The sequence below is a fragment of the Neovison vison genome, chromosome 3, assembly GCF_020171115.1.
Source record: "Neovison vison isolate M4711 chromosome 3, ASM_NN_V1, whole genome shotgun sequence".
Lineage (NCBI taxonomy): Eukaryota > Metazoa > Chordata > Mammalia > Carnivora > Mustelidae > Neogale > Neogale vison.
The window spans coordinates 12,168,298-12,701,859 of record NC_058093.1 but is presented as its reverse complement, the minus strand read 5'-3'; the positions used below and the strand labels follow the sequence as shown (position 1 = coordinate 12,701,859).

General features: G+C 42.6%; 4 protein-coding genes, 1 long non-coding RNA gene and 1 other non-coding gene across 16 annotated transcripts; 2 read left to right on the top strand and 4 right to left on the bottom strand.

Moving 5' to 3' along the window:
* Positions 1-82,914: 82,914 nt before the first annotated feature.
* On the bottom strand, positions 82,915-166,196 carry AOX1 (aldehyde oxidase 1). Its single transcript, XM_044244345.1, has 35 exons — positions 165,957-166,196; positions 157,764-157,821; positions 155,372-155,468; positions 153,022-153,130; positions 151,440-151,566; positions 148,858-148,919; positions 138,897-138,986; positions 138,184-138,264; positions 137,496-137,640; positions 136,018-136,110; positions 134,543-134,694; positions 134,256-134,349; positions 132,750-132,859; positions 131,560-131,744; positions 130,374-130,536; positions 128,608-128,700; positions 124,837-125,006; positions 124,078-124,204; positions 121,121-121,243; positions 117,695-117,791; positions 111,253-111,377; positions 109,451-109,584; positions 108,142-108,229; positions 103,860-103,946; positions 102,849-103,040; positions 100,450-100,677; positions 96,685-96,780; positions 94,076-94,204; positions 93,422-93,496; positions 91,713-91,765; positions 90,384-90,498; positions 87,386-87,451; positions 85,484-85,672; positions 84,551-84,718; positions 82,915-83,605 (listed from the first exon to the last, which is right to left on the bottom strand). The coding sequence occupies exons 1-35, from the start codon at positions 166,194-166,196 to the stop codon at positions 83,555-83,557; spliced, it is 4,212 nt and encodes a 1,403-aa protein (XP_044100280.1). The 3' UTR covers positions 82,915-83,554.
* Positions 166,197-180,133: 13,937 nt separating this feature from the next.
* On the bottom strand, positions 180,134-222,966 carry SGO2 (shugoshin 2). Of its 3 annotated transcripts, none has more exons than XM_044241256.1 (9): positions 222,903-222,966; positions 217,232-217,366; positions 215,243-215,418; positions 214,329-214,406; positions 204,759-204,844; positions 196,203-196,333; positions 191,910-195,107; positions 189,378-189,528; positions 180,134-182,008 (listed from the first exon to the last, which is right to left on the bottom strand). In XM_044241256.1, the coding sequence occupies exons 2-9, from the start codon at positions 217,362-217,364 to the stop codon at positions 181,993-181,995; spliced, it is 3,969 nt and encodes a 1,322-aa protein (XP_044097191.1). In that variant the 5' UTR covers positions 217,365-217,366; positions 222,903-222,966; the 3' UTR covers positions 180,134-181,992. The 3 variants fall into 3 exon arrangements, with proteins under 3 accessions (XP_044097191.1, XP_044097193.1, XP_044097190.1); XM_044241258.1 differs by lacking the exon at positions 222,903-222,966 and adding an exon at positions 222,400-222,666; XM_044241255.1 differs by lacking the exon at positions 222,903-222,966 and adding an exon at positions 222,011-222,371.
* A 13,226-nt stretch (positions 222,967-236,192) lies between these two features.
* KCTD18 (potassium channel tetramerization domain containing 18) lies at positions 236,193-258,692 on the top strand. Of its 2 annotated transcripts, XM_044241253.1 has the most exons (7): positions 236,193-236,259; positions 238,901-239,136; positions 240,549-240,760; positions 243,008-243,201; positions 244,274-244,368; positions 250,681-250,783; positions 257,064-258,692. In XM_044241253.1, exons 2-7 carry the CDS (start codon positions 238,977-238,979, stop codon positions 257,545-257,547), a joined length of 1,248 nt encoding a protein of 415 aa, XP_044097188.1. In that variant the 5' UTR covers positions 236,193-236,259; positions 238,901-238,976; the 3' UTR covers positions 257,548-258,692. The 2 variants fall into 2 exon arrangements, with proteins under 2 accessions (XP_044097188.1, XP_044097189.1); XM_044241254.1 differs by lacking the exon at positions 236,193-236,259 and having other exon boundaries at positions 238,105-239,136.
* Positions 258,693-267,163: 8,471 nt separating this feature from the next.
* On the bottom strand, positions 267,164-429,785 carry SPATS2L (spermatogenesis associated serine rich 2 like). Of its 8 annotated transcripts, none has more exons than XM_044241246.1 (13): positions 429,719-429,785; positions 407,174-407,223; positions 350,020-350,080; positions 324,226-324,334; positions 320,357-320,406; positions 317,563-317,812; positions 302,114-302,320; positions 300,601-300,736; positions 283,590-283,648; positions 276,627-276,736; positions 273,995-274,097; positions 270,785-271,005; positions 267,164-268,017 (listed from the first exon to the last, which is right to left on the bottom strand). In XM_044241246.1, the coding sequence occupies exons 3-13, from the start codon at positions 350,056-350,058 to the stop codon at positions 267,622-267,624; spliced, it is 1,680 nt and encodes a 559-aa protein (XP_044097181.1). In that variant the 5' UTR covers positions 350,059-350,080; positions 407,174-407,223; positions 429,719-429,785; the 3' UTR covers positions 267,164-267,621. The 8 variants fall into 8 exon arrangements, with proteins under 8 accessions (XP_044097181.1, XP_044097179.1, XP_044097185.1 ...); XM_044241244.1 differs by lacking the exon at positions 429,719-429,785 and adding an exon at positions 429,271-429,381; XM_044241250.1 differs by lacking the exon at positions 429,719-429,785 and adding an exon at positions 429,061-429,177.
* An 11,950-nt stretch (positions 429,786-441,735) lies between these two features.
* LOC122903824 lies at positions 441,736-441,837 on the bottom strand. The gene has a single exon (XR_006384043.1). It is a non-coding gene; the product is annotated as a U6 spliceosomal RNA (small nuclear RNA).
* Positions 441,838-500,408: 58,571 nt separating this feature from the next.
* On the top strand, positions 500,409-509,432 carry LOC122901710. The gene is made up of 3 exons (XR_006383663.1): positions 500,409-500,680; positions 507,297-507,353; positions 509,182-509,432. It is a non-coding gene; the product is annotated as an uncharacterized LOC122901710 (long non-coding RNA).
* The last annotated feature ends 24,130 nt before the right edge of the window (positions 509,433-533,562 follow it).

Sequence of the window (533,562 nt, the reverse complement as noted above, 5' to 3'; positions counted from 1 at the left end):
CCAGGAACAAAGGCAGGTGAGGCTGTGGACAGGAATGCCAAAGGCAAGTGTCCTTACCCCATGCCTCTGTCCTGAATCTACCACAGAAACTTTGAACTATGGGGTTTCCTCTAATTGAGTGGGACCGAGTTTCTGCTGCCTGGTGGAATGGAGCTTGAGATAGAATTTAAGTCTCTGTCTATACATCTAACTCTGAATTATTCTACATTTGTGTCATAGCCGACCTCATTTAGTACTCACATATATGCCAAGTGAAATGCTACCCTGTATTAGCTCATCTAATCTTCATGACGATCTTTGAGGTAGGAATAAAATCTCCACTTTACAAATAAGAGATCTGAAGCACCCAGAGAAGGATACAGTCATATTTTGTACTCTTGAGTCTGTGCTCAATCAAATAATTCTAAAATTTCACACACTTGTTTCCTTTTGTTCCCTCAATGCCCTGGTGAGACAGAGAATAATTCAGTTTCCCTGGAATGCTGCATATTTTACCCTAATAGGGCAATAAAGTTTCCATTGCAGATGACTGCAGCTTTTAGTCAGTGCAATTTCCCCTAGTTTTTATCCATCAAATTTTCAAAAACTCTAAGGTCGGACTCTGGGTGCCTTAGTTTTATCACCGATGGGACATACTTGGTAGAAAGACCCAGTATGACCCTTCTGAGGTGTACTGGCAATTCCAGGTCCAGGATTTTTTTTTTTTTTTTTTTAATCCAAGCAGATGGATCTGCAGTGTCTCCCTGGTGTGTAGAAATGTGTATATATAGAACACCAGCTGTTCAAGATTTAATAGCACAGAGATCCTTCCAGAGCCCTAGGGTTCTTTAAACATAATATAGTGATGTAGTCACTCCTTCTATGTAAGAATGGACAATTATACCTGGGAGTGATAGTTCTCGAGTTCCTGTGTTATCAGTAGGCTTGGATTCGTTTGCTCAAAGACAGAAAACTGTGGACATCTCATTGTCTGGGTGGGAAGTCTCATTCTCCACAGAAATGCAGGCTGTGCTCAGAGCTCAGCTGCCTTGCTTCCCAGAGACCTCATCCGGGAATCATACTCTCCAGTCAGAAAGTACCAGTAACAGATCAAACACCCAGACAGAAATAAAGCTCTTTGGGACAGAACTGTCTAAAAGGTACTGCTTCCCTCCAACATTTCTGTAGCTTTGGTCTATCATTTACAACCTGTACTTAATTTTGTTTTTGAATTCTGGTTCATCTACAAAATGGAGCCCTCAGTTCTGCCATCAAGTGGCTAGCCCAGAGTTCCACAGCATTCTTCTGCCATGCAGTTATCTACTCCAGGAACTAAAACTTTCCCGTGGAGGGCTGGACAACTTTGTCATTTTCTTCTGGTAAAAAGCGGACTCCTGCAACAATTCTCTGTGGATGTGTCAGAGCCAAGAGGGCAGGCACTTCACCTACCCCTGCTCCTGCCTCTCCGCCGCTGGTCTCTGCAAAGGGCATTTCTGCTGGTACTTTCCATATTGACGTTGTAACAAAATAGGTCATTTTTAAGGCTTTTAGCTTTTGCAGTTGTGGCAGGGCAAAGCTTTTCAGAAGTGTTGTGATGAGTTACAGATTTCAATGAACATTTTTTAAGAGACACAGACATTTTTGGTTACCAGATGATATTTCTTAGTGCTGCTTGGTACACAGATCCATGGGAACAGGAAATCTATCAGTACGCAAATCCGGTCATCTAGAAGCAGAACACTTATTTGTATCCTAGTGTACTTTGTTGAAGGGACAAGCGGCAGGTTCCATTGGGTGGACCCTAAGAGAGTAACACTGTTATTGGCACTTTTCAGCTCAAGTCCCCCTCCACTTCCTCCTTTATCTCAGGAACCACCCACCTGCAATTCCTGGATTCTGACCTCTACTGGGCTGATGTATCCCAGTTTAGGGGTCCACGAAAATGTTTGCCTTTTAAAATCAGAAGAATAAAATGAATATAAATGAGGCTGGATTGTACTTATGTACTAATGTAGTTGTAAAATACAATTTCAATATTTATGGAGGAAAGAGTTCACAAAGGTAAAAGCCCCCCAAACAGGTTGCACCCTGCATGGCCTCCCCCGATCGCAGGCCTACTGTGATCTGTTGGAGCATGTTGAATTCAGGGCTGAAATATTTGCAACAGTTGTCCTCAGATCTAAGCCAAATCCCCCAACTTCGCTTTTAACAAAATCTGCACAATAATTTGATCTTCTTCTAACTTCTCTATCTACTGCCCGATTGTCCTGCATCCAGGTGACCTCTTTAAACGCTGGCACACCAGCACAATCACTTCTCTGCCCACATTCCCAGCTGCTTATCTCATTGGGTCAACCCACTGTTTTTCACAAACTTCTGTATGAATAAATGTTATTCCTGACCTTTTCAATCAACAGAATTTAATCCACATAAAAGCTTTACTACTTGGGGAGCTCTACTTCTTATGGACTCCTGTGATCTGTGTGTCATTCTGTAGCATATAGAGCCAGACAGATGTATTTTCGGACTCCATCCACCAAAGGGCTCATTGTATGTGGTTGTGCTCACCATAGCCTTGACTCTAATGGCCAGGCCATAAGTCTCTCAAATGCACTTCCCTTTTCCATTTTAGTCCCCCAAATCTGTTTTCACAGTGCAGCTGGAATGCTCCACTCAAAACACAAATCTGAATATGTCAATGTCAGTTGTGTGTGCCTAAAGTCTTTCCGTGACTTGCCCTGTGTTCAGGAAAAAACAAAGATGCTAACATGGCCCAGGTGGTCTGAGGGTCTGGCCCTGCTCCACGCAGATTCTCCATCCCACAGACATGCTCCTAGCACAGGTGTCCCCATTCTTGGGCCACAGTCCTCATCCTCCAACCCAGGGCCTTGAAGCCTGCTATCCCTCCAGCAGCACATCCGCTGCAATTCTTTCCCCAGGAACATATCTTATCATTCAAGGCATGGCCCTACCATTGTTCTCTCAGGAAGCTGTCTGACCCCCAAATCTAAAAGCCCCCAAAATTATTTTCACTGACCACTTCGTATTTCTCTGGAGCACTTATCAAAGCTTGCAATGATATTTGTGTGATTCCTTGTTTAATGCCAGCCTCTCCTATTGGGTCATAGAGCCCACATTTATCTTGTTAACCAGGTGTTTCCAATGTTTGGCACTTACATATTTTTTAAAAGAATGACTGAGTCCATACTATAATGAGATCTTTATAGTAAACATTTTAGAGTGGGTCTGCTATTGCTGTCTTGTTCCTCCTCACTGAAGAACTGATGATAAGCCTATGCAGTGTGGCTGAGAATAATCTGTATTCTTTCTGGACCCTCTTCTGGGTGATCTATGCTGTTCCTGTCCTTCTCGGAGTCCCATTCTATTTCAGGACTCACAGTGCTCACCACAGAAAGTTCTTCCCCTTTTTGCTTTTGCATTTGTTTAAAAAAAAAAGTCATGAAGTATGAAATCCCCATCAGTGATCTCTAATGCAGTCTTGGCATCTCTCTGATTAGCTTTGCATCTTTCCGGATGTCTGTTTAACTTTCTAATGAAAGGACTTCCTGCTGCTGTGGTTTTAACTTGAGCATCCCGTATCTGTGTTCTCTTTGGTAGCTTCATTCTCTCTGCAGGACCGGCACCGTCTGTATGACTGCACAGTGGTGAAGGCATCTGGATTCTGGAATAACAATAAGAGTTCATTTGTACTGAATGCTTAGCATGTATTGTGCCCTGGTCTAAGTATTAACCCATTTAATCTTCAAATCAAATTAATGAGGCAAGGACTATTATAATTGCCCATTTATAGATCATAAAAACCAAGACATGAGACTTTAATGAACTTGCCCAAAGTCACACTCTAATAAATAGTCTGGCCAGGATTCAACCCTAGGCCACCTGGCTCCAGAGTCCTGGCTGGTCACTACTAAGTACCAGGGCCTCCCTAGCGACTTGTGAATGTTATATTTCTGGGTCACTTCATTAATCAAACCTGTCAATGAAAGAAATCATTAGGGAGTGGCTCAGGGAACCCATCTTCTCTTCCGCTCCTTTGGTGACTTCGGAACTGCAGGTATATGGAATTTTCTTCTGGCAGGGAAGGAACTGCTGCCTTGGCCAGTCACTCTCACATGGAAGAAGTTGCTTTCTGCTCAGCAAAAAGAATTGGCATACTGATATGGGATGAAAATAAGTCAGTTGTTTAGAAGCTGATGATGACCTTTTGTGTTTATCGTATGGCACAGTATTGGCCTAACACGAATTCAAAAAGACTGCTGAGTGAAGAAAATAACACAAGTGGGATGGGTTCCTCAGTTTGGGTTCCTGGCTCATTTTCTGTGTTTCAGTCCATTCTGAGAATTTAATGGCAGATACAGAAATAATTAAATTCACCCAAGAACCTAAAAGATCAAGGGGTAATGCCAGAAAAGGGTTAATATCTTAAGTCTTAAACCATGATTTAACGCTTAAACTATCAGACCATATCAGGTGGTGTCCAGACACTCCTTGCTGGATTTCATGTGCCATCACAACCAAGTAGCAGCTGAATTTTCTCAGAGGACTGTCTTTCCTGTCCATTTCTTCCCATATACTTCCTCCCCTGTATCTGTCTGGTCTCCTGATACTATGGTGCATCATGTACCCTATACAATAATCCAAACCTACTGCCATGCCAGTAACTCTTAAAACTCAGTCCTCTGCTCTGCCTTGGGCACTTTTACTTCCTTTTCTTACCCATGCTTGCTTTATTTTCTCTGCTCATTAGCACTATGTCTCATGCTTTTGTCCTCCCCGCCCCCTGTCCCAGTTTATTCCTTATTTCATTTTCTACTCATTTCCCCTTTAAATATTTGTGTTCACAATGCTATCAAATTTGAAATTAAAGATAAAAAAGATACTTAGCCACAGATAATATTTTAATTTTAAATATTTAGGTTCAAAGAAGGAATAAAAACCAAAAATATAGACTTATAACAATAAATGGCAATGAAAAAGTTATATATCAGTATCTATGAGATGCAACTAAGATTATATTCAGGGAGAAATTTCTTAACTTCAAATGTTTTTATTTTTAACATAGAATGGTTAAAAATTAAAGAACTAAATTTTCAACTCTAGAAAGTGGAAAAGAAAAATAAATCAAGACAAAGTAGATATATACAAAAGTAGATGTAACAATGACAAAAGCAGAAAAAATATTTAGAAAATGAGAAAAGAGAATGGATAAATAAAACCAAATCTTTTTTTTTTGGAAATCTAATAATCTAAATATCTAATAAGTATTTTAAAATGAGAAAATTCAAATAAACACAATTAGGAGTAAGAACTACGATATAACCATTATGTTCAACTTTATGCTAGAAGTTTGCATTGCTCATACTACTAAAAATTTAGGACAAATGCACTTCAATGGGAAAAAAAGCTGACTATGATATGTAGTTACTATGAAAAACAATTTAGCCATTAATAATAATCAACATTTTTATATACAAGATGTGAAGGGCTCTGGTCCAGGATTAAGCCTGGCAAGGGGGGTTCTTAGAGTCTTCTCTTCCTATGTTCAACCTGCTGACTTTAGCCGCTTCACCACAGATTTTCCTATGTTCTTCTCTGATGGTGTCCTTAGTCTCCCTACAGTATTAAAAGTTCCTTTATCATCAAATCCAGCAAATCTTCTACTTTTTAAACAACTTGGCAGTCAGTTAATGTTTACTTCTGAGGGGTTTATATGTATGTGTATGTTTATAACACACAAGGCACAGTCCATGCCCTTAAGAATCTGACAGCTGTATATAATGGTTCAGAAAAATGACAAAGCAAGAATTTACTAAGTACCCCAAAGCAAACTAGCTCTGAAGCTTCAGGTAGGTGGAGCATATGAAAATGCTTTGTAAACTGGAAAGTGGCATGCAAATACAAGTACTTATTATATTTGTTATGGTTTTCCTTGTTATAATTCCAAGAAAAACTCCTGACAACCTGCAAACTGCTTCCCTAATTTCAAACTCCCGCTTAGCCTGCCATCCTTTTCACCCTTCATAGAACCCATATATGAGCTGCCCCAGTGTTGAAAACGATGGATGCGGAAGAAGTACCCCTGAAAGAAAAAGGTAAAAAGGAATGAGTGGGAATTCAAAAAGGTCTTAATGAGTTGAGTGGGTGTACGGCAATGCCATTTGCAAAACCAGTTTGTTTGTATATATAAAAATTGGACAAAAAGAAGTTTGATGTTTTGAAAATTTATGTTAGAATATTCCAGACTGGACTTTTTTTAAAATGTGCTTTGGATGAATTAAAAATATTATGTGTTCATGCCTTTTGAACTTAACCTGTAAGTATACTGGCTACAATTACTTGGCCATTCTCACCTTAACATAGTACATTTATTTTAGTAGTTAATGCAAACAATCTTCATTTTAAGCACACATGTAGGGAAAAAAATTCAATGAACAGAATTAGGCTAAACATTACTGTGCTGAAGTTAATAGTGGCAAATACTTCCACAGATTTTATTTAATTATTTTCATATTTCCTTCACATTCCTCTCCAAAAATCATATTAGGAGGGGACTCTGCTTTATCCAACATTTTATTGACTGAATTAATGATTCTTTAATAACTGACAGCCCTAGAAAGTCAACTTGTGCATTAAAATAAACAAGAATTTGCTTCGGATTACCACTTTGCATGGATTATCACTTATACTCCGGACTACAGATTAATGATAAAAGCACAATAAAAATTATTTTTAGCCATAGCATCTTAAATAAGAAGCTCCACAAATAGCAAGCAAACACAAAAGCTTTTCTGTTCTTCCATTTTTCCTAAGAATAGAAATGCATGGACATACCATCCACATTTGGAAAAAAAAATCCCCATAGGAACATAATTGCTAATACATAATAACTGATGGTTACCTGACATTTTAAAAATATGTAAATGTGAAAATTGTGTAAATACAAAAAACAAATATTATGAGTTGCCCTAATTTTCTGTATATTTGAGATGAAAATGTTTACACTAATGACCTGTCCAGTGTTTAAGTCATTCAGAAAATCATCTTTTGTTCTCAAGCCCCAAATATTAGGCAATAGCATTTAAAATCAATTCATGGCATCTAAAAGAAAAATTCAGAAAACAAGGAATATGACTTAAAAGCAGTAAGAAAAAAAAATTAAAACAATCCACTATAATTAATTACAGCAAAATTTCTTTTTATTTATTTTTAAAGATTGTATTTATTTAAGAGAGTGTGAAAGACAGAAAGAGAGCAAGAGACAGTGGGGGGGCGGGGGGACGGGGATGACAGAGGGAGAAGCGGGCCTCCTGCTGAGGAGGGAGCCTCACATGGGGCTCAATCCAGAGACTCCAGGATCATGGCCTGAGCCAAAGGCAGATGCTTAACCGACTAAGCCACACAGGCACCCCAAAATTTCTCTTTGGAAATATTTCATCCATTTTTCAACTTGTGTAAGTTTATTTTCTCTCTTTCCAAACAGGTATTTGTGATTTTTGTGGATAAGTTAAAAGGATTCCTAAATTCTTTGACATACTATACAACAGAGATTAAATGTACAAATACTTACTATAGCTAAAAGGAGACTGTTTTTCTATTATAGCAGTAAAGACAGGGAATCAACAGGCTCAAATCATGACAAATACACTTATTTAAAAATTCTCTTCTATGTTTGATCTTTTATTTCAGGTCTTTTGACATTAGTATCAATTTACGAGGTTCTTATTAGAATGAGCAAACTGCAAGCACTTCAGAAGCAAAAATTCTTGAGTTTAAATTCTTAAAATTTTAAAAATTCTTGATTTTTATCAAAACTGAAACAAAGAATTATTAAGTGTAGATCTTCAGGTACATCATATTTACTCATTGATTATTAAAAATATGTAGAGCTTCTTTTAAAAATAGTATATAAAACAAAGGGAAAGCCTCATAAAATCTTGTGATTTTTCTTCCCTCATGTGTGCTTGTTTGTAAGTTTAATATCAGTTATTTTGGGGCGCCTGAGTGGTTCAGTCAGTTAAGTGTCTGACTCTTGGTTTTGGCTCAGGTCATGAGATCAGCCCCAAGTGGGGCTCCCTGCTCAGTGGGGAGTCTGCTCCCCCGTCTCCCCTGCTCAAGTGTGGTCTCTGTTTTTGTCTCTCTCTCCTTCTCTAAAATAAACCTTGGGAAATTGATTAAGCACGTGCCTTCGACTCAGGTCATGATCCCAGGGTCCTGGGATTGAGTCCCACATGGGGCTCACTTCTCCCTCTGCCTGTCCTTCCCCCTGCTTTGTACATGCTCTCTGAAATATATATAAATAAATTTTTTAAAAAATAAATAAATCTTAAAAAAAATAAAATTCGGTTATTTTTTTTCCCCCTTTAAGGAGAGGTAAAGTAAAGCAAAAGCAAAAGCAAATTAGCATAAAGTCGTCTTGAGTTTTAAAAAGCTCATCTTTTTCTGGCTTCCAAAAAACCAAAACACAAATGTAGTCTTTAAAAACAAGTAGTCACTGGAGAGATATGGAAACTGAAGAAGGATTTGGTATGGAACAGGTGCAAAAAGCTAAGTAAAACAACTTACACTTAAGCTATCAAATTCTTCCTTTACCAGTATTTTATCTAAATAAGGGAAGATTTACAGACTGATAACTAAAATTCACTAATATCTGGCAGGGTCAGAATTTACCTAAAATGTAGATTTGTATTTATTGCACAGAATTTCCTGAAATTTTTCAGTACTTGTCTGTTCATTACAAACTAAAAGCACAAGATGATGTCTTTATAGCATAGTTTTAAAAGACATTTTTCTTGGCTTTCAATTTTTCCTTTATACAGGATGCAAAGGAGCATGACAAAAGTCATTCAGAAAGGGCCTTTTTCAAGGTTAGTCACCTGAACTTAGTTCCCTGGGGTCACTAAATTTAAAAGACATAATAAGTTCGTGAAGTTTTGGCTGATGAGCCTCTCAGCTTTCCCCCATTTTGTCCATGACAATCGTGTGCTGTTTCTTTTCTGGGGATCCACACCAAAAATTCTAAGGAGATACACAAAGATCAGAATTTTGCCGTCCAGGTTCAACACCTGCCGGCACAGAAGAGAGTGAACGTAACCTGAATCCTGGCTCTTCGGAGTGGCAGGCGGAGACACCTGCCACGTGGTTCATTGTCTCGAGCTACAAAAATCAAGCTCACAACTGAAGTGGCACATTGGTTCGATCTGGACCCCGCAACGGTACTCACCCTCCCGGGCGGCTCCTCCAGCACTCCGGGCCACTCCCCCCGCGTCCTTCTGCACTGCTTGCCCCGGTCCGGCCCGCCACCTCCTTCTGCCCCGGGCAGAGCAAACCGATACACTGGAAACGAGGACAGCCCTTCTGCAAGAGTGAGATACCTGGTCCAGCATTCTCGGGGAGGCCGGAGCCCTCGTAATAAAATCCCCAAATGAACACAGCACGTTGCCATCCTTGCTCCGTCTCAAGATACACACACCTTTTCCGCATCCTTAAAACAAACGAACTGCGCGGAGTTTCTGAAAAGTGCAACGAAGGGGCTCCAGACACATCAAGGTATCTGAAGCTGTTTCAGGAACGTTTCTTCACACAATGGGTTCCTTGGGCCCCTGCCGCGCAGTATTTCCCTACCAAGGCACCTTGGAGGAGAAAAGAGCCCGAAGGGCCTAAACAAATCTGGCTTAAAGACTGTGTACAGGAAAAACGCCAGACTTTCGCCTCGCGGTCCCGGGCCTCAAGACGCCAGCCCGGGGGGCGCTCCACGAGCAGGTCCCGGGGAGCCGCACTGAGGAGCGGCCGCGGCTACGCCCCGTTGTGGTCACCAGGTTGTAGTCACCAAGTCGTGGTCCCCGCGCGGGCAGGGCTGGTGGGGCGCGGCTCTCCGGGCCAGCTCGGTGAGGACTCGGCACGGCGAGGTCAATGGCGCCCGCGGCACGTCAGTAACTGCCGCGGGCTCCTCACGTGGCACGCGGGGCACGTGGGCGCGGCCCGGCCTCCACGTGCGGGGCCACCTCCCCTTCCGGCGCACGCGGCGTCAGCCTCGAGGGCCCGCCCCCCGCGTGGGCGTGGTGGGTGGGGCGACGGGAAGAGCGGAATGTTGGGAGATTCGCGCGGCCGGAGTCAGGCGTCAGTTGAGCCGGGCGGAAACGTTTCTCCGCACGCGGGGATTCGCCGCCTCGCGAGGTGCACCGCCTGGGTGGGCTCCGACTGGTGGGCAGCATGGGGGTGTGGTTGGGCACCCGGAGGATCTGGGGCGGACTGACAGGTTGCCGATGTGGTAGCCTGGCGGGTGTGGTAAGAGCAGGGGACAGTGAGAGCCGGGAGAGGGGGCTTCCAGGCTCCGTCCAGGCCCCGAGCACCCCTGGCACGGGGAGCACATTCACAGAGGCTTCCCGCAGCAGTTTGGAGTGCCTTCCTCCACCCCGGGGTTGTTCTGATTGCCTGCTTTGAGGCCGAAGGAGGAGTGGTTCTTTAAGTAGGGGTGTGTGAGTAGGTGGGGGCATCAAGTAAGGGACTTTTCAGGGCCTTTAAAATCTTGATAATGGTACCCTCCCGACCCCCGTTCCCCTCTGGCGGACGTGGCAGTGCCAAGGGTGCGTTACTGCTGTGAGTGTGTGCACAGAGACTCAGCACTTGACAGCCTTAGTTTCAAGGCATTTAGTGCTTCTGCCCCTACTTCTACCCTCGTGTACTCGTTCCCTGAACCGTCGTTGATTCACTCCTTCCTCTCTCATTCCTTTTATTTTCTGCTCTCTCTTCCCCGCTACATTTTCCTTTTTCTTCCTTCTCTGCCATTTCACACTTTGGTGAGTTTGATCCTGTCTCCTGGCTCTTGATTACTAATTGCATGCGTGCCTCGTAAATCTGTCTGTAGCCCGGACCTCTTGCCAATTCTGAATTGACTGTCTAGTGGGTAAATCCTTTGGCTGACAGCCAGGCTATAAATCTAAAATCAAATTCACGTTTCCTTTGAAAGCACTTCTTTTTTTTTTTTTTTTTTTTAATTTATTTGAGAGAGAGAGACAGTGAGAGAGAGCACGAGCGAGGAGAAGGTCAGAGAGCGAAGCAGACTCCCCATGGAGCTGGGAGCCTGATGCGGGAGCCGAAGGCAGTCGTCCAACCAACTGAGCCACCCAGGCGTCCCTTGAAAGCACTTCTTATTCCTGTGTTGCCTGTTTCTTCCTCCTCCTCCCACTCCCTCTCTCCCTCCCCCATCCCTCCTCCCTCTCCTTTTTTTTTTTTTAAGATTTTATTTATTCACTTGACAGAGATCACAAGTAGGCAGAGAAGCAGGCAGAGAGAGAGCGAGCGAGAGAGGAGGAAGCAGGCTCCCTGCTGAGCAGAGAGCCCGAGGTGGTGCTTGATCCCAGGACCCTAAGACCATGACTGTTGCCCTCGACCCGCAAGGATGACAAGAAGCCCTGGTTCTGGTGTATCTTCTCTCTCCTTTATTTCTGCAAGTCTACACACTTATATGCATTTACATGACCAATCAGCGAGCAAGGTGGCCAATAAGGGGCCAAGCAATGGGGAGAGCCAATGAGAGTCCTGTTACTATGCTGAATAAATTTGAAACAGCCAATGACTATGTCCTCCTTTAGGCGGGCTTCACCAGAACATTCGTTGTTTACTTGCAGCGTATTTTGCTGGCAGTGAGCCAAGCGCCATCTTGTAATGGCGGGGACTTTCCCAGCTGGAGGCGGTCCCTGACCCATGACCTGAGTCTAAGGTAGAGGCCCAACCCACTAAGCCACCAAGGCGCCCCCTTCCTCCCTCTCCTTATTCCCCCCTCCCCAGCTGCTTCTGCCTTGCTTACCCCATCCTGTCAGAGGGCAGGGACTGTTGCTTGAATCTCTCTGTTCCCACCAGTTGGTGCTCAAGCCTTTGTCACCTCTTGACTATCACAATAGTGTAGGGGAGGAAAACTTTTCCCTTTTTCTCTTCTAGGTTCTTGGGCTGGTCAAATAATTTAAACAGGACATTACCAGGAAAAGGCAAATTTTAGTTTCAAATGTATGGGAGCTGATAGAAATATGAGACTCAGAGAAATGATCAAAGAAGGCAGGTTTTTATAACTTTTAGATGAGGAAATTTGTGAAGAGTTAAGACGAAGAAGTTTGGGCTTGGGGTAACAAATTAATGAAGAGGTAACAAGGTTTCTTTGTTTACACAGGATTCTCAGCCCTGAATTCCCTATCTCTGGTGATAAGGATGCGTTCTACCCTCCGGGTGCAGAGAGTGTACCCTTTGCATGAAAAATCTGTTTCCTGCTTTTAGGTGTACAGAGGATGGTCAGTGTGACACATTTTGGAGCAGCCTGCTCTGGACTTCATCAGTAGCTTCCCAACTGTTACCTCCTATGTTAATTCATGCTATACCTTCCAGCAGATTAAGTCATCCTTATATCATTTCCTTGATAAAAAACCTTCAAAAGTCTTCACTTTTGAAAGAAGAAAATCTGAACTGTTGACTTATATTTAAGAATATCTGTGATCTGATCCAAACTAGTTTTCCAGTTTTTCTTTCTAGATTTCTCCCTTTCGTAGTCTACCCTCCAGCCAAACCAGATTATCTATGCTATGGTAATTATCTGAATCTTTTCTGACCTCTGTCCCTCGCTTCTGCATTTTCCTTCATCTAGAATTCCTTTTCTTTTGTGTCCCTTTTTCTAGATCTTCCCAGATAACTGGGATGTTACCTCCTCGCCTTCCACAGGACTAGATTTGGACTGCATCTAGCACACTTTTATCCTTGCATTTCTTTCATTATAAAACCATATATAGTTAAATTGCAAGCCCCATGAGGCGGGATCAGGGATTTATTTTCACCATTCTTTAGATGCCTGGCCACAACTTTTAGTTGCTCCCTAAAATTTTGTTGAATAACTACATTATTCGTTCAGGTGATGCATCTCAGCCTGCTCTCTGCTCCCCTCTTTTGCCTTAGATCCTGAAGAAGGAGCCTAGCAGTTTAAACCAAAAGCAATGCAATTATTAATCGGTTGCCACATACCTTACACATCCAGAACTGTAGTTAGTTTTTTCACATGCATCTTAAAATGTATTATTTAATCAAGTCAGGTTTGAGCACTCCTTGGTGGCTAAAGGAAGTTTCTGCTGACCCTTGGTTGGAATACTGGGTTATTGTTTATAGCTTCCTGCCAAACCTCAGAGAGCTGTTTTCTGCCACCGTGATTCAGTCAGACGTCCCTTGCTCACTTCTCCATTATGGGGCTGCGGGCTAGAAAAAGCAGAAAACATGAGGAAGCATAAAGGATTGACTGGGGAGTAACACTCATCATCATGACATTCATGGTAATCAGCACTAACCTTTATTGAGTTGTTAACATGTGTGCTGGTCCTGGGTCAAACACTTCTGGGGCACCTGGGTGGCTTAGTGGGTTAAGCCTCTGCCCTCGGCTCAGGTCATGATCTCAGGGTCCTGGGATCGAGCCCCGCATTGGGCTCTCTGCTCAGCAGGGAGCCTGCTTCCTCCTCGCTCTCCGCCTGCCTCTCTGCCTACCTGTGATCTCTTCAAGTAAATAAATAAAATCTTAAAAAAAAAAACAAAACCACTTCTACAGTTAAGCTCATTTAATACAGGAACTCTAATAGGTAGGTCCTCTATTTTCTCTATTTGACAGATGTGGAAGCTGATGCACAGATAGGTCAAAAACTGGCCCAAGGTCCCACTTACGGCTGATTTAAGGGGCGGAGCTGAGATTTGAACCTGGCCATCGGGTTTTAAAGCCACCATGTTGCACAGTCCTTTTCCAGTCACTCAGCATTTTGTGAGTATTGAAACTCAGTGACGGAGGCAGGACAAATGAGACAGGCTGCCTGTCCCCTAGCTTGCAGTCTAGCCAGGGACAAAGAATTCGAAGCACTCTGAGTGAGAAAACTTCTCTCAGTCCTTGGTGCTCCCTCGGTGTGTGGTCCCTGGCCCTGGAGAGCTTGTATAGTGATCGTCTGTTTCCGTGTCTGTTTCTTCACCAGACTGTGGCCTCCCTGGGGCCGGGACTTATGTCCTCTGAATGGTTCTCTCTTGGCCCAGCACAGCACCTCACACAGAGCGGCCACACAGACTTCTTTGTGGAAGTGGACCACGCTGCTAAATGGTGGTGTTCATAACACAAATGTCGTGGGGGGCAGATGTGGGCTGGTCAGTTTGGCTGGTCCTTGTAATGAAGAACAGTTGGAAGAAAAGCAGGCAGGGACAAGGGGTCCCTACCCCTAAGAATAAACCCCCTTCAAAAGGTTTTACACTACCCTGGAAGGAGCCCTCCCTCCTTTCCCACATGGTAGGCAGATGACAGAAACCTGATTGGGTGACAGGCACAGGGGGGTTACTCGGATTGAAACAGTCTGCCAAGAAGCCAATAAAGACCCTAGATTTAGAAACTCTGGTGGCAACCCTCTGGGGTCCTCTCCCTCTTTGGGAACTTTGTACCATCACTCAATCAACTTTGTTCTACTGTCATTCAATAAACCTTGCTTTGCTGCCCACCACTCTTTGATCGAACTCTTCATTCGCTGAAGCGGCGTGACCAAGAACCTCGGGCACCGAAGGAAAAGAAATCCTGCAACAAGGGAAGGTTCAGGGAGGAAGGGAAACTTGAGAGACGAAGGAGGTTTCGAGGTTGTTATAGACCGGGTGTTTGTGCCCCCTCCCCCAGATTTATGTGTTGAGGTCCTAACTCCCAAGATAACAGTATTAGAAGGTGAGACCCTTGAGGGGTGATTAGTGCATGAGGGTACAACCCACATAAATGGAATTTGTGGGTGTTGTTGTTTTTTTTAATAAAAGTGATCCCAGATAGCTTCCTTGCCCCTTCTACTGTGTGAGGACATAGTGTGACAATGGCTCTCCATGAACCAGGAGGCAGTCTTCACTGGACAGCAAATCTGCTGGGACCTTGATGTTGGGCTTCTTAGCCTCCAGAACTGTGAGAAATAAATGCCTGTTGTTTAAGGGTGCCCAGTCTCTGGCACTTGGTTAAAGCAGCCCAAACCGTTGAAGACAGAGATCCTTTTCCTTTGCTGTTTTTTCCTCCTCTCCCATCTCTTCCCCTCCCGTTCCCTTTCCTCTCCTGTTCTCCTCCTCTTGTTTTCTTGATATCACCTTTAAATTCTGGATCTTATAAATGTTTCTTTTTTAAACAACCAGAGTGTTGGTATCCTTACCTGGCCCCCAAGAACCACTAAATCTCTTCTAACTGCCAGTGCTCCTAAGTCTTATCTTTTTTCCAGGTCAATATGCAGTAGGGTCTGTCCAGAGCAGAGCTGTCCAGCAGACATGTAATGTAAGCCACAGATGAAGGCCACATAGATCATTCCAAATTTTCTAGTAGCCACCGTAAAATAATAAAGGTGGTGAATTGAATTTTAATAGTGTTCTAATTAACCCAATGTGGTCAATACTAACATTTTAAAATCCAATTGATATTGATATAAAATTATTAACAATATTTTACATTCATTTTTGGTAATGTCTTCAAAATGCAATGTATATTTTGCACCCAGAGCACATCTCTGTCTGGACTGTTCTCCTTTCAAGGGCTCAGTAGTGCCATGAGGCAGTTTTGGACAGTGCAGGCCTTGAGCCATCAGTGAAGCTTCCCAACTTTTTTCAGGTCTTGCCACTCTTCAGAAGTGACAATATTGTGCAGCACACCTGGGGTGAGTGGAGGAGGTTGACTGTGGCTGAAGGTTGTTACGCGGTTGAAAAGATCCAACAGTTCACTTGCCTGCAACCCATTTGAGACCTGGATGGGAAGCACCATTCTCAATCCTTTAAAATCCATATTCCCTTCTGATAAATGTAGAAAGATTTTTAGCTCCCTATTTTCAAATTCTCATGGATAACTCATTTTTGGAATGAAAGTGTTCTATTGGACTTGTGAATTTACTTTTTAAAAAAACGACATTTTATTAAATTCAATTAACATATGGTGTATTATTAGTTTCAGAGGTAGAGTTCAGTGATTCATCAGTTGTGTATAACACCCAGGGCTCGTTACATCACGTGCCCTCCTTATTGCCCATCACCCAGCCACCCCACCCCCCACTCTGCTCCAGCAACCCTCAGTTTGTTCCCCATATTTAAGAATCTCTTATGGTTTGTCTTCCTCTCTGATGACTTCCTATTTTTCCCTCCCTTACTCTATGGTCCTCTGTTTTGTTTCTTAAATTCCACATATGAGTGAGATCATTTGAAAATTTTCTTTCTCTGATTGCCTTATTTCGCTAAGCATAATAGCCTCTAGTTCCATCCACATCATTGCAAATGGTTAAATTTCATTCTTTTGATGGCTGCGTAGTATTCCATTGTATTTATGTGGGTGTATATATATATATATATATATACACACACCACATCTTTATCCATTCATCTGTCGATGGACATCTGGGCTCTTTCCATAGTTTGGCTATTGTGGACTTTGCTGCTATAAACCTTCAGGTACACGTGCTTCTTCAGATCACCACATTTGTATCTTTAGAGTAAATGCCCAGTAATGCAGTTGCTGGGTCATAGGGTAGCCCTATTTTCAACTTTTTGAGGACCCTTCATGCTGTTTTCCAGAGTGGCTGCACCAGCTTGCATTCCCACCAACAGTGTAGGAGGGTTCCCCTTTCTCCACATGCTCGCCAACATCTGTTGTTTCCTGAGTGATTAATTTTAGCCATTCTGACTGGTATGAAGTGGTATCTCATCGTGGTTCTGATTTATATTTCCCTGATGCCAAGTGATGTGGAAGATTTATTCATGTGCCCATTAGTCACATGTATGTCTTCTTTGGAGAAATGTCTGTTCATGTCTTCTACCCACTTCTTGACTGGATTAATTGTTCTTTGGATGTTGAGTTTGATAAGTTTTTTAAAGACAAGCGGCCACTTTTTGCAAGGTAGGAGGTGTGGAGAACTGAATCTCAGGTGATATATCAAAAGATGAACTGCGGGGGGATGGAAGCTCTGTGAATTTACCTTTCAACTAACTACGTTCCCTGTCCCCATGCACGTTAAGCATCTCTGAAGGAGTTGCAAAGAATGAACAAGACGAGGAGGGACCCCATACCGGGTCTGAAAACCATCACACAGGCCATTTTAATTGGCTCTTCATTGTCCAAGGCGGGGCCAGGCCCCTCTCCCTGCCAATTGCCATCATAGTGTCCGTTACAGTGAGGAGTCCAGAAAACCCCAGACACATTCCTGAATCTCTTTTGGAGGACATTAAAAATTAAAAGGGAGGATTATTTTTTCTTTTTTAAGATTTTATTTATTTATTCGACAGAGAGATCACAAGAGAGGCAGGCAGAGAGAGAGAGGGAAGCAGGCTCCCTGCTGAGCAGAGGGCTCGATCCCAGGATCCTGGCATCATGACCTGAGCCAAAGGCAAAGGCTTAACCCACGGAGCCACCCAGGCGCCCCAAAAGGGAGGATTTTTCATAAACATACTCTGAGACACTCAGCCCGTGGTGGGGTGGGCACACTGGTCTGGTTTAGAAAAGCTTCTGAAGGGATCACCCTCCCTTCCATTCCTCGACCGGCCGGCCAGAGACCACTGGAGAGGCACTGAGTGGATCTGTCTTGTTCACTGCTCTGTCCTCCGGCCTGGCTCAGCAACTGATTGACCAGGATCTTCCACGAATGTTAGTGGAATAAACACACCATTGATTAAACATGTGTCAGTCCTCACTGATAGACCCTGGCCTCGTCTACATCACTGCCTGCCGTGGGATCATTCTTTTTAAGAGGATATTTTCCACTGTCGCTCATGACCAATTCACGGGCAGCTTTGAGATCTGTTGCAGAGCTTGGTTTTGACTGTGGGAACTATCTGGGCCCCGAAGGGGCTCCGTTCGGGAGGAGGGAGCAGTTCAGAAGTTGGCCCAGCTTGCCACATGGCAGGAGACCGTCAGCCCCAGCAGCGGATGCCCCAGGGGATGGTGCGGGTGGGGCTGGCAAAGCTGGCTAGGTTCAGGGATTATCCAGAGCAGGAACTGAGCTTTTAAAATGTGCAGAAGGGCAAAAAAAAAAAAAAGAAAAAAGAAAAAAGAAAAAGAATAAAATGTACAGAAGGGCAGCACCTGGGTGGCTCAATTGTTGGGTGTTTGCCTTTGGCTGGGGTCGTGATCCCGGGATCCTGGGATCGAGCCCCGCGTTGGGCTCACTGCTCGGTGGGAAGCCTGCTTCTCTCTCTCCCATTCCCCCTGTTTGTGTTCGCTCTATTGTTTTCTCTGTCAAATGAAAAATTAAAATCTTTTTAAAAAATTAAAAAATAAAATGTACGGAAGGGGGGCACCTGGATGGTTCAGTTGGTTAAGTGGTTAAGCGTCTACTTTCTGCTCTGGTCAAGATCTCGGGGTCCTGCGATCAAGCCTCACGTCTGACTCGATGGGGAGTCTGCTTCCCCCTCTCCCTCTGCCCCTCCCCTCTACCTGTGCCCTTTCTCAAATCAATCAATCAATCAATCAATCATTTTTTAAAAAAGACATGAAGGTTTAGAAACATCTTGCTTTTTGATTACACTTCTAGTCAGGCCAGTGCCAGAGGCCTGTCTTCTGTACTTTAAATTCAGAAATAAATAGACTTTAAAAGACTTTTCCTAAAACATAAACTTAGAGAACTCTAGTAATATTAGAGTCCATGCTTTTTCAAGGTACACATGCCCCTCCCTGGAGATTCAATGTGTCCCCTTGGTGGGTGGGGCCTGCCATTGAGAGTCTCTGGGGTAGATGTCCCAGGGCCTATTCTAATTCTGATGGTACATGTTTCTATATGATATATGGTATATGGTGGATGGTATAAGTTTCTATGTCCTTGTCAATTGCCAATTGCCACTGATGCCCCCGACCTGTCCTTTTCCTGTTAAGGGGTGTTCCTCACTGACCTCTTTCTCTTACCATATAGGCTTCTCCTCTCTGGCTACCCCCTACTATGGTGACGGAGGCATCCGTCACTGCTGAGTCCTACCCCTCCCCCCCAATCCTGAGTCCTGCTTCCTCTTCCCCAAGCTCCTCTCCTCTTTGTGTATCGTCCTCTCCAGAGGAAATCTAAGCATCCCAGAACCTGGTCCCTGCTCAGCTGAGTCAGGGACAGTCATTCGCCCTGTGCTCTGTTGAGAGCACTCACTGTCTCCCATCCTGCCTGGCTGTACAGGTTGACCCCTGAACAAGGGTTTCCAGGCAGTGGGGTGAAAGCCAGGCCCCACTTCGCTCCCAGGCACATCCACCTGGAGGAAGGGAAACTTTTCCTCCTGTACCCAAAGATGATCTGTGGGTTAGAGCAGCCCTGCAGGGGCGGCCAGACCCTCCTCAACCTTGCCCGGATAGCGGGACAGAGTGTAGATCCAGGAGGGAGAGAGACAGCAAGGACATAAGCAGACACAAAGATGGGCTTAGAATCAGGGCAGAGCAACAGAGGAAAAAGGAACAACTGTGGTACCTATGTAAGGTGAGGGGACAGGGCTGCTTCCTGGAGAAGTGAGATTTACACGGACAAGTGAGAGGTGAGGAGGATACAGTCAGGGGAGGGACCAAGGGAAGGGAAACCCCAGCAGGGAGGGGGTATGATGGTTCCATCTGTGCATCAGCAGGGCTAGGCTACGGCACCCAGTAGCTTGGTCAAACAGTACTCTAATGCTACTGTGAACGTATTTTGTAGAAGTGATTAACAGCTGTGATCAGCTGACTTTAAGTAATGGAGATGTCCTTTGACAACTTGGGCAAGCCTCTAAATCAGGTGAAGGCCTTAAGAGCAAAAACTGAACTTTTCCAGAGAAGAAGGAACTATTCGGTCTCAAAGCTATACCGAAGAGATTCTACCTGACTTTCTAGCCTGCTGGCCTGCCCTAGATTTTGTCAGCCTCAATGATTATGTGAAGCAGTTCTTTAAGCATCTTTCTGTGTGCGTGTGTGTGTGTGTGTGTATGTGTGTATACATGGATGTGTGTACACATACACACGCATATGTTTATGCTTCTACATGGATGGATGTGCACGCATGTATTCATTATTCACAGACACATATATGTACACAAACATCCACGTATGCATCCTGTTGGTTCTGGTTTTCTAGAGAATCCTGACTTATGCAGGTGACGTCGGCAAAGGCCTCGAGGAGGGGAGAAGATGGATACGTTCAAGGATCTGGAGAAGGCTGTGTTGGCCAAAGTGTGTAATCATGGCACAAGGAGCCTTAGGAAAGGTTGGCAGGGTGGATCCCAGAACCCCATTAGGAATGATGTGTTTTATTATTGGTGCAAGGGAAGCCATCAAAGGCTTCTGACTGTGACTTACATAACCTTCTTACTCACGTATGCTGTAGCTCGACTGTTGCCTAACAGCTCTGTCATGCCACGACCCCTGTAACGCGCCTCAGATACAGCCCTCGAGCTGTGAGTGTGACTAAGCCTGGGAATCAGCAGGCAGGTGGGGCAGTTATTTTGGCTCACGAAGGCGTTCCAGAGCTTTCAAGGACATTAACAGGTGGCTCGTTCACCCAGCTCCACTGGTTCAGTCCGGTCCTACAGCAATGACCATGGCCAGGCACATGTTCTCAGCAGCAGTCAGTTCTCCGCAGCTGGAGGCGAACGGGCTCACCAGCACGTCCCACAGCTCCCCCCTGGCCCCCCTCCCAAACCCACACAGAGACACACACGGCAGGCCAGGGCGCTAGTTCTTCCCACCTGCTTTCTGCATGATGTCACTGGAGCCCTTCTGTTGAACCCTGCCAAACCCAGGGAAATGAGGTCCCCGTGCTCCAAGTGTCCTGCCGAGGGTCGGGTGGTACAGGTGGTAGAGGTCCTCAGGGTCCAGGCCTCAACCCTTTACCGACGAGCGTAAGCAGATGCAAGTCCCACTGGGCCGAGTTTCGAGGAGCGGGAGGCTTCGCAAGGTGAAGAGACATGGGGAGAAACAGGGCCCTGGATACAAATGCCTCCCATGGCAAATGGGAAGGAAAGGATACGTGACAGGTTGACAATCCTAGCTCCCCACTGGGGTTCCCCCCACTCTCCTCTGTCCTCTGGCCCAGACAGGCAAGGGGTGAGGGGAGCAGGTGGAAAGAGATTTGTGATCATCATTATGGCCTTTTCCCTGTGTGGATTTCAAAAGGCCACAGCACTGGAAAGGAAGTTCTTCTACCACTAATACCCTTATTTCTAGGGTCTGGAATAGGAACCTAGCTGTCCCTCTTGTAAGCTCTCTGGAGGAAGAGAATACAGGAATCATGGGGTCACCTTCATAGGCCTGAATAGTTCCAGTGGCATCTAGGCTTGTTTATGGGGTTTCTTAGGATTTTATCTAGTCTAAACTCCTGGGATCATTCCACATACAGCTATGCTTTTTCTGAAACAGATGATTTTAATGATATGAAAATGTATTCTGGCAAAATGTAACATGACATTTAAGTTTTTATTTTGATAAAGTTTCTTTAAAAGAAGAAAAAATTTAATTTAAGTGACAATACAAGACCCAAATTTCTGAGCAGCCTGTTCTTTTATGAAACTGTTCATATGGAAAAGTTACTTCTTCTGAAACTTGTTCTAGAATGGATTTAAGTTCATGATGCTTAGGGCACCTGGGTGGCTCAGTTGGTTAAGTGTCTGCCTTCGGCTCAGGTCATGATCCCAGAGTCCTGGAATCCAGCCCTGTGTCTGGCTTTCTGCTCAGCAGGAGTCTGCTTCTCCCTCCCCCAGCTCTTACAGTTTTGCTCTCTTTCTCCCTCCCTCTCCCTCTCAAATAAATAAATAAAAATCTTTTTTTAAAAAAGTTCATGACAGGGGCCCCTGGGTGGCTCAGTGGTTTTAAAGCCTCTGCCTTCAGCTCAGGTCATGATCTCAGGGTCCTGGGATAGAGCCCCACATCGGGCTCCCTGCTCGGCAGCGAGTCTGCTTCCTCCTCTCTCTCTCTCCGCCTGCCTCTCTGCCTACTTGTGATCTCTGTCTGTCAAATAAATAAATAAAATCTTAAAAAAAACATGTTCATGACATTTGTTGGGACTGAAGTAGGGAATGTATCACGCTATGCTGTATATGTGATAAATTTACTGGGATTGCACTTGACCTGGATATAGGATGTGGACACTTCAAGGCAGTGTTTCCTCAAATTTTTAGCCATAATTTGATGTAAGATACATGTTTTACATTTTATCACACTTGCTTACACAACATGTGTGTAGATACAGATGCACACACAGATATTTAAGAAACAAATCACTTCCTTTATTATGTGTATAGCATTTTCATATTTTTATACTAGTGTATTATATTCTACACACTTAAAAAAATGGTGGTTGAAACTAGTCTACTAACTCTATGATCCTCTAATAAACAGTGAACTGTATGTTGAAAAACTCTACTCAGATGTTCACCTGAGAAATTTTACCCCAGGGAAGGGAGAGGACGAAGGAAAGAAACAATTTCTATCTTTGCCTAGGAAGTACAGTATAGTGAACATTATACTTTTTGTGGGTAAAAATGGGCTGATGAAGGGGATCTGGGTATCAGCCATAAATCTGATTTGATTAGAGACAGAAAAAAAATCAACCTATCAAACAGGATGTCAGTCTTTAAAACTTAAAAACCAGATGGAAAAATCAAACGGAAGTTTAGATTCTCCAGAGAATGGAAGCCTTCAAGCTTATGAGCTTATTAAAATTAAGCCCATATTAAAATGGGACCCCAGGTCTCAAACCCCTCATATGACATTGCATAAAATTTTCAGCTGCCTTTAACAGGAAAAATGAACACTACAAAAGTTCCTGAGAAATTGGAGTCGAATTGGCTTGACAGGAGGGAGTGGAGTGCGGGCCCTAGAAAGTGGGATGAGGTGACGCATCAAATTATCAACCCATAGAAAGGGCTGGTTATGTTAGCAGTAAAGAATGGGTTAATTTCCATTTACACTGACATCTGGGAGCTTGGCTTCAGGTAGGGGATCTGTGGCTGCACACTGGAGGGGCTGAGGAAGTTCAGGGGGTCCCTTTGTGCCTCATATGGGGTAGGGGGAAAATTAGAAGGGGAAGTGGTAAGGAAACAGTACCAGCGTTCTGCTTCAACATCCCGAACTTGGCTAGCAGGGATGCCCTGCCTTTGCTCCCTTCAGCCTGTAGATTTCACTTTTGGAAGGCTGGGGTTGCCCTCTCACTGGTGTGGGTGGCTTCAGGAAGGAAGGCTGCCAGGGAAAGTTACAGTGCTGTGAACTTAGCCTGCTTCTTGGTTGAGGGATTGTAGTGATGGTGGTATAGAAAGATCCCTCCCATCTAACTGTGTGAGTAGGAATTAGAGGCTACAGTCTCTCTCTTGTTTGAAGGGGTGGAAGACATTCCTTTTACACTTGCTCCTGGTCTAGAGGCTTGCTGAGGTAAGGGAATTCACTGGCCATCATCTGCTAGCTCACCTGTCCTTCCAGAGAAGGTGAGCAGCCTCCACTGCTGATTTGTTACGTAGATATTCCAAAATGCTGAGAATAGCTCAAGATATAATCCAGACAAGCTGATTATGAAACAAGTTCTTGGAGTCTTGTTTGCAGATTTTTAGCAGTGCAGGTTAACTACTGCATCACGTGGTTTAAGAGTGGGATGGGAGATTTCAGGCTCTGAGATCCTCATGGGGGCATCATGTAATTAACTGGGGGAAGCCAGCCCAAGAATCCTGCAACAGAGATGCTAAAGGTTCAGATAAAAGCAATGTTCTATAGGCTAAGGGAAATCCAGAGTTCCCCTTGTCCCTGTCCCCCTCTAAAAGGGAAGGAATTTGGCTACCAAAATAGGCCAAAGGCTAAGGATACTTAATTGGTTACGACTTTCACTGTGAGGACATTTCAGTGAGAAATGCTTTCCTAGTGACAACTTCAGCTCTAAATGCTCTCTCATCCCCATCAAAGGGAGGCTAAGAGGGCCGAGAGGCTGTGCTGGGTCTCCTCTCCTGGGAGAAGGCTGCTAAGCACACACTCTGTCTCCTTCCTCTTTGACTCCTGGCTCTTCCTCCTTCCAGGCTAATGAAAAAAAGCTTGGGGCACTGCCCACAAGGGAACTAGCCAAACTCAGGAAAGCCCGGGATAAGGATTAAGCTCTAGCTTATGGAAAACCTTCCCTTCTTACCTCCAGTTTATGCAAAGAAATTTCCAAGTATATTTCCATGTAACAGCCAACATTCTACAGCAGGGCTTGAAGCTGAAGCACCCAAGGGAAAATGAGCTTATTTGTCGATCAGTCTCTGGGACTTTGAGGGCAGAAGTCAATTGTCGTTTGATTTGTTTTTTAATAGATCGGGGGAAGTTGAACGTATTTGTAACTTTCTTCCGGTTCATTGAACCAGAAGAAAGATCTGAAAATAGGGATGATTGACAGAATGGACCCTCAGAGGAGGAAGGAGGGTATGGATCATAAGCCTGTGAGCGTCTGTCTTGGAAGGAGGAAGGAATTCTGCTGAGGTAGGAGGTAAAGGAGAAACAAGAGGTAGCAAAGCAGAATAACTGAGAGTCGAGGGAAGGGAAGAATGTAAGACTACAAGGCTGGGCTGGAGTCCCTGCAGAAGAGGGGCCGAGGTGGGCTCCTGAGACCATCCAGGGGGCAAGGAAGGGGGCTAGAGGTAAGCCAGATAGAATGTGAGCCCTATTTGCCCAGCCCAACCCAAACAGCTCTATTTTTATTCGCTTTATGTTAAGGCTTCTTTTATGATTTGCTGAATCCTTGACAAGGCCATGAAAACTGCTGTCCAGAGCAGCAAGCCCAAGAGCTATCCCTGGACTGGGCACAGAGCAAGGCAGTGTGGTATGAAGAGATCTGGGCTCTGGGGCCAGACATCCCTGGGATGGAGGGTTCTGCTTCTTCTCATTATGCAAGGGACTTACAGTCTCCACATCTCAGGGACTTCATCTGTGACCTTAGGGCTCATGGGGAAAAGCAGTGGGGAAAAATTCTCTAGACCGGAGCAGAAGGCTCCTCTGAGAAAGCGTTTGAGACCTACGAGAAGGTTGGGAATCAATCAAGTCCTCACCTGCACGGTTCTTCCATTGCCATCTGCACTGGCGAGGCTGCCGTGCCGAGGCTGTGCTGGGCGCTGTCGCGGTATCCATCTCGCCAAGGCATATGGAAGACATCGGTGTCTTTAATTCATGGCTGGCCCCCTGCACGGGAACACAGATGGAATAAATATGCAGGTCCAAACTGAAACTGGGACAATAATCTAAACCTATTAGAAAAGCTTTTTTTCTCTTCAGAAAGTGATAAGGAGATTCAGATGCTATGGTTCAAATAGATATTTTCAAACCAAAATTTTTATAGTTTTAAAGTTTTAAAATGGGAAGTGTTTTCCTATATCCCAAACCCCTCAAGAGCCACGGGTCAGGACAAATACCACAATGTCACATGGCATGGGGTTAAAACAGGCTTTATTGTGGAAAGGGGAATCCTACAGAGAGAAAGCACAGATTCTCCACCCTTCCCTGGCCCGCAGAGAGGCCTGCTGGATAGGCAACATTCTAGAGGAGGGACCCTGCCTCTGCCACGGGTCCCCTTTGTGGAGGGTGACCATGAGGAAGCAGACGTTTGATGGAGCAAAGAGCAGGTTGTCTGGCACTAGGAAGTCTGAGTGTGGGGTGCTAATTATGCATAGGGAATGTTGGCAGCCTAACACTGGGACTTAGGAGCCCTCGAGTAGTTACAGACCTTCTGCCAGAGGGAAGGAAGACACCAGTCCCTGGGGAAGGGGAGTTTTGGTGAGAGAAAAGGGAGGTAAAGCCCGCTTCCCAAGTCCCAGCTGACTTATTTCCCTGTAATCCAGAATGAGCTACTTGTGGGCAGTTTTGGTCACTATATCACAAAGCCCCAATGCAGTATAATGCAGTGCCTAGGAATATGTTATAAAGTCCAATTTCTTTGGCCATTGGCAAAACTGAGACTGCCTCTGTCACCTGTATCATTTTGGTTTTAACACCTTGTCCCAATTCAGTTCTCCCACGAGCAACCAATACAGACCCATCTGTGTAGACATGAACCAGAGCAGCAGTCTGGAAAGGAAAGTGAGAACTCTGTTCTTCCTGCCACCTGTACCAGAATCTTTGACAGGGAGTTCCTAACAAGAAGGTAAGTTACTCAAAGCCCCTGGAATAAAGCCACAGCTTCACGCAGTAGGGACAGGACAAATGGTTTCATCCGAACGTGTGTACCACCTTGGAATAGCAGAGGTGTTTTTGCTATTCTCAGAAAACGGAGAAGGAAAAGCCCAAATGTGTACCATATTGTCTGACTTTGGTCATGAGCTGTCTCACGGTCCTCTGGCTGGTGTCCGCAGCACGAACTAGTCATAGTGGAATGTTTGCTGGCACCATTCTCCCCTCTGAGTCTCTTCTACTATGTGCTTGATTTCAACAAGGAGAGCTCGTCACCCTGCTTTACCCGTTCTGCAAAGCCATAACCGATGGACCCAAACTCTCAGCAACCTAGTATTTAGACCTTATTGTCCTTTCCTGGATTTCAGACGCTCTGTCTTTAGTTGTCGTTTAGGGACCGACGTTCTGTCCTAATGAGTTTGCTCTCCTTATTGCTCTGAACACATTACCCTCAGCTGCTTCTGCGGAGGAAAAAGCATGCAGATAAGTAAGGATAAGAGAAAGTAACATAGAAAGACGAAAGTGGTCCATGATTTCATCACTCACCCACACCCTGTTATTATAAGAAAAATCAATTAGTGCTACTGTAAGTCCACAATCCCTTAACTGCAATTCTGAATTCCAAAAGGCCCTGAAAACCAATTTGGTGCACAAATCTGATTCAATCTCATCCAACGATAAGATTCATCGTCTTTAAAACAATTCCACTTAGTGTGACTAATCATACACTTCACTGCAGAAATATTAACACGTTTAAATAGGGTATGTTGCTCTAGACTCCACTGGAGATCTTATGTAATATGTATAATACAGATACGATCTCTTAAAATAAAAAAAAAATTTAGAATTCCAGACTACATCTGGCTTCAAGGTTTCCATAGAAGGGATTAGGAACATGTACCTAGAAAAATCGAATTCAAGAAGGCATGAGATGGAGAATGAAAGATCCGTTGCCCGCTCATCAGTCCTGTTCCTCTTCCTAAAAGTAACTGCTGACTTCAGTTTCTTAAAATTCCTTCTAGAATTTGTTTTTATGAATGTTAAAAATATTTCAAAATAATTTTTAAAAGGTATATTATAAACAATTCTTACATAATTTTCTGTATCAACATATATAGGTCTACCTCATTTGTTTTTATATCTTCCCAGTAGTTCATTATATAGATGTATCTATAACTTATTTAAGAAGTCCCAAATAAGGCATTCTTTGTATGTGTTTTGTTTTTTTTTTTTAAACTCTTGTATCAAAATCTCCTTGTAATGAATGTCTTTGCATATATGCCTTGGCAAAAAAGTTTTTATGAATATGTTGATTGGTTAAACTCCTAAGTGGCAGTGGACTCAGGGTTTCTTTTTGGGGTGATAAAAATATTCTAAAATTAGATTGTGGTGAGGGTTACACAACTCTGTGATTATACTACAAATCACTGCATTTTATGTTTTCAATGGGGTGAATTTTATGGTATGTGAATTACATCTCAATGAAGCTGTTAACTCTTAGCAGTGAAAGCAGTGGGTCTGAGGATAAGTGTAGTAAAATGTCTATAGTTACTTTTGTAATTGTGCACATTCAGCCATATCCTCACCAGCATGACTCTGCTTTCGTGCTTGGGCTTTTACGTTATATGGTAGCTACTGTTTGCTTATAGGAATGCCCTTGAATCTGGGGGTCTGGAATGGCTTTCCTGAACAGTCCAGTCGTTAAAGGGACCTCACTTTTGACAGATAGCATTTTTTAAAAAAAGATTTTATTTATTTATTTGACAGACAGAGATCACAAGTAGGCAGAGAGGTAGGCAGAGAGAAAGGAGGAAGCAGGCTCCCCGCTGAGCAGAGAGCCCGATGTGGGGCTCGATCCCAGGACCCTGAGATCATGACCTGAGCCGAAGGCAGAGGCTTTAACCCACTGAGCCACCCAGACGCCCTGACAGATAGCATTTTAAGTCTGCTCTATTCTAGTGGGCTCAGCCTTCACCGGTGGGTATGACCTAGGTCAAGGGCCTTCCCTTAGGGTTTTTCATGGATGGGAAGGTGTCACTCCACCAACGAGAGGAAGCTGGTGTGTGGGCACATTTCCTATCTAGAGGAGTTCTGCCTTTGGTCGTGAGGGTATATGGCCCTACCCTTCAGCAGCCACCTGCCCCATCACTGCAATAATTCCCTTTGTGTTAATCTCATCAATTTGGGTAAGATTTATACTTCCTTTATATGTCCCACACTATCGAACACACTTCATAACCAAAAAATGCTTTCCACATGTATTATCTCATTTAATTCACCTGACAATGCAGTGAGGTTGACTACTGTATTCCCATTTTGCAGATGAGGAAACAGATGAGAACTGGAGAACTGCCAGGGTCACGCAGCCATTAAACACACAGAACCAGGGCGCAAACTCAGACCTCCCAGGAGCAGATCCCCTGACTGCAACCCCACTGCCGTCATTACGTCATCCGTCTCCCTGCAGGTGCCGGGTAAAGGTGTGCAGAGTTGAGTGGCTCTGGGTTTTCTCTTTCTTGACTGAGAGCAGATGACAGGTGACTTGAGAGGGAATGTGTATAACGTGGTTTCCAAGGGAGGCACAGAGCCTTTGTCACCCCAACCTCATTACAGTTCCTTTTCAGCTACTGTTTTTCCACTCAGCTTGATACTAGGCTTGTTTCAATTTACTCAATCATGAGGTAAAGACGAATGGTAGGAAGTAGCAGATGAGGGAATATTCTCACATAAAGACGTTAAGATATTGCATGCCACAACTCCATTTATGTAGGAGAATGTTTGCTCATGATTATGTAAATATGGAGAAAGAAATGGAAGGATGCTAACAAACTATTAATACTGGTTACCTGCAGGAGTGTGTGCGTGGAGGGGGGGAGGCCATATTCTCTCACCTCACTAAAACAAAGCACAACAGAAAAGGCAAACCCTTTTAAAATGAGCCCTCACCTACATACAGCAGGTAAAAAGTAAACCCTAGTGTGGAAAGTTATGCAGACATGTACATATGCATTGAGCAGTATAGAAAAGGATATTAACATATCGGTGAACATGTTTTACAGTCACAATAAGCATATTTTTTTTATAATTTTTTTTTTTAAGATTTATTTATTTGACAGAGAGAGATCACAAGTAGGCAGAGAGGCAGGCAGAGAGAGAGAGAGGAGGAAGCAGGCTCCCTGCCGAGCAGAGAGCCCGATGCGGGACCCGATCCCAGGACCCTGAGATCATGACCTGAGCCGAAGGCAGCGGCTTAACCCATTGAGCCACCCAGGCGCCCCAGCATATTATTTATATAATTACAAAAAGGATATTATTTGTTTAAAAAGCAGTAAAGCTATTTTCATTCAGAAAAGGACATTGGCCACTAAAATTTAAATTTTAACAACTTGTCCTTGAGAGAAGGTATACTAAGCAGCTTCTTTGCCTCCAGGTATAAAGGATGGTTGGCATTCTCTTGTCCAAGCATGTGTTCAATGGGGCTCTGAATGCTGTCAGAGGTTCCTAAACTGGGGAAACATGGAGATTTAGGCACAACTCTAGAAATCTCTCATTAAAATACAGATTTTACCAAGTGGGTGCAATTCATTAATCTTTAATCCCAAGTTAACGTTTCTCCAGAGCAGAAGGGAATGTCTTGAGCGAGTAGAACCTTGTTGGGTAAAAAGTTCTGGGATACAGGAATGACTGAAGGGCAGATGACAGGCAACTTTGGACACGTTAATAAATATACATTTACATTAATTTGAGGGAAAAAAAACTAAGCTGGTTATTGTCTTCCCTGAACTTAATGGTTGGTTACAATCACAATTCTGGGTGTGGTTAATTAAGCTTTTCAAAGAAATTTCTGTTTAAAGTAAGGATTATGTTTTCAAATCATCTAGAGGTAAATGAGATTGCTGAAGAAGACACATTAATCTGTTTGGGGCAATTTAAAATATTGGAGTTGCTCCATTTCCCAGGGCCACCCATGGGAAGGTGATTGCTAAAAGCAAGAGAAGCATCTTATAGACTTTTATCTCTTTGGCACAGAGTCCCTGAATATTCCATGTATGAGTGTTTATATATTTTTTACTTTTTTCCTGATAATCTAGTGCAATCCCACGAAACTCAGTTTAAAAAATTGTTCTAAAATCCCAGTCATTAATATTGCTTTTCAGGAATCTGCATTTGCTAGATTTCCGTGGCACAAATCGCTACCAGAATTGTTGGTATCTTCTCCGTAGTTTTTCAGTGATTCCACTGTGCCTTTGTCGCAAAGACCACAACATGGATCTTATTTTTCTAGAACTAGTAAAGCAATTTCAAAGACATTAGAAAGGAAGACCCGATGCCCCCCAAAGTTGCTTCACCTTCTCATTTATAAAACAATCCATGCACCCACCCATCAACCATCCATCCACCCACCCACCGGCCTACCCATCTAGACATTTATGCTTTGTGCTAGGCAGAGGAGTAATGAGATGATTAAAGCAAGGGCTTATCTTATAGCCTCTAATGAGAAGCCCTAAAGAGAAATCAACAATGTCACCAACGTGTGGCTGAGATCAGCTAAAAGCCAAGTGTAGGTGGTGCCGGGCCAGTAGTGCAGGCTTTATAAGCCTTCCAGGAAGTCATACTTAAGGGTTACACAACAGCTGTTCAGTGGGATTGCGACTTAAGGTAGTCTTCAAATTATCTGTGCGTTAGAACTTCGGGGTTTTTTGTATCAGTTTTCCTTACAAACCTTCTTTGTTGTCAATAATTGATCATTAATCATAGCATGTGGCTGTTATAGCAAATGGAAACAATCTGCCAGGGACCCCTGGGTGGCTCAGTTGGTTAAGCAGCTGCCTTCAGCTCAGGTCATGGTCCCAGGGTCCTGGGATCAAGTCCCACATCGGGCTCCTTGCTCAGCAGGGAGTCTGCTTCCCCCTCTGCCTCTGCCTGCCATTCTGTCTGCCTGTGCTCGCTCTCTCTCCCCCCCTCTCTCTGATAAATAAATAAAATCTTTAAAAAAAAAAAAAAAAAAAGGAAACAATCTGCCAAACCGGCACCAAAACTTTGGGAGTTGACAATTTTCTAAAAAGTAGTATCAATAGATCTTTTATTATAGGCTCTTAGAAAGTTGTTTTCAGACTTAGAAGCATTTCTGAAAATCACCTGATAATAAAATGTCTTTGTATACCTAACTGAGCATTTTACAGGGATAATGGCAATTCCTCTCTTCCTCATTAACTCTGCTGGTAAAATTCCTCTATAGCTTTTTTCCTGCTAGAGCATGAAGTTTTCATAATTTCTGCCAGCATCCTATCGGATTCCATGGATTAAATTCTTGCTTGCAAGTTGTCCTACCAATTGTTCCCTACATGTTTAACTCCCTAATATGGAGGGGAAGATCCCAAGCTTCACGAGACCCACAGACAGTGTATGCATGATAGAGGTTAGCCTATAGAATATTATGGAACCAACATGAAAGAACATACTGAAGAAAAATAAAGTTTTTAAGATGCAACAGTTTTGAGAACTGAAAAGATTGTGCTTCTGTCTGTTGGAAGACATTTTCTGATGACTAGTTACAGTCTGCTATTTTCTCTAGTGGCAGGCATCATCTGGCTGCCATGGCTGTCATCCAAGTCTCTGTTACAAATACTCCTCCCCCAGGAGGCTCTATCGGACAGCAAATTGGCTTTGCACACTCGGCCTTGACCCCACAGGTTAAGAACCTTATAAGCATTTTGCTTGAGTAAAGTACATTCTATTACCTGGAAAGTGTTCCAAGTACAAAAGGAATCAAAGTGATGAAATCTGGATTGATGCCACCATAAACAGGCAATAATCAAATTCCCTGTTCAGGCCAGAGGAATGTCAGCTCTTCTGAAATGTATTTTTCAACTTGATTCTCAGAAGCAACCAGAAAGAAATACTTCACAGGTTCCCTAGCAACCTACCTCAGTGACCAGCTACTTAATTTTAAATTATAAGCATTATATGTGTGTGTGTGTATACATATACATATATATCCATGTGTGTATATATATATATATATATATGCTCATACTTACATGAATAGATAAAAGATATTTCTGCAATTTAATGTATATTCTGTATTTGGCAGAAATGGAAACAATGTTTGCTTGTTTTGTTTTTTAAATTTATTTATTTAACAGACAGAGATCACAAGTAGGCAGAGAGGCAGGCAGAGAGAGAGGGGGAAGCAGGCTCCCTGCCCAGCAGAGAGCCCGACATGGGGCTCGATCCCAGGACCCTGGAATCATGACCCGAGCGGAAGGCAGAGGCTCAACCCACTGAGCCACCCAGGCGCCCCAACCATGTTTGTTTTTTAAAAATTTTCTAACATCTCAAAATGTCGTGAGTGTTATGGATACTCAGAGTTATTTCCTTTAGGCTAGAGCCTTCCATAGTATTTCCTGAGATCTTCTCAGGAAGTGTATTTTGGGGGGAAATTGGAGGCATTCATCAAAGGGACACACCATGACCAGACCGTAGCAAAAGGCGAATGAGCATTGGGAATTCTCATCAACAAAGCACCTCAAAACAGCAGAGGGGCCCTGCTGGTCCCTGCTGCCTCAAAGAGAGAGGGCAGTGGAGACCTGGAACCTATTTGAGTCACCTTTATCTCCAGGTTATATTCCACTCAAAGTGGGTATGGGTACACACACATCTTTTGAGCTACATTCTAAAAAGCTTACTTTTAAGGATTGATTGATTGATTGATTTTTGAGAGAGAGAGAGAGTGAGAGCATGCAAGGGGGCTGAGGGTGAAGGAGAGAAAATCCCAAGCAGATCTTGTGGAGCCCGATGTGGGGCTCCATCTCACAACACTGAGATCATGACCTAAGCTGAAACCAAGAGTCAGACACTTAGCCAACTGGCCACCCAGGTGCCCCAAGCTTACCTTTAACCTACCACAAATAATGGAACCTGAGTCATTTTTGTAAGCCACTTACCAGTTCTGTATCACCTGGTACACGGCCTCCATTGATGTGGTGTTCAGTGCCGCCATGTTTTCCCACCATTGGTTCAAGAAGCGGATCTGTGAGAGGTAAGCAACATTAGATTCTGGGAGCAGCTGAGGCCCAAGGAATCCTGGGCATTTGCAGAGTGCAAGTGGTCTCCTTTCTTCCAGGCAAGAGTATCCTGGGGAGTCAGATTGCCTGGGTTCAAACTCTGCTTCTACCATTTATTAGCTGGGTGACCTTGGAAGTTTACTCAACCTTTCTCCGTTTCATCACCACAGGCAACAATGGGGACAAAACTGTTACTAACCCAGTGGTTCTCAAAACTTAACATGCATCCAAATTACATGGAGGCCTTGTTAAAACAAACAGTTGGTCCTGGCTCAGTTTCTCAGTCAGTGCAAATGTACATTTCTAACAAATTCCCGCATGATGCTGTTGCTGCTGGTCCAGAGACTACACTTGGAGGACCAATAACCTAACGTGTAAGATTGTTGCTACATCAGAATTCCCATAAAGCCACATGTCATAAGCAATTAAATGTTAGCTATTTAATATTGTTCAATGAATGTTACCTATTTATTGCTGTTATACCTGTTGTTGTGGTTACCAGTGAGAAAGCATAGTAGTAGAGGAGACCTTCATACCTTCCCACTAATGGGTACCAAGTATTTCCTGACTGTGAGGCCTTATTGATCCCTGCAGTTCACAGGTTTTCTCAGCTTCCTGGACTCAGGGCATCAAGGCCTGGACTCCGCTCTGGTTTAGAATTATGAAGTTCTTATGTAGCTTTCTCTGTGTGCACGTCCTGTCTCTCCAGCTGGACAGGTACTCTTTGTTGGAATTCTTTCTGTCTTCATAACTCTTAACATAACACCTGTGTATGGTAGGGGCCCAGGAAATCCCAGTCTTTGGATTTGGAAGGAACTCTAGAGGTCACCTCCAAACTCTACCAGTGCAGGGCTTCCTTCTGGAGTCTGTACGTGGGTCCTCAGCAACCCTAAAAATTCAGAATCAGGAGATGGGCTCAGAGGTCTGGTCAGCATCTCCATGGTTTTGACACAGAAGTTCTCTGATCATCTCCACAGAAATCGCTTCTTGTTTGGTGTGCTGCAAACTGCCTAACATGACTCAACAATGAGTCATGAAATCAATTCATTCAGCATAATTAAAATAAATAGAACAGAAGAGGAAGAACAGGAAATATCAGGCTGTATCACAATATTAAGTGTCCTGGGTGATTTAGTTTCTGTGTGTGTGTGTGTGTGTGTGTGTATTGGGTCCCATCATAAATTGACTTTATGGTCATGGTAAAACAGTTTGAAACCTGGCCTAGAGCATCCCTTCCTGTTGGTGATGTTGGAACAGAATCAGGGAGGCAGTTGTTCTAATGTTGGCCAGCTTTCGTACAATAGGGAATTCTGGTCTACGGCCATACCACCCTGAACGCGCCCGATCTCGTCAGTAGGGAATTCTGCCTCTTGTATCCAGTTTTCCCTGGTTGCCTCTTCCATCAGACCCACGAATGGCTCTACTCCTTCTTCCCACAGCTCTTCAGAACTTTGAGCAGAGCCAGCACCCTGGATGGGCTGCACTGGGGTTCTAATCCCAGCTGCCTAAATCAGCTGGAGGTGGGTTTGCAGAGGGTCAGTGTGGGGAGCTCTGATGTGTGACAGTAGCTGCCAGAGGGTTGGGGCACAGCAGGGGAGGAAATCCAAAGCCCCAGCTTGGAGACTGAAGGTGGGGGGCGGTGTGGGGGCGGGGATTCTGTCCTGGCCAACCAGTAGCTCTGTTTTTGTTTTCTTTTGTTTCCAGCATTCCCAGGTGCAGCCCTTCCTCCCTAGGAGACTTCCTGTATCCTGACTCACCCACACTTGTACCTCAGCTCTTTTGTTCTTCAGAATGAGGATTTTGAGTTTCTTCCATTATTTTTAATGATGTTAATCTCAATCACTGTTTGGGTTGACTTGATACTCTGTTAAGTCCTATTAAAGGATCCTCAACTACTTACCTGTCTGTGGATAGAATTCACTCTAAAGAAGGCAGGGCATGTATGACTTCTTCCTCTCTGACTCCCTGACTGCTTTATAGTGTGCTCCCACACACTGGGTCTCAGCACATACTCAGTGAGCCTCTTTTATGTGTATTTTATGTGCCAGATACTAGGCAAACAGAAGTGCAAAGACAGGGACCATCTTCCCACAAGAAGCCAATGGTTCGGCAGGGAGACTGGGATTGGGAAGTTCCATGCCAGAAGTCGGTACTGGGTACAGGGAAGGAGAGACAGAATCTGATATGTGGGAAATACCCACTAATTCTCACGCTGAGTGAATAATTCAGTAAGGTAATCCAGGCTCCCTCAGGGAGATTTCCTAGGGAAGGTGATACCTGAGTAGGGATTGCTTCTAATCCGTGGTGGCGTGGGAAACCACCCACGCTTCTAAATTAAGCTTGATAAAGCTCTGAGTAAGGACCCAAGAGCCTCTCTTGTGACATGAAATCTTCTGGGGTTTAGTGCTGCAGTTTTGCAATGGTTATTTTAGATTCTTAGTGGTATTTTCTGCTTCCTGCTAGATTCAAAGATCTAGACCACAGTGCTTAAATTGCCTAAAGAATATCCTTTAGGGAAGGGGGAACATTTGTATAACTAGTTTACAAACACATTGGATAAATCAGGCTTAGATAAATTTCAACCCAAATCCTAGCATATCTGTATTCCTGAGGGCCCCAGAAACTAGAGATCTGTACCTGCCATAGCTTCTGCTCACACCTTTATCTTCCTTTAGCTTTTCTCTCATCCCCTGCATTAATGTTCCCTTTTATGTGCAGTGACTCAACTGCCATAGGGGATAGCAGCAGTGAGGCTTGATAAAAAGATGCAGGAATCACATTGTCCGGGGATCCTGGTGAGCACAGGGCTCTGCAGATATGTGGAACTTTAGGTTAGTGAATCCCTGAATTTGTATTAAATGTAATGACTTTCCACTCACCTGAACATATACCAAGTAGTAGATGGTGTCCTCTAGGTTTTAACATGCCATCCTCATGCTCTAGAATAAAATGGATAGGTCCTAGAGAGGAAAACAATAGAATCACAATGTCATAGGATTTGAGATTGCGAGTTCAGCTTTGTGGAATGTTCCAGAAATGATTGATATTCTCTTGAATATACAAGTTAAGAGACAAAGAGCAGAGAATTACTCTCTGGAAAGAGTAGGAAACTATGAGTTTCTTGCTTTTTACGATAAATGAGGTAGCTGGAAAGCTATCTGTGTGCTAAAGTAGTTCTTTTTCTCCAAGATGGGATCAGGAGGGAAACAAACCATAAGAGACTCATAATCTCACAAAACAAACTGAGGGTTGCCGGGAGTGGGGGTGAAAGATCCCCCCGGGGCTCCAAGCACCCCGGAATGGACCCCTTCTCAGGAGGAGACCCCCGGACCCAAAAACCGAGCCGAGTCCACTGGTCAGATGCAAACAGCACGAGGTTTATTGAGTAGACACAGGTACCTGCGGGCGGTCAAGTCTTAGGAGGACTCGCGCGCCAGCCCTTTGTTCAGGGCCTTTTTATGGGGTTTGGGGAAGCGAAAGCATACGTACAGAAGCAGAAGCATGGTTACAAAGTTTTCATTGGCTGGTTTGAATGTAAAGGCATACTTGGTGTTTGTAGATTGGCTAGTTCAAATGTAAAGGCATACTTGGCGCGCGGGAATACCCCTGATTGGTTCGCTCAGCATTCTTCATTTACATAGTGGGAAGTTACTTTCATTGGTCGTTAACAAAAGGGAAACAGACAGTATTGGCTAGATTTCAATCCTTCATTAGCATGTAGACTGACCATCGGCATTGGCCAGACTACAATCCCTTATTAGCATGTAGACTGACCATCGGCATTGGCCAGACTATAATCCCTTATTAGCATGTAGACTGACCTTTCAACATTCCTTGTAGTATCTTATCACTTTTTACAACATGGGAGGATTGTTTAAGGGAGTGGGAGAAGGGGGTGTTGGCTAAGCAAAGAGAAGGGGGAAGGAAGGAGAAAGGGAGGGAGAAAACCCTTTTCAGGGGGAAGGGGTTGGGAGAGGATGGTTGGGTTAGGGACATTGGGGAAGGTATGTGCTATGGTGAGTGCTGTGATATGTTAATAAAAGATAAAAAAATTAAACAACAACAACAACAAAACAATAAAATACTTAAGAATAATTTTTTTAAAAAGTTCTTTTTCTGTTGCTCTTAGGAGTAATGATAGACCAGTTTTTGTGGTTATTTTGCACATAATTCTCAGTTTTTAAGATTGGTCATCAACAGCTACTCATTGGATTCTCTCTGAATAGGTTACTTTTTTTTTTTTCTTAATTCCTTTCTGATATCTTTTGGCCAGATTCTTCATTTTACATTAAGGACATCAATGATTAACTGCTTTGCAAAATTTAGTTCTAAGTCCAATTTCTCACATTCTTCATCCAAACACTGATCCATCTTCAAATTCTACCATTCATTTCTTCTCTCACAGTATTTCCAGGATCCAAGTCTTCTCTTTCAATAGCCATCCTCTTGCCTGAGCCTTAATTTCCTAGCAGCTGTTCAAATTCCAGAGTCTTCCCTGACCATTTACATCTTTAATCCACCCCATACGAGTAACAGAGGCTGCCCTCTAAGGAAACATCACTCTGGTTATGACTCCCATAACAGAAACCTAGCGGTTTCCCTTCAGTATACTGAACCTCACTCTTTTCTTCTTTCAATATTTCACTTAGTATTACCTTCTATATGAAGCTTTTAAGCTCCTAATTTTGGTTGAACTACTAAAATAGAACATACGCCTCATGCTTTTTTATGTTCTTTTCTGGAAAATAGCTGAGTGTGATGCCAAGATAAACCTGGGTGTGTGATGGACCCAGGGAGGGCAGGAAGCAGGTGACCACATGGAGCAGGTGGCCAGACAGAAGCCGGAAATGGCCTCGCTGCTGCAGGTGAGAAGCGGTGACGAAAACTCTACAGCAGCAGGATGGGAGGAACTTTAAATAAAGGAGCCTCCTTTTCTTTCTATGATGTCTATGTTTCTGCTTAGCACAGGATCTGTGTTTAATCCAGACATCAATCAGAAAATGACTCCTGCCACTTTGTTGGTCCACCGGTGTAGAAATGCTCTGCTGGGTGACACTTGGACAGGGGAGGTATGAAGACCTGGAGGTTCCCCTGGGTTAGAGGCCACAGGACAGACAGGAGGCTCTTTGCAATGAGCGATGGTGGGAGCAGCCCCTAGAGAAACACAATGGTAAATGGACTGGGTATCTGGAGGAACTGAGAATCATCTGTGGGGTGCAAGAGAGCCATGAGTCAGACATTCACAGGGCTGTGGGAGATAATAAAGACACGAGAGACTTAGACATGGTATAGAATCGGGGCAGAGAAAGAAGATGACAGTCTTTAGCTACAATGGGCTGAAGACTCACCAATTCTTGGATGAGGAGCTAATTGGAAATTAATATCAAAGCACCACTGCACATAATTTTTACTTTATTCTCCATAATGACATCTTTTTTTTAAAAAAGATTTTATTGGGGTGCCTGGGTGGCTTAGTGGGTTAAAGCCTCTGCCTTCGGCTCAGGTCATGATCCCGGGGGCCTGGGATCAAGCCCCACATCCGGTTCTCTGCTCAGTGGGGAGCCTGCTTCCCCCCCCCCTCTGCCTGCCTCTCTGCCTGCTTGTGATCTCTCTCTGTCCAATAAATAAATAAAATCTAAAAAAAAAAAAAAAGATTTTATTTATTTATTGGTCAGAGAGAGAGCTTGAGCAGGCAGAGCAGTAAGCAGACGTAGGGGAAGAAACAGGCTCCCCATCAAGCAAGGAACCTGATGTGGGACTTGGTCCCAGGACTCTGGGATCATGACCCAAGTGAAGGCAACCACTTAACCAAAAGAGCCACCCAGCATCCCTTTTCTCTATAATGACATCTAAGTTACATAAAATTTTAAATAATTTCTAAAGGTTCAGAGATGCATAAATAATTCTTGATACCTTTCTGGGAAAAGAGTGTCTCTCCACAGGCTGTTATGAATAATACCTGGATTGAACGGCGTTCCAAGAATCTTGTGCTTGGAGTTTGCAAACCTGGTTAAGCCCGTCCCATTAGAACAATGCATTAGGAAAAAAGTTATCTGACTGATAAAATCCCATTCCCAGAGATTTTAATCTAATTGGTTTTGGGAAGGAGAGATAATTATCCGCATTCAAAAATCTCTCCAGGTGATAGTCATGTGTTTCAGGGATTAAGACCACTGCTCAGAAGAAGGCTGTTTGCTGGGTCATTTCTACCTGTGGGTGGTGTGAGTCCCAGGAACACCCCAGGAACGCTGCAAAAACTGTGGCTGGGGTTAAGAGGAATAGAGATAAGGATAAAGACTGCAAGTCCCAGCTTGAAGCCCACACCCAAGAGGCCACACTTAGATAATTAGATAATTGGGGCAGGTTGGTTGGTAGGAGATGAGTTGTCACGCTCTCAGGTGTAAAAGGGCACAGGTGGAAACAAATTACTAATTATATTTGTGAAGACTCTGTGGGGCCCCTGAAGAAATCTTCATAAAATCTGAAATTAAGTCAAATATCTTATTAGTAAAATCTCAATAACTGAAGCATTACATACAGCTGTTAATATTCATTTTTATTTTATTTTATTCCATTTTTAAGTATGCTCCACACTCTGCATGGAGCCCAATGCAGGGCTTGAACTCAGAACACTGAGATCAAGAGTCAGACACTCAACTAACTGAGCCACCCAGGGGCCCACAGCTGTTAATATGTATGAGGAGTTCTTTATAATAAAGATTTAAGTAAATGGCAGTGGAGAAAATACTCTAAAACTGAATGTATAAGCAGAAACAAATGAACCTAGCCATATATAAAATTGATATTACCAAAAAACATTAATCCAAGTAGACTTTGAACTTGATGTTTGGGTCATGCACTCACTGGGAAGCACTGTTAGAATAAAAAGAAAGCTTGACTGTGTTTGGTAAGTTTGGGTATGGCAGTGTTGAGTGTAGTGATTCTGAAACCATTCTGAGGGGATTGCATGATTGAGCAAATGAATAAGTGCATGTATATTTTTGGGAACGAGGGTTTTCACTGTTGGGCAAAGGGAGATGCAGACGTGGAATGGGGAAAAGTGAGGAAGAGCCCTGTGGTATCAGATTGGAATTAGAAGTATCAGCATGGCCTCATTTCTTAAAAAAAAAAAAAATAAAATAAAATAAAAAATTTCCTAGCTCTGTCTACTAAAAAAGCTTACGAGCGAAGATAGCCCCGTAGCATCACATCTGGTTTCTAAACAGCATTTTCCACTGAATGTAACCAAAGGCCAGTTCCAGGTGTGGAACCGGAAAAGGACAAACTAAGCCTGAAACAACTCATTGGGCCAGAAAGTGCTCAAAAGCTGAAGAATTTATTTCAAAATGATGAAGTTTTAGAATATACGTGAGGTTCGGTGCAGTGAGGTCCGGAGCCGATGACCAAGAAAGAATTCTTGAGATGTCTTTGGTGCAAAATGGTGGTTTTGTGAAAGCCCGGGGACAGGACCCGTGGGCAGAGAGAGCTGCTCCACTGTGGTCTTGAGGAGTGGCTGATGATACACTCCAGAGTAGGGAGATGAGGACAAAGGGAGTGTCCAGAAGGACCGTGATATGCTAAAGTCTTTAGGATACTGGGGGCCTGGGTATTGTCAAGCCAAGGCTCTTTCCAACTAATGAGGCACTAACGTGAAGATAGTGGGCAGTTTCCTGGAGGAATGTGACATCCTCCATCACCCATTCTTGTTGATGGCTGCAGGTTCCAAGGAAATTCCATTTTACTTACACTTCCTCTGCTTCAGCCTCCCTCAATTTCATGGAGGAGAGGGTGATGTTAGGGCTCCAGGAAACTGAGTTATGGGGCTCTGGAAGTTAGGCTATTGATAAGAAAGCTTTTTCCTTGTAAATCACTAAGACGTTTGCAAACTGAGGGAGACTCCTGTCCTGTGGGACTCTGCTCGCTATCAGATAACCATTTGATTTGTTTTTCCTTTAAAAAAAAAAAAATATATATATATATATATATATATATATATATATATATTTGGCACAGAGAGTGAGGGAGAGAAAGGGAGAGACAGAGAGCAAGCACAAGCAGGGGGAATGCCAGGCAGCGGAGAAGCAGGCTCCCCGCTGAACAAGGAGTCTGATGTGGGGTTCGATCCCAGGACTCTGGGATCATGACCTGAGCTGAAGGCAGAGTCTTAAAATTCAGGGCAGCCAGGAGTGCCTGGAGAATGTCAAACATATCACATGGCGGGGGAGGGGTGTGAGGGGCCAGCTTCTGCTTTGTCCTCTATTACACTTCTGCTCCCTCATCAAAAAGGCTACAGGAACTAGCTTGGACGGGCTCCTACTGGCCATTTTAGGACAATCTGAGCATCAAAAATAATGGTCAGAATGGATTTTGACACATTAATTAAAGAAAAAAAAACCTATGAATCCGTATCAATACAAAAAAATCTGATGTTCTTTATTAAAGAATGCCAAGTAATAAATGTGAAGTGCATTAGAGAGTTAGAAGAAATTGCCAGGCAAGACTGATCAGTGACATGAAAACTAACGAGTGCAGGGCGCCGGGGTGTCTCAGTTGGTTGAGCTTCTTAATGAGGGAGCAGGAGGCAAGCTGAGGACAAAGCAGAAGGCGACACCCCACAAACCCCTCCCCCATGGGATACCTGTGACACTTCTGGCTGCCCTAAGGCTAAGGAAAGGAAAAACAGAGTTAACTTACAGAGATCACAAGCCTGCACTCACGAGAGTCTCCGGCAGGTTACAGATGTCTTAGCAATCTGCAAGAACAAAGCACTTCTACCAATAGCCTAGCTTTCAGAAGGGAATGTAGGTGCAATGAAATGTCTGCATAACCTGCAGCCCATTGGCAGATACTTGAAGCAGGCGGGGCAGAGTGTAAAGTTCTGCCAGGAACCTCCCAATGATCCTGTTACTGCCTCGCTAGAGGGAAAAACAACCTTGACTTGACAAGGGCAAGGCCTCCAGTATCCCGTGAGTCTTCTTTAACACATGAAAATCCTTGTGAAACCTCCTTTTTCCTTACCTCCCCCAACTCCCAGGTACATAACTCAGGTTGGGATCTCAGGGTCCCGGGATGGAGCCCCCACTCAGCAGGGAGTCTGCTTGTCTCCCTCTCCCTCCGCCCCTCCCCTCGCTCCCACTCTCACTGTCTGTCTCTCTGAAATAAACAATTAATTGGTTAAATTAAATTAAAATGAATGAAAGACTCCTGGGAACAGACTAGCCATTCAGCCTCAGATAAGCGGTTCCCGGGGAGCTTACTCATGTCAAAGGGAGACCGTCCTCACACACGATGAACCCAGAAAGAAGTACCACTTTAACCAGCTCATCCAACTGAAGGTCATGGATAGCCAGCCACACATGTCACATGCCTCTGGGGTGATGCCCTCAAAAGACAGCCCTGCCAAAAATGCTTATCCTGAATCTACTCAAGAGGGAACAACCATTCTACCCAAACTAAGGGATATTCTGCTGAACAATTCTCCTGGGTCTTCAAAAATATTCATGCCATTATTTAAAAAAAAAAAAAGAAGTCCAGGAAACCGTTTTTAAGGAGATAAGAGAGACATACAGTGTGTGACCTGAATTCAGTCCTGGACCCGAAAAAAACCAAACAAACAAACCTCAAGACATTAACAAGCCAATAGGACAAATCTGAATAAGACTCATATCACTATTATATCAGAAATATTATTCTAGCAATGTTGAGTTTCCCAAGAATGTTGTGCTGTGATAATGAAGGAATATTATAAGAATATGTGTGTGTATATACATATATATTTAACATATTTTATTTCTTTCTTATGTTTTGCTATTTTTAAATCTTTTATTTTGAAAAGTTTCAACCATTCAGAAGAATGAACACTGACAGAAGGGGGTATGGGGGGACCAGAGAGAGAGGGAGGGGGGCACAAATGAAGAAAATTATTAACAACTGGTGAATCCAGGGTAAGAGTGTCTATAGCTGTTCATTTTTCTAAATGATTGAAATTTTTCAAAATGAAAAATTTAAATAGTAAAACACAACAGAAATACATTGAAAAATTAAAAAAAAATTTAAGAGGTAATTAGGAGGGTTTTCTGCAGAAATGTAGGAGAGGGAGAGAGTAAAAATGCCACTTGGTTTTCTGCCTTATGTGAGTAGGTAAATGATAAGGTCATTATTTAAGACCAAAAACAGAGTAAGAAATCAGCTTAAGGAAGAAGATGTTTAGTTGAGTTTTGGTCTTGTTGATTTTGAAGTGACCATGGCCTAACCAAATGAAATATCTTAGATACGACAATGAGATCTTCAAGAAAGGTGAGAGCTGGAGACATGCAGTGAGTAATTTTCAGTATGAAGAGGGTAGAGAAAAGATGAGGGGCAGTGAGAGCACCCATGGGACCTTGCAAAAGAAGGGAAGCAATGGGCTATGGAGATCCAATGGGACTCAAACACTTAATGTAGCTCTTACGCTAGGCTTCAAGGAGTCTGAGGACCCTCCAGCATCATGTTCACCAATATACAATTCTTTTCCTTTCTGAGCATGTAGTCAACTACATTTTTCAGCTTCTCCTCCTTCTAAGTGACATTGTATGAGTGAGTTCTGGCCAGTGGAATGGGGACAGGCTCACCGTCATCTTTCATCCGCCTTGACTTGCCATCTGTGCAGCTGGAAGCCCGAGAATCCGAGATGGCCGAGCCACGTAAAGAGAGGTGGATCCCTGAGTCACACTTCGGGAACACATGCCTAGGACAGCATCCACATTAGACTTTGTCCACTCAAGAAATCAATCTTGGTTGTGCCAATCCGTGAAGATTTGGGGACTGTCTCTGTAACTGACAGAGCTACTTACATAGAACATTGGTCCTTTTTATGTGGGAGAAAGGTCCACGCCTTCAGACTCTCAAAGGGATCTGGGCTCCCAGAGGAATAGCAGGAAGAGAGAGATGGAGAAGCCCAGCGGGAAATTAAAGAGCAAAGAAGCATGAGGAGACACTGGAAAGAGCAGTGTCAGAGAAGCCAAGGTAGCAGAGCTGTGAGGACCAAATGGTCTGCGGTGTAGATGGCGTTAGTGTACAGGGTAAAGAGAGCAGAGGAGTGTCTCTTTGACTGAAGAACTATCAAGCCCTTGGTGGTCCTGACAGAAGCAGTACATTGAAGCATAAATGGGAAGTAAGGCAAGGTAGGCCATTGATATAAAAATTTGTCTCAGAAGGGAAGGAGACAGAAGCAATAGCTAAAGGTTGAAGCAAGATCAAGAGAGGTCACTTTTAAGGATGGGACAGGCTTGAGTTTACAGACTGAGCAGAATGAGGCAGTAAAGAGATGGAAATGAAAGGCATAGAACCTAGAAGGGGTAATTATGGACGGCGAGAGGAACCGAAGATGCCAGTGTAAGGGTTGGCCCTGAAGAGGAGGGAAACTACATGTATGTGTGGGGGTGAGTAGGGGCAATGGGGTGACGGTGATGATGGAGATGTAGGAGGTAGGCCTCATTTGAGAAGAAGGGGAACAGGGAAACTGATATAATTTGGGGCTGGGCTTTGCCCCTATCCTGATGGTCACTGTCTAACTGAACGTTATCTCTTATACCTGGGTTCTACAGCTATAAAGCAAGAAAATGACAACACTCATTTAGAAATGCACCATCTATGGCCCCAAAACCATGACTGAAAAGGAAACCCACCTATGAAAATGCTGCCTCCTGGCTTGCCACATGTATGCCCATTTCTCTGTCCTCTGAACCACATTCACTTTGAGTTTCCTCATAAAACACACCTGCCCTCCAAAGTGCACGTCCCCAACACAGCGAGCAGGCAAGACTCTTGTTTTTAGAGATACTTAATTTAAATATATTCAAAACAGAATGCAGTGCATTTAACTGAACATTCATATTATTTTCTTCGCGGTCACGGGGATAAAATTTGGTTTCTTGCGTTGATTTCAAAGAATCACTATAATTTGGCTAAGTTTTCACAGGCAGCTGTTTTTACACACGAGATACACACGAGATCCCTGAGGAGTTGTGTGCAATTAGAATGTTTCCCACAAGTCTGGCTCCACTTCCCCACCTACCCATGGTGGTGGGTTGCCAAGATCTACAACTAATTGTTACTGGTTTGAGCCACAACTCTGCTGTCACATAAGAATAAAGAACAAGACGGTCCTTCCTAAGAGTGAATCCATTTCTACGATGAAACTGCCTAGGGGCAGAGATGACTTCCGGTGGCCCAGGAAGACTGGTCCTTCAGCAGTGAAACCCAGCAGTCACTCACTGTTCGCTTCCCTGGAAAGATTAAACCCCCAACCACAATTCAGCACCCTGAAAACCCCCAGGGAACTGAGCTATGAAGAATACATGGTTCCGTGTGAGGAGAAGTGGGGGTGGGGTAGGGAAGGAGTGGAGGATGAAATCTGTTTTAAAAAACCAATTTCACCCAAGTAGGAAGTAAAAACTTCAGCAATCTATAATTAATCCTAGGTGTTAGAAAATCCAAGTTTGTTTGCATTCAAGAAACTGGAGATATCAGGGCAATTGAAAATACTTGGTGGTGTACCTGTCGCTATAAATTTTAGATCTGTCTGGTATCAGATAGATATTATATTTATATAGGGGCACATATATTAAACATTGCCCATAGGGGCAGCCCTTGAATTCATACCGTTGAGTGTCCAGAATGAGCATCATGAAGCTGCATGGTTCATCCCGTTTGGTTCTCTAGGTGACAGGAGTGTGGGAAATAATAATAACGCCAACTGGAAATACTGCTGAGGATTCTATCTTCAGACTGTCTCTGTCCTCTCTCTCTCTCCTCTCCCTCCTGCTTCCGCCACGTGTTACAATTTTCATTGCTCAATCATAGCACCAACTCCTCTCTCTACTTCCTCTATTTTCAGGTTTGGTCTAAAAGTACTTGTCTTTTTATCTAGAAATTTTTAAAAAATAGATTTTCAGATATTATTCTCTCCTTCGGCGACAGAGTTCATAACTTCTCCCAAGCCCATAGCTCGAGCTTCAGTGTCTCCTAAAGCAGCAGAACTCCCTTCTAATGGCCTGTGGGCAATGCCCCTTGAATGTCCTGCCAGTCCCTTGAGCCCTTGTCTTCAGCTTTTGCTTCCATACGGGTCATGGTGTCTCTCCAGGTTGTTAAGGATGACCATCTTTTTGGCAGTCAACCGACCTCTAATCTCAAGGTTTTCTTCGATCCCCTTTTGCTCTTCACACCTAGTCAATGGCTTGTATATTCTCTTCTTCACTCCAATGCCGCAGTCATCATCTCCACCTGACAGACTAGAATGCCCTTCAACTTGTTTCCCATGGATACTCTCTTCCTACCTTGCTCCAGTTGCACTGTTGAATTTATTAAAGGGAACTTTTGATCAAGGCACCCTCTTTTTCAAAATTTCAAATGTGTTCCATAGTCTATGGAACCAGTACTAACTTTTTGGCCAAGGAATCATGGTCCTTTAGGAAACCTCCCCATCCTCTCTGAATCTGATGTCCTGGATGGTCCATCTCTCTACTAACTTCCAAAAGAAGAGTTAAGATGAGTTGATTGCATCTGAGTTCTATCAAATCAGCATTATTGATTAAAATAGTATCTATCTATTGAAAACTCTCATGACGAGAAAAGACTTAGGAATTCACCTTCAGTGATCTGATCCATGGATTGAAATGCATCCTCAATATTTCCTTGTTCTCTGTATTTTTTTTTCTCTCTCTCTCTTTTTTTTTTTTCCAGGTCCAAGGAATGATTTGTGTTGTATTGCATCTTGAGAGATAAATAAATGTATTACCAATGTAGTGCCATTTATGATTTCTGACTTGGGTCACCTCCACATCCCTAACTCCGAAAATCATACATGATGTTAACTGTCACTTCTAGAACTCCCTAGGACAGTACCAATTTTGGATATGACCTCCTTGTGCCTCACTGGGTATAGCTGCACTTTTCGTGCACCCTGGCCTGGCAGAGTTTAGATAATATCACCACCATATCATGGCGTCCCATGAGCTACATACTTAACTTACCCCTGAACTTCAACCTTCACTGAAATTGGGAATTCTTGCTTCCCCCCACCTTTTTTTTTTTGTTTTTTAAGATTAGAGACGAAGGCATGGGGGGGGCAGGGTGTGGAAGGGGAAGGAGAGAGAGAATCTCCAGCAGACTTTCTGCTGAGTGTAAGGCCCCACCCACAACCCTGAGATCCTGACCCACCGAAATCAAGAGTTGGACATTTAAGGAACAGAGCCTCCTAGACACTCCTCTCCTGTTTTCACAACAACAAAACAGGTTTGTTCTGGAGGCTTCGAATTGGATTAGTCTAATCCCTCCTGGCATGCAGGTGCCTTTTAAAATTCTCCACCCACTCCCAGCCTGGAATCTGACAGGTATGTTAAAGGAGAATGATCTTAATACCCAGACACCTGCATAGCAACTGAAACTTCACTCCTTATTTTAGTCAAGTTGTTCTCAGACTTCATTATGGAATAAGATCATATGTGTAAAACCTTATGTTCCGTACTTTAGAGACAATTTAAGGGATTTTTCAATGTTTTTCAAAAAATTATTTTTCAAAAATAGAAAACACATTCAAATGATTTAAAAAGAAAAAAACAAAATGTTTTTGATGAAGAATCTTGCTCTTCTCCCTGTCTAGTTTCTACCTACGCCTATCAGAGCTGACTGCCATTACTGGGCTGTGTGTTCTTCCAGAGTTTCTACATGCAAATATAAAAAAAATAAATATTTTTATGACCCTTCTTTGTACAAACATTCTTCTGCATTTTCCTTTCACCTACCGGTATAATTTGGAGATCTTTAAATATCTGCATATAGAGAACGTCTTCATTCCTTTTTAAAATATATATAGCTACATGAAATTCCATTGTATAAATGGATGGCAAGAGGTATTCCTAATATTTTACTATTCCAAACAATGCTGCAATAAATAATTTTGAAAACATCTTATTTTGAATATGTTCAAGATACACTGCAGGATAAATTCCCACAGTGGGGTTGCTCCGTCAAGGCACTTAAGCATTTGGAATTTGAATAGATATTGCTAAATTTCCCTTCATAAGATTGTTTCAGTCTACGCTTCCATCAGTGACATAAGAGGCTACCTGTTTTTTCCCACAGCTTGCAAATGAATTTGTTGGCAGACTTTCATATTTTTGCCAATCTGATAGGTTAAAAAGGACATTTATTTCATTGTAGCTTTTGATTTGAATTTCTCCTACTAGTAAGACCTAGCATCTCTTCATATACAAAAGGGCCACTTATCTCTTCTTCCTGTGATCTGATGGCTTGCATCCTTTGCCCACTTTTTGATGGTTTTTTTTCTTCATGATATCTGGGAGATCTTTATATACTTAGGAAATTAGCTTGTTGTCTGTGTGGTGGTTTGGAAACATTTTTCCAGTTGGTGATTGTCTTTGAACTTTGCTTATTATATTTTTCTTTAGGCAGAAGTATGTCATTATATGTAACTTAATTATTAATCTTCTCTTTTATGGAATTAAGACTTTGAGTCATAGTTAGAAATACTATAAAGGAATTCTTCCATGATTTCTTCTTTGATTCTTTGGATTTCATTTCTGACATTTAAATTTTAATCCTTCGTATCTCGATTTCTCTGGGTGTCGTGGGATAGTATGTTAAAGTTATTTTTGATCATTCTTGATTTTCACTTGGAAGGTGACCCCAGGTGAGATGTCATTCTACTATATTCATTTGTCAACAAATCTTCCATTTCTATCCTTAAGTAAAAGGGCCAAGGGCATCTAGCTGGCCGGTGTAATGCAAACAATTCCAATGACTGCTATTTCCCTCTTCAGTGGCCATATCAGGAATGCACAAAAGGAACCACTGCAGCTCTGCCATGAAGCCTGGCAAAAAGTGAGAACAGCCCAGAAAAAAGGGACAGTTCTCACCTTCAGTGGTGAGCAAGCTGGTTCTACACAGAGCAAGGGAAAATTTAAGGGAGATAAAGATGAGAGCGGGTGAAATATGGGGCAGGAGCTAAGAGAAACAAAGTTCAAATTTAAAAATGTTCAAGACCAAGGACTTGAACTTTCTAAGGTTTGAAAGTCAAATTTGGGATTTGGGGCTTTCTGGAATGATTTCCCTTTAGGACAAACAGAAGCATTTCAGGAATACTTAGGGGCACTGGGCACAATTACGGATCCATTGGGGGCTGAGGACACATTTCCAGGTAGCGGGAGTAGGAAGAAAGGCAGACTAAAACTTTTAGGAGAACGTATGCTTGCTGGTTGGTGTTATATCTATCTCTGCAGCAGCTGGGAATTGCCACGAAGAGAAAGAGGTTTCACAAGTACTGCGGTAACCATATGATTTGGAACTTTCCAGAAAGGATCATCACTGCCAAATGACCAGAGACTGACTGAATTCTGACTGAATGCCCACAGTCACAGGCTCCCCATCTTGGTTCACTGTCTCTACTCTGTTTGTGACCTGCCTAGCATAAGCATTTGAATCAGCTGCCACAATATAGACAACCCGAGCCTCATAAAACACCTACAGAAAAAAAGAGACCAAGTAACGCGCCACAGAGGAGCAGAAACATACACTAGCAGGGTCCCATTGGCCAGGGTCAGCATGCCCGGGTATGACTTGTGTGGGGTTACCTGCAGGATAGAGCTTGGGGTTGGGTTTGAATGTGGCTCTGTCACCACTAACTCCATGGCCTCAGGCAATCTACTAGAACTCTCTAAGCCTCCGAGTCTTCATCTTACAATGGAGAGATCTCTGCCAGTTTAACAGGGTTCTGAGCTGCCTTAAGTGTGTTCTGAAATGGCCTTAGTACAAATAAATCATCTAAGGGTGCCGGGAGGGCTACGTGCGGTCATGTGTCTAAAGGCACCTGGGAAACTCCCAGGGAAGAGCAGCTATGATTAAGATTCTGTGAGACGCAGACACTCTGGTCACTCTACCTCGTCCTGGGCGTACAGTCTCCTCTCCTCCGCTGCCACTGTCACGGGGAACTGCTGAGCCATCATCATGCGGACCCCACCAGGCGATGCCAGGGTCTCAGAGGCGTGAACTGACAAGAAACAGAACCCCAAAGGTGCCAAGTGTTCATGGGATGATGTGGCCCTCTTTTGCGTGAGGAAGCCCAAGAACCTGCCGGAGCTCACAGCAGCACCCCCAGGCAAGTGCATCATGGGAAGTGGAAAGCCCTGGTTTCTGGGGTGCAGAGGATGAGGAGAAAAGTGTGTCTGTCATTCTCACCTTCCACTGGGGGTGTATCCTGGAGCTCCCAAACCACTGCTCAGTCCACAGCACTCCTAGGGATTCAGGCTCCTTGGAAAGTGGATATTCAGAAAATCAGTGGAGAGAATTAAAACTCTTGGGATCTCATGAGCTGAGGGAGTTGTTTTCACCCTTTACATTCTCTGATAATAACGACTGGTTCTTCAGATACTGGCTTTCTGTCTTGGCAGGGGTCTACTTTTGTATCTACTCCCAGACCCACAGCTTTCTTTCTTCCTTTTAAATTTTGCTTTATCAGGCTAAATGTTGGGGTGGTTTTTTGTGAAATGCTTCAGCCAGTGTTTTGAGTTGAGTAGACTGTTGATAGATAACTATGCCTTTAAGTGCCTGCTAGGTATTACTGGCTTTCCAGCTCTGCCCTTATTTATTGATGTAATTTTAGCGTGTGGCCGGGTACTGGTTACCGCAGCCAGGAGAAGTTCTCCTGCCAAGGCAGGCATGTCATACAAAATACGGGAACTTTCCTGTGCCATATTTAACACCCGGGTGATCCATGATGTGGTGTCCAACTGGGTCTTGGGGATGCTGCTGGGGATCTATACACTATGCTTAAAAAAGAGAAGATTGGGGGTGGTCTCTGGGAGACCCAGTTGGTTAAGCGCCCGACTCTGGATCTGGCTCAGGTTGTGATCTCAGGGTCGTGAGATTTATTCCTCGTTGGACTCTGTACTGGATGTGGAACCCGCTTAAGGTTTTCTCTCCGTTCTCCTTCTGCCCCTCCGTCCCCCCCAAAAAGCAAATAGGGGCACGTAGGTGGTTCAGTAGGTTAAGCTTCCCACTCTGCCACTTGCTATCAGCTGAGGTCTTGATCTCACGTTCAAGCTCTACACTGGGCTCCATGCTAGGTGTGGAGCCTACTCTTTTTTTTTTTTTTTTTTTTAAGATTTTATTTATTTATTTGAGAGAGAGACAGTGAGAGAGAGAGCATGAGCGAGGAGAAGGTCAGAGAGCAAAGCAGACTCCCCATGGAGCTGGGAGCCCGATGTGGGACTCGATCCCGGGACTCCAGGATCACGCCCTGAGCCGAAGGCAGTCGTCCAACCAACTGCGCCACCCAGGCGTCCCGGAGCCTACTCTTAAAAACAAAAAAAAACCCAAAACCAAACCAAACAAACAAACAAACAAACAAAAACCCAGGCAAATTGACCCAGCAGGAGTGTTTACAAGATAGAAATATCTGCTAAGAAATGCAAAGATCTTCCCCCTTGTGATGGGGGATTTTCCAAGTGAGTTTATTTAGTTTAAACCAGATTTTTCCTTCTTCCTCATTGTCAATCTGTGTGAAGCTAAGGACGGTAGGTGTGAGGAAGAGGAAGCGGGAAGGGACTGGACCATGTTTATGATACACTAGTAAGTGAAAGAAGAAATATTGGCAATTATACATGCCCACTAATCCCCATTTTGTAAAAATAAGTGTTTTATTTATTCATATATTTATAGAAGAAATATTGACAATTATACATGCCCACTAATCCCCATTTTGTAAAAATAAGTGTTTTATTTATTCATATATTTATATGTACTCTAAAAACTCTTAAGAATAGAAGAAAATTTATTAAAAACAATCTAAAACTTGGGGCAAAAAGCAAAAACATGACAGTATACCCTTCCCATGCGATATGGAAACTGTCTAGCAGACCAGCCCAAGGTTTACCTGATTCTCGAGACGTTATTATTTATGATTGAGTAGGACCTACATCCTGTGAAGTTGCATGATAACGTTGGATGTTTTTTCTAGTAGCAAATCAAATCAGTTCTGCTCTCAGAGGTTACAGTTAAAGTCTCTGTAAGACATGAACCAGTTTTGAATCTAAAGTAACAATTTTCTATCACTGTTTTGTGTCTGTACCCTCAGACTATCAAATTCACTTCCATTTAGTTTATCATCTTGCAGCTTTTCCTCATCAATGAGATTTGTATGAGAATCAAGTTTTTAATATTTTAAAAATAGTTTGACAATGGCTGTATATGCCATATTCATGAGATTTAACTTTTTTCCTTGATACCGTTTTTTATACACGTCAGTCTCTTAAAGGACATGTTTTACTTTATATTAAGAAAGTGCAAATATGTACGTGTTTATGTGTACACACGCATTGTGTATCAATTTCTCGGTCCCTACTTCCCCTGGCCCTAGACCCAATGAAGGACCTATGTCCCCAGCGCTTCTAAAAGCAGCTTTGCAGGTATCAGGGTGAGCTCTGACTCCAGGGGACATAGAAGAAAGAAAAGGTGCTCCTTGAAAACCAATCTGTTTTGCAGGATAAGCACAGGTGAAAGTTGATGAAATCCATTTCCACAGTGGCTAAGCTGGGTGTGGGACTGATTTCTTCAAGGGGAGCGGAGGACAAGTGGCAGAAGAGGCAGTGGCCCTGTATTTGGGAGAACGCAGTCTGAGTCCCAAGTGAGAGACTGGGAAGCACAGGAAGGTCTCAAATGCGAGACCCAGGGGAGGGCAGAGAGGACCCCAGGGGGAAAGGGCTGAAGCTTGGGAAAGGGCCTGGAAGACTGGAGAGGGAGCCTGCACTGGCACCCCTCCTCCCCGCCCAGCCCCACCCCTGCACCTTGTGGGAGGGGAAGGGAACTGGTTCAGTCTAGTCTTATTTTGTTCTCACCTTCAGATTTTATCTTTCTTCTTCCCCTCCCAACCGCTCCTCAGTTCCAACCCAGGAGCCAGTAGGACCCTGGTGTTTGCTTAGAAATGCAAATGAGAATTTATTGCAGTTTCCTGCTTCCATTGCTTTGCTCTGCCTAATTTATTGACTGCTGGAAAGGATTCTCAGTGGGAAATCCAGATTGGAGTGCTGGTGATTTAAATGCTAGCTTCCTGAAAAGACAGCGGCACAACTCAGTAAGCCTAGGAACGGACGTGCTGTCATCCGTTAGGCTCTGACGCTGGGGCAGCAAAATTCCAGGTAGGACGCGCATATTAAATTACAATAAAATATGGAGAGAAGGCCCTAGAGATACCACTTTGCCGTGCGCCACTAGTAGATGACAAGAACTCATCACAAATCTGCCTTCTTGCTGCACGTTGTCACTTAGGAAACCATGTCAGAGAAAAAGCCACATTCCCAGCCCAGGAACGTAAAATATGTGCGGGCAGAAGAGGTCTCTGCTGCCCCCTGTTGGTGAGCTCCTGCTAATCCTAAACATTTTATTAAAAAATTTAAGAATATGCTATTCAGTTTCAGTATTTTTATTATACAAGAATTTTGGTCCTGGTTCTGCCTCTCTTTCACCATGAAACGTCATTGAAATAATTAAATTTCTTTGTACTTCAGTCTCTCACCTAGACAATTAGCTAATTACTATCTTTCCATGACATGATTCGTGATTTCACGGATCCTAGGTTTGCAGAGTGTTTGAAGAAAAGAGGACAATGCCTTGAAGTTCTCTAATTAAGCAGATTAACATTTAACCCGTTATAATTGTTTGCACCTAGGCATGCATAGAAAATTCTATTTTTATTATGTTAAATTTAATTCAAGATAAAAATAAAGCCATGAAAACCAATAAAAGTGGACCTCATAAACTTCATCATCTCATACCTTTTTCAAGACGGGAAGAAAAACAGAAATTAGGACTTTTCCCGGCTTAAGGCTTGCATTTGCATCAAGAAAATGGTAATTGCCGTTTTCCTTCTGTTGGGAGGGGGGAGCGGAAGAAGCATTACATTTACAGGTATCATATACTACTGAAATGATTTTTACCTTATTAAATCTAGTAGTATTCTTATTATACAGGTGCATTCTAAAGTCAAAGTGAAACTGAAAAAATAGCCACCCATAATACCAGGACTTTCTCATGATGTGGTCATAGCTGGCTGTATCCTGGGAGCCTGCCTTGGGAAAACAGTGTCCTGCCTGGGCTAACAGAGCCGAGCTCCTCCAGCTTATGGGAGGCACTGTGCCAAAGGGACAATGTGTGATTTACAGGCCAGAATGGTCTGAATCAGCAGGTAAATGTGCCAATAAAGACGGGTGGGTATGTTGTGGGAAGAGCATGAGGGTGAGTTCAAAGAATTGAAATACCTCGAGGGACAGAGATGACTATGGGCATATGACTCAGGTTCACCAAATGAGGCACAAAATGAGGCACCAGGAACATTAGTACAGGAAAGATGGCCAGAAAGTCATGTGATTATTTTCAACCCCAATCCTGAAATCCAGCCATGCAAATAAATGGTATTCCCTTTGAAGGCGGCTCCTTAAGAGAGACTCCACATTTCTCTCAACAGTACTGGCATCCTCGGGACGTTTTGGGAACTCTTTTGGAGGGTGTTCTTGCAAAGTCTGTGGCCCCCGTGGCAATAAATCTTTATCCTTTGAAGGTGGGTTTGAGTGGTAAGAGGGAAAAGACATTCAGAAGCCAGCTTGATGGGTGAGGCAGGGGTCAGACGGGCCAATACAATTTTGGCCCAAAGTCAAGTAAGAAAGAGATGTATTTTGTGTAGCCCGTAAACCAAAAAATGCTCTGTTTTGTTTTCTGTTTCACCTCATATGGGTCACTTCCCCACTCTGGTCCTGTTGAAACTTTCCTTTTCAATTAATTTATCTGACAAGCTCAGTACAAAATTAGATGTTTTATATCCTGTTGGCTCTTGATACCAGGGGAGATGTCTATAATCCTCACGAATCTTCTCCTGGGGATTCCACTATACTTAAAAATTTGTCCAAAAAGGATTCCAAAGTGGACCTGGGTGGCACCTAGGTGGCACCTGGGTGGGAACCTGGGTAGTTCAGTGGGTTAAAGCCTCTGCCTTTGGTTCAGGTCATGATCCCAGGGTCCTGGGATGGAGTCCCACATCGGGCTCTGTTTGCTCAGCAGGGAGCCTGCTTCCTCCTCTCTCTGCCTGCCTCTCTGCCTGCTTGTGATCTCTGTCTGTCAAATAAATAAAATCTTAAAAAAAAAAATTCCAAAGTATAAATTAAAAAAAAAAAAAAAGAAAGGAAATTCTATCTTAGAGCCTGAACATATAAGTCCAGGACAGAAAGTCAAAAAGACATTAAAATAAATCTGCCCCTAAAATAAAACTCTATGCTCCATTACATCATAGTCTTGCTATATATAACACTAGTCATAAACGTATTTCAATTGCAAATGTTTTATCTCCTGAGAATGAATAGAGAAGAAGAGGGACAAGTTGGGGTGCTTCGCTGGTACTTCCTGATGACCCACAGTGTCTCATTTCTACCCACTATCCTCATGATGCATGTGCTGTCACTTCTGTCCGCAGCAAGAGAAGAGTGAGTTCCGTATTCAGTGACATAAGCGAGGGTTCATCTTATCCCACAGCTCTGTGTTCAATATATTTATAAAACTGATATCAGCACTTAAAAGGGGGTTTGTCAGCCTTTTTAAAACCACACTAGGACGCAGTTCCCTATACTCCGAATGGTTGGCCTCCTAGGTTAAAAGTCTGCTCATAATATGGCTTCCTTAGGACCAAAAGAATCCACAACCTGTGCTCGCTTCGGCAGCACATATACTAAAAAAAAAAAAAGAATCCACAACCTTGGGGCTTTTACTGTGAGTGCTGAATTAAGTAGAGAATGGCATTTCTCTTCATTCTGGGTAATTAGAATAAAAAATGCCAGCACGAGAGATGTCCTTGCAAATCCTAAAAATGTTTTAGCAGAATCATGAATTCCTTTACTTATTTACACAACAGAAACTATGAAGACAAATAGTGAAAATCACTTCAATGCCACCCACTTCTAATTTCTGAGTTAGAGGGACTCAAATTATGATTTATGTATGAAGAATTCATTCTGAAGTGACGCATCTGTCACTTGCATAAATAGACAAAAAATGGTTAAGCAGAGTAAGGTGGCAGTGGGTGGGGGGCAATAGCGGGGCGGGGAGTGGGGTGGAAGGTGCTGCAGGCGGAATGTTTATGGCCCCCCTTCATACGTTGAAAGCCCCAAAGATGATGGTATTAGGAAGTGGGGCCCTTGGAGGTGATCAGGCCGTAAGGATGGAGCCCTCATGAATGGGATAAGTAATTCAAAAAAGAGGGACTCGTGCAGAGAAAGGCCTAGTCCCTTCCATCACGAGAGGACACAGTGGGAAGTCACCAGCCACCAATCAGGACGAGGGCCTTGACCCGAATGCCACATGTCAGCCCCATCTTGGGCTTCCAGCTTCCAGAACCGTGAGAATAAATGCCCACTGTTTATAAGCCTCGGTGTTTTGTTCCAACAGCCTGAACTTGCTCAGGTAGGGCGGGGTGAGCGGGGAGAGGGTGAGGTGTCAGGTAGGGCAGGAGGACGTGACTGACGGAGGGGACAGCAGCCTCCCTGAGGTGTGCACGTCCTCCAGCCAGGCACTGTGAGCTCCTTCCCGGGGCTGCAGGGACGACACGGGTGGCAGGTGACCCGGTAACAGAGCTAGAGGGGAGTCGGGGCGGAGGAGAGGCGGCCTGCAGGGCACACACGGTCCTGGGCTTGCTGTCAGGGGAAGCTGCACCCCGGGAAGGCCCCTGATGAGGGCTTCTGACTCTGAGGAGCTCGCTCTGAATGGTGGACTGCAGATCCAAGGACCGAGACCCCCCTCCCCGGCTAAGGGCCCCTGCAGAGAGATGCGGCCTCTGACTCAGGCGGCTGGAAGGCCAATGTTACTGCATCCGGGAGGCACCTGCTGAAACACAGGGCCGCCACTGTCACGGAAGGGGCTTAGACGGGGCTGCAGACCCAGCCCAAGGGTTCTTCCATGCAGAGAGACCTGGCGCTAACAAGGGTAACTCTGCCACGTGTTGCGTTTGTAGTTACTTGCGTGTGCGTTCCGTTACCGTCGCTATTCAGAGCTGTTGTTACAGATTGTGGTTGTTACAGTCCAGAATCACCCCAGAAGGCTGAGTGAATTGTGTGGTACTCGTTGGCATTTGTTACCAGGCTGGTTACTCTCAATGAAACCATTAGTTGTCTTTCTAAGGGAACAGGTTGGAGAACCCCTTCAGGAGCCATTAAATATTGATCTTTCTGGGATGCCTGGGTGGCTTAGTAGGTTAAGCCTCTGCCTTTGGCTCAGGTCATGATCTCAGGGTCCTGGGATCGAGCCCCACATCGGGCTCTCTGCTCAGCAGGGAGCCTGCTTCCGCCTCTCTCTCTCTCTGCCTGCCTCTCTGCCTACTTGTGATCTGTCAAATAAAGAAATAAAATCTTAAAAAATATATAGATCTTTCTGGACAGCACAAATCCTAACAACCATAGACAAGATTTGGGGTCATGGGTAGGGGAACCAGGGAGGCGGGTACCCCCTACCCAGCCCAAACCTGGTCATTTAAGTGGTTTATGCCACAATGATCTGAAATTAAGGAATCCATCTGATTTAGCCGTGTGAAAAACACAGATGGCGGTGGCAGGAAATAGTGAAAATACCGAATGATAGGATATCCTCACTGAAGTACCCATACCCAGGTGGTGGGTTAGAGAACCTGTTCTCTGATCTAGGTCCTCAGATGATTTCAGTCTGTGTCTCATCACTGGGAGCTTTGGTGTGACTTCTCCCACGATGCCCTGCACCTGGCCAGGCTCAGGCCAGCTCCTGGGATCAGCGTGGAAGGAAGATGACTTCATTCATTCTGTAAGCCTGGCAGAGCAAAAGGCAAGTGGGGCAAGAAGGCTATAGTAGGCATATAATGCCCCCTTTCTCTTTCATAAACTTTGCATATTTCTTATTATTAAAGTAACACACACTTGTAGTAGACCATCTCATAGAAACTAGGAAAAAGAGTAAAAATCGCTTAGGATCCCTGAAAAACTGAAGGAAACCATTAGAACCATTTCTTGCTCCGGGGACAAAGACAGTGTCCCCTCCCCAGGCTGCGAGGTCAGTCTCCTGCCTTCTCCTCTCCCACTCCAGCAACAGTGCTCTTTTCTGTCTCTGGCCCTTGGCCCATGCTGCACCCCTCCCCCCTCTCTATTTGGGTTGCTCCCACTTACCCTTGGATCGCCACTAGAAGTCGTCTTCCCAAACCCCCCACCCCATTTTTTGGGTGCTTATTTGACATCCATCTTCACCGTCAGCCTTCGTGAGGGCAGGGTCCATGCTCTCCCCCCTCCTTCTGTTAGTAAACCATTATATCCCCAGTGCCTAGCACAATACCTGTTTCCCGGTCTAACTCCAGTAAACCCTCCCCTCCTTTAAGCTCTTTCACCATGCCTCCATTAATTCTCTCCTTTCTTCCACTTCCTACTGAGTTTGTATCCAGTTCCATATCATTAACCCTGTATCCTCTGTAACTGAATCACCATCCTAAGTGACACTATAAGTGATTACAGACCTGCCTGCTTGCCTTCCTCCTTCCATTCATTAAACAAATATTTCTGTGTACCTACTGCGTGGGAGACACTGTTCTAGGGGCAGGGAGCCCAGAGGATGACTCTTCTTCTTCTTCTTCTTTTTTTTTTTTAAAGATTTTATTTATTTATTTGACAGAGAGAAATCACAAGTAGATGGAGAGGCAGGCAGAGAGAGAGAGGGAAGCAGGCTCCCTGCTGAGCAGAGAGGCCGATGCGGGACTCGATCCCAGGACCCTGAGATCATGACCTGAGCCAAAGGCAGAAGCTTAACCTACTGAGCCACCCAGGCGCCCCAGATGATGACTCTTCTATCAGGAAGTCAACATTCCAGTAGGGAAAGACAGTCGTCCCCAGATCAATGAATAAATAAGTAACGCAGTTTCAGGTATCACGAGTGCTTTGAAGAACAGAAGTCAGGGAACAGGGAGGTGTGAGAACAGAGGCTCCTAAACACTTCCTGGTCATTAGATTAAAAAGTGACCACTTGGGGCGCCTGGGTGGCTCAGTGGGTTAAGCCGCTGCCTTCGGCTTGGGTCATGGTCTCGGGGTCCTGGGATCGAGTCCCGCATCGGGCTCTCTGCTTGGTGGGGAGCCTGCTTCCCTCTCTCTCTCTCTCTCTCTCTCTCTCTCTCTGCCAGCCTCTCTGCTTACCTGTGGTCTCTCTCTGTCAAATAGATAAATAAAATATTAAAAAAAAAAAAGTGACCACTTTGTGCTCACAAAGTGTTGCCATGATATGAGTCAATGCTTAGGAAAAAACCCAAGTTAATGAATCCTAACCTCCTAAATTACTTTTCTCCACCTTTCCATTCCAGCCCATATTGGAGTCATGAGTTTTAAAAGAAGGATACTTCTTTGTAATTCATCATTGTTCTGTTTCTAAGAACAAAATGTCCTAACGTGTAATGCACAGATGTTTTAGACTGTCTCATTGACATATGTTAATTCACTCAGCAGAGGGAGCTCATGCCTTAAATTTGGGAAGTTGGACAGAAAGCAAGGGTCTTGTAAAAAGAATCTGAAACAAACTTTGCAGCTCTCATTTTAAAGGTTTCCTTTTCGTACTTCTTGGAGCAAAGACCGTTTGATTAAGGATAATTTAATCTTCATTTGCATAAATAAATGTGACTGATGAGTTCATTTGGGGCCAGAGTTTTTGTCAATAAGGTTCTGTTTTGTTTACCAAATAAGCTAACTTAGCACACGTATCCCAGCTCAAGAGCCTAAGGATTCATCTAGAAAGATGGTAACTATTTACACGTCCACATTTCTAGGCCGTTTATATTGTGCTGTGAACTCAGGACATAGACTTATTTGATTTGTTTTAATGTGACTATGATTTGACATTGAACACTTGCCCTTGAGATTATAAAACAGGTATTTATTTAGACTTCAAAGGACGTTTACTACACATGATCCAAGTTCAATGTCAAAGTAAATAGATTGAGAAAATAAATTTGTCTCTCAGATTAAAAGCCAGAACCATGAAAGGACTCTGTAGTATTGAAATCATAGGTAAATCAGTAACACAAACATCTGTTAGTGGATGTGTTTGTGTAAACTACAATTTTCCAGTTATCCCAAGAACTGTAATAATGACAGAAAATGACGTATTAGAGGAAGTTTCCCTAGTATCACCCCTGCTCTTGTTGTATAGATCTAATTAGTACATCTCTATAAGATAGAAAGCACAATTTTTTAAAAAAACAACAACCATTTTTTCTCATTATCAAAGTCAAACAGATTTGTTAATAGAAAATAGAGGAGAAAGTGTGAATAAGGGGATAAATATACAAGATATTTATTTTACCAAGTGCTTCTAACTTTATATCAAGCTTTACAATTACTGTACGCAGCATTTGAAATGGGTATTTTTTTCATCTTTTCCTTCCTTCAAAATCCCCAAATATGCCTTCACTGAAATAAAAAATTGCTATAACTGGGTTAATGCAAAAACAGTACAATTTGGAAAGCATCCCTTAGATTGTGGACGAAGATTGCACTGATGATAAACAAAAATATAAAGGTCAAATATCACACTTATTATATCACTCTATAATTATCTTTTTAAATATCTATCTTTCCCATAATACCATGAGTTCCTATGGAAGAAATCCTGTCTTTCTCAGTAGGCTTGATTTCCTGGCCTATAGCCCACTGCTGGCATGGGTAGATGCTTAATAACGATGACATTAATAAAACAGAGCAATACTGATCGAGAGAATGGAATCCTAAATTGTGAAAATTAAAAAATATATATGTATGGCTCTTGTTGTTGGATGCCTTTGGGACAGGCACTGGAACTGGTTCTGCTGAGTGGGAGGAGGGACCCTGAAGAGACAGTGGGTGGCCGGGAGCCTGCCATGACACCCGGGCGATGTGAGAGACACCGTGGTATCTCTTCTCATCTGCTCCTGGAGGGAAGGAACAGCTTGAGGACTCCCTGAATACTGGAGGTGGCCAGAGACAGCTGACTGAGTTTCTGGATGAATCGACAAACGTTCGTGGAGCCCCAGCTGTCAGCAGAAAACGGAGTCTCCAGAGAGGATGTAGAATCTTTACTAGGATTTCCTGAATCTGAGGAGATCCTCTTTTCAGAGGATCAGATGTGGGTCAGCATTGCAAGCCCAAACATGATTTCCTCCATCTCCATGGTCCCGTGATTCGGATTGTGTCAAATAGCCTTGCTTTCTTGAGCAGAACCATCTGGACATAAGGGCTTTGTTATAATAAGAACATACCTTCTTTTATGGGAGTTGCTGTAAACCATCCCCAAATCCTTGCAAGAGAGATAATCCTTGGATGGAAAACCTCTTTAAATGTGAAACTTCTTTAAACTTCTTATCAGGTCCTAAAAGGTAGAATTATCATGAGTGGAAAAGAAAGCAGTTGGGTTTTGTGTTACAAATAACGCTATGACCTAGAAGTGATTATTATAAGCCTAATAAGCAAAGTGAAGTAAAATTATGACAAATAAGCCTTTATTCCTCAGCAACCGCCCCCATGTTTGAACGGAACTGGACTCGAGCCATAAGCCCGCATGCAGGTTTCTTCACTCTAGAACCTGAGAGAAACAACTGTTTAACTATTTACTGATACTTTAAAGGAGGAAATTTTAACCTCAGAAAAAAGCCCATTGTGTTCCAGAGTAGGAAAGAGAAGACAAATTACTGTTTACTCCAGGAGCTGGAGATACTAGTTATGTAACAAGCCGGCTATTAGTTGGGCAAGATGGTGGGTTTGACACACCTGGTATGTATTTTCATTGGTGACTGGGTGCTCCAAGTCACGTCTGCTCTCACGAACTTTGATTTTCAATATAGGATGTAGGAACGGTGGCTTCTTTGCTGCCTACCAAGAGAGGCGTCCCCATCACACGAGAAGCTTTGGGATACCTCATTCTTGGAAGGTCATTTAGGGTTTCTATAGTGAAACCCTAATAGTGGCAGTTGTCTCCCCAAGGACAGCCAGAAATTTCTATTTTTTAAAAAATTTTTTTATTTTATTTATTTATTTGACAGACAGAGATCACAAGTAGGCAGAGACGGAGGCAGAGAGAGAGGGGGAAGCAGGCTCCCCACTGAGCAGGGAGTGCAACTCGGGGCTCGATCCCAAGATCCTGAGACCATGACCTGAGCTGAAGGCAGGGGCTTAACCCACTGAGCCACCGAGGGGCCCCCAGAAATTCTTTTTGAGATCTTCTGCCACCCACTACAATAGATAAATGCGGACTCAGTGCTGATCTTAATGACAAACACATAGACTTCATTATAGCTCAGAAACCAAACAAGAATGAACAGAACCTACCATGGGTGACGAAACGAAGACCGACACTTAGAGAACAGTGGCCTCATCAATTCATAATTAAATTCGCTGCTTTGCATATTTTTCCATCTCTTGTAGCTTAAAAAGAAATAAGTGAATTTTAATTAAATCTTAACTTATAAACAAACAAGAATCTTATGTGCCAGAGATGAGATTTCTAATGTCAACTTCTCAACCGAAGAAATAATTGTTGGCTAAGTTACAAATGATGACAGAACACCGACAGACAAGGAACTGTGTGTGCGCTGGACTGTATATGCAATTTATTACCAGGCGAGCTTGTAGACTGGAAAAACACTGAGGACACCAGCGAACAGGACACCCGGTTCTAAGTCCAGTCCGGCTGCAAACCAGCCGGTGAACCTAGGAAAACCCCAGAATCTCTCCAGCCCTGGCTTTGCTTTTTCTACAGTTACGGATTTGACTAGAAGTTCTTTTGATTTTCAGAGACTGTTTGTTGAGGTAAAAAGCCTAGAATATTGGACTTTTTAAAGGTGATAAGGAAGATTTGTTGTTTCTGATGCAAAACTGAGGGGTTTTGCCGCTAAAGTTGGAAACTGGGACTTTTTTCAGTCAGCACAAGTAGTTAACGAACAGACTTTCTTTGGTAGTTTTCCTCCCATCTGTTTCTCTAAAAGCCGTGGCACAAGCGATTGTTGACAGGAAGATGGAATAAACAAACAGAAAATAACTACTTGTGAGGATAATGTGCAGATAGGTTGGCCACGCTTAACTGCATGACCTTTTTCTTTTCTTCCCCTTTCTCTTTTCTTTTTAATGAACTTCTGTGCCCACTGGCTTGATCCAGAACAGGGATCCTATAATGCACATTTACTAAGTCTAAAACTTCTATTCCAGTGGGTCTGACTAAACTTGCTACTACTTTATGGTGCTCAGCAAAGAACGTGGTATACAAGGACAAGCCCTCGAGTTCCCATTGCTCCTTCAGACAGATATTAGAACCACTGGTCTAGTGTTACAGGGGAATGTAACAGTGAGGGCCGGAGTGACCCGGTCAAGGTGACACAGAGGGTGAATGTGAAGGGGACCGTGTCCTCTGGAACTGAAATGGTTCCGTGTGTCTAGAAGAAGCGTGATTTAAACCATCTCCGCTGGTTAATAATAAACAAGGGAACCATTTCTCAAGCGGGCTGAACTGTTTACTTTTCTTGGAGTTCAATTTGATAATATTTTTGTAAAAATATTTTACACAGAACTATTTTGTTCACTGCGGGGGGCATCCAAAGGGCAGATCTTTTGGCGAGAGTCTGTGTTTTTGTAAACCGTTCCACTCCGAATAATTTCAACACAGAAGAAAACTCAGGGTAGAAGCTGCTTCCCTGACTACAGGGATGGAAATGGGAACGACAATTAAGGGCGGACGGGCTACCTGAGAAGTTCTTTATCGTAAGGATTCTGTCCTTGTGGCCTTCGGTTTTGTGTTCTGTTGGAAAGGATGACAGAGAGCCGAAGCCCCTGCGAATGGATTGAAATCTCTGGTTAAGAAAATCATTCATACGCTCCTCTGCACAGGTCAGAGCAGTGGCTCCCCGAGTCGAGTCAGAGGACCCCTAAGAGTTCCTGAAACCCCTTCAGGGGTCTCAAGGTCAAAACTGTTTTATAATGCAACATGTGACTGGCTTCCATTCTCTCAGGAGTGTACGGCGGAGCTTCCCAAAGGCTCAACCCTGTGTGGAAGCGAGTCTGGCTGAACACACACACGCACATGTGCCTCCGGCTGTGTCCTTTTCAGCCAGCATGAAAGAGACGAGCAAAAATTGTGAAGCAATGCCACTCTTCTCAGTGATTTTTCCTTGGAAAAATACAGTTATTCTTCATGAATAGCACGATGTTGGTGCTAACGTGCGAGGGGTTTAACCACATTGTTTTCAAAGAAAGAAAGAAAGAAATAAACCATTTCCCAGTTTTAACTACAAATCCTACAAACCTCTATTGAACCACATAAACAAAAGCTCTTTGGGGTCTTCAGTAATTTTTAAAGGTAGAGGCGGCCCTGAGACCAAAAACTTGAGAGTCACTGTGCCCGGCAATGGTGGTGACATAATGGCAAATGCCATACTTGCCTCCCAGAGCTGACGCGCGCTCACGACCTCGTGCGTAAACAGACGACCACCACCGGGCAGAAAATACTTTATGGGAAAAGGCAAAGTTCGAGGAGGCACAGTGGGGCTCTTCCCCAGACTGGGCAGGAACGCTTCAGTGAACGGCTTCGGAAAGAACTGGAGAAGACGCTTCTCCGTCAATCCCTTGGACTACCCCTTCAGTCGCGTACGTATTAGTGTCTCCCTTTTACCTGCGCGCTTCCCAGCAACAGTCAACCTTCCTCCATCATGCAAGAGGCAAAACCCAGACTCTTCCACCCCAGGTCCCTTCCAGCTGCTGAGCGGGTTTCTGTCCCTTGGCTAATTCTGCAAAGCACCCCGGCCTCCCTGACTCCATTTCCTCCCTTCCCATGCCTCCCGCAGCGCACTCCTTCCTGCTTTTGTGACAGTTCACGGCGCCACCGCTGTCATTGTTTTTTGTTCTCAACCTACTTGATCTCTCAACAATACTTGGTGCATTTGACCGCTCTCTCTTTCTCAAAACATTGAGATTTTTGAGAAGGAGGATCCTCTTCCAATGCTCTGGAATTCCTGTCTTCTGGCTGGTGTGCCCTCTCTGGCCTCTCGTCCTCACTCTCGTGAGTCTACTCCTCCTTCCACCCATTCATTAGCCGTCGGACACCCCTAAGGACTTTGATCCAGGGCCTCTCCTCAACTGTGTACCCACCATTCCCCTGGAATTGAGCCCAAAGGGCTGGTAAATGTGAACACTCGATCACAACCTCTTCTCCGAACTTCCAACTACTTAGCTGTCACTCCCCTTTGGGTTTTTAAAAAAGAATGTGAAAAGCCCCAATTCCCGATCTGTCCCCTCAAAGGAGCGTCTTCCCCGTATCTCTAATTTTGTATTGTAAGGGCCTATTTAGCCAGAGCGATCTTGGTTAAAAGCCTTTTTATTGTTTGTGCAGTAAAATTTAAACCTACCCTGCCCACTGCCCCCCCCCCCCAGAGAAACTTACTTAGAAGCAAGTCTGGGAAACCAGTAAAATATGGTCAGCCAGTTCCTAATAACAGAGCCCAGAATACAAGGCCAGGTCGGCCAGTTCCTGATAACAGAGCCCAGAATACAAGGACGAGTCGGGCCAGGTAGAGACATCCAATCAGTAAGAAACACACAAACTCTTTCCCTAACCACCAAACAATGTAAACCCTGCCGTGTGGGCACCAACCTTGAGCACCAAGTCTGACCAGAGTAATAGGTTTGTTCAAACAGCTACTATAGGGTAAATTGTAATTCAGTTGGCCACCTGCGTGTGACCTAACATGACTACACAATGTAACAGTCTCATTGGCTACCTATATGTGGCCAGGTTTTTGCTCTATAAAAATTAGTCTGTGAGGCTGGCAGGGGCCACTCTCTTCAGAGCGGCCTTGGCCGGTCAGTCTGATTTCTAATGCTTGGCAATAGTTTAAAGCTTTGCATAATTTTAACTTTGTTTACTTCTAATGCTTGGCATAGAATAAAGCTTTAAATAACCTTCACTTTGTCTCAGTCTCATTTCGTTTAATAATGGACCTAACAGTATCTCACTGTGTGGACTGAGAGCCTAGGGTCAGTCCTGACCCCTCCTGCCCCTTTCTCACTCACTTATACCCAATCCACCACCAATATCCCTCTTGACGTTGCCTCCTAACCATCTCTCCCATTCGTCCTTTCTCTCCATCTTCACTACCAGCACCCCAAACTGAGATATCACTCTCCTTCTCCTGGGCTGTGGCCATACCCACTTGTCACCCTGTGTTCACTTATAACCCAATCTTTTCCATACAATAGCAAGAATGATCGTTCAAAACTGTAAATATCCTTTATCAAAATCCTGTAATGGGTCTCCATTACATGTACAAAAACTTCATATCCTTTAGGTCTGTGTTACAGGCCTATCAAGATCTGGCCTCCTCTTCCCTTCCCAGCTTCACCCTGCGGGGTAGGAGCGGGGGTGACGGCAGACCTTCCAACATGCCATGGCCTAGTCATTTGGGGTTGCTGTTTTTCCTGAAAGTGACAAGTCCTTCAAAGCCACAGGTCAATGTGCAGGACTTTTACTTTACCTAGGATTCCCTCTCTGTGTCCCATCCATTCCCCTGTCCCACCTCCTGAAAACGTCTATTTACAATTCAAGTTTTAGCTCACGTTTGGTTCTTTGGAGAAGCCTCTCTCTTCTCTCCCTATTCTGCCTCTTGCTCTCCGCTGCTCCCAGGTTCCGCATGCCCTGTTGTTAACTGTTACTGGCATACCGGACTCCTGCCTTTGACTGTGAGCTCCTGAGGGCCAGGCAGTGTGTCATTTCTGCATCCCAAGTGCCTAGCTCAGTGCTGACATTTGGGACGCTCTCAGCAGAAGTTTGTGAAATAATAACAAGTAGGCCCATAGATGTCTGGAGGAATAAGTGAAAAAATAAGAGGGGCACCGGCTGGCTCAGTCGGCAGTGCATATGGCTCTTGATCTTGGGGTCATGAGTTCGAGCCCCATGTTAGGTGTACATTACTTAAGAATAATAAAAATAAACTCTTGTAAATTAAAAAAAATAATAATAAAAGGAGGCAGTTGGATGCTTTAAACACTGCCAGACTCTCAGGAAAGTGAGGTCTGGAGGTGATAACCACCCTCACCTGTATCCTGGATTTTCCTTAGATGTTTAATAGAGAATAAAGATGCCTGTGTACCAGAATAAGCTTTCCTGCTTCGGTCAGAGGGAGAGTTGGACTCGATGAGGTCAGGGATAAGGTGGGTCCACCCAGGGGCAGATCCAAGGGGAAAAAATGCCTTCCACAGGTTCTTGAGAGTGACATTGGTACAAAGGTGACCATGGGGACAAACTGATACTAAGCCAATGAACATTTTGAGTAAGTAAAATTTGCCATGACAGATGTTAAATCCTTTTCACCCTGGCTTTATTTTTAATTGATGAAAACTAAAGAAACAAGTTAAAAGGATGAATGTGTCTTCCCTTGAAGACGTTTCACATTTTCCCTTTGACATTCAGGTTAAACATATCTGAGTAAAAGATGCTGGAAATATCAACTGGGGATGAACGGAAGGGACTGTTCATACCCTCACCATTGGTATAAAAAGAAAAATAAATCAGGAGAAAAAGAACATACCATTAGTTCAGGCGAAAACATACGTTTCTGGGTTGGGTCTAAGGGCTGAAATCCTTCTTTTACATACAATTCGGTGCAAGCCTTAAGAAGAAACAATTAGGGGTGCCTGGGTGGCTCAGTGGGTTAAGCCTCTGCCTTCAGCTCAGGTCATGATCTCAGGGTCCTGTGATCGAGCCCCGCTTCGGGCTCTCTGCTCAGCAGGGGGCCTGCTTCCTCCTCTCTCTCTGTCTGGCTCTCTGCCTACTTGTGATCTCTGTCAAATAAATTTAAAAAAAAAAGAAGAAGAAAGAATTAATGTTTTAATCTTTTGGTAAAAACAAAGTCAAAGGTTGATAAGCATTGTGGACATCAGCAGGCAGGTGTTGGATTCGTCCTGTTTGAAAGATGCCGGACTGCGGGGCTGGGAGGACACGAGGTGGTACAAGACAGGACCAGCTCCTTGGTTTTACTCTGGCCGAAGAAGTGTGGGAGGTTGGGCGGGAGGAAAATGGAGACCTGCTCTTGCCCAGCTCTGGGCCCAGCTGGAGAAAGATGAACTGCAAGTAGGGGTAGCAGAAGCTGAGTGTCCAAAGAGTGGGACACACAGCACGCTCCCCAGGCGGTCAGGGAGCAAGGGGAGGCGAGCAGAGGCTTTCTGGGAAAAGAGGCAAAGAGGAAATTCCATGGGAGGCTGCGAGGCTGTTCACAAGGTGTTAGGAAGAAATCAAGTCGACGGCCTTGACCCTAGGGGAGGGGCTAGTTCAGATCCAGCTATAGAACATTTTAAAAGGCAGGCTTCAGATTTGTGATGGTATTTGGGGCCAGCGGGAGCCACTCAGCATTTCTGAGCCAATATTTCCGGAAGATTAATTCGACTGTGATATGCAGTGGTTTCCAATACGAGCCTTGCAGACTGCGCGTGTTTGTCGCCAGGAGAGACTCATAAAATTTCAGAGCTACCCGTGGGCCAAAGCACATAAAGTTCCAAGCCAGTAAAACACAGGCCATCGCATTTTTAAAAGGCTTCCTAAGGGATTCTGGGGAATTTGGGAACCCTGCCGTGAGTTCAGTTCGGTTGTGTGGGGGAGGTACTGGGGGGTGGGGGAGGTAACCGGGTACAGAACTCGTTGCAATTATCTCAGTGCAAAGGAAGATGGGCTGGACCAGGGCAGCGTGCGTGCAGAGGAAAAGCCACAGGTGAGTGGGAAGGTCAGTGCCGGGGAAAACCATCCCGCCTTCGTTGTGGGGGAGCAAAAACAGGACTGGTGGTACCGTGCGTGGAAGTCCGGAGAGAGACTGGTGAGCAGAATAAGAAGGGAGGTGATGATGAACTCAGGATTAGGGACGGGGGGAGAGGGTGGAGAGAGCTGCCGCTTTGGGAATTATTTATGGAGATGTTGCCCGGAATCTCAGGACTGGATGAGACATGAAGTGAAGAAAGTGCAGGAGAAGGATTTAGTTGGAAAGGGGACAAGGAGGAGGAGTGGAGAAGGGCCGTGGGGACCAGAGGGGGCTGCATCCGTGAGACACACAGAGGAGGCATGGATTTGCCCAGCGTTGGCCCGTGTGCGGCAATGACCGCTAAGCAGAGTTCCGTGGGAATAGGAGAAGGCTTTCCCTGGCCGAGCCGGCCTAGGGAGCTGTGGGACGCGGCTCTGTCTGCTGGCTGGGGCGCTCCGGGGAAGTCCGCCACGGAGACGTTTATGTTCTAACAGGAACTAACCGTGATTAGTTGGCACGCTGCAGGAGGGTGATGTAGGGGAAATTACAGCTAAAACATGAGGAATGGTTAGATTAAGCCCTTTATTAGATTTTCTGTTATGTTATTTTTTGAGGCATATAGACTTCCACCCTGGAGTTCATTCTCACTGATATTTCTATTGATGTCAGAAGCATCAAAAGTGGCTCCTAAGAGCCCATTCTCCGCTTTGTCCTTAGGCCACAGGTCCCTAGAACTCTGCTCTGCCCCTCTTTTGCCACACCTCTACCCAGGGGCAAGGAGTCCTGGGATCAAAGGGAAAGTCCATGCTCAGCCAGCACCCTGACTTCTAGCCACAAGCTGTGGGGACACATGACCTCAGAAATCCCTGTCCCGAAGGCTCCAAACCCACTTTCAGGGACCCAGATGGCCTCTGTTCTTGTCCTTCCCCCCAGAGAGGGCAGAAGTACAACTAGGAACTCACCCCTGAGCCTGTGTGGTGGCCCAGAGGTGGCTGTCTGGGGGCTGGATGGAGCTTGGGCATGTGAGCTGGGTGTCCAGTCTGTGACGGCTTCAGTGCAAGACAGAGCTGGGCAGGAAGAGGAGAGAACCGGAAGCCTTCTGTCTGAATTCTTGCTTTGGCTCTTGTACATGTGAGGGGCAGGTCTGCCTGGTCTTGCCAGCCCAGGCACGGATAATTGCTGGTCACCGTCCTGTATTTGTAGACAAGTTCTTGCTTACAGATTTGATGTCAGCGTTCTCAATTTAAAAATTATTTTTATCTAAATCATTTTTATTTTCAAATTCATTTATTATTAAAAAAAAGGTTTTCCAAGATAGTTCTAGTTGCAATCATATATGGGTATGCCATGACTTCTTTAAATCATTTCCCACTGTTGAAAATTTATTTCTAATTTTTGTTATAAATCACATCGTGACAATCATATAGTAAGTCTTTGATCTATCGCTAATTATTTCTCTGGGGTACATTCTTGGACAGTTGAAATGCTGGTTTAGAAAGTGTGTAAATAGAAATTTTTAATTCTCTATGATACTTTCTAATTTCTAGAAAGCTATCTCTTGCCAAGACTGGTTCTAAGAACAATTCCAGACATCGGTTATTGGGAAAAACTGGCATTGACAATGCAACTGCGACGTGCTTGTCGCTGTGTTTGGGATTTCATGTACCTCACTCACGTGTATCCTCTAGTCTTCCCAACAGCTTCCTTGAAGTATTGGCCCCGCGCATACTGAGGAAGAAGTTAAACCCGAGCTGGAAGATTTCAGGGCTGGGACTTGAGCAGGGTCCCGTCTTCCCCAAAGTTGGTGTCACCATGCTGGAACCACGTTTGGCAAGATGTCAGGCCTGGCCCAGGGATCCCTTCCTCCCTGGAAGGCTTGGGTTTGTGGTGGTTGAGGCCCAATGGAAGGGAAGGGGTAGATGCACTGGGAGAAGGACAAGTGCTTTGGGGATGTTCCCCAGGCCCCCCCCCCGGCACCCCAAGGCCTGTTGATCAGGTTCATCCTGACAGACCAGATATGGAAAGTTGCAGATAAAAGAGAGGAAGACACACTGGCTTTGTTCTGGGGCTTCTTTTCTTCTCGACCCCAGCAACATTTCCCTTCTCCATTCATTTGACAGCAAGATGAACTCTGCTGCAGAGAAACAAGGATGGAAAACAGGAGTCCTAGAGTGATGATGATGACGATGATGATGGTGATGATGACGATGGTGGCGGTGGCAGGAGCAGCAGCGGTAATCGTGGCTGTGTTAATTGTAGTAGACATTTTCCCTAGCACTCGCCATGTGCCCAGCCTGATATGTCCTTTACAGACATGATATCATTTAAATCCTCATGATCATCATCTTCCTTTACAGGTAAGGAAACAGAAGCTGAGGAACGTTAAATAACACATCAAATTATACAGCTGAGGAACAGCAGAATTGGAAGCTACGTATTTTGATGACAAAGTTCATGCTTGTAAAACGTGACTGTATTGCCTGTAATTGTTAGGAGCAACTATAATTTCCTGGCTGTCTACCACAGTCCAGCACCTCCCCTTCATCAAGGCACCTAATGCTCAAAACAAGCCCTATGGAGACTGGGTAGGGGGTGAGGGTGGGGAGGGGGTCAGGCTGCCCGAGAGAAGACGGAACGACGGCTGCCATGGAGACCCAGGGGCTGGCTTCCCTGAAGGAATCTTCCTTCTGCTGCATCTATGACTGCTCCGTCTCTGTCAGCCTGGGAATCTGGCACAGGTCCTTCGTCTGTGTTTGTCTGAGGACAGTGTTCTGACTAATTAAATTGACTCAAGTAATCTTCAAATTCATGAGGAAATGAAATGAAATATAGGTGACGATGAAGGGACCTAAATTCTAGAACGCATAATCTCAAATAATGAATGAATAAATGACCTGAAACACGAATGAACAAATATATAAATGCATCTTACTGCAATTTGTCTCCCTTCCCCACTCTGGTAAATAGTAGTACTAATATTTATAGCTGCGACACATCGCAACGAAAGTTTTACATGGATTATTCATGTCAGTTTTGTTTACCTGGCTCTCTAGTCTCCATTCTGCAGTCTTTTCTGTGGACATATTTCCTTGCATGTCCCTGTTGGCTTCATCTTAACTCATTTCTCACTTTTCCACATCATTTTTTTTCCTCCCTTTTTAACAGTTTAGGAATGCAAACATCTCTGGCTCTTTAGTTTCTGCAGCTTATAAGGTATCTTTCTACAGGAGAAAACTATATTTTTAAAATCAGTAATTCCATACAGTCTTTCTTAGTTACTTATCAGAGGATGTGGGGGGCTGCGTGTGGAGGGAGTGGGCAGAGGAGGGTCTGACGCTAGGGCTCTGCGGATGCTACACAGGCACAGTGGCTATTGATTCTGTACAACATGAAAGATGGAAATGGCTTCTCCTCTCTTCCTCATAGACCATTAGTACTAAACAAAGATGGAATCAGATTCAGAGAGGACAGGCATTTATTTCCCAAAAATATTCTACTTTGGCTGTGATTCCATAAAATGTGCTGCTGAAATGGCCGAGTCAGGAACAGACTCTTCTCTGCTTCTCCTCGTCACAAAGCTAGACATTAGGAAGATGGCCTAATCCGTTTTCAGTCAGAAGATGTTATTTTTATAACCTTCACTTTTGAAGATGCCATTAAGGTGCTACCTGTCTGCATTTCTGAGAAAAATATCGGTGGTTACCCTCACTGAGATGGCCAAACGGTAAACCTCCAAGTGTCTAATGCACAATATCGTGCTTTCCTTGAAAACCAATTCCCCGTAATGGGTGTGAGGCTTTGCTATTGAATTCAGAAGAGCTGGCTCAGCAGCTCTCCGGGGTTTCACAGTCCCAGGACTGAACCTTCCCCCACTCTCCACCACAGGTCTCTGTGTAGGATCCCAGCAGACATTACCCAGGGAGAGGGAGATGCACCATCTTTCAGTCCAAAGGCCAAGTCTCTGCCCTTGGCATGCCTCCCTTGTTCACAACCAGAACTCTCCTCCCCGGCCTCCAAAATCAGATACAGAATCCTGGTAGTTTTTCTAGATTGAACTAGTATCCTCAGTTCTGGAGTGCAGTCCGTGGAAGTGTGCAAAGCAGGAGATCAGTGACAAGGAAGGGAAAGGCCTGAGGAAACCCCTAACAGGGTTCAAGTCCCATGCACAAGAAGAACACCAGACTGCTCTCTGACCAGCAAAAACAAAGAAAGGATGGGAACAAATGAGGGAAGTAATGGGGAAAACTGACAACAAAGGCAAAAGTGTGGTGCAATGTCCAGTTGTCTAAAGGATGTATTTTGCGGAAATACCGTCAACCTAAACCGTATCAAACAGAGACTCAATATACTGCTCAGTGAAGACAGAGTAACATTAACAGAAGTCAGAGAGAAGGCAGAACTCTCTCGCTCCTATTTTTGCCTCCATGTTTCTCACCAAAGGAATGCCTCGTAAACTAAAAGCATCAGACAAGCACAGTTTAAAAAAAAGACATGAAGCCCAGGATAGATGGAGATGATAAAGAAAGTGCTTAGCCTTAAAATAAATAAATAAATACATAAATAAATGTACCTTGAAAAAAACATTTTTGTTCAAATGGTCAGGTCAGTCAAGGCGAATAACGTCCCATGACCTTAAAACCATTTGTAAATGAGATTGTGAAACCAGGGTCAGGAGTCTTTTGGAGACTTCACAGAAAATCAGAGCAGGGCTAGCACTGGAGACAGGTGACCATGGATCTTGGTTTTTCAAAAAGATGGATTTTGGTGAGGTTGACTTTGCTCTTGGACAGCTTTCTGGACTTTTCTGGAATGGAGTATTAATGGGAGGGCCTAGGGACGTGGTTCCAAAGAAGAGACTGGGTCCTCAGAAAACTAGCCTCATTCCCTTCTGACGTGAGGTTTCTAGACTGAGAAACTGGTCAGTGCCCTCGACACCGTGCACAGGGATCTCATGAACCATATGACGGTGACTGCGCTCCCCCTGTGAAGGGGACAGAGGAATCTAAATGCAGGACACCGCAGTATTTGACTGAGCAACAACTCAGTTGGTCAGTGTTGGTCACTTTTCTCATAGTTCTTTGCTTGCCTTGCTGTGTCCAATATTTTAATCAACAACTTACATACAGATCGAAGGCAACGTTCATCAGATTTTCAAATAACAGAATAAACGGTTAACAGAACAGAACACATATATGAAATTTAATCAGAATCTATAAGTTTCTAAAAGGCAGAAGGGGGAAATACTACTTTAAAGGTCTTAAGATAGGGGCACCTGGGTGGTTCAGTCATTAAGAGGTTGCCTTTGGCTCAGGTCATGATCCTAGAGTCTTCGGATCAAGCCCCACGTCAGGCTCTCTGCTAAGTGGGAAGCCTGCTTCTCCCTCCCCCACTCCCTCTGCTTGTGTTCCCTCTCTCACTGTGTCTCTCTCTGTCCAATAAATAAATAAAATCTTTAAGAAAAAAATAAAGTTTTAAGGTATTTCAACTGAATGTAAGCTTATGAATCATAATTGATTTTTTCCTAATTCCTGAGTCTATGATTTCCTAAGCATTAATAATACTTAATAACTGTAGCAACAACAGCCACCATAAAATAAAATTAAATTAAAATAACCCAAATAATAAAATGAAAATAAATATAATCCCAAAGTCGTCGTTTCTTTTAGCTAGCTCTAAGTACATAATTAAAAGATTTCTAAAGTCCAATATTTCTGGACGTTCCATTAACACTGCAAATGTATCAAAGTCGCTCACGCAGACAGACTCAATAGGCACATGCTATTGGAACACACATTACACTGAAATGATCGGAACAACAAGTAGGGGTGCCTGGGTAGCTCAATGGGTTAAGCCTTTGCCTTCGGCTCAGGTCATGATCTCAGGGTCCTGGGATCGAGACCCGCATCTGGCTCTCTGCTCAGCAGGGAGCCTGCTTCCCCTCCTATCTCTGCCTGCCTCTCTGCCTGCTTGTGTTCTCTCTCTCTCACTCTGTCAAATAAATAAATTTCAAAATCCTTTAAAAAAATCGACAAATAAATGTCAAGCCCTATGGCCTACTTCCTTGGAGGAAAAATGTTCAATCATCTTGCTCCTCTTTTTAAAGACACCATTCATTCTACAGTGTAGGGGTTTGTTACTCACCCCCAAGCTTCCCCTCGACTGCTTTGTGGAGGGCTCCAGATGGTTCCTTAGGAGTGAAGATGCTCCTTACCGTGTCTGGGGTGCAGAAGCCACACTGGGGGCCATGGCCATTAACAAACTTCCTAAAAGCAAAGAACACAGGGGATCCAGGCTGAAAATGATGGGTAGAAAGCGCTCAGAAATGAAACTGAGCCTTCTGATTGGTAAAGGCAGAGGTAGGCACAGGCCTGTCAGGAACCCACTGGAAATGCTGTGATCGCTCACATTTAAGATGCTGACAGGAGCTTTCTGGGTAGAGATTCCATGCAGGCAGCTGGGAGAGGAAGCCCTCAAAGCCAATCCAGGGTATGGCTTCAAGAGCACAGTTCAGATTCAACCAAGGCTACACAGAGATTATCTGTGTCTACCTTGTTGCCGCTCTCATTCTGCTACTGCTTGGGGGGAAAAAGGAATTTGAATCGGAGGGATTTATTGTAAAGTCTTCTGTTCCTAAAGAGAGCCCCAGCTTTTCGACTTTGTCATTTCCCGTCCTGATGTTGGAGGGTCATCTGGTGTTCCATTCACTTTTGGACATTTTTACTAACGCATCTTCAGTACATGAGTTCAAAAATTCCACACAAAATTGGCCTTGAGATTAATGCACCTGTACCTCTGATGATCAGAGGCGTTTCTCGAAGGCAAAAGGACAAAAGGTCTTAAGATAATCCTTCCTTCTGGCCTCTGGCTCAGTGGTCTGCCAGCAACCTTTAGGGCAACCAATTCCTTATGGTCTGGGAAGGTATTTTTAGAACAGACATAATCCTTGCTCCAAAGGACTTTATAACTCAGTTTAGGGGACATTCAACAAATAAAGTCTTGATTAAAGACTAATATATAATGTTAAATTCAAATATCTAAATCACACAAGTATTTCTTTTTTTCTGGTAGAATTCATAGCATGGCTATTTACACAGACCAAACATAGAATATACCTCCTTGTTTTCCTCATTTTATTGCAGGAACCAAGATAAAAGTGATCTGTCCCCTTTGTGTGTGCATAGGACCCACCGCCTTCCTGAAGGGAGGATTCCTCCCTGAGGCAATGAGATGGTTCAAGGTGACACAGAAGGAGTGTCACTCCTTCCGGACCCCCTCTCCTCACATTTTTACAGAAGTATAACAAGCTTCAAATGATAATATAGAAATCCGGAGAAGAATCAAGAAATTAAGAAAAGGGTAACTTTTGTTCCTATGAAAGGGACAAAAACCTTCACTAGCCATCTTGTTTCTCTAAAACCCTAACAAATAAAGAAGCCCTCTGAATCCATAGTTATGCTGAACTCGTTAATATATACTCTTACTTGAACTAGGGGAATCCTGGTTTTGCGGCTTCCTCTACCTTCTGTGGTCGTGGCTGCAGCCCGGAAAGACAGAGCGGCAGGCGGACACCAGGTGGGGACAGAGAAGTGACTTCAGAGTTTGGACAATGCAGCTGAGTGTTGCTCTCACGAGAAGAGTAGTTCCCCCAAGAAAGAAAAAGGAAAATGTGTTTAGGTGATTATAACAGCGATTACTTTGACATGAGTATAATTAGTTGAGTACATATTATAGCCGAACCGGCAAATAAGTGATTTTGAATTTGAGTATGGCTCCCTAAAAATAAATCTTTAATTACTTGGAATTAAGAAAGCCATTTCCTCCTCCAAATGATCTTGTTAAAAATGAATTCAGGAATTGAAATGATCTCTATCTATTCCTATGCCCTATTCAGTTTACTGGTTGTTATGGTTGGTCAAATCATTAACCTGTTACCCTTCAAGCAATCTCAAGGTTACGTGTGATCTTCTAAAGATCTGCAGAATATGAGGCAAAGTAAAAAAAGACCACCTTGAAGGCAAGTCATTCAATAACTTCACCTGAGTGTAAGCTCCACGAAGGCAAGTAACCGGTTCCCAGTGCCTAGGACAGGGGAAGCGTAAAAATACTGCTGGGAGGAAGTACGAGGACAATTAGGCATTCCTCCAGTGAAATTCACTGTACCTCTCAAGGGGAGAATGAAAGAACTTGAGTGTGCCCTGAATGTGGCCTTTAGGAGGACTGTAAGGAACATGCAGAACAGGCTTTTAGACTTCTCCTGGGGTCTGTTTCTACCCTAAGGGGTGCTCTGGGTAGAATCTCTGTTTTTCCTCTAATCAAATCCTGTCCTTCTCTGCTCCCAACCCCCTTATTTTCCCACTTTTCTCTGCTACTCCCATTTCGTTCCTCTCTTAAGCCAAGTTGAACTTCAATCTCAATGTAGTTCCTATACGGTGCATACTTTTTCCTTCCCTGGAATAAAGTTTCTTATAACCAGCAACAAAATCTTCTTTAGTCTGTGAAATGGAACTAAATCATGCAGACACAATGCATGCAGGTGCATTTTTAGGTGTTAATGTATTTTTTTTTAGATCCTAAAACTATTGCTTATTTAAAAAAATAATAAAAAATACGGAAGTGTATAAAACAGAAAAAGAAAACACTCCTTCTCAATTTTCACTTATCAAAGTTAACGATTACCAGATACCTCCATATGTATACAGAATTTCCCTACGCACATATGTTTACATACACGAATTGTTTTTGATTTCTAAAAGTGAAATCAACTATTCATACTATATCACATTTTGCTTTTTTCCAAGTTACATAGGCTCTCTATGCCTCAATTGCCTCGCCTGTGGAATGGACAAAGAGGCAGTACCTCTCTTGGGGTTGTTGTGAGGATTAAATCAGCTAATACATGAAAAGTACTTGGAATAGTGCCTGGCGCCTAGTAAGTTCTCAATAAATGTTACCCCCTCTTTTTAAAAAAAGATTTTGTTTATTTATTTGACAGAGAGATCACAAGTAGGCAGAGAGGCAGGCAGAGATAGAGGAGGAAGCAGGCTCCCTGCTGAGCAGAGAGCCCGATGCGGGGCTGGATCCCAGGACCCTGGGATCATGACCTGAGCCGAAGGCAGAGGCTTTAACCCACTGAGCCATCCAGGAGCCCCTACCCCCCTTTTAAAAACATTTTTAACTTAAATTCAAGTCAGCTAACATATAGTGTACTACTAGTTTCAGAGGTAAAAGTTAGTGATTTACCAGTTGCATATATATATATATATACACCCAGTGCCCACCATGTACATCACGTGCCCTCCTTCAGTCCATCACCCAGTTACCCTTCCCCCCACCTTTCTCCCCTCCAGCAACTCTCAGCTGGTTCCCTGTAGTTAAGAATCTCTTATGGGGGGCATCTGGGTGGCTCAGATGGTTAAGCCTCTGCCTTCGGCTCGGGTCATGATCCCAGGGTCCTGGGATCAAGTCCTGCATAGGGCTCCCCACTCAGTGGGGATCCTGCTTCTCCCTTTCCCTCTGCTGCTCCCCCTGTTGTGCTCTCTCCCTGTCAAATAAATAAATAGTAAAATCTTTTAAAAAGTCATCTCTTATGGTTTGCCTTCCTCTCTGTCTTTATCTTGTTTTTCCTTCTCTTCCCCTATGTTCATTAGTTTTGTTTCTTAAATTCCACGTATGAGTGAAGTCATATGGTATTTGTCTTTCTCTGACTGACTTACTTTATTTAGTGTAATAGTCTCTAGTTCCATCCACGTCGTTGCAGATGGCAAGGTTTTGCTTTTTCTTGGTGGCTGCACAGTACTTCACTGTATATGTACACCACATCTTCTTTATCCATTCATCTGTTGATGGACATCTAGGCTTTTTCTATAGTTTGGCTATTGTGGACATTGCTGCTATGAACATTGGGGTACAGGTGCCCCTTTGAATCAGTATTTTTGGCACCTTTGGATTAATGCCCAGTAGTGCAATTGTGGGGTTGTAGGGTAGCCCTATTTTCAACTTTTTGAGGAACTTTCATGCTGTTTTCCAGAGTGGCTGCACCAGCTTGCATTCCCACCAATAGTGTAGGAGGGTTCCCCTTTCTCCACATCCCTGCCAACATGTGTCATTTCCTCACTTGTTAATTTTAGCCATTCTGATTGGTGTGTGGGGTGGTATCTCATTGTGGTTTTGATTTGTATTTCCTTGATGCTGAGTGATGCGGGTCTGTTGGCCTTTTCATTATTGCTGTAAACGGTCTTCTATTAGCTCACATTCATTTGTTTTCCATTTTTCACTATTACAAACAATGTCGTGATGAAAACTCTTAGGCTTTAATGAGGCCCGAGCAAGTATTTCTGTTGCACAAAATCGGAGAACTGTAATTTCTGGGTTGAAGGGTAAGCATGCTGCGAGGTGAGGTCCAACTCACTCACCTTCCAAAATGTGTGTGTCAACGTGGCAAATCACGGATGAGAGAGTGTCTGCTCCCCAACAGCCTACACCAACACTGCGTGTTATCCAGGCTACCATTTTCAAATATGTGGGTGGGACAGTCCGTAATTGGCATTTCTTGTTATTTTGAGGTTTTTCCAACTAGCTATACGTTTAGTCGATATTTGTACTTATTCTTCTGTCCTTCGACTATTTTCTATTAGGTTTTTGACTTATCAATTTAAAGAACTTAATTATATACAGTGGATATTAACCATAATCTGCTATAAATCTGCTATAAACTCTAGCTTGTTACCTGTCCCTTCGATTTTGAGTATCCTGCTTCCTGGAGCATGGAACTGCAGCCTCCCAAGGCTCCTAGCTGGCATTTCTCTAGGCCAGTCCATTGCCCTATCAGATGAGCCGCGTCTCAGCGGTACAGATGTGATAGAACCAGTGGGTCGCGTGTCACACTCTCACCCCATTGTTGGAGCGCAGATGCCTTTGCTTGGCTATAAACTGGTCTGATGCAGTGTTACACGGGGACCTTACGAGGGTGCACTTAGCACCCCACAGGCCCCTAGGTGGGGATGGCTCAGGCCATACAGGCAGACAAGGCAAACTTTTAACCAGAATGCGTGTCTGTTTCTGTTAAGATAAAACACTGCTCCTCGCAGAGTGGAGTTGTCAGTGTGCCCCCAGGGGCTAACTGGTCTCCTGGAAGGTTGGTCTAGCTTGGGGGGCCCGTTCTCGTTTGGGTTGGGGCAGGCTGGACGTTCAGCAGCTACGTGGAGGGATAACACCCAGCATTGTCATCATGACACTTCCCACGCTGTGTCAGGTAGTGGGGGGACCAATGGCAGAGATGGCTAAGATCAGTGCCATTTTGTGTATGGACTTGGTGTTCAGTGTCTCTTTCACGGTAGGACGTTACAACTGGAACTGGGATTTCTGGGTGGGGTTGCTGAGAGGCCCAGCTAACTCATTTCCCAAATTGTATGTACCAGTCCCATGAGTCATGCACAAGAGGGTCTGCTTCTCTACAGCCTTCACCAGCACGGTCTCAGGTGGACACAGCAGCCAGTGCTTTTGGTGCAACTTCGTAACATCCAGCCAGTTATTTTGGCATGACGGCTCATTCAGGGGAGTCAGATGAACTTGTTTTGTGAATGGAAGAAAGGTATGTTTTCCCCATTATTTTTCCTAAATTTATGTAGCAAGCAGTTACCATTTCTGATGTGCAATATGAGCATTTTGACACGTTGCGGCCCTCCCCATGTACCCATCATGAGCCTCTTGTCCCCCAAATTCCAGTTCCTGCCCAGCTGGCCAAGCCATTTGCTGCTATGCATATATACCCTAACCTTGGGCCACTCTCCTTTCTACATAGAATGGACAACCAGGTGCAAAACCCAAAACACTGCCCATTGGGAAAATATCCCCTAACCACCTCTGAGTGGGTCTGCAGTGCAGTCACTGCCCGTTTCTGGCTTGTATGTACATACTGATTTGTGAATCAAGCTTGGACTTCCTCCAACCAACCCATCTGTGATCCACGCTCAGACGTTTTCCTTCTCCCTCAGCTTGTCCTAAGGGATCTCTCACACCACTGTGTAGCCATGGGTATAAACTGTAGGAGAGATGCTCACACAACAGCAGCGGATAACTGGGTTCCTTCAGATCCCACTTGTGCTTGATTCTAGATGGACCACTTCCATCATACCTTCTTGCTTCTGGGATCACCTGATTACATTTTAGCAACATCTTCAAGTTATTTGTGTGCATTTTAAAATTTAAGCAGCACGACATTGTTGCAGACAAAAGGAAGGATGGAAGTGACAGCACTTTTCAGGCAGATGACCAAGGTTCCAGAGTGAGAAACAGAAAGGGAAATCCTGATGCTAAAAATGGGGGTCGTGAGACAACACTGGAGAGATGGTCTGGGGCCAGATCACAGAGGGAACATAGGCCATCCTGGAGACTTGGGATACTTTCTGGTAGAATGACTAGGAAGCCATTGAAGGGTTTTAAGTAAGGATGAACATAATCTCATTGCGTGTGTGTGTGTGTGTGTGTGTGTGTGTATCCATAAACTTGTATCTTTCACTTTAATCTGAAAAATAGTTTGGAAGGGAAGCAAAATGAACGTAGGACAGTCATAAGGAGACTACCACATGGGTTAGAAATAATGGTGGCTTGGAACAACACTGTAGCCGTGGGAATAAAGAGAGGGAGGCACAGGTGTAGCTTTCTCTGAGGTGGACTGACAGGACTTCATACCTGAGCAGGTGTGTGCACCCAGAGAATGGAGCCTCTGGGATCAATCCCTCATTTCCGGCTTTGCATCCCGGGGGTGGCTGTACTGACAAGTTTGAGATGTCTTTGAGACACATCCACCAAAAGTTCTTGAGTTGAGAGTGTGACAGGGAGAAGGTGCCATCCGTTAGTCTCTAGTATTTAATACTTCAGTGTAAATATTTTTTTCTGCCATGAATGCAAATGGAATTTTTCAGGGATTTTTGTCCTGCTGCTCAGCTCTCTTCGAGTTATTGTCACTGAAGGCCACTGGGATTAATTTCTTAAGATTGTCACAACTTCTTAATCTTTCCCACATTTTCTGTTTCTCTCCACATATGCTTTTTAAAAAATATTGAGATGAAATACATGCTTTTAATGTGTGTAACTCAATGGTTTTTAGTATTTTCACAGCTTGTACAACCATCACTACTCTCTAATTCCAGAACATTTTCATCACCCCAAAGAAGAAACCTTCTGTATCCATTAGCAATCACCTCCCTACCCCTGGAAACTACTAATTGACTTTCTGTTCCCATGAATTTGCCTATTCTCGAAGTTTCATGTAGAGGGAATAAATAATACAATATGTAGCCTTTGGAGTCTGGCTGTTCAACCATGTTGTAGAATATGTCGGTATTTCATTCTTTTGTATGGCTGAATAATAGTCCTTTGTACGGATGTACCACCTATTGTGTAACACATTTTGTTATCAGTTGATGCAGTTGGGTTGTTTCCACTTTTGGTTGTTAAGAGTAATGCTATGAACATTTGTGTACAAGTCTGTGTGTGTACATATGTTTTCAATTCTCTTGGATATATACTTAGGAGTAGTCATTTGATAATTCCATGCTTAACTTTTTGAGGAACTGCCAATTTATTTTTCCAGTGTCTGTACCATTTCCATTCTTCCTGGCAATGGATAAAGGTTCCAATTTCTTCACATCCTTACCAACACTTAGTATTATCTGTCATTTTGATTATAGCCATGCTATTGGGAATAAAATGTTTTCCGTTGTGTTTTCATTAGCATTTCCTTAATGACTATTGACTTCAGGCATCTTTTTATGTGCTTACTGGCTATTTATATATCTTCTTTAGGGAAATATCTGTACAATTCCTTTGTCCATTTTTAAATTGTGTTATTTATCTTTTTATTGCTGAGTTGTGAGACTTTTTAAAATATATTCTGTATAATAAAAATATATTCTGCATAATACATTTTTATTAAATATATGATTTGCAAATATTTTCTACCATTCTGTGGTTTGTCTTTAAATTTCTTGTAGAATCCTTTGAAACAGAAAGTTTTTAGCTTTGATGAAGTCTAATTTATCCATTTTTTTCCTTTAGTTCCACAGATGCTTGGATATAGTGCCTAGATCCATTTGGACAATAAAAGGAGGCTGATAGCAGATGGGGACATGTGAGAAAATGACAACTTTACAGTTCACACTACTAATAAAATTATTTAGAAAATTGCCTTTCACTAGACAGTGTAATTTCTGTTGGTGGATACAAGCCAAATATGAATCACATACAAATCATCATCTTCTATTCCATTCAGCTGGATGGATTTAAGAAACAGAGTAATGGAGAATATCATTCTAGAGGAAACCAGTTAGTATTTGTGCTACTTAAAATATGATTTCTAAATTGCTTAAGCATATCTATCAAAATCCAAATGGAACATTTAAAATCAGCCTCATATAAAAGCAGTACTCTGTGAAATGATTTCTAAACTGTGAGCATTTATCTTTCTGACCTAGCATCTTCAAGCATAAAGACTGGAGACATTGCTGTGTTGGAAGAGGCGTCCCATTTTCCTGGAAGTTCGTATTGGATTCATAGGGGCACATTCCAAGGAATATAGGATCCAGGTTTGTCTCTTGGGATCTGGAATAAAAGAATAAACGTGGATGTTTGCAATTTGGAAAACCTTTGTGACGGTGAAAAATAGCATAAAGCAAAACAGGATGAAAACCACCCAGAGGGTGACCAGGACAAGGCAAGGTCTCAGAGCGACAGCATGGGAAGCGTGGGAAACTCTGGGACAGGACCGCGAGTCAGGGCGAGGCAGCTACAAGAGTTGTCAGTTCACCCTTGAAGAGGGACAAATGGGAAGAGGAATTAGTCTCTGTGTTCCTCCGTAGTGGAGAGATGACTCACGGGGCTTAGGACAAGCTGTAAGAGGGACCACACAGAGCCAGCACTGAGAGGAGGAAGAGGAGGGAGCTCTCCCCTCAATGTAAGGACGACCTTGCATATAGTCAGGGGGTCACTGTCAACAGCATGACTTTCGTCCACAGCTAAAATCTCATCACTGGAAGTGACCGAGGAGAGCGGAGATGTTTGCTCTGCAGGGGTGTTCATGCAGGACGAATTCTACTCTTGGGCCTAGGCCGGAAAGGGCTCTTCCCACTCTACAGCTGAAATCGGGAATTACACGCACTTTCTCAAGTATCTGGTCGGCTAGAGTGGGACAGACTGATGGCGTGGCCCATATTCTTGGCCTGGGTGTCTCAGGTTCAGGGAAGAATTCCCGAGCTCCCGTTCCTGACCGATATGTCCTGGGAAGGGAACAGAACTAAGGAGGAACATGAAGCTGACGGAAGAGCAATCAACCTCTGTTTGTAAGTCGAGTGGAGCTGAGCCCCGCCGAAGGGAGGGCAGGACCAGGCTGAGGAAAACCTGCCTTCTCAGGGTCTGTGGGCTCTTCTCAGGCCCAAGTGCCCTCAGGATTCCTGCCACCTTCTCTTCCACGGAAAGTCACCATGGTGGGTTAATAAAACTTGACTCAAAGGACAGGGGGGAAAAAAGAATTTTCTGAGCAGATCATACCATTTTTGTGAACTTATCTTCACAGGCCATTCGAATCTTCTCTGGGGTCAGTGGACTATTGAGCTTTAATGGTCCAGACAGGCCTCTCTCCCATCGCGCTGCGTTCACCGCGTCATGAATGGCAAAAAACACTGAACAGCCCAGGAATAGCCCAGACTCTCCTAGACCCTTGAAGGGAAAAAAGTCAGCGAGATTATGACTCTCTTTTTGTATCTGTATGTGTGTATATATATATATATACACACACACACACATACACACACACACATATATATAGGTAAACATGTGTAGAGATGCCTATATGAAATATTATTTTAGAGAGTGTGTGCACGTGTGTGAGGGGGGAGGGGTGGAGAGAGAATTCTCAAGCCGTCTCTCCACTGAGGGCAGAGCCCAGTGGGGGACTCAATCCCACAACCCAGGAGATCATGACCTAAGTCAGAACCAAGTATTGGACTCCCATCCAAGTACTAACCAGGCCCGACCCTGAGAGCCAAGGATCCGGATACCTAACCTACTGAGCCACCCATGTGCCCTTATGAAATATCTGTAAAAACATATGTAACGTTTTTCTTTTTAAAAAGTAATTTAATATTTTAATCTAGTATTCTCATTCTCAGGATTCCTGCCTAAGGAAATGATACCAAAGGGAGAAATGAGATACAGGTACGAGGTGATTTCTACACAACGAAAAATCAGATACAATCTGATGGTAACAGGAGTCATGTTAGGCTCCAAAATTTGAAGTATTTAAAAAGAATTGCAACATTGTTAAATCAATTTATAATTAAAATGTTCAACAGGGCCTTTTCTTCTAGAAGTCTAAACCACCCAAACCCCAAACCACCAAGAGATGAGGGCACCTCCCCTGGCCGCCTGCACAGGTACCACAAACTCACGTAAACTTGAACTTGTTTGCCAAGCACAGCTTACCTTTGAGGAATACAGGGTATTTGAGCTTTCAGACGGGGGCAAGAAAGAAATGTGCAGCTCCGTGGGGATGTCGCAGACGGCAGGGATTTTATATTGGTTTGGACCACGAGTGTGCAGGACACCCTGAGGAGAATACTGTAGCTCCTCTATTGTATAAAGCCCCACGCCTTGAATAAACGCGCCTTCAATCTGGCAGGGAAGGAAAAGAATTTCCATTTATGAGAAAAAACAATCAACCAGAGCAATTCAACTTCGTGCTGTTTATTCGAGTTTTTAAAATCCAGTGTAAGAGGGTTTTCGGCATGTCCTGGAAGATGTCTCTGAAGGTTTACTTAGAAGTTTACCTCAAAATATATCTAAGCATCTTATTCAGTGTGAAGTTCGAAGTCAAAGAACTTGACTTTGAATCTCAGTCTGGCAGTGAAAGTACTACCCTGGAGGAGGCCTCAAACAGCCTGTGCCCAGAGGCCCTCCTTTTTTCTGTCCGTGAGCCAGAAAGAACCTTCTTGACTGATCTGTCTGTAGCCCTCAGCACGCCGACAGGGCTCTGAGAGTCCCCTCATCTCATCTCATCCTCACTCATGAGTGGGTCTGGCTTCTCATTTCCGGACTCTGTTTCCTCTCTTGTTACGTGAACCACATGCGCCCAAAGCTTCATAGAGCTTTAGGATGGTCTCATCTTAGATGTCAGCATGTGGGCAAAACTGGCTCCCCACACGTCTGACTTCTGGGTCTCCTCTGGGTCTACTTCCTTGCTGTGGCCCTATTCTTTCCACCTCACCCACTGCCCTTCTTGTGTCTATTAGTGGGGAGAACCTTCTCCAATGCCATGTTATATGAATCTTCCTAAAAGCCTAGACTACACCCCAGGCCACGTCACCTCCACCCACTAAGGCAGGCGCCTGTCTTTGGGGCACCTCCTCCAAGTGGGCCCCCTTCCCGTCCCTGCCCATAGCTGCCCCTTCCACTCCACTGAGCCAGGCCACGCAGGCACTTGCCACCATTGTCAGCCCCTCCCCTGCCCCCCTGAACACAAAGGTGGCTGGATTTCCTGTCTTTTCTTAGGTCCTCCACTCTTCTACCACCCAGAATGCCTTTTCCTGTTCATTCCTTGATGACCTCATCCTGAAGCCCACTTTGATCTCTCCAACCCACACGTTCTTCCCACTCTCCAGGGACACGAGTCATGATGGGAGAGATTATGTTCTGAACTGCGGGTAGTAAGCTGAGTTGCCCACAGGTAGGAGAAACGTAAAGAAAGTGAGTCAAGCTTCCAGGTGAGTCCTGAGTCCGAGAATCCCAGAGTGTGTGCTTCTCTTAAAAAGGCAGCCATGACTTTTCCTCATGGAAATGCAGCGCCCGTGCTGGGAAATTTTCTGTTTCCAAGAAACACGAGCTGCTCGAATACTTACGTAAGGCAGCTGGTGATTCTTAATTTTGTCAATTATTTCAAATTTAAATAAAAGATGACGGTGGGCCAAGCAGGCTACCTGTTATAAATAGCGAGTGCCGTAACTATTTGATGTCATCCCAACAGGACTTTAAACTCCTCAAAGGGGGAGTCCATTGTAGGCCCAAGACGTCACGCTCGGCCTCCAGTCTCCTCTGACTCAGGGGTACAGGGCGCATTCTGACCCCGCCAGGCTTGCTTCTTCTGCCTCCCTCAATCTCCTCAGTCACAGACCCCTTGTCTCTTCTAAAACTACTCACAACATCTTTGTTTCCTTCCCTTTTTTTAAACAAAAAGAGATTGGAGTTTTGCGGCCGGCCTGGATAGACGGGTTCTGACCACAGGGGCAGAAAGCTAAGAGGACGAACAAGCTGGATGGGATGTTTTCCCCACAGACCCCCACGGCAGTTCTGGCTTTCACCAAGGGGTTGACGCGAAGCAGGTACACATACCTGGCCTATGTCGAGGGCTGGATTTATGCTGTAGCCGATATCCATGACAATGTCAGTTCTGATGTTCTGGTAATAAAAAAGAGCAAAATTGTTTATTTCAATGAACACAGCGTAGGAGAGAAGCCTGAGACACAGTTCCTGCCAGGATGCCATTGGCATAGAACATTTTTGGGGGCCACAATATATTTCAGGAGAAAGAATCAACAAAGATTTTATTGGGTCACAAAGGCTAGCATGTATAACTTTCAAAGTTACACACGTACTCAAGAGGCTTAAGCACGGATTTTTTTGTTTTTTTGTTTGTTTGTTTGTTTGTTTTCCTTCAGGAACAACAGGAGAGAAAAGTATTGATTTGACTGTTTGGGCTGAGTGACGTAAGTGACTGAGCTCAATCCTGCACAGCAGACATAATCCGCGACACAGAAAATGTTTACAGCCCTCACGATCCTTGTTGAAAACCCCTATGGCTACCTCACAACACCCAGAGCCCGGCTGGCTGGGCGACACGGATGCATCAGCCAACAAAGTCTCCACTGTGACCTGCTGTTGGAGATGTTTCATTCTGAGAGCAGAGGAAAGATAGATCTAAAGCACAACCTGGGGACCAGAAGCTCCTGAGGAGCTACGAATGAGGGCTACAGCAGGCCCGGCCGGGTTCCTGGGAACCTCTCTGCTCTCCAGCAAGTCTGTACCTTCTTTTACGGGACGTCGTGACCTCTGTCATGACCAACAGGTGCTACTTCCAACTATTAATGGGACAACGGTAACCCAAGAGTTCTCTTATTTGATTTGGGACTTTCATCTAACATTTTTCTGAAGAAAATCAGAAAGGGACCCAGAATGTTTCATTATAATAAACGAAAACACCTCTGTTCTTTAAGGACATGATGAGATGTGACGTTCTCTGTGACGGCACTTGGCAAGGCTGGCCTGCTGGCAGCCCCGTGGCCTCCCTTCCTGGCGAGGGGAGGTGCTCTCAAGTCTCAGCGTTAGCGAAGGCCTTGCTTCCAGAGCCATGAACTTCCCGTTTGTCACTGTGTTCTGTTAGGGCTGAAGAACCGGGTCGTAGGTTGTGGTAGCCGGCCTCCAGGATGGCCTGTGACGACTCCCACATGCCGGGTTCACTTCCTGACGGATTCCCCTCCCGCACTCTGCCAAGGTTAGTTTGCGGCCGACAGGGTATGTGGAAGTGCTGGTACCTCACCCCGAGCTGGGGCAGAAAGGGCTGCGGCTGCTGTCTGGTGTTCTCACGGGCTCATACTCTCCTGTTCCTTTGCATTAGTCCCTTTGGGTTTGGGGGAGCAGCTTGTGTGCCCTGAGGATGCCGAGACGTCCCATAGAGAGGTCCTTGCCATAAGGAATGGAAACTTCTGACCAAGAGCCAGTGAGGAACTGAGGCCTCCTGCCGACAAGCAGGTGATGGGACTTGGAATCAGATATTCCAGCCGCCATTGAGCTTTGGGATGACTGTGGCCCTCCTTAACAACATGATGGCAACCTTGTGGAAAATCCTGAGCCTGAACCACCCAGAGAAGCCACTCCCGGATTTCTGGCCCTCAGAATGCTGTCGGTCAAAAAATATTTGTTATTTTCAGCTGCCAAATTTAAGGGAAATTTGTTACACAGCAATAGAGAAGTAATATAGAGATGTAGGTTCAAAGTGAGGGAAATTTTGTAGGAATGAGAACAGTTCTAACAATACAAGGAGAATGACTGAGAAATAGGCCTCCACGGAGGGCCCCTGCTCTCATGTTGCATTAGAGCCCTTCACCTAGGGGTATACCCAGCCTGAGCCACAGATCTAGCGTTTTTGAATGCACCTGGTAAAAAGACTAGTATATCTCTTAAGATTGTTCAACCAAGTTATAAGAACACACCTTAGAATTTCATACTGAAGCTAATTATTACCTTATTCTCAGCTCTTAACAAGGCCAAGTCATATACAGATAAAGAAAACCCAAGTGATTAAGATTTCACCACATTTTTCTTTGAGGGAGAAGGTGATGTAGAAATCGGTTAGCATAAGAGAACTTTCTAGTGACCTAAAAGAGGACAGCTACTCTAGCATGAAAACCATGCTTAGAATGATCACTGTTTTATCTCAGTCCAAGGTTCCCCAAAAGTGATCTGGTCCGAGTTCGATTCTAGACAAACCAGATCCTTTACCTGGCAGGTTCAATAAAGGTGTATACAGTTTCAAAGATCTGGTTGATGCTAGTTTTAAAAACATAGACGCTGGAGACCTACTAAATGAAAAGTTACATCTCACCATAATCCAAGATAATAGTCACAAAGTATGTTTGGAAATATCAAGACCTAGATCTTGCTTCTGGGTAAATTTTGGGACAGATTATCACGTGACAGTTGTGAGGGTATCACAGCCCCACTGAATGTATTAATGATCATTTATTATTATAAACAGTGGCCAGTAAGTAGCTTCATTGACCCACAAGGACCCAGCTACAAGAGGAGAAACTCTCCTTGAAACACAAGTGTGTATGTCTCTGTGTGTGTATGTGTGTGTGTGTGTGTGTGAGAGAGAGCGAGAGCGAGAGAGAGAGAGAGAGAGAGAGAGAAACTGTGTGCATATCTCCTCACTGCATCCCTTAAAAGCATAAGGATGCCCTTAAACTGTCTAAAAAGCAGGATCCAGCTAGATAAAAGATATCAAAAGCTGGCCACTAACGTCCCCAGGACAGCCCTTGGTGCTTGTTAGCAGGTTATGGGTGCTCATGAAATCCTTCCAAAATGTCATATGTTGGCATTTCCCATGAGAGGTCAGGACTGCTGGTTAGACCCACAGTCTACATCAAAGCTTTCTTTAAGCTGTGTTTCCTCCTTGAAGTGGTTTCTTTCCTGATTCCATCTAAAAGAGCCAGGAAAAGAAAACCATCCTTAGCCAGATGCACGGTGCTTCCATGGTGCCCCGACAGGGGTCATGCGTACAGTTTAGGTCTATCTGATGTACAACCCGAAGACCTTCCCCACTGGTACTGACCTTATGAGCACCCGTCAGGCAGTCTATTTCCACCTCGGAACAGGCAGCTCCGTAAACAAAATAGTGGAAAGGATGGCCTTCGCCTGTCTCCCAGTTCATGTCGGACTCATAGCCCCTGCAGGAAAGAGAATTCGTGGGGAGCGCTGTTAAGTGACTCAGCACCCTAACTACAGACCCCGGTGGTTAAACAGACCGACAGGAGGCTGGATTCAGTTTGCTCATAGAGCAAACCGGAGGGACACACTTTTGCAATGATGTATCAGCATGGAACACATGCAATAAATCTGCTCAATAAATATATACTTCTTTCTCATTGAACTTTTTTGTCTGATAAGAACATTCAATTGCTCTTCACCAATGAATGACTCTTTGTACCCAGAAGTCAGGTGCTCACTCTTTGGTTCCCCAACCTATTGCTTTTCGTTTATGCTGAATCAGATTTAGGGAATTTCACCTGCATTTTGGACCAAACAGTATTTCGAAGGCACATATTTGCCTGTCTGTCTTTCCAGCTCCAGGATTCAGCTTTCTGTTTGCAGGAGCAGGTGCCTGGCTTTCATTCTTTGCTACTTCTCTGGTCTCCATGCCTGCTCCGCTCTGACTCTTCCTTAAGGCCACCAGCTGGGTGTCATGGTAGAGGAGGAGCGCAGGCCAGCAGCTGCGGGCACTTTCTCCCCTTCTCCCCTCCGCTTTTCCCAGCCTGCAGGTGGCCGTTAAAAGTGCTTCTGATACTTATTCCTGGTAACCAGCCAGTGCCCCGGGACTCATAGGAGAACTAGCAACACGACAAAATCAGACAAGACTTTCTGTATCGACGTGTTTCCTGATGGCTTTCATTTTCCAGAAAAGTAAACTGATAATTATTTTCCAAATGAGCTGAGCGACAATGGTTTGGCGTCTTGACAGCATGTGCTTATTGTCACGTTCCTTCTTTTTTGCCAAGCTAGAAGGTGTGAAATGGTATTTACCTTATTATGGATTTAATTTGCATTTCCCTATCTTTGCCTCTTAACTTCAGGATATGTGAAGTTTTCAACGAAAAACTGGCCACTGCAGTGGGTTCCAAGCACTAACCTCAGAGAACCCTCCAGTACCACTCAGAAGGACTCGAATCATCTGTTCCGCCGTATTTTATTTTATGTGACTATTTTTCCCAACAGAACCCTCTCTGGGCATTTGGATGAATTAGCAGCTAAATGTTGTGCATAACAGTGGTTTAATAGAATGTTACCAAAATCAATTTTTTTTTTCAAAAAATTTTTGTTTCAAATCTCTTCTTCAAGTGACAGCTGTTAATATTCATTGCATGTGACTAAAAGGACTCTTTACCTGAAGTATCCAGTAGCTGAAAGGCTAATGCTTTCATCAAAAGCAGCTTGTGCCTAGGAAACAAGAGGAAAGACGATGCAATGATGATGTTTAAAGAAAGACTCACTTGAGGCTTCAGTCTTGGTTCCACTATAGGGGAAGGGCAGCTATCAGTACTAATAACCAGGGAGAGGCAAGATTCCTGTTTCCCTTTCAGCATTCTCCGACTTCACAAGCACTCATGGTCGCTGCCGGGAGTAACCGCGCGTGTCCAGTGCCTGGGATCGTCTCCCGTGACAGCCAAGGTAGGTTACCCCCATAGTCTGGGCTAGTGCGGCTAACAGGTGTTCTGCTGATGAAGAACCTCACTGGGTCTTCTGGAAAGACAGCCTATCCACAGGGGATGTACCAGGAAACAATGGGTGGTTGGGGGGTTAATTTTAATACCAGACATTCATTGGTCTTAGAAAAGTGGCCTAGGGGCACCTGGGTGGCTCAGTTGGTTAAGCGACTGCCTTCAGCTCAGATCATGATCCTGAGTCCCAGGATCAAATCCCACATTGGGCTCCCAGCTCCATGGGGAGTCTGCTTCTCCCTCTGACCTTCTCTCCTCTCGTGCTCTTTCTCTCTCTCAAATAAATAAATAAAATCTTAAAAATAAAAAAAAAAGAAAAGAAAAGAAAAGAAAGAGAAAAGTGGCCTAATTTTGGTAAAGTGTACCACTGACATCCAAAGTTCTCCTGACTCTTCAGGGCACACAGCTGACTAATATACAGAAAAGTGGGGGTTAGGTCCAAGTCCCCAAGTCTGAGAAAGAAAAAGGTGAGAAGTGCAGCCATTAGAGAGGAAGGTGTGCTAATGGCAGCATCTCCCATGGAGGGCTGGCTGTTTGTCCCGTATCTCTCTTCAGCCAGGCTCTCTCTGCCTGTCTCTGGCTCAGGGAGCACAGGGCAGAGGACAGAAATAAAGATGCCCTAGAAGGATTGAGAGCCCCCGTAAGTAAGAATTATAGAATGAGTCCTAACTCTGTAGAAGAGCAGGAACCATTTCTAAGGGGGATTTCTAAGCTGTTTCCCCGGACCGATGCTTTTAATGTGACATCCCAGAGCAGTCGGCATGACAGATACGCTCAGCTTTGACTGACAGCCACTCCACACCATCTGGCACTTTATAACCTGTTACCTTAAAAGCCCGCTAGCCGACTTCAGAGTGTGCGTTTTCTCTTTCAACTAGGTTGAAAGTTCCTAGTACATCTAAGGAAGCCACTGAAATTTCCACTGCATTTAGTACCTACTACCGGTTGAATACATACCAAGTGGCTTGGTTTCCTATTTCTAAATGAATGCGTATATGATGTTTTACTTTTATAGAATGATTGTAGTGTTGTCTTTCCGTTTAGGAACGGTGGAACCAAACAAATAGATTTATAGCTATTATCTAGAAAATACCTGGGATCCATCAGAAGAAACATTAATTACTTCTGGCTTAAAAATAAGGGTTTTAGGTAGGAAAAACAGTCTTTTTCTCTAATGGAGGATTTTCCCAGATGCAAGAGTTGCTCCACCACATTATGATAACATTGCCATGTGCAGAGAGCCAAAAGACCTCTACTTATCATTACGGAACTATAGTACCCTTTCAAGTGCTATTTCAAGTGATATTTAATTCACACATTTCTCCTCTCTCCTTTTTTCCCCAACATAAAACACAAAAGTGACAGTGATTCTCACCCAATCCTTCCAAGTGCCTTGAGGATTCTTGCTGATGATGGGTTCAAGGCGTTTTAGTAGAGTCTGACAAGCATCCTAGGGATTATTTTTAAATCAAAATTATTATCATAACTTCAGACAAACACTAATTTCAAAACCATAAGACATGTGCCACTGCAGAGGTTTGTTTAGGAGGCCCACGGGACACAGAGGTGGAGACTGACCCTTTAAGAGGTGATGGGGAGGGTTTCCTGGGGGGTGGGGGTGGTCAGGGTTGAAGTGTGAGCCGGTCTTAAAAACAGACATTCTAGGATGGGGGGTCTCAGGACGTAAGACACAGACTGCTGGCAAAGCCCCGACCGCTGTTTTTAAACACGGCAGGTCAGATGTATTTTGTGGAAAGCTCGCTCTGTCAACCTGAAGCCTGAGTGAAAGGCAGTGAAACTCAAGGACAGAGACAGAGCCTTGTAATGGTCCTGGCAAGAGGTTCATGTCCAAATCCACACAACCATATTCCCGGCACGAGGACGTCCTACACCGGGGGAAGGCAGGTTTTCACCAGGAGGGTGTGAGAAGGAGGTAAGAACTGGATGAAAGCTCAGTGCCTTCTGAGCTCCTCCCATGTGTCTGGCCTGGTGGGGCCGAAGGTCTGGGCGCCACCGCAGTGACTTTTACCTTCACGGCCAGCCCGTTGACATCGGCCACCACGGAACCTCCAGAGGAGTTCGTGTTAGGGACGGTTTCTGTGCTCGTTCCGCGCAGGTGGATGTTAGACATCGGCATCCTTAGTTCACGACTGACCACCTGCATGTTGGAAGAGAGGTTCTTTGCAAATACTTCGGTTCGTCACAGACCTGTGCACACAGCCCCGCGGGAGCCCATGTAGCTCCCATCTGGGAGCCCCCCCATGTGCAACAGGGACGGGGGAGAGAAGCGTGAATTCCTCTAGCCACGAAAAGTTCTTTTCTGAAAACCCTGTAGCTAGTCTAGACCCCAAATCCCGAGTACACTTTGTTGCTTTGACTTTCTTAGGTGCAAGAGCGTCAGGAAGAGGAGGCAAAGCCCCGAGCCAACACAGAAGGAGATGCTTCATGTCTTCATAATCATGAAATCTACACCTGGAGGCCTTTCCTACCACCTCACTCTGCAAAATTCTAGCAAAGTCTCTATAACCAGAAAAATGCAGATCAAGGTAATAATGAGATATTATCATTCACAACTATTAAATTATCTAAGGTTTTGTTTTTTTAAAGGAGGTTTTTTTTTTTTTTTAAGATTTTATTTATTTATCAGAGAGAGGGAGAGAGAGCGAGCACAGGCAGACAGAATGGCAGGCAGAGGCAGAGGGAGAAGCAGGCTCCCTGCCGAGCAAGGAGCCCGATGGGGGACTCGATCCCAGGATGCTGGGATCATGACCTGAGCCGAAGGCAGCTGCTTAACCAACTGAGCCACCCATGCGTCTCTATCTAAGGTTTTTTAAAAAGCCAGAACGTAGTTGGTTATTGGTATAATGAAATGGATACTTTCTGGAAAACAATTTAGTAGTAAGTGTTGGTGATTGAAGATACACTCTGTGACCGACAATTTATTTCTGGAAATCTATTTTAAGAAAATAATTATTGATTTGACCACAGGCTTATGTACAAAAATGTTAATTGAAGTATTCAACAATTGGGGATGGTTAAATAAATTATACATACATCCACAAGCAGCCATTAAAATCGTGATTGCAAAGAATTCTTAGCCACAGGAGGAAGTGCTCACTCTGTAACAGGATAGGTGAAAAAACAGAAACAAGCATGGGAAAAAAAAGAGAGAGAGACAGAAAGAGAGAAACCAAGAAGCAGACTCTTTTTTTTTCTTCTTTTAAAATTTTATTTTATTTTCAGTGTTCCAAAATTCATTGTTTATGCACCACACCTAGTGCTCCATGCAACTCTTAACTATAGAGAACTGATGGTTATCAGAGGGGAGAGGGTGGGGGATGGGTTAAATAGATGACAGGGATTAAGGCGGGCACTTGTTCTGATGGGCACCAGATGGTGTGTGGAATTGATGAATCACTGTATTCTACCCCCGAGGCTAATAGAACACTGTATGTTAAACTGATGTAACTGTATGTTAACTAACTGGAATTTAAATAAAAATTTAAAACACACATAGAAAAAGCCAGGATATGAGAAATTATATAAACAGCATGTTAGCAATTTATCAAAAAGAAAAAAGAAAAGATGGAAAGATCTCCAAACGGTGCTTATTGCTAACCGGTGGAATTGTTCAGAGGCTTTTTAAAACACTTTTTTGCGTCTTCCAAATGTTTTATAATCTTTAATATTACTATTATTCACAACATAGAAACAGAACCTAGGATTTCAGCTAAAGTGAATGTGTCAGAAAACAGGTAGACTTTGATCAGAAATATCAAGTGTGATTTATATTATCAATCATTCAAAGTCTTAAAAAGGGCAAGAAATCATGCAATACATCAGAATCTACCTATCTTTGGATTGGCCAGCAAAGGTTCAAAAAAGATGGCTCACTTGCTAACACTGATGTCCCCCTCTTTGTGAACGTTTGTAAGCCTCTCGGCTTTCACAGAGCACCTACCTTTTACCTGTTTTCGCTGCCTAAAATAAATCTGAAGAGGATTTTCACTTTTATGACAAAAGGGTAAAGAGCCAAAAGAGCATTCAGTGTTTGCTTGGCTGTGAGCGTCGGTGGGGGCAGGGCTCACGGCAAGCAGGGAGAGCAGAGCCCCAAGTCCTTCCCCGGGACCACAGGGACCACACTCGGCATCTCACAAGCTGCCCAGCTCTGAATTGTATCTGTCAGCCAATGTGTCGTGTGCCCAGCAGCGAATCAGAAAATACTGAGAGCGGTCATTTTTCGGGGGGTCCGGAAAATGCTCAAAAATATTTTCATCTAAATTCATGGTAATTACATCTCTGCTTTATGGTATTTTGGTTTGCAAAATGTTTTCAAGGAATGCTCTGCTTTCGGGTGGTGGGAGAGACCCGTACACCTGAAGGAAAACAACAAAGACACAGACAGTCTCCTGTAGCAGTAAGACAATCTGAGACGCTTCTGCGCATTCTTTTAGGACGTTCAGTTATAAAACCGGCTAGTTTACCCAGCTGCTGTTAACAGCTTAACAGTTTAAGCTGTCAAAGCTAAAATCTCGTATCTTTTTCATTTTGGAACAGAAAACACACAAGCATGGTTTCTCTCTCATACACTCAGCTACAAGCACACACCCAGCTTAATCCAACTAACTGCAAACTCACCTGAATCATTTTAGTATGGACCCCCTGACCCAATTCGATCCCACCGTGAGTCACCAGCACAGACCCGTCCAGGTAAATGTGAACCAAGGCAGCAGCCTAACCAGAAAAGATGACAAGAGTTCCCATGAGCTTTTGGACTGATATTATCACATGTCTCGTCAGTCACGACACTCTCCCTGGAGAGTAATGTACAGACGTGTTGGACACTATAGGGACACCCGAAGCTAACACAACACTGTGTGTTAACTATTACTGGAGTTAAAACGAAAAACATGTGCTCAACGGCTCTCAGTTCAAAGACATACAGAACATTCCAGGGCAGAACCCGACCCACTCTGTCCTTTGCCAAATTTAGTAGTTTAATGTTAAATGATAACCAGATGTCAGCGTAAAAATTGTCCTCAAAAACCAAATACGTGCCTCATGTCAGTCTAGAAGGTGTTAAAAAGTACCACATGAAAATAAATAACCAGAATAAAACATTTTCCCTGGAAATGATCCCCTCCGTTCCATTTCCTGCTGAAATATGCACCCTTTCCCCACAGCCCTGAGACCACTGAGCAGAGCCCGGCCAGGGCTGCCTCAGGATCGCCCCATAAGACACCAGGCTGGCAGGGGCTGGCTTGGAGGCTGGGGCAGGACAATGCTCCTTAAGCTGCTATTTCTTCATGAGGACATTTGAGGATCTCCCTAATCCACAGTAGAACAACAATCTAGGTTTGGGGTTTGTTTTCTGCGGGGGGTCAGTTGTAAAATGCCAAGTTAAGTGCAGATAGTTTGGGGCAGAGAGAATTGTTTCCATGAACACATATTCCCGTAGTTGCGGGTGTGATAGAGAGAAGCAAAAACAAAAACCCAGATAAGATGGGACAGACAGACGCTGTTTGCTACCAAACGAGCCAAGCCTACCCCAAAGTATCCTGGCACAGAATTACAGGGCTTTTGTTAGAAGGGAACTTGGAAGTAATCTTATCTAATTGTACAGCTCCCCTTGGGGACCCAGAAAGAACCAAACTGCTAACATAAAATTAAAGGCTGCTATAATCAGAAACATCAGGACTTTAGCTAAACATGCTTTATAATCAACATGAACGTGCCTTCTTGCAATTTTGTTCACACTAGACTGAGGGGGATGGAGATATCCCAAAAGGCCGCAGAAAACAAGGATGGCCTTCTCACTGTGCGTCTCTAGTGTAAGAGCGTTAGTAACAGCACGTGGTCCTAGGGAAAATGCTCCCCGTGGTTCCACTGTGGTTGGGAAGGCCTGCAAGGTGCACCTCTGTAGCCGTTCCGCTGGGAGATGCCAACCTCATCGGTGCGATCTGGGCCAGCAACAGGTGACTTAACACTGTGTCAGCTAGTTTCTTAGCATCTAAGCTTCTGGGCAGTGTGGCACAGAAATCCAGGATTTGTGAAGGCAGGGTCTTCTTGCGGTTCCGCAGATTCCCAACATGTCTCCGCCAGGGCAGCACTGGTTTCTGCCTGGTGGCGGGCGCCGGGCTAAGGTACTGGGGACACGGAAGCTCGCCAGGTCCTGGCTGCTCCTGCATGTGCATAGGCTAGTCCTCAAGTCCACCGGACGGGAGGTAGGTGTGAGCCCCTCGGCTGTCGTGGCACAGGGCTGCCTCTGCTCAGGCGGATGCCCGGGGTGATGAAGACACATGACCAGACCGTGTCCAGACCCACTCCTCCTTCTGTCGCACAACAGCTGAATGTCCTTGGGCCAGAGAGTGAAGGCCTGCGGGCTTCGATTTCTCCTTCTATGACACAGAATCCCACCTACCCAGCGACGGTAGAGCGGGCCATGACGGATCCCCCAGCATTGGGCCTTGGGTCCTTCCTCGTTCCTTCCCTCCTCCATCTGATTTGCTTTGGGGTCGCCTTTCGGCACACGGCTTCCAGGAAGCAGCTTGCCCGGCCTCGGACTCCTCCACTGGGCCCTACGCCGGTGTTTCCAGCACGGCAGCGGGTCTCGGGGGGGAGATGGGTAGGGCAGGTCGTCTGCCTGCTGCCTGCGGTCTGTTTCCTCCCGGCTGAGCTGAAGGCCACCTCGGTTCCCACCACACGGTGCCAGGAAGAGGCAGCTGCTGGGGCTGAGAAAACGCTGCTTCTGCGGCCTCTCAGGCCCGAGTGCCCAGCCCCTCTCTCCAGACGTGGGGCTTCAGACAAGTTATTTTAGCTCCTGAAGCCTCCGTTTCCTCACCGCTAAATGAGGCCTACAAATCTTACAGGTTGTCCTGAGGGTTGAATGGAATAAAATCTAAAAGGGGTATTGAGTAATCATCACTGTTTCTTAGATAAAAAGTTTCTGAGAAATTTCTGATCCGGGAAACGGGCCAGGTCCGGCGTGCTGTGGAGACCGGATGTTAGGTAAGGGCGACGGTTGAGTAGAGACAGCCCACCGTGTCCAGCACGGTTATGGCCCAGGGGCCGTTCTCCCCAGGGATGCTGGCTGCTCTGCTCAGAAACAGATGGACCGGACTGATGGCTTCGTTAGCCGCACACTCATCAGTGTAACCCCCAAACCGCGGACTGAGATTCACTGTTCCCTAACCCTTTCCTGGTGGTGGTTTCCCCCTCTCCCCTCTTTCTGAATAATCTTGTTTTTTTTGCCTTTATTCCTCGACCACCGCCTCCTGACTGTCTCCCTCATCTGGGGACATTGTGTACAGATGACTATGTGTTTCTGCCACCACCGACAGGGGAAGAACGGGACGGCTGCAGAAGACATCACCGCCTGTATTGTCACAATGCTCCTCCGAGCTACCACCGGTCTAACCAACATGAGACACTCTCAAGATGACACCCGAGCTGAGCCAGGAGGGTTAGGTGAATGGACCGGCACGGGAATGAAGGAAGAACCTTCCTGCCCTTTTTTTTTTTTGGCCTCCTCGGCTCCCTCTACACACAGCTGACTTACTAGTGCTCCTCACAGCTCTGCTCCCATTTATCCCTAACCTGTCCGTACTCAAAGCACCTGCCATTCCTTCTTCATGGCTCAGCCAAAGCTGTGAATTCTGCAAAGGGGAGTGACAACAGTTGTGAGGGCTCTGCCCTCCTCTCTACATATACGTATGTATACACAAACGTATGTGTCAGAACACAGATAGCAGGTCCCACATCAGCGGCTAGCGTGGGCTAGAGTAGTGCAGGCCACCAGCTGTGCAGGTATGTTTCATTCAAGAATGAGGGGCCAGAAGCAGCAAACAAAAACAAGCAGGGAATTGACGTCATCAGACGAGATGAGAAACTCTAAGAATAGATTTCTCATCCCTCCCTTCACATTTTTAACAGCTAAGAAGGCAGTAAACTTCTAAAATGCTTTTTAAAAATTATTTAAATGGCTTTACTCTTCTGGGTTTCATTTATCCCACCCCCAAAAACCAAATGCCATGCAGCTTCCTGTTTCTATTTCATGGTCCAGCAACACAGCAGACACAGAGGAGCTGGAGGAGGAGTCTTGGCCGTCAACCATCCCACCGTCTGGCCTTGGACTTGAGTGATCTGGGCCCAGAGCAAGTTGACTCAGTTGCTTGATGCAAGGGCCAAAAGCAGATACCAGGTCTTCTGATTTCCCAGCAAGAATGCTTGCCGCTAACACTGGGGATTCCTGCAGAGGAGCTCTTATCTCCTCTGGAGGAAAGCTAGCTTGACTGAGGACAACTTTGGGGAAGGTTTACAAACAGGCATTGCAACCCTATGGCTAATCCGCCTTCACAGAAAGTTTCCCCAACCCTCTCTGATTGGTCTGTTTGGAGAACTGACCTGACTAAGAGTGATTGAGCCTAAGCCAATAGGAAACTTCAGGGGGACCACAGCCAGCCCTTTTTTCTTCCAATAATTCTTTGAATTGAATTTTTCCACAGCCGCTTTCCTCAGGGTATAGGAAGACTTAGCCATACATTCTTTCCAACACTGAATCAGGTTCTTGGCGTTAATCTCTTGTTTGTAGGGTGTTTGATCAATTTCCTTGTACATGTTTATCGTTCGGACCTATAAAAGAAAAGGAAATCAAAATGGAGAAGAGGCAACCAATGTAGTCTCTCCACTGTCCTCCTAGTTAAGTTCTGCTCTTCCCATCAGGCCCAAACTGAGTTCCACTTACTCCTTGTTGAAGCCCTTCCTGAAGCCTTCTCTACCTGAAGCCTCTATCAGATATGTTAGCACTTATATACTTTCTATGCTGCTCTGGTGTAAGTTCAAATGAAAGTATCCTTTCCTTATATTTCTATATGACTCAGTACAGTCCCAGAATACTGTAGATTCCTCTAATTCTAGCTGCATTTGTGAACATCTGTTGAGACATATTCCTGAATTGAACTACATGATCTACAGGCTACATGATCTACAAAATTTGGATTGTTCAGATGTTGTGGAAAGATAAGACTACTCACTCTAGTTATTGGTTATATTTAAACAAGCTTATATATACATTTTAAAAAATTTATTTTTAGTAACATATATGTATTATTAGTCCCAGGGGTACAGGTCTGTGAATTGTCAGGCTTACACACTTCACAGCATTCACCATAGCACATACCCTCCCCAATGTCCATAACCCAACCACCCTCTCCCTACCCACCTCCCCCTGGCAACCCTCAGTTTGTTTTGTGAGTTTAAGAATCTCTTATGGTTTGTCTCCCTCCCGATCCCATCTTGTTTCATTTTTTCTTTCAACAACCTTTTATATTTGTTAAAACATAACTGGTAACTAGGATGAAGAACAAATTAAGATTCTATTTTAAAAATTTTTATTTATTTATTTGAAAGAGAGACAGTGAGAGAGAGCATGAGCGAGGAGAAGGTCAAAGGGAGAAGCAGACTCCCCATGGAGCTGGGAGCCCGATGTGGGACTCGATCCCGGGACTCTGGGCTCATGACCTGAGCCGAAGGCAGTCGTCCAACCAACTGAGCCACCCAGGCGTCCCAAATTAAGATTCTTTTTTTTTTTTTTAAAGATTTACTTATTTATGAGACAGAGAACAAGTGACATAGGGGGATAGAGGGAAAGAGAGAATCTTAAGCAGACTCCATGCTGAGTGCAGAGCCTAACTTGGAGCTCAGTCTCTCAACCCTGAGGTCATGGCCTAAGCTGAAACCAAGAGTGGGATGCTTAACCAACTGAGCCACCCAGGTAGCCTGGGGAAGACAGCATTTTCAAGGGTGGCTATTCTCTCCTCCGACAGCCGCGGTGGGGAGGGGGGTCATTATCCGATTTCCCCTATGCTACCAAATGCCACAGTACATCTGGGAAGGAGGCTGTGATGAGAAGGGAGGGGCAGGGGCCCCCCGAAGTTCAAGAGACAAAAAGAAAATGACTTCTGCCTAGGGCTACCTGCTCTAGTATTGAACAGCAAGAAAGCAGGCAGATGAAGTGGGGAGTGGGGCTTTCTAAGGTTTGCTGCAGCAAAGAGATAATGGGAAACACCTCCTGAGGTGCCCACCGAGGACAGCTGGAAATCTAACCCACCCTCACAGGGGACCGTCCATTTCCAAGAGAGAATTAGCAGAAACGGAGCCCACAGAAACATACTTGAAAAGTGGCTACATCTAAGCACGGAGGGGACAAGAGCTCGCTGGGCAAAGGCTGCTTCCTCTGGTCCTCCCTTCCCTCTCTGCCCCAACAGCACAGCAGGATGCCCAGAGTGGAGAAGGGGGGAAAGAATGGACACCGTGTCTCCCCACCCTAACTCCGCTCCAGGATTCTGAGGGCAAGAGGCACAGGGAGGGGGACGGAGCTTATCACGAATGAAATTGCGACGGTGACTTCAAGAACAGAAAGGAAACGATTTTAGTAACTGAAATGACTGAAACTTTCTGACAGCTGCCTGAGACGTTCACGGAGGAGGAAAAAGGGCTTGACAGGACTCGTTGGTTGGTAGCACCTACATCACCAACCGACGGAGACTTCTCACTAAATGAGCTGGAGTCCGAAGCTCCCTTTTCAAGATCCTCTGTCTCCAGGATTCTGGGCAAAGAGCCCAAGTGAGACAAGGCTCACTGAACTTTGGAGTCCTGGCTCTGTCTTCACTGGTGAGCTGGCTTACCCCGGGCACACCATTCAGCCCCTCTGGATCCAAATTCCTCAACCTGAATGACCCCCCAGGGGTCCTCCCTGCTCTGGAGCCTGAAGTCTTGTGTGTGAGAGACTGGTTTAGCCTTACCTTCTCGGGGGCCAGACCACATCTGGCTGCAACTTCGGTGATACAGGACTCAGTGATGAGCCCCACCTGAGGGAAGCCGAAGCCACGCAGGGCTGTGTTGGATGGCCCGTTGGTTTTGCACGCCCACGCCCGGCAGCGCAGGTTGGGAAACTTGTAAGCATTTTCCATTTTCAGAAGTCCCATTTCTATCACCTGCGGAGATCCAGAGTTGGTGTGATCAGATTCTCATCAGATTTTGCCCTCCTGAGACTGAAGACCAAAACTAAGCCGGAAATGACCAACCCTCTCTACGTCACATCAAACATGCTGAGACAGACCCGTGTCCTAAGTTAAAAGAATGTCTGCTATAATTTTTAAGGATTTGAATACTTTTTCTTTTTTTGAAATCATCATTTTTTGTGTTCATATTTCAGGACGAATGCATTTCCTCCCAGGTTTCAGACAACTGCCAAAGACTTTGAAACATTCAGAGGCTCTAAACATGGGGTCTACAGAATGTAATGAATAAAATATCCTGCAAAGAGTGGCAAAAAAAAAAAAAAAAAGTTTTGGTATTTGGTCTAATGCACTGGTTCTCAACCAGGGGTGATTTTGTCCTCTGTTTTCCCTGGTAATGTCTGGAGACACTTTTGGTTGTTAAGACCAGAGGGTAGCTGGGCCATTGACATCCAGTCACTAGAGACCAAGAATGTTGCCGGACATTCTACCATGCACTGGACAGCCCACAACCAAGAATGATCCAAGCCAGAATAGCAGCAGAGCTGTGACTGAGGTCGGATGCTTGCCCTTGGGAAAAGAAGTCTCAGTACGGGAAACATGGACACAATATATAGTCACAGACTTAGCCAGTATGTCTGGGCTCACTCTGGGGGCACCAGTTAGCGACACATGGCTGTCCCTGCAGTGTAGGTCTTACTTATTAAAAAGTTATTTAGCTATTGAACATCCTCTGAATTTTATCATTTTATGTCATACTTCCCAGAATGTGAACTTGCTTCTTAAAGCACTTACAATTAATGACTCGTCCAAGGAGGCGCCCCCATTGCTATAATGCTCCATGTCTAGGGCCACGATTCTGCCGTCGTTCATGAACCCAGCCTAGGAAGAGAGAACTGATCTTGAATGCTGGGGCTGGCGACCATGTCTTTCTACATTTTACTTTGTTAATTGGAAGTCTTCCTCACAGAGATAAAAAGCTTCATGACATTGGTTTGGCAATGATTTCTTGGAGAGGATACCAAAAGCACAGGAACAAAAGAAAAAAAAATAGACCAACGGGACTACAGCAAAATTTAAAACTTCCATATACCAAAGGACACAATCAACAAAGTGAAAAGACAACCCAGAAGACAGAGAAAATTTTTCAAATCATGTATCTCCTAAGGGGATTCATATCCAGTGTGTGTATGAACTCTTAAAACTCAACAACAACAACAAAACCCAACCTGACTAAAAACATGGATGAAGGATTTGAATAGACATTTCTCCAAAGACAAGATTCAAATGTCCAGTCACCACAGGGAGAGATGCTCAACATCTCTAGTCATTAGAGAGATGCAAATCAAAATCACAAGAGACCACCTCACATCCATCAGAATGGCTACTATAAGAAAACAACCACCAACCAACCAGTAACAGAAAATAGTGTAGGTGAGCATGTGGAGAAACTGGGCGCCTTGTGCACTGCTGGTGGAAATGTGAAATGGTGGAGCTGCTGAGGAAAACAGTATGGCGGTTCCTCAAAAAAATTAAAAATAGAAATATAATATAATCTAGTAAGCCCATTTGGGGGTATTTATCTGAAAGCACTAAAAGCAGGGTCCTGAAAAGCTATCTGCACACGTATGTTCACAGCAGCATTATTCACAATAGCCAAGGGCTAGAAGCAACCCAAGTGTCCGTCAATGGACGAATGGATGGACAAAATGTGGTACATACAACAGAATATTATTCAGCCTTAAAAAGGCAGGAAATTCTGACACATACTATAACATGTATGGACTCTAAGGACATTATCTTCAGTGAAATAAACCAGTTACAAAAGGATAAATACCGTTTGATCCCGTTTATATCAGGTATCTGGTGTAATTAGAGTCCTAGCAAGTAGAATGGTGGTTTCTGGGGTTTGGGGGTGGAAGAAATGGGGATATATTACTTAATGGGCCCCGAGTTTCAGTTCTACAGGATGAAAAGAATCCCAGAGATGATGATGGTTGTACAACAATGTGAATGTACTTAATGACACCAAACCGTACAGTTGAACATGGCTGAGACAGCAAATGTTCTGTTGTGTGTAAAAAAGGGTAAAAGGGTAAGGAAAAAGTCAGGGTAGAGAAAGATATAATAGCAAAACAAAAAAAACCCTCCTGGAAAATTCATTACTACTGTTCAGCCAACCCCGCTCTTCACTCCTCAAGGAAACCAACCCCATCGTTCTCAACCTCCCTTTTTTGCCACAAGTCCTTGCACTCTGGCTCCACCTTTCCACCTGAACTCTCTCCCCTGAGGCCACCTCATCTTCTAATCTCCCAGTCTGGTGGCTGGCTTGCAATGGGCTCAGCACGTTTTTCTCAGCGGGCCCAGTTGGATGAAAACTCTCAGCACCATTGGGTGCTGCTAGAGGCCTTTTACAGAAATATCTTCCTTGTGTTTCATATGTATCCAATATCCCTGCTTCCCATCTGCACTCTGCTTCAGTATCTCTGAACTTACTAGAGTTCACTTTGTGATTTTTTGCTGAACGGAACCAGATTCAAACCAAAGTCATTGTCAAGGGCATGGCCTCTGAATTCCAGAAGTTTGAGTCCTGCCGCTGCCACTTAACTAGTTCTGTGATCTCAGGCAAGCTCTATAACCTCTCTATCTGTGAAATGGCAATAAATAAGGTAATGCGTAGGAGATTATAGGTGGGTGACTGAAACACAGTAAGTGTTCTAAATATAAATTATTAATATTAGTATTACAAGTGTTATCAATATCATCTCTTGTCTTCACTCTACATCAGAAGACATCATTTTTTTTTCATAATTATAATCACCACTGTGCTTAAGGCTTCTGTAACTATAAAGTCCACACTGGTGAAGGACAAGGAACACTATCGGTGAAGGAACAAGCTCATCACTTCCAGACTGGTTCCTCCTTCCAACTTGGTGCTTTCTACTAGAAACCGCCAAGTCATGTTTGTGGTTTTATTCTCCCCTGGACTTGGCCAAGTTTGCCACCGGCTCCAATTTTATTTTATCCTAACATGGCTCTTGGACTCATTTCTTCAACATCTTACTATCACAGCTCAGACCCCAAATACTTCATGTCTGAATGCTCCCTCTCTCCTCCCCAGGCCATCCTGCCCTGTGCCATCGTATGACCTTCTCCAGTGCACCTGTGTTCGGTTATGACACTTGACTAATCAAGGACCTACTCAGTCCTACTCTTTCTTACAAGATCAAGTTTCAACCCCAATCCTGAAACTCTAGGCCTCACTCAATCTGGCATCACTTAACCTAACCAACCTTATTTCCCACCACCCCTCAGTAATTAGTACGTGTTCTAATTCCCCCTCCCCTTACCACCACCCCATCAAATACGCCATGTTTATCCCTCTTCTGCGTTCCCACCACCCACACACCTTCTTTCTGCTCATCTGTCCTTGAAGGCCGTTTATGTTTCACCATCTCTAAGATGTCTCATGTACGTACTGCAACTCATAGTTTACCATGCGCATCTCATTTTTAACCCGACATGATGTTTTCATGATGACTTCATATGTGTATGTTTTATTTCCCCCTTAGCCCCTAAAATGTAATCTCTTTCAGAACAAAGTTCACTCTAATAAATCTTTGTTAAACTAAACCAAATTCTAAATATAGATCCAATTGAGCATGAGATGAAATAAACTCATCCCTTATCTTCTAAAAAATATGGATGCAAGTACACCAGTTGTGATGGAGATGATGCCGTGTTCAGCAAATGCTGTTGTCTTTCATCCTGGGCACGTGGAAGACTATGCTGCCCAGCCACCCTCAGAGTTAGATGGCAAAGTCCTGGCTTATTACACGTGAATAGAAGCAAGGCCTGCACTTAACACGCCTGGTGCCTAAAACACTTCCCACATAACACTCTTCCTTTGGTTCTGTCCTCTGCAGAAGACCCAGCAGAGGACTCAGAGTCCCTAAGGTGGTGCTCTGTAATAGAACTTTCCGAGGTGATGGCAATGTTCCATATCTACATATCCAATATGGCAGCCACTGGCCACACGTAGTTACTGAGCACTTGAAATACAGCTAACGCAACTGTTGAACTGAATTTTCTGTTTTATTTATTTTTAAATTTTTAAAAAAGATTTATTTGTCAGAGAGAGAGAGAGAGAGCATGCGCAGGCAGGGGGAGTGGCAGGCAGAGGAAGAAACAGGCTTCCCGCTGAGCACGGAGCCCAACATGGGACTTGATCCCAGGACCCTTTGATCATGACCTGAGCGGAAGGCAGATGCTTAACCGACTGAGCCACCCAGGTGCCCCTAAATTTTCTTATTTCATTTAGTTAATTTAAATGCACCCATGAATAGCCATCTGAGCCTTGTGACTTCCATGCCACATGATGCAGTCTGAGGGGATGATGGTGGCACTACTGGGTGGAAAAAGTTTAAATCCCTGAATAATTTTTCAGAGCAGACTCCTCTCCTCTGCCCTTTCCCCTAACCCCTGCTGATTCTACTGAGCTGTTACTTGAGCAAGAAGAAACACAATACAGGTTTAAGGGCCTTGAGAGTTTTTAAGTTGTTTGTCATGGCAGTTAATCTATTCTGACAAGTTAATCTATTTCTTATAAAAGCAAAAAATAATTATTTTCTGCTACAGAAATTTTTCTAGGAATTTCTGGGACAGAGTTTCTAGAAATACCTTTGCTATACTGAAAGATGAGGAAGCTGCTGGCAAATAATTATAATTTCACAGAACACTATTGGGTATTACTCGATTTTTAGAAACTGTGGAAGTCGTCTGCTATCAGATCTCCTTTCACAGATGTGTACATATACACTCACAGGCTTTCCAGTCATTCACTCTGTATCAGCCAAATCCAGTTTGTACTTCTCCACAAACGGACATGTTCACGTAAAGCAGGTGTGAGCCGGCCAGTAGCCGGTGAGCACAAGGAACAGAAAGGTAGAGAAGCAGGGTTTGCTGATTTGCTCAGGGTTAGTTCCCAGGAAAGAGCCGCCCAGCGCCGCCGGCTGCCAGCACGCAATGTCATCTCGGTGACATAAAGCCTGTCCGTCCCCGCTCTTCTTCTACTCACTTTGTACTTCCCAAGGTAAGGGTGGCGGCCGCCAGTGATCAACATGTCTTCTCCCCGCTCCAGAACACAGCGGACGGCGCGGCCGTGTCTAGAGCAGAGCGGTAAACGATCAACCGAGGAGCTGCCATCTGGGGAGACTGTAGCTGCCCCCGGGGATGGCACTAACTCGCGGCGAGAGCTGGAGGGCGTCCCGCACATCACAGGACGTCGGAACTACTGCTCCCGGGCCCTTCCCATCTCAGGCGTGCACCGTGGCCTCCCCTCGCCTTGGCTCAGAGCACAATGCCTGGCAGGTGCCACCTCTGCAAGGGTGGGTCTCGGGTGTCAGGGGCCCTAGAGTATTGCTTTGGGCACATTTCCCACTGTGATAACAACCTCTGCTACAGGGAAATGGTCCCAGGGCCACATCATAGACTGGTTCCGAATGGAGGAACTCAGTGGTGTCTGATTTCCAAGTGCTCTTGGAAAGGACAGACCTAGAATCAAGGTCATTTTGCTTCATGGGATACAGGAACTGACTCATATCATTCAGCAAAGAAATTAAGCCTTCTACATGTGTCTGCTCCAAAGACCATTTCCTATGGTAATGTTTTGGGATCCTTAAAGGAAAATGGTAATGTAAATAAATGTAAATATATAAATATTATATATAAAATGTAAATGTATATAATGCAAATAACTGTAGATATATATAATATTTATATATTATATATAAAATGTAAATATATATAATGTAAATAATTAAATAAATGTAAATAAAGGTAAGCATCACAAAAGCAAAAATCTCCATTTAAATCAAGAAAATATATGTAGGAACACATATATTTATTTATATATATTTAATATATATTATATAGCATATATAATGTTATGTATAAATATACATAAAGGATTTTACATATATTTATCATATATATTATATATAAATAATATATATGGTCATATATATATGTTATATATATGGTTGAGCTTTTTTCAAATCGTTGAAGTGACCTATACACACACACGGGTGCTAAGACAAGTAGCCAGCATCCCTCTGGGACTTGTTTCTGTCTGCTCTTCAGGTATTTTTACCGTGGCTTTCACTCTTTTGGGTACTTGAGTCTCATTTTGGCTCTTAGTACCTGGTATGACAATATGAGATTAAAAAGTTGCAATATAACGGCAGCTTGGTGTATTTGTATACCATACATGACTTTAAATAATCTTAACCCAAATTCTTCCTCCTGAACCTCAGCCTCAGTATTGAGAATGCACAGCATGACTTCATTTTATTTTTAACCTAATTGAGCAGATTTTCTCCACTTACTTGTTGGCGGCAAATGCGGTGATGGCTGCCAAGATGCCGGTTTTGAAAATCTTCCCCCCAAAAGCCCCACCAACACGCTTGACATGACACATGACCTTGTTAGCTGGGAGCTTCAGGGTCGAAGCAACGATGTCCTGTGAATGATAATAGTTCCCATTAATCCGATCCATCTGCAGCAAGGGAGTGGGGCAGGACTTACTCGTTTTTGATTCCAAAATGTTACACACAATACAAAAACTGTGCAGCTACACTAAATAACAGGACAGCTTCCAATTACCTAAGCACATCCGCAGCTGATGTCAGTGGCGTTTAGCTATTATGACATTGCAAGAACTATCATTAATATTAAGTAGTCCTTTCAGTCCTTGCAGAATATTTTTGTGCTAATAATTTCTTTTGAGAGAGAGAAAGCATGGCAGGGGGTGGGCGGAGACTGGGGGAGGAGGAGCAGACGGAGAGTGAGAATCTTAAGCAGGCTCCAAGCCCAGCAGGGAGCCCAGGGCAAGGCTCAATCCCATGACCCTGAGATCATGACCTGACCCGAAACTGAGAGTTGGATGCTCAGCTGACAGAGCCACCCAGGTGCCCCTATGCTAATAAATTTTTGAAAAATTTCCCCATGAACCATATCCAAAGTGTCCTTTCCGTACTAATCCCTTGGCATAGGTTTCCTGAAGCAGTGAGATTTTGAGGCCTTGCAAAGCTCTCTCAGCCTGACTTTTCCCCACATTCTGCTATGTCTACCAGAGACATTTCTCGCCTACCATCTGGATTATTACTGAGTTGGTCTGTGGGTCCCTCCCCGGATGCAGGTTTTGCTCTTCCTTGCCGTCCTAGTGTTTGGAGGACATTTAGTCTTAACAACTCAAGTTTGTAGATGTGGAGCCCAAGAGGGATGAAGTGATGGCATCACACAGGGAATGAGGAGCAGACCGGACGGAAACAGCACTCGCCTGGCCCTTCTCAATGTTCCCGCTTCTGAAAGGCTTCAGTCCGCACATTCCCACATTCCTGCCTGCTCTGGTAATCACACCGGCTTGTATGACCTACTGAGTCAACCCCTTAGCTTTGCCCCTCTTGCTTTCACCCTGATGCTTCAGCGAGCCTCTCCTAAATGCGTCCCGGATGCCTGCCTGGGCAGTCTCTGTGTCATTCCTCCTCTCTTACGTGCGTGCTGCCTGGTATACAGGACAGAGGCAATACATGTTTACAGAAGGAATGAGCGAATGAATGAATGAATGAATGGCATTTGATCTTGGTGTGGAATTGCTTAGAAATGGCCTCTCTTCTCACCATCGAGACAAACTTCACTCTCACTACAAATACAAACTGAAGACTTCATCTTCATGGACTTTCTGGACGATTCTAGCCCTCAGCAAACCCTTCTTTCTCTTAATTCTTCTGTCTGTGTAAATGCTGACTTAGCTGATTAAGTATTTGGTTCCATTCTGTCCAATACCATTTCCTACCTGCTTCATGTGAGTTAGGTACTTAAAAGCTTTGGCGGGCAGGCTTTCCTCTTTTTTCTTTCACATTCTTAATAAAGCCAAGAGTACAGCAAAAGAGACCTGCTGACTCCATAACTGGTTCTGAAGTTATAAATCCACAAACAAAAGGGGCCTCCTTTCATAACATTCTCTTAAAAGTTTTGAACTATTAATACCCAAAGGGATAGGGCTGTTAGTACTCCAAATTCCTTCAGTTCCCGCGGTGAATTTTTGTCTTTAATTGCTCTTGGTGTGTTTTGCCAGCAGAAACCACTTAACTTAGCCACCTCCCCTCTGCAACAGCCCCACAGTTACCTGTATGTATTTGGGATACTGTGTAGAAACATAGACATCGATTTCTTGGTCCTCTCCTTTGGGAACAACAAGCATGCTCTGGGTTTCCATATAAAAATGTTCCTGACCTCCCATATGTATTTCACCTGTTAGACGAAAGTATCAGAGTCAAGGAGGCTTTTAGAAAGAACAGGTAGCATCCCCTAGTTGTTCTCCCATTACGGAGAAATTCCACCAACTGTGATATTGCTAGGACAGCAGGCTACACAGTTAAGGGCCATGAACATGTAGATTTCATTATATCTGCAGATTTGAAGAATAGTCCGGTATGGGTGTCTGTCGAGTGTCTGTCAGGTCTCCCGATATGGTAGGTCACAGAGTCGAGGGAAAGGTGTGTGATGTTCTAGAGTCAGTCAAAACACTATGGCAAGGAGATTTCTGGTCCAAGATGAGATGGAGTAAATGTACTTCTCTGGGTTCCTTCTACTAAGTACAGCAAACAACTTTATTTATTTATAAGCAAAAGAAATATAAGAAGACTCTGAAAGGTAGAGAGAAGGCCGACCAGTTAGGCAGTTTGGGATCCAAGGAAAGACACATGGTGAGTTCAGTGAGTTAAGTTCTTTTGTTGCTGCTGTTTGCTTCATATATCCCAGACTCGGTACCAGAGAAGCCAGCAATCCCAAAATACCAACAGGAAAACACAGAAAGAAAATGCCCAAGAAAAGCCCTCTTTTTCCATCCAAGGGACAAAGAGATGGGAAGCCTAGCAAGAAAACTTTTATACAATGACTTTACTCCAGTGAAAACACTGTGGTCCCATTCCTATCTGCAAAAGTTAGGTAGAAAAATCTAGACTTCCACTCTTGTCAGGCTGTAATGAGATGCCCCAAACCCTGTGTTGCGATGGTATCACCGGAAACCACATGAGGAATCTGGACTTCCACCCTTCACCCAGCAATAACAAGGCAGCAACACCTGTTTCCCCACCAGCATGGGGTCAGAGTAGTTCTGGTAAAATAGATAATGTAAATAAGATCCAGAGGCTTACAACATCATCGTCAAATGACCAGGATACAATTGAAAATCAGTCATTATGCCAAGAACTCAACTTGAATGAGAAAAGACAATCGACATGCCAACACTGAGATGACACAGATGTTAGAGTTATCTAACAAGGATTTTAAAGCAACCATCACAAAAATGCTTCAGCGAGCATTTACATAAACACTTAAAACACATGGAAAAATGCGAAATTTCAGCAGAAAACCAGAAGATACAAAAAGAGCCACATGGAAATTTTAGAACTAAGAAACACAACCATCAAAATTTAAGAGGCTCACTGGAAAAGCTCAACAAGAGAATGGATGGAACAGAGGAAATAACTAGTCATCAAGAACACAGAACAACAGAGCTGCCTAACCTGAACATCAGAAAGAGAGACTGAAAAGACAATGACCAGAGCTTCGATTAAATAAAAAGACTGACCATGGGTATTATAGAGGGCACGGCTTGCATGGAGCACTGGGTGTGGTAAAAAAATAATGAATACTGTTTTTCTGAAAAATAAATAAATTGGAAAAAAAATAAATAAATATCACTGATAAAAAAAAAAAAAAAAAGACTGACCATATGGATCACTGACATCAAATACTTGAAGGAATAATAGCTGAAAATTTCCTAAACCTGGCAAAAGACACGAACCTACAGATTTGAGAAGCTGAGTGAATATTTGAAAATATGATAAATCCATAGAAATCCATGCCAAGACACATCAGAGTCAAACTTCTGAAAAGTAAAAATAAGAAAATATCTTGGAAGCAGACAGAGAAAAACACTACCTCGCCTAGAGGGGAAGGATACTTCACAAGGCAGGTTCTCATCAGAAACCGTGGAGACCAGAGGAAAGTTTCAATGTCTTTCTTCAACTTCTGAAGGACCTGGAAACTCAAAAATCTATATCCAGCAAAAATACTCTTCAAGAATGAAAAAGAAATCAAGACAGTCTTAGATGAAGGAAACTAAGAATTTGTCTTAAACAGACCTATCCTAAAATAATGGTTAAAGACAATTGTGAAGCAGACAAGAAATGATTTTTTTTTTTTTTTAAAGAACGGAATCTCGGAATATTTGGAAGGAGAGAGAACAACAGAAGGACTACAAATACAGGTAAACGCGATAGACTTTCCTTCTCCTCTTGAATTTTACAAATTGCATTGAAAGCAAAATTATAACATTGATTCATGAAGTACTCAGAGTATAAAGAGGGAATTTTTTAGGACTATAATAAATGAGAGAGAGTAAAAGGATGTGAAGAAAGGTAAGATTTCTATGTGCAAACTGAGAAAATGTTGCTACGAGATATATTGTAATATGTATGTTACATGTATTGTATGTTCTAGGTGTAAAATTCACATGGAACTACCACCAAAAAACAGAACAAAACAAAACAAAACAAAACCAGACAGAGATACACTGAGAAACACTACAGATTCATCAAAATGGAGTCCTGAAAAATCTTCCACTAAGCCATTGAAAGATGGGGGCGGGGGAGAGTAAACAGAGATTAAAAAACAGAATACAATTATGACCCACAATCATGTTAGGTGAAAGGGAGAACTTTAAAAAATTAAAAATGTGAGGCGCCTGGGTGGCTCAGTGGGTTAAATCCTCTGCCTTCAGCTCAGGTCATGATCCCAGGGTCCTGGGATGGAGACCCCCTCGGGCTCTCCGCTCAGCAGGGAGTCTGCTCCCCCCCCCCCGCCCCACCCCCGCGCTTCTCTGCCTACTTGTGATTTCTGTCTGTCAAATAAATAAATAAAATCTTTTAAAAAAAATTAAAAATGTATCCAATAACAGGGATTCGCAGATGGTTTAAGGGAGATTCCCAAGGAAATCTTTTGTATTGATGTCTGGATTTCCTATCTTATCCAAACTCTGAATGAATAAAGAAAAAAAATACAGAAGGGCACCTGGGTGGCTCAGTGGGTTAAGCCGCTGCCTTCGGCTCAGGTCATGATCTCGGGGTCCTGGGATCTAGTCCCGCATCGGGCTCTCTGCTCAGCAGGGAGCCTGCTTCCCTTCCTCTCTCTCTGCCTGCCTCTCTGCCTACTTGTGATCTCTCTGTCAAATAAATAAATAAAATCTTTAAAAAAAAATACAGAAAAACGAGATTGTTTCATTAATAAAATACAAAAATTAAAATGTCAAAACTCAAATCTCAATTTTATTTTTTTCCAAGATTTTATTTAGTTGAGAGAGGGAAAGAGTGAGATTGAGCGAGAACATGAGTGGGTGAGGGGCAGAAAGAGAGAGGACAGTCTCCCCGCAGAGCAGGAAGCCGGACGTGGGACTCAGTTCCAGGACTCTGGGATCATCACCTGGGCTGAAGGCAGATGCTTAACAGACTGAGCCACCCAGGCGCCCCTCAGATCTCAATTTTAATGTAAGGTTTTATCAAAGACTGCACATTAAAAATCCACCTGACAGTGGGCTCAAATTCATGGTTTACCATATTAGTATCCCCATGATCCAATCAGAATTTATTTTGTTAAACACCTACTTCACTTAAAACATGAAAAGCTACCAACCATTAGAGCTCCTTCTGCTCACACCTGGGAAGTACGCCAACCCTGGTCCGTGGTATCACCCACCCTGCCGCCCTCCGCCCAGGCGCCCTCCCGCTCTTCCTCCCCGGCTATTGCTGTCAACTAATTTGATCGACTAATTTGATCAGCTAATCCCTGAGATAAAAATCTTATTTCACTGTGGGTTTAGGAGTGATTCCTCCGGGCACATTTCCATTTTAATAAGAAGCCCTTCAAGACTGGAAAGCCATCAGGCTACCCAGGAGGCTACCTGTATTGTGCCCAGCAGGAGGGGATAAGGGCAAGATAATCTCCGTTTCAGGGCTCCTAGATCTCTTGCAAATCCTGCTGTACAGACTGCCTTCTGAGCTCTCCAGCCCTTTTTAAGGAGAGAAATGAGAAGTGGCTTCATGTAGAGAAAGTTGATCACCTCAGGGCCTCGGCTGGGGGGTTTCTAAGGCCCTCCCAGTGCCATGACATCAGGACTAGGAAGGGGCCGAATGTCTTTTCAGAGGATAAAAACTCAGTCCCTTCAAGAACACAGTCTAAGACTTGATGCCGTTAGTGTTCTACATCATTTATCTTTTAAATATTTGATTTTCTTAGGGCAGCTATGTTCCTAAGGGACAAAGTGCTCTTATGACGATCACTACTTCCAGTTACCTCTCACTGAAAGGTAACCAAAAATGGCCAAAAATTCTTAATTCAAATGATAATTTGCATTGTAAGAAAAAAAAATTACCTCACACTAGTGAGTCAAGAAGGTGGAAATTTAAAATCAATATAAGTGTCCCTTTTAAAGCGCCTTGTACCACTTTCATATTTATCAGTAGGGTAAGGGGCAGGATACAGACTAAAACTCAAGTCAGAGACAGCCTGAATCGATGCCTTAATTAAATGATAAAATAAGATGTCAAGGGAAAGAACAATTGAATTCACACAAAAACACAGACGACAAGAACATACGATGGTCCAAGTGGAAGGACCCCCTTAAAAATGGGCATTTCCGAGATGCTCACACCATCATCTCTTCATGCTGAAATGCTCCCTCCTCCTCTCCCAGAAAACAGATCCAGCCTTCAAGTGTTTGCCACATTTCACTAGTCCTAGGAATCGTCTGGAACACTGTGAACATTTGTCAAAAGCACATTCCTGCCCTATCCTGGATCCTCCAATTCCAGAATCCCAGAAAGGGGGCACGGGAGTCTCCAGGCAGGTCTCATAAGTGGCTCCCACCGGGAGGCACCGGGAAACACCGGGGGTGCTAAATGAGCACCCGCCAGTGTGTTAGCTCGGGAGACCGTGAAATAGTGTCTTGAGGACAACAGAAACATCTAAGCCTGGCAGTAATGACCGCTCGTCGTTACGGATGTGCCAGGCTCTATGCCAAGCACACTTCTGTTCTCTCTTAGAACCTTCATAACAGATCTCTGAGATCAGGATTATTTTATTGATACAACTTTAAAGCAGGGAGATGGGTCCTGCTGAGTCCCGCAGCTGATAAGACGGGGTGCCAGGGAATACTGGAAGGGTGATGGGAAAAAGTGTCTTTGCTACGTTTTCCAGATGACGTCATCCAGGCAGCGTGTGACCACGTTCTGGTCTAACACAGCAGTGGAGTTAAGAAACACAATGGGCTTTGAGCTCAAGTGGCTGGATACACCTGCCAGACCTCTGGCTGTGCACTCGGGGAGGGTAGGCCTTAGGCCCCTTCTGAGCTTGGGCTCGGGGCTGGAGAGAAAAATTAGGGTGATGGTGGTTTCAAATACGCACTAGATGCCAATACCCTGGAAATTCACTTAAAAGACAGACAATGTCAATGAGAAATTCTCTGCCCTGAGATGTGGTTCAGAAAACCCACGCCCACCCAGCCACACACCTGGGGCAATCAGCTCTTGCACAGCAAGGGTTAAGGACGGCTCTCTAGCAGGGACCAAGGCAGGGCAGTGCGGGGGAAGTGTGTGTTCTTTAAGACCCATGGTACTTTTTTTTTTTTCCTGAGACAAGTGGCAAAATCTGAATAAGGTCTGTTGTTAACGAACAGTATTGTGTCAATGTGCACATTCGGATTTTCATAACTGTTTAAGGAAGAGGATGTTCTTGCTCTAAGGAAACACACACTAGTATTTAGAGGTAAACAAACATGTAACTTACTCTCAAATGGCTCAGAAAAAAATGTGTGTGTGTGTGTGTGTGTGTACAGGAAGAGAGAATGATTAAGTCGGTGTAGTAAAGTGTTAATAATCAGGGCATCTGGATAAAGAGTAACTGAGAGTTTCTTTAATGTTATTGCAACTTTTCTGTAAATTTAAATTTATTTCAAAATAAAAAGTTATAAAAATTTTATTGGAAAATTATAATCAACTTTTCTAAGAGAGAAATTCCATTTTAATGACACATATACACAACGGAAGGAAGTCTGGAAGGAAGGGAGGGAGAAGTCAGAGAAAGGATGGAAGGGAAACGTGGGCTTAGGAAATCCTAAGAAAAGCTGTCAATTCAATTAACCGGCTTTGTCACTTAGTAGCTGTTTTATGACTGTGTTCCTACACTCCGAGCCTCAGTGTCCTGATCTGCAGGGTGGTTATGAGCAGGAAAAGAGACGACATCGGATAAATCTGCGACCGTGATGGGGCAGGTGGTCAGCACACCATAAGGGGCTGGGCCTCCTTCTTCACCTCCCTGCTGTACTCTAGACACACACACACACACACACACACACCCCGGAGACAAAGGGAAATGCACATGTGAATGAAGTGACGGCTCTCAGCTGATTTCTAGACGATTTCTGAAAGGCAAAGGTAGCATTAAACTAGACATGCTCACAAGCCTTCTGGGCTGCTTCCCTTCTCCTCACGTTTTTCAGAGAGCTTTACCTTCTAGAATCTGATCAACCCCTTTAAATGCTTCATCAACATTTCCATATTCCAATTTCCTCTCTGGTTCGAAGAAGGAGCTGTGTTGTATGGCTTCCTGGAAAGGAGAGAGAAGTGAGGCTCTGGGCCAGAGATCCAGCCCTCTGGCGGCCGCCACCCTGACTGCGGTATCATCCGAGTCGGGGAAGCATGTCTTCTGCTCTGGAACCCCCTGCTCCTTCACTCAGCACAGTCCTAGCGACGAGCTAAGAACCAGGCTTCAGAGAGACCCCTCACAGAGCCAGGACAAACGTGCCCATCGAGGCAAAATGGAGGACGCTCAGGGAGAACCCCAGCATGGAAGGTGGTCCCAGAATGGAGCTAATATTTTCCAGGAAGACTGTACTATTCGCTCCACAGCCCACTGTACAAAGCCAAGGCCACAGAGCACATGGGTTTAGCGCTCAGGACTCTGGACCCAGTCAGAATCATGTCCATTCTCTCCACTGACTACGTGTTTGACTGTGGGCCTATTATCTCTTCTCGCTGAGCCTCGTCTGTACAATGGAGACACAGGTGGGCACATAGCTCTGCCGGAGAAGGGAGAGATAAATGATAAATGATAAGGGAGAGATAAATGATAAAATGAAATGAGACGGGCAAAGAGCTTACATGGCATACGATAAATGCTCAGTAAATGCTAGCTAAATGCATTCCAGTGATAAGGATCATGGTGGGCCTGGAGGGCCCATGCTCCTCCTTTGGGAGGACGAGCATGGCACAAGGCAGCAGAGCATCTGGGACTCTGGCCCCGGAAGCGAGATTCCAGTACAAGCCCAGTCTGGGTACCACAAAGCCACTTACGTGCTGGGTCCCACTGGCTTCTCCTGGGTGCCCAGTGAAGGGAGACAACAAGGTACACATCATCAGGGATGCAGCTACAATCATCTACGCTGGTTTTCTTAGCTTTTCTAGGAATCTCTCTTGCTGTAATCCCTGTGTCCCCTGGCAAATGTGACATGCCAGGTCCTGCCAGCATTACGTGCCGGGGGTTACTGGTCGTCCATGAAGTCCTAGCCCCAGGCAGTAAGGAATGATCCCAACTCTGGTTTCCTTGGGCCACTAGTAGACGTTTAGACCTATCAGGGTACCTTCCAGAGCTGTTGTATCGTGACCCTGCCATTGCCTCCACTCAGAAAGTGGGTTCCTTTGTTTTTACCACCACGGGAGCCCGGTTCCTTGACAGACAGTTTGTTCACTGCTTCTATTTCTGACTAGCTGTGTGACTGTGTGAGCTGTCTTCCTGTTTCTTCAGCAGAAAAAAGATAATAACGGTTTTTCTTCACAGGACTGTTGTGAGCGTTTAAGGAGTTAATGCGTAAAACCTGCTTTGACCTAAGTGTTAGCTGCGGTCATGTTGTTGACCATGACGACTGATAGATTCTAGTGGGGAGTATGTTTTTCTCACCAAAGGTCATCAGCCTGATCCTTTGAGCCAAGAGTTTTGAAAGAGTTTAACCATTCACACTATTAAACATTCTAGAAAGCATTAGCTTAGTTACACCTCAGTGCTAGTAGCAGAGATACATTTATTTTTTTATGCTATTTAAATTAATACAGTTCTTTCTAGAATGAATTTTTTTTCTTTCTTATTAATCTACAATTCAGATATTCCAGGTTGAAAACAGAAGTTTTATAAATCCTATTTTTAAAAAGTGTAATCTTTTTCCACTTTACTTGCTGCTTGCTTTTTAAGTAACTTTGAGACAATTTCCCAAATAATTCTTGGTCCAAAAAAGTGATTAAAAAAAAAACTGTAATGTGTGTGGAGCTGGGCATATTTTCCTGCTAAAAATTTTGATTAAATTCACTCTGATCCTGTTGGTTGACCTTGGAGAGCTTGAACTCTGATAAAAATGTGAGTCAGTTCTCCTCCCCATGTCAAAGTTTGGTGTTTGATGCTGGTGTTCTCTGGCAAACAACGGGGGATCTGCCAGATGGAGTGAGGGAGGGCAAGGAAAGTGTGGCCTCTGTTGGCTTGTTTAGAAATTTATTTGACTGGAAGGTGGAGGTGGGGAAGGGAAGACATTCAGCCACCAGGACTAGGCAAAGGACTGTCAACAAAATTTTGATGAAGTAGCATGTAAATAATTTCCTATGAAGAAGTAATTAAGGAATAATTTCTTATTTAGAAGAACCTTGATAACAAAATGCTGGGGAATGAGCGCATAAAGTAGCCAAGTGCAGAGGCAACATCTGACTAGGAAGGGAAGAGAACGTTTGAATCTGAAACTGGCTAGGAAATTCTGGGGAAACGTTGCCACTCCTTGACTCCGGCTTAACTTCTGTATGTTTGTCTTCTTGACGTGATTTTAATTTCATGTTTAAAACACTGATGACACTGTCCATAAACAAGCGCTACGCTCCTAGGAATAAGGCAGCACGATAAGAAACACACCAAAGCCAAGTTCTTCTGGAGACACGAATCTGAGCCAAGTCAGTTTCTCATTCTCCGCCACAGGGCACGCTAGTCACCTAGAGAACAAGTCATTCATTTCTGTCTGAAGATAATGTGTGCCCAGAGTCCATGGAGCCTGTCTGTGCCGCATCTAATCTATTCCTGCTGCTTTCCCAACCTGCATGCTTTCATTATTCAGTAAATTACAGGAACCAATGAAATGGATACAGAACACCCTATCATTTCATGGAGATGAGTCTTGTATCTTTGTAAATCTCTAGCTCCTTTCTAAAAAACAGGATAGAAAATGCAACATTCCAGTTGGTTTAAGTGGCCAAAATAGCGACAGGCATCATAGGATTCCATTCCTCATACTCATCAGATATGCTCTAACGAACCTAAACATAGTGTCTCCAATATTTGCTTCACAGAGCGTCTTGCTGGTTCCCGCACACCCCCGAGAGAGTCAGGGTGCCGGTGAACTCAGGGTCCGGGACACCGCCGGCCGCCCACACAGCCCTCCTCTCACCTGCCCCCTTCAGTGACCAGATTTCTGCTCACGTCTCCATCCCCCCTTCCACCCCCTGAAGGCCACACACTTCGAAGAAACCTAACCCCTCAGCAGTAACCAACAGGTCCGCCATGCCTCTGGCTAATCATTTGTTCAGAGACGGGTGTGTGGCCCAAGTGGCCTGATAAGACCGGACTCAGGGCTCACGCTTGGAATCCTGGGCATCCCGGGTCAATGCTGCTCTCTCCCTGCCTGGACTCAGACGGGAAACACCCGCTGCCATCCTGTGACTCCAGGGGAGGGGCTAAGGGCCTGGGCTGTGGGCAGAAGAGAGGAGAGGCACAGAACCAGGTTCTTTGCCGACGCCGACAGTCTAGGGCCAACAAAGCCCCTCTGTGTGGGACGCCACTTGGGGTCCGAGTTTCTCTCCTGTCACTGTAACCAAAAGCATTTTAACGGATCCATCGGTGCTCGTTACCTCGATCGTCAGGATCAGTGGCTGCAAATCTTCGTAGACAACCTTCACTCGCTCGGCTGCTCGCTTTGCCTGAACCTCGGACTCCGCGATCACGGCACAGACAAGCTGGCCCACACAGGACACCTGTGACACAGAGAGACTTCTGTCCCCAGGGAGCGCAGGTCCCAGGCCCTCTCCTTTCACTCCCTTTCCTCCTCCCCCCAGCACAGAGCTAGACACACAGTACCTAACCCCTTCACACGTGCAGCGCGGCTGTTAACAAGGGCTCTGGTGAGAAAGCGCCTTCGTCAGAGCCGGCCTGGTGACCCCATGTTGGAGGAGGTCACTGACGGGACGGGATCCCGGTGGACCCTTGAGCTTGACCCAGGCAAATGGAGGCTCCTCACTCCTTCCCTGTCTTTAGAATGTACGGTTTCCCCAGTAGGAACTGGGGCCTGAGAGAGTAAGGTGTGGTGTAGACCATCTGGATGGCACACAGGACTGAACCCAGGTAAGGCCCCACACGTGTACACTTTTAAGATTCTGGCAGATGGGTGCAGATGTCTCTCAGTCTCGTGGCTGCCCAAGATAAGACTCCAAAGTTCCCTTTCTTTCTTTTTCTTTCTTTTCTTTTTTTAAAAAAAGATTTTATTTATTTATTTTACCGAAAGAGAGACACAGCGAAAGAGGGAACACAAGCAGGGGGAGTGGGAGAGGGAGAAGCAGGCTCCCTGCTAAGCAGGGAGCCTGATGCGGAGCTCAACCCCAGGACCCTGTGATCATGACCTGAGCCTAAGACAGACGCTTAACGACTGAGCCACCCAGGCGCCCCAGAAGTTCCCTCTCTTATTAAAACCACTACCTACCAATCTGGAGGGCTCTGCCTCTTTCAGTGGTTTCTTTTTGCCCTGTGTGTAGAGGAACCAACACCCAGGGACTAGGGGAGTTCGGGTCTTTGTGTGGCACCACTGGCAGAAGTGGCTGAGGAAGGACGGGAGTGACTGTCACATAAAATCTCCAGGTCAGCGCACTGGGGCTCTGGAGGGGTCGAGGAGAGCCAGTCACATGGCTCGACCTGTGTCTGCCACCATGATCAGGGCCATTCTGAGAGGAAGCTTCTAGAAAGGGAGGTCCAGAAGGTCATAGCCCATCTCATCAGAGACGGCAGAGGAAGGAAATGAAAGCACAGCCTGCTAGTGAGCAAATGTGTGTCCCAAACACTGGTGGAGCACAGACTTTTCATGCAGAGATTGAACCTGTACTAGCCAAGACACAGGCAAGCACAGAGCGTCCCCACCATCGTTCTGCCTGCAGGTGGGGCAGGTGGTCCAAGGGAAACACACAGGGATCAGAGCAGAAAGTTGATGGGGATAAAACTAAGGCTCCAGGAAGGTAAAATAAGACTGGAAGAAGTCACCGTGACTGTTCTGTTCTCTCTCACCTTATACCATGATCACAATTCAAAGGTAATCACTCATTTAAAAATTGACTTTAAACTATTAAGTCTTTTCTACAACAAGCACATAGTTGTGTTGTCATCAGAAAAAAAAAATGGGAATAAAAAAGATCTAGCAGGCGTGCGTGCACAAACCCCCACAGCCACACCCAGAAGTGTCTGCCGGGTGCGGGCGGGCAGGGACAGCGGGCACTTACATGGCGGATGGTGAAACGCTGGCAACTGTTGGCGCCACGGTCGATGGGGATTCATTGCACTACTCTGTTTTTATACATGCTTAGAAGTTCTACAGTGAAAAGACCGTTTTAAAGGGGTAACTTACAAAAGGGATTAAAGTAACAAAGGCGCTCATGATGGCTCCCCGCTCTGCTCTGCCTGGGTGCCTGGGTTTGCCCCCGTGACCCGGCACACCCACGTGCCCCCTGAGATGCTGGACATCAACGTCCGCACCCCTCCCGGAGGAAGCACTATCCTGCAGCTCCAAAGGGTTTTGCTTGTTTACTTAACAGTCGGCAAAGGCCACGATCCTCACTGTCTTCTGCCAGCCCCGCACAGCCCTGCCTTGGGACAGTTGCAACCTCCACTTAACACTCGGGTCATCAAGCTTTCATTCGGAGCCACTAAACCAGCCAGCGAGAGCTGAAAGTCAGGACTCTGGAAGGAGGAAGCGCTTTGGGGTGGACACTGAACTCAGAAGTCCGCCTTAGACAGAAAACCTGCCGAAAGCCGCCCGTGTTGCATTTTCTGAAAACTTAAGATGCAACAGCCAGATCAGTCTGAATCGTCTGAAACCGTTAAGTGGCAACAGCTGCTGTCATGTTCCTTCACCTCTGCGTGGGAAGCAGTGCGCGGAGCACGCCAAGGACTCAGACTCAGGGTATCACTCAGGGGCTTTTACTAGGGTACCAAGTAGCAAGTAAGTAAGCTTTACACGAAGTCAGAAGTGCATTAAAGGTCCACTTCACCTTCTCCTCTGGACTTTACGCTCTGTGAGGGTAAGGACCACTTGGGTCTTACTCGGCTATGTGGCCAGCCACATTAGGTGCTCACTTAAAGACCCTGGTGGAACACAGGCTGTATACATGACTGAGTTGGACTGAGTTCAGAGAGGGGGACAGAATTCTCATATTAAAAGCTAAGAAAAGGGTCACTTGGGTGGCCCAGTCAGTTAAGTGTCTGACTCTTGATTTTGGCTCAGGTCATGAGCTCAGGGTCTTGAGGTCTAGTCCCACAACCAGCTCCATGCTGGGTGTGGAGTCTGCCTAGAACTCCTCTCTTTTCTCTCTCCCTCTGCTCCTCCCCTTCTAGTAGTAAGATTATGACTAGAAAATAGGAAAACACCAAGTATCTTTTATAGAACTAGTCAACTTCTTATGTGGAAAATGAGTATATTTGAATTCATTCACCATTAGAATAATGGTGTTTTAAGGAATTACTGGAATCCTTGTGCCAAATGTGATGCTATCTTTAAGAACATTAACCGAGGAAATTATTTTTGAAACAGAAAACAAAAATGCCATACCTCCTCTGTCCTCAGAAGTTCCTCCGGATTGGTGAAAATGGAGAAGGAGTTTACACCACGAAGATGTTCCTCAGTCACAATGTCCACCACGCCAGGCAGGCTGAGAGCTTCTGACAGATCGATAGACCTAGATCAGAGGACACAGAGCAGGTCCTCAGAGAAGCCCCAGCCCGAAGACCAAGATGAACAAGCTTAACTGGAGAAGAAGACGTCTGAGTGGTAAGGTACATCTAGCTCTAAGAGTTCTCAGACGACTGGGAACAAATTCCCCGGACAATGAAGCTATTATATTGAATTCAAGTTCAATGCAGGGGTTGGGGGTACTGATCCCCTACACAGTTGAAAAATCTCCATATAAACTTTATTCCTCCAAAACTTAACTACTAATAGTCTACTGTTGACCAGAAGCCTCATTAATAACATCAACAGTGAAAGAACCCATATTTGCTCTTTATATGTATTATATACCATATTTTTACAATAAAGTAAGCTAGAGAAAAGAAGATGTTTTCATAGTATTAGCATTTTTTAAAAAAAACCCACATAAAAGTGGACCTCACAGTTTAAACCTATGTTGTGAAGGGGCAACTGTACATGGAAGGACAAATTGTATTAAGTCCTACATTTTGATCTAATTTCCCTCCCAATCGCATTGAATATTGCCAATAAATAGCCTACCCTCTTAGTACCATTACGTACCACTTAAGTGACTTAGACGAAAAGGCAATCATAATGTCTAATTAGGACTTTATCACTTACACAATCTTAGCATGAGCTCTTGAACTTGTTACAAAAGACAAGAAAAGCTCCTGGTCCACGGTAGGCATGTCGTCACAGTAGATGGCTTCACCCGTGGCATGCTTAATACCAGACAGGTGCATGATGGGATGGCCAATTGGGTCTTGAGGAAGCTGCTTGGAGTCTACACTCTGTTTAATCAAAAACCAACATATCATTTTTTAATCATTTTTGTAATATTATACACATCTCTCATAAGAGGGTAGCTATATAATTTATATCCAAACCAGAACAATTTTGACACTGAAAGTTGTCATTGTTAATAATAACATGAGGACAAGAAGCCTGTTTCAGTAATACAGTAGGCAAAACTGGGATGCATGGTCATGAAATTGTTCTAATTTTTTTCCTACTTTTTCTGAATACAGAACACAAGTATCTCTAATGCAACTTCCATTTATGTGAGTAAATGAATATTTCTTTCTAAAAATGTAAAATTATATCATCTTGTTAATGCTCCCATATTTCTTTCAATTTTATTACCAAAATTATTTTACTGTTGTATCTAAGCAATGGCATACATAATGTTTTTCAGAAGGGCATGATGGTATTTTGACTGTTTCATAAAATACTGAGGGCATGCTGTCCACAAGAAGAGCCCTTCTTTTCCTATTCCAAATGAGAAAGTTCAAGAAATAATTGTTAAAATTTGTAACTTAGACAATCCTGATAAAGAATGAAGACAAAGGGACCTGCATTTTTACTAATTTACTAATGTTACTCTTTCTTGGAGACCCATGGAATAAAATGTCTTGGTACCAGTTCTCTAAGTACCTTAAATATGTTTCATGAACCAAACAGACATTAAGAAACATGATGTCTTCCCCGGTATTTCAAGTAGGAGGGAGTTGTTAGCTTTCCTGGTTGGTTTTTCATTGGGAGACGGAGAACTGGACATATGAAGAGAGAGGGGTTAAGGGACAGGACAGAGACCAAGCTCAGAGCCCCACAGGAAGGTTACGGCTGCTAAGGGGGCTGGTGATGGGAGTGTGGGTGGTGGAAATTCCAGGACAGAGATACTGAAATGGACACTTGTCTGATGCTCTCTGCTGCTCATGGGACTCACGAAGTGTGGTCCTGGTTCACTGTCAACCTACTTGAGGGACCCAAAAAATACACCTTTGGCCTGAGATAGATCAGAGGCTGTCCAGGCAAGGGACAGGCCTAGAATAACAAGAGGGTAAAGGAGAGTGGCACGTGTAATCTGAAAACATGCTCAACATTTCTGTTGGTTATATGGAAAAAATAAAAACGTATTCTCTTCATAATATCAAAGACAGTAAAATGTCAGCCAAATGTTGACTGACAATTACATGCAGAAAGTAGAGTGATTTCTAAAATTGACTTGGCACACGACACATGTGTGGGATGCTATGAACTTACTTCTGGCTCACACAAAATTTACTGTTTTACAGTAAAATGTACACTTACCGATAGGCATTTTTTTTGTGTTTTCGTGTCCATATTTGTTTCATTTAAATGTAAACTTCAATTTTGTAGTTACTAGAACATAATGCACAACTAGAAAGCAGAAGATTATGAAGAAAGACAATTTAGGACTTGACCCAGGCACCATTAAATAAAGATAGACATTAGGCCATGAATGTAGGCAACGAGGGAAACTGAGAGGAAATTTTACATGTGGGGGTTCAGGCATGGAAGGGGATCTGAGGCAGCTCCCACACACCAGCCCCAGAATCACGGCTTATTCCTCTGTCCTCAGGACAAAGTGCTCTCGTCAGACCTTTGGTCTCTCTCCTTTGAGAAGCTGAGAAGGTGATCAAGAGAAAAATAAATGTTCTGAGGGCTCCCCTCAAGTGTGGTTTTTTGTGTTCTAGATCGTAAGGGTTAACTCGCTCTGTAAATACCCCAACCTGCTGTACTAGGATTCTGGGGGTGGGGGGTGCTTGCAACCTGAACATTTGAGTGAAAAATCACCCACTTTTAAAAAATCCTAACAGATTTTTTTCCATTATGAAGAGCAAAATTCCAGGTAATTCGTAAGCTTAAATATTAAGAGTTTTCTATTTTCTATGACATAATACTTTTTCTTGTCAATAATGAAACACATGATAGCACTGAGGGGAAAAAACAACAACAACAAAACCTTTTGAAACCCTGCTGTGTGAGCCAGCAATAAGACTGAAGAAAAATCCCAAAATACATCTTTTTTCTAGTCTCTAATAAAAAATACAGTCGATTGTTTTGGCTGAAGATACAACACTCTTTTTTTGGGGGGGGTAGTTTGTTGGGGTGAATCTACCAGTGAAAGAGGCTATACCCGACTCGTTACTTCTGCTTGTTATGTGGCTGAAGGAACCACCGAGGAACGAATTTGTCTCTTCAAACTGGTGATCTCCTGAAGCACTAATGAACTGATTTGGGGAAAGATGTTTGTCACAGTGCTAGAGATGCTCAAGCAAGGCAAATATCTGTGTGTATAAAAAAACCACAAGAAAACTCATATGTGTGGGAGATGAACTACTTCCAAAACGTGGCCTTGCAATCTATAATAACAAGGTCCCTTGACCATCCGCTGTGTGAGGACTGTCACTTCTCTTTGGCTGGTTTGAATGCCCGTTACTGTGCTGTTGTTCCTTTCTGAGGTTTATTCCACTGTCAAGGTAACATTATGGTATTTATAAGCTGAAGGTTGCAGCTTCCATATTTTGCAGAATATTAGGAAAGATGACAGCTTTTTAAAACTTTCAATATCACCGCTTTCAATGGGTTTTGGTGTCCTTGAATTTTTGAACATCCTGAACCTAAAACCTTAAGAGAGATGGAGCAATGGCAACATTCCTTACGACGTACTGTCAGCTTTTACAACTAAATCCAACAATAGAGTCAATGAACTGATGCTTTCAAAAGCCCCGTCATGTTCTTGACTTAATGAAACTCTCAAGGTAAAGCTTCCTGATAATAATTTCAAGGAAAACCACATCCAATCTTATCCAGTTTACCAACAGGGCAACTTTGGGCAGTATTTTTATGATGTTGTGGTGGAAAACTCCATTTGAAAGTCGTGAGGAATTCTGTTCTAACAGTCAGCTTTCATTAGGAGAGCTTGAATAGCTCTTAGAATTTAGTTTGACTCAAATCTAAATGTAACTCACAGAAAAGATACTTGAGAATAGAGACTGGGGGAGCAAACATTTTTTTTAATTTAAATTCAATTAGCCAACATGTAATACATCATTAGTCTCAGATGTCATGTTCAACAATGTATCTGTTTTGTATAGAATTGCTTATTCAAAAACAAAGTAAATCAGTAACTTTGTAAAAAAAAAAAAAAAAAAAAAACCATGACTGCATTTTCACCAACCTCCAAGGGCTGTGTTTTCTGTTCTTCTATAAATAAAATCAAAGCAGCCACCGGCCTTGACACAGAATTTGACTTTGGTTGCGCTCTGGCTTCCACAACGCCAAAGGCAGAAAGTGTGTGGCAAGCTAGCCACAGCTCATGCCTGTCAGTGGTTCAAGGCCACAGAGCAAAACACATGAACTTCAAGACCAAAACGGGCATTTTTTAGAAAACGGCCATGGCTAGTTCTATCTTTTGTCAAAATTTGTCACTGAATTTGAAATTGTAATTAACACTGGAGAAGCCTGAGTTTACCAGAAGAGGAGATAGAGCTTAGAAAGCTTGAGAATCATTGTGAGGAGAGTGGGGTGTCCAGGTGAAGGAATTACAGGCCAGGCCTTCGATTTAAAAAAAAAAAAGCCACCCACCTGGTACTTTAAGGTACTGGAGTGATGTCTGGAATGAAGGTCTTCTAAGGCACTCGCATCCTTGTCCGCAAGGCTAGGAGAGTGAGCAGGGTCCTGAAGGGCAGAACCATAGCAGAGATTTAAAATAGGCTGGAACAGTCTTGGAAGGGAGGTTACCATGGTTCTTGACAAGCAGCTCAACTGGGAAGTCTACCATTCAGCAAGTGCTTGCTCTGCGTAGAACCCTGGGGGTAGCTGCAGCTTCCTGACTGCCAGGACACATGATCTGGAAGGCCCATACATACTGCTACACATCATGAAGCGCCAACTGAATACAGACAACTGACTTCCCACGTCTTTAGGTTTCTTAGGATCCTCTCACATGCTTGCCTAAATGATCTGAGGACTTACAAACTAATAAAATGGGAAGACAGGAGCTAAGTAAATAAAATGGAAAGGAAGGGAATACTCAAGCTGGGAAAAGGTGAGAGCCAAAGCGAAGGAATGTCAGCTCTGTGTTGCACCACCTCTCCAGTGAGAGGAAGGAAACTGCAGACGGCTCTCTGCCTGCCACAGTCCCCCAGGAGCAAGGGGCCCAGAGCCCTGGGAGGGACACCTCTGAGAACTGAGAGGAACAGATCACTGCGTCCTTATACGAGACTTTAAACAGTACACCTGATGGTCAGTTTTTTACAATTAAAATTTTTTTAATGTAAAATTAAAGCCAACAAAGGCCACTATTTTTAATAATAGAGCAATATTGATAGAAGAGGTTGAATGGAAGGCATGAGACTTCAAGGTAGACGCTTTAAGGGATATCACTTGATTCACCCAAGAAATTGTATTAGTTCGCTATTAACTGGAAACGTCTACAGTTGGCTTTATTTTTCCTCTTTTGTTTGCCTGGTGAGTGTGTCACTTGGACATTGTCAGTCTTCCATTCTCAGAAACTGGATATAACCCTCTGGTTCTTAGTTGACACCTTCTAAAATGAAAAAATACTCTCAGAAGCAGTATTAAGAGAAAATTTTATGACTCTTATTAAAGTGATCATACTAAGTTATACAATACATGAAGAATGTTCTTGGCATCTAGTCTAGTTTGATCAGCTGGTTGTAGCATGGGATTAATGAGGCCAGTATGCTTCAAGTTCCTTTTGGGTCTAGAAAATTTATTCAGAGAAATCCTTCAGTTGTGTCCTCCCGAATTGACAACCTTGTAACTGTTCGGCACAAGGGAGACCAGGCAAAAGAATGCCTGGGTGATATAACTATCGCCAAGACGACTACAAGGTGGTCTTCCCATGCTCCTCAGAAGCACTTGGGACTCACTGAGCCCTTTTCCTGTGAGGACCCATTTCACCATAACCTTGTGGAGTGGCCACTATCATCGTCTTATAGGTGAGAGAAATGAAGCTGAATCCAGAAAAGAGAGTCGAATGCATGAAGGTGACCCTTAACTAGTGGGAGAGATGCTCTGCTGAGGGGAAAATATATTTGAATCATGAATGAGCTTTCTGCACACCTCCTAGACCAACAACAGTCAGAAACACGATGGCCGAGTAGTGTTAAACACAGTCCTGCCCAACTCTGCTCTCCTTGCAAATCTTCTTCAAGTGCACCAGCCATGCACAGCCAGCCCAGAGGATGCCCAGCAAGGCCAAGTGTTTTAATTTGGGCTGTGTCCCCCTATACCATAGCTGTTCCCCATGGGGTTGTTGCCTCTGCTTTGGGTATCACAGCAGCCCTCAGTGCTGGGAAAGCTAACACGGGGTCAGTTCCATTTACCATCCTCTTCAGAAACTGCGACACTTCCAGGTAGAACTTGAAGAGGAAGCTGATGATAAGGGTCCTCTTGAACTCCACCCTCCCGCCCGGAGCTGAGCCTGGAAGGGTAACTTCGTCCAGAACCAGCCTGCAAGCCGCATCCAACATCTCTTCATTCCAGGGCCTATGGGAACCAAAGAGAAGACACCTAGCTGACAGCACTCATTACCTCACAGGCTCAGCTCGTGTGTGAGACAAATAATGACGGTGGGATGCAGGGAATGAGAGGACAAGCTCCACAGCTGGCCCACCCACGTTCAAATCACAGTCCTTCACTCTCAAGATGTCTGGCCCAGGCCCACCCCTTCCTCATCAGTAAAAGGAGAATGAGAGTAGAACTCACCTCCTGGAATGGTCATGAGGAAGAAATGACAACTTGTGTTAAGTCCTTAGTCCAGCAGTAACCGACCCCTATATCACTAGAATGTTCACTGCATGCCTGGTCCTGTTGTAAGCACCTTGTTTGTAGTCACTTATTTAATCCTATGAGGTGGGGCTCTTTCCCGCCCTTTGACGGATAAGGAAAGACACTGAGGCTCAGTAAGCTGACTGGAATCACAGTTCACTGGGGTTGACTGAGTTCATACTTTTAACCATTCTTCTTTATTGGTAACCATTCTACTTTGAAATGGTAACTGATAACTTAATAAATGCTCCAGAAATATCAGCTATCAATATTATCTAGAGAAACAAAAATCACGCAAGCAAATGACTTTAACCATTTATTATAAAACAAACTCCAAAGAGTCTTTTTTTTTTATCATGATGAATTATTCTCTCATGGTAGAAAATGAGTATTTTTTTTTTTTTTAAATATGGAACGCTTCACGAATTTGCGAGTATTTTCTTATTTTGCTTACTGGTCTTAGTACTGGGAGATGGGTTCTCTCTTTCTTTCCTTCTCTCTCTCCCTGCCCCCGTCTGTCTGTCTGTCTCTCTCTCACACACACACATCCCCACACATGCACACACGCACACAGACTACATGACGCCCACTTCAGAATTCACTATAATCAAAAACACCTGAAATAATCATGAAATCTTACTGGAATTCCATGCCATTAAATAGGAAAGTCGTAAGCCTTTTTCTTCTCATAACCATGTGTCACCACGCAAAGACCTGGAATATAAGGACAGGATGCCATACCTTCCAATGAGTTTCTGGCAGGAATTCTTTGCACAGACAGTGGTTGGACCAACACCTCCATACGAGATGCATAACTCTCGGATGATGCCATCTCCTTCTCCAAAAAAGACTCTCATTCCGGAATTGACTATGGCGAGTGCATTCTGTTGCCGCTGGGCTTGTCGGAAGCCTGACACAAATTCCCACTGAAGGCAAAAGGTAAGCAGCACATGTAGAACTACCCTGAGTGATAACAATGCACTAAACGCTTTATGTGCACCGCCTCACAGGCCCTTGTCACACTCCGTTGTGGGCCAAGCTGTGTCCCCCAAAACTGATATATTAAAGTCCTAACCCCCCAGGACTTCCGAATATGACAGTATTTGGAGATACGGTCTTTAAAGAGGTATTCAGAGTAAAATGAGTTAATTAGCGTGGGCTCTCAGTTAACATGGTGGTGTCCTCATAAGAGTTAATTTGGACATAAACAGAGGGAAAACCATGTGAAGCCACAGGGAGAAGATGATCATCTATGAGCCAAGGAGAGAAGCCTTTGAAGAAACCAATCTTGCTGACATCTTGATATCAGGCTTCTAGCCTTCAGAATTGTGAGAAAATAAAGTTCTATTGGTTAAGCCACTCAGCCTGTGGCTCCTTATGATGAGGCAGCTCTAGCAAACTAGGACGCCCTTCAAGGCAAGCGTGATTATTCCCATTTTACAGATGACAGATCTAAGCCTCAGCCTGATTCGGTGGTAAGTTCAGGTCACAGGTCCTGAAACCAGGATTCAGTCTTGAGTCTGAATTCGCTTAGAGTCCAAAGTCCCTCTTTCTGCTAAGTTCTGTTGGCAATGTATTTTTTTTTTTCAGCCTCTTTTAAACCCCAAGATATAGGTAGAGTGTATTTTCAAGTCTTCTTTAGGGAAAAGCCTTATGGGTCAAAGAATTGATAAAGATCGATAGGGAGTAACTTTAGAGTTTGGGTTAGGTGGAGAAAGACAGAGAGAGGATGACAGAGACAGGGTCTCAGGAGACAAAGGTCTCCTGATTCTGGGAATGATGGGGGGTACATAACACAAGTAAAAGGTGACTACTCACGAGTACTGTAATCTCCCCTGTAAATAGTCAACACCTTTTCTTAACTCACCTATGTTGGAATTAACAAGCAGCAGACTCATGGTAAAAGCAGGAGACTGAAAGAAGGTTCTCACCTTCCTTGAGTGGGGTATGTTCACTGAGATCAGGATCTCTTCAGGCTTCAGATCTGCACTGGGGCACCTTCTGAGAAACTCCTCGTTTAAAGGAACCTGCCGTTTTCCTTCTGTGGAAAGAAATGCCACTTTCCCTGGAATCTGTTCTGTTAAACAATAAAACTTTGGAAATAGTTCTACCAAATAATCTGATGAAACTGGCTGTTTGGGAAAGGAAGTGTTCTTTCTATGCTTGGCAAATCTTTTCCCTACAATGGCATCTTGTGGTGTTTCTTCCAGACCAGGTCCCACCTGTTTTGTTGTTGTTGTTTTTGTTTGCTCGTTTGCTTGCTTATAAATGAAAATATCTAGCAAAGTGGCCCAGAGGCAACACAGAACAGGACATGAGCAGTCCTGTTCCCAGACAGCAAAATTCATTTTGAGTTTTGTAAGCAGAATGTAGATATTAATACCCCTCTTGGTATTCTGATCAAGTCACTCAATAAACACGTATTGTTTATAACCAGGAAACTACAAGATTCAGGAACAAATAAATAAATTGCTTTTAATGAATATGTACTAGTGAGGTACTGCCTTATTTTTTTTAATCTCTTTTTCCAGCACCCAGGGAATTTCTGTTCTTCAATCTATACACTGGGGGAGGAACCACTTAAAGCTATATGTAATAGGACTTTAGGATGGAAGCTAAGAAGCTTTTGATATTTACATTCACATCACAAGACGTGTTTCTCATCATATGATTGTTTTAAAGGGATGTTACTTAAACATACAACTCTGAATACTAACCTTCCTCCTTAAGATAGTTTTGTAGGTATTTTGTAAGGTAATTTTGAAGGTATTTTGTAGGTATTTTTAAGATCACAGATATCTTAAGATAATTTTGTAGTTATTGTAGGTAATAATGCAGGTAATAGAAGGCTAGTCCATTTTTTAAATGAAAATAAAAACAGACTTATAAGGGACCAATTAGCAATAACTATTAACCAAGTTGAAGTAAGAGAAATCTACTAAAAGCCCTGGACTTTGTTTCAAAAACAAAACTCACATAGAATAGAATGGAGTCCCGCCATTTTCAACAAAAAAAGGTCTTTAGGCTTCCATCAATGAACAACGAAGTTCAAGCACACAAGATGACAGGGGTGCCATAACCCCCCTGTAACACCTAGAGAAAGTCTTCAACAAAGGGGCTCAGTAATTCTCAGCCACTATAGTTCTCTCTACTACTCAGGTCATAGTGGGACACTAACCAACACAAGCATGGTCAATGTCGGGTGACCAGTACGGGAAAAGACCTAGCACAGGGCCTCAAAAAGAAAGTGATGAGGACAGCGGAAGTGTAGGGAATTAGGAATAGACCAGCCAAATTTCCAGCATTCAGAAAGGTGGGGAGAATTATTAATATTACAAAGAATAGTCATTTTCAAAACTGGACCTCCTGCCTCCCCAGAGAGAAAAGTGGATAAGAGGAGCAGGATTAATAATTTCCAAGAAGGAGCCGTCACTTACTTTTTGATAGCAAGTTGAGGGTACAGTTGCCCACGGCCAGGAGGGGATTCAGATCTGAATCTAGGTGCCTGCTCATGATATGGCCCCCTAAAGACTTTTAAAAATAATGGAATTATTTTCAATACCTGTTACAGAATTATAAAAACACAGGTGATAAATTAAGGAGTAAGCAAGGTTTTGGAGAATTACTATATTTTGTCTGTTTAAATGAACAAAAAATGTCATGATTTGTCAGGGACAGTTACCCGAGACATGTATGCCAGAGTTTACCATCATCAAATACATACGGCCATGTTCCTGATCTGAGATCCAGCCAGAGTTCGCAAATGCTTCAAGAGAGCTTGGTACATCCGTGTCTTCTCCTCTGGGAGGTTCTGGATTACTTCCCCCAATATGTACTTCACCTGAGTCAGGCTGAGGCCAGCACCTAAGGTCAGCTCTGAAATGAAATCATTTATGAATAATGCGGTGTGATCACTGCTGACCTGGAAATGTCATTCGACCAAAGATGCAGACAGGGGATCTTTTTCCCAATACTTGCTGCCCTGCTTATTGATGGTAGTGGTGGTGGTGGTGAAGGATGTGGTGGTGGAGATCAGGGAGATGATGGTGGTGGTGGAGGTGATGGAGATGGTGATGGAGGTGATGCGGATGGTGATGGAGGTGATGGGGGTGGTGATGGAGGTGATGGGGGGGTGGAGGTGATGGGGGTGGTGGTGGAGGTGATGGAGGTGGTGATGGACGTGATGGAGATGGTGATGGAGGTGATGGGGATGGTGATGGAGGTGATGGGGATGGTGATGGAGGTGATGGGGGGTGGAGGTGATGGGGGTGGTGGTGGAGGTGATGGAGGTGGTGATGGAGGTGATGGGGGTGGTGATGGAGGTGATGGGGGTGGTGGTGGAGGTGATGGAGATGGTGATGGACGTGATGGAGATGGTGATGGAGGTGATGGGGGTGGTGGTGGTGACGGAGGTGGAAGTGGTGGTGGTGGTGGAGGTAATGGTTGTGATGGAGCCTGTGTGTTAATGGAGGTGATGGTGGGGGTGGTGATGGAGGTGGTGAGGAAGGGGTAGTGGTGATGGTGGCGGTGGGAGTGCTGCTGGTGGTGATGGTGGTGGCAAAGGTAGAGGTGGTAGTCGTGATGAAGGTGATGGAGGCTAAATGTTTCTACTACACTGAATGCTTCATAGAGTCTCCTTGACTCCTAAGAAATTTTTAAGAGAATAACCTCATTTCACTGATAAAGAAACTGAGATTCAGAACTTGACTACGTTCTCAGAGCTAATATGCGAAATAGTCAAGAATTAGACTCCAGGGCTAGGCTCCAAACCCACATGTACATTACCTCTCATCATCGTCATTAAGTCAATTTCCTTTGTGAGATCAGAGGAGCCAGGCTGTAAGCTGCTCAATACATAAACTTACTCTCCTTCCTACTGTGCTTCTGGAAAGCAGAGATTGGGTTCTACTCATATTTTTCTTCTATCCAGCACAAGCACAACATTCTTCATTGAATAGTTGTTACATGTCTCTGATATGGCAGAAGAAAGTTTTTCAGTAGACTCTGCAGACAATTAGTATTTCTTTTAACTATAGAGAATTCTTTCCTGGGTCTCCTCCAGAATGTTATCATTTTTATAAGGAGAGAATCTCTGTATATTATAATTAGGAATAATTCTTTTTCTGCTTGTCCACTGGACAAAGGACAAAAATCGATTACCGAATACAAACTAAGAAAAGAGGGACCATAAGAACTCACCATTATGTGAACAGGTTGCAAAATTTAGTTCTTCAATTCCAGCGGGAGAAATTATAACTGGGTGAAAGACACCCTTAAATTTCATTTCAGGCCCTGAAGGATTAGAAAAAAACAAATTTTGAAATTGTGATTAAACGTGATTATCAGGGACGCCTGGGTGGCTCAGTTGGTTGGGCAGCCACCTTCGGCTCAGGTCATGATCTCAGCGTCCTGGGATCGAGTCCCACATCGGGCTCCTTGCTCGGCAGGGAGCCTGCTTCTCCCTCTGCCTCTGCCTGCCTCTCTGTCTGCCTGTGCTCACTCTCTCTCCCTCTCTCTCTGACAAATAAATAAATAAAATCTTTAAAAAAAAAAAAGTGATTATCGTATGGTTTCACTTATTTGTGGAGCATAACAAATATCATGGAGGACAAGGGGAGATGGAGAGGCGAAGGGAGTTGAGGGAAATTGGAAGGGGAGATGAACCATGAGAGACTATGGACTCTGAAAAACAATCTGAGGGTTTTGAAGGGGTGGGGGGTGGGGGGTACCAGGTGGTGGGTATTAGAGAGGACACAGATTGCATGGAGCACTGGGTGCGGTACAAAAACAATGAATACTGTTACGCTGAAAAGAAATAAGACATTTTTAAAAAAGTGATTATCTTTGGGTACCTGGGTGCCTCGGTCAGTTAAGTGCCTAACTCTTGGCTTTGGCTCAGGTCACAATCTCAGGGTGGTGAGATCGAGCCCCATGTGGGACTCTGCGCTGGGCGTGGAGCCTGTTAAGATTCTCTTCTCTCCCTCTCCCTCTGCCCCTCCTCCCCTGCTCACACACTATCACTCTCTCTCTCTCAAAAGAAAAAAAAAAGTGATTATCTTTAAATATGTAAAAGTTACATTATCTTTCCATTGGTCTGTTCATTGCCAAATCACCCAGAGACAGGCCAGATGGACTTCCACTGGACTTGGAGGCCTCCTTGAAATCATCAGCTTGAAGTGTTGGCTGACTAGTGTGAGACTTGTGGCATACTCAAAATTCTCTTTGGGAGGACTCTGGCAGTCTCCTCAGAGAAGAAGGAAGTCAAACTGAGTTCATAACAGACCCAATAGAAAGACCCTGTAACTGCAGTGTAAGAAAACCATTTCATATCTATCAGGATACTACCAAAAGAGGAAACAAAGAGTGACTTCAAATATGAGCCCAAGATCAGTCGCCACATGGAAGGAAAGAACAGCTGTCACCGGAACTGCTACTTCTGTGCTGTTATGAAGCAGATCTTCTGGGTGTAACTCTATGTACTGCTCTGATTCCGGGCAATAGGAATTTACTTACATAATGGAAGTTGTGAAAGTCTCTTAAGCAATCCCAAGAGTCAAGTCTAAACTATTAAAAGTGCTTTTTTGGACTGTTTTTCCTGAGAACATGAACATGAGGTTCTTTCCTCCAAAGTCCTTTTCCTCACTTCCCTCAGAAGAGGTCCCTGGGGTTCTACATACCTACAGAGGTGTTCCCCATGACAACAGGGGCCTGAGGGTAGTTGAATTTCACTTCTAGAAGTTCTGTCAGGGTCGTTGGAGAAATCCATGTCATTCTATCACCAACAAAAATCCTGGTCCTTTGTGGTTGTTTCTCAGCCATTATCTGTTAAAACAGCAAGAGGGATTCGAGATCATCACATGAAAACATTTCCACCTGTTTCTACCCCATTTTGGTAGGAAACAGAAAAAGGAAATAAGAGATCTTTTTTAAAAAAGAAAATAAAAGTGACCTAAAAGTAAAGCTTTAGTAAGCATTCAGAGTTCAGATTAAACATATAAAAGTATTTTATTCCTTCTGGAGACTGTTCTCCTATATCTAACTTTGCTGCTTGTGTATCTTCAAGGAATTCATTTCAATGTTTAAAAATATTTTAATATGCTTAATTATGTCAAACTTTCATTCTATGGAAGAATAAACTTCAACAAAGCTAGAAGTAGAAAACATGTCTACATTTATAGAAGTTGTGATGACATTTTCTTATAGATACAATCTGCTACTTTTAACCATCAACTATCTTTAGAGCTTGGGTTAAGAATGGCAGATGGATGTTATTTGCCAACCAGCTTCCAAGAGGATCCATAAGCAAACACCCTTCCTAAATATCTCACCATGAATTCCTCTAGAATGAGCTCAACTTTGCCTTACCATTAGTTCTGGAGGAAATATCAATTCTTGAGTTGGATCCAATGGCAGAAACTCCTCTTCTGAGAAGAGTTTTGTACTTGTCTTAAAAAAAGAAAAGAAAGTAACAGGAGTTATTGTCATCAGGCAACTCTAACTACTTTAAATCCTTTGTGGAATGAGCTGAGAAGAAGACATACAGCAGACAGAAACAAAGCCAACTGGCCAGCCACAGTCTCTGGGTTCTAAGTCAAGGGCTCTAACAAAGACCTAGTTATTAGCAACTCAGTGCAGATGCCAATGGTCCTCAAAGCTCAACTTCCTGCGTGTTCTCTTTGCGGTCTAGGAAAGCAGAGGAGGCACCAGCAGCTGAGAACAAGAATGTTTCTCCAAATTCCCTTCCATCACTTCTCCCTCTGCCAGTTATTCCATTTCCCTAATGTCTTCTCTTTGCTTGGCTAGTCCTTGAAAAAGGTTTTTAAAAAACTAAGAGACATTAAGGGATCAAAACATTTTTTCTCCTTTGGATAGTTGTTCTTGGACCAGAATAATATCTGGAAAGAAGAATGAAGTTTAGGAAAGATTTTTTTTTGGATGAAGATGGAGAATGGAGGTGGGGGCCATGTTGAAATCCCTCAAATGAGTCAACTTAGGCAGCCATTTATTCTTCCTAAAAGTAAGTTGGTTTCTGTTCATGTCCTGAGAAAACTTTAACAAAAAATTTACAACTCACTGACCTTATTTCCTTCTTCAAATTCTGTTAATTCATTTATTCCTTGATCCAGACAGCAAACCCCATTTTCTTTACTTTGACAGCAGCCAGAAGTCTAAAGGGTAAAAAAACCAAATAATCAAGAATTTATTGCTGATTCTACTAAGTATTTTTTCAACTTTCTTGAGATAAAACTGACAAATAAAATTGTATCTTTAAAGTGCACAATATGGGGATGCCTGGGTAGCTCAGCTGGTTAAGCATCTGCCTTTGGCTCAGGTCATGACCCCCAGGTCCTGGAATCAACTCCTGTGTCAGGATCCCTGCTCGGTGTGGAGCCTGCTTCTCCCTCTCCTGCCACTCCCCCTGCTTGTGCTCTCTTTCTGATAAATACATAAATAAAATCTCTAAAAAAATAAAGCACACAATGTGATTGCTTTACATATGCATACTTTGTTAAATGATTACCACAATCAGTTTGATAAACACACCCATCATCTCACATAGTTACCATCTTGCGTGCATGTGTTGTGAGAATACTTAAGGTCAACTCTCTTAGCAAATTTCAAGTGCACAACACAATTTTATTAACTATAGTCACTGTGCTGCAAATTAGATTCCCAGAGCTTACTCATCTTATAACTGAAGGCTTGTGCCCTTTAACTAGCATCTCTCATTCTCCCAGTCCCTGACACTGGCAACCACAATTGCGCTCTGTTGCTCTGAGTTCAACTTTTTTTTTTTTTTAATTTCTGCATATACGTGAGATCGTACAGTATTGTCTTCCTCTATCTGGCTAATTTCACATAGTGTAATGTCCTCTAGATTCACCCATGTTCTTGCAAATGGCAGGATTTCCCATTTTCTCATGGCTGAATAATAATTGTGTGTGTACATTAATCTGTTGATGGGCACTTAGGTTATTTCCTTTTAGTGAATAATGCTGCAATGAATATGGGAGTTCAGATATCTCTTTGAGGTACTAATTTCCTTTCCTTCAGATATATACCCAGAAGTGGGATTGTTGGATCCTATGGTGGTTCTATATTTAACTTTTTGAGGAAATTCCATATTGTTTTCCACAGTGCCTATACCAATTTACTTTCCCATGAACAGTGAACAAGGATACCCTTTTCTTTGTATCCTTGCCAACATTTAACTTTTGACATTTTGATAACAGCCATCCTAACATGTGTGAGGTATCTCACTGTGGTTTTGGTTAGCATTTTCCTGCTGACTAGTGATGTTGGGTACTTTTCAGGTACCTGTTGACCGTCTGTATGTCTTTTTTAAAAAAAATTTCTATTCAGATTTTTTGCCCATTTTTTAATCAAATTACTTTTATTTTTTGCTACTGAATGCATTAGTTCCTTATATAATTGGATATTAACTCCCTATGGTTAATGGTTTGCAAATATCTTCTCCCATTGTGTAGGCTGCTTTTGCATTTAATTGCTTCCTTCACTGTGCAGAAGACTTTTAGTTTGAGAGAATAACACTTGCTTATTTTTCCTTTTGTTGCCTGTGCTTTTGGTTTCATACCCAAAAAAATCATTGGCAAGATCAATGTCAAGGAGTTTTTTTCCCCTGTTTTATTCTAGGAGTTTTATGGTTTCAGGTCTTACAGCTAATACATTTTGAGTTCATCTATGAGTGGTATAAAGTAGAGGTGCAATTCATTCAGGTTTCCCCAAGCCATTTATTGAAGAGACTATCCTTTCATCATTGTTTTCCTGGCTTCACTGTCAAAGATTAGTTGACTGTGTAGGCATGAGTTTATATCTGAGCTTTCAATTCTGTTCCAGTGGTCTGTGGGTCTGTTTTATGCCAGTGCCATATTGTTTCAATTGTTATAGCTTTGTGAAATAGTTTGAAAACAGGATCTGTGATGCAACCAGTTTTGTTTTTTCTCAAAATTGCCTTGCCAATTTAGGGTCTTTTTTGGTTACATGCAAATATTAGGATTTTTTTTCTATTTCTGTGAAAAATGCTAATGGAATTTTCTTAGGGATTGCATCGTCTCTGTAGATTGCTTTAGTAGTATGGACATTTTAACAGTATTAATTCTTCCAATCCATGAACAGGGATACCTTTCCATTTATATCTGTCTTCCTCAATTTCTTTCAACATTGTCTTATAGTTTTCAGTGTAGAGATCTTTCACTCCCTTGGTTAAATTTATTCTTAAGTATTTTATTGTTATCAATGCTATTATAAATAGGATTGTTTTCTTAACCTTTCTGATAGCTTGTTATATATAGCAACACAACTGAATTTTGTATGTTGATTTTATATCCTGCAACTCTACTAAATTCATTGATTAGTTCTAACAATTTTTTTGGTGGAGTCTTCAGGGTTTTCTATATATAAAGTCATGTGCACAGAAAATTTTACTCCTTTCTTCCCAATTTGGATGACTTTAATTTCTTTTTCTTGCCTAATTGTTTGGCTAGGATTTCTGGACTATGTTGAACTGAAGTGGCAAGAGTTGGCATCCTTGTCTTGTTCTTGATTCCATTCATTGTATTCTTCAGCTCCAGAATTTCTGCTTGCCTGTAATTATTTCTTTCTCTCCGTCAAACTTCTCATTTAGTTCACGTGTTGTTTTCCTGATCTTGCTGAATTATCTTTCTGTGTTTTCTTGTTGCTCATGGTTAGTTGGATCCATGTTCTACTGATGCCCTCTCAGAGCCCTGGCTTCTCTCCTCCCACCCTTTCCTGCCCCCAGATTGTGCATCACTCCTCAGTATTCTGGATGAGGTGAGAAATAAGTGGGCCTCTTTGGCAGTGTCTACACAGCTGGGGAAACCACTCACATGAGAACATGAGAACATTCCCTCATGGGGTAAATCAGGAGCCAAGAAGGTCTGACTTGGCACTGAACTATGCCACGTTGTGGGAAGGATGATGCAGATAGAGTGAAACAGTTTCTTTCACTCTCTTCAATGTATATAGCCTTGGATTTATTGTTGTTGATGATCCACTGGTGTGATGGGATTTCTCCACTGGACTCCTGGACTTATCCTTAAATCACTCTTATCCAAGAGTGAGTGTCAAAATTGGTGTTTTTTGGGAACAAGAGAGTAGAAAACTCCCGTTTCACCGTGTTGCTGATGTTACTCCTCTATTGCCTAAATCTTGATTCAAGCTTGGTACCTGGTCCTCACCTAGATGGAAAAGCAGCTGATCCAGCCTCAGGTGGAGCTGGTCTTCTGGGGTGAGTTGCTAAAGCTGGAGATGAAATGCAAACACTAGGCAGGAAGCAAAGTCCCCTCTACTAACAATTAAATAAAACAGGTGACTACCAGCTGAAACATAATACAGAATCAATACTGCTAAATGCTATGAAAAAAGAACCATGTCTATGTAAACATATCCATACCAACTTCTAATTTAAAAAAATCTAAGGTTTTGAGAAAATTTGAATAGTAGTGATTATTCAACAAGCTAAAATATGTAAAAATCTTATAACAACATCTGGCACTCAGCAATAAATATTAACAATATTAATGTTTAATATTTTATTAATGATAAATATTAACAATTACTATGACTATCACTCGGTTCTTATTTATGACATATTGATTTTATAGTTGAGTACAAAGGACAATCTTCTGTCCCTCATTTCCAGATTGTTTGTCCACTTATTCATGCAGCAGATAGTGAACAGTGGCTATTCAATAAGTGCATGGGGCCCAGCCCTACAGACACACAGACCCTGCTGTCAAGCAGCCCATTGTCTGATGGGAGAGATGGGAGAGAAAATGGGAGGGAAACCACGGTGTGACCACTGCTGTGCCAGGAGTATGTTCAGAGGGCTGCAGGAGCAACAGGGGTATGGGGGTGGGCAGGGCACCTGACACAAACAGATAAGGGAAAACTCCTCAAAACAATGACCCATAGCCAGTATCAAAGTGCTTAGGCACTCATTATGGGACTCTCCAAGCAAGCTCAATGGATGAGAGCAAACACCTGCCCAAGATCAAATAACAGAGAGCAATTACAGAGCCTGAGATAAGAAGGGGCCTTGTATTAGTAACAATGGCTGTTCCCCTAGTCACTTCTGGTAACCCCTCTGAAGGGCTCCACACTCAGTAGGAAGTCTGCTTAAGATTCTCTCTAAGAAGAAGAAAGGGAGAGAGGGGAAGAAGGTATGCTGGAGCAAATTATAGCAGAGAATTTCCCTAATTTGGCAAAGGGAGCAAGCATCAAAATTCAGGAGGCACAGAGAACCTCCCTCAAAATCAATAAAAATAGGTCAACACCCCATCATCTAATAGTAAAACTTACAAGTCTAAGTGACAAAGAGAAAATTCTGAAAGCAGCTTGGGACAAGAGGTCTGTAGCCTACAACAGCAGAAATATTAGACTGGCAGCAGACCTATCCACAGAGACCTGGCAGGACAGAAAGGACTGGCACGTTATATTCAAAGCACTAAATGAGAAAAATATGCAGCCAAGAATACTATATCCAGCTAGGCTGTCATTGAAAATAGGAGAGATAAAAAGATTCCAGAACAAACAAAAATGAAAGGAATTTGCAAACACCAAACCAGCCCTATAGGAAATATTGAAAGGGGTCCTCTAAGCAAAGAGAGAGCCTAAAAGTAACAGACCAGAAAGGAACAGAGACAATATACAGTAACAGTCACCTTACAGACAATGGCACTAAATTCATATCTTTCAATAGTTACCCTGAATGTAAAGTTCTTTAATTTCCTGGTTGGCCAATTGCCCCAGGGCTAAGTGCCCCCAATCAAAAGACACAGTTGTATCAGAATGGGTAAAAAAAAAACAAGACCCGGGGCACCTTGGTGGCTCAGTGAGCCTTCGGCTGAGCCTTTGGCTCAGGTCATGATCCCAGGGTCCTGGGATCAAGCCCCACATTGGGCTCTCTGCTCAGCGGGGAGCCTGCTCCTTCCTCTCTCTCTGCCTGCCTCTCTGCCTACTTGTGATCTCTGCCTGTCAAATAAATAAATAAAATCTTTAAAAAAAAAAAAAAGACCCACTGATATACTGTCTATAAGAAACTAATTTTAGACCCAAAGACACCTCTAGATTTAAAGTGACAGGGTGAAAAACAATTTACCATGCTAATAGACATCAAAGGAAAGCTGGGTGGCAATCCTTATATCAGATAAATTAGATTTTAAGCCAAAGACTACAATAAGAGATGAGAAAGGACATTATATCATACTTAAAGAGTCTGTCCAACAAGAATATCTAATAATTTTAAATATCTATGCCCCTAATGTGGGAGCAGCCAATTATATAAACCAGTTAATAACAAAATCAAAGAAACACATTGACAGTAATACAATAATAGTAGGGGACTTTAACAGCCCTCCCTCCCCCACTGAGATGGACAGACCACCTAAGCAAAAGATCAGCAAGGAAATAAAGGCTTTAAATGACACACTGGACCAGAAGGACATTACAGATATATTCAGAACATTCCAACCTAAAGCAACAGAATACACATTCTTCTCTTGTGCACATGGAGCATTCTCTGGAATAGATCACATCCTGGGTCACAAATCAGGTCTCAACTGGTACCAAAAGATGGGGATTATTCCCTGCATATTTTCAGACCACAATGCTCTGAAACTAGAACTCAACCACAAGAGGAAAGTTGGAAAGAACTCAAATGCATGGAGGCTAAAGGGCATCCTACTAAAGAATGAATGGGCCAACCAGGAAATTAAAGAACTTTAAAAATTCATGGAAACAAATGAAAATGAAAACACAACTGTTCAAAATCTTTGGGATACAGCAAAGGTGGTCCTGAGACAAAAGTACATAACAATACAAGCCTTTCTCAAGAAACAAGAAAGGTCTCAAGTACATATCCTAACCCTATACCTAAAGAAGCTGAAAAAAGAACAGCAAAGAAAGCCTAAACTCAGCAGGAGAAGAGAAATTGTAAATATCAAAGCAGAAATCAATTAAACAGAATCCAAAAGAACAGCAGAACAAATCAACGAAACTAGGGGCTGGTTCTTTGAAAGAATTAATAAGAATGATAAACCCCTGGCCAGAATTATCAAAAAGAAAAGGGAAAGGACCCAAATAAATAAAATCATGAATGAAAGAGGAGAGCTCACAACCAACACTAAAGAAATACAAACAATTATAAGAATATATTATGAGCAAATATACACCAGAAAATTTGACATTCTAGAAGAAATAGGTGCATTCCTAGAGACATATAAACTACCAAAACTGAGCCAAGAAGAAACAGAAAACCTGAACAGACCCATAATTAGTAAGGAGATTGAAGCAGTCATCAAAAATCTCCCAACAAACAAGAGCTCAGGGCCTGACAGCTTCACAGGGGAATTCTACCAAACATTTAAAGAAGAATTAATACCCATTCTCCTGAAACTGTTTGAAAAAATAGAAATGGAAGGAAAAGTTCCAAACTCATTTTATGAGGCCAGCATTACCTTGATCCCCAAACCAGACAAAGGCCCCATCAGAAAGGAGAATTAAAGACCAATATCCTTGATGAACATGGATGCAAAAATTCTCATCAAAATACTTTGGGGGACACTGGAGGGGGAGACTGTGGACTCTGAAAAACAATCTGAGGTTTTGGAGGGGTGGGGGGGTGGGAGGTTGGGTAAGCCTGGTGGGTGGGTATTATGGAGGCACGTATTGCATAGAGCACTGGGTGTGGTGCATAAACAATGAATTCTGTAACACTGAAAATAAATTTAAAAAATAGGGGTGTCTGAGTGGCTCAGTGGGTTAAAGCCTCTGCCTTCAGCTCAGGTCACAATCCCAGGGTTCTGGGATCAAGACCTGCATTGGGCTCTCTGCTCAGTGGGGAGCTTGCTTCCCTTCCTCTCTCTCTGCCTGCCTTTCTGCCTACTTGTGATCTCTGTCTGTCAAACAAATAAATAAAATCTTTAAAAATAAATAAATAAATAAGATTTTTTTTAAACCTTAAAAAAAAAAAAAAACTAGTCAATAGGATTAAACAGTACATTAAATGGATTATTCACCATGACCAAATGGGATTTATTCCTAGGCTGCAACATTGGTTCAACATCTGCAAATCAATCAATGTGATACAATTCATTAATAAAAGAAGGAACAAGAACCATATGATACTCTCAATAGATACTGAAAAGGTATTTGACAAAGTACAACAACCTTTCTTGATCAAAACTCTTCACAGTGTAGGGATAGAGGATACATACCTCAATATCATAAAAGCCATCTATGAAAAACCCACAGCGAATAGCATTCTCAATGGGGAAAAACTGAGAAATTTTCCCCTAAGGTCAGGAAAATGGCAAGGCTATTCACTATCATCACTGTTATTCAACATAGTACTGGAAGTCCTAGCCTCAGCAATCAGACAACAAAAAGAAATAAAAGGCATCCGAATCAGCAAAGAAGAAGTAAAAATCTCACTCTTTGCAGATGATATGATACTTTGTGTGGAAAACCCAAAAGACTCCACCCCAAAATTGCTGGAACTCATATAGGAATTCAGTAAAGTGTCAGGACATAAAATCAGTGCACATAAAAGTGTTGCATTTCTTTTCTTTTCTTTTTAAATTTTTAAAAAAGATTTTACTTATTTGACAGAGAGAGAGATCACAAGTAGATAGAGAGCCAGGTGGGGGTAGGGGGGAGCAGGCTCCCCACTGAGGAGAAAGTCTGATGTGCAGCTTGATCTCAGGACCCTGAGATCATGACCTGAGCTGAAGGCAGAGGCTTAACCCACTGAGCCATCCAGGTACCCCCAGTTGCATTTCTATACACCAACAGCAAGTCAGAAGAAAGAGAAATTAAGGAGTTGATTCCATTTATAATTGTAGCCAAAACAGTAAAATACCTAGGAATAAACCTAACCAAAGAGGCAAAGAATCAGAAAACTATAAAGTACTCATGAAAGAAATTGAGGAAGACACAATGAATGGAAAAATGTTCCATGCTCATGGATTGGAAGAACAAATATTGTAAAAATGTCTATACTACCTAAAGCAATCTACACATTTAATGCAATCCCTATCAAAATACCATCAATTTTTTTCAAAGGAATGGAACAAATAATCCTAAAATTTATATGGAACCAGAAAAGACCCTGAATATCCAGAGGAACATTGAAAAAGAAAACCAAAGTTGGTGGCATCACAAGTCCAGACTTCAAGCTCTATTACAAAGCTGTAATCATCAAGACAGTATGGCACTGGCACAAAAACAGACACATAGATCAATGGAACAGAATAGAGAGGCCATAAATGAACCCTCAACTCTATGTTCAACTAATTTTTGACAAAGTAGGAAAGACAGTCTCTTCAACAAATGGTGTTGGGAAAATTGGACAGCCACATGCAGAATAATGAAACTGGACCATTTCCTTACACCACACACAAAAATTGACTCAAAATGGATGAAGGACCTCAATGTGAAAAAAGAATCCATCAAAATCCTTGAGGAGAACGAACACAGGCAGCAACCTCTTCGACCTCAGCCGCAGCAACATCTTCCTAGGAACATCACCAAAGGCAAGGGAAGCAAGGGCAAAAATGAACTATTGGGACTTCATCAAGATCAAAAGCTCTTGCACAGCAAAGGAAACAGTCAACAAAACCAAAAGACAACTGACAGAATGGGAGAAGATATTTGCACATGACATATCAGATAAAGGGGCTCATAACCAAAATTTATAAAGAAATTTAAAAAAAAAAAGATTTTTATTTACTTATTTGACACAGAGAGAGATCACAAGTAGGCAGAGAGGCAGGCAGAGAGAGAAGAGGAAGTAGGCTCCCTGCTGAGCAAAGAGCCCAATGCGGGGCTCAATCCCAGTACCCTGAGATCATGACCTGAGCTGAAGACAGAGGCTTTAACCCACTGAGCCACCCAGGCACCCCTATAAAGAACTTCTCAAACTCAACACCCAAAAACAAATAATCCAATCAAGAAATGGACAGAAGACATGAACAGACAATTCTGCAAAGAAGATATCCAAATGGCCAACAGACTCATGAAAAAGTGCTCCCACATCATTCAGCATCAGGGAAATACAAATCAAAACTTCAATGAGATACCACCTCATACTAGTCAAAATGGCTAAAATTAACAAATCAACAAATCAGGAAATGACAGATGTTGGAGGGTGTGGAGAAAGGAGAACCCTCCTGCACTGTTGGTAGGAATACAATCTGGTGCAGCTACTCTGGAAAACAGTATGGAGGTTCCTCACAAAGCTGAAAATAGAGCTACCCTATGACCCAGCAATCACACTACTGGATATTTACCCTAAAGATACAACTGCAGTGATCTGAAGGGGCACGTGCACCCAAATGTTTATAGCAGCAAGTCCACAATAGCCAAACTATGGAAAGAGCCTAGATGTCCACTGACAGATGAATGGATAAAGAAGATGTGGTGTATACACACACACACACACACACACACACACACACACACACAATGGAATACTATACAGCCATCAAAAATTGAAATCTTGCCATTTGCAATGACATGGAAAGAACTAGATGGTATTATGCTAAGCAAAATAAGTCAATCAGAGAAAGACAATCATCATATTATCTCTTTGATATGAGGAAGTTAAGAGACAGGGCGAGGTGTTGTGAGAGGTAGAGAGGGGAAAAAAATGAAACAAGATAGGACTGGGGAGGGAGCAAACCATAAGAGACTCTTAATCTCAGGAAACAAACTGAGGGTTGGTGGGGGGTGGGGGTGGGGAGGGATAAGGTGCCTGGGTTATGGACATTAGGGAGGATATGTGCTATGATGAGTGCTGTGAAATGTGTAAGCCTGATGATTCACAGACCTGTACCCCTGGGGCAAATAATACATTATATGTTCATAATAAATAAATAAATAAATAAGTCTCTCTGCCTTTCCCTTTGTCCCTCCTCCTGCCACACTCAATCTCTCTCTCTCCCTCTCTCAAATAAATAAATAAATAAAATCTTTAAAAAAAAATTCCTTTCTACTTACTTTACAGAAAGTCTTGCATGCATCAATTATGGGCCTATATCCGGTGCAACGGCATAGGTTACCTAAAGGAGAAAAACTCAACTGTATTACTCAACTAACTTAGAGAGAGGCACAGTCAGCCAAGTGCATGATGAAAGTCAGAACTCCCATCCAAGAAGAAGGCCCCGTTGGACATTTCAGTCTATTTTTCATCAGCAACTTGGGATATTAAGTTGAGGGTTCTGAAGTAGAGCTGAACAACCCAGTTATTTGTGTTTTCTCTCTGTAAACAGTTTCATATCTTCTGCTTGTGATAGGTGATCAAGGAACACATTGATTTCAAGCTAAAAACTTGGTCTATAGGCACATTCAAGAGCTAAGCTTCAGCTGATTGATCAAAGACTTTTTGTAGTAACAAAGGCAATTATTAAACTTCAGAAACAACCAGGCACACACTTATAACAAATCATTAGGGCAGCATTTCTCTCACAGTGGTCCATAGCCTACATTCACCCCACACCCACAAATCTGAAGTGTTATTAAAAAAATAAAGCCAATCTGAAGCAAGCTATCTGGGGTTTAATCCCAGGAACTTCCATTCTACAAATCCTACCATGAAAGTCTTAAGCACTCTAAGATCTGAAAACCCCTTGTTCACATTATAAATAGTCACGAGATCAAATGCGTAATGGGATCTAAAGGAAATCGGGCAAGAGACAGGTCACGTGCTGCATCTCTCCTTCCTACTTCCATTTGCTCTGCTCCTCCATGTGCGCGGAAGAGCTAGACTCACGAGCTCTACCCTCGTGTTCTCTGGCAGGGAAACAGGGTCCTTGGGAGGCAGAAGATGGACAGATGGACCCATGGACAGTTTCACTGGGATCTGGGAGGCTATTATTTTAAAAAAATTTGTTTAGAATCTTGTAAATGATTTGGTGACATTCGTAATGGTAGAGTTAATTTTTCCTCTAGATTTTAGAAGAAAGTCTAGAAGTTTTCTATGGTCACATAAGAACTAGAAATCCACTTAAAATAGGAATTTTCATCTTTAAAAGAGCAAGTTTGGGTGAAGAGGGAACTGGAGATCCAGCCCAGTTTGAAGAGGTGTGATGTTCAGATACTGCAATCCGGACTGCAGTTGTAGAGTAAGCTTTTTTCAGTTTGAAGTTATTTTGGAGGTTTTTCCAAGGGTCATTCCAAAAACGGAATATTGAATGATAGTTGGAAGTAATGAACAGGATGAAAAAAGATCTTTAAAGATTACTGTGGTGATTTTATAATTGCATATAGTAATAAATAAATTAATAGTATTTGGGTGATAACCATCTAATTTTTGGCATTAGATAGCTGGCAAATCTCAGCACTGGTACATTTGATGAAAAAACAATCTTGACCATTTGAACTTAGTTCTCTTAGTAGGCTTTTTTCATAATGAAAGGGGAATGCATCAGGGCAACCTGGAATTAAGGCAAAAAGCAGAGGATAAGCTGGTAGGCAAACATTGCTGAGTGAAATGCATACTATAGCAGCCATAGGCTACAGTTGAAAAGATGGGCATTTTCTAAGGTAAAATGGTCTTTTAATGATACTACTAGGAGCACTGATAAGGCCTGTAAATAAACTAATAAAAGGTTTTGTCTGCAAAAAAAAAAAAAAATCTTGTAAATGAAGACTTCCTGCATCCACACACACACTAAGCTGCTGAACTTGGTAAAATCACTCTAGACTGGAGAAAGACAGTTATTTGCAATAAGTATCATCAGAAGATCTCAATCTCTTTGATCTCATGGTGTATTCATCGGAGTCCTCTGATAGCTTACGGGATCCTGAGAGCACCCCTCCCTGGGAGAGAGCGATGGGAGAGAGTGGCATGTGGAGACAGCTGGACCCTTTCTAAGAGTAAATGAATAAACGGACTTTGTCATGTTTGTAAAAATAAGCAAATAGGGACACCTGGGTGGCTCAGTGGGTTGAGCATCTGCCTTCAGCTCAGGTCATGACCTCAGGGTCCTGGGATTGAGCCCCACGTCGGGCTCTCTGCTCAGCAGGGTGTCTCCCTTCTCCCTCTGCCTGCTTCTCCCTCTCCTTCTGCCACTTCCCCTGCTTGTGCTCTCTCTCTCTCAAATAAATAAATAAAATCTTAAAAAAAATAAGAGAACAGTAAAAAAGGGAGGGAGGAGACTTAAAAAAAAAGATTTTATTTATTTATTTGAAAGAAAGAGAGAGAGAGTCAGAGAGAGCATGAGCAGGGGGACAGGAAAGATGGACTGAGCCACGGGGCAGGGAGGAGACTTTCATAAATCAAGAGAGACACGGAATGTATCAGCCAAGGGAAATGTGTGGATCTTGTCTGAATCCTGGTTTGGACAAAGTAATTCTTCCACTTATTGGTGGTACAACTTTAAATAAATTCTCTCTAAACCTCAGTTTCTCCATGTATGATGTGGAGATAGTAACAATGCCTACCTTGCACTGGTATCATGAAGGGTAAATGAGACAATCTTTGTACAACATGAATACAGCACGTGGCACACGGTGAGTGTCTACCGTCACCTCTGACCATCGCCGTTATTAAAACAAAAGCACATGTATATATAACCTACCACCAAGGGCTTCCATTATCTGCTCCAGAGAAGGCTCTGGATGGTTCCTCAGCAATGTGTAGATGGACATCACCATTCCAGGGGTGCAGAACCCACACTGTGTGCCGTGACACTTGGCTATCCTCTCCTGGAAGCACAGCAAGATTAGAAACGCAGAATCTTGGGCCCTATCCCAGACCTACCGGATCAGAATCTGTACTCTGACAAGATCCCCGGGCAGCCCATTTGCACATTAAAACTGGAGAAGAGGTCCTAGAAAATTCTTCTCATCCCAGGTGTCTCCTTTTCTCAGACTGGGTGGCTGTGATTACTGGTCCTTGACTTTCATTAAAGGCTCTCAGCCTTTGGACTCACCAGAGGAATTTAAAATTTCCAAGAGCCAGGAAGCAGCCCAGACCAAGAGCACAGACCTGTATTTTTTAGATTCCGCGGTGGTTTCAGCACATAATCCAGAATGGGAATCACGGAAATAAGGCTCACCCCCTTTAAGTCCCTCAGAGAAGTGAAGCAAATTGAGAAGCATGTTGAGAACACCGAACCAAGCCAAACCCCCGAGTGCCTTGTAGCTGCCCACGATTACCCTATCACTTCAGCACACAGGAGTTGGCAAAGTGCAGCCGTTAATCCACAAAACAGTCAAGAGGGAAACACTGCCTCTTTCTCTACCAAACCTTTTCCCTCCCAGCATTTTCTCTTCGGAGTCTAACTTCAAAGGCGCTGCCCCATTATAGAAGCGGTCTTCTGGCTCCGTTGCAACTCCAGGAGCTCAGCAGCAGCTACGAAATGAAATGCGGTCTCACAGCCGTGAACTGCCTCCTCTCACACAAGCTCCCAGGCAGGCTTTGCTCCCTCTAGGTAATGAGGTTTCACAGGACATAGACAGGACCCGACATTCCTCAAGCCCAGGGAACGTGAAGTGTGGTTATTCTCTATGTTGCCCCTATCTTTTCCCTCTTTGGTCCTCTCCTCATAAGTGACCTTCAGTAACCTAGACAAAAACAAGTAGCAACAGCTACTTTTTACGGGCAGCATATAAATAATTTAAAGGGCCAGGAGTCTGAGGTGTCTTTCCTTTGAAAGGTGTCTTTCCAACAAGGTGCTGCCTTAGGAGAAAAGCCTCCAAATTTATTAAAACTCCTATCATCTATCTTTTGAACAAGACCTACATTTTAAAAATCCTTTTTGGAGATGAGATTTTCATCCAGCTTTAAAATAAAGTTATTTTCTATTTTGTGGGGGGGGGGAAGGATGAAATCATAACCCTCAATACATACAGCCCTCATTTCTTTGAACTTGGAAGATGTAAGATGGAGAAGTCCTATCCAGTTAGAACATGAAAACCAAACACAGCAATGTTGGGCTTTTCTTCCCAAAGAAAAAGGCCTCTATTCTTGAAGAAGCATTTTTCTAAGAAATCAGTCATAAAACACACACAGCAGGTGTCACTCCTGGCCTCAAGCTCAGTTCAATGTATAGGCAGTGACCAAACTGCAGGGCTCAGACTATCCTACCATGTTAACCACTGGGCCTTGCTGCACTTTCTGAAGCACAAAAACCCTCTGAGGAAGAAGCCCAGCCGTACCTGAACAGGATGAATCCTGGTCTTGGTGCTTCCTATGCCTTCTATCGTGGTGACAGAAGCCCCGTACAGGGAACAGATGGGGATCAGACAGGCATTGGCGGCATGATGGCTTCAGAATGCAAAAGGGAAACACAAAATCAATTATACCCAGTAGGAAACAATTTGCTGGGTGAGCGTTCACCCAGCACCTCCAATATGGCAGGTTTTGTACAATGCTTCAGACATTGCAAATACCTTCTATCCTCAGTTCATGCCCAGGTTTTAGAACCAAAATATACAGGTTTTTAAACAGAACTGCATCCATATATATATATATACCCACACAAAAGAAAGATTGGAAGAATATTATTCATTTATAATTAAATGGAAAGATTTATTGAGTGTCTACTATGTGCCAGGCAAAGTTTGAGGCACTTTGGATCCATTGGTCAATAAGACATATAAAGTTCCTGCCCTTGTAGAGTATATATCCTAATTAAGGGAAGACAGATAATACATATATATGTAGACCACACATCCACACATAAACTGAGAGAGTAAGAAGTCCTATGAATAAAGTGATACAGGTAAAGGGAATAAGGAGTTGCAGAGGTGAGGTGGGCATTGCTATTTATAAGTTGATCAAAGAGGGTTGACTGCATAACATTTTTGCTGGAACCTGAGTGATTTGAAGGAGGCAGACATGAAGGTTTGGGAGCAAACATTCCAGGTAGAGGGACAACATGTGCAAAGGCCCTGAGACAGGAATGGGCTTGGGATGCTTAGGAACAGAAAGAAGGCCAGTGAGGTTGGAGCACAGTGAATACAGGAGAAATGGTGGGATTCCTGGTTGAGAGACATACAAATTAGGTAACTGTAAGGCTTCATTTAGAAACTTGTAAGAGACCTTCACTCTCATTCTAAAAACATGCTATAAAACTATATAATTATAGTTTTTTAAAAAAGTCATCAGACGCTGGGTATGTAAAGAAACTTAAAGGACCTAAACTCCATTAGGTACAATCCCTTTGTAAGACAGATGAGATATAGCTGTCCCCATCTCTGACATGGATGGAGGGAACAGAATCTGCCTTAGACAGGAGAAAGGAGAAATCATGCCAATTTTCAACATATATTTAATGTGGGCTGATGCAACAAATTAAAATACAAAGCTGGACTATACTGTCCCCAATCTCTTCCCCACCAAACTTCACTGAGTGCTGAGGGTAATACTCTAAAACTAGGGGTAGGGAAGGAGTGCTACAAAACAAAAACAATAAAACCGCTCCATGCACACGGACTCTTATTTGAGGAAGTTGGGGGGAAGCAGGAGAACCGACAGAAAACTGCAAGCACTCAGTCTTCGCAGAGTGTAGGGCAGTTGCCACCCTCCAGAGACTGAAGACAGCGAGGCCTGGCTGTAAGAGATCTCCCAAAGCATGGAAGTGAGATGGTAGAGCAAGAGAACTTCTTGGTGAATCAGAAAATGGGCAGCCAGGCTGTAAAGCAGGGAGGGATCACCCAGAGTTCAGGAAGAAAGTGACCTGGCTGTGGAAAACAGGCAGATCTCCAAAATCTTACCACTGCTCAGATCCTTAGCCCTCATCTGAGCTCTGCAGAATGATGTAAAATGGTTTAAGAAATGCATGGTTGGAGTCCAAAAGAGAGAAGTGGGGAGAGAGAAGAGGAAAGTGAAAGGAAGGGGGAGGAAAAAGGAAAGGAGGGAAAGTGAGGGAGGGAGGAGGAAGGGCGAAGGGAGGAAGGAAGAGAAAGAAGGAGAGTAAATATTTGAAGAGATGATGGTTTGAGAAGTTTACAAAGCTGATAGAAGACATCAATCCACAAATCCAAGAAACTTGGTGAACCTAAAGAAGGATAAGTTTCAAACCCAAAGAGAAGATGTTAAATGTAATGGGAAACCACTGGTGATTTTTAAAGTAGGAGAGTGCGATGATCTGATTTATGCTGAAAGTGATCTCTCTGACTAATGTATGGAATCACCATGGCAGGGGCAAGGGTGGGAGCAGGGACATCAGTCAGTAGGCTGTAATAGTAATATAAAGTGTGATGATGCCATTATTCTTCACTGCAATTTCAGTCCTTCCTTCCCAGACAGCCCAGGGAGTCAGAGAGCCTTTTCATTTTCAACAAGGGATTCTTTGACCATATGTTATCCTCGTTGATGGTACATCTTTCCCCTAACCCATTCACATTCTGGAGCCCATGTCTCTCTTGTGCATCACTGTACCCCCAGTGCCAACCACAGTTCTTGTTGCCTAGTAAGTGCTCCTACATATTCATCAGGTGAAGGAACAAAACAAAGTTCAAGACTTCAAAAATACAACCATGTCTGGACTTTGCTGCAAGGTACCTTATCCTCTTGGTAGTGGGGGTGTATCGTGATATCATCACTGTGCAGGCACCACAGCCACCTGTTCCACAGCCGTACTTAGTTCCTGTGAGTCGAACTGGAAAAAGCGTGGTTAAAGATAATGTGTTTTCCAAAATTCTCTTCCTAGAATAGCTCTGACCTTAGAGGACAACATCATCAAAAATCTCTTGAACATATAGTTAAGTTCAAATGATGTCCTAGCTTCTATTTTTTAGAATCTTGTAGAGTCCTGATTTCTATTTGTGTATTATATTTAGTATCCTCCCTTTCAAAACAATGGGACATCATATTACCAAAACAGGGCCAAACTAAAAAAAAAGTTTCTACATATAAAGGCCTGAATATTTGAAAGTATGAGTACATTGCACATTTATCTATATCCTTATCTGTATCTTTGATGACATACAAAGTAAAATGTCAAACTGTATATCATTCTTGGAATATTTGTGTGTTATTATCCATGTTCACTGTATTTCTCTGCTTCCCAGTGGCAGAAACTGCTACTTCTGTACTCATATCTGTTCTCTCATTCTTTTCTGGTAAAAGAAACCCCAGTTTTTAGCCACACACATGGTTGCCCAGAATAAAAAATACATTTTCTCAGCCTCTTCTGCAGCTGGGTGGGGTTAATGACAATGCTGGCCAATGGGATGTAAGTGTAGTGCTGTGTATGACTTCCAGAACAAAATGTCCTCAAAAGGAGAGGGATGCCACCTTTTTCATTGCTTACTGCTTCTTGTTTTCTGGAGTTCAGACATGGTGGCTACACTTCAGTTAGTTGTCTCTGACCATGAGGAGAAAGCTGCCTGCTGAGGAGGGTAGGGCAGCAAGACACAAGGAGCTTGGCCCCTTAATGAGGTTGGGACACTACTTTACTAGCCCTAATCCACCTACTCTGGGATTCCTTTACGTGAGTGCAACAGCCGTGAGAACGTGTTTCACAGACCTCCTTCAACATGAGGGTAAATGACCAAATGACCCAGCTGCTGCATTTTGCTTTCTCTCACCCCAGTTTTCATTGACTCCCATGACTCCCATGGGTTTCAATGACTCACATGACATCCATAACTCCCATGGTTGCTTCCCACCAATGGCTCAGTGCTATGGAGATACAGGGGAATCCTTGTCAGCCACCCCTCAATGTCTTTGATGTACGTGCCTTAGACTGCCCAGCAGCCTTAGACCCTCCCACTCAGCCTCCTCGTCCCCTCTTCTTTACAGGTGGCACTTGCATTGTGGTCTAATGTCTCCCTGAGCCTTCTTTAGCTCCCTATTTCCTTATACTCAGGTGTTTTCCTAATACAACCCTTGCACATTTAATCCTAGTTTTGATGTCTGCTTCTAAGAGAACTGAAACTAACACAATGAGAAAGGAATAAACTTTTAACTTCGATCTTATTTATTGCAATTTGGGATTTTCTGTAACTCACAAGTGAACCAAATCTTAAATATTACACATTAGTACCATGGATAACCAGGAAATAAGTGTTCATTGTTTTCCTGTCCAAAGATCTTGAATGACTTCCAGAACATTGTTATTGATGTTTTTTGAGTTGTGTATTCTTTGGGGAGTCTCTCTCTCTCTCTCTCTCGAAGGAATAAAAATGTACAAATTCCCATTTTCACGTAATTCTGCATAAAATTTAGTGGGGGTCTATAGACATCAGGAAGCCCACTGGAGTTCATGAATTGCAGGCTAAGAATCCAATCCTTACATGATTTTATTTAGAAAGCTTTTCTTTTTTTTTTTTAAATATTTTATTTATTTATTTGACAGAGATCACAAGTAGGCAGAGAGGCAGGCAGAGAGAGAAAGGGAGGCAGGCTCCCTGCTGAGCAGAAAGCCCAATGCAAGGCTCAATCCCAGGACCCTGGGATCATGACCTGAGTTGAAGGCAGAGGCTTTAACACACTGAGCCACCCAGGCGTCCCTAGAAAGCTTTTCTAAGGTAACATTTTCAGGTTTAATTTCCCCATGGTTCTTTTATCTTCATTTCAGCAGATTTCTGTGCTCTTTTTTCCTAATGGGCATGATGATTAGATAGAATGTCAATATTGTGACTCTTAATTCTAAAGGATGCTTAATTAAGCCCTTTTAAGATTTGCTTAAATTCCCACGGTTAGTTTCTCCATTTTATACTACGTATTTAGTGCCAAAACAGAGATTAGAAAGAACTTTGTTCCCCTGACAGCCACAACTGTGCACTACCTACAAAACTGAAATGTGGGACTTTCTTTAAAAAGAACATAAAACCATAATGGTAGGGAATATGACTCACTGTGCCTCTAAAAAGATATTTGAAATATCACCTGATGAGGATATCAGCACTATATACACACATGCACACACTCAAAGCAAAGCAAAGGATACGCTTCTTCCTCAGATATGGTAACAGCATTGTTTCAGGATCAACATTTTTTTCTATTACCTGTACCAAAAGGAAAAGTAGAGTTATATACACACAGTTGAGAGAGCTGGTGTGATATTTCCATTGGCAAACTCATGCTAATTTGATGGCAATGCACATTCATTAAATCTTCTACTCATATCTTCAATTTGATTAATGTTTATGGAATACCTGTTATATACAAATCATCTCTCCTAAGTGTAAAGTCCAAATCTTGAACCCCAACACCTGTTTGCTGCTGTCCTTGGTCCTGAATCATCGCTGTTTTCTATTGCTGTGGTTATTTCTACCAGTAGCAACACTAGGGACTCCCGCCCAGCTTCTCCTAGAAAGTCTGATATAGGTCACTGAAAAGATACTAGCAGGACAGCATATGGAAGAAAGAATAGTGGGTGACTGCCAGATCAAAGAAGTAAAAGAGAAAAGTTATATGCCAAATAATACAAAGACATGCAAGAAAGAATAAACGCAAGAAGCAAGTTTGTGTGGGCAGCCTGGAAGCACAGAAATAGCAACCAACCGAAGGCATGACTGAAATGTCATGAATAGTTGTGTTTCCAAAGTGATCATGTTTTCTCTCTTTTTAAAAAATATTTTATTTATTTATTTGACAGACAGAGATCACATGTAGGCAGAGAGAGAGGAAGGGAAGCAGGCTCCCCACTGAGCAGAGAGTCTGACTTGGGGCTCCATCCCAGGACCCTGAGATCATGACCTGAGCTGAAGGCAGAGGCTTAACCCACTGAGCCACCCAGGTGCCCCATGTTTTCTCTTTTTTGATTAAAACTTTGGATTTCTTTTAGAGTCACAGAACAAAGAGAACTATGGTTCGCTCACAGTCTCAGAAGTAGAGTTCATCTTTCACCGTGTTATACTGCTACCCTTTTGGGAAGTAGGTGAGGAGGAGACATATGCTTACTCTATGGATGCCTCCTCACCCTCAGTTCTCAGTGGCCATATGCCAGGGAAAGTAAACGATATGCCAATTACCAAGGTCAGATCTGTGTCCTAGAGGAATCTGCAATATAGTGAGAGGTGTGATTGTTTGTGTGTGTCCGGGGGGTATGCGTACCCATACTGTAATGCCAAAAAAAAAAAAAATTGAAGTGCCCCTCCAGGCATCCCAAATTTAATAGGCCCTCAAATGAAACTTACTCTTTCCCTTCTTTTCACTGACTTGTTTAATAGCCTCACCATCTGCTAAGTCATCCCAGCTTAAAAACTTGAGCTACTTCAACTTTTTATTTCTTCCAATCCACCACAATCAGTGTCACCAAGACCTGTCACTCATACTTCCAAAATGATTCTCTAAACAACCTTCACTTCTCCTGTCACTCCTCAGGATCCACACTTACTCCCTCTTGCCGGAATAATGATCAGAGCTGCCTAAAGTGTCTCCTGCCTCCATTCTTGGCACCCACAACACCAACTCTTCACACTACTGCCGGAATGACCTCTCTAAAATCCAAGTCTGATCATCATCTGCATCTGCTTTAATTCAACACTGCTCCTGGCTGCCAAGTCACCATGCTGGGAATTCCCAAATCATTCAGGGTACCTGTTAATTGACATTCTTCTGGAATCCGAATTTCTGGGAGAAAGAACAAGGAAAGGTGCATCACGAATGAGCACACTGAATGGGTCTTTGGGAAATTTATATTCTAGGTTCCCGGAATACAAGAAGGAATTCAAACTCCATGGCAGAACCTACAAGGCCTTTTTGAAAGACTGCCCATCTTCTCCTGCCATCAACCCATGCATCTTGAACACTGGTCATGTGGGAGCACTGGCTAGACCAGCAGGACTTTCACCATTCACTACATTTGGATATAGGATTCCTTCAGAAAGTCCTCCCTATCTTCTTTGCTTGGCAGAATTTTGGACATCATTCAAAGCCTTGCTCAAGTGTTCTCTTCTGTGGGGGCACTGCCATCGAATATACCTTTCCTCTGCTCCAGGTAACCGGCTTCCCCTGCGCTCCCATGACCAATGTCCACACATCTGTCATAGAACTTTGGACTCCATGTGACATTGTGACTTATAATTAGGAATACATATTTTGTTTTCAGTCACTGTTCCTGGCACACAGTTCCTAAAATCCCTGGAATTTTGTGTATTGAGTGTGATCAAGGGGCCTGTGTTATGTTAATGGTGTACCTCTTGGAATTAACCTAATGGGAGCTTGTTGCCTTAAAAAACCAACCATGGAACTCTCAGTCCAGTCCCCCGATCTCCAGACAGGGGAGAGGGACAGGCTGCAAGTTGAATCAGTTGCCAATGGCCAATGATTTAATCAGTCATGCCTGTGTAAAACAAAAGCCCCTAAAAGCCCAAAAGGATGGGCTTAGAGCTTCCCGGTTGGTGAACCAGAAGACATCCATATGCTACCTGTGCCAGACCCCAATTCCATGGGGTCAGAAGCTCCTTTGTTCTGACTCATCCCATACCTTCACCTGGCTGTTGATTCATATCCTTTAATACCCTTTGTAATAAACCAGTAATCAAGTGAGTAAACCTATTACCTGAGTTCTGTGAGCCCCTCTAGCAAATTAATCAAACTTTAGGAGGGGATTTGGGGATCTGATTTGTAGTCAGTGAGAAGTATAGGTAACAACCCAGACTTGTGATTGGCATTTGAGGGCAGGGAGGGGCATTCCTGTGGGACTGAGCCCTTAATGGAACCTGATGCTATCTCTGGGGAGACAGTGTAAGAATTGAGTTGAATTGTAAAACATTCAGGGGTCAGGGAATTGCTTGGTGGTGTGGGGAAAAACCACCCCACACGTTGGAACTGAGTGACAGCACTGCACCCTGCATCACAATTATTTGTGTATGTCTAAGCCTCTCTTGATCCTGGAAGACACCACCTTCTGTCATTCTTCTTTGTGTCAAACACTGAGCCAGGTGCTGGGGATGTATCATAGGGACATAATAAATATTAACTGATTTTAATAAGTGATCATGATGTATATAATTTGCTATGAGAGCACTGGGGAGAGAAGAAGGATTTCTCACAGTCTTGGGGCATCTGAACAGAAGAAAAGAAAGAAAAACAGAGAAGTGCCAGGAATGATGGCAGAAACTCTTGCTGTGTATCTCAGCACACATTCTCCCTTTCCTTGTTCCTGCTGCCTGGAAAAGGGATGAAATGGCTAGAACCCCAGCAGCTATCTTGAACCAGAAGGCACTATATTAACAACAGGAGAGGAAAAAGAGAAGAAATCTGGGTCTCAGATGACATCATGAAGCTTCCACACCAAGTAAAAATGATTTGTGTCTAGTCTGAACCACTGTTAGTTTTGAGTCTGTGCAATTCACAGCTGAAAGTAATCCTAGTTAATACATACGATGGCAAATTTTACAGAAGCCCACTTTTAAAGACAAAACAGGATCTGAGTAGCTTAGATAACAAAAGAAGAGCATTTAAGCTTGAGGGATATTTGTATATTTTTTGGAAGGAATTAATGGAAGAAGCAGGCCTTGTTTGTTTGGGTACTTGTTCTATCTAAGAGATGTCTCAAGAGACTGGAGTCTGGTTCAAAGTGCCACTGGCTTGAAGTGTGTTTATTTTACTTGATTTCATGGATGGCCTATTTGGAGGGGGGAAGGGCAGGAGAAGGGATATGGCATGTACCCTGTCCTGGCAGGTCTTGGAGTGAAACAGTGAGATCAGGGCCAAAGCTGGTGGCTGGAGGTGGGAAGGGAATGCAGAACAGAGTTACGATCACTGACTCCGGTTTTGGGAGATGATGCCAGTTCTTGGGTCAGGGTCATGACATGTTCCTGGCTCAGTACAGCCTTGAGTGTTGTAAGGACAGAGTCTGTCCTTCTGTATCTCCACCAGCTCTCTGTGAGATTTCAAGTTCATACTGCACACGATTGAGCAATCACTTTCCTCTGTGTCGGGTCGGTGACTAATTCCTGAGTCGTCTTCACCACCTCCAAGACAAAGGCAGAAAGAAAAGGGAGATGAAGGGGCCTGAGAAAGTGGTGAAACAATGGAAACTAAGAAAGGGGAAGAGATACGTGTGAAAGGACAAGGCTGAGAAGTACAAGGAGAGGGAAGAAGAGATGTATTTGTGGGACCCAGTGGGGAAGAGTAATAATCTGCCAGCGTCCTTACAACAGAGAACAAGGCCAAGGGGACAGGCAGTGAGGACACTTCAGCCTAAGCTTCTGGTGGCTTTAAAATTCATTTTAATTGTTGGATCTCCCTGCCCAAGCCACATCTATTCCCCTCCACTTTTCTCTGAATCATTAGAACCATTCCAGAAATGTCCTCTCTCACCTCTGCAGACCAGGGACCCAAAGAAAGACTCACTAATGGACAGCTCTTTCCAGATTCCTATAGTGATCTCAAGACCTTACATTTTCTTGAGCAAATAACGCTCAATGACTACTTTTCAGCCCCCGCCGGCACTTCCAGGCAGGTCCGGCTCTGCACATGAAGCAGACTATTTTCTGGTGCAAGTATTCATAATCACTTCTATATACTGACTACTTGCTGTGTGTCAAGTACCTTGCTAACCACTCTCCGGGAATTTAATCTTTACCTCAGTTCCATGAGAGATGTTACTGTTATTAGCCCCATTTTGCAGAGGCGAAAGCTGAGGCTCAGAGATATGAAGCAACTTGCCTGAGGCCACAGAGTGGCCAAGTGGCAGAGCAGAGGGCATAGAGTTCAAACCCATGACTAACTAGTTCCAAAAGCTCACACCTTCACTCACTATGCCTCGCTGCCCTGTAGAATAACAGGCTTTAGTTCCTGAGTTGTGTTAAAGAGTTGCGTCTCAGGTATGACTTATTTATGGCTGCTTCTCCCCTCAAACTGTAGGCTAAGTCGATCACATGTTCTGGGGGTCCCTTGTGGAGCGTATAATAATTCAGAAATCTCTCTGCAACTGCATGTCTGACCCATATGCAGTGGTCTTCCCTCTCGATAGCCTCAGACCCTGCCTGATGACGACTTTTGGTGATCTGAGGAGATTTTGCAAAAAAGCACAGAATGGAGGCTAATCATATAACCTAGAGTCTCCTAACCGGCTTCTATACAATTCTATACATTGCTCGGGGCTCACCAAATAAGTGTGGACAGACACCATCTGTCCCCATATAATGTTATTACAGTATTACTGACCATATTGCCTATGCTGTACTTTTCATCTCTGTAACTAACTTATTAACTGTAAGTTTATACTTAATTTTTTCTTCACCCATTTTGCCGGTCCCTTCAACCACCTCCCCTCTGGCAACCCCCAGTTTGTTCTCTACTTTATGATTCGGTTTCTGTTGCTGTTTGCTTTATTCTTTTCTTTCTTTTTTTTTTTAAGATTCCACATGGTATTTGTCTTTCTCTATATGATTTATTTCAAAATAGCCAAAGCAATCTTGAAAAGAAAAAAACAAAGCCGGAGGTATCACAATCCGAGGTTTCAAGAGATTCCACAAAGGTAGAGCAATAAAAATATAAGGTACTGGCACTAAACAGGCACACAGATCAGCAGAACAGAATAGAGAGCCCAGAAATAAGCTCATGGTTAGATGTCAGTGGAGCTAGGAGAAAGTGGGCAAGAATACACAATGGGGGAAAGACAGTCTTTTCATCAAATGGGGGTGGGGAAGCTGGGCCACTTGTTACACCATACACAAACATAAATTCAAAACGGATAAAAGACCTAAATGCAAAGCCTGAAACCATAAAACTCCTAGAAGAAAACACAGGCAGAAATCTCTTGCACAGCTGTCTCAGCAGCATTTTTCTAGCTGTGTCTCCTCAAGTAAGGAAAAGAAAAGCAAAAACAAACTGCTGAGACCACACACCAAAAATTAAAAAAAAAAAAAAAAAGCTTTTGTACAGCAAAGGAAACCATCAACAAAATAGAAAGACAAGCAAGGGAATGAGAGAAGATATTTGTAAATGGTAGATCTGATAAGGGATCGATATCCAAAATATATAAAGAACTTAATACAACTCAACACCAAAAGAAATAAAATTCAACTAAGAGGGCCTCGGAGGCAAGTTTTTAATCCCAGAGGTCGTGTTTGACCTTAGACCCCTCTTTGCTGGTGATTTCTCTCTCTCACTTTTCTCAACAGTTCCTCATCCTCTGAACCAGAAACTTGATTCTATCTCTGGGGTGATCAGGACTGCGTGCCAGGAATGAAACACACCCCTAACAATTTGGAAGGGAGGAGGAGGAAAGGGAAAGGGCAGCATGATTACTTTTGAAAGAAAAATGTACTCCCTATCTTCAGAGTGTACTTTGCAAATGATCACAGGACATTTGACCCGTAGATAAAAATGAGCCCCTAGATAAGAACCAGCTTATCTATTTTTAAAAATCAATAGAGCACAAACTGTTGTTAGTTATTACGTTAAAAATCCCACTAGAGTTTGTTTGGGGGCAGGGAAGGGCGGATGAGGAAGAAGCTAGACTCAAAAACCAGTTTCCTCATTCACCCAGAACCCTCACCACCAGCCACAAAGCCCCGGCAATCTGGCCCCTGGCCACATCCCCAACCCCGCTGCCCTCCTTGCCATCCCTTAGCAGGCGGCAATCCCCAAGCCCGAGGATCTCGGCAGCCCCCTTCCCTGCATCTGGGATACGTCTCCCAGATGCTCCCTCCTCGCTTCACACCTGTCACTGCTCAAGTGTCACTCTTTCGGAGACCTAAACATCCCACTTAAAATATCAGCCCTGTTCACTCTCTGTCCCTTCACTTTGCTCTAGGTTCTGTCCTGACACCTTTCCACTTTCTGATGGGCTTGTCGCCTGCCGCCTCGGCACTCTGTAAACTCCGTGCAAGCAGGGACTTCGTCATTTCTGTGTCCTGTTGCCTCCCCTGAGAACACCGGAGCCCTGCCTTCTAGAGCAGACCCTTAACAAACAGATGAAACGCAGATTATCACTCTTATCTCAGTAGCAGTAGCCCCTTTTCAAAGAGGACCTGGGGCTCTAAAAGTTTAGAGCCTCCCAGTAAGAGAGCCGGAACTGCTTGTAAAAAGGGCAGAGTTTCCTTTGCTCTGCCCTTCAGCCATGCAAAGAAAGATGTAATGCGAACCCTTCATCCCGCTGCCAATTTTTACCCTCAGAGTAGTCCTCTGAGGGGATCCCAAGAGCCCCATTACAGATCAGAAATAAAAAGCCCATGTTATCTAGTGTGGAACTCGGGCAACAGGGTCCGAGGAAGGTTTTATGGAACCTAGAACTTGTACAAATTGGGGAGGGGTCTTCTTTTAAAAAAAAAAAAAAAAACACTACAAAACCACAAATATAAAAATAGGATCAGGCCCTTAGAAGAGGCTTCCAGTGAGAGGCCCTGATGCCCGACCTCAGCCTCTTGGTGTGTCCCTCAGGCCGGTTGGGAAAACGGGTTTGGCTACTCTGGACCCAGGAGCAGGGATCCCCTGGGCTCTGAAGGGGCTGGCACTGTGGAAAGGCGGGTGGCACGGCCCTCGCTTGCTTGGTCATCTCTTAAGGAAGCCCTTTTACTTTCCTGCCTCAGTTTCCCCCTTGCAAAGGAGTGCCAATATGCTGGGACAGCGTTGAGTGAACGGGGTTCACGGCCCCGTCGGGGGAGACGGGTGTTTTCAGGGATGCCCAGGGGCTTTGCTGCCCCGCCGGGTCGAGCCCTGCCGGGACCTCTCGCCGAGGCTCGGCAGAGCCAGCCCGTTTCCGAGAGCAGAGGCGCCGCGTCATCGCGGACGGCGGGAGGACCTTCAAGACCCCAGAACCCGGGTCTGGCTTCAGCTCTGCCAGGAACTTGCTGCGACTTGAGGAGGTCACAACCGCCTCATCCGAGAAGCGATCGGGGCCGATCGATCCGGTGTGACCCGCCCTCTGCTCCAGTCGCTCCCGAGCCCCGGCTAGAGCTTGCTCCGCGTCCACGCGGACGTTCCGTTATCCGCGGGTTTGAGGGGAAGGTGGGCAGCGCTGACCCCGAGGAGGAAGAAAAGCCATTTCTCCTCCTGTTTGCGGGGCGGGGGGTGTCGGGGGTCAGTCGGGGAGTCTCGGAAGGAAAAGGAAAGGAACCCCGGCGAGTGGTCCCCGAGCCCCGGGGCGGTCGGGAAAGCACCGCCGCACCTGCCGGGTGGGGGCGGAGCTGCGCGCGGGGGCAAAGCCGCCCCCAACCCAGGAGCGGCCCCGAGCGCTCACCTTGCGGCCGTTCACGTAGAAGAGCAGCTCCGCCGTCGGCTCCATGGTGGGGGGTGGGGGGGGGGGCACGGCCCCGCACCGCGCCCCGGGTCGCCGACTGCGCAGCCCGCCGAGCCTCCCGGCAGCCAAGCGCCAAAACAGAGAGTCCCGCTGCGGACCCAAAACTCCGCGCGCCTGGCGCGGGGGAACTTGCCGGGATCCCAGCACGTCACGCGAGCGCTCCGGCCGCTCCGAGATCATTGGCCGGACCCCTCCCCTCCCCCCCCGGCCTCCTCGCGCCCACTCCCCGCCTCCGCGCCGGCTCTCCGCCCCTCTGCAGGTGCGGCAGGTCCCGGGGGTCCCTTTGGTAGTCTTTCCTTGGTGCATATATTTTTTTATTTTTTTATTTTATTTTTTTTTTTTTGACAGACAGAGATCCCAAGTAGGCAGAGAGGGAGGGAGGGGAGGAAGCAGGCTCCCCGCTTTGCAGAGAGCCCCGTGGGGGGCTCAATCCCAAGACCCTGGGATCATGACCTGTGCTGAAGGCAAAGGCTTAACCCACTGAGCCACCCAGGTGCCCCTCTTTGGTGCGTATTTTAAGTGGCTTTCCAGCCAGATGCGCAGCTCCGGACCAAGTCGGTTTTGGCGCCGCTGCTCCCACCACGTTCCCACCACACCCAGACCAGACTAACAAACAGTCCCGTTCGTTCCAACTGGGCAGGAAAGTAACTTAAGAACAACCAGCGGTTTTACAGTTTGATCTTAACAGTTTCAGAAATAACTATCCAAGTTTATTTTTTCAATCAAGAGCTATCTTGATCTAAACTTTTTTTTCAAAGCTTTATCACTATTCACAGTTTATCTGGTATGTTTATCCGGTAAATATAAACAGAGATAACAAACATCCTGGAATTTTTTTTTTAAAGCAACTTGGAAAATACTGAAAGGCATTAATATAAAAATTATCTGTGAACCTACGACTTAAATTTACTGGTATTAATTTTGGCATTTATCTTTACATTTTTGAAATCTGCCTGTAACTCCTTTTAAAAACTCAGAACCCAACTAGCTATTTTCCACATTTGTTTTCACTTAACATATGCAGAACACAGGGGCCCCTGGGCGGCTCATTTGGTCAAGCCTCCAGATCTTAATTTCGACTCTCCTCGGGCTGGCCTTCTGCACAGTCGGCTTGTCCCTCTCTGCCTGCTCCTCGCCCCACTTGCTCTTGTTCTCTCTCTCAAAAATAATTTTAAAAATCTTTAAAATATATATTTCTAGGGGCTCATGGGTGGCTCAGTGGGTTAAAGCCTCTGCCTTCAGCTCAGGTCATGATCTCAAAGTCCTGGGATAGAGTCCCGCATCGGGCTCTCTGCTCAGCAGGGAGCCTGCTTCCCTCTCTCTCTCTGCCTGCCTCTCTGCCGACTTGTGATCTCTCTCTGTCAAGTAAATAAATAAAATCTTTTAAAAATAAATAAAAATAAAAAGCAATATTTCTAAAACACTTCCCCATGTCATTTCGTTTATGTGAACACAAAATTTTGTGAAAATTTCCAAAGTGTGTTCATAAAAGTGAGGGTAACCAACTATCATCGCCATATACTTCATTGAGCTCTGAGAATGGTCAATATTTTGCCACATTCACTTAAGTTTTTCTAGAGTATTTTGAAGCCAATCTCATAAACATTAATTTACCCTTAGGTACTTTAGTATACATTTTTCAAAAAGACATTTCCTTACATAAAGTGCCACTTTTACACCTCACAAAAAAATTTCTTAATATCCTCAAATTTCCCAGAATCCAAAAAAGTCAAACAAATGACTCAAAATGAATCGAACAAATGTTATTCAATGTATTTGTTAGTTTTCTCCTCGAGTCTGTTTAATCTAGAACAGTCCCCTCACCCAATCCTCCTTTTAATGCCATTAGCATGCCCAGTCAGTTGTTCTCCAGAACACACTACATTTTATTTTTTTTAAAGATTTTATTTATTTGCCAGAGAGAGAGAGAGAGAGAGAACAAGTGAGTACACACAAGCAGGCAGAGAGGCAGGCAGAGGCAGCGAGAGAAGCAGGTTTCCCTGCCGAGCAAGGAGCCTGATGCGGGGCTCGATCCCATGACCCTGGGATCATGATCTGAGCCGAAGGCAGTGGCTTAGCCCACTGAGCCACCCAGGCGTCCCCACACTACATTTTTTAATAGCTGATTGCTTCTTTTGGTGTTCTTTGTTCTTCCGTCCTACTTACTACCTACACTGTGCCTGATGCGGAAAACAAAGGCAAGAGAAATGTAGCCTAAATTAACTCTCCTTACAGTTTGCAGCACACTGATATGTACCTAAAAACTCTCAGAGCCTGACTTTCCTCAAGAAATCATGGCAGCCTCAATGTCTCAGTATTTGTTTTATTAAAGACTAAAAGCAACTTTACCCTGAAGGTAGCTAAATCTTCAATGTTCTGTAGGACCTTGCTTTTAGCCTACAGAAATTCCTTAAAAACGTAATGTTACCTCACCTCCCTCCACAAACATAAAATGTATATAGCCAGTCCCTCCTCACACTCAGAGGTCCAGATCTCTCTGTCCATGGGTCCTGTCCCCATGCTATAATAAAATCACCTTTTTGTGTTAAAAACATCTCAAGAATTATTTCCTGGTCATTTGCTTCAAATCACAGCATTCTGGCACCCAGTGTGAGGCTCACATCTTCTCATCTGGATTCCAAGCAAGAGGAGAGACTGGGTAGGGGAGAAGAAACCATATGATCAACTTGATTAATAGAAGGAATTCAAAAAAAGGATTCTCTAAGCCTGTAAACTTTGATCAAATTCAGGAAGTGACTCAAGGAGCTGGTGAGAACCCAGCTCTATTTCAGGGTCATTTACTAGAAGCCATCCATAACTACACGAATCTGGACCCTGAGGGAACAACTATATTAAACGTGCAGTTGATAAGTCAGTCAGTACCTGGCACCTGCCGAAAACTGACTAGAATGGCTTTAGACCCTCAAACTCATGCCCAGCACTTACTAGTGGTAGCTACCGGCATCTTTATTAATAGAGATGGGACCTTAAAGTAAGAAAAGGACCAGAGAGCTATACTGCAGGGTAAGATGCAGGCCCAAATATTGGCTGGCGCTTTTGCAGATCCCCCACAACACCTGAAGAACCAGGGGTCAAAGGGAACCCGGTATCAGGCAAAGGACCAGGTAGGACCCTGTGCTATGGATGTGACCAGACCAGACACTGAAGCAAAGAATGTCCTAACAAAAGCTCTCCCCCTAGGTCCATGTCCTGTCTGTTAAAGAAAGGGGGGCGGGACTGGAAGAGAGACTGTCCTCATCTCCAGAGAGAGAGGGGAAGACAGGAACTCACTTCCCCCCCAGAGAGCAGGAACCGTGATGGGGCCTTGAGGCTGGTCCAGCTCCCTCTGACATCAAGATGACAGAGCCCCGGGTTATCCTGGATGTGGAAGGTAAGTCTGCCCATTTTCTTATCCCCACAGGAGCCGCTGACTCTGCCTGTTCTCATTCAGCAATCTGGCCCAACTTGTCTTTCCAACCATGAAACTGTTGGCATAGAAGGGGAAACTAAAACATGCCTCTAGGCCATGTTTTAACCTGTGAATACAAAAGTCAGTTGGTTACTTGTGTTTTCCTGGTCCTTCTGTCTTGTCCCACTCCATTACTTGGATGAGATGTAATGTATAAACTGGGAAACAGGTTTGCTCTTACTAAAGAAGGGGATGGCTTGTTTTTTGTTTAACACCTGGAGAACTAACACTTTACCCTGATACCTCTCCTAATATCCCTGATATCCTGGTATCTCTCCTAGTATCCATATCCCTCCTAATATCCCTGATATCTCTCTTAATATCCCTGATATCCCTCCCTCCTACTATCTGGAAGAAAGTAAACACACAACTGTGGGATGGCGATGTCCCAGGACGGGCTCGTAAAGCCCAGCCAGTGACAGTGACCTTGAAGGACCAAGCCATTATTCTCAGAATAACCAATATCCTTTAAAACCTGTGGCAAAAGCTGGGTTACAACCACTTCATGAGAAGCTTCTCAAACATGGTATTTTATTTAAAGTCTTGTCAATCTCCTTATAACACTGATTTTACCAGTAAACAAACCAAATGGGGAGTATCAGAGGGTACAAGACGGAAGAGCTATAAACGAGGCGGTAACGCCCATTCGTCCCGCAGCGCCAGATCCACACACTGTTCTCCCCCAGGTCCCTGGTGATGCCAACTGGTTCTCGGTACTTGATTTAAAAGACACCTTCTTTTGCCTCCCTCCAGGTGAGGAAACACAGCCACTATCTGCCTTTGAATGAGCCTCACCTCTGAGGCCACATGCTGCTAATGAACTTGGACAGTCTTGCTAATGAACTTGGACAGTCTTGCTAATGAACTTGGACAGTCTTGCCACAGGAATTTAGAGACAGTCCTCACTTGCTCAAGGCTGCCCTTAGTAAAGACCTCCGTGGGCTCTTCTCGCCTCCAGAGACTAAAATCCAACATGTGGATGACGTTTTAATCTGTAGTTCCGCAAAAGAAATGTCTGATAGTAATTCCATAACTTCACTCAATTTCTTGGCAGATAGAGGGTATCATGTCTCTAAAAAGGGACAAATATCTAAACAGAAAGTACAATATTTGGGATATGCGCTAACACCAGGTCATCGTACCCTGTCTACTGACAGGAAAAAAAAAAAAAAAAGCTTTGGACCCCCAGCTATAAAAAAAAAAAAAAACAACAACTCCTGGGGCGCCTGGGTGGCTCAGTGGGTTAAGCCTTTGCCTTCAGCTCAGGTCATGATCCCAGGGTCCTGAGATGGAGCCCCGCATCGGGCTCTATACTCAGCAGGGAGCCTGCTTTCCCCCACCCCCTGCCACCCCCCTGCCTCTCTGCCTACTTGTGATCTCTGTCTGTCAAATAAATAAATAAAATCTTTAAAAAACAAAACAAAACAAAACAAAAAACAACTCTGTGCTTTCCTAGGCATGGCAGGTATTTGCCTCCTGTGGATTCCTGGGTCTGGGCTCTTAGCCAAACCATTGTTTTTTGTTTTTTTAAGATTTTATTTATTTATTCAACAGAGAAAGATTACAAGTAGGCAGAGATGCAGGCAGAGAGAGAGAGGAGGAAGCAGGCTCCCCGCCGAGCAGAGAGCCAGATGTGGGACTCGATCCCAGGACCCTGAGATCATGACCTGAGCCGAAGGCAGCGGCTTAACCCACTGAGCCACCCAGGCGCCCCCAAACCATTGTTTGATTCAACTGAAGGCCCTGATGAGGAAACTTTATTCGGGATTAAGACCCATCAGACAGCCCTTTGCACGTTAAAAACTAAGCTTTTGTCGGCGCCAGCGCTGGCTTTACCAAATTTTAGAAAAACCTTTCACTGTACCTGTTGCCAAAAAACAGGGAGAAGCTGTGGGAGTTCTTACCCAGAAATCAGAAAATAAAACAAGAACAGTGGGCTATTATTCAAAGTCACGAGGTGATGTGACACAAGGCTGGCGTGTCCTCAGGCAGTGGCTGCAACAGCCCTCCCGGTGAAAGAAGTTTCCCGACTTACTGCGGGACAGGCTGTGGCACTGATGACGCCACAGTGTCATCCACAGTCCAAAGAGCCCAAGGCCACGAATGATGGCGGGAGGCCGCCTCGCCAGACACCAGGCTGTGTTTTAGACCTGAAATAAGAGCTACAACCTGTGAAACTTGAACCTCAGCTACTCGGACGCCTGGACCGGAGCATCACACTTCTAAGTCAGAACACGACTTCTATGTTAGAACAAGATTTTCGATCTTGTTCATTCTAGCGGACCAGCTTTAAAAAGATCCCCCTATTGAAAATGCGGAGGACAGTTGTTTTACTGATGGTAAGGGAGAAAGTTAGCTTAATTAAGACCACTGAGGCAAAAGCCCTTCCAACAAATACTTCTGTTCAAAAGGCTGAATTAATAGCACTTATCTGTACTCTTCAACTGGCAAAAGGCCTAAGAATTAATATTTATGCTGACTTCAAATATGCTTTCTTGGTGCTCCAATTTGGGAGGAAAGAGCTCCAATTTAGCTCTTTTATTATATGACTTGTTACTATCAAGTCATGAGTCCCCAAACATGGGCCTGGAATGAAGCTGTACCCCTACCTAAGGAGGCTGCTGTCATTCTCCTCCGAGGACACCGAAAGGATATGACTTTAGAATCTAAAGGAAATAATTTGGCCGACCATGTAGCCAAGCAGGCAGCACAAACTAAACAAATATGCAGTCTCACACCAGGTTCAGCTCCAATAAAGTCTATAACTCCTGGCTATTCAGACCAAGAAACTGACATAGCCCAGGAATGGGGACATTCAAAAAACACACAGAACTGGCTTATTAATGAGGGAAACATCTTTATTCCCAAAAATAGCCAATGGAAGGTGATACAGAATTTATACCAGGCAACTTGCCTGGGTGAATTGCTTTAGGACATTTAATTTAAAAAATATTTGCTGGAATGAACTTAACAGCTCCAACAAAACAGGTTTGCCCATTCTGTATTGTTTGTGCACAGGTAAATCTGGAAGGTGTGGTGCCCCCACTACTTTTAAAACCAGTCCAGAGGCATGGAACTTGCCCATCCCGTGAGGACAGGCAGCTCGACTGCACACAAACACCAAACACTCCTACTAGTGTTTGTCAATACTTTCAATGGACAGGTCAAGGCCTCTTTCTAAAAACTGAAGAGCCACAGAAGTAACCAAAGTTTTATTGTGAGAAATTATTCCTAGATTTGGCTTTCCACGGTCCATTCAGAGTGGTAATGGCTCTTCTTTCACTGTACAAATAACCCAACAACTAGCACAAGCTTTCAAAATTAAATATTTTTTACCTTCAGCCTGGCATCCACAATCCTCTGAGAGGCAGGAAAAGCTAATCATCCTTTAAAAGGGCCCCTAACTAAACTTGGTGCAGGGACCCAGGAACATTGGGTTACTCTGTTACCAGTAGGACTTCTCAGAATGAGAACGGCTCCAAAACCACCTCGAAGACTTAGCTCTTTTATTATATGGAAAGCCATTTCTTTTTTTTTTTAATTTTTTTTTTAAGATTTTATTTATTTATTTGACAGACAGAGATCACAAGTAGGCAGAGGCAGGCAGAGAGAGAGGAGGAAGCAGGCTCCCTGCTGAGCAGAGAGCCCGATGTGGGACTCGATCCCAGGACCCTGAGATCATGACCTGAGCCAAAGGCAGCGGCTTAACCCACTGAGCCACCCAGGCGCCCCTGGAAAGCCATTTCTTACAGTAGACTTGTTATTAGATGAAGATTATATGATCTATTAAATTATTCACTCAAGGCTGGTTTAATTTGTAAGTTACTTAATGCATATCCTGATTGCATGCTCCCCAAACCTGATTTGACTAGAACTGGAAGTCTACCCCACGTAAGTCTTGGAGATATGGTTTATTTAAAAGACTGGAAGTCACATATGGTGGAGGACTTAAATCCCAAAGAGAAAGGTCCACATCAGATAATATTATATACTCCCAATGCAGTAAAATTAGCAGGACACTCTTCTTGGGTTCACATATCTAGAATAAAACCTGTACCTCCTTCACAGGAAACCCATGAACAAACTCACATGCCTTCTTACCCCTGCAAACATGTAAAAGATCTCAAACTCCTCTTCAAGGAACAATGAAGTTGTATGCTTTTTGTCTGTTCTCTGTTCACCTATCTTTAAAAAAAAAAAAATTTATTATTTGTCAGAGACAGCGAGTATAGGCAGGGGGAGGAGCAGAGGGAGAAGGAAAAGCAGACTCCCCCCTAAGCAGGAATCCTGATCCGGGACTCGATCCCAGGATCCCGGGATCATGATACGAGCAGAAGGCAGATGCTTAACTGACTGAGCCAACCAGGTGACCCTCTGTTCTCCTATCTTAAAGGACAATTCCTTTCTAAAATGGGTACAGCATTATGCTCAACTACAGAATCAAACAGCTTATTGGATATGTGGGGTTTTGTCCATGTCAAGTACATTTGGGTTTCTCTAGTGGGTTTTTTCCTTTACAAGGCATGGACTGGCACTCTCTATATATTTACACTTTGGAAATAATATATAATGATACCGTTTTGTGATAAATCTATCACTAATCAGGTTTCTTCTTGGCCCATGATCATTATGACATGGAATGTACTAGGATGTACCCAGACTATGCCATACCCTCAAACTACTAAAATATTAACGGACTTTACAAGCTGACAAACTGATGCCCGCCGATGAGTGCCTGAGTTACAAAACCCTACTTATGCCGTACTGAGGATGGTATTTACCAAGTCTGGGATACATACTTATGGCTCACACCCACCATTGGACAGCTCGGTCAAAAGGCAATTTTATTCTAGGGGCAAAAAAGTCATACACATTCTACCTGGGCACATAGCACATGCGATTCAGGATGGCTGTCCTTAGAAACCTGTTCTCAAGCCATTGTACTGCAGGTTACCAACTGGTTTGCTGATTGGATAAGGTGACCTGAAATTAGATGGCTAGTCCCAGACAGAACCCACTGGTTATGTGGAACTAACCTATGCCTCTGGCTTCCTGTAGTGTGGATAGGTCATTGCACCTTGGGTTTTGCCTGGACACATGGGTTTGTTACCAAAACCATCACTACCCCCAGCTTATCTTCCCAATTTAAGACAGAGATGGACATGATCTGTTTTTCATTGGTATGACCATCTGGCATCCACTTTTGTTCCATCTGTAGGGCTAGAAAGTGTAATTTGGCATATGGAAGCTCTTAATAAGTACACCAAAAAGCTCTCAGTGATTCACAAAGTAGCATCTCCTTACTTAATACTGAGGTCACACAAATGCTCAAAGCGGTTCTACAAAATAGAATGGCTTTAGATGTCCTAACAGCAGCACAAGAAGGTAATGTGCCATTATTAAAACAGAATGCTGCTTATACACCTCAGGTTATCATTAAAATGTCACAGGACTACTAGAAGATACGAGTATTTCAGTTAGGCTCTACAAAAATCCTTCCCTCTTTCCCAATGATTGGTTAAGTTCCTGGTTTGGAGGGGGATTATGGTCAACGATTAAGGCTGTCTCTTTGTTAAAGCCATTTTAATTCTAACATGTTTTGTTCTTCAGTGTTTTTTTCACTTGGTGCTGAGACTCCATCACTACAGTAACTGCACATCAACAGATCATCTTTTTACTCAGGGAGAGTCGTATATATGCTGTCTACCTTGGATTTGACCGCCTCTGTCATTCACAACAGCTACATCCTCAACCGACCAATGTTGACCCACAGGTAGGGACATCTCTATGCCCATCTTCAGCCGGAAGAAGTTACAGAAGGTAAGACCTTCTACCCTCAACAACCTTAAAGACTGAAGGGTCAAAACTGTTCAGGGGGGAAATAATGAGGAAAACAAAGGCAAGAGAAATGTAGCTTAAGTTAAATCTCCTTCCAGCTTACTGTACGTGGATACCAGAAGACACTCAGAGCCCAACATTCCTCAAGGAATCATGGCGGCCTTCATGGTTCAATGTTTGTTTTATTAAAGATTGCAAGCAACCTTGTCTTGACAGCAGCTGAATCTTCAAGATTCCGTAGGACCTTGCTTTCAGCCTACTGAAATTCTTTAAAAACTTAATGTTACCTCACCTCCCTCCACAAACTTAGAAATAACATAGTCACTCCTCACACGCAGATGCACCTTTCTGCCCATGGGTCTCTGTCCTTGTGATATAAATCACCTTTTTGTACATCAGAATTCTTTCCTGGTCATTCACTACTGGCCCAAACTTCAAATCACATCATGTCTATCGATCTAAAGCCTTGATTAAATTCCAGTTGTGTTGGGGTTGGGAGAGGTCATGAGAAGGCTTCATGGGTGATGCCATACACTTGACATTGCAGCACATCAGGAGGCTCATGAGGTCTGGTTGTCTCCTTCTTAATGCTGCTAAAATTGATCGGTGGGTTTAAAAGGTTATCTCTTCATAATGAATTTCTCCATCAACATCTCACCTCATGGCTTCACCATACGTTGCTGGCCACTGTCTGAAGCAGTTATTCTATTAGGAGTTTGCAAAATGGTAATTTTTCTAATTCAAACACTCCTTCTGCATGCTTCAGCTGAGATTCTTTTGAACAGAACTGTCCCCACTCACTAGAGTTATTGACCATGCAAATAGAATTAATATCAGAAAGGCAAAATACATCTTTATTGTTTCCTCTTAGAAATTTGAGAGCATCCAATGTTTTTGTTTCTCAAAAATTTTTCTCAAATTTTTTGTTTCTCAAGAAATTTTCAGAGCATCCAATGTTTCTCTTTGTTTTTGGAGTATCATTATAAATTTGTGATTTTTTTTGTATAACATGTTTTTAATGTTACAATCTTTCATACCAATGTTGAGTTTGTCCCATCTTAGGCCAATGGAAACACCTTCAAATCGGAACTCATGTCCTTTTGATATCGTCACATTCATTATTATTATTATTTTTTTTAGATGTGAGAACATTTATTGCTTAGATACAATGCCAAAGCAGATTTTCAATTCAAAGTGAGTCATTACAAATAGACCAAGGAAGACAAGCCACATACTGGGAGAAAATATTTACTAAAAAGTTATCTGGCAAAGGACTATCATCCAAAATATACAAAGAACTCTTAAAACTCAACAATAAGTAAATGAACAACTCATTTTAAAAATGGGCAGGGGCACCTGGGTGGCTCAGTTGGTGAAGTGTATGTCTTCGTCTCAGGTCATTATCCCATGTCCTGGGATCAAGGCCCACATCCAGCCCACGGACTGGTGGGAAGCCCGCTTCTCCCTCTCCCTCTGCAGCTCCCCCTGATCGTGGGCTTTCTTTCCCTCTCTCTCTCTGTCAAACAAACAAAATCTTTTTAAAAAATGGGCAAAAGACCACACACACTTCACCAAAGACATAGATGGCAAATAAGCATATGAAAATATGCTCCACACTTGTCATCAAGGAAATGAAAATTAAAACGAGAGACCACTACACACCTATCAGAATGGTCAAAATCTGGAACCTTGACAACACCAAATACTGACAAAGATGCACAGAAGCTAATGGGAATGATAACGCAAAATGGTTTGGAAGAATGCTTTGGAAGAGTTTGCAGTTTCTTGTAAAACCAAACATACTCTTACTATATGATCCAGCTATCATCCTTATTGGTATTTACCCAAAGGAGCTGGAAAGGTATGTCCACACAAAATCCTGTATGTGGATGTTTATAGCAGCTTTATTCATAATTGCCAAAACTTAGAAACAACCAAGATTTCCCTCAGTGGTTGAATGGATAAATAAACCGTGGTACATCCAAACAATGGAATATTATTCAGCACTAAAAAAGTGAGCTTAAAAAATGATAAAATCACATTCATTTTTAATAATGTCCTTGTTTTCTGAAACAAGACAACCCAGTCTCACCTTATTTATATCCTGTCCCAAACTTGGAATCAGCCATTTCTGCAAAGATCCCTAGTCTCTGTGATGGGAAGTAGTCTTTAGAAACCAGTCTAGATGCTAGAAGTACTTGTTGCTAGTCAGTCATCATTGTTTCTAGACATTTTTAGTGGAGAGAACTAGAAAATACCTAACTTTTTTAAAAGTGCAAAAAGCATGAGTTCACACTAATATATTTTTTATTTTATTTTATATTTATTATTATATATTATTAAATATATTTTATATTTATTTTATTTAATTATTATTAAAGATTTTATTTATTTATTTATTTGAGAAAGAGAGAGAGAGAGATAGAACGAGAGAGCATGAGAAGGGAGGTCAGAGGGAGAAACAGACTCCCCATGGAGCTGGGAGCCTGATGCAGAACTCGATCCCAGGACTCTGGGATCATGACCTGAGCTGAAGGCAGTCGCTTAACCAACTGAGCCACCCAGGGACCCCATACTGTATTTCCAATTAAAATTTAAGATTGCAGAGTTTGATTCTGCAACCAAAGATTCTGAAGTTTCTGAAATCCAATTGCTTTAATCTGTCATTAGATCTATTTCATAATAGCTGCACTGATATTATATATATAATTATATATATATAAAATGAGGCTAGTAAATGAAAATTTAAGATTTTGTCATGGTTCTTTTTACCCTTAGAGTATACCCTAATAAAGATACAAATTCAAAATACCTTTTGTAAATTGGTATCTGTCACCAACTTGATAGTTATTTTCATTCATTTCAGTTGGTTCTCAAGTCAGCTGTCCTCTAGTGGTATTACTTAGGTTGTTCCTTTTTTTTCATTTTTGCTGTTACAAAACATACTACCATGAAATTTTTTTAAAAAGATTTGTTTTAGAGAGTGAGAGAGAAAGAATGGGAGGAGGGGCACAGGTAGTGGCAGAGAGAATCCCACGCAGACTTCCTGCTAAGCACGGAACCTCACAAGGGCCTTCATCCCAGGACCCTGAGATCATGACAGACCCAAAATCAACAGTCAGACGCTCACCCAACTGAGCCACCCAGGCACGCCCCCCAAATTTTGGGTTTTTTTTTCAAGAGAACTTTCACTATAGTTTTCTAAAAGTGAGACTACTGGGTTGTATGATCATATATTCTTATGTAAATTTGCTGGATATTGTCAAAATCTTTTCTATAAAGTTTGTATCATTTTGCATTCCCTCCACCAATGTACCAAAGGAACCAGCAGGGTAATAAAAGGAAGAGGCTGGGATATTAGAACTTAGAGTCTTGGTGACTGAGGAGAGGGTCCTGCTCAGCCACTGCTTAATACCTAGGGAGTTAGGAAAGGGCTTCTGGGAGTCAGAACTCAGATCTCCTGAAGGAGGCTCCCTGAGGAGGTAGGCCTGAGGCCTGGGAGGGGCCCAGCCCAAGTAGTGCTGGTATATCCATGGGGGCGTAATGAGGCCGGTTCTAGGAATGCTGACCCAGCTGGTGACAAACCAGCTCCTGAGCCCCAGAAAATCACCATCGCTGAGGGGACGCTGATAGAAAAAGCACACGAGGGACGCCTGGGTGGTTCAGTTGGTTAAGCAGCTGCCTTTGGCTCAGGTCATGATCCCAGCATCCTGGGATCGAGTCCCACATCGGGCTCCTTGCTCGGCAGGGAGCCTGCTTCTCCCTCTGCCTCTAGCCTCTGTCTGCTTGTGCTTACTCTCTCTCTCTTTCTCTCTAACAAATAAATAAAATCTTAAAAAAACAAAAAAGAAAAAGCACGCGAACAAGAAGGAGCACGTCCTTTGTCCCTTTTCCTGATTTTGTCTCTTCCTATCACCCCATTGACAGGCGTTTTAAAAATCAGCTAGCAAAGAGAAAAAATAACAAACAAACAAACAAACAAACAAAAACGTGATTTGTAGAGTTCCAGCAGCACATAGTAAATTGTGGCGAGGTGGGCTTGGAGGTGAGAGAGAATGGCTGGCACGTGCTAGAAGGTGGAATTTATTCCGTAAAAGTAAGAATGTTTCAGTATCAACAAATCAGGGAATACAGTTTGTTATATTAATACTTCTAAGGAGAATAATCATATCTTTTTTTGCGGACTATTAAGTTATTATGTTTCAGCTTCAGATCCACACGTCTTACCCCACTATGTTAAGGCCAGGCCTTTGCAAAAGCCCATTTTTTCCTTTGCCAGGTTCCCATTTAGTCTCTGGCAATAGGAAGAGATAGATGTAAGCTGCAAACATGGAGGAGGAAAAAGAAATTTGCTTCTTGTTCCTGTTGGCATCATCACAGAAATGGCTCACTGCCCTGGCAGGAATAATGGACTTCAGAGCAACGGATGGTTCCAGTCTGCAGTGTTTCCACACTCAGACCAGTCTTGTCACTGCCCGTCAGGGAAATAGCACTAACCCGTGCATACCTTCCCTAGAGTCCTGGAACTCTTCCTGCAAGCATTTAGGTTTCAATAATTCCATCCTTTTCTCTTTGCTCCCCCAGGGCCAAAGGTACCCCCTGTAGTTCCTTCCTCTGTAACATTCCAGGCATCCCTTCTGCCTTTTCAGTTCTTGTTTAGTTCTGTACTATATGGCTAACAATTTATAAAATAATTGTGGTTTCTATCTCTTGGCTGGAACCTGACTCATACAATCTCTCTCTGTGCCAAAAGTCACTTGACAAAAATTCAACACTCATTCATGAGTTTTTTAAAAAGCACTCAATGAAATAATTGATAGACAATACTTTAATGTGATTATAAATTATACATAACCAGCTCAAAACCCAGCATCTTACTTATTAGGGTAAAACCAGAGGCATTCCCATGAAAATCGGAACAATACAAGGATACTACGATTTAACATTTTACTTAAGGTAGTAAGCAGCAGTACCATTAATTAGACAAAAGAAAGCAATGAGATGCATAAGATTTGGAAGGGGAAAAAAAAGAGGTAAAGTTAACAGTTCTCAGGACATATATCTAGAAAATACTACAATGAATGTTCAGTATTTAACATACAGAAATCAATATTGAACATATATATGCAAATAATAATTAGAAGAGAGAATCAAAGGAAAGATCCCATTTATATTACCAAGAAAAAAATAAAATACTTAGATGTAAATTTATTAAGAAATATGTAAAAGCTCTAGGAGGGAAACCTCGATACCCCCCTAAAGTCAATGGATACGGTAATGGGGCAAAAACAGACACACAGACCAATACAACAGAAAACTGAGAAATAAATTTAAGTGCACATGGAAATACAACATAAAAAAGGGTGGCATTTCAAATCAGTACTGGAAAACATGGACCTTCTCATTAATGGGGGAGTCATTTGGGAAAAGGTCAAGATTGCATTCATATCTATTACGGTAGAAAGAAAACCACATGAATCAGAAATTCAAATGTAAAACAAAATGAAACCATGGGTAACTGTCTTTATAATCTGGAAAAAGGAAAATTCTTTATTGTTACCAAATTCCACCAGCAATAAAAGGTTAATAAATTTGACTACATAAACTGAAAAATAATTTACATGGGAAGGGAAAAAAAAAAAAGAAAAATCTCATTGAAAGGAGGAAGAATAGAAATAAGCAGGAGGGACAAAAATATAATACTGGAGACTGACTCTAGGAGGTCCATAGTCTCCAAGTAATAGGTGTATAGGAAAGAGAACAAAGACTGTCAGGGTGCCAAGCTCTTAACCATTGTGTAAACTATTCCTTTAATAAGGCCTCCATTCAACGGGCATTGTTATGAGTAAGTTCTGTGGGACTCTGTATTCCCACAGCAGTTCCTCGAGTTTGGTCCCAGGACAGTCTGCCCCAGAATGATCTGAAGTGTTTGTTAAAAACACTGAGTCCGCCCTTTTATTTGTCAATTATTCTCTAAGCAAGCTTTTCCATCCAGGCAGAATAGAATTTGACTTGCCCTTGAATACAATAAGCTAAGTTCACTGATCTCAGACATTCAAAGTTTTTATTACTTTCTACTACTAGTATAGTAAGGGTTCTTTAAAATAGTTATAAAAACCAAATTTAAAAGAACCTGAAATATTAAGCCCCTCAGCCAAGTCATCAGATTACACAGAATGGAAAAAATACAGAAACTGACATCTAACAGGTAAAACTGAGAGTCTAAGAATGGAGACAGAAAACTGGCCAAGGCAGAAGGCAACTTTTAAAATCTAGGTGATCAAATATATTGGATGGTTTTAAAAATAAAACAAAACAAGATAGCTTGTTATGCAACAAGATAAACAATGCAAAAATATTTACAACACATTTTATTTGGTTAAAAGGTTAACAGCTTTTGCTTAGTTAAAGGCTGTTAGGTTGAAGAAGTTTACAAAAACAGGAATGTAAGTCATAGGATGACCAAAACGATTTTAGAAGTTTAATATTACAAAATAGCTATTTTACACACATATATGTAAACATAAGAATAGATAAATTAATACTCATGGAAAGGTAAAGGGGGGAATCCTTCATCACGCATTTCATCTTTTGGATCCTTGTTATATCCCTGTTTTGACTTGGTATGGTTTAAGAATTTTAAAAAAACCCAGAATTCATAAGTTCACCTCATCTTCTCATCTTCCTGCAAAGTAAAAAAGAAAAAAAAAAACAAAAAACAGAAGATGAACAATATTAACAATTTGAAGCTGATGCTTTCGCTATGAAGCATGGAGAAGAAAACTCCTGCATCATATGTCTGGAATACTCTATAGTAGGAATTATAAAATTAGGTTTAAGAAAAATTGACCAACTTAGATTTCACACATTACCTGTTTGCATGTATTTCCTTTTTACTGTGAATCTCACCATACATAGAAGAACATATGAAAATGTACAACTTAAAACAATAAATAAATGTTGACATACATACCACCCAGGTTAAGAAAGAAAATGTTACCACACCTCAGAAGCCTCCGGTGTGTCCCTGTCTAATCACATCCTGTCGTCCCCCAAGAAGTAATTACTATCCTGAACTGTGTTCATCTCTTCCTTGCTTGTCTTCACATTAAAGGTGTTTTTTCCAACATATTTACTCACTTCCAAGTCTCTCCTCCATTGAAACATTAAACATTCTTATTTTACATTCTGTATCGAATTCTGCTGTCAGTTGTTTCTGCTGGTACCTCATTCCCTTGTGTATGTAGTGTTTAGGGTGAGCTGACTGTTTATTTCCCTTGGAAAATTGTTGAGGACTGAGACGAGGGAACGTGCTGGAAAATATGTGCATTTGCTTCTGACGGACGACAGGGGGCACTACAAGTCATGGACTAATACTAAATCCTCAGCTTGAGGTTTTCTGTGACTTCCAGATATTGTGAATTCCAGCTGCAATGCACTAGAGTCTGATTCTGGTTACAAATTCTCAGAAGATTTTTTTCCTCCTCAGTTCAGTACTAGAGTTATTTCCTGAGGCTTAAGAAAGCTGGTGGGAAGGTTATTTTTAGTTTGCTCTCCTACTGAGAGTAGCTCAACTTTATTAAAGGTGATCTACTATTAGTTTTTTCATTTTAGCTAAACCCGAGGATATGCCTTCTGTCCCCACCCCCATAACGCTGTAAATCCAACACTTAGGTTCACCTAGTTTGGTAAATATGTTCGGGCAAAAGCCAGTCTGAGTCTACCTACCTCTCTGGGTTCCTGCTCTCCTTCAGGCTCTGATGGGAGCTTGCTTTCTTCTTGTCTAGCTAATAGATATGTTCAAGGGAGTTTTTGGTTTAGCTTTTAGCTTAGTTTTGCTTTGGCTTTTGCTTTTTAATATTTTACCTAGTAATTTCATTTTATTTTTAGTTTGATCATGCATCGGATATATCATCTTGGAAGAAGTGGAGCTGTATTTATTCTCTACATAATACATGTTTTTTAGATGACACAACATACACATGGTCCTCAATTACAAAGGTATAAATGCTTAGATAGCTAGTGAGATCTCTTTCCCTCCTCTGTACTCCTCTCCAGAGCCAATGATACCATTGCCTTGGGTAATTAGATAGGGTTTAATTAATTCTTTTAGAAGAGCTACCTACTCTAAATACAGCTCTAAATATAGCTGTATTTAGATAAATGCTGTAATGAAATAGTATTCTATTTTAGTGATCCGTTGGGTGTACAGATTACTTGCTAAATGGTTTAGTTGGTAAAGTTTTTAAAAGCAAGTATCACAATGAAATTAGTAAAAATACCAAGAATGAGGACAACCCAGCTACCTTGAATTTTTTTTTTTTTTTAATTTCTGGATGGAATCCAGCAGATACATCACAGCTTCTGATAGACCCCGAGTGAGAAGAGATCCTGAAGCACGCTGCTTGCGATGTGTTATAGAATGATCACCTTAGGCATTGAGGATAGGGGTGGAAGAAGTTAACAAGAAAGTAATACAAATGTATTTTTTAAAGTCTTTATCTTTTAAGTCCCAAAGCACTGAATATGACAAAGGGGGCCATTTTTAATAGTAAAAGTCCTAATCTACAATGATAATATGGTAATATATATAGTAATCACTACTATTACCATAGGAGTATATAGTAATTAAGATATTTATGTACCAAACAGCAGAGCAACTACCTTTATGAAGCAAAAACTACAGGAGATGCACGGAGACAGAAAGGAACACAATAGTAAGAGATTCTGATATTCAATTATGTCAGTGCAAGACAGACAAAGTGGACAAAAAAATAAGGAGATACAAGATCTAAAGGAGGGGATATAATCTTATGAATATATGTCAAACTCTATACTCTGATAAAAGAGGGTACATATTCTTCTCAAGTACTCATAGCATAGTTACAAAAGCAAATCCAATAGTACATTATAAAAAAACATATACCATGACCAAGTGAGATTTATTCCAGGAATGCAAGCTTGGTTCAATATTAGAAAACCTATTATTGGGGCACCTGGGTGGCTCAGTGGCTTAAGGCCTGTGCCTTCGGCTCAGGTCAGGGTCCTGGGATGGAGCCCCACATCGGGCCCTCTGCACAGCAGGGAGCCTGCTTCTCTTCCTCTCTCTCTGCCTGCTTCTCTGCCTACTTGTGCTCTCTGTCAAATAAATAAAATCTTCAAAAAAAAAAAAAGAAAGAAAGAAAGAAAAAGAAAAGAAAACCTATTATCATACATCATGACCCTGAGAGCAGATTCTCCCACATCTTAATAATTAGTTTTGTGAGACATTAAGTAGAGCACCTAATTCAGTGCTCTAGTCCAGATTCCTGGCCCACAGAAACAGAGATAAGAAATTTATAGTGAGGGGCACCTGGGTGGCTCAGTGGGTTAAGCCTCTGCCTTCGGCTCAGGTCATGATTCTCAGGGTCCTAGGATCGAGCCCTGCATCAGGCTCTCTGCTCAGCAGGGAGCCTGCTTCCCCCTCTCTCTCTGCCTGCCTCTCTGCCTACTTGTGATCTCTCTCTTTCTGACAGATAAATAATAAAAAAAAATTTTTTTTTAAAAGAAATTTTAGTGAAAAAAACCCAGCAGACACCACTGCAATCAACTGATCAGAGTTAACATTACTGAGACATACTGACAGGACAAACCCCCTAACTGATGCAACGAAAAGGACATATAATTTCTGCAGAATTCTTGCCAAAATGCTTAACTGCATTGTAATCATGAGAAAACATCAGACAAACCAAACTGAGGGACAGTCTACAAAATAACTGACCAATAGTCTTCAAAAGTGTGAAAGTCATAACAGGAAAGGAAGGAATGAGGAACCGTCACAGGCTGGAGGCGGCTAAGGAGAAAGAGGGTGGGATCCTGGACAGCACTCTATCTAAAACAGCAAAGGATGTTAATGGACATTCAGGAGGGTTTAGTTGATAGTAGTGTACCGATGCTAACTTTCTAATTTTGATCATTGTACTGTGGATCAGGTGTTAAAATTAGGGAAAGCAGGGGAAGGAAACTTTGTACTATTTTTATAACTCTTTGATAAGTTTAAAATTAGTTTAAAATAAGAAAGTTTAGGGGCGCCTGGGTGGCTCAGTGGGTTAAGCCGCTGCCTTCGGCTCAGGTCATGATCTCAGGGTTCTGGGATCGAGTCCCGCATCGGGCTCTCTGCTCGGCAGGGAGCCTGCTTCCCTCTCTCTCTCTGCCTGCCTCTCCATCTACTTGTGATTTCTCTCTGTCAAATAAATAAATAAAATCTTTAAAAAAAAAAAAAAAAGAAAGTTTAACTTGCAACTAAAAAAAAAAAAAGACAACTCAATTGAAAAAAGGGGAAAAGATCTCAATAGACTTTTCTTTTTTCTTTTAAATTTTTTAAAAGTAGGCTGCTTGCCAGCATGAAGCCCAGTGTAGGACTTGAACTCACAACCCTGAGATCATGACCTGAGTTGAGATCAAGAGAATTATTATATGATCTCACTCATTTGTGGAATTTAAGAAACAAAACAGAGGATCATAGGGGAAGGGAGGGAAAAATAAAACGAGATGAAATCAGAGATGGAGACAAACCATAAGAGACCTTTAATCACAGGAAACAAACTGAGGGTTGCTGGAGGGGTGGGGGTATGGTGTAACTGGGTGATGGTCATTGAGGAGCAGAAGTGATGTAATGGGCACTGGGTATATAAGACTGATGAATCATTGAACTCTACCTCTGAAATTAAACCCAAATAAAAAAAATCAAGTGGAGGAAAAAAGAGCAAGGAAACTACTTTTCTGTAATTACAACTTCGGATGTGCTTCATCTTAAATTGTGCGTGATACTCAATCCACAGCACTTGGAATAATTGCATGTTTAATTTTTCCCTCTGCCAAAAATGATATTGAGGTACTGTGGCCTTTTTATATAACCCAATAATTTTCTGTAATGTGAATAATTTCACCCTCTAGTTTATTTGTGTTCAGTGTAGATATTTGAGAATTCATGTTAATTATTAAGTTTAATAATATAAACAGCTAATCTATGTGGTGCATGCTACAGCTCTAGAGAAAAAAAAGAATGGGACACCTAACTGACTGAGCCACCCAGGTGACCCTGATTAGACTTTTCTTTGACGAAGATAAAGAAGTGGCCAAAAGGGACATAAAAACACACTCAGTATCATCAGTCAACAGAGAAACACATATACAAATCAAAACCTTAATACGATATGACTTTATGCCCACTACTATGGTTAGAATCATCAAAAAGCCAAATGACAGAAGTTTGTTGGCAAGGAAATGGGAGAAATCAGAACCCCCATACATCATTGGTGGTGATATAAAATGGTGCGGCAGCTTCGGAAAACAGTCTAGCAATTCCTCAAATGATTAAACAGAGTTACTACATGACTCAGGAATTCTACCAGTAGGCATATATCCAAGAGAAAGAAAACATATGGAGACACATATTTCAAGACTTTCAAATGATATTTATAGCAGCATTATTCATAATAACCAAAAGATGGAAACAACCAAATGTCTGTCAATAAGTGGATAAACAAAATGTGGTATATGACAGAATATTATTCAGTCCTAAAAAAAATGAAATACTGACAAATACTATGACATAGTATGACAAGGGATAAACCCAGAAACATGCTAAGCGCAAGAAGCGAGTCACAAAGACCACATATTACACGTTTCCATTCACATAAAAAATCCAGAACAGGGAAACCTATTGAGATATGAGGTAGGTGAATGGTTGCCTAGGGCTGGGGGTAAAGAAATGTTCTAAAATTTATTGTGATGACGGTATGCATATCTATGAATATACTAAAAAACACTGAATTGTACACTTTAAAATGATGAAATGCATGGTATGTGAAATTATAGCTTGACTAAATTGTTTTTTTTTTTAAAAAAACTGCTTGATTCTTTTTTACTTTTACCCTCCCTTGTATTGCTACAATGTATTGATTATTGGTTTTTTTTTTAAGACTTTATTTTTTTAGAGCAGTTTTAGGTTTATAATAATATTGAGAGAAAGGTAGAGATTTCCCATATGCCCTAGGGCACTTACCTATGCACAGCTGTCCCCACTGTTAACATTACTCATAAACATTGTATATACCTTATCAATGACGAATCTGCACTAACATATCATAATGTTAGTTGAAACCTACAGTCTATCTTAGGGTTCCCTTTTGGTGTTATACATATTAAGGGTTTGGACAAACATATAATGATATCTACCATTAGAGTATCATACAGAGTATTTTCAGTGCCCTAAAAATCCTGTGTTCCCCCTGTTCATCTGTCTCCCCACCCCCCATCCCTGACAACCACTGATCTTTTTTTTACTGTCTTCATAGCTTTGCATCTTCAAGAATGTCATATAGTGGGAATTATACAGTAAGTAGCCTTCTCAGATTGACTTCTTTCACTTAGTAAAATGCATTTATGGCTCTTCCTTGTCTTTTTATGGCTTGATACCTCATTTCTTTTTAGCACTGGGTAATATTCCACTGTCTAGATATACCATAGCTTATTCTTCCATTTACCTACTGAAGGACATCTTGATTGCTTCCTAGTTTTGGCAATGTGAACAAAGCTGCCATAAATATCCATGTGCAGATTTTTGTGTGGACATAAGTTTTCAACCCCTTTGGGTAAATACCAAGGAGTGTGATTGCAGGATCATACAGAAAGAGTATACATTAAGTTTTCTAAGAAACCACCAAGCTGTCTTGCAAAACAGCTGTACCCTTTGCCTTTCCCACCAGCAGTGAACAAGCGCTTTTGTTCCACACCTGTTATTGTTTCAAAATACCTGTGAGAACCATCAATGCCTTTCATTTTATAAAAGCAGCAAATACAGAAACATTGCAAAGGATGAGAAAATTTAAGGATAGTTTTCTCTATCTTTTTGAAAATATGATCCCGAATGTGATTGGGTTCTGCAAAATAGGCTACTTTATTTATCCTTTTAAAAAAGTGAGATTTTCCACAAAACACATGTAAAAGGCGTTTGGATATTTTTTGAGATAATTAAGGGAATTTGAATAGGGATTGGCTGTTAGATGACAGTAAGAAATTGCTGCTAATTCCTATAGATAGTTGCTGTGATCATTGTTATCTAGTTTGTTAAAAGTTCCTTTTTTAAAAGAGATATATACAGAAGTGTTTTGGGGATTAAATGACCTAGTATTAGGAATTTGCTTTAAAAATACTACAACAAAAAAGGATAGATGAAATAAATAAGGCAAAATACTGATAACAATTAAAGCTGAAGAATGGTGGATAAGTACAGGGAGTACTAGCTTCCCTTTGTTGGGGTATGTTTTATATATTTTTTAAAAGATTTATTTATTTAGTTATTTGACATAGAGATGGAGAGAGCAGGGTAGGCATAGAGAGAAGCAAGCTCCTCACTAAGCAAAGATCCCAGGACCTGGGATCATGACCTGAGCTGAAGGTAGATGCTTAACCAACTGAGCCACTCACGTGCCCCTATTTAGAGACAGAGCGAGAGAGCGAGAGTGAAACAACATGTGCACGAATGAGGGTGGGTAGGGCAGAGAGGGAGAGAGAGAATCTCAAGCCGAGTCCCTGTTGAGCACGGAGCCCAAGTCAGAGCTTGATCTCACGACCCTGAGATCGTGACCTGAGCCAAAATCAAGAGTTGGGCGCTTAACTGTAACAGCCACCCACATGCCTTATGTTTGAAATTTTAAAAAATGAAAGAAAAAGACTATTATTCTATAAGGCTAAAGAATAAATAAGCCACTTGGAATTCCTCTAGGGAATAAGGTAGAACACAAATGAAAATAACAGACATGGAAATAGTGATTTGCAAATCATAAGCAACAGGTTTTTTTGTTTGTTTTTTTTTTTTTTTTTACAAAGTCTATTCAAAGAATAAAAGAAGACATTTCTTTGACTCTTACCCATATCATACTGTACTATTATATCAAAAATATATTGATATTTAAAAGTGTTCAAATACTAATTCAGACAGGAATTTCTTTTAAAAGCATGTAGTTTATAATATCACACTGAGATGGACTGAGTGTCACTGAAATACTGACCTTTTGAGATTTGGCTCCTTTAAATCGAGAGGAGTACATCTTCTTTTTCGGCTTGGTAATTCTAAGGACGGATTTTCTGACTTATTTTCAGCTTTAGCAGTGTTATTTGAAAGAAAACTGGTATTTGTCAAGTCCTGTAGTGTTCTAATACCTGCAAAGAATAATTTTCACAAATATTTATACATAAGAAAAGGGACTTCCTCATATGGAAATAGATATGGGATATTTAGTGGTTTGCAAATTACTGGTGACAAATTTTTAAACTTAGCAATAATCAAGTTATAATTTTAAATATTACACTGATAGCACTGAAATTATTTGTGAGTCAGTTTTTTTCCCGCAATGAAGGGAAAATAGACTTAAAATTTGAAACAAACTACCAAAGTAGACCATAACATTTTTATTCTGAAATCACATATAGGCTGCTAAAAATTCTCCACAGGTCAACTCTACTCACAGAATCCTACAAATTACTACACATTCATTCAACATTTGTATCAATTGCATACTCCGTGAAAAGTACCACACAGAACACAGAGATGCAAGACGGCTCAGCAGTCTTCTATCATGGACTGTCAGTCTAGATTTTTGTACTTCCTTTGTTTTTGTGTTCCTTTTACCTGGAATAGCCTTACCCACCAAAATGCTAGCGTTCTCCAACTTGAAAAGATATCTGTACCCTCATGTTCATAGCTGCATTATGGATAACAGCCAAGACACAGAAAGATCCGAAGTGTCCGTTGATAGATGAATGGATAAAGTTGTGGGGGGTGCATGCATGTATGTTAATATTATTTGCATATTACTCAGCTATAAAAAAATGAGGAAATCCTACCAACTGAGATAACATATATGGACCTTGAAGGAAATTATGCTAAGTGAAATAAGTCACGCATAGAAAAACAAATAGTGTAGGATCTCACAACAGGAATAAAAAAAAAAAAAAATCAAAACCCAAACCCAGCAAGAGATCAGACTTGTGGTTACCCAGAGGCGGTGGAGGGTGGACTGAGGGGGAAAGAGAGGAAGGTAGTCAAAAGGTGTAACTTCCAGTTATAAGATAAATAAGTACTAAGGATACAAGGTACAGCCTGATGACTATAGCCAACACTGCTGTGCGGTATGTAAGAGGGGAGAGGGGGCGCCTGGGTGGCTCAGTTGGTTGGGCATCCGACTCTTGATTTTGGCTCAGGCTGTGATCTCAGGATTGTGAAATCAGGCCTGCATTGGGCTCTGCACTGGGCATGGAGCCTGTTTAAGATTCCCTCTCCCTCTGCTCCTCAATCCCACCCCACCCTCTCCAAAAAGAAAAAAAAAAAAAAAGAAAGTTAAGAGAGTAAACCCTAAGAGTTCCAATCACAGGGAGAAAACTTTTCTTTTTTTCTTCTTTCTTTCTGTTTACTGTATCCATTTGACATGATGGATGGAAGCCGAACCTACCGTGGTAACCATTTCACAGAACATGTAAAGCCAACCACCATGCTGCGTGCCTTAGAGTTACACAGCAATGTCAATTATTTCTCAGTAAAATGGGAAAACATTTCTAGTATTCTATATACATATATATTCAATTGTTAGTCTCCCAGTAGAAAATTTTGATTGATATGGGAATGTCCAATGTCACAATTTCTAATAATGAAGGACCATCCTTAGGATCCAATGTTTAAAGGGGGAAAAATGGGGTAACTAATGTTATATATAGCATGACTTCAGGTATAGACTTTTAAATTCCAGAGTCAACTCTGTATGCACATGCCAGATGCTGACTGTAGTTCTTCTGGGAACTGTTTTTCCTCCTATTTTTTTGATTTTCTACTTCCAATTTTCTGCAATGAGTTCTTTTAATAACTGGTGGAAGACATAAAGTAAACATTAAAGATAGGGGCACCTGGGGGGCTCAGTCTTTCAGCATCTGCCTTCGGCTCAGGTCATGATCCCAGGGTCTTGGGATCAAGGCCCGCATCGGGCTCCCTGCTCGGCAGGAAGCCTGCTTCTCCCTTTCCCATTCCCTCTGCTTGTGTTCCCTCTCTCTCTGTGTCAAATACATTAAAAAAATCTTTAAATAAAAAGATAAAAAATCCTACCTATCCTTTACAGCCTAAAATGCCACCCATTTCATGAGGTCTTTGCAGGTTCCTCTTCTCCAAATCACTCCCCATAATCTGTTAGTACACATGTGCTTTTACATTTTACCTACATCACTGTATTTCTTGTGATTTTTAGACACATGTATTCTGAGGAAAGGATTTGGTATTACTTATTTTTTAATCCTCTAAAACACCAAATCAGACAACTTTGTGGTAAAGACCAAATCTGTTTTTTAGGTTATAAATACCCAAGACACTACTCTGTTATCTTCCAGAAATATTAAACTTTCTTTAAATTGCTTTATATTGTTTCTACAGTTCAGGCTACACAGTTAAATACTGTCCTTAGCGCCACAAAAATATCAATTACAACAGAAAATACTTAACTGGTTAAGTGAAAAAGGGCAGTACTTTCAAAACTTGGTCACTTCAGCCAATGACCTACCTATTTCTGATTTTTGTGTTCTCTGGTTGAATTTCATCCCTTTCATCTTCTCATGTTCATCAGCACTTACTTGAAAGCTCGGTGAGCTCTCCAGGGCAAAATTTTCTTTTATCATCAGATTTTTACTAGGGGAAATACTCAGAAGTACTGAATCCTCATGCTTACTCTTAAAGGATGATTCTTGTATGTTAGGTGAATATACCTGAGATAAAGATTTAAATGCCCCTTTGTAAAAGTCTGGCTTCATTTTGACAAGTCTCTCATTTTCTGAATTTTTTTCCTCTACAGCTTGTCCAGATTGAACTGATATTTCTTGGTCAGTGTCGGAGATCACCTGCATTACCTTATGGCTATCTGAAGAAGCATAGATGGTCTTCCTTTTCTTTGATTTACATGCTGTTTTGCTTACTTTTCTGCTCTTGCACTCTCCTCCTTTTACCACTTCCACAAAAGGGGTATCTCTTTTTTCATTCAGAGTTGTAGAGCTTTCCTTCTGATTCTCCTGCAGGACCATGTGCCGCCCAGGACCAGAATCTGCTTCATTAGTAACATATTTTAAACCTGATTCTAGAAAGACAGATGTGTATAACGAATCTGGTAACTGCGAAATAGATTTGTTTTCACCTTTTGCGAAAATCTTTGCCTTGCCTGACGATTCTTTCCCATGCTTTTTAATTAGTTTATAAGGATTTGAAATTGGATAATTTTCCTTTTCAGTACTATCAATTTCCATAGAGTATTCACTGATGACACCTTGACATTCAAGTCTTTGTTTAGATACATTTACTTGAAAAGCAAGATCTTTTGTATAGCTTTCTTGATCATGCTCATCTTTATCATTACCCCCATGTATGTGGTACTTTTCAGAAATTATTTCTGTCTTCCGATTTATTTTCTGCTTAAGTTTCTTATTTATTTTTGATTCATTTTGCTGAGCAGGTTGTGTCTCAGTCACGGGCTTTTTCAAAGCCAACACATTCTGTGTCTCACAATCATTTCCACTATTGTGGATGGAAAGATAAGCGGTTTGTAATTCACTTGTGACCTCTAAGTTTTCAGAAATGGTTTCTTTACTTGTTTGGGTTAGGGAAAAGAAGTTACTTTCTTCTGGGTCATATACGCCTTTTTTTTTAAACTCATTTACTTGGTTCATTTCCACAATTATTTCTGTCTTCCGACTTACCTTCTGCCTGGGCCTCTTATTAATTTTTGATTTATTTTGCTTTGTAGGTTGCATATCAGTTACATGTTTTTTCACTCCTAAAATGTTTTGAATCTCATCATGACATAAGTTCCTAACACCTCTGATGGAATTATCAGCTATCTGAAACTCACTTGAGTCTTCTAGGTTTTCAGGGACAATTTCTTTTTCCTTTTGGGTTAGAGAAAGTAAGTTATCTTTTTCTGGGTCTTGTACGCCTTTGTTATCATTCTCATATACTTGGTTGATTTTAGAAATGATCTCTGTCTTCCGACACACCTTTTGCCTAAGCTTCTTATCTATTTTTGATTCATTTTGACAAGCAGGTTGCATATTTTGGATATGCTTTTCTACTCCCAGAACCTTCTGAGTCTCATAATCATATAGGCTTCCACTATCTTTGGTAGAAAGGGCAAATGTTTGGAATTCACCTGGGCCTTTTATATTTTCAGGGATCATTACTTTATCCTTCTGGGCTAGGAAGAAAGAACTACCCTTTTCTGGGAAATACATATACTTGTCATTATCTAAATGATTCACTTTGGAAATTATTTCTGTCTTCCGATTTACTTTCTGCCTAAGATTCTTAAGAACTTTTGATTCATTTTGCTGAATTGGGTACACATCAGTGATCTGCTTTTGCAAATCCAACACATTTTGGATCTCACAATCACACAGGTTTCCATCATCAATGCTGGAAAGAGCAGGTTTTTGCAACTCATCTGACACTTTAAGGTTTCCAGAGATGGTTTCTTTATCCTCCTGGGTTTGGAAGGAAAAGTCACATTTTCCTGGGCCATGCACATCTTTAGCAATATTCCCATATACTTTGCTTGTTTCAGAAATTACTTCTGTCTTCCGATTTACTTTCCGTCTAAGCTTCTCATTTATTTTTGATTCATTTTGCTGGGCAGACTGCATGTCAGTGACATGCTTTTTCAAATCTGACATATTCTGGGCCTCATAATCACATAAACTTTCATTATCTCTGGTGGAAAGATCAGCTGTTTGAAATTCACTTGTGACTTCTAGGTTCTCAGAAGTGGTTTCTTTATTCTTTTGATTTGAGAGTAAGTTACCTTTTTCTAACTTAGGAATCACAAATGTCTGTCTAGAAGCTTTGCTTTTATGATAAGGTAAAGAACTCTGACCCACATCAAATTTATTCTCCTGCAGGAATTTATCTGAACTTTGGGAGAAAGAATATGCTTCCTCTTGTTCATTTGTTACATGTATCCTTTTCTTTCTCTTATTACACTGTATACTTTGTCTGTCATCCTGATCAAAGCCATTAGGAAGGGTTACTTTCTTCAGTATGTTCAAATGAGTCAGCTGCTCAGTATCGAAAACAAAATTTGGATTTTCTGAATCCCCTGCGCCATTCAAGACAACTGATCTTTTTTCTGGCCCATTTTCAACCTTTTCCTCAATATTGATACCTGAACTATTTTTAAATTGTCTCTTTGATCTTTCTCTCTTTTTGTCAGAGCTCGAATCTTTTACTTTTCTGAACGTTTTCGTTCCACATTCATTTGATTTTTTATTGCTTTTATTTCTAGTCCCTGTTGAAACTGTAATAATTTTGCTTCCTTCACTAGCAGTTAAATCCATGTCAGCATCGTACACAGTTTTCTGCAACGGAAAGTCGTCACTGCCCTGAAATGGAGGCCTGTCCTCAGCAATAGGTTCACTTGTAGACTCAGAGGAGTCAGGAAGGCACTGCACATTTCCTTGCATTTTAATATTCTTCGCATTGGTATGATCATTTATTTCAGTATTCCAATTTAATTCTGGACTTGAAATGTGTTGTTGATCTAAGTCTGTCCCATGAGAACTGTCGACAGAAGGATTAGTTGATTCCTGAGATGACAGACGTTTTTTCCTTTCCGTCACGTTACTGAGAGATAGCTCCTCCTTTCTGTGACTGACTGGCTGGGCATTTTCCATCTCACTCATTGGAGAACTCATGGAATTTTGGTCTGAGTGGAAATGACTTTCTATAAAATAAAGGGAAAGAAAACTCAGAAATAAGCAATGACGAGGAATTTTTTATTTTAAACAAATAAGATTAAAGCAATCAAGCTGTTTCACAGAAAGGATTCTGACAATGTGTACTCTGTTCAGATACTTAGAATCTACACTGATAAAAATAAAGTAGAATGATCACAATATTCATAAGTCACATTTTACATTTGTATCTGTGGAAAATACATACTGAGAATTTACTCTGTTTTGGTCCTAACAGCAAGTACAGCTGACAATAGAGCCATTAATATATATTTCTAAAGTGGGAGGAGGCCAGTAAATGAACCCAAATAACAGTGATGACTCTGATAAGGATTACTAGTGAAAGGTTTTGATAGTAAACTATCAAAAGTTTATATAAATTATATATACACACATACATTTTTATAAAGAAAAAAACAATTCTAAGCTCTAAATGAAATACACTTACAGTTCCATAATCCAATCTGCAAATCTACGGTAAACACACCAGCCAGACTCTCCTGAAGGATTATTATTTTAGAAATAACCATGTAAATAAAACATAAGTGTTATAATTTTCTCTGGCTCAACCATTATACAGGCTCAAGTTTTTGCTTTGGCTCTGGTCTTGAAAAAGTCACAAAATCCATTTAGGCCCCTAGTTTTTTGGTTTATGAAAAGGAAAAAGGATGAAACTAAATAAATACATGGTATCTTCCAATTTGTAAGCTAATAAGATACCAAGATAAGCTCTTCAGGCTGACTCCTTTCTAAAAACTGCTCACAGAATAACAGCGTTAGACTGCTGTGGATCAGACATTTGTCAGCACGTTTACTTAAAAATTAAATTTTTTACCAGCAGTTTTAAATAGTGGAATTTAGCAGATCTATAACATAAGAGATCTAATTTATTAAGTGTTTATACACCATGGGCCTCAAGAAGAAGTCTGATGAATGTGACTTTTTCACACTGATATTCAAAATTAATTTCAAAAATTTCACCCTTGGGAAGCATATCAACAATAGAAATAGTACACCTGAATCATCTAAACCACACATATCATAATTATTTTCTTTAAGAAATAACAATTTGAAATTATACTGACTTGATAAAGGTTGTCTTGTTGATACCAAAGAGGGAACATCAGGTGGTATCTTTGCAAGAATACTGTCATCATGTTGCATTTTCTCTTTATCATCATCATCATCATCATCATCATTTGAAGTTAATGGAACTCTAAGGGCAAGTGGAAATGAATGAGGAATTTTATATTTTATAAAAATTATTTAGAAAACTACACAGATAGTTCTTTTTATATTCCATTTATTTAAGATCCAACTACAAACCCACTCTGGTATCTTTTCATATTTAATTAAGACAATTATAGGTAGGAAAGAGATAGTTTCTGATAGCATAGGACCTGAAATAAAACAGGAATGCTTCTTACCCTGATAGCCCCAGTAGCCTCAAAAAATCCTATCAGGATTTTTAATAGGCCAATCAGGCCTATTAGGATAATAGTACTAATGAAATGAATAAACTCCAAACATACTTACAAATACTCATATATAATACTTAGAGGTTTCTTACAATTAGTTGTGTGGAATACCCAAAACTCTTTCTCTAGTTTCAAACAAGTATAATTGTATGTAAAGTTACATGTGAATTAAAGTTTGCGGTTTCCAAAAGGCATCCATGGAAACTAAAGCCCTATTCCTAGAGGAGGTAAATCTACTCTAATCTAAAAGGGGGGTGGAGGGGTAGATATAGAAACCCATAGAAATAATTACATAAGCTGACCTCGAATTCAAAGAATGAGGGTTAATATTCCTGAATGTTAAAGATTTTGCCATGAAGGCCAAACATATCTCAGATATTTAAAAATTATTGATAATGATAATAATAAATATTGACAAATATTTGTTAAAAATTTAAAGGCAACTATTAGTAGAATAGCCATTGGGAGGAAATTTCTCTGCCACTTGAAACAAATTAACAAAAATAAACAGGAGAGAGGTTTTGTTTCTGGTAATGGACAAATAGCTATTTTTGAATCAACCCTATCAAACATAATGACGATAAATTCTGGATAAAATATTTTTAAAAATTACCTGAAGTAACTGAAGAGTAAACAAAAAGCAAACAGATAATAAAGATGGGGGTTAATACTTTAAAAAAGATGAATTTACAACCTCAGCCATGCCACATTTTTAAAAAGTTAGAAATCTATATTCTTGTTGATTCAAGGTAAGAATTAAGGACAATTAAACAGCTGCAGGACAATTAAACAGCTGCAGGGGGCACCTGGGTGGCTCAGTGGGTTAAAGCCTCTGCCTTCGGCTCAGGTCACGATCCCAGGGTTCTGGGATCGAGCCCCGCATCGGGCTCTCTGCTCAGCATGGAGGTTGCTCCCCTTCCTCTCTCTCTCTTCCTACTTCCCTGCCTACTTGTGATCTCTGTCTGTCAAATAAATAAATAAAATCTTAAAACAAACAAACAAAAACAGCTGCAGAAGTGTGTTTGATGGAGGAAATAACAGGAGAGGTAGAGATGGGAACCCCAAATTTTGTGTGTAAACTCCCCCACCACTCCCCCAATCTCTGGCTGACCCATAGACCACATATATGGGAGGAAGATTCCAACCAACCCAGCTAAGGATAAAAAACCCAAAATGAGATTTTATATGTTGCCCCTTACAGGGAAATAAAAAGCTTGAGTTCAGACAAGGCAACTGCCTACTAAGATAAAAACATCAGGGGTGACTGGGTGGCTCAGGTCATGATCTCAGGGTACTGGGATCAAACTCTGCATAGGGATCCCTGCTCAGCATGGAGTCTGCTTCTCCCTTTCTCTCTGCTCCTTTCCCTTTGTCACTCTCTGTGTCAAATCAATAGATAAAATCTTAAATTAAAAAAAAATAATAAAATAGAAATATTTAAATAAATAAATAACAAATTAGATAATTAAATTAAATTAACAAATTAAATAAAAACACTAAACTTGGAGGAACACACCTGAATTCAGACTTTCTACAACATACACTCACAATAAATCCAGGACACATCCAATATTATTCAAAATATAAAGCGATAGGAAAAAGTGTTCAAACTCTAGAGAAAAAGATAATCAAAAGAGAATGCTCCTGATATAAAATGCTCAGGAAAATATGCTCAATATGAAGATATTGAGCATGAAAGTACTCTCACTATCTTTAATCATCAGGGAAATCCAAATCAAAACCACAATGAAACACCACTTCATACAACGAGATGGCTATAATCAAAAGGGTAGATAGTAACAAGTATTGGTGAGGATGCAGGACCCTAACACTTTGCTGATGGAAATATAAAACAATGCAACAGCTTTGGAAAACAATTTGGTGGTTCCTCCCAAAGTTAAACATACAGTTCTATGACTCCGCAACTCTACTTGTAGGCATAAACTGAAAACTATGTCCACACAAAAGCTTGTACACGAATGTTCACAGCACCATTACTCATAATAGTCAGAAGTAAAATAGCACAAATGTTAATTAACCAATGAATGGATAAGCAAAATATGGTACAGGCAAATGAGAAAATTATCCAGTCATATGAAGGAATTAAGTGCTAATACGTGCTACAAAATGGATGAAACTTGAAAATGTTATGCTAAGTGAAGGAAACCATACACAAAAGGCCACATATTGTGTGATTCCATTCATACAGAATGTCCAAAATAGGGAAACTCACAGAGACAGAGAACAGATTAGTGACTGCCAAGGGATGGAGAAGAAGAGAATGGGAAGTGACTGCAAATGAACATAGGCTTTCTTTCTGAAGTGATGGAAATATTCTGGAATTAGTGGTGAGGACTGTAAAATTTTATGATTATATTAAAATCCACTGTACACTTTAAAAAGATGCACTTCATGTTATGACAAATTTTGTTATGTGAATTATGCCTCAAATTTAAAAAATAAGTGGAAGGAAATAAAGAGCAGACACCAATGAAAGATGAAATGAAACAGAAACTGACAATACTATAGCTATCTTGATAAATTTTTAAAAAAAGGAGATGCAAATTACCACTATTGGGGATGAGAAAAAGAACCTCACTACAGATGTGACAGGCATAAGAATAATAAGGGCATATTAACTTTATATACCAATAAACATGACTGCAAGAAATGGATGATTTTCTGGAAAAACAAATATTTTCTATATTGACTGAAAAGAAAGAGAAAATCTAAAAAGCCCTGTATTTATTTAAGAAATCAAATTAATAATTAAAAACTCAGGTCCACATTTTTTTCTTGTTAATTCTTTCAAACACACAAGAAAGAAATACCAGTTGTACAAACTCTTTCAAAAAATGCGTCAAGGGGGAATACTTCTTTTGTTCTACAAAGCTAGCACAACTCCTTTTAAAACTCAAAGAGGGAGTGGGTGCTTGGGTGGCTTAGTCAGTTGGGCGTCTGCCTTGAGCTAAGGTCATTTCCCGGGGGGTCCTGGGATGGAGTCCCATGTTGAGCTCCCTGCTCAGCTGGGAGTCTGCTTATCCCTCTGCCCCTCCCACCCGCTCGTGCACGCACACACACATACACACACACTCTCTCTCTCTGTGTCTCACAAAAATAAAACCTAAAAAAAAAAAAAAAAAACCCAACTCATCAAAGATATAGTAAGATTATAGACCTATCCCTTATAAACACAGATAAAAAATTTAAAGTTATCATCACATCCATTAATATATAATAAGAATAATACACCACAACCAAGTGGAATTTATCTGAGAGATATAAATTTGGTTTAACACAAATTGAAGTCACCACATTACCAAACAGGTGAAGTATATCTCAATTTTTAAGAATAAAGGAAATAGAGGCGCCTGGGTGGCTCAGTGGGTTAAGCCTCTGCCTTCGGCTCAGGTCATGATCCCAGGGTCCTGGGATGGAGTCCTGCATCAGGCTCTCTGCTCACCAGGGAGCCTGCTGCCCCCTCTCTCTGTCAAATAAATAAAATCTTTAAAAAAAAAGAATAAAGGAAATAATAAAGAGCAGACACCAGTGAAATATGAAATAGAAGAAAAACAGAAAAAACATTGAAGAAACCAGATATAAAGGGGAAAAGTCATGATTCTCTCCCCAGATACAGAAGAAAAATTTTATAAAATTCAATACAAATTCATTATAAAAACACTGAGCAAATCAGAATAGAAATGAATGTCTCTTCAACTTGCAAAAAAAGGTGCTAACTTTTTCAAAAGAAAAGACAGAAGTTACAGACAATAAAATAATATCTTTAAATTGCTGATAAGTAATTCCCAACATCAAATTTTATAATTGCAAACATACTCTTCATAATGAAGATGAAATAAATATGTTCCTAGAAAAACAAAAGATGAATGAATGCACCGCCAGGACCTGCACTGAAAGAAATGATGAAGAATTTCTTTCAGCAGAAGGAAATTTTTTTTTTTAAAGATTTTATGTATTTATTTGACAGAGAGAAATCACAAGTAGATGGAGAGGCAGGCAGAGAGAGAGAGGGAAGCAGGCTCCCTGCTGAGCAGAGAGCCCGATGCGGGACTCGATCCCAGGACCCTGAGATCATGACCTGAGCTGAAGGCAGCGGCTTAACCCACTGAGCCATCCAGGCGCCCCAGAAGGAAAATTATTTTAAAAAGGAATATCAAAATGAAGGAAGCTTACTTACGAATTCTACTTTAATAAAACAGGTGGAAACAACTGTGAATGGTAATGTAATTAAAAAATGCAGGAAGTGGGGCACTTGGGGGGGTTCAGTCAGATGGGGGGTTCAGTCAGATAAGCATCTGCCTTCTGCTCAGTCATGATCCTGGAGTCCTGGGATGGAGCCCGGCATTGTGTTGGGCTCCTTGCTCAGCAGAGAGTCTGCTTCTCCCTCTGACTGTACCCTGACTGTCCCCCTTCTTGTGCTCTCTCTCTCTTACTCTCTTTCAAATAAATAAAATCTTTATTTAAAAAAATGTAGGAAGCAATATGAAAAAATAGAAAAGTTAAATATGTAGGTAATTTAAATGAATCTTGACCACACAAAACAATGAAAGTAGTGATTTGTGGGATTAAAATATATGTATGTATGGTATTAAAGAGTTAAAAATATCTAAGGATGAATGTTGCTATCACCAGAGTATGAAGAGTAGAAGAAAACAAGTTAACAGATAAAAACATTAAATAATGGTAAGTATTTTATTTAGAGAATAAAGAATATAAAACAAGTTGCTCAAATAGAAAATAGCTAGATGGCAGATATAAATCCAATTATATTGTCAATGATATTAAATGCAAATATACTAAATATTCTAATTAAAAGAGATGTTACAGTGAATTCTTCCTTTTTTAAAAAAAAAGAACTTCTATGCATTTTAAATATAACAGTTTGAAAGTAAAGTTACAGAAAAAGATAAAGCAGGGAAATGTTTTATCAGACAAGCAGACTTTAAGGCAAGAATCGTTTCTAGAAATAATTCATACTGATAAACAAGTCATCAGGAAAACAAATCAATCCTAAACTTATATGCAGCTACTAACAACTTAAAAATACGTAACACAAAAACAGACAAAACTAAGAGGAGAAATAGATGAATCCATAATCAGAGTGGGAGACTTTAATGCATTTCTCTCGGGAGCTGATAGAACAGACAAGAGAAGCAAGAAGATAGGGAAGTTCTGAACAATATAATCAATAAACTTGACAAAACTGCATCTAGCAACCACAAAATATACCTTTTTTTATGTGCACCCAAAATATTTATCAAATTAGACCAAGTTGTGTCCTTAAAGCAAGTGTTAATATATTTCAAAAGACTAAAATCATTTGATCTATGTTTTGTAACTATAATGGAAATCAGCTAGAAATCAAACACAAAAAGTAATTAGAGAAAAAGTACCCAGGTGATCAGAAATTTAATATGCTTGTTAATGATCCATGGGTTAAAGGACATATCAGAATAGAGAATAAAAAATATTCTTGAAGTTTACGATAAAAAGGATATGACATACCAAAAATTGTGGGGTGCAGCTAAAGCAGTACTTACATAAAAGCCTTAAATGCATATTTTTTAAAAGAAAGTCTGAAAATTAATAATCTAAACTAGCTCAAGAAACAAAAACAGTAATAATAAAAGTTTTAAATTGATACAAAAGAATAAAAATAAATTAAAAAAGAAAAAGCAAAACAGTAAGAAGAAAAGAAATAATAAGGAGCAGACTAAATGCAACAGGAAATAAATATACTAAAAAGAAAGACCAACATAGCTCAAAAGACAATTCATTTAGCAAAGATAAATAAAATTGATAAATCCTTAGAGTAAAACTAATCAAGAAAAAATTTATAAAACACAAATAGTCAATATTAAGAAAGAAATAGAGAACATTACTATATACCCTACAAACATTAAACATGTAACTAGAGCTATTATGAACAACTATATGCCAATAATTTGGTATTTTAGATAAAATGGACAAACTTTATGAAAAATTAACGAAATTGACATAAGAAAAAATAGAAATCTGATTATTCCTGTATCTATTAAAATAAGATGTTATCAAAACCTTTCCACAAGAAAACTGGAGGTCCCAGATAACTTCTCCCAAACATTAAAAGGAAAAAAAAAAAAAAATACATAAATACTTAGAGAAAACAAAAAAATTAGTGCACTATCAATTCACTTACCATAACCAGCATAATATAAATACCAGAAATTGAAAAATTATTACAAAAAAGAAATATAAAGCATCTTTATTATTAGCATACAAGGAAAAATCCTTTGAAAAATTAGCCAAGTAAAATTTAGTGATATAGCAAAAGGATGTATCATCAGGAGCAGTTCATTGGAGAATTGTAATGGTGATTTAACATTCAAATATCAATCCTTAAAATTCATTACATTAATAAAAAAAATACTAAAATTACACTAATAGAAAAAAAGAAAATATTACATTAATAGAAAAAAAGAAAATATCAAATATATTTTTGATAATGACATAAAAAAGCATTTGATAAAATTAAAAAGCCATTCATGAGAATCAGGAGTGCAAAGGAACTTTTTAGCTGTTAAGGAGAATCTATAAGCATGGGGTGCCTGGGTGGCTCAGTGGGTTAAAGCCTCTGCCTTCAGCTCAGGTCATGATCCCGGAGTCCTGGGATCAAGCCCCATATCGGGCTCTTTGCGTGGCGGAGAGCCTGCTTCCTCCTCTCTCTCTCTCTATCTGCCTGCCTCTCTGCCTAATTGTGATCTCTGTCAAATAAATAAATAAAATCTTTAAAAAAAAAAAACGCGAAAGCAAACATATTAAATAATGGGAACATAGTAAGAATGTCCACCATTAGTACTTTTATTAATTATTGAACAAAAAGTCACTGCAACAAGATAAGCAAAAAATTAAAGGCCTACAAACTGAAGGGGAGAAGGACAAACTGTCCCTATTTGTAAATAATAAAATTATACTCATAGAAAAAAAAAAACCTACAGATTAACTATTAAAATTAATAGCAAGGTCACTGGAAACAAGGTCAATATTCAAAAATTAGCTGTTATTTCTATATACTAGCATCAAGAAGGAAATGAAATTCTAAAACAATAAGATTCAGAATACCACTAAATATCTAATAAGTAGAAAACATCTAAGATGTGGAATAACTATTCAAGAAATTACAAAACTGAGAGAAAATACATAATATCTAAATAAATGATGATATACCATGTTCACAGATAGAACACTCAATTTTATTTAGTGTCCATTTTCCTCAAACTGAATTACACGTAATCCTAATCAAAATTCCAAAAGAGAGAGTGTGTGTGTGTGTGTGTGTGTGTGTGCGCGTGTGTGTGTGTGTTTAAGTGCGTGTGTGTATAAACTGGCAAGTTGAGTATAAAATTCACTTGGAAATGCAAAGAGGCCAAAAGAGTCAAGATAATATTCAAGAATAAACACATAAATAAATACAATGGAGGCCCACACTATCAAATCTTGACTCCTGATAAAGCTAGTAATTAAGATGGTGTAGTACCGACAAAACAACTCATGTACTAGGACAGTGAGTTCAGAAACAGATCAATACACACATCCAGTCATACAAAGTCAACAGGATTTTCATATGAAACAAATTATGACCCTTCCCTTACAACATACCCCAAATTCTAGGTAGACTGAAGATCTAAATGTAAAAGGGAAAATGCTAAAGCTTGCTATGGATTGATTCATTTATATTCGTCACAGTATAATTAAGCTTTTAAAAGAAAATGTAAGAGAATGCCTCATGGCATTCCAACTGGTGAAGATTTTCTAAAAGGCCACAGAAAGTAGTAACCATGGGGGGATAAGCAGATGAAGATATACAGATACATACATTAGATTTTTATAAAGAACTTCTGTTCATCTAAAGACGCCATTGGGACTGACGAGGCAAGTCAAAGAGTAAAAGATAATGCACAAAGAATTTATATATAATGTATAGGAAGAACTGCAAATCTATTAAAAAAAAAAAGACAACCTAATAAAAAGAAAATAAACACAAAGAAACAGGTGCCTAACTTCATTAATTATCACAGAAATTAAATTTAAAACCCCCACGTAATACCCTTCAGTATGGCTAAACTGAAAAGGACAGTATTTAACCACGTTTGAAGCAATTACCTCGCAAATGGAAGACGCATCAATGTGCATTGTTTACTGACCCGTTTCTTCTTGCTGGTTGACAGTAGAAAGGGACTCTGATGAAACTATTTTTGAAAAGGAAAAAGAAAATGAAAAGGAAAAATAATTTCTAATCTCATTAAATGTTGTTACTAAAGCACCAAATTATATAAGTATACCAATAGTAATACAACAGTTCTGGCATTAGTCTTCAATAGTAGAAAGAGAATAGTGCGCTAAGGTTAAAACATAGTTCATCCTTTATCATGCCCCCCAAAATAATCATTACTAATACTTTGATATATAAACTCCCAAACTGTTCTTTTCTGCATATGAATAAATACATGTCATGTATACCCTACATGTGGTATCTCTACATAAATATGCAATATGTTCATATCTACATATGTATTATATAATATATTATTGCATTTTATAATCTATAGTGTTTTTTTTTGTTTTTTTTTTTTAAGGTACATAGCAATCTGGACATAAGGGTTGTATTTTATTGTGCTGTATTACAGGTATTGTCCACTTGATAGATTTCCTTACTGGTTGTTAAGTATATAATCTATAGTTTTTAATGAACTTTTAAAATTAACAGTCTTTTAAGTTTAATGCATCTTTTAAGTTTTCACTTATCTGTATTTTCTAAATTTTCTTGTAACATTTTTTGAACCTGTTTTAATTATTTAATAAAGACTGTAAAATCATACAATCCACAACCATGTCCTCCTATTACAGTGATAACCTATAATAGAAACAAGAGTATGGCCAAATTGACAACCTAACTTTATTTTATTTTTTTAATTTTTAATTTTTTTTTAATTTCTTTTCAGCGTAACAGCATTCATTTTTTTTTGCACCACACCCAGTGCTCCAGGCAATCTGTGCCCTCCCTAATACCCACCACCTGGTTCCCCCAACCTCCCACCCACCGCCCCCCTGCCCCCAGCCCCTTCAAAACCCTCAGGTTGTTTTTCAGAGTCCATAGTCTCTCATGGTTCACATCCCCTTCCAATTTCCCTCAACTCCCTTCTCCTCTCCATCTCCCCATGTCCTCCATGTTACTTTTAATGCTCCACAAATAAGTGAAACCATATGATAATTGACTCTCTCTGGACAAGCTAATTTTAAATTTACATGGAAATGCAAAGGATGCAGAATACTTAAAACAACTTTGAAAAAGAAGAACAAAGTTGGAGGGCTATAATAATTGAGATAGTATAGTATTAGCCTATAGAAAGACAAGCAGATCAATGAAATACAAGTGTCCAGAAACAGACCCACACACATTGGGTTAATTTTTTTTCTTTTTTACTTTTTTGACAGAGTGAGAGACATCAAGAGGAGGAACAAGCAAGGGGTAGTGGGAAAAGCAGGCTCCCCACCGAGCAGGAAGCCCAATGCTGGGCTCAATCCCAGGATCCTGGGATCTTGATGTGAGCAGAAGGCAGACGCTTAACGACTGAGCCACCCAGGTGCCCTGGGGTCAATTAACTTTTGACAAAGGTGCAAAGGCCAAATGCAGAGCCTAGACTTCCATGTTCACCAGGCTATTAACAAGCCCAGCTCTCCTCCAGACCAGTGGTACTGTCCGAAAAGGTCAGGGAGAGGGAGGACGGTCCAGTGGTAATGAGAACACCCCCTGCGCCAACAATGTCCGTGGAGAACACACAGGGCCTCCAGACTAACAAGGAGCCCCTCTTCCTCTCTTCTAAGGTGGTGACAGAAGAGGTCTAGCACAAAGTCAGCATTTTCACCCTCTGCAATTGTAACAACCTCCCCCACTTCATAACTCCTGCAATCCTGCTGTCAGTGGAGGCCAGAAAGTCATGAGGCACTCCCCTCTGTCCCAACCAGGGTGGTGTCAGCCTGAACTCCCAGCTCCATCCATCAATCAGGAGACACCCCTCCCAGGGTGATAATAGAAGTGGAGTAAAGAACCCAAACTTTGACCCCCTCCAACTTGGCAGTAGGGGGCACTTTACCACAGGCATGATGTCAGAGGGAGTCTGCTAAAATAGAAGGAAGGTTTAAATAAGAGCTAGAGATTCTTAATTCAATACCCAAATGTCCAAGATATAATATAAAATAACTTACCACACCAAGAATTGGGAAAAGGCCTAAATTTGAAAATACTAAATGTGAACACGAAAAGACAATCACGACACCAACACCAAGATGACACTAACGCTGGAATTCCCTAACAGGGATTGAAAGCAGCCACCATAAAAATGCTGTAATAAGCAATCCCTAACATGCTTAAATGAAAAAAACAGAAAATCGCAGCAAATAAACAGAATGTCTCAGCAAATAAAGAGAAGACATAAAAAGGAACCAAGTGGGAATTTAGAACTGAAAAATAAAATAACCAAAAGAAAGTAAATTAAAAATTGCATCAACATGGATGGGACTAGAGATTATGCTGAGTGAAGTAAGTCAAACAGAGAAAGTCAATTATATGGTTTCACTTACTTGTGGCACAAAAGGAATAGAATGGAGGACATTAGGAGAAGGAAGGGGAAAATGAAGGGGGTGGAAATCGGAGGGGAGACAAACCACGTGAGACCGTGGACTCGGGAGAAATAAACTGAGGGTTTGGAAGGGAGAGAGGTGGGGGTATGGGTTGGCCGAGTGATGGGTATTAAGGAGGGCATGTATTGCATGGAGCACTAGGTATTATATGTAAAAAATGAATCTTGGAACACTACATCAAAAACTAATGACATATTGTATGGGGACTAACATAATAAAACAAAACAAAAAACAAACCTCAATGGACTCAAAAACAAAGGTGGAGGAAATATGTGGACTTGAAGATAAAGCAACAAAAAGCACTAATCTGAGCAAGAGAAGAGACTGAAAAATAACTAAGAGGTTCAAGGATTTATGGGACCATAACAAAGGATACAACACTCATGTCACTGAAGTCCCAGAAGGAAAGAAAGAGGGCAGTAGGGAAGAAATTTTAGAGAAATAATGGCTGAAAATGCCCCAAACTTGGCAAAAGAAACCAATCTGCATATTCAAGCTGAGTAAACCCCAAAAAGGATAAACTCCAAGAAATCTATGCCAGGATACATCAGGGTCAAATTTACCAAAACTAAAGACAAAAATCTTCCACATAGGGTCAAAAATGGTACCTTCCTACAGAGTTAGGAATTAAGAAAATAAAGTAGGGACCTACCTCAGTTAAGGAAGTAACAATAAAATAAACCACAGGAAAGAAGAAATGACTTGTTACTAAAGAAAGAAACAAAAATTAATTAAGTTTGAAACACCAAAATTGTAGAATTGAAAATTTAAAAAAAAAACAAAAACCAGAAAATGGTTCTTTTAAAAGAAAAAAAATTGAAAAGCCACAATTACCTAATCTACTGGGGCATAAAATCAAGGTAAAGCCCAAATACAAAAAAATTAGTCAACTGGAAAAATAAAACATAGACAAAAATTTTAAAATGACTGAGTACTTTGGCCAACTCTGCAAATCAATTTGAAACACGAATGAAATAGTAATTTTCTAAAGAAATATAAAATCAATAAAACTGACCACAAAAGAGAGAAATTTTCCCAAGAAAACCAATATCCACAGAAGAAATGAAGTGAACAAAGAACAACCTTTCCTACAAAGAAAGACTGAGGTTTCACAGGAGAATTCTAAAAAGCATTTAAGGAAAAATATTTCTAATATTGTATCAATTTTATAGATCACAGAGAAAAGGAAACATCCAAATCCTTTTCCTGAGTTCAGTGTTTATAATATTTTTTATCAATGGCTAAAGACTGGGTAAGAAGAAAACCTTACTTATGAATAGCAATTTAAATTAATTTAATTTAATTTAATTGCAATTCCTAAAAAAACACTGGCAAAAGGAATTTAGGAACACAGTAACAAATCATTTTTGAAATTTATTACAGAATTGCAAAACTAGGAAAGCTATTAAAATAAGGCATCAGGGGCGCGTGGGTGGCTCAGTGGGTTAAAGCCTCTGCCTTCGGCTCAGGTCATGATCTCAGAGTCCTGGATTGAGCTCCGAGTCGGGCTCTCTGCTGAGCAGGGAGCCTGCTTCCTCCTCTCTCTCTGCCTGCCTCTCTGCCTACTTGTGATGTCTGTCTGTCAAATAAATAAATAAAATCTTTAAAAAATATATAAGGCATCATATTAATACATCTAAAAAGAAAGATCATATGTTTATTACTATAGATGCTAAAAAAGTAATTTAAATATATTTATTTTTTATTTAAAAAGCGAACCCTAACCCTAACCCTAAGTATTATAAATATGTACATTAGCCTTGAAAAAAAAAAGGATCATTCTTAATGGGGAAGCAGTATCCAACATTTTATTAAAATTTATTGCTTTCTAGTATGGTCTAGACATTGGTGTGGTACAGACAAAAATCCTATACCCAAGAACCTTATGTTCTGGAGAGATGATGATAAAATTAATGAGTAAAATTATGTGTCATATAGTGTTAAGTGATAAGGAGAAAAATGAAGGCAAGAAAAGCAGAACATGAAATGTTGGGGCAGAGGTGGGGAAGGACTCAGATTTATTTAGGGTTGCTGGGGAAGTCTTGACTGAAGTCACTTTTGAGTCAAGATCTGAAGGAAGGGAGTAGGCCATGTGAAGGAAGAACAAGTCGAAAAGCCTTGAGGTGGCAGCTTGCTTATGTGTGAGGAATGGGAGGAGGTCTGCGGATCGAAGGTGTTAGAGGGGAAGGAGTTGAGTAGTCACCGAGGTGAGAGAAAGAACACGAGTTTCAATTTTCAGGCAACAATGGGCAATAGATGACAGAGGAAGCCACTGGAGAGTTTTTTTTTTTTTTTTTTTTTTAATGAGAACAGTGAGATACTTTATGGAATAAAGAAAAATTATTTTGTATATACGAAATGGTTGGCTGGTTTATCAGGTAGTAAGGAATACATATTGGTTAACAGTACAACGTCTTCATTAAAGTATTTGGAAATTACACAGTCCAGCAGAAAAGAGACAATGATCTGATACTAAAACGCAAGTTATAAGTGACTTTGTAGGGAATCACAGGTTAGGGATTTTCAACTAATTCTCTACTTGAGAAAAAATTTTGCAAATGGCATAAATTATATTTTCTTTATCCTTCTTTTAAGTGACTTAATAATGGTTTCAGTTGTACAGTTAATATTAGAATTAATATTTAAAATTTTACACTATCACTTTTTTTTTCCAATTTATTTATTTTCAGAAAAACAGTATTCATTATTTTTTCACCACACCCAGTGCTCCATGCAAGCTGTGCCCTCTATAATACCCACCACCTGGTACCCCAACCTCCCACCCCCCCGCCACTTCAAACCCCTCAGATTGTTTTTCAGAGTCCATAGTCTCTCATGGTTCATCTGCCCTTCCAATTTACCCAAAAGCACATCCCTCCCCAATGTCCATAACCCTACCCCCCTTCTCCCAACCCCCCTCCCCCCAGCAACCCACAGTTTGTTTCGTGAGATTAAGAGTCACTTATGGTTTCTCTCCCTCCCTATCCCATCTTGTTTCATGGATTCTTCTCCTACCCACTTAAGCCCCCATGTTGCATCACCACTTCCTCATATCAGGGAGATCATATGATAGTTGTCTTTCTCCGCTTGACTTATTTCGCTAAGCATGATACGCTCTAGTTCCATCCATGTTGTCGCAAATGGCAAGATTTCGTTTCTTTTGATGGCTGCATAGTATTCCATTGTGTATATATACCACATCTTCTTGATCCATTCATCTGTTGATGGACATCTAGGTTCTTTCCATAGTTTGGCTATTGTGGACATTGCTGCTATAAACATTCGGGTGCACGTGCCCCTTTGGATCACTATGTTTGTATCTTTAGGGTAAATGCCACTGGAGAGTTTTAATGGGGTCTCTCTGGCTGCTATGCTGGGAAGAGAATATAGAGGCAAGTGCAGGAGCAAGAAGCTCAAGCTGGGATGCCACTCAAAAAACTTGGGTAAGAGAAAACAGTAGCTTGTATGGGTGATCAAAGTCAAGGTTATGAGAAGTGGTAACACTCTGGACTGATTTTTAGGGCAGCACGAGAAGGATTTGCTGAAGGATCCAATATGGGGTATGAGGAAAAAATAGGAAAACAAAATTGCAATTACCTGAGATGAAGACCTCAAAAGGAACAGGTTTGGTGGCAAATGTAAAATTTAAGATGCCTCTTAGACATCCAAAGAGAAATGCCAAATAGGAAGTTGGCTAGATATTGTCTGGAGTTCAAAGGAGATGGCCAGGCTACAGGTACAAATCTGGGAGTCATGAGTATTTAACAACAATTAAATCCAGGAGAATGGATGAATCATTTAGGGAACAACTGTAGCTAGAAGAGAGATTGAATCGTTTAGGGAAAAAGTGTACCTAGAAGAGAGAAGTACAAGAACGGAGTTCTGGGATACCCCAAATCTAGCAGTTGGGAAAATAAAGAGGAACCAGCAAACAGACTGAAAAAGAACAATCAGAGTGATAGAAAGAAACTTAGGAGAATATAGTATTGTAAAAGTCACATGAAGGCCAATATAAGGACCAAGAAATATCTAGAGGTTTTGGTAATGTGGAGATCAATTCTCAGAAGAGCACTTTCAGAAGAGTGGTGGTGAACGCCTGGTTGGTATGGATTCAAGAGAAACTGGAGCCAGTGAGAACAATTCTCTCAAAGAGTTTTGCTATAAAGGAGAAAAATGACAGTAGCTAGGGGTGGGTGATCTGAGTAAAAGGTTTTTTTGTTTTTGTTTTTAAAGATGGGAGATAGGAGATAATGTTTTTGCATCCGGATGGGAATAATCCAGAAGGGAAAGAAAAATTAATAATGCAAGAGGAAAAGGCTTTCTACACTAATGTCAAGCCAAGAGCAAGAGACAACCCAAGTGTCCAACCCAGAGCCTAGTTAAATAGATTAGTCCATTCTAGACCTATCCTAAGCAGCACTAAAAAAAGAATGAGGTAGGATTTCTGGTAATCATATGGAGAGATCTACAAGATATGTCACATTAAAAAGAGCAAGGCATAGTACAAGTAGGGCTAGTATGTTACCTTTTGTGTAAGAAAGAATATATTTAATGTTTTTGTTTTAATATAAAGAAACAAAGCAGTTACCCGTATGCGGTATGGGGAGGAGAAAGGATAAAGAGGAAAGTAGCTGAAAGCAGAACAGAGGCACGTATGAGCCTTCTGACTATACTTGGCTATATTGTTCTGATATTGGAATGTCTACATTCCCCAACATCCCCTCCCCCAACCAAAAAGAAAAGGAACTCCAAAACTCGGAACATGATATGCAAAAGTTAGTCTGTTCAACAAGAAAGCAGACACCAAAGCTGTATGCTGTGCCTTCACCGTCCAGCTTCTGCATCTACTCTCTTGTCCTTCTCCTAAATCCAGATGCTGATCTCAGTCCTCTTCGAGAGAACCACACAAAAAGCATCTGGGAACAATGCTGACCTTACTTACTAAAGACTTTTTCTTAAAGAACCAGTAGAAGGAAGGAGCTTCATATCAATTAACTCAAAACAAACAGTTGAGCAATGTTTTTAAGGCTAACTGTTCTCCACAGTTCTTCCAGGTCTTGCTAATTAATTAGCGTCTTTCTCTTACTCCCCAAGTCAATTCCTGTGCTAGCTCCACACTCCCCACAGCTATGTCTGATTCTAGTCTTAGTAATTTATTCAGGGCAATTCAATTCAGCCCTGCAAGCTGATCAGCAACACAGAGCTCCTTCCCTGACTTTCCCCACCTAGGGAATGGCATCTCTTCTCCTTAGAGGGTACTAAATGTATAAGGCACATTTCAGCTCACTGGTTGTACTAGGTATCAAATTTATAATAACACTAGAAGCCACATGTCTTGTGAGCATTATTCTACAGGAACATTTATACAAATCCTTTCCTTATCCAAAGTTTTTAATCCAAAGTGGATTAAGTTAAGTGATAAAGTACGTACTGTTTGGTGAGTTTTTATAAAACTGACAAAGGAGCTAAACATTGATCACATAGGTTGAGTTTCTATCTTTTTACTACAAGGACTATGTATTTAACAGCCCGAAAAATGACTTTTAAAAGTTTTTAAAAGGAGAGATTTGCAGAAAATTTAGAAAACACAGGAAGATATAGACACAATAATAAAAAAGTAATGACAGCTAACATTTACTGCATTCTTCCTATTGCCAGGACACATGCTCACCACATTTAACAATTACAGTAGTTCTTCATAGATATGCTACATCATCATCTACATCATGCAGAAGAGGACATTAAGGTTCAAAGAGTTAAAGGCCAAGGTCACAGGACCAGGAAGTTACAGAGCTGGGATCTAAACACAGGCAATTCCACTTAAAAGCTGCCCTCTAAAGCACTAACCTGCCTCTAGAATCTATTTAATTTACCTAAAATTGGGACTCCACTACCCTTTCTTCAGTTTATTATGTATATTTTGCCTTCTCATTCGTTATTAATTCTTAGCATTTATTTTCCCTATTTAGATAATTGAATTAATTTCACTAGTATTTGGCCCTTTCCTCTTCCTCATATTTCTGGTGATTTGATTTTCCTTGTGATAGATTATAAAAGCTATTTAATCATTAATATTAATGCTTTGTCTGCTATTTAATTTTCCCAGTCTGGCACTAGCCTTTAATTTTTATAATTTTTAGCCTTCCTTTTTTTTTTAAAAGATTTTATTATTTATTTATTTGATAGAGATCACAAGTAGTTAGAGAGGCAGGCAGGGAAAGTGAGGAAGAAGCAGGCTCTCTGTGGAGTAGAGAGCCCAACGTGGGGCTCGATCCCTGGATCCTGGGATCATGACCCGAGCCGAAGGCAAAGGCTTCAACCCACTGAGCCACTCAGGTGCCCCTCATTTTCAGCCTTCTAAAAAAAATTTTTTTTTTAGAAAATCCATCAATAGTCTACGGCCATACTACCCTGAACGCGCCCGATCTCGTCTGATCTCGGAAGCTAAGCAGGTTCGGGCCTGGTTAGTACTTGGATGGGAGAAAATCCATCAATAGCTTCCTTTATGGCTTCAATCTTTCTATTTTTATTTCTAGGTACAGAAAGTCTTCTCTTATCTAACATGAATTTATTTACAATTTCTTCTTACTTTATATATCCCCTTTTTTATTTAAATCCATCAAAAATTTATTTTAGAGAATGGTGTATAGTAGCATCTCTCTATTATTTTTTCCCCAAATAGTTTTTCAATTGTACCCACCCATTTTTTAGCAATACAAACTCTTTTCTAATTTGAAAGACTACCTTTCTATGAATGTCTTCTATGTTTTTTAGTGGTTTAGGGGCCATTATGTTTCACTGAACTGTCTAATCCTGTGTTTTAATCAAAACCTAATTTTTACATAAAAATGTCAATAACCAATTATACCAATGATAATGTGCCATTAGCCAGTTAAAAATCAATATTATCACAAATATCACAATATTTGCACAAAGTTTAAAATATGAATCTCCAACCTTGATGCTACTGAATCTCGACTATCCTTAGTAATGCTTAAAAAATTTCGCCACTTACACAAAGACTTGACTTACCTCAGAAAGTGTGCTCATTTCAATTGCAGTTATCAAGTTATTGTTCATGAGTGCTTCTATTTCTATAAGTTTCTTATTCTGTATGCATAAAATAAAGACCTCTTTTAATCAATTAAGATTCATACATTTATGGAGATATCATTAGCTGAGAAGACTTAAAAAATAACTGAGATCATATTGAGCTAAAATGGTGCTACATTCTATAGTTCAAACACACACACACACACACACACACACACACTCTCTCTCTCTCTCTCTCTCTCTCTCTCTCACCCCTTGATTGCTTTTGAGCTCTCAATTATAAATTTTCTTACAAACATTTCTCTATCTTCTTGGAATAATAATACACCCCACGGAAAATGAACAGTTTGTTAGACAACTTAACACTCAGGAATAGATCAATTTTTCCACTTTCAATTAATTTCTGCTCATTTCAGAGTCAGAACTATAGGTGCAGCCTAGCTGACCATTGGCTCTTGCTGACCTGTCTGTGGACAGAGTTGGAAGTTGGAAGGGAAAGCGATGACTACAATCTTCATGCTATTTGGTGTGTAGCCAGGGGAATGCTGAAGTTAAAAGAGAATACAAACACTCTGGGAACTCCTCTCCTTTCAGTGGAAGAATTATGTCCACCTTCTTAAAATATATTAATGCATCAAGCTTTGCTAATGATAAACAATCGAATGTTGATCAAGGTATTACGCTGGCTTGCAGGGCCCCAACTGCACATTGAGGATGTAGACTTAAGACACCTATTTCACTACCCATTAACAGTTTGTTCATTAATATGGCATACTCTTTCAATAATTTTTTATAATGATTGGAGATTTGAAAAACATTTTTAGAGCTGCTATAAAAATATAGCTAATAATCAGTCTATAATTCAGAATTCAAATACAATATAGTTTCCATACCAAATTATTTAGTTTTAGGCGAAGAAACGTGTTCTCAAAATTCAGTTTCTCCACTTCTTTTTGCAATAGCGTCCTTTCAGTTGTAATTCTTCGAGAATTCTCTTTCTCTCTACTAAGAGCCTGAGCTAATGCCCTGTTGTTGTGCTTTAAAGAGAGTTTGAAAATAGAAGAATTGTCTGTAAAAAAATTTTTAAAAAGTTAATATTGAACTTACAGCTTCATAAGTTTTCATATCTTTAATGACACTATTTTAGGCACAGTATATTGTAAGTTTTAACTAAAGGTTGGAAAACAATAGAATAACAGTATAGATGTAGTTTTGAAAAATATATATATATCCAGAGTTTGGATCTGCAGAAATAAAAGCTAGACAGAAGATGAAGAATCAAAGTGCTGTGAGGAATACAGACTGTTGTGAATACAGAGTTAAGGGATAAAAGATGTCAAGGACAGACACAGTATCCTAGATATTTCAACCAGTCACAAAAACTCAGCCTTGACACCTGTTGCCCTACTTGCCTTCCTACTTGGACTAGGAGGTAGAATGGAGAAGCTGATTCTGAAGCTCTAACTGGAGATATCCCACAGGTACTAGGGTAGCCAATCTGTCAAAATTTTTAAGCCGGTTTCTGTGACTCAGAAAATTAACAAATTAAAATGATCGATTAATGCTCCTGAAGTCCATTTTTCAAAGTCTTGAGTAAAATGGAGCATACTTACTGTAAGGCTGGACAGATCATCTAAACCCTGTGGGATCTTCTATCTCTATCCTAAATATCCAACTCTTATTTCTAGACATTTACTGTAATCTAAACTTGACCCCTTCTCTTTCCAAACACCATATAAATATAATTTATATCAGAAATGTTTCTGTGTTGTTAGCAGAGAAATTTCATTGTGAATTCCTTGGTAAAGTCCACCTTAAATACAGTATGTTCCCTCAGTATACAGACAGCATACTTACATTGTCATAATTTTTATTTAAATGCCACTACTCAATAACATATCCCACTGAAGAGAAATATAGTATCTATAAGAAACGCTTATGAAAGTGATATTTTTTAAACACTCAGGGAATGTCTGGGCATCTAAAAAACAGGGTCCAAAAAAGTACTTTATCTTTGGTATAGAGAAAGCAGTTTCAGATAGCCACCTCTGACACAAAAATAGATTAGAACTGGTTTTGGATTTCCAGAGCTAAAGGGGGATAATATTTTCCTGCTGCACTCCTCAAACACAGCATGTTCCTTCATAATAATGTGTCCAACAGTCCTGCCCAACAGAAGAGGAAATAGCCACTGAATGGGGGGAGCCTAATATACCACAGGACCCTAGAGAGCTGGGTAGGAGAAACATTAAGATTTAAAGATACTCAGAAGTTTTTGCTATTTCACAGGGCATGCACGATTACCCTTCACAGGGGCTATACCAGCAGGAAACCTCTCCCCCTCCTGCTAAGATACATACGAACCACTGAGATAATTTTCAGAAGTGATGAGAATTTATCTTGGCAGTTTTTCTCACTTCTTCTTTTTTTTTCCTTTCTAAAATCTTAGTTCCACAACCCATGAGACCCTGTCTCCAAAGGCTCAGCACCCCCATGAGCTTCGGCTCATGAAAACCACCCACTACCACACTCTATCTGGGCCAGCCACGTCTAGATCATCCATCATCCATCCTCTTGCTACAGCACGCAAGCACAATGTGTCACTTTTTTTAGCTCTTTTCCAGAAATGTCACATTGGTATTTTCTTTGCTGTGTAGGAGGTAGCTGCCTTAGGCAACCCCAGCCTTACTGCTGAAAATTCTGCTGTCACCACTGAGGGTAAATCATCATAACCACTCAGCTCACAGGAGCTGAAGGATACAGGAAGGAGTGAATGGACAAAATGTATCAGTTAACAAAAATAGTCATTTTAGTCGCTTCTATACTTAATAAAATAAAGTACCAAATACTATATCAATTCTCCAAGGGCTAATGGCACTTACTTAATATTTTTGTTTTTATTTTTGAAGCAAGGGAAACATTCAGCTTCCCAATCTTTGAAACTCTTTTGTCTTTCACATGTCTCTTAATTCCTGAAGTAAGAAGTGAGCCAGAGTCTATCACTGAGTGCTCCATCACTGAAATAGAAACAAAAAAGACAGAAATCAGAGTACTAATTAATAAAAGAAAAAAGGATAACTGATAAATACATTCTAAAAAGTAACAATCATGACTTAGGTGATACAATTTGTTTGTATATAAGTATTTGCAAAACCCTTTGTACAGATCTGAAAGTATGCATATAGTCACTGTTAAGGGCCTACTTAGCCAGAGTGAGCCATTTTGTTGTTTATGCAGTAAACCTATATTGACCCTGCCCCTAGAGGAACTTACTTAGAAACAAGTCTGGGAAACCAGAAAAATAGGACTGACCAGCCCCTGATAACAGAGCCCATATACCAGGACATGTCAGGTCAGGGGGAGGTAACAGAGCCCAGAATACAAGGATGAGCCAAGCCAGGTGGAGACATCCAATCAGGCAAGCACCTCCCTAACCTCCCAAGAATGTGGGCCCTGCCTTTTGGGCGCCAATTCTGACCAGAGTGATAGACTAGTTCAAATAACTACTATAGGGTGAACTGTAACTCAATTGGCCACCTGTGTGTGGCCAGGCTCAAGCACATGGCCCTTACTCTATAAAAGTTAGAATGTGAGGCTGGGAGGGGTCGCCTCTTTGCAAGAGACGGCCCTGGCCGGTCAGTTTGATTCTCGATGCTTGGCGCGAAATAAAGCTTTGCTTGACCTTCGCTTTGTATCAGTCTCGCTCCTTTGACCATGGACCCAACAGTCACAAGTGGTTTAAAGTAGTATCCAAAAAAAGGCAAATGACTGTTTTTTCATCCAAACCTGTATTATTATATCTGTGCCTCAGGAGCTAGGTTAGGCACTGGGGACAGAAACCAGGATATGGTTGTACGGGAATGCACAGTCATGGAATGCAGAGTCGGCTGTGAGTACAGATCCTATTTCGATACAATGTAATAAGTGTAACCTTAGAAAATGCTCAGAACAGATAAACCTAATCTTAGGAGGTCGGGGGCTAGCTGTTTTGGAGGAGCAAGCAGGAAATCTTGAATGTGCCTATTCGTCCATTAGAGTAATGGTCTATTAGACCCTAAAGTCTACGGGACCACTGTGGGACCACTCTAAGATCTAACAGTGGAAAGAAGATAATTATCCTATTATACTATGACAAGAAAAACTGATATAATACATATGCATAAAAGTAATTAACTGGGCAGAGGAGAAGGATCAGAAAAGGTTTTACTGAGAAGGTAGGTAGCTGAGCTATGTACTTAGATATGATCAACCTCTCAAAACTCCCATCCCCTCCCCAAACCTCCTTAGGTCTCTTCCAGAGATCTAGAAGAAATGCTGTTACCTGTGCCTACCTACCTCCTAATACTCAGCCTCTCCCCATTACCTGCCTTAAGTCCACAGGACTAACCTCACTATCCTCTCTGTATCAATCACAGACTCTCCAGGCTCCCAGGTCACCTTCACCTCCCTCATCCCAATCCTCCTCCAGCTCTGCAGCAGGCTAAAAATGTCTCCCAAAGACATCAGGTCCCAATCCCTCTCCTTCTGAACCTTATGTGGAGAAGGGGTCTGTACAGACGTGATTAAGTTGAGGATCTTGTGATAGGGACACTGTCCTGGATTTTATCTAGTTAGGCCCCCCAATGCCCTTACTAGTGTCTATATACTAAGTAATACACTTGAATAACTAAACAGGGCATATCAAACTTAACCTGCCCAAACCTATTTCACTCTGAGCCTTCTCTGTTTCAGTTAATGGCAACTCCATCCTAGTTCCTCTGGCCAAAAATCTCTCATACTCCAATCAGCCTTCACAATACATTAGAATCTGACCGCTTCTTACTACCTCCACTACCATCAGCCTAGATGAAGGCATGGACACAGCCCACCTGAATTCTTAGAATAGCCTCTTGTCCTACTTCCACTGCTGCCCTCTCTACAGTGTACTTATTAGTCTATACAATCTAAAATTCTTCAATGGTTCCCATTTCTCTCAGAATAAGTTGGAATTCTTCAATGGTCAAGAAGTCCCCCCATTATCTATTCTTTTCCATTTCTCCCATTTGAACTCTTCCTTCTGTCCCCTAGTATATTCTTTCCAGGCCACACTGGCCACCAACCTCTAACTGCTTGGCAAACTGCAGCCGTTCTTTAGCCTCAGGTCCTTTGTACTGGTCATTCTCTCTACTGAGAAAGCTCTTCCTCCAGATACAGAAATGGCTCATTCACTCTCCTCCAAGTCTTTGCAAAGATGTTACCTTCTCAGTGAGGCCTTTCAAAACTGTAGCTCCTTTTCTCAGCATATCCAATTATTCTTACCCTTCTCTATTTTTTCCATAGTATTTATATCACTAATATAGTACAGAAGTGATTTATTTTCTATCAACGAGAATTTAAGTTCCAGAAATCATGGATTTTTCTATTTTATTCACTGACATAATTTGCAGCTCACAGACAGTGCCTGACAAGTAATATGAACACAATAAATATTTATTGAATGAATAAATAAGTCTTAAAAACAAATAATTTGTCAGGTATGAAGATTTGAAAGGGTATTCCAGGAAGAAGGAATGGCATGTGTAAATGCATGAGAATGGAACATTTAATACCAGTGATCTCTTGATGCTAGAATGTTATTATCCTATCTGTTTCTCTTAACAGCAAACTCTAAAGAGTTGTCCATACTTGCTGTCTCCAATTCATCCCCTCCCATTCCCTCTCGATACTCTAATCAAGTTGATGCTCTCACCACTACCATATGGAAATTGATCAATTAAGTAACTAAACTGCAATGCTGCTCAGTCAGATATAGTAGTCAAGATCAAGTTCTCAACTGATCTATGATTTTAATCATAGTATTTGACATCAGGTCATTCTCCCTGAAAAATACCTTTAGTGGATTTCCAAAATATCCCATTCTCTTGGATTTTTCTGCCTCACTGCCACTTCTAAATCTCTTCTGCTGATTATTCTTGATCTCCCTAACCTCTTACCAATGGAGTGCACCACATCTCCATCCTTGGGTCTCATCCATTTCCTATGTACACATACTCCTGTGAGGGTATCATCTAGTGCTCTGGCTTTTAAGTCTAAAGGCCAGTGACTTGCAAATTTATATCCCAAATCAACTCCAGACTTATTTACCCCGCCTACTCCTCATCTCTAACTTAGATGTCTAATATGTACCTCAAACTTAACATGTCCTAAACTCACCCACCCAAACCTGCTCCACTGTGTTCTCTCCATCTTGTTTAACAGCAATTCCATCCTTCTACTTGCTCAGCTTGTTAACATATTTCTCTCACATTCTACACCCACTCTACCATCACTCATGCTGGCCTGACTTTCAAACATGTCCTCAGAGGCCACCTACCACTGTCACTCTGATCCAAGTTGCCATTCTCTCTCATCTACATTATTGCTACAACTATCTAAATAGTGTCCCTGTTTCCACATTCTCTGCATTCTTCCCCCCATCAATTCTCAACCTACTAACCAAAATGATCCCTTTAAAACTTCAGTAAATTCATGTCACTCTGTTAAAAATGCTCCAGAGGCTTTCCCTCTCAATGGAGTAAAGTCATAATCCCTGCAACGGCCTATAAGGCACTACACAATTTGACACTCCCCGCCCCCGCACCCCAATTCCCTATTGAGTACCTCTCTGACCTCTTCATCACTCTTCCTTTGCTCACTAAGCTCCAGCCACACTAGCTGCCTTAGAATACTCCCACTGCAGAACCTTTATATCCCTTTCTTTCCCCCCTTTGTATCAACTCTTCTCCAAATAATCACAGGGTTTACTCACTGTCTTTACTCAGATGTCACTTTCTTAGCCTTTCCAGAGGAAACTATTTTAAAATTGCACACGTGGCCCCATTTCACTTCATATTATATATATATATATATATATAGCCATTGATTTATCAGTGTCTAATCTAAGATCACATAATATCCTTATTTAATTGTCTGTCTTCTCCTACTAAAATGTGTTTCACGAGGGTATGGGTTTTTGTCAAGTTTGTTTGCTGCTGTACCCTTAGCCAGGAGTGCCTAGCACACAGCAGCTAGTGGACAAACATTTGTTGAAGAAAACAACTCTGGATAAATGGAAGAAGTCTCAAATACTCAGAACTGACCAATATTGGAACGAGTCTCCTTTGCAAATGCTGAGCAGATGTTGGGAGATGTCAAGCAAATAATGGGAAGATGGTTTTAAAAGAATTTTCTGCAATGGGGAAGAAGTTTAACTAGGAACCTTACAACACGAAGGCTCAATGTTTCTTCCTAAAGTTTTGCCAAAAAGAGAAAAAAGTAAAATCAAAGATCACCAACTAGTCCATGGATAGAACATAGGAATGTACAGAAACTCAAGTCACATCTCACACCCTTGAAGGGATACTAACATAGAAATCGTGTCCATCTCCCAAAAAAATCCAGTCAGAAGGATCAAATCTCATTTTGCTAATTAGGAAACCACTGCTGAACTGTCCTCCTCAGTAAGTTGGTTCTTGGTTCTTAACTTAATAAATGGCACTAGCAATCACTCACCCAAACGCTCAAGCCAGAAATCAGAGTCTTCCTTTTAACACTGCCCTGTCACCTTCCACATCGGCAACCTCGCCAGGTAACACTTGAGGAACCTGAGCCAGCCACTGGAGTACCATGCAAGGGTGACTTACCATTCAGAGTGAGGGATTTTAAACAGCGGTCAGGACTGCGTGGGCATCCGAGTTTCAACACTGGCCTATGTTGTATGACATCTGTATGACATCCATTGCTAGGTCACCTTAACAACTCGAGGTCTCAGCTTGCAGACTTACCAAGTTAGAGAAAGGACGGGCATCTCGCTGTAGGGACTAACTGAACCAATGTACGTACAGTGCCTCGTACAGGACTTGGCACATAGCATTCACTGACAGGAGTTACTTATTATTTAGTCTGCAGCTCTTGTCTGGGACGGTCCCGGCTAACTCTAAATCAGAAATATTAAGTTCCGAGTCCGGTTCTCCTGAATCGGGTCCGTCATCTAGAAAAAAATCATCGTCCCTATTCCCTACCGAAATCCTACCTGCACATCAAGACCCAGTTCCAGTTCTAAGTTTTTCCCAGTCTTCCATCACCCCGTCGCCTTAAAAGAGATCCGGAGGAGGAGGCTCCTTCCAGAACTCGGGTAAGCAGTCTCTCAACGCTCATCCCGCGGGTACGTACGAAGGGCTCACAGGGAGGTAGAAAGTGTTCTTAAAAAGCAGGGAGTGGGGCCGTCACACAGAAATCCCTACTTTCCAAGGAGCTGACCTAACCGGCCGCTCGCCCCCCTCACGCAGCCGGGCGCAAAATCGAAGGGACGACAGGCGGCCGGTTAAATCCAAACCAGGGCCTCCCCCAGCGAGCCCCTCCGAGCGGGTGCAAAGGCCGCAGCCGGAGATACCCGAGCGTCGGGTGGGCGGGACGACGGGCCGCGCGGGGCTCGCTGGACAGAAGGCTCCGGAGAGCAGCGCCGGGAGCTTCGCCCGGGAAAGGCACGGATCTCCTCAGAGTGCGGGGCGGCAACGCCAAAGGCCCCTCACTTACCGTTCTTTCGGCGGGGGGCGACCACCACCCAGCTCCTGGAGCTCCGCGGCGCCGGGGGGTAGGGCTTGGGTTTAAACTCCGCAGCCGTTGGCGGTTGACACATCAGCCAATCAGATCCCGAGGAGGCCGCGCAAAGGAGGGCGGTTACTAGGAAGTGGGAGGTGGAAGGGGCGGGACCTCGAGGTGAGGGTCAGAGGGGCGTGGCCAGGAGAGCTTGGGGGAAATTCGAAGAAAGGGAATTTGGTGGGTTGGGCCTTGAGCAGGTGGGGTTGTACTGCCTTCTGATGCCTTGACCCAAAAGGAAACATTCCTTTAACAAAAATACCGTTTTTGGATTTCTAAAATTCTTGACGGTCATCTTTGCATTATGATGCCAGCATCTTTATTTAGTTTTCACTTAAAAGCACACCCCATTTTTCTTTCAACTTGCTCAAGGAAAAGCGGCAAGATTTCTTTGAAAACCCTGCATCTCATTTAGGTCTTATACAAATGGTTTGGTCCAGCTAAATCTAGAAGAATGGTGTTTTCCATTACATATAACTACATTAAAAAATATGTATTATTCTGTTTATGTTCCAAGGCAATTAGCTTAGTTTTTTTCTTACAAGTGACTTTCATGATCTATCGAAAAACTACACTGAGAATAAAATTTCCTGAAAATGAAACTTTCATTTCTGAAAATTTCTGAAATTTTCTGAACTGAACTGAAAATAGCTTCTTGAATCTAGATTTTAATAATTGGTTTTATAGTGATGCAGTCAACTTCATATTCATGTCAATGTTTTGTTCATCTGGGGACATTTGAGAATCACAAATTTCCATTGTACTTGAGAGAATCCAGAAAAAGTATGTAATCTATGATTCTGAGTTAGATCTTTAATCTCATATATTTCAAAATCGGTAACGAAGGAGATCTGGCTACATGAATCTTGTGTAAGTATAAGAGTATTTATTGATTGGCCAGCTGCTAAAATTACAGTTTATGGTTCAGTAAGATCTTCCATAAAAGTGGTTTAGAATGTAGTATACTGGTTATAAAAATTTCTGGTTTATTTAGGGATTAACTAGCACTATGTCTTGTTTACCCAGCCTGACACATTAAATGCTCAATATATGTTTAGTTTTTTAAATGAACCATGTCTTGGCTCTGCCATTTAGTGCTTATTTAATCTTGGCCAAGTCACATAATCTCTTTGAGCTTCTGTTTCTTCGTTTGCAATATGGAGGTTAATAACAACATCCAATATATTTTTATGATGGTTCCAATCAGCAGACCATTTTGTTCAAATACACTAATATCACTTTCCTCTTGACTTGTTTTGTAGCTCCAGCTTCAAAACCAAAACAAACAGAAAAGGGAAAGCAGTCAGAGGTAAAAGAAATGTTACAAACCTTTTCAAGACAAATACCAATGCCACTTTTTAAAAAAAGATTTTATTTATTTATTTGAGAGAGAAAGGGAGAGAGACTGAATGAGAGAGAGAGCATGAGAGGAGAGAGGTCAGTGGGAGAATCAGACTCCCTGATGATGAGAGAGCCTGATGTGGGACTCGATCCCGGGACTCCAGGATTGTGACCTGAGCAGAAGGCAGTCGCTTAACCAACTGAGCCACCCAGGTGCCCCCCCAATACCACTTTTTTAAAAAGTGATGATTCTCTTATTTCAGAGCAAGTTGAGATAATTTAATGAATCATTGTTTTGTAAATTATAAAAAGCTCTTGAAAATGTAAATTATTTTCATACACAACCATAAACTTAAAAGGTATAATTAATTGAACTGGATGTAACCTGATCTGAGCTTGCTTTTAGGTCATTTGCCTCTTGGTAGAATGGATAGAGGCAGGAGCCGTGAACTAAGAGAGTGAAGATACAGTTAGTTTTATCTTGAACATACATTAGCTGTGGGGTCTTTGTTTTGGGCTCCTTATCTGTAAAGCAAACCAGTTAAATTAAATGAGCTCTCAGATCTGTCGTGATACTCTCCCGTACAAGGCACTGATTTTGCTCCCTCCCTCCATTTTCCTTTATTCCTACATTCATTAGTTGCCTGATTTTCTGGGTAGATTCCAGCCAAATAAAATTTGATTGCCCTGCCCCGCCCCCCCACACACCATAAAAACATCTAAGAAAAAACAGTCCCTGAACAGGAGCCGAGTAGAAGACACCGAAAATCAATAAACCAATAAAACAAAGTAAAAATAGTGTACTTCCATTTTATTAAACCGTTTGATCTGATCATGTCTATCAATCCGGCAGGTTGAATTACACCAAGAAAAACTAACCCAGGCTGGCAGAAGCAGAAAAGGACATTGGGTGGTTTAAAGCACTTCCAGAGAGGCTAAGAGATATGGGCTTGAAAACAGGAACCAGAGGGCCTTGGCAACAAAGACCCATCACATGCTACCAGCACAGTTTGCGAGGACACCCCTTATCTTCCACAGCCATCAGGGGCCCTGCCGGCTATCACTGGAACCTCCGCTGCTGCGCACCTCTGGAAAAAGTGGTCATGACTGTGCTACAGTCCCTACAATCCCCATCCCTTCTGCCTGGCACCGCTAGCTCCGGTTGCTAGGACTATGAACTACTATTTATTTAAAACATTTGCTTCCTTTTGAAAAAAGCCATCTCTACATTTAAAATATTTTGTTACTTCTCCTATAAGTAGTTTCTGTAACAGGAAGAAAGGAAAAAATTGGTTTGTGTCTGAGACTCTCAGCTGTTCCAGCAGCCACTACACAAAGCAAGGGTCTCTTAGGATACCGTTAGTCAGAGAAAGTAAAATAAAAAGCATGGGTTTCAAATGACTAAAGCACCACAGAATTTAAGAGGGAAAAGATAAATACAATGGCAGATTCCTCCCAAAGTAAAAATTTCAACAATGAATATAAATAAGCCCAAACAAATATGTTCAGCAAATCAAATTGCATTCAGCCAAGCCAGCACCAGTAAGTAGCTAAATCTTTATCATAACAGTTGGTTGTAGAAAACTTTGCGATGTTCACCCTTAAAGCAAATGTGAAATACTTTTCTCCATAATAGTTTAATTAGTAATATTTTAAACTCACAAAATATCATGTATCTTCTCCATCATCTTAGTCTTATTAAGATAGATGACATAGATGGTCTTCTTAAGATCCTATTTGCCATTTTTTGTAAGTAATTAACCATATAGTGAGAGAAATTATTTTTTTAAAGATTTTATTTATTTATTTGACACAGAGAGAGAAAGATCACAAGCAGGCAGAGAGAGATGAGGAAGCAGGCTCCCCGCTAAGCAGGAAGCCCAATGCGGGGCTCGATCCCAGGACCCTGAGATCATGACCTGAGCCGAAGGCAGGGGCTTAACCCACTGAGCCACCCAGGCGCCCCAGTGAGAGAAATTATTTAGAAAAAAGAGATTAACAGCTAATAGGTTATGAGGTTACACTGATGGAAAGTGGGCGGTGTCGAAGAATTACAGAGACCAGTACATGCAACACATCATTGCCGCAATACAAGGTAGTCCACGTTCATTGCCACAGTAGCAGCAGAGGGCAGAGAGATTCCTGTTTGGTTGTAGATCTGGGAGGCCAACACAGGATGTTCATATGACCCTAAGGGGCTGTGGTAGTTTGCAAAGTTCCTAATACCTCGAACTTATAAAAATTACTTTATAGGGCAAAACCATGGATATTACTTTATTTTGAAAAAGAGTCCTTGAAGGGGCTCCTAGGTGGCTCAGTGGGTTAAAGCCTCTGCCTTCGGCTCAGCTCATGACCCCAGGGTCTGTGGATCAAGCCCTCCATGGGGCTCTCTGCTCAGCAGGGAGCCTGCTTCCTCCTCTCTCTCTGCCTGCCTTTCTGCCTACTTGTGAACTCTGTCTGTCAAGTAAATAAATAAAATCTTAAAAAAAAAAAAAAAAAGAGTCCTTGAAGATTTCATTATGTTGAGGATTTGGAGATGAGGAAATTATCCTGGATTACCCAGGTGAGCTCTAAATGTCATCACAAGTGTTCCTGAGAGACGCAGAGAGAAATGTGGTGCAGAGATTTAAAGAGAAGAAGGAGCAGAGAGAGATGCAGGAATGTCAACAGTCACCGGAAGCTACAAGAACCAAGGGTCAAATTCCCCCAGAGTTTTCAGACGGAGTGCAGTCATGCTGGTACCTCGATTTGGGGTTTCTGGCCACCAGAATTGTCAGAGAATAAATTTCTGTTGTTCTAAGCCACCCAGTTTGGGGGACTCTGTTGCAGTAGCCTCAGGAAAGTAGTACAGGGCTTGTAAAAGATGCATAGGGCTTCACCAGATGAGAGTTGCATTGTATGGAAAGGGGCATTTTATACTGAGAGAAAAAAGGCAGAACAAAAACAATAAAATGTCAAAAAATGAGTAAATTTTCTAATGAATAGTCCAGTTCAGATATAATGTAAATATTAAGGGCTGGGTAGAAAAGGCGGGAGTAATTTCAGAACTGCTAACCCATAATTGAAAACTCGACTGACTAGAGTTGGATATTCGTTTACCGGTTTTGTTCTAATCTTCTGCTCAAGGCACGGTGGTCAAATACTGTGATCTAAAGTTACTTGGATTCATTAATTTTCTCCCCTCTATTCAGGGTGACTAACTCTATTATTCACTTGAATTATAGCTAGGTTTGCTTAAGTCTATGTGTATATAGTTTTATTTTTTCCCTATCTTTATATGCATGTATGTTTATGTTTATATATGCATTTTAGTATGTGAAGCATTAACTAGTTTCAAAAGTCAGAACTTTATGAATACATGTATTCAAAATCATCACTCTTCCTTTCTTCTACCCCTTTCTCACTCCTACATCCTTACTGCCTGTATTAGTTTCCTATGGCTGCTGTAACAAATCACTGCAAATTTAATAGTTTAAAACAACAGAAACCTGTCTTCTGGTGGTTCTGGAGGCCAGAAGTCTGAGACAAATCTTAGGGGGCTAAAATGAGTATGTCAGCGAGGGCGTATTCCCTCTGGAAGCTCATGGGGAAAATCTGTTCCCTTGCCTTTTCCAGCAACCAGAGCTGCATTCCTTATGTTCTTTGACCCAGGGTACCTTTCCCCTTTTTCAAAACCAGTAGCTTCACATCTAGTGCTTCTGACTTCCCATTTCCATTACAAAGCCTTCTCTTCTGTTTATAGTCAAACCTCCCTCTGTCTGCCTCTTATAAGGATACTTGTGATTACAGTTTAGTACCCACCTTGAAAATCCCAGATAATCTCTCCATCTCAAGATATTTATGTTTTAAAAGATTGCATTTATTAACTTAAGGGTTTTGGAGTGGAGGAAGGTGGAGATTGGGTGAGCCTGGTGGTGGGTATTATGTAAGGCACGTATTGCATGGAGAACTGGGTGTGGTACATAAACAATGAATTCTGGAACACTGAAAAGAAATTAAATTAAATTAATTTAAAAAAATATTGCCTTTATTTATTTGATATATATATATAGAGAGAATATAAGCAGGCTGAGCAGGAGGCAGAGGGAGGAGAAACAGGCTCCCCATGGAGAAGGGAGCGCAATGCAGGGGTAAATTCCAGGACACTGGGATCATGACCTGAACTGAAGGCAGATGCTTAACCAACTGAGCCACCCAGATGCCCTTTTTTTTCTTTTTAATTGCAACTTGTCTGTTCCTAGAGGATCTGCTTCCTCTGCAGTACTCTCAAGTAGTGACTGCTTTTCCTTCCACTCTCTGCATACATCAGGGTATGTATTACTATTGTTGGGTCACCCAAAAATTGGGTACCCCAATAATGGGTCCGTGATTAAAGGAGCGAGACTGATACAAAGCGAAGGTCAAGCAAAGCCTTATTTCGCGCCAAGCATCAGGAATCAGACGGACCAACAAACAGAAGGGTCGGGGCCGCCCCTCCAGAGAGGAGGACCCCTCCCTGCTTTCCAGACTGACTTTTATAGAGCAAAGGCTATGTGGTTGGGTTTGGCCACACACAGGTGGCCAATGAGATTGTAACATACACACAGGAAACTCCAAGTGATGCTAGGTGACAAATTGAATTACAATTTACCCTAGTAGACATTTGAACCAGCCTATCACACCTTGGTTAGGATTGGCACCAAAAGGCTCCCAAAGGGCTGGGGCCCATACTCCTTGGTAGTTAGGAGACAGTACGCGCCCCCACTGATTGAATACTTCCACCTGGCTTGAACCAACCTTGTACTTGGACTTTGTTACCTGGGACTGTTTTCTGGGACTTGCTTTTAAGTAAGTTCCCCTGGTTGGGGGAGGGCAAGGCCAATTTAAGCTTTACAACAAAATGGCAGTTCAACCGGGGTGGGGCTGCTCCGGCTGAATAGGCTCTTACACTATTAACAAACATTTTTTTCTTCTTTCCTTTCTCTAAGTCCTAGTTAATCTGAACTGTGTGCCATCTGGATATAGTATCTCTCCTTGTCTCTTCAATGTCATCTTCTAAGGTTCTTCTAATCACCCATTGTTGATGACATTGGCTTCTGTTTCATCTTCTTTGTTTTCACTCTTGTTGATTTTACTACTTATGGGGATAGCTCATCTGAAAATAATCATTTCTTCTGTCCCATCTCAGCCTGGAACCTTGGCATTGTAATGATAATACTGTTGAAATCTTGAAATCGAATATAATACTCTCTGACAAGACAAGGTTGTCTCACTCTCACCACTTTTATTCAACACAGTACAGGAAGTCCTAGCTGCAGCAATCAGACATCCAAAAGGCATCCAGACTGGTGAGGAAGAAGTAAAACCATCACTATTCACAGATGACATGATACCATATATATAGAAAACCCTATATATAGAAAATACCAAAAAATTATTAGAACTGATAAATGACATCAGTCAAGTGGCAGAATACAAAATTAATATACAGAAATCTGTTGTTATTTCTTTCCACTGACAATGAAGTAGCAGAAGGAGAAATTAAGAACACAGTACCATTTATAATTGCATCAACAAGAGCAAAATGGCTAAAAATAAATTTAACCAAGGAGGTAAAAGACCTATACTTTTTGAAAATTATAAGACATTGAAGAAGGAAACTAAAGACAAATACATGGAAAGATCTACCATGTTCATGGATTCAAAGAATTAAAATTGTTAGAGTGTGCATACTATACAAAGCAATCTACAGATTCAATGCAATCCCTATCAGAATACCAATAGCATTTTTCACAGAACTAGAACAAATAATCCTAAGATTTGCATGGAACCACAAAGGGCCTTGAATAGCCAAAGTATTTATCAAGCTTCTTGAGAAAGAAGAACAAAGCTGGAGGTATCACAATCCCAGATTTCAAGATATACTACAAAGCTATAGTAATTAAAATAGCATGGTATTGGCACAAAAATAGACATATAGATCAATAGGAAGAATAGGGAGCCCCAAAACAAACCCGTGTTTGATCAATTAATCTGTGACAAAGGAGACAAGAATATATAACGGGAAAAGACAGCCTCTTCAATAAATGGTGTTGGGAAAACGGGACAGCAACATGCAAAAAAATGAAACAAAACCACTTTTTTACACCATACACAAAAATAAATTCAAAATGGATTAAAACTCTAAATGTGAGACCTTAAACCATAAAACTTTTTTTTTTGAACCCATAAAACTCTTAAAAGAAAACATAGGCAGTAATCTTTTGGACATCTGCCTTAAAGATATGTTTATGGATCTGTCGCCTCAGGCATGGGGAAAAAAAGGTAAAAATAAACTGCTGGGACTGCACCAAAATCAAAGCTTTTGTGCAGCAAAGGGAGCCATTAACAAAACAAAAAGGCAACCTAGTGAATGGGAGAAGATATTTGCAAATGATGTATCTGATAAGGGGTTGATATCCAAAATACATAAAGAAGTTATACTACTCAACTCAACACCAAAAAACCCCAATCCAATTAAAAAATGGGCAAAGGAAAAATAGACATTTTTCCAAAAAAGACATATAGATGGCCAATAGATACATGGAAAGATGCTCAACATCTTTGTATGTATGTACACATACATATACATACACATATACATATATACACAATGGAAAATTACTCATAAAATGAATAAAAATGAAATAATATTGAACAAAATCTTGCCAGTTGTGACAACATGGATGGATTTAGAGGTTATTATGGTAGGTAAAATAAGTCAAACAGAGAAGGAAAATGCCATCTGATTTCACTTACATGTGGAATCTAAAAAATAAACAAAAATAAATGAACAAACCGACTCCTAAACACAGAGAACAAATTGGTGATTGTCAGAGGGAAAGTGGGCAAAAGATGGGCAAAATAGAGGAATGGCATTAAGATGTACAAACTTGCAGTATAAAATAAATAAGCTGAAGAGATGGAAAATATAGCATAGGGAATGCAGTCAATAATATTGTAATAACATTGTGTAGTGACAGATAATGACTGTACTTATAGCAATAAGCACTGAGTAATGTATAGAATTGTCTAATCAGTATATTATACCCTGAAATGTAATACTGTACATCAATTATTCTTCAATAAAATAAAATGAAATTTAAAAAGCATGATATTCTCAGGACACCCTGGGTGGCTCAGTCAGTTAAATATCTGATTTCATCTTGATTTCAATTCAGGTCATGACCTCAGGGTCATGAGATTGAGCCCTGTGTTGGGCTCTGTGCTGGGTGTAGAGATTGGTTAAGATTCCCTTTCTCCCTTTGTCTCTCTTTGCTCTCTCTCTCTCTCTCTCTCATACACACACACACGCACACACACACACAGTATGATAGTCTCTAATCACTGCCTCCGATCCTTCCAGGTCACTTGACTCTAATACTCCTATTTAAATCATTTCTCAATTTCACTAAGATTTCCAATCCATTAACTTCACTTTTCTTCACTACCCACCACCATCCCTATATAGTTACTTCTCTCCTTTCCAGCGTAGAGTCCCTTCATTAGGCGAATCAATCACTTACCAACTCTCTTGCCCCTCTCTCCTTCTATTTTATTTCAACCCTAGCTGAGTCCCATTATCAGCTTCTACAATGAAGTGGTTGAATGTTCCTGGATAAAAGTCACATACCTGGGATGACTGACTTATCATCCATGTTACAATGATTATAATCTTCCAATAGGTTCTCATTTCTTCTTGGCAATCCTAGAATGTTTCTATAGAAACTTTGATTTTTCGGGACGCCTGGGTGGCGCAGTTGGTTGGACGACTGCCTCTGGCTCAGGGCGTGATCCTGGAGTCCTGGGATCGAGTCCCACATCAGGCTCCCAGCTCCATGGGGAGTCTGCTTCGCTCTCTGACCTTCTCCTCGCTCATTCTCTCTCTCACTGTCTCTCTCTCTCAAATAAATAAAATAAAATCTTTAAAAAAAAAAAAAAGAAACTTTGATTTTTCAATTTCTGAAGATAGTTTATATTTTATCTTCCTTCCTCAAACCTTGTCTATACCTCATCTTCTTTACTCTCAGCCTCTGACTTTGGTTTATATTTAGTAGAAAAAGTAGAAGCCATTCCATCAGAATTTTCTCATTTACTTACTGTGAATTTTACCAGTTTATCAGAACTTAATCTGCCTTCTCTGTTTTATCTCCTGTCTCTGCTCTTGTCCAAAAGAAATTCCTCCACTTGTGGAATATTACTCAGCCATAAAAAGGAATGAAATCTTATCATTTGGAATAACATGGATGGAACTAGAGAGTATTATGCTAAGGGAAATAAGTCAGTCAGAGAAAGATAAATACCATGGATTTCACTCATGTGAAGAATTTAAGAAACAAAACAAATGAGCAAAGGGAACCAGAGAGAGAGAGAGAGAGAAGAGAGAGATAGAGAAATCAATATACAGACTCTTAACTCCAGAGAACAAACTGATGGTCACCAGAGGGGAGGTGGGTAGGGAGGGGTGAAACAGGTGATGGGATTACAGAGTACATCTGTGATGAGCACCGGGTGTTGTACGGAATTGTTGAATCACTATATTGCACCCCTAAAACTAATATAACACCGTATGTTAACTAACTGGAATTAAATTAAAAACTTAAAAATAAAAGAAAACCCTCCATTTGTGATCTGGTTCCAGTACTCTTTTGTCTTCTCAAGTTCTTATTCCTTCAGTGGTCCCCACTCTCCCTCCTGTATCGCCAATCTCGACCTTTCCACTGAATCATTCCATCAGCATAACCTGCTCTAGTAATTTTCATCCTAGAGCTTCTTTCCTTGATCCTGCATCCCACCTTGCCTACAGCTCCACTTCTCTCATCTTCTCTTTACCATCGGTCTTCTCCAGCTTTATAAACAGTTTCCCATCTCACATTTACCCGTTGACCCAGTTTCATCTGGGCTTGCCTCTTCATCATAGCATTGAAACTACTTTTGTCAAGGTCACCAAGAATGCCCATGTTATCCAATCCAATGGACTCTTGATCTCTGAGCAGCATTTGACAGAAATGACGTTTTCCTCTCTGTAGCTCCATACTCTCCTCCCCTCTGGCTTTTTCTTCTAAGCCTGAACTCTAAGTATTAGAGGCAATGCTCCATACCACTTCTCATTTACCTGTTCTTTGCATAGGTGATTTTATCCAGTTCCATGGCTTTTAATGTTGATGTCTTCCAAATTCAAACCTTTAGCACAGAACTTCACTCCTGACTTCCAAATTTATTCACCAGCTATTCAATCTCTAGTTGGATGCCTATTAAACATCTCTCTGATCTCTTCTGATCTCTCCCATAAGTCACCATTTCAGTAAGTGGCGCCAGTATCCAGTTTTTCAAGCCAACATTTTGGAAGTGACCCTGCAAGTTTCCTTTCCCGTATTTCCCATATGTGGCAGCCGTGAAAACACACCACTCAGATCTCTGATCACAGGGAGCATTACTGGCTGGGGGCCCCAGTCACTGTTCTCTGAAATCTATCACCATGATCCAGGCTGTACTTCCCCTGGATTGCTCTGAGCCAGTGACTGAGTGAGGCAGGGTCAGTAAGGCAGGCCCATTCCTGGGAGACATAGGACTCCTCTGCTGGGGGGCACTGGTTTGAGGACTCCCCACTGGCTTTCTTGGGGAGCATCTTGCATCATATCTACAACTTTTCCTACCCATTTTTTTTTTTCCTGTCCTCCACGAGAGTTGACTCACCATCCAGGCTAAAGGTTTTCCCAGCCCTCTTCAGAGCCCTCCTTGTTTTTCCTTCACAGGTGTCTGTTCAATAAGTCTTCAGCATGTTTAATCTAACTTTAGGGGCTGCTTCTCAAAGAACCGGAACTAACACACCACAGCTGAACAGTCAGCAATGTTATGTAATTTCTGTTTCCTACATACATCTCTCGCAGTCATCCACTTCTCTCTGTTGCCGTCATCACTGAGTAAAAGCTATGCCACTTCTCCCCTAGATTATTGCAACGGCTGCCTACTCTCCAAACCATTCTCAACATAGTAGCCAGAGAGATTTTTTTTTAAATAGTAAATCAATCATGCCACTTTCCTGCTTACAACCTTTCGATGGATTTCCATTATACCTGGGGTAAAATTTAAACTCCCATGACCACCACAAGGTACTCTAAAACTTGGCTCTTGCCTATCTTTTTAGCTTCATCTTATATCACCTTCCTCCTTAGCCCCACACTTACAAGCTCCAGCCCTACTAGTGTCCTTTCTCTTCTTACAAACTGTCAAATCCTTTCCTGCCTTCGGGCCTTTCCGCTTGCTCTCTCTTCTCCATAATTACGCTTCCTCCATCTTTTCAGAGGGTAGGTTCATTTTCATCCTTAGTGCTCAACTTAAATGCCCCCTCATCAGCAGGGCCTTCTCCACCCCAGCCATCATCTCCACCCAACATGATCCTATTTCCTCTCAAGCAGTTTCCACTACCCATAACCACTTTGCTTAGTGTCTGTTTCTCCCACTTGAACAGGAGTAGGCAAATTATGGCCCACAGGCAGCCAACTCTTTTTGTATGGCCAAGATCGAAGAATGGTTCTTACATATTTAAGTGTTTGAAGAAGGTTCCTTAAGAATATTTCACAACACAGGAATATTATTTGACATTCAAATTCCAAAGTCCACAAATAGAGCTGGAACACAGACACTCTCATTTAGGTATTAACTATGGCTGCTTTAACATTACAACAGCAAAGCTGAGCAGCTGCATATGGCCCACAAAGCCTAGAACATTTACAGAAAAAGCTTTTTTTTTCTTCCTAGACTGTTATTTATTAAGTAATCTCTACCCCCAACATGGGGCTCAGACTTATAACCCCAAGAAAAAGAATCACATGCTCTAGCAACAGAGTCTGCCAGGCATGCCCAGTAAAGTTTTCCAGACCACTGCACTAGAATGTGGGTGCCATGGGTCAGGGGCACTGATTGTCTTGTTCAGTCCTTCCCTCCTAGTGCCCGGTCCACAGCTAATGCTCAATTTATAGGACAAATCAATCTTCCCACTCTCCAAGGACTATTACTGTCTGAGGGGGTGGGTGGGTGTAGGTCCCATTGGCTTCCCTTCTAAGACCCAGGCAGAGGAATTGGGAACCAATTACCACTGGCTCTAGAAATAGTACCTTGAAATAGTATCTTGAAAACAGGACTGGGTTTTATTCATCTTGAAATATCTAGCAAAGTATTTCGAACAAGGTAAGATGCTGCTGGAAGCTGGAAGAACTCTTTTGGGGGTGTAGTTAAGATAAAATGAAATAATCAGGCAACAGGCTCAGCATAATGTCGGATGGACAGTAGTGTTCACTCAAAGGTCGCTCCTGCCTCAATTTTCTTTGCTGTGATGGGAATAAAAATATGGGGGTAGTACAACAGACTAAATTAAACAAGAATGCTCTGCGTGAAACAGCTTTGTAAACTACAGACACTCTCCGAATGGACTTATCGAAGTGCATGCGGTATATTACTAAACTTGGCATTGAGCCGCCCAGTTCGGAGGGAAGGGCTCTCACCTGGAAGTAAGAAGACATTAACTCTTCCTAACTCTTACCACTTAACTGACCAGGAACAATCAGAACATCGGTGTTGTTTCTTTTCTTCTCGCGTAAAAGCAGCCTCTGCACAGACGCGACATTTCTCTGCCTCTCTGCCAGGTCTTGCCTTTTCCTGCAGGTACCGAGCCCTCCCACTCTCGCTCTACCCGAGCCCGCGGGCTGAGGCGGCCTGAGGGGCGGGGCCAGTCCAGGGGCGGGGCGGGGCGGGGCGGGGCGGGTCTGGGGCGGGGCCGCCCTCTTTCCGGGTGTAGTCGCCGCCGGGCCGGGCCACACGGGGGCGCCGCTAGGGCCGCGCTGCTCCACGAGTAGCCGAGCCGCCGAGGAGGCCCTCACTTCCGCGTCGGGCCCCGCGGCGTCCGGCGTCCGTGCCGAGGGCCGGGCGGCCGCAGGTCAGTCGAGCCTACCCGGCCCCGCCCGTGCAGAGGACCTGGGCGCCGGGTGGGCCGCGGGCCCGGGAGGCAGCGGGACGCCCGGAGGAAGGGCCCGGATCGCGCCGATATCACGGGCGACCCGGGCTGCAGGCTCGGGCTTCGGGCCGATTCGGGCCCCCCCGGGCAGCGGGGAGACCCTGGCGGGGTTTTCTGGTGTCCCAGCCCCTCCCCCTCTCGTCCCGCATCGTGGGAGGAGTGCGAAGCCCCCGAGCAGCGTTTCTCAAAGTGGGGTCCGCGGGCGGCCCACCGACCCCCACCTCAGACTTTCTGAACCCGACTCTGTGCTGTGGCCCGGGAATCTGAATTGACAGCAGGCGTCTCTGATTGTTTTGAGGCAGGGGGTCCGCACTTTGGGGGCAGTTCCACGGAGGGCAGGGCACTTCCGACACAGCCAGTGTTTAAGCGGGTGCATTTGAGGACGGGGCCGGTGACTGGCCCTGAAATGGTGACGGGTGGTTCTCTGCCGTGGGAGAACCGGACTGAGGCAGGGGCGGCTCTTCCCTCCTCGCGCTCAGGGTGCTGCCGTGCTCGTCCTGCCACAGCAGAAGCCTGCAGATGGACAGATGCCTGGAGAGTGGAGTGCCCGGGTCAGGGGCCTTGCGGATGAGCCGATGCTGAAGTCGGCAGTGCGGGGTGCAGCTGGTCCTGCTGGCCCGGATTGGGGCCGACCCCACCACTTTCAGCGGCGGAGCCCTAGTGTGGACCCTGCTCACCTCCGTGTCTTTCTCCGGGGTCCTCCTCTGTCCGTAGGGACAGTAATTCCGACCCAGTGGGGCTTTTGTGAATTAGATAATGTCTGCCACGTGTCTCCTGCAGTAACTGAAACCCCAAACGCATTGAGTAAATGGGAATTATTATTTTTTTTTAAAGATTTTATCTATTTGAAAGACAGAGATCACAAGTAGGCAGAGAGACAGGCAGAGGGAGAGGAAGGGAAGCAGGCTCCCTGCCGAGCAGAGAGCCCGATGCGGGACTCGATCCCAGGACCCTGGGATCATGACCTGAGCCGAAGGCAGAGGCTTTAACCCACTGAGCCACCCAGGCGCCCCGAGTAAATGGGAATTATTAAGAGTGCTGTCGAGTCTGCCTTCCTAGGGCTTATGACCCCCTCCCCAAATTAGGGATTAAATAAGTGAGATAAAACGTGTAGGCAGGTACAAAGTATATTTGGTGGACTTCGCACGGATTCTAACTGGGGGTGCGCGGGAAGATCATGCAAGGGGTGTGGTTTTCCTGGGGCTCTCAAGAAGAGATGGATTCCAGGGGGCTGGTGGCCGGGGCGGCGGGAGCCGGTTCCCTCCCAGGCTTCACACGTGGTTCTCCCACTGGGATCTTGGCCCGGTTGCTCCTCCGACTTCCAGGCAGCGAAAGAAGTCACACTGATGAGTGGCGTTGGAAAGCTGGACCGTGGGTCGGTGAGAGTTTCTGTCTACTGACCATGTTTGAAGCCCAGTGTTTTTGTCAGACACCAGTGGTCTCCTTTCCCTGATGCCTTGGAGACTGGCCAGACTGGAGCATCTGGGAGAGGATGCTCGCAGTACACCTGAGTTGCCAGGACTGAGCCTCTAGACAGCCGTTTTACAGGTGCTGTGGAATGTGCAGTTATATCAGGAGACGCTTTTTCATCACCGTGTTGTTTCCCGTTCTTTAGAAACCCCCGCAGTCATCTGGGGTTATCCATCTCCTGAGAGGATTAGCAAATCAGATCCTTAAAAGTTCCCTAAAGCTTCAGCCGCTTTTGACTGGAGAAGCCGCGTGATTTAGAGGTGTTATTTGTTGCTTTCTGGACCGGTCTGGCTACTGGTATACATAAAACTCTGATTTCAGTCAATAAATGACATGTGTTCCTTAGTGACCTAACCTGGGAACTGCAATGACCATTGTTAATACTTTTTGCTCTTATGTCTCCTTAAATCTCCAGAGCCAATCTCAGTCCCTCAGTATTCACCTTATCATGAAATTTATATCGTTATAGATAATATTTATCACTTACCAAGCACTTAGTCTGAGCCAGAGACTGTCCTGTATGTTCTGTCAGCTTATCTTAGCTTTTTATATGTCCTGTCGGTCCTTCCTCTGATAGTCCTTTGAGGTGGGCACCATCCCTGGGTCCATTTTATAGATGAGGAAACAGCCGAGGGAGATAAGTATTTGTCCCACCCTAGTAAGTGGTAGAGCCTCGTAGCCTAATCCCACGTTACATGCTGACCCTCTGCGGTTGAGACAGCTCCCTCAGACTTACTGTAGCGTATTGTAGCATAAAAAAATATGTGAGTACCAGAGAACATAAGCAAACCTCACCTTTGCTTTATATGTAACATTCAGTGCATTATATTAATTCTTTACACAGTCATTTCAATAGCTATGATTTGGTTGGTGACAGTTTATCATTTGCAAATGCTCTGAGCCAAAGTTTTCCAGCTTCCCAGCATATCTCGGACTTCTTTAATATTTTTTTTTTGGACTTCTTTAATATTATATAAAGCCCTTCAGTACTGTCAGAGCTGAGGAATTTGAGTCACATTAAAATGTGTTTATTTCATTATCTACTTAGTGCATTGTAGGACATGTCAGCAGTGGTTGTTCTTTGTTTTCACAGAGGTGGAACAGGACCGCCCTTACTTTGCAGTTTCTGAAAGCGTTTGAAGGCAAAAATTCAGGTGTTGCTGGGAGCAATGGAAGGTCACAAGGCAGAAGAAAAGGTGTTAGATATTCTTCGACTGAATGTGGGTGGCTGTATTTACACAGCCAGACGTGAGTCCTTGTGCCGCTTTAAAGACTCGATGCTGGCATCCATGTTCAGTGGTCGTTTTCCTCTAAAAACAGATGAATCGGGTAAATACCTAAAGTCTGTAAGCATGGTCATCAATATTCATTAAAATAGTCTAGTTTGAATTCCCTTTGGTTTTCGTAATTACAATAGAATGTATTCGACCAGTATACTAATTATTGAGACCATTAGGGCCGAATGGCGATTCATTAAATACATGGAGAAATGAAATACGAGTTTCCAGAGTCTGTGATGCTGTCACTGCAAGTTGACAAGAAGACGAATGCATGTAAAGGCCAACCGTGACCTCATTATGGGGATTGATTGTATTTGGAATGTTGTTCCATCCGTGTAACTTCACGGATGAAGGTGTTGAGGCATCCCTCTGTGTTTTGCAGATTAAAACACCGATTTCTCTGGAGAAGCAGCCATCCCCCCGGTTCACAGGGCAGTCAGTGGTAGTGTTGAATTAGCATGAAACTTGCCACCTCTAGCTGCGTAGCCTTGTGTGGGCTGACATGTACACACGAGAAAATGTCAGTCACCAAGTGGGGGGAGGACTGAACACTGGGGTTCCAGAAGGGACTATAGAACACAAGGATAGGGATCTGGACTGCTCTCCCTGCTTGGAGTTCTCTGGTGTTTACTGAACCTACTACTGGTTGTTGAGAAACTTCGGCCACACGAGTAAGGCATTTTGCCCTTCTTCAGTGTTTTGGGGCTCAGAGAACCCACTCTTGCTTTTGTGTCAGAAGAGAGGGAGTGAGGAGTCTTGAGCACAGGGGACTGTTAGTAACTCTGGGTCTTAGGAGAGTGATTTGTCAGCTGGAGGGCAGTTGAATGAATGGGAAACACCAGTGGCTGGTGGCCAGGGCTCGATGGCTATGTGGGTAGGAAGATTGTAGGTGAAAAGATGGTAAGCAGGGGTCGTGGGTTCCCTCCCCCCCACCAGTTTTAGCTTCTTAATCCCTTCTATTCTAAGCTACTCAAGGGAGAAAAGGAATTACTGAGTAACCTTCCATCAACTTTGCTAAATTGTCATAAAATAGTGCCAGCATAGCATCAGGAGCCCTGGGTTTATATGTCAGTGACCCTAGCAGCTGGCTTAGAGCCAAACATGACGTGTTAAGGGCACGCCCTCGTTAGGGAGGAGCTCCATACGTCCTTCCTGGCTGGGCAGCATTGAGGTTAGGGTAAGTTTACATCTCAGGAGCAGTCTGGGGTCTCCATGGCTTTTAGAGGGCTACAGCAGGAATATGGTCATTGCATCCAAAATCCCAAATGGAGCTTGGGATACATTTTCCTGTACTGTTGGTGAAAACACAGAGAATCACCAAATCTGACTAACCCCATTTGAACCATAGCTACTAAGTTTCTCATTGTAGAGGTCTTCAGACTGATTTTAGTTAGACATGTTGAAATTTTATCTATGATCACGTGTATCTATGCAATGATTTTTGAACTGAATGTTTTCTAGGGGCTTGTGTTATTGACCGTGATGGACATCTATTTAAATACCTTTTGGATTATCTTCATGGAGAAGTTCACATTCCCACAGATGAGCACACCCGAGTTGCTCTCCAGGAAGAGGCTGATTACTTTGGCATCCCTTATCCGTACAGCCTGTCTGACCACTTGGCCAATGAAATGGAGACATATTCTTTAAGGTCAAATATAGAACTTAAAAAGGTCTTGGCATTTTCTTAAGTTTTAAAAAATATATATGTGTATATATTTTTACATTTTTATACACAAATCAATGTGTGTTATTTTGCATAGCTTGTGTTGCCACATAAGCCAAACATGGGAAAGTTTTACTTTTTATAACATTTGAAGACACTTTTCTTAATTACTATTAATTTTTTTTTAAGATTTTATTTATTTATTTGACAGACAGAAATCACAAGTAGGCAGAGGCAGGCAAAGAGAGAGGAAGGGAAGCAGACTTCTCGCTGAGCAGAGAGCCTGATGCGGGGCTCGATCTTAGGACCCTGGGATCGTGACCTGAGCCGAAGGCAGAGGCTTTAACCCACTGATCCACCCAGTCGCCCCTATTAATTTCTTTAAGACCAAAATTCTGTGGTCTAGGAAAGTGTATTTTATTGCCACTCAGGGGTTTATGGAGTTTTTCTCTCTCATTGAAGATTTAATATCTTTTTTTTTTTAAAGATTTTATTTATTTATTTGACAGAGATCTCAAGTAGGCAGAAAGAGAGAAAAGATTTAATATCTTTTGATGGCTTTTTAAAAGTATTCTGGTCTTTAGGTTCTTTGCAAATTAATAGCAATACTGTAGTACATAACAGTATAGGGGTATTTTATTTATTGAAATGACTTTTTAAAAGAATGGTCATGATGAATAAAAGATTGTGTTAAATCTCCTACCTGATTTAGTGAATGTAGCAGTTTGTTACTAAGTTAAAACATCACTTTGATTAATTTACTTTGGGATCAGTAAATCTTTTTTTAAAGATGCTTCTCCTTTAAATCACGTTTTGAAGATCTTTACGTGACTTGAAAAGCATCATTACCTGTTTTTGTCATACAGATAAGTATTATATTGACTTTTAACACCTTGGGGGATCTAAAAGGAAAATACTCTTCCTAGATAATTAATAATAGTGAAAACTGATCTCAATTGGTTTAATTTGGACATCGGCTTAGGAGCGCAAACTGACGGTATGGTTATTAGGAGTGAGGCATGAAGAGAAAGGTGATTTTGTTCTGGATCGCCTTCAGGAATGTGCATGGTTGCGTGGGTTCTGCTACTGAAGTTACTTAGAAGTTACTGGGTGCTGTTTGCCACATCTGCAGAATGGGGCTAAAACACCTGACTGGAAAGTTGGGGTGGGCTGACATTCATCTTCTGAAGTCTCAACTCCATAGTCTTTTATTTCTGATTTGTGTGCAAAAAGGACATTCACCATGTCAGTGTCTTAGGTGTGTAGAGCCCTGCTCTAGGGACTGCGTGGGACACAAAGAAATACAACATACAGTTAGATAGCAATATTCAATGAAACTGTAAGACATGTGAGGGTCTTATTTTCATTCCCTTGAGTCCATAAATATAAACATCTCCTTTGCGTCAGGCATGATTCCAGGCACTTGGGATACTAGACAAAGCAGACAAATTGCCAGTCCTCAGAGCGCTCAGAGGAGCAATGCTGTTTCTCCCTGGGAAAGCTCTTGCCACTCCAGTGGGCGAAGCCCTACTGCTCTGTGTCCCTTCGCGTGACATCGGCTCACCTGGCCGCACTTACACCGTGGGCTGATGGCTTGCTGACTGTCTTTTACCTCAGCTATAAATTCAAGGAGGGTTGGGACGCTGTGTCCAGGACCTTAGACACCACTCACCACGTGAGCAGCTTCTTAATATTCAAGTGAATGAATGAATAGGTAGATAAGTGCCAAAGGAGTTCTTACAGTTTGCATGGGGTTCATGTATTCCTGTCTTTCAGTGGAGAAGAGCAAGTTAATCTGCTTAATTCATGATTGGACTTGGAGTTAAAAATAAGCAGCAACCATGAGGCTTAGTCAGTAGACGGTGAAAGGAAGACTGAGTCAATGGGGGAATTGGGTGAATAAAGGGAAAAGAAAAAGATCTTTTGTCATATGCAGATTTTCAAATTAAAAATAATGTTGGTAGGGAGGCTAAAGGAGGGGGGAAAGGAAAATACAATTTCTCTGTGGGAAAGGATTCGGTAGAGGAAAAGGTATTGGGTTTTTGGGTGGTGCCTTTTCTGATTTGCCCCACGCTCACCTCAAATTCAACAAAAGCATGTTTGCTTTTTCAAGGCATAAAGACTAGGCTGAAATTTATAATGTTTTTATTTCCCGTATGACCAACTAAAATGCAGCTTTACATGAAACAGAGCACATTCATTTTTACTTTACTCCAGAATTAAATTCAAATTTTGTATATTTTTTTTGCTCCAGGCTCTAACAGACTTCTGTGATTCCTACGGTTTAGTTTGCAATAAGCCAACAGTTTGGGTTCTCCACTATCTTAACACCTCTGGTGCAAGCTGTGAGAGTAGAATCATCGGTGTATATTCCACAAAAACGGACGGAACAGATGCTATTGATAAGCAGCTGGGAGGAAGAATTCACAGCAAAAGCATTTTTAAAAGGTATATCCAAATTTAAATAGGAAAAGGAACAAAATAAAGTCTTGGTGTCTTGTAAGAGGGTTACTGAATGGAGTATGTGGTTGACTAGAGGACATGATCGACACTGGGCAGTGCGCAGCGTGAACCCTGGCTGGCAAGACCAGCTTCACGATGTGCGTGTAGGCCACAGGACAAGCACAGTGGTCTAGTCTATTGCCTCGCACCTGGGAGTGGGCATCACAATCCCCTGAGGCTTTAGAAAAAAGAAAAGAAAGAAAAGCAAAGCCACCTGCTCGCCTGGCGCTCTCCACCTGGACCATACCTAGTCCAGGAGCAGAAGCAGTGCTTAGAAGTCAGCAGGCCCACTGAGTGACCCAGGACTGGCCTGTGCCTTGGTGACCTGTTCTGAGAAATAACAAAGGACTTCCCTGGTCCCTCCCAGACTTAAAATTCTATGACTCAAACATGTCAAATTCTTAAGGGGTATTTTCTTAATATTCTTTCTGTAAATTTACTTAACATTGGTCAGTTCACTTAGCAGTCCTGTTTTTTGTTGTTGTTATTTTTTTAATTCTCTGGGTGGCTGGATTGGGTCATGTATTAGTGACTAATGAATGACCCCATGACTTGCTTATTAGGTGATTAAATATGTCATCACTTTCTGAATTCTTTTCAGGATGTTTATATAAGATATGTGAGCGCTTGGCATAATGCTATGCAAGTTTTAGTCAAAGGTGAATCTTTTAAAATTTCCTGGGATTAGGTAATTTTTTAGAAAACTTATTTTTAAAGATTTGTTGATTTGTCTGCACAGTCTATATTGTGGAATTAACAAGTGCTTTACCACAGTAAAAGATCAAAAGATATGCATGAATATAGCATATTATACCCATAGTATATAATACATAATATATTATCTATATACTTAAGGGAGGGTCACAGAAGAAATGTTATTCAATACCAGCATATTTTTCCCCTTAATTAACAAGAACTTGGTGAGTATCTAGTTGTGTGTGTGTGTGTGTGTGTGTGTATACATACACACATTCATACTTAGGTAGAATGTTTTCATCACCTTTTGCAATATTTCTAGAGAGGCGGGAAATAATGTTCAGTACATTTGGAGCTATTATTCAGTAGCTGAACTGAAGAAAATGATGGATGCCTTTGATGCCTGGGAAGGAAAAGGTATAGTACAATTCTTTTATTTCATGGCAAAAAACAAAGTAAGCTCAAATGCTGCATTTCTCTTTTTGAGAAAGTGTTTCTTTCTGTAGGTCAAGTATGTCTTTGTGTATTTGTCGCCGCGTAGTATCATTGATTGAGGCAGTTTACTTAAAAATCTTGAGATCTCTTGGGGAGCCTTGGTGACTCGGGTGTTTAAGCATCTGACTCTTGGTTTCAACTCAGGTCCCAATCTCAGGGTCATGAGATCGAGCCTCTAGTTGGGCTCCATGTTTAGCGCAGAGTCAGCTTGGGACACTCTCTCTCTTTCCCTTTGCCCTTCCCACTGCTCTCTCTCTCTCTAAAATAAGCAAATCTTTTTTTTTTTAAAGAATTTATTTATTTATTTATTTGACAGAGAGAGAGAGAGATCACAAGTAGGCAGACAGTCAGGCAGAGAGAGAGAAGGGAGGAAGCAGGCTCCCTGCTGAGCAGAGAGCCCGATGTGGGACTCGATCCCAGGACCCTGAGGTCATGACCTGAGCTGAAGGCAGAGGCTTAACCCACTGAGCCACCCAGGCGCCCTAAAATAAGTAAATCTTAAAAAAAAAAAAACCGTTAGATTCCCGAATAGCTAGATATTACTAATTGTTTATAATCCAGTAACCTAAAAAATAGTTTATAATTTCAGCATCTGTTAGTTATGCTTATTTAGTTCAGTTAAACACCAGTTTATTTAGCACCTACTGTGCACCTAGCTTTGTTCCCAGGAAGTGTATGTTTAAATTAAGAATGCAATATACAATCAAAAGAAAAAAGGAGGGTCGCCTGGCTGGCTCAGTCAGTGGAGTGTGCAACTCCTGATCTTGGGCTTGTGAGTTCCAGCCCCAGGTTGGGTGTAGAGATTTTAGCGCCTGGGTGGCTCAGTGGGTTAAGCCGCTGCCTTCGGCTCGGGTCATGATCTCGGGGTCCTGGGATCGAGTCCCGCGTCGGGCTCTCTGCTCGGCAGGGAGCCTGCTTCCCTCTCTCTCTCTCTCTGACTGCCTCTCTGTCTGCTTGTGATCTCTCTCTGTCAAATAAATAAATAAAATCTTTAAAAAAAAGAAAAAAAAAAAAGTAAAATTGTAAGAAAAAAAAAAAAAAGGAAAAGTTAAAAAAGGAGAAAATGAAAATAATACCATAGAAGTTATCTGAAGAACACTTAAGAAACAATCATCTTTAAATACACGCTTTGAAATTTGACCATTTTTTACCAATCGCTCATATCATTTGATAATAATAATGCTGTTTAGTATCTGGTGTGATAAGTGGTTTACATTCAGTACCTCTTAGTCTTAAAACAATTCTGGATGCTGTTTACCATTGTACTGATGAGAAAACTGAGTCTCAGAGAGGCCCCGCCACTTATAAGGATCACAGAGCGTTAACTGTTCTATGTCTAAGCTTTTTTCTTAATTAACAAGTATGTATTGAATGTCTCTTAGGTGCAAACCCTGTAAGAAGCCCTAAAGTTGGGTCCACAGATAAATAAAACACATCATGGTCCTCAAATGATCTTAAAAGCTGGTAGAGACAGACATTGCAAGTCCCATAAGATGGAATAAAAGGAAAGGAGGAGGCGGCTCTCAGAAACTCGCCCCCCACCTGTTCTTTTGGGTGGGTTGCTAGTACCAACCCTCCTTCCTTTCCTCGACTTTGTCCCCTCACTTTTCCTCCTTTATTTATTTTTCCTAAATCATACCCCTCAAGCAGATAGAAAAAAAAGTGCTATTCTCTTTAAGCTTTTTATTTTGGATTTAATTGACTTTGAGACACTTAGGCTTAAGTTGAGGAACAACGCCCCCCCCGCCGCCCCCACCCACTCTGTGTTCTCTGTGTCTCCTGTTGTGGCTCCGGACTGGCCAACGGCCGGGGAGCCTTCGGGAGGGCCCTGGCTGGGCTTCTCTCTCCACTGACTCAGGAAGCTGAAGTGGAGGGCTGATATCACTGACTTACAGAGTGTAAGACTGATTTTTAACTTTTTTGAAAGCACGCAATGAGGTATCATTGGTATTTAACACCGTTCTAGAAGGCCTGTGAAAAACCATCAGATAGGATACAGAAGTAGGATAAAGAATTATTGGAAGGAAGAAGACACTTATTATTTGGGAACAGTATGTCCTTTAAGAAAACCCAAAGGAATCAACTAAAGGTATTTTAAATGATGAGTTTAGTAGACCAAACTATATAAGTAAACAGAGACCAGCTTATTGGTGATAGATTAGTTAGAAATCACAGCAGAAAAATCCCACTCACAACGGCAGTAAACAAAATAACTAGGACTGACCTATCAGGAAATGCTTTTGTGGGAAAAGAAAATGCTTTTGTGGAGTCTTTTGTGAAGAAAACTGCCAAAATATGTTTGTCCATCCATCAATTCATCCACCTATTAAAAAAAAAAAGACAAAGATTATGGTGAGACATACCATGCTTCCAAATGGGAAGTCTATTCACATAGATTTTATAATATTCATCATAAAGACATCAGTACTTCTCAGATTAAGTTACAGGTTTAACATAGTTCCTACCAAAATATCAGTGGTATTCTTGGGGAATCTTGAGGAAATGATTCTAAAATTCCTTTGAAAGAATAAGCCAGTGAAATAGGAACATTTTGGAGAGGAGAAGTCATTAGAGGAACGAGTCTATCACTGTGTGATAGTAAAAATACTATATAGAGATTTGTAATAATAAGAACCGTATGTTTCTGGTACAAGAATAGATACAGAGATCAGAAGTAAACCCCAATGGAGTTGTAAGAATAAAAATACTATGTGATAAGGAGTATTAAATATCGGTGTAAAAAGATAGATGATTTAATAAGTAATTGAGAAATATGCTTGGGAGAAAACAACCTTAGCCTCATGTCATGTATCAAAATAATCCCAGGTGAATTATAGTTGAAAAATGAAGCTGTAATAAACTATAATGAAACTTAAGCAAATAACGGTTTTCTTGGAAAATAAATCATAAAGACAAAGATGAATAAATTTGATTACATAATATTTAATATATTAACTTTAAAACAGAAATGTATAAATAAGATTAAAAGGCTAATAAAAACTTAGATAAAAATATTACACTAACTGGACAAAGAATATCCTTAAAATAGAGTGGATTTATTTACATTGATTAGTCAATTCAACCCCTATTGTAAATAAATGTGCAAAGTTCATGACCACAAAATTTCCAGGAAAGGAGATAAACATGTGGCAAGAGGTTCACACTTGTTATTTATAAATTACATACATATTAAATGAGACTTATTTTTTTATACCAGATTAGTAGAGATCTATGAATTCTTGGCAGGAGTAAAAATTAATATCACTTTATTGTGAAATAATTTATCATTACATATCAATAACATTAAAATTTTTCATATTCTTTGACTCGATAATTCTACTTTTAGGTATCTACCCTAAGGTCATATACAAATGCAGACAAAGGCTTATGAACAGAGTGTTCAATGAAGCATTATTCATAACAGAAAAAATAAGAACAATATTAATGTCTATAATAGAGGATTAAATACATATTGGTACATCTGTGGGATATAGTTGAGCTATAGCTATTAAAATTATTTTGATTAATTAAAAAACCATTAGCTTTTTTTTTTTTTTTAAGATTTTATTTGTTTATTTGACAGAGCATACAAGCAGGCAGAGCAGCAGGCAGAGGGAGAAGCTAGCTCCCCACTGAGCAGAGAGCCCGACGCGGGGCTCAATCCCAGGACCCTGGGATCATGACCTGAGCCAAAGGCAGATGCTTAACTGACTGAGCCACCCAGGCGACCCTATTTTGAATGATTTTTTACATAGGTGAATGCCCATGATAAAATAAGCTATCATGGAATGATCAAAAGCAGAAAACAAAATTAAATATAAAGTATGTTCAATTATGTGCCTATCATATGAATAAGAAAAAGACTGGAATTAGATTCATCGAAGTGTCATGAACCATGTTTTCTAGTTTCAGGATTAGAAGTGATCTTGATTTTTTTTAAATATATACTTTTTTATATAACCCAAATTCTGTACAAAGGAAGTGAATTACTTTATAGAGAGGAAAAAAAATAAAATTTTTTACATTGTGGTATATCCATATAATGGAATATAAGCAATAAAAAGAAATGATCATTAATGTGTATAGCAACATGGATGAATCTTGAAAGCATCGTGCTAAAGAAGCTAGCCATTTATGTGCCACCCCTGAAGAGGTAACATTAGGGAATGGAGGGGAGGCACTGGTTGCAGAGGGGTACAAGGGAGATTTTGGGGGTAACAGAAATGTACTATGTCTTGACTGTAGCTTTGTTTCCAAGACTATACATTTGTCGGGGCGCCTGGGTGACTCAGTGGGTTAAGCCTCTGCCTTTGGCTCAGGTCCTGATCTCAGGGTCCTAGGATTGAGCCCCGCATCTGCTCTCTGCTCAGTGGGGAGCCTGCTTCCCCCCACACCCACCGCCTGCCTCTCTGTCAACTTGTGATCTCTGTCTGTCAAATAAATAAATAAAATCTTTAAAAACAAACAAACCAAAAAAACAAAACAAAACAAAACTATACATTTGTCAAAACTCATTGAACCAAGTATTTTAAAAGGGTGAATTTTATTTTTATATAAATTATATCTCAATAAACCCAACTTTAGAAAAGTCTTAATGGATGAGATTTGGGAATATTTTTGTAGCGTAAGTAGGTTTGGGAGCATGATGAAGCAGTTCCAGAAAATTACTGTCTTAAAATGAGGTCCATAGGCTTCTGTGAATACTGGATATATCTATTATATATAATAACTTGTATGCCCAACTTGCTAAGTTGGTTAATATGTATTACTAACTCTTTAATGATTAAAAAAACAAGACACCAGGGGTGCCTGGGTGGCACAGTCAGTTGAGCCTCGGACTGTCAGTTTGGGCTCAGGGAGGGGTCATGGGATCAAGCCCTATACTGGGCTCCGTACTTCGTGTGGAATCTGCTTGAGATTCTCTTTCTGCCCCTCTCTCTGCCCCTCCTGCTCATGCTCTCCCTCTCTTGCTCTCATAAATAAATCTTTAAAAAAACAAACAAAAAACAGGACACCATATCCATTCCTGGGACTTCAAAATTACTTTAAAAAAGAAAAGTAAAAAAAAAAAAAGTCAATCACTTTTTATTTAACGTCATTTTTAAAGTCTTTTTAAAATGCATCTTTATATATTTTTTTGTGATTCTTTTTTAAAAATTGAGGTGAAATTCACATAACATAAAATCAAAGCATATACTTCAGTGGCATTTACTACGTCAACAATGTTGTATGACCACCATCTCCATCTAGTTGCAAACCATTTTCATCACCCCAAAAGGAAAGGCAGTTACTCCCCATTCTCTTCTGTCTTCAGCCTCTGGCCACCACCGGTCTGTTTTCTGTGTCAGTGCATTTGCCTATTCTGGATATTTCCTGTAATTGAGATCATACACTATGTGACCTTTTGTGTTTGTCTTTTTTCACTCAGCATAATGATTTTGAGGTTCATAAAAATACATTTCCAACTTGCATTCAGAAACCTAATCAGATTGAAAAACTAAAATTTGACCACAATCTTGACCCAACACATTAACTCTGATTATTCTTGTTTGAAAAGCTGCTTGTAAGGTAGTGATAGCTCATATTTTTATAGTGGTTGCCTCTTACAGAGTGGTTCACAAAATATACCTGATTTGATGATTACTGCAACTCAATGAGGTAGATACGGCGGCAGTTAGAACCCTCACTGTCCAATCTTTACATGACTTCAATGCTATGATTTATAAAATAAAGGCACCTAATGTCCCTCAAGTGTTCAAGTGCCAGTATATATACTAAGCATTTTGCATTTATTTACTCATTTAATCATCACAACCAAACTATGAAGTATGTACCATTGTTGTCATTTCACAGATGAGAAAATTTAGGCACAGAAAAGTTAAGTAACTTTCCCAAGGTCGCATGGTCAGTGAGTGACAGACGTGGCATTGAGACCAAGGCGGTCTTGGCCCCAGAGCCCGCGCCTTTAACAGCGCTCGCCCTCCTGTGCAGGACCCGAATGACCACCTGCAGAACATCGCTGGCAGAGCTGGGGCTGGTGGTCGGCCATCCCTGGACCTGAGCTGGGCTGCTGTTGTCTTGGTTCTTCTCAGGGACACTTCTGGTGTACACCTACCTTCTTCAGATGAGAGGCCTGCATTTCAAACTCTTTCTGCCTAGTCTTACACAAAACCGTGCTGCTGAACCTTTTGCAGGGGACAGTGGCTCTCTTAATTATGCCTTTTTGTTTTCCAGGTGTTAGCTACTGGCGGGTGCCTCATGAGCTCATAGAATGTTGGACTCTGGAAGAGCGGCCCTTGCTCGGAAGCCTCCGTCACATGGCCCCCATTCGAAAGAGGTTATCTGTGCTCTCTTGATACTGTTTTTCACTTTATGAATTTGAACCTGTATTTTTACTGCTTTTACTGGGGAAACGAATAATGGTTCTTGACCTTACCAAACTTACTAATCACCGAGCTAAGTGCTTTGCCTTACCATCAAAATATAAATCATGATAAATTCAAAATTATCAAAAACTATCTAAACATTGGAAATAATTCTCTAACACTGACTTACAGTATGCCCTTTATGGGAGAGTGTGCTTTTAAGAATACTGGTGGATACAGTGAGAATGCTGTGGTATTTTTCGCTATAAAAGTGAAATCCTAGGCTTTATTGGCAGTAGTCAAAAACTTATTTATTAGACTTAATATTTGAAATCTTCTGACTTACTCTGAATTCCTTTCTCCTTCCTGTTACCACAAATAGCATTTTAATTTAATGGTATTTCTTTTTTTTTTTTCCAAGATTTTATTTATTTGACAGAGATCTCACAAGTAGGCAGAGAGGCAGGCAGAGAGAGAGGAGGAAGCAGGCTCCCTGCTGAGCAGGGAGCCCAATGTGGGACTCGATCCCAGGACCCTGAGATCATGACCTGAGCTGAAGGCAGAGGCTTTAACCCATTGAGTCACCCAGGCGCCCAATTTAATGGTATTTCTTACAATTCTATGAAATTATTAGCATTAACTTCACTCCACATCTCTGCCTTTCACTTGAAATACATTTATTTATTTATTATTTATTTTTGTTTTTTAAAGATTTTATTTATTTAACAGAGAGAAATCACAAGTAGGCAGAGAGAGAGAGGAAGGGAAGCAGGCCCCCTGCTGAGCAGAGAGCCCGATGAAGGACTCGATCCCAAGACCCTGAGATTGTGACCTGAGCCGAAGGCAGTGGCTTAACCCACTGAGCCACCCAGGCGCCCCTTTAAATACATTTAAAATCATATTTTTCACTGGGTATTATTCATGGTTTTCAGATGTTCTGATTTCTCGGTCATCTGTTCTAGAATTTGATTCAGTGCCCCTGTAGAATCTCTGATTGTTTTCTTTTTTCTTCTTCCTCTTTGGATCTTCCACAGAAATGCAGAGAATTTTATTCAGTTTTTAGTAGTTCATTATCTCTTGTTAAACGATCTTTTTTCTTAAAGACTCTGCTTTTTATTATTATTTATTTTGCTTTTTGGGCTTACAGTTAGCAAATATTATTTGGGTCTAGAGCAGTGGTTCTCAAAGGGAGGCACTTTTGTCGCATAGGGCATATTTGGCAATATTCAGAGACACAGTGGGGTGGGAGATGCTACTGGGACCTAGTAAGTGAGGCCAGGGACACTGCCCAAAGAATGACTTGGTGCACTTAACAAAATTTAGTTATGTTTAGTAGTTTTAGGGTTGAATATGTTTGTATTCTCTACTACATGTCAGTGTTCAGATCACCGTGCCATTATGATCCTATTTCCAGGATCAAAGTTCATTTATTTGCCTCTGACAATGCATCAGTGCTGATAAGAGGGAGAAGGCTAGGGGAATTGCCATTACACTTCCTGTTCAGGAGACGATCTTCATGAAATGAAACTGATGCAAGCAGTAGAAGGAGCAGGTGGGGTTTCGACGGTGGTTGTTTCACAGTTTTAAGGTCATTTCAGACAATATTCCCTCTGATTATTCCTACCTTTTGGTAATGTGGTATATCGCATTGACTGGCTTCCAGATGTTGAACCATCCTCGCATTCCTGGAATAAATCCTACTTGTCTTGGTGAACGATCCTTTTAATGTCTTGTTGAATATGGTTTGCTAATATTTGTTGAGTATTATTGCATTTATGTTCACCAGGGATATTGGCCTGTAGTTTTCTTTTCTTGTGGCATTCTTGTCTAGTTTTCGTATCAGGGTTCTCCTTGCTTCATGGAAAGAATTTGGGAGAGTTCCCTCATCTTCTGTTATTTGGAAACGTTTGAGAAGGATTGGTATTAAATCTTCAAATGTTTGGTAGAATTTACCAGTGAAATCATCTGGTCCTGGACTTTTGTTTGTTGGGAGTATTTTTGTTTTGTTTTGTTTTGTTTTTGTTTTCAAATAAGCTCCACGCCCTATGTGGGGCTTGAACTCATGTCCCCAAGATCAGGAGTCACATGCTCCACTGATTGAGCCAGCCAGGTGCCCTGGTTGCTTTTTGATTACTGATTCAATCTCTTTACTAGTAGTTGGTCTGTTCATATTGTCAATTTCATCATGAGTCAGTCTTGGTAGGTTGTATGTTTCTAGGAATTTTTAAAAATTTATTTATTAACTTATTTCCTTTTTAAAAAAATACTGTAATATAGTTGACATACAATGTTATATTAGTTTCAGGTGTAAAATAGTGAATCAACAATTCTATGCGTTATGCATTGCTCACCATGCTGTCTCCTTACCATCTGTCACCATACAATGTTATATAATATTATTGACAGTACTCCCTTAGGCTATACTTTTCATCCCCATGACTTATTTATAACTAGAAGCTTGTACCTCTTAATCACTTAGGAATTTATCTATCTCTTCTAGGTTGTCCAATTTTTTGGTATGTAATTATTCATAGGAAGTTCTTATGATCCTTTGTATCTCCATGGTATCAGTTGTAACATCTGTTCATTTCTGATTTTATTTATTTGAGTCCTTTCTCTTTTATCTTGGTGATCTAGCTAAAGGTTGATCAATTTTGTTTATCTTTTTAAAGAACCAGCTCTTAGTTTCATTGATCTTTTCTATTGTCTTTATAGTCTCTATTTCATTTACTTCTGCTCTAATCTTTATTTCCTTTCTTCTACTAATAATGTGTAGTTGTCACTCAGCTATTCTTTAGGATTTTATTTTTTAAAAGGAAATTGTTCTGTATGTAGATGTAAACTCAGTGTATCCATGGAAGGAGGTAAATTCAAGATTTTACAACATCACTATTGTGAACTGAAACAAATGTCTCCTTAGGTTTTGATTCATATCAGAAATCACGTGATCATCTCAACAGATACAGAAAAAGCACTTGACAAAATTCAACAACAGTTTATGATAAAAACAACAAAGTGGGAATAGAGGGACTGTACATCAACATAATAAAGGCCGTATGTGACAAGGCCACAGCTAGCAACATAATCAATGGTGAAAGGCTGAGAGCTTTTCCTTTAAGGTCAGGAATAAGACAAGGATGCCCACTCTTGCCACTTTTATTCAACATGGTACTGGAAGTCCTAGCCAGAGCATCTAGGCAAGAAAAAGAAATAAAGGGCATCCAAATTAGAAAGGAAGAAGTAAAACTGGCACTATTTGGAGTTGGCATATTATACACAGAAAACATTAAAACCATCAGTACAATTAGAGAAAACAAATTCAGTAAATTTGCAGGTTACAAAATTAATACACAAAAATCTTTATTTCTGTACACTAATGATGAATTATCAGAAAGATTCATTAAGAAAAAAATCCCATTTGCAATTGCACCAAAAAGAATAAAATATCTAGAAATAAATTTAACCAAGGAGATGAAAGACCTGTTTATTGAAAACTATAAGATATTAAAGAAATGAAAGAAACTGAAGAAAACATAAATAAATGGAAAGATATTCTGTTCTCATGGATTGGAAGAATACCATAAAAATGTCCATACTACCCAAAGCAATCTACAGATTCAGTGCAATCCCTATCAAAATTCCAATGGCATTTTTTTTTAATGGAAATAGAACAAACAGTCCTCAGATTTGTATGGAACCACAAAACATACCAAATAGCTAAAGCATGAGAAAGAAGATTTGACAAAGCTGGAAACCTCATGGTCCCTGATTTCAAATTAACATAGTCCTCCCCTCCCCTCCTTTTCCACAGGGGATATGATCCAAGACCCCCAGTAGATGCCTGAAACCACGGGTAGTACTGAACTGTATATGTACTATGTTTTTTCCTATATGTACATACCTGTGATAAAGGTTAGTTTATAAATTAGGCACAGGATTAATAATAATAACTAAAAATAGAAGTTATAACAATATACTGTAATAAATGTTATCTGAATGGGGTCTCTTTAAATATCTACTGTACATCACCCTTCTTGTGATGATGTGAGATGACAAAATGCGTATTGATGAGATGACGTGAAGGACATAGACATAGCGTTAGGCTAGTAGTCATAGTATGAATGACATTGTGACATGGTGTTAGGGTAGTACTGACATTCTGATTATAGTCAGGAGGAGGATCATCTGCTTCCGTACCATGGTTGACTGTGGGTAATTTAAACTGCAGAAACTGCAGAAAGGGCAGACTACTGTATATTACAGAACTATACTAATTAAAACAGTATGGTATTGGCATAAAACCAGATACATAGATCAGAGGAACAGAATAGAAAGCCCAGAAATAAAGATACCTATAAAGAACAGTCTCTTTAGTACATGGTGTTGGGAATATTGGACATCCACATGCCAAAGAATGAAACTGGATCACTATCTTGCACCATACACAAAAATTAACTCAAATAGATTAAAGACTTGAACATAAGATCTGAAGTCATTAAACTCCTAGAAGAAAAACAGAGGTAGTAGGTAACTTGACATAGACCTGGGGAATGATTTTTTTTTGTATCTGACACCAAAAGCAAAAATAACAAAGGTAAAAGTAAACAAGTGGGACTATATCAAACTAAAAAACTTCTGCACAGCAAAGGAAACTATCAAAATCAAAAGACTATCTGCTGAATGGGAGAAATATTTGCAAATCATATACCTATAAGGAACTCATACAACTCAATAGCAAAAAAAAAAAAAAAAAAAAAAAAGATTAAAAAATGAGCAGAAAATCTGAGTAGATATTTTTCCAAAGAAGACATACAGATTGCTGAGAGGTACATGAAAAGATGCTCAACATCAGTAATCATCAGGGAAATGCAAATCAAAACCACAATGGGATACCACCTCAGATCTGTTAGGATGGCTATTACCCAAAAGAAGGAGATAACAAATGTTGGCAAGGATGTGGAGAGAAGGGACCCCTTGTGCACTTATGGTGGGAATGTAAACTGGTGCAGCCACTATGGAAAATAGTATGGAGGTTCTTCAAAAAATTTAAGGTAGAACTACCATATGATCCAGCAATTTCACTTCTGGGTATTTATCCGAAGAAAATGCAAAGAGTAACTTGAAAAGATATATGCATCCCTATGTTCATTGCAATATTGTTTACAACATGGAAAAACCCAAATGTCAATTGATGGATGGAAAAAGATGTGGTGTGTTGTGTATATAAGTGTTACACACACACACAGTGGGATATTATTCACCCATAAAAAAGAATGAAATCTTGCCATTTGTGACAACATGGATGGACCTGGAGGGCAGTAAGTGAAATTAGTCAAAGACAAATACTGTGTGATCTAATATGTGGACCCTCCCCCCACCAATTCTAAGCTGATGGATACAAAGAACTAATCACTAGTGGTTGCCAAAGGCAAGGGCTGGGGGAGGAAAGAAATGGGTAAACTAGGGTGGGTTTTTTTTGTTTAAATAACTAGAATTTTTAAAAAATTAAATAAAATACTGCTCTGCCTTCAGACTTTTTATAATGAATGGCAGACTCAATTCAGGTATCTCTGAAGGTTTGTCCAGTACCTCTCAAATTCAAAAAGCATCCAAGTATACCAAGGCTTTGAGCATTCTAGCAGCTCCCCAAATGCATTTCAAAAAATGCTAATTTTACTGGATGCCAAATGTTGCATTACAGAATTACTGGGAAATAACGGATACAACAAAGTTGTACAGTTAACAAAGTTAAACAGTTGCCTTTAGACCTCAGGAACTTTGTTAAATTAGAGTGTAAAGTTTCAAGAGGAGAGTAAAATATGCAGTAGCATTTCTCAAGGAGTTTATTGGACTGTGAAAGTCAATTTCCTCAGTAACTCTTTTAAAAAACTGTTGTTCTGGGGAAACAGAACAACTTGGGATCATCCTGGTAATCCTCCGGACCGCTTGAGGATTCTTAGGAACCAAGTGATGTAATTTTAGTGTAACATAGTAAATTTCAAGTTGTCCTTCTTATTAACATTATGGTGATTTTAAAGAGCGTGTTTTCAAGTAGAAACAATCTCACGTAAACTTGGTGATTTATGTATTGACCTTGGAGGGAGAGGAGATGAGGCAGGTTGATGCCTCCGAACCTCTTGACTCAAATTCTTGAAGAAAAAGATTTTGGCCCTGAAGATAGAACTTTGGAGACGCGTCCGCGGGTCACCCAGCCCTGTAAACGCTGACCACGACATGCTTCTGTGTTCACAGGCGGCTGGCGGCGTGCAGTGACGAGGAAGACGAAGGTGTGAACTGCAAGGCTGGTCCCAAGCCGGTCAGATTCCTGGGCCCTTCCACCAGCACCCAGATTAAAGTCAAGAACTCGGCGTCGGTCCGGGTGTCCCCGGCCGGCGCCCCCCAGTCTGCAGGCGGGAAGGCAGCGCCGCGCTCGGCGCCGCCGAAGGCTCCGTCCCCGTCCCGGGCGGGTGCTGCGCTGCCGGGGCAGCCCCAGGCTCCTCGTGGGGCCGGGAGCGCGGAGAACGGAGCCGCGCACCCGCCTCCCGCCAAGGTCCTGCTCTTCGACAAGAAGGCCACCCCGCCCCGCGTGATCAAACTGAAGCGGACTCCACTGTGCGCCGCCGGGCCGTCCCCGTCCGCCGCCGCAGAAGCCAGGCCCGCGGAGAACCCCGCGCCGGCCCCGGAAGCTCCCGGCGCGCACGCGCGGACTGAAAATGGGCGGGGCCAGGCTGATTGACGGAAGTGGCTAGCTCACCTCCCGGAGTGTCCGAGCGTGCGCGGCTCTTCCGTGGCGCTGTTTCGTGGAGCAGGAGGGCAGGAAACCCGGGTTTCTCTTTAGGATCATTATGGGAAAAATGAATTGTGTCAAGTAGGCATGGAAGAGGGAGACTTTAAGTGGTTGGGCCTATCTTGTCCCAACTTGGAAATGGTTGTCTACTGACAGTTTGAATTTCAGGTTTTTAATTTTTTTTTTTTTTTTTTTTTGATGGTTCATTGGTCTTAAGGCAACAGAGCAGTACAGTAAAACCATCACTACAGAAGTGCACTTTGTTGCTGAATAATTATAGACTTTAGGCACTTTTGTAATGTTACTCATTGCTGCCCAGGGCCGAATGGGGTTAGATATTCCCGTCTGGTGAAATAGGGGTACATTAGTGTTTCCCTGTGCTGTGTCACAGCCAAGAGATTTGAGAGAAAATTCAGACCCAGGTGAGCTCCCTGCAGGTTTCTTTCAGTCTCAGAAGTCTTCGTGAAAAGAAATGACGAGGGGGGAAAAGTAGTAATTTAAGGTCACACTTTGACTCTGACTGAATTGAACTATTTTCTTTTCCTAGATTTTTTTTTTCCTTACCCTTTTTTGCTAGCAGATTTATTTATACATCATAAGAAGATGTCTTTGGATGAGAACAATGTAACATGTCTTCAGAATAAATTGTTAAAATATTTTATTTTAATTTTGAGCAGTGAAATTCTGAAAGTACTTTGAAAAGGAAGTTAAGCATTAACTTTTAACTAAAGTTACTACTTGTTTCTCAGGAATGACCAATGAGGAGTCATTCTGATTATATAATATGGTTTTTATGCATAAAATTCCCACTTACCTTGAACTTAATATTTTTAAACAGAATATTTTGATTAATCCTCTATTTTTTCACAACTATTCAGTTGTATGTGTCTGCTCTTACATTTAAGTTTTATAATTGGATCCCACATTTCTACCTTCAGTAAGCAGTATACCTTCAGTGTATTAAAAATAAGTTCATAAAGCAGGGTACTTTTTACTCTGTGCTTATCATTGTACTTGCATTACTTTGAAAGGATAGAGTAAATATACTCAAAACATTACTTTTTACAAAATAAATTAAGACATTTCCATAAAAAGTAACATTTTCCATGACTGTGCTTATTTTTAAGCCCTAGAGCCCTTTGGGAGTCTGAGAGGTGGTTTGTTTAATGCTTTTATCTATTTCTGGTTACAAAATTGTTTTCTTGTCTAGATAATATATGAAATAATTAAACCGATTTTGGATAGCTAGCCAGATACCAAAGATAGCCTTTTAAAATAGGTGTTTTATTTGGCTAGAAAAAAGCGAATATTCAACTGATGGTTCATGAGTGACATTTCCCTATAGAATATAAAAAATATTTAGTCGTCTTGAAAAATACTATTGTAAAGAATCCAACCATTCTGAATATCAAAGATCACAGTGAATTTGGGGAAATTCCATTTCAGACTTTGCTAGTATTGCTGGATCTAGGGCATTTTGAATTGCTGATTCACATAAGAATATTTTATACCCGTAGACTTGCTTGGTGCAGGGTTGCCACAAAACCTTCAATCTGTAAGAAGTGCACCACCTATGCAGCACAATAAAGCAAAGTGCAATTAAACGAGGTGTGCATGTGCTCCTGGGTGATTCTGTGAGCAGCCTGCCCTTCTTTGCCGCTAACAGTTTAAAGGAAATCTATTTAGCACATCTTTATAAGCAGAGTTTTTGGAATAGCTGCCAGGCCGTGGTGCCGCTGAGGTAGAAAGGAACAAGTGGCCCCTTTTGGGTATCAGGAGTCAAAGTCAAATTCCGAATGCTCAAGTAACTTGAACATTAGTTGAAGTGGTTCCCTGGGGATTAGGAATTTTTGCATGAAAACATTTCTCAAGATTCTGCAGATACAAAGGAATAACTCATCATAGCCCATTGTTCTTCTTGGAAAATGAAAAATAAGAAATGGGAAAGTATGCTTTATAAATAACGGTTCAGTGTCATTACTTTGGGAATATAGCTTTGTGCTGTTCTTGGGTCAGAGGACACAATAGAAAATTTCGATGGTGAGTGAAGGATATTTAGTTACTGCTCATTTCAAAAAAAGACATTTGACTATGATGCCCTTATAGGTCATCTTTGTTGAAAACTGGTTTGGCCTGATTAAAATTGGTTAGTTATATCATGGAGAGCCTAAGGCTGATAATTTATGTTTCATATTTGTAAATAGTAAATTTTTGGTTCACTATTGCCTTACACTACAGTTTTAGAAAGTATTTTCATATCTTCTATTTGATCGTGTTCATTTTGTTTGTTAGTCGCAGAACAACAACATAATGAAGGTTGCCTTTCCCGGTTCCTTCAAGACCAAGGAAAAAATGAGGTGGAACAAAATCAAGGCTGTACGATAGTGACACCCCCTACACCCAACCTCAACCCCACGTTTTAGGCCCATAATCTGATAACCACAGACTAACACAACATCACTGACCAAAGGAAACAGTAGATGGAGGAAGGAGACTAAAAACATGAACTTGTTTAATATTTAAAGTTTTTGAGCAGGAAAGTATTAATATTGTATTTGGATTACATGTCTGTTACACTTTGTTGCCTCTCTGTGTGCAATACCTGGTACATGGTAGTCCTTCAGTCATTTTTTTTTTAAGATTTTATTTATTTATTTGATAGAGACATAGCAAGAGAGGGAACACTAGCAGGGGGAGTGAGAGAAGGAGAAGCAGGCTTCCCGCTGAGCAGGGAGCCTGATGTGGGCTCGATCCCAGGACCTGGGGATCATGACTTGATCCGACGGCAGACGCTTAAGGACTGAGCCACCCAGGCGCCCCCTTCAGTAAATTTCTGAACGGTTAAAGCAATCCCCAGCTCTCTTCGCCTCATATTTATTTTAAAAAACGTGTCTGGTAGCAATCTTCTGGAGCTGTGGAAACTGATTTCCGACCTTGCAGAGTATATCCTGTCAGAACAGAAGAAGTGGTAGTGGAAGTTCCTTCCTAGGGTGATTATTGCTAATGACCAAAATTACCGTCAGGAATGACCAGAACAGTTACAGGACTTGTCAAGTTGTTTAAAGTAATCCAGAGTCACGGATCACGAGATCTCAGGGAGGTCGATGCCAGTGCTGTCTGACTTCTGAGAAAGGAAAAAAAGTCTGGCCTCTGTCCTCCGGCTTCATTGTTTCTGCTAGAATTGCTGATGCAATTTCTTTTTCATTCACAGACTTAATCCTATTCAAGTGCTAACACTGAAAAAATTGTTGACTCACTTCCCAGTCTGTGGTTAAATATAGTATAATTATCCAGCTAGTCCTGGATTTTTAAAGAAGGAATTAACATGCAAGCATATTTGACTTTACCTGAGAAATGTTCATAGAACATTTTTGACCTAAATAACATTTTGAGGGGCGCCTGGGTGGCTCAGTGGGTTAAAGCCTCTGCCTTCAGCTCAGGTCATGATCCCAGGGTCCTGGGATCGAGCCCCACATTGGGCTCTCTGCTCAGCGGGGAGCCTGCCTCCTCCTCTCTCTCTGCCTGCCTCTTTGCCTACTTGTGATCTCTCTCTGTCAAATAAGTAAATAAAATCTTAAAAAAAAATAACATTTTGAATGTGCACGAATACTTGTGGTAGTAAATTGTGGATGGAATATTAGAGGATGCTAATATTTGTATAAATATGAGGTTACCTCAGAACGGGTCGCCTTCTATCTGCAATTCCTTTGGATAGCTTCAGTCTTTATCTGGTAGGATGTTGGTTAGAGACAAAGCGGAAAGTACAAAGTTGATAAAATGAAGGGAAAGAACTTCTACTATAGCAAATGGAAAGTGTTTTCAAATTTTTTACATCTTCGTATTCCTAAAGCAACTAGGAACTTTCTACTGATGGAAAGTACTGTCATTCTGCCATATGTGGAAACTCCCTTGAAAACTGTCAAGAAGGTGCTGATTCCTCCCTGAAGAGCAGATGAGGCATTCTTTGTCGAGGGCTGCAGTTAGTATGGAGGATTTCAGGCATGTAGTGCAGCCAAAAAAGCAAACACGAATAGCTAACGGGGGAAAGTAGAAAACACTGGTTTCCAGCTGTTTTCGGAATTTCCTATTCATGGAACTTGGTGGTGCAGCGTCAGAAGGGCCATTTTCACTTACAGTCCTGTCAGCCTCGTGAGACACACATGGCTTACACATTGTTCCACGTCGCTCCAGAAAAGCTAATTTTTCTTTGTTCACATGTGTTTGCCCGAGACAGCCCATAGACAGTTCATATCCACGAGCTAGACAGTTCCTGAGGTAGGCTGTAACCAAGATAAATCGAATTGTATAGTAACTGGCAGTCAGTACTCAGCCCGATTTGTTTACTTAACAACTTCTCCTTCTGTACTGTTGCGTCTTGTACTTTTGATTTCCATCCTTTACCCTGAAGCCCTCATTACCTTAGTAAGATTCTGCCCAGCTACAGGGATGAACCGGGGACCCGGGGCATAGAAGAGAAGCTTGATTTAAACTGAGAGCACATTATAGAAAGCAAAAAGTAGTGTATTTGTTGAGGTTGGGAAAAGTCAAATATTGCTTCCATCTGCCAAGATTTCTTCAAACTTTGGAACTTCTGCTTCAATAACAGCTCTTTCAAGAACTCGTCCCCTAAATTCTTGGTTTGGAAGATGTGGAAACTCGACTTTGATGTAGATGACAGGTGGGTCAGACGATCTGGATGTTAACTGGCAAGCGAGGCCGAACCGGTCAAGAACCCAGCATAGCCAGGGGAGTAAGACAACATGTACTTTCTCACCAGCTCTGTCTGTGTTCCCTTTTTGCAAATCCCTTGTTCCCTCCAGATGAGGATTTTTCAACATCGATAACACTGACATCTTGGATCATTCTGTGTGGTGGGTAACTATGCCAGCATCTCTGGCCAGTGACCCCTGCCCCAGTTCTTGTCATCAAAATGCTTCCAGACTTTTCCAGATGTCTTCTTTGGGTGAGGGGTGGGCACAGTTGATTATCCCCAGTTGAGAACCATTGTTTTAGTTGGGTGTCTTAACCTGAGCAAAATAATTTGTCTCCTAATTGGGGGCCCTGGGTATATGAAGAAACATCCCTGCTGTCAATCACAGCCTTGGGGATTAAGGGGGGGGATGATACCAAAGAAGGGGTGTCTCATGCCTGCCAATTAAAACATATATCCTGTTAGTTTCCACTTCCATTTTTGGTTTTTGTATTGTAGCTGCCTCAAGATGGGCTACTTGGGCATGAAGATTATTTTGAGTTGAAAGCAATCAAAACCCAGCAGAGTCAGAAAAAGCTCTTTTCTTCCCCCTCAATGGCCTAACCATAATGCAGACAGAGGACCTGCTCCAAGAAGAGCCACCAGGGGGGCCTGAGTGAGCAGGGGTAGGAAGCTCGCACAAACTTGTTTTTTTCCTTGGACACTGGTCTCTACTCCAGTGGTAATTGTCCCTCTATCTGCTATTCTTGCATTCTTTCATAGCTAACCCCTTGCTACTAATTATTGCTTCTCTCAATTATAGACAGATATAGACACACATAAAAAAGAACATACATGTGAAGTTTCCACATACACATTCATAAACTTTCCCCATTTAAATTACTTTGTGGTTACTATCCCCTAATTGGAACCTGATATGTACAAACTGCCAGAAACTATTCCAAGTCGTTTGCAAAGATGAACTTGTTCAATCCTTATAACAAACCTTCAAGGTTTGTTATAGGTGTGGTTATCAGCCCACAGAGAAACTGAGGCAGGGAGATGTTTGGAAACACACCCAAGTTTCCACAGCTGGGCCGTGGTGAGGCCTAGAAGTGAATCTAGGCAGTCTGCCACCAAGGACAGGATTTTGTTGCTCTGTTGTCTTCCCGTCTTCTCTAGAATTGACTTACTGGATTATTTTGCATAAAGCCATTTGGGCTCCAGAATTTTCTAAGGGTATTGGAATTGACCACTCTTTCCTGTCTGCTCCCTTGTATTTCTTGAGTTCCTAATGTGTGTCAGGCATTGACAGGGGTAATAATAGTATTAGCCAACTCGGTACAGAGTGATGGTAATTTATAGAAAGTGAGGTGTCACAAAGGACTAGAAACAGGCAAATCTAATTCAAACTTAAGCATGTGAAGTTAAAATATAGGATAGTTTTTTGTTTTTGATGGGAGGTACTTTCTACATTCGTTTTCTGTAGAAATCCCTTGGTCATTGGTGCACGTGGTTCTGAAATATATTTTTTTTGTGAGTAATCTACATATTTTCTCAAGCAGAGAAAAATATTTGCTTACAATTTATTTATTCCCTAAAAACTGTGTGTGACGATGTCACCTGTGAGACTTGAACTTAGCGGTGGCACCCAAAGCTCTTGTGAGCTGTGAGAAGAGGCAGAGTTCACAAACAAGGGGGCCTCTGAAAATCAACCCCAACCTGCTTGGGGAGTGCAACATTGTATGTTTCTCCGATAGCAGGTCGAGATCCAGACCAGAGTGCCTTTGCTCAAGGGGCCACTGTATTGGGATTAAACACTGGTTTGGGCCGATCTACTGCCAAGGACTGGGGACCTGGTTCTTTGATACTAAGAATAGACTGAGAACTTGCTTAGGATTTAGAAAGCCTTGTTAGAAAAAGCAAAAGGATGAAAAAATATTCCTTGTAATAGCTTGCAATGAATAGTATTAAAATTGTGCTTCAAATTCTGAGGTTAGAAGAGAATCCTTGGGACTTAGCAACACATCATAATTTTTTCTCACCAGATTCGAGAAGTTACGATGGCTCAGTACTTTTCAGGAAAATGCTGGAGCAGCTGAATAATTTAGATGGAGGTGATGAGTTTGCTTATGAAATGTGGGAGCAGGTAACTGGATCTTTGTCTTTTGTGTCGTTTTTCGGTGCCTGCGGGGAAATCCGGAGTCCTAGCCCAACTGTGCCAGAATTTTAGCTAAGGCCTCTGAAGCCGGTGGAGTAACGAAGGTGCCATTGCCTAGTTCAGGGATGCTATCATGAGCGACTGTAGAGAAGTGAAGATCTTACCATCTCTAGACACAAGAGGGCACTCGAAACAGACAGGGTGGGGGACAGTGCGAAAAGGGAGGGAGAAAGGGAGCCAGGGTCAAGCTCTCAGTCAAAGGCCGTATTGAATTTAGGCATCCGGGGGTCTGGTCGCTTTCTCAGCTCCCCCTTCTCCACCGGCACCCCAGTTGCCCCAGGAAAGAGAACTGATCAAATCCTAGGTTCCCTATTCTCATGATTAAATTGAAACCGAGGCTCAGATCTAGGCTTTCAGAGTCAGGATTCCCAAATCTCTTACTTTGGCAAAAATCTGCAGGTCGCTGTTGGTCTGGCAACTTTTCCCATTAACCTCATTTGATGTCGCTTCCCTAGGAATATTTAATTAGAATCTCTTTTTCTGATGCCAGCAGCATTGAACTACTTGTGAACTGAGCTTTAAAGCAGGTATGTTACATTTCTAGTTTCTTCCCTCCAACTCCTCTGCGTCTTTTATTGAGGGTGAATTTTGTATGACTTGTGTTTAACTCCCTAAGCCTTGCTGTATTCGGCACCCCTTGGAGAGGCTCAACACGATGGAGCTGGAGTAGGCAGACCCTCTGAAATGGAATGTAAATTTGGAATGTAATGGGAACCCAAGAAGGAGGTTGGATTTCACAGATGGAGTCTTGGTACAATGTAGGTGAGTTTGGAAGTGATTCAATCTTCATGGGTATTACAATGCTTTATTTAACCTCCACTAGGGACATGTTTAAGAGTGAGAAATCTATTCTTTGGGTTCTTGTGCATTAAGCAGAGACATGAAAGTGCTCGTGACTGTGGATTTTTTTTTAAAGGAATTTAAAAATTTTAAAAGAATGACGGTCTACTACCCAGCGAAGATCACAATGGTTCTACCGGAATAGATGTCCTATCGTATTCAAATGGCCCGACAGTGGCACTCTAATACTGAAATTACCATTTCAAACACGCGAATTAGTAAAGGCTCCCATGCCCTGGGGTCTCCTAAGAAAGGCAAAATCTAGGAAAAACCAAAATTAGGTCTGAACACGTTTTAGCACTCTTTTTGGTTTCTTCTCCGTGACCTGGGCGCATCTGCATTGTGCTTGGGAATGTGTTTGAGCTGCCTTCACGCTGAGAGCGGCAGGAGCTGGTGAGTCAGTGGGGCCAGCGCAGCCACAAAGGAAGACGCACCCCTGATCTGGAAAACCCGTTGTTTTTCTGTTGCAAGAATTATTTGACTCATCTTTAAAGCTGTCACATACACACTGACATTTCTCAGTGGCAGGCCAAACCTCGCTACACAAAATTTGTGCTTCGTCCTTCTGTCTTGTAAAATATAAATTCAGGGCCTCGGATGGAGCAAACAGGGATTGCAGTCCTGAACGTTTATCTTTCTTATTTGAACGAGCAAACTCTTCCTTCCTTCCTGGAATGTGACTTAACATTTAAAATTCCTATTAAATCTCTGGTACATCCAGAAACCTCGGAAAGCTCTCTCCAGAGAAAGCAAACATCCTCCTGCTCTTGGCCAAAGAAACGGATGCTCGCGTGGCCTGTAGGTTCAGCTGCTTGGGGCTGCTCTGTGCAAGAGAACCGCTCAAGCTGGGTTGCCAGAAAAAAACATTCACGTTGAGCTGGAAGTCAGCGTGTGCACTCGAGAGAGGCCAACCGATCTGTAGGACGTGGGGAAGCTGTTGCAAGTAGGGCCCACACTGAGCTGCCCTGAAGTCAAAGATACGGGATTTGGGGTTCTTTGGGGCTTGGGCTCCCCAGCGTCCATTCTCCCTTCCCGAGGAAACCATAGACCTTCCTACAGGCCCCTGTGCTTCTGGGGAACTGGCCACACCCCAGCTCCAAGGCTGGGATCCAGCCAGTATATATTAATTAGTAAACCTTCTTTGCTGCCCCTCCCCCATTTTGCTGATTGGCTGAGTGACAGGCCTACCAGCAATCTGGGCCAACGGTTTTCCTCGCAGACTTCTAGCAAGGACACGTGCTCCATGTGGATGCTATCTGGACAGCGTCTCTTTTCTTCAGGACAGTGCAGGGGTTGGACTTGAACCCTAGGAGCTAAGTAGCTATTTGCCACCCCCCTGAACATGATGTCAGCCTAAGGAGGAAGGATTGCTGAGCTAATGAAGAGAAATGAGCTGGAGTCTGGACCAACCTGGACCCAAGGCATACGTTGTTGCTGGACTTTCCGGTCACTGAACCAATAAATTGTCTTTATTGTTTCAATGAGGCTGAGCTGAGGTCTGTTTCTTGCAACCAAGGCTTCCGAATTACCATCTGGTGTCTAAGATGATTGGGGTGCACACCCATTTATATGTGGGGCAACAGACTGGCCGGGGCCATTGTGAGGCATTGTTTTTTTTCTGAAAAGGTACTTGTCCTAAGAGCAAGAATTCTGGGGAGAGCTCTGAGCCACACTCCCTCCAGTGTCCCCGGAGGTCCTACATTGAAAAACAAAGTGGGCATCAATAAAAAAAAAAAAAAAGCCAGCCAGGTGTCAAATGCAGCATATTTTAATTTGTTTCAAATAAAGCAATATATGTATATATATATATTTTCTTTTTCAGAAAAACACCAGGTGTTAAATTCTACAAAAGCGCATGTGTCTTCAGCAGATCATGGTTGTCTGATCGGTAAGTTTTTTTTTTTTTTTCCCCAACATTAACTCTCTAAAGACAATCAATGGACTGACATCACTGCTACAACACAGGTTGCTACTGAGCCTCTGATCTGTAGCCACATCTTGATTTTCCTAACAAATGAGTAAATACTGCTGGGCTAAAATGCTGTGATGTCTTGATGAGAAAAAGCGTCAACAGATCAAGCAAAGCCATGAAAGTTATGAAAGCAAGCTAGAGCTGATTATTAGAATTAGTAAAAATGATTAAGAGAGGATGACACAACCATACAGGGTCTGGATATTCTGATTGACTCTCTTTCGGCAGCGGATTGGGTCAGCACCTCGGGCAGGGAACCAAAACTGAGTGAAAACTGCTTTTTTTTTTCTTCCTCCTCACTCAGGCCACCAACGTCACCGCTGGGACTGAGAGGACCGTGGCGTCTGTGGAAACTTCTATTCTCGTGGGGCAGAGATTGCACTGTGAAACCCTAGCGACGTTCCCCCGGAACGGCCTGGCCTCCGAGTTGTCTACAGCGTGCTGCCTTCGCCGGGGCTTCTCCGAATGGGCTGGAGCCTCGGGGGTCTTTGTCCCCATGGGGGCTTCTTGGTTTTTGGCGCCGCCTTTGTTTTTGGGACGGAAGCCATTGTGCGGCTGTCTTCTGTGTTCATGGCGGTTGTTGCCCTTCGTCATCAAATCAGCTTCATTTCCACCGCCCTGTGGCTTGGCAGAGCCATTCAGCCTGTTGTTATGGTACTGGGGATTAAATCTTCGTCTTTGGCTAGAAGACCCATTCTGCACAAAAAAAAAAAAGAAAAGAAAAGAAAGAAAGAAAGAAAAAAGAAAAGATAAAACGAAAAGAAAAGAGATGGGTATTGGATGGCAACAAACTCCAGATGACATCAGGGAAACCAAACCTCTAAGCCACAGGTAACCTTTTTCACACCCTAGAGGACAATGACAACATGCAAATGGGGTCGAGCTGATACAATCCTCAAGCTTAAAAGAATAGCAGACCGTCTTGTGAGTGGAACTCCAAAAAAATGACTGATGTTGGAAGAGAGGTTTCAGAAGTCTAAGAGAGACAATGCCAGAACCAACGAAACCCCATAAAATACACTTAAAATATCATGGAATAAAATGTTAACACAGAGGCAGGACAATGGTAATTCTCTACCGTGAAAATTTCTTGGACATTCTAAATGGATTAGGTGTAGGAATTCTCATTAGATATAGAAGCAAAATGTCAAATTCTGCTTAAAATTCAGTTTGTAAGTTTTCTTCTCTAAAGCAGCTTTTCTATTTTTATCTCAAAACAACTATCATAGCTTAGAAACATCATCTTGGGTAAACACAAGGCTGAGGTCTATCTGGTAGATCTTGGCAGGGTGTAGAGGTGATGTGAATTTTCCTACAGGTGATTCGTTCTTCTAATAAACTTTTCAGAGTTCTCAGCCAACATGAGTTCTGTAGCATCATACTGGAAAACTGGCACCCTTCAACAAACCAGCAGTCACGAATGTAAATTGAAGAGGAGAGAGGAAGCAACAGTCAGTGTGTCTGTCCCTGTACAAGGGGAGGATTTCTGAACTCCTCGAGGTCAGTTACAGCCAACATTCACTGAGCGCTTGTAGCGTGGCGGGCCTCACGCAAGGGACCGTCTCGTGTATCCTCACACTGACCCTTTAAGATAGTTGCTGTTACTTGCTTCATTTTACAGATGAGGATAATGAATATAAGAGACCTGCCCAAGGTCTACAGTTAGAAAACGATAGAGACGTTCCCATTTTGCATATGGTCTTCCTGATAAGATCCACAAATAGTTGGTTCCATGAACAGAGACCTTTACTGAAATTCAAACTTCTATTATTAAAATGTGTGATTTTATGGCTTATAAAGATACAAAGTTCTAAATTTGTGCGCGGTGACTGGATGGTATAGGTTTAGGGCAGACCCACCCCTCATCACGTAGGACCCGGGCAGGAGTCCAAAGGCAGGCCCATATAACCGCACGAGTGAATATTGTCTCTTCCCTGCTTTGACTCCTTCCCACGTTGTGAGTGGGCCTTGCACGCATGACTGTGGGCACTCCAGCCTGCTTCAGCTTCGTCCTCACCCCCCACAAGTAATCCTGCTCCGGACCTGGGGCTGTGCACACCGGTGTTGTGTTTGGCTCTCAGGGTGCCATATCCAGGAAAGCGGTCCAAACAGACCCTAAGAGCAGGCTTGGGGCCATTTTGGGACTAGAATTCAGGATCTGGAGTATTTGGAGCACTTTCCAGAAGGGAGAGTACCGATTCTGAGTCCTGGCATCTCCTCGGTCTTGCTCCATAGGGAGGTCCGTGGCTGCGAGAGGGCCAGGAGGGGTTACTCCCAAGTGTGGGGCCTGGCCCAAGGGCCCTTCTTGCCTAGGTATGCAGTGTTCTGGGTTCTCTATAGAAGAATATTTCGGCTTAAATGAGCCATCTCCTGAAATGATTTACTGGAAATGGTAACAGTGAGCTGAAAAAGTATCTGTGTCGCTTGCATTTAATTTGGCTTCTTTTGTTTTTAGAAAAGTGAAAGGGAAACCCGGCCTAAATTTTACACTTACTTTTCGTATGGGGTTTAGTAATGACCAAACAACAAATGCTGTATGACAAGTGAAACAGACCTGATAACGATCTTTAGTCCAGGAATATATGAAATGCTCCTTGTCAAAGTGCTCTTTTCACGTTGGGAAAGACGTCTGGGCCCAGAGAAATGCCTGTCAGTGTCATTTATGAGAAGGCTAAAAACCCTAGACCACAGAATCCAACAGGGCACCTGCTGGAAAACCAGGATTTTGGAATGCTTTAAAGAAGTCTCTTTACTTGAGCTCTCTTTCTTAGAGACCATGAAAGCTGTCTTTATAGCATGCCCAACGTCTGTATCATCAAACCCCATGTCTTGTTCATCCTCTAATGACCAGGGGGAAATCGCTTCTTAGGCATACAGTGGAGGAGCAGGAGGAAAGAAGGAAGACTGACCTTTGGACGCTTATATTTTTAGGAGCCATGGCAGAGAGGATTTACCAATGTCATTTTGAAAGATACTCTCTTTACCGAAAGCTCAAAAGAAGACAGGGAAGTTTGAACGGACTTTGGCCTTGTGCTGAAAAACTACACATAATTGGGAATTCAAGGAACTTAAAAAACAGATGCCAGATTTCCTTTCATCAGTAGTGTCAGTGAGCAGGTACGGAATCTTATTCCCATGTCCTGGGCTTAGAGGGGGGTGTGGGGGTGTGAGGGGGATGTGGGGGGTGTGAGCGGGGGTGTGGGTGTGCAAGGGTGTGGGGGGTGTGGGGGTGTGGGGGTGTGTGGCTTCAAAGGCACAAGAAGGGCTGGCTCCTTCAGGCGTATGCAGGCCACCTCATCAGCCTGGAAAAGGGCCTCTGGAGTGTGCGTGGACCGACCAGGGGAGTTCGGGGAGGCCCCCCGGCGGCCAGAGGCCTCCCCAGCCCGGCAGGTAGTTCCGTCCCGCACCAGGGTCTGCGGGACCCCCGGGGGCAGTACACGCTGGCCTCCCTGCACAGGCTCACCTGCTTATTAGCTGGCACGGCCTGGGGAGAGCTGTCGGCAGCGCTGGGAAGGTTGCTGGCCATTTTGGGGGTTGCGGCTTTACCCTCCGAGGGCTTGTTGTGATTGGTCGATTTTCGGGTAAAGTGACTCTGTTTTCCAGAGGCTGCTGCGTGGGCGTTCAGCAGGGGCAGCAGGGAGCTGCAGGGCGTTCTTGAGGAATAGCTGTTCTTTGGGTGTGTGACTGCAACGAGAAAGCGCCTGGCGTTACCTGCTGCGCCATGACCCCTCCCGCCTCGGGAAGCCCTTAGCAGACGGGAGACACTGGCAGGAGCTTCAAAAAGCATATATACATATATATATATATATATATATATATATATACACCCCCATCTGCCTCTCTGCCTGCTTGTGATCCCTGTCAAATAAATAAATAAATAAATAAAATCTTTAAAATATATATACGTACACACGCGTACATACATGTATATATACACACACACAGGAGTTTCAAAACATGTGTATGTATATATATTTAAGATGTCATCTGAAAGGGCACTGTCCTGTCTGGGAGACCAGCAAAGTTCTGTGACAGTCACTGGACAGTGATGATGGCATCATCATACAAGTTGGGAAACACTTGTCGGCAAGAAGACATATCTGAGCGACTGTAGGGTTATTCCTCAGGCTACGAACCGCAGAAGGAAGAGAGACAGCGGAGTCTCGAAGTACCCTCTCGCGCCTGTGCACAAGGGTGATCTGCCTCTTGGCTTCCCTGTTCCCAAGCCCGGGCCTGCCGTCTGCTTGCTAGGCCAGTGGGGGCTGTGGAGACACAGGAGGACCAGGAGGCATGTGGACACGCAGATGTTCTGCTGGGTGTCAGGAATTTTGTCACCTTGGGTCATGCACGTTCTGTGATGACGGAGCCAGGCCTGCTGGCCCAAACAGGTCCTAAAGCACTGTTCATATCCCACGAGAGCCACATGATCTGGCCTCTTTCCTTGATGCCATTTTCTACAGCTCATCTGCAGGTGGGTCCCGAGTCAAAGCTCAAGTCTGGGCCTCATCATACAGATCCCAGTGGGCTGGGCCGTTGAGTGTTCGTGATCCCCAGCCCCGCCGGTTTTGAATGAGGTGGTTTGGGCTGGGATGATTTCTGTGTGATGATACTGAGTCAGGGCTGGAGGGAACCACTCAAGGATGAAGTTACGACCTCCTTCTCACCGTTCACCAGAATTTGACTGCCATGCTGGGCAATCAGACCTTTGAATCTTAAAACTGTCAACAATTTTTTAAAAGCAACGTTCTGTGCTACCTGTATTAGATTGGACTTCATCATTGGGTTTTTCCAGAGGATCAGCAGTGACAAGGAGGGATCACAGAACATTAGAAATGGGAAGGACAGGGATGCATCTCTAGTCCCCAATGATAGCCCATTGGGGACTGTCCCAACGTGACCAGGGGATTTCAGTGGCTCTTGTGTTCACTAGATACAGTTTCAGGGGGCGAGGGGGTGGTCATTATTTCCTACAGCTCAGGGATGACTCTGGTTCATTAGCTGTGGGTTTCCAGTGTGTTCTCAACAAAGCTGAGCTGGAAGGAGTCCTCCGTTGGATGACTACTGTCTCCAACAGGGGAGGCTGTCTCTCGTGTGGACACTTGCTGTTTGGTACGGGATGGTTCCTTCCACGACATGGCCCTGGAAGTGCTCTGGAGGAAAGGGGGTGAAGCTGCACCAACCATCCCTCCTCAGATGGGGACAGTCACTTGGCCTCAGGGTCTCACTCATCACCAGGCTGAAGTGGAAACTTGCATGGACAGTTGAATGGCCAACTGTGAACCCGCTCATTTGTTTTTCAGATGGCGCAAATATGGGGGTAGAGAATGATAGATGGATAGATTATGACATGAGGGAGGGAACACAGTGAAAAAAAAAAAAAAAAAAGGAAAATAATTGAAAAGAAATGCATTGGAAGGGGGTTTCCCGGATGGCTCAGTTGGTACAGCGTGTGACTCTTGATCTTGGGGTTGAGTTCAAGTCCATGTTGTTTATAAAGATTATTCAAAAATAAAATCTTAAAAAAAAAAGACATTCAGTCAGAAAATCAGATAACTGCCAAAGATACGTGAACAAGAATGCTCACAGTGGTGTTATTTTAACGGTGAAAAAGTTGGTAGCAACTGGTCCACAATTACGGGACTGGTTGTGTCAATTATATTCATATAAATTATGAGTTAAATGTTGACATTGAAAAATCTCAACCGTATGTTGTGAAATGATAAAAATGAATCAATTACTTTGTATTATGTAGTATAGTATAATAAATTATAACATACAGTATCATGAGAGATGTAATATTTGACTTAACACAAATGAAACGTGCATAGAAAGTGTGAGGGATACATAATGGTAATGGCATGTTCTATTTAATACAGTTCTCTAATTTTTAGATTAAGTTTCTTTTTTTTATACTTAGGGGGGAAATGACTTTGAAAACAAAAGTGCAGCCACGTTGTTGCAAATTTCCAGCTGACTCTGAGGTTGTGGGGAATTCACGTCCCTCTCCAGTCCTTCCTTTCCCCCTTGTTCCCATCCTTAACGCCATCTCGCTGTTCATTCCCGTCCCCACCCGCCCCCATGGGTGGGCTGGAGTAGGAGAAAAAAAGATCAGCCAATTTTGTTGCACATTAACTGCTCTAATTAAGCTTAATAGCGAACAAGCCTAAAGCTAATGGTTGAAGTGAAGTCCTTCATTATCTGCAGACTTCCCCCGGCAAGCACACAGAACCGACCAGGGGGAGAGACTCAAGGCACAGCGAGCCGTTCACAGACAACAGCTGGGCCCTTTATGACCAGAGCCGATCGTCGCCAGACTTGTTAGGGAGCCCAGCTCTCAGGGTAACAGGCCTCTGTGGAGCCAGGCTGGTGGAAATCAGAAAGGCAGTTTATCCGGCGGTGCTTAAGAAAAGTTTGCAAAAGATATAGACTAGCTGACCCGTTCTGTTCTGCTTCATAAATCCCGGGGATTTACGGACGGGCAGTGGCATTTGAAGCCTCTAAGTTCAAATCTTGACATTTCTAGTGACTTGTGTCGTGACCTTAGATCATTAAATCTCTTTAGACCTCGCTTTAACCTCCCTGGGGGACCGCACACCTGACATTTCCGATATCAACTCCAAATAGCACCGAGCTTAACTCACACAGAATTATTTAGCAAGTACGCAAAACTCACTTTCTCCGCAGAGCATGATTTGGGCCTTTAGCTGCTCGATGTCGCAGGAGAACCGGGCGGCTCTCCCGAGCTCTTCGTCGTATTTCCGCTCGCTGACGAAGTGCTGGAGGAGACAAGAGCCCCACGGTTACGGGAGTGACCCAGGCACTCAGCGGATTCGGTCGCTTTGCCCTTCAGCGGCCGCTGTCCCTGCGAACCAGGAGGCCGGGCACGCCGGCTCTGCTCCTGGGAGGTTCCGTCAAACCGGGCCTGGTCTGACTTGCCTGGAGAAACATCCATCACCTTCTCCTTTCGGGACTCTGTGAGGGTTTTGTCTTTCTCCTGCCCAGACCCGGAGAAAACTGTGATCCGGCAAAATGTGCATCTGGACTCCCGTGCTTAACTTTCAGCACCCCTCGCCCACCTTCTAGCATGTTCTGTCCCGTTACAGATTTTGGGATCGTAGGATTGCATTCTGGCAGTCTTTCTAATTTGGCCAATGACTTGTCAAGGTGTCACCCACTCTTGAAAGAAGACACGTAATCCTTCCCCATCCTAATAGGGAAGCAGGACACTCGAAAAGGTTTTAGTAACTAGAAAACATTATCTTGAATGGTAGAATTTCAAGTGCTGTTTAAGGAAGTAGGAAAGAGATTACTTTTCAATTCATTTAAAATTAAGATCTGTGTGTAGATGACAGAGAGAGATATACAGAAATAACTATGACTCAGTCCCTCCTGAATTTGCCAGAGAGTTTACCACAAGACAAGGGAAACAGATACCACAATACGAGGTAGAATGTGGTAAGTGCTTGAGGAATACAAAAGAGGAAGAATGATTTCCTCCTAAGGGGCATAGGGGCAGTGTTACGTGAGAGGGAGCATTTGTACTGGAACATTAAAAGAAATATATTGATCACTTACCAGACGTGGACCAAATTCTTAACAGATAATCTCATTTTCATCTGATCGTATTATTATGAAGTCAGTTCTGTTATTATCTCTATTTTATAGAGAGGGAATCAAGGTTCTAGGAATCTGAGAGGAATTTAATTTACCCAAGGTCACAGGAGCTGGACTGTTTCGGTCTAGAGCCTGTGCCATTAACCATTTTATGATGAGTTGCATCTGGGTAGGCAGAAATGAAACTAGGAAAGTAAGCAGATGTCACCAGACCTGGAGCTGGCAACTTCACCTTCCTCCCTTGGGCACAGAGCTTGGAATATATATATATATATATATATATGAAAATAATGGGGTCCAGCTCTGGATTTCATTCTGAGGGGGAGGGTAGGCCATAATGGGGCGGGGGGCAGATCTGCTCTGGACTGTGACTCTGGTCTTAGGGTGGATGACCAGGCTGGAGGGAGACAGTGGAGGCAGAAAGGCTGGGTGGGAAGACATTGCAAGTGACTGGTTGGCAACAACAAAGACCAGACGAGAAGGGAGAGACCATCAGGACTTCTCGGGACCCTCAGAGGAGGTCCTTATCCCCAAGGGGTTCCCTTTCATGCTTAACCGGGGCAGAGGGGACTGAAGTCACTTGCCACTTTCTGCCACCCCAGCAACTTTTATGCCTGGATGAGCAGACGGTCCTACTTAGAAAGCGAGTAGCAATTGTGTCCTCAAAGCCCTCTGGACCCTAGAAGCTGGGCAGATGCTGAGCCCATGTGTATATGTGTGTATGTTCAGGGCACTGGGGAAAAAGAAGAGGATAATGGAAAATGCAGAAACTGTAAGTTCCCGTTTTGTTGTAGACACTTGTTTTTGCCCTTTTGGGAACCTCTCTCCTCCTGATAACTGTATCCCAATGCAGTTTCAAAGATCGCCAGTGTTGGTGGGTCAGTCAAGGCCTCCCTTAGCCCAATGGTGTCTGTGATTCAGGCTGAGGCCAATCAGAATCTCTTTCTTTGGGACGTGAATCGGGTGGGGTGGCACAAAGGCTGATGACATCTGAAGGTCCCCCACTCTAACGGTGCCCTGAAGAGAGTCTGGTCATTGCAGCTGTCTACGTCACCCAGGAGGCTGCCTGGGTTTCTGCCCAAGTGTAGCCTGGAGACCTCCGATCACACTTTGGAGAGCTGCACTCATTTTCTTTCAACTTCCTCTTATTCTCGAGGTTAGCCAGGGTCAGCTTCTATCGCTTGCCACTACAGAGATCCAATAAATACATATCTGTGGGTGGTCTTCTTAATAAAAGGGCAAGTCAGCTAGAAAAGGATACAAGAAAGAAGCCGCTGTGCATTATGTAAGCTTTAGCATCCTTACTGTTCTACCAGGTTCTCACTCGCCGTGTGTTCCCATGTCGGAGTGCTTATATACATACACCTGAATTACACAGGGTGAAAATAATAGCCCCCATTCCAGCTCTAATTCGTGGTTGAATACATTTTATTTGGGTCAGTCTCTACTAAGAAAAGAGCTCGTACTTCTCCTCTGTAATAATATATCCCTGCAAACCATAGTAGACTTAAATACAGTGATTAGTGGGTTCTTTGCCCTTCTGTATTCTCTAGCTCAGCACTGGGAAAGAACATTAAAGCTGGGTGCATTACATCAGATCCTCAGAGAGCCGCACTCTATCGATGCAAAACAAATGTAATGGGGATCAGATCTCTGGCTCCGGGTTCAGGCTGTGATATTTTAGAACTGACCTTAATTTCTGCCCTGAGTTCCGCCAGCTGCATCTCCGCCATCTGACTGGCCAGATCCGTCAGTCTCTTTAGTTCTTCTGCTTTCTTCTGACGAGCAGTCAGGATTTCCACTGCCAAATAAGAAAGAATAATGCGTTAGGGCCAGCGATCTAAACATATTAAATGACCTGTTTCTTGGGATCGGTTCTCCCTCCATGTACTGATCGCTCTGTTGGACCATGACTAGGTTTTCCGAGTTGGTTACTGAGGTGGGTTGGCCCTCGGTGCTCGGGACTGATCACTTCTGTATGTCCTTATCCACCAACTCCTCAATCAAACACGGTTCCTTTGGATTCACTGTACACCCACGGTCTTCTTCGCTTTCCTCACTGCTGTCTGATCTCACCTCCTTAATTTAGTCTTTGCAACTTGTGCATTACTCAGAACCACTATCACCAAAAAAAGACACTTGGTGAAATCCTGTCTGAATGATATCGCAAAGATAGGGAGGCCACTAAGCAAAAACCATTCTCCTGGATGTGCCAGACTATGAAATTCTAACAGCGTCAGACTTTCTGAACTTTATCACTTACTCATTGAGAGCCACTAGCTGTATCATTGGAATGTGACATTTGAAGTTTTATTTTATTAGCTTTAAAAGAGCATTTAAAAGAGCTAAAAAATGCCTCTGCTTTTGATACTGTACAGATCTGTTTCCATTTTTGCAACCAAAGAGAAGTTCTAGACCAGAGTGCCTTGTTTTAGGCGTCCCCCATGGAAAAATGTCCAGGGTGAGTCAAAACCCGCTTGGACTGGATTTGTGTATCCTCTTTAGCATCCGCGCAGAAGACACCAGGGAGTTTTCCGTCCGGTGCCACATTTCACACGTCTGTCGGATGGCCTGAAGGTTCAAGCAGAGGTAGCAGTCCACAGGTGAATTTGTGTGCACGTGTCTGTGTTTCCCAAAAGATTCTACAGCTAGCTCAAAAGCAATGCATACAATCACATAGAGTGAGATTTAAATACGAAATTTCCTCTTCTGAGAAATAGCTTATTCTCTAACTTGAAGTCACAGACGAACTGCCTTCCTTTCTTTTGGACAAGCATTTTGAGTTATGAGAAGAAAGAAGTCCACCCAATGAAGACGCTACACATATTGGAGTTACATTCCTTTCTTGGCTGAACAAAAGTCAACTGCTTTATTAGACCAGATTCACAGCATACACGCAGAGCCAAACAATGATTTCTCACCATAAGGGTTCTTAATGTATAAATGTCAAAAACAGCCACTTCAAAACCCCTCGAAAAGTTGAAAAGCAATCAAGAGTTAAGATTTCCTGCAAACTATAATCCATTCTGCAGACAGAGAAACATTATCACTAATGCTGATATGAATGTTGAGATGTCGATACAATCAGTAATCTGTAACTCACAAGGCCTATTGTTGGTTAAACTCCTCTAATCATGCTCTGATTATCCACCAGGACTCCCCTTGCCTCCCATCTACAAAGCCATGTAGCTGAGCGGAAGCTGATGTGTGCCCGTAGTCTTTCAGGACACAGGGGAGCTAGTAGAGAACGAGTTCCCATGACGGTTGTGGAAAGAATCCGTCCAAGTACAGAGCCCGTATTACTGAATGACGTCCCAGTTACCTAGTCACACAAGAGGGCACACAGAGGTGGCGTACTCTCATGGGTGGCCACAGAGTACGTATGTTTTGTCTGGTCCACATTTTACTTATACAAATGAATTGTCCGCATTTAAAAATTAGGAGATTCCACTCAGAAGCCGGATTTCTGGCCTCTCCTAAAATATTGGAATTTCTGGCCACAGTTGGCCAACATGTGGCAACAACTGGCTACCCTTGAGTTGTCGCCCTTTATGGATGGAGCATGGCGCCCATCGTGCCGTGGTCACTCCCTGCCCTGCCTGGCTCATTAATGATCCCAGCCTGGCCCCTGGAAGCATCTCCAATCACGGCAGAGGCTACACTTACAGTTTTCCGTGTCCACAATGCCTAGGGCCTGGTACAAGGTGGGTGCCCAGTATGTACACTTGCTGAATGAAGGACTGAACCAACGCATCAATCCATTATTTAAAAGCGGTATGCAGGGGCGCCTGTGTGACTCAGTGGGTTAAAGCCTCTGCCTTTGGCTCAGGTCATGATCCCAGGGTCCTGGGATCGAACCCCGCATCAGGCTCTGGGATCGAACCCCGCATCAGGCTCTCTGCTTAGCACGGAGCCTGCTTCCTTTCCTCTCTCTCTGCCTGCTTCTCTGCCTACTTGTGATCTCTCTCTGTCAAATAAATAAATAAAATCTTTTTTAAAATTAAAAAAAAAACACTTATTGGAAAAAAAAAAAGCAATACGCGAGGTGCCTGGGTGCCACAGGAGCTTAAGTGTCCAACTCTTGGTTTTGGCTCAGGTCATGATCTTGGGGTCATAAGATCGAGCCCCCTGTCAGGCGCTGGGCTTAGCACAGAGTCTGCTTAAGACTCTCATTCTCCCTCTGGCCTTCCCCTCCATGAGTGCGCTCTCTCTCAAACAAATAAATAAGTCTTGGGGAAAAAAAAAAAAACCAAAGAATACACAAAGAAGGACAGAAGTTCTTTTTCTAGAAGGACCACTGAGGCATGTTTAACATTTATACCTTTGATTATTCATATATTTGCCATAATTCAACACAGGAATGAGACTAAGTCTGTAGCATGAAAAAACGATTCTTGACAGGGAGTTGAAACAAAGTGCTTTGCTCTTGCAAAGATTAAAAAAAGAAATTCTGAAGGCCTATACTTGGTGAGCTGATAGTAAAGGGGTCAGCAGACCCTGAATGACTACACAGTTAAACAGATCTGACTTTTCTTAATGGATCATTTGTGGGACTGGTGACAATTAGGGATAATTGTACTTTTTCAGAAGAATTTGGGCATTTGCACAAAAGATTTTGTAGAAATAGATATAAATGGGTCCTGAAATAGGAATGCAGGTGCAAAATCACCAATAAATTCTGAGTTTACCCGCATGCAAATGTGTATGAAAGTGAATACTTTTGCCTCAGCCAGTGTTGGGATGAGTTTTACATACAGTCTCATTAACATCTCAAAGCCTTTCATTATGAAAAAGCCTTAAAACTAGAGATCTAAAGCCAATATTCTGTGGGGACACTAACAGGTTCACCTCAAAAACATCAATCACAGAAACAAAAAGCAAAAACAAAACCAGACCAGATCCTAAGATTCATTGATCCTCAAATTTAAAATAGAATAATAAGGTATGTTTTGAAAGCAACATCCTTTTGGAAATCTGTAGAGACAGTTTCATGCAGCTTTCATTTTCACTGCATTTGGGACTTCATTAATATTATTTAGGTACTTTTTATAAACAGTATCTGGTAGGCTGAAATCCACTTTCACAATAGGATTTATGAATTCCTTTAAGTTTTTGGAATACGCTGGAAGATGGCTCTTGTTGCATGAACCATGGAAAATTCTAGGGCTTCTCAAATAATACCCTTTAGCAGAGGATGGGCTTGAAATCCTGGGGGGAGGAGCTGGGACACAAAGTTTGTTTCAAGCACAAAGATTCTTTGATACTTTTACCCTCCTACTGTTGTGAGTCCTTCCTTCACCTCCCAATAGATCTGTGCTCCTGTTAATATGTTTTCTTCCCGTATCACCAATAAATTTGATGCTCCAAGAACACACCTATTTTGGTCTTCAGTTCCTTCAAACAGTCTGAGACCATAGCCCTACAACATGTTTTGCTTCTTCATCTATAAACGTAATAATCATATTACTTTTAGGACTACTGTGGAACTAAATGAAATAACCTACGTGACGTGTTTAGTACCATACACTAAAAAAATGCTAACCTCAAATATTCATAAAGTGAGATACGTTCATCTAGAATATGCTTCCTTTTTTTTCTTTTTTTTGCAATTACTAATATTGGATCCCACAGCCTACAGACACTGAATTAATTACAACAATTCACTTAACAGATATTATGAAGTACCCACAGTCTTCTCAGCACTAAGTCAGGCGCCATGACGGACAGAGGGGCTTATGTTATAACTGAGGAAATAAGGTTTGTAACATGGGCAGCAAATAGAAAATGTGGAAAGTACTCCGGAGACCATAGATGAGCCATCTCAAGACAGTTCAGTTCTTAGTGGAGGGAAATCCAGTGGTTCCCTCTGCCTGTGGAGACACACCTGTGTCACCTGAGAGACGCTGCTGAGGTCCGTTGGCTCCATTTTCTGGCGGTCATGTGAGGAGGCTGGACTGACCCCTTCACTAGTGAGTGCTTTTCCCTTTTCGTACACATACTGGGTCAGGCACTGTGCTAAGTGCCTGGCATATATTTTCCCCTTTTATCTTTACAGTAACTATTTGAGATGATACTATTCTTATTCCGCCTCTTCTGAGAAGTAAGCGTGGATGCTGAGGAGCTTAACAAAATGGCTCGAAGGCACACAGCCAGTCAACAGATGGAATCTGGATTGGAACTCAGTCTTGCTTATCCCCAGTGCAAGCAAGATGGCTTCCCCGGGGCTCTGGGCAGTTCTCAAACTAGGAGCCTTGGCACCAGTGACCGAATGAAGTTAGACAAACCCTACCAACCAATCTCATGCTTTTAGCTACGCTGAGAACTCCGTGTGTGTGCAGGTCCCAGAGTTTGCTGTTTGCCGTCAAACCCGGTTTGTGATATGCAAGTGCACAGTAAATGTTTATTAATTGAGTGAATTTTAAAAACGGGGAAGCTCTCCAGAGATGCTCCAAATCCCACAGGTCTCGGATCCTAATATTATTCTCTCAAGAAGATAGAATGAGGGGCGCCTGGGTGGCCCAGTGGGTTAAAGCCTCTGCCTCTGGCTCAGGTCATGCTCTCGGGTCCTGGGATCGAGCCCCGAATTGGGCTCTCTGCTCAGCCGGGAGCTTGCTTCCTCCTCTCTCTGCCTGCCTCCCTGCCTACTTGTGATCCCTGTCAAATAAATAAATAAAATCTTAAAAAAAAAAAGAAGAAGAAGATAGAATGAGCACGTGATATCTGAGGTCTACTGTTAACCTCTCAGGAGGGGATGTGCTAGGAACTTTGTATTTTGGAGCTAGAGATCCTTTTGTGTCTGTGTTGGCTGCTCACATTGTTATCAATGGGACATGAAACTAACAAGAAAGAATAAGCTATCCCTAAGAAATAGGGAAAATCCTCGATCATGTGGAAAGAAATCAACAAACTTCATAAGAATAAAATAATATTTACTTTATAAAATAAAAACATTTTATAAAATAAAATAATTTCACATTCAAAGGGATTGTGTAACTGCCTAAATATTCCACAGCTGAACCCTGGATCACATTTCGTTTTATTTCATAAAAACTTGCTGTTATTTGAAATTCTCAGACGTTGCTTAAAATCATTTTTTAAAAATTGTGTAACAAAAATACCAAACGTTACTTTTCACAAAGTGACTACTGAATTACGACCAAGGGCCAGACAAGAAAAATAGAAAAAGAATGAAAAATTTGGTCAGATCCTTCATTCTGGTAAAAAGAAAGGCACCACGGTTGAAAGGGAAAGAATTAGGTTCTTGGGGAGCAGAGTCACTCATCCAGTTAGTGAGGAAAAATCTGGGTAAGGATAAAGAATTTAAAATGCACAGGAGAGGGGTGCCTGGGTGGCTCAGTGGGTTAAAGCCTCTGCCTTAGGCTCAGGTCATGATCTCAGGGTCCTGGGATTGAGCCCCGCAACGGGCTCTCTGCTCAGCGGGGAGCCTGCTTCCCCCTCTCCTCTCTGCCTGCCTCTGCCTACCTGTGATCTCTGTGAGTCAAATAAATAAACAAAATCTTTTTAAAAAATTAAAAAAAAAATGTGCAGGAGATAAGAATTGTAAGACTAGATCCCAGGTGAAAAATGTGGTTTTAGGGTTCTCATCAATGACACGGGACTGCATTTGATCCTAAGAGAGGACTTAGCAGCCCCACCTGTGGCTTGCTATTGCCGCTGACAAAGCAATCTGGTCTCACAATGTCGCACCCATGAACCCCAGCCTGTTGGCGGGAGTTCAAATCTGTCTTACTAACTGTTGACTAGTTTTACGACCATTGGACAAACTGAGAACTAGAAGTAAGTATAAAGAGAATACAATAAATCCAACCCAGGGTATACGAATATTTTAAGACTGTCTGAGGGTGTTTATTGTTTAAACAGGGTATTTGGGACATTAAATAGTCTCATTTGTGATTTCAACTTAAAACCTGTCATTGATTTTCTTGTGAGGCGTTACGCTGGCAGCGGGCAACAGATATGACTGAGTCTGTAAACAGAACCGGGAGTGTTTTAAGAAAACTTCACTTAGTACATCTCTACATTTGAATTATTAAACTTATACGAGCTGTTTAAAAGCCTGGAACATGTTGCTTTTAGGCTGGTTCGGATGCCAGCATCCGAAGGGCTCAGAAAAAAAGGCAGACGCGTTTAATTTAAAGATGGGAGTCAAAATGTTAAGGGGAATTGAAGTCAAGTTTCAAATGGACAGTTTTCTTAGAGGAATGTGATGTGTTAAACTTGAGGTAGCTGAACCTAAGAAAGAACAAGGGAAACGTATCGTTTTAAGTCACATAGCAAGATACGGAAGTTGCAAAAGCATAAAACTGATGTTTGAAAATTTAATTCTAAATTCAATGTCATTTTAAACCCAATTACCTGTAAGTACCCCTTTATACGCCCCCAATTTTAAGTAACTCAGCCGGACACCTATTCTTTGCTGAGTACCTGCTCTGCTGTGTGCTCCTGGGGCCACACCCACACGAGGTTCCCAAGGTCTCCAGGGGCCACGTGACTTGCCCGAGGTCCCAGAGCTCAGTAGCCAGGATTTCGGTGTGAATTTTAGGACCTTTCTCAGAATCTATATCACTGCCAGCGGACCTAAAGATTGCTTCAGAGTACGAGGCGCCTAACCAAACAACCGTGTGTCTACTTACTGGCTTCTTCTTTAACTTTATCCATTTCTGCCATTAATGAAACTTCTTTGTCAATGATGCTGGGAGGGGGAAAAACAGAAACAAAAGCAAAGAATGCTTAATCAAAGAGAAACTTTTAATAAGCACTGGAAGCACAAGAAAAATTATTTTCATTAAACAAAATACAAAATTACCATAAATATTTCTATGTTATAATGCCAGCAGCACCCTCTGCCTTTCCAAAAATGAGGCAACACGGAAGGGTTGCTCCCAAGTATTTCATAGTGACATCTGCTGATTAAATCATTGTCAGCACATCTTAAAAAAAAAAAAAAAAAAAAGCCTTTTCCAACTTTCAGAATTGTGCTGCTTTGAATTTAAATTTGGCAGTATTTTTGCCCTATGAATTCTGAAGTTCCACGACTATATGAAGAGTATTTGAAAAGCAGGGGTTCAGGGGATCTAGGCCTGTAGTTCTCACATGCCTCTGTGCGTTGCTCCCTCAGATACTGGCTGGTGGGCAGGGACGTGGGCCCATCTCTGATGCAGATGGCCCTAGGACCTGCTTTGAGAAGTAGGGCCTGGATCAGTCCATCTACAGGTTCTATAATACAACTCTACACGTTCTCATTCCCCCAAAGAAGCATTTCAAGTTCAAATTAACTTTTTCCCCCACACTGTATTACTTTTTGGTTAGTTCTTTGCATAAATAATAATCTGTCCAATAGTTCACTTCTCTCCCATCCTGACTCCTAGTTCCCCTCACAACAGAACACAGCATCAGAATCCCCTCATCCAGGTGACTCTTGAACAACACCTTGAACTCTGCAGGTCCTCTTACATGCGCGTTGTTTTGGGTAAACACAATACGATACCACAAGTGTATTCTCCTTATGATTTTTGCAATAACATTTTTGCTTCTCTAGCTTCCTTTACTGTAAGAACATACTGTGTACATATAACGTCTCATACATATAACGTATGAGATGTGTGATGGACTCTTTATGGTATTAGTAAGGCTACTGGTCAGTAAGAGGCTATAAGTTAAGTTTTGGGGGGATCAAAATGGTTATACACAGACTTTAGACTGAGTGGGGGGTGGGCACCCCAACTCTCTCCCCTCCATTGCTCAAGGGTCAGCTGCATATCCTTTCACAGATTTTCATGTATAGAAAAGTATAGATGCGAGGTATTTTTAAATTTTCATTTCAACCATCAATACTTCAATACATATCTCGCAAAGATAACGACTTTGTTGGGACTACAACCATAGTATTACTATGTGTTACATAGTATTACAAAGTATTACACAATATTACTTTATACTACATAGTATTTATATTACATAGTATTACTTTATACTTTTACTACCATAGTATTACATAGAATACTAGAATACCTAAAAACATTAACAATAATTTAATATTATCAGGCATCTACTCAGTGTTCAAATTTCCCTACGTATCTGTTTTTATCTCTCCACACCCTGTTTGCAACTCCTTTGTTGAAGAAAGCAGGTTGTTTGTTCTGTTAAGTTGTCCAAGGTTTTAATTTTGCTGATTTGTACTGCATGGTATTATTTTACCCATTCTTTAAATTTTCCTACGAATATGGTATGAGATATATACATCTGATTAGATTTGCTTATATTTCAGGAAGGGTACCTTATGTTACCTCCTTCCACCAGTAGACATATAACGACCCAACGCAGTTATAAATATTCCTTTTAGAAAAAAACCAAACCTGAATGTATTCAAATTCTTACATCTCATAACAAATTTGTAGGAAATACAAAGGGCGTCTCTATTTTTTTACGATTATCAGCACTCACTGATGATGGTTACCTGGATAAATAGTGTTTTAAAAATGGGGCTATTCAAATTCTACTACTCCTTATTCATTTATTTACCTTGAAGTCTTGCACAAAGAGAAACTTTCCCTTACCAACTATTCGGGTTAACATGTAGTACAGTTTATATAGGTGAGCAGGATTATCCTGGTAGATCCGTTTTCAAAACGACAGCTGGTTCCCAGGCATCCCTCCGAAGAAACCAATGAGATTTTTTTTGCTTGTTTGTACAGTTTGTGAACTCATAATTAAGGTGCTTCAATACACGGCAGTAAGCATCCATAGTTACTACCTTTCTGTTCCAACCGATGTATTTTTCCCCCATCAGGTGTACTTTTAAAACTTAAAGTGTATTTAAAATTTATTTCCTCTTAGGACGAATATTTTGTAATATTCGTCAAGGTAAGATACGTCTATAGGAGTTTTGGGCTCCTTATCCAGACGATAGAACCTGAACACTTGGTGAGTCAGGACTGTGTGCTGAGAAACTCAGCTCGTTCCAACGAGGAAATCCCAAGGGAAAGAACTGACGGGTCCATCAGGATACCCGTAACTTCTTTATTGACATTAAATAGGTATGATGTCAATGTGTTTTAAATAGAGGAAATAAAGAAAGTCTTCATCTCCCCTCTGTCCCCGTGTACTTGGCTCCCTTCCCTGGAGGTCTCCACCAACACCAGCTTCTTCCATTTCTTTCCAGAGACCATCTACTCATAAACCAGCATATGTGTCTTAATCATATGAAATGCTGAGTTAAGTCAAAAGAGGCTTGTGTGCCTGTGATTATGAGGTATATTTAGCTCCTCTATCAAGTTCACACATGTAGCCAAGATGGGCCAGGCAATTTTTTGTGTTTGTGTTTTTGTGTTTGTGTCTCACCCGGAGAGGGCAGTTCCACGTTTGCTTAGGAAAAGGAGGCCAACGGATGAGCTGTTAGAGAGACAAGGTGAGGACCTAGAAATCTGGAGTCAGGAGCCCCAGTCACAACGATACGACTCAGCTTCTCTGCCTGGGAACACGTTTTGAATTGGTATCCCCGACAGAAAGAGGCAAAAGAGGAGGGGAGAAGAGTCAGCAAGAAGGGTGGGGACGGTGCGGGGTCAAGAGCCAAAGAGAGACCTCAGCGGTGGTGGTGGTGGGGGGCGGGGGTGGCGCACAGGAACTTCCAGGAGCCACAAGGCCGAAGGTGTACACGGCCAGCAGTGTGATGTGAGCCTTCCGGACCGTCACTGTGCGGGGCGCAGATGGTCTGAGCGTGAGCAGGTGCGCACACAGACACCGAGCAGGGGGCTGCCTTCCACGTTTGGGTCAGTAGGAGGCTGAACAGATGCAAGGCGACTGAGCGCGAGAATATCCGGCCCACCTTCCCCCCTGGATTGGACACAAATCTCAGGGAGGGATGTGAATTCCACTGGACACCAATAGGAGTGCCAAGAACTAGGGGGCGGGGATCCTGCGGCGGAATCGTGCGAGCCGGCAGCTCCCCTGTGCACCTGCGAGCCACAGCGAGCACGGGAAATGCGGAGACTTAGAGAACATTCCACAAGCACTCACTGAGTGCCTGCCCCGTGCCGGCAAGGGTGATGGGGCAGAGCAATGCAGCTGGGGAGAAGGCACCCTACCATCCCCGTGGAGCCCACTGGCTTTTTGGGAAAGGGGAGAGGAAGGTGAGAGGACCTGCCGGACTTACTGGAGAAAAAGCGGAAAACCAGCTGGAAAGGGAAGAAAATGGTGATGGTAAGAAGAAATACCTCCATACCCCCACCCCCCAAAAACCAATCCATAGGCTTCTAATTAGAGTCGCTGGGATCCGAGAGCATGCAAGGAATGAACCAAAGGAAAATTCATGCCCAGGATACAGGAGTGGGTGTGCTCAGGCTTCCTTAGGGTGAGTGCCAGGGCAGCCTGGCTGGTCCTCCGACCCACCCAGCTCCCAAACAAGGCCCGGAGCCTGGAGGCTGGGAGCCCTGCCGCCTGGGTGTGTGTTGGGAGGGGAGAATGGAGGAGGAAGGGGCCTTTGCTAATTTCTTTGCCAGCTGCAAGATCGGGGTAAATTCTTGTTGATTAAGTTTGCTCACATAATTATGTGCCCAGAGAGTTTAACAAGATGGACATCAGGGGTATAAGACCTATCCTCAGGCCCAACACATCCTCAACAAAGCTAGATATTGACACAGTGGTTAGTTCGGACCTTCCGGGCCAGCAACAGGAGGGATGAAGGTTTTCACAGTAAACTGTTAATCTGCTTAATGCCCACTTGAGGATGTGAAGGAGTCTGTGAAGCTGGCATCAAACCGTGCTTCCATTCCTTTGGGTATTTCAACAAAAGACTGTCCTCAAGCGTCTTAGTAATTCAAGCACCGCTATGTGCGACTACTTTCAAAACTCATGTGCACGAAGGCAAGCCAGGGATCCCTGCTGAATCCGGACCCTGCGCAGAACCCACGAACGGAACGCAGACCAGGGTTCGGGGCCAGCGGAAGCAGCGCCCTCCGATCCTCCCTCCAGAATCTCAGTAAGCTACGCCTGAGGGTCTGTTTGGGCTTCACTTTAAAGGCGGCAGGACTGTGGAAGGGAAGGACATCATGGGAAGTAGACAGGGAGGATAGAGAGGCGGTAGTAGGAAAGGCCAGTAGTGAAGGTCGGACAGCAAGGAGCCAGACCAAAGGAGGGAAAGAGGAAAGGCTGCGTCCAACACCTTCCAGGGCCTGGTGTCATAGCCAGCTCCATGAGCACGTGCCTCAGCGCCATGTGTGAGCCCTGCTGGATCTCCTCAGGGGTCCTGGGCCAGATACACACGAGGGCGCCTCATGAAACACTCTGCAGGCTGGCAAGGACGGAGCGTGTTGGGCAAAGCCCTGGGACGGGGTCAGCAGATACAGAGGCCCGGAGGGACGGTCTTGAGAGGAATGACATCAGAGATTTGAAAAGTTACAGAGAAATCACAGGCAGTGTCACAGACCACATTCCTACCAAGGAGCAGAAAGGTCACGTGTTTGCTTTTTAGGTACACCTTGTGCAGACAGATGTTAGCCCTGAGTTGCTTCAGAATGAGAGCTGATCATAACTAACACAACCTGAGTGCCTACTGTGTGCTAGGCACCAGCTTCATGAAACCCTGCAAGGTCTCTGCTCTGCTCTCTCCTCACCACAGGGCCTTGGCACATGCCCTTCCTGCTGCTGGAAGACAACTCTCCTCCCCAACCCTGCTGTTCTTTATTTCATTAACTGTGAGTCTTCGTTCAGGTCTCCACTAAGTCATCACTTTTTCAGGGAGAAACTCTGAGTTTTAAAAACTTGTGTTCAACTTTATGGTCTTAGACTGTTACGGGCTGCTCAGCAAGAAACTGCTCAGTAGTAACAATAGCCGAATTATGGAAAGAGCTAAAATGTCCATCAACTGATGAAAGGAAGACGTGGTGTGTGTGTGTGTGTGTGTGTGTACACACGCACACACATAAAATATTATCCAGCCATAAAAAGAATGAAATCTTACCATTTGCAACAACATGGATGGAGCTAGAGAGTATAATGCAAAGAAAAATAAGTCAGGAAGAGAAACACAAGAAACATATGATTTCACTTATATGTGCAATTTAAGAAACAAAACAGATGACCATAGGGGAAGAGGGAAAAAAAAAAAAAGAGAGAGAGAGAGAGGGAAACAAACTATGAGAGATTCTTAACCCTAGAGAACAAACTGAGGGTTGCTGGAGGGGAGATGGGCAGGGGATGGGCTAAATGGGTGACGGGCCCTTGGGATGAGCACTGGGTGTCGTAGGTAAGTGATGAAATTCTACTGCTGAAACTAACATGACACTATGTATCAACTAACTGGAATTTAAATAAAAACTTGAAGAAACTGCCCAACAGTGAAGAGCAGGGGAGACAACGTATTTATTTTTCTGTGGGATAACAATAATGAAACTTATTAATTGTTATACTGTAGCGCTTGCATATAAATCACGTTTAAGCAAAAATTTATATCATTTTTGCCACTGATGGAATCTAATCATTTGAGACCTAAGCTTATGAATAAAAGTGCAATGATAATCACCGAACCACACAGGGTTTGGCTCAGAATCAAAACAGATAGTTGATGTTTCTGTATGCAAATTAGGATGGTAATAAATTATTGAAATTTGTGCTTTCCCTCACTGATCATCTGTAATTCCTGCTTTTGAACATTTTTGCTTTGAAATAGTAATCCTCTGTACTTGACAGAAATACAGAACTCTTTACCTTTCACTGACCACTATAAGTTCTCTTTTTTAGAATTCACAGTTATTTATTTGCTTATCTGAAAGAGAGAAAGAGAGAGAGAGAGAGATCATGCTCAGGGCAGGGGTAGGGACAGAGGGAGAGGGAGAAGGACAAGCCGACTTCCTGCTGAGCACGCAGGGTTCTATCTCAGGACTCTGAGATCCAGACCTGAGCCGAAATCAAGAGTCTGATGTTCATTCAGGTAACTGAGCCACCAAGGCACCCTCCGCTAGACATTCTTTAAATGGTTGGATCAAGTCCTCCGGAGGGCACCAGACTCAAGCCACATCGACCACGTTCTCTATCAGCTGAGCTCACATAAAACCTATGCTGACCTCACATGTTTCAGATGTGCCCTTTATCCTTCCCAAAACACATCTTCTCGTTTTATCTAAACTGTCTGGATAGTAAAATTTTATTCTATTGCCATAAAAAAGCTTTTATTATTAAAGCAATAAGGTGTAAGGAGGAGATTACCATGGCAAAGCCCTTACGGTTTATTGTACAGTTAATCACAGAGATAAAGTGTCATTTTATAAAAATGTTTCTACTGTCTTGCTTCTTTTCTACAGAGGAGTTATAATAACAATAATAAAAAGAATCAGAAAGGCACTTTCGCAGGAAGAGATTTATCATTTTCTGCTCTTGAAAGATTTTTCCTTAACCTGGAGACGAAGACACTGAGGGACAAATCTGCTTCCTTTGGAAGCAGGGGTGAGCCCCATCGAGTCCGGTGTCCTTCATAAATAAAGATGCTGGGATAGGGAGCAGCCCCGGGACTGGCAGTGGTGGATAAGCCGGCGAGTGGAACCTGCTCGTGGCTACTGAGGAATGAAAGCAGAATTTCAAAGGGAATTTCAAGAAATCAATCTGCAGCGGCAGCCAGATTCGATGTTAAAAAGAGTTAAAACTAGACCACATTTCATCTCGGTGAGTTTGCCTCAGGGAGGCTGCAGTGAGAGAAATTGCCGGGGACCATCTGATCCCAGACAATCTGGCTTCAGGACTTTCTTGTGGATGAAGAGCTTCTGCTCAGAGCCTCCTGAACTCCTCAGGTGCCAAGCAGGACAAAGCAGGTGGAGTGGCGGGGGCGAGGCCAGCATGTGCTGTCCCCCAGCCCCGCAGAGAGAACGAGAGCATGGGAATGGCTCGGAGAAAGGATGCCCGTGAGCTCGGAGGTGATGCTCCCATCCTTCCGGCCTGTACCGCAGAGCATAAAGCAGGCAAATGAATGGCAAAGCCATGAAGCTAGATTTCCTGTATGAAGACTTTCTCCTTCTTCACTAAGAAAGAGTAAGGTAAAATCATTGGCCCACTGTGGGCTGCGCTCCTGCCCATGGCATCGGGGGAAGGACTGTGAAGGCCCCGAGGAGAGCCAGCTGGGCTCCCGGCAGCCTCAGGGCCCAGTGGCCACCACGCGGGTCTCGAGCTGAGGAGCCCCGGATGATGAAAGAGGCAGCCTGTCTGCCCAGCAGGTGGATGGCGGGATGTTATTAAACATTTAAGGGGTACTATCCTTTTGTATGGGTGCCATTCTAGTCCAACTCCCTGAATATCTGTGGACCCAGGGAATTCATGGGCCCAGGGTAAAACCCATTTCTCAACTGTTGCTATGGTCAACAGAGCTTCTGTCCCGGGCCCAAGAGGCACAGGGGCAGTGGGACCAACAGGTGCTCTCCTTGTCCTTGGGACAGAGGATTGGCAGCTTCACTGCTTCCAACAGGTGCACACGAACGGCACCCATGAGCTCGCGTGCTGCCAGTTCCCCCCTCCTGCTCTGTCTGCTCTGCTCTCTGAAGGGTCGCAGAATTCGCCCCTACCCTCAAATACGGAACTGCGGTGTACGGATCGTTGTGAGCCGCAGGCACTTGAAAAACAGCAACGCAGGCCCAGGCGGTATTTGAACTCCCCTCATCTGCTTCAAGTCAGAGCCTCCAAGGAACTCAATTGTCATAAATCCCCCCCTGGAGGGTTCTGTCAACCCGGTGAGACTGCTGCCTTCTGTCACAGGACGGGAGCCTAGAAGCGGACGCCACACTCAGACACACCGTTACAAGTGATCACGCCTCCCGTCTGTCCTTCTGAGAGTCCTCTCATCTTTTCCAGAATCATTTACTCTCCTCTGAGAGGCCTACACCCATCCCCCACCTTGCCCCCATCCCTGCTGAAACGGCATTTAATTCTGAATTCTGAGCCCCCCAGGGAGCTTCCTGACTTTTCTCTGGGTCTCTCCCATGTATACATGAGGTACACATGTTAATAAACTTTTGTTCATGTTTCTGTTGTTAATCTGTCTTTGACAGTAGTACCCCTTTTTGTAGCGGAGTGGAAGTGAAGGAACTCAACCATCTTCAGAGCTAGAATATGTGACGAGGAGATTTAAACCCTCTTCTAACTCCACGCACCATGCCTCCTAATTATGTGGTTAATAAACCTTGGAAGATGTGACTTTTGTGCGAATATGGCTACAGTCACCGGAAGAACAGTGTAACTGACATATGGAATTTTGTTCTACGGACAGGCACAGTCTGTTACGGGATTTCTTGCTGTCCTAGCTGACAAATTGCCCAAAATGACTCCTTTGTCTCACCCCAAGAGGGTGCAGAGGGACTCCTTCTGTATCAGTGTCATCATCGGAAATAAGTCCCAAGATCCATTCTGAAGTTGTGACCCAGGATATCCCGGTTTAGAAACTATAACGTATTTTATATTTATACTAATATATGGGAACAAATTTGTCTTATTTTCCCAGCAAAAATGGATCATACCATAAATTAAAACACACACACACACATACAGAAAACACATACTCTCCATCTGGGATTGTACAGATAAGAACAATTTGCTTCATTCCTTTTTATATCTCTATTCTATCAGGAAAACTAACCCTATTCAGGAGCCTGCTGCTAAGCCGGTGGGATGGGTAGCCTTCATTTGCTGAAAAGATTCAGAGATCTTTTCAGATTTCAAGCTGAAATCACAATCAGCTTCTTGTCCTCCAGCTCTTGTGGGTCTGCGGTGAAAGGAAAGCTGACCTCCAGCGCCAAGTGTATGACGGACGTAACGTATGGAGGTAATCACACCCGGAGCTCGGTGAGGCTATTAATACAAGGTGCTATTTATGTTGGTTTCCTGGGGACTCTACCCAACCGAAAAGGCCAGTTCTGTACTTTTTGTGTTTATCAACCTGCTCTTCCTTCACTTCGACTCATTCTCTGAATCCTTGCGGCGGCCCGAGGGAACCATCTAATGCACACAAAAACCTTGGGGAGGAGAGAGAATAGGAAAAGAGAAGCTTTCACCTCCAAAGAGGGAGCTACGCCTATTTAGAATGACACATATTCACGAACGAGGCAAGATTTGAAATACAGTGTACCGCGGGGACTCGCCGTAGTCACAAAGTCGCAGGAACCTTGAGTTTCTCCGTGGTTTATGGTATTTACCCTTTTCACAATTCAGAATGGATCCCGGAGCTTATTTCTATTTATTGGACTGGTGCAGAGTGAGGAAAAGGAGTCATTTTGGGCAATCTGTCAGCGAGGACAGCGACAGAAACCATACGTAGGGCTCTCCTGAGGCATAAATATATTTATTAGCCTCCTCTGTCATTGCCTCTTGATATCCTCTGCAGGTGAAGTTCATCTCCATACTGTGAGTTCCTTAAATATGCTGGCAGAGTCTCGACTGTCGGGTGTGGGGAGAAGGTACAGGTTTGTTTGATTTCCGTCGTCTAGCTCTTTGTGCAAGTCACAAGCAGGTGGGCACTTAGAATAGCCATTTAATGAGAAGGAAAGAGGTTAGTCGGAAAGTCTTTGTTAGTGCGGCTTTTGATCAATGGGAGGATTATATTTATTTCCAAAGCAGAAGGACAGGGAGAACTTTTATAAAATTTCACTCTAAAACTATAAAAAAGGACAACTGATTTTGTCTTCATTACACATTTAATCTAAGGAGCTGGCAAAATCTAGCTATCACTGAACATGCTGCTGAACATGCTGCAGGGAACCAGAGTCTGTATGGCATCACGTAGCAACACCAAGTGGCTGCAAAGGTCCTCCACGTCAGCTCTCCCACAGGTAATCCCACTACGAGCAAACCCCATCGAAGGGCCTAGACAAAAGCATCACTCCGTTCATGGACGACACACGCCTCCAGAACTCGTGATATGCACGGCATACGAGGAATGAGCACCATCTCCGCCATGGTTTTAAAATGGAGGGGGCGCCTGGGTGGCTCAGCTGGTTGGGCGCCTGCCTTCCCCTCGGGTCATGATCCCGGAGTCCCGGGATCGAGTCCCGTGTTGGGCTCCCAGCTCCATGGGGAGTCTGCTTCTCCCTCTGACCTTCTCCCCTCTCATGCTCTCTCTCTCTCTAATAAATAAAATCTTTAAAAAAAAAGATTTTTTTTTGTAAACTAATATTTACTTATTATCTGCTCATTATCTGGGCTTATATCAATGTTTCCATTGTGACTGAATTTGAAAAGCAAGTTTGCTTGTTGTCACGGCATCTACTCTGATTCTAGAAACCGCTTCAACTAATCCATATTTTCCTTGTACTCAGCTACCGAGGTGCACACAGCACCACAGTGTCCATGATTCAGCTAACTAGATGGTCACCAAGTTTTGCTCTACCATGACCACACCATAAGCGACAGAGAGACCTGTCTTCCTTCAGCTTAAGTCGCTCAAGGGCCGGCACAGCTGCCGATGTCCCCAGCGTGATGGCAGCTGGACACAGGCCACATGAGCCCAGAAGCAACAAGGACTACTGCCGCCTGGCCAAAGCCAAACAGAAATAGCGACCCTCTAAACAGACGCTCTGTGAAACAACTCTTCTGTATTTTTCTTTACATACCTCATCCTAGCCCTAGCCCTTGTGATATTTGGTTTTACTGTAGAATGAGAAAAAGACAGGTAGAGACGGACCGGCTAATGAGAGTGCTTGCCTAGTGTTAGCAACAACCTCCGGGTCTTCATTTTTCCCTTTTCTCCTCAGGACCGAGTTGAATTCTGCCATGTCAGATAGGCAAAAACCGCCAAGCCCTCAAATTTGCTACACTTCCACATAATTGTCTGTCTGGTCTTGAGGAGACAAAAATGTAATGTAATATAGCCAGAAAGTTTAGGTTTAAAATTTCCTATAGCAACGATCAGAGGACAGTATGGTTACGTTTTGGGGGGTATGGAACTGACTGGAAAGGACAGGTCCTCTCCTGCCTTTCAGGCCGTGGGTTAGGAGGGCCGCTGGGGGAGGGGCAGACAGGACTCAGAAGCGCCGCCAAGTGAGGGATCCCCATCCCCCCTCAAGGAGCTACGGCAGGATACGCAGAAGGACGGTTGGACCCTCTCACTCTCTTACTCCTCTCACGGTCCTCCGGCCGGGCTTTCTCAGGGTTACCGTGGTCCTGGGACAGACAGTGTTTTGTGGTGGGCGGTGGGGGGAGGGCTGTCCTGTGCATTCTAGCACATGCTGGGCTATGCCTCGCTTCTACCTACTAGGTGCCAGCCGTTGTGACAACCAAAAATACTTCCAGACATGGCAACTGTCTCCTGGGGGTGAACAGTGCGCTAGCTGCACGCGTGGCCCTCCCTGTGGAGGGCTCTCCGCGAGGGGCTTTCAGCCACAGCCACACAAAAGACTCACCTGGAATTCTTTAAAAAACCCCCACCTATCCCTGAGCTCCCCTCAGACCAGGAGCGTCCGCCTTTCTGGCGGTGCTACCTCAGCGAAGCTCTAGGGCTTTTAATTTTCGTGGACCACATGGCCTTGGCTATGGAGAGAAGTAAATATTAATTTACAAGGACCGTCCTTCAGTCGATGGTACGTTACTCACAAAGAGAACACATTAAAAAACTACAAGAGCACAGGAAAACCGGTCTTCTAGCATTAAATGGAAAGCCATGTATTCACCAAAAATCAGCTAAAAGTTTGGGGAATGTTGGTGGGGAGATGGGGGACGGGGCTGAGAACCAACCCAGGAGGAAAGAATCCTGCTGTGTGATAAACCTGCTAGGAAAGAAAAATGGTCTCACTTGGACTTGAACGGAAGTCGTTCCGAGCCTTGTATGCTCCGAGATTTGTACCTGAGTTGGGCACCCGAGGAGCAGCCGACTGGGACTGTGGGACACAGGGCTGCCTCACTTGCTCTGAAAGGCCCCGCTGGCAATTTCCCCTTCAGGGGGGCTTCTCAGAAAAAGGACACAATGTTTAAAATGTCACAGGGAGGCTCTCTGGTGGGTGTGGGGTCACCCTCCTGACTACCCTGGTGGTCCGGGCGTGGTTTTGCTGGGCTACCTCCGAAGCTTCCAGGAGAGGTGAGAGGCCCACGTGGGAGTGGGATTTGAGGAATGCTGGGAGAAGACAGGCTTTTCTGCGGCCTCAAATTCTCCCTTGCTTTTGGCTGATGGAGAGGGTCTCAACACTGTTAACATCTGAATTAAATAGGACACTTGGGAAGGAGGACCCACAGCCATCAGCAGGATGAGGTTATCAGTGACACAAGAATGAGTGTCCGTCATTAAGGAGGAAAAAAGGAAAGTGCTATGGGGCTCCAGTGCAAGCTTATCTTGTAGTAGTGAGTGGGGAGCACCTGTCTTTGCTCTGGGGGACGAAACTCCAAGGTGCAAGGAAAGAGGAAAGCAAGGGCTGGCGGCAGGGGGTAGGGGGGTGGGGGTGGGAAGGAGGGGAGGTGGGGGGGCAGGGCAGGGCCTGGAACTCCTGACCTACTCCAAATTCCGCTGAAGTAAGACCTGGCGGCGCTTCAGGAAAAAATAAACATGAGGTATAAGGACGCAGGCTTGGACTGATTTCCCTTTCCTACATGAAAGCAAAGCAGCCTAAAAATATGGTCTCCCCCAGCCTCCATTCTCTATGACCCGTTACCCCATCCCCAGCACAAGCTCTACCCTCTGGCTCATTACCATCTTCCATTTCCTTTAGGAGTGCTTTTAATTAGATGTTAAATTGACAATGGCACCTAGTAATTTTTACAGCTCGATTTTGGAATCCTTCCTCCCCCGGCATATGGCACAGCGATCAAGTACCATTCTCCTTCCTTAATGTTGTTTGAATTTAATGTTTATTGTTCATTTTAAGCCTGCACCATCAGCTTGGACACACACACACACACACACACGTGATGAGAAGCTAGACTCGTTTGCACACAAAGCAATTAAATCTGGCAGCTAGGACTCCAAAGGATGAATATTTTCCAGTTGTGGTAGGGGGCCAATCATATAGAAAGGAAACCAGCTGTTTCATGTTAGTTCCTGATGTGACTTTTCACACAGACACTCATGTTGCAAAATTTATTTTCTGCTAAGACGGCGTGAGAGCATCGTGTCATCTCTGCTGCCCTCTCGGATCCCCAGTTCTTTATGGCAAAGGAGATTGATCCCTGAATGGTCATTTAGTCTTATGTAACTGCGTCCTGGTCGCAGGCCAGCTCTGAGCCACCTCACGGTTTTCCTCAGGAACTGGATTGAACAAAGCGTTCTCCACTGCCAGACAGGGTCAGAAAAGCACTGGGTTCATTCTACCCAGATATGCGCTCGCTGGGGGGCTGGGCGTGTGCAAGCAAGTGCTTTCTCCCCGCCTCCCCAAATCTTCCTTCCGTGCATCCCCGCGGGCTTGTGGAGAACTGGGTCGGGCAGGATCCACCTCCTGAAGCCCGGTAGTCTGCTGAAGGTTTAGAATGTCTTACCTGAGAGTTTCTGTTTATTTCTAAGCTATACACAAAGCCTGTTGAAGGGTCTGGTGAGGCACCGGCTGGCCTGAAGCTAGGAGAGCGGGGTCAGGAGAGCAGTGAGGCCTGTGCACCAGGTAAACGTGTCTCAGGACCATCACTCGTTTGGGAAATCTCCAGAGGACTTGTCCCACTTGGTCCACATCTGGATATGCCTTACAACGTAACCCCGAGGCTCTGATTCTATTCAGTGAGTGGTGCTGCATTCGCAATTTTCTCCAATGCCTGGAGTCCGCCATGCCACCCCCAAGAGGAAAGCTTCATTTCTGAAAATGTGTAAGCTGCCTTCCTCCATTCTGTGCCCTGTTATTTTTTTAGGAGCAGCCCGATCCCTAAAATTCATCGGTTTCTCCCCCTCGGAAGACGAGAGGAAGACTTTATCCAAGTACATCAATCACCATGCTGGCGAGGCTGCAGGCTTGTTTGGAACAGAGAGGTAACGTTTTCTCGTTTGGCAGAAATGCTTGCTGATGGCTGATGAGAAAGAATTCCTTTTGTTTTATTTTCAAGTTGACACAAATGTCCTTATTTGGGGATCATTTTTAGTAAAGGTTAGATTGGAAAACAAGCACATAAAAAATGGTTAATCTATACTTATTCTTCTTCTGTACGGAGGAAAGGTGCCATTCGTTACGGGGTGACTTTTAAACAGTGGTCCTGCTTGGCAGAGCTCACTCAGAGGCGATCCTCTGAGCGACCCATCAGTTTAAAACAGAGTGTGACACACAAGCAGAGAAAAGATACACAACCCGACTTCCCTGGCCCACACTTTCAGCTCTTGAGGAGTGAAATGCTCAAAGAGTCTGTATAAATCTCCAGATGTCTCGTGACCCATGTGGTGTTCATTTTACTAAGGAAATTAAAAAAAAAAAAAAGGACTCCGAGCAGCTGGAGGAGAGAGGTAACTTGAGGTCAGTGCTACACTTTGTCCATTAGTGTGTGAGTCACTCGGAGGGAAGGTATCTTACAGAGGCCCCAGAGGAAGAGTTGACTCTAAAATGCCACACGAGAGAGTGAGACAGAGGGGTGTCCTCTGAGCAGTTGACTAGTCCCTCCAGAGACTAGGAACCTGCGACCCCCACGAGCCAAATCGGGCCCACTGCTTCTCTGCATTTCTCTGGCTTTCGTGCCCGAACAGTAGAGCTGAGTAGTTGCAACAGAGACACGACTGACTCTAAAACTCAAAATATTTACTAGCTGGCATTTTATAGATAAAGGTTGCTGATTCTGGCTCTGGAGAACAGGCCTGGAAGTTGAGTGTGCATATACGTGTGTGTGTGTGTGTGTGTGTGTGTGTGTGTGTATGATTTAAAAATCAGTAATACTGGGGCGCCTGAGTGGCTCAGTGAGTTGAAGTCTCTGCCTTTGGCTCAGGTCATGATCTCAGGTCCTGGGATGGAGCCCCACATTGGACTCTCTGCTCAGCAGGGAGCCTGCTTCCTCCTCTCTCTCTCTCTGCCTGCCTCTCTGCCTGCTTGTGATCTCTCTCTCTGTCAAAGAAATAAACAAAATCTTTAAAAAAAAAATAAAAATCAGCAATATTACTAACACCTTTCATTTACATAGCATCTTTATATTCTCTAAGTACTTTCAAACATATGCCTGCAGTTTACTTTGAACAATTAGTTTAGCGTCTGATCAGGCAGAGAAGAGCTCCGCTAAGGTGAAGATGACATGAGCGGGTGGAGGGGAGAGGGTCCGTCCCTGAATGATCGGTGATGGAGACAGTTTCCTTTCAAGTCTCTGACAGCGTATGTACACTGGGATCTTATACGTAGCAGATGGTTGAAAATTCAAGACTTCTAGATTGTGTCAAGTGTAATCCTTGGTTTTACACAACTCTCTAGTCTGCTGAAAAGCACATCGTGTCAAAGAAAGGACTTGGAAAGAAAGCTATGCAAAACATGGGATCAAATTCTAGAATCATGGAGAGCCAATGAGATACAGAGAACACATGTGAGCCTGGGCACTGTGGATATGTTCTTCTTGTCTTTATATATTTTTCTCTTCAGCACCCTGACTTTCCTTCAGGAAACCACAGCTCTTTAACTCTCAGTCTGTGGGATTCAGGTGGGGCTCGCCCAACCACTAACTCTGTGGTGGGCACATGGCCCTGGCCTGGCTACTGGAGAGACTGTCCCTCTTACCACAGTGACCGATTTAGGGACAGATATGTGACCCAGCCCCGCCAATGCAAATCAGCCCTTGGACTTTTGCTGGAACTGTTGGAGACGAAGCTCTCTCTCAGATCACAGGGACTAAGGATTATGTCAGCTGGGAGCTGCTAGCGGGCCATCTTTGCTACCACATGGAGAGATCATACCTAAGAATCAAGCCAAGAATAAGCAGAGCCAGGAGATTGCAGGAGACGCTGAGAGAGGAAAGGAGCGAGAGATGGAGAAAAGGAGAAGGGGAGGGAGAGAGAAACTGAATTCTCAGAACACAATTTAGGCTTAGAACCAAATTTGCCCAAAGGAATGTTCTGGGTTTTTCATGTACATCAGCCAGTAAACTAGCCTTTGTCGTGAACTAGTGTGACTTGGGTTTCTGTCACATGAAGCTGGAAGAGTCCTGATGGATACACTGAGAACTTTTTCTACGGATAATAACCTTCACCAGTAGTGACTTCATTTCAGTTGTGCATGTAAGCACACATACACAGCTCAAAGAAATGTCTCCCATCAACATCAGTTGCAGAGCAGGGCAGGGGAGGACGCAAACCATACCAGTGAACCATTCCTAAAATCCAGTCCAAGGATGGGATTCCATCACTAAGTTTGCCTAAGATGTTTCTGAGTTTTGTTAAGGGAGTCTTATTTTACAAAGATAAGGCTGGAAAATATTTTTGTCTCAGAAGCATTCATCATATCAGCCTTCCAGGGATTGGTCAAAAATATCATTTGTTGAGGTTGTGTTCTACATCATTCATATACTTTGGGGCCAACTTCAAACTCCAGTGAATTATGTGTATCAGGTTTCTTCTTATTCAAACATTTTCCCTTCTTTTTTTATTCCCAAGATAGAGGCCTCTGCCTACAGGACTTTAAAAAATTTGCCAAGGAGTTGTTCTGTGATGTTTATGTATTAAATAAACAACATTTCCCATCAGATGCTTTTACCTGTAGGAACAGCTCAAGTGCCGTAAGTTTATAGTTTCTAAGTTGAATTACTCACCAGTTGTGTAATTCAGCAAAGGCAGCTTTGATCTTCTTCACCGAACTATCCACTTCCTCCTTGATCATGACACGATATCTCGTTAGAGACACAGTGCAGCGCTGCAAATCCTTCACTGATTTCTCAATGTTTGGGCCTAAAAGTAATGTCATGGAAAAAATGTTAAATTGAACACTTAATCTTTTTACATCTGAGCTAAACAACGACAACAACAAAAGCAGCGATCTCCCCTACCCCTAATAAAAAGAGAGAGATTTATCTTTTGTTTCTCAATGGGAAAAAAAAAAAAAAGGTTCCGTCAAGAAGAGGTTTGTGTGTTTATAACCCAGAGTTGTAAAAATCCACAGTGGGTGACTGGTGTGGCCCCTGGGACTGCTGGGATTTGACCAGGGGCTCTGTGGGTGGGCCAGCTGGGGCACCCACGCCTCCTTTGTGCTTTGGAAAGAGGCTGTGGTCATGATGTTCTATTGCAAACTCCAGTTTCATAGAATCTGATATGTCTGAAGACTGTTTGTGTGCTGCTGGCTCTCACCACTCTGCGTGGTTAAAAGCCAGCAGGGCTTTTGGATGAAGAAAAGGCCATGGAGCTTGGGAGAGGTACAAATGAGCTGGAGAGAGGAGGGGGCTCTGGTGCCAGGTACGCTGGCTCCCGCCCCAGCGGCCCCGAGCCAGCCTGTAATTAGAGCAGCAGCACTTAGAGCTGCTCCAAGGCTGCCAGTCTCGCCTGATTTCCTGAAACCGCCACCAAGGTACACAGATAGGGCAGAGCAAGTGGGCCAATTGTACTGATCCCAACAAGGCCATGTTTCTTAGAAGAAAGAACTCTCCCTCAAGAGAAGTAAGAAAGTCTATCAAACCAAAGCCAAGGAAATCAGATACAACCGAGGCTGAATGTGAAGAATATCATGGATTTCATCCTCTGGGAACCAGAAAGGAAGCGATTTAGCCCCTTTCGTGTTTAATACAGGTTCAGTGTAAAGTATGACAAAGCTCAAAAATTAGTAAAAACATAGTGTGTCAAATATAAAATCCTCTTTCGGGGTTACAGTGTCTCTGCAAGTTCTAGCACAGAACTGAGGTTCCGTGAGGAAGGTCACATCTGAAGAAGACGGGTCAGCCTCTAGAATCATCTTCATTCAGGGTAAGGGAAGAACTTGCGGGCCAGGGAATCAGTCGGCATTCCCTCTGCTAAAAGGGCTCCCGCGTTACCGTTTGCTTCATGAAACACGAGGGTAGAAAGCACTCGTGGTGCCGGTTTGTGCATGCCTATGAAGAGCGGAATGGCCACAGGGGCAGAGAAAGGAGAGGTGATTCCTCGTGAACATTCGAGACCTTTGGTTCACATGGGAGGAATCACATCTACTTTTCAATCTATGTGGGTCACCGAGAGAAATGCAATTACATGTGCATCTCTTTTTACTAAGCTGCATCCTTTTGGAATGTTCTAGCATTCTGGCACTTCTCCGGGGGTGCAAAATGTGTTGAATCATTTGTGCAAAAGAAATCACTTTACCTCTTTTCTTTGCCAGCTCATCTGGCTTTATTTCAAGATGAGCTGCAGGGGTATTGGACTTAACAGGAGATGTTTTTGCCTTAGGCTTGCTTGGGTTACAAGGCTGCTCAGCTGACCACTGTAGGCCATCTGACCTCTCTGGTGTTCCATGTATAGGTTTGGGGTTCCCATCTAAGGATAGTTTCTGTTGCAGTGGTCTGTTGCCTTCTGTAAGAAAACACCAAATAATGACTGTGAAGTGATACACTGAGAACACTGATGAGAAAGTGATGGGGAAATGCCAAGAGTTTTGTTTTTGTTTCCATGTTGGCAATAATGCCCTTCGTTGCAAACAGTGAAGAAACTGCTTTAATAGAATCTCTAGAAGATTTGAGGATATCCTAGAAATAGAGCCTTGCACTGGGAGTTGGAAGACCTGGGTGGGCGTTTTGGCTCTGGTAGTCACTTACACGGTGGCCCTGGGCCAGCCACCTCACACCTCTGAGCCCTGGTTTCCTCACTCATGATGAAGGTTATTAGGAGATGGAGAGGGTTTTGGTTTTTTTTCTCTCCTCATTCAGTAAAGGTATAAGCATCTTTAAGTACGGTTTCATATTGAGGCTATAAAAATGCAGCCTTCCTATCTCCAAGTGCTACATTAATGTCTTGTGGTATTTTATTCCGAATTAATGAAGGCAGAAGAGTGACTGGAGATAGGGCGAGAATGAAGTGACAACAGGTACCATAATCATTTCACTTAATTTATTATGGAGGGATTAAATCGGGAAACATAATATCTCTACTATATTTAAAATCTAGGGAGTCAAATTCTCTCTAGAGCTTTAATAGATGTGGCAATAAATTAGCAGCACATTGCTCTCAGCATCTTTTAAAGGTAGGTTTCTATTTAGTTATTGCTGGAGTGAATTAAACGGCACCTTAGTGGCCGGAAAAGGAAATGTATCACCCTTAACATCTTACTCACAACTAGAGAGAGCTTTGGGTGTAAAAAAAAGGGAAGCCAGTGTGCTCTTGAAGGCCAGATTCTTGGAGAAAGTTGAGTGTAGTAGAGAGAGGGCAGGTGAGGATCCAGGATCCCATGTTCTGAGCCTGTGTCCTGGGCGAGCCTGTAGGAATGACTTCACGTTTCTGGCTGCCTATGGCTCACACTCAAACAGAGCACAGCACTGTCTCTATGAACCCCAGCCCCTTTGCGCCCTGCCTCCCTTCTCTCTACTCCCAGGGTACCTCATAAAAATTTACTGCATTATATTCGAACACAAGACTTATGTGTCTGCCCCTCACCCCTGCCTTGAGAAGGCTAGAACTCCCTTGAAGTCTGATTCATTTCTGAAGCACTGGTACTTGGGTCTGGCTCGATAGCTATCTGTGAACTTGTGACTGAATTGAAGGACTCATAAAATGATTTCATAGGAAAATGAAGAGCCTTTCTTAACATTTGCCACAAACATTATGGAGACTATACTTGGAAGGTGCAAAGGACTATCGCCTGTGTCCTAGTCAGTCTGATTTTAGACATTTATGAGAAGTGTAAATTTGACTTTCGTTGAATCCATCATTCATAACTTATACATCAAGAAAGCACAGGGGTGGCTGGGCGGCTGTCTGTTGAGTGTCTGACTCCTGATTTCGGCTCAGATCATAATCTCAGGTCATGAGACTGAGCCCGGCATTAGGCTTCAGACTGAGCAGGGAATATGCTTGAATTCTCCCTCTCCCTCTGCCCCTTCCCGCCATGCTCCCTCTCTCTAAAATAAATAAACAAATAAATCTTAAAAAAAAAAAAAAGAAAAGAAAAGAAGAAAGAAAATACAGCATACAGTTTATGGGTTGAATGATGAGTACTCTCTAAAGGGAAATTACAATACATAGTGAAATGTTCAACAAAGGTAGTGAACAAATTAAGTACTGAAAACAGCATTTCCTCCAGTGGTGAAACATTTAAATGGTAGGATGCGATTTTATCGCTAGGGATACTGACATGGAACTTTAGGGCAGTGGTTGTCAAGATTTAGTGAGGTCGAGATCTCCCTTAGTACTTGTTACAAATGCAGATTCCCAGACAACACCTGCGGGGATTCTGATTCAGCAGTGGGCCCAGGATCCTACCTGCCGGGTGATTCTGCTGGTGTAAAGATGGATGGCTAAAGACGCTCTACTGCGTAAGAGGAAAAACTGATTTTGTGATGAGTCAGTGAATGTTTTGTTAAAATAGTGATTAAGTACAGGCTGAATCCAACTCACCCCCTCTCTAAATCATAGTGAAGATTCAGCCTGGATGAAATATTATAAATTGAGAATCTAAAGTAGAGATCGCTGTGCACAGTGTAGTAAATTAGTCTTATTCTTGAAAATAAGGGGGTTTATATTACAGCCTAACGGAAATAATGACCTTAGAATGAAAGGAAAGCATTATTCTGTTGGATGCATAAGAATTTTAAATGGAAGGCAAGCATGCAAATGAGCATGGGTTCATTAACCTAGAGCTGAAAATATTTTGTGTCTCAGAGAACTGGTATGTGGGCTATTGGTTCAGTTCATCATTCATCCAACAAAAATTCATTGAGAAATATGAATAGCAGGGTTTTCTTTTTTTTAGGGTCCTGAAAAGCTGTCTTATTGGTGGAAATCACTGCACACTGGAAAGATCTGAAATTCTCAAAGATGGCTTGGATATATTTGCACATTAGCTGTACAGATCTGTCTCCAAATATAGTAAAACTCTGAGGCGCTTTCAGAAGAAAGCTGGTGGAAGTTATTCAGCTACAACAGAGTTAGGCTCATCTTAACCACAAATCCTGGTATTTCTAGCAACAGAATAATGGGGGTTCTTTCCTGGATAGAGCGATTTCCCTCTAACATTATGGCCAGAAGTACCATCAGTTCTCTATCTTTCTGGAATCTACTTATAAACTTCAACAGACTGCAGCTGACTCAGATCTGATTCCTATCTCTGTCCAATAAGGTAGCCACTAGCTACACTAAACACTTGAAATACGGCTTGACTAAATTGAGATGTGCTGTAAGTGTAAAATACACACTGAGATTTGAAGTCTTAGTACAAAAAAAAAGAATTAAAAATATTACTTTGATAATTTAAAAAATACGGATATGTCAAAATAATATTTTGTGTGTATTAAGTTAGAAAAAATATATTAACCAATCTAATTCATCTGTTTCTTTTTACTTTTTTAATGTGGCTACTAGGAATGTTATTTATTTATTTATTTTGCTACTAGAAATTTTAAAATTATACATGTAGCTCACATTATATTTCTACTGGGTAGCACTACTATAAATCAGAAGGAACATGAGATTATTGATCTAAAATCTGCCATCACTACTAATTTATGTTCTAGACTAAAAGAGTACTGATTTTAGTGAAACCTTAAAATAGCCACTGCATTTCTACATGAGAAAAGCGGTGACAGAGTTATGTATGTCTTGTTCAACACAATGTGCTTGGTGCCTATTAAGTACATGGTGACTACTGAACGAACGAATGAACGAATGAACAAATGAATGAATGAATGAATGAATCAGCATTACTTTGGTACTTTTCGCACCGGGGGCCTTCTTATTATAGGGAGTCAAGTTTGATATGCGTCTCTGGCTGTGTCTTTATCCAATATTCATCAAATACTTGAATCAAAGTAGTTACATCTTGGACACACCTCATCTGCTCACATTTCAATAAATACTATATACATTTTAATTTATATACATTTTAATTTAATCCTAAAATGGCTCCTAGAAGGGTAAATGTTTTTGAATTTAACTATTACCTGAGCCTTCCCTTTATTAAAAATACTTATCAAATCCCAACATCGATGGTATATATCTTCCCGAGTACCATTCTGATTTCTAACTCAACAGATACATAAGGAGTGCCCAGTTAAGTGCTAGCCCTGGCTTACTCATAGGAGATAAATGGGACAGTCTTGCTGCCCTTAACAACTAATATGTAAAATGTGAAAAAGTAACAGACCATAGCAGTAAATCTGAGTTCACCTTTCCCCACTGAATTATGCTGGCACCTTTGTTGAAAATCAATGGACTATATATGTGTGGTCTATTTTTGGACTGCATTCTATTCCACTGATGTAGTTATCTATCCTCCCCTCTAACACCACACTGCTTTACTGCAACTACATAATGAGTCTTAATATCAGATAATGCATGTCCTCTAACTTTGCTCTTCTTTTTCAGGATTGTTTTGGCTAACTTAGGTCCTTTGCATTTCAATGTAAATTGAAGAATCAGCCCATTTTTACAAAAACAATCAGTGTATTTCTAAAGAAAATTTGATGGGATTTTGATTGGGCTCGAGTTGAATCTCTAATTTGATTTGGAAATATTTAGTATCTTAACAATATTGCATACTTTGATCTTCGAACATGATACATCATGCCATTTATTTAGCTACTCTTTAATTGGCCTCAGCACTGTTTTACAGTTCATAGTGTCTTAGGCATCTTTAGTTAAATTTATTCCTGGGTATTTTAGATGTCGTAGGCTATTGTATATAATGATTTTAAAAACTTCATTTGCCAATTGTTGGCTGCTAGAATGCAGATATACAACTGCCTTTTTATATATTATATATTTAGCTACCTTGCTAATTTTCTTTTTTTTTTTTTTGTCTTTGTAGGTTTTTAAAATTTTTCAATGTAGGCAATAATGGCATCTGTAAATACAGTCTAGCATCTTTCTTTCCAGTCTTTCCTTGCCTTATTAAACTGGTTAGGAACCCTAGTACAATGCAGAATAATACAATCTTGACCTTAGGCAAACTATATCCAGTACTTATTATTAAATATGATATTAATGGTACAGCAGGTTTTTCATATGTTTATTAGGAAATTCTCTGTATTCCTAGTTTTCTGGGAGTTCTTCTTATTTTGCCAAGTGATTTTATTTGGCCTCACTTATTGAGATGATCATATTTTATTAGCATAGCAAATTACATTAATCGGTTTTGACCTGTTAAGCCAAAGTTGCATTCTTGGGAAAAAGCACATTCGGTCATAGTGCATTATCTTTTTATAAAAAGATAAAATTGCTTACTCCAACCTGCTAATATTTTGTGGAATATTCTGCTTCTTCAATCATGAGTGATATTGTTCTGCTTCTAATGACTCATCTTTCTCTTCACTGTAGGTCATATTTGATTGCATCTTGTGTGGATTTATTTTACACAGCAAAACAGAAACTGTGGTGGTTGTTTTTTGTTAACAGTACCAAAAAAACCAAAATCTTTATCTTGGGAGAAATAAAGGACTAGGATTCAGAGATTTTCATAATATATATACAGTCATGTATGTGTTCAGACTTGAAAGTTTCTGAAAACTCTTTTTTCTTGTTAGATTCTACTTTCCAGTGAAAGCTTCATGTATTTATAACCAGACTCAAGGAAGTATACATGGAATTCAAATCTAAGTTTAAGAAATGTGTTATATATAAGAGCAGGTCTAAAAATAATTTTAACCCATTAAGTTCCTATTATACACAGTAAAACACCGACTCCTATACATAGTAAAACAGCTGTCTGATGATTAATATGGTATTATGAAGTAGTTCTACTTAGAAAAAACTGGAAAAGAGGGGCACCTGGTGGCTCAGTGTGTTGGGCCTCTGCCTTCAGTTAAGGTTATGATCCTAGGGTCCTGGGATCGAGCCCCAAATTGGGCTCTCTGCTCCGTGGGGAGCCTGCTTCCCCCTCTCTCTCTGCCTTCCTTTCTGCCTACTTGTGATCTCTCTGTCAAATAAATAAATAAAATCTTCAAAAAAAAATTAAAAAAAAAGAAAAAAAGAAAAAACCGGAAAGGAAACAAAGTCTAATTTTGTTATAAAATTCTGTCTAAAATTGCTAATGTCTGTGTTACTAAAAACGTGTTACATTCACTTAAAAGTAATTAAGTCAATATATTAGTGTTTAATGATACCTGATAATAATAATAGTTCTTTGATCATAATCTTGGTGTTCTTAAGTACTCACAAAAAGAGAAATGCAAATGGAAATGAAACATCTTAAAGTATGCCATTGCCCTACTAATCAGTTTTACAAATAGAAACAATGTGATAAGCACAATCTTTCTGGACAGCAATATATTAAGAATTTCGGAAATATTCATACTCTTTGAACCTTAAAATACCATTTCTAAGAAAATGTGCCAAGGAAATCATAGTTGTTTATAAAGATTCATACATGGGAAATGTTCACTAGAGCATTATTTACAAGAGCAAACAAACGGAAACAATCCACACGGACAACAGTTTGGGAATAATTAAAAATACGTCAAATTCATAAAAACACAAGGTGGCCTTTAAAATCATGTTTTTAAAGAAACGAGGTAAGGTTTATAATGTCACCTTAAGTAAAAAGAATACAAAAGTTTACATGCTATCTAATAGGATATTTGCTTTTAAAAGTCCCATACATCTGTGCAGTTAAGAAATTCTGAAATTAAATTTAACAGTGGTTGTTTTGGGGAGGGAGGATTTTTGATCTCTTAAGACTTGCTTCATTTTTCAAATTTCTTCATTAGTATAAATTTCTTTTAAAATAGAAATACAAAGTTCATAATTGTGTCTTTAAAAAGCGGCACAGTGACTTAACAAAATTTAACCTACACTTCTTTACATATTCTATCACTAATACTTCAACAGAAAAAGGCTTGTTTGAGCACCTCTAATGTCCAGTTACTGTTTTAGGCCCCAGAACTACAAGGGTGATCAAAGACAGATGTGCTCTCAGTCTTTCCAGAACTTTCTGGGTGTTACGAAGACATATAAATCAAAAGGCCACACAAACAAATGTGGAATTACAACTGTGATAAGTGTTATGAAAGAGAAGTGCATAGTGTTCTGAAATCTGTCACTGGCGTAGCTGACTTCATGCTAGTAATTCCCCAGCCATCACCTCCATCACTTGAAAGCCCATGAACTAACGGATCAGGTAAGGAGGCCAATCAGTGCAGTCCAGCAAAGAAGGATTTTGAGGCAGGAGGCAGCATCGTGTGCCAGTTACCAAGTTACTGTCTCTTGGTTCAAATCTCCCCTTCTTTGCCTCACTTTGTGCTGCTGGAGCTGGTGGCCCTGTTTTGCCTGCTGGCAGAATGTTGGCTTTAGCGGGGGAGGGCCGTGAGGTGACCATGCGGGGCTAAAAGGGCAGGCGTACCCCTCTCTTCCACGTCTGGGTCTTTGTTATGCTTGTTCGTCACAGGAGCTCCCAGCCGCACCCCGGCCGCGTTCTCCAGTTGCTCCAGTCCCGTGACTCTGAGCAGTGCCAGTCTGCCTACGCCCTCTGGCAATGGTAACGGTCTACAGAACAGCCTGGTCCTGGCTCCGCAAGGTTTTGTTGTTGTTTGGTCACCACAAGGCTGTGTGTTCCTCTGAGGAGGGCCGTATACCTTTGACGGGATCAGAATCTCAGTCTTGGACTGGACGGCTCTTGATCGTCCAACCTTCCTGGAGACAGGAACTGCTCTCTTGCGTGTCTGGATCCCTCGGAGCCTTCATTTATCCCTTTTAGTAATTAACCACCTCCTGGTGTTTCTAGTGCTTTAGTAATTCTCTGTATTACCTTCCTCCCATTCTAATAAACTGTGGCTTCTGTCTCCAGACTTGAACCTGACTGATTCACGCAGCCAGCATGAGGAACTGCGAGAGGACCAGGGTGGCCGAGTAGAGACAGTAAGAAAGAGTAGGTCAAGTAACGAGGCTGGAGCGACACACAGGGGCCAGATCATGCTGAACCTGCAGGCCACGGTGAGACTTCTGATTTTTATCTTAAGAGTTCAGAGTTGTGGTTTTGAAAAGATTTCAGGATACGGAATGACTTAGAGGGGAACCATGTAAATGCTAGGAAACTAATCAGTGGACCCCTAAAGCAACACAAGCAAGAGAGGATGATGGCTTTGGTGGGAAGGCGCAGGTAGAGACAGTGAGAAATGGATGAATTCTAGGAATATTTGGAAAAGAAATTCAACAGGACTTGTTGATGGATTGGATGTGGAAGGTGAGAGAGGAGAAGATGTCAGGACGGATGCCTAGATTGCTGGCTTGCACATTAAATAGAGAGGACACCAAGATCAGGAACACTGTAAGAAAGCCGAGACTGGGACAGAGATCATGAGTTTGCTTTAAGCACGTTTGTGAAATGCTTTGAACTGTTAGAGTGAAAATGTCAAGTTTAAGAGCCTAGAAGACAGAGAATTGCCTGGACTGGGAAGACGAACTTGTGAGCCAGCTTACATAATTAAAATTCGGGCACGGTTGAAACGATCTAAGAAGATGGTATGATTTTATATGAGGAAGGACTTGGAACCAACCAAGCCTTGTCAAGCTCTACCTGTTAACAGCCAAGTAGAGAACAGTGACCCTCAAAGGAAACAGAGGAGCAATGAAGATGGAGGGGGAAATCAGGAGTGTCATGTCCCAGGCACCAAAAAGACGACACAGAGTAGTTACGGACAAAGTGATCAACAGCACTGAATGTTGCAGAAGGAAAAAAAGATGAAGGATTGAAAATGCCTGCTAGACTCAAGGCAGGGAAGCCATATTGATTCCCTTGGTGGGAGCAATGTCTTCGGCGAGACGGGGCTGTAAGGCACAATGAGTAGGCTGATAACCAAGAGGTAGAGGTGAAGACCTGGAGATAATGAGTAAAGATAAGTCTTTCAAATGTTGCAGAATGATGTTCTAGTGATGATGCCCCAAGAAAACTCTTCACAGGACAGTGATGGGTGCCCCTGGATCTGCGTGTTCCACCATTCTTCTGCCACTGCTCGACAGCGGAACGAGCAGACAGTCAGAGGAACCCCTAACTTTGAAACGGAGCCCCGGACACACAGGTTTATTTCGAAGACACAGTGTCAGTCAGTTCTGCCTTCTCGTAACTTCTTTATCAAAGACAGATGGACTTTATTATTTCAAGTCCTATGAAACTTCATCAATTCAGTGGGCAAAAGGCCCGTAACTTTTCAGATCGGAAAGAAAGCTTTTGGTTTTATTTATGTGAACTTTCAAGGTCTCGTATGTCATTAATACCTTTACAGGTTTATTTATATTAAAAGATAATAGATAATAGGGGTGCTGGGGTGGCTCACTGGGTTCAGTGTCTGCCTTCGGCTCAGGTCATGATCCTGGGATCCTGGGATCAAGCCCCCCATCAGGCTCCCTGCTTGGCGGGGCGTTTGCTTCTCCTCCTCCCTCTGTCCCTCTTTTCTTTCATGCTCTTTTTCTCAAAAAGATAAATAAAATTTTAAAGAAAAAGATAATAGATAATAAAGTCAATGGCTAAGCTGTCAATGGCACAGGTAGATGGCTTCCCTTCATTTATTTCACTGCAAAACAGGTTCAATTCTCATTGCATTGGGATAGAGCCATTTAAATCTTTGTTCGAAAATTTTTTTTAAAATTGGCTTTTCGGGAGGCCTTTTGTTCTTTGCAAGGAGTGCATTCCATTCAATTAGGTCTGCTTGTAAGGGAAATCCCCTAACAAAGTACGGAGGGGAAGTTAGGAAGGTATCAGCTCTTGAGGGAGGAGTCCTTTGTGTTTCTGCCGCAGGCTTGCCGCAAAAGGCGTTTGCAGATGAGAAGGGAATGGAGACAGCTCTGGATTTCACTCTACCCAGGTGACAGAAAAATACCCGAGGGGTTTTGCATTTCCTGTGCCCCGGCGTCACTACATCCTGTGTGTGTCTGTCTCTTTCTGCTGCTTCGTTACCCAGAGAAAGGAAGCAGCCGTCCCAGTCCCGGAAGATGCGGTCGCAGGCCTCCCCTGGCTACTAGAACAGCTCGGACACGGTGCTGCGGGGAGCCCAGGGGGGCGCTGAACAGCTCCGAACTAGACCAGGAGCTAACCTCACATATTCAGATGCTAAGATAATAATTAAGGAGGGGTGACAGTCAGGATAAACCTGCTTTAAAGTGTAAACTTTCCAAAATGCATGTTCTTAGAACAGGACCCAAGATCAGCTGTATAGATTAATAAAGTGCGGCATCTTTACTTTTAAAAAAAGGGTAAAAACCTATGATTATAAGTCTGCGAGGGTTTCAGCTCAAGTCCTTAATTAAGGTTTAAATAAAACATGGGCTGCTCAGGCCACGGCAAGCGGGCGTGAGAGAACGCGCTTCGGGGCGTCTGGGCCTCGGCCCGGGTCTCCTCTTCAATCACTCGCCTGACATTATGGCTTTCTCTCACATCGCCGTGCGCGCCCTCCACCCCTGGCCTGGTCTCTCTCCTGCTCACTGTCCCCATGGCTTTTATGACAATCCAGAATTCTCTCGGTAACTTGGCTGTGTTCTGGTTTGTCAGGTATCTCTTCTCCTCCCTTCAAACATGTACACAAACCCCACGAGGGCAGAGACCGTGTTGTCCTGTTCACTTCCTCTAGAAGAATTCCTGACCCACGGCAGGGCGCTTAAAAAGGCTCACGAGGCAGATAAATGATTTGTGGCTTTACTCCGTGCCAGATGCTGTGCGAATCACCACCGCTGCCCACAAGCTCTTGTGAAGTGAAGTTCTATTTTCTATTTTGCAGGTGAGGTCACTGAGACGCAGACTGGTTAACCTGTGCGGGGTCACACACCTAGTAAGCGACCAGGCCAAGACTTGAATCCAAACACCCCCAGGGATAAAGCCTGGTTCTTCGCTACAATCTGACACTGCTTCCGTTTGAGAGCGGGCTCTGCTGAAATCCTGGAATATACACACTTGGCTTTACTGTTAACGTTCTAGGCAAGCTGCTTTCATCTTGTTGATCTTTTCTAATCCTCTGGTCCAATATAGGGCTTAGAGAAGCCGGGGAGATAATCTTGAGGCCAGGACCAACAGCAGCATTAAAAAAAAAAACACCTGGTTGAAAATCCTATAGGGAACCTCACAGCATAAAAATACTGTGAAACAGTCTGGTGAGGTATGTGTGTGTGTGTGTGTGTGTGTGTGTTTAACAAGAAGCACAGATGAGAGATAAGCAGTCAACTTTTGAAAATAACAGGACCCTTTCTGTCACATTTGCTTCAGTTCACTCTGAGAATGAGAAAGCAGTTCTGCGCCAGGCCCATGGGAAAACAGAGAATCCGCATTGTCCCGGCAAAAACGACGGGGCTGCTCCTGGTCTTGGATACAAACCTCCCAGGTTGTGGAGGTCAGTGAACACAGCGTGGAGCCTTCTATTGGAGACAGGTAACAAGTAACAGGGGAGCTGCGTCCCCGGGACGCTTCGCAAGATGAGGGGACATAAAGGAAGCCGGCCAGCCAGTAAGACAGGCTATCGCCAAGGAAAGCCCTGCCCCCCGCAGTTTCTGTCACTGGAGACAGTTGGTGGCCCATAATCTTGCTCCTTTCCTATTCAGTGGGAATTGTGTCCAGTGGGAAGAGGATGACAGAGAAATCCCAAATCCTGTTCAGGCCTACACGATGATAAACACCTAAATATCTCAGCAACCGGGAGCCTTGGGGAAATGGGGAAAGTAGAGCAGGAAGAATACTTAGGAAATTCGAGCCCCTAAAGTCATAATGTGCTTTAGACATTTAGATGGGCCTCAGGATTAAAATGATCCTTGGCATTACTTTTGGTAAAAATAAATCTTAATCTACTCCTTGTCTGACTTTGTACTTGGACGCAGAATGATCTTGATTGGATTATGTAAAAGATCTAATTTGAGCTGTTATTAAAAATTCTGAAATACAGAAAAAAAACTACTCCATGGCTTAAAGAAGTAATTTTGTACTAAGTTTAAATCAAGCTCCCAAACTTCCAAGCCACAGGCTGACAGGCAGCGATGTCCCACACGACGGTGCTATATTTACAGCCCGAAACGATGATGCTTTCGGTGGCGAGTTTTCATGTAGGAAGTCACACCAACACCCCTGGACCACCTGGATACATCTTCAAGCTCACTTCTCCCCTCCCAGAAAATGATTCTGTTTAAAATTTTTTAAAAAGAGAGAGATCTTGAGTGTCAAGGTGTTATAAAATGATAAAACATGCATTGCACGTGTTCACAGCCCACCGCTCAGCTGGGCAGTCGGGGCAAGCTTCCCTGAGCCAGTTTCATTATTGGAGAGATTGATAAACGCTCCGCTGCCAAGCCAGCCTGGAGATTTCTTTTCCGCTCATACTTCGAACCCACTCAAGTACAGAATATCATTATATGGCTTTGTTATGATCCCTTTTTCCTAATTTTTCAATTACACATCTTTTCGGAGTCAGGAAGCCCGTGGTTTCAGCGGCAGCTCTCCAATGCATGCATTAAATCGCACAGACCTGAGTCAGGCTTTTGCAAAGCAGTAGGAGTTACCCCAGGGGGTGTGGGTTCTCTTCTCGTCTTCTCAACCCAGGGCGGGGGCATGGGTAGGGGGCTTCGGCTTCCTCCAGTTCAGTGAGGGGATGGTGTTAAAGGGTCACTGCCCACCTTTCCAGTTCCAAGGCTCTGCTCATAATAGGCTGCAGACCGTCCAAGACCTAACACTGGTCTGTGAAATACCTGGTTCGAGGCCTTGGGATGCGCATTTCAAAGCCGTTTCCCAGTCTCGGCACCACCCTCCGGGTGAACTTCCACCGTCTTTGCGAAGGAAAACCTAACCAGTTACAACCTCACTTTTAAATGTATGATCATAGCACGTGAGCCACTGATGAGTTCATGGTCAACCAGGACTCCCTTCCTTTTGCAAAAATATCTAATGACCTTCCAAGATCATCATTTATTCTTTAACAGGAAAATTGACGTGAGGCATGGATTTGTACTGAACCAGCAACATTAACTGGTAATACTGACGTACTTCAACACCTTTGTGCCGAACCTAACAAAACCAAAAGGATCCTGGGATGGCTTTTTGTGCAGTAAAGGAGGCTTCACAGAAAGTTTCATGTGAGAGTCGACAAAAGCCACCTCATACAGAGAACTCCTCTAGTGCATACTTAACTTTCAAGGCAGCTAACCACTGTGACATGAAGCGCTTCAATATTGAATTTGTCCTAATGCCATATACTTGACAGAGCTACCGAAATTGTTTTAGAAAAGAAGGTATAAATTATAAGTAAATAAACGAATATACGTGCTAGGCTTTTAGTCTGTGATTGATATCCAAACGGCAACTTGAGTAATTAGATTTTGAAAGTAATTCATGGGAAAGCAATAACAAGCCAGGTTGGGAATCTGCCACCCAATTATTTCATTTCTTTCTCCTGCCCTTACTATAAATCAAAACATTCTCAAAATCATAGGCCTGGTAAAAACTGAATTTAAGAATTCCTGGAAAATTGAGATTCCAAATGGGAAATGAGCTGTTGTTGTTTGTTTGGTTTTAAGGAAGCGCAGTTCTGGGAGGCTCTCCTGATTTACTGCTCGCTGTCTGTCGAGGTAGGCAATGTGTTTGTGGAAGAAAATCAGTGCTTGGTGAGCAAGCTACAAACGCCCTAGCGTGTTACACGGCCGGTGAGTTATTTAATGCTTCCCCACCGGAGCCCAGGTTTGGTACCTGTCAGCGTGAGATGGTCTGTTTGCCTTTGTCTCTTTTGCCGGACTCAGTTCTTCCTGGCAGGGCCCCTCTTGATCATTTTTGGCTGATCAGAGAGGATAGTACTGCCCCACAGACTGCAGAGGGTGTGGAGTCCTGTCCTTTCTACTTGGTTTTAACCCTCCAAAGCCCTCTACCACCTCGAGGCTACGGGTCCTTCAATAACCGTGACGCCCACCGAAGCCTTCCCGGATCACTCACGGATGCAGCTAGCCCCTCTCCTCCCCAAACTGTAAACTCGGCCCTCTCTTCCGGAATAACAGAAAGCGACTCCCTCAGGGCCTCAAGCGTGCCATATCCTTCGGGGAATTTCCAGGGCAGAACAGCACAGGGCTTAGCCTGGAAGAGGAGTCTGGAGAGTCGCGGAGTCAATCAGCGCAAGATTCTGTAACTAGGACTGCAGGGATTACCCGGTGGTGGGGTCCTGGCTAGGGGACCTGCCAGGCGCTTGGAATTAGGAGGCATTTTTAAAAAAAATGTGTGGGTGGGGGAGGGGCCTCTACCTATAGTTCAGTGACTTACTGTCACAGGAATCCTGCACAACAAAGCATCGCCTCGTGTCTCGATGTGTTTCTCAGGTCCTCTAGGATGCTTTATATATACACACAAAGTAGTTTTTGTACAATCCTCCTATGGATTTCCAGGATTTAATATGGGGTAAATTAAGAAAAAAACTGTACTTTACGGTGTGTGGAACTGACCAAAAGCTTTGCACTGTCTGGAAATTCGCACAACCAATGACATGTGTGGTCATGGAATCTGACTTGACAACCAGTGTCCCCGCGTCAGCCTGCCTTTGTAGTAGCTGCTTTTGGAGTGATTCTAGGTCTATATACAAACATGTTTATTTTGCTCTTGCTTCACGGGTCAAATATCAAAAAAAAAAAAAAATAGTGTCCACAATGTCCCATTGACCATTGTTTTATTTTAAGTGCAAAGTGATTCATTTTAAGTGGGTGTGAATATCTGACCATTTTATAAAAGTCCTCTAGTTTAGCTGTTCCCGATTTCTTATATTTTTTGCTTTACTGAAGTTCCATTTCTAGATAGACAACATTATCTCTGATTTTTATTTTAGGATTTGTTATAAAAGTGGAGCATTCTGTTAGATAGTGCTGAGACCACTGATCTAGTACATTCTGGTATGGTGTCCTTATTTTACAGAAAGGAAATGGGACATTAGAGATGAAATGATGCACCCGAGGTCATACATTTGATTAAAAAGTAGCCTTTTGTAGATTAATTGAGATATAGCTCTAGCACAAATAATTAACATTCCAGATTCTAACACCCTGGAAGATTACGTTCTCTTGCGTAATACGAAATACCAGCAGTTAAAATAATTTGATCTAACCTTTAATAACATTTGCTGTTATCATCAATTATTCCTTCCTTATCCCAGCAAAGGTGTCTTGAAAGAAAATTCTTTTAACTGAGATTTCTGTTTTCCTGATGACCCTAATATAGACTAGAACTATGTTCTTTGGCCAAAATTATCCTTTGACTTAGTGCAGGGCTACACTGAGCTTTCTCCTTTGGCCCCTAACATCCCCCGACCCTGTTCCCGCAGAAGACGTTTGAGTCCTTGTTAGAAGAAGCCCTTTCTCTTCCAACAGTATCATAGCGGCCACCACTGCCTCTGTGGGTTCCCTCTGCCTCCTTCTCTTCTGTGTCTTCCTAAGCAACTTTATATAAGAATTACTGACCTGGGGGCACCTGGGTGGCTCAGTGGGTTAAGCTGCTGCCTTGGGCTCAGGTCATGATCTCAGGGTCCTGGGATCGAGTCCCACATCGGGCTCTCTGCTCGGCGGGGAGCCTGCTTCCCTCTCTCTCTCTCTTTCTGCCAGCCTCTCTACCTACCTGTGATCTCTCTCTGTCAAATAAATAAATAAAACCTTTAAAAAAAAAAAGAATTACTGACCTGTGACCCCGCGGAGTGCCTTTGAAGGTTCCTCGAGTATCGAGATCTTTTTCTCACGAGGGACAAGGACTGGCTTTTCGCTGGCAGAATCTGTGGACGAGCTGTCTTTCTCACAGCCATTCACGTGGCCGTTTTGTATCTGGGGCGGCAGCGGCTGCGGGGGCCCGGCCTCGGGCCTCTCTGCCTTGTCCTTCGTAGCATCTTTATTGCCTTGATGCTGCTTGGACTTGCTTCTTTTTCTTTTGTTGTTCTAGAATAAGAAACAAATGAGAAATTAATATTATTCTGCTCAGGCCCTTGAGTTAGAAGGTGAACCTGAGAGATCAAAATAAAATGTGTTAACTTATTTGCTCTCTGGCCCTTCTAATCGAATGCGGGGAAACACCTATGTCTTTACTGACCACCCACGTGGATATAAATCTCTTTTTTCCTTACAGTAAATTGTGTAAACTTTTAACTCATGGACCCAGTAAAACAAAAGAAATTCCCTTAGAAGGGAAAAACAGCAGGGAATGGCTTAAAAGCCAAAATATTATTTGAGCAAACCGAAGCCTGATGTATGTGAAGGGGAATATAGTAAAACCTTGTGAGAACTGCTTTGAAATAGCCTGAATTCAGACAGTGCGCCACTGGAGAAGCGCTCACGTTCCTTACAGAGATGATGGCGGCAGGTGGGAGGCAAGGAGGACTCTAGGGTGCTGGTCATCTGAGGGAGGACAGGAGCTCGAGGGGGACAATCGGTATGAAAAAGGCCACAAGGCCTTGCAAAATGAGGAAGTGGAAGGCACGTCCCAAAGTCCACGTCGGGTCTCTGAGCTAAGCCCGGATCAGCCAGGGGATTCCTGGAAGTGCTGCCCCAGGGCACGGGGCGCAAGGCGGCCAAGGGTCCCATGGTCATCCCGGGAGTATTTCAACGGGGGCACCCAACTGCGATAAAGTCAGGCCAAACTGCTCGGCATCCACCCTGGGTTTGGACTGCGCAGCTGGAATCCTGGACCTCTCAGGGCTAGTCAAACAGCATGACCAGGCCTCACTTTACACGCAATCCTGCATCTTAGGCCATCAAAAACATTTTGGACCCTGGTGATCACGATAGGGCAGGTTTTACTGCCCCTCTCCTAAAATGCCCTAATGGTCAATACATAATAACATAGAGGAAATTAAGAAGATGTTCCCAATTCCATGGAACGCTTTCCTTGACTTCGGTTCTGTACCCACAGGGGGCTCCATGGAGTTAACATTCAGGCCTGACCCCTCAGCCCGGACCCCTGTCCCCGCCCGCTGCAGCGGGGAGCTCCCCGCTGGACTCCCGCCTGGCTTTGTTCTCCAGCACATATGAAAAGGAAAAAAATAAAAGGGAACTGTTTTCTCTTAATTCTCCTCCCCATTCCTCTTCTTTCCCTTTGAAACCACAATCACAGCCCCGAGGGAGGGCTCCTCCAGCCCGGAGAAGCCATTCCCAGGATGAAGGGGAGGGCTGGCCGCCCAAATTCCCACCAGGCTGGAGTCTGCTGGGCCGGGGAGACCATTTTCTCAATGAGCCTCTAAGATGCAGACTCGGTAGTGAGCCAGGTCTACGGCTGCTGCTCCCCGATTCACGTCAGAGAAACTCGATACCTCAACCACACATCCGGCATGTTTCCGCGGACGTGTCAATATTGCCTTTCTATCACTTGCGAATCGTCACCTGGCACAGACTTCAGGGAAGCCATGAATTGAGCTAAGCAGAGATTGTCAAAGGGGCTGACTCAAGAAGGTAAAAAAATTTAAAAAAAATCTGGTAATTCTTCCTATTTCCATGAATCTAGGGGGTGAAAGAAAGAGGAAGGGTAATTTCAGTCATCTCAAGATTTTAGGAAAGTAATGCTGCTTTCTGTTTGCTTACAACCTGTTTTGCAGGCCTGCGATCTTCCCTCGGTGGGGAAGGGTGGGCTGGCCTGTTCTATTGTGGGATACCCAAAACACAAGGCCGGACTGCGAAATAACGGGCGTGGGGGGAGCAGCTACTTTGGAAGGAGAACAGGACTTTTTGTGAAAGTCATCCAGCAGGTCGCAGGCCCCAAACAAGGGTGGCACACCATATGGGAGCTGGTGTGCTTCTACAGATGCTCACAGATCAGGCGGGCCCCCCGAAGGGTTCCCGGGCACATCTCATGTGCGCCCAGAAGCCCCACTCCTTGTGACTAGCCAGGGGAGCAAAAGGACCCGAATTGGGCAGAGTAAAACTTCCTTATCTGTGCTCTCGAAGAAAGGCTTTTTCCGGAAGGGAAAACAGGTCCCTAACTTACTATGACTTCAAGGTATGTTCTTTCTTCTTCTTTTGTTAAAGATCAAATTTAGAACTCGGCAAAAAAGAAAAAAAAAAAAGTGTATCTCAGGGCAGCCTTGGACAGATTCTTACAGTTGGGAGAGCATGAGAAAATATATTTAGAGCTTTTTAAGTATCTTTAAAACACTCCCTAATTTTTTCCTTTGTGCTATGGAATATGTTCAGGCAAGTTAACGTCTTGAATCCTTTGAATTCCCCGTCTGGGCTCCCCTTAATACTTGAAAAAAGAAGAAGTCGGGGACTTCTACGGCACACCTGGTGGTTCAAAACACTCGAACAGGAAACAAGGGCATTAGTAGTGAGGCTGGCTGGTAATTGAAGAGAGCCTGCAAATTGCAAACCTTCTGTTTATACATTATCAACCTATTTGGAAGAGGCATGAAATTGGTAACCTTGTTTAAATGGTTAACAACCATGAAGGTTTTGACTAGAGATGTTATTAATTTACAATCGATATTCACTTACCTTCTTTTTCCCCGTCATATTCCATTCTTTTAGAACTTGGACTGCACTGCCTAGACAAAGACAAAGAACCTTCAACACGGATTCACATAATAAAACACCGCACAAAATTCACCTCTGTCTTTCCATCCTGGCAGCGATTTTTTTTTTTTTTGGCTTTTCAATTTGTTTTGATACATCCTACCTTAATAAAAATGCCAGTTTCATTTTTTATTTCCAGATTTTCATTTAATTCACTGCATGATCTTGGTTTTATCAAAGTATTAAAGCCCCACTACATGAAGCTTACCTTTTTATCATTATGTTGTCTTACAGAAAATGAAATATATATCGAGAATGTTCTGTCAGCTGTGTTGCCATAGGTGGAATTAAAATTGTTCTGTTTGATATATGAATCAAAATACCTATAATCTTCCAGACCAAACATGGGATTTGGAATATTATTAACCAAGTGAATCGAAGCTTTTTGTGTGGTCCTTCCTGCCCTTTCCCTGCCTTTCACCCACTATAGTCCCAGTTTGCAGCTCGGTAAGGAGGACAGACTGACTATCTGATGTTGGTTTCACGCTTGTCCCCTCGCAAAGGGATGGGATGGGCTCTTCAGAAGGCAGGCTTCCACTTGGAAACAAGAAAGTAGTTCGTCGAATGACAAGCTGATTCCAGGTTTTCACTTTCGTATGTAAAACTTACGTTCACATACCTGTGTGGCCATGCACAGGCTCAGAGAGGAAAAGCCTAACCTGATTAAGTTGTAAAATATTTTAAAAGACTGATCAGCTATGGTCACTGTCTCCACATGGCCTAACGAATTCTCCGCTCATTCCAACTGGGCGGGGTGTCATTTCAACACTAAGTTATTGGTGATGGGTACATGGGTTGTTTTCATATAAATAGGTACTTCTTTTTTTTTTTTTTTTAAGATTTTATTTTATATGACAGACAGAGATCACAAGGAAGCAGAGAGGCAGGCAGAGAAAGAGAGAGAGGGGGAAGCAGGCTCCCTGCTGAGCAGAGAGCCCAATGCAGGGCTTGATCCCAGGATCCTGAGATCCTGGGCCAAAGGCAGAAGATGACCTGAGCCAAAGGCAGAAGCTTAACCCACTGAGCCACCCAGGCGCCCCTAAATAGGTGCTTCTAAAAGAGTAGCTCTTAAATGAATTCTTTTAACAATTTTAAGCCTTCTCGTACAATCTCATTATACTAATAGTTCTCTACGATGAGTGTGTTGGCTAAACAAAGATGAACTTCAGGCTGGTCTTTATAACAAATTTCAAATTAGTAGAGTCCCAATTATTGAGTCCACTGTCACTGTTAGATAAGCAGAAGGCCATATTGCTTTGACTAATGTTTAAACAGGCTAATTATTCCTATCTATTCAAAGTTTCCAATTCAATGCCCCTCTTAGGCTTTCTGAGTTACATGTACTTGAAATAATACGACGGCACTTAAAAGTAAGCTATAATTCAGACTTTTTATTAACTGAGCTGGTCTCTCTCTCATTTGCCCAGAGAATTAATGTTTCACCATATTTTCCTTTTGGAAAAGGAAAGTCACTTTCATTAGGCTTCTTGGTTAGTCAATCCAGGCTAATAATCATTAGGGTAGTTCTTACTTACAGCTACATTTCAGTTTTCCAAATAAAATTAAAATTTAAGAAAGTGTCAAGTACTGTTCTTTTTAATCAGAGAAAGGAGGTGAGTCGTTTACTGCTTGAAGTGCAATATTCAATTATTCCCCGAATTTTCCTATTTTGACATAAATTCTATTTGCAATTTGGACAATGAGCTTTTAGACAGTAATTCTGAAGGAGAAATACTCATGTTCACAGCAAATTTTGAAACCGTTATTACTAAATTTTAATTATACTGAAACTGCTCAGAGCTTTTGAAACCACTTGGAAACAGTGCTTTTAATATGCCTCATTAGTGATTCCTAACAAATATTTTTGAATCTCAGTGGGTTTTTTTCTTAAACTTTCATAGTAGTGCATCTTTTTTTTTTTTTTAAAGATTTTATTTATTTATTTGACAGACAGAGATCACAAGTAGGCAGAGAGGCAGGCAGAGAGGAGGAAGCAGGCTCCCCGCAGAGCAGAGAGCCTGATGCGGGGCTTGATCCCAGGACCCTGAGATCATGACCTGAGCCGAAGGCAGCGGCTTAACCCACTGAGCCACCCAGTCGCCCGAATCTCAGTGGTTTTTAAACAAATTTCCCAACTGGTCCCCAACCAAAGTGATACGAGGTTTCTCAGCAATCAATGAGTTACTCTAACGAGATCTCAACACTGATGAGGTGACAATTTCAAGGACAAGCACGGTGCGTTACTTAGATACAAATGGATCTGGTGACTTTCTTTCCGTTCCTGGGCATCTGTGCGTTTCATCAGGACCACTTTGTAATAAAAACTTTCATGATGGGGAATGTGGGGGCTTCAATCCAAGTGAGGGTGGGGAGGAATGGGGATAATAACCTTTTTCCTTTCCTAAAGCTTTTTTCCATGCAAGTGATGTTGGCAAGTGAATCTTGAGAGTTTATTGGAGCCAGGATGTGCAGATTTCCAAAAATTTTTTTCTTGAGACAAACTGCACCAAATGCTGCAAATTAAGTGAATATCAGATTCTCTACTATTTGTTCCTTACGACTCAAAATTCTGTATCTGCTCGTTCATGAGGCAGAAAAAAACCCAGAAAATTTACTCACTATGGGTCTACCTGCAGGTCTACTTTGAATGACAATCATTTTTAAATTCAACTGGGACCCTAAACCTTGATTGTGGATATCAGAATGTGAGAGTGTATCAGGATCTTGCCTGAAATGTCTTGTAAACCTTGGGAAAATTATTCTATTCCCAGGAAAATAAGTAAATCAAGCCATCCTTAACAAATCAAGTATAAGCAGGATATACCTGAGAAATGGGCTGACGGGTCTTCCCTGACCACATTTATCAGATATGTTTAGTTGGTCCATATTTATGACAGAGAAACTAACACCAGAATGGAAGACATATGGTAACTAAGGACAAGCAGGAGATCTTTGTTCATAAATGGAACGTGCTCAAAGAGGAGAGGAAAATTTCCCCATAATTTGCAGAAAATATAAGGGAGGAGGTCACAAGTTTATAAGATAAACATATTCCTGAGACTTTAGATTCAATAACGTCACTTTTAGACAGCACAAAGGTTCTACAGGTAGATAAGACGAATAGATATTCCAATTAAGTAGGCAATCTCAAAATAAAAAACAAAGGATATTACAGAATAAACCAGTCCTCTCAGACTGTAAGCATCAGGTGCAAGGACAGCAGTCAATCAGGCTGTGTAGAACTGTGCTGGCTGAGAAGTTGGATACGCAAGTGCATTACCCTCCATGAACAAGGACACCATCAAGTAAAGGACATGTTTATAACAAACTGGAAAGACTGGTGGACGATGGAATTGATATCATTATAACAGGCAGCTTTTGGAAACTAGCTACAATCTTCTTCTTTTTTTTTTTTTAATGAAGGAAAAAGAAATCCCAAATCCTGCTCTTACTGAGTATGTAGATGTGTTTTTAGACCTTAGCATATTTTGGGGGTGCCCGGGTGGCTCAGTGGGTTAAGCCTCTGCCTTCGGCTCAGGTCATCATCTTAGGGTCCTAGGATCGAGCCCCACATCGGGCTCTCTGCTCAGTGGGGAGCCTGCTTCCCACTCTCTCTCTCTCTGCCTCTCTGCCTCCTTGTGATCTCTGTCTGTCAAATAAATAAATAAATAAATAAAATCTTAAGAAAAAAAAAAGCTTAGCATATTTTTATGAGAATTAAAATGTTAGGAACTAATTGTTATTTAATGCATTGAGAAGACACAGAAGAGTTAGGGGTCACGCAGACTTACCATCCACAAAGGCTTGCACTGCCTTATCTACGTTAAAGTCAAACTGTTGTAGCACCAGGACGATTTCATTATTGCTTTTGTTGGGAACAACTGATCGAACTGCATAGATCTATAAAGAAAAAGAAAAGAAAAAGTAAGATAAATACTTTAAATATCGTTCACCCATGAATCTCTCATTGGGATAGAACCGTAACTGTCAGAAAGGCCGTGCAAAGCCAACTGGTCTCTCTTCGTGCCATTAGGCGGACTCGGGCATTTCAGACCAGTGAAGGTTCATCCTAGTAATCACCTCGATACCCTTTTTATTTATGTACACATTTTCACAAAGCGCTCCTTGTGGGGACCGTAGTAGTAAGTGTGAAAAGCCAGCTCTGGTCTTGCGATCCGCCTTGCCCCCAGCCACCCACCCCAGCCCACCCCCAAGACTACAGATGCGCACAAGACGTGTTTTCAGTGAAGGCACAGATTGTTTTCTGTCTGCGGCCCTCCTCTCCACTGGCTCGGGGGCTGTCTTTGGAAAACTGACAGAAGCAGCCTCATGCCTCAGCTTCTCTCATCTGCACAGTGGCAAGAGTCATCTCAAGGCTCACACCAGTGTGTTGCCAAACTCCATTAATGCTTACAGAGATATAAAAACGTGGGGCATTGTACTTTTGAAATGGCAAGCTTAGCACATTTCTGAAAATCAAACATTCAAAACATTGTAAAAGCAAATACCTATATGAGGGCTAAGGATTTCCACAGGTTAAGTTGATAATAAAATTTTAAAGGCCATATGTATTTCTTAATCAAATTTAGCACATGTTCTTTACTAACAGAACTGGTTGACCTCTATCCCACAGAACTTGGAATTATTACAGGATGCACTACTTATTTGAGCAAAACTTAGCTCACCCAGCTTTCTTTTTTTTTAGATTTTATTTATTTGTTCGACACAGAGAGACAGTGAGAGAGGGAACACAAGCAGGGGGAGTGGGAGAGGGAGAAGCAGGCTTCCTGCTGAGCAGGGAGCCTTACCTGGGGCTCTATCCCAGGATCCCAGGGCTCAATCTCAGGATCCTGGGATCATGACCTGGGCCAAAGGCAGGTGCTTAACGACTGAGCCACCCAGGAACTCCCTCACCCAGTTTTCTATGGTGGGGATTTCCTTAGCTTCTGGTGATAGATTCTAGAGTCTGCGTTGTGCCAAGGTCACGTGGTATCCATAACAGTGATCACGAAAGGGCTGCAGAATCCTGACATGTTTTCATCAATGGTTCAAGTGTGGCTAATGGGGCTTTGGAATTACATACAGTTTACTGTAATCAAATCCAGGAGTGATGGATTGTATGGGTATGATATGTGCAGTGTGACTCTAGTGACCAGAACGTTTGGTTAAGCAGCGTAGCCTGTTTTCTAATTACGTCAGAAAACGGGCAGCCTATTTCACACAGATCTGCACACAGGAGTATTTGATTATTACGAGCAAACAGCACAAGCTATGAGTATCTAACTTAGAGAGGTCTGACACTACTGATCAGAAAACTGGTTTTGAAACTTGACATTCATAAATGCCACATGTGGGTTTTACCGAGGACTCTAATATTTGTATGTATGTGACTCAAGATTCCTTTAATTTTTTTTCCTGTTCTCACCTTTTAGGATTCTTGGCTTTTTAGCTTACACCTTAAAAAAGTTAACTTCTTCAAATATAAGTTCTTTCTCACTTTTTCTCCTTTCCCTCTTTAAAGATCCATTCAGTGAATATTTTTTTGAACGCCTATTGTATGAAAAGGCACCAAGCTTCCTGGAACTTAGAGACTAAAGAGGGATATATACATTGATCAAATGATCACACAAGTGAATACATACTTCTACATTGTGATTAATGCCATACTGTCATATAACAGGGTGACTTGACATTACATATGCATGCTAACATCTGAAAGACAAGTGAGAAGAAATGGGTAGGAGTAAGGGGAAAAGCATTTTAGGTAGAGGGAACAGCATGACTGAGGACAGAGGCCCAGATGAGGAAGGAGTAGCTGGAGGGGAGGGAGGTGGGTGGCTGTGGTTGAGGCTTTCATAACAGAGGATGAGGCCAGTTGTGGGCAGGGACTAAATCATGCAGGGCCTACAAGGCCATGCAAAGGATTTAGGTCTTACGGGCATCCCTCAACCATCCTTTCTTTCTTTCTTTTCTTTTTTTAAAAAATATTTTATTTATTTATTTGAGAGAGAGAGAGAGAGAGAATGAGAGAGAACATGAGAGAGGAGAGGGTCAGGGAAGCAAGGCTCCCTGCCTGAGCCAGGAGCCCATCTGAGACTCGATCCCAGGACCCTGGGATCATGACCTGAGCCCAAGGCAGTTGCTTAACCAACTGAGCCACCCAGGCACCCAACCATCCCTTTCTTCTTCATTGGGTTAGAAAAATAGCTTTCTCACTCTATTTCTCTCTAATTGTGTAAGTTAAGGTATTCAGTACATTGATTTGCTAATTTATATCCTGAGAGATGATCAGCAATACAGCATTAGCTAACACCTCTATTCTGTCACATAATCACCATTTCTTTTTTGTAGTGAGGACATTTAAGGTCTACTCTCCACAACTTTCAAGTATATCATAGAACATTATTAGCTATAATCAGCACATTGTACTTTAGGTCCCCACAACTTGGTATCCTTATAACTGGAAGTTTGTGCTCTTTGACTCATATCTCCCCATTTCTCTGTCTCTTTTTTAATGAGAACCTGAGAGAAAAACAAGAACAAAAACACCTTCATCCAGCCAAGGAAAGTCACTAACAGTGTGTGTCCAATAACAGATACAATTGACCTAGTAGCTCCTAGTCCGTTGGAGTTATGTATGAACACTACATTTACCCTTCTAATGTAGTTCTTTTATTTATTATTTATTTTTTAAAAGGATGTATTTATTTGGCAGAAGGACAGAGAGTCTTAAGCAGACGCTGTGCAGAGTGCGGGGCCTGACATGGGTAGGGCTGGATCTCAGGACCCTGAGAACATGACTTGAGCTGAAATCAAGAGTCAGACACTTAACCGACCGAGCCACCCAGGCACCCCCGGAGTTCTTTTAAATAAAATTCTAGCATTTCAAGCATTTCAAGGTTGGTTAGCATTATCTAAAATTTCTTAATAATTATCATTATCATTACTTTATCACCCATACCCTTCTATATAATGCAACCATCAGTTATTAATTCCATTAATTGCATTATAATTACATTAGATCAAAGTTTTCAATCTACCTGCACAATTGTGTGATCATAAAGACCCAGAATTATGGAATAAACATAAAGTGACTGTTGTCCTTGCCTCCACTCTCTCCTCTGCAAAACATATTTTATTATGTTAAGGTGAAACACAATACACAAACCATAGCTTATGAAGACACTTCTTTTTTAGGCATTTATACAAGTCTTGTCTATTCCTCTTGAAAAGGAAAAAAAAAAAAACCAATAATCACAGTCAGATATAGAAAACATCTATCCTTGTCATTTTATATATTCCAGCTCTAAACATACCCTAAGAAAATTGCCAATAACTGAGTTCTGATATCAAATCTGACTATGAAAATTGCCTACAGTCCTCAGAGGAAGATCCCTAAGACAGGAATGTCCTGTTAAAGAAATGAGAAAAAAGAAAAGAAAAAAGGATTTCTGCCTATCCTTAGACATTCCACAGCGATGTTGAATTCTAGTGAATTTCTGCGCCAAGCTCTGTGTTTGCTTTCATCACAGGGCTTGGGTAATGGGAAGACAGTAGTATTGTCTTTCCACCTTCCTATTTATAAATCCACGACCTCTATTTTCCAATGAAGACGTTTTTGGGAAAGATGGAGAAATCCTGTGTGCTCCTATGTGCCTGTAAAAATACAAGCACCTCGGGGTGTCACTGTTCATGATGCAGGAGGCGTGAGAAGGGGTCCGAGCATTTCCATCTAAACAAGACCTCATCGAGCAGTAGCTCCAGAAGGAGTGGGTCACGGAGAGGCTGCACGAGAGGCCGCCTCTGCGTTTGGAAATGAAGCTCCGAAGAGCGGATCAGTGAACGCGTGACTCCCGGGGGTTCGCATCCCGGGAGCTCAGACAACTTGCGCCCGCAGCGCCTGTTTTGCAGAGCCCGTTTCTGGCGCGGCTGCACACGAGCGGCCTCTACTTCGCTGCCACAGCCCAAGCCGGTGTGGCTGCCGCTGCCGCTACCCGCAAGGCCCTGCTGGAGCCGCGCCCGCCGCGTCCCTGCCGGGCTGTCCCGCCCGCGACAGCTCGGTCCCAGAGGGGCGGGGTGGGCGGCACGGGCTGCGGGGCGGGGGCGGGGGCGGGGGCGTCGGAACCTCGAAGGCTGCTGCGGCCCATTCAGCAACCGCTTGCGCTCTCTCCAACCCCTGCTCCCTTGCTGGGCTTCTCCTAATTTAAGTCTGCTTTGGCAAATTCAGTTTGCCATTGAGAAATGTGCCTTTTGCGCCTCCGCAGTTGCTCGGATTTTCCCTTCCGCGTCGTCGTCTCCCCTGCGGGGCTCTCCAGGGGGCTTTCGGTCTGGCTGCGCAGGCTAGGCCCGGGCTGCCTCGCGGCGCCCCGCCGGGGTCCGCCTGCTCCAGGAGGCCAGGCCCAGGGCCTTGCACAGACGCTGCTTGGTTTCAGCTTCCCACGGAGCCCACCTGCCCTGGACTGGAGTGGTCTGGGCTAAGAGCGGTCGGACCCGGTGTGCATTCGCGGAGCCTGTCTGGGATGACTGCTTAGAAATTCTTCTTGGCTTACTGATGAGTCACTGAGACTATGTCTGAGTTTCAAAAATGGTTCTCAGCCCAGGGTTTTCAATGCACTACACAGCTCTGTGATGGGTGAAGAAGACCCAGTATTCTCCAATAAACATAACACAACCGCTCTCTCTGCTTCCACCGGCCCCCACCCCCGCAAATTCGCTGCGAGGCTACCATCAGGCTACATCACTCAAGTGTGATCACCACCGTTCCACCCCCTCTCTTACGAGGAAAGCTGTGGCTCTAGGATCTAGCATTCAACCTGCGCTTCCAAGCTGGGTCGGGCTCGGCCCAGTATCAGCTCCCACCTCCACTGCTGTCGGCTTTGCCCTTGACAGGAGAGGCCTCTGCTTGTCCAAATCGGAGAGGCCAGCTGAAATGCCATGTGTCCCATGAAGTCCTTTCCTAGCCCCGCCCGAAGTCACCCCACCTCCTTTCACTTCCCGCAGCCCTTATCAGTAGGCGTCTCTTCACACCCGGTACCCTCTGCTCTCTGCCCTAAGTGCGTCAGGGCTGTGGTCACTAGACGGTAAGCAACACGAGGGTATGAGTTCTCCTCTCAGACCTTTCTGCATAATCAGTGCGCCCACCATGATGACTGATAAGGCACCTAGTAGGTACTTAGCAACTCTTTGTTGAGTGGGAGAATGCCAGCCGGTAGCTAATATCCGGCTGCTGTTTTGGGTCAAAGGAAGATCCTGCCCGCAGGTCTGGGCCTGCCTACAACTCTGCATTTACCATCCACAGTAACAGGGCAGGCAGGGGGGAGTCAGCCGACTGTGGTATGAGCTCAGCACTATATGGGTAAGGAGAGTATGTGCCTCTCCTCTAAATTTCAGTAACAGAGATGGGAAGGCTATTTAGGAGACTTGATCATTTTATTTCCTTTTAGGTACTCATAAGATTTTGTGAAAAAAAATTTTTTTTAAGATTTTATCTATTTATTTGTCAGAGACAGAGGGAGAGAAAGCGAGCGAGCACAGGCAGACAAAGGGGCAGGCAGAGGCAGAGGGAGAAGCAGGCTCCCTGCCAAGCAAGGAGCCCGATGTGGGACTCGATCCCAGGACCCGGGGATCATGACCTGGGCCGAAGGCAGCTGCCTAACCAACTGAGCCACCCATGTGTCCCAAGGATTTTGTGAAATTTTAAAAATATGAAATAGCACAGTAATTGGCTATCATTCCAAAGGCCAGCCCAGCGGACAGATAGTGGTTGAGCTCTCCCTAAGCCACGGGCCCTGAGGATGCCCAGGGGACCCGGACACAGCTCCTGCCCTAAGAGGGACAGTGGAGCAGTGGGGCAGAACCATATGTACCTGGAAGTGTACAGCAAGCCCGTGCTGTCTTTATGAACATGCTGGGGTACTGCAGAGAAAGAAGCAGTAACTTTTGCCCGAGGAGGGGGGAATACTTTACAGAGGAGACAGCCAAATATCAGAGGGAGCTTTGGAATTGTACAGACCTATGGTCTATTCTTGGCCCGGCTACATGCTAGCTCTAGGACCCTGGATGCACTGCTTAAATTGTTAAAATTTGGTTTTGTAGCTGTAAAATGAGGATATTACCTGCTAGGGTCTCAATAAAAATGAAAAGAGATGATGCATGTCAAGTGTTTGATATAGAATTTGGCATATATTAGCTGCTCAATAAATTTTAAGAAGCATTGGCACATTTACATTGGGCCACGAAGAAGAAAGGTCCCTCTGGCATGTCTTTGAAATGGAAAGAACATCTGGCCAGGGTCATGGCCAAAACTTACTTGGTTTCCTCTCTTCTTCTTCTTCTTTTTTTTTTTTTTTTAAGATTTTTATTTATTTATTTGACAGAGAGAGAGATCACAAGTAGGCAGAGAGGCAGGCAGAGAGAGGAAGGGAAGCAGACTCCCTGCTGAGCAGAGAGCCCGATGTGGGGCTCGATCCCAGGACCCTGGGATCATGACCTGAGCTGAAGGCAGAGGCTTTAACCCACTGAGCCACCCAGGCGCCCCGGTTTCCTCTCTTCTTAAGAAACTTCCCGCACAGCCTCATTGAACGGTCAGTGGACCTAAGGCTCTCCTCGATTCCCTCCTTCTCCTGCAAGCTGATGCACCATAAGGAAGCCCATCTCTAGGGTAACTAACAACATGTGCTTTCTCCACCCCCACCCCCTGCTCCTTCTTCCATTATTGATTCACTAAATGCCTTCTATGATCAGGCACTGTACTAGTGGCTGGATACAGTAGCAACAAAATAGTTAAGGTCACAACAAAGCTATAGAGGAAAAGACATGGAAATGTATACACTTAAAATGTATATAATTGCAGCTCGTGCTAAGTGAGTGATATGAAGGAAGCAATCAGGATGTAGTGATAATGATCACAGGGGTCAGGAAGTGGCCTGGCAGAAAAGACAAGTGAGCTAAGCAGATTGTCAGCCTGGGGAGTCTGGGCTCTTCGACACTGGGAGAGAACAGAATGGAGATGAAGAGGGCTGTTCTGGAGCTGCCTGAAGCAGCTGTCCTGCCTTCCTGCTTCTTCAACTTTTCTTGAAGTCCCATGACACCCTACCAGACCTTTCTAATAACCTCTCTTGTATTTGCCCTAGTTCGAGAGGGTTTCACCGTCTAGAGTAAGCAGCAAGTGCCTAGATGCAATACAAGCAGCTAGGGCTGAAAATAAAAAGAATAAAGCCAAATAATTGATTCAGTTGGCAAAGGGGAGAAATGGACGATTTTACAGATAAATTCAGTTAGGATGGGAAGGACAGAATGGAGAAGGCCCATGAGCCTGGTTCACGTACCTCTTCCTGCACTCGTGTTGGTGTCATTATTTACGTGACTACGTGTCCCACTGGGATATAAGCTCGTCAGTGAGAGAGACCTTTGTTTCATGTTTATGGGGGCCTAGAACAATGGGTGGCATTCAGTAGATGATTCATAAATGTTTGCTGAGTAGATGAATGACCAACGATATGAACTGAAGGAAGTAGGGAAGATGGCTATGGAAATAGCCCAGTTTCATTTTTCTGGTTTTTTTTTCCAGTGCAATTTCTGAAATTCAGCATGAAGTATGACAGTATTTTATGTATTTATTTTAAAATATTTTATTTATTTGATAGAGAGAGACATCGAGAAAGGGAACACAAGCAGGGGCAGTGGGAGAGGGAGAAGGAGGCTTCCTACCGAGCAGGGAGCCCATTGCGGGGCTCAATCCCAGGACCCCAGGATCATGACCTGAGCCAAAGGCAGATGTTTAATGACTGAGCCACCCAGATGCCCAAGTATGGCAGTATTAAAAAGGATTCGAGCCCCAAATGGGAGGAGTACCTCCTAGGTCCCAGGCACTGTATGTGGCTCGTCTTAGCCTTGAAGAGCTTGCAATCTTGTAGCTTAATCTCCTCCCCTACAATAAGGACAGCAATCAAACAGCCAGCAACCTCCTTTTCACATCAGCAAGAACCAGAGTTATTTATGGGTTTGCCATTCCTGCAACTTTGAAAGGAATTTTATAACCAGCTTTGGTCACATTTCTCAAATGCTGAGCCATTCGGAGATGCCTTAAAAACAGCTCATCTGTGTACGTTCTGCTTCACTTGCTGGACCACTACTATCATCTCCACACTAATGAAGGCGCTTCTCTTATGAATCTTCTTGAGGAAGAAAACACTCTTTGTAGACCAGCACCTCTGCATCCCGGGTAATTCTATAATTTAATTGCCTTTTCTAACATCTACTTTCTGCCAGCAAAAAAATATGCATGAGGTGTTGTCATGTTCTACTTGGCTGACTTTTGGGGAATTAACAGCAGGGGTACAAATCAAAATTAACTTTTCTTTTTTTTTTTTGCAGGAAACCAGGATTAGAAGGAATAATGAAGATTTGGAAGTGGAAAAAATGCAATTTTCATAGGATCATGGGAAGTTTAAAGTAGAGAAGATGTTAGAGATAGGCTAGTTGTGGCTTCTCAAACTTTAAAGTACATTCAGGTCACCTAGGAATCTGATCAGAATGCAGAACTGATTCAGACGCTTGGGGTAGAGCCCCAAATTCTGCATTTCTAATAAGCTCCCGGGTGATGCAGATGCTGCTTGTCTAACAGGATGTGGTAGGCATAATAATGGCCCCCCAAGACATACGTGTCCCAGTCCCCCAGACCCTGTGAATATGTTAGGTTACATGACAAATTAAGGTTGCACAGAATTAAGGTTGTTAGTCAGATGATACTGAAATGGGGAGATTATCCTGGATTATCTCAGTGGTCCCAATATGATCACAGGATCCTTGTAAGTGGAAGGAGGGGGAAGAGAGTCAATGGTCAGAGTGATGCAACGTGAAATGGACCTGACCAGCCGTTGCTAAGTCTGAAGATGAAAGGGGCCAAGACCAAGGACTCCAGGCAGCTTCTAGAAGCTGGAAAAGGCAAGAAAACAAATTCTGCAACTAGAGCTTCCAGAGAGGAACACAGTCCCTGCTGACATCTTGATTTTAGCTCAATGATAACCACTTGGACTTCTGATTTCCAGAAATGGAAGATAATCCGTTCGTGCTATGCAAAACTACTAAATTTGTGGTGATGTGCGACAACAAAGGGAAACTAATACAGTGGTGTGCAACTTGAGGAGCAAGGTCTACCCCTTTCTTCCTCCTGGTAGGGGGATGTCTTTCGCTTGCTTGCCAACTGACCCCTTAAAGGAAAAATACACCTTCCAGGGGCATCTGCGTGCCTCAGTCCATTCAGCATCTGCTCAGGTCATGATCTTGGGGGCCTGGGATAGAGCTCCAGCCCCGCACTGGGTTCCCTTCTCAGCGGGGAGTCTGCTCCTTCTTCTTCCTCTGCCCCCCAATAAATAAATAAAATGTTTCTAAAAAAAATACACCTTCCAAAGGGTAGCACATCCATATTTTGAGGGAACACACACACATATTTTGAGGGAATTCTAACTATTCATTCAAGCCAAATTCTGTGAAGTAAAGTGACATGAATCTGACACAATCTTTGCCCCCAGGAACTGACAAAACAATGGGAAAATAAGGCAAAGTCATAAATAACAACCAGACAAGAGTCATTCTGACAACGAAATCCTCTCTGATTCACATGTTCTCTGTGTTTCTATTTACCACGAACCCTCACAGGTTTCCTTTGTTTTTGGCCTGGACTCTGGAAAAAGCCTTCTGATTGAGTTCTCTGGCTTGGTTTTTACCTCTCTCCAAACCATCTTAAAACAACCACTGCACAATAAATCTCCCCAAAATGGTTAAGTATGTTTATCTGACTGAGGGCAGGGGCCGGCAGTGAGAACGAATTTGAGCAGAGGAAAGACAGGAGATGAATGGATTATGAAACAAAGGCCCGGAGGAGATGGGAGAAAATGGTATCAAAGTCCATGTGGAAAAGCAAACTCTGGAAAGGAGTGGAGTTTCTTCTCTCTCATTCTTGGAATTCTGAGAAAGGAGAGAAAGGAAGATACAATGCCAATTTGAGACTGTGAGGAGGAACTGTAAAGAAACTATTTCCTGACTGAGAGTTCTAGAGCTTGCTTCAGGCTTTAAAAGGTGGAACAGGCTTAGAGCTGCCTTATGGGAAGGTGAGAGGACTTGTCTTGATAAAAGGAAGCATGAAGGGCAGGAGTGAGGGTCCACGAACGCTGGGCAGCACGGACCTGGCCTGATTTCCCCTAGCACCTCTCAGTAAGCCAAGAGCTGGCGCAGAGAAAAGAATGATTCAAGCGTACGAACCATAAGGAACAAGGTGGTACATCTTAGGGCTCAGGAGATAGAGACCGAGAGTCATAAATGCAGCTGATGGAGGGATCTGTCGTCTATGAAGGGGGATGACAGACCGAGAGTAGGGAGAGGCTGAGGGCTGCGGGATCCTGCCGAGAACAGAGCCCATGTCGAAGAGAAGGCAAGGAAGAGAGAGGTCAGTGATCACAAGGATGCTGATATTGCCAGTCGTTGGTCCTAGTCTTCTGCAGTGTAAATAGATCCTTTTCCTCAAGGTCAGCCCTTGGCTTTTCTCAAGGAACCAAAGTGTTCCGCAGAATGCCATCCTTTATGGAGTAAACGTCTGCTCTTCATCAGGTTTTGTTGTTGTGTTTTTTTTTTTTTTTAAATTAGCCGTGTTTCCCAAGCTTTTACCACCCTGGTCAAGCTCCTCTAAGTGTATCTGAAATGTGGTTCTAATTGAAGCACGTTGTTCCAGAGCGTGTGGATCGGAGCAGAGGACTGTGGGCCCTGCACCTGACCTGGGTGGGCTCGGTTTATCCATTAAAGGAATCTAAGACGGCATTAGCACTTTCAGGAGGCGCATCAATTACTGGCTGAAATGGGGGCTTACTTTGCTACTAACACACCGTGGATTGTTTCTGCAACAAGTGTCCCCTATCCTATACTTGTGCAGTAATTAGAATGCAAGGGTAGAATTTTGTATTCATCTTTGTTAAATTTTAATCTGTAAATCCCCGCCCATTTCTCAAGCCAGCTGGAACCTTGCTTTTACCCGCCCCCCTCTCCAGAAAACATGGAACGTATTAGCTCTTCTTTCTAACTTTGTACAATTTTTAAAATTAGTTGATGTCTTCTATGTTTTTCCCAAACTGATTTGAAGGTTTGGATGGGCCAGAGCCAAGTACAGAGACCAGAGTATTACAAGACCTTCCTTTGGAGCTGATGTTCACCTTTTAACCCATGTTTATTCATTCAGTCACCATGCATGGACTTTGCTGAAGGCTGGACTGCACGCGGTGACAGGCACACCCCTGACCAGCTTCAGAGTTTACAGTGTAGGAAGGCAGATGTTCCGTGAATGTCACAGAAGGGAAAATAAAGACGATTTGGGTGACAGCAACAAGGGAACCTATCCTTATCTAGAATCAGGGAAGCCCCATCCCAAAACTGAGGATGAAGGGTGATTAAGACCAGGAGAGGGGGGCAGGGAGGAAGAAATGGAGTGTTCTAGAAGAGCACACAACCTCTAGTGATGGACAGGACAGAGTGACTAGAAGCACGTTCAAAGCCATGATGCTCCAGGGCTGTGGGAGCATTAAATGTTAAAAGGAAGAGGATTTCAGATGAAGCTGGATCGAAAAGGCATGGAACAAAGTAGTGCAGGGCTCAGCAAGCCGTGCTGTCATTTTGAGCCTGATTCTGAGATCAGGCCATTGAATGGTTTTAGCCAGAAGAGAGTGACAGTTGCATATTTAAGAAGGTCACCGTTGTGTCTATAGAAATGAGCAGCAGGAGGTCAAGTGGACGGCAGGATTCTAATGCCGTCCGTGTCCAGGGGACAGAAAACAGACCAAGATGGGGTCAGTGTAGAGGATGACTCCCAAATCAGTTGAGAGAAGTGATTGATGGGTGTTTAACTAGACGCAAGAAATGAGGAAGATGCAAGACTATGAATGAGCCAGGTTTCTGGCTTGATCATTTAGGTGATAGTGAGGTCATTGGAGAGACAAGGAGTCCTGGTAGAGGGGGAGCACCCTACCTGGGGGATTTATGAAGTCTCCACAGAAATACAATCTCTGAATCCGCACCTCCAAGGAGGAACCGAGCCAGGAAAACAGATTTGGGCACTGTTGGCATCAGATAGCAGTTCTCAGCCATGGCCGCCAACTGGAAACATCTGGTGAATTTTAAATGTATTCCTACACCTGGGTCCCATCTCCAACAAGTACATCTGGGCCTGGTCATTGATTTTTTGTTTTGTTTTCTTAGTGATTCTAATGTCCTTCCAGAAACTGAGAACCACGAGTGAGAACTAGAAGGGAAGTCCTATGTAGGTAAGGGACAGTGTGGAAGAAAAAGAAAAGAGAGTGGCTCGGGACAGACCTCTTTTTGGGTACGACTGCTCACCTGTCAACAGACTGACTTGAGTACACTACCTAGCCATCCATACCTCTCCATTATTTATGCAATGTCATAACTTCAAAAGTATCCATTCTAGTTTAGGACACTTTTGTTAGCATTAGAGAGGCTACTCCAGATATCCACTGCTTCCTAAAGAGTCACCCCAGAACTCTGTGGTTTAAAACAATAATCAATCTGTAATTTTCCAACGTTTCTGCTGGTCAGGAATTTGGGAATTCAGCTGCGTAGGTCTGGCCTAGGGTCTCCTGTGCAGGCAGGTGGAGGAGCTGGTAGGGCAGGCAGAGGGACGCAGGTGGGGTCCGGCCAGGCACCGCTCTCTCTCCTTATGGAGACTCAGGCATTCTCCACATGGGCTCTCCTTATGGGCTAGTCTGGGCTTCCTCACAACATGGTGGGCTTCGAATAGTCCGAGTGTCTATATGGCAGCCCAGAGGACCAGCACGAGTGTCCCAACTGGTAAGAGAGAGGCGGAATCACCCAGCCTTAGAAGTCCCATGGCATTCCCTCCTTTTCACCGCTTTGGTTAACCAGTTCCAAAAACCTAATTTTTAAAAAATTTTTATTTATTTATTTGACAGACACAGATCACAAGTAGGCAGAGAGGCAGGCAGAGAGAAGCGGGGGGAGAAGCAGGCTCCCCGCTGAGCAGAGAGCCCGATTCAGGGCTCCATCCCAGGACCCTGAGATCATGACCTGAGCCGAAGGCAGAGGCTTTAACCCACTGAGCCATCCAGGTACCCCCAAAACCTGCCTAATTTTAAGGGGAGGGGCACAGAACCCAACTCTCAATGGAAGAAATATTGTTAAAGCTATTGGAGAATACAATCCACCTCAAAGGGTTAAAAACCACCACCACCCAGATTTCTTTCCATCAGTTCCAGATCTACACTTTGTCAAGTCACTGAACATTTGAGGGGGACAAAAGCAAATTAATTGAACCGTTGTTGTAATACCAAATGGAAATTGATAGCTTAAAGTTATATAACTTCTTGAATTCCTAAAACTAACCTGATGACTTGTAGAGCAAGAGACATTCAAATGGCGTTTTCTCCTATCTAAAGAAATAGTAAAATTAATAGTAAAAATCAGATAACCAAAGTGTCTTAATTCCTTTAATTTCAGTCCACGATAAAATTTTCATATTAGAATTCTGACCTTTAGTCTGACACCTGCAGGTTTAAAAAATATATCAAATGGCTGCTATTCGCAGCTGTGGTACCTCTAATTCATACTGAGGTAAGAAATGAGCTTTATACCTATTTTATTTTACCGATTTAGCTAGCACGGATTCAGTATACACCTGCATGTTTACTGTAATTGTGCTCGATTCCTCCTATTTTCCCAGAACTACCTGTTACATTTGCACATAATTTAGAGCATGGCGAGCCCCCAGTCCGCTGGAAGTGTTTTCAGCCAGCCTGTTACACCCACACGGTATTAGGACTTAGGTAAATATTCTGTCTATCTACTTTCTCTGATCAATTCCACATTTGGGACTTACTAGTGAGGACAAAATAAATAAATAAATAAATAAATAAATAAATGGCAATGTTATTTTTACAAGGGATTTTGTTTTTGAGATGTTAATCAGAATAGAAAAGTAGATGCTTTTGATTGATCTTCTGCTTCTAACTTAGAATATTCAGTAAAAATCTTTCCTCCTTTTCTTTGGAGTTTGAGGTCTCCACTTTGGTGGGGGGGAAAGATAATTACTGACATCCACTCTCACTCTGGGTTTTTTTTTCTCCTGCTCATTCACAGAAATTTTCAGACAAAGAGTACCAGTAAGATATGTCACGATTACCATTTAATCAATACTAGAATAAAGAAGTTAATTACCTGTTAGTCAATACCAGAATAAAGGAGTTAAGTTAATCTCTAAATTATTTCAACCTTGGATATTTTTTCACTGTGGTGTGAAGTAAGGAGACTGTCTAAATGCCATGGAAACCAGGAACACTTGCTTTGGGGGAAGTGTGTTTGTTTTCACCTACGTACTATGTTTTAATTCCTATAGGGTTGACCAATTCAAAACAGGCATGCTGGTTTAAGCATCGGTAAAAATTATCATCCGACTGATCATGACTTGTTTTCCTGATGATTTTATGACTTAGGCTGCTTTTCCTCTAAAGGCAGCAAAAAGAGAATTAAAGCTCATTTGCACATTCCATCTCAAACAGCTAAAATTATAATTTCAGCCAATAAAAAAGCCAAACATTTAAAAATGCCCATTGATGGAGAAGTGAGTAAAGAAATGCAGTATGAGAAATGGAAATTAGAGAATCAATTCCATTTACTATAGCACCAAGAACCATAAGATACCGGAATAAACCTAACCAAAGAAGTAAAGGATCTGTATTCGAGGAACTACAGAACACTCATGAAAGAAACTGAAGAAGACACAAAAGGATGGAAGACTATTCCATGCTCATGGATCAGAAGAATAAATGTTGTTAAAATGTCTATATTGCCCAGAGCAGTCTATACTTTCAATGCCATTCCGACCAAAATTCTATGGGCATTTTTCAAAGAGCTGGAGCAAACAATCCTAAAATTTGTATGGAATCAGAAGAGACCCAAATTGCTAAGGAGATGTTGAAGTAGAAAAACAAAACTGGGGGTATCACATTGCCTGATTTTAAGCTTTACTACAAAGCTGTGATCACCAAGACAGCATGGTACTGGCACAAAAACAGACACATAGACTGGTGGAACAGAGTAGAGAGCCCAGATATGGACCCTCAACTGTATGGTCAACTAATCTTCGACAAAGCAGGAAAAAATACACAGTGGAAAAAAGACACTCTCTTCAATAAACGGTGCTGGAAAATTGGACAATTATGTGTAGAAGAATGAAACTCGACCATTCTCTTACACCGTACACAAAGATAAACTCAAAATGGATAAAAGACCTCAACGAGAGACAGGAATCCATCAGAATCCTAGAGGAGAACATAGGTACTAACCTCTTCAACATCAGCCACAGCAACTTCTTTCAAGATATGTGTCCAAAGGCAAAGGAAACAAAAGCAAAAATGAACTTTTGGGACTTCATCAAGATCAAAAGCTCTGCACAGCAAAGGAAACAGTCAACAAAACAAAGAGGAAACCCACGGAATGGGAGAAGATATTCACAGATGACACTACAGACTAAGGGCTGATATTCAGGATCTATAAAGAACTCCTCAAACTCACCACACACAAAACAGATAATCATGTAAAAAAATGGGCAGAAGACATGAACAGACACTTCTTCAATGAAGACATACAAATGGCTAAGAGACACATGAAAAAATGTTCACCATCATTAGCCATCAGGGAGATTCAAATCAAAACTCCATTGAGATATCACTTTACACCAAAATCAACAAGACAGTAAACAACAAGTGTTGGAGAGGATGTGGAGAAAGGGGAACCCTCTTCCACTGTTGGTGGGAATGCAAGTTGGTGCAGCCACTTCAGAAAACAGTGTGGAGATTCCTTAAGAAATGAAAAACAGAGCTTCCCTATGACCCTGCAATTGCACTACTGGGCATTTACCCCAAAGATACAGATGTAGTGAAAAGAAGGGCCATCTGTATCTCAATGCTCATAGCAGCAATGGCCACAGTTGCCAAACTGTAGAAAGAACCAAGACGCCCTTCAAAGGACGAATGAATAAAGAAGATATGGTCCATATATACAATGGAGTATTATGCCTTCATCAGAAAGGATGAATACCCAACTTTTGTAGCAACATGGATGGGACTGGAAGAGATTATGCTGAGTGAAATAAGACAAGCAGAGAGAGTCAATTATCGTATGGAACATAAGGAATAACACGGAGGACATAGGGAGACAGAGAGAAGGGAGTTGGGGGAAATTGGAGGGGGAGATGAATCATGAGAGACTGTGGACTCTGAGGAACTAACTGAGGGTTTTGGAGGGTAGGAGGGTGGGAGTTGGGTGAGTCTGGTGGTGGGTACTATGGAGGGCACGTATTGCATGGAGCACTGGGTGTGGTACATAAACAATGAATTCTCGAACACTGAAAGTAAATTTAAAAAATAATTAAAAATTAAAACAAAACAAGTCTATCAGAAAAAAAAATGTTGTATGTATATATAATGGAATACTCTTCAGCCTTAAAAAAAAGAAGGAAATCCTGTCCCATGTGACCACATGGATGAACTCTGAGGACATTCTACTAAGTGCAATAAGGCAGACACAGGATGAATACAGCACAATTCACTCACATGAGGTCTCTATAAACAGTCAAACTCCTATGGACCCAGGGAGTAAGAACAGTGCTTGCCAGAGTCTGGGGGGAAAGAGAATGGGAAGTTGCTTTTCAGTGGGTAGAAGTTTTCAGTTTTGCAAGATGATTAAGTTCTAGGGGGGTGCTGTGCGACACCGGGCTATGGTTAAGCACACATTGTACCCTCAGAGAGGACAGATCTCATGTGAAACATTCTTATCACAATAAAAGAAAAAATGTTAGCTTTAAATTATGCAATTGATCCCCATCATCATTTCAGTCCTTTTTTTTTTTTTTAAACTGATGGTCACCTTCAAGGATGAGAAGCAGAGTTCTGAAGGGCCTGCAGATAGGGTGACATCAGACGTGTCCTACCAGTGAACCATTAATGGACCTTACAGCTGGCTTAATCAAATTTCTTGATGTTCCAAGAAACTGAGCACAGACAGGTTATGTCCTATACTTGAACCGAGGCAGCTCATTTGTATCAGAGCTAAGACTGCCTCCAGGCCCTCTGATCCGTGACACAGTCCACTTTGTCGGGCTTGTAAGACACCTCTATGGTGGGAAAGACCATGAATTTATCCAACATTAGCGCTCGAGAAGATTCTGGAAAGCCTCTGTGTGGACCCCCTCATTGGGCAGATAACAGAAGTGAAGGCCAGAAAGGTATCTACCAAAAGATACACTGTTTCTCAGCAAAATTAACATGCTTTCTTTCCTTAGATGTGATTAGAAAGAGTACATTTTTAATAGAAAATAGGACCCTCAAATTATTATTTGCCAGAGATCCCTACGCCAGTGGCGGTATGGCTCAGCTGGCTGAGGGAGGGGAAATCCTGGAGTTGGCCTGTTAATTGACGAATGAACAATGGTTCCCAAACTTTCTATTAATTCCCTTCAAAGAACATATAAATCTTGTGCTTTTCTCTTGCATGACTGAATTTCAAAAGAAGTATTACAATTTTCTTTTTTATTAGAAAATGTTGTTACACTCTAGAATATCGTGATGCTGTGGAAATCTCTCGCTGCGGGAAGCCGAGCCAAACCCAAACCACGGCCCTCACAGGGTGCTCCCCGTCCAGGGCCTGGGATGGCGGACAGTAGTGGAAGCTCATTTCTAAGGGATGCGGGGCTCATCCAGGAGGTAGGTTTGGTCCCAGGACTCCCCAACAGCGGCAATGTCCTTCAAATCGCACTCCCAACTCTGATTCTGCCTACCTGACTTTCTCTTTTCTTTTCCCTCTTCTTTCAGAGACTCCAGACCTGCCTGCAGCGTAGCCTCTCCCTTCTCTCATAAGCTTTCCCTCACTGCCCCAACCCCCAAGCTGCTCCTCTAATCCCATGCTGGCATCTGCTTCTTGGAGGATTCAAACGAACACAAATAAGCTTTTTCTAACTACTCCTGTCTTTCTCTATTGGCGTTCCAATGCTTGCCCCAAACCAGGGAGGCACGGTCCACTCCTTTCTCCCCTCTTCCTAAGAGCTGAGAACCACCGTTCCAGAATCTTGGCTCAGTTATTTAGCTAAATATTGATTAACAAGTATTTTAGGGACATAATGTCTATGATATTACTATTACAGGAGCTGCTGAGTACATAACTAAATTTAAAGTCCATCTGTGTTTATAAGGAGCAAGTAATGAAGCTGTAGAGGAAGGACTTAGAAAGAAAGAGTGGCTTCAATAATGAGGTAAGTGGCACACTGTTAAGTGTTGAATCTATCTAATCTAATCTAATCCAATCCAATGCCTGTGCTCAAGGTCAAAACAGAAGAAACCACTGCAACCTTGTCATTTTTAAAAATCTGTATCAACTGGGATAATATAGTATGAAGGATCATTGTGAGAAACAGCTAGAATATCGGCGAAGTGCCCATAAATTCCAAGGGATTGCCAACAGAGGTAACGGTTCCCCTGCTGCCAAAGGTTTTCATTTCTGGCATGTTCCTGTGTACTCTAGCATTAACTGTCTGTGTTACACACATTACATAGACCTCTCAGCCATAGTGCAAAAGGGGCCCCTTCTCCAGCAAAAGGCTGAAAGAAGGGAGGACAGGAGAAGCAGAACAGAAACACTGTGAATTCCAATCATGTAGCTTGGAAAAGGCAATGTGATGCTAATCCTGCAATAGTAAATTTCTTCTTATCCCCCGAAACTGATGCTGACATTTCCATCTATTCATTCGGTTCCTTTAGCCTCCCTGTCAAATCTCTCCTAGTTGCCAAGCAACAAAAACAGCCGTTCTGTACATAAGCATTAGGCAATAACTATTGTCAATGTTTCTCCTTTCTTTGAAAGGGAAATTTAACGACCCTTTCCTATGAGAAAATGATGACAAGAACCTGTCCATGGTGAAACCCGAAAGCTGTTTGTGTGGTCTGTGCTTTTGCTGTTTTTATCCAAGGACTGGACTCAGATGATTTATACATCCCTCCAAATGATGAAATTAAGATTTGCCCCAAAGCTTGCATCATTTGGTCTTTAAAAACAACTATGTGTCCTACACCTGAGACTAATATAACACTGTGTGTTACACTGGAATTAAACAAACAAACAAACACAACAATGTATCATTAAAACTGTCCACGTGGTAGGAAATGAGTTCTTTTTTAAATGAGGTTAACATTTTACAGATGCTCTGATTCTGCTAAAATTTCTTTAATCAGATGCCTGGGGTTTTCCAACCATATTCCACCACACATAAAGACTGGAACTATATTTCAGGACATTGTAAAACACAGACGAAGACAGTTACAGAAAAAAGAACAATAATAAAATGGGACATCTGCCACCTGTTGAGGACAGACTCTATGGTTGAGCAGTTTAGCTCGGTCATCTGTAGAAAAGACACCTCTCGGTCTTCATGGTGGCCTAGAGGCTCTTCTCTCCTTTTCTATTCTTCCTTCTTCATTTTTAATGACTATGATTATTGTTTACAACCCAACTTCTATAACTTTAACAGCTCTACAAGCCGTTCACAGTAAGTGGTACAGCTCAGCAAGGGTATTCTAGACTAAGCTATTCCCCATTTCTGTATCATTCTGCTTTCCAACCTCACTTATTTTTTGTGAGGCTCAGCAATAGCTATAAAATTTTTGTTTGGAAAAGTCAAGTCCAGTTTTATGTTCTTTTTCACATTTGGGCTTTTTATTTATTTTTTTTCTAATCTCGGTTCTATGTAAATTTGTATTTTGAGTTCCAAACCAGAGCTCCTTTTCCATTTTTTACATTGTAAAATAAACAGATGAGCTTCCCTCATCTGTAATGTAATTAAGAGCTCACGAAGCTCAATTTATTATTGTATTTGCAGACTCGTTAGGTGCTATTAATACCACGTCCAATCTACAGATTAGGAAACTGAGGCTCAGAGAAGTTAGGTGACTCCTTCGAGACTGATTAGTTAGCAACTGGGGGGCCGATAATCTCTGCCTCTCTCTCTAAATTCTATAACCTTACCTCACTGGAGATCACTTCCCAAGTATATGTGGTTCCCTCAGGTTGCTTAGGGTTCACTCTTTGTTGGAATTACTTATCAGTACATACCTGGACAGTCAGCAAATACTATTCTGTAACCCCACTTTATAAGCAAGGATCCCCTCTGCTTTCCATCACCAAATTGTATTGCTGAATTATATTCTACTTAAACTGATACATAATAATGCATGAGAATATCTGACTAAAAATTTTCTTTTGTCTATGGCAGCTCTAATAATTTTTTAGTGGAGAATTACATACAAAATTTTATAAATCAGCTTGACAATCTGCAGTTTCATGTGAGAAACAATATAATAGTCACTACGGAGATTCTAACCTTAATTCATTCATGAGTTTCTAGTACTGAACTTATTATTATTGTTTTGTTATTTTTTATAGATTTTATTTATTTATTTGAGAGAGAGAGAAAGAGATTGCACAAGTGGAGAGAGGGGCAGGGGAGAGGGAGAAGCAGACTCCCCACTGAGCAGGGAGCCTCAAGACTCCAGGTCCCAAGACCCTGGGACCAAGACCTGAGCTGAAGGCAGCCGCTTCACCAACTGAGCCGCCCAGCTACCCTTCTAGTACTGAACTTCTTTAAAAAGATGCCATTTAGAAAAGAGTTATAAAAAGTGAGTATGTTCAAAATATAAGGTCCCTGATTAGCGTGAAGATTTTGTTCTGGTATCTTTCCTTAACAAAGTGAGATGTGGGGATCATTCCCCCCCCTTTTTTCTTGGTACATCAGAATATGACTAATTTTACTCACCAAAGGACCTCACTTACTATGGTGAAAACTTCCTGAGGCCACCTGTATTTGATAACCATCTTATAAAGATGCTGCTTTTTTTTGCAGAACTACAAAGTAGTCAACCTATGTAACCCTACTTTCTGTTTTAAGAAGCAATTTAAAACTTGCTTTATTTAATAGCAAAGAGTACTAAAATAAGGTGATAATTCCATTAACCTATATTTCAGTTTTCAAGAAGGCTCAAGATTTTGCGAAATATTGAGAATGGGAAATGTGGTCTCTAAAGAACTTAACCACTCAAGTAGACATGTTCATTCATTCATTATCCATTCATTTACCCAATGGTATTTGGGGGTCAACTATGTGTCAAATCCAAGAATATGAAGGTAAGAGAGGCCCAATCCCTGTCCCCAAGGAGCACAGAGCCTCGCATGGGGAGAAGACAACTTTGGTGCACAAAGCACACGCTCAAAGGAGAACAGGAGGGCAAGAGAATTCAGGTGAGGCAGGAGGAGACGGGGGTGGAGGGGGATTCCTCTGAAAGAGCTCCTGAAAGGCAGGTGACACCTCCCAAACAGAGGAAAACTGCCTTTGCGAAGGTCCACAGGCAGGAACATTCAAGGTCAGGATGGTGCCACTGAAGGGAGCCTGTGGGGAAGCGGCAATGAATAAGACAGAAAGGCAGATGGGGTCAGATCTCGGAGGACGTTATGTCACACTGAGGAGACTGAACTTCAGTCCACCGATACTTCCAGCTTAAATCCCTACAGCTGTAATCCACTAATATAAAGATATTTTAAAATAAAACAGCCATAGATAGTGCCGATTGTATATTTCGGTTGTCTTAGATACATTAAACCTTAAGTTATTAGTTTCTCCTTTGGACTAAAAGCTGCCTGAAGACAGAAATTATTTCCTCACCAAAGTACCTGTTCCTTCTCGATTCATCCAACAGAGGATCCACTGATGAACTAATTCCATCACAAGGCTTTTGTTAAGTATTAATTTCCCACCATGCTTGGCTAGGTGTTTACATGAATACTGCATAGATCTGTTCTCTAAAAGCCTGTAATTGGTAATTTAAGACATTAACAGTTGTAATTATTCTTAATTCTCAGGACTAAAATGCCATTGCTCCTGTGACAGATTGAGAAACAAACTAATCATAAAAAGGCCATAAAAGCTAATAAGTAAAGGAAATACATGTTCTAAAATAAATCAATGTAAAATTATAAATGACCGGAATTTTCAGTTGTTTATCGTGATTTATTTTATTGAGTTGAGAAATCTATTAACCTTTTTGATGTAGGAAGGTGGAACTTACTGAATGAGTTAGAGGAGCTCTACCTTCATTGTCATGCAGATTGATAATATTTACAACTTAAACATCACTGTCTTTCAAAACAATGCCAGAGCTTTGACTAGTTACTGAAGGGCAGGCAATGGAAAAAACACTGTCTACTGTTAATGTTTGTGCACGTATGTGACAGCGATCGTGACCAGTGGATGGAAATGGCGCCTAAGCCAGTGCCTGAAGCACACACCCGGCACCGCTGTGGTCTGGGCGCTGACAGATCAGCCTCCGTCCCCTCACTGGCTGGGTGCCACCAGTATTTTGAATAAGACACTCTGCTGAGCCTACCACATTAGTCTGTCCAACCAGCCAGGCTTTGCAGAGAATCGATTACTATGACTCTGATTCTTTAAAGTGCTTTTCCTTCCCATAACCCAGCGTTAGGAGCTGTCCCATGCATCCATCAACAGCCATTTGGAAAGGGGCCAAACTTTGGTCAGCACCAGCATCTCACACTGGAAAACACGGTCTCACCTAAGGAGGTGACCAGGAGTCAGAGAGAATGTGAAGCCCTCCTATAAAAGGGCACATCGTTTTGCTCTTCTTTGCTCAATGCTCAGTAAGTAAAAACAACTTTGTATGCAAATGATATATGGAATATATTACACAAGACAACGACTAACAAATTTGCATCAATTTCTGTGATAACACTTAGGACTCCAAATACGCTGCACATTGTGGAAAATGGTTTTGGCCATATTCTCAGAGACCTGGGCTCACGGGTTTGTTCTTCTGTGCCCTGGCGGTACTTGGGTGGAAAGTTCTGGCAAGCAGATGTGTAGTGGAAAGGGGCCAGGCTTTACAACCAGACACAGCTGGGTGTGAAACCCCGCCCCTCCACGTTTCCTGAGAGTCTGACTTTGACCACGTCACTGTACCTTAAGCCTCCATGTCCTCAGAATGTTATTTAATAGGAAGATCTACAAAACAGGTAGCATAGCCGTTGACGGAGCCAGGGAGAGCTCTAAAAAAAAAAAAATCTCCCAAGTCCTGCTCCTGCTTGAAACCTTTCAGCAGTGACTTCTGCCCTTTGAGTAAAGCCCTCCCTGGCTCATGTCTCAGATTCTAAACCTTTTGGGGCACAGACCCTCTTTGGCAGTGTGGTGAAGCCTACGAGGTCATTCTTAGAATGTTTTAAATAAAATACATATGATTAAAAAGGAAACCACCATTCATACTGAAATAAAGTTGGAAGAAAAGACTGCCACGGGATTATCTGGGCTCCTCTATTAACATCAAATAAGATGATGGAGGGGGCACCTGGGTGGCTCAGTAGGTTAAGCCCCTGCCCTTCGGCTCAGGTCATGATCTCAGGGCCCTGGGATCAAGCCCCGCATCGGGCTCTCTGCTCAGCAGGGATTTTGCTTCCCACCCCCCCCACCCCCGCTGCCTGCCTCTCTCTACTTGTGATATTTCTCTGTCAAATAAATAAATAAAATCTTTAAAAAAATAAGGTGATGGAGGGGCAGTTCCTGTAACTGCAGTCATTCTGAAGTATCGAAAAACAAACCGCATTTCAGGAGATCTGTGGCAACTGTAATTTGATTTGCGGCACCTGTGACTTGTAGTTGTGAAAGTCACAGGTACTCCTGCTGCAACCGTGAGCTTTTTTCTCCGCTTGCGTTCAGGACTGAAAGCGATGCTAAATTTCATCTGGATGTGAGTGAAGATGAAAATGCATTTTTTTCATGCAAGTTTGTGGAATCCTGGATTCCACCCACAGATCCCGTGGAGGTCCAGGAACACAGGCGAAGAGTGAATATTCGACCCACACCAACTCCCACCGCGCTCGCTGACCTCACCTCCCCTTACCGTCCCTCTGCTCACCACACTCTGGCAACACGGACCACGTGATCTCCAAACACGTTAAATTACCACCCCCCATCCCCCGCCAGAGCTTTTGCTTTTCTGTCTGGAATGTTCTGCTCTTGGCTCTTTGCAGGGTGTTTCTTTCCTGTTGTCTTCATCTCGAGTGTCGCCTCTTCTGAGTCGGCTGTGCGGAGCAGCCCCATCGAAAGCACCCCCTCCCCGAGCCACCCTTATCAGACCACTATCTGAAAAGATTGTGTGTATTTATGCGGTCTCCATATGGACTCTCTGTTCCCCTGCCCTAAAAAGCAAGCTCCGTGGCAGCAGGAACCTCATCTACCTGTTCAGCTCCATAATCCCAGCATCTAGAATGCTGTTGGGCACAAAGGAGGAGGCCAACACATCTTGGCCAAATAAAAGAAAAAAAAGTGGGACTCCACAAATGTTACTCTCCCATCCCTCATTCTGTGTTTTAGGTACCGTGACGATACAAAGACATTAAAAACAAACTCTGCCCTCAAGTCGTTTACAGTCTAGTGGAGGTGGGAAGTGGCCCCGTAGAAGGTAGGGAAATTGTCTATGTCCTAGAACCGTGGACAAATCTCTCGTAGGGCCTCCGTCTCCACGGTGCCGGATGAAAGGCTTGGACGAATTGATCTCCATGGTCTCATATGGTCTGTGGTTTATGATCATTAGGAGCTAATAGTGCAAGGTTGTATATAAAGAAGTGAGGGGGTTTGACCCTAACAGGAGGAAACTTCGCAGAGGAGAACAAGACTTAGACAGGGCTTTGAAGTGGGGCGCCTGGGTGGCTCACTGGGTAAGCATCTGCCTTTGGCTGAGGTCATGATCCCAGGGTCGTGGGATGGAGCCCCGCATTGGGCTCTCTGCTCAGCAGGAAGTCTGCCTCTCCCTCTTCCACTCCCCCTGCTTGTGTTCCCTCTCTCGCTGTGTCTCTCTCTGTCAAATAAATAAAATATTAAAAAAAAAAAAAAAGAAGGGCTTCGAAGTGTAATCAGACCCCAACAAATAATGAGAAGGGAGGATATTCAGAGTCATGAACCCTCTGTGTTAAAAGAAACGTTACAGGTTATCCAGCACGACCACTAGGCAATGGTGTGGCCATCTCTCAGTGAGGCCATCTCTGGAGGTGTAACCTAATACCCTAGCCCTCAGCTGTAACCCAGCATGGTGGTTAAGACTTTGGAGTTATAGAATGGTACTGCCTGGGTTCAAATCCCAGCTCTGGAGCTTACTAGCTGTGTGAACTTAGGCTAATTACGTAGCTTTTCAGTGTCTCAGTTCTCCCCTCTGTTAAATGAGAATAACAATACAATTAACTTCATGGGGTTATGGTCAAGATTAAGTGAGAAAATGAAAATATGCTTAACACACATTCAGTGAATGCCCCTGATTCTTTCTGTTGAGTGGTTTTCTAGTGTGTCAAACTTACTACGTATACCCCAAAACCATTTTTCCCTTCTTCCATTGTAACTGAATTTTTTACTAGCTAGAGACTATCCATTTTGGAGTTTCTACAGCCAATACGTAACTATATCATACCTTTTCCTTGACATTCACATGCGTATTGAGTTCAGCCATCTTGCTTCTAGTGGAATAAGCCCTATAAAGAAGGAAAAGAAGATTAAACTTTTAAAATTGATTTCTCAGTGTGTTACTTTCATGCTCTCTCCAAACATAGTAAACAATTTCATTCAGCCATAATCATAAATACCATTTTAGAATGTAAAAATACTCTCAAGCTAAGCATTTGTCTTAGATGTTCTAAAAGCATGTTATGATTATTCTAAAAGACAATGTAAAATCTTTTATGCATACTGTATTGACATGAAAAATGACAAAGACAGGCGCGTGTGCACCCAAACTGTGTTTCTTAGTAAATAAAAGAAAGATGGTCAAAACAGTGAGAGGCGGGGCGCCCAGGTGGCTGCCTTAGTTTCAGGTCATGATTCCAAGGTCCTGGGATCAAGCTGCCTGCACAGCAGGAAGCCTGCTTCTCCCTCTCCCACTACCCCCTGCTTGTGTTCCCTCTCTCACTGTGTCTTTCTCTGTTAAATAAATAAAATCCTTAAAAAAAATTGAGAGAAGGAAAAGCATACCTATTTTAACTGAGCATTGTCATCCTAATCCTTCCTGTCTCTTAGTTATTTTATTTGCCTCTAGTTAATATAACAAATATTTAACAAGTCTTTCCTACATACACATAAATATACCAAAGCTCTCGAGGAAGAAACAGAAGAAATGATTCAAGATTTAAACATAAGAAACACCGTACAAACAGTTTTTAAACCGGTTTTCTCACTTATCAACATATGAACTTCCTTCCAGATCAAGGCATACCTATTCCTTCACCATAATTTTAACGACTATAAATTCATGATCTCTATGAAATGGAGTCTTAAAATTGCCCGTAATCTTTCTGTCTCCCTAAATTCTTTAGATTTTCTAACTCGGGTGTCCAATCTTCCTTGTGAAGTGACCCACTCAGGGAAGATCTGTGTTCTTAATAAGAAGCGGTGGTGTTTTCTTTCCTCTCATCTGGTCTAAATCTTTCCCCATTATTATGGAAGATAGAACTTAAGTCTTTAATAGTTTCAATCTCTTTTTGAACTAGAGCATAAATGACTTAAATGGGCAAACAGATTGGTTCAGGAATTAGCAGCAGGATAGGCCAAGATATCAATACACTCCCTATTTGCATGTTTAACGCTTTTTGTCAATCAGGAACCACTGAAACTCTATCTTATATTCTTTTTGACTCATGCTACAGTGATTCTATCTAGAGTTGATACATTTCAGGGATAACTTACAATAATTCTTGGATTTCTCCTCGCCATTTTCTTTTAAACCCAGGTCTTAAATAAAACATAAACTCAGATCCATTATCTTTTTTGTTGTTGTTGATTTAGGATGAAAGCCTGGCAATATGTAATCTTAACTCTACTACCATGCACATAGGAAATCCACATAGATATATTATTATCTATTACTAGATACTATAAATAGTAAGATTTCATCTTTGTTAGGTTTCCAAGTGATAATGACAGACACATGCATTTGGGCACACTAGCAGGAAAGACTCTGCAAACTCCATCCCCAGTAAGACAGCTCATTCTATATGCTCTGCGGAGTGTCCATGCCATTACACATTGCTCCCATTTAAATAACTGTCCCAAATTGCAATTCTGCATCTCTGAGTTGGCATATGGAAGAAAGCAAATAATACTAGCTGGGGAGAGGGGCCACCTGGGTGGCACCCAAGAAGGACCCACTCTTGGAGTTTTGGCTCAGGCTGTGATCTTGGGGTGATGAGATTTAGTCCTGAGTGTGGCTCCCAGCGCAGTGGGGCGTCAGCCTGAGATTCTCTCTCCCTTTCTCACTGCCCCTTCCTCTGCATGCTCTCTCTCTCTCTCTCTAATAAATAAATAAGTTCTTAAAAAAAAAATACTAGCTGGCAAATAATACCTGAATTTCATTCTTGTTTATTGCTGCTCTTGAGAGTTACTAATAACAGAGAATGGAATTATTTTCTGATGGTTGATTTTCTTATTCAAATGGAAGGTTTGGCATGTAAATACACATTGTGTACACACGTGGATTTTTCTGCATGTGACTGTGTGTGTGTGTGTGAGAGAGAGAGAGAGAGAGAATGAAAAAATGAGGATGGGGGAAGAGGCAGATATGGGTTATCCCTGTGGAACTACGAAGGATCAGGGTGATAGCTGGATTTAGTGCTATTTGTTAGGATAGATCTATGAGCCACAGCTCCCTTCATTAAACTAGATTAGCCAATCTTCCGGACACATCTAATCTTGCCATTATAGATGTGTGAAATCTGATAGAAAAACCGTTCTGTTTTTATTTTGCTTTGATGCCTCGGATTTGGGTGTGAAGCCTTTTCTAAGGCTGGAGTGTCATAATCCACGGCGGAATCAGGGAAGAATTCCATCGAGGACAGAAAATTTCTGAGCTCTGAGGAGGCGGCAGCACTGAATGGTGAGCTCTATTTGTAGACGAACAATACACATGAATGTGTAGCTTTCTTTTACTTAATATATATCTATTCATATATATTTCCTTGGCAATTCTCTTTGTCTTTGACCTCAAAGTCTAACTCAAGAAGATTCTTCTTTGGTAGTGGTGCCAGTGAATTAATGACAACATTGTGTGGACGTGCACGGGAGCACGCGTGTGTGAATGTGCGGAAAAGCTGGCTCCGGGGGTGAAATGATCTATTACAGGTTTCTCAGATGGTAAGAGAAGATCAAGATAATGGTGGGGGCTGTTCTTTGTCCATCTTCTTCTCTTGGTCCTTCCCCCTCATGTGGAGCACCGCATCTACGGGCTCCACCTCCCAGGTGGACTCCAGCGCTCTCTCCACATCAAGGCTTTCCGCTGTCTGGCGTATAACAGAGAGAGGAGGGAGTCAACTGTAGTTCCAATTATGGAAACTAGAGGAAGAGTTTTAATCTAAATAGAATATAAATTTGGTTTGCCCTAAAGAATTAAAGAGTTTAACTGGCCAGGTAGTCAAACTGAATTCTATCGCTAAGGACAGAGTGAGGGCAAGGTTGATCATCAGTGTTAAATGTCCACACCCTCAGTCTGGCGCCAGTCCCTCTGGTGTATTCCAAAGTACACCTCACCGTGGCACGGTGCCATATGCTTGTTACCCTTCCTGAGCTAACTTCCTCTCCCCTGTGAAAATGAAACTGTGCTGTGCTTCTCTTCTTTTGGGAGTCTCTTTTCTGCCATGAACTCCATCGGGACAGTCAGATCAATCTGATCTGAATCTTAATTGTTTAACATTTTTTTCTTATTTTATATATTTATTTGTCAGAGAGAGAGAGAGAGAGAGCACAAGCAGGAGGAGCAATAGGCAGACAGAGAGGGAGAAGCAGGCTCTCCACCAAGCAGGGAGCCCCAAGTAGGACTCGATCCCAGGACCCTGGGATCATGACCTGAGCCGAAGGCAGACGCTTCACCGACTAAGCCGCCCAGGCGTGCCTTCATTATTTAGCTTACACAGTTAAAGAACTTTTCCTCCAGGACACATATTGTTACATCCTCCAAAGTAATAAGCCCAGAGTTTGGCAACTTAAGAGTTGCAGACCTCTGAGCTAACCCGAGAGCCCTCTAAGGCTATGAGCGACAGGTGTTGGGGACCAACAGGCCTCCTTATTTCCCTTGCATCACACTTGGTCACCACATATCGTAGTTTATCATTATGGGACGGGATGGATGCCCATATCCTAATATACGATTATCAAAAGAGCTTTAAATCCACAGAAAAGTACAGGATCTCTGGCTTCTTGGAAAAGCATCTGGTTTCTAGTTTCTACTATCACTTAAGAGTGTTCTCAGAACTGACCAGTTACTGAAGCCCAGTTATTCAAATCCATAGGTATGTGTTCTGTGCCTGTCAATCAATATAAAATTAAAATAACCAGAAATTCTGATATCGATATAGTGTTTCAATAGCTTGGGCTCTGCTTGAAATTTTTTTCCTTAAAGCTGTACTTTGCTTTCAGTAATAACATTACAAACATACATAGATATCATCCTCCTATCCCCAGAGGAGAATCTAGGATACATATCCTAGAGAAAAATAAAGATTAAGAATATTGTTGACTGAAATTTTATTTATGAAATAACATACTAATCTCTTGCTTCATTCTAGATATATCTAACTATATATAACATATATAGATATATATACTCCATAGTCAAAAATGAAATAACAAGTTTATCTCTTACTTCGTTCCATATACATATGTGTGTGTGTTTGTATGTGTATATATATATTCATATATATATACTATAGTCAAAAATTTATTAGGAAAAGATATCAATCCCAAAGAAAAGAATTTCACAATTTATCACCAATATATCACCTATATACTTCTCTGGTGCAAAATTAATAATCCAGAAATATAGCTACCACTAGTCACTTCATGTGCAAAGCTGTATAAACTAAAGAATTCATTATGCAAAGATCTTACTTAATATACGTTAATGTCAGTCAGGAAATCAATTGGTTTATAACAAAGATAAATATTTTTTATGAAAAATAAATCTGCATAGCACAAATTCTGGCAAATACATTTCAGCATTCCTAAATAATACAAATCAGTGAAATTCAATATATATGCCAAACTAATCAGCTACCAAACTCTGTGTTTAAAAAAAAATATGTATTTCTAATTCTCACACAATCATATCCAACATAGAGAGTGAAAACAAGGTATTGAAATGCCAAATTGCTTTCTGACTCTGTTTCCCTCGTGTTTTACTGTGTAGACAGTAACGAGGTTTCACTTTTGTTTCTCTGAAACCTATGACTGCTTTTAGATTCACTTTCCTGTTCTCAGGTACTACGTCACTTTTCTTGAAATGGATTCAGGGAACCAGAGTAATATATAAGAAAAATTTTAAAATAATGATTTTAGCAATTTTTTTTCAAGGTCATTTATGCAAAGTTCTTCCATGATTTATAAAAGTGTAAAGATCACAACACATAATTGGAGCTGTTAATAGAGTATTTCATAAATTATCATAATGTAGCTGAAGGAGACAGGGAAGAGGCGGACATCCCAATGATAATGTGCAGAGAGGGAAGCTAAGCAGGTTCGTAGAAGATGGGGATCAACTTGACTTTCTGGCTGATCCTCAGAATCAACTAGGGAGCTTTCAGAAATAGAGAGTTCTGGAACCCCTTGCCAACTGGTATGACGGGGTTGAGCCCTGAGCAAAGCAACTCCCTAAGTCATTTTCATGCAAAGCCAGATTTGAATGTGGCTGGGCTGAACCAGAATGTGCTGGGACTGTAAAATGTATCCTAGATTTTGGACTTAAAACAACAAAAAAGGAATGTAAGTCGTCCCAATATTTTTGGGATCTGTTATGTGTCAAAATGATACTATTTAACTTATTAGGTTACATAAAACACAATATTAAAATTAATTTTGCCCATTTCTTTTTATGTTTTTAAAGGTGACTACTAGAAAATTTTAAATGGCCTATGTGGCTTATGCTGTGTTTCCATTGGAAAGTCCTGTCCTGGAGTAGCTGTTCTTAGTTTGATTCCCAGAAGGGCACTATCAGCGTCACCTAGGAACTTGTTAGAAAGGCCGATTTTCTGCCCCTCACTAGAGAGACTGAAGTCTGGGGTCAGGGCAGCTCAGCAGTGAGCATTTTGCCCCCCTCCTCCCAGAGGCCCCCAGATCTCAATCTAAGCTTTGAGAACCCCTACTCTCCAGTCTCCATCCTGGGAATATTAAGAAAAAGCCTCTTCCTGGATCTCAACCACTACACACAACACACTGAGTCTCACAGAAGCCCAGAGAGATAAATGGGGGGCCAGTTTCCCACAGATTACACTAACGAATAATCTTTCCACCAGCATATTATTAATAATAATTAACACACTTATGGAGCATTTATAATGCCAGGCCCTCTGTTAAGTGCTTGGCAAACATTTTTTCCAGTTAACTCTCCCCCTATAACGTCGAAATTATGATTACCCCCCATTGTATACATGTGAACGCCGAGGCACAGAAATTCCGTAACTCAGCCAGGGTTGCCGAGTAAGTAGCAGCCGAGGACTCAAGCCCTGGGCAGTCTGACTCTGGAGCCCCCAGCCGTCGCGCTGCTGGCGCCTCAAAGTCACGGTAAGCGAGTCATGGGGCACGCTGTGTTAGGCAGCGCTGCGAGAATTCCGCAGGGAACGCAGGGGCCCTTCCCAGGCCTCAGCTTCTCGGGCGGGGCGGGCACACGATGCATATGCCCCGTACCTATGTGGCCCTTGTCCACGCTCAGAGCAAAACCACGGAACTCACACGGCAAGGGACAGGAATATACTTGTTAGAGAGGGTGGTTGTTTTCCGGTGGCTTCCTGCCCCAGAGGAGATTGTCAAAAGCTGCCCTGAGCTGGCCCTGAGCCAACGAAGGGTCTCCCCGGCTCTTTCACGCTGCCCAGGGGCTCCATGACATTCCAGAGCCTGAAGCTTAACGGCTTCTTCTTTCGAAATTCAAGTAATTAAAGTGTCTGGGTGTCCGACTCAGGTACAGACCAGACAGTGCTGTGATCACATAGGGCCTGCTGAGCCGTCTGCTCACGGCTGTCCCAGAGAGAAGGCACGAGAAGCGACCTTGCGGGCAGGGGGTCAGTTACTCGGTGTGGCCGGCGGGAGCAGCAGAAAGACTTGGTCACAGCCAAGTGTCCAGCGGTCTCCCAGAGTGCCAGTCCTTAACCTGTGCAAGCTTAAGAGACAGCTGCATTTTCACTCGGTCTACCTCTGGAAGGAGGTGGAATAAAACTGATTAGTTTATTTCCTTCTCCACTGCCGTCTGCGGGTCCTCAGCAGAGAGCAGCGCTCTGAGTCAGTGAGAAACGGGTCCGGGATGTTTTGAACAGACCTGTCTGTATGGGGTGCCACATCCTGACGGATGTCGCCAAAAAGTTTCTAGATTGTCACTGTATAGCGTGAGGGCCTCAGGTCTCCAGCCACAGAATAAGATGCTGGTGTTGTAGGGAAAGAAAAACACTTTTTACCTACACCCTTCTGAGTTCGTCCCTTTGTAATAAAAGACAGATTAACAAGAGAAAAATAAACAGAAATTTATTAACGCGTGTACCTCCTGTATACACGGGAGATACGAGGGAAAAGCAAGGACACTCCCGAGCGCAGAATCAAATACCATCTTCACAGGGAAAGGGGAGGAGGGGTGTAGGCCTCTCAGGGGAGAGCAAATGATTTTTAGGAGGGATGAGAGGTTCGACAGCTCGTGACACTGTGTGTCTGAGTGTGATGTCGACTCCTAGGCTCCTCTCCTGTGACAGGAGTCAACAGTTTTATGTGGTTGACAAAACTGCCCGAGGGGAGCTCAGATACAGCCTCTCCCTGCATTTGCTGTTTTCCCAGTGCCTTCAGCTCCCGAAAATCAATAGGTCAAAGGGGCACAGTTTGGCAGCAAGTCCTGTATATCTACAGTCGTATTCTGGGCCAGCATATTCTCCACCCTTCGGAGTATGACCTCTGTGGCCCTTTTCGGCTCTCAGGACTACAAGGGTGGAAGGGCCCTGGGAGGGACGGGAACATTCGCCAGCTAAGGCAGCAGGCAAGGTGAAAATGCACCTTAAAAAAAAAAAAAAATGCGTGGGTGCCATCTGCAGTGTTTCCCTGTGAAGATCACCTTTAAACTGGTCAGGGACTAGTTGTCCAGTCCCCCATGACCAGCAGGTGTCACCTAAGCAGGAGACAGTGTTCCTTCGGTAAAACGGGGACTTCGTCTAAATGGAAGAGTACGTAGGATTTCTGTGGCTGGACTCTCCCGGCCTAATCCTTCTTTTCCCTTTCCCTCAGTCCTTTGCTGTTCCTTATCTGGTGTTGTAATTACTGAGGTCTCTCCAGTTTCAAGGGTTTTAGTTCTTTCTTCTGTGGTTTGATTCCCACAATTTAATAAAAGTTCCTGCGCTATGCCTTGTTCCTCAGAGGAAAGCTGCTTTAATTATTAGGAATGAGGACACATAAACAATGAAACAGGGAACTCTGATTGAAATATGAATTTCATATAAAGATACTTACCGAGACTTTTTTGTTTAATTTGGAGGGGGGGAAAAAAAACCCTCAAGGTTGCATTTTTATTCAAAGACACTTCAATGTACTAAACTCACTGTTAGAACAACTTCGCTGAAAAGCATTTTAAGGGCAAATGTCAGAAAAAATTTCACATTTAAAAAGCCCAGACTCTGCCTCTTTTGAAAGGCAGGGTTAGCCTCTGGTTTAGAAATGTCGCTGCCTACGAAGTTCTTTGTGGGGAGAAGAAAGAGAATTGAATGTTTTATTTAAACAGGTCATTAACAGTCAATACTTATTTGAAAAGGCCTGCTTCCAGAGGCAGATAAAAGCTTCCAATCACTTAGAATATCACTTGAACGCATCTAGGGCAAGATGTGCTGATGCAAGTTTCAGACTCTCTCAACAGCCCGGCACTGGCGGGGGAGGCACCGTCCTCCAGCTCGGCCGCCCTCGTGTATGCTGCACGCCGAGGCAGCAGACAGCACAAAGCACACTCTATGGCAGGCCCGGCTTTGAATTTTCCATTTAGTGCTGGCAAATGCGTATGAATGAAGATTACCCACTTTTGCATAGAGTGCCAAACCACCTCCCCGCAGCAGCAGAATGCAAATGAAAGCAAAAGAGCAGAGGGGAACTCAAATCAATGAATGCAGCGGATCCTGGGCCCTGCAAGCACCGGGGTGGGCGTGTGGCAGGCTTTCTTAGCATTCAGCTGTAGCAGGATTTTTCTATTTAATGTGAAATTATTTCATTTCCTATGTCTCTGACGGCTTGAGAATATAAATAAATGCTTTTTACTAAAAGTGACCCGATGCTGGCGCTCGGGGAAGGCTCTGCTTCTGATCGCTGGGCTTTCAGGCAAACATGCGTTTCCATAGAGATGTGGGTGACCTGGGCCCGGTGCAAGTACCCACTTGTACCAGCCGTTCAATTATGTTTCAAGATGCGGTGATGTCAGCTCGAGGCTTTAAAACATGCCCATCTTCAGAGATGCCTTGGGAAAGGTGAAGTGACTGGCCTTGTGAGGTTCGGAAGAAGCACGCTCTAACAGGCTCCCTTACTGCAGATTACACCTGCTTGCTCCCATCCCCCTCCTGCCCCTCGAGCAAATCTCTGATCCCAGAGGGGTGTGGACACAAAAGCCCAGCGCAATTCTCCTTCACACACCAGAGCACCAACTGCATTACACAGACTCCCCAAATGCTGAAAAAGAACACCCTTTCCTTCTCTTTCCTAGTCCCCTAGCTATGGGCAAGTCCTACAGAGAGCAATGCTTGTTCTCATGCTCTATGGGGACTGTGCGCAGTGGTTACAAAAGAACCCTAACCGAACTCTTACTGTGGACCGGGCACCGCACTAAGCACTTTGCACGTATTAACTCCTTTAATCCTCCTAATAATTCTATGGAGTATGCTGGCCTCATTTTACAGAAAACGAAATGTTAGCACAGAGAGTAAGCTACTTACTTGAGTCACACTGCTCAACTTGGACCTACTGAATCCTTCTGTCACCGGAGGGAGACAGACATGGACACGAAAACACAGACGAAGGCCAGACGAGGAGGTGGAGAAGGAAATCAGAGTGTAGACTCAGGAAATCAGAGGTGGAACGGAGCTGGCTCCAGCACCAGGGCAGAGCAGCCCCGGGGCCGATGCAGACACCCGCACGGCAGAGGGCGCAAGGCGGGCTCGCCGTCAGCGGGGGCTGCATGCTTTTTAAAAACTTTTTACAGCAACTTTATAAAAGAAACCCTGATAGTCGCCTCCAAAGAAAACATGCATTGTGGTTCTGCAACATAACTCTGGACTGGCAAAGAGAAATCCTAACTCAACTTGGCAAAGAGAAGCTACACGTACGAAGCCAGCTCTGTGGAAGCTGGCTCATTTGTCGTGGAATAAACACCCGGTAAAGGAACCATCCGTTTTTCAGAGCCGCGTCTCCTTGCAGAAACCTCTGTTCCAAGAAGCTCACAATATTCCTAATTCATGAAGTCAGAACTCTTTGAGTAAACGTTTAATGATCTTCTCAAAGTAGCATGGAAAGGTTTTTCCTGCTTCCTAGAAATGGCCCTGGCCCAGTCAAGACAGTGTAAGAGGACGGCCTCACAGGCCCCGGCCTTGGGTGGGGAGGGAATACTAGGAAACTGAGGCAGCACCTTGATATCCAGCAGGAGAGAACCCACAAGGAGCCAGCCCCTCTAATGCATTGATAAGCCCCACCCCTCAGCACCCCCAGCACAATTACTGTTCCTCCTAAGGCTTTCTGACAAAATCAACCTCAACTCACTTTTTAAGGCTTCCCAGCGTGTCCCAAATCAGGGCTCCCCGTGCAAGGCCCGAGCTTCTGGCTCTCTCACCAGGCAGATGAGCCCAGTTCTCCGACCGGCCACCTTTATTGACATGCTTTTACCATGACCAGTAAGTCATCTCAGTAGTGACGCGGGTGGAATCAGAAACCAGGGTAGGTGGCAGGATCCTGGGTGTGGCCCAGTAACCCGCGGTAGGCTAGTGGCCTCAGCCACCTGAGGCTCGGAGGGACTCACCTTCAGGAAATGGCTTGCGAACTGGCCGGTGCTTTTGCCTTCAGGCTCGTACGAGTGAATTCCCAGTTCTCCACTCTTCCTATCCTAGGGAAGGCGCAGCTCTAAGACCGAACTTGCAACCTTTACACGGACTGCCTCGGAGGCTAAGGGACATACAGGCTGGGACTCTAGTCATCATTCCAAAGGTCAGTTTCTGGGTATGGTCATCTGCGGAAGGCTTCTAATCTTCCCGTGACACTAGTGCAGGCCTATCAGTCAATTAGCAAACATTCCTGGCACGACACCCTATGGCTTGCCCTATCCCCTCCCCCTTCTAAAACCTGTTCCAGGTTCTAGACCTAACTGGAAGCATCTGCTGGCTACGTGTGCACTAAGTGAATCCTGTACTACCATGTCCATGGGTATATACATTTTACGAAGGGTCATGCTCTCATCCGGAGGAATGAAATTCTCACGGTGAACGTTCAGTCCTTACCGGTGAAAAGCTCATGGGAGATGTACGGGGGTGGGGGATAACCACTGGCTGCGGAGGGGAAGGCAGAATGCAGAAGGCTTTCTTACCTGTCACGCCTGTTCTACCTAGAGGCAAGTTAGTCCTATGTATGTTACCTCTGTTTGCTGGTTTGATTTTTAAAAAAACGAGTACGTGAATTCAACATGTTTTCAGAAAGATGCTATTTCTCCTTCGGGGCAGGCCTGTCTTGGTCCCCAGCATAGAGCCCATATGAGTCACGACCCACAGGCAAAGTCATCCAAGGAGTGCCCCCCCCCCCGCCTCCGCTGGCCCTATGGTAGAGTGCTAGAGGCCTGGGCGTGAATTAGGTGCTTCGGTCAACATCCAGAGTGTCCGTCCGTAAATGATCACAGAAAGGAAACTGCCAACTTTCTGCTATTTCGATTCTTTCTTATTTTCTTATGACGGAAAATAAATAATTACCAGGATCCCAATTCTGCCTCTTACTAGTCTTGGTTATTTGGGCAGACCCAGAATTCTCAGTAGCTCTGCTTCCTCACCAGTAAAAGGAGGATGCTAATAATAAGGACCTCATTGGGTGGTAATGACGGTGACATGAGTTCATGTTCGTAAAAGTGATGAAAACAGTGCTTGGGCACACAGCAGGTGTTAGAAAATAAATATAAATAGAGAAATCATCTCACTGGATTCCTCCACAGCCGGTGTGATTGCTTTTCCATATTCCTCATTTTACAGGTGAGAAACGAAGCCTGGCATCTAGCTGCTCACGCAGCTAGCCAGTGATGGGGCTGGCCCTCAAAACGCAACCTTCTGATCACAAAGTGTCCTTATAGGGCTATGCCTTCCCCTCCCCAGGACGCTGACACCTTATGGGAGGACCAGGTCAACTGCAGGGAGGCGTGGGTGGCAGGCTAAGGCCCGGATGCAGCATTGCCAGAAGGGATACAAATTCACAGGGCTCTGTGCCCACAGGGTCATTTGTCCTTCATGTTCTTTCTCACAAAGACCTCTTCGCCGCAGAATGGCTTGGAAACCCAGGCCAGGTCAGAGTTTCCAGCCGTGTGGCTAACCAGATGTGATCGAAGCTCTGGTGACCAAACTCACAGCTAAGGTACTCTTCGGAGGACGATAAGCAGTTACAATACAGAGAGAGCAAAGTTCAAATGAAGTCTTACAGCTAATTAGAGAACAACTTAGAAAGTACTAAATCTCCTTTCATACATTCTGATTTCAGATAACTGTATTAAGGATGGGTAAAAGAAAGGGAATGAATATGATTTTAATGCCCTTGAGTTTATTCTAATGCAATCACGGATAATAAAAACTCATTTTCACCATTTTATGATATGCTAAAAATTCTACAGTTCATATTTACTATCTTAGTAAATTTTCTTTCAATTTCTAATTGTAATAAAAAATACAAATTTGTCACCTGAAATATGCTATGGTGGGAAAATTAATACGGACTTTAAAAGTACTTCAAATATACAAGATATTTATAGATTTAATGAATTACAGAAAGAATCCTTTCCCTTTCAAAGGCCTGTCTCTGATAAACTCCACTTCTCCTTTCTCTTTTCCAAAGTACCTAGCAGAGTGTCTTGGATAATTAAATGTTCAGGGAAGACGTGGAAAAGAGGAATAAATGTCTTCTCATTTTATTTTTCCTTCTTTGATTGCAATGAGCTTTTAATAATTCATTCCTTGGCGTTCAACATCTAGGACTAGGTTATCATTTTAAGTGCCACTATTAAAACCAGCAGCATCGAATGCTGTTCTAGCTACATCACTTTACACACCCTCCAATCCACTCCTTATCCTCCTCTTCCTCTCACCCTGCAATATTTTGGTCATTCCCAAGGTCAAGGTCTAATCATGAGCACTGAAGCCCTCCACATCTTCCAATCTCAAACTGCAGGTGCCCCATCTCTTTAAGCAGGTAACTTCCCCAATGTCTTCTACTTGTTTTATTTCTTCCTCACCTGAAGTCTTGTTATTAGGGTAACCAGGTCACTAGACTACCCCTCTAGTTCACTCCTCTCCATCAAAACTGTATACTTTCTATGGAATATGAGAAAACAAAAATTAATTGGCTTTCTACCCAATGCTAAACAACATTTAACCACTACCATTTATATACACCCCTATGAACTCTACCCACACATATGGATTTTTATTGCTGTGTACACCCATATGTACGCTGTGGGTTCTTTCGTAGTAAGCCCTTTCCTGGTCCACCTGTTTACTCCTTTAGTTTATAGCATGAGAGGCCTGGGAGCACACACCTGACCCTCTCTCCAGCCTGCCCTGTGGCTTAGCTCGTACCGGGGGAAGTTCAGAAAGCACCGCATGCTTATGATGGTCTATAGGCCTCAGCAATATGTAGTTTAATCTCTTCTAAATCATTTTTCTAAAGATTGTATCAAAACTGGTTTTTGTACAGTAGTTCAAATATTGTACAGGCCTCTCAAATAAATATAAAACCATATATTATTTCCCTTTGGAAGACTGTTAGTCATTCAATCTACCTTAAAGCAATTTTCAGGTGTAAATGTATTAGGTTTTGATCATTTGTTCTATGGGAAAGATCCATCTCTCACCGCCTTGATTCCACCATACCCATCCTTGGAGGATTGATAGAGACGAGCAATCAGGGTTGTTTGATTTTTTACTGATGCTAAAAATGTCAATATCCACTCATAGAAGTCTCTTGAGGGCACTGCCTGCCAGCTAGACACTGCATGTAGAGGGTCATCGGCACATGTGTGTCCCTGTGGGAAATGACACTCAGTGCCCCTTCTGGAGGGATGGACATCGTGGGGCATTGGGTGGGGTGTGTCAGAACCAAGAGAAATAAGACCGGCATCTTAAATTATCCTGAAATGTCTATAGTCACGTTTATAAAAGGGGCTTCTAGAGGGGCAAGAAGGCTCTAGCTTAGGTGGGTTTTCAGACAGGACTTCTGCGGGGAGGGGCTGTTTTAGACTACTTTAGGGAAGTTCTGGCAGCTATGGGAACGGCATTTCCGGTGAAGAGGATAGGCGAACCGGAAACCCCTCTGGCGGAAACACATAAGTCACGTGTGAGGCCGGAGAGAAAGCCTGCCTCCAGAGTTCACAGAAGTCAACCGATAAATATTTATTGGGGGTCCGCTACGTATCTTGGATAGATGCAAAGTGTTTAGCTTATTGTAATGCAGTATAATTTTAAGACTGGCTCTGAACAGAGTTAAGAGTAGCAGGGATAAGCGATTAGATGACCTCGGAAAGCAGTTCGCGAAAGGTGTGTGGTGAGGTTTCGGTTATACACTTGTCCTGCTTGTAATGCGGCAAAGAGATCACGTCCTGGTTTTGCTTTCTTTTTAGCAAATGGGAGAGTTCCTTGTCATCTTTCCCCACCCCAATTCTCTGGCCCACTCCCCTGTCATTTGTGGTTATGGGTTCTGAAACCAAACCCAATTTTCTCGATTATTTTTGATATGCTGAATTGAAAACTTGACCTTTTTTTTTTTAACCATTTCAACTTGATGCAACTTGATTATTTGTCCCTTTAGTTTTGCAAATATATACACTTTAATCTGACTAATATTAAATATATACTCCAAAACAAAAACTATGCAGCTGAGTTTCATTTCACTCTAGGAAAGCAACTCATAAATTGCATTAAAAATTTCATTTGGTTCTATTTTTACCTGATTTATATCCTGGGAATACCTAACAGTTAATATTATGTCATTTACCAAAACTGGTCTTGAAAAAGAGATAACCAGACACTGAAAAGACACTCTTGTTTGTTTCACTAAGTGGTTCTTTTAAAAATATGAGTAAGTGTTAAAGACGGAAAATGTCTTTGAAAATTAATCTACTTTTTTAAAAAATCTATTTCTGAATGGCTGCCAGCCAGACTTCAGTTGGTTTCATTTTTCATTTCAAGTCTTCTAATATATGACTAGACAGAATGAAACCACTCTAGATAACCTCATAGAAAACATTGGGGAAGGATAAGGAAAGACTACCAAGACTACATAATACTCACAGTTTTAGTTTAATTTTTTAAAAAATCCTGAAGCTATGCCATATGATGGGGAAAAAATAAATTGATCTGTGACAAAGCATTCTCCTTCTTCAAATCTCTGGAAAATCCAGCAGCCTCTTGCTTTACAAAGACTTCTCATGTCTGATAACACGGTCATGCCTTTAACAAGAGCTATCATACGCTGAGCTCATTCATTCATTCATTTAGCAAACATTTAGTGAGCACCTCCTTTTGTGAGGCACTGTCTTAGGTGCGGGGGAAGACAATAGCAAACAAAACAAAAACTCCTCAAGCACTGCATTGGGTTTTATCCTTTGTTTCAGATATGGGAACTAGGTGTAGAGAAGTTCGGGTCAAGGTCCCAGAGCTGGTCAATAGCAAGGCAGGGACTCCAGTGTCTGAAACTGATTCCCAGGCATGGGCTTATCTCCCTAGACTGCTGCCATTGTTTTGGTTCAACTATTTAAAACTATTTCATGGGTTCACTCCAGTTGGGAAGTCTTCGTATTCACAAGCATTAGAATTAGAAATGTAAAGCTGCCTTGGCAGAAAAGCCAAATGGGATAGAAAAATTATCAATGGAAAGACCAATATTTTCTCAGTGCTTTAAATTTTGTTCTCCACTTCCCAGTGAGGACAAATCTCGGTGGAATACACTTTGCCAAACCATTTTTCATCCTCCTGCTCACCTTTCCCTTTACTTGCTATCTCCTTGTGTTCCCTCCCCCTTCTTCCTATTACCGCTTATGTCTTTGTTGTTCTTTAAATTTTTTTAAAAATTTCCAACTGAGGTAGAGTTGACATGGAATATTAACATCTGGTGTCTTTAAGTGGAAGGTGCTGTCGTAAGAGTCATGTGTCTCCTGGCACAGGATTTATTCAGGTGTAGGCTGGGTGACCACTTAGTGGGATGCTGGAGAAGGGACTCATTTATAGTTCAGGAAAATGGGGGACCTCTGAGTCCCTTGCAACTCCAGGATTCCAGAAGGGGAGGCAAGGTGGTTTTGTAATCATTCCTCAGTCTTTCCTCTACGTTTCCCATGAAGTGTCTCATTCTGCCATTGTCATACTGTTTAAAAGCTTGAAATGAACACTGAAATCAAATTAGGTCTAGCTGATGCTAGGCATACTCCCAGAAGTGAAATATTTCCTCTGGGCTTTTTGTGCCTAGGGGTCTGAGATGGTCATGGAAAGAGCCTGCTTGTAGGCAAGATGCGAAATGCTTCCAAATATATGGCTTTGTTGGAAAATAATTTGTGACTTACCATTGAGGCAAAATCGAAAGAAAATTGTCACCAGAAAGGCACAAATACTTTCTGTGTAGCTTAGATTTTTTTGTTTGATTTGGTTCATAACTCTATCTGACTCCCATGGAATGCATCTCCAGATCTCAACTTACCCACAGTCATGCAAGCTGGAACAGCTTCAACACTCAACATCCTTCCCTCACTACCTGTTTCACAGAGAGAGGTCTAGTAATTGTCCGCTCTTCTGGAATCTGGAGTCAGAAGAGACTCAGAGGTCTCCTGTCTTCCTGACTACAAGTGAGCCTCCTTTCCAGCACCCTTGCTAAGTAGCCATCCAGTGTCTGCTCAAACAAATTCCATGATGGAGATTCTGCCCCTCTTAACATAGCTGCTTCGGCATGAGACTAGTTTTGAGTAAATTCTTAGGTAATAATGGAGTCAACCTATATTCCTATAATTTCCCATGCAAGGCTCCTAGCTAGGCCTTCGGATAGTCTGAGCACACTTCCCCATGTGTCACATTTGTCCTACATATGCTTTCTCTATTCCAGTATAAAACTGTTCATAGAATCACAGGATGTTAGATTGGGTAAGGACTTCACAAATCTCTAAATTATTTTATGGATAAAACATTTTGTATTGTCGAAACTTCAGAACCTTATTTATGCGAGTGCTTTCACTCTTCATGTGACATAGTGTTGCGCTGTCTCACCCTGGTATATAAGATACCTATACCATATGTTATGTTATATCATATTATATACCAAGATATTGTATAACAGCCTGTATATATATTCATTCTATGGGCTTATTCCTTTTTTTAATGCAACCTAAGTTTGCATTTTATTGACAATCACATCACACTACACATTGGTCATAATGAGCCTATATTAATGAAATTCCCAAGATTTTCTCATTTGATCTATTCGATCCATTACTAAGTTCCATTTTCCCCAATCTTTACTTTTAGAGCTGATTTTTTTTTGGGAACTTAAGTGCATGTGGATATATTTATTTTAAATCAGTTTTGTCTTGTTTATTTGGCCAGTTTTTCCAGTTGACTGGAATTCTTTTGGATACCAAATCTACAACTTTCCACTCCAGCTCTACATTTCCCTTCGGTCATTCACAAGCTTGAAAGATATCATTTATATAACTTATGCCATTAAGTACACAATCTGGGCTTGAATCTCAGCTCTGATGCCTAAGATATGTGTGACCTTGAGGAAGTCACTTAAACTCTGTGCTGCAGCTTACTCATCTATAAGGTGGGAATAAAGTATTAACTGCATGGGATGGTGGTAAGGATTAAATAAACTAATATATGGAGAGTAACGGAACAGTGCTTGACACATAAGAATCAACAGGTATCTGTTATTTCTATTATTTTTTATCCAATTCATCATTGTTAAAGTCATTATTAAAGAAGAATCTAGAATAAAACAGAAGTAATTGTAAATCACTTTCTTTTTTTTTTTTTTTAAAGATTTTATTTATTTATTTGGCAGACAGAGATCACAAGTAGGCAGAGAAGCAGGCAGAGAGAGGAGGAAGCAGTCTCCCCACTGAGCAGAGAGCCCGACTCAGGGCTCGATCCCAGGACCCTGGGATCATGACCTGAGCCGAAGGCAAAGGCTTTAACCCACTGAGCCACCCAGGCACCCACTACCACATTTTCTTCATCTTGCATTCCAATTACTCTATCAAACAGGAATATCACTTAGTCCCCCTTGATTTCTTGTTGGCGTCTAATTATTATAACTTTCATTTCTGAATGTTCTCAAAGATTTCAGAATGAATTCTAAAATTCTGCTGAGATTCTATGTTTTCTCTTTTTGCCAATCCCCGGGCATTTGGGGCTTTATCCATTTGCTGACATTCCTTCAAGATGGGTGGTTGGAGAGGGAAAGTCATAGGTCTGAGTGTTCTCAGGCCCGTGGATGCAATCTGGGCCAGGAGACCCCAATCCACCAGAAAGGGCTACGGATCTGGTATTATGTTGCCACAGGCCTCAATTTCCTCTTATCATCATTTTGTTCTACCCTTACCAGGTGGGAAATCATGATCCTTGATTAAAAGCCAAGAATAAGAAGAGATGAACAGTCCTTTGTTTTTCTCGTCAGAGGTCCTGTCCTTCTCTTGTACTTTTTTCTACAATAGCAAAATAAAATTCTACAGTAAAAAGTACAACTAAAAATAATACTCCACTCTTGACAGAAATTGTAACTATGTTATTATTAAAAACAGGAACAACACACTTGGCATCATAAGCATTCTAATTTTCTACATCTGGTTTATTCTGCGACCTTCATTTTCTGTAGAATCGTTCCTTGCCAGCTTTTTAAGTCCCTTTTGTTGTTTTTAGAATTTTTTTTACATACTTCAGCTCACTCTGGACTCTAGGTTTCCTGACACCGTTCTAGTGGGATTATCTCTCTCTTTGGTATTTGTTCTTGGTTATTTGCCTGTCCTTGCATTCTTCTTTAAACGGCCTTTTATATTTTGAGTTAATTCGAGCATGCCCTTTGCAGCCATGGCCATCTCTTTACCTACTTTAGAACTTTCAGACCTCTAGTTCTAATTGTTCAAAAAACTGTGGACTCTCAGAGTTGACAAATGTGTGTGTGCATTAACTTTGATAATCTGGGAAAATATTCATCATTATATTATCAGAATTTCATCTTTTTTTTTGCTTAATTCATTACATATACAATGAGTGTACATGCGCGCGTGCACGCGCGTGTATGTGATTTACTGGGTATCAGCTATATGCCAAGTTCGATCTTATTTACTAGGATACAAAGATAAACATGATAGATATAGTGCTGCCCTCTTGAAGCTTCAAGTTTAACAACAAATAGATAAGTGAGTGCAAAGGCACTCATGATCCAGTGTGATACGAATTTGAGAAGGAAGTTTAAGAAGCTTTGAGAGCACACAGAAAGAGCCCTAATCTCAGTTTTTAAAAGTTGGGTTTCTCATCTCTTTAATCTAGTTTCTCCTATAGAATCCTATTTATTTCTTCTCTGAGGTTCGCAATTTCGCTCCTAATATCTGAGATACACATCTGGCTATCCCCATCACCTGCTCTTTGGTTAACATAAAAGCTAAAATGACATGGTCACTATCTTCCAAGAGTTTTGGCACGTGGTAGACATGCAAATGTTATTGAATAAATGGATCAGGTTTCCTTCTACCTCTATTTCACCAACCAATCTCTTCTTCATTAAAATTAGATCCAAAGTAGTAGCTTCTTTCACTTCCTTTACCTTCCTAGAGATGAAAATAAGGTAAGTTGGTATCTGAAATTCTGTCTTCCTTTAAACATGAGTAAGACTTCTAGCAGATGCCTAAGTAATTTAAGTTTCTCATCACTCCCATTTATTATTTTTGGGTCACTTTTGTATGCTATATCAGAAGTAAATGACACCAGTGCTTGATATGGCTGGAAGGTCTCTCAGTTCATTTATTCTCTCAAAACTATTTACGGAGTGCCTACTATGTGCACGAAACTGTTCTGGACACTGTATTTTTCTTCTTCCTCCTTTTAACTTTGCCAGGTGTGTGTCCTTTCTTGGGTTTACAGATACCCACCCTCTGCCTACCCTTGGAACATCTGGATTCCTGCTGCATGGGACAGCTTATTGTCCGTTTCTTCTCTGTCATAAATCCTGCCATTAACCAACCTGTTTTTAACTGCAGATTAATTAAAGCAGGGTTTCTCAATCTTTTGGTAAGGAAAACATTCTTATTTTCCTGTGATGTTACCGAAATACCAAATTAAGTGATTTTTAAAAGTCAGAGCTATGAGACAAAGCACTACATTGTTTGATAACTGCATCCGTAACCACCTGCCATTAAAAATCATTGATCTTGGGGTGCCTCAATGGCTTAGTCGGTTGGGTGTTTGACTCTTAGTTTCGGCTCAGGTCATGATCTTGGGGTTGTGAGATACAGTGTCACATGGGGCTCTGGGCTCAGTGGGGAGTCTGTTTGAGATGATCTCTTTCCCTCTGCCTCTGCCTCTCCCCTGCTTGTGTTCTTTCTCACTTTCTCTCAAAATAAATACATAAAATCTTAAAAAAAAAATCATTGATCTTAATGATGGAAGTAATTAACATGCTAGAAGAACACAGCCAAATTTATAGTACTATTTCATTGATTCATCAACAGGACCATCAACAGTAACTTTCAGGGATTTGAACTTCATTTACATATTCATATTCCCCATATGCAGCATAAAAACTGGAATTCACTTTCAACTCTCAGACATGTAAATATGAGCATTATTTTCTTAATTCCTCTGATCTACTTTTTGCAAAGTAATTTACATAATCTGTAATCAAATATAAAAACTGTCCCCCAAATAAACCACAACTTATTTTCCATATAAAATAAAGATATATTATTTTCTTGAAAAGTACAGACTTTCATCAGAGTTTCTATACCAAGTATTTGAGTCATCAAATCACTTTCATTGGCTGTGTTTTGAGCTCAGAGTAACTTGTCAGTAAAGAAACAACAAGTCCATTTATCTTTGGTGTTTTCCTGGTGTCCTGCTAACAAATTGCTCTGTCCACACGAGGTCATGGCCACCTGACCTAGAAGTGGGCTTTGCTGAGTCAGGAGGTCAGAGATCACCATGGACTGCTAAATAAGCAACAATGCATAAAAATAACAGAGATAGAGGGGAAAAGATCCTAATGCTAATTAATTAGCCTATCAGCTAAGCCAAATACAGTTTCGTCCAAAGACAAAAGGAATTCTGCATTGGGCAAGAAAACTTTCAGTGAAAAGCAGAAAACAAAAATCATGTGTAGTGAGTTGCCTAAGAGTCCTGATGTTTTATCCCATTAGGTATATCATTTTAATAACACTGATCAAGACTTTGCAATACGGTTAAGAAGCAACTTTTGAAAAATGTTAAGTCTGTTTTCAAGTTTGAATTGGTCACAATTACCAAGAAATATAGAGCAAATTTTAGAAAAAGCTAATTATATCTGGGAAAACTCTTAGTAAAATTACTACTTTTGATTAGGACACAGAACATATGAATGAAATAACTAAACATGTTTAATTTACTAACAAGAAGTAACTGAGATATACTAATACTGTGATCCCTATGATCATTAGCAACCTCTATAGTGTATAAGTACAAATACAGTCCGTAGTGGCCTTGGACTCTTTGAGCAGGAAGTTTAGCCAGCAGACATCACCTGGGAGTTACTGTGATGGTTCACATTTGACATTAACCCTTTTACTGCTGGAATGTCAGTGGTTCTCTTTTTTCCTTTTATTTTCATATCATATACTTCACACAATTATATACGGTATTACACCTATTGGCAACTCAAGTCCATGAGTGATCAGCAAAAATGGCAGATTTTGTTTCTTATTTGAGACTACAGTTCTCATCTAATAGTTTCTTAAATTACCTTCATTTGAAATTCTTGGCACAGCAAAAAGTTTCATTAACTCCCTCCAGGTAAAAACAGATGGACATAAGAACAAAAAGGTAGACATAAACAGACCTTATTTTCTTGGGTTTAAGAGGCCTTTTCAGATGTGCCAATCAGTATAAAATGAAGAGAGTACCCTGTAGAAAATAAACCCTTGGGTCAAGAACAAAAATATCAACATAAGAACAGGCATGAGTCTGTTGACCACTAATGTATAGAAGTGGGTGGAATGAAATAATCAATCTGTGCTCAAAAAATTAAGTCCATGGCAATGCGCTCAACTGATCATTTGCAAAACATGACTGCTGATTTATGGTTTCTGGGTGGCTAACGAGTTGCATTAGAATCCCAGCATGTTCATGTTGGAAAAGAACTTCAAAACATCTCAGTGAAATTTCTCTTTTTATAAAAAGACCTGAAGTGTATAAGGAACTTGCCAACTAAAAAGCAGCAGGGCCAGGCCTTGAATATATGTCTTCTAGTCCTATTCTATTCAAGAACATTTTATCAAGAACTTCCTATATATACAAACCTGTGCCAAGAACTAGAAAAACAGTGAGTGGAATACCAACCCTGGCCTCAGAGAACTTTTGATTCTGCTGAGGATTACCAGCCAGATAAAAAGGACACATGTCAATGCATACTATTAGAGGAGAAGTACAAGGTCTTATTAGAGCACTTTGACTTGTGGGGAAAGGGGCAAATAAGCAAGATTAGGAGAGTCAAGGAAAGCTTCAAGATGGAGGTCAGACCTACATGGATCCTGATTACCCAGAGGAATGGGGCGCAGTGAAGAGGGAATGAAAAGGGAGAACATGATTTTAGCAGAGGGACTCGGATACACCAAAGCCAAGATGTGAAAGACATTTGGGCTTGACAGGGTGATCATTATCCCTAGAACCAAATGAAGAGATGAATCTAGAGAGAAAGACGTCTATGAACCAGGTTATGGAGCCTCAACTTGATCCTGAGGTTAGCAAGCAGTCCCTGAAGGGTCACAAGGGAGGGGTGGAACCAGCCAGAGGCACATTTCAGGGTGAATGCTAAGGCAGTGCAGGGATCAGACTGGTGTGGTGCAAGAGAAGTCAGTGAGCCGCTGACACCGGAGAGGGCATGTCCTGGTCCTTAGAAAGAGAGATGCTCTAAAGACAAGAGGTTGAACCGTCATCCTTACTGAAACTTTGTTAGCCCGAGTATATCACTGTAGAGCCGGAGCACCTCCGAGCTCACAAAGTCCAGTACGTGGACCCTGAAGACTAAAAACCTGGCTCTGAAACGGGCCTCAACCAAAAGGCCTTGTGTGCGCAACCAGCTAGCGGCAGCCCAGAGCAGTCACATCGCTGTCGCACCCAAACCAGGAGAGATGCCACCCTCCCTGAGCCGCTGCGTCCTCGGCTCTACCCGGGAGTGATAATACCTATTTGTCTACTTCATGATGGTACTGTGAGGACACTCCCTCTTCCCCAGCAGGAAATGAGAGTCATTCTTCCTACTTCCTAGCAATGCTGTGAGTTAAAAGATAACATATGTAAACACACGTAGGTCTAACACTTGGGTAGCAGGAATACAAGGCTGTTAGTTTCTTTTCCTGTGGTAATGCAAAAGCTGTTCTCTGTGAAAGTAACTGACTCAACAAACACAGGGAAAAGCGTGTGGACTTCATTTACGCTAGGCTCTACCCAACTGACTTAAAGAAGCAAGTCAGTGAACGTTACATTGTGAAGATTCTCCTTTTCAGTGGGGATTGTCTTGGTTGATAAAAAAGCAAGAATGAAAACACACACTTTCTTAAAGTTAAAAAAAGAAAACAATACACCCGAGTGCATCCTTCCTTCCCCGCCCAGCCAGGCTCTCATTTGGAATGTCTCTCTCTGGGGCGCCTGGGTGGCTCAGTGGGTTAAGCCTCTGTCTTCGGCCCAGGTCATGATCCCAGGGTCCTGGCATTGAGCCCTGCATGGGGATCTCTGCTCAGCGGGCAGCCTGCTTCCTCCTCTCTCTCTGTCTACTTGTGAGCTCTATCTGTCAAATAAATAAATAAAATCTTAAAAAAAAAAAAAGGAACGTCTCTCTCTCTCTCTCTGAAATGGCTTGCCCACCTGGGGCTCCCCCCTCCCTTACTGGACTGCTAATTTACAAAATCTTTTTAAAGTAATGAAGGGGCCAGTCTAAAATGTGACTCTTGTCACCGATACAAAGAAAGAGGTCTGTCAGCAACATAAACACGGCAACAGATGGGCAAACGTTGCCCATCTGAACACTGGCAAGGCCCTACGCTAAGTACCTCTCATGGATTATTTTATTTAATGTTGACCAGAAACCCGTGACATAGACCATTCTATTCTTCTCACGAAGAGAGAGGAAACTGGGGCATTCGTTTGCTATTGCTGCTGTAACAAATTAGCACAAAGTTCGCGGCTTCAAGGAACACAAATGTATTATCTTATAGTTCTGCAGGGCAGAAGTCCAATATGGAGCTCACTGGGTTGAAATCAACGTGTCGCTGGGGCATCACTCTTCTCCGGAGGTTCCAGAAGAGGACCTGTTTCCTTGCGTTTTCCAAGCCAGCATCGTACCTTCTCTCTGGCCATTCTTCCATTGTCACATCTCCCCCTCGCCCCCACTCTGACTTCAGCAATAGTATCTGACCCTTTCACTCTTCAGGAATGAAATTTCACCCTCTTGGGGGCAATGTAGCCCCAGCTGAGAATGCGTAATCTACTCCAATCGGGGATGCTGGCGTTGAGGTAGAAGCTCTTGATTATCTCCCACCCAAAGCTCCTTGGCTTTCCTTTCCTCTGCTGGGTTAGCAGCCATGCAGTTCGGATGGAACTGATTCGAGGCTTAAGCACTGAGCACGGAAAAATTTGTGCAGGAAAGGTACATACTGAGAACTCAAGACACGAGAGTTTTCGTTATTATTATACTATTATTTCTACAACAGACAATAGAAATGTTAAATTTGTACGTCAAATAAATGATCAGCCGAGAAACACATTTTAAATGCAATTTTTAACATCCCCCATATCCTTAAATTAATCCAATACTTAGGGAGAGCTATACATTTATTTTCTTGTTCCTGGTTAAAATAATGGATGTCCCTGATCTAATTCTGCCTTGGTTTTTATTACTTTTCTCAGTAACAAAAGCCAGGAACAAAATCGGATTTTGCTTCTAGCAGTTTAAATAGATAAAAATCAGTGTGACTGTCAAAATCCAGGTTGGTCTTGTCAGGCTGAGATGAAAACCAGGGTTCCACTTGAAAAAGATGAATGTGGACACTAACAGGAAAAAGCGCCTGGCTAATCGAGTAAACAAATAGGACTTGCAAGTCCCAGATGGAATATGTATAGCACTGTAATCAGCAAAATGTCTTTTTACGGTTATTTTCCTAGAACATTCTTAAAGTAATGCAGATCTTAAAAGGGGGTGGGAGCAGTAGTACGATTTCTTTAAACTTAAAATTTTTATTTACTAGCATTTAAAAAGTTTTATTATTTTTTTCTTTTCATCACAGCCCTCAAATACACGAAGTGTAGCGAACTACCCCAGACTAATAGAATGATCTAGATCAAGAGGCGATAGACTAGTGTGGCTTCTGTGGCCCAAAACGAGAGTAACCGGGCCAAGTTGTGATCTTGGTTTTATATTGAACCTACTTCGTTTGGAAACTTCACTTAGGTAATCTATTATAATTAGGTGGTACAGTAGTCAAAGAATATTCTCGGAGTTAATTAAACATCCACTTCGAGTCTAGCAGCAGAAGAGGCATACCTCATTACACAAGGCCAGGACTGAGATCTGCAGGCTTACACCACCAGTCTTCTCCCGTAGTCTGGGCTCCTTCTGTACAGCAAGATTGCCTCCTCCTTCACATCCTTGGGTTTTTTCTACAAGGCTTCAAAGTCCCCTGGCTGAACTTGTGGTCAAGGCGGGCCTCTCGGGCTGGCTCTACGGAGCCCGAAGCAGAGCTGTTATCCCCATCACCTGTCCCCTCCGCTCTTCGGTAACAGAACTCTGAAGTCCTACCTGGGCACACGCACACCCAGCATAATCCAGGACCCCCTTGAGACTCCCCCATGCGGCTCCGTGCTGGCCAGTGGGATGTGAATGGAAGGAAGGTGTATAACTTCTGGGGGGTTTTCCCCTTAAAACGAGGGGTGTGGTCTCCTCTGCCTCTTGCCCCCCTCTCCTCGGCTGAAGGGTGACAATATCTTGAAACAGAAGCCTTACGGACAGGATGGAAGAGCTACAAGATAAAAAGACGAGTCCCTGCATCAGCCTGCGCACCGCGTACATTTTCGCAGGGAGAAACTGACATTTACATTTTGAAGCCACCGTTGTTTCGCTTTTATCGCAGATGCCAAACAGGCATCCTAACTAATATTTGCTCAAAAATTTCCCTCACTGCCCTTCTTGAAATTTCTAGCATTTAATGTTTTGGATTAAGAACACTTCCGTATCCTAAAGAACTATGAACAAATGTCCTAATACCTCCAAAGAAATCAAAATGGACAGGAAAAAGGCTGATTTTTAAATGAGCATTGTATTTTTTTTTAAGCTGACTATTGTGGATAAACCTAAGGAAGCACATAAAAACCATCATCTATTCCTTTTATCTAGTTTCCACAACTAAAACACGGCGCAGAAAGTTGAGGAAGAAGGCAGCACACAGAAGATTCAAAATAAACAAAAAGAGGTATACGATGGCATTGGATTGGCTTATTCAGTGGGAAAGCTGGCGGTCATCTGAATACCGCGATGTCACACAGGATGGTGATGGACTGCCTCTTCCACTCCAGAAGGGAAACCATTTTCAACTGAAGCAAGAACGCCTTGACACTTTGGAGACAAGTGTTCTCTGAGCCCATGTTTAATCATTTGAATTCGTTATTGAGGGAGGTTGTGAAATCTTTCTCTGTAGGTATTTAGAAACGGGATAGATTTTAATCTCTCAGAATGTCATGTTCGAGTTTTACCTCATGAGGTCAGGCAGGAGGATTGAGGCCGGAGAACAGACCTCAACAAAGTCCCTCATTCAGGGGCCGGATGTGATCCCGACACACCTCTTTCTCCCTTCCTCGCTCTTTCTAGAATGACACTAAATTACCTTCTGCTTACAAGCAGTGAGAAGCAACAAGCTTCTGTTTTTCTTTGCTTTGTGTTCCAGAACTACATGCCTTCACCTATGTCTTCCATTCCCTAATGTGCCAAAAACTGCAAAATTTAATGTTAGGGAACTCTGTATGGGTGTACGCATGTGTGTGCAAACAGTGGGGAACGGGGAGGTAGAGCTAGGAAAGGAGTTTCACAATATATCCAGATTGATGGCCACGCCGTTCTTTTCAAAGACACACACACACACACATTCTGTTCTAATGCAGGGTTTGGGAAATCAGATAGGGGCTTCTGGGGAAGGGCCCTATAATGGCATAGGTTCCAGGCCTCAGTCCAGATACATCTAAGGCCTTCAAGCACACAAGTCAAAATCCTGTCAACAAGTTTTATGTGTCTTGCTTGTACTTTTGGTGAAAAGAGTACTCTTTTTTAGGAAGATACCTTTGAAAATGCAGAAAATCTTACTTATTAAGAGGTGATAAAAGCTGAAACAAAAGTGGTATAATTACCAGGCGGGACCTGCAGATTACAGAAACGCTGTGACCTCTCTTTACCTGCTACCTACCTTCCCTCCCCCATGAAGAAATGCCTTAGCTCACAGATGCATTTAGAAGAATAAACTGAGCCCGCCCCACTCAATCCCCCTTCCCCCACCTGAGGACCTTTCCGCCTCCTATAATTTCCCATTTTGCTTGTGACTAGGTCTGCTTACTGCAGGGATAAAGTGTTAGCAAACCATCGAGGCCCTGATACAAAGCCACATTTTCCAGGAAGCATCTATCAGAAATAAAGCGGACGTTTCAATCTCCCCTTACTTGACTTCTCTATCTTTCCACACGGCTTGGCCCTGTAGGGTAGATTAGCAAATATTTCTGAATGAGAAAATATATGGACCTGGGTGGGCCAGTTTGCTGACTGCCTAAAATCCCAATGAAAGTTCTAAATTTGAGGCTCTATTTTTTTCAAAAGAATTATTTTAGAAAGAGAGAGAGCAGAGCGGAAGGCAGAGGGACAAGGAGAGAGAGAATCCTCAAACAGACTCCCTGCGGAGCAGAGCCCCATGCAGTGCTCGAGCCCAGGACCCCGAGATCATGACCTGAGCTGACATCAAGAGTTGGATACTTAACTGACTGAGCCACCATGAGGCTCTGTATTTTTTAATCATTTACTCCATTAGTAAATGCTAGCACATGGATGCCCAATGAGTATAAATGGTTACCATGTACCTTGGTACTAACACATTACATACTTTATAAAAATACTCTAAATTAGAAATTTGAAATGACATGAACAAATGTAAACATAAGTTCCAGTAGACTCTTCCCACACCGCAGTGGACTATTCTGAGCACTCCACTCTGTCGCCTGCTGGTCTAGACTTAAAAACTACTGCACAAGGCTAGGAGAGAAGGATCTGGTGGTCTGGAGCAGGCCGAACAGACCTTGGCAGGCTGGTAGGGACCCCATTTCATGCAGCCTTGCCCTCCTCACCAGACACTGTAAGGAGGCTCTCCATTTAATGGCACATGCCCAGGAAGTACGTGTTGAACTGAATCGGAAGGAGAAAGTGGATGAATGGGTTCATTGAGCTAGAAGGAAAAAGGGAAGGGTATTCCAAGTGTGACTTCTCTTGGAACACTTTATTCCAAAAACAGACATCGCAGAAGTGGGATAGAGGCTGGCTTTCATCAGACCCTGACTTCAGAACCAACATATCGTGAAGCGGCAGGAAACGAAGCTGGTTACCGGAGGAGAGGGAGAAAAGAGAAGGTGGCAGGTCACTCTGGGTCATGGAATCTAGGCAGATTTCGTTCATCTGCACCTGATTCCCTGTACAACAGAATACAGAATTGCTAGACACTTTAAAGACGTCAACATCATCGCGTTTTATGTTTTATAAAGATCCGACGAGTTAGGATGCGTATCAGAAAGATTAATATTTGCGTTTGGTAAGAACAGCTCTGAGGAGTCTAGAATGAGATGATGAGAGTCTGGCTAGAGTGATAAAGGAGATCATGGGGAAGAAAGTATGAGACCAATAGTCAATTAGAAGGAATATGATCCAGCCTTGGAAACCAGTAAGATACAAAGGAAGAAAGAGAAGAAAACATATATGCCTGGAGATGATTCCACCATTTGGAAAATGAACAAACTTAACTGATTTCTGGAAATCTTCCTTTCTCATGATTTGCAATGCTTAAGTAATCCCAGTGTGACTGATGTCTCTTCGCTCCTATTTAAATGCTTGAGGCTCACCCTATAAACTCAAAGTAAATTCTGAAACATGGAACATGGACTACATTTTCACACGTCCAGGGTATTATTTACTAAGTTTGCTGGAAGATACAATCAAGAAATGGCACTTGGCTTTGAAGAAAAAGGGAACATCACGTTTGTGTGTATGCAGTTGACAGCTGCTGGCTTCCTACACAAAAGTGAACCATCTCGCCAACCACAAAGACTAGTAATAAGTTCATGACCTTTTCAGCCACATTTTTCCTATATGTGAACTCCATGGTATTGTTAGCTATGGAGTTTAGCTCTGGGGTAATTCGGACAGCTGGAAAATAAAAAGGGATAGAGGCTAGAACAGACAACAATGCTGAAAGAAAAAGAAACCAAGCCTTTTCGCCAAATAGCTGTAATTCTGTGGACAGGTTAAATGATGTGCTTATGTCTGTGCAGTTCGTTTTTTGAAACCGGTGTGACTTATTCCAAAAACGGACTTAAGATGGGAAGAAATGACCAAAAATTACATAAAGCTCACTTTCCAAATAGAGTTCTGCAGAAAATATAGCTGCCATCTGGCCTTCTGGCTAACTTCACTCCTTTCTTTTTCAGCAGATATTATTTAATCCGGACCACACAGTTTGTTGGTCTGGTTGGTTCATGAAAATTTCAGAACATGACTCCATGGCAGGAATGTTTGGCAAGTGACAGGACATTAGCTGCTTGACATCAGAGCAGTTTCCTTGTCTCTGGGTAAGTAAGTCTCCCCCAGGCTCTGTGTGCTCGGGTGCCTTCAGCGATGAAGTCAGACTGATTATCCTTGTCCTCTCTCAAGACATGATGTCTGCAACGCACTTTGAGACAGGTACTGCTCTCGCATATATGTGGCTGCTCTCAAATTAACTACAAAGACTTTACTTTTTTGAAAAAGGATTTTATTTATTTGACAGAGAAAGACACAGCGAGAGAGGGAACAGAAACAGGGGGAGTGGGAGAGGGAGAAGCCGGCTTCCTGCCCGAAGTGGGCTCCGTCCCACATCATGACCTAAGCCAAAGGCAGATACTTAACAACTGAGCCACCCAGGCGCCCCAACTACGAAGACTTTAAAACCCAAGTTCACAGTTAACGGTATGATGGTCTACTTGCATCTAAATGGATCTAGACCAAGTTATTTCGTGTGAAATGGGAATAAAGTTTCCCTAGCCTCATTATATAAAATACAACCTGTGATTTAAAATTTGGCCAAGATGCATGAAAGTACGGAAAAAAGAATTTGGTCTGGGTTGGCTTTTCAAATCCTGTTTAAACTAAGAAAAGAGACATTTAATAATAATAATAAAAAAATCTCATCAGTTACATAGTGGCTTTTCTCCCTTTCCAAGTTTCTCAAAAGGCAGAAGTTGCTGGTCTCTACAGCTACCTATCAGTCTCCAAAGAAAGTAAGAGGGTGAGCTGAGACGCAGAGCCTATGAACTTCTGCCAGGTCCGGATGCGGAGAAGTCTTCCCATGACATTGGGGGTTTGGCTTCATTTCTCAGTGGTCTCACTTTGCCAGCAATGCTAAAGACTGCACAGGGCCCACGCATGTGGAATCCTACAGATACCGCCATTGCGGTGACCATCAAGAATAGCGGGTAGTAATCTATCCTAGGGAGGCAGATTGGAGGGGTAAATGGATGTCCACCAAAACCCGGCCATAAAATAAAAATGAATGGAACAATTCATTTGCTGGAGGATGATGCTATAGTTTGAGAAAATACTCAGGCATTACTTTACATAATTTTCACCATAAACAAGATTCTAACAAATTATAATTCCATGATCCTTAAGGCTATATTAGATATTTATCACACTGTTCGGATTTTCATTTCCTATTAAATCTAATTGATCACAAGTATGTCATTCATGTGCATAATTCCATTTCCTTCACCGTTTCTTATTCAGAGTATGACATCATGGAGTCAGAGAATGGAAACTGTTTCTATACTTTGGGAGGAAAAAAAAAGCAATGTTTGTGATAACCCAATTTTTTTTCCCTCCTTCTAAGTTAAACACTTATAATTCTTAACACATGTTTTTTCTTGGAACCATTTTTACTTCTGGCTTTATGTAAAATGTGAGAATTTTCTATCTCAGAAAATGGCACCAGTTCATTTCTTATGATGTCCCCATTGTATGTTCATTGCCAGTGAGACAATCTGTTTAGAACTATCATTATTATTACTGTAAATAGACCTGTAAAATGTGCTTTTCGGCATGTTTCATCATTTTCAGTTTCAGAACTGTGCTATTTAAGCCCTGATCAGAAGGTTAACAAATAAAAACATCTAACGGACCTGGCTTTCTGGTATGGAATTCAAATTTACTTTGTAGATACAAATAATACTCATTTGCCAAGAGTGTTCTGACTTAGTATGTACAAGGACTGCAAAACCACAGATGTAAATACACTATTAGTGTTGGACTCAGGCCTGTTATTAAAATATATAGTTCATGAGTTTTAGTAATTTTTAAATTAAGAGTTAAGAGTTATTTCTTAGTCCAGTCATAAAAATCTTAACGTTCAGGTTTTTTAGGTATGTTTTATAGGCACACACAATACTTTCAGTCCCTAAAGCTCTTGAAATAAGGCCCAGTTATCTAACTTCACCATCTAGGCATACGGATCTTATAAAATAGCAGAATATCGAGGTGAGAGATTGTTTGAGATTCTGTGAATTGCATTGTTTCTTAATCATCTGCGAACAGGTCTCTTCACTACTTAAAAAGGCAGAGATGTATGCACGTGTGTGCATATACAAAAACATGCATGCACAAAAATATTGACACGCACAATGGAATATGGAATGGAAGGAGAACTAAATTCAGAATTTAAATATGCAGTTTTTAGTTCTGCTTCTAGCAGCTCAAGTATTTCAAGTTCTCTGAGTCTGTCTCACCATTTGTAAAGCAGCTGAAGAACAAATGTGTGTGTGGAAACCTTTTGTAAACAGAGACAAAAAGCACTAAACACACACAAGGGTTGTGTGTTTGTATGTGCGGTCACTATAGCCTGACCCAGTTCATCGAACAAAGGCGGTTTTCCTCAACTCTCTCAAAGACATCTAGATCTTTAAAAAAAAAAAGAGAGAGGGAAAAAAAAGGATACTTGTAAGTCAAGATGAATGAAAGTAAATGAAGTTAAAAGGAATCATGCCACATTAAAGAAAATACTGGGGAACCCACCTGGTCCTTCCCAGGAGCTATTTCTGGTGCCAGGCCAAATCACTGCCCATTATACACAGCTTCTTCTTTTGCTTTTTCTATAGAAACCACACTTTTTCCAGAAGAGCCCAATTTTCCCACAGGCAGTTTCCATAGCAGTGTTCGAGTGGCCTGACACTGAGGGGGACGGGAGGGAGGCGGGTTGAAGGGCAAAGAGGAGAAATGAAAGGGATCCTGAAAGGGGAGGGAAGAAGGAAGGGCAGCCTTTTATGTCGACTGGAAACTTGTTTGTCAAGTTCTTGTAAGTCAGGGACTGTACGTATATCCAACCACACTTACTACAATTTTTTAAAAAGTCATTCAGAGTTGACATTTCCTAAATGTCATGTTTAGCTACAAAACACAATCCTGGCAAGACGTCAAAGGTACTGCCTTTGTTGCTAAAACCGGCTTTGTTCGGTCACAGCAAATAACTCACAAACTCCGTTGAAAAGCATTTTCTCGTGTATCCCAGAAATCACTTTAAAAGACATCTACAGACAGGAAAAAGGCTACTTGGATTTTCTACACACTATGCCTCAACATGGGAAGAAAGGACATGAACAGGAATCCTTGGCAATGTTAGCCTCCCCCTTTGGCGTGGACTCCGGAGGCAGAAGACCCAAGAAGCACAGAGCAGGATGGAGGCGGCCAAACATGGCTGCCGACACTGGGTAAGGACTGTGGCTCCATTTCCAGGGTCACAAGGCTATGGCTGAAGTCATCTCATGGTACAAAGGCGAGGAACATCAACATTCTTTCCTGCTAAGCACAAAGGGAACCTTCCCTAAAATTCGTGGGCTTGTCCAATGCATTTTCTCTTCTTTGGGATAAAAGAGAGGGTCTGAGCTAATGATTCACGTTGTTAAAATTATGGACATGCGCAAAGAATTACTCATGGTTAGCTAAGCTTAAGATTTGTTCCAACACGCCTTCCTAAAGCATCTCCTCTCAAAAACAAACTCACCAGGCAAATGTTTAACTTCATTAAGCCTGTACAGACATCAAGAGGGTAGATTTCCAATGGACCTGGCCATCCAAAATGTGGATCAGGTCTCCTCACCGAAGGCCTGCTCGGATATTTATGGAATGTTCTCTTCTGACTAGAAAGAGGAGCAGAGTTCAGACAAGAAAATGTGGGAGCTGTAGTTGCCTACAATAGTGTGATGTATTTCTGGTTTAGACTAGAGCACAGAACTTGTAAAAGTCACTGCTTCAGGAAGAATTGATAGAAATGTGTCTGAGTAGCAAACACCTTCAGAATTATCATTGGGGGGATAAACTAAAGTAAGTCAGGGGTGTGTGTGTGTGTGTGTGTGTGTGTTTGTGCGCGCGTGCACAAGAGGGGATGAAACAAAGGATCTTCAGATTTAAAATTTGGACATTTGGGGTACTGCAGCAACGGGGGGTAGGGGTGAAGGGCTAGAAGTGAGTGAGAAAATCAGGGGCTACATCCATGTGCTCTTGTTTTCCCCTTTGGGGGGTACTGACTTCCTGTAAAAAAAACGAGAGGTTTATTTTCATAACAGCAGTGAGGAATCGCTAGGCAGATGTGTGTGGGTTGGTTCTGGCCCTTGATTAGCACAAAGGAACGATCTGCCTTTACGTTTCACCAAATATATCCATTGAAACACACACAAGGGGCCTCCACTTGAGTTGCACAAGCAAGATCCCAAATTTCAACGCTGTGATCCTGCCGTTTGAGGAAAGTTTAAATGGGGCCAAATTTCTATTTGCAGAACCATTCTCAGATGTGGTTAACAACTTACATGCACTTTTCCTCTACTTTTCTAGGCTCCTCTACTGAAATCAAGGTATTTTGAAGATTTTTCTGCGTCTTGATCAAGGAGGCACTGATAGTCACCAGATGTAGTTCTTAGGGCAAACCAGAACCTGTGACCCCCAGTCTGCTGCAGCAAACCAAGAATGCTCCCAAGCCTTTTAAAGACCAGCCCTGCCATGTACGGCATGTAGATGTTCCCGTCAAAGTAGCTCCCTTTTGACAGCTAAAATTGGAATGTGGCTTTGAGCACACACACAAGAAAGCTCACCGCGGCTGTGTTTTTGTGTCGATGTGGGTGTTCCCCTTCCCCGGCTTTTTCACTTTTTTCCTCCTAGAAGCTGGTTTTTGTGCTGTTAATCCTCTTGGAATGTAGCTCTTATCACCACCTAGAGGAATTCATTACCCTTTGGCCCTCACTGCTCCCCAAGCCCATTAGACTAAGGAACAAGGGAGTGATTGTCTGGGGAGCTGCCCCCTGAATTCAGGTGAGCTGGCACTGAGCTGCGGTGTACCCGTTTTTTCCTATAATCAAAAAGGAAGGGGAGAAATTAATCATGTTGCCCCCTCCAAGGGAGTGGGAGGAAAAGAGGCTTCAGGAACAGAGGCTGAGGCCCCCTGCCATTAAATCCAGCTATTCTAAAGCCAAGGGTTTTTTTTTTTAAAAAAAAAAAAAAAAAAAAAGGGCAGCAGGTTCACAGGAGCATTCCATAGCTGGTGTGCACAAGGCCAGAGCAACTGATCAATAGCGGGGTTGGGGGCGGGGGGGGGGGGGGACCGGTTAAACCAGTTATTTGGGATGATGTTTAAGAGAGAGAAACACTGCTTGTTTGCCTTTCTTTTTTAGTTTCTGCTGGTTGTATAGTGGCTACGAGACTAAAGCGTTTTGTATTTTACAGACAGCTTACAAAACTCATTTTATGTCTTTAAGTGCATGCCCTTTCCTATCGTCCTTAAATCGCCAGTTTCCCTCACGCGAGAATACAGACTCAGAATACCAATGCAGCCTGCTTCTCTTTTGGTTCTAAACCATGAGGCACCGTCTCAGTCTCACTGGCTAGGCGCTATCAAAACCCGAGAGGAGGGACACAGAATCGCATCAGTCTCTGGTTGTTTCTTCAAGCGCATCAACACAAAACTTGAGATGTGAGCCTGAAACATAAAAACTGAGATGTACCTGAATGAGAAAGATAGCCAAATGGACTGGAGAAGAGATAGAACAACATTGTCAGAAGCCGTTAAAAGGTAATAGAAAGTAACCATTAATTGAACAATACTGAACTAGACCCACCCTCTTAAAGAACTATGTCAAGGGGGCAGGGATTGATAACCAAGCTCTTCAGGTGTTTCTAGAATCCAATATTTCCTGAATGAAGTCCAAGACTATCTCACACTTAAAGACCACATTATCGTTTGCTATGTTTTTACAAGGCTGAGCTGTAGCTGTATTTGAAGCAAAAACTCAATTTATAATCTCTCACTGGAGGAATGGGGGAGGGGTAAACACCAAAATTCTTATGTCTCACCTTTCAGTTTAAGGTATGTAAATCAGTCGTCAATTCTGAATCCAATATTAGGGACTCCCTTTGGTAACAATTATGCATGTCAGAACACCAGGAATAATGTAGGATTAACTAAAATACATCAAGTGTTGGAAAAAAGTTACTGACAGGCGAATAAATTTATTTTTTTAATGGAAAATTTTAGTCCCTGGCAAAATAAAATATGTGCCATTCATTTAATTTTTATTTCTCAGGATTTTGCAAAGTGTCTTGCATTCAAATATTTTTACTGCAGTGTTGCTGCAGTCACAAAACCCACCCCCATACGTTAAGTTTACTCACTTAACACGCATTCGATCCCCGGCATCCCTGATATGGGTGCACTTGTGGGAAAGCTCTCTACGGCTGGTTAGTGCATCTGAAAACACAAACACTGAGAGATGTTTGGCCCTTCCTCCTAGCGAGTGCTCAGCCACGGAAGAAACCTACAAATCCATCTCCCCCTCAGAATTCTCATTGATTTCCATCCATTGATTTCATAGCGGCGCATTTCATTTTCAAAACACTTTCATAAACATGATTGTGAGCCATGCTGTGAGGTTAATTTTTGGTGATAACACAAAACCCGAGATTTGTTATTTGGAAGGTTCCTTGGTAGTGACTGCACATATGGTGTGTTCGTTGCTGGGGGTAACGCCTCACACATCAGTATTGAGAGATTTCCTTAACCCTTTCTCTGTAGTGGAAGGCCATGATCCCCAACACTCAAAAAAAAAAAAAAAAATTAACTGCAGTCATCCTTGGTCAGTCACTATTTACTGGGCTTTTTAGGTCCATATGAGAACCTCATATTAAGAGAGATGAAATTTTGGACAATATACCGAGAAGGGGAAGCTACTAACATTCAGTGGGGGTGGGAGGACATAGGCTGATCTCTGCTTCCTTCCAGAACCTACTAGTATCTCAAGAAAGAAAGAAAAAAGGGAGAAGCCCAGAAGGACAACAAATGGGCAAGGAGCCACAAGGGGCTGACACGTGAAACACCAGTTTGGGAAGACGGAAGGCAAACTGAAGAGCCAAGGGACCCTGACGAGGTGACTGACACCTAAGGACCCCCAGACAAAAATGTAAAGGGAAGGCCAGCCAGTCGGTCCCCAGAGAACCCCAAGAAGTTTCAGAAGGGTGACAGATCTACCTCCGCTCAGAGCAGCCAGGCAACCCTTGTCCCCAGGCCTTAGACATGGGTTTATTCTCCAGAAAAATGGACTCCAAGAGGCCAGAGGCTTCCGCTGTGATGGAGGACGTCTGCGCACCAGGCTGGGAACTGGGGGTTTAGGAGGAAGTCGGGGCACTCATAGGGAGACCTCCAGCCCTTCTCCAACTCAACAGCTTAGAAGAATGGTTACTCTTAGACCTCCAAGCAAGAGATGAGGATTTAATTCATGCGAATCAGAGTGACCATGATAGCAAGACCTATAGATGTTGACATTTGGGGAGGGGTTAGGTGGCTTCTAGCAAACGGAATTTGCAGAAGGGAACAAATTCCTGTCTTTCAGGGCTTCAAGAGACTGGCCATTAACAGGAGAGCAGAAGGAGAGGTTTTGAGGATAACCAATAGAGTCCGGTGGCCACAGTCATTATTTCCTCTGACCTGGGCCTCAGGAACCTTGGCTTTAGGTCCTGCCTGTGTCACTGACTCTTCACGCGACCTCTGAGTCACTTTTCCTTTCTAGGCTTCAGTTTCCAGTCCTTGGGTCCAGTTATTTTCAGATGCTCACTCTCCCCAGGAGGTCTCAGATGACAGACAGACAGTCAGGGGTCTTCAGCATGGTGCCATCTGCAGCATGAGGTCTCACTGATTTCTTGAAATCCTTGCTGCTCCCACAGCAGATGGCTGCCATTCTCAGACAGGAGGCAATGACGCCTTCCTTCCAGAGAGGCTGTGTCCAACAAACTTGCCTCCTAAGTAAGTACAGGACAGGGCACCTACAATTTGCCAACATCAACTCTCCCTTTTTCCACACAAAAGGAAAAGTATCGTCAGGTGGAGCCAACCCAAATTCAACCTCTTCACTCTCACACTTTCTTTTTTGTCACGAATGAAACTCAAGAGAAAAGAGCGACCACTCCCTCTTTTCAAGGGTCAACTCTGAAAAGGGAACAATAATTAACATTTACTAAATACTTAGACAGTCTGACACACTGGCTAGACGCTCTACTTGCCTTTTCTCGGTGGAGTCTGATGTACCCCATTTTGCAGATAAGAAGATGGAGGCTCCACGAGCTTGACTGATCTACTGGGACACGTGAAGAAGGGGCCAGGGTCAGACCTAGGTCTCCCTCTAACTGAACCCATAGTCTTGTTCCTACTGTCTTCAGCTCAGAGAGCCGGTCTCCCAGCCACGGCAGGCAGGCCTTCCACAGTCCACTCTCTGGTGACATTTCCTGTGGTTTCAAAGGATTGACATGATCAGCCCTTCCGCTGAAAAGCGATGAGGCGCTCTGAAAAATCAATACTGGCTTCTGCAAGGAGCAGCCTTGCCCAAAGCTAATTGAAAGCCATCTGAACATTTTCAGAACTGTGGCCATAATCATCTGTCTTGTTGCATACCATGTCCCAACATGCAACTGCAGTAAATCACTTGAAAATCACTTCTGCATGTTCACTCATACAAAACAGAAGCCCACAATATTTTTTATCATTGCCCTGTAGCTCCTCCATCTAAACTCAGAGCCCTGGCATTATGGTTACATAGTAATAGGCAGCTTGCTGACATTACCTTTTTAAAGTACCACTTTTTCAGGGTTTATCACAAGTCATTTTAAATTCCATTTAGCTCTAACTTGTTATACAACTTTATGTTCGGAAACCATGTCCTCTGTTGCACCAACAAGCTATACTGGAAAATACAGTTGCTTGGGGTTGAAATACATTTTTTGGCGAACTCGGATTCTACCCTTTCAGAGGGCCATATATAGGGTGATAATGAGCAAGGGAAGTGATAATGGCTTATTGCAAGACATTAATCTGGAAAATTAAATTCAGATATTTTGATATCTAATCTGGATTAATGGTGTGGCCTTGAGAATTCAATTTCATTGCCATAAATGAATCCAATGACCAAATCACTGCATACCGTAACTTTGCAAACCAAATGATTAGTTTGCCTCATTACCAGAGACTATAATAACTCAATGATGGACCTAAAGAAACTGGCAAACTTGGTAGGGTGGATATTTGTGCTTTGACCATCCAGGATCTATCCACTCCCACAGCAGCTCTTTTTGCTCTAGAAGACTTGGTGGAGCTACCTCCAGAATGGGCTGGGGGTGAGATACGTGGCCCAGCATGAACCCATCAGCACATCACTCTGAGTGTCTCAGTCATGGCTCTGATGCACCCTCAGTGGGCAATCAAGCCAATCAGAAGCCAATCTAGACTTTGAGCTATGAGAAAACTAGACTTCCTCTTTGCTAGGTTTGAATGAAGACGATGGGACTAAACCTGCCTTAGCCATCTTGTGAACACATGGAGCCCGGAGAAGAGCCAATGCAGAGGAACATAGAAGCAGAGTCAAGAAACGCACAGCCTGGGACACCTGGGCGGCTCAGACAGTTGAGTGTCTGCCTTCGGCTTGGCTCAGGTCACAATTCCGGGGCCCTGGGATGGAGCCCCACGGCGCGCTCCCTGCTCAGCTGTGAGTCTGTTTCTCCCTCTTCCTCTGCTCTCTGCGTGCTTGTGCTTACTCTCTCTCTCCCTCTCTCAAATAAATAAATAAAATCTAAAAAAAAAAAAAAAAAAAAAAGAAAGGAAGGATGGAAAGAAGGAAGGAAGGAAGGAAAGAAGGGAAAAAAGGCAAAAAGGCAGGCAGGTACAGCCCAGGCAACTGTTGCTGAGGAGGTTTCCAGGAAATCTGGTCTAAAGATTTCTCGGCCCGCCACCCCTACTGCAGGAGGCAGTCTTTTGGGTGGGTACATTGGTCCCTTGTATAAAAGCAGGGCGTGTAACTCAGGAAGGAGGAAAGAATGGGTATTGAGTGGGCAGTTCCCAGTCTCTTCTGTGGCCTGTTTAGGTTGGGTTTTCTATGCTTAATACAGAAAACAGGTATCTTATATAAGTTAAGGAGCTACTACACATTTCAGAGTCTACAAATCAGACATCAAGCTAAAACACACAAGTAAAATCTCTGATTTGCAAATCTTTCATTAGAGTAACCTGATTTTTCTTTTACAGTAGATATGTTTGAAATTGTTACTCCATTTTAAAATATGCTATCTACAATAAAAAATGCAGGGTTGGCAAGCGTGTGTGGCAGCCAAATTTTTCATATTCAATGGATACTGAAAAAAATGTTGCTAGAAATGTTAAATATCCTAATTTCTTCCTAAATTGTATGGATAAATCATACTACATATTTATGAGTCCACTGTCTCAAGGCAAGAATTCTTCTGTTTCAAATTATGCCTTAAACTTCTATAGGTTAGGCTAGAAATGATAACAAATGTAGGAATGTTTGAATTGACATTTAGTTCTCAGGGGATAGCTTTTAAAACTGGAGAATAATGGAAGTGGCTGCTTTTAAGAATTTTTTTCATAAGTCACAAAGACGTATCATACATTAGAGGATATAGAGAATGCCAGAATGAGATTCTCTCTGAAATCATGTCGTGTGGCATGAGAAAGGAAGATAAACAAGAAAACAATGGTTTATTGCACCAGGAGAGATAAGAAGGAGGGGAGTCACAGGGCTGAATTGTTAACAGAAGCTCTGTCTTCAGTCTTGAGTTATGTAGGCAACAATACATGGCCTTTGTAGATCATTTTCATAAAATCCTGGAGCTAAAGGGAAGTTTGAAAACCCCCAAATTCAGCCCACTCGCTCTATAGAGAAAACCTTGGACCTAAAAAGCTTAGGTCACGTCTCCTGTTTTAGAACAGGTTCATGCCAGAGCCAGAGTCCAAACACGGGTTTCCTAACCCATGGCACAACATTTTTTCCACTAACTTCCATTACAGAAGATACAGAATGAGGAAGCCGGTCAGCAAGATGTATACTATAATCTACCTCAATGAGGACTGTGAGCTCGTTCTGAAATTACACTTGTAAAGGGAGGTGGAAATTACTGTCATACCAATCTGTCAAGAGTGAACAATGAGTAAAAATAGATGATATTGCCCATCCCTGAACTAAACTGGGCCCAGGAGGTGTGGACAGACAGAAGCCTCCATGATACCAAAGGAAGAGGCCGAGAAGTCATCAGGGTTTAACTGCTGGTGAGAATTTCATTTGCTAATGGAAGTGAGTTCTTTGCCACTGTCTGCTTCAGCTGCCATCCACCTATTGCCAAAATTCCCCTGGAGCACCGAGCAGTTCTCGGCAGTGTGACCCTCACCATAAGCTTTCCCCCAAAATTCAAAACTAGGCAACAAGTGATGGAAAACCAAATCTTTGGAAGGTCTCTCTTCAAAATAGTGGAAAACAGACACCAGGGACAAACTTGCAGAGTGGGTTAGTTTGTGTATCACAAGGAATAAGATAAATCCTTATTAATATGTTCTCATCACGTGGCGGCTTGTAAGTATGAGAAATGCACTGAGTCCCCAGATCAGCAGTTTCTCTGCGTCACCCTAGAAGGTGCAGACCTGGGAACTGGAAGTAGGAAGGAACCCCAGAGTTGGTCTACTAGGTTGAGTCCCTTCATTTTGCAGAGATTAGGGGGAAAAGCTCCTAATCTCTGCAAAATCAGGTGCGTCGAAGAGCAATGACTGTCCTCAAATCACGGTGCACTCGCTCAGCTGAAGTCAGTTTGCGAATCGATTCAGCTAAAACACATCCTGGGACGTCCCTGGTTGTCCAGAATCAGTCATTTTCTTATGGTTTGGCTCACATACTTCCCTCTCCTCAATTAAAAATAAACTTTGTTGGTTCCTTCTTTTTGTAAAAGCAGTATATGTTTAGAGTGGGAAAATTAAAGACCCATATAAACAAAAAAGAACATTTTAAATGCCCATGATCATACCACCCAGAGAACCACTTTAAAAACCCTTAAACGTTAAACAGCTTAACGTTTAAGGGTTTTTAAAGTGGTTCTCTGGGTGGTATGATCATGGGCATTTGTGGCTCAGTGGGTTGAGCCGCTGCCTTCGGCTCGGGTCATGATCTCAGGGTCCTGGGATTGGGTCCCACGTCGGGCTCTCTGCTCGGCGGGGAGCCTGCTTCCTCCTCTCTCTCTCTGCCTGCCTCTCTGCCTAGTTGCGATCTCTCTCTGTCAAATAAATAAATAAAATCTAAAACAAAAAAAAAACCCCTTACACGTACTTCCAGGCCATTTTCTAAGAATACATCCATACATTAACAAAAATGTGACCACACTGTGCACATGTATTCTTTTAGAACATGATTTATTCACCCAGCAATACAGAAAGGATTTCTTCTCATTATCAACATTCATCTACAACATCCTCTGTAGTATCTGAATAGTATTTCATTCTTTGACTAGAACATGCTGCTTGTAACTAATCTGCTTTGTACATGTGAGCAATTTTTTATTTACCCTATTGTAAACAATGATGGGATTAACATCTTCGTGGCTAAAACCTTTGCATATACCCTCAGTGCTCTCCTCAGTATAAATTCCTAGAGATAAAAGTTCTCTAGTGAAACAGTGGACACATGTTAAAGGATTAAACGAGGCGACCGGCTGCAGAGCCTGGGGCTCTAGATCTTGGGGCTGTGAGTTTGAGCACCAAGTGCAGCACAGAGTTTACTTAAAATAAAAATTTTTTAAAAATAGAAAAAAAATAAAAAACAAAATAAAATAAAAAATAAATTAATTAAATTAAAAAATAAAAAATAAATAAAGGGTTGAAAAATACATGTATTGCCAAACTACCCTCTACAAAGGGACTCACCCAGTTTGATTTACTTGAGTTACTTGCATATCAAGCATCTGGGTCAGTTCAGCGCTTTAGGAAGAGAAACTACAGGTATGCTTGGATTGGTCAGATATGAAAGATGCGCTTCTGTCTATGATTCTGATGACTGTTAACTACAGGCACTTTAATCAATTAGATGATTTTATACTAGGAGCTCCCTGTTTATACACCTCCAGCCATGATTAACTTACATATTTCCTTTCGACTCTTTCTTTGGGATTTGATGCCTTTTTCCCCTTCCCTGTGTTCAAGCACTCGTTTTATACACTTCACACCATTCTTAAAGAGATTCCAGTCAGTCAGTCCCTGGCAGCATTCTTGTAGTCCTCTGATTACATGCATCAGCTAAAAAATCTATCATCCAAGTTAGGCTCCCAATTAGATGCCAGAACTAGTTTTCTGTCTGACATTTTAATGAAATGATAGCAAAGACATTGACGCTCGGGCCAAATCCACAGTACCTGGAAGGCTAAAGACAGGAAGTGGAAGGTGCTGTCAGACCACACATTTTCTTTTAAATTTTATTTGTTCCTTTTTATCCCACCTGATTCCAAAAAGGAATCTTTTTAAACATGTTTTCTAAATTGGACATTTTCATATCATTGAGGCTGCCAACTTCTTTCCTAACATAAGGTTATTTCTTCTATCATAACTGTTTGCTATATTTGGAGACTGAATGACAAGGATATTGTTCTTATCCAGAAAAGGGGGAAAAAATAACTCATTATGATCATGAAGACCCTCCAAAACCAAGTAACCCTGTGTATGTGATAGAAAACACTAGAAAGAACTATTAGAAAACACAGGAAGAACTAGGTATCCAGGATGCATAAAAGCTTCAAAGAATCACAAAAAAAGCCAGGCCCTTAGGCTGTGCAGTCCCCTCAAGGGACTGTAAGAATTCAGATCCCCCAACATCCTAATTTATGAGAGAACCGTGAGACCTGAAAAGGCAGGAGGCTGCCAGCAGGGAAAGCAAGCCCAGAGTTAGGAGGAGGAGGAAGGTACCATCTTCTCTAGACCAGTGGCAAGAAGATACCCGTGTCCTGCGCGGCTTGTCTTCCCAGTGTCCTCTTCCTTTTTCCTCCCTGGTCCTCCTCTCCCCGCACCACCCAGCCCATCTCCCGGGAGTCCAGCTCTGCTCTCCGGTCCCACATTTTGAAGCCCCCCCGCCCCCCCTTTTTTTTTTTGCCATGGCCTTTCTAAGTCCTCATCTTCGCACTTGATCTCCACTTCTTTTCCACTGGCCTAAACCTTGCCCCACATCCTCTTCCGTTTCACGGCCCCACGCCAGCGGTAAGAGACAAGGTCCCAGACCCTGTATTGAAAGATGCTTAATGACAAGTCACCAGTATGTGGTGAGCAGAGACTTGAAAGAAAATGGATTTGGCGTGATTTAGAAAAGAAAGAAAAAAAAAAAAAAGGAAAGGGTGTTGAGGGCTACATTAATGAGGGCGAGTTAAAGGGAACAAGAGTCAGTGAAATTCCTTGGCATGTTAAAAGCGTTATGCCGAGTTTGCTGAGGCGCTAAATATTCCCGAATGCCACCATTTTGTGAAGAAAAAAAAAAAAAGCATTTTTGTTGTGAAACTTGAGGTCTGCTAAGATTTCAGGAAAACCTCAAGAGAAACATGTTGTTTTTCATCTGAACCAGCAGTATACCCAAGGAGCAAGGGCCGAAATGACCCAACTAACAGAAGATATCAATGGTTGGCCCACACTTAAGCCTCACAGTGTGTCTCTTCACAATGTGTAAATAAAATACCTATTTTATTTGATCCTCACCATGGTTTAGTAAGGAAGGTGTTACTATTCCCACTTCAGAGATGGGGAAAGTCAGACACCCAAAGGTTACGGGACACAGTCGAGTCCCTCAGGCTGTTATGTCCAGTGACTGAGCGCACTGAAGCAAGACCACTTCAGTGCAAGACCAGGCCCTGCCCACCATTAATTACGAGACCTTGGGCAACGCACCTTCACCATGCCTGGGTGTCCACATCGTAAAATGTCGACCCACGACAATACTACCTCTGTCCCAGAAATGTCTGTGGAGAACCAATCGAGTTAATACATTAGAGTGGGTACAGAATTAGAAAGTCTGTCTGGCTTACACAGTAAGCACTTAAAAAATGTTCGGAAGAGTCAGTTCCCAGAGCTCAATGTTTTAAGGCCAAATGAGGTATCCTTATTTTTAACAATTACATTGCTTTTGCGATTCATAATTTTATCAGTAGAGAATTAGCTATTTCTCACAAAAGGAAAATACATGCTAAAAGGAAACCCTGAATTGGATCTAATGAGTCAAAAGGGAAGAAAAGGGCAAAAGTTCAAGTGTGGTTTCTTGAAAGAACCCCATTAATTTCTGTTTCCAGAAAAATACTGTACACGATTTAAGTATTTTCAGTCATTTTCGAGCACAATGAAAGGTCAGGCTAAATGGAAGTAATATTTGTGTAGCCCTTGGTGACTGTCGGGGAGTCTGTTTCCCATGGCCTGGTCCTTGATGTGGACAATGAAGCACTTCTCCGGGCCGTGCTGGCCCCCCCGGCCCCCCCGCCTCCTGCTGCACCCACTCCACGTGAGCTTTCTGTGACGGGAGGAGAACAAAGCTGCAGCTGGCAACTCCGGAGTGCTGGGGAAGAGCAATTTCCCTCAGAGAAGAGGGCAGGGGGAAATCAGCAGAGCAGTAGTGCCAGGACACATTTTCTCGTTTGTACTCTCCTGTGGCTGTGGGGGCCAATAAAATAAAATAAAATTTTAAAAAGGCCGAAGTGCAGAGAATGTGGTGCTGGGAGAGTAGGAAAGAACAGAGGGAGCAGCCAATACTCGGGACCGTCAGATGCGAACCGCAGGCCGCTGGGAGAACAAGGGAGAAAGAACCAGCCCGCACAGCATCCCGAAGAGCGTCATGCGAGAGAGCAAAGCAAGTGTCCTGGCGGAGAAATTCTGGAAGAGTACGTATGTCAGGGGCCACTAGAAGAGCCACAGACGACAGGAAGGAGGGACTGAGTGACGGCTCAGTCTTTCTCTAGTGCAGATGAGGGGCTGGGAGGTGGCCTCGGTGGGGTCTGAGCCAGCGCCTATGAGCTGCCCCTGTGAGGCCGGCCGAGGTCTCTTCCCAGGAACTGGCCTCCTCCGCCAGTCCCATGTGAAGCGTGCTTCCGGGGGCCCAAGTGTGGACCGGAGGGTTCCAACGTCAAGTGCAGCAGGAAGGAACCCAGTTAAGGAAGCGAGGGTCAGGGCGTCTTTGACCTAAGAGTTCCATGTGAAAAAAAAGGAAATCTCCCTCAAAACAGGAACATATTCAGCATTAAAACATACAGTTATGAACTGTTGTTTAGCCCAGAAGTTCTACATGTCACGAGTGTAAAAAGAACGTAACATATGATATCTGTATAGCATTTTCAAGTTTATAAAGCATTTTAATAAAAGAGATCTTCTGTCCCACAGGGATCTTTTTCATGCCCCAACAAGACACATTCTTCACATTACTATGAGTCCTGTTTAATGACTGACTTGATGCTACAGCAAATGTTGTTTGTTTTTTTTTTTTAAATCTATAACTACTACTTATAGAGTTTTATCTATAAATATGATACATAAAAGCCAAATGGTGGGGTTTAGGTACTGAATCTGTTCCAAAGCATCTACTACTTTTCCAGAGTGACTAATTAAACATAATTTACATGAACTGAACTAGGTGTAAACATTGCGGTACTCTGCATAGACCACTAAGCGTATCTCATTAAGAAGTTTCGGTGTTTCCAAGCCCTCAGACATTCGAAGGGGGTACTATAGAAGAGTAATTATTTTTAAAAGAATATATTAAAAGATATCCCTCAAGGGTCTTTAAAAACAGCTCTTAATAGCATAAACAGGAAGCATGCTATCAGGTTATGAAGAACGGTGGAGTACAAATGATCGTGGCCTATTTCCATAAAGAAGCACGGAAAAAAAGAAAACAAGCTAAAATTACTTCCAGCTTGCTGAGTTAAAACGAACTGTCATGTCATTAGGCAAGTGTCTTATTTACTCTTTGCCCTATATACAATAATAACATGTGTTGTTGAGAGTTAAGAGTTCGCATTAGCATTTTTTAATTTAGGAAAAGGGGGAATTTGTAAACCCTAAGGAACAGTGCTCTGGTTGACATAGTTCAGCATGCCTGGAGGGTGATGTGTACTTTGTACCCAAACCTTTATTAAACACACTGTCCTTGAGATACGAAGATAACCCTTCTGACCCACAGTCAGCACTGCGTTTGCTCTGAGGTTTTTTTCTTTCTTTCAGCTTTGAGATAGATTTGTGCTGATCTACCCTCTTTTGGTCATCCGCTTTCCTATGTGACTGACAGCATACGTTTGGGAGACAGCTGCCCGGCTCTGGGAGAGAAGTTGCAGCCTGGAGAGGGGAAGTGAAGCAGGGAGCTAACCCTTGGCCTTGGCACCCGGCACTCATCAACAGATGTGTTAAAGCAAAATGCTATAAAGTAGAAACTCCTACTGCCAATATGGTGAGAACTCTGCAAACCTATTTACATTAAGAAATGCTGTGATCAGCTGAACCTTTTCTTCGGATATGTTAACTTCTGGAGTAAATTAAGCCTTCTGGGAAATTGTATCAATTCCTTCTATACCACCAAGTTTTTACATTATTCTGGGTCTTGGTTTCTCCAATCCCTTAGACCCCATCACAGCGCTCACCCTGTTGAGGTCTTTGGCAACCCTCACTGCTAGCTGTTTTTGCTGTGTTTATTCACGTGGTTCCTTGTGTCTTCACTCTGCGGCTCCTCTACTACATTATCGGCTCCCAGTACTGAAAGATCCCAATCTACTGAACTTGGGTACTGATTCCCTGATCAGAATTTATCTGGCCCAGAGTATATCTGGCCCGATACATAACTCATCAATATATAAATCACAGGAAGAATTGCCAGGGTATATTTCTTCTTCCAATAAATACTAATTAAAAACGCCTACGTACCTGGCAATAGGCACAAGCACCAGGAATACTGGTGAACAGAACTTACATTCAGACAGCCAGTGGTCTGTTAGGGGCTAGCTGAATATATCATGTACTATCTTGATAAATCTCTGAGCAGACCACAGAGAAAGAAGACGAAAAGGGAACACCAGCTCGTTAATCAGAGCGCAAGCTCACAGGACAAAACCGCATCTCTCCTACTTGGATGTAATCTCCTTAACGCTTTGCCACTCTAGGTAAGCAACACATGTCCTCTTAATTGGCCGCCAGAGCCCTCTTCAAGCTCTCTTTTCAGAAAGCTTTGCAAAAGTCTTATGAACAATTTTGCTGTTCCAGAAAATGTTAATGCTCAAGGTACCCCTTTAAAAGAGAAGGAAAATTCCTCGGAGATTTTTTTTTTTTTTTCTCAGTAACAAGGAATGCAATTAGGCCTATACTTGGCACTTTGTCAGTTCCCAGAGCCAAGAGATCTCAGGGTTAGGAGAACAAAGCTACCAAGATGCTTTTGCTATCGACTATGGCCGGCCCAAAGTTCAAGGGTTAAAGCCTGAAAATGTTTTACCCCTTGACTTGAATTTCCCACGTAAGTAACTCCCAAATACCAAAGCTTTGGGGAACCAGAATGCAAAATCCTTCCCATTCCTTTATTGAAAAATTATGTATGCTGTGATTTATTGCTAATGTTGGACTTTGAAAGCATTAGACAGGATACCTGCAAACCTTCAGACAACAGCTGCCAATACCAGTTTAACATTTCATGGCTCAGCAGTTAAAATATGACAAATAATAAATCATCCTTGTAACCAGTGTGAGGCACTTGGTTGGTAAGGTATTGAGAGTTGGTGAAAAAGAAGCAACTATAGGTTGTGATTTAAGTCAGCACTTCAGACAGGGGAGGCTAAGGAAATGGTGAATGTTACTGTCTGTCTTCAGTGGCATGCTTTCTCTAAGAAAGCAACTTCTTTACAGAAGGAAGACGTCCCTGTGTATTAACAACAAAAACCGTGAAGATTTCAGATGTACATGTGCTTGTGAACAAAGACTTTCGGAACTCTTTATAGCTTTATGGAGAATGATCCAAATGGGACAATATTCTATTTAGGACCTGTCAGGGACTGAATCTGAAAGTGATGTTTAGTTGTTTTAGAAGACAGTCATCGCTTTTTCAGGCATATAAATATTTTCATCAGTTCCATTCTTAAAATATTACAAATAATTGCCTAAGCCCCAGTAGAACAAATGCTCCTTATCAAATACCTGCTTGCTGTGAGGACTGGCTGTACACATCTGTTTAGGAAAGTCTGTGATATATTCAAATATGCTTTAAGAGGCTCCCAACAGAACAAAAGTTATGGTCCTTTAATAGCGTGATGACTTGTCTGTAGTACGCAGACTCGGCACCTCTCTTTCCATCTTTCTGCTTTGGTAGAAAATGCTAAGGCAAGTCGGGCTGTCAGTGAAGGGAATATCAGCATTAGGAATGCTAAAGTGTATTTAATACCTTCTTTATATATTTTTTAAGATTTTGTTTATTTATTTGACAGAGAGAGACCCAGCAAGAGAGGGAACACAAGCAGTGGGGAGAGGGAGAAGCAGGCTCCCTGCTGAGCAGAGAGCCTGATGTGGGGCTTCATCCCAGGACCCTGAGATCATGACCTGACCCAAAGGCAGATGCTTAACTGACTGAGCCACCCAGGCACCCCAATACCTTCTTTCTAACAAGAGGTCAAGCAGTAGCTAAATGTAGAAACAGAGTTGAACCCAAGAGATACAGCCTAAGCAAAAGGATCCCCCTTAGCACCCACACAGAAATGTCTACATCAATGAAAGGGATTTCAAGTTCAGTGGACACCTGAAGAACATGAGAAGAAGCCCAGGCTTGGTTAGGTATGTTGACACTAAAGAAATCACTCCTCTAGGGGCGCCTGGGTGGCTCAGTGGGTTAAAGCCTCTGCCTTCGGCTCAGGTCGTGATCCCAGGGTCCTGGGATCAAGCCCCGCGTCGGGCTCTCTGCTCCACAGGGAGCCTGCTTCCTCCCTTCTCTCTCTCTGCCTACTTGTGATCTCTCTCTCTCTGTGTCAAATAAATAAAATCTTTAAAAAAAAAAAAAAGAAATCACTCCTCTAATTCTGTATTTATACTTGATTCTTTTTTTTTCTAAGATTTTATTTATTTATTTGACAGAGAGAGATACAGCGAGAGAGGGAACACAAGCAGGGGGAGCGGGAGAGGGAGAAGCAGGCTTCTCACTGAGCAGGGAGTCTGATGCAGGGTTCGATCCCAGGACTCTAGGATCATGACCTGAGCCAAAGACAGACACCTAAGGACTGAGCCACACAGGCGCCCCTATACTTGATTCTTTTAATGTAAATTCCTTAAAGAAAGTTGAGTCATTACTAATCCCAGTTTATAGGAAGAAACTCCTGGGACCAGACCTCCTAAGAATGCTATCTATACTAGGTGACCCTGGCCCCTCTCACCCAAGGCTGACTAGTAAAAAGCAGTCAATCAACCCAAGTTGGACAAATTAGATTCTCTCTTCCCAGAGCTCAAACCTGGAAGCATGAAACACAGAGGGTAAAAGTCACCAGTGTCACATTAACAGCAATATCTCAGAGAAGAGGGGCACAGAACCTGTGCTGGGATGGCCAGAGCTTCCAGGCTTACAACCCTTTGTGTGGGTTCCATGGTCCCGCCCTTCCTTCAAGTCTGGGAGATGTAGACCAGGATACTTCCAGTAAAAAAATTTAAAAAATTGGTGTTTCTTTGCTTTTGTTTTTGTCGAAGCAAATCAATCCATTTCTGTAGCTTGCACCAAAGAAACTTATAGGTTAAGGGCATCAGCACTTTAATAAAAAGTTAAATTTCCAGGGCGCCTGGGTGGCTCAGCGGGTTAAAGCCTCTGCCTTCAGCTCGGGTCGTGATCCCAGGGTTCTGGGATCGAGCCCGGCATCAGGCTCTCTGCTCAGCGGAGAGCCTGCTTCCCCCTCTCTCTGTCTCTGCCTGCCTCTCTGCCTACTTGTGATCTGTCTGTCAAATAAATAAATTTTTTTTAAAAAGTTACATTTCCTTAAAGAAGAAGTATAAGAGGCACGATCATAATTTGTCGCATTTGTAGGAAACTCTACATTTTACAGATGCTCTCATATGTGATCCCTGTAAGGGCTGGAGAAGGGTTGCTGTTATCACCCTCGCAATGGAAGAAAGGCAACGCAGCTCAGAGAGGGTATTACCTGTGCGCTGGGGCGGCAGCAAAGGGCAGAACCAGGCTTGGAGTCAAGTCAACTGACAGCGGGTGGTGCCCCTTCCCATGGAAGCCATGATGCGTGTGCTGTCCAGTGCCTGCTGTTATTTTTGCTTTGGGAAAGCCTACCTGTTGGTATTCAACTTTTATTTTTAGCATACAAAACCCTTAAGTAAAAGAGAATACAAACAAAACAGAAAAACAGAACTATTCTGAGTGTGTGTGTTTGTATCTTTTCATCTCTCTTACTCCCAACTCCAACACAGGCTTGAGAAAAGTTTTAATAAAGTAAAATATTCAAGCTATTACCTCGCTGTTGATATTTGCCAACACAAAAAACATTAGAGCTGACAAGTGCCTTATTTGATACGGGTAGCAAGTCTACCATCTTCTACATAGTTTAACTATTAGATGGGAGAATCCTTTGCACTACAAGGCAGTGCTGTTGAAGGTGTTTTCAACATGTATCCCCAAATATGTGTAGTTGTTCACTAACAATTCATGTACAGATATTATTATAGTAAAGGTTATACACTTTAAAGAACATGAACAAAATAGAAAAGGCCAGATTTTGGTAATCATGACTACCTTAAGGCAAATACATACAGGGTTAGGTTAATGATTAATTAACCATAGTAGACATAAATCCACAGGTCTCCAAAATACTTTAGAATTTTTGTGGTCAGCTTCTTGCAAGATCTGACTCTATGGTCATGGTCATTATTTCATAATGTGGCTGACAAAGAGTTTGTGTTGAACTCTGCCATTTAGTTGTGGCTTACAATATGAAAATTCTCTTCCGTTTAGGGAAAGTCTTGACAGAATCTGTGAAAGATTCTGTTAGTTTGTGAGGGTTTGTTAAAACTAAAATATAAAATCTGTAAATCCAGTTAATGAGGCACAAGATATTTCACAGAAAACCTAAGTGGAGGAAGCAGTGGAAAAGCCACTGTGAAGGGCCAGGCCTCGCCTCCCTCTCTCCAGGTGATAACAGACCCCAACCCCCTCCCCTCCGACATGTGGACCAGGGGTTACGCCAGGGCCAGTGTAATCACCAGCAGTCAGCACAATGTTTTATGAAAATAAAATGAATGTAAATGCAAGTTCTAATGAGTTTCTTTTCCACCCAAATGTATCCTCTCAGGAGCTCCCCAGGGTGGGCAGCACACTTTGGAGGCCATGCAACAAGGCGATAGTTTACTTCCACAGCAACCTACAATCACAGGAATCTCTAGGCCTAAAACTATGGAGGACAAGGACAAACCAACCCAGGCCACAGAGAAAGTTATTTTGCATTTTAGAAACTTTAAAAATCATGAACTCTCACTCAGCCAGAAAAGCACATAAAACATTAATGCTTGATGCAACGTGCTGCCTGTTGTCCATGGAACTACCCAACCAGTGGAAAAACAGGACCTGTGCCGGCACCCCCGCAAGCCCTCCAGATCCTTTCTCTTCTCTAGCACACCCTCCCCTAAGAGGTAACCGCTATCCTAATTCTTTCAGTAATAAATTCTTTCTCTTTATAGTTGGAGCCACGTATGGACGGTCCCCTTAGCAGCAAAGTGTGGTTTTGTTTGTTTTCACACTTCATATAAATAAGTAAAAGGATGAGCCAGAGCTACACACAATAGCACAGATGTATCTTACAGACAGGATGTTCAAAGGAAGATACAAAAGAATATATAGCAGTCTTATTCTATTTATATGAATATTTATATGGTATTTATATGGCATTTATATTTATATGGTATTGGCAGAAAAACAGGCAGACAGATCAATGGAACAGAACTGAGAGACCAGAAATAAACCTATACATATATGGACAATTCATTTATGACAAAAGAGTCCAGAACATACAATGGAGAAAAGACAAAGACAGTCTCTTCAAGAAATGGTTTTGGGAAAACTGGACAACCACATTCCAAAGAGTGAAACTAGATGACTATCTTAAACCATACACAAAAATTAACTCAGAATGGATGAAAGGCTTCAATGTAACACCTGAAGCCATAAAATTCCTAGAAGAAAACGTCAGTGGTGAGCTCCTTGACATCAGTTATTAACGACATCTTTGCGAACCTGACTCCAAAGGCAATGGAAACAAAGGCAAAAATAAATGGGACTACATCAAACTAAAAAGCTTCTACACAGCAAAAGAAACATTGTCCAAATGAAAAGGCAACATACTAGATGGGAGAAGATATTTGCAAACCATATATCCAACCCAGTTTTGGGTTAATATCCAAAATACATAAAGAATTCCTATAACTTAACAACAAAAAAACCAAACAACTCAATTAAAAAATGGGCATAGGATCTGAATAGGGATTTTTCCAAAAAAGACATACACATAGGCAACAGATGCATGAAAAGATGCTTGATTTCACTAATTATCAGGGAAATGCTTTCAAAACCACAATGAGATATCACCTAACACCTGTTAGAATGTTGATTATCAAAAAGACAAAAAAAATAACAAGTGTTGGAGAGGACATAGAGAAAAGGAAATCTTGTGCACTGATGGTGGGAATGTAAACTGATGCGGCCACTATGGAAAGCAATATGGAGGTTCCTCAAAAAACACTGCAGTAAACTTAAGGGTGCATATTAACTTTTCAAATTAGTATTTTCATGTTCTTTGGATAAGTACCCAGAAATGGAGTAGCTGGTCATATGGTAGTTCTATTTCATTTTTTTCCACAAAAAAAGTCTTTCCTGTGTTCACTACAGCATTATTTACAATAGCCAAGATACATAAACAACTTATGTATCTGTGAATAGATGAATGGATAAAAAAGATGTGGTCTATTTGCATAATGGAATACTATGCAGCTGTAAAAAAGAATGAAATCGTGCCATCTGCAACATCATGGAGGGACCTTGAGGGTGCTGTGCTAAGCAAAATGAATCAGATGAAAAAAAAAGAGTTAGATGGAGAAGGATAAATATCACACGACTTCACTCATATGTGGAATCTAAAACAAAACAAAACAGAAGAATAAACGAAACAAACAAAAACAAGCTCACAGATACAGAGAACAGACAAATGGTTACCAGAGGGGAAGGGGTAGGGAATGGGTAAAACGGATGACGGGGGTCAACTGTATCATCATGGATGGTAACTAGACTTGTGCTCTGGTCACTCTGTAGTGTATACAGATGTCCAATTATAAAACCATACACCTGAAACTTACATATTTTTTGAAACTTCTATTTTTTTAAGAAAAGAAAAGAAAATAGAGAGGACTACAGATTACAAAAACCAAAAAACAAAATCCACCTAAGGGAAGGTAATTTTAGTGCATTTCTTGGCAATCAATTTTAATATGAACTAACTCTTCTGGAGCCATGATGAAAGCTCATTAAATTACTAGATTTATCTTTCCCTGGATTTTCACTCCTGAACATTCATTAAATTTGAACTACAATATTAAATACATTTAACTCTGGTAAAAATAGCTTGAAATTTTCCAGTGAATTTATTGAAGTCAATTCTCTCAATCCCCCTCCCCACATATACATATTTTTTTACCTATTGTAATCACACTTTTCCTTTTAGTGAGGGCCAACACTGTATCTACAAAACGCTCATTCAAAGTTAACACTCATATTGATCAAGCACGAAAAGCCAAAAATGTTAACTCTGTAGCCAGTCTGAGGAATACAAATATGAAAAAGAAGTTAATTCCAACTTGAGTGTCTCCAATGTTTCATAACCATCACAAATGAACTCCAAATGGCCTGAATAAATGGGACATACTTAGATGATGGTATTGTGGCACCAGCAAAACTGGCCTGCTCATCAGTCTCGCATTGTCTTACTGATAACAAACATGGTAACGAACATTTATTATAGTGCCAGGTACTTTCTGCCTATTAGTTCACATATGCAATGCTATTTTCATTCTCAACACAATCGTTAAAGTAGGTACTATTATTCTTCCTAACTAAAAAGGAAACTGAGGTACAGAGAGGAAAGTAACTTGACCAAGGTCCATGGCAGTAAGTAGTCGAGTTAGATGTCAAAACTCAGCTTCCTGGCGTCTCAGTCCGTACTCTACCACACTGTCTGGGAACATACTGGTTTCGTTGTTATCACCGTTGGCATTGTTATTATTCTGATAACGACAAGAACAGCTCTTTAAAACCAGAGCGAGTATGTGAACCAATAGGAGGGGGAAAAATCTATGTACATTTGTTTTGATCTATGAAAATTTTGTGAAAATGACTGTAACCAAGCAACTCTAACTCTGAGAGAACTAATTAAGAAATGAATTAAGGGATTCAATGCATACCCAAATTAGTCATCAGAGCTCAAAGATCTGGCGTTCTGGTCTGTATCCAGCTTTGGCACTTGCATCCAAAATAAACATGACCAGATAAGAACCACAAGCTCACAATTAAAATGGATTTATATGGCTTATGCGTCCACATGGGAGAGGCCTCTTCCTAATTGAATTCGGACACCTCTTCAGTTATTGTGGGTTTCATCTGCCATCTCCCTACTCTTTTGTAACTGCTGGCAGTAGGATTATGTTGAGGGAGAAATCATTTCAATCAGTGATGTGTGCAGAGCGAGCATAAAAAGAGAAAAGAGAAGCCTTTGAACTGTAATTAGAAAATTCCTTAAGTGGGCTCATGTGACATATGTTTGAGACGACGACTAAGTGGCAAGACGAGTTATAGAACGGATGTCCGATGTCCCACTGTCCTGGGATAAGCAGCCGGTAAAAGTAGGGTTCTGACATGCGATGAGAGTCATCTTTCGCAGGCCAAAAGATTCCTGCTTTCCCCCTCTAATATGATTAGTGACGGACAGCTGGAGGCATCTCATTCTCCTGACAAAAATATGATCAGAATGGTCTTCAGTTGGTATATCTTCCCATCAAGCTGTTTGCTGCCTCCTAGCAGAATAATCAGAGTTTCTGATTATTTGGTACGTTCCAAGAAAACAGTAATTGATTGTGCCCTTGCTTGTCTGATGGAGAGAGGGCTGCCAGAATTTACATAGTAACACTTCAGTCGCCTAACCCAAGAAAAACTAAGCAGCGGGCGTGTGTGTGTGTGTGTGTGTGTGTGTGTGTGTGTGTGAGAGAGAGAGAGAGAGAGAGAGTGTGGAAATCCAGCCAGTAGTTTCCATAATAATTCTCTTTGGACAACTACAAAGTGTTTTCAATGGTGATTCAGAATTCAGATATGAGGAAGTAAAAGTATTCTTTTCCACTCATGGAAAACTACCAACTCCCACCAATGTTAATGGGTCTTTTCAAAAAGTTAGTCATCTTACTACTAAAGTTTCAGGGTTATTGGAAAAAAAAAATCAAGTTCAGATTCAACATTCATGGAAATATTCAGGTGTAGTGAGACCTCATTCATTTGATCTACCTCAGTTCAGAATTTAATCATTTGACAGTGTCCAGATCAGGGATGATCTTTTCACAATGAATATATGGCTTGCTAAGCAAATTAATTTAAACAAGCAAGACTACTGGGGGGGGGAATAAAAATATTTCAGGTAAAGTATGATAATCAAAAATAACAACATGCTTTCTGTACAGCAAACACTTTTGATGTACCCAAATACTAATGACTGATAACAATAGTAATTACCATTTAATTGAATGTCAGTCTTGTACAGTTCAGGTTACATACATGAGCTAGAAATATCCCAACAACTCTGCAGGATGGGTAGACTTTTCCCCATCTCAAAGAGGAGGAAACCGAGGATCAGAGAAGCAGGTGACACACAAATACTGTGTAATTACAAGGCAGCCAAAGAAGGGTGCAAAGCCAGGTTGTCTGGCTCAAAAGCCTATGCCCTTTCACTCCCACTCAACACTGAGTGAGCCCTGAAGACAGCACGACAGACTTCTAAAGTCACTGGACCAAGTTCTTCAACAACAACAGCAGCAGAAAGAGAATCCCTACAAGGAGGGATAGCCAGGCAGTCTGGCTCCAGAAATCATCCTTCTTGTCTGTAGAAAGAATGACTCCTTTATACATCACAAAGGCATCTATAATATCCCTATTGGTAGGTGGAAGTATTTTGCATGCATGAAACTACTCAGGAGAAATGCACAGTCGGAGATGGAGAAGGGGGATATAGGCGAGGCAGGAGTGCCTTGGGTCCACTGCCCCTTCCCTACACCCCATCACATGTGACTTCAGCCTACACCCCTATAGACAAGAACTGGGGTGGAGACCCTGAGGGGCTGCCAAGGGCTGTGATGAGGCCTCTGGGCATCAGCGGAACGTGCAGGGACAGCTGGGCCGTGGGCAATGGAAGAGAACATGGAGAAGGGAAGGAACATCTCTACTTACCCAAGAATCCACGAAGATATTCCTGAAAGCAGCCTGGATTCTGGAACGCTCTAGGAAAAAAGTAAATTTGGGAGGTAAGATCTCACATTTAGCAGGCAGAGCACCCTGTTCCATCACATCCCAAGCACAGGATCTGGAGTCAGGCAGACACGAGATTGGTGCTTCCTTACCTACGACTTCATAGCTGTTAGGTAGATTAAGCTCTCTGTGCCTCAGTTTACTCAACTGTGAGAGGGGTATAAGAACATTACCCTCCTCACAGAGCTGTTGAGAAGACTGGATAATATAGAATTCGTGCCATGAACTCAAAACACAGTAGTTTTAATAAGTATAATAGCCAACATGCATTGTTTAGAAAGTGCCCAGCATTGTGCTAGAGTTTCAAATGGGCTAACTCTTCAACACCCTGAGGTAGGCATTAGTGCCACTGGCATTCTGTAGATGTGGGAAATGAGGCACTGCAAGGTCACATCACGTTTCATCAAAGCATACCGGGTAAGCGGTGGAATGGGGACGGGGGTCCATGTGGCCCCCGAAGCAGGATGCTATGCAGTGATATCCTACCTAATTCATTACAAATAAATGTTAGCTACTGTTATTACTACTGTTATGAAATTCTCCTCTCCAAGAGATCGTCTATAATGTTCCCAAAACCCCAGGGAGCTCACCATTTAGATAGCCACCACTCAGGCACACAGACAGGTGCCGGGATCCTAAGTCACTAAGCCAACAATCACTTCAAGTGTCCCCTGAGATACTCTGCAAAGCGCTGTGTGGGGCTGCAGGGGCTTGGGTCTTTGATCAGGTCAACCTCCGTGCAGCGAATGGGGAATGCCAACAAGGAGGCAGCAAGGAAAGGGCGGGAGAGGCTGTCAGGACACTGGGTACCATACCGGGCTCTGGCTCCAGCTCTCTGGCTGGCCTTCTGCAAGTCAGCTGACCTCTCCGGGTTTTATCTTTAAATGAGCGGACTGGGGCATCTGGGTAGCTCAGTGGGTTAAGCCGCTGCCTTTGGCTCAGGTCAGGATCTCAGGGTCCTGGGATCGAGCCTCACAACAGGCTCTCTGCTCGGCAGGGAGCCTGCTTCCTCCTCTCTCTCTGCCTGCCTCTCTGCCTACTCGTGATCTCTCTCTGTCAAATAAATAAATAAAATCTTAAATGAGCGGACTGATCTGCGATTCTAATTTACAATTCTATTCTGATTCTCTTTCAGTCTAACTTCCTCTCCATAGTCCATATTTGAGAGAATATGTTTTAATTCTTCATTCATCCAACACACACTGACCGAACACAATGCCAGGCACTGGGAACAGCCTACACTCTGTAATTAGCTCTGAGAGCAGGATCAAGTCCCATCAAGGAAATCTTGGCGATCAGAACACTAGGGAAGGTTGCAGCTCCGAGGACAGCTGCGCACCCCCATTCTGGCCTCTCTGAACCCCGGGAAGTGGCCCCAGTGAATTCTGCACCAATTCAAAACCGGGGTCCCACAGTGGGGGAGGGGGTGCCATGCTAAAATGATGGGGACAGATCAGAATGTCTATGAAAGTAACTAGACAACCAGGGAAATGCTTGGGCTGAGGGGTTTTAGGTTTGTTTTCTAAGAGTAATAGTGTTGTGTGCGATAAACCAAAGAGATGAGAACGCATTCGACACTTGATGTGACTTTCTTGACTTTATTAAGGTATACTAATGACCACTTCGGTAGCAATCTCTGACGTATGTGTGTGTGAGTGCGCACGCGACTGCTTCTTTGAGAAACATTAACTCTGACACAAGATGCTACTGACTTTATTTAAAGATCGGTTCATCACCCTTAAACATGTTTCTTTCACAGAACTCCTCGGAGGGGAGTAATTCTGCAAGTATAATACTTCCATTAAAAAGACATTGATTTTAAAATATGCTTTTCAAGCTTTTGACGAAAACAATTTTTTGATTTTATGAACTAAAAAGGGCAAATAATGGCGTGGAGACAATGTAATAAATAACATGAGTCGTCAAATAAGCTATTAAACATTTATAGATACAATTTTTAATACAGACTTTTAAACATGCCCCAGAATGTCCATCAATCTTTGATACGGGAGGAAGTAGCATTTTGGCAAAGTCTGTCTCCCACCACAACAGAAGTCAGTACAAGATGTTTATGGCTCTTAAAGAGAGTAATGATGGCATTCTTTGCGGGGTGGTTAGACATTTTTAGCATATAATTTTAGAAGGCAAAAAATGGGAGAACATACAAAAAAATGTATTATTTCGATAGGTATTCAGGTAAAGTACCCTGGGCATGGAAGTCTATAGAGAATTTGGTGCCTAAATTGGCCCTGAGATTCCCAAAGTGTTTTAAAGCAACTTTGTTGGGAGTACCTGCATAAATGTCCAAGGTGACAACTGAGGAACAATACTCTGTCGGATATATAAAGGAGAGCTTTCTTAAGCTTGGAAAGAAAAAAGTTAAAAATTTAGTAGTGATGACCCCTGGATAAAGAATTACAGGGTTTTTTGTTTGTTTGTTTTGTTTTGTTTTTTGTCCTCTTTTTTAATAATGTCTCTGCTTTCCAAATTTCCTATAATGAGCATGTATTACTTTAACAATTTTTCTAAAAAAATGTTTTTTCGATCTCATGATGTATTATGGAAAGTCACCTGATATAAAAAGTGAAAAGGCTTCGGAATCAGACACACTTGGGTTCAAATCCCTTTCTGGTTTGGTGCTACCAGATAAGCGACTCGGCAGCCCCTGCTGCACAGAAAATGTAAATAATAACACATGTCTTGAAGCCCCATTTTGTCTCCTAGAGGTGAGATACTGTAAGTGCTTAGCACAGAGCAGGAGCCCAGGGAATGATAATCACTCTTCTCTCCACAATACACAGAAAAGGAAGGTCTCTTTGATGACAGTAAATAAATTTGTTTGTGTTTATAAATTGACTTCAGGCCATCTGTTTAGAGAAACACTGGGAGTTCTGAACAGGTAACTTTCAGAAATCTTTTCGTAGTTAAAAGTTTCAAAAAAGATGAATGAGTTTCTACCCTACCCTCCTTTCCCTCACACTTATTAGGACCCTGTGGTCTAAAACTCTTGGGTTCCCTTGTACCCACTACACTGCTGCCATGTTCGGAGATCCTCTGGTTGGGATGGGCGTTGGGGGAAGGGGAGAGGCAGACCCACTGGAGCTCAGAGGAACCACAGCCACCACAATCAAGATCTTTTCCATTTTCTCATTCCTTATGATTAAAGTGAGCAAAATAAATTATGGGATTGCTTAAATGAGGGCTGAGGGACAAGTTTTGTTTTTTGTTTTTTGTTTTTAAATGCTGCTATGTTGATGTTTTCATCCTATTCAGCTGAAGGTAGTTCAGTCAGTTAGGGCTATGACAAAATATATGTACTCAACAAAATACGGCTGTTGGGGATATGCTGTCCTCGGATATATGTTGCTGTACCTTGACTACAGGAAGAAATATTGATTTAACTGGCTTTAATATCAAGTCCGGTATTTGTTGACACGTGGAAATGAAAACTATCAAAACCGTGAAAAGCTTGATATATAGGTCAGGTCCCATTTCAGCTCCCTCCGAGGGACTGCCCAAAGTCTTCTGCTGTATTGGAATTGTGTTCTGGTGATGCTTTTGCCCCAGTCACAGATAACATGAATTTTCATTATAATGGGATTTGCTACATAAATGAATATTGGTATAGATTTTTATGTAGTACAATTTATTGTAGAGAGTACAGCCAAAAAAAAAAAATCACGTGTTTAACTTCTCCCTTTTCCCAATTCTGGAGGCATATCTCGCTTTCTACCAAAGGCATGTAATGATCTCTCCTTTTCAGTGTCTTGATTCCTCCTCTCACGGTGCCTAATACAGAGTCGACACTCAAGAAATAGCTTAATAAAATGAAGAAATGAGCTGAATAAAATGTGGTACCAAAGCAAATGAGGGAAATTCAGAGTAGATTCCAGGGTAAGAGAAATAAATTTTAGAAATTGATTCAGAATGAGTATAGCAAGCAGGGTTAGCCCTTCCCAACCAGGATGCTCAAGCCATCCCGGGATCTATGGGCCCTCCTGTGGCTCCCTATTGCTCAACGGGCCTGTCTAAAACGTCCAGCACCCAGCTTCCACGCGCCCTTCCCTGGGGAATGCCACAGGGACATTTCAATCATTAACTGCCTGAAACACCTTCATCGGAGTCCTACAGCCCCTTCAGCCCTCAGGCAGCTAAGGATCCAAGTCTGTCCTTCTAAAGAACGCAGAGAAAGGACCACCGTGACCACCTGGGAGGCAAGAAGAGGCGGAGAGGCTGGCCCATAGCACCAGGGGGAAAGGGAGTCAGAACATCCCCAGGATTGGGAGTTCCTTTGTTAGAGCCAACACTCAGAAGTAGTTTCTGTGCCCTTAACTGGGACATAATCAGGGCTGCGGGAAAAACTGAGAGAGACTTCTGAAGAACTTGCTGGACACTGCCCAGTGTCAAAATTCTTAACCTCTTGGTTCTCTTTTCTTTTCCCCTCCAGCAACAATGATTACTTTAATAATCAAAGAATTTCCTAGAACTTTTTATAAAGCTATCTAGTTGGGTTATTTTCCCACCTTAGAGTTCTTAGAGTCTTTTTTATTTTTTTAATCGAAAGCTACATAATGCATCAAATATCAAAATTTTCTATCTTCTGTCTTGGGACAACGTAATAGATCTAAATGCCTATTTTCACAAAGGTCTTGACTGTGTTCAGAGGAATCACCTATTGATGCCAAAGGTTTCCTTCCTTCATCAGAGGAATAAACCATGGGCATGAGCTTTGAGAGACTCCAAGCAAGGGACCAGGGGTTTCCAGGGCAGAGAATGGGCCTATCCCATTATTACTGGATAAAGCACGAGGAAAGAGGAGGGTCTGGTGAGGCTAGCCCCAAAAGTGGTTTTTGCATATATTTTACAAATATTCCTATTATTCATTTGAAAATATTTCAAAGGAAAATTGGCTTCTCCTCGAGAGGGATGACCCACGGCCATCAATTCATAACTTGGAAATGCATCATAAAAACACTTTTGAGCTAACCACATGGTTTGCTCAGTACCTGTAATCCATCCTATGCCCCTGCCTGGGCACCGGTCGTTCTCTTTGTAGGAGAGCTGAGGGGGCTGAGGGGCAGGGACAGTCACAAAGTCGGCCCTGCGTTCAGACAGCTACTACGCAATGGAGCCACAGAGTGAATCCAGTCTGTAGACTCATGTCCAATTCTCTGCTCACTGTTACAATTACAGAGCCCAAGGTTAGCTTGTTGGGCCCTTTCCAGCTGGGACATTACCATGGGGGACATCCTCTGAACAGGTCAAGTTGGTGGTCATGTTCTGTCAAGATCCAAACCTTTTTAGTTGCTTGGCTGTGGGCGACACTGTTTATTCCTTGCAAGAACTAAGATGACTTAAGGAAAACTGGAATAATTCTAATGCAAGAATGTGTAAGCTCAAAGGCTATAAAAATTCAAGAACTCAAAACCAAAGATAGCTTTCTTTCTTTCTTCTTTTTAAGCAAAGATAGCTTTCTTGACTAGACAATAGTTGGTTATAAACTCTGCAACAAAGTACCTTTTCAATGTGTAATTTTACTACTAGGATTTTTTTTTTCCGTTCATTTTTACTAAGAACTCAAACCTAAAAATGACAAAACGGGATTACCCTATTAAAAGACAACTTCAATTGTTCCTTTGTTCTAAGAAACTGTGTTAGGTACTGACTGGCAATACCTACACCTTGATCTTCATATTAATTATGCATTTTTCCTACAAAATTGACTGCCACACTGCATGCTGTAAGTCAGATTTGAGAGCTGCCAAGATAAATGTTCCAAATGGCTGACTTTTTAAAGACAACTTGTCAGTTCACCGAATAATTCTTTGGGGGTTCATCCCAGTATATATTCCATGTCTCCCCTATACCTATACCTTTAGCAAATATTATAGCTCTTTCTGGATGTATCATCTTATAGCTAAAGCTAAAGATTTTTCTTTTCAACCCCTAATATAAAAGTAATGAAACTTACAATTCCTTTTGATGCCATCAGTTTACTTTGGCTGTTATGATCACTTCATTCCTATACTGATTTCTGTAAAATATTCTGATTCCTAGGCAGAGAACTCATTTTGACCCAGTCCATACCACTAAAACAAAGACGACCTTTGTATTATTGACTAAATAAATGTTTTCTTCCCGGAGGTTTGCTTTCATCAAATAATCCTATCGATGTCTTATTTCCTTTAGTTAACACCTTATTTTAATGAGATTTGATTCCAAAACATATAAGAACATACGCACACAAGAGGTACTATATTGAGGAAGCCAAGAGTTCCAGCCAAGTGTCCTATCTTTGACGTGGTACCAAGTGACATTTTGTAAAAAGCACAATGGTAACTATTCATTCCGCTAGCCTTAAAAGGATAGGCACGGACTGCATGCCAGAGTGGAGAAGCTTAAGCTTTGAAATCAGACAGCTGGCTTCAAATACCATCTCCACCACCATTATCTCTATGACCTTGGGCAAACTACTTATCTCCTCTCAGAGCTTTTTCATCTGAAAAATGGGGGTAACCGATTTGCCTCAAAGGGGTTGCAGGAGAGGTAAACAAGAATTTTGCTGTTTAAAAAAAAAAACACACAAAAAAAACTGGCATACAACCTGGTATATGAGTACACACTAAGGAACTGGTGGGTCTTTTTCCATCTAAAAACTGCCATTAGTGATTCATTTGGAATCTGTTGTCTGTGCACAAGAAATAACGTAAGGGATATCAATGCTGGTGCTCTTTATGATGGCAAAGAACAGGATATGACCTAAGCATAGGGAAATGATTACATTAAGGTATATTCATACACTGAAATGTATGCAATCAATCCAAATATTTTTCAGTAATATTTTGTGACAAGGGAAATTGTTATCCTAGAATTTAAGTGAGGAAAACAGACCAGAAAACCTGTATAATAACAGCTCACACTTACTGAGCATGGACTATGAGCCACGTACCATGGTATGCATTCTACATGCATTACCTTATTAATTCTTACAATAAACTTATTACATGCATACTATTATTACCTCCATTTTATAGAAGGAGAAACTGAAATTTCGATAGTTTGGGCAATTTACTGGCACTACATAAGAAGCATAGCTAGGACTGGAATCTCAAACTGTCTAATTTCAAAGCCATATATTTATTTATTTATTTATTTATTTGAGAGAGAGAGAGGAAAAGTGTGAGAGCATGTGGCGGGAGAGGGGCAGATGGAAAGGGAGAGAGAGAATCCTCAGGCGGACGTCCCGACACCCGGCTCAGTCCCAGGACCCTGATACCATGACCTGAGCCCAAATCAAGAGTTGGCCGCTTAACCGACGGAGTCACCCCGTCACCCCTAAAGCCCTTTTAACTACGAGGTCACACTGATTCTTCAATACAAACTCCCTAGGTCCACCAGGAGGCTACTTTAAACACAGGCAAACACGCACAAACGTAGCCACACATGCACACTCAAAGCCACACCTACACAGGCACACCAGATGCTAGCAGTGACAATCTCTGAGTGGTGAGATTTTAGCTGACTTGTCATTATTTCTTATCCATTTCAGTATCTTCTCCAAATTCAAGGAGTATGCGTTGTTTTCACAATCAGAAAAAAAAGAAGTTTCAAAGAAGAAAATGTGTGAGAGTACTTAGCAAAATGTAGGGTATTATACAAACGGTAGTATTTTTAGGAAGTGATGGTTTGTTCCTTCACTTACAGATCTGAGTTCCTGAGTGCTACTCTTCTTTTAAATGATTTTTTTCTTTCCACTGAGTCCAAGGTAAAAAATATGTAAGAAACTATTTAGAATATGAATACAACCAAATATAGGACAGGAAACACCATATGTATTCTTGACAGACATGTGAAACTGACACAAAAACTCAAAGAGCTTGTGTGTGGCGGGGGGGTGGGGGGCGGGGGCGGGGACATCTTTTCAAATAATACAGAATTTTCCGCTTAGCAAGAACACATCTATTAGTGACATGATGCCATCAGCGCATTCTCTGTCATGGTCATGTTAAGTGATACTGTCATGGAGCCATGGACGTTGACACCAGCACACTGTTTGGACATGCCTCAGCCTGATTACTGTCTATTCCAGAAGGTGTGAATCTAATGATGTGTTGGAGTGACACCTAAGGAGTGATTTCCTGTCACACCACCGATTCGTTTTCGGAGCAATGATTCTATAAAGAGAACTGAATGATGGACAAAAAAGCAATTGCTTTGAACCAAACAAGTTCAAATTATAGACGAGGGATGAATTTATTTTACAAAATTGTTTTTTTAAATTAAACGAAAAGTAAGAGTCTTTAGGTATGCTTCCAGACCATTTTTCAAAAGAAAAACTGATTAATACCATCTAAAAGTGACTCCAAATTAATCGTGTCACTTCATAATAGAGGTCCTATGATTGGCATTACGTGGACCAAGAGTGATAGCATTACTGAGGCATTTGACTAAATTACTTCCTGACTCTATCCTCTTAGGCAGTCTGGGGAGAAAGAAAATGCAAGTCAAAGATTATCAAACTGGTTAAAAGGAAAAAAACAAAACAAAAAAACCTAACAGAATTCACATATTGATGCCAAGTCTCTTGTAGAAAGTCACAGGGCTGTCCCGGTCGACATTTGATCAATGAGAGAGAAAGTATAATCCTCAAACGTGTAATTAGTAAGTGAAAGAAGTACCACTAATAAATTGAATTTTAAAAAATTAGAACTCAAAAATGTCTTGTCAGAGAAGAAAAATGATTCGACAGAAAGAGACAATATGTAACAAGGATAAATGTAAAATCGTCCACCCGGGGTCACATAATTAACTGCACAAGTTCAGAGTGAGGGAGACGTGGCTTTGGAGTAGCTGTTTTAAAAAAAGACTTGGAAATTTTATTTGACTTTGGACATAAACCAACAACGTGCTGCCCTAGATTTAAAATGGAGGCCAACAGCATATTTGACTGGATTAACAAAAGAAGGGTGTGCTGAAGGAGTTTGTTTCCTACCGCTTAGAGAACTCGGGAGCAGGGTGTTGAGTTCAAGATCCTTGCTTTGCACAAGGCATGGGCGGCGCGGTGGGAGACTAGAGGAGCGACGGCAGGATGGGAGCTCTCAGCCCAAGGAGCTGGGACCCCACGTCTGCCCGAAAAGAGAAGGTCCGATGGCTGTGGTCAAGTATTTGAAGACCTACTACGAGAAGGCGGTACTCTGGGGCACCCCAAAGGATAAACGGAGGCAGATTTCAGCATTTTCATCGGCCTGTGCTTCATAGTGAGTCTGGTCCAACCACACACAAGACAGGGTCCACATCTAAAGGAGCTTCAGAAATATTGCGGATGACTGTCAGCACAATTCCTCAGCACAGAAAAATTGGGAAGTCCTCATTCCTGGCAGGGTTCGAGTGGCAGCTGGCTGACTAGGAATCCTGCATTTGGGGGGGAATTTGGAAAAAAAAATACAACACAAAAAAACATAGCACCCACTATCCCTTTGCAACACACATCCTATGCTTCTAATTTCACATTCGTAACTTTCATGAAGACAGTCCTAGGGCATTTATGTAAGCAATATCTAACTATGCCTGCCTTGATAAATGAGAAATAACTATAAATTTAAATGCAATCTGGAAGAGTCCAGAAGGTGAAATTCTACCAAAGTTCGGAAATTATAAATTAATGTTGTCATGGCAACCCTAGCTGATATCATCCCGTGCGGCTGAAACAGTTCTTGCTCTGGGACTATCAAAACAATAAATGGGTTTATATATTCTATGTCACAAACCGGCACTCAATAATATTTTTAATGCTTTCATTTTTTAATTTTTGAGGCCGTGGATTTGCATTTTTCTCCTTGAGCATTCGCTATTTTCTCATGACCCTACACTGAGGCTCTGGTGTTATGGCGGGGTTGCCAACTGCATCCAGAGTCAAGGAAGTCACGGGGAGCCCCGTGCATGCACTGAATCCAGCCAGCCGTGCACACTTCACAGGCGAAGTAAACAGAAAGGACAGAGACTTCCTAGATCAGGATGTTAGGAGCCGCAATAGCCAGAATAACATCTTCCACTTTCCTCCTAAAAACTACAAGGCTGCCCACATTCCTATAATAAACACTCATCGATCAGAAGTGGCAATATGTCAGATCAGACCATCTCACTTCTGTTTATGGCACTTCAATTAAATGGGTTTTCTCGGTTCTGTATTAGCAATCACTGTAATGTATGAAAGCCAGCCCACACTGAGAACATTATTGCCTCCAATCAAAACCATTCTTCCCTTAGTACACTAAAGCTCTTCCCCCTTCTTATAAGCAACAAAGATGACAACAAAAGAACTTCCCAAACACCCACAGTTAAGGAAAGAACAGCTCCAACAAAGTAAGTGTGAAATCTGTCCCTGGTGTCTAATTTGTCTATGAGTCTTCCTTTTCACGGTATTTTAGTGACTTCCTTTATTTGTAATTTATCAGCAAAGAATAGAAATAAAAGTTTATTTTGATGGCAGCGCACCTGGCTATTCAGAGATCTAAAGACTTGCTTTGTTTTTTCTTACGTTATCCTGGCAGAGGATGTAAACATGCCCTTTTTCCAAGCCTTCGTGCTGTCCTCGTCATCTCAGATGAATGCTTGCACAGATGCAAACCATCAGGTAGGACTGCCCTTGAGCGAAAGGTGAAGGCAACTTCCTTGTGGTCCTTTTTCGCCCCTGATAGGGGAGATCTGGGCCCTGCAACTCAGATTGCTTATCTTCCTCCTTATCAGTCACAGGGAAGGGTCCATCCAAGTATTCAGCTGAAGGAGCGCGTGTCCAGCACGTGTAAGTTACCACTTCCCTAGCCTTTGCATTTTAGGCCCTGCCACTGGGCTCTTGATGTCTCCTTTTGTCTAGTCACAACAAAACATGTAGGTATCATTGATTTCACCTCATATATAAGAAAACTAAGACTCAGGAGGATTAAATAATTTAAATAATTTAGACAGCCAATTACATAAATCAAAACCAAGTCTTTCAAGCACCAAATTTGTCCTCTTTTTTCTGATAAGCACTATTGATCTTAGGAAAGGGAACAGAGTTTGTATGTAGGCTTTCACATACCAGAGAGCAGGAGAGAGAAGCTCTTGCTATCTGGAGGGCCCTTTCGAGCAGTATGGATTCTGAAATCGCACTGTGAAGGCTGCTACCTTTCTTGGCTACACAGGAGACCAGCCTTCCCACTGGAGACAAAGAAGTGGATGTATCATAATTTAGAAAAAGCCTTCCTCGTCTCTCCACAAGTTGCACGTAGGTACAAATGGGATCCAGAGACCAGGAGGGCAGCTCATTAGTAAGCAGTGTTTGGTGTCAGGGGTCTAGAACCAGGTAACAGCCAGTATCCAGGCAAGCTGTCAAACTCGCTGAGTTTCCTGCCCACTACTGGCCGGTGTCGGTACTGAAGAAGCCTGGAAAGGAGTAGCGGAGACTCAGCCTAGGACTTGTAGCTCGGCAGTAAGACTACTGTCCTAAGGAAGCTGGGATAAATCTGATGGGACCCTTACCTAAGGCAATCTGGGTTTCCTACACTAAACACAAGGCAGGGACCTGGGAATGAGGGAGACAAAGGGAAACCTAGGACACAAAGTGAAAACGTGGTTACCCGAGAATGAGGCTGAGTTATGGCTTTCTAGGTAAACTGCCTGGGCAAGGCAAACTGCAGAGCCAATCCCACAAGGAGTCCGTAAGGAATGGATGCCAGGGAGCTGGGACCCTTCTGCAAATGGCCTAAACTGGTCCCAGATCCTGCACATGGGAGAGCAATAACCACACCGACTTGGTCACCATTTTCTCAGGCCATTTTCTGTAGATCTATGCCTTTTGAACTTTTATTTTTAGCACATGAAACTCTCTCCTTAGAAGAATCTTAGACACATGCCTAGTACGTAGACACAGGTAAAAACAACTGCTCAGGGGGACTCTTCCCTGAACCAAAGGGGGGCTCGACAGAACACGATCTGCAGACAACTAGGAGAGAAGGCGCTGAGTCACTCTGCCTATCAGACTTCACTGGAATCTGATCCTGCTAAATTTTTCCCATGATAGTCATGGTTTCTTGCCCACACCTCCAGGTTTCTCCCTCCTGCCCAGCCCGAAAAGCTCTGGTTTTCCTACCACTGGTCGGCTTTTCGACTGTGAAAACATAAAGCTCTGCATATCTCTTAGGACACAACATAGTACCTTCTGGGTCTTTCAGAGAGTCCATGGGCCCTTCTTCCAAGCCTCGGGGGCCAACTGATCCCTGATGGCTGCCCTCGGTATCTCAAGGGCTCTCGCAGCTGTTGTCATATGTACTGTTAAGGGTCGAGACCCACTGGTTCACTAGTTTGTCCAGGATCCTAGAGCTAGACAGTGGGGGAGCTGGGCCTTAGACCACTGGGAAAGATCAATGGCAGGATGGGGTGTCTCAGGGTCCTAGGCAAGACTCTAGATGCCACACAAGTTGGGGGCCTCTCGGGAATGTGCCTCCACTTACCTTTCCCTTGCTCCTACTGGCTATCTCATACCTTCCCTCTGGCACACAAGCATCCCTCCCACTCACAAGGGCGCCTGGGTAGCCAAGGAAGACAGATGTGCTATCATCATGATTTCAGCACCGTGCACACTGCTTGTATGACTCCGGGCTGCAGCCTGCGCAATCTGTCTCTTTGATTCTGAATCTTATCTACAGCACTGGTATCTCTGGATTTAAGAATGGAGCAACAGCTGCTTTTTTGTACCTGTAGGGCTGACTTAATCATTCAAAGAGCTCAGGGGCTTGGCTCATAGAGGATGTATCTCCTGGGAATGAAGAGCTGTTCCCTAACGATGCTGTCCAATAGAACGACGATGCAAGCCACACAGGTAATTTGAATTTTTCTAGTAGCCATGGTTTAAAAAAAAAGGTAAAAATAAACACGTGAAATTATTTCAATAATGTTTTATTCAAACTGCTATATACGAAAGATTTGTTTCAATATGTAATCAATATCTGAATTTGTTAACGAAATATTCTACATTTGTTTTCTCACACGGAGTCTTTGAACTGGGGCATATTTTACTCTCACGTCACATCTCAATTTTGACGGGCCGTACTGCAAGTACTCGAGAGCCACACGTAGCTAGTGGCTGCCGTACTAGAGAGCACAGTTCTAGAAGCTCTTCTCTGTTCCCATCCTTCCTCTCATTTCTCTCCTGTAACAACTCCTTTCCTCAAGTAGGGATGCTCGGAGCCCGGGCAGGGACCAGGATCATTACAGAAGACTTTGATACACACGAAGGGAGAACCCAGATCACAAAGGAGCTTTTGTGCCATGCTAGGGAGCTTAGATTTTATCCTGGAGAAGCAGTGACTCTGCTGAAGGGTTTTAAGCAGCAGAGAGCCGTGATCAAATTTGCCTTTTAGAAAGGCAGCAGTGTGGGGCACGGATTGGAGGCAGGCCAGGCAGAAGGCAGAGGGGCCGGTTATGAGGCCACTGCAGTGATCTCCAGAGAAGTGAGGAGGCCCTGAACCAAAGCTGTCATGGTGGCACAAGTTCCAGACAGGCGAGGGCAGATTCCAAAGCCTCTGAGAAAGACGGTTTCGACGGGGCTTGGTGGTCAGAGAAATGGAGGGGTTGAGGAAGAAGGAGGAATCTAGAACAACTCCCAGACTGAAAAATTGGTGAAGTGGGTTTCATTGATTCAGAGAGAAACTACATTAGGAATAGGCCGCAGGGGAAATCAGGAGAGAGGAATGACTCGGAAAACGGGTGGGCCAAGTTTCAAGGAGCAGAGACCGATCACTAGGGTGCACAGGTCAAAAATCAGAAGAGAATCCTGGACGATGGACCTGCCAGCGTGAAAGTCAGAGGTGGCCGTCATGAGAGGACAGGGCTGTGGGGGCCTATGGAGAAAGAGTAGAAGGGGAGGTACAGGTGCTATGTAAGAACCGATCCTCCTACTGCTAGGAGTGGGATGGAACCAACCAGACCACGAGGGAAGGGCCAGGGAGATTCTGCTGGAGACTTGCGCATGTTAATGCACTGAAAAAGAAGTTTTTTCCTCTGGTTGAGCCCAGAGGAAAGGAGAGGTACGAGAGCACGGTCCGCAGGGAAGCAAGAGGGGATGGTGTCCAGAAAGATTAGGCTCAATAAAGGTAAGGAAAGGTGTAAGGAAGATATAAGGAAGATATAACATTACTGTTGTGAAACTATTTTTCCTTACTTAGGAATAGAAATGAAATATAATTATATAGGAAGGCTTTTTAAAACTAGTACTGCATATCATGTATAAAATCAGATAAATGCTGAGCACAGAAGTCACTTGTTTCCTGGAGCCTCAGATCTGTGGTCTTGGTATATATTTCCCCTACCTTTGTGCTTTACCTAGATCACCTTGGTTGCTCGGGAGAGCGAAAGCGGCTCTCTATAGCTTGTGGGCTCTCTGGTTGGTCAGTGTCTGTGCTGAACGGATAGGTAAACATTTCAGTATCCCCACGAATTATCTGGCAGAGCAGTGTTGAGAAAAAAGCCCGGGCTTGGGGGGGACCAGGCACCAGACAGATTCCTCTGCCATTTCCCAGCTTTGCAGATTCAATCAAGTTATGTAATTTCCCGGACTTCTGTGTTTCTCTCTCTCAAAAAGATACCTAATCCCTACTTTGCAAGACCACCACGAGGTTTAAATGAGATGATCAGTAAATGATACCTATTACGATGGTGGTAATTGTGTTCACTTTGTTCTGAATTTTTAGAATCAGGTGCCGCTGCTCATGAAACTGTACTTCGCAGCGATCAACATCTTGAGGCCTGAAGAGAACTGAACCACCAATCCTAGTGTTTGGAAGGCCCCTAAACATCCTAATGGCCGCAGGCACCTGGATGGCTTAGTTGGTTAAGTGGCAGACTCTTGATCTGGCCTCAAGTCGTGAGCTCATGGGTCCAGAGACTGAGCTCCCCCTCGAGCCCCACGCTGGGCTCCACACTCGGGAGTCTGCTCCAGGAATCTTTTCTTCCCCTCTGCCTCCCCATCCCCACTCACTCTCAACTGCTCGCATGCTCTCTCTCTCTAAAATAAACGAATCTAGGGGCGCCTGGGTGGCTCAGTTGGTTGGGCATCTGCCTTTGGCTCGGGTCATGATCCCAAGGTCCTGGGATCAAGCCCCACATCGGGCTCCTTGCTCAGCGGGGAGCCTGCTTCTCCCTCTGTCTGCTGTTCCCCCTGCTTGTGCTTGCTCTCTCTCCCCCTCTCTTGCTTGCTCTGTGTCAAGTAAGTAAAATCTTCTAAAAAAATAAGTAAATCTTTAAAAAATATATTAAAATCCTAATGGCCACCCAATGTTCGTGTCCTTTCTTCATCACAGTACATACTCCGTCTTGGCCCTCAGACACCTGACATCTGTTCGACACCGAACTCGCTGCTCAACCTTTCTAAGCTTTGATATTGCCCTACAGTAAAAGGGGATAATGAGGGTTTGTACTTGAGAGCACTGTTGTGAGGAAAAAAGGAGATAAGGCATGTATTTAAATGAGACACTGCCTGTTACAGCCTGTGCTTGGATATATTTTACATGAGGGGTGGGGGATGGGGGGCCTTAGCCACCTCATGAAACAGCACAACCCTTAATAGGACCACCTTTCTTAGCTGACCCCAAATATGTCCTAGGTTTGTAGTTTGTGGGGGTAGCTCTACAGAATCAGAACTAGGGTTCTAGAGAATGGCACGTTTCTTCCTTTACCGAGCTCTCCTGGCTGCACTGGGCAGCGCCTCACAGCCGGCTGGCTCCTTGGGGCCAGACCTCTCCCTGCATAGAGTACTATTAAAGTTTCAACCTTCAGCCCTGTTTCCATAATGCAGGAGACCTTTCGCGGACCTTTCGCGTGTTCTGAACAAGCTGGATGCTACCCAGGAATGCACTGGTTATATTGCTTACAAGATTTATTTTGGGCTTTATATCATGGTCAGTTCAGCACTTGGCACCAAAAGTAATTATCGCAGGGATCTGTATATCCTTCACGTTTCATTATTGAACACTGCAGCCCACCAAGGCCCGGGGGAGCTCCAGTGGGGGTTCAGCTCAGGAGCAGGGGCAGCGACACTGGGCACTGATGTTACAGTCGCAACTCGAGAATGCCTGGCCCTCCCTACCCCCACCCCACCGCCACCATTCCCCTCCCCCCATATTCCCAATAACAGCTTCTGAAATCTTTCAATAACAAGCCCAGGCAACTGTCACTTTAGAAAGGACCCACCGCCTCCCAGCAAAAGGAAAATCTTCCCTTCTGAGCTCTCTCAGACCTTTGTTTCCGGGTTACATGTGTCATTTCTCCTGTTAAGACTATAAACTCCTTCCTGGCAAAAACAGGGTCTTGGATAAAAGGAGTCTCATTGCAAGTTTAAAAGAACTGAATTCTATCCTGAATACAATATGGTGATGTGGCAACTTCCCCCTACCTTACCTTTCATCCCTGGATGGATCCCCAGATGAATTTTTTTTTTTTTAAATTTACAAGGAAGTTTTAAAATGAGAAGGCTGGGCAGCCCCTGCAGTACAGGGGATTTTATGGTCGATTAGCTGAACTTGAATTTAACTGAGGACTCCAGCCTAATTGTTTTAGGTATAAAATCCTGGCATAAAGCCTGAATGCTTTTATTTTTGCTCGCTACTGAGACCCATCACTCCACCTTAAAATAACGACAGCCTCCTTAATTCCAACTCACAACTGCCAGCCTCCATCATTATCTCGACTCTGGAAAATGCCGAGGCCTCAGAATCTCACAGCTGATGAATGGAGAGGCTGATTAGAACCACGGAAGAAAAATGGGAAAAAACTCCTTGACAGATGTCTCCTTCAAATGCCTGTCCCTTTTATTTCTAATGTCAACATTAATTTCTATGTTAACAAATATTTATTGAGGTCATGACTAGGTGTCAAGCTGCAAGCTAGGCTCTGGGGACATAATGGTGAGCAGGACACAGGCAGTATCAAACCCCATCATTTACAAAAAACTCACCCTTACAGGTCATTGATTCTACTGGTACACTTTCAAGAGTTTGCTATGCCAGAGCCCTGTAGATGGTTCAAGGACAGCATACGGGGTCCATCAGTGCCTTCAAGGAACTTGCAGTCTAGTTGGAAAAGCAAGATGAAGCATATAATGGCAAAGGAGAGCATCTGATGGTCTAAAGGGATGGTGCGGACAAACGGGCAGAAGAAGAAACCAATGAGAAATGTGGTCAGGCCGACTTTAACTTGGAGATGGTTGTTAGGTTAGAGGAAATAGGAAAAGGTGTTCTAAAAGGCAGAGCATGAACAATAGGGTACACAGTCATCTTAGAAGGGCAGTGAGATCCAATTACCAGGAAGAGATGTTCATGTTGGAAAGAAGGAGAAAATAAAGTCAGTAAGTCAAATTTGGGCAAGACTGTGGAGTATATTAAAACCTGGTTGAGAGGTGGGACTGAAGTTGGGGGTCGGCAGGAGGCACATGGAAAGAACTTGAACTAGGAGAAAGAACACTGGTTTTTTAATCAGATAAACCTGAGGTCAACACAGCCTTCCTGCAAGACAGTCCTTGGACAGGAGTTCTAAGGAGAAGAGTTTAGGACGGCTGATGTGCAAGCACGCTTAGTGGGAGAACTCATTAACTAAGAGACCAAGACGTAGGCTGCTCTAATCATCCTAGAACAGTGATGGCCAAGGACCAGAGCCATCGGGGAAAATGAGGAATGCGGAGATGTAGGTAGGGACTGGCTCAGAGAAACTGTTACAAACTATTACAGGTCTTGATGGAGTTTTACTGAGGGAATGAAAGGAAGAGGAGTCAGGTATGGTCCCTGGGTCTCAATTCTGGGTGATGAAGAGAATGCTGGGTATCCAAAAAAGGGAAGTCTTTTTATTGTGAAAGGAACAGGGTTAGCAGAGGATCTGAAAGGTCTGTTATCAGCCACACAGCCTTTAGTCTCACAGCAGGACACCTGCCAGGAAAAGTCTATTAAACAGGTGCATAAATGGGAACAGTACTAGAGATAAAAATGTACATGTTGTAAGAATAGCTAACACCATCACATTTAAGAATATTTTATTAGAAAATAAAAATACTCACTATTAAACAAAAATAATGAGTCTGATATAAATAGTAGAAAGAAATACATTTTCGTAGACTGTTTCTTAGTGCTGGTACTTAGGGGATCCTATCCATTACCACAACACTGAACGAATAAACTTCTGTAGAAATTCAACATATGGCCTATTTACATAACAAGCATCACAACTCCAAATTAGCCATTTTGATGTGTCAAGGAAATAACACCTTCATAGCAGACTACTTCAAAAAAGGAAGAAAAAAAGAAAGGTTTGTTTTTCTTTTATAATTATGTATACTGGGTTTTTAACTGTTTGTATCAGGAAAATCATATTTTAATTGTGTGATTACACTTGAAGGCAGAACAGTGATGGAATGAACTGATTAGCTGAATTATGTACACTCATTCAGAAATCAATAAACAGACTCCATCACTTCTATCTTTCCGTATCATATAACTGCCCTCATGTTCTGTGCCATGCTGATAAAAGCGACTATTCTCTGTGTACAAAAATTGTTAACAGTCCTATGATTCCATTATCAGAGTCAGGAAAGTGTCTACAGAAGATGACAGGGCAATATCTATCTATTACGTACAAAACCCACTCCACTTTCATCAATGGCCAGACAGGTGGTGGCAGCTTGGATCTTGGATCTTACTAAAAGCAACCTCAACTTCTTCCATTTCATCAAACCTATAACCAAAAGTTCTTGTCCTGGCTCCCACCATGGGATGCTGATTAAGACTGTGTAAAGATAATAGAAGAAAGAGACCACCAAGGCGCCTTTCATACATACACCATAAATGACTAGTCATGGTTAATGCCAGTACAATTGTATGATCATAGACTGAGAAACTGATAGAACCAAAAATGAGACGACTCTAAAGCTTCACTTCTTATGACAAGTATTTCCATCTGCACAGCAAAATTGATCTACGAGATGCTTCCGACTGGCAGCACTTCAGAGACTGCAATGATGTGGCCTAAGCATTTTCTTTCCCTGATCATTATGAAGCGTAAAACAGCTTCACAAGCCCACAGACAGCCATCCCCACAATGGCCACTTAAAAAATCAGTGGGAGCATAGAAACCATCAACTTAAGACTTTCATTAGGGAGCTCCCTAAAACGACATGAATACAAAAGAAGTTTATCATCCTGCCTGTCTAGATTAGTATGTTAAATTAAGTTGATTCCTAGGAAATAATTTAATATTTTCAGAGGCGGGCATTAAAGAGAGAAAGAAAATTGGCAATATACTCCTTTGCCAGATGTTGAGTTTTTACTATCCTCTTAAATATTCCCTGCATTCAAGTGATTTGTATTTTTATGCAAATTCTCCTTGGGGGCTAGGCTAGTCGTGTGTGTGTGTGTGTGTGTGTGTGTGTGTGTGTGTTTAAAGACACACAGGGGGGCGCCTGGGTGCCTCAGTCCGCTAAGCTTCTGCCTTAGGCACAGGTCATGATCCCAGGGTCCTAAGATCCAGCCCCATGGGGCTCCCTGATCAGGGGGGAGTCCGCTTTTCCCTCTCCCTCTGCCTCTCCCCACTGCTTATGCTCTCTCTCTCTCTCAAATAAATAAAATCTTCTTAAAAAATAAAGCCATACAGATACAGAATTTGACATATTTTACATTCTCTTCCTTCATAAAACAGGTTTTAACAAAGCTTGAGTTTAATCCAAAACACTAGAGACCGCAGCCATATTTGCCATGTTCAAACAGAAAATCATTCCCAAAGTTGATTTTCTTCAGTTAAAGATCCAATAAATACTATCATACACATAGTTTTAAGCAGTACAGTTACTTGATAAAACTGTCCCCATGTATACAACACACTGCTTTCCAGTTAAGTGTCCGTTTTAAAAAGCCAATGAATTACTTTATCCAGAAGGCAATCTTAGTCTTTATTTTCAGAGTATCTTTCACAATAATTGGATTTGTTACTTGAATATTCTTTTTTTTCTTCAGAATGAAGCAATTTTGACTTCCTGTCCCTTCCTGTCCCCCTGCCATCTTGCCCATCTGCTTAACCCCCAGAAAACAAAATCAATCAGAACGGCAATGAATTGTTCCTCTAAGACAAACTAAAACGATGCCATAAAGGTCACACGACAATACTCTTTCAAATCCTGGAATAAACCTCTTAATCTGCATAGGTTCTAAAATTGCGGAGACTTTTTTTTTTCCTTACTTTTGACAGGACAGGCAAAAGCTTTTAACATAACATTTAAATTTTGTGTCAAAAAGCAAAGGAAAAATATTACATACAACGTTTTATGTAAGGAAAGGGGCTATGTTTGAAGTTCAAGGTTTTTCACCAGTTCTCGAGCTGCAGAGTCTGTAAAGGAAAGGAAAACGCTGTACAGAAAGAATCTCCAGTGTCAGGTCTCCAAAAGCTTGACGACGCTCAAACCAGGACTGCTGGGAACTGAAAGCTCACGAAGTTCACAAACACCCCCCCCCCCCGCCGACCCTCCCCCGACCCCGGGGAAGCCTCTACTCGCGAGGATGCGAAGCCGCGATCGCATCTCTGCCCAGGTGAAGTCTCAGCCCTTCACCGCCCACGTCTGCCGCAAGGATTAACCGGACAGCGTGCGGGCGAGCAGGGCCGATCTCCCGAGACACGCCAAGTCGAGGGTGCCGAGGGCGCCAAGAACGCTCTCCGCGCCTCCGCCACTGCCCCGCCGGGGGCTTCAGTCCGCCGCCCGGTCCCGAGCCCCCGCCGCCGCCCGCGGACGCCGGGTCAGCCCGCCCAGACGCGGCGGCGCGACCGCTTCGTCCCGCGGGCCGAGCGCCCGGCGTCCGTCCGCATCGCCCCGCCTGCCACCGCGGCGACTGAGCGGCTTGCCGGGGGCCAGCGCATCCCGCTCCCGCCCGGCGCCGCGACGCGGGCGAGGGCGGGCTCGTCCCGGCCGAGGCGGGCGGCTCCGCGGCTCGGAGCGAGGGCGGCGGGCGGCGGTGGGTCTCCCCCCGCTCCGCGCGTGGAAGGGGGCGCTCGCACCGGGGCGGGCAGGCGAGGCACCGCGGCCGATTCAGATCCGGGGCGGGCGGGTCCACGTCGGAGCGCGGCGGCCACACGCTCGTCCCAGGCGCGCAAATGTGCGCCCGACCCGGCGCCTCCTCCCGCCCGCCCGCTCTCTCGCTCGCGCCGGCCTGAGAAAGGAAGGACGCTGACCTCCGCGTCCGGTCCGCGCCGCCGGCCCGCGGCGGCGCCGAGCGGGGGCCACACCCAGCGCCCCGGGAGGCGACGGGGGCTGGGCGGCCCAGGCTGCGGAACGCGCGGCCGGGGCCGAGCCTCCGTCCCGGTCGCCCAGGCCCCGCCGCGTCCGCCTGAGCCCCGCATCCCGGCCCCGGCCCGCCGCGCGGGGGTCGGGCGGGGGCGGGGTCCCGGGCGGCGGCGACCGGGAGTCCCGGGCTTACCTCTGTGCGGATCGCCGGCCGCTCTGTCCCGGGCCGGGGGACGGCGACCGGGGGCGCGGTCGCCGGGGGAGGCGCGGCGGCTGTGGCGGTCCCAGCGGCGCGGAGGGCGGGCCGAGCGGGAGCCGCTGCCTGGGCCGCGCGCCGTCCGGAGCTCGCCCCGTGCTGCCGGCGCTCGCGGCGGAGGGCGCAGCCAGCTCGGCCCGCGGACTGGATTCCTTCACTGACACAACTCCGGATCGGCCGGCTCCACGCAGGGACACTCCCGCCCCTCGCAGGCTGCCCCCGCCCGCCGGCCGCGCGGCCAGCCCGCCCCTCCGTGTCACTCACCCGGGCGCACACACCCCGAGCCGGCGCCCCTCGCTCCCGCTCGCACACACAGAGCTGCTCACGCCTCCCTCGGGTTTGGTATCCGCTCGCACGCACGTTCTGACACAGATGCCTTCGCTCCACACGCCCTCCCTAGCTCCTTTTCCCACCCCACTTTCTAGAAGAATCCCCGTTCAGCTTCCGCACTTTGCTCGCTTGCCCCACACCTACCTCCTCGCCTTCCCCCGAACCGCCACCTCACTTCAGCGGCCCCTGCTCTTCGGAGAGGTTGTCACCGCCCGCACGTGTGGCAGGAGAGTCGTCCTCCCACACCCGGGAGGGTGGACTTTGCCCCTCCGCCCCCTCGCCCCCCACCCCCGCCCCCAGCACTGTCTCCGAACGCAGGCTGCTTCTCCTTTTAGAAGGTAGTCATGCTTTCTGGTCCCGAGCCAGGCTCGAAATGTAAACACAGAGAGCCGGTTTCCAAATGACCTGAACAACGAGGCGCTTAAAAAGTCCTGGGGCTCCGATCTGTGCTCAGATCCCGGCGGACCCGGAGCGCTCCCGCCCCTCCCCGTCGCGGCCCGCTCACAATGGGCTCCGGGAGGATGCGTTACTCGAACGCGTGTAATGACCGAGTTCCAGATCGACACCTGGGCATCGGCCCACGGATTTCTACCTGGGAGTGCAGGAGTCGGGAAAGTAAAGGCAGTTTCTCAATCAGTATTCATGATGCAAGCACTTCAGATAACACAGCTCTTCCAGAGGCAGGAGAATGAAATGCAGGCAGCACTCCAGTTTATTTTTTTGAAAAGGGTGACTTCTTAGACTCCTTTTTTTTTTTTTTTTAATACTAGTGTTTCTCAGCGGCTCCTTGGATGTCAAAGCCCCTTACAAATATCAGACCAAGGTCAGTGAATGTCTCTCACGCTCCAAACTCTAAGGGGTTCCTGAGTGTACGTCAGAATGGTGTTATCGTTCCATGTTGAAGAATTCATAATCTGAAATAAAATCCGACACCTTTCTGGCAAAGTTCAAATCTGCTAACATTATGTGCCTCGGGTTGACAAAGCACAGCCATAATAAATGGAGGAGCTGAAAGTAAAGGAACTCATTTTCTTATATGACTTGTGGTGTCCGTTCTTGTTATACTGGATTTGTATATTGATCACATAATTTAAACATTTGTAAGTGCTTTATAAGTGTTACCTCATTTAATCTTCAAACAATCCTACCAGGTAGGTCCGACTTTTGTCCTTTTGTCTTTTTTTTTTTTTTTTTTTTTTTTTTTTTTTTTTTTTTTGCTACTAAAGCAATTGAGGCATGGACAAGTTAAATTACTTGCCCAAGTTATTTAACTGGCAAATGGTGGAGTGAGGATTTGTAACTGTACAGTCTGGCCCCACCAGTGCTGCAGATAAGACTTGCTTCCAGAAGCCTTATTACATAGAAATATGAAGAATAAATACCCCACTGCGTATTTAAAAAACTGAGTAAAAGATAACTTGTAGCAATTAGACTTAAGTTTGATATGCATTTTAGGTTCTGTGGCAAAATACATCATTTAATTGATGGGGGTACCTCCATAATTACAATTCCAAAATGAATGATAAACTGTTTTCCTGGGAAGCCTTTGGAAATAACATTGAACTCAGTCTTCATTCCTTTCCTCTACCACTTCATACTCTTCCCAAATTGAACTTGTTTGGTAACATCGGAAAGAAAAACCTTTAAGAGCTGAGGATCACCTGCGGGAAGAGTTTTCCGAAGCCCATACATGGCCTTTTGCATTTGGGGGCTGTTTCCCATCAAGCAGGTAGTAGCTGTAAGAACAACTGGCATGTGTATTGAGAGCAAAATGTTAAAGCATTGAATTGATGAAAAAAACCAATGGAGAGGGGCACCTGGGTGGCTCAGTGGGTTAAGCCACTGCCTTTGGCTCGGGTCATGATCTCAGGGTCCTGGGATCGAGTTCCGCATCGGGCTCTCTGCTCAGCAGTGAGCCTGCTTCCCTCTCTCTCTCTCTGCCTGCCTCTCTGCCTACTTGTGATTCCTCTCTGTCAAATAAATAAATAAAATCTTAAAAAAAAAACAAATGGAGAATAGGAGTGTAATAGTGACCACTGTACCACAGACAAGACTAAAATTAATTTTCTCCTGGGAACGACCTAGCCCATGGAAAGACAATTATAAAGTCACTAAAGAAAATAATTATTTACTCTGGAAAAAATGAAAACTTCTCCTATTTCTGGGGGAGAGGGTTTTACATGTTTATTAAATAGTATATAAAAACTTTCTGTGCATCAAAAACTCCCAAAGCAGTATTTTGATGCGTTAAGCATAAATGATTTTAAAAACATATGAATTACATTTCTATAGCTGCATGGAGATATAAAAGTTGAAAGAAATAGAATATGGAAAAAATATGTATCAGTGTTTGTACCAGATATTGAAAATTTATTTGAAAAATATTATTTGAAATTTTGATCTGGGGGTTATCTCTCTAATACTAGTATGATGCTATGGTTCAAAATGATTCTCTATAATTATAATCCATGAAACCCTTTTTACTCTTTTCTAAATTAAATAGAACAGTGAAGTCTTAAGAAAACAAGCAAGAATCATAAGAATAAATGTTCTTTGAGAGATGAAAAAAGTCTGTTAGTTTATATATTCTAATGTTTCTACAAAGGTAATTTGAATATGCTTTCCTCCATATTGTTGCCCAAACCCTTCATCCAATCTATTTAATCATAAGTGCGGGGCAATACTGACCTATTCTTCAATGAGGCTGACTCTTTCCCTGCAGTATCGATTTCAGCAAAATTCCATATTCCACCCCATAGACTGTGCTGGGCTCCTGATTGTCTGGGCATTCAGAGCAGGGCTTACCCTCATGCAAGCAGCTCAGATCCCAGAAGGCTGTTAGAGACCATGAGCGGTTGTTGTCTCTGTTACCATTTGGGCATCTGAATAAGTAATGGGGACAGAGAATGATTTTAGTTGCCAGGCTTTAATCTAAGACCACTAGACTACTATGCTCCAAACCAGTATTCAGACCTCCTGGAGAGTCGTCATTCAGAGACCCTTGACTTTGACTCGGTGAGTGACTGGGCGGAATCTGGGTGATTTCGCTCAGGGACAAGATGAATGTGTTCTTTGTGTGTGAGTGTGACATGTATTAGGGCTGTCCACAAATATTCTAGCCTTGCTTCTTCTGAAGCAAACAGTAGGATTGCACTTCTCCATCCTACTGAAGGACAATGTAGCCCTGCAGCTTGCTTAGAAACGATGAGTATCAGTTCTGCGCAGAAGTTAAGAGCTTCATGCCTCAGCCCACTCTCGTTCCCCTCCGGTACTACAACCAGCAAAGTGCCTGGTGATGGCTTCTCCATTGGATTGGAGTGTGCAATGACAATGAGCGATGTGGCCCATGCTCACCTTTAGTGGTTATGTAGCTCGAGCAAGAAAATCAACCTTGTTCTAAGCTACTGAGATGCAGGGTTTTTAATGTTTCTACTGTATAACTAGCCTGCTCTGATCAAAAATAGGAAGAAACAAATCACTGCAGGGTAGGCTGTGCCAGAGATTGGCTAATAATTCCACATTTCCCGGCCTCCTGTGTAGCTCGGTGAGGCCACGTGACTGAATTCTGACCAATGGAATGTAAGGGAAAGTTGAATCCGCCACTGCCCCGCCCCTCCCATGGAACATCTACAAGTGGTATCCCAGGAGTCTGGGTCTCTAGAACGAGAGCCAGCAAACATTTTCTTTAAAGGGCCACATAAACATTCTAGGCTTTGCGGGTCATAAAGTCTCTATCGCAACTACTCAACTCCGCTGTATTATAGGAAAGCAGACTCTATGTACACCAATGGACATGGGTTGTATTCCAATAAAACCCTATTTACAAAAACGGGCAGTGGGTCGGTGTGCCCTGGGTGGTCATCTGCTAACTACTTACCTAGAGGAGAGTCAAGATGAAAGGAGTTTGAGTCTCTGAGTCACTCTGTGGTAGCTACTTGCTGACCACCCACAGGGAATTGTTATCTGAGTAAAGACCTGTAGGGCTAAGTGTAACTCATACACTATCTTATTCCATATTCCAGAAAAAATTCCAGATGGATTAATAATAGAAAAAATATTAAAAAAATGTAACAGACTCACAATATTGGCTATCTTTATAATATTAGTTAGAAATATCATGATAAAAACTCCAGAAACTAACAGAAAAGATTAAACAGATCTGAGTACCAAAAACAAACAAACAAAAAAACAAAAAAAAACAAAAAAACCCCCAACATTTGAATGTTATCTAATGGGAGAAAATATATGCAACATAAATAAACAATAGGAAAAGGCTGATATGCAAAACAACAAGTAGCTTCTCGAAATCAATAGGAAAAAGAAGCAGCAAGGTAAGGAAAATAAGCAAAATAAAAAAAACTAGCACAGGATATGGAGAAGTAATTCTCAAAAGAAGGAATATATGCTGATAAGCATATAAAAACATATTCAGTCTCACCGATAATCAGTGTAAGTAAAAACAAGGCAGCATTTTTTACTCATCAGTTTGGCAAAAAAATGTTTTAATATCAAGTGTTCATGAGTGCATGTAAGAAGTAAAACTTGCAAACTCAAGTGACTGGAGTCTGAATTGATAATAATTCTGGAAAGCAATTTGCAGCATTTACAAATATTAAAAATGCATATATACTTTGTCCTTGCACTTCCATTACAAGTAATTTGTCCTACAGAAACACTAAGTGTGCAAAAATACATTTATGCTGTATGTCTATTATACCACCATTTGTAAGAGCCAAAAAAACTGGACCACATCTCAACATTCATGAGTAGAGGAATGGTTAAGTAAATGTTATACAGGGGTACCTGGGTGGCTCAGGCATTAAGCTTCTGCCTTCTGCTTAGGTCATGATCCCAGGGTCCTGGGATCGAGCCCCACACTGGGCTCCCTGCTTAGCGGGAAGCCTGTTTCTCCTTCTCCCACTCCCCCTGCTTGTGCTCCCTCTTTCGATGTCCTTCTGTCAAATAAATAAAAATAAAATCTTTAAGGTAATAACTAAATAACGAAATAAATGTAATACATATACACCGAGAAACAACAACTGTTAAAAATGAGGGAGATATACACCTGCTGACATATTTTTAAGCGATAAGAGTAAGTCAGAACAAAATGTACCCTAAATGCACTCTAAAAAGGGGAAAGGAGACAGAAAAATATATATCTTGAAGGATATGCATCCTGTTGATACTGATAACCCTTGGAATGAGGGGCTTCCATTTTTAACTTTACGCACTTCTTTTTTTCCCTTATGTATATCAATTTCACAATTATAATTTTTTTTTTAAAGTAAAAGGACAGAAATGAAGAAAGACTGAAAGAAAAGCCCATTGTGGACACGGGCCAAGGCTGAGGGGCTGAGGGATGGTTGGGCAGAGGAACAAAGGCTTGTTGAAGGCTTGCTGAGGGAAACGCACAGGAATGAGTCACTCCCTCCGAGTTCCAGTGGCAGCAGATGGAGCTGTTATGACCCGGAACCAGGGTTCTGCCTGGAAATTTTCCAGGAAAGAGGAAGACTTGGGGTGAGCAAAGAAAGGGTAGCCCTGCCGGCCTGAGGGCAAAACATGTTGGGAACAATAACAAAAACCCCAAATAAATAATGTCCTTTGGCTAAACTTGCTTAGTCTACCCAAGAGCTAAATATTAGGTTATCTTTTCACTGCTTCAGAATTTTTTAGGTTGAAAACTTCCCCTCAGAAGCTGTTGTGTGAAATGAATATATACCTAATGGAAGGTGGGTTTTTTTGGCTTTTGGTTTTGGGTTTTAAAAGTTAAACATTGCTGTGTATCCTAGGAAGATAATTCCGGGTTCATTCAACCTTTGTTGTGCCAGCAGGAAGGCAAATGGCACAGGTGTGTGTGTTACAGGTGAACAGGCTGTCATTCACTCTGGAAACGTGCGTTTGTTGTTTCTCTGATGGGTATTAATGTCTTCCACTTGCCAAGAGTACTTTTGTCACAAATCTGATTACACGTGAGATAGAACATCCTTTGGTATGTTCGTGAACCACCCATCCTAAGTAGCACCATATGACCAGTTACTCACTGGAGAGTTTTCCTATTGGATGTTGCCTATACTCTAAAATCCCCCATATTACCATAAATTAAAATTACCTTATAAACAAAGGCCTATGGGTGGTGTCCACACTAGAGGGGACAAAGGAACCTTGTAGACTCAACGTCGCTATTTAAAGAAAACTCAAGATTCCTCTGAGTCACAGCATACAAATGAGCCAAAGGCAGATTGAGGCAGTTTTCTGGTTGGTTGTGTTCCGAGTGCCTTGCCCGGAGTGAAGCAGAGACGTGGGCCATGCTTGTGACAGCTCAGTGCTCGTTTAGTCAGCTAGGGTCGCCATAACCAAGTACCACACAGACTGGGGTGGGGGGTGGGGTTTGTGCAGTGGGAAGCTTAAATAACAGAATTTGTTTTCTCACAGTTCTGGAGAGGAGAAGTCCAAGATCAGGGTGTCAGCTGGGTTGATTACTTCTGAGGGCGGTGAGGGAAGGATGTGTTCCTTGGCTTGTAGATGGCTGACTTCTCCCTATTGTCTTCCTGTCATGACCATCTGTCTTTGTATCCAAATTCCTCTCTTTTGGATTAGAGTCCACCCTAATGTCACTTTAATGACCCCATCTCCAAGTCAGGTCACATTCTGAGGTACTGGGGGATAGGACTCCAACATAGGTTTTTAAGGGAAGGGAAACAATTCAGCCATAATGGAAGGCATAATAATGAAGCAAATTAAGCATAAGTGTAGAGCTTGGGTCTCTGATTGGTCACCCAGGATTTTTATCAGACCCCACTACCTCCACATTTGAGGGTGCCTTCTCTGCTCCTTTTCCCCACATTTCTGTTGATTTCTGCACTTTGCTCTATCATCGTAATTAAGTAATTACACACTTATCTCCCCGATGAGACCTGCACACTCCCTGTGAGCAGAGACTGTCGTCTTTAGTTCCTGGTATCTAGCACAGTGCCTGACCCAGACAAGGAGAATGAATGAATGATTGACAATGACATAATATTCATCTCTTAAAGAACACCAGTCCACACAGCTATTTAAATATCTCACCCACCGCCCCCCCGAACAACCTGACTTCCTGATTGCACGACTAAATGTTAGAATTTAGACTCACCGCCATGAAAAACACGACACGCAAACTTGAAAATTTTTAAAATTCTTATTAAGTATGTCATGACACCTTGTAGACAGCAACTTCTAGATAAGAAGTTGGGATTTTAAAAAAATGTCTAAAACAGGGGAAAAGGATCCTTATATCCAGCTGCCTCATAAACAAAGCAAGTTCAGACAAAGGATACTGCGCCTTACTTACATTAATAATGAACTTTAGATTTAAAGCCCTATTTTATTTTTTTTTTTAAAAGATTTTATTTATTTGACAGACAGAGATCACAGGTAGGCAGAGAGGCAGGCAGAGAGAGGGGAGGAAGGAGGCTTCCTGCTGAGCAGAGAGTCCCAGGACCCTGAGAGCATGCCCCAAGCCAAGCCCAAGGCAGAGGCTTTAACCCACTGAGCTACCAAGGCGCCCCTAAAGCCTAATTTTAAAATTACAGTTAGACAAAGTGAAAATACTTCTTTGGAAATTATCCTATGGTTAATAAATAGAGTTCATGAAGCTGTGAGCTTTTAAAATGTGGAGAAAGCAAGTCAGAAGGGAAATTTGATGCCTTCAAGTGGAAGCACAGGGATGTTGATGAGTTTTTCTGTCTCTGCTAAAGACAGAACAAAGCTAGTTTATGCAACAGCATGCAAGGGCTAGGTTGCCTACAAAGGAAGAATTTCCTAATAGAATACTAAATATCAGGATGGCTTGGGTTGGTTTTACATCTTTCTCTCATTTAAATGGGAACTCCGAAACCGCAGTGAGCCAACCTCTTTTGCTACTAGCCAGAACTTGGAAAAACTACCTCATTCCACTGAGGGTCTGTGTGGGTGTTTGTTTTTTTTTTTTTAAAGATTTTATATATTTGACACACACACACACAGAGATCACAAGGAGGCAGAGAGGCAGGCAGAGAGAGAAGGGGAAGCAGGCTTTCCACTGAGCAGAGAGCCCAATGCAGGGCTGGATCCCAGGACCCTGAGATCATGACCTGAGCCGAAGGCAGAGGCTTAACCCACTGAGCCACCCAGGCACCCCGAAGGTCTGTTTTCTTATTCACAAAATGGGTTTAGTTTTTTCCTCATACTGTTACAAGAGATTGACTCTGAGCCACCCAGGCACCCCGAAGGTCTGTTTTCTTATTCACAAAATGGGTTTAGTTTTTTCCTCATACTGTTACAAGAGATTGACTCTAAAGCATGTAGCATAGTTTCTGACACATCATAAGCACTCCAAAAAGAGCATTGATAATAAGAATGAAAGCAAATATTTATTCATTATTTCCTACATACCAGACACCATTCTAAGCACTTTACGGAGTATTTCATTTTGGTGTTACAATAATCATGTAAGGTAGGTGTTTTTCTTTCTGTCTCACAGGTGGGAAAACTAAGGCACAGAGAGATTAAGTTGTCCTGAATCGTAGAGCTAGTAAGTAACACAGCTCTATCACACACCCAGGCAGTCTGTCTCCAGAACCTGTGCTTCTAGTCATCATAGCAGCAACCTCTACATGTTTATAAACATTAGCTCTTTTAAAGTAAAACTTTGGCATGCCCTTAAAAAATTCATAGTCGAGTGGTCCCTAGCCTTCCATCGTCCTTCTATTATTTTCCCTTTTGAATGGTTTTATTTACTAAAATACTGTAATGATAAGTAAGAACTCATTTTTTACTGCTATTAATCAAAGATACATGTCACAGAGTTCCTGATCATGGTAAGGGAACAGCCGGATCTGAACGAATAGAATTCTTACCAAAGACAAAGCAACTCGATAATTTTGGTTGGCTCGTGAAGCTTTTTCATCGCATGGTTTGCACAAGGCTCTCTGAAATACCTGTAATAATTAATTGACTCTCTTCCTCCAAATAGTAAGCTCACAAAAGTTAATAACCTGTGCGGAGCTGTCCCTGATGCTGATACATGAGTCCCTCTACCAGAACGCCATCTTAAGTGTGTAGGTTTCCCCCCAACAAATGATTCCTGCAGGTGTTCTGCACATAGACAGATGTCCTACACGAGCAGTTCTCAAATAGCGTGGTCAGGAGTTTTGGGTAAGTCTATTTAGGGTCCAGAATATATTTCCAAACTATATATTTGATCACCGAATGTCAGAAGTGTTTTAAGGTAGGAGTCAAAATGTTGACTCTCTGTAGGGAAGTATTAAAAGGTCATCTGCCACTGGAAGCTAAGGAAGACTTAAGAGGTGAAGGTCTGGAGTTAGAAATGCCCACTGTGTGTGTACGTGTGTGCGCGCGCACGCACATGGGACAGTTATGGGGAGAAATGAGCAATAGTGCACTAGTAAACCACCTTTTGGGGAAAAACAGGTCCTAGTTGGTAGCACTTGCCAATTTCCATGTTGTAAATACTCTCACCACAGCCAGTTTCAAGCGATCAACAATTCAATAATGTAACATATTTATATTTACTTTATTTTTAACACATTTCAAATTTAACAGTTGGCTCTCTCAAGCCTGTATGAGCCTGTTCCAACAAACCTGTTTATCACCTTTCTCAAGGTAGAGCCTGGAGATGCTGTGATTGAGAATGGGTGTCTGATAGCTCAGGTGAAGGGAAAAGTCAAGAAAACATCATTTCTAAGATGAAGTCTAAGACTGAAGAAATTACAGCCAGAAATGATTCAGAGTCAAGGAGGCCACAATGAAGAGAAATTTTGGAAGGTAATAATCTAGTTACCAAACTGAAAATGAAACCCTTGGATGTGGGGGCATAGCCCAGACACAGGGACTGATTAGACAAGGAGGAGAAGAGGGAGAGCCATAGTTCACACAGGGTAAGGATCCGCTTGCCTCAGACCAGATGTGCATTCCTGTCTGACATGATGATTGTCATCACCCTTTCCACGTTTGCTCTCGTGCAATATGTTCATCTTTCTCTCCTTGAGGGAATTTCAAGCATCTTTGACAATACTGGAAAATACTGCTCACCAGGAATTTGCAGACAAGAAGTCCAAGCCTGGTGTCCACAGCCTGGAAAACCAAATAGGACTGATCAAGTAATTTAAACAATTATATATACAGCAATAGAAACTCTAGAAACAGACAAAATTTGGAGACCCAGGTGGGTAATCAGCAGGCTGTCAGATTTTTGGAAGTCCATCGGCAAATATTAGGATCATGGAGATAGGATAGGACCCTGGACCAGGGAAAGAGAGGGATAAAATGAATGGCAAAATTTCCTAAGCTGAGCAATTATGTCAGACACTTCGGATTATATGTACAAAATCCATTCGTTCCCTCTTACTTAGAATCTTTGTTTTATTTGGCTTGCATAGAAAGGTTTAGCCATGTAACTAATTTCTAGCCAATGAAATATAAGCAGCTATTGCTAGGTAGAACTTCCTGGAAAATTCTGTAAAAAGAGGACAAAGAGCTACCATGAGCCTCTCACGTCCTTCCCCTTTACCTCTTTCTTCTGCTATTTCCTTGAAAGACAACAATGATGGTTGGTGCTTCAACAGACACTATGGCCCCGGGGAAACCTTGCAAATAGAAACAGTGCTAAGGATGTTGTTCTAGAAAGAAAAACAAAATCTTGGTCTCTGACCACTGAAAACTGTCAGAGCATTCCTGGGCTGTCTACCTCCGGATGTTTTTTACAGGAGAGAAAAATAAACTTTTGCCTTGTTTAAGCCACTGTTATTCACTGCTTTCCTACCAACAGAAATTCTTGATACAGCCAGCCAATAAGCCAAGTGTTAAGGAATAGGAAGGAAGCAGAGATGGGATTTTGTTTTAAGAATTCCAGTACAAGGTGAAGAAGAAGGAAGAAGCATAGTTACTAGGACCAGGACATAAGGTAAGAGCCAAAGTAGTAGGTGATGGACATTGAGGAGGGTAAGTGGTGGTGGTGAGGGCTGTGAATTGTGTAAGACTGATCAATCACAGACCGGTATCCCTGAAACAAATAACATATTATATGTTAATAATAATAATAATAATAATAATAAAAGAGCCAAAGTAACAACACTACTCAAAGCCTACTTCTCTGAAAAAGCTACTTCAATCCAAATTTAAAGTCTCCCACTCAACATTGCCTTTTGTCAATAAGCCAAGAACAGGAGGGCAGATGGTCTAGAGAGAGCAGTCAAGAGCTTGGTGGCTGTGAATCAAGAAGGGCCATCTTGGGGCAGGGGACCAGGAAGGTCAATTGCATTGGTAGTGAAGGTTTCAGAGACATATAGAAGACTTTAAGACCTATGAAGATTTCATGAGACTGTAATTCTCATCTGGATGATCAGCCCACATTTGGCCTCCCACGGTCTGGTGATGAAACTCTCCAGGCTACAATCTGACATCACAGTCCTCACCCACAGGCAGCTCAGGACCAGATTTCAAGAAGCCTGAGGATGGTGAGGAGGGAAGCGAGTGGAGATGCAGCTTGAAGGACAGAGATGGAGCTAGAAAGAAAGAAGGCATTTGAATGAAGGGCTTGAGTGAAGGAGAAAAAGAATAATGAATGGTACCTGCCATGAATTCTGATCAAAATTAGGAGAGTATGATTGTGTTTATCGGGGGCCATGAAAGAGCAGAGCAGTAAAAACTAGACTCAGACATCATCTTTTCTGTGCTCTAGAGTATGGTAGTGTCTTATCTGAGAAGGGATGATCCAAAAGTCCAAAACTGCTTCTATTCTGCCCCCTTTACAATAACCAAAGCACAGAGCAAGAATATTAGCACACTGGTGTCTGGTTTCCTCTCTATGATAGCACCTGCAATGCTGTCCGTCACCAAGAGACCTCCTATTTGCCAAGTTCAGTGGACACTGTTCATTCCTTATCCATGGCCTCTTTGAGTCCTCAGACACCGCCTCCTCTGTGCCAACCTCTGAGTTCTCATCCCGGCTCCATCACCCCCTTCCCGTCTCACACTAGCACATCTGATGGTTAGTGTCCCTAGTGTTCTGTCCTCAGTCTTTACACTCCTCCATTTATAATCTATTTCTAGACTCTTCTCCCATGTAAGGTATTTCATTTGTTCTGTGTATTCCAACTACAGTACCTCTGCCTTCAGCTCATACCTTGTCCTTGGCTCTAGACTTCTAGATCCTAAATCTATACCATATGCCCCACCATCAGCTCCAACCCCATGAGTTCAAAATGAGAATTTGCCAATGGCTTTGAAAGCCTTTGAAGTATGGGGGTATGTCTCCTACCTCTTATAGCTTCAGTGCATGGAAGCATTCAGCAAGTATTGTCAAATGACAACATGGCTGGATATTTTCTTTTTCTTTTTTTTTTTTTAAATTTATTTGATAGACAGAGATCACAGGTAGGCAGAGAGGCAGGCAGAGAGGGGGAGGGGGAAGCAGGCTCCCTGCCGAGCAGATAGCCAGATGCGGGGCTCAATCCCAAGACCCTGGGATCATGACCTGAGCCGAAGGCAGAGGCTTTAACCCACTGAGCCACCCAGGAGCCCCTGGATATTTTCAACAAACACATTTAAATGTCACTTATGTACATATTTATTAATATGGAATGCTTCATGAATTTGTGTGTCATCATTGTACAGGGGCCACGCTAGTCTTCTCCGTATCATTCCAATTTTAGTGTATTTGCTAAATATTGATTTATTTAGCATTTTACTGAAATATAATTGACATACAAAGAATTAAACACATATGAATTGTACAATTTGATGTTTTGACATATGTCCACCTATTGAATGTTCACTACAATCAAGACAGGGAACATAGTCATATTGCCAAAAGTTCCCTCTTGTGCCCCTTTGTGATTCCTCCCTCCTGTCCTCCCCATCCTCCAGTCCCCCACTGCCAATCAACGACCAATCTAATTTCTATCACTGTAACTTAGTTCCTATTTTCTATAATTTTATATAAAAGAACTCATATATTATGTACTCTCTTTTGGGGCCTGGCTTCTTTTTTAATTACCCTTATTTCTTTATTTATCAATAGTCCATTCATTTTATTGCTAAATAGTATTTTTTTTCTTTTTTTTTGTTGTGTTATGTTAGTCACCATAAAATACATCATTAGTTTTTGATGTAGTTTTCCAAGATTCATTGTTTAAGTATAATACCCAGTGCTCTATGCAGTACGTGCCCTCCTTAATACCCATTACTAGGCTCACCCATCCCCCCACACCCCTCCCCTCTAAAACCCTCAGTTTGTTTCTCAGTCCACAGTCTCTCATGGTTCATCTCTCCCTCTGATTCCCCCCTTCACTTTTCCTTTCCTTCTCCTAATGTCCTCCATGTTATTCCTTATGTTCCACAAGTAATAAAACCATATGATAATTGACTTTCTTTGCTTGACTTACTTCACTCAGCATAGTCTCCCAGTCCCATCCATTTCGATGCAAAAGTTGGGTCTTCATCGTTTCTGATGGCTGAGTAATATTCCATTGTATATATGGACCACATCTTTATCCATTCATCTGTTGAACAGCATCTTGGCTCTTTCCACATTTTAGCTATTATGGACATTGCTGTTATGAACATATGGCCCTTCTTTTCACTGCATCTGTATCTTTGGGGTAAATACCCAGTAGTGCAATTTCCAGGTCATAGGGTAGCTCGATTTTTAATTTTTTAAGGAATCTCCACATTGTTTTCCAAAGTGGCTGCACCAACTTGCGTTCCCACCAACAGTGTGAGAGGGTTGCTAGATAGTATTTTATTGTATTGGTATACCACAGTTTGTCTATTCATTCACCTATTAATGGACCTTTGTGTTGTTTCCAGTTTTCAGTGATTACAAATAAAGCTGCTATGAACATTTGCGGAAAAGTCTTTGTGTGGACATATGCTTTCTTTTTTCTTGAATAAATAAGAACAGAATGACTAGATTATATGGTAGGTATATATTTAACTTTAAAAGAAACTGCCAAATGTTTCCCCAAGTTTTGTATCATTTTACAATTCCACCATGGTCTGTTCTAATTCTTTCACATCCTCAACAACACTTGGTGTGGTTAATAGTTTTAATTTTAGCCATACTAACAGATGCTAAGTGGTGTCTTACTGTGGTTTTAATTTGCATTTTCCTATTGACCAACACTGTTGAGCATCTTTTCATGTGCTTACCTACCATTCCTATATCTTCTTGGTGAAGTGTCTCTTTATTTTCTCTGCGCATTTAAAAAATGTGTTATTTTGAGAGTTATTTGTACAGTTGACTCTTCAGCAACATGGGGGCTGGGGCAATGACTCCCCCACATAGTAAAAAATCCACTTATAACTTTGGACTCTCCCAAAACTTAACCAATAGCCTGCTATTGACTGGAAGCCTTACTGATAACATAAACAGTTGATTTGATACATATTTTGTGTAAGTACTATATACTGAATTTTTACATTAACATAAGCTAGAGAAAAGAAAATGTTACTAAGAAAATCCTGAGGAAAGGAAAATGCATTTCAGTACTATACTGTATTTATATAAAAAAATCCATGTCTAAAGTGGACCAGATCAGTTCAACTCATGTTGTCCAAAGATAAATTGTATATTCTGAATGCAAGTTATTTACCAGATATGTATGATTTGCAAATATCTTTTCCCAGTCTGTGGCTTGTCTGCTCTATACTTTTAACTGTCTTTTGAAGAGCAGAAATTTTTAATTTTGGTGAAGTTCAATGTATTCTTTTATGGATTGTACTTTTATACCATATCCAAAAAATCTTTGCCTAACCAAAGTTTACAAATATTTTCTCCCATGTTTTCTTTTTCATTTTTTTTAACATTTTCTTTTTTATTTGAGAGAGAGAGAGAGAGAGAGCACAAGTGGGGATGGGGGAGGGCATAAGGAGAAGCAGACTCCCTGTTGAGTGGGGAGCTGGATGGATGGGAGATTGATCCCAGGACCCCAAGATCATGACCTGAGCTGAAGGAAGATGCTTAACAGACTGAGCCACCCAGGTGCCCCTCTCCCATGTTTTCTTCTAGAAATTTTTTAATTTTAGATTTTACATTTAAGTCTATGATCCATTTTGAGTTAATTTTCATATATGGTGGAAGGTATGGGTTGAAGTTCATTGTTTTGCAAAAAATAATTTATTGAAACATATATAAATTTAAACAAATTATAAGAGAGTTTTTTCTTGTGAATCAGTGGAAGCTTTTAATTTAAAAGTCTGTAATCAGGGATACTATGCCAACAGCCTAAGCCAACTGCTTGCCTAATTTTTGAAAACATACTCTTTATTTATTCTCTTTTCAAGGTGTTCTGTTAACTTTTTTATTTGTATAGTAAAGGAATAAATCAACATTATTTGTATCCCATGTTCCACTGGCTTATCAGTTTGTTATGTTTGAGCTCTATAAGCTTGTTTTTTTCTAGATAGCTCTTGGGCCTTTCAGGTAGGAGAGGAATAATGAGAAAGAAGGTAGGTATGTAATAGAGATGGATATATCTAATTGGTACCTCATTAAAGTGCTCAAAACTCTTATATGATGTATTAGGGAAACTCCAGGGTTATTGCATGAAGCATCCTTTTTTTTTTTTTTTTTTTCAAGAGAGAAAGAAGGGAGGGACAGAAGCATAGGGAAAGAGAGAAAATCAAGCAGACTTCCCACTGAGCACAGAGCCTGGCATGGGTCTTAATTTCATGACCCTCAGCTCATGATCTGAGTTGAAATCAAGAGTCAGATTCTTAACCAACTAAACCACTCTGGAGCCCCATGAAGCATCTTTTCTGTGTGGATTTTGACCCATGCAAGAATGAAATGCCTTTAATATGTGTGCATCTGTGTATTTTAGTAGGAGGCAGGAAGGAGATGGTTGATTGGAGATTTTATTTCAATTTAGTAGAGAGAGAAACCCTGAGATAAACCCATCTTCCCCCTTTGGAGTGGCCTACCAGAACTTAGTAAAATTTGTCTGAAATATTGGATTGGTCTCTGGAGCCCTAAAGCCAAATGCCAGGACCCCATAAAACAGTGGAAGAGGTACATCTTTGGGTAGCCATTTAGGCTAGGTAGTGGATGTATGTGGTCATATGTGTTGCTTCCAAGCATCCATTCTTCACTATCCCATTCTTCATAACCCCATATCTTTGGGAAGTCAGATGGTTTTCTAAAAGCTGAACCTACCTCTAACTTCTGGTGTATGACATTGATATATTAGCTCTAATAATGCCGCCAGCTCTTGAGATGGGTTCATGGATGCGAATGTGACATGAGTTGATTCAATAAGAGTGAATCTCAAGACTTATACAGAAATTATCTGAAGTTTCTTTTCTACTCCTCCAAGCACTCAATAATAAAATAGTAAGGGCTGAAATTGCTGCCACCATGAAAAGACAGGTTCTGTCTGAAACACTATAGATGGCAGAAGGAATAGACAATGAAAAAAGTCCTTGGCGATATAATTGAATGGTTAGATCAAACTTTACTTGACTTCTTCAAGGCTGCTCAATTGTGTGAGGCAGTAAGTTTCCTTTTTCTTTCACATCTGTCACCTAACTGAAGGAAGGATACATTTGGGTATATTAAGTTTGCAAGAAACTGAGATCTGTTAGGGTTTCTTCAGGTTTCTTGGGATATAGCACAAAACCTTAGCAGCCTCTTGAAAAGTTGAAACTTGGTTCAAGAAACAGGTGAGATTTAGCAAACCTGATTTTTAAAATGTCCTTAGAAACTAGACTCTAACCCTATTCTAGAGCTCTAATATACTGCTGATTTAGCTGTTTTCTGCTCCAAATATTAGCAGTTACCTGATTCTTCTGCTTTATCTCACATTCAAATTTTGATTCAGTCAGTCAGTTGTAATTTCAAAATATCTGTTCAACATCACTGGCAAATATATAGGTATCTGGCTGGTCTACTCTACCCTGGCAGGCAAGACGGAAGGTTAAAAAGCGTGGTGATGAAAGGTAAGGAAGTCTTCCATAGTAGGCTGTTAGGAAAGTTATGCTGAGCTTTCTCAGAAAGGAGTCTGTCAGGCATCATGAATGTGCTGTCCAAGACTGTGCTATCTGGGATCCCTAACCTTATGATGGGGAGTGTGAGAGCTGAAGGAGCTGGGAAGCCGAGAGTTGGTCAGAGATATGACCATGTGTCTATGGAGACGTCTGGAATGGTCCTGTTGGCAAGTCCTGTGTAATCATACAATAAAAATGTAAAAATGTGATTTTGACAAAACTCATATGGGAATATAAATGCCAAAGTGATGGGGTTCGGTCTCCTACCGTGTCTCCCGACTATATCAATCAGCTTCCCTGCCTTTGGCTTCTGGTTGGATTTGGTCAAGAGGGAGTCCTAGTGAAAGATGAGAGAGATAGAGGAGAGCAATGTTAGGCTCTTTATTCCCCTGGGTGTTATCTTATGGAATTGCCCCAAGTTGGCTGTGTTCCTCCACTAAAGATCACTGATCTGCATTCTGGAGATCACACCTGCATTCTGGAGTCACAAAAAGGTGACTTTTTGTACATGATTCTATCCTTCTGGTTTCTGGTAACCTCTGCCTGTCCTCTGCTGTGACCAGGTCTGGTCTGGCCCTATCTCTTTTAGTGTCCCTATACTCTGATCACATCTTTATAAATAGTACCCTTATAAATAAATCTCAGTTTTCCCCTTGTTTGCGTCTTATCTATTCTTTGTCCTTAACAGTGACTTTTGGGATGCCTGGGCTCAGTCAGTTAAGCATCTGCCTTCAGTTCAGGTCATGATCCCAGCATACTGAGATGGAGTCCTGCATTGCGTTCCTTGCTCAGTGGAAGTCTGCTTCTCCCTCTCCTTCTGCCCCTCCCACTGCTTGTGCTCTCTCTCTCTTGCCTGACAAATAAATAAAATCTTAAGAAAAAAAAAAAAAAGACCAGTGACTTTTGATGAGCAGAAATTTTTGTTTTTGGTGAAGTCTAGTTTATCATTTTTTCCACGTCAGTTGATTGTTTTTGTATCCTGCCTAAAAAAACAAAACAAACAAACAAACAAAAAACACGTTGTTTTTCCCCAAGCCATGAAACTATCTTCCTAGATTCTCTTCTAAAACCACTGTAATTTTTATTTTGATCATAGGTTTGGCTGAACCATGGCAAATTCATAGTTGTGCACAGTGTGATCTTGGGTTCAATTTTTTCCATATGGATAATCCAGTTATTCCAATGCCATTTGTTGAAAGACTCCTATCACCACTGAATTGTTTTCATTGATGTGGTTGGAATTATATCTATCATTTTGTTATTCATTTTCTGTTTGTTCTCTGTTTACCCTTTTATGCCTTCTTCTGGACCAACTGAATATATTTTAGAATTCCATTTTTACCTATCTATTAGCTGTTTAACTACACCTCTTTCCATTATAGGTTTCAACTAGTTACTCTAGGAATTACAATATCTATCCTTAATTTTTTAAGATAGTCTTAGAATTATTCTTTACCATTTTATGTAATGCACAAACCTTGTAACCATAGTGGTTGCATTTACCTCTTTTTTCCTTTACGCTATGGTTGCCATATTTACTGCAACTCTATATATTATAAATCCCACAAGACTTTTATAATTTTTCCTCCAAACTGTATGCATTCTTAAAGGTTAAATAAAAAGATGTCTGTAATTATCCAGCTCTTTACCATTTCTGGTGTTCTTTATTCCTTCCTGAAGATCCACATTTCCATCCAGCATCACTTCCTCCAACCCGAAGAATGTTCTTTGTAATTCTTGTAGTACAGCACTTCAAGTGGTGATGAATCCCCTTAGTTCTTTTTCCTTAAATCTGAAAATGTTTCTATTTCATCTTCATTCTTGAAGGATATTTTCATGCATATAATTTTTTTTTTTCTTTCAGCCCCTTAGATATGCCATTCCATTGTATTCTGGCCTTCATTGTTTCAGATATGAAGTTAACAATGACCTGGAGGAAATGTATTTTTCTCAGGCTTCTTTCAAAACTTTATTTTTTGTTTTTTAGCAGTTTGATTATTGTGTGCTAGACAAGGATTTTTTTACATTTATCCTGCTTGGGTTTTGCTGAGCTTCATCAATCTGTGAATTTGTGACTTTTACCAAGTTTGGGGAAAAAATTTTTTTTGGAAGATTTTTATTTGTTTGAGAAAGAGAGAGAAAGCATGAGAAGAGGGAAGGGTGGAGGGAAAGGGAGAAACAGACTCCCACTGAGCAAGGAGCCTGATGTGGGGCTTGATCCCAGGATGTTGGGATCATGACCTGAGCTGAAGGCAGATGCTCTAACTGACTGAGCCAGCCAGGCACTCCCAAATTTGGAAAAATTTTGACCATGATTTCTTTAAATATTTTTTTCTGCTTCATTCTCTCTCTTTATTATTCTCCTGGGACTTTAATTATAAATTTGTTAGATGTTTTGATATGTTTTAATATTGTCTTTCAGGTCTCTGAGTTTCTGTCCTTTAATTTTCCTTTCCTTTTTCTTTCTAGAAAATTTCTTCTCTACCTCACTCTTTCTTTTCCTCCCTCTTCCTTTCTATTTTTTTTTTTTTTTTTGAGAAAGAGTGAGCCCAAGCGGGGGCAGAGGGAAAGAATCTCAAGCATGGCCTGACCCAGGGCTTGACCTCATGACCCACAAGATCATGACCCGAGCCAAAACCAAGAGTTGGACACTCACCTGTTGGAGTCATCCAGGTGCCCCCTATTTTTCAGAGTAATTCTATTGATCTGTCTTCCAGTTCATTGACTCTTTCCTCTGTTATCTCTATTCTGATCCATCCAGCAAATGCTTTTTTTCAAGTATTCTACCTTCCAGTTTTAGAATTCCCATTTGGCTTTTTTATAATTTCTATTTTTCTGCTAAGGTTTTCTATCTTGCATCCATTTTTAGCATATTTTCTTCTACCTCATGGACCATTGTTTAATATCTGCTTTAATATTCATGCCTCCTAATTTTAATATCTCATTAATTTTGGGTTGGATCTACATTGACTGTTGTCTCTCTTGAGTCTGGGTCACAATTTCCTTGCTTTATTTGGGTATTTTGGGCTGTATCTCAGACTGTGTGGTTATTATTGTGTAGAGACTGGATTGTATTAAATTCCTCTGGAGAGTGTTGACTTTTCTGTTTCATCTAATTGCAGTTTGGTTTATCAGACAATTGACTATCAGTTTGGACTAAACTTCAAACACTGTTTCTCAGGTAGGAGTTCAAATCTCAGTTCAGTCCTTTTATCATTACCCAGACTTGAGGGGTCCAACAGAGATTTGTACAGAGCTATTGGAGCTCCATCTATCCAAATACTTTCTGGAATAATTCTCTCAGCTTCTTGCAGCTGTACCTCACACTATGTCTTCTGGTTCTTCAAGGCAGAATAACTGGTTTCCTTTCAGAGTTCGAGATGCTCTGCATGGTGCCAACTACAGCTTAGCTCTGACCTAAAAGCCACAGAAAAGGGAAATTCACCTTACTTTATCTCCTCCTCTCCAAAATCTGCCTTTTTGTTTTCACTCTCTAAGACTTCAGATTATTTTGTTATTATATTTTTCCTGGAGTCTGTAGTTATCATCTATTAGGAGTTTATTCAGCTATTTCTAGAAGCTGAACCACTTAATTCTATGAATGTTTAGAGTGAATTCTCTCACAGGACTGGCAGTTTCTGGATTCATGCTACAATAACTAGGTCACCATGAAATTCACCTCCTTCATAATGCTTTGCATACTCTATCTTGATCTTCTCCGTTGTTTTCTCTCAAAAGCCATTTAAGTTTTCTGAAACGTTGAATGAAAACATTTCACTCTCCAAGGGGTACTTCCCAGTTTGTGTTTTTATGGACATCCTGTTTATGGCTTTAAGAGAATGCTACTCAGTACTTTTTGCATCTGAATTCCCTCTCAAGGGACACCATTCCACTTTGCTCCCTGAAATCTTGAGTCTTTCTCTTTTCCATTTCTTTTGAGCCCACTCACTTTTCGAGGGCTAGCAATGACTAAAACACCACCTTGTTTTATCCTCCCATATATATAAGCAGTTAGATTCTGGTACATCTTCCTTTCTATGCTGTATAGGTTAAGTCTGTGTAGATTTCTTTCCTTCATATCTTTCTGGCCTGATTACTAAGATCACATTTCTTCCAAGAAAATTTTTCTCTTCTTCTAACTTAGTCAACCAATATTTTTTTTTTAATTTTTCTTCTACCCTGCTGCTCCTATTCTGTAAGTAACTCAAAAACATACTTTACTATTATTTTTCATTTTCACAAAAGAAATACATGTGCATTTATCAAATAATCAAATAATGTTACAAAGTTTTAACAAACCCCAGCTGTTCTTCGCCTACCTGTTTCCCCAGGTCTATCCCAGATCTCCTTCCCCCAAGGGCAATTGCTTTCAGCTGTTTTCCCTGTTTCTTCTGGCATTCTTCTCCGTGTTTCTAAATAACAGGCTTGGACTGTTACAGACTGTTATTTATTGATTCTTTCACCCTGTCTGTATGCAGCTTGGGTGTACCCAGAGTAGACCTTGAATCAAGGACTTGAATAAAACAGATTACTTAGGAGGTAATCCTTAGAAGTACAAGTTGGACTGTGGGGAAATGAGACAGGGAAGGGCAGAGAACCTGATAAAGAGTTTAGTTTCAAATATTTCTGCCATAGACAACAGCAGTGGCCTGCAATCCTGCCCTGAACTCTGGGAGATAATGCACGACAGGCCTTGGGTTACTCCTGAGAGGCAAGGGGCAACCAGCTCTCTCAGTCATTGGTTGAGGGTGCTCTAAGGCCCACCCTCTTGTCTGACACTTTCAGCTGCTCTGTGTACCAGTCAAGTAGATTCTATTGGCCTGAGGAATCCATCAGGCTAAGAGTGGCAAGTGTGTCAGTTAGAAACCATTGAGTAGCACGCATGGCAATAGGCAACATCAAGATGACGTGGGTGCGGCTCCCATCGTATAGTGGTATTAATCAGGGGTCTCCAGAAAAGCATAACCAATGGGCAGGCATTAGGAGCATCACCTGAGAACTCATTAAAATGCAGATTCTCAAATCCCACCCAGATCTACTGAATTTGAATCTTTGGAGTTTGGGTCTGAGATTCTGTGTTTTAACAAGTTCTCTAGGTAATTCTTATGCAGGTTAAAGTTTGAGAAGCACTGGCCTGTGATTTACACAATCTCTTGATTGACTAAGCTAACAGAAGTTGAATACAGGAGAGAACAAAGGTAAATAATTATGTATATCTGATGCCCCCAATTAAACCTCTTGGAAAATGGGGCCAACAGGGAGTTCAAAAATCAGTCAAGGGCCATTCTTACCTTGGCCTTCCTCTAACATCGCTACCGCCTGTAACAAGGGAATAGTGATAATGTTGGAGAACTTCCTGGGCTGTTGTGTAAACCAAATGAGAAACTAATGTGATGGTTCTTTGCTCCTGAATATCAATAACTGTTTCTAATAACATCACTCTTTTAAGTCACTTGAGTCCTATTTATCATATTTCCACTTTGGTGAACTACAGTAGTATGTAGCAATTTCCCCCCAATGCTAGCTTTCAACCAACTGGTAAAATTGGCACTGCCATTGTTGTTACAGATTTTAATATTTAAAAATATTCATCTTTTATCCATGTTTTTCTGTTTCTGCATGAGTAAAGAATGCGTTCTCATATTATATCTTCCACAAATTGTTCCTAGAAAGGGCAGGATTTTGTTTTGTTCTTTCTCTACAAGGATGGAATTTTTACAATCTTTTATCTTGGTGACTGTTCATTGCCAATCAGGATAAAAGAGCTTTTGCCCCTCCAATAATTTCTATTTTATGATTACATGCTTGGGCAATTTCAGTATACTTTAGAGGTACAAATGGGTCTATTTAAGTGCTATTATTTTTTTTAATTGCTATTTTTTTTGGCGGCAGACTCATTAACAATTTAAAACTTGAATTAGAACTAACCTAAAAATGTCTTACTTTATGTCAATGAAGTCTATTAGATACAAATGAAGCCCATTTTTGCAACACTCAATGAAGAACATATCATACTTAATGAAAATCTGTTCTCAGATTTCCTAGAAAATAAGCTGAACAAAGGGGGACTAAATAAAATGTAATTTTAATATTACATGAACATGACAGAACAGAAGAAATAGAAGGGTCAAAATGCTGAACCTATTTTTAATTATCAAGGTCGTCCTGGAAGATTTTGTTTTAATTATACATCAGAGGTGATGTTTTTGGGAGCTCAAATAAATACTTGAACTTAAATTCAACTTGAACTTAAATTAGGCATTGAAAACATCTTCATAAATTCAGTAAAGTCATCAGACTTTTGCTAAATCCTTAAAGTTCATTTATACTTTTCTCTGTTTTACTATAAGCTTTTTGTCTACAATTAAATGAGAGTATATATGAGAAAGTACTTAGCAGATGAGTTAGCATGTATACTCATAATCAGTGTTAGCTTCCTTTCTTTCCTGTCACATAATAAATGAAAAGAGATGTACTAAATTTCCAGTTGGATATTTATCTAGGTTTCTCTAGCCATCTTTAAAACAGCAAGTAACTGTGCTTAGAGAATGGAATTAAAACTCCTGGGAAAATTAAAGCTGTATGAAGATTTTTAAGTGCTAATAAGTGCTTAAAATATTACATAATCACACTCATTAATAGTAAGCATTTTAAGTTGAGTGTAGTTGTGTGCATGTTGTTGATGCTTACATTTTTACCTACTATTTTCAGGCATTATAAATTCACACATAGAATTCAATTCAGAGGGAAGCTAGGCGCCTCATATGACAGATGATCAAGTCAAAAGGAATTCATATTTAAAATAAAAGCAAAAGAACTTCAACTATTTTTAGATCATTGGCAGCAATTCTAAACCAAAAGAATATTATTGAAATGGCGAATTTTGCATTCCTAGAATTATGAACACTTTGCTTCTTACAATTAAAATTTCTAGACCCATACGAAAGGACATACTCAATTGTATAAACTCAAGTTAAAAGTCAAAGTTATTGATATGCACAACAGCTGTTACATATTAAAGACATTGGATTTGGGGGTGTGTTGGTGTGTGAACATGTTTATGACACAGATGGATCATAGAATGCAGAGCTTTTCTAAGTTTGGACATGCAGGGCCAATTTTATCCCCTTCCAAACTGAAATTAGGGCTCTCAAAGATTCCAGACTTGAGTACAGGAAATCCAAGTCCCTGAAATGCCCACAGAATAGGTACCAAATGGAGACCTGGGTTACCCAGTGTTTGGGCAAGGCAGTGCAGAAGATTCTGAGTAAATGACAAAATGAAAGTGACCGAACCGTTTAGTATGTGCTGTGGCTCATTATGCAGCCAAATGCCCCAGTGCGGTCTCTTCTCTGATCATCTAGGCTGGAGTCTTCAGTAGCGTCATAAGGGACTTAAGATCAATCCAGTTTGATCTTTTTATTGAACAAATGAGGCTCAGAAAGATTAAGTGACTAGGTCAAGTCACAAAAGCTGAAAGTGGAAGAACAGGGTCTTGAACTCTGTTCTGTCACTTCTCAGCCCAGTGCTTCCCCTCTTATTTTCTAAGGCCTGCCTTTCTTATTACCGGCATCGTAGACTCTGCCCGACAGCTGACGTCCAAACTTGGCTCTGCCTTTGGGGGGTGCAAATAGGGACAGATTGCAGTCCTGCCCAGATCTGCCTTGAGGGTAGGACTGTCACAGGTGGGAAGTTCTAAGGAATCCTTGGAATGGAGGAACGCACACCTTCAAGGATAATTGGGGCGGGGGTGGGGGACACTATGATGCATCTGAAAAAGCAGACTGGAGCCACACTGTGGGGCTCTCAAATGCTAGGATACTGAATTGATTTATTGGAATTGATTTCACCTGCCATTGGGTGCCCCTCCTGGCATCTGGCAGTGTAGGTGTTAATGTCTGTTTGTTATATGACCAAGTGAGCTGTTGAAGGTTTGTGAGCTGTTTCTGAGACCTGTTCTTTTCAGAGATGTGCTTCAGACTGCATTAGACTTTCTGGGAGAATTGAGGCTCAAAGAGGTTGGCAGGTAGGAAAATAGATCCACTCACAAAGATGAGAAAGACACTACCGTGAGTTACCAAAATTTAACGTGTGTGTCCATAGCTTTTTCATAGCCTTACTGGTATGTAATTTGACCTTTTTTTTCCTTTTCTTTTCTTTTTTTTTTTTTTTTAGTTATTTAATTGACAGAGAGACACAGCAAGAGAGGGAACACAAGCAGGGGGAGTGGGAGAGGGAGTAGCAGGTTTCCCGTGGAGCAGAAAGCCCAATGTAGGGCTCGATCCCAGGACCCTGGGACCATGACCTGAGCTGAAGGCAGATGCTTAACAACTGAGCCACCCAGGTGCCCCTATAATTTGACTTCTTAATGGAAGGATTGCTCACAGATCATTCTCACAAAAATAATGTTAAGCAAAAGAAGCCAGATGCAAAGAAAGTGTGTCAGTTCGGGTCCTCTAAGAAGCAGATGTCAAATGGAATTGAAGTTCCAAGACATGTAATATGTAAAATAAAGGGGAGAGAGTGGAAATAGGCAGGGAGAGCTGTCTTACTACAGGTATGGTCTGTAGGTACGGTCATACTACAGTGCAGGTCTGATACATGGGAAAGAAAAGGAGGAAGGAAGGAGGATGGGGAAGAAGACTCTCCGACAGTGGGGCAGCCAGGTCAGTGAGGACCCCTAAACCAAAGAGTGCCTATGTGAGGGTGTAGCACGAAGCAGAAATAGCTTGGCCCTAGTTCTCCCACTGTGCACAGTTGTTGGCTGGGTGCAGCCTAGAGAGAGCATGATCTTGTTGTAAATTCTGTAATGGATTGTGATGGCACAGTAGGTAGTCTGTTGGCTCACTGGTCTCCTTTAGGAGAGAACTGCAAGTTCTCTCCTAAAGGGAGATCAGAATGACACATACCTGTGTTCACTTCAATACTGTTTGTTCCTATTTACATACAACTAAACAACAGATAAAGCAAGATAGTGGTAGTAGCTAGAAAGGGATGTAAGGAGAATGTCTAGGTGCTGATAATGTTCTGTCTTTTCATCTGGGTACTGCCAACACACCAGATATGTTCACTTTCTGAAAATTCCTTGAGCTATGCACTGAGTGATTGTATATTTTTCTTATTATGTAATATTAACATCAAAAGATGAAGGGCCCCTCGGTGGCTCAGTCAGTTAAGCGTCAGCCTTCAGCTCAGATCATGATCCCAGGATCTTGGGATTGAGCCCCTGAATTAGGCTCCCTGCACAGTGGAGAGCCTGCTTCTCCCTCTCCCTCTGCCTGCAGCTCTGCCTGCTTGTTGTCTCTCTCTGTCTCTCTGCCAAATAAATAAAATCTAAAAAAAAAAAAAAAAAAAATAAAAAGATTATTTGCCAAGCTCAAAAGAAAAATATTGAAGAGTTTAATATAGTAGGAAATATGGAAGAGTTTGATGGAAAATCAAATAATTATTTCAAATATAATAAAAATTAAATAATTGGCCTAGTCTCTTATCAGGGCTTGGAATTGGACTGAAATGGAACAGTGTGGACTAGGGTAGTCCACGTGGAACAGGCTGGGAGAATTTGGTGAATCGATAAAGCCTCTCAGTTGGGCGGCAGGTAGGGTGGGAAGAACAGCCTGTGAATGGAGGCCACTGGGTGGGGAGCAAACGTTACTGTAAAGAATGACCAAGCCTTAAATGTCCATTGACAGAAGAATGGTTAAAGAAGATGTGGTATATATATACAACGGAACATTATGCAGCCATCAAAACACCAAAATCTTACTATTTGCAATGACATGGATGGAACTAGAAGGTATTATGCTAAGCGAAATAAGCCAGAGAAAGACAACTATCCTATGATCTCACTGATATGAGGAATTTGAGAAACAAAACAGAGGATCATAGGGGAATAGAGGGAAAAATGAAACAAGATGAAACCAGAGAGGGAAACAAACCACAAGAGACTTTTAATCTCAAGAAACAAACTAAGGGCTGCTGGAAGGGGGGTAGAGGAGATGGGTTCCTGGGTGATGGACATTGGGGATGGTATGTGCTATGGAGAGTGCTGTGAATTGTGTAAGTAAGACTGATGAATCACAGACCTGTACCCCTGAAACAAATAATATATTATATGTTAATTAAAAAAAAAAAATAAGAATGACCAGGCAAGGTGTAAAGTCCCAGAGGACAGAATGGCATCAGCACCCAGAGAACCTAGTTATGCACGAGAACAAAGATGTATTTTGCAGTCTACTCTTGGCATTTAAGTGTTTAATACATACCTTGTCAACTATAGGAGAGAAAAATGTCACTAAGCAGACTTGGGTATCAATTCAATTGTTTGAATTATGAGATTGGGTATTAGGTCCAAACAGATAGTTTTCTTGGTCCAAGGCTGGTTATCAGGTAAATAGATAAATCTCCTGACCTATTGATTCTACTGACCCTTTGGTCATCACCAGAGATTATACCTCCGGTAACAGGAACAAACACATAACAAACAGAACAATGTTCAATGCATAAGGAAAAAATGACTGCCTTGTAAAGAGATTAAGCTTGAGAAAAGTTGGAAAGGTGGTTAATGTGTGTTGTGAAAATATTCATAGATTGCATGTGGCACTGAACAAAAAATATGATTCAGGAGAAAGCCAGGATGCTACGAAAGTATTTCCATTTTCTTGATTTTAGGAATTTGAGAATGTTTCTGGTCTTCTTTCTTAGAAATTCTAAGTCTTCAGGGTATATTTTTAGACAGGGATGGTTTCTTCATCATCTTTGGACCTTTGGTGTGTGACACATCAATGGATTCTTCTATAAACTTGTTGAAGGAATAGGTAAAAAAAAATATGAATGAACAAAGAAGTCTCTGTGTCATCAGTCTGGTCTTGGTGAACAAAATGTATGTGAACATGAGGAGTCATCTAGAAAACCCTTGGGTACCCTGTTGAAGAGAGTGGGGACCTATTAGAGACTAGTTAGGACCCCCATCTTTTCCAGAATTGGGGGGGCAACATGGGGAGAACAACTTTGATTTTTCATCTAGAAAAAAGCGCCAGTTCTTCTGAGGCCCTTGGGGCCATCTTTAGGTCAAAGTTGTCTGAGCTCACTGCTGGGAACCTGACCAAAGAAGAGAAATTCATACAAGAGCCTTTTTCAGAAGAAGAAAGTTCTGGTGCTCATCTTTAAATAAATTGCTGATTTTCACTATAATTCTTAAGTTCAGGGTTTACTGAAGTAAATCCTTATATCTGTTCAGTTCTTTATTGATTTCAAATCTCTTTCACATGTATTATTCCTTTAGCTCTTCATACCAGTCATGATGTCTGTAGAGTGGATTCAGATTATTCCGTAATATGAAATGGAAGAAAAAGTGTTACGTTGGTCAGTGTTCTCCAGAAAAACAGGAGAAATAAGATACACACACACGCACACACACACGCACACATGCACGCATGCACACAGAGTCACAGAGAGAGATTTACTTTAAGGAATCGGCTCACATAATTAGGGAGACTGGGAGACTGGCAAGTCCTGGCAGACTGGAGATCCAGGGATGAGCCAATGATGCAGTTCAAGTCTGAAAGCCAGCTGTCTGATGCATAATTCCCTCTTGCTCAGAGGAGCTCAGTGATTTTGTTCTATTTTGGCCTTCAGCTGATTAGATGAGGCCCACCTACACTATGGAGGCAATCTGCTTTATACTAGCGCAGTGATCCAAAAACACCCTCACAGAGACATCCAGAATAACACTGAACCAAATAGCTTGGCATTGTGCCCCAGCCACGTTGACACATAAGATTAACCATCGCAAGGATCCTGGAGTCTGGGAATTACTCAAGCTTATGGAGTTAGTCACAAGATTTTTTTCTAAAATTCTGGTCTCTGGCATAATTTAGGCCTCGTGAGAGACTTACTAAGCACTAGACTTAGATGATGGCTTTTCAAAAAAATTCTAATGTGGGGAGCGAGAATGGAAAAGGACCTAGCTGGTGGTCAGAAATGTTAGTTACTCAGTAAATGCTCAAAGTGAGAATCAGACCCCAACTAGTTAGAAAAAACTCGTATCCTTCTTAAGCGTTATGTGTAACTATATAAAATCACAAGCTCATAAACAAACTCAAAATACGAGAAAAGAAACTAAACCATCTACCTAAATTTAGAAAGACACCTGTAGGGACACTCCAGCTTAGATGGGGGTGGAGAATTTCATTGCAATGTCTTGGGCAGATGTGAAAAGGCACAGCATAGGGCAGGGCTGGGCTGGTGGGGAATGAGGCTTTCCACTGGGAGGCTATTCTATTCACGGAACTTTGATCCCTGTTGAGGGGCAGCCTAAGGCTTTCAGACTTCCAAACAAGCCCAGAAAGCAGGAAATCAAGTAGCACGCGGCTCTTTCCCACCCCTCCTCGTCTTGGCAGGGGCATCTGTGTCCCACACAGCTCAGCCAGTGCAACTTGATGAGTGTGTGATCCGTGGCAAAAATTCACATTCAAAACCCACAAATCCACAAACTGATGGTTCTGGAGGTTTTCCCGTTGCAGTGCTGGACAGCATATTCTCATGCATCACGCCGTCTCTTTTCTGACCCGCGATAACAGAGAATACAATTTGTATGAATATTTGAAGACGTCAGATAATCCCCAAACCTAATTTCAAGTTAAAGGCTTTTAAGTTTTCAACTTCTTGCCTCATGAAACAGCTGTTCTTTTGGTCAATTCTTCCTCTCTAGCCTTCTCTTGTGAATCCTGATGGAGGTAAAATGGCACTCACAAACGCGTGTCCTGTTTCTTACATATTAGAAGTGTTGCGGAAAAGTTGTAAAACTGTACATTTTAAATGCACCTCAAGTGAGGGAACTTTCAGTGTAAGATTAACCTGAGGCAAAGGAAAGAGTCCTTTTTTTGATTTTTGCATATTTGTGTCCTCATTAACTGCCTTACAGTTTTGCTTTTTACAAATGGCATTTGCCTAAAATAGACAGTATTAATGAAAAGGTGGGCGAGAAGTACATACAATTAAGTGCCTACAGGGCCAGGTAACATCCTGGATGTGGCCCAGAGGACTCCGTGAGAACAAGGTGTATTGATGTCTCTACTTCCCAGGAAGTAGCTTGGAGCCCAATGCCAAGGCTAGGGAGAGGCATTTTATTCTAATGAAAGGCACACTCCAGTATTTAGCATAGTTTTGGAACAGTCAATGCGCAACTGCTTAAGACAGAACAATGAATCACGTTTCATTTCCCTGCCTGAACAAGAGAAGCGACTCTGTCCTGCCTTTCCTTCATGCTCAGCAGATGCTGGCTCCCCCAAAAGATAAAGTCTTCTTTGTGTGCCATGCCCTCAGCTTCCCTGGGTATTGGATGGCAGTTTCTGTATGCAGATCCTGAAAATTCTTTCTGAGAGTGTTTACATAGTCGTTGTCTCTTGAGCACATGTTTATTTTTAGCAGTAAATTATCAGAGCCGGTGAGGCTGAAACCTCAGCTACTTTTTGCATGTTTCTTTGTAGCCGGATTCCAGACCAGGGCACCCTAGCCCCCTTCTTACCCCTGAGGTTGGTTTCCAGACCCTACCCTCCCATCGTGCAAGGTAATTGAAATTGATTAATGACCTAGCAATTTAACAATGGTCAGCGAGGGCCCACAAAATGCTTATTTTCAGATTATGCATAGCTGGGTGTCTACTTATTCAGGACTAAGAGGAATGAGCTAAAATATTTCTCTTTGTGGAGGTAGAAACCTTAGATCAGCGATCTCCATTCATTGCTCAGCATCTGCGGAGAGTCAGAGCAAAGAAAAAGGGTCAGGTCCCAATACCTGATGGCACACTGTTCAAATTGCTAATAGGGAAGTGCAGGCTGGCTTGGATACTTAGGATCCCAAGATGCTGCTTTCATCGATGTCCTTGATACTGACGGAGAACTGCAGAAATTGCTCCAAATCTTTCTGGAACGGACCTGGGAAAAGCAGCGAGGAGAGAACAGCCCATGAGGAGCAGGCATCTGTACCAGACTGTCTGCTTAGCACCTCATTGCCCTCAGAGATTTAAGGTGTGCCTCCATTAACTGCTAAGTTTAAAGGTAACATCAATTTTTTTTTCTTTGTTAGGTCAGGACTTTTGGTTCCAAGCAACAGATACTCAGTCTAACTTCTCATACTTTCAACCCAACTTTTCATACTCTTCTTCAGGACAGTCAAACCAATAAACCAGCTCTGAAAAAAATGGATGCCTACAAAATGTGCATGTGTTTATTTCATATAACTGAAAGTCCAAGTAATATACCCAAGAGTTCAAATGATGTCATCAAGTCCTGTGACTCTCTCCAGGTCTTGGCACTGCTTTGCCTTTGGTTGGCTATATCCCACCTACACACTCCACATGGTAGGCGAAATTTACATAGTCCATGATTAGAAATCACAGTGAGAAAAATAGCTTCTTCTACTGGGTTCCATTGGTCATATTAAAAAGTGGATTCTGATTGGCTCTACTTGGAGCAGATATACACTCTTGGACCAATCACCATGCTTTGAGAAACACAATTGTATTATCGTAGGAGTCATGTACCTACTCCCAACGGCCATTGTGGCAGGAATGTGCGATTAATACCTCCATCGGGATCTCACCATGTGTGAAAGGAATAGATTCTCCAAGGACGGGTTGATGATAAATAAAAAGAATGCCCACTGCAACGTGTGAGTGGTCCATAAGACTCTAGTGGTCTTAAAACTACATAAGAGGTTACGGGTGCTCCTCATTTCCATTCATGTTCCTCCTCTGTCGTTCAATGTGGTTCTTGATACTATATGGAATGTAGGGACTTGGCATAGGTCCAAGTAAATCCTGTAGTGTGTACTAATCTACACTTAATAAATCTGAGGTTGTTGCTGCCTTAATTAAGGCAAATTCTTCTATTAGGAAAGCATGCCATTCATTAATGTTTGCTAGACAAAGATGGTGAGAGATATGAGCTTCTTAGGAGGTAGAACTTGGTTTCATTTATCTCTATTTCTGCCATAATACTGTGTGCAGTGTTCAGTAATTGGAGACTTTAAATCATTGCTTGTTGAATTGAATCAAGTAGGCCAACCAACATGTCATCTGAGGCTTGGTAGGTCCAATAGCTAAAGAACCTATATCCTCTGAGAGCTTCTAGTTCCCCTCAACTCTTTCACACTGGAAATTCCATTTTTTCTTTTCCCCAAAAGATTCTCTTTTTTGTTAAAACCTTGGAAGAGCCCAGGTCGATGCATATGAGATCAGGATTGTGTAATGGATGAGGTCTTAGAGTTAAGACTGGTTTAAAAATATCCACTGTTGGGGTGCCTGCGTGGCTCAGTGGGTTAAGCCTCTGCCTTCAGCTCAGGCCATGATCCTGGGGTCCTGGGATCGAGCCCCATATCGGGCTCTCTGCTCAGCGGGGAGCCTGCTTCTCTTCCTCTCTCTCTGCTTTCCTCTGCCTGCTTGTGATTTCTCTCTCTGTCAAATGAATAAATAAAAATCTTTAAAAAAATGTTCACTGTTTTGGAAAACAGCATGGGGCTTCCTCAAAAAATTAAAAATGAAACTATCCTATGATATAGTAATTCCACTTGTGGGTATTTATCTGGAAAAAATGAAAAAGAATTTGAAAAGATGTACATACCTCCATGTTCACTGGAGGATTAGTTACAATAACCAAGACATGAAAATGACCTAAATGTCCACTGATGAATGAATGGATAATGAAAATTGTGTATGTACACACAATAGAATATTATTCATCCATAAAAAAGAATGAAATCTTGTCATTTATGACAAAAATGGATGGACCCTGAGGGCATTATGTTAACTGAAATAAATCAGATGAAGAAAGACAAATCCTGTATGATCTCACTTATACGTCGAATCTAAAATAAAACAGTAAGTGACAAAAAAGCCAAGCTCATAGAGAACAGATTGATGGTTGCCAGAGGTGGGGTGTGGGGCGGAAGAAAAGGGTGAAGGGGGTCAAAATGTACAAATTTCCAGTTATCAGATATATAAGTCAGGGAGATACAATGTACAGTTTGGTGACTGTAGTTGATAATACTGTATTGCTATTTGAAAGCTGCTAAAAGCGCAGATCTTAAAAGGTCTCATCACAAGAAAAAAATTTTTGAAACTGTAGGTCATGGATGTTAACTAGATTTATTGTGGTGATCATTTTGCAATATAGACAGATACCGAATCATTACTTTGTATACGTGAAACTAATATGTTATATGTTATTAATACCTCAATAAAAAAATCTCTAATGTTTAATAGAATTCCCAATAAGTTGGGTTAACTTGGGCAAATTATTTAATCTCTTGGCTTCTTAGTTTCCCCTGGTATTATAATCCTCAGTGAAAGGGTAATTAACATCCATCTCATGGATAAATTTGAGGAATAACTGAAATAGTGTTTGAGAAAACTGGTATCCAATGAACATCCAGATGTTGCAGAAGCAGGCACTGATTGGTGGGCAAGAGAATGGAAGAAGTACCTACGATCATAAGGGGTTGGATGGAAAAGTTGAGGTCCAGAAGACAATTCACTTACGTAAGACTTGCCATAACAATGGACTTGTGCTGTTGTGATTACACCAACTACAATTGTTAGTGGAAAAGATGTACCCCCTAATCAATTAACTGCCTGCCCTTGCTGCATCCCAGAGGTGTGGCCTCTAGAGTTTGATCTTAATATTTTTTCTTTATCACCATCTGGTGGCATTATAACCAAATTGCAGGGACAGCTATCAAAATCAAATGATCAAACTATGGAAAGAACCAAGATGCCCTTCAACGGATGAATGGATAAGGAAGATGTGGTCCATATACACTATGGAGTATTATGCCTCCATCAGAAAGGACGAATATCCAACTTTTGTAGCAACATGGACAGGACTGGAAGAGATTATGCTGAGTGAAATCAGTCAAGCAGAGAGAGTCAATTATCATATGGTTTCACTCATTTGTGGAGCATAACCAATAGCATGGAGGACAAGGGGCGTTAGAGAGTAGTAGGGAATTTGGGTAGATTGGAAGGGGAGGTGAACCATGAGAGACTATGGACTCTGAAAAACAGTCTGAGGGGTTTGAAGTGGCGGGGGGGTGGGAGGTTGGGGTACCAGGTGGTGGGTATTATAGAGGGCACAGCTTGCATGGAGCACTGGGTGTGGTGAAAAAATAATGAATACTGTTTTTCTGAAAATAAATAAATTGGGAAAAAAAAAATCAAATGATCACCTGAGAGTACATGCCAAAAACTAATCCCGGAGGTGAGAACAGCTCTCAGGGGGCACACACTTCCATGGCTTTTTATTAAGCCCAAAGACACTCAAATGTAGGAATTTCAGGGAAATAGCTTGGTCTTGAACCTTTCTTTTGTAATTCCTGGAATATAAAAAGTCTCTCCAGACACATCCCCCTCCCCTGCCATGACTTGTGTTGAATTAAGTGGTACTATATTTGAGGAAGTTTTGCATTTCTCCCAATGCAAATCTATTTAAAGGTCAGCTAAGCTCAACTAAAAATAAAAGCCCAAAGTGGACCCACTGCTAATGCTTTATACATTCCGTCTATAAAAGGACTGGTTGGCTTATTGCTGTATATTGATTATTTCTGTGTTGACCCAAATGGGAATTATGGATTGTGCGGTGGTCGGTGTATGACCATTCATTTTTAGCACAGGCTGTATGTTGCAAACTTATAAAGAATTGAACTTGTTGTAGTTTGGGCAATATTTTGTACTATGATTTTAAAAAGAATAAAATAGAAAAAAATATGGAGAAAAATTCAGTTCCATATTAAACCTCCATGGTACCTCCTAGTACCATAGTACCACACATGGTACTAGGATTGGCCCAGGGCTGTTTTAAATTCAGGTTGTCCTTATGGCTATCTTGTCTTCCTTTGGCCAGGGTCACGAGATCTATTCGGTTTCCTCTTGAAAAATAGGAAAGGCATAACTGAGATAATAGCAGAGAAGAAGTTTTTAAAAAATTTAAAAATTTTACAGAGTATTTCTTTGGCAAATATCCTTGCTGGATATCCCTGATGGCCCTACCCCTGTGCTCAACAGACTTCTCACAATCAGTATGGCTAAAACTTGAGTTAAGCTTTTTCTTGCTTAACCTATCAATTCATTATTGATGACCCAGTTGTGAAGATGGCACCATTTCCACCCTGCCCACCTGACTAGAAACGTTGGTCACCTTTGAGTAGTCCTTACCCTTAATCTCTATATTGAATTCATCACCATGCTCTTCCCCAGGATTTATCCAGAAGGTCTCTTGGTTTGGTTAGTCCTCTCCATCATCACTGTCACCATCTGATTCAGACACTGTTTTTCACTTGGACTTTGGTTAAGAGTCCTCAGTGGCTTCTCTTCTTTCCTTCCCAACACTCTTCTCTTTCTTTCCATTCATTATCCACAGAATAGCAGGATAGATATGTTGTTTTTTTTTTCTTTTTTGGGTCTTTTGTGTTTGTTTTGTTTTTACAAAACATCGATATGATCATTTACTCCCTTGTTTAAAAAACTAAAAATAGTCATCCAAGATTTTTGTTGATGACTCCATGTAAAATCTTACCAATATTTAAGGATTCTATCATGCAAAGAACTGAGAATCAGTACATTAACATTGCAACAAGTTTATAGAAAGTTGAAACTCAATGAAGCAGGTTCAGCATGAATGATTTATCAGACCTTGATCCAGAAAACTATCCTTTATTATATTGAGAATGCCATCTCAGAGCCCTGTTCAGGTCATGACTTCTTATAGAGATATCTGCACCTTAAAATGGACACTTAAAACATCAATTGGTTAAAAGCTAAAGCTGACTTGGGTAGCCTGGGTGGCTCAGTAGGTTTAATCATTTGACTCTTGACTTTCTCAGGTCATGATCCCACAGGCCTGGGATTGAGCCCCATATCTGGCTCTGCACTGGGCATGGAGCCTGCTTAAGATTCTTTCCCTCTCCGTTTGTCCCTCCCCTGCCAAAAAAACTAAAATAAGTCGACTATATTGTTAAAAGTTAATTGAGCCATTTTTCTATTCAAGATCAGTTACCAAGATTACAATAAAAAGTGACAAAGACAGTGAACTACTACTCTTCTTGGTTAATTCCAAGAGATCATCTATACTTTCAACCACAGCAAAGAATACATGTACTGTTTTTAAGTATCCAGGAACCAACAAGAGAATGTTTTTACTGAAGTAATGCTTTTTAATAGTTTTCTAATTATAGTACCTAAGATGCTATGCACTATAAACAATTAATAAGCAGTTTATTTTTTGCCTACTTATCTTTAAAAAATATTGTTAGATATACCCAAAAGATTATATGTAAATATATGTAAATTACCAGGTAACACAATAAACAACAGCAAATCTCAACCACTCAACTCAAGAACAGGAATATTAGCTAAAATTTCCATAAATCTATTTGCTCTTCCCTTGTATAGCCCCCATTTTCCTGCAGAAGTAACCCAATCTGAGAGATCTGCGGTACTAGGAGTAGTTAGAGAAACTGGATGATAAGATGAGGCTTTGGAGCTGGACCACACACCTCCCTATTGGCAATGGTGCCCCCGGTCACCGTGGTAGGATAAGTAACTGTAGCACCTGACTCATGGCAGCAATCTGCTGGTTAATGCTCTTACCAGAGATGAATTGGTATGGTGTACTGGAGTGTAATACACTAGCTGCTCTGATGTATCGGACAGTTGGGAACTATATGGGAATAGCAGCTCCAAAGGGAATGCGATTGGATGCCTATTGCTAAGCACTGTTGATGCCTAGAAACAGATGATGAAAAGCTGTAAACGCTGAACAAGCAATTGAAAAGCTAGGCACGACTTCTTTGGTAACTTACAAAGGGGCTCTCATCTCTTACAGCAGAAGGGCAGAGAAAGTTGAATACAAGGCTGAGGCCCAAGACTTAATCAAGTCACCAAACCCCAGAGAAGGTTAAAGATCCAACCAAGATGGGTGTGCTGTGCCCAGGTCAGGCCCAATTTGGGGAAAAGTGGGGTCCCACTTTTGGGTTGCCCACATCTGGGTGAATCACCCCTCACAATTCGAGTTCATGGATCCCTACACCCTCTAAGCTTTCAGAAGTATTCCGTCTACCCCTGTTAAGAATTAGCACATTCCCCTTCCTTGAAATAATTGAGCAGTTTCTCCTCCACATGACAACATGTGCCCCCTTAGGATCTGCCCCAACCCTCCCCTGGACCACTCGGCCAAAGTTAGGGCCAAGTCATGACATTAATCAGCTTGAGGATGTAAGGGTACGGATAAGGGTACAGTTAGAATTTCTATGCTTGGCAATTGGAATAATCACCATATTGGATCTTTCACCTATGGGGGTAGGAGGGCAGTGAACTAGAGGCTGCTGAAACTGTTCCTCTGAGCAGCCAAGATAGTAAATCAAAACCAGCATACATTTTTGGGAGCGGGGGGAGTTGATAGTGGAATTGGCATCATCCTTAAAGATCTAAGGTGGGCTTGGCAAACTTTCTCTGCAAAGGTCCAGATGATAAATAAAAAATAAAATATTTTAGGCTTTGTGGGCTTTACAGACTCCATTGCAACCATTCAACTGTGCTCCTGTAGCAAAAAGCAGCTATGGGCAATAGTAAAGCACAGGAGCTTGGCTGCGTTTTCCACAGATAGGATTTGCTTCTGCAAGTGGCCTGGGAGCTTTATATCTGGGATCATAACACCCTCCCTGAGGGTCTCAGCTAGCACGGAGAGTCTGAGGTTCCTTTTACTCTTGCCACAGTGGGCCAACCAGCCCACTGTTGTCCAGCTAGCCTCAGGTAACCCTGTCCCTTCCAGCTGCCCCAGATCCTGGTACTTCTGGTCTCCAATAATTTGGGGTGGGGGCACAGTAGGGAAGGACTTCTGAACACACCCCCTATCTTGTGTGAAATCAGTCAGGTCTCAGATTTTGTCTTCAACTGGATTTCACTGTTTTGTGGAAGGGGAGTCCCTCAGGGCATCTGGTCGGCCATAATGATGAAGGCAGTGACCTTTATTTTAAAAATACAATGGATGAGAATTTATCAGGCCAAATGTGTGAGATTGTTTGCCTTCCATTTGTGTTCACACATATGTAATGAGTATAACTCTAATGACAGTTTTTTGAACCTAATTGTGTGTTTTATATAGATTTTTCCCCCCAAAAGATTTGATATTTGGGCGCCTGGGTGGCTCAGTGGGTTAAGCCGCTGCCTTCGGCTCAGGTCATGATCTCAGGGTCCTGGGATCGAGTCCCGCATCCGGTTCTCTGCTCAGCAGGGAGCCTGCTTCCTCCTCTCTCTCTCTGCCTGCCTCTCTGCCTACTTGTGATCTCTGTCTGTCAAATAAATAAATAAAATCTTTAAAAAAAAAGATTTGATATTTATATATGGAGAATTTCAAATATACACAAAAGGAAAGAGGGTAGTAGAATGGGCCTCTATGTCCTGATCACCCAACTTCAAAATTTTCAATTCCTGGCCACTCTGATTTCATCTATCCTCTTCTCCCCTTGATTATTTTGAAGCAAATCCAAGACAGCATATAATTTTATCCATAAGTATTTGAATAAGCATCTCTAAACAATAAAGACTATTTTTGCAAAATGTAATCACAAGAGCAAGATCACACCTAAAAACTTGACAATGACTTCTTTATATCATCAAATATACTAAGGACATTAACACTTTATCAAATATTTTTTCCAAATTGTCATTTATCTTTATACTTAGCTTATAGTATTTTTTTTTTTTTACCATTCAACTTTTTTTTTTTCTTAAATTATATATAACCAAATCCATCCATCTTTCCCTGCATTCCTTCTAGATATTTGAGTTCTGATTAGGAAAGTTTTTCCCATTCCCAGATTATAAATTCACTCATGTCATTCTCTTCTAGTTATTATATGGTTTTACTCCTTCACATTTAAGTTTCCTATCCATTTGAAATTTATCCTGGTGTATGGTGTGAGGAATGGATCCAATTTTCTATTATTCCTTGTAATTCTTCAATTATCACTTGCCATTTGCTAAAATGTACACTTTGCCTCCACTGATTTGAGACTTCGGATTCATCAGATATTATATTCTCATGTGCAACTGAGTCTGTTTCTGCATTTTTTAAAAGATTTTATTTATTTATTTGACAGAGATCACAAGTAGGCAGAGAGTGAGAGAGAGGGAAGCAGACTCCCTGCTGAGCAGAGAGCCCGATGCGGGACTCGATCCCAGGACCCTGAGATCATGACCTGAGCTGAAGGCAGCGGCCTAACCCACTGAGCCACCCAGGTGCCCCTGTTTCTGCATTTTCGATTCCCTTTTCCATTGGTCTTTCCCTCTCTTTATGTGCCAAGGCCACACAATTTTCATTATAGAGGCTTGATATTATATTTTGATATACTTCCCCACAAATGATCTTTTTTAAAGGTTTTTCCCCTGCTGTTATTGCTTGGTTGTGTGTGGGGATTTTTGTACAAACTTTTAAAAAAGGGGTTTTCCTGCTATTTTTGCTTGTTCTTCTTGCAAATAACCTTTACAATTAACTTGATATCCTTATTTTTAATAGTATAGGGTTTTTTACTAAAACATCTTTTTTTCTTTTTTAAAAAAAATCTAAAAAAAATTTCAAAGTTTTAATTTAAATCCCAGTTATTAACATACAGCGTAATGTCAGTATCAGGTGCATAGTTACAGTGATTCAACGCTTCCATCCAACACAGCTCATCACAAATGCGTCCTTAATCCCCAACACCTGTTTCATCCAACCTTCCACCCGCCTCCCTTCTGGTAACCATCAGTTTGTTCCTACAGTTAAGAGTCAATTTTTTGGTTTGCCTCTCTCCCTTCTCCCCTTTTTCATTTGTTCTGTGTCTTAAATTCCACATATGAGTGAAATCAAATGACATTTGTCTCCCTCTGACCGACTATGCTCAGCATAACACTTTCTAGCTCCCTCCATGTCATTGTAAATGACAAGATTTTATTCTTTTTTGTGATGAATGGATAAAGAAGATGTGGTTTGTATATACAATGGAATATTACTTAGCCATGAAACAGAAGTATCTTGCTAGTCAAGTTATATTTACTCTCTTACTTACTTACACATAAGTCGGTATTTCTCAATACACTGCAGTAACATTTACGGAAACCGGGTATTGCATGATATGGTATCACTTACTTTGAACAATTTTTTGCATTTGTCTTTGCATCAAGTTGAAGAAGATACTAACCGAAGCAGAAGGTAACTCACTAATAGCCACTGCACAAAATGTCTGGTTGTTTGTCTGTAAGTAACTGTCATTTCACTGTCATCATTTTAAATCTCTCTTTGTTGGACATCACGTCCTTCCATTGGGATAGCACAGTATGGGTTACTTAGCGGCTGCTGGGTAAGTATTAACTAGCTTTTGCATGGCAAATATACATTCTCATTCTGTTGCTTATATTTATAGAGAACTTACTAAAAGCAAAGCACTGTGTTCAGTGCTATGCAAGGTATAAAGGTGAATCACACCAAGGTAAAGGAATTTACAATCTAGCAGAAAGATAAGATGTATACCGAAATAATTATATCAGAAGACTGATAATCCAGAGGAGATGTACAGATAAATGAGAGAGAGAGAGAGAGATTAACTTGAGGCTGGTGCAGTAAGTTAGTATACCAGAGTCTTGTTTATTATGGGAATTAATAAACTAAGAATAGTTACCTACTGAAGAATCAGGGCAGAACTATCCGTCTGTCAAGTCGATTTCCATGAAAAGAAATTAATGCATATTTCCATGTAAAGCAGTTAATTCTTTCCTTCTATATTTACTTACTGTCATGTAGATATGCCCTGGAGAAGTGCATATTTTTGGCTGGTGAGAAGGTAATGAGTTACTTGTAAGTCATTATTACAAAGAAGCTATTACTCCAGAACGATATTCACTTGGGATGTCTCATCTGGATGCAAGGCACACCTTGGGAAGTGTTGGTGCCCCCTAATATAGAAGAGTGGGGGTGTGACTTAGATACAGTTTTAAAATGCAATTTATTTCTGGTTGCAAAACAAAATGAACTCTGAGAGACAAAGCAAAGAAGGGAGATTGGCTCTCTGGGGCTGACATGTGAGCTCGGCAATCAGTCAGGGGCTTCCTTTGTTTCCTCTTGGAGCAACTTCATTGTTCCCTTGGGTGTATGTTTCAAAGGTGGTCCAACTCTTAAGTCGCTGGTGTGGCACAAGGTCTTGAGAGTTTCACGTGGGAAGAAGTAGTTTCCATAGATGTGCTCTAGTGAGGCATCCAGCTATAAGCCTCTGGTCATCCCATAAGCCCCTTGCCCATCCTACTCTCAGTCTGCTGCTGACCTTGTATTTGACCCCCCTTTAATTCAACTCATGAGCAGGCTGGCTCTTCAGGAGCAATGTCTAAGAGGAAAACATCTATCAGGGGAATCCCTCACTGTCGGCATGCCTTTACCCAGAAGGATGAATTCTTGGCCAGTTCTGAAGCAAACAGGCAGAGACACATTGCACACAACATTTTATCAATGAAAATATGGTTTTATTTATAATATTATAACCCCAGCTGTGATGGTTAACTTCGTGTGTCAACTTGACTGGACCACAGGGTGCCTGGAACAGGGACTAAGGTACCAGCCTTGTGAGAAACTGGCTCATTTTGTTGAAATGTTACAGATACAAATGATAATCTGATTCATTCTCTTACTACATCCTTGGGAGAGTTCTAAAGAGTCAGAAAGGATGACTTAGCCAAAGTGAAAAAAAATTCTGTAGTTGTAGCTGGAAATAGATGACAAGACTCACGACTCACATATTAATTCCTACTAGAGCATACTGCATCCTTAGAAACACTCACTTTCATGTGGAAAACAGAATCTTTTGCTTTCCACATCATTGTGGAGATCTGAAGGAATTTCTAGTTGTTTCAAGAATTTTTGAGGCACATGAGGTAGGTCTCATTATTAAAATCTCACTAGGTTTATCCTCTGAGTTTTGTCAGAGGTATGTTTTAATTTAGACAATATATGTGCCATTAAGAGAGACGGTGGCTAGGGTACCCGGATGAACACTAAAGAAACACCAGGGCTTCATGCAGCCCAGTGTTAGCTGGTGTATCAGCCGAAAAAACACAGTCAAACCTCCAAAGGTAATTCAGGAGCCATTCAAACCTTACTCATTCTTCTGAAGGAACTTGTATCTTCTGGTTATTGTGTGGTTTTACTCCACAGTCCACTTCACAATCTTTAGAAACCTTTCTGGGGGTTTCTCTTCCTCTCTCATTTTCACAGACACCCGGTGAACAGAGAAGCTCCTCATTCTTGTAACGCTTAGCCTTTACCCACTGGTCAACTGTCTTCCCCAGGCCCAGACCAGAGTCCTGTTTTTCTCCTGTCCATCCTTCGGATTCTGCCTCACAGAACCCGGAAACCAGGCTGGCAAAGAAAGAAGGCTATTTGTAAGGGAGGGAAGAGAGGGAAGTCGAGAGGACAAAAATGTAAGCCTGATTCAAGATAAAATCTTGCAATGCTCTTATCTTATTTTCTTTCATTGTCATACTTAGAGATAGCCCTACAGGGGTAGGAGTCGTGTTCGCTGTTGCCTCAAGGCCCTGGGTCATGTTTCTGTCATCCGCAGTTGCCTGCACAGTGGTCCTGGGTTGCCCATTGGGAGAAAGATGGCACCTCTCTGAGACTTTGCTATCTGCCCATTCTTTTCAATGACTCAGCACGCTTGTACCCTGCATTGTGTGTACAGATGGTGTTGGGCCTGGACAATCAGAAGGCTGTGACACAATGGAGAGAAAAGCCCCATGCTGATGCAGGATTGGACCTCTTCTGTACATACTACTGACTCATTTTATCTTCCAGAAGAACCCTGTGGGATGGGCAGGGACAACCATGAATGTTACTGTTCTCATTCGATAGCGTGCCAGACTTGGCATTTCTGTAAATATTGGTGAGTGCTTCAGACAGTAGGGAGAGTTGTTCAGACTGATTGGAATTCTACTAACTCACGTAAAGCATCCTGGGTATTTTTTCCTTCCTCAGGCCAAAAAAAAGTCCATTTTTAGATGTGAAGTAAACATGCTTTTTTTCTCCCCCTAAAAATCATGCACTGCATGTTTTGCAAAGAAAAATATTGAATTTATAAGCATACTTATAGTGTAATCATTTCCTGTGATTACTTTTCATTTTTATGCTAATATAAGTAGAATTTAGGTAGTGCATTATTTTTCCATAGTGCATCTATTCTGATAAATACAAGAAAAGAAAAAGCACCAGAAAACATCTTCTGAGAAGGATCATAAATATACCTTTTTATCCCCCTTATTAGTCAGCATTCTTTATTCTCTCTCCCCTTTTTTCTTCGTCTTACTCTCTTTCTCCCTCTCTTTCTATTCCTTAGAAACAATCTGTAATATTTATAGATAGCACAAAGATTTATAAATCTATTTCTAGAAATAAAGAAGGTATAGACCCTAGTTCACCGAAAGTCAGTCACTCTCGGGTTTCTCTGAATCTCCTAAATTTGCAGCCTCTTCAGGGACATGCTGATCCTTACTGGTTCTGTGAGGTGTTGGAGGACGCTTGGGCCCATCACCTCTCTGTCAGCCCATCGCTCTGATCCGCACAAATTACCGCCGGGCAGCACTCAAGTGTATGAGGGAAGCACTCAAACATGACCCCTGACAGCCTGAGGAGGAATACATCTGACGTAAAGAGACCCGGCCACAACAGCTCAGATGTCCTCATGTCCCGTTGTGGACGCTGGCCAGAGAGCTCCGGCAGGCGCGCCCCTGTCTGAGGAGATGGAGGCGGGGCACAACCTCCGCGGGCGTGGGGTGGGGGGTCACGCTGAGGAGAGGGGATCGAATCCACAGCGGCTCAGCATCGTTTTATCCACTTCAAGTTTGACTTTGATAATCATGTTTCAGGTTTTTATCTGACCAGAGAAATAAATCACGTTGAAATTGGTAGATGTGACTGTTTTCCTCCTGAGGGTGGTCCAGGAACACCCCTATTCTAGGTACACATGGAAACAGCAGCCACTTCCGGAAGCTTGGCTGGTTTCTTTCCTTCCTTCCTTCCTTCCTTCCTTCCTTCCTTCCTTCCTTCCTTCCTTCCTTCATTTCTTTCTCTCTATCTCTTTCTTCCTTCCTTCCTTCCTTCCTTCCTTCCTTCCTTCTTTCATTTCTTTCTCTCTCTCTCTTCCTTCCTTCCTTCCTTCCTTCCTTCCCTCCCTCTTCCTTCCTTTCTTTCTTTCTTTCTTTCTTTCTTTCTTTCTTTCTTTCTTTCTTTCTTTCTTTCTGGAAGGGATTGAATAGAGATAGAATAGAGGAAAAGCCCCAACTGACAGAGCTTGCTGCAAAGAGAAGTCAGATTGTGGCACGTCCAGGAAGCCCACCAGGCCACCCCCACCTGGAGTCCCGCCATGGCTACCCGCCTTCCCTGGATGCTCCGCCCGGAAGCTTCATGGGATGGAGGCCCGCGCTGCACCGCTGGTGCCCAGTTGCGTGGTTTCTAGCTTTGTTCCCCAAAGCTCGCTTCAGTTTTGCTTCTTTAAAGGTCACGTCTTACCCCCCCCACCCCGCCCCGCGCCCTCAGGACACCGGTCCTTGCCCAGCACTGACTCATGGCAAAACACAACAGCTACTTGTCCGTTAATTGACCACCGCAACCCCTCTGGTTTCAAAGGCCTTCAGCCTCTAGAATGTGGATCGCGTTTAAAAAAGATGAAGCCATGTGTATGCCGTTCCTCTCTCTTGTAAATTGCGTCCTTGGCAGCCACTGGAGTTCCGGGGAAGGGGTGGGCAACACCCTCAGAAGACAACGGCTATGACCAGAGCTGCTGCTAGCCCTTCCAGTATTTTCATGACATCTAGGAAAACGACCTTCTTGTTCTAAGGAGACAAAACTCTTTGCCTGAGCAGAGGGTAGACTGGATTTCAAGTCCTACTCATTGTCTCGGTTGGGCATTCTCGCACAGGCACTTTGCCCAAGCGTACACGGTGGCCCCTGACGGACCACGGGGTTGAAGCTGGCTAGAAAGAGCTCATCTCTCTATGGGTTGTGGGGAGGAGAAACAGAGGTCAGAGAAGGATCGACTTTGAGCCCCCATCTTTCTTCTTTACAGAGAAATCCCAGAGAGTGCAGCGTTTGGGTTAAGTTGAAGGGAGAGCTCCAAGAAGAATGCATTTATCCCTATTCCTGTTTGAGACTCCGACCTTTGCTGCACGCGCCCTGTACTCACTGTAAAGGGAGGACACCGTGTGACAGGCAGAGATGAAGGGGGGACTAGCCTCGCTCTGCTTTTCTGTGGGATTGCAGAGACCTGAATGTCCTTCCTGATCTGTAGGAACATATGGGGACTGAGTGTGGCTGGGGAGCCTGCCAGAGGGGTCACCACAGCAGGGACACAGTGAAGTGTGACAAGCATACAGAGTGCCATCCAGGTGCCATCGAATGGAGATCACAGTCAGATCTCCGGGGGTCCTAATCTCAGGGAGATTCTTGGAAAGGTCTACACCGCAGAGGAGTGGGTTATGCTCTGACTGAGACAAGGAAGGTGCTCCCTGTTGCCCAGCCCTATCTTCAACACCCGACGCCAGCAGGGTGGCGCAGGAGCTGGGGGACAAGGCCAAAGAGACCACACAGTGGGAGGTCCAGTGTGAGTCTGCGATCCACAGCTCTGAGGTTCCCCTTTCTTCTGCCACCCTGAGGCCACACACCTTCCTTCTGTTCTCCAGATGCCACCTCAGAAAGGAGGACATCTGAAAGAATAGCATTTGGCCGATAAAAACTGATTTATGTCAAGAGTCTATTTAAATTATTGGATGAACTACCTCGATTAGGTTGGAACGGCATGTTGTCCTCCTTCCACATTGGGGCAGAGGCTTATGAGCAAAAGGAGATCAGCTCTCGGAGGTGGAGAAGCTGCATTTTCGCCTTATCTGTGTTTGTGGAATTGGCTTTCAACGTCACCCTCATTCATATCTCCCACATAGCCACCATGTCATGTGGATGTGAAATATGGTTGCAGATGTAGCCAAAAGCAGACGGCTGGTTGATGGCGAAGCTTGCACTGGAGCCCCAACCCTCTCATTCAATTCTCCTCTCCAGAGGCTCCCTCAAAGGCCATAAGCACACGGATCCTGATCTGGGAAGATGTTTACCCGAGTGCCTTAGTTCAGGTTTCCCAGAAGCTACCTGGAGAGGAGGGTCTATGTGCATGGGAAATATTAAGGAATGGCTCCCAGGAAGAAAGCAATAAAGGGCTGGGGAAATGGGACAGGATGGGAGGGAAGCCAAGTAGGGGCATGACTTCAAGGGCAATCCCAGTCTCAGCCTGATCATGCTTAATTATCCCTCAGATGTGGCCTACCTCTAAGGAAGGGAACTGGGTTTTCACACTCAGGCACTTCTGGCCACTTCTGGTTTTCTCGTTACGAACCCAAAGCAACTCTAGAAGCCTGAGGGCAGTCCTCTGAAGAAGATGGCTGGTGGAAGTGACCAGAAGCACAGAAAAGAAGCTGGGGGGTGGGGGTGAGGGGGTGGGCACGAAGAACCAGTAAGGGGGATCTGAGGAGACCTAGGATGACCATGGGATCCCCTAACTGTGCCTCCTCTCTCTCCCTCCTTGTTTAAGGTCACCAACCATCCTGTCTTGGGATGGTCGTTTATTCAAAGATACATTCTTCCTATTGTTTTAGTATTAGAGTGTTGCTCCTTTTACGAAGATCTGGTGAACATAGATAGTATGACTTGATATTGTTGTTTTAATGTCTTACCTGGCAAGATAAAAGGAGGCAACTGGGTCTTGGTTCTCAAACTTATTTGACATGTTACTGGTGCTGGAAACCCAAAAGTCTGGGAGCTCCTGCGTTAGTCCACATCACTTCTCTTTTTCGGTCAGTTTCCAGAATACTTCCTAACTCTTCTCTCTGATTTAAAACAGACAGCTAAAACAATACAGAGTCTGGAATCCAGCTCAGTAATAATTGTGTAAACATTGCCTTTCCTCCCTGGAGGGCCTCTGCAGTCATCAGCAATATGTACTTTCCCATGCAACTTGTAGGCAGGGGTGAGGGGAGAGAGCTGACCCAGAAGGAGTATCACAAGAGCCATCTTGGCCTCACCTCCCCTGCGTGAGTCCTAGGCTGAGCAGGACTGAAAGTAACTGTACGTGGGAGAGAATCTCTCCCCCTTCTGTAACCCTTCCAATCCCACCAAGAAATTCCTAGAAACCACACAACCACCCATATGTGTATGTGTGTGTGTGTGTGTGGCTATGTGTTGCCGCAGAACTGGGGAATGAAGAGAAGGGATAATTGTGATGAGAGTCCAGTTAAATGTGAAAATTAAGGAGTTCTCAGTCGATGCCTGTTCTAGTTCAAGTAACGTGCAAATAAGTTACAGCGCCTTAATATTCTTCCCAGTGACAAATTCTTAGAACTGACAGGGTTTTTTTTTTTTTTTTTTCCCCTTCTACTTTACCAAGAATGACTGAGTTTTCCATTTGGATAAAGCTTCATGCGTTTCTCATCTGCCAGCTGAAAATTGCAAACAAGAAAATTCTGTTCATTGGAGCAGTTCCTGGAGCAGAGGAATAGTTTCAGTTGATCAAAAGAGTTTATAGTGCCTGATGGTTTTGACTTTGAACTTGAAGAATCAAAGATTTATCTGTGTAAAAGAATATGGCCAATGATTCTGCTCAGCTACATACTATTGACTCTTGAAAAATATGTGCTAATCAATAAAGATATTTTAATAGTCTCATTTTACTGAGTAATAATCATTATTTGTATTTTGATCCCATAGTGATCTTGCAGGCATCTTTATTTTAAAACTAGGGCTTATAACATAAATTTATGTCTAAGGTTGATTTAATCGATCATCACCATATTTAACTAATATTTCCTGTGTGCCAAGTATGTGTCAGGCAATGGTCTAAGTGCTGGGAAGCAGCAGGGAGCAGGACCGTTAAAGGTACAGCATAGTCATTGCCAAAGAGTTAAGCTAGCATTTCCTGTGAAATTGCCTTTGAAATCAAGTATTTTATGGGGTCGGTCTAATGTGATACGATGCAGAAATTGAAAGTTACCAACAAATACAGAATTGCTATTATTCTGTCCCTAGAGTGAAAAAGAAAGTTCCCTAAAAGGCAGAAAATATCATGCTTTAATACCGGTGTATAATAGATGAAATCTTCTCTCAAAATAAGTAATGCATTTAAATAGAAAATAATTTTTGAAGTTCATAAATCCCTAAGTCTTTAAGATTTAAATAGCTTAAGAGCCAGGAGAGGAAACTGAATTTCATTCGCCAGACAACAACGAGGAAAACGCATGGAGAAAAGCCTCGCCTTTTTTCCCTGAGACAGTCGTGGCTTGTCAGTGGTTGTCACAGTTCTTCACCTTTAAAGATGACCGGGGTGAGATGCCAGGTCATGTAATTATCTGGTATTGTTTATTTCTCTGGATCCTTTAGCAGTGTAAAGAGATTTGTCTTCCACTACATCACACCGCCAAACCAGGGTTCCGAACCTGTGGAGGTGTGTAGTGTTGAAATCCAGGAAAGCCCCTAAGAGCAATTCTTATCTGGAGACATCAGGCAAACGATCAGGGGAGTGCAACCCGGGATGATACTCGGGAATGTGGCAGGTGTCTCACGATGTCAGACTGATGATACACTTTTTTCTTTCTAAATAGAAATTAATCTGCTATATTGTCACGTGATGCCAGTAAAGGGCCTTTTTACTAAATTTTAGAGAAGACCAAATTCAGCCTAGAGGGACCTTTAAAAATAAATTTGGAACTTTAGAACAATAATCATGCTTCTCTCACTCAAAAGAATCTGCTCATGAGTAATTAAAAAAAATTAAGCCTCATAGTTACTTGCGCACTTCCTTCTTGAGTCCTAAAATTCAATTCGGTAATAGTCCGTATTGGGCATTTTCCATATGCCAGATATCGTCCAAGTACTTCACAAGTTATTATCTCATTCGATCCTCATAAAATCCTGTAATGGAAGTCGTCCTGTTTTACAGAACTCGTTGAGGATTTGGAGAGGTAAAGCGAATGGCCCAAAGTCACCTAGAGAGTAAGGAGAAGAGTCAGAACTCGGATCCAGGTCCATTGGAGCCCAAAGCTCATGGTCTCAGCGTCATTCTACATGGCTACTGCCTGACGTCACACTGATGCTTCCAGAAAATGTAGTCCGATTCTAGGATCAGAAGCCCAGTCCCGCTAACTTGGAGGAAATGTGGGACTCTCTCCTCCTTGAATAGTATCCCTAAGCTCCTTTCCCATCACGCCCCTATTGGGTAAGGATGCCATTGCCCTTACAATGTGCATCTCTCAGCCGAGGAAACACTCACCTAGCCAGCCGGAACATGCACCTAGGAGCTCCTTCACACAAATAAACACTCACTATTTATAGCATTAATTACCGTGTACGGTGCAATTCTTCTAGGAAAATGTATGATGTGTGCTCCAAAAAAGCATTCCCCTCCACCCCACACCATCTTGTTAATCAAAAGAGCTGGCAAGAGATCATGAGACCATCCTGAATCTTGCACAAAATATAAGAAAAAGAAAAATGCAACGGAATCGAAAGAGGGTGTATTCATTTCAGAGATGTTTTCGCTTCTTAATAACCGTTCTTCCTTCAAGACCAAGATGGCAGTGTTTCTGACGACCCGGGGCTCTTCCGCCTCCAAATGCTCGCTTAGTTCCGCTCTCCAAGAGACTCTATAATTTGAAAATAACATTGGGAGAAAAGAAAGAAGCACACGTATCATTTTAGAGTTTTGCATACCTGTGTGTTTAGAGTTTTTTTGAAGAGTGGAGATTTAGAAGTATATTTAGCATTTCTGAGGCAAGATGTTTTTAGAATTTAAATGTTTCCTTAGAGAAAATTGAGTTCAGGATTAAGACAGATGCATAAAAGGGAAAACAAATTGAAACCTTATTTTTAAAAAAGATTTTTAGTTTATTTATTTGTGAGAGAGAGAGATCACGTCCCAGCAATGGGAGCAGCAGGCAGAGGGAGAAGCCGGCTCCCCACTGAGCAAGGAGCCCGATGCGGGACTCGATCCCAGAACCCTGGGATCTTGACCTGACCCGAAGGCAAACACCTAATTGCCTGAGCCACCCAGGCTTTCCCTCAAATCCTTATTTTTCAATGTACTCAACATTCAAAATTCTTAAGTATTTATATACCGCTGGCAGTATTTCTACAGGTGCTTATCTTCAAATTTAAAAATATAGAGAGATTTAGAGGTTAATATGTGATTCAAAATAATACAAGGAACCTGTGCTTCAAATGCTGCTTGGAGAAAAGCCCTTACCTTTCAGGGACATCTTTATTGGTCTTCACGTGAGCAAGAGATCAACTTCTATTGTATTGGGGTCACTGTAGCATTTGAGGGTCTGCTTGTGGCAAGGGTCAGTGTTCCCTCACTAATCCAGAAAGATCCGGCAGCTGGAGGTACAGAGCTCCTGGTACAGTTCCAGTGTCTGTGCGCTGCTCCTGCATGTCCACAAATAGACAGACGTGTGCTGGGTAGTTTTGCCTTTTGGTAACCCTTTGGCCAAAACTTGCTGGACCCAGATCAGTTTCCTCCGCCTATCTGTCAAAAAGCTGGAGGACAGACAGAAAAGCTCTCTTCTGCTGTGAAAGCCTCTTAGTAGCAATCAGGAAAGTAAAAGACAACATATTCCATCACCTAAAGAAAGCCATAGCTTTTAAAGTAACTTATTTCATTTCTCTCTCTCTCTTTTTTTTAAAGCAATATATGTGTTTCTCTGACCTTTCAGAGCTCCCAAAGGATTGCACATATAAGATATATCACTGGATTCTACCAACAATCCTGGGGGGAATGAATTGCCCCATTTTACAGAAGAGAAAATAAAGGCTTTGTAAAATGAGGTTAGGTTTGTACCGGGAGTAGCAAAGCCAGCACTTCAATGCCAAAACTTTAAAGCCAAAGTCCTTTTCTTCTCTGAGATGACGAAGGGCTGGGTCTTGTTCGATGCCTTATTTGCAGTACCAGCCAGAGCACTGCAAAGGTCTGTTGTCTTTGCTGCAGGAAGATGCCTTTTCTTTTAGAGCCAGCAAAAAAATCACATACTCTGGTGATTAAAAAGAGTATTTTTTTTTTTTTACTTAATGAGATTTAAACATTTTGCAAGGTTTTCCAGGGAATTCAAAACTCCCTTGGAATTATACCATTTATTTTAAGCTGCATAATGGCAATATGCATAGCATTGCTAAGTATTAAATGAAATAAAAAATATCCACCACCATTTTTGCAAGTTTAAATATAGGATAGTATGAAACAGAACAAAATGCCCCTAGATTTTCCGGGAAAAAGAAGTCCTTATCAGGGAAGCGTCAGATCAGAAGTAGGCGGACGACCTCTGTTTCACTTGCTTCTCGTAGTCTTGGTTACCCTTCTAGAGGTGGCTGTTGAGGAAAAACAGAAGAGCTTTGGATTTTGCCAGTTGAAAGAACTTTTCCAGAAGTCCCGAAAAGATTAAATACTGGGCCCCACATCACTATTTCAGAAACGGTATTTTTGTAGCTGTGTATTAAATAAAACCATTTCCAAAGCAGAGGCCTCTGTAGGAAATTTTGGACCAGTATTTCCATTATTAAATATGTCTATGAGCTCAAAAGTTTCCTCGATCCAAACCTGGCCTGTCTAGTTATTTTTGGACACAGTGAAGTCTCAGGTTTGCAGAAAAAGGTCTACGGCACTCTGCTGTGTCACAGGGCAGGCATGGCCGGGCTAGGAGCCGGTCATCCGGGGGGGTGTGCTGCCGGCAGAGCCTGGCTTCGTCTGGAGGCACATCTTGCAGGGGGATGAACCAAAATAGTCACTATCCACATTCCCGAAAGCACCGTTTGGAGCTTGTCTGAAGATTTAATTGCTCGAGTTTGAGCTAACCCAGTCTGCAGCCGTAGGGCAAGTCTGAGGGGTCTGAAATGGGTGACCGAGAGCCTGGAGGCTCGTGTAAATTTTTTTTCTAATTGGGGCATCTCTCTTCAACTCGTTCATAGAGCCTTTTGTTGCAAAGGGAATCAAATTTGGTGATCAGCCCAACACATGTAAAAACTGAATGTTGCTCTGTTTTTAGATTAGCTAAACTGATGAAGTATTCTAAAAACCAATGTGTGTGTGTGTGTGTGTGTGTGTGCACCTGCACACGCGTGTGTGCTTAAAGTTCCTTCCAAACATCAGGGAGGGAGAGGAGCATTCTTTGATTTAATGACCTGAATGTCCGACCATTCCTGTTTTGAAGCCTCTGAGTCCACAAGGGCTGGGTATCCTCTAGGAGACTCCTTTTCAAATCTGGAATTAATTAAAAGAAATTACCAAACCAATAAGTGTATGTTAATTACCTTTGCATTCAATAATGAAGAGGTGGAAAATACAACTATTCTGGAACCATCACATAAGTGCCAGTAAAAGATTCAGATGTCTTGCCGTAGTATCTGCATTATACGGCTCCAGCTCCCAGTGTGGAACCCTGTTTAATGAAAACCCTGGCTGGGAGCTTCCTCCTACATCAGGAAAGGTTCACATCAGATAGCAGTGTTTACCTGGGTACATTACACATTCATTGCAATGATTAGAGAAAAATGGTTTTCTAGACATGCAATTGCTGCAACAGAAAAAAAAAAAAAAAGCCAACATTAGCCTTTTTCTCTGTACCTTTTCTCTGTACCAGGCTTTATATTTTCTTATAAACATGAGCAGGAAAAAAAAAATTCTTATTAGTATATATTCTTTTGGGGTAGGAAAAACGTATTCTACTCCATAAGGACTTAGAACATAAGAGAATCATGATGAGTCTAGCATGTAGACTGGTTGATTACTCAATCACTAGACACAAATATGGACTGCCTTGTAGGCCAATGGCCACATGTGAAAGGATAAAGGAAACTAAACATATGTTTCTAAATTCCTGTTCTTAAAGATTTACAAACTAGAGGAGTGCCTGGGTGGCTTAGTCAGTTAAGCATCCGACTCTTGGTTTCGGCTCAGGTCATGATCTTAGAGTCCTGGGATCGAACTCTGTGTCAGCCTCCGAGCTCAGCCAGAAGTCGGCTTGAATTCTCTCTCTCTTCCATTGCCCCTCCCCCTGCTTGCATGTGCGCTCTCTCTCTCTCTCTCTCTCTCTCAAATAAATAAATAAGTATATTTTAAAAAAGATTTATAAATTAGAAAGTGAAAAGAAAAAGACCACAAGGATCTACAAAATCAGGCACAAAGTGAGAAGACACGTTACAGGAGCAAACAAGGGGCTGGAACAATTCTGGGAATGAGGGAAGTTTTGAGAAGGAGCTAACACCTGAGCCAAGCTGGGCTCGGAAGGATTTCAGCCAGGGAATGGCAGGGAGGAGAGAAAGGCATTCTCTACAGAGGAAGGAGGAACAAAAGCACTGCTGGGAAGAAGGTGGGGTGTTTGGGGAGAGGGTAGGTAACATACACAAATGGAGCCTATGCTCCAGGAGGTCCAGGGGAGACAGACCTGGCAGGAAATGGGAACAATTATAAAATCCCTTTAGAAGTATTTTACAGAATCAGGGTGTTCCCATTTCCTCCAGGGAAATTACATTCTTCACCTTATCCACCAGCTGAATTGAGGACATAATTGGTTGTTTTAAGTCCAATTATATTTAACTCAGTTGAAGGTAAGGATTATGGATTTTGATATTACTTAGGATGGGGTATGCATAATAAGGCCTTTGATAGAGGTTAAAACAATGGTATAAAGTACAGTGGTCTGCCCCTGGGCTAGGAAACAAAGAGATGACAAAAAATGAGCAATGAGCCAATTAAATTACGCGAAAACATCATGCTCGCAGAGAAACAGAAAAAAAGTCAGTCCTTGGGTTGTACTTCAAAGTCTCATTTTCTTTCCCCTTTAACCAGGACTCTTGCTTCGTTAGGATTTCTTCTAAACCATTTAGTAATTGGATTACACTCAAGAAAAAAAAAGGGGGGGATGAATCCAATGACTAATTTTAGGCAGGAACTGCAACGGCAGATTTGATTTAGAATTGGTTATTTCTGATATCTGTGTCCTCATGGTGGTAGGGTGGTTCCTTCCGTGTATCTCCCTCTCAGAAGAGAATTCTATAAATTTCATTCTGCTTCTGATAAATAAAGTTAGTAAACATGGATCCAACCTTCTGCAGCCCAAGAGAAAGACGAGAGGGATGATTGTCTGCTCTTCTGAACCGGTCTAAACAAATGTCCTAGAGACTTAGTTTCAATGAAAAAAAATTTTTTTTTTTAAAGCAGGGTATTTTAACAAAAGGAAGTGACCCTAGGCCCATGGGTTCAGCCCTTTACACAAAACTCAATCCTCTAAAAAATGACTTCCCCAGTTTTTCTCTCAAAACAGCCCATTTGTTTCCCTCAAAGCGCTTATCACATTGTTACTATCTTGCTTATTTTTGTGTGTGTTCTGTCTTGCCCAACTACAAAGGAAGGCAATCAAGGCCAGGGACCATATTTTTCTTGTTCATAGAAAAAGGTTTTGCAGTTCGCACAATGCTGGGCAAACCATCATGATGGCAATGACTACCTTCACTGTGTAACTGACAGTATCTCAGTTAACTTACTCCGTGTGTTTTGAATGGTATACCTCATCAGATAGTACACTGAAGGGGACAGAGGCATGTTTGTTGAATAAATGAATGGCTTTCTCTTAAAGATAGGGCGTAAAATTTGGACAAGTTATCTCAACGGCTTACTAAAGTTTACTTGGTTCTTGCGTGTGGCTTCGCAGCTGGGGATCTTGGAGATTTTTAGAAGGGAAAGAAGTACCAAGAACAAAGAAAGGGGTAATGAGGTTAGGGACAAAAGTTTTACCTGTCTGTCTTCAAGCCGTTCTCCTTCTTCAAAGTAGTCTCTTATTATTTGTTTTCCTCATTATTTAAGTACGCATGCTCAATGCAAACCTTCAGCAAAGTTCATTCCGATTCTAGAAGCATTTCACTCATCCCCATGCATGAATATCTTTTCCCTGCTTAGTGAAGGAGGTTGCTTACTGACATGTTACCACCCACGTAAGAGAGATTCGGGTCCTTTGTAGTGACTCAATAAATTCACCGATGATTAATTTAAAACCGCAGCCCAGAGAGAGCTAATTTTTCATTGAACACAATTTCAAATCAATATATTAAATTTCTTTCTTAAGAACCACATGGATTAAAAATTAAAGGGCAAATTAAAAGTTAGCAAACTCTGTGCTGGCAGGTATTGAGCTTCGAGATCTGCAAATATCGAGGCATCTCATAGAATCAGTTAAGTTTATTGCAATGGGAAATTAATATGCCCCACTAGCCTCTAAAGAGCAAGTATTTAAAATTTTCTGAGTAATTTTATAGTCTGTACATGTTTTAAAAGTCTCATTAATAAATATGTAAAGCCAGCAAACAGATTTTCAGAGACTGTCACCTAATCTTGTCTTTGCCACTCCTGATTGTCGAAGGAAGTGATGTGATGATGTCTTTTGAACTTTAGAGCAGCATAGAACATTTGAATGGCAACGGCACAGCCTCTGTAAGCAGTTTGCCTTGTGAAGTTCTTTCTCTGCACTCGTCTGCCCACGCGGTTCCCTACAATGCCCAAAGGGCACACAGGTGTGGTGCCTCCATCGGATAATTTCATATCATGTGGCTTCTCTGAGGTCTGGAAATAGGGGGCAATCTGGAAAAGTGAGGAATCACCGGGCTAGAAGAAAGACGGTCAAGGCAAAGCTATTGTGGAGTCTCGTTGGTTTTTATTTATTTATTTATTTTTCCGTTGGTTTTTTAAAAGCGAGGGGGATGAGTGGCCCAGAGTGAGGCTGTAGGGTGCCTGATTGAAGGCTGGAGTCTCAGCAGATTCAGGTCACGTTTCTTCTCCCTGCCCTTTTGCCCTTCTTGATCCTCTGCAGACAGAAGATTATGAAGGGGGCATTTCCCTGGGTCCATGGTTTCCACCCATATTCTGAACCCTCCCCGGCTGTCTCTCCTAGGGACCATACAAGCCAATGCCCTGTGGCCACATCCTTGTAGAGCTCTGAAAACATGCAACGCACTCTCCTGTACAACCTTTTCTTCTTTCCCTATAACAATCCTGTGAAACAAGGTGGGGGTTATTCTTCCTTGGTAATTACAAGAAAGTGTAACTGGTCAGTAATTGTCAGAGCTGAAAGCCAGACCCAGCTCTTTGGATTCCAAGGTCACTATTTGACGAAGAGTGACCTTGCACTTCTGTCGCCCCCTCCACAGTGCCCAACAGTATGCCAGACACATCAATAGTCTTGTTTGTAAATGGCAAGTAAGTTCTTTGAAGGGAGTTATCTTGTCTCTTCTCCTGGTATAACAATAAGAGACAGTGAGGAGAGCTGCTGTTTTATTTAGACTCTCAGAAAGAATCAGACGGTTCAATCAAGAGGTTTCACGGATAGAACTTAAGAAAAGTTCTTTTTACGGAGGTGTGGGTAGGATAAGGAGAACCAGGAGGGGATGGTGAGGCACCCCAGAATTAGCAGGAAGCCGTGATCACCCCGAAATCTGAGGAGGAAGTGGAGGGAGAGTACTGGAATCTGGTACAATGGAGTCCCCTCCCCACCCCAAAAAGAGGAAACCACTGAGAAAAGCTAAGGACACAGAAAAGCCTAGAGGAGGGCACCTGGGTGGCTCAGTGGGTTAAAGCCTCTGCCTTCGGCTCAGGTCATGATCTCAGGTTCCTGGGATCGAGCCCCACATCAGGCTCTCTGCTCAGCAGGGAGCCTGCTTCCTCCTCTCTCTGTCTGCCTGCTTCTCTGCCTACTTGTGATCTCTGTCAAATAAATAAATAAAATCTTAAAAGAAAAGAAAAGCCTAGAGGAACCCAGAGGAATGCAGAGGAATGCAACTACTGCTAGACCACAGGACTGGAGGAGGGTCGGGGTGGGGAGGGGTTAGGCGACGGGAAAGAAATAGTCCAGCTTATGGATGTACCCCCCAAGCCCACTGACCTGCTTGTAAGGGCTTTATAACCAGAGACAAGGGGTTTGGTGACGCGGCCCGGGGATGTCAACAGGAAAGAGACTGTAGACAGTAGAGCTGGAGACGCGAACCAAAAGGGCACTAAAGAAATACTTGGTGGCTGAAACTTTGGCTTTATTCTCTTCACTTTCATACCAAGATTTACCATTGCCTTTTTCCTCTTTCTGTTCTTCACAATCAAGATGCCTATTACTTATTTTTGTGTTTTTCTGCAACTCAGTTCCTCACAGTGTACACATGTGCATACATACGCACGCGCACAATTTAAGAAGCGTAAGGCCTAGTCTCCTTTTTGGCTCCACAGAACCAGCTGGTTGAGCGAGCTAGAGTCCATGGAGCGGTCCTGTGAAACAGCTTTATTTTCTCATACCCCGTGTCTGAAAACTGCTCTATCTGCTTTCCTTGCTCAAAGCTACTGAAGGCGGGTCACATCATTTTTCCAGTAACTTCTGGAAAAGTAGCTTCTGTGTACTAACAATGCAGCTTCAGGTGTTAAAAAGTCCAGTGTAATCTAGGTTGCAAACTCCCATCTCCTGTGTAACCTAAAGCTTTGCTTCTGCTCAGTACTTTCACCTGAATCATGCTTGAACACCTGCAGAGAAGAAAGGAGACAAGGGCTCCCCCTCTTTTCTCTTCTTGTTCCTTGCTATCTGGCTCAGAATAGCTGACGTGTAAACAGTGGTTGTCTCTACTGGGGCACTTCCGGGGGTTCTCTGGTGACCTTCCGGGATGAGGTCTTCCCAGGACAAAGCATGCTTGGCTACCTGTTGCGACGTCTACGTTTCCATGGGAAGCCCCAGGAATGTTTGCCTTGACAAATCCCAGAGCGTTGACTCCTTCCACTTCACCCGCTCTGCTCACTGCCCTCACTTTGGCTTTCTGGACACGAGAGGCAGGCAGAGACCTACGGCCTCCAAACGTCATGGGCCCACAGCAAGCCCGAGCCACCCCCTTATTTGAAAGTGGCCGAGGAAAGCGGAGCATTCCAACAAATCTCTTCCCAAGGTAACTTCTCTGCCAACCTTCTCCCTGTGCCAACCTTTTCTTGTATAGAGACGCCGAAAGCAGAAGGGTCTAGAAGCCATGCCTGTGTGGTTCGGAAATGGTACGAAAACATGTGAGTGCATAAACAGGAATTGTTCTGTCTCAGTTCATAGACTGGAAAAGTCCCATCTCGAGCCTGTTTCAATCTTGGTCCTGTGACAACAGTAGAAAATAAATTTCTTAATCTTGCCCCTGTAGGGCAGTGCTCAGCCAGCCTTTCTCTTAGACATATTTTATGTAGTTATAAATTCAGGATAATGACCTTTTTTCTTTGTTTGATCTGCTGTTGGGTTATAAGCACTTCTCCTATTTCTCTGTGGCTCCCCCGATAATTTAGCAATTATTAAGTGAGCACCAATTATGTGCAGACACATGATGCAGCCACGAAGAGTATAGTAGGGAAGAAAACAGAAATTTGGATGGCATTCTCAAAGGGCAGTTAGGTATTTAAGAGACAACTGCAGAAAGTATGTATTGATGATCATTTAACATATATAACTAATATTTCATCAGGTGGATATGCCCCATTTTACTTATTTCCCCCTTGTTTCCTATTCCGAGCAATGTTCATAATCATGTAAAGGACATTTTCCATATTCTTTCCCCCCCCCATATTCTGAATCATTTCATTAGGCCTGAGTCTAACACTGTTAACCTGTAGGCACAGTGTATTTTTAATTAGCTCAAACTGAAATGCTCATTTTGTGAGAATTCTGATACAAGTGTTCAACATTCATATAAAGCATTAGAACAACGTTGGGCATGTGGTAATCACACAATACCCATTAGATAGTATTGCCATTATGGCTATGCTTTGAGATAATTAGAGATATCCTGACATGTTGTGACATCAGACTTAGGGGTCATACTGTTAGTTATACTATAGGGAGTTACAACGTTAAAGGAATGCCACACTTTGATGAAGAAAGTATATCCACGTTTCCCTTAAATATAGAATAGGATGGGGTGCCTGGGTGGCTCAGTCAGTTAAGTGTATGACTCTTGGTTTTGGCTCAGGCCATGATCTCAGGGTCATGGGATCAAGCCCCGCCTTGGGTGCTGTGCTCAGCATGGAATCTGCCTGAGATTTTCTCTCTCTCTCTCTCTCTCTCTTTCTCCCTCTGCCCCTCACTGTACCTGAGCTCACACTCTTTCTCAAATAAATACATAAAATTTTAAATCCATATATATAGATTAGCTTAGATAGCACATATCTCATTTAAACAAAGCAAAAACCACAGGAAATAGGAGTAGAATTAGACTTTGGTCTTTGGCATTCTTAGATTTCTGAGTCAAATGCTAAGTGAATGCTTTTCCCCCAACTGCTCTAATTTCTCTTTACCATAAAGTTAAGCTGCTGGCATTCTAGACTTAAAGATAGCGATCCGAAAATGAAGTTCATGATCCCATCATCATCTGAATTTCTATCGGTTGCTTCTAGCTTATCTACCACTTCTTTATGAGGTTTATGAGGTGATATTTGTAAAGCACAAAATAGAAAAACGTGGCTGTCACTGGAAACAATATACGTGTTTTTGCACATAACTCATGCATGCTTGAATCCTTCGTTATTGACTCTGCATTTGGATCATCTGAAAATGTGAGCTATAAAGTCTATCTGCCTCCTATCCAAGCTTCTCCACTAAAGCAGAGTGTTCTCTTAAAACAGAAATTTGACCATTTCATTCCCATGTTTAAAACTTGTCAATGACATACTTCAGGTGAAATCCAAAAGCAGTCTGACATCGGAAGTGTTGAGTTGTCTGATCGAACCTAGAAACTAGGGATGGGAGGGCATAAGAGGGAAGTAAAATTATTCTTAAGGTCACCTACCGAGGCAGGAGAGAGACAGAAGGGCATGAGACTCTATCAATGGGGAAACAGTGCATCATGTTGATTAAAATAGTATTTTGTTTTCTTCTTTTTTTTAACATTTAAATTCAAGTTAGTTAATGTATAATCCTATTTTTTAAAAGATTTTATTTATTTATTTGACAGATAGATCACAAGTAGGCAGAGAGGCAGGCAGAGAGAGAGAGAGAGAGGGAGAGAGAGAAGCAGGCTCCCCGTTGAGCAGAGAGCCTGATGCAGGGCTCGATCCCAGGACTCTGGGATCCTGACCTGAGCTGAAGGCAGAGGCTTTAACCCACTGAGCCACCCAGGCACTCCCGTATAATCCTATTTTGTTTTCAAATAATGAAAGAGAAATTGATGAGTAATGATGAGAAGAGGGTAGAAGAGGTTACAACTTAATGGATTAGAAAAATATTGTGAACTCACTAGGGAAGAAAAGGAATGAAAAGCAATTTGATCAAATCAGAAAAAAAAATCAGGAGAAAAGGGGAGAAATGAAAATATAAAATAAATATGAAATAAATGGAATAAAATCAGTTACATTGATGATGGTAATACATGGAAACCAACACAATTCTCCCACAAAAGACAGAGACTATTAAATTAGGATAAAAAAAATTCAGTAATGCACTGATTAAAGGAGAATCATTTAAAACAAAGGATAAAAATAAAGGAATGGGGAAGAGATACTAAAAAAAAATAAAAATAAAAAAAACACAACCAAACAACAACAACAAAACCCAAAAAACACCAAACCAGAAAAAATAAAAAAGAAAGCAGAAAATAATATTAATATTGTATATGCTGGAACTTGAATTAAAAGTGTTAAATAGAACATTGAACCAGATTATACAATGGCAAAAAGCATGATCTATGAAGAACCTATAATACTTAAAAATCCATATGTACCAAACAACCTAGAAAATAAAGCAAAGTCAGTTGGGAGGCCAAGGAGAACTTAATAAAAATCATAACAGGAGATTTCAGTATTGGCTGTATCTAGGAAAAAGTCTTCAGATTATTCTCATATTCCTTCTTCTTCCCCAAATGGTTTTATCCTAACTTGTCATCAGTGGGAATTGTGTTCACCTTTTAAATCTTATTTTAGAATTATTTTCTCCAGGAAACTTCTCATTCATACCTCTTTCCAGATAGAACTTGCTATTCTTCTCCTTTGGACTCCAATAAATTCCTTACACACATGTGTCTAAAACAGATCTGGAAGCTTTCCTCATATTTACTGGTGAAAGGTCTATCTCCCCTAGGAGGGTGTAAATTCTTTGAGAGCATTCGTTGGGATATTATTTTGATTTACTAATAAAAGTATATCCACCCCACCCTGGTCTCCACTGAATTCCTTCTTTGGAACTCTGATCCTCCTCTAGTCAAGCTACCAAACAGGGGCCGACCACACCCAAAAGGTGATAAAGAGCAACTGGGGGAAATAATCCCCTCTACCCCCGTGTAGTATCAATAACACGCAAATGTTCATCATGGAATGTGCTCCTTGAGATGCTTGACACTCCCCCAGGGTAAGAGAGCTCCTGGCTGTTCTGCTCCGAAAGGATTATGCAAATGGTTGACAGTAGGTTTTAAGACCTGGATGAGGTGGACACAGAAACTGAGGGCTGGAGACAGGACTTGTCCTACTAATCCCAGGCAGAGGTGTGGTCGTGCCTGAGAACCCAAAAGATTGATTGGCTGCCTTGGCAGCTGCCTGCGTAGGAGGACTGCCAATCAGATCCTTCCTCCTCTTCCCATTACTACGGCTGTGCTAGACCACGGGAACTCGGAATCCCATGACCTGGCGAAGGCAAGGAGGGAAAGGAAAAAAATCCTTGAAACAACTGACTTTATCTGGAAATGACTAAACTAAGAGACATGCCAACAGCCAGACAGAAGCTGATTCCAGTTAGCAAAAAATAAGTTGCATGTGTGCTCTTCCGAGTTAGTGACTTGAAATATCACACCTGCCAGAAGTTTATATGTCTCTCATCCCTGAAACTCTGGAACCGTGCCTGACAGGTAGAGCATGCTTACAAAATGACTGTTTTCTCCAAGGAAGGATCAAATAATACTTGAATAATTAAAATCCAAAGTTTCGTGTTTGTTTGGGAATTTGGGTAGATGATTTGCCATTTTAAACTTTAAAGATTTTCTTTTATCTGTTTCCTTCTTGCCACTCCCATTGAAGAGAATGGTTTGAGATGATTATGATCCTGTAGGTGCTTGATGTGATTGAGATGTGGTCATTTTGAAACGAATACATGTGAAGGAGAGGCCAGCCATGAAAGCCAATTTCCAGGTCTTTTGATGACGTCTGAGATCTTTCTCAAGACTCAGTTATCGTTACTTGGGACAGAGCCAGAGCATCTTGGAATCCATTTTCTTTTTCTTTAGGCAATGCAGAATGAAGTAAATAGACAAATAATAAAAAGGTGTCCTACCATATCTCTGAATACTTTGTTATACACATAAACAAACACTTATCTTTGAAGATACACTAATAATTTTAACTCCCTGATGACTAATAAGGTTGAACACCGGTTCATATGCTAATTGGCCAATTGGATATCTTTGTTCATGAAGTACTGTCAAATCAATAACCAGTTTTTCTACTGAGTTTTCTGCTTTCTGTCTTACTGACTTATAGGAGTTTTTTTCCTTTTAAATGTCCTAGAATCAAATTCTTCATGTTAATAATATTTTGCCCACTTTTTTGGGAGGGGTAGATTCTCTTTCAGGAATCATATCTCTTTATAAATAGAAGTTATATATTTTAAGACGGTTTAATTTATCCACCTTTCTTTTATGCTTAGTACTACTTCTGTGCCTTGCTAAAGAAATGTTGCCTACTCCCAGGGCACAAAGATGTTTTCCTATGTTTCTTTGTACTCTCCTTTGAAAATTAGTCTCCAAATACTTAATTGTCCTCATTGATCTTGTTGTCACCTTTTCTCCTTCTCGTACTCTTGTGGAACAAGAGAGATTGCTGTGTTATTCTTCCAGTTTTATATCTCAGAAACTGTGTGTATCCTAAATCATCACCATCACTAAATATTGTATTTCTGTGTGCAGAGCACGGCACAACAGCGGCATTTGGATTTACATTTTGGGTGTGTGAAAAAGGAGTCTTTGAGAAGAGTCCTTGAATTCTGAGCAATTCTCCTCCCTCCCAGTTTGTTGAGACTTTTATGGGCTTTAACAGTTTATTGTCCATCCAGAATGCCTATCTGAATCCAAACCCCACAAAACCACACCGAGCCGAAGCTGTGTTTTCCTTAAGATAACAGAGGAAGCGCGAGTACAGAAAGGTACTAACTTCAGGCCAATGAAACTAGGCTCCATGCCAGTTTTAGCTCTGAATGTGCCTTTCCTTATAGCCCCCCCCCACACACACACACAAAAAAGAAGGTAATGCTTTTTGTTACTATTCAGAAAGAATAGCAACACCAAATTTGTTATTCCATAAAATGTAAACTCTGTCAAGGGCTTAATCTATCATCTCTACCACATCGTCATGGTTTTTAGAAAAACAAGCTGTAGTTCAGTGCATTTCTAGTTGAGAAGATACTCCGAATGTGGGTCTCTGGCAGAATCCTTATGGCGGACAAAAATAACGTGTTTCTCTTGTGAAACTCTTCCAGGGTTTCCTTCTGTTTCAACAATTTGACCAATATTTTTGCAGAAGAATAAAGCCATTACTTAAGCATCACTTTGAAGCTGCTGTAAGATTAATGAACAAATTTTATGCCCTACGCCAGACCTCATTTTCTCTCTAAAATGGAAAACACTAGGAAACTAGAGTCTAAAGAGAAATATAACTGAAATTAATCTTGAGAAGACCTGCAAGTCAAGGGACGTCTACATGGAAGGTTTTTGCTTTCCCATTTTGGTTTGTTATTATAGGAGCCAGACAGTAGTTTCACAAATGGTATTACAGTTCTAAAGAACTAAGTAGCCATAACTATGAAATATGCTTACTTAAAAAAAAGGAATGCCTTCTCCCAACCACAACATTCTACTTGAGAATAAAATTTTGTTCTTTGAGGTCTAGAAGCCAGATTCTTTCCTCCGATTCAATGTGGCACTTCTGCCAATCTGCCACCCAAGACACACCGAGTGCCCCGTTTGGGCCAGGAACTTTCTAGATGTTGAAAACCTTAAGATGAATAAGCTATAGTATCTGTCCTTCGGGATTTTATAGTGGAGAGACAGATAAGTAAAACCACAACTATATTATATGGCGCTAAGTGCTGTGGAGAGGAGTCACAGGTACAAGGACCACTAAAATTTGATGTGGTATTCAGAGAAGACCTCTCAAAGGAGGTGATGGGGGGGGGAATTTGGTTTTGCTAACTGAAGATGAGAGCAGTGTAAGAAAAGTGAATGCATGAAAAGAGTCATACACAAATAGTACTAGACAGCCGATAATGGTAAAGAAGGATCCTTGTGGGGCATGGTCAGGAGGGAAGCTACAAAAGTAAGTAAGGAAACCGTGTTTAGGCTTAAGGACCTGAACTTCTAAGAATAAGGTAAAGAGAGTGTCAAATGCTGCAGGGACGACAAGTAGAAGAGGACAGAGAAATGTTATTGGATTTGGCGGCACTGAGATCACTGGAGATTAAATCAAGATCGTTTCAGTTGGGTAATAGATAAGGATAACGGATTATAGTGGGTGAGAGAGTCAATGACAAGTGCAGAGACTGCCAGACCTTCTTCTGGAAACTTGATTAGAGGATGAAGAGTTAAAGGAAGTTTGATGGACTTTTTTTTTTTTTTAAAGATTTTATTTTATTTATTTGTCATAGAGAGAGAAGCGAGAGCAAGCACAGGCAGACAGAGTGGCAGGCAGAGGCAGAGGGAGAAGCAGGCTCCCTGCCAAGCAAGGAGCCCGATGCGGGACTTGATCCCAGGACGCTGGGATCATGACCTGAGCCGAAGGCAGCCGCTTAACCAACTGAGCCACCCAGGCGTCCCTGGACTTTTTTTTTCTCACAGAATTTTAGACTTCAGATCATTTCTAAATAGTACAAATAATTCCTATATAGCTCTCACGTTTCCTAGATGTTAGTATTTTATCACATTTTCCTCATTTGCTTTATTTATCTCCCTCTTTCTCTCTCTATGCCCTTTTCCAGCTCTCAACACACACCTCATTATATTTTTTTCTGAACTTGTTGGGAATAAGTCACAGATATGATGCCACTTTATACCTCATATTTCAGTGTATTTCCTAAAAGAGAAGGATATTCTGTTACATAACAATAACCCAGTAATCAACATCAGGAAATTCATGTTGATATAATGCCATCATCTAATTTACACATCTTCTTTAGATTTCATCATTTGTTTCAATAATGTCCTCTATTGCAAAAGAAAATCCCAGACCACATGTTGCATTCATTTGTCATCATTCTTAGTCTCCTTTAACTTGGAAGAGTTCATCAATCTTTCTTTATACTTTGTAGTGGTCTGGCATTTTTTTTTTTTTTTAAAGATTTTATTTATTTATTTGAGAGAGAGAGAGTGTGAGAGAGAGCATGAGCGAGGAGAAGGTCAGAGAGCGAAGCAGACTCCCCATGGAGCTGGGAGCCTGATGTGGGACTCGATCCCGGGACTCCAGGATCACGCCCTGAGCCGAAGGCAGTCGTCCAACCAACTGCGCCACCCAGGCGTCCCTGGTCTGGCATTTTTGAAGAGAATAGATCAGTTGTTTTGTAGGATGTTGCTTGAGTTGGGTTAGTCCAATGTTCTTCCTGATTACATTCTACCAGTTCATTTATGGCAGGCAGGAATACTTTGGACGTGACGTTGTGTCTTTCTCAGTGCATCATATCAGGAGGCACACGGTGCTGATTTGCCCCACACTGGTCACTTTAATTGTTTGGTCAAGCTGATGATATTTGCTAGATTTCTTCACTGTAAACTTTCTGTGTTTCTCTTTATAATTAATAAGAATCTTATGGGATATAGTTTGGAACTATGTAAATGGCCAATTTTTCTTCAAATTTTCACCCCTAGCTATAGCATCTGTTGATGATTCCTGCTGAATCAATTATTATTATATGGGGTTGCAAAATGGTAATTTTCTAAATTCAATATTCCTTCTACATTTATTAATTGTCTTCACAGTATAAAGAAGAGCTTTCCCTTCTCCATTCATTTAATGATTCATTCATGTTACTGTGGAACCATGGATCCTTATTAATTCAAAGAGTTAAAATCATTTATTGTGGGTATTTTTTTTATTAAAGTATAATTAGTATAGAGTAGAATATTAGCTTCATGTGTATGTATAATAAAAGAACAGTTCTACACATTACTCAGTGCTCATCAAGATGAGTGTATTCCTTGGATAAAATTAACAAGTCAGGAAATGACAGATGCTGGTGACGATGTGGAGAAAGGGGAACCCTCCTACACTGGAATGCAAGCCGGTGCAACCACTCTGGAAAACAGCATGGAGGTTCCTCAAAAAGTTGAAAATAGAGCTACCTTCCGACCCAGCAATTGCACTACTGGGTATTTACCTTAAAGATACAAACATAGTGATCCGAAGGGGCATGTGCACCTGAATGTTTATAGCAGCAATGTCCACAATAGCCAAACTATGGAAAGAACCTAGATGTCCATCAACAGATGAATGGATAAAGAAGAAGTGATATATATATATATATATATATATGAATACTATGCAGCCATCAAAAGAAATGAAATCATTTGCGATGATGTGGATGGAACTAGAGGGTATTATGCGTAGAGAAAAAGTCAATCAGAGAAAGACAGCTATCATATGATCTCCCTGATATGAGGAAGTGGAGATGCAACATGGGGATTTTGGGGATGGGTAGGAAAAGAATAGATGAAACACGATTGGATCGGGAAGGAGACAAACCATAAGAGACTCTTAATGTCACAAAACAAACTGAGGGTGGCTGGGGGGAGGGGGGTAGGGAGAGGGTGGTGGGGTAATGGATGTTGGGGAGGGTATGTGCTATGGTGAGTGCTGTGAAGTGTGTAAACTTGGTGATTCACAGACCTGTACCTCTGGGGCTAATAATACATTATATGTTTATAAAAAAATTTAAAAATTAAAAAAAAAGGATGAGTGTATTCTTAATCTGCTTTATCTATCTCATTCCTCCCCCATCCACCCAACCTCTGGAAACTGCTCATTTGTTCTCTGCATTTATTTGTCTGGGTATTTTTTTCTTTTTTCTTTTTGTCTCTTTTTTTCTTTATCTATTTTTTTTGTTGTTGTTTCTTAGATTCCACATGAATGAAATCAAATGGTGTTTATCTTTCTCTGATTGACTTATTTCACTTAGCATGATACTCTCCAGATCCAGCCATGTTGTTGCCAATCCCAAGATCTCATTCTTACCATGGATAGTTTAAAAAAACCCCAACAAGACACTTGATCACGTTTATAGACATAGAAAAAAAAAGCCAGGGAAGATAGGGGAGGGAGAGTGCATAACTGATGTGGTAAAGCAACGAACTTGTATTCTGCAGCTCTGTTAAACTCTGTCTAGTCTGGGCACTGAGATGCAGACAGGAGTAAACCAGGGCCACATCACACAGGGAGTTCATACACTGGGGGAGCGGCAGCCGCCTGGGGAAAGGGGACAGAACATTTACTAAGGTGATTTGTAAGAGTTGTAGATAGGAGAATAGAACTGTGGGTGACACTGAAGAAATGATTCATCTTGGTGGGTTGGTGAAGACTTCCTGAAGAAATGACCTTTGAGACAGACCTTAGCATGTTAGTTGGATGAATGGGGGGAGCGGGGAAGAAATAATAAAGAGGAGTAGGAAAAACATTCCAGACAGAAATGAAAGCCATGGAAATGTGGGAAAAGCTTGTTAAGTTCTCCTGGACATGCAGGAAAATAAAAGGTTCTCAGTGAGTTGCCTCTACAGGCTTCGAGGGAACGTGGTCACTTCAGGTTGAGGCTGCCCTTGCTCGGTTTGGGGATTGAGAGGCAGACTGGGTCTTGATTTTGAAGGGAAGTCCCTCCCTGATTAGGCCTCAGAAAAGAGTTTCCCGCCCACCTCCACGGTTACCACAATCATCAAAACGAACTCTGCGCCCTCTTGAAGGAGTCAGCTGCTAAATGTGAGTCAGCCTATTCAGGGAATCCTGTGGAAATGTGGAGTTCCCCTTAAAACATTTGCTGTTGGCTTCTGAAAATGTACTCACAGACCATTTGCCTGAAGAGAAAATGAATCTGACTGCAATATTAATTATTTAGCCTTATTTATTTCACCCACGCTAACAAAAAGCAAGTGTAAGCCAAAATGCAAGAGGTTCCATTCATTTTAGGATTTTGCCTTCATTCCAAAGATGCAGACGTGTGGTTAAGCTTTCAATAGATTCATATTTCATACCTGACAAAAGTCCTTCAAAAAGGGAGGTGTTTTTGTTTTTGTTTGGTTTGGTTTGGTTTTTTTTTTTTTTTTTTTTTTTTTTTCAAGGAGTGGAGAAATAGATTAACATGGTTTTAAATACCTGGAAGAAAACAGAGTAAAGCGTCTGTTACCCCATTACCCAGTACACATAATACTCCCAAGGAAATTTAAACGAAAAGATTCTAAACCTTAGATTTCATTTTAGCAAATGCCGTCTAGCAGCAAATGTAGGTCACATAGTTTGGCATCCGGTGTGGGTTTCCAGCTGTCCGCTGAACTCAGAAAACAGAAGAATACGTGTTCCATAGCACAGCGCGCTCGAGAGTGAATTTCACGTTAGAGCCTGAAGTGATTCACTTACTGAAACTTATTTTTCCTCAACCTTCTCACTTCTGGTTTTTCCTTCTCTTTCGGGTCAGGATTTTTAGGTAGTACAAAAAATAAAGCCTTCTCTCTCTTTCTTTCCATCTGTGGACTTCGTTTCCTACCAAATTAAATTATGAATAAATTCAATCTTGGTATTAATCTAATTTGGGTAACAAACACTGGCCTGTGATCGCTTGGTTTATTCCCAGTGCAAATAGAGAAAAGCTAACACACCAATGGATTCATTGAGCTTTGGGGAGCAGGAGGATAAGTAAGAGAGCTGTGCCCCTCTGTAATTTATGAGCTAGATTTGTACATGGAGACTAACCAAATAAGGCAGTAAATAATTGATAAATGTCATGTGAGTGCCACAGATAACAAATGTCACAGAAAGCCAAAGGAGGGCACAATTTGGGCCTAGGGAGAAAGAAAAAGAAGTCTGTGAAATTTTTAACCCATGTGGTTGTTCCACCAAACTGATGGTAGCACTGATGTGTTCCCTTACTTGGCCACTAACTAACTAATCTGTCACCTTCCAACCATTTCAGTTAAAAAAAATTCCAAGAGGGTGGAAAGTCATCAGAACCTTTCTCCATCTCTTGTTCACCTTCCTCATACTGCAGACCGACCCTGACTACTTCCCCAGCTCCTGTGGTAGAACATGGCTGCCCACAGCTCTCAAGATTACGTGCTCCCCCCGAATTCTACTTCCATTTCTCAGAAGAGAGAATCTGACTGGGTCAGCTAAGAAAAAGGTGTCCATCACGTGTCCAGTCAATCAGGGCTCTGGACAGGCATAGAGTGAAGCATGTTGACAGAGGTCATGGGAGTGGGGGTGGGGAGTGGGAGTTCCCAAAGAAAGGAGAGTCACTGTGAGCTCTAGCAACCCCGGAATTGTGTCTCAACAAATACCAACTTATCAGAGGTGGCTGTCCACACTCACATAGAAAAGGCGGGTCATGGGGTAAGATTAGTTTATAGATGACCCCTAGGAAGAATGGCATTGCATAAGGGAATTAAAAGTTCTGGAGGCATCTATGGAGTGGGAGACTCTAATGACTGAAGAATTAGGAAAGGTTTCACAGAGAAGACACTGGAGGTGGGCCTTGACAATGGGTTGATTGTAAATGTAGAGATATACATAGCAGAAGGGAATGGGGATAAAAAGAGGTGGGTACAATGGCCAGAGGGAACAACAGAGAGACCTGGAGACAAGAACAACAAATTCTGAGAAAATGAGGAGGAACCCCTGACATTCCTGTGATTGGTTTGCCTGCAAGTGATAAAACAAAAGAACAGACGACAGGCCATGGCTTAAGCAAGTTAGAAGTTTTTTTTCTCTCACACAAAGGAGTTGAGAGTTCAGGATTTGTAGGAGGACCATGAGCATCAAAGACCCAGGCTCTTTCCATCATGTTATATGGCCACCCTTCATCTGTGGCTTCCAGTTTGCAGCCCAAGATGGCTGCCCAGGTCCAGGCATCACACCCACATTCTGCCTAACTGGATGGAAGAAACAGGAAAATGGCATGCCCTCTGCCATTTAGGGGTACTTCTCACAAGATGCACACAACATTTCTTCTCACATCCTGTTTGACAGAACTTTTGTCTAGTAGACATGCCTAACTGCAAGGCAGGCTGGAAAATGCAGTGGCCCCGTGCCTGAATAAAAGCCAAGTGTGATATTTCTAAGGAAAAAGGAAAGAATAAATATTGGGAGACAGGCAGTCTGTCCCGCTCCTGCTTTGCTGAAAAGGTAGACATTTTATGATGGATGAGGCTAGAACGTTTGGTTAGAAGTGCTTGAATATTAGGCCAGGGAGGTTGTTCACTTTGGTTGGCAGTGGACAACCATTAAAGGTTTTGGGGCAAGCAAGTGACATGATGAAATTTATACTTTAAGAAGCTTGCTACTCGGGGTGCCTGGGTGGCTCAGTGGGTTAAAGCCTCTGACTTCAGCTCAGGTCATGATCTAAGGATCCTGGGATTGAGCCCCACATTGGGGCTCCCTGCTTCCCCCCCGCCCCCCGCCTCTCTGCCTACTTGTGATCTCCGTCTGTCAAATATATAAAATCTTTTTTTTTTAAAAAAGAGAAGCTTGCTACTCAAATGATTAAGAAGAAAGGCAGTAACTATTAAGGGTTACTTAATAACCCTTGGGGTTGAGGGTTACTCCTAGTTTTGCATCTATAGATTGTGTTCGAGGTAGAAGAAGCAAAAGGTGCGTGTGCGGTGAGTGGGGAGGGTGGGAAGTGGGGGGGTGCTTTGGAGATTATATTGGTCTAGAGTCTAGACCAGAATGATTAGGATCTCCATTGGACCTGTAGCAATGAGAAGATGGGATAATGGGGGAGAGGCAGAGGAAAAAGGAAATTCCAAAGTTTTGAGCCTCAGGGACTGGGGACTGATTGTGCCCTTAATGGAAACAAGGAAGTCAGGCAGCGAGACGAGGAAGGAGGAGCAGCAGGATGGAATGCAGAAAGGGAAGAGGCCATAGGTTTGGCCGCAGGTCCTGTGGTTAGGGCCTCAGTGACAGGGATGTCCAGCAGGAAGGCTGGAAAATGAAGGGACGTGAGCAGGAGTCTCCACGACAACTTTGGACAATTCCAGGACCCTACGGTGTCATAATGTCAGCATTTATGTAGTGATGTGTGGCTCGAGTTATGAGACCACCGATTCACGGCGTGTGCTTGCCTCTCTCTGAGAAGCTAAGAAGGCAGTAAACCTCCATCACTCTGCAGTATTGAAATCTCAGATTATTCAAGGTACTCCGGGCACATTTAGCATGGGTAAGTGAGACTTGGGTGTACTGATACTGCTATATTTCCAGCAAAATGTCAATAAAGCTGCAAATGTAATTTTTGACCCAGGTTTTAAGTGGAGGAGATTGATGTAGAGGGTGAACACTAAAGACTTCTCAGAGAAATTCTTATTTCAGGGTGTTATAATTTGTGTATAAATCAACTATTCATTCAATAAATATTTACCGAGCACTGCTGGGATGTACTAAATACAGGGCTTATAAGGGTGGATAAGGCAGACACAGTCCCTGCCTCAGTCTAGACCAGGGGTTGGCAAATTATAGCCCCTGGGCCAAACCTGGCCAGCCGCCTGTTTCTGTTCTGCCTACCAGCTAAGAATGGCTTTTACATTTGTAAATAATTGAAAACTATAATCAAAAGAAGTGCAGTACTTTACAGTACGGGAAAATCATAAGAAATTCAAATTTTAGTGTTCGTAAATAAAGTTTTATTTTGCATAGCCCCACTTGCCCATTTATTTATTGTTTTCAGTTGCTTTTACACAGAAGGGCAGAGCTGAATAAGTGTGACAGAGATGCATGGCTTCCAAAACCTAACGTTTTTACTCCATGGCCCTTTGCAGAAAATGTTTGCCAAACTCTGGTCTTGATAGAATCCATCAAACACATGATCACACAAATAAATAGATATTTAAGCAAAGTGGATGGGCTTGACCATTGTCTGGTCTTACCCAAGTTCCTTTCTCACCCTCTAATATTTAGACCTGTGGTAGGAAGTCTCTAAAAGATGGCTTGCAAGGAACTGGGTCTCCCAGGATCCAGATTCTTTTGGTCATCCTCTCACCTTAAATCTGGCTAACCTATAAGCTGCTAGTGAGCAAGATGATATGGCAGAAATTACATGGTGTGGCTTTTAGACTTCTAGAAGAAGTCTTTCTCCTGGTCTCATGGAAGGCTCTCTGTAAGACAAACCAGTCATTGACCTCAGTCCACCATGCTGCAAGAAAGCTTGACCTAGTACATGGGGAGGCCCCATGGGAAGAAAAATGGCTGGACAACCTCCAGTTCTTCCGAACATCCCCAGCTAGGAAACAGACATGTGGTAAAGAAGCCATCTTGGATGTCCCACCAGTCAAGCTTTTGGACGGCTAGCCCCAGCTGACATTCTACTGTAACCCCATGAGGGACCACAATTGAGAACTAGCCAGTTGAGACCAGTCAATCCTCAGAGCCATTAGAAATCATAATAAATTTTTGTTTTAACTCACGGATTTTGGGATTTTTTTTACATAGCAGCAAAAAACTGAAACAAAGCCTGGACTTCTATTTCTGAAGAGGCATTGAAAAGGGTGGGGTGGGTGAATTCCACATGTCCACATTTGGATGGGGCTTAACAGTCTTAGGAATGGAGAAGGGGTCTTCTGTTTTTTTTTTTAATTAAATTTAGTTAATTAACTTATAGTGTAGTATTAGTTTCAGAGGTAGAGTTTAGCAGTTCGTCAGCTGCGTACAACACCCGGTGTTCATTATGTTAATGCCTCCTTAATGCCCATCACCCACTTACCCCATCCCCCCAACTCCCCTCCCCTCCAGCAACCCTCCATTTGTGTCCTCTGATTAAGAGTCTCTTATGGATATATATATATGTGTATATATATATATATATATACACACACATATGTGTGTGTGTGTATACACACACGATGGAATACTATGCAGCCATCAAAAGAATTGAAATTTTGCCATTTACAATGACATGGATGGAACTAGAGGGTATTACTCTGAGCGAACTGAGTGAAATAATCCAATCAGAGAAAGATAATTATCATATGATCTTCCTGATATGAGGAATTTGAAAGGCAAAGTCGGGGGCTAGGGGAGTAGGGAAGGAAAAAAATGAAACAAGATGGGATTGGGAGGGAGACAAACCATCAGAGACTCTTAATCTCACAAAACAAACTGAGGGCGGCTGGGGGGAGGTGGGTATGGAGAGGGTGGTTGAGTTTTGGACATTGGGTGGGTATGTGCTATGATGAGTGCTGTGAAGTATGTAAGCCTGATGATTCACAGACCTGTACCCCTGGGGCTAATAATACATTGTATGTTAATTAACAAAATTAATTTTTAAAAAGTGAAAAAAAGAGTTTCTTATGGTTTGTCTCTCTCTCTGGTTTCATCTTGTTTCATTTTTTCTTCTCTTCCCTTATGATCCTCTGTTTTGTTTCTTAAATTCTGCACATCAACGAGATCATATGATAATAGTCTTTCACTGATTGACCCTTCTTGCTTCTGCTGGTTTATCCAGAGACCCATGGAGGCCTATCCAGGAATGGAGATAAAAGTCTGCGGGCAGGACAATTCACCCTCAGGTCCACTAGTATGACTGCACTGACTACTAAACTATGGGATTATTTTCATGTCAGTTGCAAAATAATATAAGAGTAATGACAGTATGAAGTAAAATTGAATAAATTTTATTTATTCATGCAGATCAGAACATGTGGTTTATCGCAGAAACCCCATGCACCAGAGTACTGAGGCTGTTTTTCTGGCTTTGAGTGCAGATTATTGGAACTTGCTTTGGATTTTAGATTATTTATTTCAGGTGTTGGAAAGTTGCCTCCAGTTCCTAAAGCCTCCCTCCTTTTTTTAAAATTCAGCTTTACTGAGGTATTGACATGCAAAATGGTAAGGTATGTGAAGTGTACGTCACTGTGATTTGATAAACATGTACATACACATTGTGAAGGTTTCCTCCCGCCAGTTCCGGAACACATCCATCACTCCAAGTCCTTAAGGTCTTCCTGGGGAGGGAGCACTCCACAGCTGAGCTGAGAGAGGGCCTCTGCGTGAACCACCACTCAGGTCCTCATAGGGTCTCCACTCTCCTAATGATTATCACTGCAAGAGGGAAGTCATTGAAAGTTTTCCTGCAACACCCAATCTTGAGCCGTGACTCATTCCAGGAAATAATTCAGAGAGCATGTGAGCTTGGGTTTCTCTCCAAAACGGAGCCTGAGACAAGGAGGCTGCACTGGGTACAGGGCGTACATTTGGAAGTCGACCCCAGAAGGCAAGAGGATGGGAGTGGGAATGAGATGGGGAAGGAAGGGATGTCAACAGCTGACATGTGACGGTGCTGGTTTCCACTGTGGGCAACTGATGCCAGATCCCTCTAGGGACCCTTTGAGAAACCATGTAGAACATGCCTTAAAATCGTCTTCCCAAAGGATGGGAGTCTGAGGGCACTGTTTCCCGTTGATGTCTGGTTACCATTGTGCGAGGCTGGCCCCCGGGGTGTTTGCTGTTGGGTACTTCCAGGCAGAAAAGCGAAGAGATTAGCAGACACTTGTGTTGGGCTGCTGATGGTGTGCATGGAAGCCAACTACCTCAGCTGCAACTGAAATCAGAGGGAGGCCCAGGGGAGGTGGCCTGGGGTGCCTGGAGAATCTTCCTCAGACAGTGACAGCTGCATCAAACACACGGGCACACCAACTGTCACAACCCAACAAATGTTTTGGCAGTTGGTAGAATGAGTTAGTGACTGACTTGTACTGTAATTTCTATTCACTGCAAGCAGTTTCAGACCCTCGATAATTTTGACAATAAAAGGGGATCCTTTACATTTTTCATTTATATATTGGCTTATGTACTAGTGAATATTAGCAACAGATTGCCGAATATGTGAAGTACACCCAGGACTGTATGTCTCTGCTCCCTCCCAGGGCTCCCTGGTGCTGGCCAAGGATGATGCTTGGCCAGGGTCCCGATGCCAACCCCACTTTTCCTCCTTACTTGGTCCCCAGGCTACAGCATCAGCTCTGCTCTCCATGCGCATCCCCATGACTTGCCCTTTTAATTTTTATAAGCTTCTATTGGAAGTTGAAAAACTGAGCATGAAATGTTTCCTGCTCTTGTCACTCCCTCTATACAAATCCCACTTTCCTTGAATAAATGGATGGCCTGATTAGGGAAAAGGTCATGTATAAGTTGTGGAGGGAAAAAATTAATATTTCCATTGCTATCACACTGCACTAACACTTGTGATAAGTGCTATGAAGGAGAAGTACAGGATATTAAGAAAAAGTATAATGAGGATGGCTGGTTGGGGGAAATCAGGGAACGCTGCTGAAGAAGTGATTTTTAAGCTCAGATCTAAGGGATAAGAAGAGATTAGGCAAAGAGCAGGGAAGAGATTTGTGGAAGAGAGAACAGCATGTGCAAAGGCCCTTGGGCCTCTGAATAAGGATCTGAAAGGAAGCCAGAAGTGTGGCTCAAGATGGCAAATGGGACACATGCCCTTACTTTGCTTTTTCCTGAAATTACACTAAAATGGGAATAGAGGGAGAACCCAGTATGACAGTTGCTCATCAGATGTGGAAGTCTGGGCAAGGGAAATACCTTAGTAAACACTGACATGTACCTAATTGAGAGTATGGAGAAAATGTTTATTCACCTAAGGTGGGTGTAGGGTTGACTTAGTGATAAGAAAATCAAACCAATGGGAAAAAAAATAACGATTCATAACTCCAGGGTAAGTAAGTTATTCAGGAAGGAAGAGGAACCTTTGACACACATGGCTGAGCTGTTAAAATGTTTATATAGCCCAAACAATGTAAATACAGGGTATGTCTAACCATAATTATCAGGTAACTATATTGGGAACAGGAAGGATGGTGCTGGGGGCAGAAATGGAGAACGGGATTAAAGAATAAGTTCTTACCTTGCACAGTAAGAACCCAATAGAGTAGACTTAAAACAAAAATAGGAGGCACCTGGGTGTCCTGGTCAGTAGAGTGTGCAACTCTTGATCTCAGAGTCATGAGTTCGAGCCATGGCGGGTGGAGAGATTACTTAGAGCTTTATTTTTTAAAAAAGTTAAAGTAGGGGCACCTGGGTGGCTCAGTGGGTTGGGCTGCTGCCTTCGGCTCAGGTCATGATCTCAGGGTCCTGGGATCGAGTCCCGCATCGGGCTCTCTGCTCGGCGGGGAGCCTGCTTCCCTCTCTCTCTCTCTCTCTCTGCCTGCCTTGCCTCTCTGCCTACTTGTGATCTCTCTCTGTCAAATAAATAAATAAAATCTTAAAAAAAAAAAGTTAAAGTAAATAATGAAGTAAATAAAGACCAGAAAAGGGGGTACCTGGTTGGCTCAGTCAGTAGAGCATGTGGCTCTTGGGATCGTGAGCTCAAGGCCCACGTTGGGCTTTGAGGTTTCTTATAAATAAATAAATAAATAAAAGTAGCCTTAAAACCATGCTATTTAGAAATGTGAGCACAAAATTCCAAAGAGTCAGCTGAAATAATTATGTGGTTGCCTTCGGGGAGATGGAAGCTGTGGGAAGAGGGGCGTGTGACATTTCTTCAGATGGGGGCATTACGAACATCACAGGATTTTTTCACTTTCTTCTATAACTGTCTTATAACTTGGATTGAAAATGAAAACCACCTCGTTGCGGGAGTCCCTGGAGGAAGCAGGGAGTTGCATGAGGGGAGTCTGCAGTCCTAAGCAAGAAGTGGGATCTTCCAGGCCATATTATGGATTTTAAAGGCAATAGGAAGCAAGTGCCGGAAACATTTTTTCCAAGCGGAAATTGTGCGACCAGTTTCATACTTGAGAAAGATCCCTCTTGCTGTTGTATGGAGAACAGACAGAAAGAGGAGGCCAGACGGACTACGGGGAGAACAGAATGTCATGGGAGAGAGGGGGATGGCTTGGATGAGAGTTGGGGGAAGTGGAAAAATTCAAACGGGTCTTTGGAAGGAGAACTATGTAACAAATAATTCCAGACGGGTGTCAGAGGAGGGGGTGAGAGATTTTTCTTTATTAATAACCACTGTGAGCAACTTCACAAATCACAGCTAATAATCTTAAAATTATTCCATTGAAAAATTATTCAGATTAATGTTGACTGTAACATCGCAAACAGGCAAGGATATTCATTTTGGGCAGAGTGCTTCTGAAAAATATACAGGCTGGCACCTTCGTGGCCTTGCATCCAACAATCCCATTTTCTTCAATTAAGCGCGTGTTTTGAAGACATGTCCTCTGTTTACCATTAATACATACGAACACAGCCGTCCGTGGTGTAACAGCGGCAACCATCTAGAAAGGCTACATTATATTTGTACGATTTTTATAAGTTTTTTCATACGCATGTACATTTCAATCCCAAACCAACATCTTTCGAGTGAAGCATCACAGTGAAAATAAAATGACACTGAAAAACAGTCTGAGGGGTTTGAAGTGGCGGGGGGGTGGGAGGCTGGGGTACCAGGTGGTGGGTATTATAGAGGGCACAGCTTGCATGGAGCACTGGGTGTGGTGAAAAAATAATGAATACTGTTTTTCTGAAAATAAATAAATTGGGAAAAAAAAAATGACAGTAAATTGAACTCTACCAGGGAAAAATATATTGAACCTTCTATTGCTTAAAAATCAATGTTCTTTCTCTGACTTTGCTTTACTCGTATGTTCAAAGTGAAGGGCTTTGGAGTCATCTTACGTTCCAGCTCCCACATCGACACGGCTTTCTGCTTCCAGGCCAGCTGGTAGTTTCTGCTTGCCATGATTTAAAATTTTCCTAATATTTGCTAACAAAATCTGGGTGTCATTTTCTTTCCGTAATGGTCCTTTCCTTTCCCCTAGGAATGGAGAGAGACTCTGCGGTGCTTTGATAAACAATGAACTTAAAAGGAAAGAAAGGTGAGTGAAATGAACCCTTCCACGCTCAGTCCCCTCCACAAAGGCACCTTGATTCGGTGTCCTAGTCACTTGATTTGCTGACTCATGAAGCAGCCAAACATGTCACAAAACGAGAGGAGGTCTGTGTGTCTGGGATTTAAAACCGAAGCCCACAAGTGATCAGAATGAGATGAATGGGGTTTGCTCATTCTTGGTCATCATTTTTGGCCTCATTTGCTTTGCATTCATACCTGGAGCAGTTTCAAAATGTTGACAGGGAGGGGAAGCAGCAGAAAGAGTGGGCAGAATCCTGAGGTGTTTTGCAGCAGACAGTGGTTTCTCTTCCAGGGCCAAAACCACTACTCCATTGGCTGTTTGTAACCCTTTCCTCACCAAACGAGATAAGAAGCATCTTTCATTCAGCATTCCAGATTTAGCAGATGTTGACATTTTACTGTATTTGCTTTGTATCTTTTCTTTAGGAAACACCAATGTCACAGATATGGCTGAAGCCCACTTTATCTCTCTCCAGGATTCCATTTTTTTTTTTTTTAAGGATTTTATTTATTTATTTGACAGAGAGAGAGAGAGAGAGAGCTCGATCACAAGAAGGCAGGGAGGCAGGCAGAGAGAGAGGGGGAAGCAGGCTCTCTGCTGAGCAGAGATCCCGATTGGGGCTCGATCCCAGGACCCTGGGATCATGACCTGAGCTGAAGGCAGAGGCTTAACCCACTGAGCCACCCAGGCGCCCCTCTCCAGGATTCCATTTTATCTTTGTTTTTCTCCAGGGGTAATCACTACCCCGAGGCTTAGGTCAATCTTTCTTATCCCTGCTTTATAGTTTTACTGTATTTGTATTTTTACTATGTATTTATAGTTTTACTGTACATAAGAAATATGTATCTGAGTCTGCAGCTTTTAAAAGCCTGCCATAAAGGGTTTTACGCTTCACATTTCATTCTACAACTTGTTTTTTTTTTTCAATCAACCTTTTGTTTGTGATGTTGATACATGTTGATATTGGTGGCCCTAGTTTATTTTCATTGTTCTACAGTGCTGGATGGACCAAAACACCACAATCTACTTACCCATTCTCTTTTTTTCTGATGACAATTTAGGTTCTCCTCATCCCATTAGAAACAGTTTTGCAGTGAATGTGGTAGATTGCATTCAAGATTCAGTTCTTAGGGAAGAATCCCTATGATCATGTCCTTTGCCAGGTGACTTTGCCGTTATTCCCACTAACTTTCCTGTCTGGCTATGTGACTTGCTTCGTGCAGTGGAATGTTAGTAGGAAAAATGTGACCAAACACTTGGAAAGAGCCTGTGTGGTCAGATTAGCACTCTGGAGTCCGCCATTGCCATGACAACATGCGTAGACCACTGTCTAGGCCTAGGAGGAGGAGTCAAATGGGTCAGAGCTGGGCCTCCTGGCTGAGTCCTGGTCCTATCAGCTGACCTCCACATGGGTGTGAACCACCCCAGCTGCTGGGAACCAAACCACCTGCCTCAGCTGATGCCCAGCCCACCTATAGAAGCGTGAGCGTGCGAACACATGTTTCTTCTTGGATGCCATAGAGTTACTGTGGTCTTTGTTATGCCACAACATCTAATTAATATGGCAGATGCCCACATAAATGAAAGTTCTAAGACTTTTACCTAGAAATGGAACTGCTAGGTTACAAGGGATGTGAATCTTCATTTACTGGCAGTAGATACTACTAAATTCCAAGGGATTTGACAAGTTTTTCCTTCTGCTCGTGGTAGATCTCATTTTCTTACATTCTTGCTAACCCTTGTTGTTTTGTCTGTCTTTTCTCATTTCTTCCCACATTGCCTTACTTTCTAGTGAGGTTTACAGTCGACGCTGAGTCTGTCGTTCAGTCAGCCCAGCTTGGGCTCCAGACATGTGAGTCAAGAAGCCATCTTGAAAATGGACTCTCTAGCCCTAGCTGTCCCCACCACCAGCCATTCAGATCGCTCCCCACTGCGTGAGTGGTGCCAGCTGAAGCCTCAGATACTGCGGAGCAGAGAAGGCTATCCCCTTTGCCCTTTCTGAATTCCTGATCCAGAGAATCCATGTGCCTAATAAAATGGTTGTTGGGGCGCCTGGGTGGCTCAGTCCATTAAGCATCTCCCTTCGGCTCAAGTCATGATTCCAGGGTCCTGGGAGCAAGTCCCGCATCGGGCTCCCTGCTCAGTAGGGAGCCTGCTTCTTCCTCTGCCTGCCACTCCCCCTGCTTGTGCTCTCTCTGACAAATAAATAAAATATTTTAAATAAAATAAAATGGTTGTTGCTTCCTACCACTGAGTCTGGGGGTGGCTTGTTATGCTATAATACATAAAAGGAACACCGGGTCATCTCAGCCTGGCCTGGGACCCTTTTAGCTCCACTGCAGGATGAGGGTTGAGCCCCACTGCCTCTGGCTGCTTCTGCACCCAGATCTTGCCTCCTGGTTGCTTTGCCTTACTGTTTCATCTCTTTTCCAAGAAAAATTTGGTTTTTGGTTTTGAACTATTTTTTTTTAAATTATTATTTCATTTTAAGTAATCTCTATACCCAATACGGTTCACAACCCTGAGATCAAGGGTTGCATGCTCCCCAGACAGAGCCAGCCAGGGGCTCCTGTTTTGAGCTATCTTTTAAATATTCTTTTCATGTGTTATCTCCCATTGTTCCATGCCTGAAATAGAGGCGGCTGTCTTGCCTGCTTTGAGTTTTTTAGGAAGATCTCATCAGTGCATGTAGGCAATCCAGCTCATCATCGATTCCAAATATTGATTAGCACCTCTGCATGCAAACCATTTTCTAGACATCCTGGAGGGTATCCAGAAAAGTCAGGCAGGATCCCTGCTCTCAGAAAGCTTCCAGTCTGCTAAGGACAAGCTATACGTAACTAAGCAGAATGACACACAGACTCATAAACTGTATGAGTAAAACGGTGTAGCTATGGAAATAGGACTGCCACTCAAAGATGATAAATAAACCCAAATAAACCAAGACAGTATAGCCTGGAGCCAGACTGGGCCATCTGCTCCCACGTGTGTGCGCTTCCTTGAAGAGGAACACCACGTTTTTCCCTCCCGGGGATCTATTCCCATCACCCACGTGACCCGTAGGCCGGCCCCTCTGCTCTGAACTCCACAGAAATCTGTCTCCTCCCTCGCCTGCAGCGGATCCAAGTTCCCACGTTCTCCCAGGTGTGTGGATGTGAAATTTCGGAAATCGACTCTCGCACTTCCTCCTGCTTTCTCCTTCATCCAGGAAGTTCTCACAGCCCGTCAGAGGTTTCCTCAGACTGTCTTGTTTGCTTATTTATCTTATTTATCTTCTTTATCTACTTATTTCCTGACGCCCCACCCCCACCCCTGGTGCAGGCTCCCATCAGCTCACGTGTGCATTACCGCCCCCCACACATTTGGTATCTCTAACCCTAAGCTTCCATCTTTCCCACAATCTTGGGCTGGGTGCTCCTCCTTTAAGGAGAAGACACTTTTTTTTTTTTTTTTAAAGATTTTATTTATTTATTTGACAGACAGAGATCACAAGTAGGCAGAGAGGAGGCGGGGGGGGGGGTAGGGGTGGGAAGCAGGCTCCCCGCTGAGCAGAGAGCCGGATGCGGGGCTCCATCCCAGGACCCTGGGATCATGACCTGAGCCGAAGGCAGAGGCTTTAACCCACTGAGCCACCCAGGCGCCCCAAGGGGAAGACACTTTTATGTTCCTTCTCTGGCTTCAAAACTTGCAGAAGTCCCTATTTTCTATTATTATTTCTCACTTAAACTTTTTAGCGGGATCCCAAATCAGCCACACTCTCAGGAAGGCATATGCTATTTCCTTTATAATATTGGGACCATGTCCCCATCGTCCTGAGTGCTTACTCTCAACGTCAGAACCTTTTCCTTGTTGCCTATTGTCTGGAAGACCCTCGCCCGCTGTCGCTTTTTGTTAGGCATTTTTTGTCACCAGTTTCCATCATAAAATATTCCCTGTCCTTTAATATTTTCAGGTGAAAAACCATTCAAAGAAACGAGGGTGCCGTCAGGTGGAGAAGAGCTGAAGCATGGCCAGAGAGGGGGAGCACGACAGAGCCGTCAGGTGGTGTCCACGAGCTCCCCTGTCCCCCCCCCGCCCGCCCCACCCCCAGAGAAGTCTAGCCAGGTGTTAAGGTTCTCATTTCGTAGAGCTGTTGAGGTCCAATAGAAGTTGACTTATTTGTTCAAAGTCACAAAGCTCTCTAGCATCCGAATGAGGCTCAAACCCCGCAGCTTATGCAACAGAGCCTTGAATGGGAATGATACACAGAAGGGAGGGGCTATGACGGCTAGGATCATTTTGAAGGATAAAATTCTGTGATTCCTATCTTGTTTGCAAGTGCTTTTGTCTGGCCCAGTGGAGTGGGGAAGGGAGGGTTAGTGGATGAAGCTATTGTTCATTTCACTATTTTTATAAATGATATCCTAAGGGATTTACATTTTCATTTAATCAGCAACATTCACAGCAACCCAATGGAATAGGTTTTTTTATCACCACCCCAAATTTGCAAAAAAGAAAAAAGAAAAGAAAAAGAAAAATTAAGGTTCAGGGAGGCTAATAAATTTGTCAATAGTTGATAAGTAGAGAAAAATGAGGTACAAGCCAAGTAGAGGGAAGGTAGTGAGGTCAGGTATTTACTTCACCAGCTCCTTTCTGGTGGGGTGTCCGAGGCTGACTGGTTCTCTGGACCAGATGGTTCCTGCCAGGCACCCTCCTTGAGGTTCATTTCTTTTTGTCCTATTGTACTGCACATGGAAGGACCTAAAAATTCTTATCTGATTACTTAATAACGGGATCAAATGAACAGACAAAGAAAAAAGTGCCTTGAGAATCCAGCCAGTGTACTAGGAGGTCAGAATTGTATTATCTTTTTGTTTTGTTTTGTTTTAAGATTTTATTTATTTATTTGACAGAGAGAGACACAGTGAGAGAGGGAACACAAGCAGAGGGAATGGAAGAGGGAGAAGCAGGCTTCCTGCTGAATAGGGAGCCCGATGTGGGGCTTGATCCCAGGACCCTGGGATCATGACCTGAGTCGAAGGCAGACGCTTAACGACTGGACCACCCAGGCACCCCGGAATTATATCGCTTTTGACTAAAGTTTGCTGCATGACTTACAGACTAAGAGTAGATGTCAAGGAATATTCAACACAACATACACGATTCAATACCAACCAAGTATAATCATGGGAGACATTTAGAATCCTGACCATAAAGATACTCTTGACCAAACATGGACCTTTAACTCGAACTGTAATGTAACCGGAGCCAGCAATAGATAATACCCTTACCCATAGATAGAGACATAGAGATACAGACACAGATGTCTTCGTTAAAAGGCTGATGACTCCTCTTTCCTGGTGAGTTCCTAAATTACTTTCAAGAAACTCTGGTTTGAGTCTAGGTAGTGAAACAAATCAAGAGACAGCATCGAACGTCTGGGTTCTGGGGTCTCCGCGTGTTCGGGCTCACTCGTCTTGAGGTGCTGTCGGGCATCTGCCTTCAGTCACGGCCGCCCCGGAGGTGGAGTGCCACAGGTGTGCACCTGGCCATGTGCTTTGCTCGACCATGATTATTTTTCCACTTGGAAAATATGGTATCCAAAATAGCTAGCCTGAAGGACATGCAAGCAGTTCTGATTGAAAATCCACTCCTATAAGCCTGCGTGTTGGAAAAACGACCCATGTATGACTTGAAGTAGTTCTGTGTTTAAAACCAAAACATTTCTCTGGCTAGATATCATCAGATGATGGTTAACCTGGGAAACTGAACGCGGGAGGGAGTGGGGATGTGGGGGCTGGGGGCGGGGACAGGAACAGGATCTCTCTGCCCACACTATGGGGTTGGAGCTGGGAAGAGAGTGCCCAGGGTAAGAACTTTGCAGGTGAAATACTCTGGCTGGTTTCCAAGTTTGAATTCCGTGTATCATTCCAGATTTAAGCCCCTGTTGCATAAGCCGTATCAGCCGCCCTGGATGAATTTTAGCACAAAAGATGTCTATGTAGTTAACTTTAGGAGAACTAGCATTTTAGTCTGGCTTGGGACTGAGGGATTGTAGGTTTTGCTCTCTTAGTGTAGGCTCCAAGAAAACTGTGCATGCGTGCGTGCGTGCGTGTGTGTGTGTTAAAGTAAACCCTAGATATTGAACATGCCAACAGTGAGTATTTGAATACCCATCATTGTCTGTATGATATTAAATACTAGGCTGGTTTTCTACATGATCACTTTGGCTTGTGACTTTTGAAATAATCATGGAGTTTGGAAAGTAGGCAATCAAAGTCTATGAAGTTAAAATACAATAGGCTATCTAGTCAGCAGACAGAAGAAGAAAGATGCCTTCAAATCTAATTGAGGGAGGGGGCAATTGGGCTCAGAGACTTCTTAATTATGGCATGAAGCCAGAAATTAAATGTGGGAGCCAGGAATCTAGTCCTGTGTTGGACATGTTCTGCTTACCCTCCTAGGTTCTCTCTCGACCTCCTTCTGCTTTGCTCTGTGTCTCCAGAGTCTGACCCATAGTGGATGTTAATGAGTTTTGCAGCCCTTTGGCTTCCAGTTGGGTTAGGGCAACAGGAAGGACAGGAAGGACCCTGTAGGAACAAATATTTATTGGGCTCTTCCCTCCCTGTGAGGTCACTGAAAAGTGACGGGAGATCAAAGCTCCTGTCAGCCCATAGCCCATCGAAGCTCCTGTCAGCATCTCTCCGTAGCTGCCCGGGTCTCACTAAGCCTACTTTGCCCTGTCAGGCCTGGGGCGGTGAGTTCCCCGGAGGCAGCCTGGGTGCTGAGTGCTAAAATACTCCTGGGCTTTTGCTACTCTTGTTCATAGCCTCTTTATTAAACTCTTCTCAAATGATCTCTCCCCCACCCCATATGTCCTCTGCTTCAGGTGTAGTTTTAACCCTTGAACCATGAAAAGAAACAGAGAGGAAGGAGGGAGGAAGGGCAGGAAGGAAGAAAGAGAAAGAAACTGGGGCGTGCTTGTGGAAGTCTCCTGCTTGTGGAAGTCTCCTGCTTCCACGGGTGTTAGTGCTTCTGGCAGTTTCGGGGGGCCGAGCCAAAGGCCAGGGGCCGGCGCCGGGGATGCGTCAGGGAATCTCAGAAGAGCCTTTGTACCTGACTGCAGCAAACACCCATGAGGTAAGCACTGGTCACCTGATAATTGTCCTCCCCCGAGACTAGCTGTTTCTCGAGGTAGATGCTATTGGATTTCTCTCAGGCTTTGTGCTTGTTCGATATCTGTCACACAGCTTGGAGGTTTATTGGGCAATAGGGGCCTGGGTTTGGGTTTGTTTTTTGTTTTTTTTTTGTTTTTTGTTTTTCCCTTCAAATTATTGAGACAATAGTTTTTCTTTTCTGGCTAAATTGGGTGTCCAGAATTTGAACCCAACAGGGTAGAAACTTACCAAATAATTCTGGAGGCAATATATCCTTCTGGAAGGACTTACCTAAGGGAAAAGATCATTTTATTTCTGTTCTGTTGGAACAGAAGACCGTGAGGTAAGTGACGTATGTCTATTAAAACATGGACAAAGCTGAGGGGAAACAAAACCATTTAACAGGCTATTTATTTGGAGGCCAAATCTTATTGACAACGTTTCAATACATGTTTTTGACCATTGTTTTGTAGGTAATTTATAGAATGGTTTATTCTAGGTCCCCTGGCCTTTAAAGAATTCAACAAATGATTCAGGGCCCTACAGGAGCAAGGCCTCGTCTAAGGCAAAGGAGACCCATTTGTTGATTAAGATAGACAAGACTGGGGAGACCTGGGTGGCTCAATAGGTTAAAGCCTCTGCCTTTGGCTCAGGTGATCTCAGGGTCCCGAGTTCGAGCCCCACATTGGGCTCTCTGAGCAGCAGGGAGCCTGCTTCCTCTCTCTCTCTGCCTGCCTCTCTGCCTACTTGTGATCTCTGTCCGTCAAATAAATAAAACAAAAGTCGTTAAAAGAAACCCACCACCGCTACATGTAATGTCGAGCGAAGAGCCGAACCTTTGATTGTAGCTTAGCCTCAAGTTCAACAGGTCATCTAGGGTTTAGCAGACACAGATTTTTGTCATCATTCTTTCATATGAGTGGCTTCCCCATTTTCCTTCTTGCTTCCTGAGCTTTATATCTTCGTCATTAAGCGCTCACCACTTTCCGATGGTTACCGTGTCAACAGCAGCATCCTCTCTCCATCTGGCTTGCGGGACATCCTTGGCGAGCCTCCCCAGACCGCGTGCTCAGGGCGTGACGATGGGCGCCCCGTCTCTTGCCTGGAGGAATGCTTCGCTCATGAACACGTCCTGATTACAATCCCAAGCTGCAGAGGATCCAGGAAGGACAACTACTTTCCGGTTTTCGGTGAGCAAGCTGAGCTTCCAGGCCGTATCTGGTGGATATCCTTGGGTATACTTTCTTTGGCATCTTCCTTTGACTAGAGAGACACGCTGCTTTGCCTTCAAAAGGACTTTTATGAGCCAGATGTTCAACTCATATTGTATTTTGTGACTTTGGAAGGAGATCTGAACACCTGGACAAATGCGAGGAGGAGGAAACGTTTAAAAAAATGGTAACAAAATGCCCGACTTGTACAATCCATTGTGAGCCTGCGAGGCACCCGGGTTTGATGAATCCTCCATTGTTAGATCAAACAAAAGGGAAAAAACTTGCTTTGTCTTTGTCACTAATGAGATATTTCTATACAGCTGGAGTCTTTTTAAAGACCTCAAAGGAACCACACTTTATAAAAAATGCTATGTTGCGTGTGCTTAAAAAAGAAGAATAAGCAAGAATCCATTGTTTGAAAGACACTGAAAATACATTCATTCTCAAAATTCTTCCAATTCAGGAGTGAATCCCAGTCCAGGTTAAGTCCTCGGTCTGAACAGTTCAGTGGGACTGTTCTGTGACTATAAATGCTACGGTCGCCATCAGCGGAGAGAGAAAATTTTAAGTAGGGGCCGTGTTTTGTCCACTCTGCACTCCTTGTTTCCTTCCCCTGCATGACCTTGTTATCTCCATCTATTAAAGATCGAGTTCAGAAAACACTTTCACAATGAGATGGGAAAGAGCAGGTAGTTGGAGCTCAGCAGAGGACGTGCACTTGAACCGAACGTAAAGGAGTAAATGCCCATCGGGGATGGAGGACTTCGGGGAGGGGAGGAGGGAAGCATGGGGACAGCGATCCTTTCTCACCTGCTGTTGGGCAGCATCAAGGGACCAATAGAGGTGACACCCACCAGCACTGCCCAAGGGGTGGTCGGGATGGGGTATGGCCGCAATCGTCACAGACACTGGTTTTCAGAGCACTGTGCTTCCCAGTCCTTCTGGGACGGAGCACCTAGTCTTATGTCCGATCTAGATATTTTAGGAAAAAAAAGAAATGGAGTCGATAACCTCCCAACTCCTCTTCCGATTTCTGGGCGTTGTGTGTATGTGTGCATACCTCAATGTAGCAAGTCTGGCTCATCTGTTTCTGCCCCTTGAGTAGAAAAGAATGCCTGTGCATAGATGTCAGAGAAAGACCCGCTGAGAGACAAAGGGTGGAGACAGTGATGAACATATTACCAACAAACACGTTACCAGCAGTTACAAACCCGACCTCCAGACTGCTTGAGTCCAAGTCTTAACTCTTCAGTTATTAGCTGTGTGACCTGGGGCAAGTTAATTAAATTTTCTGGGCTTTAGTTTCTCCGCCGGTACAATGGGGAACATACTCGTACTGACGTCTCATGGTTGTGAGTCATTTACATGACGTATATAGAATGTTGTCGGGGACATAGGAAGCATCATGTATGTACTAATAATAACAGTTAAAAATTATTGTGATATTATTATTCAGGGAGGCCTCCGATTGTAAAGTCCAACATTTTAATTGCTTTTTCTCTAGGATCCTCATTCCCTTTTCCCTCTGCTGTATCCTCCGGCAATGGCCCAGCACTAGAGGAACCCAGCTGCCCTACTCTGGGCTCCGGAGCTCTGCCGGAGGGACCGTGACAGTTCAGGAAATCTGTGTCACCACACGTTTATGAGCACCGATCTCAGCAGGGCTCTAAGGCCTCCCAGAGTTCTGTTCCCCGTCCCCACAAGCGCCGTCTCACCTCGCTCAGTCTCCTCAGTCCCCAGCTCCTTCACTCATTCTCAGTTGATAAGAGATGTGAGGATGAAACCCCCTGACTTGGTCGCCACATCTACAAACCACTCGGCATCCCTTCCACTGGAGGAAATACCCTTTCTTCTTGTATTGGTTCCTTTCCCCATCCACATCTAGAGAAGTTCAAGTTTATCTCTCTCTCTCACACACACACACACACACACCCTCCTTTCCTTCGTCCATGCCACCTTTCCATCAAGGCTCAAGCAACTTCACCCTTCTTGTTCATAACCAAACTTTTTAAAGAACTGTCTACATTTGCTATTTATATTTCTTCACCAGGGATGAGGATAAACCTTATCCTTGGGCTTCCCCACCACTGAAACTACTCTGGCCTAAATTCCCAATGTCCTACTTGTCTTGAAATCTCAAGGATATTTTGGTTGTCTTGCTTTCTTTAAAATAAATAAATAAAAGTCTCTACTCTTGCCTTCTAGCTAAAATCCTCTGATTCTTCTTTTGCCTCCCTGGCTGCTGCTTCTTTCATGTCTTCACAATCTTTTCCTTTCTATTCATTCCTTACATACCACTAGCCCCAAGGGATCGTCTCTTGACTGTCTGATCTCCTTCCTCTAAACTCCCTGTGGACAGTGTTCTCTCTCTCCAGCTCTAGGTGCCCGCTACATGCCAACGGCACCAAAAGCAAACCTTTCCTTTAAGTCCACGCCCTGACACCCACTTGCCTATGCCTATCTCTCCCTGGATGTTTCTCTGACTCCATAAATGTAACGTGCCACAGCAGGATAAATCAACTTTTCCCCTAAACCTGCTTCTTTTTTGTTTGTTTGTTTGGACCCGAGGTTACTATCTCAGAGAATAGCACCATCATCCACACTGTGCCCAAATCAGAAACTTGGGGGAAGTTACCTTAAATCCTTTCTCTCCTTCATTCTCTACTCCTCGATTCCCATTTAGCAACCTTCCAGTTCCTAAATGGGTCTGAATCCATTCACTTCTCTCCATTCACTTCTTTCTGCTTTACCTGGAATTTCAGCCTCACCAGAATAACAGTATTGCCCCCTACTTGACCCTGTGTTTTCAATGTTTTATACTCTAACCTTGAGTGATCTTTGAGTATTCACACCTGATCACGGAACTCTTGTTTAAAATCCTTCATTAATCTTCCACTGCCTTTTAGATGAATACGAATTCCTCCGCAGGGCCCCCGTGTGGGGTGCTCCAGGCACTGGTCCCTGCCAACCACTCTGGCCTCCTCTTACCACCTTCCCCTTGAACCCTGTCATCCAGCCTACGGACTTCCTTGGGCTCTGCAGAGAACCCTACCTCCGTACTAACTTTTAGCATGTGCCTGAGATGGGGTGCTCAGTAAATATTGACCGAATGAGAAATAAACAAGCTTAAGAATTCTGGTGCTTCATTTTTCCCATTGTTTCTGATATCTCACATCTTCTCAGAAGCCCCGTCCATTTCCCTATTCCCATTTCAAAATGTAACATCTCTACCCACTTCCCACAACTTTCCACATTAAAAAAAAAAAAAAAACAAAAAAAAAACTTTTTTTTTTTTTTTAAATATTTTTTCCTCCATGTAGCTCAGAAGTTGCAAATGACCAGTTTCTGGATCAAATAAGGCAGATGAAATGTATTTGGTCTACAAACTCTTTTAAAATTTGAATTAGTTTGGGGCGTCTGGGTGGCTCAATGGGTTAAAGCTTCTGCCTTCCGCTCAGGTCATGGTCTCAGGGTCCTGGGATCGAGCCCCGAGTCGGGTGCTCTGCTCAGCGGGGAGCCTGCTTCCTCCTCTCTCTCTCTCTGCCTGCCTCTCTGCCTACCTGTGATCTCTGTCAAATAAATTTAAAAAAAAATTGAATTCGTTTGCAATACTTAAAATTCAAGGTGTTTACATAATACTTTAACTTCTCTTAAAAATGAATCAGAAAAATCCAAGAGCAGGGCACCTGGGTGGCTCAGTGGGTTAAAGCCTCTGCCTTCGGCTCAGGTCATGATCTCAGGGTCCTGGGATCGAGTCCCGCATTGGGCTCTCTGCTCAGCAGGGAGCCTGCTTTTCCCCGCCCCCCGCGCCTGCCTCTCTGCCTACTTGTGATCTCTGTCTGTCAAATAAATAAAATCTTTAAAATAGAAAAGAAAAGAAAAATCCAAGAGCTCACACTAGGCGCTGCCAGTGTTCCACGTGGCCATAACTGGTCAGAGCTGGTTAACAATCACTCTCTTCACAAGGCAGGTGGCTTCCAGTTTCCCTCAGTCAAGCCAGGCCGTCTTCATTGCCAGATTCCTTTGTAGCACCTGTAGGACCTGTAGGCATCTAGCTGGCACCACCCGGTACGGATTTGCTCCCCGCCGGTAGATTCCTGTGGCAAGAAATCCAATCTCGGTCACGTCTGTGGAGTTCCCAAACATGTGCAGGAATGTGTACGATCTCCGTGTTGGAGCGGTTCCCAGAGACGGGGGCCAACATCGCCTCGGTGCTCTGCCCGGTGCGGCTCCTCTGCTGTCTCCGTGCCCGACCCGCTGTGGGTGAGCAGGGGGGGCTCGGAGGTGTGTCTCTCAGGGGTCCCCTCCTTGGACGAAAGACTCGGTGACACAGACCCTAATCGCAGCACTTAGACTTCTCGTTTCCGTAAGTACCCCATACGCATCCCCTTCCATCTGTGCCATCACTCCCCGCGGTGACGCAGAAGCCAAGTGCATCTCTGCCTCAAAAACCTCGAAGCCACCATCCCCTTTCAGTTGCGGGAAAGCTGCCTCCTGGGGTTGGGCCAGGCCCGCATTCTGACCTCGGACACCAGCCCTTCCTTCTCCATCGCTTGTACCATCTGCTCTCAGCCCTTCCACTCCTGCCAGGGACAAGAGGGGTGTTTACTCCTGCCACCGTGGAAGGTCTAGAAGGGAAAGCCAAGCCTTTCGGAGATTTAACCCTGGTGCTGTGCCAGCGTACGTTTCACTCTCCCCACAAAGTAAGACACCCTCAGCCTTTTCCTCAGGGTGTCATCCTGTTACACCAGTTCTTTGCGTTCTCTCGCCAGCTGGACTGCCAGTCTCTCAAAGATGAGGCTGCTTTTATCTACCATTTTTATCCCCAATACTTAGCATAGATTCTGCCGTCTAATATTTGCTCAATAAACGTTATTTCAATAGACGAATGAATCATAGGTCAGTACTCGGAGTGCCTTAAAAGTGGTCAATATTTAAGGGAACACAAATCCTACCATAGTGACCTGCAAAGGCCACTTTTCAAAAATAGCCCAGCTCCATAGAAATCTGAAGATCTACACAGACAAGCCGTTCAATTTATCCCATTCAAAGTAAATCTCCCCTTTCCACGTTTATTGGTGATAACTAGAGATTCCATTTCTGAGTAATTATTTCTCTTTTAGTGAGTCAAGGTCGGGATATTTTCAAAACTATAATCCTGAATTAGCCACACTGATTCCTGTCATTTAAGATTATCCTTGAAATAGTGAATGCGTGTGTTTCTTACCCTGGGGTTAAAATTCATTTGCTAGTCTAGACATTCTTTGTTTGCGCTGGATGAAAGTTCGCATTTCTCTGTTAACACATGAACAGGTAAATTAAAACAAGTTTTGCGCTGTGATTTCCCATTAATCATGATTATCAATTCATGAATGCTTGATCAGCCTGTTTGGTGAAATCTGATCTTTCACCTCCATGTTTAGAAGTTGAATTAAGGATAATTGCATGCATTATGCCACTTGTGACAGTATTTGAGCTGATTAGCTCGTGGAGGACTGATTAGGTGAAGGCTATAGTAGTATAAAAGTGTGCATTATAATAGACTATGGAGATGAGCTTGTAGTGATATTGTATATGACACGAAGCGAAAAGAACAGATTTTTATTCAGATTAGAGACTCTCTTAATTGTACTCCATAAGCATCAGGGTACCTGACAGTCACTGAATGACTATGTAAATGCGGGGCCCCCCCCATTTTTATCAACTGCCCATCATGACTCTCCTGTTCTCTGCTGAAGAAAAAGAGAAAGCATAAGTAGAAAGTTCTAGCAGGTGGGATAAAAATGCACGGCAAAGAACACGGCACGGAGCTCTCTCGCATGTGACTCCCCACAGCAAGGCAGGCATCCCTGCATCCTTCTGAAACACTATTTATTTTGAGAAAGGTCTTCGAGAGACCCCCAGACTGTCCTGCATGTACAGCCTCTTATCTCATTTTCAGGCCACGCCTCCCATTCCCACATGCTTTCCTTCTTATTAACTGTGGATGTGTGATGGTTTCTCGCTCCGTTTTGGCACTCCAGCTGGCTTCACGTTTTTCCTTTTGACTTGTTCGTTGTTGATTGTTTAATCGATGTTGTTTCTGGCAGCCTCCGTGTGTGTATCCCGCTTTGTTTCTGCATGTTGCAATCACCTGTTCGAATTTGGGCTTCTAATTTTCCTAGATAGCACAGAGCAGCGGCAGTAGCTACTCAGAGAAGTAATAACCGTGGATATTCCCTTCCCCACCTCCTCCATTTAGCCCTGGATTTTAAAATGTCTCATCTTCAGCATCTTCAGCAGGAGACATAAAGCAAAATGTGATGTTCCGGTGTGAGGGGCCCTGGGGGCTGGGTACTTTGGAAGTATCTCAAGCAATCCAACTCAAAACATTTAGAGAGAAACCCATGAGAGACTGTGGGCTCTGAGAGACAAACTGAGGGTTTTGGAGGGCAGAGGGGTGGGGGTCTGGGTGAGCCTGGTGGTAGGTATTGTGGAGAGCACGTATTGCACGGAGCACTGGGTGTGGTGAATAAACAATGAATCTTGGAACACTGAAAAGAAATAAAATAAAATTTAAAAAAAAACTTCAAAATGTCAAAAAAGAAAAAAAAATTAGAGAGGATATTGTAGGAAAATGGTATCTTCTTGGAAGACCATTGTGAGGAGAACTTTCAACAAAAATTCACCAAATCTTACAGAAAGATGGCCTCAAGAACTAGTAATGGGGATTTCTCTTTTTTGACCACAGGTATTTTTTTTTTTTTTAGGTTTGTTTTGTTTTGTTTTGTTTTTTTAAAGAGTATACATCTTCCAACTTGTATCTTTTCTTATACTACAAAGGAAAATTTTCCAAATGCTTGCAGCTTAACAGAGACATTTGGAGGACAGGTAAAAACAAAACAAAATGAAAAACAGTTTTCATATGACTTTCAAAGGTGATTATTTGATTTTTCTACAAGGATATCCATACCCTAATCCCAGGAACCTGTGGCCATGTCACCCTACATGGCAGAGGGAACCTTGCAGATATGATGAAGGGTAGGGACAGGAGAAGGAGAGAGAGCTTGGATTATCCAGGGGGGCCCTGTCTAGTCACTAGTCCTTAAAAGCAAAGAATTTCCCCTGGGTGGGTTAGATGGGTGAGACGGAAGAGGGAGGTTGGAGCACGAGAGGGACTCAGCCTACCACTTACTGACTTTGAAGATGCAAGCAAGACGCCACGAACCAGGAAATGTAGGTGACCTCTAGAAGCTGGGAATGGCCCCGCAGCGGACAGCCAGCAACAACATGGGGATCTCAGTCCCTGTGTCTGACTTCCGGTTGCTGAGTTCTGTCCATAACACTAAATAAACAAGGAAACAGATTCTCCCCTAGAATCTCCAGAAAGGAATGCAGCTTGCTGACACCTTGGTTTTAACCCAATAAAATCCATGTTGGACTTCCGACCTACAGAGCTCTGAGATAGCACATGGCCTTGTTTAAACCACTAAATGTGTAGTACTTGTTACAGCAGCAACAAGAAACTAATGGTGGGCAAACAGCGTTCATATGGGGATGAGAGGAAGGTCTCAGTCTTTTTATTTTTTTCTACCCCAGACTGTTTCCCAGAGATAGAACATTCTGGAGCTACCCACTAGCTACGGGCTACCTTCTGAAGGTCAGTTTGCTTTTTCAGAACTTCGAGAGGGAAAAGTGAGTAAGAAGAAAAGAAAGGGAGAGGGTGAGAAGACATCAGAGCCTCAGGGGGCGGCTCTTGCCTCAAAGGGCTGTTATTGTATTAATAAAAGAGGCACTGAGTTCTCTATGGGGCTGGATATGTTGAGTGTAGGCCAGCGCCTAAGAGCAGTGTGGGAATGTGGAGGGAGGAGAGGTTGTCTAGGGGGGTGGCAGGGCCCAGGACTGATAAGCTGAGAAGGACAGGGACACAAGGGAAGGAGGCAGGTGGGAGGGGTGAGAGAGAGAAATTGAGTGAGAGAATGAAGAGAAGAGAGGAGGAGAGAGAAGAGGAGAGGAGGGGAGGGGAGGGAAGGGGAGGGGAGGGGAGGGGTGGGGAGGGGAGAGGAGAGAAGAATTTTCTGGGGTGGAAAGCAAGTCATTCCCAAGAGATATAGAATTTTAAAAAGCTGTCAGAGATTTTGTATTCATATCCCATACTGTATTTTTCAAAAATACAGGTAAAGATTGAAATTCCTATTTATACTACACTTTTTCAAAAACTCCATTCTGGACAGAGCCAAAGGTCCATGACGAACCTGCTATAAAGACACAGGAAATAACAGAAGTGAGGATGAATTAAATGTTTGGACAAAGGAAGAGACATAGAGTCTAGATCAAACTGGCATTTTTCTGGTAACTTTTGGATAGATTTCACTAGATAGGTAAATAAGGTAATTGCAACTACCTTATTATAAGTTCCTTTCCTATATGAGTAGCTGAATCTCCATGGATAAAATGTTTATATTTCAACAACTAAACCTCCAGCTAGAACTGATGTTTGCTCAACATTAAATAGGATCATAGTCAGACCAGGGTTCAAATTCCAGTTCCCACTCTCCGTAGCTATTTATATTATTGGTGAAGTGACTCCATCTTTCTGAGTCACAGATACCTCACTTCTCAAATAATAATACTGGTCTTTCAATGTTATTGTGGGAATTAGAGGCAACAATCATTCGAAGAGTGCATTGCAGAGTCTGTGGTACACGGCAGTAAGCATTTAATAAACAGCAGTACTGTTACAATGAGGGAACCTGGAGGATATTGTTGTAATAGTTTAACCCAGGATATGAAAGAGGACAAGTGGATGACAATTGATAAAACTTAGTAGCAATTTCCTTTGGAACTGTTGGCATAAATAAATGCATGAGCCCATGATTATACATTTTCTGACAACTTCAGTTAATTGTGGTTTCGTTTCTGAAACAGTTCTCAACTCCAGGACTTGCAGAAGTGAAAAATACTGAGCATAAAATTCAGAGTAAATGAAAGCGATATAGAATCCAGGCCTTTGTTCCTCAGTGTGTTACAATCATAACAAATAACATGCCCTTGCTTGTAATCCAACTTTCCTTTTTTGACCCCCCCCCCCGCCGTTTATGAGAATTTGGATTAGAGCCTGGGCTGCAAGACAGCCCTTGGTCACGATTGAGAAGTGTTAAAAACTGACGTTTGTCAGTGTTTCCCTCTAGTGTGATATACAACCACCTGTCCAAAGCCTGTCTTCGGGCTATGGTCTGCTGTTGGGGTACCCGCCACCACGGCCACACTCCACCCTTCTGCCTGTCTTCTTTCAAGAGTTTAGGAAACTCCCAGGTGAAGTCTAACAAGACTCCATTTCCTTTGAATACCGCTTGGACAGACACCCTGCTTGTGTTCCGGCTGCTCTCCCTCGCTCAATGCTGTATTAGTTAGCTATAGCCATGATAATGCTGAGTAACAAACAACTTCAAATCTCGGAGGCTTACAGCAAAAACGATTATTTTCATACTCAAAGTACTCTGCAGGAAGATTGGTGCTCGGGGACTCCAAGCTAAGAGGCCCCCTGTGAGGTCACAAGTCTATCGGGCTCATGGGTTGACTCCAGGTGGGCCCCATATGTATCTCATCCTCCTTGGGCGAGGGACTACCCAGGGAAAGGTCTCATGGTGAGCAGTGTGGTGTACAAGTCAAACATTACAAGCATGTTTAACATCTCTGCTCACAAACAATCACTAACTTGACTTGAAAGCAAGTCAAATGGCCAAGCCTAAGCCCAGCATCAATGAGTTGATGGAGGATGCGCCAGTTCCACTGACAGAGGACCGCAAAGCTACACGGCAAAACGTGTAGGTAGTGTTAGGTTAAACCACATGAAACTGCTGATACCTGACCATTTTTTTTTTTTTTTTTACTTAACCAAAATGTCAGTTTTTATATAGTTCAACCTTATACTGTTATTACCCAGGGAATAAAGAATTGGAACAAATAATGCAATCTACCACAAATGGTTAATCGATAGACTTTTCTGGTGAACATACTGCCCATCAAGACTGAAGCTTTTAGTCTTACTCATTAACCAGAGCTTTTCATAGATGGCTTTGAGCAGTTGAGGAAACTCCATCTATTTCTAGTTTGCTGAGTTTTGGTCATGAAAGGATGTTTTTGGTCCCTTTAAGGCTATTTTACATAGTCTAATAAATGAGCAATCGGTGTTAGGCTTCAGTTCTTCATGAGAGATAGTATCCCCATTTACTCCCAATATCAGGGGTCTCTCTCTTGCCTAAAAACTTTCATTCTTACTGTAGCAAACACACGCCATCATAAAATATACCTAGGAATGCTGATTTTTTTTTAACTTTTAGAAAAAATTCCGGTGAAAATGAATGTACATGGATTAAACATTTCATTGACTGTAGGCCAGCCTGCTTGTGGAGAGCTACGTTAACCATCTTTTCCATCAAAAGCCCCTAAACCTGAAACAAGTTTGCTACCCTGTAATTTTCCCATTTTCATTAACTTTCTTTAAACGTACTATCAACTGAGGAAATTTTAAATGAGTTCATTAGTGCAAACACTCATCATCTTTTCTTCTTAACGACTGAAATAAGAAGAAATAAAAAAGAAAATTCCTAAAAAAAAAAAAAGTTAAAAAAAAATCCCAAAATCCACATAAGATGCCTTTTGCCTGAGTCTGAATTGCAACTGTGACATGAAACAAAATTCCTTATCAATCTAATATCCTTCTCCTCATCCTCTTTCATCTTCTAATTCAGCATCTGTTGCCTGGTTTATCTGTGATTTTTTTGTGTGTGGTTTCTTCTTGGTCTAAGGATTTGGTGGCTAGAATTTGTCTCCCAACTTCTAATCTCCAGTGAATTACAAAGGGAAGATGCACCCTGTACAGCTGAGAAAATAAACAAAACAGCAAATACCTTGCTGCAGTGAATTTTAACTTTGTGGGTCATAGACCCTTTAAAGAAACTGAAGATTGCAAAAATCCTCTCCCCAGAAAAATGCACACATGTGCAGGTAAATAAAATTTTGTATGCAATTTCAGGAGGTCTTCAAATGTGTACAGAGAATATAAAAATCCAATAAGCCTTTGAGCCTGTATGTGCAGCTAAATAGGCAAGTGTACTAGAAAAATTCCAAAGGAGGAAATATAAGTATTTCCTCTCATTTGGCTATAATTTTTATGTGCAGCTTAGTCTCTTGTGTTCCAGACTACTCATCGCTCTGGACATCCCGGATATCTTCAAAGACTGCAGCCTTCTGCAGACAAATCCTAGAAATGATTCTGCCTCCTAGTGCAGCAGACAAGTGGTTAATGGTCGGGGGGACTGGAGAGAAAGAAAGCAATACAGACAGGGAAACAATATTTCATTTTGCCTAGGATCTCTTTTTTATTGAATTCCTTGCCCCTTTGTTCCCTTCTCTCCTAGCTAAGAGCTTCCCGTATTGTCTTGAGGATGGGAAAACACAAGTTGGGGGAAGGAGGAGGCTAATTTTTCAGCAAGGCTCTTCATTGCCAATGACATGACAGATGGATTTGGAGGTTCACACAATCACTTTTTCCTTAATCATGCTGGCTACCACATGGTGCAGAGACACAGTTGGAAATGAAGGCTTATCCAGAAAGGATGTTTTTTAAGAACACTATCTATGCACGAGCTACGGAAAGCACAGACAGTTTGCAAAGCTACGAAGCAGGCTTGCATTCTAGGCATAGAACCCTGCCCTAAAATGCTGCAGTGCGTGCACACACACGCACACACACACACACACCCACATGTGCGCACACACACACTTATACCCTCCTAGTCAAGCAATTGTCTTCTAAAAGATCCTCTCTAAAAGAAAACACATCTTTATCTGAAAGACGCCACAAAGAAAAGAAGACTCATGCCATCCATCAATCTCTGGTAACTGGCATTCAGCTCCCAGATAGACTGCCTTCTTTTAATTTTTAAATCACCTTATCAATCAAAGCACTGTATTGTTCTCAGTCTCATTTGAGCTTTGCTGAGTTGATCCTATCTCCTCTTCTGCTGCTTGCTTCTTGGATAGTCTGCCATTGTCTGTGTCTTATAGCAATCACTCCGAGGCTTCTAAGACACATGCTTAACAGAGGTGTTCATTTTTCTTTAGTTAATAAATACACGCGTTTCCTTGGGAAACTGTGTTGTTTCGGTGAAGTCCGGGCTGTCAGTCTCCCAGTCTGGGTCATTGTGTCACGGAGTGAGGCGCTGGCAGTGAACCGCCGCAGAAGAGATTCCAGCTGAAGTTGCTACAGGCAGAACCCAGAGGCGGTTCTCTTAGCCCCGGTGCCTGGAGTGTGCCAGGGAAATAAAACTTTATGGTGGCTCTGTCTTCATAAATCCTGGAGGAAATGAATCAGAAGAACACTTAACTTTTTTTTTTTTCTTAAGATTTTATTAATTTATTTGAGAGAGAGAAGGAGAAAGAGAGCACAAAAAGGGGGAGGGTCAGAGGGAGAAGCAGACTCCCTGCTGAGCAGGGAGCCCGATGCGGGACTCGATCCCACGACTCCGGGATGGTGACCTGAGTCGAAGGCAGTCGCTTAACCCACTGAGCCACCCAGGCACCCCAAGAATACTTCACTCTTAGTAAAATGTTGCAGCCCAGTGCTGGTCCCAGGTGATCTGCTTTCCCTACTGTTCTGTGCCTGGATTTTCCAGATTTGAGCAGCCCCAGGTGTCGGTCTATCTTGAAGAAAAACAAGGTGGGGGAGGATAATTATTCTCCTTTGTGACATGACACAGGAAACCCTGCACGAATGGCAGAATGGAGCATCTTTTCTTTTTCCTGTTAGAGTAACTGTCTTTCTTCCTGACGCTTTTGAGAGCAGACGAAGAGGAAATGTTATTGGTGCTTTCTTTTCTCACCTAAAATGGTTTTATTTGAGGTAATATTTTGATCACCTTTTATGAGTTGCATTGTTTTTCCTAATGAAGAAACCAGAGATCTACACAATAGCAAAACCCTTGCTGGATTTAGGAAAGCAAGAGAAGGCAAGGGACGGGCGACGGCCCCATGGAGCGGGGCTGAGATGTTGGATGTCCTCCTGTTCCGGGCGCTCCTGCAACACCGGAGACGATCCTCCGATGGCCTGAGTCAGTCAACCTGCCTTTTTGGTTGGCTCAAGCTCACACTCAAAAAGCAGCCATATAGGAAGAATAGTATTTATTGTTTAGAAATTGCATTTATTCAAAATCAAGCTCAGGTGTTCCTAATACTGTGTGTGTGAGTACATCTCTTTTTCTTTTCCAAGATGTAGAAAAACATGAAAAACATTTGTCATCTGTTACATTTAAAAACCTATTTGTAGTTTTTATATTAATTTAAGATGCATTGAGAGTCTACTTTGTAGAACAGGTACTAAGAAGGGTGCAATGCTTAAAAGGTATAATCATCTCTGGGGCACCGGGGTGGCTCAGTCAGTTAAGCGTCTGTCTAGCTTAGGTCATGGTCCCAGGGTTCTGGGTTCAAGACCCGCATCCAGCTCCTTGTTCAGCGGGGAGCCTACTTCTCCCTCTGCCTGCCGCTCCTCCTACTTGTGTTCTCGCTCGCACTCTGACAAATAAAACATAAAAACTTTAAAAAAAAAGATATAATTTCTGCTTAGTGAGCTTAAAATATTGCATATAGTTTTTTTTCTCTCTTATAAACTGTTTTTTTTTAACATCTTAATTTCATTTTATTTTTTTCAGTGTTCCAAGATTCATTGTTTATGCCACACCCAGTGCTATAATATTTGTGATCAAGTTAATTCTGCAAGTCCATTTTTGCATAGTCAAATTAGGAAATGAAAATTTCAAATGTCAGTTTGAAGATATGTATCAATGTACTTCCTTCTTGAACAAAAAACCTTGTACGCATCATATCCAATTGTGCTTTAATACAAGAACCACAATAACTTGCTGGGAAAATGTGCTTCTGTCATGTTACCTAGTTGTTTTTCCTCTGTTTGCTGTCCAAACTTCCAACTGGGGAAAGACTGAATTGAAAACAAATGCTTACAGAAAACTTTCAGATAGGCAATGACTATCCCTTCAGATCTTTTCTTTTTGTCTGGTATTCTTTTCTCTCTCTCTCTCTCTTTTTTTTTTTTTTTTTTTGACAGAGAGAGACACATCAAGAGAGGGAAACAAGCAGGGGGAGTGGGAGAGGGAGAAGCAGGCTTCCCGCTGAACAGGGAGCCCGATGCAGGGCTCGATCAGAGGACCTGGGATCATGACCTGAGCAGAAGGCAGATGCCTAGTGACTAAGCCCTCCAAGCGCCCCTTTGTCTGGTGGTCTCGTCACTTGGTCTGTGCAGCATATATCCTGCAGCCTGAAGTGTACTTTCAGCTCTCAGCATACTTGAAGATGCATCCTTGAATATTTAATGCAAAATGCTGAGTGTTCAGGTTTGAATGAATGACTTCTTGCATTGTATAGCTCCTTGCCAATGGCACATGCACTGCAGGAAAAGACTTCCCTCCCTGAAGTCCCCATCATTCCTTTGTGCCTACATTCTGAGAAGCCCTATGACATTTTTAGTCACAGGGCTTAGAGAAAGTCCTTAGAGATTTTCTTTTCTTCCCTCTACATTTTTCAAGAGTGAACACTTGTGTTTCTCTAATTCCACGTTAGCCGTTGTTCCGTGTTCACCGGGGTAAGCCCACACCAGCACATAAACTCGTGAAATCAGATATCTCCCGTGTCCTCTGGCTGCTGGAGGATGGTAAGACATCTTGGAATGACCTGTTGACTCCTTTTTTTTTTTTTTAAAGATTTTATTTACTTAGCTGTCAGAGAGGGAGAAAAAGAGAGAGCACAAGCAGGGGGGGGTGGCAGGCAGAGAGAGAGGCAGGTTTCCCGCAGAGTGGGGAGCCCGATGCGGAACTCGATCCCAGGACCTGAGGATCAAGACCTGAGTCGAAGGCAGATGCTTAACCCACTGAGCCAGGCAGGCGTCCCAGCCTGCTGACTACTTTAAAAACATTTATCAAGCACCTAGTTCGATGCCCAGCATTGACCTGCAGGTTTCCCTGCACTTTGTCCGATTCAATCCCTCTTTCAGCCGAGGGATGGAAGTATTGGAATAACCCCATTTTACAGAGGGGAATCAGGACACTGAGTTCCAGGGAAATGGGCTACTTGGCTGTGTTAACACTTAAAACCAGGTCTCCGGTGCCATTTTAAAAATATATAGCTCAACTCCCTCTCCCATTTATTACCTCAGAACAAAATTGAGCCTGAAATGTACAAAAAATCATCAACTACACGCTAAATTTGAATCTATAATAGGAAGTAAGCGGGGGTTGCACTTTTCCCCCAAGTTTTCTAAACAATACAAAAAACTCATTTATTTCAGCCTGAACGTTGTAATATAACATTTCAGCATTTTCCATTAAAACCAAGAAATTACCACATATCCAAGTAAACTAAAGAACGCTATAATTGTTCATGTTTCAGAAATGTCATTGGATATGTTAGCAAAGAGCCTTGTTATTCTACGTGCCATAAATATTACTGCTTGAGTGGGTAAAATGCACGGGTTTTAAATTCCTAATCAGTGTTTTCAAGCACTCCTATAGGCACTTCATGATTGCACTTTCTCTGGGTATTTTGGTTGCTCCTTCCAACTAGGAAAGAAACCAGCCCTTCCGTGTCTCTCTAGGGACCCGGTGCCAGCTTCCTGAGCTCTGGTGTTCCTGATTTCTGCGTGGCCATCACACAGTGTGCACACGCCTCCTCGGCTTTGTGTTTCCAGGAGGGGGCTCGTCCCAAGTAACACTATTGGTCTCTCCCAGGGGCGAGAGATCCTTCTCGTTTTCCCGGGTAAGACGAGTAGTGATGTGATTGATAGGGTTTGCGAGGAATCAGCCTCTGTTGGTCATGCTCCTTGGATGTGTGGATAGAAACTATTAGAACATTGCAAACATTGAAGGTCCTTTCTCCATGGAAGGGCCTTTTGCCATGAAGGGAGGCAGTAATTCTGAATGAATGATTTGCTCTGCAGACCCAAACTCTCCCTTTGAGACAGTATTTGAAAGCCGAGCCTGGCCCCCAAATTAAAGTCATGTTCTCTGGTTGGTTTTAACTGTAATGAAACTGACATTTGAATCTTAACGTTCTTGTTTTACGTCTCAGCTCTCAGTTCACTGGAAGAAGATGTTATTTATGATCTCCCGAGCCCCAGAGTAACCAGTATTTCAGTTCTCACACATGTCAATGCCAACTATCAACGACCAGAACACCCGGAAAGCCGAAAACAGACTTTGAAATTTTCATCGGCTATTTGCTGTTATTAAATGACACAAGAAAGCTACCCTAAGTGAAGGAGGTCACGATAACCCTACAGTCACTCAGCCATTCATCTAATTTTGTTGTCATTTACAGACTGAGCATCGTGCAAGGAGACGGGGGTATAAAGACAGGTAGGACATGCCGCCTGCCTCGAGCGATTTGCAGAACGCAGAGAAGACAGGCAGGCGGACCAGAGAGGATACAGCAGTGTGACCGGTGAGGTGACCCGAGTACATACAGGGCCCGTGGAAGCCCAGACTCAGGGCCTGGGATGAGGGGGATGGGTGGGGTCAGGTCAGGCTGGATCAGGGGGAGATATGAACCGAGTCTTGAGGGTGAGAAACGACTGGACAAAAACAGAAGGTAGGAGGAGGGTGTTGCAGGCAAGAGGCTAAGGACGTGCTTGGGAAAATGTTAAGGACACAGTAAGGCTTGGAGTAAAAGCGGAGACCTTGACGAGGTTGAAGGGCCCACGTTCCTTTGTATCAAGTCTGGTGTAGAGAAGAGAGTTTTTTTTTCCCACTAAATTCATTGTCCTTGCCCCAGCCTGAACTGTGTCCTGAGGAATGGATGTGCTTGTGGGCTCAGGCCAAGTTCATGGGGCAGATCTCCAGCCAAAGTACATGCATTGACCGTGGGGTGGGTGATCCCCCGGAGGGAAATCAGGGGTGCAGTCCGGGGGCATTTGGAGGCCAGAGAGGGGAGAGGACACATGCTCACCATAAAAGAGATTAATTTCCCCTGGGGCCAACATCGGAGGGGGGTGGTCAGGGTCACTTGTGCAAGAACCTTCTAGGTATGAATCCTAGCTCTACCACGGACGAACTGAAAAGCCTTGGACAAATTGCAGAATCCCCCTTCCCAGGGTTGCTCTGGGATAAGATACAGGAGCTCAGGAGCAGGACCGCTGGTAGAAGAGTGGAAACTGTTAGCATTATGTATTTTCGGGGCCACCTTAGCTTTTCCCTCCTCCACCCTGTGGCCCTCGACTCATTCGCAAGCAAGATTTTAGTATGTTTTAGTCACGTTATCTTCTGTCACATAACAACTGCCACAAAATTTAGTAACTTAAAACGACAATTTATGATTTCTCACAAGTTTGTGAGCTGACCAGGGCTCAGCTAGATGGTCCTTGTTCTGGTCTCAGAGTGTCCCGTGCTGCCGTTGTCAGGGGGCGGGAGCCGGAACACTCAGGGTGGCTTAAGTGACACGTCCGGTTCCTGGGTGCCAAGGCCAGAAGGATGGAGTCAGCTGGGGCGCTCCACGGACAGCTCTCCGCGTGGCTTCCCCATGTCATCGGTTTCTCAGGGCAGCCAGGTTTCCCAGTGAGTCCGATGCCAGGCTCTCCTAAGGCTTAGACTCAAACACGACTGAGGCCGCACTCTCTGGGGAAAGTACCCAGACTCAAGGAGAGAGCACCTCGAGTCTTCACAGAAGGGTGTGAAGATTGGAGGGGGCGGTTCAGTGAGAGTCCCCCCCCCTTTTTTTTTTTTTTAAAGATTTTATGTATTTATTTGAGAGACAGAGATTACAAGTAGGCAGAGAGGC

What these genes read in the sequence shown, in the direction of transcription:
- SGO2 (XM_044241256.1), bottom strand. Translation starts at nt 217,364, where the DNA reads ATGGAGCACTCAGTGATAGACTCTGGCTCACTTCTTACTTCAGGAATT. An exon ending in AACAAGACAACCTTTATCAA is followed by an intron (nt 195,108 to 196,202) that starts GTCAGTATAATT and finishes TTTATTTTATAG; the next exon opens with AAAGTCATTTCCACTCAGAC. An exon ending in AACACAAAAATCAGAAATAG is followed by an intron (nt 189,529 to 191,909) that starts GTAGGTCATTGG and finishes TATTCTTTGCAG; the next exon opens with GTATTAGAACACTACAGGAC.
- KCTD18 (XM_044241253.1), top strand. Translation starts at nt 238,977, where the DNA reads ATGGAAGGTCACAAGGCAGAAGAAAAGGTGTTAGATATTCTTCGACTG. An exon ending in CAAATATAGAACTTAAAAAG is followed by an intron (nt 240,761 to 243,007) that starts GTCTTGGCATTT and finishes TTTTTGCTCCAG; the next exon opens with GCTCTAACAGACTTCTGTGA. An exon ending in TGATGCCTGGGAAGGAAAAG is followed by an intron (nt 244,369 to 250,680) that starts GTATAGTACAAT and finishes TTTGTTTTCCAG; the next exon opens with GTGTTAGCTACTGGCGGGTG.
- AOX1 (XM_044244345.1), bottom strand. Translation starts at nt 166,196, where the DNA reads ATGATCTCGGAGCGGCCGGAGCGCTCGCGTGACGTGCTGGGATCCCGG. An exon ending in CCTCAACTTGCTATCAAAAA is followed by an intron (nt 132,860 to 134,255) that starts GTAAGTGACGGC and finishes TTCTTTCCACAG; the next exon opens with AAGGAAAACGGCAGGTTCCT. An exon ending in TGCCAGAAACTCATTGGAAG is followed by an intron (nt 130,537 to 131,559) that starts GTATGGCATCCT and finishes TGGTTCCCATAG; the next exon opens with GCCCTGGAATGAAGAGATGT.
- SPATS2L (XM_044241246.1), bottom strand. Translation starts at nt 350,058, where the DNA reads ATGGCTGAACTCAATACGCATGTGAATGTCAAGGAAAAG. An exon ending in TAAAGTTAAAGAAGAAGCCA is followed by an intron (nt 276,737 to 283,589) that starts GTAAGTAGACAC and finishes CTTATTTGGCAG; the next exon opens with TGGAAATCCTGACTGCTCGT. An exon ending in AATCATGCTCTGCGGAGAAA is followed by an intron (nt 271,006 to 273,994) that starts GTGAGTTTTGCG and finishes TTCTCGTTGCAG; the next exon opens with TCACACACCCAAAGAACAGC.